This window comes from Sinohyriopsis cumingii, chromosome 2, assembly GCF_028554795.1.
Source record: "Sinohyriopsis cumingii isolate HCF-2022 chromosome 2, ASM2855479v2, whole genome shotgun sequence".
NCBI lineage: Eukaryota > Metazoa > Mollusca > Bivalvia > Unionida > Unionidae > Sinohyriopsis > Sinohyriopsis cumingii.
In genome coordinates this window covers 83953700-84427059 of record NC_142962.1, presented here as the reverse complement: position 1 = coordinate 84427059, position 473360 = coordinate 83953700, and the positions used below count along the sequence as shown (strand labels likewise).

Genomic DNA, 473360 nt, shown 5'->3' with positions numbered 1-473360 from the left:
TGATGTGTACAAGCTAAGTTTGTGAATCAGTGCTGCCACAAAATTATTGCAAAATTTAAGACCTTTCCTTTCACTTTAGAATGCAACTGTTATCACATTGTCTCAGTGTGGAGAAAATCCATGCAAATGAATGGCTTTTGTGGTTTATAAAGATATATAATAAAAAGTTGATATATGGAAATATTTCATGAGTGAAGAGGAAGCATTTTGCTGCTCATGACAGTACAATGTTTCCCACTTAACTCATGAAATATTTCTATATATTTATGCATAAAATGTAGATTTTCTCTATATATGTTATATTTTTGAGAAATTGTTTAGCACATAATCTCAAAATAGTTGGTCATTGCCATTGCTTAATAAAATAAGAAAAAGATTGTCTTTGCTTGGCATTCTTTATATTGACTGATTACCATATGTTCATTAAGGTAATATTCCAGTACTTTATTAGACAATTAAAGAAGGGTTGCCCACGCATTAACACCTGCTGTGCAAGCAACCCAGAGAAAATACAGCAATTCGTCAGCAAACTGCAGGAAGCTCTCACCAAAGCGACACCTGATTCTGTACAATTCAGCCATCACTACTTACGGGAAGAAGGAGAGCAAAAATGCCAACTGGTATGAGGCCAGCTGGGAGGAGATGGAGCCCATGACTGAGGCAAAGAGGAAAGCCCTCCTGGCATACAAGGCTGCATCTAGCCCCAGAACACTACAAGCCCTCAGGACTGCCAGGAACAACACCCAGAAGACCGACCACCACTGTGCCAACACCTACTGGCTTAACCTTTGCACCAGTATACAGACAGCTGCTGACACCGAGGATGCAAGAGGAATGTATGAGGGTATCAAGAAGGCAACAGGCCCCCCACCTCCAAGACTGCCCCCCTCAAGTCCAAGATGGGTGAAGTCATCACAGACAAGGGGAAACAACTGCAGCAATGGGTTGAACACTATCTTGAGCTGTATGCAACCCAAAACATCATTACTGACACCACCCTGGATGCCATCCCAGACCTGCCTGTCATGGAGGAACTCGACACACTGCCCACCCTGGAAGAGCTTGGAAAAGCCATCAATTGCCTTGCCTGTGGGAAGGCTCCTGGAAGCAATGGCATTCTGCCTGAAGTCATCAAGAGTGGGAAATCAGCACTGCTCCAGCCCCTACACATACTCCTCTGCCTCTGCTGGGAACAGGGACACATCCCACAGGATATGTGTGACACCTACATCATCTTTTTGCACAAGAACAAAGGAGACCATAGCAAATGCAACAACTACCAGGGCATCTCCCTCCTCAGCTTTGTCAAAAAGGCTTTTGCCCATGTTGCCTTGGCGCACTTGCAGATCCTGGCCTCCCTTGTCTACCCAGAGTCCCAGTGTGGCTTTTGAGCAGGCAGGTCAACTGTAGACATGATCGTCTCACTATGCCAGTGGCAGGAGAAGTGTCACAAGCAGCCGATGCCCCTCTACATTGCCTTCATAGACCTGATGAAGGCGTTTGACATGGTCAGTCGGAGTGGACTCTTCGGACTCCTGCAGAAGATCAGCTGCCCCCCACCACTGCTTGCTGTCATCATGTCGTTCCACAAGAACATGCACAGCACAGTGTGCTTCAGTGGTGCAATATCAGAGGACTTCCCAGTCATCAGCAGAGTCAAACAAGGCTGTGTCCTTGCGCCAGTGCTCTTCGCCATCTTCTTCTCCATGCTTCTCCAGTATGCCTTCAAGGACTGCAGCGAGGGAGTATACATCCATACCAGGGCTGATGGCAAGCTGTTCAACATTGCCTGTCTCTGTGCTAAGACTAAAGTCACAGAGCCGACGATGCAGCAGCTGGTATGCCACCTCTTCCTTCGCCTGTAAGGAATTTGGACTGACCATCAGTTTGAAGAAAACGAATGTCAAGCGCAGGATGCAGACTCCCCTCACTCCATCACCATCGATGGGTACAACTTGGAAGTTGTTGAGAACTTCACATACCTCGGGTCCACCATCTCCAGCTCACTCTCCATCAATTCTGAGGTGAACAGCAGGATTGCCAAGGCAGCAGTGGTTGCCAGACTTAATCAGAGGATCTAGAACAACCCCAACTTCACTGAGAAAACCAAACTGTGTGTCTACTAGGCTTGCGTGTTCTGCTCACTCCTCTACAGCAGCGAAACATGGACCACCTATGCGAGAGGAAACTCAACAGTTTTCACCTGAGATGCCTGCAACACATTCAGCACATCCAGTGGCAGGACAAAGTCCCCAACACAGAGGTTCTGAAACATGAACAGCATTTCTCCATTCTGAGCGAGAGACACCTTCACTGGCTCGGTCATGTCAAGAGAATGGACCCGGGCCACATTCCCAAGGACCTATTATATGGGGAGTTAGCAGAAGATGCACGACCAACTGGATGACGTCTGTGCTACAAAGATGTTTGCAAGAAGGACATGAAGACAGCCAACATCAATGTCAGTAACTGGGAGAGATGTGCTAACAACCATTCCGCCTGACACCTGTCAGATAGGGCGTTCAAAAAGCGGAGGAACACAGAAACAAAAAGCAAGCTGAAAAGAGAGCTTGAAAGAAGGAGAAACAAAAACTTACTCTGGAGATACAACATCATCTCCCATAGACAGACGGATGCCAAGAGCTTGTTAGACAATTATGCAAAGCAATTTACATCCTCAAGTTGTTTAACTTATTTAAATTTAAAAGCCATTGATCATACATTTCTTTTCAACTTGACAGTTCTGGTACAACATGTCATTCCCAACCAGAAGCTTCAAATTACTTGGCTAAAACAATTCACCTGAGAACTATTCTGAAAACTTTAATTCCACCAATTCAAAAGCCTGGAAGAAAAAAAGTTTCTTAAAATATTAAATATGCCAATGCTTTAGATTGCAAAATTTTTAATTCTTAGAAATTTATAAAATTGTTTACTTGAGCACAAGATTATAGTAGAACCAAATAATAAATTTTACCAATTTCGCAGACACTTACATGATGCAGCTCTTAATACTAAACTAATTATTGTCATTAAAATTAAGGAGAATGGCAACCTCCCTGCCATTATGGCAAGTAGCAATAGTGATACCAGTACCAAAACTGGAAAGGATTGTGTGACCCTTTCAGACCATTCACGTATAGTACTGACCAGATATATTTTGCAAAACCATGGAATAGAATAGAATATAAAAGTCTGACTTTGTCTTTTTTCATCCAGGAAACTACTATCAGACTTTCAGTGATCAAGACACCACAGAAGCACTGTTGATATAACATCCATCTTATTTTACCTGGGGAAGCTTTCTTAACACCAAGTAGCTGGAAGGCATGATAAATGTCCTCTTTAACCCAGGTTGTGGGGTTTGCATGTATTGGGGTGGGGTTCTTCCAATATAATTTAATTAAATTATGATGAAAGTTCCACCCTGGCTCGTTAGGTTAGAAAGTTAAATTAGTGACGATGTAGATTTACAGCTCTGAGCCCCCAGTCAGCAATGCCGACGGTTAAATTATAGAGAACACAAAGATGAAATTCAATCAATAACAATTTAATAAATTTGATAATTTAAAAAGATAACTTCCAATCACTCATCTTTCCCTCGACCAAGTGACAGCCTAATTCATCCCATGATTTACAGGATGAGTTCGATTTTCCCCCATCCTTGCATCTACTCATCTATTTCTTCCCGCTGATTCCTTCCTTCTTTCCGTTCCTCTAACTCCTCCTTTGTCTCCGTTTCCCTCTCTACTATCTCCTCCTCCAATTTCGCTCCCAGACTTCAACTTCACCTTTCTTCTCTCCTTTCTTTTCCTTTCCTCCGTCTCTCTATCTGAGACTACGGGACCAAACTGTAACTGGTCTGTCCCTCAAAGCTTCCTGTGAAAAACCACAAGGCGTTAACATATGTTTTATCGAATCTCACCTCACACTATATCGACAATTAATCATCAGATAAGCTATCACTGCTTCAGTCACGCATGCATACACATCGAAATTCCACACACTTCTTGCAGGGTAAACAATGGCGTAATAACACGGTATCAGCGAATTGTTATAGACATCAATACATTGTGTTACGTCAGTATATACACATATATATATTTAATCTCATCGTACTACAATCTGACAACAACTGGACACATGTCTGTACATTACACAAATATTCAACAATGGCAAAATCTATGATCACATGAACATATGTGTTAGTCTACTATAAAATACCCACATAGCAAAGTACAATATTAACTCTTACGACGGCTAGCAAGCTATATAATTCTTTACAAATATCGACTCATTTCTTCAAAATATGCAAACATATTAACAAAACAAAGTAATTCTTCGTACTACAATTCTAGTAATAATAAAGTATACATACGACCTACAATTAAAATGCAGTCGCATTCCACAAAGACCGAACAAATATCCTACTGAACTTATTTGAAGCTTTCTACTTAGAATTTCCTGCTCTAAGATTTTCCCGCCAATAACGAATGGCTATTCGGAGTTACGCTAACCTCCACTCTGGGTAATTTCTCTCAGCGAACTAACTCTTGCCGGAAGACGCGGGGATATCATTCTACCCAAATCAAGGTCTCTCCCCTATCTCGATTCTGATTGGGTGGCGCTGTGCCCCTGTCCAATCGTCTTAGCGGCCAGTTCAACCTGTCTGTCTGTTTGCAGGGAAAGGAGTTAAGACACTCCCACTTCTTCAGGCAACTTCTTTTGATCTTGGAAAACATTTTGACACCTAGGTGATAATTGGCTATCTGTGACTTCGCAACTCCAGTGTCCGGCTTTCCACTGCTAACTACGGCAATCTTACGTAACGGATTAGTGCTAGCCTTCGGCAATGTTTGACATCAAACAATGGCCTGTCAGAATTACCTTGATTATACATGTTTCAAACGGGGGCTACTCTGGGTCGGGGTAAACATAACACAGGTCTAAGGGGCTGCCTACTAAATCTTTAAATTTAATTTTTAAAGGGCATTTTGGAACTTGAGTAGGTTTCACCCTTTCTGAAAGCTATCCTCAAGGTGATACATATTTTCAGCTACAGCTTTTAGCATTAAATTTAACAATGTAGACTAATGCTTTAATCCACTAGAACTTACTGATAATGTTATGTTGAAATCATTTTTAAGCTTTAGGCTTAAAACTCTGCAAACTACTTAAAGTTAACAACATGCACAATAGAATAGTGTTCAAAAAAGGTCAGATGACAAAGGGCTCAAAATTTAAAAAGCAAAAGCTCTTTGCATGCACTGTGCCAACTGCTTAGAATTCATGATGATCCAAAACTTTATCTTGATTTCCTAATTTCTCTTGTGGAGTAGACACAATCTATATGGTTTATTCTGAGCTGTAAGCTAACTTTCTCCATCTTAGATGAAATCAAAGAGGCATGTAAAATAACCAAGGATTTAAAACAAGTTGTGGTAAACACACAATCTGGAGCAGATCAGATGGTCTTGCTCTAACTATACAGGATTTTAGCAAGATCTAAACTTGAATATGACTTAGTTCTCAAATCTAACTTGCCGACGCTTGATCCTATATAAAATCATGGACTCTGACTTTGGGAGTCTTTTGAACTTTCCCCTTTAGAAAGCATCAGTGTTGAGGCAAATGAATCAGCACTCTATCTCAGATGAACAAAATTGGTTCTTTAGTATATTAACAAACTATCCTGTAATCCATATAATCCCATATTTAATGTTTTTTACACCCCTAAACCAAACCTTGGATGCTAAGAAACCAAATTTTATTCCACCTTTTGACACACAAATTTACACTGACATTTAGAAGCTAGAAATGTTCTATCCCAGTCACAACTGTGGTGATTAAAACCACAAAAAATAATATTTTATATTTGCCAATCAATTTGTCATCTACTAATTATCTAAAACACTGAGAAAATTCAATGAAATAAGAGCCTCAAATCATGGCCATGTCTTCAGACAGTTGGATCGATGTTAATAAGGCTGCATCAGCTATTGCTACACACCATGACACCATTTTAGCCTCTGTTTTTTATTAGCAGAAACAGCAGCCAAACTATTATCTCTGTCTTACACTGACAACTCTCCAAAACTCAGTTCATTATTTTCTTAGACTCCCTTTCCACAATGAAAAAATTGGAAAACCTAAAATTGAATTACCCACTTATATCCAGTCCTATAAATCCTAATAAGGGTATCTTCACAAATATGTCAGTTGTTTCATTTTTTACATTAGATTATTGCTTAGAAACCTTGTTACTTTTGAATCTGCTTAATATTCAAATTACAAAACATATTTGCACCAACTTGCTAAAATGATGGATCTAAACCAACTGCTGATTGCTAACATACAAAAATCAGAAATATAATAGTATATAGAAATCTGTATAAACCCAAGTGAAAGAAGGTATTTAATTTTCATGGGCAGCTCTACAACAACTGATGGATTTTCAAAAGAGAGAGATAGCCCTATCTACTGATAAGAACAGTAACTGAAATCAAATCTTTGTTTTACCTTTAACTGTCATTAAAAGTAAAGTGAACTCTTCAGTATATACAGAAAACTGGATAAGAAGGTATGGAGTTGTGGCTATTTGAAATTGCGTGTTGTATACACTGACCATCATCAAGGTGTTGGAACTGCTCAATTTGTATTATCATCCTGATTATGTAATCACTTCATCAAGCAGTTGAAAGCATTGATCACAAGGCTGTTGTTGGGACATTTCATCCTTCTTTGGAACCATGTACAGATTGTAGTAACTATGGCACACACTGAAAACCATATATTATATAATATCAAAATACAGTATAGCAAGCCTACTACAAGAATCTAGTGTTATCTGTCATGGTGGTCAAGATGTGGTTAGTGTAAACATACCAATATATTTCACCTTATATAGGCTTAATAACTTTTTCAAAAGTTGAACTATATATATATATATATATATATATATATATATATATATATATATATATATATATATATATATATATATATATATATGCGTAACTTAAAAAAATAAAATATTTTTGTATAATTCTTTTTTTTTTTTACATATAGTTCAAAATTCTTGCTTTAAGTAACAGAACCATGCTGAATGTTTTCTTCTTTTTCTTTTGGGATATAATACATGTGAAGTATAAAATAAAGGGAGGTCACCTTTTCCTTTCTAGTATTTATTTTGTTTTGCAATGTGAGAATGAATAACAAAGATGTACAATAATTTGTTCCTTTCGGTGAACATGTGCACTGGTTTGAGAACACCATTCCAGTCTCAGTTTAATTAGGTTGTAAAATAGAATAGGTTTAGAAAAAAATTTGAATAAATTTGAAATTTTTTTTGAATTAGATAAATATTTTTCAAAGTTATAAAGATTTTGAGCTTTTGGATCTCTTTAGGGAAAGAATCCCAAAGACAAATCGTACATGGGAAAAGGGACGTCTGGAAAAAAAGAAGCATAGTAGAGATGGATGTGATGCTTTGGGAGTTATGTAGACGATAATGAGATGTATCATATCTCCTGTGGAAGAAGGTTGCTTTAGTTAGGCACTTGAATATTTATAACTAAGTACATTATGCATAATCTCTTTTTCCTTCCTTGTGCAAGAGTTTACCAACCAACTTCTGTGTGAAAAGACTCTCTAGAGCAATTAATCAGTACTGCTTCCAATTAAATTTTTTTCTCCAATCTGTCCGTATTTTCAGTAGAGCAATTATTCCAGACTTGAGAAACATGCTCAAAAATTTGATGTATGAATAGTATATATATATGTGTGTGTGTGTGTGTGTGTGTGTGTGTGTGTGTGTGTGTGTATATATATATATATAATTTGACCAAAGCTTCCTGCGAAAAGAATTTGTAGTCACGCACAACATAGACATTGACATGTGTCCTGAATAATCAAACAAATATGATCAGTTCATTTAGCATCAGTGGATAATGATAGTTCCAAGTGTCTATGACTCAGACCAGAAAGCAAATGCATATTGTTAAAAGAACTTCGGATACGAAAAGTCGGTCTGCCTGTTTGCGATTAATGTCCATGTTTGAAGTGTTAAATGAGAAAAGAATGTAGTTTGTCCATGCGGTAAGTTTTTTCAAGATCATTGTTTATAATCCTTTGTACTTGTGATGAGTCTGTAGAAGAAGTCACAACAGAAGTAAGAAGTATCATCAGCAAATAGTACCACTTGCGAGTTGAAGTCATCTGATTTATCTCCGACATAAAAATAATAGTAAAGGCTCTATCACAGGACTTTGGGGAACCCCAGTTACATGATATTTTGATTATACTTATATTCTGTGAAAAGTATCTCCAGGTGTCAATAATAACAGTCCCTATATGCCTTTCCTACCTTTATATTATTGTTTTATACACAAATTAATAAAATAATTATTCCAACCTCAGAGATATAAAATAAAAAGAGAAACAAAGAAACAGACTATTTAGAGCTGCAAGAAATACCTGTATGTATATATGTATGTATGTATGCTTGTATGTAAATGCACTCAAGCTTGGGAGTTTTGTGAATATGGACTCGGATGTATTTTGCTGTTTCACTTTCTCCCTTTCTAGCATTTATTTTGTTCTGAATATGAGAGAGAGAGAGAGACTAGCACACACAGACACACTCCTTCAGATGTACACAGAGTCAATTTGAGATTAATAAATCTATTAATAACAATTAGTGATAATACATGAATATTAAATTCTGATATCAAATTCTACACATATACCTTACACTACAACAATAGTAGACATATAATTGACTAAACTTGTGATTGGGCCCGACGACAAAACAGCAATTGTCAAAGCCATAATGACCGCATTTCCAGATTAGACTAGTGTCTTATGCACCAGACACCTTTGCAAAAACACTATGCACAGACTTAAAGATGATGCTGTTGACAAAAAGGCCCGAAATCTTGTTTTGGACAAATTATTGGGATTTGGAGGAATTTTAGATGCTGATGACACAATTTGCTTTGAAGAGAAATGTGATAACTTGGAGACGTTCTGTCGGGAAGTTTCTTCAAACTTTATTGACTATTTTCAGCCATGACTGAAGAAACAATTGCTGACCAAGGTAAACGGACCAACACGACTGGATTTGACTGACAACAAATGGACCAACAACAATTGCGAGTCTGTTAACTATGCATTAAAGCAGACTCTGACAGAAGATGTATTTTATTTAAACGACTTGGTGGATGAACATTTCAAAGACTTGAGAGGTTCATTAATATGGTGAATACCAACTCGCTGAAAGTCACAGTCAAATTTCAAATTTCAAATATGGAATGGGTGTTACAAACAATCAAAGTCAAAAACTGTACAAAAAATTCAGAAGCTTCATTCTTACAAACAAAAAGAATAAGACAAACAAATAGCATAATTTTAGATATGGTATATTGCAACAAACGCACTTCTTGTTGTAAGATAATTTCTGTGATCCCATGTATAAACCTATATCTACTATTAATTTGCTTGAATCAGCTCGCTATTTTTAAAATGGTTTTCAAAACCGTATACACTGCAAATCAACTGTTTGATTGCTAATAAGTTGTAATCTTTAAATGCCTGCATATTTTTTTATCATGTTCAAATTTCATATTAATAAGATTTATATTATAATTTTATTATTGATTATGCGATGCAGTGTATATAAACATGTATATACTAGAATAGGGTGGTCCATCTTTTTCAACCTGCAGGCCAATTGAACCAAAATTGTAAAGTTTGTAGGCCATGCATGCTGATTTACATGATAATTTTAGAACTAATTTTGTATCAGTGCAGGCCAAGCAAAAGATTCCCATGGGCCACATTTGCAGTAGAATGACCCTGTGCTTAAAAGTTGTCTTTTGGAATATATAGTATGGCAACATGTTAATTACTTAGTATATTTTAAGGAATGAATTATATATATATTTATGTTTTGTTCATGAGGTTGTATGCTGAGGCCAAAGTTTTATCAGTTTAACTGATATAACTTGGGATGTGTTTATTCTTGTTGTTGCTATATTTAATCGTATCTACTCTCCGAGTGGGCACGTCAGACTTGCCTTATTTTTATAATAAGTTTCAAACATGTATGTGTTATATGAAACAAATACATTTTGAAATATGTTCCAAAAATTATCTTTGGGTTTCTTTGCATTTAGACCATTATCGTACATAATTCATGATAGTTACACTTAAACTATATGGCTGTTTCACCTGCTGGTTTGCGCAAATCTCACATGTCCCAGAACTTAAGATATTTAAAAAAAAAAATGTAATTGTTAATAACCACAATATAATAAACTTAATAAATCATTATTAATATGTGTTTATTAGTAATAGCTAAAGCATTAAATGCATGTATAATATTAAATTTTGTTACTTTCCAAACTGTTGCCAAAATATGCAATTTCCAGCTTCTTGTTAATTTGATGTTGCATACCTTGCAGAATAGAAAGTAAATATTAATTTACTATATAACTAATATTAAATGTCACAGTTATGAATTATACATACACAACCAATACACACTATGATATATATGAGAAAGAAGTGCAATTCAGTGTTTTTATTGCGTTCCAGTGTTTCAATGCATTCTGGTGTTTCTATGCACCCTGAAGAAAGCACGATTTGCATCAGAAATCAACAAATGCAGTAGGTAAATTTTTATGAATTACAGTTTGATAGTGTTGATACTTATCTGATTTGTGAAAAGTTAACTTAATAACTATTTTATTGATACAACTGAATGTTATTTTGGTAAAAATGATACATGCAATAGCTCGTATCTATTTTAGTTGGATTTCTGAGAGAAATTTGCCATCTGATGTAAATGTAAGAGCTGAATATCAGCCTTTTACATTATGTTAATATACATGCGAAAGCAGTAATAACTACTAAACTAAATCAGATGTTCTATTGTTTTTTTTAATATTTCACACATGTTCGAATCAGTCTGACATTTGGGCTGAATAAGCCTGTGATTTGGGGCTAATGAGCCTGTAATTTGGGTCTAATCAGCCATGGTCTGAATCTGCCAGCCTTCTGTTCCTCATGTTCAACGACATAGCTTACAGCAGTTGATGAAGCTCACAACTTTCGAATTAACGACTGCTGAAAGAAATTCAAGCAAGCACGTAGTTTTGAAATGAAGAAGCCAGAAGTGTGGAAGTCTTAACTAAAGGTAGAAACGACCTCAAACTCTGAGCAGAATGACTTCCAAGTATCATCTACAATGACTGGAAGTTGAAACCATTAATATGCCTCTGGAATCCGATCCAAGATCAAAGATAATGTTTTCCAGGGCCAACTGCCAAAATGTTTGCTTGTTGGTACTGTCAGCAAGTCTGCTCTTAATGGAGCTATCGATTAAAATCTTTTTGAGTTCTTTCTTAACCTGTCCAAGACAGAAGTCATCCAAGATGGCCATACATTGTGTATCAAACTATTTGAAGAAAACCTTGCCCAGAAAAATTACTTGAGATCTTACTCTTGCTGAAGGATTTATTGGGATTGGATTTTACTCCAGACCAAGGGAGAGATGAAGGACATTTCCACCCTATAAATTCAGGCCAACACAGTATGGAACTTCAATTTGCACTGGACTTGGTGAATAAAGTGAATGTCATCTTGTACACAGAATTCGATAATACTCTGCAAATCAAAAGTTTGAAAGAAGCGATACTATTCTAAAAATTGAACATAAACCCTTGGAGATGGGTGAGAATGATGTTTCCTATCCAGAACAGTTGTCACAGACTATGAGTGACCAAGAGAAAGATATCATCATGATGTCACGATGGCCTGAACAACATTTTTTGTCTCCCGCTTTGCTCATCAATTGGCTGATAGAATCACACCCTTCAGTTGAGAACATGGCTATGGATGTCAAATTGATCATATTTGTCAAGTGCAACTTTATAAATGTTTGAAGAAGAGTATTAGGAAGAAGCAGGGACCCTCGTCCCAGAAGAGAAGATCTTGAAAGAATGGCATACAGACATAAGTGACCATTCAAAAACTCCACCGACTTCTTTGGAGATCATACACATCGAAGGTTTCTTGCCAAAGAACACAAACACTTCAATTCATTCACTTACTTGACATATTTTTTCAATTAAAAGTAATTAACTATAAAGAATGAATACATGGAACTTACTTGAACTTCTGACTCACAGTTCATACATAGCTTCTACGAATCCAGTGGGGAAGCTGTCTACTTTCTCAACAACTATTGAGTGGAATATTTTCATTCTTGTGGATTACCTCCTCTGGAAGACAATATCATTGACATTATGAGAAGAAATGCTGTATCCATTCAATTCAATAATGTGCAATTACAAGGATCAGATTAGATAAAGTGTGATCAATTTTGTGTATATTATCTTCGTCAATGGAGTCTGGTATTTCCATTAGAACGTGTACTGAGTTGTTTGGAAGTGATTTCTATAGAAATGATGACAAAACAGAATGTGGCTTTACTAACATTATTGCTATCCAATTTCTGTAGCACATAAACGTTCATCAATGGCAAAGTGACATGGTACTAGATCATTGGAAGTAACATCTGACTACACAACCTTGTAAAAAGGTTTAGCAATTGTTTCTTAGCTGAAAATGAAGAGAAAGGGACTAGTCCTAATCCTACCCATCAATGGTTTGCTGTTGAGTTAGTGGGGATTGTGAACAAAAATGTTGATTTAGAAAAAATGGTGTTAGCTCATTTTTGTTGAACTTCTTGTTTTTATTAAAAGAAAAAAAATGTTTGACATGTTCTTTCACATTTGCATCTCCACTTTTGAAGGATGGTCTCCTTCACATCAGGGCTTTTAATATATAAACATATCAATTGGGGCATTCACCTGTTGTGCCATCCATCGTTAACTTATTATTACTGGTAAGTATGACTGCTGCTGGTAAATTGAGTATTACACTGATGCATATAGGGTAATCATTATTCAGAGAAGCTTGGACAAAGATACCATAGTTAGGAATCTTTTCATCCATATCCATGTCTCCGCTTGATAAGGATGCTTTCCTTTCCATGTGCTTAGCACAAATAAAGTGGTCTGTTCATCAATCTTATCATTCGGCACTGATCCTGAGTTGAGGTAAGAAGAAAAAAGAATAACTGAATACTGTAAAGTGGGAAAACTAAGCATCTCTATGTCACTCTTGGAGAGTACAACATCTCCTGGGCTGAGTGGAGGAGACGGAATCTTACCCCCCCCCAGACGTCACCTTAAGTGGAAGATCTTCTTTAAAATAGCCAAGGGGCTCATCCAATAAATTCTAGATGAGAAAGTGGAGAAGTAAAAAGAACATGGGTAGATGAGAAACAGGAGAGGGAGGTACCTAATAGGGAAAGGGTTTTCAAGCATCTGAATCAAAACTGGATGAAGGTTCAAGAGAAGCAGAGGAAAAGATAAGCAAAATGAAAGCAGCAGCAACAACAACTGCAAGAACAGTTTTTGACTCCACAATAAAAGATTGGAACAGGGAGGCAAATGAGCCTGATTTTAAACTCAGTGTCTCCATCTGTAGATCAACAGAGTACTTAAATCAATGCTGATGTAGTTGTCCTGGATATATATAAACATCAACAATCCAGGACAACACCTAATGGCCCTTATTAGTAAAAGAGATATTACTAAATAATTGCCAAATCTCTGTGACTGTATACACAACGTATGTTTTAGTCTGCTTACAAAAAAAAACTTAAAATCCCCTCTTCTGTTAGTGGTTATAGTGTGTACATGTATATCAACACCCCTATTGTATCTTGCTTGAGTGTGATTTCACCACCACCCCTTTTTATTATACCCCACACCTCTTATGTGATAGCATTTTTATGTTTGTAAGTAAAATGTATACATACACTCCTACCCTTTTCATAGGTTATTACATTAATGGAATAGGTATATGGGATTTCCTTGTCTCTGTGAAAACCCAAGGCAGATTTTTTTTACCCAATTTCTTCCGTTCAAATTAGCACATTTATCACATACAGTATTCATCAGGTACTGTTAATTAATTACCTCACATTTTTATACGTCATCCTGTCTTATACTGTTTTATCAAAATCAAAATAATTATCTCAGTAGAATCTAGCCATATCTACAGTTCTTGGAACAGAAAAAAAAGACGAGTTATGCTTTTTACACGTTTTAAGTATTGCATAATGAGCATCCTGAGCCACGTGCTATTGTTGGTAAATACGTTGGTGAATATGTTAATGAGGGCAGTCAGGTCAACCATAAGTACACAAGTTCTAGACGAGAGAAAAAAGAAAAACATTTCATATATTTATGTATTTTCACATTTAATTGATAGATGTCATATAATTAACATTTTTTATAATGGTAACCTTTAACATTTATTAGTTCTAATTTGGAAATATGGTAGCCAATGATACAGTACTGGGTACACAGCTCCAACAAACTGATTAATGTCAGTAGTATGATTTATATGTGTTGGACTATTCATGGAGAATTAAAGACCTTTGTTACTACCATATATAACTCACCTTTTCTTTGGAAGAGATGCAGCTGCATGTGACACTGGTGTTGTAATTAATACTGATTGTAAAATTACCACCATGTATTTAAAAAAAATCCTTCAAACACAATACCCAGCTGATAACCATGTCAGATTTCTGCTTCATGGTTTTGTTGGAAACGTATAACTTATTTTCTGTCTTGGAAACATGACAAGTGTTTTCTGTTACTAGTGCAATGCTAAGCAACTGGGAAATCTTGTGGAATAGCATGTGGACTGATGAACTAACATTTTGATTGGTAAGTGCAGACATTTTCATTCTAAACTGCATTATGTTTGACACAAATGGGGCAAATTGATATGTTTGACAAAGTGTAAAGAAAGCATGTTTAACTTAACACATTTCTGGTTCTTGACAAATTTGTGAGTTATTGAGAGAGTTAGGATTTTTGTGGCCAATAACATGTATAGCCTGTATGTCTAGAACAGTGTTTTCTGTATTTTGTCATGCTTGAGGTTTTGTAATATGTTTATAAGTCAACTTTGGCAAGCTTGTTTTCACAAGTATTTTTCTTTTGTTAAGATGCTATGTTTTCTTGCCCATGTGGTGCCCATAAAAATGCATGACTCATTTGGCCCAGTGCATCAAGACGGACTACATGGTCAAGATAGAAGTTATTGTTAGGGTCACAAAAATCACAGGAATGTTTGTTCTTATAACATCTGTAGATATAGGACACCCATCTGGAAATATGGAGTTAACATACATTCTTGGGTTTTTATTATGTTTCTTATGTCGTCCCCTGTCCTTGTGTTTGTCTGTCTCTCATTGAACTTGTAATATTAAGTTCCAAATTGCTTCAAAGAGATATCTTCTAACTTGATGTTTATGTGTTCAGTGTGCCAAGAATTACAGCTTATTTCAAGACCATAAAGTGTATAAAAATAGTTTTTGTGTTAGGGCCAGCAGTGAGGATTAAAACAATTTATTCATGTGATTAGCACTGATGGCCTTAGCTGTTTTTGCTTAAGTGATACACTTTCATTTATGAGCTCTATAAAATGGCTGAATTTGGTGTGTGTGTGTGAGTCTCTCTGAAAATGTTTTGCATATGTATTATCAAAGTTGAAGACCTTACGGTGCTTTATGAGTGAGGTTCTTTTTGTTATATCTCTGCTGCTGTTGTTGTTTGATTTAAAAAAAATACTCTTTCAGGTACAGCAGAAATCAAGGGTTTCTTCCCTTGAAAAGTAGTTCTAAGTGTGAGGTCACCATGACTGAGCAATTACCAGTCTGAGACAAACAGACTGAGATAAGAAAAACCATATTAGCAAATCAGCTAGAATTTTCTGTTGCATGGGTGAGAAATAGGAGTCTTGGTTATTCCCATGGCATGTTGATGGTGTAGTTTCAGATTTTGAACAGTAGATGATGGTCACCACCAATGTTGTGTTGGATAGTATAGTATGGGCTATTGGTCACTATACATAGCATGTTGGATAGTAGATAACTAGGTGTTGGATAGTATATAGCTAAGTATTGGATAGACAGTAACTATTTTACATTACACTTCACTTATGCCCCAGAACGCCCGGACAGCTGTTAAATTTCACTTTTTTTCCAAAACATCCCATGATGTAAATCTACAGTGTGATGTTAATTCCCGTTGTGTCACTACGTAACTTACATTACTACTGTCATTTCTGTAAGGATTATGAACATTACCAATGAAACAAAAGTAGTTTATGCTGGAACTGTTATGGGTCACTATATACCAATGGATGATAAAGTTGATAATGCTTCTGGGGATTTATTTGCTCAAGTGGAAGTTAACCAATGCCTGAACACCTAAACACATTATCTGAAGAAACTAAAAAAGGTCTTACATCAGCTCAGGGCCAGAAGGTTGATCAGATGCTGTACAAGTCCTCATGGTTGTTTGCAAAATCAAATGAAATTGCCAGAGCTGATCAGATACATCAAAAGATAAACATGGGGGTTGATAGATCAGTGAAACTGCTTTGTAGAATTATGATTCCTGCAATAAATGAAATTGAAAAACCTATGGAAAGTAAGTCATGATCAAGCCTATGGACTTCACCCATTGTGCATATACATTGCAAGAAGGGTACTACCGGTACTTGTCTTTATGATGACCATAGAGTATTAAATCAACTAACTGAAGAATGCTTACCACATACAGATGATTAACTGGATTCACTTTCTGGTGCAACTTGATTTTTTACCCTTGTTCTAATGGTTATTGGCATGTAAAAATGGAAGTGCAAAACATACAAAAACAGCATTCATAACACCAAATGGATTGTCTCAGTCTTTTGTAATGTCTTTCATACTATGCAATTCAGGTTCTACCTTTGCAAGATTGGTGGAGATACTATGGCAGGTTTGCATGGGAAAATGTGCCTGTGTACCTGTTATACCTGGAAACATTTTCACGTAAACTTTCGAAGAGAAGACAAGTTGTATACAGAAAGTTTTCACTTGACTTCAACAGGCAGGCCTTAAACTCAAACTTGGTTGCATATGATATGACATACTTGCTTCAGGTATGTCATGTCAAAAACTTGGATTAAAATGGACCCTAAAAAAAATTGATGGTGAAATGCTGGTTTATACCATCGAATGTGAAGGAGCTTTGCAACTTCCTGGAGGTTTTTTCTGACTATGGGAGACTCATAAAGGACTTTTCATCAGTTGCTAGTTGTCTATATAAATTTAGGAATTAGGGTGAGCATCTAAGTGGATTAAGAAATGTATGGAAGTGTCTGAAATGCTAAATGCTATGTAATCAACACCACCAGTACTCACACCCCTGGATATGACAAATCAGTTCATTTTGGATAATGATGCCAGTGAAAATTTAATAGTTTGATTGATTTTTCAAGTATAGGAGGGTTAAAAGAAAGTCATGGTATATGGAAGTAGGACACTATCAAAGTGATAACACAGAAAATGATTTCGTGCGGTGTACTGTGAAACATTTAAACATACGAACAGTTTTTCTTTCAGACTAGCCACAATTCATTGTGTTGGCTCCTGACATGAAAGGACCAAAAAGACCAGCTAGTCTGATGGCTTTAGATGTTGGTTCAAATATGATTTTGAAATGCTACATTAACCATGCTCGAGTCATAAATGTGTTGATGCCTTTATTGAGAAAGTCATGCTGACAATACAAGATGAAAACAAATGTTACCAATGTATAATACACAGCAATAAATACATCAGCAGATATGGTCTCAAGGCTTCTGGAGTCAAAGTGTTGTGATAATGACCTATTTATAGTTAGGCTGTGGGAGATTGATGGTACAAGACCATGTTGGAATGAAGTATCGGGTCAAAGCAATGGATTTAAATGTTTATGAGCCCAGCAGGAACAACTCGAGTTCCTCAATGGACTTCTACCAAAGCGACACCAATCATGTGATGGTAAAACTGGGTATCATCAAGCAATCGCCCCTCCAAACTCAGGAAAAGTGTAATGAAATTCTCTCATGATAGTAAAACTTGAAGCCATCTAGCGATATCAAATACTCATAACATAATCAAGCAATAATATTATGGGTTTGGATTACATCATGATGTTAGGAGCCTGTGTAGCATATGTCAATATATGGAAAGAAAAAGTCACCAGGCAAGAATAGAATAGCACCAATGCATCTATGCAGGTCATGAAGTCCAGTGGATAGAATGGCACACTTTATTATGGGCACCTATCCAGAAACTTCACTTGGAAATATATTCTGGTGATTGGAGCCTATTTTACAAGTGGATAAAGACATTTACTTGGCAAGAAAAGATTAATTTGCATATGCAGTTCAAGTGGTCCCAGGACTAAACCCCTGGGATCAGAGATTTTGGGGTTGTAGACAAAAGAGGAGAGTGTCACTGTGGTGATAAGTAAGGTACATGTTTATAAACACTGAAGTTTAAGTAGCATTTTGATTGCAAAAGTGTAAGTTATCCCTCAAGCACAAAATGTATTGCAAAATGAACTTTAAAGCAGTAAATGACAGAGATGCATACAGATATGAAACAGTAAGAGAAAATAAAGAGTACAATATGCATGACTTATACATGAGAAATTCTTGTAATAAAGGAATAACTATGGATCAAACCTTAATATCCAGAAGACTTTCTGAGACAGAAAGATGTATTTGTGGCTACAGTAGAGGTTCTACAATCAGTGTCATCAACGTAAAGAAAACCAACACATTTCTATAAGAATAACTCCCAGATAGGTGGGGAATTAAACAAGTAAATGTTTGAAAAGTCAAAACTGAAAGGTAATTTTATTTAAATATGCTACATGAGTTATGGTAAAAATATATACAAATTTATCAAAACACAAAAGAAAATTGTTACTTTCCAGGGTTTCCCTTTGACCTATACTCCCAGATTTTGACTTGTGAATTTCATATTTGATGCATAACTGACACGTGTATTCCGTTCTATGCATCGGTTTGACTCTTAGAAATTTTGCCTCAGCATCAGACGTTATAATCAGTATCATATAATAACGTTTGACATTCTTGCTGTTTGAATGACCATACCTATGCACCTGCGTCATCCGCATATTAATTGGCTCTGTTCTCATGGGAAGTGTTATATGGGATTGTTGGATAACTGAAATTGTTATCAACTTTGATCTTTTGTTCTGGGAAGATAAACGGATTGTTTGAGTGACACAAATTGAAATAACTGAAATTTAACACCTTATAAAGCAAGATAGTGAACTGGACGTGCTGATTAGAAATTGAAAATGGTGGACAGAAATCAGAGACTTGATTGGGGTATGTACCACATGTTTTGATGATGTTATACACCCCTCAACATTTTTTGGGGTAATTAATGATTTCAAATCATTGTCTGCTAATTAATTGGCACTTCTGGCATAAGTGAATTATTTTCTATTTTGGTAATTTCTAATGTTACTGTTACAGTGTATACTACAGTCTATTTTTGAATGTGTGACTTGCTCTATCAATTTAAGTATTACATATTAATACCATGGCTCAGGTGAATATTTTGAGTTGTTTCTAAGGGAAACATCAGCATAATATTGATTCAGACTGCGAAAACATAGTAGTAAGAAATTGGAAAAACACAATTCTTCAAACGTACATGAAAATTCAGGGATGTGGGGTAGAAAAATAATGAGTTACTATAGTATATTGTCTTGTCAGGAGTGACATATAAATTATGCTGTGTTAAAAAAAAAACTTGGGTTAACCCTTTATTGGTAACATCAACAATTTTCTATCATGGACTATAAATACTGTCTTTGAATAAAATGTACAAAATACTGTCTGTGAATGAAATGTGCAATGTTCAAATTTCCTTTTTGTCCCTCAATATCATATGTTGTAATTGTGGTTTTGTGCATAAAACAAGACTCTTTCTGTGTTTGAAAATAAATGTATATTAGTTTCAAAAGTGTTTTCTTTCTCTGTCATTTGCATGACTATCCTGCTATTAGTCTTAAATTTTTGACTTCTGGAAATTTCAGCCCAGGAACCAAAGCCCCTTCAGTTTCAAGTCCTAAGGGAAACCCCGTTTTCTACAAGTGGTACAATTAAAAAAATAATAAAAATTATTATATTCATATTGGATGACCAACATACCAGGCTATTAACTGGTCATTTTAAACCATGTATCAGACATGTCTGACAAATACAACCATTTTGGAGCCTTTAAGGGTTCAGTACATGCATATATACCCAAGATTTTCCACCAAGATTAAGGTGGTAGTCATACACTTGTGAAATTTAATATAAAACCATTCAAAGAAAATATAAGAAGTTATAATAAAACCTGGAAACAGATATACCTCAGTATTAAATGTAATAGAAAATGTGTCATTTTCTACTCTGGATATGCTACTGATTTAGATTTTCCATTATTCTTTCATTATTAACTGATTTCCTCTTAACTAACTCTTAAAACAAAATTATTCCCTCAGTAAACTATACAACAGAACTTTCACCAAACAACAGTGGTATATTCCACTCTACTCTTTCTTCCAAATTAATTATTAACTGATGACAATCTGATTTACTACCTCAAAAATACCCAGGACCTTATTAATTGGCATTTTCTGCAAAGATGGATGAAGAAGTCTTGTTTGATTAGGTCAGCAAAAAAAGTCTTGGATGACAAGAGTTAAAGTTAGTTGCCGTTTAGTTTTTTCCTAATTCAGACCTAGGCTTCAGATATTTTGTCCTAACAGACACAGTGTGATACAAATCACATGGTATGAATGGCTAATCCAATGTCTAGATATACAGTGCAAACCCTGGAGTAAGTCCTGGGTTTTTGAGCAGTCCAGGAAATAAGCTCTGACACCTCTTTTTTCCAGCGTTTTGTAGCTATAGACTGTTTAAACAACTGGGAAAACATAATGACTAAACAAGCTAATCTGCAACACCTCCATTGATTGTTCACCAAAGAAACAATTTGTAAACAAGACCTAATAACAGCTGAATTTTAGTTTGTTAAGGTGTTTATTCAGCAATTGAATGGATAAACAAAATATGATATAATGGTATTTGACAACTCCTCTGATCTAATATCCAGTTGCTCAGAGTATGCTTGTCAAAACAGTTGATCTGACTACTGGACATGTTTAACAAATCCTAGATTTTCAGGAACTCTGATAACATATATAGTCAAATTACATGAAATGCAATTTCAGGAATTTGGTCAGTTAAATTTTTTGACAACACCTGTATGTCCATTCATGTGTAGTGAAAAATAAGCCATTACTGACACAATGACCAACTGTGTTTTTAAAAGCTCTTCACTGTTGACAAGACTCAGTAACATTAACTAGCCAATAAAATCAAAGAAAAAGAGGTTGCTAAGATCAATGATTTACTGCAAAGTTTTGTAAACAACCAAATTATCCTCTCATTAAAGGGTCCTTCACTACCTTGCTTGGAGCTTGTGGGTGAACATCACAGATGCAGCTAAAATAAATAACTTCCTCTGTAATATTGAGGGACTCAAGGTAGATTAGTTCTTAGCTAATTGTGTTACCCTCTTTAAATAAAGTCATTATTATTATTATTCTTATTATTATTATTATTATTATTATTAAGCTTGTTCATCCATCATTGTGAAACAGAAAAGTGGTTTCACTGGGGCCTTTTTGAATAGTTTATACATATGAGGAGTGCTTCTCTCATAATTTTTCCCAAAATTTCATTGAATTGTAAAACTTAAGTTTGGTTTGTAAGTTTAAACAATAAAATCTGACATAAAGCCTATATTAATTAAAAGCACATGATATTTTATGCTGCTCACATTTGCAGCAGGAAGCTGACTGGTGTGCACAATATCAAATCTCTTTTCAATAGACACTGACATGATTAACTAGCAAATGATGTGAATTAGCATCATTTGTCTTCTAGTTGTATATCCCTTCATCTATAACAGCTAGCTGAGAGTTGGCATTTTGGCTCAAATTTGGTCAAAGTTTAAAGTTTATAATGGTATTAGTATGGTTTACTCCAACCTGTGACTTAGAGTGGTGCATGGTGTTTGAGTTATTAAGGTTTGAGATTCTGAATGTGATAAAAGGAAAATATTGAAAACTTTAAGCCAGGGGCAATAGTGAGTTTTGACTGATACATAGATACATGAAACATGAAAATTTCAATTTGGCTAAAAAATGTTAATAGTTCAAAATGATAATTGCCATTGCACCCATGGCAAAACATGCCTATTTCCTGTTTTTCTACATTAATATTAAAATCCTCTTTCTATAACTTTAATAGATCAAAAATGTTAGTTGCAAAATGTGCTATATAATGAAGATAAAGAAAAAACCCACAACACTTAAACAATATTTAAAATAACAAGTTGAAAGTAGAAGTTAATATCAAGGAAAAGAAGAGATGGTTAATTGTTTATATTTTTCACTATATTATATACAAATTTTTAACATTCATTATATTGTAAGGAAGGTGTTCCAATTAAGTGTGCTGTACATTCCATTCACAGCAATGGCTCTCACGGTTGCATATACACTATGTCCTGAGTTTCCGATGTCTTTAATGGGAAGAGAAAAAGCAATGAAGGTATTCCTTGTCTCCTGCCACTGAATGATGTCCCCTCCAGAGGGACTGAAACCAACAGTGACCTCATAATAGAGAGGGTAAAAGGACTGGAAGAGACCATCCCATGCAATGTTTACAAACTCTGAAGCTTTATTCCACGTCATCCGCAGATCTTCTGAAACTAAAGAAAAAATATAAACATACACCTCTCCCTCAACAATTCACGCAAAACATAGTCCACAAACATAGACCACACTATAAGCAAGGGTGTGAGTTACCGAATGACCTCCAAAAATTGAAAAAAATTAACTTTGACATTAAGAAAACTGGTGGGGTGGGGGAGCATTACGGAACTGGGCTGTTTAATGACTGAATCCTCATTTTACAATCACATCAAAATTAATTTTTAATAACGCGCTTTTTCTAATGAAGTTGTTCATTATTCTGTTATAATAACATTTAGTTTCAAAATGTCCAACATGTGAAAGATCATTCCAACTGATTTCAACAACCATCATGTGTACGCAAAAAATCTGTGTATTACGTCACTGCTTTTTGTTTTCTTGATGTGTCTGGTTCCCATAGTGGTGTTTAATAGTATCCTGCCGAATTGGGAATCTACAGAGCAGGGAACTGGACTAACTGTTGATATACCACAAAACAAGATTCCTTTCTTTCAAAAATATGCAACATTTATTTCGTGAGACAATTGTCTACCTCAAAACTCAAATTTTGTATTGTACAGTTAGTACAATATTGATATCATGATTTCACTGAAAGTAATAATGAAACTTCTTATCATCCTTGATGATATCTCTAAGTGCCAGTTCAAGAATTCTTTGAAACCTGCTTGCCAACAATGGTCCGTATCTGTGAAATCAAGGTCTTTATTTTATGAATTATTCATTTTACTTGGCTGTCTTGCGATCTTTAATCACAGCTATGAAAGAGTCAGTTAATTTAAGGTAGTTTATGTTACATACACCATAACATTTATAAAATTTTTAACAGTGTTTGATTGATTAAATGAAGTGAGTTCCCCCAACATATGACTGCGGCTGTTAGATTTTAAGTTTGTAGGATTTTCCTGCCTTTTAACTTTTCTTTAATTCCACCTCCTTTATTTGATTCAAAAGACATAATTAATGTGATAATACAAAGGAGGTCAGCTTTTAATTCAGTGCAACAATACAACAAATATTTCTGCAAGTCAGTTATCCAAACACGGTTGGTACTTAATTAGGTTCTCAGAAAAATGCTCTCAGACATAGCTGTTATGATAGATTGATGCATTTTACGTTTATTTACAAGAGGAGACATTACATTTATGATTATTACACTTAAAAGGAACTAAAAAATAGAACTAGAACACAAATTTCAATTGATAAAAAAATTATTTAATTTGTATTTATTTATTAAAGTACTGTCTCCACTCAGCATAAGTGACATTTTCATTGAGTGAAATTTCCTTACATATCGTTAATTGCAGTGTACTAGGAATGTTGTTTGGAAAGAAAATGTAAAACATTGTATGACCTATTTTTAAATTTGATATTTCACAATGTTTATTACATTTTCCAGGTCCTATCTATCATTTTTGACAGTAAAACAAGGGATATATTAAAGTTTCCATTACCAATTTAGATCATGATTTTCTTCAAGTTCAACAAACAGGGATCAATTTTTGGGGTATTTTCTGGTTCAAAAAATGGGATCCATGTCTGACCCTGCATTATAAGTGGGTTTGTGAGTTATCAGGGCGCGAGTTATTGAGGGAGTGGTGTATATAGGAGGCAATTATGATATAATTTAATGGTTTGTTTGACCATATTGTATGTAACTAAGCTTGCTGATAAAATGAACAGTTTAGCTATTAAATAAACCTTATGTGATGTGTCTTCTTTGGTGGGAAAATGATGCGTATAAAATCCTTCCATGTTATGTCTATATCTAATTCCAATTTATAATGTTTCTGCACAGTGTCTATTACTATCATGGACCTATGAGTCAATAATAATCAGACATAAAATTAAAAATTATAGTGAACTTTGATACAATGTTCCTCATGATAAAAGCACATCAGTACAAAGCAGTACTTATAGAATACAGGTATAGTCAATGGTCCAATTAAATTTACTAAATCTAGTTCAAAATCTCTTACAGGTACTACTTTAACTGACTTATTCTTGACTGATGAGAATCAAATATCATGCAGTTTCACTGATATACACCCTCTTTTGTTGTTCTGTGTACAACATGTATTACATCATTATGACACATCATTACTTACCAATACCTCATCAAAATGTGATCTTATAATGGATATACCTATCTATATCATACTTACTCATCACTGGTTTCTGTGTAAAGAGGGTAACATTAGTTGAGATCTTTTCACTGTAGATTTCTGCCTCATTGATGCCTATTACAGATACAGTGTACACTCCATCCTTCAAATAAAGTCCCTGGAATGTTGCATAGGTGTTACTGTCCACTTCCCCTAGAACAACCTCAGACAGGTGCAAGCCTGGACCATTCATGTCAACCTGTTGTAATGCAAAATCAGAAAAGAATTTCAGGAAAGCATGGTTTGAAATATTAAATAACCAACAAATAAAACCAATCACCCATACAGCCCCACATTTTTTTTGTAGATTTCAGAAAAGAGGTTATTAAAATATTTGACAACAACAAGCAAATTGATTGCCCCAACTCCCATCCCAAACATGGTGAGGTCACCAGAAGTGTAATAGGATGAAACATGACTGTGTCTGTTCTGACAGACATGGACAGTAACCTTCACATGAACTTGGCAAATATACATAGTTATCTGGCAAAAAGTTTAAATGCTAATAATCAGCTCTTTTTTATCAAGCCTGAACAAGGATTTAGATTAGTTGAAGCTGAATTATGTCACTCAGAAAAGAAGACATTATTACCGGGTAGTTCAGAACATAAACAAGAACTATCAATTTTAAAAAAAAATGTTAGTAACAGTGATCATAATTAAAGGTAGACAAGACCTGAATAAAGTATTTTCATAGTTTCTTGGAGGTTTTAATGTATTCCATTAATGATATTGTATCATTTTCAAAATTAAGATGAGTCAAACATTCTAATGTTTATGATGCAAATATGGTAAAATATCTATTTCTTGGGTTTTGTTGTCACTGTCACTCTAAAATTCTTTCCCATTTTAAAAATATCTTACTAATTAAATGAAATTTTGCCCGAGTCCAAATACCATGGAGAATTATGCCCTCAAGATATAAATGAGCACCCCAACCGGAATCTGATGGATCACCAAACTGATAGGAGTGGGGATCAAGTGTGTGCATGGGAACCCCCACCAGGAATCTGTCTCAATTCATCCACCAAGGAAATGATGGTGAAAAAGCAGTAATAGGTGAATTGAGGTTGAACTTGTGCAAAGGAGGAAATGTAGAGGATGCATGTGGCATTCAAGGTTCAGAGTAGGTAAAGATAAAGGTAAGCAGACAACATGGTTTGCTCATAGTGTCTCTAGGACAGAAAGGATTGGATCTACCTGATCCAGAGTTTTAGTTGTGAGGAAGTTCATCTCCACCTAAACAGGGTCTTGTGATGGAACAAATTCTGAATTTGAGGTTGGGTAAGTGACCCAACTGAGTTAAGGTGAACCAAGAGCGGAACAATCCTAATGGAGGGACAGAACATGAACAATGTTGATCAGCCAATTGTCAAACTATTGGAGAATCAATGTTCCCTGTATTTGGAGGTAGGCCCCTACCACTCCCATGACCCTTGTGAAAACTCTGGGTGCAAAAGAGATTCCAATGGCAGAAGCAGGAATTGAAAAACTTTCTGGTCGAGGCAAAAATAAGATATTTGCAGTGCTGAAAAAGAAGGGGATGTGCAAATAGGCATCCTGAAGAATGAAGGGTGTTCTGGATTGATGAGGTTGTATTCATCAGGAAGGTTTCCTTTGAAAGAAACTGGATGAGTGGGGAGATACAAGACCAAATTCACAAGAAGTGTAACAATTTTTTTGTGTGCACTTTGAGCACTTATGCAATCTGTGAGAATCCCAAGGGTCCTTTCAGTGGCCCCACTGCCCCACAGACTGTTCTGACATTATCCTGTAATAAAGCGATAATAAAATCACTTGTTGCCTTGCAACTCATCTGGTTGTATGCAGGGTCATACCACATATACTCTTTGCATGCACTAAAAACACTGTATGATGTTGCCACAAAACTCACCTGGTTGTATGCAGGGTCATACCACCATGCACACCCTTGTGTATGTACTAAGAACACTGCATGATGTTACTGCGAAACTCACCTGGTTATATGCAGTGTCATACCATGTGCACACCTGTGTATGCATGAAGAACACTGTCTACATGAAGTAAACAACAGAATTGACCTCATGAAAAATTACCTGTAGTTTTTCCGATCAAAAAATAAGATAATTCACCTGTGAACTTGTTTATTAAGCAAAAGTCAAATATATATGCCATGACGATGTGTAGCATTGGCAAACAAAAATAATACAACATGAATTTGAAGATGGAGGAAACATGTCCATAACGTCAAGCAGGTTTACCAGTATAGTTATTTTCCTTATAACTCAGGGACTTACCAATACCAGTGTTTTCTATATGCAAAGAAAATGATGTTCTCAATGTGAGGCAGGGGCTTGTTGTTATTTCCCTTAGAACACTGAAAAGATGGAACATGAGGTAGCCTCTGAAGCCTTAAAAAGAAATAAGTTCTTATGGGGAAAAGGCTACTATATGGTTTTCCTAGAAAATGGAACAGACAGTTGTAAAAAAAAAAACTGCAGAAGAAGACTGTTATTTGTGGTAAGTTGCTACAAATGTAATTTCTTTGGTGACAGGTTTGGCAGACATCTACACATTGAAAAAGATGACATAATATCTGCCTTCTGCACGAGATATATAGAGTTGTGTGAAAAGTAAGAGAGTGAAGTGCAAAAGGTCTGACTTTTTATCCACTGTATTTTCAGATGTATTCACATCATATGGACAGTGAAAATTCAGCACAAAAATAGGTTAGAAACACAATAATGGCAGGATATATAATTGCTGCTATGAAAACCTTGTTTACTGGGAATAGTTAAGAATATGTCACCAAGGAATAAAATTTATATAATGCTTGCTAATAGAAAGAATTGGCTTGGCTTGGTTGAATCTTTTTATAGCACAGCAACACATGGAGCCAATGGAAAGAAGGTAACTGCTTGCACTAACAAAGTTGGTAGGAATGTTAAGATGTTTGAACCATATGATGATGGAACAGAACTAAATGAAGAGAGATCTTGTACAGAAGTATTTTCATAAAGGAAATAAACATTGATTTATTTAAAATAACTAATAATAATGTAACTGTGTTTAATTTATATTGTGTGCTCAATTGTTTTGTATATGATTGTAAGTTGAAAATAGAATGTTTACATAGCTAACTTTTGTCCATGATTGTAAGTTGTAAACAAGAAGTTTACGAGTACCTGAAACAGGTAAGGCCAGTCTTTATTACAGTTAAATTAGGTCTTTCCAGAACATTCTTTTACAAAGTAGTTCAAGTGAAAATTGTATAAATAGGGAGTTGATCTTCAATTAATTTCTTTCTGATTTAGATTATCTCTGGGAATCTATTTGTAATCAAAGTCTGTTTTTTTATAACAGTGGTCATATTTGATGGTAAGCTGGCATCTTTTGTACAAAACTGCAAGTGCTATACGAAATGATTCTTCTATGCAAACTGGGTCAAATTCTGATGATCAGTTTTTAACAAGCATTTAATGGTCTCAATCTGTGTGGTATAGGTGGTCCTATTTAATGGCAGAAAGGCATAAACTGAAAAGCCCTTAATGCCAAAATTCTTAGAAAACTTCATCACAATACACCACTATCTGGGGCCCAGAGTGGCTGAGTGGTCTAAAGTGCTTTAAGTTACAGATCACTGCCATCTCACCTCTGTCTCACCTCTGTCTGCATGAGTTCGAGTCTCGGATTCAGCTAATGTGGGTATGTGAGAAAGCTTGCCAGTAGCTTCTTGTGGGTCGGTGGTTCTTTCTGGGGTTTTCCCGGGTTCTTCCTCCACCATTAATACTGGCCGCCATGTGTAGCCTATTGTGTGCTGAAAAATGGCACTAAACCCTGCAACAACAACAACAACACCACTCTCTTGATAACTCGTGCCATGATAAGTTATGAACCTGTTTATAATGCGGGGTCAGGCGTGGATCCCATTTTTTAAACCAGAAAATACCCCAAAAATTGACCCTTATTTTTTGAACTTGATGAAAATTGCGAGTAAAATTGGTAAAGAAAACTTTTATATACCACTCATTTTATTGTCAAAAACGGTAGAGAGGACCTGGAAACTTTAATCAACACTATGAAATATCAAATTTAAAAATAGGTCATAAATTTTTCTTACATTTTCTTTCCAAACAACATTCCTAGTACACCGCATTTAACAATATGTAAGGAAATTTTTATCAATGAAATTGTCACTTACGCCGAGTGGAGGCAGTGGAGGTCCCTCGGTAACTCACGCCTCATTTATAGTGTGGTCTATGTTTGTGGACCCCACTGTGTGCGAATTATCAAGGGAGAGGTATGTTGACTGTTTTTTTTTAGAAGAGGCAGTTTACAGGTTTTTCTATTTTAGTAACGGCAGCTTATCTGATGGTAATTCATCATGCAAACTTGACATACCATTATATTAACATGCTATCCAGTAATGTTTGTTTAAAATTGGTTTAGTGGTTTCTGAGAAAAAGATAAAAATGGCAAATGCAGATGGAACCACAACAAACCATGCATGACAAATATAGAGTGCTACCATTTGCTCATTTGCCCTATGGCTAGGGAAATAAGAAAAAACATTTTCACTGCAGGTAGTTGACTTTCTGGAGACTAGAGTGGCTAAAGCATTCCATGACCTATAACTTTTAATAAAGTATGAAATGTAATGAAGAAAATAGGTGCAACTTATCTCAGACGATCAAATAATCACATGTTTTGAATTTCACATGTACTTAATTTGGGGATATATTAGGTCTAACCATTGTATCTCAACAGCTATGGTTACCAGTGCTTCATGCCAGAATGCGTTTTGTGAAATTTGCCTAAAGTAAGTTCAGAAGATTTTGAGAAGTCATTTAAAATATTTTTTTGTTCTTTTTTAGTGATGGTGACCATAATTAATGGTAGATCAACATCATTTGTATAAACTTGAAAGCCTCTCATATCAGGTTAATTTCTCTCCAATTGAAATTAATAGGTGAAACTCTGTTCAGCAGTTTCTGAGAAGTTGTTTTCAATATTTAGTAATAGTGGCCATATTTGATGGCAGATCAAAATCATTTGTAGATATCTGAAAGCCCTTTATGGCAGGATGCTCCCTGCCTAATACAGCTGAAATTTCTCTGGTGGTTTTTGAGAAGTTTAAAATAAAGAATACACAATAGATGATACAAGCCAGATGAAGGGCCATACCAAAAAGTTACATGGCCTTATGGTGATATGAGCTAACGATTCATGATAGTCATTTAATTTTAACAGAAAAAGAGGTCACACAAAATATTTCATGACTGAAAGATTTCTTTTATTTATCATGAACATAATTTACTGATTTAAATTTTCCTATATCTATTACACAGATTACATGATCTGCTGAATTCCAGATGTAAAAGAATGAAGATATTATATGTTACAAAAATTCAGATAAAAAAATAATAATTTTGGATGAAAATTAAATAAAACTTATTCAAAGTGATTATACTACTCACAAGAAAGCTGTTAATTCCAGTACCCTCTTCAAATCCTGTCCAGCGTAACCTTACAGATGTGGGATCACTGAAAAAGGAATCCTGAACAGGATATTCTGTTTTTGATGCTCCAAGTACTTCAATGGTTACAGCTGGTGCTGGTATCACAGAGTGTGTAATACGTACTCCATCACTGGTGTGAGTGGTGGTCAGTCCAGCATTGTTTTTACATTTTATAGTATTGTATATTGTATGACCTATCAGATTGTAACTCCCAAAATCTTTTGAACCTCTGGATTGACTTGTATCTACATCAACGAAATCTTGTATATCAGTCACTGACTTACCAGAACCTGTTGAAAAATGAAGAAAGAAAAAAAAAAAAGGTGCATAAGTATGGTAACAAAATTGAAAAATGACGTTATATGCAATATATTAGTACAGTGTGACCCTGCTAAAGCATGCTCCGTTATAACATGAATTTGGATATAACAAGGTTGTGGCATTGCTCCCAAAATTTCATATGCATGTACTTTTCTCATACATGAAAAAAAAAATCTTTCTTAAAAGTACGAAAAGTAACATTTAAAAAGTTTATTATCATTTTTGGGGAAAAGATTGTGTATGAATTCTAATATAAGATGATTGTGGTATGTCTCCTGCAATTTCATATACATGTATTTTTCTTGAACTTGGAAATACAAAAAATTTCTTCTTAAAACGTACATAAAATAACGTGTACAAAGTTTATTCAGGAATCACGCTTGGCTTCACTAATGTTGCAAATTGGGATTTATATTCCTTACTGGCAACAAAACATAGGTCTGACAATATTTTTTCCTGATATTATTTACTGTTTAAACTTGTATATACAACTTTGGGTTTGGAGTGAAGAAATTCAGAGGCATCATAAAAGGAAGCTGCAAACTAGATATAAAATGCACTGGAATTTATCTGTTGTTAGATAAGCATATTCTTTGTGTTCATATTGACAAACCATCTTAACAGTGAATTGTTATATCATAATCCACTGATTCTGACATCTAGCCTGAGTACTGTATGCTGTGAGATACAGTCATTTTTTGCTATTAACATTTATGGTAGCAGAGATCAAGCAGACAAGGCAGTAACCCATAATGGAACTTTCAGACAAAATATTGTCAGATTATTTTGTAATTCATATTTTTATTTTGGATCTTTCAGACAAAACAGTGTCGGATTATTGGCCACTCACTAGTAATTAATTTATTTATTTTGACTGACCTCAGTATGTGGATGGTAAGGAAAATTCCTCTTCTTTTCACTCACAGAATTAAATCCTTCTGAACACTCATATACTTGTCAGAACAAAAAAAAAATGCCTGTGTATTCATCATCTGTTGACCTTTTTTATTTAAAAAGTTTCTGACACATGCATGGAAGGCAACATCACTCCATCACCAAAAATGTCACCAAAAAACCCCCACAAAAGTACCCAGAGATCTACTTATTGGTCTATCTATGCTACAATCAACCAACCTTTGAAGGCAGTTGTTTTTAAAATGTATCCAGAAAAAATAGTTTTGCTGAAACTTCAATGAGAACTGATCACCTCTGAAGCACCAATCTTTCTGTATAAATACTAAGCAAATGAAAGAAAAAAATCAGTCTCATGCATTGTCCTACAATTATTTGATGTTGCCACCACAATAAGAAACAAATATCTGTTTGGTCATCCAAAGCTGTCCTTTAGCAGTAACTTAAATGATACATGTACCCCTTATTAAGGCAAACCAACTACAATCTCCAATAATATCAAAGAACCTTTATTCAAAGGAAGTCAGCACCAAATTTAAATAAAAGCAATGGAATGTGGTAGAGTGTTGCATTTTCCAAAGTAACTGGAACATGTTTATTGTGCCATGAAAGGTTCATTTTTATGCAGGAAAACAAATTATGCTTACAGTCACTACCAAATTAAATTTCCAATCTTTTGAAGCTATATATATATGGCCATCTTGTTAACTGAAGATAGGGTATACTGCAAAGATTTTTGTTTCACTCTACCCATCACAGCTATGTCTGCATGCATTTATCAGAACCAAATTAAGTGGCAACTAAGTATGGAGAATAACTCAAAGGTCACCGGCCATCCTCCAACATTTTCCTATTTATATCAGATTTTCATTACATGATTAAAAATGGTTATACTCGCACAAAAATAAATAAAAAATTATCAAGGGTAAAGAAGAAATAATAATTTAATTACTCGAAATGTAAGTATACAACGCTGTTACTTCCCCTTAGTTACGATTTCCCACCTATAGAGGACGCAACCGGAAATGACGTACATTTATCCCTACAAGACAAAGTACATGCTTCTTGTTGTTGAAAAATAAACACCATAAACTACGGATATGGAATATTTTAGATGAAACTAATGAAAACTAATTTACTGTTCAGCCTTATATTGGTATGTGTGCAAGATGCACTAGATTGTGTCGCTTTCAAAACTGTTCCAAGTTTCAATTTATTTCGAAAATTCCTGTTAAAACAGGTAAAAAGAATCAATCCTGGCTTCCCTGTGTCAGCAGACTTTATAAAAAAAAAAGATGAAAGAAATCGGCACAGTTAAAGAATCCAAAGGAACCAAATTTGACTTCCTTTTGTCGGCCAACTTCAGAAGAAAAAATCGGCACACTAAAAGATACCAAAGTGAATTTTCCGGGGTTGGTTTGCATTGTAATAAAATAACCTATGTATTTGATATCCTGTCGGTAAGTTCAAACAATGAGTTTACTGCTCCATGCCGCTGTGTTTATCACCCAGGCTTCTATTTGTTTGCCATATGTAATCATAATTCATGTTTTGCAGGGCAAATATTATACACAATAATAACTTGCTTTAATAATACTTTATCATTTGCACTCACATTGAATGTATTTTAAAATAATGATTCTTTTTTGGTGGTTTGTTTGCGAGATACGGACTTATAGTCAACCTGGATAGAATACAATCTGGGTCAGTTTGCAATAAGTAACTTGTCATGCGTAAATGGCAGGTGCCTTCAAGCAATCGGGTGATACTTTCGTCTCATTTGCGATTTTGTTTTTTGACATAAGCGATACACACTACACTAAGGATGCATAATCAAGCCGGCACCCGCTACAAATATGGAGTTCGTGGACATATATTTTTAAAAAATAATTTTCGCATAATGAAAACAGAAGGAGTATATGATAACAATTCCATATTAATTTATTTCATTTTATTTTCAAACAATTGTATGTTTATCAATTTATTTTGTACTGTGAGTGTGTGTGTATGTGGGGGGGGGCACAAATTAAACACAAAATTGTTTCCTTTCTAATTTGTAAGGAATAATGGAGGAAATATGATTGACAATATTGACAAGTAATGACAAGTTTTCAATTTACTCGCGCAAACACTAAGACACTTTGAAAAATAAAAACAATAAAATTAACTGGTAAGAGCTTCATATTGCAGCAACTAAATACTGACAAAATGCTCATCATTATTCTCTCTCTCTCTCTCTCATGTGTAATCTAGTATGTATTGTATGCAGCTGTGTTACAACGTGAAGCCTAAACTTAAGTATATTTGTTATAATATCTCTTGTACAATACCCTTTGCAAAATCTATTCGCATTATGTAGAATATTATCTGTTACGTATTTTTGTTTTATAAATGATTATTGATAATTTGACAGGAAGACTTAAACTGAGAACGTCGTTGTGCAGATGCATATATTTGTTAGCATAAAAAATGTATATAAATATTTTAATTAGAACAAGCAAGATATGTCAGTTTGTGTTTTCTCTCATAAATATGTACATTACGAAGTATGATTATTTTCTTTCAAAGCATATCAAAATAGTTTGTTTAAATTTAGTTTTTTCCCCCCTAAAACCTATCTTACATTGAATCTACTCTTTTGTTGAAGAAAATGAATGTACAAACTATTGCTAAGTTTGACCAAATTGTATTTCGAGATGGGCCGAATTGTCTTCGGGCCAAATTCACTATAATCCGGCATAAATGATACAACTTTCCCATCCCTCCCCTATTCGATCCCACAGATTAAATACACTTTTTTCTGGTAAACATGGTTTTTCGGAAAAAGAAAGAATGCCTTTTCCCAATCATCACTATTTTGGTTACATCCGTATGCAACACAGTGCACCATATTTGCAGTACAAAAGCATGATCGTACGCTATATCACACAGACATTTACGTGGGGAAATTAAGCACTTGAACGGCTAGGTTGAATAGAAGGGATAAATCTACGTCATATCCGGTTTTGGCACACGGAAACTACCGATTGTTTACGGAGATTGCCGAATCATTTCTTCATTTTATAAAGCAGAGTTTTAAGTCTAATTAAACATTTTTATGGTGTGTTCACATAACCAATGCATTTTGTTTATAACTATAATAATATCACACGTTTGTACAATATAGGTGGCAGGTGACCTTCAAAGAAAACAAAACTTCCTGAATTGCTCAAATTGGAAAATGAGTACAACAGTGGGAAGTATTTGTGAGGCCTTTTGAACAGGCTTGTACACTAGACACAAGCAGAAACAGTAACAGACAAATCACTGGATCTAGTGTCAATCCCTCCATCCAGTGTGATACCATTCTTACCTGATTATGTTGCTAAAACAAACCTAAACATATAGTTAAAATCCATGTTTTAGCTTGGGAGGGATGGAATTTTTGAGGTGGTGGAAGGACTCATAATGCATTAAGATCGAGTAAAGTATCTAACAACTGAGAGATTTCCAATATGTATATTTTATTATGTTGATGATGTTCTGTCAGCATGCATTGATATAAATAGGTACATAAATAACTGGTGTTCTTTCAAGATAAAAAATTTGGTTCCCTGAACTACAAAGAGTGCCATCAATATATTGTGTCTTTAGCTTTGCATATTTCCTTCAGTTTTATGTTTCTGAAAAGCTCCACAAACAAACAATGTTATAGAAGTAACTAATCATATAACACTGTGAATAGCTTCTACAGAAATATTGCTCATATTTAGAGAGAATATTTTTTAACAATATCAGTTTAAACTTACTACAATTATATTAGTAATTACAAACAATGTACTAACCAACTGCCCACTGACATGACTGTATTGCTAACTCTGGATCAAACACAAACCAATTCACCTGGATTATTGTTGATGTCTGGTAATCCACATCTGATCCTGAAATGTATTTTTAAAAGTTAGAAAAGGAATGCATGCATAAAAACTACACATGATCTCTCTCTCCATCAAGTGGATTATTTGTTTTCAATCCACAGTGAACACAGTTAAGATATGTAGCAAAGAGACTGTGAACTATCTTTCGTTGATGGTCACATTGGATTCATTTCTAGCAAAAGCCAATCAACTGTTACACTGTAGTAGTTTACTACAATTAACAGAAAAAAGTCATGCATGCATTTTAATACTTTATAACATCATAACACAATCCAAATAGTCTATCAGCAAATAACTCTTACAAGAAAATTCTGAGGTTTTCATGATTATGCATATTATTCTCTTAAAAATATCCAATGTTACATAAAGCTGATAAAGATAGACTGATGAATGCATCCAATGTATTAATTATTATGTGAAAGATGTGTTACAGTCATGTGACCTTGACCTTTGATTTTCTGACCAAAAATACTTATATATCTTACCAGGGCAAAAAGAGTCAGATAGCTCCATTCTCAGAAGCCTATCTAAATCATGGCCAATTCTAAGTGAGTTTCAAAGCGATACCAAAAGCAGAAGTGTACGCCACAATTAATAAGAATTCCTCACATGAATATGCAGAAAATGTGAAATTGTTAAAGAAATCATAATAATAATAATGACCTTATTTAAAGAGGGTAACACAATTAGCTAAGAATTAATCTACCTTGAGGCCCTTACACAAAGGAATTTATTTTAGCTGCATCTCTGAAGCCACTGGATATATTGGGTTTGGAAGAAGGAAATAGAGTGGGCATTTCTGATCTCAACTGGAATACTATTCCAGAGCAGAGTTCTAGAGTATTGGAAACTTTTTTAAAATTACTCCTTGTTTGGTTTGGGAATTTTATACTATTTGGTAGACATGGATCACAGGTGGGGAGTATTACCAGGTATCCTATACTGGAATAGTGATTGCAAATATTCAGGAGCACTATTATGAGATATCCTGTACATTAATTTGGCTTTTCTCAAACAGATTCGGTCTTTAATAAGTAATATTTTTAACGTACCAGCTAAATTTTTCTTGCTTTCTTTCTGGATTGATATTAGCCCAAATGCTCTTTTTTGAAGATGTACCAGCTTTGCTATGTTTTTATCATTTGAATTACCCCATACTGTATTACAGTAGTCTAAAAAGGGTTGTATGTAACTGTTATAAAATAGTTTTCTGTGCCTTTCAGGGAGAAAATGTATTATCCTACTGAGAAACCATAAACTTGAATTGACTTTTTTACTATGTTTGATATGTTCAGTCCATGATAGGTTATTATCTACCAGAACACCAAGTAGTCTATCATGACAGACCATTTGCAAATTTGTATCCTTCCAATATGTCAGACATAGTTCATCACTATCAAGATTTGTCCTTCTTTGCCATGTTGAGATAAGTAATATTTTAGTTTTACCAGTATTTACCACCATGCCATTGCATGTGTACCAGTTTTCCAGTTTGTTTAGGGCATTCTGTAAAGAAATTTTGAGTTCCTGCTTTGTGTTTTGGATGTCTGACAATGTTGTGTCATCTGCATAGATGTGTGATGTGATTTGGATTTTTAACATAGCTTTAACAATTTTTCAGTCATATCGCTACGATGTCTGCAATGTGGCAGTTTATAGTGATGTCTAGTACTGGGGCATCATGCCACTGACATGTAGCATGATGTCCCACCCAGTCACATTATCCTGACACCGGGCCGACCAGTCCCAACACTAACCTCTTAATGCTGAGCGCCAAGCGAGGCAGCTGTTAGTACCGTTTTTGTAAGTCTTTGGTATGACTCGGCCGGGGATCAAACCCACGACCTCCCGCATCCGAGGTGGACGCTCTAACCACTAGGCCACCGGAGCGGTTTCATCTGCACAGAGATCTATAGATGTTTTATACTACTTGTAGCAGGAGGATACGTTTTATAATTTTATATTCATGTTTTAATTAGGCAGAAGTAAATATTTTATTCTTTTATGTAGTTAATGTTTATTATTGAGTGAAATACAGTCATCAGTTGCAATTAGTGTGTTATTCTCAGTTTACACATATTTAGCCATTTAGGTAACCTTGAACCAGGGTAACCTGTTAAGAGTTTTGTTCACTGAGCAATGCAACTACCCTGATTGCTGGTCATGCTGGGTTGTTCTATTGTATGACAAGTGGTAAACAACTTTCTGATTGGTTAGTTTGCTACTTGTCTGTATAAACAACATAGTATGAACAGCATATTAGTGGTCAGTCCATTAGAGTTTCTTGTGCTTGCAAGAAGATGTAAATTGGGCTTTGTCCCATATGATAAGGTAAATAGATTTATAATATGATTAATGTAATAGTTTATTTTAAATGTACTCTGCATATTTCTCGGGAATGCATGTTGCTGTATTTTATTACATTTTAATAGGTTATCAACCTGCATTTTATTATTAGCATATCGTTATGTCCATACCTTTGTTTGTCTGTCTGTCTGTTCCCTACTTGTGCTCTAAACACTGACTGTTGTTTAGGTTTAGTTGGTCCACTATCTCTCTAGATGGATAATTAATAACTATATGGAGTTTTAAGTTATTCGTATTGAATGTACTGTAAGAGAATCAATGTAAACATGCAGAACAATAATGTACTGATGACGATATTATTTATTATTGTAGTAAATGTATTTTTTATTGTATTTGTAGGGTGTATGCAACAAAGCAAGGAGAAATGTCTCAATCTCCACCTATGAACCCAATAAGGCATAATAAATCCAATACTAAACAAAACACTGGACTTGTACTTTCTCACCAATGAGTAGAAGGCAAGTGCGGTAACATATGGAGTCTCTTAGTAAAAGTGGTAGGTCATTAATAAATAAAATGAATAGTAATGGACCTAGAATTGAGCCTTGTGGTACTCCATATCTAATAGTTCCAGGTTCAGACAGAACATTATTTATGTAAACATGTTGTGTTCTCTCACTTAAGTAAGAAGTAAACCATCTAATTGTTCTTTCATCACACTGGTAGATTTTCAGTTTCTTCAAAAGGATTTCATGATCCACCATGTCAAAAGCTTTCCTGAAATCTACAAATACAGATCCTATTATTCTACCTTGGTCAAGTGCTTGAAGCCATTTATCAGTTAGGGAGATCAAGGCAGTCTTACAGGAATGTTTTTATCTAAAGCCTGATTGATTAGGGTGTAACAGCAAGTGTTTGGTTAAATATGACATGAATGAGTCATGGACATGTTTTTTAATCAATTTTGACAAGTCTGGTAGTACTAAGATTGGTCGGTTAAGTCATCAGCATCATCCTTAGAACCAGATTTGTGAATAGGAGTTACTTTTGCAGTTTTCCATATTTTGGGGACAGCTGAGGTTGCAATATTTTAATTATGAATGTTATGCTATCTACAATAGCAGAGGCTGAAGATTTAATGAATTGTGGACCAATCTGATCAAGTCCTGTAGCTTTCTTGGTATCAAGTTCACTGAGACATTTTTTAACAAAGTTTTTTGATACTGGTGGGATAGAGAAACATACCTCCTTAGAGATTTTGCTGCTGCAGAAGTTTTTCATTCATTAAAGTTGTTTTCTCTCACTGGTTCTTTTAACTTTGTGGTAATGTTGGTGAAAAAATCATTGAAAACATTTGCAATGCCAGTGTCATCAGTGACTATGGTGTCATTTACCAGAAGTGAGTGAATTTTATTTGTCTGTTTTTTGTGTGTTCCTCCAGTGAGTTCTTCTTCCCTCCTGAAGCATGCCTTGAGGCAGCTATACATGGATAATGTACCTTCCATGAGTTCACGGCCTGCTGATCATGTACTGAGACAATCGAGGGACAGCCCACCTCACGCGCAACCCAGCATACGTCAGTCAGAAGCAGAAACAGCATCCCTCACGCCACAGCTAACTCCACATCAAAGTCGCCGTAGTATGACAGTTATTCTTGCTAATGCGGCAGAGGGATACAATGAAGCAGAAACGGCAATACAATGTAGTATTCCAGAAGTTGGGGCTACTTCCAACATGGCCGCCATTGCTGAAAACACATTGACTCCAGACACCATAATGAGTTCAATCAACTCAATTCAGCGTTCAATCGCTGACCTAAATAATTCAAATTACCACCATCATGGCACGACAACAGGTGTCTTCTTCGGAGTTATTCTTAATTGGCTCTACATATCTTTCTTCATTGCCAGTAGCCCAGCCTGCATCGTCGCTCGATCAGCTGATGCAGTCTCAAGGAGTTTCGCCAGAAATACTACCAGCAATCGACGTGGTATCCGAAAGCCAGCGGAAACAGATTCTCGTGGGTAAGCACATTATCTTGCTACTCTTTTGCTACCACACTTTGAATCGGATCTATCAAATCAGGATGACAAGGCTGGGAAGAATGATCCCTGATTACATAAGTGGCTCAGTCTAAGTGAGTTTATAACTGCTTTCGGAAAATTTAAACGTATCATCTGTTAAGTCTACCCCAACGGACGACATGAATTGGACATGTACAAGGCCAACATTATTAAAATTTCCAATGCAAATGGGGACATTTTCTATGACTACCATAATGTCTACTCCAGTCAAGCTGCTATTGCCCTGCGTGACTACAAACTTGAAGTAAACTGGGCTATGAGGGATCAGGCAACTCTTCAGTTATTGATTGGAGGCCGAAAAACAACATCATGTAACATGTGCAATTCTGTCGCTCACTCAACAGATTTTTGCCCACAACAAACATGCACGGCCATGCCCATAGTGAACATAGCCAATAGAAAAAAACTGGATATTGACAAGTATGGTCGGCCTAAACAGATGATGGATGGAAAAGAACTTTGTAACAATTTTAATTCCATACGTGGTTGCCACTGTATTAATTGCTAGTTCTTGCATACCTGCATTCAGTGCAGGGCCAAAACACATGGGGCAGCTGCATGCCCAAACAATACATTACAAAGTTATTCCAGCACGGATACACGCAATATCAATGCCCATCGTAAATCAGTGCCAGATAAGATGCAACAAATCTGACCTACTTTCTCGCCACATGCTTCCACCCCCATTGATATTAACAGATTGTAGCATGAACTCTGTAATCATCCAGATCAGAACTTCGTTATATATTTGTCTTCCTGTCTGAAACACGGTTTTGACACAATGGTGCAAAAAACTCACTTGCCTACAAAAGAGTGCAAAAACTTGCTTTCTGCTTCTAAACAACCATATATTGTGGATCAGTTATTGGCAAAGGAATGTGCCAAAGGTTTCATGCTTGGCCCTTTCCCATCTCCACCATATCAACAATACAGTCAGTCTTATCAGCATCACAGAAGGAAAATATTCAAAAAAGAAGAGACTTATCATTGACCTGTCCTCTCCCCATGGTGATCCTGAGCATACAAGTATCAATGAACTTATTGACAAGGATTAATGCTCCCTAAGCTACATCAAGATTGATGATGCCATTTGAATTATTCAGAGTTATGGGAAGGGATCTATTATGTGCAAAACTGACATTTCAGACACTTTCAAACAGATTCCCATTGCACCTTCACAATGGCACTTGTTCTGCGCAAAGTGGAGAGGAAATTATTATGTTTGTGTTCGCCTCCCTTCGGGTCAAGTTCAAGTCCAAAATTATTTGACGCTTTATCTCAGGTGATCTGTTGGATAGCAAAACATGATTATGGTATTGACATCATCTTGCACCTCCTTGACTATTTTCTTACAATAGATCCTCCTTCGGCATGTGGTGAGAGAACGATGACTTTGTTGACTCTTATTTTCAACAGATTGAAGATTCCTACAGCTCCAAGCAAGACCATTGGCCCATGTACAGTTATAGAATATTTGGGAATAATTTTGGACTCTGAGCAAATGCAAGCACGTTTACCACAGAATAAAGTGGAGCGTATTGGGAACTACATTAAACAATTTCTTAACAAATGAAGTGTCTGCAAGCAAGAACTGCTCCAGTTACACTTAAATTCTGCTACTCGTGTTATCCTACCAGGGCGTGCGTTTGTGTCATATCTCGTACGAATATCTACCAAGTCAGGGAACTCGATCATTACATACACTTGGATGCAAATTCCAGAGAGGAACTATACATGTGGCACCAATTTTTAGCTTCATGGAATGGAATTTCTGTGTTTTTTTATAATCAGTCCACTACATTGGACAATTTTGAATTATGCACAAATGCTTCACCAAAAGTAGGGTATGGGGGTTATTTCAAAACTCACTAGTTTGCAGCTGCATGGTCGGATGATCTTCAAATGCTTTTTTCTGTGGAGGATGATTTCTCTATGGCATTCAGGGAGTTGTATCCTACTGTTGTGGCTGCCATTATCTGGGGTGCAGAATGGACAGGCAAACGCATAATATTTACATGCGATAATATGGCCACAGTGAATATACTTAAAAAAGGGAGATCAAACTGTATGCATATAATGAAATTAATGCGTAAACTTACATGGTGTGCAGCTTCTTGTAACTTTCATTTTTCTGCCAAACACATTCCAGGAATTATCAATACTAAAGCTGATGCCTTGTCCTGCCTTCAATTTCAGAAATTTCATGCACTGGCTCCGGATGCAGATCTGCAACCCTGCAAAATGACCCCCCACCCTCGGAGGTCTTATGGACCTGGATAAATGGCAAACTTGTTATGGAACCAGGCCTTAAGCCCTGCTACACAAATCGCCTACAACACTGCATTCAACGTTTTTAGGACCTTCATGCTGATGTGTGGCTTAGTCTCAAGCATGCAACTTTTGCCAGATATTATGGAGACAGAAATAATATGCTGCATCTTGCCACCATCCTACAGGCCATAAAAAAACCACAAGGTTTGTCTGCAAAACTGCGCAAGCCTATTGCATACAACATCCTGACAAGCATTTGCACAATTCTGCGAGGAGGTGTATTTGACACACACAGAGATTTGTTGTTGTTGACTGTCTGCATAGTTACTTTCTTCGGATTTTTGGGATTTGGGGAATTCACTATTCAGGATTCCTTCGATCCAACCATTCATCTCTGCATGGGCGATGTGCACTTCCACCTAGAAACTGCTTTCCTGAAGTTAAAATCATCAAAAACAGACCCATTTCATAGGGGTGTGAGCATTCAGTTACATTTTACGGGTCGTGCTATATGTCCATATTCTGGTCTGAAGACTTTCATGCAATTCAGGAGACGTTCATCACCTCAGCTATATGCCCCACTTTTTATTACAACTATAGGTCAAGTGTTATCAAGAGTTGTGTTCCTTAATCATATGCGACTTGTCTACTGTAAGATGGGACTGGACACTTCCCAGTATAGTGGCCATTCATTCCGTATAGGCGCAGCTACTTCAGCGGCAGAGGCCCGGCTGGAAGACCATATAATCAAAGTTCTGGGCCAGTGGTCTTCGGATTGTTACACAAGATACATTCACACACCCCCGGGTACTATTCGGGCAGCGCAGAAGGCCATGGCAACTAATGTGGATAGTAATACACAGTGACCATGATCATGCTGCATTCAACCTACAGGGATGGAAGGTCTCACATTGACACTGTTTTTTCCATCCTGGCTGTGTATTTCTGGATCCAGTTTGTCGCTACTGTACCATGTGATGTAATTGCTGGGGCTCCAGTTTTACATGGTGGTTCATTATGTTTCTGTATTCATTGTGTTAGGAGTTCTTCACACGTGTGATACCAGTGCCATTTGCGTGGCACTTGTGCCTATCCATTATGTGTAAAGTTCTGCACGCGTGTGATACCAGTGTTCTTTGTGTGGCACTTGTGCATATCCATATTTTTCATAGCCATACATGCATTCAGTTTCTTTATTCCTGGAGGTGTTATTGCATTCTCATGGAATTCTTCTACCCATTTCATGGATGTGATCATCTTGCTTCTCTCAGAATTGGATGTGGTAACTTAGTCGTTTCCATTCTCAAATTCCCATAGTTCATCTTTATCGTATTCCAAGACAAGCATGGAACCACTCCGGGACATTACTGACATTTATCATAATTCATAGACTGATATATGCTTGTATACCTTTCTTTTCCATTAATGTTGATATGCGCATGTTGTATAAACATCTTTTTTTTCTTCACTGAACACTGAAGGCTTCCCAACTATTAATTCTTGGGGGACAATATCTGCTGCACATGTTTTCTTTGGGCATTCACTTCATTCCATTCTGTTTATTCACCCAAGAATCTAATGTCAGCACTATATGGTGTATTCAAACTAAACCAATGAGTGAAGTCCACACAGCTGCCACTGTCATCCCAACCTTCGTTGGACAGCCCAGTCTTCGCTGGGCTCCTTCAGTTTCCGCTGAAGAAACTTTACTCAAGGGTTATCCATAACATTCTGTCAGGGAGTTTCACAGACCATCTGTGACCTCTGTACAACCGTGTTGTGCCATTCAGTAGCCACTGAATCACTCACTGACAGAATTAACCAAAACAGTTTCATAAGTAGCAGCAGATAGTCCTCCTTGGCAAACAGTACAATTATAAATAAAAACTTTAACTGGATCTGTGTTTTGTTGTGTATAAATTTCTACAATAAACAAATTATCTTTTGAAAATGTTCACTACTAATGACAACAATCATAAAAAGTGACTTTTGAAGATTGTTGTAAACTCTGGACTGAACTAACCCCATATTTAAACAACTGTCCCATATGAACGTGACCATTTTGACTTTTAATCTGTATGGATGTCTCTTACCCCAACTGTAGTTGTGGGCAAGTCTGCTACTGATCCACACAAGCAAACATGATATGCTACCTTTCAAATAACTTGAAACAATTAGAAGAATACTGAATGATATGCTTACATAAATATATCCCTATCTCTTCTACATTCCACCCATTCCCACATGATGGAGATGAGTCTGTAGTAAAAAAAAAATGCATAACCCTTCCAAAAATACAAGTACAATTACTGGTTAGCATGCATACTTTCCAATGTTTACCATAATATGTACAAAGTTTCACAGAATCAGCTGATAACCATGTCATATGTCCTATAATGTTCCTGATGAAAGCCAGATAAAGGGAGCACAAAGATTTGGGTTTTTTTGTGTTAAAAGTATTTTTAGTGCATATCAGGCTGTACATGGCGGCCAGTATATTTAGTGGAGGAAGAACCAGGGAAAATTCAGAAAAGAACCACCAACCCATGGGAAGCTACTAGCAAGCATTCTCACATACCCATGGTGGCTGAGCCTGAGACTTGAACTGATGCGGACTGAGGTGAGATGTTTGAGAGGTCTGCAAAGGTGAGTGCTTTAGATCAATTAGCCCCACAAAGATTTGTCAATATGCTAATCACATTCACTAGATTTTATCATATAATACAAGTACATCCAGGTCCAAGTCAAACAGAGCAATGTGATGAACAAAATTTGCAGGATTACTGCAATTTATTGATATGCTGCAACCTTAGATGATGAAAATAATTTTACTAAGTTTCTCAGTGGTCCATTGGAAACTGTAGAACTACTCAAGATACTATCATACACAGCAATAGGCTCCATGTCTAAAAGGGCAATAATTTTTTTATAAAAAAATCAGCAAGAGCACAGTGACTTGTCTACATGCAGATCTTCATGTAATGGTCATAACCTGGGCTCAGAAAAGCACTTGTCAGTTCATCCAGACCAGGTAAAAATTGGCTGGACCAAATAAAATATTATTGTCCTTGTTCCTCCACCAAGCAGACACAGAATCACACATTGAGAATAAACAAGAAATCAAGTTTATCTGAAATCATATGCCCTGTCTAATGCATATTGAATAAGAAGAACCAAAAACCTCAGATATGTGTAGTTTGAAAAACATAAAAATAACAAGATATATCATAGTAATTATTCATGACAGTAACTTAAAACATATATAAATAATACAAAATTTCATTCTACCTTCCCCATCATTTAGATATTTAAACACAGGTGGAGTAAGGTCTATAAGAATGGGGTCAGAGTAGGAAACAGTCCTCAGCCCAGCGGCATTTGTGGCCACCACAGTGATATGAACCTTGGAGTTATGTGTCAGGTGTAAAGAGCTGTTATATGCAAAAGACTGTGTGCCAACACTCTTGAAATCCTGTAGCTGTGTGCCTCCCACAGTGTAACCTGTAATGAACAAGTGTGCCATTGTATGTTATATACTCCAGAGTGACTAATATGAATATGGTGTCTGCAGCATGAAAAAAGTATAAAATGCTCCTCACTGCTGCTGCTCTTCACAAAGTCAAACTCCATCAGGAAGGAATTCTGAAATTTTGTTTTGGGCTTTATTTACTTCACAGATGGTTCATCACTCCCTGAATAACTAATTTTCAACATTTTGGTTTAAAGAAGGAATCACCCTTCCATACTGCTTGCAACTTTATCTTTCCAACAAGCAAAATATTTATATTTTGCATTTTTATTTAAGGAGTAAACTCTGACTGTAATAAAACTTTTAACACTGTTCATGAACTAGAAAATAATCTTTACGAAAGATTGTTTAAACCTTCTAATTCCAAGTAACAAAGTGTAATAAATGTTGTTTCTTCTGATTTATTATCTTCAGGTGAATTGGGTTATTTTACCTGTGTACTTAATCTATGCAAAGTAGCCAAATGGGCTCTCCTAAAGCAATGCTGACAAGACAACATAAAATCACCATAACTATTGTCAGTCAATTAAGTAGCCTGTAAAATGATGTTTTATTTAATCACTTACTAGCTTTACTGTTTGATGTTGTCGCTATAAAAATTAAAATACAAACTGCCCAGAGCTTACAGTTGTCCACAAGTACTATGCATCAAGCTATGTGAATCATGTCTGGCTACTGCTTAAACAGGTTATGGGAATATACTGTAATGTTGGAAAAGGTCTGTCTTTATTTTTTGTTTCATAAGATTTACCGGAAATTGTGTTTTTATAATGGGTACTGGGAGAAGTGAAAAATGGTGTCTTTCATATGACATGTTGTGATCTGGCTGGTATGCAATTAGAATATGAGCTTGCCAAACATTTTTTTAAAATGACTATCATAATACAATAATTGCAATTGTATCAGTTGATAAATGAAGGTAAAATTTCCATTGGTCAGAACATAATCATGTGATCAGACCCGATTGCATTTATTTCTGTATAAACTGTATGGAGAACTACTTTAAACTAACTTCCATAGAGTCATGCACAAAGTCACATAAACACTGAACTGGAAGGCATACATACTGCATGTCTTTAAAATGAAATAAAAATGGTGGGTTTATATTTTATTTAGAAAGCTGAATAAAATGATTTGACAGAATCAAATAACATATGTTTGCTGTTTTTCTGAATATAACTAATTCTTTATTTGACTAGATTTGAAAATGAAAAGCATGGAAACTCAAAATCTGTCAAGAACTGGAAATACAGCACTTTCACTGCAGCTCATTACAAATTAAATTAAAACTATAGGTAGATGGGTATAGGGATTGGGAGGAGGAGTTTCAAAATCTAACATTATAGCAATTGGATTCACAGTCCTACAATGAAAGATGCGAACCTTGAATGTTACAATGTAGGGTGGGTGGGAGATCTACTAAACCCCCACTCCCCAAGTGTAACTGTTAGTGTTGATGTCTTGCACTGTTTAACTATAGGATCCCCATCACTATAACCATTTACCGATAGTCTTAATTTCATTTGTAAGTAGTCCCTGTAGGTAACCTAAACTGTTAATCAACATGAAAACAGATTTAAAGATGCCAAAATTGGTTACTCATGTGTCTGGACAATAATGATTCACATTAGTCACAATGAACTCCTGATAGCATCAAATCCAAGAGTCATTCATATGTCAAACAAAACAACACATCCTTTGCTTTGGATATTGAACTTCTACTGAGAAAACATATGCCAATTTAGGTAAAAGATTAAGACCATGCTGTGGAATGTTCAAAACCTTAGATTGCCTACCATTGGAAGAATTTTTTGTTTGATATTGATGTACCTATTACTTTGTAGATGGAGAATTCCCTATTCAATAAACAGCTACGTAGCAGATGCCTTAGCAAGAATTCATACACTTAAACAAGCTCTAAAAGTGATTGGAAATATCTTTAAGAAAGTAAAATAACAATAAAAAGTAAATAAAATTACAAATAAGTGCAATGATAAGAGTTTAACATTTTTTTCATGGTATAAATTATCAGTTGCACTCTCACACAGCTAACATAATGCCCTTTGGGCATTATTTCCTGTGATTCAGCAACTGACAATTTGTACCATAATAAATTTAGAAAAAACAACATTAAACTCTTAAGCAACTGAAACTTAACACCAAGACTAAATTATATTTTTCTTGTTTTTTGTTGCAATGTTTAACAAATGCTAAGGTAATTAAATGACTAAATACAAAATATCTCAATTCTATTCCTGGCTTGGATTATTGTATACAATTAAAAATAATCACTATAATTACAGATTACTGTAACTTTAACAATGTGTCCATGTTGGTTATTATTATACTTTGTATGAACAATTCATATTATTCATGTTATGATGTTGTGACTGACATTCAGACCATACTTAAATTTACATCGACTGCTTCCTTATATGGAAAAATGTGCTCATGTATGTGAGACTGTTACATCCAAGTCACTTATTCAGCTTCCAGAATTGCTACAATGCAGAACTAAAACACTCTCAAGTTCTGAACATCTTTATGTGCAATCTTTATTACATTTGCCAGCACACATCTATACAGTGAAAAAGCAGACTAATCTTATTTATGCTAGTTTAAAGTTTCATTTAACAAAACAGATCTTTACAATTTTCAACGTAATATAAGATATATAATTTTGTGGCAGTTCCCATCTTATAAAAAATTTTCAAAGCCTTACTTTGATAATACAATAATGGGTTCTTAAATGAATGTGGACAAAAGTCAGCTCATTTTCAGGTGGAACCAAATGGCCTCTAGCATGTGCATTCAATGCCACATAATCCTGGGGCCCTGTAATTTCAAGACTTGGTGAAGACACAGTAGATCTCAAAAGGGTAATGATTTAATATTGAATTTATGAAATGAGTTGAATAAAGTCCAGCTTTTGTCAGCCTTGGCAAGCAAAAGCTGGACATTATTCAACTCATTTCAAAAATTTAATTTTAAGTCATTACTAATTTGAGATTCTTTTTATCAATTTTAGTTTTTATTTCAGTGGAAATTCATTCTGACAGGTGCTGCACCATTCATCTGTTGTGTGTAGAAAATAGTCCCTAACAAAGTTGAAGTAGTAAAAGTAGATTATAGTTTTTGGCAAACAATAAATCAAAGTTATTTTTCAACACAGAATGTGATGTCACATTGTTTGATATGGTACACAGTACCAGTTAGAGTAGGCCTAGAATACATGATCCATGTTCACCCTAAAATGACACTTTCACAACTAAACATTACATTGTTGCAATATTTATGTGAAAAGAGGATTACTGGATGCATAAATTCCCTTATTTACTGTAATGCATTTGTAACTGGATATCTGCAGTATTTGATTTGGAACAGTAGACTGTACAAAAGATATAAACAAATTTCTTTCTTTTTGAGTCAGATTTGAATCATATATTTACCATGTAAATATGATTTGGTTGGATAAAGTTCTGTCAGTTGGGAGACAGGTTTATGTCCACATTCTTCTGTGAACAGAGGTGAGTTTATTTACTTCTTTAAGTTAACATTTAAATCACACTTGTATACAGGGTGGACTCTATGTTAAGATATACTGCCCCCTCCATTCCCAACCTTGGTATCAAATGAGAAATACCCTTAGTTTTACTTCTTGTTGTTTTTCTTGTCTTGGGATTTTATGGCATTTTTGAAAAGATGATATTGTTATAAATGACATAACAAACCCCTGTGGGGGTAAACTGACTATAATCAGACAGACAAGATAATTTTTCCCTAATTCAATTTCATGAGTCGAGTCAAAAAATGGCTGCCAAAATGTTCATTGAAAATAAAAAATTCCAGAAGGCAGGTTTAAAAAGGTTTTCTGACAATCACAGCCAATCATTAAAGAGAATACTGCTTAATAGTTTCATAAGCTTATTCAGACCAATCAGAATCACATAAAGTGATTTGTAATATGTTGTGATATAAAAAATATGAATCTGCACATATTATAAAGAACACTGTATTGACTATGTGATAAAATATTTTCTGTACTGAATATTTTCGGATTTGTTCCAGTTTAGTTCAAATCATTACCACTGTATCAGTTCTAACAATTTCGTTTTACATGTAGCATATACATATTTGGTAGGTACAATGTTCAGTTAAATAATATAGTACATTTAGATTGCAGTCTTCTTTTACTACTTGAAAAGGATAAAATCTGTGAAAAAAGAACAGATAACACAAGCCTGCTTACCAATGGCCCATGTATAATCCATGATAGGACTCTCAGGATCCTCAAAGTTCCAATCTGCATGAACTGATGACCAATCATGAAGAAAGACTGTATGAGCGCCAACATGACCATGACTATCTGTATCACTGTCTTTATCAAGAGTTACTGCTTGAATGTGTACATCATCCAAGGCAAGACCAATGTTGCTGTCATAGCTTCCTATCTCAAGCAAAGTCTTTTCCCACTGTCCAAAGTAATAAAATGTGTGCTTCTGCCATGAAAATGTGTTATTCATCATGCTTGAGGGGAGATTTTGTGGCCTGTTATACAAAAGAAATACATGACTACTGTCACCAAACTTAACATAACCTTCATTATTTATATTATCAGCATTCTTGAAGGGCAAATGACTTGTGTAAAATGTCACCATGTACTTAACTCCAATTGAGATGTTGATAAGTTCCTGAAATACAGACCCCTTTAATATTACAAAAGACTTTCCATCATTTGCCAAGGACTCATTTGATGAGATGATATATAAGCAGCTATTCTGACCATAAGACCAGCCAGGGAATATGTCACCTCTACAAGTTTTATGAGTTTGAATATCCTCTAATGCTGTTGGACCATCAAAGTTTTCAAAAGAAGGATTGAGCACCAGGTTCTCTCCATAATACATCCTCTGTTTCCTGATTGGAGCAGTTGTATCTATGACTACACCACTGGATGACACTTCACTTGATATCTGTCCAGTTACATCCACAGCCATAACCTTATGCACTATCTGGGAACCTGAATGATATGAAAATCTGTTCAATTATTTAAATAACATTGAAGTTAGCAAACTGAACATGCTACATTTTTTTTCATTGCTCTCTATAATGAATTGTTGTAATTGGAAGGATTCATTAATGTTTATGCATGTACTAGCGTAAATTTGTTTTTCACAGAAAATGGAAATATTAAATTGGACCTTTCCTTTTGTTTGTCTTTATGTCCTACCACTTTCATTTCTACAAAATAACCTCCAAATTATCACTGCATTCCATCCCCCCAAAATGCTTAATCATAATAAATAAATATTCAGTGAGTATTACACCAGTACTGCATTACTGTTTAAAGTTTTTGTCAGAACAATAATTATGTCCACATAATAACTGTTTCCATTAGCACTGGATCTGAACCAGGTTGATATGCAGCTTTAACCTTGCTTGAGTTCAATTGTCAGCATCTTACTTCATCCATTAACTGTTATAGTCCTAGAGAGTTAGACCCACCCATTTTACATTTCTGTAATCAAAGTTCAATAATTATTTTTGATTTCAAACAAATTGGTAGGAAGCTTGAGTCGGATGAGGCCTCTGATAAATTTGATTGTCAGTGTTTCTTGTCATCATTTAGCAGAGTTATAACCTTGGATTATTGGACTGACTCACTTTCATTTTCACACACTGCAATTCCTTTAATAATGGTTGAATTTCAAACAAATTGTAACTTTGATGATCAAAATTCTATGAATATTTCATGCAGTTATAGCCTCCCACCAACTTTAATTTTTTCACAATAACTCCTTAAATTAGTATAAAATTTCTAACAAATCTGGTACCAGTATACAGCTTCATACTGACAAAGCCTTGGATGGCTTTGATTGTCAGAATTCTTCAGGTTCATTCTGCAGCATTATAGCCCTGATTGTTAGACACATGAAAATCCCCTTAATCATGTTTTAATTTCAACCAAATTATGTATGAACATGATAACCATCAGGCCTTGGATGAGTTTGATTGTGTTTTCCACAATAGTGGAGTTATATACCCCTGATTGTTGGACCAACTCACTTTCATTTCTAGAAAAGAAATTCCTTTGTTAATGACTAGATTTTGATCAAATCTGATGGACAAAGTCACATATTTGTAACATTAAAACTTGTATCATATTCAGATCTTATGCCAAAGGTAAAAAAGTAACTGAGGCATGAAATTAAGTCAAAGAGTCCTAATGTTTGCATGATAGTTTAGTTCTCTCCAATTTGGATCAAAGTTATAAGACCATATTAAAAAAGAGTGCCCAAAAATATACCTAAGTAATTCAAAATTATACCATGGTATGATGGTGAGACAGACAGAGATGTAGGCATATTAGGTTAATATTGAATTTGTATGGCTTGTACAAATATGGCTTGTGTCCACAGGAAGTGATGTAAATGAAGGTAACAAGATGATTTCAAAACATTTACCTGATTCAGTAAATATAAAACAAAAGCTTCAAGCAGATACATTTTACATTGAATATTAACTAGAGTCCTTACAGGGGGAAAAGAATTTCCAGGAATTCAACATCATATCATTTCTTCCTTTTAACTGCCGAGTTTTGAAATTATCTCTGATATTCTTCAGCAATGGCAATATTTCTAAATTAGCTGCTGTGGTGGACATATTGAATGTCAGATTAGCACCATTTTCATTTAGAATTAATTAGATAGTATTAAAAGGTTTTGGTAAAAACCCATGTCAATAGGATCATTCATTCAGAGGGAGTAGAGCAATATTATCATGACAGCCATATTCGATATGCCATTGGCACCATTTTGATTTAGGATGAACTTGGTATCAGATGAAGTCAATTGGTGAAAATCCCATGATTTTGAAGGAATAGAGATAAAAATATTGATACCATGATGGCAATATTGAGGCTCAATTTGCATCAGGACCAACAAGATACCATAAGAGCTCTTCTGTTGAAAACCCCATTAGTAGCAGTAACAAAATTTTCAACATGGCCACCATGAAGCCAGATCACCATAAAGAGTCAATACTCCAGCCAGGTATATCAAAATTCAAAAGCTGCCTCACATATCCCACTGGGATAAGAGGATGTAACTCCTCCACTTGTTACCTATTCTCCTAATGTATTATGATTGGGTAGTATATCTGAAGAAGAAACCAATTTTTAAAGGAGTAAAATATGTTTCTCCAATAATAATACAGATAAACCCTCCCAGCCTCCATATAGTTGCATCCTACCAGTAGAGCATGCATTCCACTGCCATTAACTTAAGTAAATATGTGACTTAGCATCAATTCTTTTATCCAATGCGTGCTAACCTATTTAAGCAGACAACTTTAAGCTTTCATATCTAACAATTGTAGCTTGGGAGATAGTAGTTGTACTCTTATAGTATTATGATTGAAGAAGAAATTTTTCTATTAACAGCAAATTTTTTATGTCATTTGCAGATCAGCAGCAAAATAAGGTAAAATTAGTTTTATTATAATTCAGCAAATTAAGGTAAAAGAACTACTTTGCTGGTACATCTATACTTGCAATTTGTAATGTATTACTGGCCTGTATCAACAGACTGAAGGTGACCATTGTAGGGTACTCTGTTTCAGTATAATAAACAGAAGTTATTATATGCTCATTTTTTCCCTGTTAACTTTACATTGTCAGAATCATTCAGTATTACCCGAAACTGAACTCGCGCAACAATACACATATAGCATTCACGTGCATAAAGGAACTACGTTCTATTGTAAACAAACAATGGATGCAGACACCAGCACTTTTGATTTGTACACAAATCATATACACTCACGTAACAGGCTCTTTACGTTGTGGATGTTTAAATTTGTTTCTGAATGAACTAAAACATGTTTCGTGAACTGCCACATACCAGCTGTTTTGGCACATTCTGCGTTGATACAATGTTATGGATTTAGGCTAGCTACAGTATATAACAGACCCAAGACCAGGTCCTTACAAATAAAATACAAGTGACAAGTCATATACTCTCTTCTTTAGCTGGTGATAAGAATGGCAAAATAAAATATACTTACAGTTTTACATCCTGAATTTCCTCAAAATGTATTTTCTTAATTCTGCAAATGCAAACTACATGAGCCATGTCATAGGTTTTCAATCTGGATTACACATTTCAAAATTGTGCTGTAATTTTGATAATAAGTGCAAATGCATCCTCCTTACTGCACTCAAAATGAAATAAGCATTAAATTCCATAGCGTCTGTTTGATAATTGCAATTGAAAGACTTCATATTTTTCCCACATTATGATTTCAAACATTCAAGGACAGAAACAGAAACACATTTGCAGATGTCAACATGCTTCTCCCTAGCTTATTAAATCTCATGAATTTCATGTGGAATCATCACATACAAATCCAGTCCTTAATCTCGAAATTTCCTAGAATTGAGAAAGTTACCAACATCTATTCATTCCAGATCAAATGGAAAAGTTGTTGCAATGCACATTCATTCACAATATGACTCCAAATTTCAATTTTAACTAGACACACCATTTTCTTTTGAAAGTTATGTCAAGCGCACGACCAAGTTCAAATTTATCTGGGTGGAGTTATGTACGCAGTAATAATGTTAATTTGTGTAATGATGAATATGCGCTTGTGTATTTAGTTTGGAATGCGGCATACATTCATTTACGTTGTTTCTTGTAGTGAATTGTGTTTATATAATTAAACCTTAGGTAGAATAAAAAATGAGCATATAATAAAAAGGTTACTGCATTTGTATGGGAAAATATGAACTCATTTTGTCAGAAGGAGATACTCCACTCCCAAAGTCATGCAGTATTCCATCCCAAAACTCATTCATATTTTCCTATACAAATGCAGTAACCTAGAAATAGTGAATGCTTTGTAGCTTGAATGCATTTATTGATATGTGTATATGTGGGTGCCAATATCTGCATTGGCTTTAACTCTATAAATTGGAGAGGTATCTGAATTTGCCACTTGTGACTTTGCAATTAATTGGTTTCCTACGCTACTATTAATCAAGAAAAAACACAACATAATCCTACCTGTTGCAAGAGGCTCCATAATCTGTCGTTCTACTTTTGTGTTAAGATGAACATTTTGCCAGGGTAAGATCTCGCATTCAGTCACATTTTCCATGCTTGTAACACACCATTCATATCTCGCCACTCCAGATTCCAAATCTTCAAACCCATGCCATGTGGCTGCCAACAAAGTGGATGAATTTTGGTATTCTGCATCACCAGGGCCTGTAAATGTTTTGATTACTCTTTGAAAATTTTGAAATTCTAATGCCTGATGAATATATTTTCCCCTAATTTAACATAGGTTTTCTAAAGATTCAATTCAGCACAATGGCTGTTATTAAAATGCTTCAAGGTTCCAAACCTATACAGAAGTTTACCAAGATGCATCTGATCTCATTATGAATCTAAAGGATAAGGCAGAGAATAAGCTGACTGTAATGTTATTTTGCTTTTCTTTAACAATAAATACAGTACAGTCACCAAGAAACTATAATGGGACATACTCCATGGCATAAAATTTACATTTGAAACAAATAAATTCAGATTGTAAAACTTGTAGTGTCATGCAGTGTGAGATTGATTAGCAAGACTTTATCCATCTAATTCATACTTCAAAGGAATGAACTTTCACAGAAAGCCTCACAAGTTGAGTCAATCTCACACTGGCTCAAGTACTGTAAAATCTGTCAGATGCTCTTGTAATTCCCACATTATAAATTTATACTTCATTATTTCAGCAGTTATTCCTTAGGTACCACACTATCCAGCCCAAGGCTAGTAAATTTCCTGTTGGACGAGTAGTTTTCATAACTTTAATAATAGAAAAGTTTCAGTTGTCACCAGTCAGAATGTATTTGTGCTATCATACCTAAATTTAAAACATCTGAATGACTGGATGATGCCCAAGTCCTCTCTGAGCTAATCACATAAGCACTTGAGATTTGATTCATTAGATAAAATGAGGATTTTACAAATCATATAATTTCAAAATGAGGCCTTATAAATTTTTACAAGTTTTATAAAGTAAAGTTGTGTGTCAAATGCTTTGAGTCTGAGTTTCTTCTCATCTTTCCTACTTCATTTTAAATTATTTTGACATTTATGTTCATTGGTGGCCTTTGACAAAACTCAAGAACAATGGACACTCCCCTGCCAACACCAATGCAAACATGCAAAATTATCCTGTTACAGTGGGGCTGAATTTTGGTTACTAAACATGGAGTGTCATAAGGACAAACACATAGATAGGTCTGATAGAATCTTTGCATTTGCAAAGATATAAGAAATGTTATCCTTGTTATTTCCTTGAAAATAAATCATCTTCTTACTCTTTTCATTCCAGTAGGGTTCAATATACTGGTAGTAAGCAGCTAGCCACAGGGTTTTGGTGAATAGGTTAAGATCTCTGCCAATGTAGTGCCATTACAATCAAAATCCCTGTTATGATAAACTATTTCATCTTTTAAGGGTTAACACATTAGAGACATATATTTTATTTTGTATCTGTCATGAAAGTCTGCACAATGCCTATACTGCTATAATGAGTGATCTTCTCAAGTTCTTTAACTGTAGCACAACATGTACTGTCTTAAGTTATTAAACTATGGAGTTATACTTTTAACTTGTGACTGATGGTGATATTTAGGAAATAAAGGTGTTGTTAATTTAGATATATTCTGACTTGTTTTCTGCGAAGGATTTACAAAGATTTACAATATGGATAAGGATTTTATAGTTTTTCTAGATTTCACTTCTAGATATTCATCTTTAAATATCTGAAAGATATGAAGCTTATTTTGTGTGTCGGTCAATACATCCATTCTTTGTCATTAAAGTCCTATACAATTATTGTTCTGTTTTGCAACTCTGGGTCTCTTTGAGAGTTGATCTATGCATATTTACTCATATCTCTCTCTCTCTTTCACTGAGCTGGATTATTTATGTCCAAATTATTTGTGAGTGCACATATAACTGAAATTGGATCTTCCATCATCCAACATCATTTAACTAGCTTAATTCAATTTTGTGATGGGCTGTGGGTGGCCAAGTGGTCTAAGCCTTTACAGATCACTGACATCTCACCTTTGTCTGCATGGGTTCAAGTCATGGGATTGGCCACTGTGGGTATGTGAGAAAGTTGGTATGTGAGAAAGTTTGCCAGTAGCTTCCCATGGCTTGGTAGCTCTTCCCAGTGTTTTCCTGTGTTTATCCTCCACCAAATGTACTGGCTGCCATGTATAACCAATGATGTGCTGAAAAATGGCATTAAACTCATAACAGCCAATCAGCCAATTTCATGATTGTGAGTGCACATGAAATCAAAATCTCATCCATCATCTACCTAGCACATTGTTTGTGCACATAGTTTTATTGATTTAATTTAGTACGTACTATTCTTTCTATCTCTCTTGCATTCACTCACTGCTAAGACAAGTTATTTTGTGTTTGATTCTCTCAATATTAACACTTTATAATATACAGACCTGTAGGTATTAGATGGAAACATGATCTCAAGCTTCATTTCCTCATTTATTATTACTTCATGAAAATGAAAATGAAAATGTCATGAAAAATGAGAAATCTATGCTGATTGATTGTCAGATGAATTTCTAATTCCCACATCACATGTTCAGTGAACATTAATCCCCTCCTTGAAACTTGTGACTTTCTCCAAACATTGTACAGACACTGTGGTATACAAACACTGAAACAATGTTTAAATTAAATGTTTTTGTTAGACACAGTATTTATGATGGTACAGTATGAGGATTTTCAAAGGAGATAATCGTATCTACCAGGATCCTCAGTACATGAAGTTCCCTGTCCAATCATTGTACACTGTTACTAGAGCTGGGTACCATACAAAATCTTGTACCATACTATAACATAGTATTTCAGAACATACTTTGTTGCTAGAGAGACTCTATTTTTATTTATTTAAAAGAGACTGACATTTTTTCTCACCAATGCCATCAAACACGATGCCAACAACAGGAGGTTTATTATCAAGGCGAAATCCATCAGAAGTTGCTGCTGCATGTAATCCACCTTGATTGTATGCCAATACATTGGTGTAGTAAGTTATATCTGACTCGAACTTGTATTCACTTAGATCATACCTGGTTGTGTTTGGATCAAAAGTAACATCAACAACATGAACATCATGACCTGAAATAAATTTTACAAACATTTATCACTGACAGGAAAATAACGGTTATAACTAGAACTAATAGTAATGACTTAAATAAATGGCTCATTTTTTAAAAACAATTTGGTCAGAAGTTTCTCAAACAGAGTATCAATGAAGAAACAAAAGTGGGTTTACAACAATCAGGGGATGTAACTCAAAACAAAGCTGCATTATAACTCGGTGGAAATCAAAGCTTCAAATAGATAAGGGTCATAACTCCACTAATGAAGGATGCAGAATGCTCAGAAGCAAACTAATTTTTCATATCACCAATACAAACCAGTATTATAGCTTTGGCTAAAATCAACAATTTAGGGTAACATAATATAGAAATCAAAGTTAGAAAAGGATGAGTAACTGGGAGCTGTAGTTCCATCAAATGATGACACAGAATGCATATTATCAAACTCCTGTAAGACTTTATCAATATAAAGCTCCAAATCTGGTTAAAATTGAACAAGCCTTGGAAGAGTTATGCTGCAGAAACCAGAACTTAGGAGGACAAGCAGTCATGGGGCAAATGATGATAAAGAATATGAAAAATTTAATTGATTGCATGCCAGTTTGATCTAAGTTTGGTCAAGTTATGATGTGGAATTCAAACTGTTATTGGATGGACATTATTATTATTATTGTTACTGTTGTTGTTGTTGTCATAGAGCTCTGGTAGCTAACTTTATCCAGCAAAGCCTTAAAAAGAAACAAAATACGTTTAACATATGTTACCATATATTATATTCAACATAATCCTATGGGTCATTTGCATTAATGATACAAATACTGAGATATTAAATACTTACCTGTCCCTATTAAAATTTTATCCTTTTCTGGGAAGCTAAATCTCCAGTCTAAGCTAAAAATATTCCCTCAATCAATTAGTAAAAGGATGGCCAGAAAGAAAAGAACACAATCCAAGTCTGATATCTGATATCTTATCCTCAATATAGAATATCCTCCTCTGATGACTTGGTCTGTGATTACAGGACATCAAGGCAAGGTGGGAGAAGGAAATCCTTGCAATAGTAGCAGTAAATATTACATAATTAAAATTAGTTTACCCTCCATCAAAACAAAATATATTTCAATAGCAGAAATACATAACTTGCTTACAGCATTGCTGAATTTACAAGTAAGGAGGGAGGCTGATGAACTCATAAACAAAAGCTGGTATAAGCAAAAAGACACTTACCTTTACTGTAGGAGTGTTTCCTACTGTAACCTGGTAGATGGCTTTACCACATGTTGTGCTATCACAATTGGATGCAATGAGTCCTTTGCTGTGATGTGCCAATGTGCCAAGGTAAAAAGTCAAAAGGTAGAGTGAGATCATCAGAAGGCAGCATAACTGACATCATCCAAAGAAGAGCGATTCAAGTAATCCCAAAATGTAACAATAGCCCTGACCTCTTGTTGAGAGAGTGATAAGTTCTTTTCACAGTGGAATCCACATGGAAATGAGGCTGCCAAAATACTAGAGGAATTTTTGAGCTGAGGAAAGAGACAATTCCAAGCTTCTTTCTCCTTTTAATGGAAACCAAATAGTCTTAAAGCCCTAACTGGAATAAGAAGCCTATCTTGATCATGTCCAACACTGATATTTCAGTAGGAATCGAGGCTGATTCTTAGCCCAAAACCAGGTGAGAAGAGGAACTGAATCATTATTACCAATGAACATAAAACAATTTTCGTCCACTGAAAAGGCATGAAATATCACACCTTCTCCTTATTGATGCTAAGAAAAAATAGTAAAGGATAAAGTTCTCCAAGGAAGCTTCACTCAAAATTAATGTAAATAAGGGCTTTGCATAATGCCGAAAGTACACAAGGAGTCATCTAGGCATTAATGATCAACATACCAGTCCGTGAAGTTCAAAATATCTGATGTTATCAGAAACTTGAGGACTGAGAGTATTAGAAAGGGCTGTTCTGTAGCACTTAATGGTAGATACAGAACATTCTCTTCTCTTGAAAAGTAAGAGAAAACAATTTGCAACTGCAGTTAAAGAGAGATAAATAGGATCAATGTCCTTCCTATTAAAGAAGATTCTTCATATAGCATCATACACTTTAGAAGCAGACTGCTGCTTAGCCTGGGCAATGCAGTTGGCAACCTTGCTTAAAAACAAGTTTTGGAGGATCAATTGTTTGAGATAAGCCAAGCATGAAGATTCAGAATCTGCAGATTAATGTGTAGGTGGGACCCTTGTGCTGTGACAGCAGGTCCCTCCACTGTTGTAATCTCCTGGGCTCATCTTATCAACCAATCAAGGAGATCATTGAACCACAACCCTTGGGGTCACAGGACAAGTGATGACATGAATATCCTGACTTGGTGGAGAACTAGTAGAATTATCTTGAAAGGCAGGAAGGCATAAATCATCAGATGATCCCACTCAAGACTGACCATGTACCAAGAGAGAAACAGGTCTTTAGAACAGTATCTTTGAGGGTATTGAGTATCAACCAATTGTTGAAATACTGATCAGAAGGATAGGCACCCCTAAAAACCTTAAGTTAATAACTATTACCCCCATCATCCTGGAAAAGGCTTTAGAGACAGAGGTAAGGCCAGATGGATGTGCCAAAAATTGAAATACCTCCTAGTACACACTAAACTGGGGGGCTTCTTGTGGGGCAAGAAGATGCACATTCTGAAGACCTATGGAAAACACGGTTGCGGAATTTATGGTGTTCCTCCCTAAGGAAATACTTTCCATTTAGAAATGTTCTGTCTGAAGAAATTTATTAAAGGTGGAAAGTTGAATTGTGAGTCCAAACTTTTTGTCTTGTTGTTAACCCCAACTAAGACAGAGAATAGAAGCCCAGACTTTAGTCATTTGGAACCCTGTCTGCTTTGCCCTGCCACATAAGGGTGTGCACCTTAACCTCAGATAAACCAGTCTGGACTTGAGAAAAGAAAAGGGATCCACAAAAGTGGAAAGGACACACACATTAAGTGTGATACCTGACCAAGCCTCTGAAAGATGGCTAGATGGGTACCTACTTGAATGCTGGAAGAGAAAAACCTTGCAGGAGAGGGTGTCACACCCTAGGGCCAACTACCTCCCTCCATAGAGGAGTGTAAAGACCCTTATCACCTTATCCCCCATACCACCTTACCTAAGGGAAGATGGGCAGGAGAGTACTTTGAACTGGGGCTTCTTGTGTTGCTGTTGATGTTGATAGTGTCTGAAAAACTTGGGAAGAAATCCCATTGACTGATAAGGGTAGGTGAGCTTCTTGGTTAGTTTAGATGGGCCTGGAGTCATGACCAACTGGTGTTGTTGGTCCCTAAATTATGTGATGTCATGGTGGGAATAAGACTTCTAAAGAGTGTCTCTGCAGCCTAGAACAGGTTTTTGCCGAGGTCCAGCAAATCCATTAAAGTCTCAAAAGTGGCATCTCTAAAGTCATGAAGAAACTTTGTATTGAGCATTATGGACATCAAAAGTGACATTTTGATTCTTTCTTCAACAAAATGAAGGATGTAGTTAAAGTGAGATCAGCATGCACAGCTATGTAACTAAGATTTGAGCCTTTAGTTACATATAACCTCAGATCCAAGCTAATATCCCCACCTGTAATGCATCTTAGTCCAAGGAGGAAAGGGGGAGAGGAGAGGGTTAAGGAGCCAAGCAGAGAATGGATCCCCTCATTAGAGATGGAAACCAGTAGTATAAGTGTAGAAGAGGGGACAGACCACCCATTTAGCTGTCTGGAATCCTCTTGAAAATTTCTAAATAAGCTCTGGAACCATTGTTGAGTGCAGGACCAACAGAAGACCAAAACAAGAATATGCCCCAGAATCCTAGTATCCTCAGTCACTGAAGCACTTTGAAAAAAGCTCTGGGGGAATTTGGCTGTAAACCTTATTTGCTACATTATTTAAAGGCCAAACTTCCTTATCCTCCATTGATTGACTCAAAGGTGGGATGAAGGGGGATGCTAAATGATGGGAAATGCCTGCCACAAATGATTATTTCTGAACACTTTTTCAAGTATGAATGGGTATAATTGTTCTGACCTCACTCTCAAAGCAAGACAGGACTATCCTTCCTGGGTTCAATCTGTGGAGGAACAGGTGTTAAACAAACAAACTGATATCATCCTCCTCGATTTCTCTAAGGCATTTGATAAGGTCCCCACCACTGCCTGCTTTACAAACTTTACTGCTGTGGCATCAGGGGCTGCACACACCAATGGATAAAAGACTTCTTTGGATCCAGAACTCAGCAAGTTGTTCTTGATGGAGCAACATCAGGAACCTTCCCCATAGAGTCAGGAGTCCCTCAGGGAAGTGTTCTTGGATCCCAGCTATTCCTATTGTACATTAATGACCTACCAGAACCTATATGCAAACAATCCATTGCACATCTCTTTGCTGATGACTGCATTCTGTACAGAAAGAGTAAGTCAGCAGAGTATGCTGAAGCCCTACAAGCTGACCTGGACAAATTAAAGAACTGGGAAATGGATTCAGTTCCACACCCAAAAGTGTCAAGTCCTCCATATTACTAATAAGAGAAAGAGCATTAACAAACCATATAACATCCATGGCCAGACACTAGATACTGTAGACACCACAAAATGGCTCAGAATCAACATCCATAAATCCCTAAAAATGCATATCAATGCTGTTATGAAGAAGGCCAATTCCATCCTTGCTATTATACAGAGAAACATCTACCAATGTCCAGCCAAGACTTAAGAGGTATGCTATAAGACACTAGTCCTTCCCATCATGGAATATGGAGGAGTAATCTGGGACCTACATACCAAGGAATACATCAACAAACTGGTGATGGTCCAGCACAGTGGCAAGGTCAATCGCTGGAGATCAACACAAAGACAGCAATGTTACAGCTTTGCTACAACAGCTGCAGTTGCCCACACTCCATAAGAAAAGGGCACAAGCTAGAGTTGTAATGATGTTCTGAAGTGTCCATTAGGATATATAATACCAACACAATCTTTGCACAGCCACGACCAGAAATACTTGGTCCCATTTGCAAGCACAAACAGTTACAAGTACTCTTCCTTCCCAGAAGGTATTTGACTCTGGAATGCTCTGCCACATATAGCAATTAATTGTGCCTGGATATCTTCAAATCACATGTGCAGGCCATCCAACTAACCTAAGCACTCAAGTACGGTCTTTAACAGCACTGTACCGAGATTCTTTTAACTGGTACAAAATGTTCTTGTTCTGCCATGCAAGTTTACGCAGTATGGAAATACACTGGAGTGTGGTATTGTACCTAATTGGAAGAAGAAATTGGGGTACTAACCTTATGATCTTCCCTCATGGAGAAAAGGATCAATGATCCCTTCTTAACAATCTGTGAAGAAAGCGGTGACTCCCTTCCTTTTTTGTTGGACAAGGCTAGAGGGAGCAGAAAAGATCTATGGCATGCTCCATCCAGTATTCCTTGGAACCAAAGAGGAGGTAACCCTCATGTCATGGGGCGGGTGGGGAGATGCACTGGATAGTGGGGATCCCTAAATCAGACCGAGATTAAAGAGAAACCTAGGGAAGGGGGGGGCTAGGAACGGCTTATCTGATCCTCTACCCTAGTGAGTAAAACCTGACTCCCTATTCCCAGAAAGGTTAAATGAAAAATGGAAACATCATTAGGAAGGATGGGTGTGGTATTGACCCAATCCTTTTCCTCAGACCATTAATTGAAACCTAGCATCTGCATTCTCCAAGAGAATCTCCCACTGACAGAAGGAGCTCTGTTCAGAGACCACAGACTTCACAAGTTTTGGTGTTTTTAAAAACTGATCACTTCTATTCAGACATTATGGGATTGCAAACTACAAACAAGAATTAGTTACCACTGAAACTGAAGAGCTTAATACAATGTGCAAAACTATGCACCTCCAAAAATGAAGAATTGACCAGGAAAGTGCTCCAATAAACACCAGCAATTTTATGCTTTGCAAAAACACATATTAACACACTTTTTTTCAAAGAAGTTTGCTCAGTTTAAAATAACTTCTAAAAGATATATGAGACTGACTTCAGTAAGTCATGAAAATTAACAAAGTAATTGGGCCAAGAGTTTGGAATTAATTTGTTGCTCTTAACATAGAGACGTGACATCAGAGTTGGTTGGTGTACAAATAACATCCAAAATTAGATAACAAATCACCAGATAGCTGAGTCACTTATTTAGCAGCTATGACAGAGAGTGCAGAGACCCAAAGTCAGCATCAGATCTGTTTGAGTTACAGCACTACTCTTCCCTACCCTTGGGAAGACCTGACTCACTCTTGTCAGGAAAAGGCACTGTCTTTTTCTTGAGAGGGGCCAAGGATCAATCTCTAGTGGGAACTGACAGCCTTCATTGGAGTGTCAGTGATCCATGGATTTTAGATAATGTTTGACCCACTGAAAGTGTTCATCAATCTTTCCTTCACTGGAGGTATTGATTTCCCTAAGTCAGTAAATGATCTAGACCCCATCTGTATAGTTATCCTGAGATGAAAAATGGAAGTGGGACCATTCTTCCTTCCTCTGTAAGTCAAGCAATTTTCCAACAATTCCCACATAAAAGAAACAGGACAAATTTATGAAATATAGGTTGGGTGATTGTCCCAGGGGACCTTATTTTGCCTGCATTTATCCATGCTTAGCTATGCAATTATAACCTGAAAAAGAAGAAGAAAATAACAAAACAAATTGAATCAAAACAAAAAAGGTAAGAGATACTTATCCTCATACTTATAGCATGAACAGAAATCAAGGTGCAAAAACCATTCAACTTTAGTAAAGAAAGAACAATGTAAGGACTGGGGAGATCAAAATAATTAAAACAGCACCAAAAATGGTGTTTTTGGCCCAAAAAACACCTCAAGTCAACAACCGTGTTTTTGCACACATGTACTAATATTCTAAATGTTGGGTATGACTAAGGTATCAGGAGGAGATAATTTTTTTCTTTCTGACCTTCCAATCACTAATCCAATCACTTGGATTGGATACTTTAGGGTAATGGAAAATGGTAGCAATGCAATATTAATAAGTATTACTATTAGTAAACTGAAATGCTATTATGGAAGAATACTTTTTGTTAAATTTGGTCAAATTCTGTGAGATAATATTTGTAAGATGATTTTTTTCAAAGCCATTTCAAGTTTTGTTCTGTTTTTCAGTAATGGAGACCATACCCGATGGATGTTCAGTATCATTTGCAAAACCAAAAACTATTCCAAAGGCTTTCATAAGATGTTGCCTGTCAAATTTTATCAAATTCTGTTTGGTAGTTTTTGAAAAGAGGTTATATGAAGATTTTTCCTTTTTTTAGAATGTTGACCATACTGGATAACTGATTGGCATCACTAGCACACATTCTGGAGAGCCTCTATGCAAAACTGCCTCTTCCCAAAACTGTTTGGAATTGATACAGTGATTTTAGAGCATAAAACTGGTTTGGTTTTGTGTTTTATGGCACAGCAACACAAAGAAGTTATTTAGTGCATGCTGATTCAGCAACAGGACTTAAAACTGTGTCCTTTTAATCACGTCTGGCATGCTAACCACTAAGCCACATTAAGAGCAAACGTTACTCATCAGAAGCCTTTTTTTCTTACGGCACAATGACCTTAACCTTGGGGCTTTTGCTTTTGAATGAAACATTAACAGTCTTCTCTCACATCTTGAGTGCAAACATGCCACAAAGTAAGTGGCCTAGAACTACATTGATTATGCCACAACCAGGTTTCTTCTTTAGTCAGTGACCTTGACCTTTGAGCTTTTGTTCCCAAATCAGTAGTCTTCTTTCCTACCCAATATATCAGTCATCCACTAATTCTAGTGATGATACATGGTCAATAACTGAAAATTTTATGCGGAAACCATTTTCTTTTAGTCACCTTTAGGACCTTTTGAATCCAAAAGCAATAGAATTCCTTCCTATCACAAGTGCAAGCCTACCACAAAGTCTAAATCTGTGACTTAAAACTAACGTTATTGTGCAGAAAATATCTTTCTTCATTCAGTGACAGACTTTGACCTTTGACTCCCAAATCAGTTGGTTTCTTCCTTACCCAAAGTACAAGCCATTTATAAAATCTTGAAAACTACATACAGATATTGTGAAGAATTTGTTTTTGCTTTCATTAACAGTGACTTGGAGCCTTAAGTGTTTGATATGATGTTGTTGTTGTTGTAGGGTTTAATGCCATTTTTCAGCACACGATAGGCTATACATGGCGGCCAGTATTATTGGTGGAGGAAGAACTTGGGAAAACCCCAGAAAGAACCACCGACCCATGAGAAGCTACTGGCAAGCTCTCTCACATACCCACATTAGCCGAATCCGAGACTCGAACTTACGCAGACAGAGGTGAGATGGCAGTGATCTGTAACGAAGAGCGCTTTAGACCACTCAGCCACTCGGGGCCCCGTTTGATACGAAAGTGATATTATTCTTCCTTACATCAAGTGCAAGACATGCACATAATTTGGTAATGTTATGTGTGAAGAAATTAAATTAAGCAAAAACAATTTTTGTTGCTTTCAGTCATAGTGACTTTTGGCCATGACCTTTTGACAACAAAATTTATATGATTCTATCTTACCTCAAGTGCAAGACATCCACAAAGTTTGGTAATAGCAAATGTGAAGAATTTGAGTTATTGCAAAGAAACCATTTTCTTTTTTCAGTCACCACAACCATGACCTTGGACCTTTCAAATCCAATAGGATTTTTTCATACCCCAAAAGCATGCAATGTGGAAAGTTTGAAAACTGTAGATTGCAGAAAACTCAATTTATTGTGTCAAAACATTTTTCATCAACCATGTGACCCTGACCATAACCTTTTGATCCCACAATGGATAGATACTTCCTTTCTCAAAGTGCAGGCCAGCCACTAATTTTGATAACTGCAGATGGTGGCATACTTGAGTTAATATGCAGAAACAAAATTGGTAATATACAGATAAATGGTACAACATTATAATATAATATGCTCTGCAGTATCGGCAGCTTACCTTGCAAAGTCACAAGAGCAAGAAATGTGGGTCACTGTGAACTAATTTTGCCTGTGTATAGCAGTGGTGTCTGACAAACTGACCATAATGCAACCACATAATGAAATCACTGAAGTATGAAAACTGTGACCATCATTTTGCTTGTGCTGATTAGTACCCTTCAAGATGAATAGTTTGGCTTGGCTTATTGTTTACAGCATGGCAAAACAGATAAAGGTTGTTTAGAGCCAAAGCAACTGGAGTAAAGTTCCTATCCAGTGGACACACCACAGTAACTGACCTAAGCTGGTCAGTTTGTAGAATTAAAAACTGTACCCTAGTAGTTGAGAGTCCAGCATGCAAACTAATGGGTAACTGTTGAGCCTCACATGAATACAGCTATCAAATTTCATGAGTGTATATGCAACAGTGTCAGAAAAACTACACTAAATGCAATCCTTGGAGCATGAAAAGTAGGACACCCTTACCCACCTTTTGCCTGTGGTGCTTAGTACCCCCTAAAACCAATACAACCATCAAGTTTTATGACTGTGCATACAGTGTTTGAGAAAATGTACTGCCTATGATTTGCAGGCAAGACGAAAACTGAAATCATTGTGTGCCATTCAATATATTATGCTGTACATTTTGTAGGTTTAAAGAAGATTTGCAAATAATATTCTGTTTTAACAAAAATAAACAAATAGAAAAATTTAAACAGTTAAATACTTCATAAATTCTACAAAGAAGATGCTCTCATTTACATAGCAAAATGAATAGATGTAATTTTCTAGCCAATGATAAAACAAAATTATGGCTCTTTGCAATCTGTTCATTCTCAATCGAATAAATTTTGCCTTCATAACAGATTGCAATATCAAGTTTAATATACAGACCTCCTGGACTGGTACTGATATATAACTGAAACTTCTCAAGTGATGGTTGGTCTAAAAATTTATCTGACCAGTCAACAAACAGCATACTAGTATCATTGACATGGTCAACTTCTCTCACTGCTCCAATGATGTGTTCCTTCACCTAGGTTTTTAGGAAAAACACAGATCAATATTTAATAAATATGTCACAGAATAACTTTCAGATGAGTCCACTTTTATCAAGCTAAGTAAAAATCTCTAACATGGCAGTTAATCTAGTCTGTGTATGAAAGAAAATAAAAGAAGACCACCCATGGAAAGATTGACTGCATCATAAGTGATTAACAATCAAATACCATTTCATCAGTCAGTGATCTTTATTTTGACCATATATATGGACAACGGAAATTAATTTGAAAAGTCTTGTATATTTTGTACATTTAGAAAACTTATGCACTGACTTGACGAGAGGCCCACCTTGCTGAGCCTCTCTTGAAAAGTGACAATTTATCCTACTGTTTAAATATGAAAAGTAATCTTCTGAGGTATGGACAATTAAACTCCAGATAGCAGCAGCTTCTGTTTAAAAACACAAACAACAAAAAAAGAAAACACTGAATTTACACTTAAATGCAAACTATGTGTTTAGTCCTTAAGCAGTAAAGGCCCTGTTGCGAGACTGAATATACATGTACACAACTACCAACTGCATGTAGTTCAATTATGAATGCACGTGTACTGTATGGGATTGGCCATTTAATTTTATAAGGCTAAATTGTTATTTCTGGCTATAGTATTTTGTTTTTCATTCATCACAAGTTTGTTTCATGTAAGGCAAGAAATGGCATAGTTTCTGTTTTTTATACCATGAATCAGAATAAGATAATAATTTTCTAGCATTTACCCCCCCCCCTTAGAAAACTTAATTGGTCTCTCCCTAATAAAGTCTTAGCTTCAGCAGATGTTCAGCAGAAATAAAAGTAGTGACCATCATAAATCCTATTATAAAATGTTAGCACCAGAAGATGTCAATTTCAGCTTGGGAAAGGTTCTGTTTTTATCACACAAAATACTTGGCATGTTGCATATAATACAAGTACCTCAAATTATGGTCCAGTCTATATCAATGTAAGTTTTACTGATTGAAATTTGAATAATTGAAGGATGATGATCATCCACAGAAAGGATGAAATGCCATGTATGATTTACAATCAGATACCATTTCAAGAATCAAGTGATCTTAATTTCTATTTTTAAAAAAAAAAGAAAAGAAAAATGTCTTGTCTATTCTGCACATTTAGGGAAAGTTGATAAACTTATTTTGCAATATGTTTACACTTTTACTTATTTTATTCAAAGAAATCTGAACCAAGTGATGCACCAACTTGAAGAGAGGCACACTGTATTCATCTTCCCCCGAACATTGTAAATTTATCCTACTGTTTATGAAAAATAATCCTTGAAGGTTTAGACAATTAAATTCCACTTGACAGCCATTTTTGTTAATAAAAATAAAAAACACCAAAAATAAGCAAATTCTGAATTTACAAATCATGTAATGACAAGTCATGAGGCTGAATATACATACTTGTTCAATTTTAACTACATGTGTACTGGCCATTTAATTTATGGGGCTTGATTGTTCATTCCATCCGAGACATTGTTTTTTTATTACATTCATCACAAGATAAATTTATTTAAAATAAGAAAAGGAATGGCATGGTTTCTTTTTACACTACAAATCTCAAGTTTAAATCCCACTTCTATAATCCTGTGATTGGATGTCAAAAGAAATAGTACAAGATATTACTGAGAACTCATCAGTACCGCCCCCACTAAAAAAAGAAATGTACACACACAAAATCTTATAGTCACTTCTAACTTGAAATTTGACTATCGTTTTAATCTTGCACATTTTTATTGGGTATTATGCACACTTTGAGTATAAAGACACATCGACTTTTGCTTTGGTGCTATTGTGAGGAAAAGTGGGGCTCTTTTGACATTTGGAACACCCTCAAATACTTGACCTGATCTTGCTATGCTCATGCATGGGGTAACTATCAGAACTTGTGCAATATTGTTTCATATCAGTCAAACATGAATGCCATTTTGTTGTAAATTGTTTGATATCTATTGCTTGTTATCATTCTTTTCACTGCAGAATACAATAATACTAAATTTCATATTATACTTAACAAAGCATATTGCATGAACTGTGGCAGAAACAAGGAAATGAATGAATCTGTACATGCTGATTACACAGTATTGAGAGATTTTTAAAAAAAGTAAGATTCATTGCACCAAATCATGTACTCAAAATAGGTCCATTAGCACTTTCTGAAGTTTTTGTTTCATGTTAAGCAGAGGAATCTGTAATAAGCAGTAGAAAGCACTAAACCAACTTGAGATAAATGTGGAGACCAGACAAGGTATTATTGCTACTGATAGGTCTTTTATTTGCATAAAATGTTATGTATATTTAATTGTTTGTTTGTTAGCTATAATTTTTTTTATTTCATTACATGCTACTGTAATGTAACATTGAATGCTGGACTTGACTTGTCGAAAATTTCTGCTTGACCTGATTGATTTTTTAAAATTTCATTTTATGTAAATGACTAATATATAACTTCATTATTCTCTATGTTTACGAGCTTAATATCAGAATTATTATTAACAGAAGAAGAAAATATGTTGATCTGGGTCAAAGTTTTGGACTTTCATAAGTGAATTTTGCAGGTTATGGTTTTGATTTTGTAAACAGCAGGATCATTCTAGAAGGTTAATTTCCATTAGGTAATGTATTTTTTAGAAAATGCTAATTGTGACCTGAGGTCAAGTAGAGAACTACATAATCTTGTAATTATGAAGACTTGGTCATTTATGCTTTAACATCTGGCACTTTCAAGTTGTATTATATGTTGTGTCCAGTATTTTTTATTTATTTTGGGGTTGGAATCGTCTTTGTTCAAATTACTGAATTCAAGTGATTATTTTCTCTGGAAATACAAAAGTGCTCTGATAAATTTCTTGGATAGAGACATTCACTGGAATTTAAAGTATATTCAAACCTGGAATTATATTTCTTTTATTCAACAATAGACTGTTGACTGTAGACTGTAACAGAAAATTGGGTGCTTGTCCTTGGGATACAAATTTCACTAAAATATTTCAGAAAACTTTATTTTTTAAATTTTGATTCACATTGTTTTGGAATTTTCTAAATCCCAGGTATTAATTCACATTTTAGAAATCTTTAGTGAAATCAACAAGCTTTTAACAATGTCATCTAAAGTGGAGATGTTTATTTCAAATCCTACCCAGGAACAGTTAGACTCCTTGAAAAAAGATGAATTGCTTCAGCTTGCCAGAAAATATCAGCTTTCTGAGGCAAAAGCTTCTTTAAAGAAGCAATGAAAAAAATATTTTGGTCCAATATTTGGTAGAAAAGAATGTTTTAGATAAAAGTGCTTTGGATTTGATTAGTAAGTGTGTATCAGACTGAGACACAAAAGTAAAGGAATTAAAATTAAAATACAAGATGGAATTAGAGTTAAGAAAGCTTGAGCTTCAGAAAGAGAAAGAAGAGGAACAAATGTAATTAAATAAAGAGGAAAGAGAGAGGAAAATACAATTGGAGAAGAGGAGAGAGAGAGTCAAATAAGGCTACAGAAAGAAGAAAAACAAATGAAAATGCAACTGGAGAAAAAGGAAAGAGAGAAACAAATGCAAAATTCAGAAAGAGAAAAGGAAGAAAGGGAGTATCAATTTAGATTACCGTACAAGAATTGGAGCTGGCGAGTGAAAAGCAATCCCCCACTTTCCATACAAATTCAAGTTTTGATGTTACTAAGAATATTAGGTAAGTGCCACATTTTAGAGAAAAAGTAAATAAAATTTTCCTCATTTTGAAAAACTTGCTGAAAATTCAAAATGACCAAGAGAGTACTGGACTCTATTATTACAGAGTGCACTTTTTGGCAAAGCCCAAGACATCTATGCTTCCTTGTCAGTACAGCAAAGTGCTGACTATGATCTGGTTAAGGAATGCATCTTAAAAGGTTATGAATTAATCCCTGAGGCTTATCGTCAAAAATTCAGTAACTATAAAAAAGAAGCTGAACAAACTCATGTTGAATTTGCAAGAGAAAAGAGCAGTTATTTGATAGGTGGTACTTAGCCAAGAAAGATGATCAAGATTTTGAAAATCTAAGACAACTTGTATTACTTGAAGAGTTCAAGAATTGCATCCATAGTGATTTAAGACTTATCTTGATGAGCATTAGGTCTAAACTTTAGAAAATGCTGCTTGCACTGCTGAAGAGTATTCCTTAGCTCATAAAGTTTCTTTTGTAAGCAAGTCTACTACTCAGCAGTTGTCTGGTAAAAATATTTCAGCCTAATACAAGCCCTTCAAAATCTCAATTTGGCATAAATGTTAGAAATCAATTTTTTGATAAGACTGATCAGAAGTCCTTATCTCTTCCTGCATGTACCTACTGCAAGAAGAAAGGACACATTATTTTTGACTGCTATAAACTGAAAAATAAGCATCAGAATCAAGACAGACCTATTCCAAATGTTCTTATTTCTAAGAGGTCAAGGTAACAGTCATGTATTGAAAGCAATACATTTGTTTGGTCTAATAAACCCCATGTCAAAGAGTTCTATTGCACTCATGTGTGATTCGGCCCATTCTATCCCTATTAAAATTTTAAGGGATGCTGGAGCTTCTCAGAGTCTTTTATTATCAGGTACTTTGCCTTTTTCTGAGAAGTCTTCTTCTAATGAGGATGTTCAGGGAGTAGACTGCGGCTTTGTTAATGTTCCTCTCCATTGTGTAAATTTGTCATCAGACTTATTCTCAGGACCTGTGACAGTCAGAACAGTGTAATCTTTACCCATTGAGGGCATTCATTTATTACTAGGTAATGACCTACCTGAGATAAGCTTGTGGTTAATCCACTTGTAACTGACAAGCCTTGTCTGGATCAGAAAGTTGATCCTATTGAAAATGGAATCTCTGATTTATACCCAGCTTGTGCAGTTACTAGAGCTATGACAAAGAAAGTTCTTGAGAATGATATTGATCAGGAAAGTATTCCATTAGCTGAAACATGCATTGGTCTGGCTTTTGATGAGGTCACTTTTACTCCTCATTTGGATTAATCAAAGGGTATTGATTACTCATTCTCTTTATTCTAATCAGGGTGACAAATGACAATCACATTGAACAGGAAAAAGATCCTGAGATCTCCTGTTTGTTTCAAGGGGCCATTAGCAAAACTGAGGCCACATAAGTACCTGTTTGTTATTTCATTAAAAATGGGATTCTTATGAGAAAATAGAGACCACCTGATGTACCTGCTGGTGACGAGTGGTCAGTGAACTATCAAATTGTAGTTCCAAATCATATAGACATGAAATTCTTAGTCTGGCCCATGGAACTCCTTTGGCTGGTCATTTAGGGGTTAATAAGACTGATCACAAGATCTTGAATCACTTCTATTGGCCAACAATTAAAAGTGATGTTGGTTGTAAATACTGCAGATCTTGTCACACTTGTCAAATGGTAGGAAAACCCAAATAAGAAGATACCTTAGTCTCATCTGCAACCTATACCTGCATTTGACAAACCATTTAGCAGAATAATGGTAGATTGTTTCAGTTCCTTACCTAAGACCAAGTCAGATAAGCAATACTTGTTGACCATAATGTGTGCATCAACAAGATTCCCAGAGGTGCTTCCTTCGAGGAAGATGTAAACTAAAACAATAATAAAAGCTTTGATAAAGTTTTTTTACTCAATTTAGAAAATGCAAATTGTAACCTGATGTCAAGTAGAGAACTACATAATCTTGTAACTGTGAAGACTTGGTCATTTGTGCTTTAGCATCTAGCACTTTCAAGTTGTGTTTATATGTTGTTACCAGTATTTTTATTTATTTTGAGGCTGGAATCTTTTTGGTTCAAATTATTCAATTCAAAATACAAAAGTGCTATGATAAAATTCTTGGATTGAGACATGCACTGGAATTTATAATATATTCAAACCCGGAATTATATTTCTGTGATTCAACAATAGACTGTTGACACATCAACACTTCAACAGCTACCACAGACACGTCATCGACTTCAGTTGTGGGATATTTTTTCTGGACTTTTACTGAATTTTATTCAGGACTTTAAATTACTAGGACCTGTGTCTGTAATTCTTGGATTATTTGGGGATTAAATTCACAATACCATAAGTTGTTTATTTTAATTTTAACTTTGTATTTTAGGGAAATAAAATTATTTGTTAAATTTTACAAAGCTTGTTGTCTTTCACTCTTTTTTGTCACTTATTTTAAGAGCATAGGCTCATAACAAAAGCCATGTTAGAGAAATGTAAATCTGACACCTATTATGTTACTGATCGATTGTGAGAAAGAAAGAGATGACAAATCAATGCCATTTCTTCCACTGAATCCATTTTAGCTGCAAAGCAGTTTACCAGATATAGAAATTGGCTAAATACAATTCAAAGAAATTGGTTTGCACATTTTTTTTTATGGTTTCAATAGCCAAATGTTCAATAGTCACAAACAGGAAACTGTATTGAAATAATTAAACATCTTAGATCTACATTCCGATTAGGTTACTGACACATTATTTCTATATGACTGATTAGATTTTCCTATCATGATCAAAAGTTTGTTTTTCTATTTTTCCTGACAAAAATGATTAAATAATAGGATACATGTGGATACAACCATGCAGAATGCATTAAATTTGTTGAACATTCAAGATTTGACAATTTTCCTTCCAAACTGGATTCAGGCAGTTTACAGTGTACACACACCTGTTGAATTCTCATCACAAGAGCATTATGAGGTCAATACCTTTGATCTTTTGTGTGAATTTTCAGCCATGTACATGTGCTTTTCAAGTCTAAATACAAGTTTTATTTTAGAAACTCTCAATGTCTGAATTATGCATTTTATTGTCAGCCAAAAATGAGACCCTTTGGATATATTGAGCAAATATAAGTGGTGCATAAAAAACCCACCTGTTTCATAAAGTTGTGTGAAAGTGCAGTATTAGCAAGAAATTACATATCAGGATTTTAACAGACCTAGCAGATATTTTTCATTATATAAATAATGCTTATTTATGCACATTTATTATGTAATTACTATAATGAATAAAAACAGATTCAATTGGTGTGTACATGTATGAAACTATGTATGCTTATGTTGCAGATACAAATATAATAATAATAATAATAATAATGAGGACTTTGTATAGCACCTAATCTTTAGAAGCTCTAAGTGCTTTACAACATTAGACAACACCTATAAGATAAAAAACATATAATGATATGATTACAAAAACAAACACCATGAAATTAGAAAACATTAAAAAACATGCTGAGAATATTTAAGGTAGGAAACATTATTAGGTCTTTAAGTTTGTTCTTGCAGTCAAAATAAGTGAGTTTTGAGAGCCCTCTTGAATGTGATCACTGTGTCTTTGTGTCTAAGTTCAGTGGACATACAAATAAATATTATATATGTAATAACTATTTTAAGTACTTGTTTAATCTGGAACAAGCTGATAGCCATGTCAATAAGTCCACTTGTATCCCATTCACTTTTTTGTAGAGGGTAATTCATCATTCTCTTCAGCTAACTGACCCGGTTGGTTATAACATAGCTTGGTACATAGCACAGTCCATATTTTTGGACCCCAACAATTGTATTATAGTGAGGTTACACTGTGTATAGTTAGTTAGCTTTCAAGAATATGTTTTGTTGTTGTAGTTTCATGCAGCGAGCACCAGAACTATACTTTCTCAGATTTTAATTACCCCTCTATAATCATGTGATTGGATGTCAGAAGAAATTGTACATTACATTAATGACAACTCCTGCATGGGCTAACTATCAGAACTTGTTTGATATTGTTTCACTATAACCAGATATGAATGCAATTTTGTTCTAAATTCTTTTTGTGTTTACCTTTATCATTCTTTCACTGCAGAGAGTGCAATATCACTGACTTTGACATGATAATTAACAAAGTATATTGCATGAACTGCAATAGAAATAAGGTTATGAATGCATCTTTATTATATGCTAATTTTTTTCACTGTTATCTTTACATGGTCAGAATTGTTTGGTATTTTATGACACTGCATACCTTCATATTCCATTCATGTGCATAAAGGAACTACGTTCAATTGTAAACAAACAATGTATGCAGACACCAGTGCTTTTGATTTGTAAACAAATCATGTGCACTCGCATAGTAGGCATTTTATGCTGTGGCTGTTTAAATTTGTTTCTGAATGAAGTAAAGCAATTGTTTCATGGACTGCCACATACCAGTTGCTTCAGCACATTCCGTGTTAACTTTTTGATACAATGTTTTGGATTTAGGCTGCCTATACAACAGATGCAAGAAACTGTCCTTACAAATCTCATACAAGTGTCAAGACATAAACTGTCTTCTTTAGCTGGTGATAATAATGGCAAAAAATACACTTACAGTTTTTCATCCTGAATTTCCTCAAAATTTGCTTTCTTAGTTCTGTAAATCCAAATTACATTAGCCATGTCACAGGTTCTCAATTTTGATTACACATTTCAAAATTGTACTGTAATTTCGAATATAAATGCAATTACATCCTCCTTACTGCAGTTGAAATGAAATAAGCATTAAATTCCATCACGTCTTTTTGATAATTGCAATTGAAAGACTTCAAATTTTTCCCATATTATGATTTCAAACACTCAATGACAGAAACAGAAACACATTTGCAGATATCAACACGCTTCTCCTTAGCTTCTTCAATCTCATGTATTTCATGTGGAATTGTCACATATAAATCCAGTCCATAATCACGAAATTTCATAGTATAAAAAAAAATACCAAGATCTATTAATTCCAGATCAAATGGAAAAGTTGCTGCAATGCACATTCATTCACAATATAGCTCCAAATTTCAATTTTAACTAGACGCACCATTTTCTTTTGAAAGTTATGTCGAGCATGTGACTAAGTTCAAATTTATATGGGCGGAGTTACGTGTGCATTAATAATGTTGTTATTGTGTAATGATGAGGGGCCCCGAGTGGCCGAGTGGTCTAAAGCGCTCACCGTTCTGGATCACTGCCATCTCACCTCTGTCTGCGTATGTTCGAGTCCAAGGCTCGGCTAACGTGGGTACGTGGGAAAGCCTGCCAGTAGCTTCTCGTGGGTCGGTGGTTCTTTCCTGGGTTTTCCAGGGTTCTTCCTCCACCAGTTATACTGGCCGCCATATATGGCCTATCTTGTGCTGAAAAATGGCGTTAAACCCTAGAACAACAACAACAACAACAATTGTGTAATGATGAATCTGCGCTTGTGTATTTAGTTTGGAATATGGCATACATTCAGTTATTTTGTTTCTTGTTGTGTATTTGTTAAAATAATTAAGCATTAGAAAGAATTTTAAAAATTTAGCATATAATAAAAAGGTTAATGCATTTGTATGGGAAAATATGAACCGTTTTGTCAGATGAATATACTGCACTCCCAAGGTCTTTGGGAGCGCAGTATTTACATCCAAAAAAACTCGTTCATATTTTCCCATACAAATACAGTAGCCTATAAGTACATTCTAATAACATGGGAAAAATAATAATAAGATTCCATGAGTAAAATGTAGTATTAAAATACAAGGCATTGTCATTATGTTGTCATTATCTAAAATTTGATTTGGCATTATGTCAATTAATTATCTTCATTAGAACTAGGAAATATTATAATTAGCTAAATTATTCCATTTTTTTCAGTATCAGAAAGCAAGCAAATTGCTCCTGAAAGAGATAACAATATAGATAAATCAGTGCTTCTCTCTCTCTCTCTATGAACCTCTTTAGAGCATGCTTGCAGGGGTCATAAACAGCAAACCACACCAATATTATTGAGACCATGTCAACTCTGAGGTGGTTTTCTGCAGCAACTCTGCAAGAAAACATGGTGTATAGAGTTATTCTCCATGAGTGAATGAGGCAACTCCAGCAGGATGTATGGAGAGATGGCAGAGTTTTTATTCCTTAATCCTCTCCACTCCTTTGAAAAATCCTTATGAACTGTGCTGTACTGTACAAATTTATGAAAATATTATAATTCTGGGGTTTTCTTTTCTTTTGATAATGTTTTTTCATTTTCAGATTTATACTCACAGCCTTTCCCAATTTGTTGGTTGTTTGTGGTGGCCTGTTTCTCACAATTAGACCAGGGCTTTGAAATACTGCATAGGTAGTGGAATTATACCAGGCACGAACAAAGAAGGAGTATTTGCTTTCGTATACCAGTTGTTTTCCTTTCGTCAAAAATGGAAAAAAGAGTAAATGATAAGTAACAGTGCACAAATTGACTAGGCTTATAATAATAATAATAATAATAATCTTCATCATCATTATCATCATCATCATCAGAAGAAGAAGAATTATACTGATAACAAGAGTCCCAGGTCTACTGACTGAAATGAATTTCCAGGAATTGAAGCTGCTTCTTCTTGTCATCCATTCAGGAGCAGCAGAGATAACTAGATTTTCAGGATGTCTACTATGATGGCCATATTGGATGTCAAAATATGCACCATTTCATTTAGAACCAGGAAAACATAATGAGAAGTCTATTGGTAAAAATTTATGTTGATATAACCATGGCAATCATGTTGGAGGTCAGATCAGCACTCTTTCGATTTAGAACCAACTAGATATCAAATGAAGTCTTCTGGTGAAAATCTAATGTTGATAAGACTTTACATTGAGGAGAAGTAACAATAAAAAGGTTAACAAGATAGATGTTATGGAAGTTGTTTTTTATGTAAGATCAACACTATTTTGATTCAAGTCCAGCTAGATATCACAACAGGGCTATTTGGGAAACCCATGTCCATATGACCATCCATTTAGAAGGGACAGAAGTAACAAGATTTTCAAGATGGCCACAGTGGAAACCATATTGGAAGTAAGATCAGCTCCATTATCATTAGGGCTCAATAAGACATCATAAGAAGTCTTTAGGTGAAAAATCCATTTTGACATGACTTTCTTATCATCAGAATTAGTGATAACAGGATTTTCTAGATGACTGCTTCGTGGTCATGTTGGAGAGCAGATTGAAACTAAGTTTATTAGGACCATCTGGTCATCATAATATGTAATCTGGTGAAAAGCTCATGTCAACATGACTCTCCATTCAGAAAAAGTTGTAATAACAAGACTTTCAAGATGGCTGCCAGGGCAGCAAAGTTAGATTTAAAATTGGCACCATTTTCATTTAGGACCAACTATACACCATAAGAAGTCTTGTAGTGAAAAGATCATTTGACCAGTCATTCAAGAGGAATAGTAAGAACAAGATCTTTAAGATGGCCAATGGCAACCATATAAGATCTCCAAGTGGTACCATTTTCATGTATGACCAACAAAACATCATAAGAAATCTTCCCTGCTGATATAACTTTTGTTCAGAAGAATAATAATAACAAGATTTTCAAGATGACTACAATGATGGACATATGTTCAATGTCAGATTGGCACCATTTATATTTGTACAAACTAGACCATCTATTTGGGAAGAGTAGCAATAACAACATTTGCTAGCTACATGTCTAGGCAGCCATACTGGATGTTAGATTTGCACCATTTTCATTTATGACCAACCAGACCTTGGGATGTATGGAAAGTATTATGGCAATACAGTAGCTTAGCAAGAGTAGCAATGACAAACTTGTGGTCAAATGGACTATGGACAGCCAAGGACAGCTGACAGACAACTGGCCATCCCATAAGCTCTTCTGGTTTATGACCAGTAGAGATTATAATAATAATAATAATAATAATAAGAAGAAGAAGAAGAAGAAGAAGAAAAATAATGGTTGTCTGACCTTTTGGAAGACTAAATATCATGCGCATTCTTTGTCCAGCATCAAACCAAATGTTCTCTGTTGCTTCATTAAAAACTCCTTTTGGTGTACTGTAAATACTGTATCCAACACTATATTCATACCTTGCAATAAACAAAAATTAAATATTCAAAATAATTCATTTCTCAATATAACAATAATTTACATAATCTACTGAAGTAAATGATCAGAAAGGTGTGTGTAACTTGATTAGCTTATAGGCAGAACTTATAGAGAATAAAGTGTACCTTTAATACTATTAATGACTAATCAATACATTTAGAACTTTTTTTACAATCCTATTATAGTGATTCTAAACACGATTATTGAGTGCTGAGGTACTATTGTTATAAGCCATGTGTGTACTCTTATAATAAAAGATACTTAATGTTGCAACTTAAAAAAAAATTATTATCTTTGTATATTAGAATCTTGTCACACCAAGTCAAAATGCAGATACATTAAGGTTGATGTGAGCTACATATTAGGAGGTATTAATGGGAGAATCTTTCCACAAGAACACAATACAGCAAAACAAAGAAAACATTAATATTTTGTCATGAACACCTTTTATGACAAGTTTCTCAAATGGGTTGAAAATAGCTTCTTCATCACTGAGAATTTCCCTTTAAATAATTCACATTTTTGACTGTTTATACTACAGGTGGATATATAATAAGAAATCAATGCAACATCAAATAAAGGTTATCAACAGTTATGATCTCAAAATGCAAAGTTGTAGGTATATCTCATAAAGCAAATTAAACGAAATTTCATGGATAGTCTTTGCTGTGGACTGGAAGACTTGGTGGGGGAGAATCCAGGCTTTCTCTCCCTTTTCATTGCATTGTTTCTAGAACTGTGTGGTTTGGTTATTACCTAAAGTTTAGTCTCCTGTTCCTTTGCTGATAATAATTGCACCACTGAGGCTGATACTAATGTGGGTGATAACCAAGGGGCAAATATAGCTGTAGATACATTACCTTCACTGATCCATGATTTATTCAACTTAGGCAATCATCAGCATTCCAGTCCAGGTGTTGCCATCATATTAATGCTTAACATTTCCCTCCAATTTATTGTATAGATATTGATTATCATTAAGACAAGAGACATGGGTGTATATGGTAGTTTTAGTTAAAAGGATTTTAAGCAGTCAGATATGGTAATGTTAGAAACAAATTCTACATAGTTCACACATCTGATACTGATAAAGATTCTGACCCATAGGACTTGGAGTCTGTATTTGTCATCACTGTAAAAGCAAGAATTTATGTACTGTTAATGAACCCTGACTTTGTCTCCATTCTGTAGTTTTGATCAACTATGGCCCTGGTGTAAAACTACCAATCTGTTCTGTGTAAAGGGCAGTCATCTTGAGCCCTTGCTTGGGTGAACATTAAAAATTGGATAGGAGTCTACTTTGTGTTGGATGTTATTGTTTGCAACTTTTGTACCCAGTAACACCATAGAAAGAGCTTCAATTGCAAAACCTTTCTAATCTGTGACTAGAGAGACAACAGTCAGTAGCTTTGTAGTCCATCTTTTTGCAAAATACATTAATGAGGGATTGACCCCAATGGGTGCAGATTCAACTGAACACAAATTAGTGAATAGATCCTTTGGTATAAATTTGCCAGTTCCATCATGACAGTTAGTCTATTAAGATATTGTGGACTTTTATATGAATTTGTTGATGATGACACCTGAAAAAATTCCAAACCTGAAGTTAGAGGTCTGTGGGTTTCTTTCCCTCTGCCTTTGATGTTATTGATGACAGCAGCATTTAAAGATAGGGTGCTACTACATTTTTTCATAAGAGTGTCTTCTGCCATTATAGAAAAACAGTCAGTATGGTCTGAATGAGCTAAACCCCACTAACTTCATGATGTGGGCACCACAGTCTGATACACTGACATATATGCAAATCATAATTTTCAGTGGTTTACCAAGCAACTGGAATCACTTGGTTCAAGGTTGGTTGTCAATGGGAAAGGATGAGGAGATCCACTATTGAAATCTTAAGACAACTGAACAGTCCTAATAATGTTAATACCATCTGCTTTTCTGTACTTTTACATCATTTTCACAGTTGAATTTCTCAAAGCAGAATGATATTTTATATAAATGTTTATGTGTTTACAGATGCCTGTGCATATGTTCCAGGTTTTATACTTGATATTTTTAGAATAACTTAATTATTTAGTGTCAAGCCAGATTTATCACATCATGTTGTATTACTGTATATACTGTACATAAAATCAATTTTGAACTCCATACCCAAGTATGTGAACTGCTGGGAATGGATAAGAATAGACTGTCCTTATTTGATAAGGAATCCAATACAAAGCAAACATGAAACAAAGGAATATTTGTAGAATGTGCAGGTAGTTGGAAGTTACAGATATGGAGGTAGATCATAAATGCAACACAACTCTATCCATAATTCTCATGAAGACCCTGGGACTGATATTCAGCTAAACTGTGTGCCCTTTAACTAGTATACCGTCTCATGATCCTCAGGAATTTCTAGGCAGACGTATGGATGGAAATATGAGATATACATCTTGAAGGCCCAGGTGATTGCAAAATCCATTTCTGAGTGGTCTTCCGAGTGAGAACCAATCCCAGTCTCCATTGTGAACCATCATGCATGTATGAATTGATTGAGAAAGTCAAGATTTATGACAGGATGAAGCTTGCAAATGGCCTTGGGGAAAAGATGTGCACTGGATGAAAAAGCATGGCGTGTTGATGTTGTCAACAATGCCTGCTGTCCATTTTATTTATTTCTTGCTGTAGAACATTTACTTTTAATGGGTCTCTTGAGACATCTGTTGCAAATGGAGCACTTGACAATAATAATCATAGCTCAATTATAAAACAGATATATTTTGTCTCCCTTGAGGCCCTCTGCAAACTTTCTAATAGTCCACATGCAAGAATCTATCTAACAAAATGTTAATGATAAGGAAAGTTACAACATTTAAAAAAACGAAATTATCATGTGATATGACTTAACATTACTTTGGACATACCAATTATATTAAAACAAATAACAGATTAGCATGCATAGAGACAAGACAGTTAGAGTAGAAACAGAAGATTGTATAAGATATAATTACATGAAAGAAATCAATTAAAAATATCAAGTTTAAAGTATTTGAGGTATTTTTCTTTAAAACTTTCAACTGAAGAGGCTGATATAACTACTGTGGGCAAAGAATTCCATAACTTTGTTCCAGAATATTTAAGACTACATCAAAAATTGTTCAGTCTCGGGTTTTGTTACGTTCAAATGGCCATGTAAGGTCAACCATAAAGCATATGGTCCTTGAATTTCATCAAATAGTTCTTTCATATACTTGGACATATTACAGTATTTTCTTTTACAGACAATTACTGCCTTTTGAAAGCTAATTCTGTCATTTATTTGAAGCCATTTCAGTTCTGGTGTTACATCTAGGGGTTTAAACTAAGTAACAAGGCAAGAAAAACCCAACAAGCATTCAAGTTTCTAAAATATAAATTCATTTTTCCCCAAAATATAAAATCAAACTGAAAGAATTTAAAATAACTTACAATGTATGAATTCCAAGAATGTTATCCTAAACTGTACTACAAATGCCGCATCAACTCAGAATCTATCTAAAGGTATTCCGAATGAAGGTTCTAATGTGTTTATGTGCTATTATGCCAGCACCACTGATGAATCACAGTTCTAGATTACAAAGTTTTACTTCAAAGTAATCACATGAAGGTAGAATATCACTCAAATCCTTAAAAATTTCACATGATCCAACAGAATTATTTCAATATTCAAAATTCTTGAATAATTTCCCAATAGTTCAGCAAAGTACTGTCTATTTATAATGTATGTTTTCCTCACTGTTAATTCAATAAACAAATTACAAATAAATTTGATTTCTTTTCAATGACTCTTATGAAAGCTGAGTACAAATGTAGAATCCTAATATGGTACTTTAATTCTTTTATATAGTCTCTATGTGAGCACCAAATCAACAAAATCTGAATCACTAAAAAGATTATCGAGATTAAAATCCTTAAATTGTGAAATACTTAACAGTCATGTGTGGACCTTCCCAAATTATTAAGCCAATCAACAACTAGGGCATGCATGATATCTGTACAGGAGAAATGCACTTCTAGTTTTATGTGTTGTTTTCATGACCTCCATTCAAATTAATATGTAGCTTACTTGACTGAATAGTTGTTAACTTGACCTGGTTAATCTGCCTTGATTTATAAATGATGTTCTACATGTATTGTACATGTACACTATGCATGCGATGTAATCTAAGCTTAAAAGTGTGCTTTATAGTGTTATAATTACAAATCATAACAATATTGTCATCAAACCAAATGACTTTAAAAAAAACTAATGTATAAATTAATACATAATACAGTTATCCATAACAATGGAATGGTTTGTCAAAAGGAGCATCCAGTATAAATTCTTTCTAAATGACTCTGGAGGCAGTTTCCCCATATTGTCAAACAATAGTCAATAACTGGTACAATGTAGGCATTGTAATACATTATTCTAGTTTGCATGGGTAGAAATATCTTAATTTTACTTAGTAATGTTAGTCTGCTTGATAGAGATCAACAGACATAGTCAATATGTCTGTCCCACTTTAAGTCATTTTCTACAATCACTCCTAACAGTTCTTCTTCCTTAACATTTTCAATGAGTTGCCTATTAATTGTCAGATTTAGCAGTTTTTCACAAGTGGTATGTTTCTTTCATGAGGCCATTGCCATAAATTTTGTGTTTGTTTCATTTATAACCATTTTATTTTGTTCTCACTACATCTCAGTATTTCTTGTGTTAGAATCTAGTACAGCTTCAGCAGTAATTATATTGCTACCTGAAGCTGTTATAGTACCATCATCTGCAAATAAGTCTGTGTTTGAGTGCTTTGTCCATAGAGGAAGAACATTTATGAAAATAAGAATAGCAATGGGTGAGAATGTTTTAAAAATCATGATATACTTGCTTAGCAATCAGTTTCTCAAAAAGTTTTGATAATGTGGGGATAATATAAATAAGTCTGTTGTTTCCTAGGTCGAACATAGAGCCTTTCTTATGCACTGGGGTTACTTTCGCTAATTTCGATTTATCTGGGAAAACACCAGGCTGGATACTCTTGTTAATGTGGCTAGCTACAGACTGAGTTATTACTGGTGCAGCAAATGTTAGGGCCATTGGGAGTATTTCATCAAGTCCAGTGGATTTTTTAATGTTCAGTGTCATAAGGATACAATATACATCATATTCACTTACATTAACTATGGAAAATTCAAAATAAGGATTGGTTGGAACAGTAGTGACATTTGGAATATTTGCTGTATCATGAAAAGGCATCAAAATTCATTTAATTATGGAAGTTGTCTTAATTAAACTTGTGAAAATCTCTATTTTATTTCATGATGTTGGTTAATAGCAAGTTTAGGCAAATGTCAAGTGATACATATGGGTTAGTGGTCACTTACTGCAAATGCAGATACACAAATTTCACTTATATTTTCTACTTTATTTATGTATATATGGTCAATTAATGTTGAACTTTCTTTCATGATTCTAGATGGACTGCCAATGACCTGAATGAAGTTCCCAGTTTGGAAACAGTAACCACTTCTGAGGTTTCTTTTTAATGATGTCTATACTAAAACCACAACTTATTATTGTTTCATAATCATGTACACAAACAACATTTTATACTTGATTTTCAAATATGTCAATCGACTCTACTTTAAAATTTGGGGTCCTATAGGCAGAGCATATAAGAATAGGCTTTGTGTCAAGTTTACTTCTGTCCATATGCTTTCAATCATATTGGTTTCAAAATCATTTCTCTTTTTACATTTTATGCAGTCTGCAATATTGATAAGAATTCCTCTCCTTTTGCCATAAGCATTAACACTGAGATTATCATGTGTCAAAGTGGCATCAACAAGATCAAGGGAGTTGCATATTTTATAAGTATGGTCAAGTTGACAATTATCAGTATCTTCAAAATGACCAGTTCCAGATTCTTTTTACTGTATGAATTTAGTTGGCCATGGTTAACATATGACAGCTTTTAATCTTGTATTAGATATGAAAGTATATACACATTTGAAGTTATTACATGCTTCACACAGATCTGAGAGCACATAATTTTTGTTTGCATTAAGAATTTTGCCATATGCATTTTTATTCAAGCTCAGTTTACTGTTCTTTGTTGTACACAAACATGAGATGGTATTCTCCTCTTTGCCATTCACCTAATCTGGTGGCACTGTCTCTAAGGGACAGTTTTAATTTGTGCCCAAGAATTCCATATGCATTGCATGAGATAGTCTTCCCATGATGACAAACATCAATAATGTGACCAGTCTCACTATCGTACTGGCAGTAGTCTTGAATTACTTTCTTGAAGATCCTGGATTACTGGTTAAATACTGGTTCATGTTACAAAGTAAATGGTGGAAGGGAACTAAATGTAATCTGGTGGTCACCTGTGACAATTTGCAATTTGCATGAGAATGACATTATTTTCAGTTACATGTAGACTGCAAGGGCGAGACTGATTCACAAGTGATCATTGTCTCCCTCTGTCTTGTCAACTGTGACACTTGGAAACTGTTCTCTCATTGAGTAAATGGATTTGAGGGCAGTTTCCAAATTTGGCATGCCATTTGGGAAGGGGGTGAATCCTTCCTGTTCCTCTAATCGATCTTGGAAAAGAGGGAAGGAAGGATGCTAGGTCACTTGGTCTGCATGTGGTTTGCCACTTTTGCAGTCTGTTTAATGACCTCTTCTATCTGTTATGATAAGGTTGGAGCAAAGTGGTTGCAGTCTGAGAATGGATTGATGATTCTTCAAGATGGCAGGCATGAAGAGAAAACAAATCTCTGTCATGTCCTGGAATTCACTGGTGGAAGTCAAAGTTGTTCTGGAGATGGAGTAGTCTGTTGCTGATTGATGTCTGATGTTCAGAACTGGAAGATCACTGTAGCCAGTACTGGGGTGTGTGTGTATTACCAGTACATCCATCAAGGGACCAAATGGGCAAGCAAACCATGTCAATACTGACCTCTAGGGTAAAGCTGTAAAGACTGGATCGCAATATCAAGGTAGCAGCATGGATGGAACTATGTGAGAACCCCAAGAGTCTTGACTGCTGAATATTTCTCCTGAACAGGATAGCATTCTGCATTCTGGGAATCAGCCAAGAGGAATTTTTATCAACTTAGACTGTGTTGGCAGAAATGCTAATAGTGTCTGGGGTTGGGGGTTGGGTTACTGGCAGTCTTCAGCCAGATTGAAATGTTTGCTTCATGCACTTAGTTCTCCTTACCGACAGAAAAAATACAGATACACTGACACCAGTTGCGTACTGCATTAAAGCAACCGAAAAGAGAACGCTAAAAATTAAAAACAAAATGCCTACTGAAACCTGAACCTGCAACCTCCTGTTATAATGATCCATACTGGAACTGTTATGATCTAATCTACCCTTAGCTGCCAAAGAGGAAAGGTAACATAAAAAGGTACTGACATAAAAAAGACACAAAAATGTCTCAAACTCATAACAGAGCTTATTCATTGACTAACTCGACAATTTACTTAGGTTGTGAACACTCTAGCAATACAGTAAAACAGATCAAGTTTTGGATACAAGAAATGGCACATTTTCCCTACAACATAATTCACTTCAACTGAATCCAAATGGCATCCACAAGAAAGACATCCACTGCACATGGGCCAATATGCTCGGTGGGACACACATGACTTTTTGAAACTTTCCATCTAATGGGATGATGGAGTTTTCTTATGTGAACAAAGGTAATTTCTGTCCTGGAAAGGTAAGCAATGCAACAGTGACAAACAATGTATAAATAACTGACATTCAATAAAGAATTTATTATTATTATTTTTATTATTACAGTGAGACCCCGCTATAACACGGTACCGGTAGTTGGGAACCATAAAACCCGACCGCGTTATATACCGAACCGTGTTATATGCAACTAAGTCAGTTAGCTGAAGAAAATGCATCCCCCCCAACAACAAAAAATTGTGTGGCGGGGGGGGGGGGGGTAATAAATGCGGACAGTAAAATACGTGCTTCATTGGTAGAGTTACCATCTTAAATTGATGCATATTAAATGAGAAATACACCTGTAGTGAAAACAGAGAAGACATAATATAATAGTTTACTTTATTTAGAGAACCATGAATTGGTACATATATGTGAATCCTGTTTATATATAAATGTATAATGTATAGCATGACTAGAGTATGAACACCGTGTACTCACCTGCGAACCTCATCATATACATTGAATCCACAATACAAGTGATTCCATCGAAAATATGCACACACACAGCTTTAAAATATTCATTAATTTTGTAACAGGTCATATTAGTCTGAATTCAGTGGAAAAACATAACACAATCATGTAACGAATGACGAAACATATTTACTTTAAAGTACATTCCAAGTTGGTAAAAGTTTGTGTTTTAAGCCACCGTTGGTAGTGTTCGTAAGCATAAACTTTTTCCCTACAAAAAGAAAGCTTTCACAGCATAGTTAACGTGTTCCAGTCACATTGGAGAAAGCAAAAATCCATCAGATTCCATCCCTTTTATTTAAGTTTGGTACTGACTTCCTTTGAAGAAAAGTTCTTTGCTGTTGTTGAAAGATTGTAGTCAGCTTTCTGTGATGAAGGGTGCATGCGCTATTGAAGTCACCACTAAAGGACAGCTTTGGAGAACCAAACAAATGCCAATTTCTTGTTGTGGTGGCAACATCAAATAACTGTATTGCATGATTGAGACTGGCATTTTTTCCATTTACTGAGTATGTTTTCATAACAGTTGGTGTTTCAAAGGTAATCTGTTTCCTTTGAAATTTCAGCAAACTATTTTATCTGGGTACATTTTTAAAAAGGAATTGGCCATCATTTAGACTATTCTAGTTACTGTCCCTCCATGCCTATTGAATAAACCAATAAGTAAGATGTATTTTTTTAAAATTTTTTTTTACATTTGTGGTAGCAGCGTGATGCCTTCCAAGCATGCATCTGAAAATTAACAAAGGGTCAACAGATGATAGAGACGCAGGTGTTCTGATGACAAGGATTTTTACAGAAAATGTGAGTGTTCTGAAGGATTTAATTCTGAGTGAAAAGAAGAGGAATCTTACTTACCATCCACATACAAATGTCAGTCTTTGTAAATATATTAACTACTAGCGAGCGGCCAAAAATCGGATGAAAGATAGATTACAAGACAATGCCTCGTCCGGTTGATCTCCATTACCAGAAATGTCAACAACAAAAAACGCGGATATTTCACAACATACAGAACTCATGCTAGATGTCAAGATAAGCAGATTATGATATAACAATGCACTGTTTAGATGGTTTGTCAGTATGGACAAAGAATTTGTTTATGTAACAATAAATAAATTTCAGTGCATTTTATATCCAGTTTGTGGCTTCCCTTCATGGGGCCTCTGAATTTCTGCACTCCAAACCAATGGTTGTATATAAAAGTTTAAATAGCCAACAATGTCACCAATAAATAAAAAAGCCATATGGTATGTTTTGCAGCCAATAAGGCAAAACCATCCAAGTTTGCGACATTGGCGAAGACCTATGCAATCCCAGAATAAACTTTTTATGCATTTTTTTCTTCTTCTTACTTTTAAGAAGAAAAAAAATACTTTTTCGTGTAAGTAAAAATACATATAAAATTCCCGGAGCCAAGCCACTATCGTCTTGTATTATTCATATGCAATCTCTTGCCCAAAATGATAAGCAACTTTTACATTTTTTTTCATACATTTTAAGATTTTTTTTGTTTGTGCACAAGAAAAATACATGTATATGAAATTTCGGGAGCCACGCCACAACCGCGTTATATCCGAATTCACGTCATAATGGAGTGTGCTATAGCGGGGTCACACTGTATTATTGTTATTAACAAAAGACTGGTCCTGTCTATAAGACCCAAACATGCAGTTTGTTTTATTATGGATGCTCTTACAATGGCAGCTTAACTGGCTGACTATTATAAATCAGTACACTTTTATCGCTCTCACTAATCATTCTAAACAACAGACACCTGTAAATGTTGAGTAGAAATAAAAATGCCATGAATATATGATTGAGAAGGAGTCATGTTCTTGAAATAAATGCTTCCACAAAGACTTTCTTATCTGGCAAAATTAAGAACACATAAGGTTACAAATTATATACAAAATTGTAATATGCCACATATGTACGGTTAACAAAAATGATATTTTCATAAACATTCAAATACTGAAAAGCATTTACCAAATAAAACTTAGCTTGGTAGTAAATTACGCTTCTCCATGAATACGTACCCAATCACATTAATGTTAAGAAAATAAGCTCTACCTCCTGAATCCAACCCTTCTCAAAAGATGAAAAATGTGTCTTTTCTGCTTCTATGTTATATAGACAATGGAGAAGAAACTCTTACCCATTACCTCTCCTTGACCACTGCCAGAAGGTGCCATTTTGAGCAATACAGCAAGGTAGGCTGCTTGCATTAGCATTGAGATTAGGAGGGTTTTAGTGTAATATGATTGGATAAGTATTCTCTGAGAAACATAATTTACCAAAAAAAATTGCTTTCTGCTTTGAATACATTCCCAGATCATGTTATGTGAGGAGAATAGGCAAAGGAGGAGGGAATGCTGAGCATCCTACCTCTACCATGGGGATCCACAGAGAAAAGAAAGGCTGGAATCCCTGCAAGAATGATGGCATGCTCTCCTAGCTTTAGAACAGCACAACTGATGGTCAATTATCTGTGACAACTATACCTAGTTAAGAAGAAAATTAATGAACTCTTCTTGCTGATAAATTTTACAGATGAATCCAACAAAAGCACTAAATTAGTGAAGAGGTTGTGCTGATATCAGCTGGGTCTGGTTGTCATCTAGGCAACAGCCACTTAACCCACCAGATTAAAATCTTATCTCAGTGAAGTGAAATCCAGGCCAGAAAAACTCGAGTAGGTTGGCTCAGTATGCCAGACAACATCTTCTAGTACATCTCAGATTGAAATGTTGCATTTGAAATTGAGGCTAGCAGAAATCAATCTAATTTCATGAGCTAAAATCTTCATGCTACAACTCTGATCTTTTCAGACTTCAGAGTATGCCCACTTCAGCCATGATGACAGGGTTTGATGGGAGATATTCCTCTCTCCTGGCCTTCACCGGGAGAATTAGTTGCTTTCTTGTTCCATTACTTTTCTTGATGTGCTTCAAGTAATGCTTGAGGGCATGGGTAGAGGCTTGCATGGTTGCTTCTCTTGACACATCTATCAAAGAGAGGAAATGTATGATGTCTCTTTGCTTGCCTGCTGACAGCAGCCTATTCATAGGCACAAAGCCTGGCTGTGTGATTAGGACCACAGAACCATTGGATCTGAGCTGGAAATAGCCTGGGCTTCAGCATGCACTTTAATGAGTTACATGCCTTTCAATGGACCAGAAATTTGATTGAGGTCAACACTAATGCTGTTCCTGGTAAGTATTTGGCCTTTTATCTCTTTGATGATAATCATTTGTCCTTTCAGACTGAGATTGATTCTGCCTATATATCTAAGCAGTAGGTATAGCAAACTGGAGTGGCAGTTCCTTTGCTGCCTTATCCCTCACTCCTCTATCATTCTGTAAATTGACAGTGGCAACCCAAAATATTTTTCATCCTTTTGGGAGGGAGGGATTTAGGAGGTAGCAGAGTTTAATTTCCTAGCATGATCAGGGAATGTATTCTAAGGAAACATTTTCAGATGATTGTGCTTTGACAAGATAGGTCAAAATACCAGCACTTTTGATTTTTAATATGTAAGTGTCTTGGTGCTGGCAAAAAAAGAATAAAACTATGGTGTAATTTAAGTACTTTAATGGACAATGTAATTTACACTTCAGGATGACCAAAGAACATTACAGAGGCTTCTGAGATAGGAACATTGTTCAAAAGAATTTAAGGAATGCTAATACCATAATATGGCCAATGGAAAGAAATATTACAAAATGAAACTAGATAAAGTAATATCACATAATACCATAATATGAATGAAATGAGTTATCTAAACAAAATGAAGGAAACCTTACATGAAGAAACATTTTGCTGTTTTCTTCCAAAAAATCATGGTGTGAGAACCCCACAAAATCTTCAAAATGCATTAGTCCTGTCAACCCCCACCTCCACCCTGAAGGACAGATACTTAACATATTAGTGAGTACAATAAAGATTTTTACCATAGTGGTTTCCTGCCCTGTATTTTGACAATTTTCCATTCAGCAGCCAGAGCAGTCTCTGAAAATGTGTATGTTGGATCCTGCCTAATAGTAGGAAATGTGAAATTAACAACATCTGTCACAGCCAAAATGCAGTTTTGATTCTCTGGAAAGATAATAAAAATACCATATTCATTTGGCAAAATTACTTTTATAATCTACTGTTATGAATATTTAATTTATATTATCTGTTAGGTTTTCTTAATGATTATATGTTATATACATCTGTATTTTGTACCTGACCTTGTCCAAAATGAGGTTCATGGTGTTCCAGATTAGTAACATTTATTTTGCAAACAACAGAAAACACAGCCAGAAATTTATCTATGATTTTGGATTAACTATTCAAATCATTATTAATGCTAAACATATTTATAGTCTTGATTCGGACCCTAGAAACTTAAAGAATGGAATATTCCATTATGTAACAGAGTAATTTCAGAAAAAACAACATGAAGCAGAATCAGTCTTATTATATGCTCATTTTTTCCCCTGTTAACTTTACATTGTCAGAATCGTACAGTATTACCCGATACTGAACCCGTGCACCAATGCACATATAGCATTCACGTGCATAAAGGAACTACTTTCTATTATGAACAAACAATGGACGCAGATGCTAGTACTTTTGATCTGTAAACAAATCATGTACACTCACGTATGAGGCACTTTACATTGTTGTTGTTTAAATTTGTTTCTGAATGAACTAAAACAGATGTTTCATGGACTGCCACATACCAGCTGCTTTGGCACATTCCACGTTGATACAATGTTTCGGATTTAGGCTAGCTACAGTATACAACAGATACAAGAACAGGTCCTTACAAATAACATACAAGTGACAAGTCATATACTGTCTTCTTTAGCTGGTGATAATAATGGCAAAAAAAATATACTTACAGTTTTACATCCTGAATTTCCTCAAAATGTACTTTCTTAGTTCTGCAAATCCGAATTACATGAGCCATGCCATAGGTTCTCAATCTTGATTACACATTTCAAAATTGTACTGTAATTGCGATGATAAGTGCAATTACATCCTCCTTGCTACACTCAAAATGAATTAAGCATTAAATTCCATAGCATCATTTTGATAATTGCAATTGAAAGACTTCATATTTTTCCCACATTATGATTTTAAACATTCAATGACAGAAACAGAAACACATTTGCAGATGTCAACATGCTCCTCCCTAGCTTCTTCAATCCCATGTATTTCATGTGGAATTGTCACATACAAATCCAGTCCATAATCACGAAATTTCATAGAATAGAAAAAAATACCAAGATCTATTCATTCCAGATCAAATGGAAAAGTTGTTACAATGCACATTCATTCACAATATGACTCCAAATTTCAATTTTAACTAGACAAGCCATTTTCTTTCGAAAGTTATGTAGAGCGCACGACTAAGTTTAAATTTATCTGGGCAGAGTTATGTGCACGGTAATAATGTTGTGTAATGATGAATATGCGCTTGTATATTTAGTTTGGAATATGGCATACATTCACTTACGTTGTTTCTTGTAGTGTATTTTGTTTATATAATTAAGCCTGAGGTAGAATAAAAAAATGAGCATATAATAAAAAGGTTAATGCATTTGTATGGGAAAATATGAACTCGTTTTGTCGGATGGATATACTGCACTCCCAAGGTCATGTAGTATTCCATCCAAAAAACTTATTCATATTTTCCCATACAAATGCAGTAACCTATAATTATCATTGTGTTCAGTTTTCATTTGGGTGGATTTATTTATTTAAATTATTATTCACTAGAATTACAATGTGTTCACCAACATTACCCTTGGACTGAAACATTAATTTGGAATTAGTGAATTTAGACATGGACATTTCTGGATTATAGTTTTGTTATAAACCAAGTGACTGTTAGCACATCATCACAATCTAGGCCATGGGCTCATTAACACAATTGAGACTACTGGAACATCAACTCATTCATTATCAGAATTTAATTGGAATACCACTGGAATTTAATTGGAACTTTACACATTTGGACTTGTAATAGAACTGTTAAGACTATCTGGGATTTAATTCATGATAATATGTTTTTAAAAAAATTCACTTTGTAATTTAGGGAAATAAATTATTTGTTGAATTTTACATAACTTGTTGGTTTTTTTTTTCTGTGACTACTAAATCTTAACATGACCAATTTCAAGAACAGCTTTGACATTATAATAAATTTGGAAATCTTACTTAAACACTTTACCTTATCATCATGTTTTTTTTTTTTATCAAGAACAAGATTATAGTAAAAGATATTCAAGACCTAATGTATGTAACTTTTTCCATATTTTGTGCTTATGAAAAGTGTGCTCATGTATTCTGTTCTTGTTTTAATTTTTTTTACATCTCTGATGTATATGGTAAAACAAGTATATGTTCTGACCTTTCATTAAACATCAATTTATCATATATTCATTTCCTAGATAACTTTACTTACCTAAAAAGACATTCTTTCATCTTACAGAATACATATTTTGTGGAGATCATTTTTGTCAAAATTAATTTGTGTTGTAACATGAGTTTACTATGTATGACCAGTTGCATGATACTTTTGCCATTTTTCTAGGATGACTAATTAGATAAAGTTGATTTAGGTTCATATACAATTGAAAAATGCATACAAACTCATATTTACCATTTATGATGTTAGTGCACTGCCTACTTGCATCCACACATTTATCCCCTTGAGGGGCACATACACAGTGACCTAGACAGGAATAGGAGCTACATCTTCTTACAAGTTCCATGTTTCCACCATTATTCAGATTAAACAGGGAGTGAATTACTGGACTGGTCAATCCAACCTTGAAAAGTGAAAGACAAAATTTATTTGTATTCCATGATTCAACTACAGTAAAATCCTGTTGTGACATAATGGCTGGGGTGAAAAAAATGTGCATAAAAAAGGCATAATTTCTATAACTTTTCTGCTTCTAATCAAAATATATAATTTCTTGCTAATATACTCACATTAACTTACGAAAAAATTGTATTTCTAAAACATTCATATTTGCTGGACAATATATTCAAAGGATTCTGACCTACAATCAAATGCATAAATTTGATATTGAGAGTTTCTAAAAACAAACATATTTAAGCATGAAAAATACTTTAACTTAAATTGATACAGGAGGTCAAAGGTCTTGATCTTGTAATGTACTTCAGATGAACAATTTAACAGGCATGTATAACTGTCTGAATCCAGTTGAGAGTAAATCATTCAATTTAATGGGTAAAGTTGTTGTTGTTGTTGTGGGATTTAATGCCATTTTTTAGCATACGATAGGCTATACATAGTGGCCAGCATTAATGGTGGAAGAAGAACCCGGGAAAACCCCAGAAAGAACCACCGACCCACGAGAAGCTAATGGCAATCTTTCTCACATACCCACATTGGCTGAATCGGAGACTCGAACCCATGCAGAGAGAGGTGAGATGTCAGTGATCCATAATGGATGGCGCTTTAGACCACTTAGCCACTCAGGGGCCCCTTAATGGGTAAAGAGTGAGTTGATTGAAAACTGTTCATTCATTCTCTAAAAGACTTTGAAAAAATAAATAAATAAAATAAAAATAAATTAAATAAATCCAATAGTCATTTAAATTTTGCTTTATAACCATGACCGTGAACTACTGCCGAACAGAAGCAATGAGAATAATGTATGATTATAATAGTGTGTCTCTTCACCCCTACAAATTAAGTAGTTCTGTTCCAGTCAGTGTTAGCACAAAATGACAAGTGCCTTTGTATATGGGATTGATTTGATGATGCTGTCTTACTAAAAAATAAAATGGATTAAGATGAAGGGGTTGTGGGTACATGTATGTAGCATACATGCCAAGTTTTCTGGCATGAAATCAGGGAGATCAGTGTTCACAATCTGGGAGACAGGGTCCAAATCAGGGAGATTTGTGTAACAATCATTAATGTAATAAATTTAAGTGTGAAAGTGAACATTATAGCAAAACTAAGGAAATTAGCTACAATGAATTATAGTTGCTCAACATTATTAATTTTCTTAACCTAACAAAAATTAATTTAAGAACCTTCTCAAGAATCATTGTCTGTTTCATGACACACTGGAACCTTGAACACTCAAACTTATGTTTTTTTCAGTGTACTGTCTTTCTGTCTTGTTAAGAAGCTCTTTTAGCAGCAATACAGAAATCATATTAAGGTTTGAGTTCAAAACAGTCACACTTAGCATTTATGTTACACAATATTAATGATGACTGTTTTTCCATATACATTTCCATAGTGGTCTGTCTGACTCTTCCTCAACATGCTGAAACAGCGCTCATCATCTGTAATCTCAGGATTCAAGAAACCATGGGCCTTCAGAGTCTGGTCATGAAATAGAAACTCAGCTATCATCTTTGTTGTAACTTCCTCACAGAAGGACATCAAATTCCTGAAAAAGCAGCTTGGCTGTGTTGGAAAACTGTCATCCAGGTTGGTGTCATTTGCATCACTTTAAGCACATGATATGATGATTTCTCATTTGCAGTGTGCTGCATACTTTTCAAGATCATTTTTCTCCACGAGAAATGTTCAAAAGTTGTGCAGTACACAATGCTTTCTCCCTTTTCAATATTTTCATACATTTAAATTTGTCTAACCAAGAACTGTTGAACTAGCAAACATATTTCTTTTTTTGCGATGGAATATTTTCCTTCAAATCCATTGTTGTATATTTCAATATGGCACCAAAATTATTATATGACATTTCCAAATAGATCAAGAACTGTTTTATACTTGTCAGGTTGCATGCAAGCTGTAATACATGACACAGTTTACTCGATATTGAAAAATTTATGAGTAAAACAACTTACATGTGTACAATAAATGAATCAGCACATGTAAGCCATAATTTAATTGCTTGTTAGGCTGATAACCACTTGATTGACAGAATACAATACTCATAAAAGTCCACTGAATGTTGTTTAAGCTGGAAATACTTATGCTTGCAGAGGCTACTTTAGTAGGAAATACCTATACTTGGCAGGCAGAGTTTTTATTTCTGGGAGTTTTTGTCAGCAAATTGGTAGAATCAAAAGAGGGAGTCTAGAATTAAACGACTACTGGACAAACCAGGAGACATGGCATGTATGATGTAGCAATGACCAAAACTGCTCCTGACAATCTGGGGATAAACTTGTTTCAACAGGTGTGGTTGATTATGCAGGCATTAGTGGTCTATTGTTTTTCCTTCAATAGTAGGTAAATTAACTGTATAAATTAATGTGAGAAACATGTTTAGACAACTCCATTGTTTTGTTATATATACTAGATGACTGAGCAAACAGCTGTTTGCTATGGTTTATCCTGCATTGAACAATGACTGTATATAGGATGCACAAAGAAGACTTAGTGGCTTTGCTGTTGATGTTTCAATAATAATTAGATTAACGATTATCAGCTTTTTATGGAGTTAATTTCTTATATCAATAAGCAAGAAGCAATGATTTTTTTCTTTTGAAAAATATAACACAGTTTGCAAAATGATTAAATTAAGTTCTTATTTAGTTTTGCAGTACTTCATGCAATTGGTGAAATTTTTAAAATTTTTTGGCACATAGCCACAACCATGCTATATCCAAATTTGTGTTATAAAGGATTGTCTTGTAGCAGAGTTTCACTGTATAGTGTACTGGACAATAATTGATCATATTGCTTGCCTCCAAGAAGCATTTAGTAATTCAGCAGGCACTATCATTATAATTATATGAGGGTTATGCAAAATAGTGTGTCTTGCCATTTTCTGAGTTATGGACTGCAAATAAAACCCAAAACAACTTTAACACTGCAATCATGCTGTTCCCACCATCAAAGATATCAGCATCACTATATCTTGAAATTTTCTGTAAAAAAAGGTTAGAGAAAAATATGCATTGTCATGCAGAGATAAATTAGTGTGACCAAGCTTTGTATCATAAAAGGCATTGATTTGGATACTCAACACAAAATCTTGTTCCTCTGTACAATTTTTATACAGGAAAATTTAAAGACTGTATGCCAATGTTAGATCTAAAAATAAACAGCTTATTTAAAAACAGATGATGTTTAATATTGTAGTTTACAAACCCACCCACCCACCCCAAAACACATACAAACCCTAACCTGAGATTTCACTCAACATTAAACTATTTTATGAAATCAGGACTTGGGCTTTAAAATTTGGCCCCATAAAACCATAAAAACTACAACAAAGGCATTCAATCTCACTAAAACTCCATGAAATTGTCACTGAAAGTATAAAGCATGAATTATCACCTGACAAATCTGCTGAAAGAAAACAACAAGACCATAACAAAAGTTAGTGAAGCATGAAATACATGTCACAGTGACCTATTTTTGTAGCAAAGGTTTAGGGTAGGGGATATTTTACTTGAAAAGATGCAGTCCCAATCTACACTATTAATTATCACAATACATCAGTACAGTTGTGAAGATGAGACAAGACTGCCCTGAGAATATTTTTCTCATAGAATTTAAACCCTAGTGAAAGCATAACATAAACCAGCTGTTGTTATATATCAGTTCTAGTCCATTTTGGAATGTCTGATTACCTTTGCTGTCAAGAACAGTTGAGTGATATTTTAAAACTAATTAGATTAAGGCTAACATAACATCTCCCCCCTCTCCCAGCAAGTTAATATTTAAAACGAAATGTGATGTGGCTACCACATTTGTAAACAAGCTGCTGCCAGCTTTTTTATTACAAGTTCAGTCTCTCAGATGGTTTTGACAATCTTCCCCAAAGTATAAAATATCCATTTTGCCAGATTGGTACTGGTGTGCTTTCTTCTTTGAGTTTGCTGATAGTTTTCCAATCTCTTCAGGTTTTTTAAATCCGGCCATTTCAACTGTAAGTTTTCTGGTGGCATTGGTAAAGTAGTTTGCAATTTTCTTTCCATCAGTAATTCAGCAGGTCTGTATCCATTCGAAAACTGTATTGCACAATTAATATGTCAAAAGAGTTATGCAAAAATTATCTGCATTTCTAAGCATTCTTTTAATTGTTTGAACAGTTCTTTTGTCAAGACCATTACTCTGTGGATTTTCTGGACTACTTGTAATATGCTTGAATCCATAATGCTTAGCAAATTCTTTTAGTACTGCAGATTTGTATTTCAGACCATATCTGAAATTAATGCTTCTGGTTAACCATGTTGCACAAAAATTGATTTGAGATGATTGATGATTGCTTTTGAACCTGTGCCTTAAATGCAGTTTTGCTATTTCAATGTATCATCCAAAAAAAACATTCAGTTCAAACAAGTCTAATGCAACTCTTTGCCATGGCAAATTCATTTGGTATCATTGGTTCAGCTTGATCTCTTGAGATTTTTATGCAATTGTGGCAAGATTTTACCAAGTGTTCTAGCTGAGTGCTTAATGCTTACCACCAAATTGATGTTTTGGTGTGTTCTTGGCATTTAACTATGCCTTGGTGACCATCATGAATTCTCTCTAGGATTTCTTTTTGCAGTGTTTCTGGTATGACCAAGCATGTATTTTTCATTCAGAGACCATCTTGCACCATAAATTCACCTCTATCTGGCCAGTACAATTCAAGTTTTCTCTCAATACCCTATTTCTCTGGACACATGTTCACAGAATTGTATAATTTGTTTGCAAATAGAATCATTTCAATATTCAGACTTGATTTGTTCAAGGTGAGTATTTGATATGAGCAAATTACTCACTACAAAATCAAAATATGCATTAGTTTTGGCCTTAAGTTCTCTGCCACTCTGAGAGTGATAACTAAAAGGTGTCATGGATAGAGCATTGGCAGTGCGCAGATTTTTGCCTGCAATATGAACTATAAAAAAGTTGAATCTTATAAAATGTATTCTAAAGTATTGAATTCTAGGGGGTAATTCCCCCATGATTTTTGTGCTCATTAGTGGTACTAATGGCTTATGGTCAGTTTCAAGTTTGAATCATGACCCAATCAAATAGCTATTGATGTTTTCACATGCCAAAGTGATTGCGAGAGCCTATTTTTCTATTTGAGTGTACCGGTAGTATTATTCAGTTTCTGACATACCGGTACCTCATGATGTGAATGCCACTGGTCTCAGAGTACTACCTTGTTTATGCCTTAACACAGCACCTAGTCTAAATAACGATACATCTGCAAATATATCTATTTCTCTGATTGGATAATAATGTCTCCAAGCTGGTGATGATATCATTTCTTGTTTGATATCTGTAAAAACATTTGATCTGGACCCCAAGTTCACAAGTTTTTACCTTTCTAAAGCTCACATAGTGGTTTTGATTTTCCACAAAGTTCAAAATCCATTTTCCAAGTTGATTTGCCAGTGAAATCACTGTATATCTCTTACACATTTGAGTTACCATTTCTGTTGTGTTTGATTTTTGCAGGATCAGGTCAGCAACAATTTGTCAATAATATGCCCAAGCAATCTAATGGATGATTTTGAAAATTCACTCTTTTCAGTGTTCTAAGTGACACCAGCATTTTCAATTAATTTCGTAACATTTTCTATTCTTTCATCATGTTGTTTTTGTGTTTCCCCCAAACAAGAATATCATCCATGTGACAGAGCATTTCCCCATGTTGCTCAAGAGTTTGCAACATCCTTTTCTGAAAAAATTCAGGTGCAGAACTGATTCCAAATAGATGATGATTAAAATAAAACCTACTTTAGGAATAAATAAAAGTTGTAAGGCAGTGTTTATCTGCCACAAGCCTGAGCGTGCATCAAGTTTGGTGAAAACCTTTGCACCTGTTTTGCAAGGGACTCTTCAACTGATGGTAGCAGGCAATTCTCTTTTTTAACTACAGTCAAACCCGGTTATCTCGATTACGTCGGGGGTGTAAAAAAATCGTCGACATAACCGGGTCCCGAGATATCCGGGTTCATAAAAACCGGTAATTTTAAAAATGTCCTTGAGCATTACTCCTGTCTCTTGCTGGTGTTTACTGGAATCCCCTCCCACTGCATGTTACAATAAAATAAACAAAACGCTTAATTGATAATAAAATGAAATGAACTAACCTGGTGTTGTTATCATTTATTCCTTTTTTATCATCATAAGTAATTTATTAAAGAAAAAATATATCTATGAACTCCTTATATCACATGTAGCGTATGCATCCATTACTGTAGTGTGCATCACTTATGTCAGATAACACACGACGCATTTTTATAATTGATGTGAATATTGAAAAACAAATCATGTTTGGTTGTACTCAGAGGTTTGAATATGTTATCAGATTGAAAAATGGATCAAAGAAAATCACAAACGAGAGAGTGAGAGACAAACATCCACCGATTGCTTTCAGGCACCCGCCATTCACGCATAACGCGGTGTTAGGTGCAAAATAACCAAGATTGTATTATATCCAGGTTAATATATGACAGTATCTCGCAGATAAAGATCAATAAATGTTTTTGAAAATACATGTACATGTACATTGACTGTGAGTGCAAATGACACTCCTTTCGCTAGCATGGGTTACAAAGAGTATTTATTAAAGCAAGTTAACACACTCTTGTCTTTGTGAATCCTTGAATATTTTATGTAGTGAACATGATATATTCTTAATAAACTAATCGATTAAGCTACTCTTACGAACCAAAAATAGAAAGAATATGAAATAAACATGTGACTACTGCCGTAACGGACCAAAATTGTGCCTGAAAATCGATCGCTTTTGCTGACTATTTCTTGTACAATTTCTGTGAGATTGACGTTAAAAAGTTGCATTTCGTCGAATTAAGCGGGTCCACATGTTACTTCGGACCGAAACTTATGCCCGACATAACCGGGTTATCGACTTAACAGAGGTCGAGATAAGCGGGTAAAAAATAGCATAACAAAGAAGAATTTTTTCGGGACCAGACCAAAACGCTCGACATAAGCGGGTTGTCGAGATAACCGAGGTCGAGATAAGTGGGTTTGACTGTAATTCATTCAGTTTAGTTATGTGATCCACACAAATTTTTACTTTACTGTTTGGTTTTTGCATGACAACCATTCCTTCACACCATTCACTGGGGTCATCTAACCTTTAAAATAATACCATTTGTTTCCATTCTATCGAACTTCTCATGGGCTTTATTCAAAAAAGGAATTGGGACCTTTCCTAGGGTAGATAAGGCATAAAATTTGGGAATTTTGTCCAGAGTTATCTTATAGAATTATTTTGTTTTCCCTAAGCCTGTAAACAAATTTGGGAATTTCTCACAACAATCTCTATCTAATGTTGTAGATTTATGATGAATTTTGGTTGCATTTTGCGAGTTTTGATCTGAGGCATTTACTGAGGATATATTTATCTGTTCAACAATCTTGAGAGCCAATATCATGGGCTTGCCCAAGAGTGCCTGATGCAATCCATTTACAACAAATATGTCTTGTACAATGAATGTATTTGTTCCATTCCATCTGAAATGTAAATTTTCCCAACACTTTAAGTTCAGAATTTCCAGGACCGTACAATTTTCTGTCATACTTTGATAGTTTTTGGTCCCTGATCTTTCACAAATCCATCTCAGGAATTACTGTCACATCAGCTCCAGTATCAATTTTGAATAAAACTTAAGTGTTGTTCAATCTAATATGCATTATTCATGGCTGACCCTTCTTTGTGCTTATAGACGTACCTAGAAATCTAGGTTCTGCTCTTGATTCTATTGTGCAAACTGCTGATTTTGACAGGTGCAATTTTGCAGTGTCCTCTTTTCTAACACTTCCGACATTGTGCTTCTTTTCCTGGACAATGATCCCGAGAATGATTTACTCTAATTCCACATCTCATGCATCTTATTCTGCTTCAGTTATTCTGTTGGCATTTTGGGATTTTATGTTTCTGCTTACCATGTTTCAGTGAAGATGATTTTGCTGCATCTATTGAAGTTGTTCAGTCTCCAGTTGTTTGCACAATTGACTGTTGCTTTCTTATGGTCTCATTTTGTTCAGCTTGACTAACAGAAGTCTCTAGAGTTAGATTTGCATCTAACTGGAATTTTTCCAAAAGTTTTGGATCTTGCAGTCGAACTATATGTTGATCTCTGATCATTTCAGCATGTTGTGGCCTGAAATTGCAATTACCTGCTAACCAAAGAGAACTGTTGCAAAACTGTCCACTGTTTTGCCCTCTTCTTATTTTCTCTGACTAAGCTTTGCCCTTTTAAAAACTACATTCTTCTTTGGAATGAAATATTGCATGAACCTTTCACAGGTTTCCACTTCTTTTGATCTTCTCTGTCAGGTTGAATGAAGACAAAATGTCAACAGCCTCACTTCCCATGGAATAAATCAAGGTATTCACTTTAATTTCTTCCTCTTTTTCACCAAGTCCAGATGCTTGATGAAACTGTTCAAAGTGCTGAAGCCACTTTTCTCAAGTTTCAGGTCATGAAAAGTCATATTTGTCTGGAGTTGTAACTTGAAATGAAGCCATTTTCAACCCTGATAATTTCAGTCTAGTATTTTTGTTGTTGCCACCATGTAATGTTATTTGTTATTGAAGAATAACTCAAGCAGGTGATCTACACTATATTAATTAAAAGACTTCAGAACAGTTGTAAAGAGGAGACAAGACTGCTCTGAGAGTATTTTTCTCATTAGAACTTAAACTCTAGTGAAGGCATAACATAAACCAGCTGTTGGTGTATATCAGTTCTAATCCAGTGTGGAATGTCTGATTACTTTTGCTGTCAAGAACTGTTGAGTGATATTTTAAAGCTAATTAGATTACGGCTAACACTACAGCCACATATAACACTTGTGAAACAGCAACAAAAATGGGGCAAATTGGTGAAGAATGAAATGTAGGACACAAAAGAATTTAGCACATGGAAACACAGCTCTTTTGCATGATTATACCAAGATTTTTCTTTTGCGAGAGTTTAAATTAAATTTAATTCCACAATGACAATGAAACATGAACTATATAATACAATGACCAACTATTAATATTAAGTTGTAATAATGATGTATCTCCTCACCAAGTTTCCTGTCATTAAGAAAAATATAATGTTCATATAAAAATAGAAATTTTAAATTCATAAGTTAAATGCATAAGCTTGACACAGTCAAGTCATGCAGTGTGAAAGTTAGCTCGCTTGATCCATTCCCAGGGAGTAAATCCCACCTAAAACCTGAAAAGAAAGAATGGTTGAAATGCAATGAAGATATGCTTGCATGTAGGCAGGCAGATGTTAATGCAAACAGCAGAAGAGCTTGAAGGGACTAATACTTTACTGATCATAAAGGATTACCAGGAATCCAAGATAAGACCATTTCTTCTTTTTAAATGCTGAGTGTCGAACCATCAATATTCATGGGTGATAACAAGCTTTTGAAAATGGCTCTGAAGTGTCCATATTGGATGTAAGATTAGCACATTTTCATTTTGAACCAACTAGGCATCATTAGTCTTTTGTGTCAAAGGGGCCATGGTAACTCCAGTTGGTAGAGTTTGTGACTCATAGTCCAAGGGTCATGGGTTTGATACCCACCCATGCAAGTCCAATTTGGCTACCACTGCATGTCCTTGGAAAAAGAGATCCCACTTCCTTGGCATGATATATCCAATAATGTGTTAAAGGTGCCATTAGGAAAAGGCCTCCTGTGAAGGCTACAATGTGTATAGTTTGGAAATCTCAAACACACAAATACTTAACTGATGTAAAGCACAAAATGTAGGCCTGGTTGTAAGGATACAGTTGTACTAACAGAGATGCATCCAATTATTAAGTTACATGATTCTAACATAAACAGTACCCAATAAACATGAAACAGAAGGTTTCAAAAGTCATTGAAACATGAAATATATGTCACAGACATTTCTTTTTCAATAAGAGTATTATATTCTTCAACATACATCCCCAAACCAAGTTTACAATTCTAGGAAGGTCTGGTTAAAATATGGTATGGTATTTTATGGCACAGCAATGCAAGTAAGTTATTTAGTGCTGAGGTAATTAGAGTACAGTGTCTTGCTCATAGGCACAGCATGGTGTCTGTGCCAGAATGATCAAATGTTAGCATTTGAATCTGCACTATTTCAATCATTAGTACAGCACTCTAACAGCTGAGTCACAGTGGCTCAAATTCTAGCAAAGTGAGTATCCAAACAGCATGCCAAACACTTGACCAATTTGTCAGTTAAAGAAGAGATATAGGTCACAATGAACTTCTTTTGTTGCATGGGTGTAGTAGTAAGAGATGCAAATTATCAATTTTATGGTTCTAACATGAGCAGTACCCACTAAAATGAATATCAAATACAAAGTGTAACCCAAGTGAGTGAAGCATAAAATATGAGCCATAATGACCCACATCTCCATTTGAAGGGGAGTGCCCATTAAGCAGTATCTCCTTTCCAAATTTCATGATTCAAGATAGAAAAGTAAGTATACAGCTAGCATACAAAAAAAGACTATGTGGTCATGAGATAAATGCAGAAACAACATAATAATGCCACTAAATTGTGAAATGTAGTTGACAGTGACCTTCATTTGTAAATGTGTGGTACTTACACAAATGCTTAAAATCTAATCAAGATATACAAAATTAGGTACAAAGTTAGCCTCCTTAATCTCCTACCTATGGTATAGGTGCTATGAAACCCTCTTCAAACTGTCATCAAAAAGGATGGAATGGTTGAGATGCATATGATTATGCTTTTATATGTGCATACATGGCTGCCAATGCTTGGCATTATAAAAATATCTCACCTCTACAAAGTACAGAACACTTAAAGCATTCATAATAGGATGATTGTTGTCGAATGGGTAAAGTTTGCTTGATGGGCTTTTGAGAAAAAGGAATTTAACCCTTTACCTCATAGAATGTATGGCTTTTTAGCCCTTCGATATACATATAGCAAAGTTACTCAGTGCAGTGCACTATAAACAGAACACCTGTTACCTATTCGACTCCATACAAATAGGCCTGCCTGTTAACTGTTAAGCAGTGTAGTGTATGTTATGTTTAACAGCAATTTTAACCATTTTACATTTTTGCTACACATGTATTTTGTATGTAAAGATTTAAGAGTAAAATCCGATCATTATAGCTGTATAATTATTTTTCATGGAAGAATATTTTATATGCTTTAAAATCTTGAGAGAACTCATTCACCATCAAGTCAACACCTAACTAGTCCAATAAATCAACCCCACAAATCTGTGTTTATACAGATGGACAATGTTGTGGGTCTGATGTCACCTGTTCATTAAAATATGCAATTTTTCTGCATGCAAATCATTCTGGAACAAACCCATGTACACTTTAGACACACACCAGTAATTGGTAACAGCCAAATCAAGCACGAAATTCAAAATGGCAACAGGACAGATGGTTGTGCTATTCCATGTGGATTTACAAGTCACCAAACATATGATTTGCTCAAGAAATATAATCTATATGTCACCAAAAGAACCCTTCGGCTGACGGTATCTGCCCAGCCACCTGAAATACCGGTAAGTGTATAAAATATACATTGATGTGTGCAGCCAAATTTGGATGTAGATAATTGCAGCTTTTGATGAATAGGTGATATCAGCCCCTCACCTGAAAATCAATATCATCATGGGAGAAAGGCTGATTTATCAACCTACGTGTGACCAGCTGTAACTGTCATTTCTCATACTTGAAATTTACAAATTCTTTGTCTGCATCTACATCACTAAATCATCTGAATTTGATAATTTATAAAGACTAATTGCTGCCTACATCAATATCAGAGCCTTTACCTAAGTTTTTGAAGCTTTCATAGATGTGATTCTAATCATGTTAAATCGAGTAAGTACTGAAAGAAACCCATGACCTCCATTTTTTAGAGTGGAGAATATGACCCAGTTACTTTAAATAGCAGATTTCAACAAGAGCATAAACAGCGACCACGTGATCTATTGTAATGGTCATTCACAGCAATTAATGCAGTATCTAAAAGGGATTTTTCCCTGAAAGTCGCACTATGAAAACCCACTCAAAATGGCTGATGTTTACAGCAGGTGTCAAAAGGTGCTTCCATGTGAATGGTGTAGAGGTGTCAAAAGGTGCTTGTATGCAAATCAGGTAGAGGCGTCCAAAGATGCTTCCATGTGAATGAGTAGAGGCATTCAAAGGTGCTTACATGAGGTAAAGGGTTAAAGAGCTTATATTTTTAGTAATAGTGGCAATATTACATGACAGAATGGCATCAAATGAATGAATCTGAATATCCTTAGTGCCTGAATGCCTTCTATAAAATCATGTGCAAATTGGTCAAGTTGTTTTTGAGCAGAAGATGTAAATAATTATTATGATTGGACAAGGTATGATGGATGATGGAAAAATACAATAAGCTCAATTGGCTGGACAGGTAAGCTAAAAATGAATAATTACAGTAATTATAGATAAAAAATCACTGTTAATGAAGTTAACAAAGTCTTACCTTGTTTAGAGCCCAAACACTAATGAACACTTGTTTGTATCTACTGAGACTCTGTGTTACAATTTTGGCTGTTTGTACATAACCTTCTTCTCGATAATGCACTGTAGTAGATTCATGTCTTATCTCAGTGGGTTGTCCTGGTACCTGACATTAAAATTATCACAGTGAATGATGTTTATAAAACTTGTATCTGAATAGTGTGAAGACCAAGATAAATACTGCTCATAAATTTTCAGCAAGTGCTTTAATATTTGTTTGGAACCACTTTTGTTTGCAGATAAAATAAAAGCTGACCTGTATGCCTTATGCTGCTAACATTGTATCATTTCAGATGGAGTGAAGGAGCAATGATTCCCTTTTAGTTTTGCAAGGAGCTGAATTTCATAATGGTCCATTCCAAATTTGACTAAGCCATATACTAAATTGTATTTTATGCACAACATAAAATACTGAATTATATGAGGAAAGATTAATGTAAGAAAATATAGGATACACGAGTATATGCATTAATTCTCTCTCTCTTACTCTCTCATTTTCTCTCAAACAAGCTGTACTATTCATTATGACCAATATTCTACAACATCAAAATCATAAATAAAATAATATCAGTGCCTAATTAAAATATATAAAAATATCTGGCTCTCTCTCTGGGGTTACTCATGGGCTAGAATCTGAATGACTATGATTCCCAATTGGTGCTAGTCTGACTCAAATACTGCTCCATACATGATATGGAACACAACTGCAAGTTCCAAAAGAATGAAATGTATTCACCAGCATGAAATGGGTCCATTTTAGAAGATGGCAAGGTGAGTATAAACATAGATTTGTCCTCTGAAAAGTCACAACTCGAATCCTCAGGTAGTTGCATGAAGAAATGCTCTGTAATGATCGAACCATAAATTCACCATATCACAAGAATCCAAAAAATGCCACCAGATACATTCACTGCAGCAACAAATGTATATGGCGAGCCTGAATAACGAATTGTCCTTTGGCAGCACATCATATTAGTCTTTGAACAAATTTCATTATAAGAGGTATTTTGGATCAGCCTTTGTTAATGATTTCAACCGTTGCAGATTTGTTACAGTTCACCAGAATTCTTTCCCCATAACACAGCAGAGACTACAGTTGGATACAGTTCAAATGGCATCATTGACGCAGAATTTCCTTGTGAACCACATTTTCAAGTTTGCTCTGCATTCTGCATTCAAATGTACATGATGGTGTTAATATGCATAATATGCTGACAGAGAAATCTGGTACAATACAAATGCTTGACCAGGGTAGATCACTTAGCATGCTAAATTCAAGTGTCCCAGCAAACTCAAAAGTTCCCCTTCTGTACATGATTTTCATATGAACAAAGACTGCATGATAATGGACATATGTTGTATCTTTTCAACAGGTAACCTGGCCTCCATGCTGTTAGAGTCTAAAATAATACCCTAATATTCAAGCTGTGTAGTCGGTCCAACAGTTTTGGTTGATGACATTGTTACACTGAATTTGTTAAAGACCAGGGAGAGAATTGCCATTGTTCTATCTGGCTCACCATCTGGAGGGTCAATTGTAAGAAAGTCATCTAACAAATGCAGACATACTGAACAATACTGTAAAATCCAGACATATTGTAAATTCCAGCAAATTGTCTCAGAGAAAGAATCAAAGATTTCTGGGCTAGACCTACTTCCAAAAACCAATAGTGTATAGAAATAATATTTATTGTCCCCTTCACACCATAGTAGGGCCAAAGTGAATCCTTAAAAGCAAAGCATCTATTATATCAGCTTTACACATCCAGCTACCAATACCAAGCATGGTCAATGGTTACATAGGAGAGCAAGTATACATACTTGTCTTTGTCTATCAGAGCATTAAGACCTGGGTGTACCAAACTGTCATGAGAGGCAGACAGGTCTACAGTCCCTTCTTACCAGAATATTTGCCTTCTGCAATGCCCAGTGGACTAATACAATACAGATGATATGGAATTTGTTCAAAGGGCCCAATGACATAATCATTATCCAGTTCATACTGACCTTGGTTTTAAATTACATTTGGCTCTCACAAAGCTGACTGCAAGATTTTACATTCAAGAGACAGAGTGGGCAACTGTCCCACACCTGTGTCTAAACCATTGAGAAATCCTGCTAATAACCATTTAACAAACTGCTTATTAGGGTGAAACACCAGCTCTAACTTTAACTGGGTTATATTCACTGGGATTCTAGTGTGGGTTATCTCTGGTCAGGCATTGTTTGTTCCTGCAAAATTGTTTAGATCCTGTAATAGTGCTTGTAGAGTGTCCACCTCTACAAGTTAAGTAAACATGGATGTTGCTGCAGCATATCAAATAACATCCTTTTGGAGTATTGAAGTTGTTGTCAATTTCTCTGCCATTATGTCTCACCCTAGCCCATCCAAGGACATCAGTGTTCGAAGTCTTGGTTGAAAATGCCAATCTCAGCAACCCAATTTGGACAAAAAGTTGAAAAATGCAGCATGCTATTGCAGAGTGCAAAAGCAGTTGTTCTGCAATTTGTAAATATGGAACAAAACAATGTATTGTTCGTCAATGACCAATCAGCTTTCACATTCTTGTAACAGAGATGTGCTGCAGCCTGGGCTGAAAACATCTTATGATATTCATAAAAGCGTTTGCCGCCATACCTGGACACCATATCAATAATATCTCACTCATAAAAGTCTAGTTCTGGGTGCTTATAGGGATCAATCTAACACATGATACTCTTGTAAATGTTAAATGCTTAAATAAATTGTGGCAAAGTGAGGGAAGTGTTCAAGTGAAGGTTGGGTTTTTCTTTTAATGAGGTAGAGGGGTCTGAGTGTGGGCCGACATAAAAAGAGATTAAGAGGGGGGCCTTTTTGAATTTGTTGGCGAAGATTCAGATGCATTATGTCCATGAACAGCAAGGACTCCACTTCATATCCATTGGTCATTTTAACAAAATTGGCAGAAGTGGATTGGAGTTTATGTTATGACCATCACTGATGGGAAGGGAGTTGTCTTCCCCAAGCCCTGCACTCTCATCCAAGACAGGGACATCCAGCAGCAATGATTCTGCATGCCCCAAAGAATAGCATGTCACATTGGTTCATGATCTCTCATGCCAATAGTTCTAAAATCAATCAAGAAGCGAACACTTTCAGCTAACATATCCACCATATTTTGTAACGCCACCACCATCCTTGACAAATCCATCACTGTCAAAACATTAGACTCTGTTGAAGGCCCTTCCGGTTGTGCATGGGAAAATGACCTGTTCTGAGAACCAGCTCACTATCAGTATCACTGTTGCTGCTACATTCCCCGAACAAACGAATCAGTCAAGATTTCCTCAGTCCTGGGCTGAAATGAATGCCTTGACTAGTATTCTCTTGTCTAAGCCTAGGCAGACACCAATTTTCTGGTAATGTCATGTCAGAGTTTGCTGCTGATGGCAAGCCTCAGCGAGCAAGAGGGTCGACTCTACTGTTACGATGGCCTCTCCAATTCCTGTCAGCCATGTATTTATCATTGTCTAGGTGTGGAACACTAATGGAAAAAAGTCACAACAACAATGTGAAATCCACCCAACATAGGAAGATAAGCAGAAAATCTGTTTAAATGATGGGGAAAACCACCTGATTCAATGGATTAATCCAGCAGAAATCCATAAGAAAAGTTTTATGCCAAGATTCTAAATCCATTATCTGTACCTTGAAAGGCCAGAGGAGTGAGACTCTAAATCCATCTGCTGTACTTTTGAAAAGGCAGAGAAGTGACTGATCACATGGTACTCTACATGGTCATGCAATTTTACATGAGATTATCTACTTTGGTTGGCTCTTTGAATTCAGCTGCCAATGCAAACCAATAGGAATAGTTCTGATCATGCCCTCCCCCATGTGATCCTTCAACAAGCCCAATGAACACAGCAAGTAAGAGGCTAATAATAGTCTCTTGCATAATTCCCTGTCTGCCTCTCAGTTTCAAGGTGCATGTACAACACCCCTATCCAAGTGTTATCCAATGACAAAGCCTTATAATCTGACATTACATCAGCTCACCACACCACCAATTCTTCCCTTAATGCTCATTATCAGACTAAGCCCATTGCAAAACTGGCAATATATATCAAGATCATCAAGTTGTGCATAAACTAAAATTTAATTAAATTACCATTTTATGTTCAATATTTTGCTATGATGCAAAGTAACTGAAAAAGTAACACAAATACAAATGTGAAAGTCACAATCTTACCAAAGAACTGAATTAAATTAAAAATTATACACGTCCCTACCCTAGAATACAATACTAAAATACATGTCTACCTAACGAAAAACCAACTGCAAAACGTTTGACTTTTTTCCACCACTATTAAACTACAATGAAAACAGTAAGATGCTGGCCACCACTGGAAGATGGATTTAAGTTCTTTATCACTAAAGCATGAGGGATGACAAATAAAGCAACACAGTGAAGGGACATTTAATGTTTGTGCAAAATAAGCACTGTTCACTGCCTGGCAAATGCAGCTGATTTACAAACTCAGCAATGAAATGTCATGGTGTCAGATATTTAAACAGAAGCATCATCTCTTTAACAAAAAATGTCTGTATCTAATAGTTTGTCTTTGGAAAGACTGATATGTTATTTACATCTGAAGGTATAGATTGATTTATTTACCTTATGGAAAGTTTTTGTCATTAAATATGATTGCTGTGAATGAGAATGAGGCATAGCAAATATTGTTTAGAGATGCTAGGCATTGATGGTGTTGTAGATAAACCTGCATTATTATTTTTTTGCATCCTATGACATTTCAACCATTTACTGAAAGTGAGCACAATATGGAACCTTTGTGTATATATCAGTAACAAAGCCAAATACTCACACAAAAGACAATCAAAATATTCATTTGCACTCTGAATTAGGAAAATGCATACTTCTACTATGCTCTATACTTCCCAATGTGTGCAAACATGCCAGTCCCCCAAGAGGTATAAGTGTAATTTTTGCTAATATAAGTGGCCAAAAAGTGTAATTTGGGCAAAAAAAGTGTTGTCTATATATTACATGCCATGATTACAGCACACTGTAAAAAATGCATATTTAATTTTGCTACTAACCTGGTTCTGCAGCCTGTCAAAATTTGTGTCTTGAATGCGCAAAATCCATGTGGATTAAAACCAGAATACAAGTACAAAATATATATACTGACAAATTATTTATATTCAGCACTCACTTTACATGTGTAACTTTCACATTTGATTGTGAAGTCTTGAATTCTGCAATGAGCATGATGATCTTGTGCTCAATATGAGTGCTGTATTACATTACTCTATTCTTCTTTTAAAGTTCACAGAGCAATGTTGTTTTGTGATTTTTTCTGATTGACATGCTTTGAAGTTTGAAAAGATCCATCTGCTCTAACATTTTCAGGCATATAACATCATGTGTCACACCATTAAACCTTGTTTTGCGTAAATCTGGTGCCATTTCATTTCCTGGTCTTCTACTTCACTATCTTATCAATAAAATGAAGCTACGAGACAAAGTTTCATATTTAAGAAACCCAACTGTTTTCTTGGAAATGTGTCATGTACAGTTGCTATAAATAGAAAATCAGGAAATCACATCTTCATCCAGGACATCTAGTACTATTCTTACACAGCAGTCATCTTTTAAAGAATATTCTCAAATTTAAATGGGTGGAATTAAAGAGATGACAATAAAAATGACAAAACAAATTTTTATTGCTTCATATTTTATTTTTTATTGTATCAACAAAGCGTAATCCAAATACAGTTAAGTGTAAGATGTAATTAGGTTAAAACAAAGAGTAATGATTATGTCACAGGCATAATGGTTGGCATGTATGTGTATCTGCTACCCTCATTGACCAGGTATTTATCTACCCCAGTCTAGTCATCAGTAAACCCCAACAGCCACAAAAAGTTGTGGAATATTGAGGAATTACAAATTCAGTTACATATACAATATCTGTTATTAATGAGCCATCTAAACAGTTCTCACCTCATTAAGATCGCTTCCCATGTACATGCTACCAACACTGACCCAGTATGTGTCTATTCCAGAATGGATATCTGTAAAGCCCAGCCAGGCAAGATTAATATGGAAAATAGACCAGGTCATCCATCCTTCTGGCTCACGCTGAGGCTGAGATGCATGGTCAGTTGATATGGCAAACATGCCTTGAAAAATTCAGAAGAAATTGTACTCATTAAACAACAACAATAATAAAGAAACATGACAAAATTGTTGTTACCCTTCATATGACATGGAAAAGTAGTCAATTTGTCAATTTTCACTTTTATATATTGTTATAACATTTTTGTTGTTGATTTTAAGCTTTATATTATAGACTGATTTATAAATTATCCCCAAAGTACCCTAAAAATAGAATTTTCTGCAAAACTACGAAACTTTCTAACCCCAAAATAAACAAATCCATATAATTTCTTCCATGGCATAAAGACTGCTCTTGTCTTAAGGGATGTCCATTAATTATGTCAACAATGTTTAGGCAATTTTTTTACCCCCCCCTTCCCCCCTTGTCAACAACTGTCAAACTTTCAGTGACCCCCCAATACAATACGGCTGGCTTTTATGCTAAAAATAGAATTATGGAAATTAAAAGGTCTACAAATAAATTTTAATACATTTTTTTTACTTGTTTAACAGATTTCAAATTGACTATAACAATTTTACAGCACATGCAAGGGTGGGAGGGGCATTTGCCTGAAATGAACAAGAGTCTGTTATCAAAGTGTACAATATTTGTAAGGCATTAAGGTTACTGCATCTGGTTGAAGAAGTTGTATGCTTGTGTAGGCTACATAATTTATTTTATGTATTATGTTAAAGATGACTGTATAATAGTCAAGCTCTCAAGTTTCCTAGGCTCAGTTATCCATCCTTGGAGGGATAGCTCATGGACTTCAATATATATAGCATCTATACATATAACATAGATGCTATTTAATAGAAGTCCATGGATAGCTATACTATTTAGATGTCTATGGCTCAGTGCAGTCCTTGAATTTAGTAACAGCTTCCCTTAAAAATCTGTCTACAGTCTACAATCTACATTGAATAAAAACAAAACGTGATGATGCAAGACTATGACTTCTTTGGCAAGAACTCAACCAGTTTAGGATTAAACTGGTGGGCTGTTGACAGGTGAGCGAGTGTGTGCCATACCAACACACTGACTAATTTCCTGTTTTTTGATTTATTGAATTTATTGTAAAAAATAACATTGTTGATGTCAATTTATCTTGAACTACCCCTCCCCCATGTCAACAATTGTCAAACTTCTTCAAAATCCCTCCCCCCATTTTGTTGACATAATTAATGGACGACCCCTTAAGGCATCTTGGGGCAAAAGGGGATGGCATGTGAAGTATACCTCAGGGATGCTAACTCTGCTTATGTCTTTATGTCATGTAAAAAAAGTCAAAAGGTATATCTATACCAATCCTCTGAGCCAGAATACATTCCAAAACCAACAAACCCTTTTCAAAAATATATGTGGACAAGCAGACCTTTTCAAGTGAGAAGCTGCTCCATAAATAAGCTAGCTCTTTTGTCCCAAATTTTGTAATCTTAATAATGTTCTTTTTAAAAAAGACCTGTACATCACAGTGAGCATGATTTGGTGTGTAACCAAACTCATCCCAAGCTGCATCCTCAAGGCAAGTTTAGTAGCAATAGACAAAAGTGTATTCAAACATATTCAAACAAAGAGTAAGGACACTGGACATCAGTTTTAAGCAACACTGAAGGAACCCTGGGAAGTACATAAAGTAGCCCAGGGTAAGTTTGTGACTCGTTAATCTCATTCACCTAAGATTTAAGTTTAGTTATGACAGGTGAAGATATGCAAAAATATGCACCCAGATACCTTTGTTAGTAATGTTTAATAAATCCCAAACAGATCTCAGAAACCCAGTATTAGTGTACAACACCTCTTTACCACAGCATGCAACTTCCATGTAGGTTTGGTGAAAATATGTGAAAATGTACTAGAATCAGAAGTGAGACAGATATATGAAACATATTTGAGTAAATTCTGGAAAGAAGACCACAGTAACCCAGTTTTGTCTCCCAACACATATTTATCCCAAGGTTTGGTGTGTGTGATTTACAGGCATCCTGCAACCTCATTTCAATATGTGAAATTATAGCCCAGGCAATGTTTCATTAATTTTTAGTAATATCTGGAAAGAGAATTACAGTTATGTTTTGGCTTCCAACATATCTTTTTATCCCAAGATGAACTGTACCCAAGAGCAAGTGTGATGTCAATAGCTGTTGCAGTAAAGGAATTAGAGCCTAAGCAGATGGGAGAGACACATTTCTTTTTTTAAGACAATTCAAAATAAATCCTGGAAATAAGTAACAGAGACTCAGTTTTAGCACATGATACATGTTCATCTAAAAGTGCAGCTTCAGTGCAATTTTAATGAAAATAGGTGAAAAGGTATTAGCATTACCAGTAGAGCCTGGACATGATTTTTAAGCAATTTAGAACAAAATGCTCAAAAGTGGATCCCAGTGGTACATGACAGGTGTTCATTCCAAATTATGTCTACAATGTACTTTTGCAGAAATGGGTAATACTATCAGAACATGAATTTGATTTTTAAGCAATTCTGAATAAATCCTGAATAGAATGTCACAGTAAAGTAATTTTAGTGTGCAACACATTCATTTCAGTGTGCAACACATTCATATCTCAAGATGTACTCAGTGCAGTTTGATATCAATAGATCCATTTGTTGATATTTGTCACAGTATAGGAGTTATAGCCCAAACTAGAAGCATACATGTGATTCTGTTGGTGGTAGGCCAAAAAATATTGTTTGGAAGACTATACCAATTTATAGTTGAAAGCTACTGCTTTTGAAAATTGAAAATATTTTAAGTCAGTAAAGAAAAAACATGTCCTTGATATTTATGATTTCAGTCAACACATTAGAGACATTAGTCAGGACCAGTCTATTGGGGACCGGAAATGTTTCAACAGTACAATGACGTGTGATGATGCAAGGTAGAGCAATAGGATTAGAAGTGTTAAAGAACAGCTAACATGGGCTGTTAACTGATATCCTTATTGTTGAAATTTGGGGAGTTACAGCCTAATACCGGATTTTCTTTAGATGTTACAGTAAAATGTGTCATGAGCAACTGCTGCTATGAGTGACAACCTGTCATTTACAGTCACAATCATCATGCATGGATCAAATTTATTATATAAATGCACTGTCATCAATGACCACTTGCATAATTTTCTCACAAAATGATGCATTTTGACACTGCTATGAATGTCTGTTTCACATAAACAAATGAACACTGCTAACATTTATCTAATCTGTTGTAACCATGGCTGCTTAGGAGTGTATGCAGACAAAGTGCAGAATGTTCTAAAACAACATAACTATGCATGACCGCATCAAAAAACAGAGATAAATACCACTGCTTCTTTAAAAGGAGCTGTCACGGATATATAAAGTAAATTTGCAATTCATATGCTAACCTACATGTACACATGATTTTCAAATATAATTGTATATGTTTTTATGATATATATTTTTATTGCTATAAAAAATTACTTTCAAGATGAAACACTTTCAATGTTTTGACAAGAACTATGAATGATGTATAAAATGCATGCACAGCAATTGTGGATATTTTCCCTTCTTTAACTTGCTGCACTATGACCTTTAAAAAATGGTAACGTTGCACAAACCTGTTATGAAAAGCCATCTATCTTGAGAGACTGCTTTTTGTTGGCAGAAGGGTGCTCCCACAAGACAGGTTTTAATGAATAAGTACTAAAGGGATAACAGTTAATTAATGAAGTCATCTGAGCTGTTGATGAATATTGGCCAATCTTTGGCATAAAGAAGAAATAATGGAGAGACTAATCATAAAAGATGATTTCAGCTAGTTACGGTGAGTATTTTGATATTTTTTCATGTTTATTTGTTACTGTATTGTTCAAGATGTTTTAAAAGGAATATTTAAGGATAGCACTTACATACATATTTATTTCAGTTGTGTCATATTGCAGAAACATGTGCTTCCACCCAATGCTAAGAAATCATTGACAAAGAAATATCACAACAAGTTCAACAATACATGGATATCAGAATTTAAGTGTGTGCAGGCAAGTAGCAAAGGTCCTGAGTTTGTGTGTTTCAAATGTATGCATCTTTTGTATTTAATAAATTTTTCTAGCTTTTGTACACATAAATTAAGCTTAAAGAATCAAGCTAAAGATAAAATATATCACTTTATCAGTAAAATATATATTACATGATACATAATTTTAAAGTAGTGATACATTATTCATAATTACATCAAATACATAATGTATTTTTTCATTGTTTATTTCAAGTCAAAATCAGTCTTTATTTTTTATATTATTTACAGTAGTGAAACTTGCCAATAGACTTTTGGACCTGAGCCATGAAGAGAAAGAAATAATTGGGGATGATGCTCATGAATACATCTTAAGTCTAAGTCAGGAACTTCCTTCATGGGGTGAACATAGCTTGGAGGATCATTGGCAAGCAGTCCCAGCAACAGGAAAACTGAAGTTAGAACTACTTTGCAGACTGAGCATAGTTGTCCTGTCATTACAACATTCTAATGCTGCTACACAGCGGACATTATCCATTCAATATAATGCAATTCAGGGGAAAATCTGAACTAGAGAACTACTGACAGACTGTTAAGCGTGAAGTTTAATAATCACAGTGAAAGTCATCAGTGGTCACCAGACATGATACTGTCAAGGAAACTAAAAATTATGTTGGATTTTATATTCAAAAAGTCTTTGAAGTGAACTATAAGATAAACAACTTTCCTTTTCTCTAACTGACAATATACTGACTCATATAAATTAATTATTTTTGTAACTTCTCCATCAGTCAAAATCTGATTATGTTCAGATCTTGCATTTGTATTATTTTATGAAGAGAATACATTTCATGACAAAACAATGTACTTGTTTTGTTTTCAACCCCCTAAAAGCTTAAAATTTATGCCAAACAGAAATCTACTAGTTTAGAAGCCAATCAACTGATCCAAATATGTAAATCAGCTGGTTTGAAATCCTGGTTCTGTCAAATATGTGTAGAAGGATAGATGGACACCATGAATTATATCTACTCCTGCTCCTGCTTCACAAGGGGTATAATAAAAAAAATAATTAACTCAGAGCTATTTGTCATATATACCTGGTTGGGGTGGAGAGCTGTCGACAAATATTCTTGAGAGAGTGTTGTTAGAACACAGTCCAGCTCCATTGCATGAAATAACAGTAACATCATAGTAACTTCCATCATGAAGATCCAAACCAGTAAATGTATAGTCACGTGCAATTCCATTTATCTGGAACATGTTGCAAAACTAATAAAAATGGACTGAACAATAAAAATGAAATATTTTCTGATGTAATTTAAAAATATATGATAATAAGGCTATTATATGATGCAATATGCACAAGAACACTGAGGAAAGAACATGAAGGCCTGTTCAGATTTTTCCCTTTTCTTGTAACATAGCAGAACATCTTTGCTCCTTAAATTGTTCTGAGATCTCTCTTTTGCTTAAAGGACATATATATATACATCAACATTCAAAATCTAAACCTAAAGCTAGATATAAAGAGATTCTCTGCAATTCCTGTTTATGTCACAACTGAAAGCTAAGCATCCATGATGGTAGTCATGCTATCAGACTGTTGCATTCAAATATTTATTTATTTACTTACTTTAAGTTTAGATACATACCAGCTATGGGGCATTACAAAATACTTATTTTGCTGACACATGGTGACATGGCTATGCATACTGTCCAGAATCAAAACATACTCATAAGACATGCTGATATCATGAGTGAGAGATTATTACTCACCTGAAATTACATGGTATTTTCTCCTATCTGATTGCAAAAGTTAAATTTTGGGTAATCTGTATAAGGGAACATTTTTGCAGACAATGATAAAAATACATAGATTAAGTATTTGAAACCTTTGCTCTGTTGGATGCCATTTTCATCTATGAATTTTAACTAAGATGAAAACTGTTCTTGCTGAAAGTTTGCCAGAGTTACCAAATGCCGTCATTTTTCAAGGTCTACTCTCAGTGTCACAGTGATCTTGACCTTTGACCATGAACCTAAAGTGCCATCCAAAAAGTTTGGTCAAAGTATGCATGGCTATCATGAGGTACAGAAATGGACAGACAGACAGGTGGATATAAAATACACCAAGAATACCACATCAATCATCAATTCATAAAGAGAAAAAAAGATACTGAATCTGTATACTCTTCATGAAACTTTCAGTAGCAAACTATTAAAAGCCTTGCAGAAGCTAACCTTAGTCGATGACAGATTGAAGTCACCCCCAATGTGTGACAGTATAGAGACATACTGTCTGTCAATGAAGGACTGTTGGTCTTCTACTTCCCACTGAATCTTCATGGCAGATCGATATACCAAGGTGTTGGGTCTACTTAAACCTCGTGCCACAAGTTGAACTGTCTTTGTAAAATTTGGGCATGAAGTGTCAACAATAAATCCATTAGAGGTGGACTCTGCATACAGACCTTTATAAAAGAAAAATGTTTCATTATACACATTTTTTCAGTGGAACATTTTTTCATAAATACTACCAGGATAAAAAAAATGGTTATTTTATAGAGGCTGCCCTTATACAGAGTTTTAATCAGCATTAGAACATATTTACTGAGTTCAAAATATCTGGCCATATTGCAATAAAAGAAGGTTACAGAGGGGAAATTTCAATATATTAAACTCACAAACATCATAACAAATTATCAGAAGAACACATATCTACCTCTTTTGCCACCTTAAGAGTGAAACCAATTACTGCCCATAATTTTCCTAAAGTAAATATAATCTCTAATTCCCATTTAATATTGTCATCTTTGGCTATCACACAAGCACATTTACTTTTAATATTTTTTACACAGCAACCATGTTTTAAAAATATATTCCCCACATCCACAATCAAATACATCACATAAAGTATGCTCAAGATTCCTCACCTGACTGAAATTTTTTTACCTAAAAGCCAAATACCAAGGCAGCTGACCAGGAAATCTGGATTAGTATGTTGTTTTCTAATATTTAAAGGTTTTTCACATATATTTTATTTTTAATAATAGTAGCCATGTTGGAAGGCAGATCTGCTTCATTAATCAAACTTCAATTGGCCTGGAACTGTTTCTGAAAAAATTAAGTCAACTTCTGTTTGCTGGTTTATGAGAAGTCATATAAAGGTTTTTTCCATTTTTAATAATGATGAATAACTGATCAGTATAATTTGTGCAAATAACCTTCATACCAGAATGCTTTTTGTCAAATCTAGTTTAATTCTGTTGAGCACTTTTTGAGAAGTCATTGTAATTTTAATAAAGGACCAAAAATTGATGGCATATCAGCATTATCTGTATAAATTTTCATGACTTTTTGTCAAATGGATCAAATTCTGTTATGTTATTGCTGCAAAGAAAAAATTATTTACAAAGGTTTTTTATTTTCAGTTAAATCCTGTGTAAGTGGATTCAAAAGACCATAATGCCAGGATGCTTTCTTACAAAATGGTCTAATTCTGTTCATCATTTATGAGAAGTCATCTAAAGGTTGTCTACTTTTAATAAATGGCAACCATAAATGATAAATATAAAAGGACTTCATGCCAGAATACATTTAGTCAAACTTGATCCAATTCTAATAACTTAGATGTTTAAAGGTACTTTTTCTAAAAGTAATGATAGCCATATCTGATTATTAACCTTTATTTTAAAATGCTTGTTACTGCAGTTGTTAATTTCTAATAACTAGTTTTCTGAGAAAAGGGTGTTCAAATGTTTTGCTACTACTACTGATGGCAATCCATTTTCTCACCAGTCTTGGATCTCCTACATGAATGTGAAAGGCCTTCATGTCAGGCTGCTTTCTGTCAAATTATGTTGAGCCAGTTTGTAAAGGAAATAACCTTAAAGTTATTTAAATTTTAGTGATGTTGGCAATTTTTACGGGCAGATCAATATCATTTGCACAAAACTGAAAATCTTCATGCCAGGATGCTGTCAAATTTAAGCAACTTCAGTTAAGCAGTTCTGAGATGAAGTTGCTTAAAAATATTTTCTATTTCTAGCAATATCTGCCATTTTTTATGGCAAATCGGAAACTGAATTCACTTCAAAGGCTTTTATGCCTGGATGCCTTCTGTCAAATTTGGTCATATTATATTGATCCCTTTCTAGGAAGTACCATAAAATGTTTGCTATTTTTACTAAAAGTGGCCATATTTGATGATAGATTGGCATTGTTTGTATAAAACTTATAAGCCTTTAAGCCAAAATGCTTTCAGTCATATTTGATTAATCTGTGCTATGATGTTCCTGAAAAGAAGTCATTTAAAACTTTCCAAGTTTTTAGTAATGATGACAATACTTGATGGTAGTTTGGCATCATTTACATCAGCTTGAGAGAGAAAGACTCTGACTGGGATGCCATGCGTGGAATCAGATTAAATTCTTTTGAGCAGTTTTGTAGAAGTTAAAAGAATTCATGAATGACACATAACAGATGAACAAGCTCATCTGGCTGATATCTGCAAAATAGCTGGATGCATGAGCACTGATCAAGAAATCTGCAAAATAGCTGGATGCATGAGCACTGATCAAGAAATCTGCAAAATAGCTGGATGCATGAGCACTGATCAAGAAATCTGCAAAATAGCTGGATACATGAGCACTGATCAAGAAATCTGGGTCAGTAGGATGTTTTCTGCAGAAATTTCTTCCAAGGCTTTTGAAAGCATGTGTAATGAAAACCTCAGCTACAGTGTATCTCTTCTTTCGGCATCTTCATTCATATTTGATGGAATATCAAGATAATTTAATACTGGAAGGCATCAAAACCAGGAAGCTTTCAACATTTTGATAAAATTTTATTCAGTGGTTGTTGTGAAATTTTTAAAGGTTGCAATAACACTAGCCTTCTTTGATGATGGACTGGAATCATTTTTACCATAAAAGCTTTTAATGTTAGGGTGCTTTCAGTCAATTTGGACAAAGTATGTTGAGTAGTTTTTGACAAGTCAATTCAATCAAAGATTTTATATTTTTGGTAATGGTGGCCATATTTGATGCAGGGCTCTTAAGGACCTGACATAATGCATAAAATAATTGTTATATTTTCAGAAGATGGTGAGTTTTTGTATTTGCATCTCTATGATATGCCTTAATTTTCTCATGATGTACCCCTCTGGATCATCTGTAATTACTAGGGTAGTGTAAAAATAAACTGGCTAATGTCATCCTTGAATAATCAATTAACATCCCAAGGGCAGTATGGTGTTATTATAATGTGAGTGACAGTGTGAGACCACATACAAAATGGGGAAAAGTTTGTATGTTATGTATACCGAATATACATGGTATCAGAACAAGTGAATGGAATAAGCAAAACTTTTGATCTTGTAATATTTCATAACCTGATACTTTCAAATACAACATTTCAATCACCCCAAATTTTGATTTAATTTAATTTTAAACCAATATTTATTTTTAAAAACTTGTTAGAAATAATCAATCCTCATTGGGTACAATGTCATGTGACCACAATCAAATGCTAACTTGTGATCCTCTTAGTAGACACAGTAAGGTGATCCCATGGGGTGCATGGTTAATGTGGTATTATGTTGTTAATCAGCTGGATTACACGTGGCAAATGATTATGGATTTAACAACTCATACTCAAAACTAGTATCATGATTTTATGATTGTATCATGATATTTACATAAATTATTCAAAAGTTGGTTGTTTTATAATGCTTTTATGCTAATGAAATGAAATTAAAAGACCATGAAAGTAGTTTGTGCATGTACAAGAGAAGCCTTAGTTTTGTCATTTTTGAATCTGAGTGCATCAACAGAGCTTTCTTTAAACTATCTATCACCTGTGTAGAACCAAGATAACATATATGTATACCCACAAAATTTGTATCTTATATTATTGTTCTAAACACACAGTGGCAGAAATTTACACGTCTTAAATATTATTGCTCTTTGAATGTTCAGAAATCTGAATAGCATCTTGTGTGTGTACACCTGTGTGAATGCATAAGCATCCATGCACATACTCATACATGTGTGTGTGTGTGTGTGTGTCAGGAATGCACTTCATGACTCTTTGATTTAACAAAGTCTGAAGACAATACCATGTTATAAAATATCAAAAACTGTTGTGAGCAGATTTGAATAATTATCTGTATTTTGTAGCAGAGTGAAATGGAAATGATGTGTACTGAAATAATAAACAAAACTTGCATCTTGATCTTCACATCTGTATGCATATCAACAAAAGATATTTACTAATAAAGGTTTTGTGATGGGTCATAAGTTTACTTAACACCTATACAATACTTCCTATATTTTTGAAACTCCCATCTAGAACAAATGTGTATGTTTGTCTCAGCATCAATCAATACCAACATTACTAGTGTGAGGCATAGGTGTGTGTGATTTTGTAATTAGAATGTAAAGGGGAAGGATTTAACTATTAAAATATCAATTAAACTGTTGATGTTTTGATGACCAGACATATTGAACCCCCCATCTCCCAGTTTAACATTTAGTGTTGAAAAGAACTATAACAATCCCAAAATTACTACTACTACTAATACTAATAATACATTATTAGTATTATAATTACTTTAACTAATGTAGCTCAATTATTTGTACATGCAACAATAATAATAGTAATAATAATAATCATAGTAAATTAAATAACATGCATGTTTCTGCTGCAATCAACAACCTTTCACTGAATATCTCTAACCACCAATTGAGTCAGACTGATTTATTGTGATTTACTTTGGAATCTTTACCCAACTAATGTCATATAGTCAATATTTTCAATGACATTTGAAATATTCACAAAATTTTTATATCAATCTGCTTTCCTTAAATGGGTGGATTGAATGGTGAAAAATATATATAGAACCAATAATCTGATTTTGGCAAAAAAAAGAAAGTGTTCATTGTAAGTTTTCTGGCTAAAATCTCACTTAAAAGGATGTCTGTCTTTAAGCATCAATTATTGTTATTTGTAGATGGATTTGGAATAAATAATATTAAAAAAAACACACTGTAGTGCAGGTGATTTTTTTTCTCCATATTGTTTATCAGTTAACCCTCTACTGAAATTACTCTCACAGAGTCATGTGGTATGTCTGTCTTAGCAAGAGAAAGAAAGATTCACCATTCCTGAAGTTTAATTTGCCTACCCACTAACTATCTATCATAAATAAATATATAGTAAATAAAAAACACAAATAAAAGAAACAAGTATACAAGAGAACATTAGCACAACTAGGAGCTCTCTAGATTGATGTTGTGCCTTATAGAAAATAGCAAGAGACTATATGTCAAGCTTTGAGAGTTGAGAGTCCTGGTCTCATAATGAAGAAATTCTGTGTATAGATCTGAAGGTCTTCTATACCAAGATGTTTTCTATCAAATTTGGTTATGTTCTGAAGGAATTTTTGAGAAGAAGTCATTTGGAGGTCTTCAAGTTTTAGTAACAGTGGCTATATTCATTGGTGGATTGGCATCATTTGTACATTATTAACACTCTTTATGCCAGGATGCTCTGCCAAATTTTGGTCAGAATTGATTCTGAGAAGTTTCAAAAAGCAACTGTTCATGGAGTTTTAATGCACAACAAACAACAAGAACTGGTCCATACCATAAGCTAACTCACCCTTGAGGCAAAGTGAGCTAAAATTCATTCACTATACTGTGGCTAAACATTTAGCATTCTCACACAGCTATGCATTCAGCAATGAGAAGTTCATAACATCATGTGATCAAAAGAATCTTAAACTACATATCATTTGACATTAATTTTACTAAATGCCTTTCCAGCTGTGAAATTTATGAATGGGCTAAAAGCGGGGTATGATATCTCAAACATGGATAGTTTTAATCATATATATTGGCATCAGCTCCAAAACCTATATTGGGTATCAAATTTTTCTAAAGTAATCTTGTTTAGTTGAGAATAAGTCAAACCGCAGATGCCAGACCAGACATATTTTTGATAGAGGAAGTCCTAAGGAACAATTCTGCAAAACTTTATTCAAACTGACTGAACCATTCTGGAGAAGTCAACTTCAGGTTTTCCAACTGGTTGCTATGGATGCCTGACTGCTGCATGGGAAACATTGCATAAATGAAACTTTTGATGGATTAATATCTCCTAGGGAACATTTTTGCCATGCTTGATGCGGTATGACTCAGTAGCTCTGGAGCAGAAGTAGACTAAAGGTTTATCCACCTGGTTGCTGTAGAAGCCATCCTTTTGCTAGTGAAGCCAATTCATACTTAATTTTGACTACATCCTGAGAAATATTTCTGAAGAGTTTGATTTAAACTGGTTCTGCCCAGCTGTAGAAGAAATAAAAAAGAGATTTCTCCAATTGGTTAAGCAAGCACTTTGATAGGGAAGCCATCAGAACAACAATATTTGATAGAAGATGTCCCAACATTTCTGACAAGTCTCCTTCAGTTGTTCAGCAGATGAAATCAAAATAAAGCATCCTAACAAAGCTGCAATAAAAGCAAAGAAACCACCATGGATAAAAATTTTGACAGTGATAACCTACAAAAAAAAACATTTTTACCCAGTCTGATCCTAATTGGCTGAGTTGTTCTTGAGAAAGAGTCCAAAATAGGTTCTCAACCTGGTTGCTACACCACACAGAAGCCATCTGGGATACAATTTGATGAAGAATATCTTTGGAATATTTCTGTTTGATTCAAATTAGCCAGACCCTTCTGGAAAGATGACAAAAAATATGTTTTCTACTTGATGGATATGGCAGTCACACCAAAGTGAGGGAAGGTAACCCAGACAAAATTTAAATAGTTTTCCTCATGTACATTTCTACCCAGTTTGATTCACACTAGCTCACTTCTGGAGAATCTTAAAATATTTGTTTTCCAACATTGTTGCTATGCAAGCCAAATACAAGCTAAATGTTGCCATTCCAGACAGAATTTAAGTAAAGGATGTCCTTGAGTACCTTTCTGCAAACTTTGATAAAAATTGGCTCATCCTTTTGGAGAATACATAAGAAAAGGTCTTCCATAAAACTAGTTGCTATTGTAGCCAGACCATTGCTGGGGAAGTCATTCCAGATATAATTTTGATACAGAATGTCTTAAATTACTTTTCTGTCAAGTCTGACTTAAACTGGCTAATCAATGCTGAAGAAAATGTCAATAATGGGTGCTCCACATAGTTGCAGTGGAAGTGAAATGTTGCTTTGCAACCCATTCCAGAATTAATTTGTATATAGAATGTCTCAAACAAACATTTTAAGTTTGATTTAAATGGGCCTGGCTGTGCTGGCAAGGAAGTCAAAATAAGATTTTTCCACCTGAAGTTAGGAAGTCAGATTTTTGCTAGGTAATCTAATTTAGAGAAACAAATATTGATAGATGATGTCCCAAGGAATGTTTATGCCAAGTTTGCTTCAAATTGATTCAGCTGCTCTGGACAATAAATCAATAATAGGTATGTAACCTGGTTGCTATGGAAGCAAAATCATTGTCAGAAAATCCACAGAGATGTATAAAATTGTTCTTTAAAGTTTAGATTGAATATGTTTCAGATGTTCTGCAGAAGTAAAAAATATAAGGAAATTTTGACAAATGTAATGGCTGCATTATAGAGACAGAGTTCACATAGCCTTTTGGTTAGGTGAGCTAAAAACTCAGTATTTAAATGCAATTCATTATTGAAAATACAATTTTATGGATTATTTTTAATCATTGTTTAGGTAATCTTTGCTCTAATCTTAATTTGACACTCTAAGATTTTGATTTTGTACATAGATTACCTGTAGCTAGAGCTTGTTTGATACCATATTCATTGCTGCATCATTATAATCCTGAAATTATTTGACTGAAGAATAATAAGAAAGCTTCTGAATTGTGTTTGTTAAAGATTATGAGAATGATATTGGAATCTACATATAATTTCTTTTATCTGACCAGCTAGTCTCCACTTGTCTTATTATCAACTTATTTTGATGGATAAAACAAGGAAAATTAGTTAACTTTATTAACAAGTCAAATGCCTTCATCTCTCTGCAAAGTTAATATTATGATTTTCATGGACATAATGTGGGTCGAATGACTAAGACCAGAATTTATTTTCAACATTAAAAAAGTTATAAATTTATATTTTCAGCATATATAACTACTCAGTCTATGTTAAACTTACTATTCAAAATAAAACAATTGATCATGACAGAAAGAAAAAGGATTCTTTAATGCTTGTTAATTAAATACATTGACAGACAAACCTGCTTTATTGTAAGCTCTCACAGTCACATAAACTTTCTTCAGAACAGGCAGCAAGTTTGTTTCAGGTAAATCAGGAATGGATGCCATGTTAGACAAATGCAGATTTGTCAGTGGAAGGATGTCGTCTGCTCCCTTGGATGTTCCCACCCGCCATGCAAAGTGTGATAAACCAGATTGTGAATCCCAAAACCCAAACCAGGTGGCACCAAGAAAACGTCTGATAAGATAAAAAAAATTAATCTATCAATATACAGTACATGATACTGCTCAACTGTAATGAAACAAGATTTACTAAAACCTCAAACTATAATCATCAATCCCCATGCAAATAGTCTATGTACTATAGTTTGTTAAATTCTCACTATACCTTTAATATGACTGTTTAGAATTTGAATTACTGCATGCCAAAATATGGCAAAGCATTAAAATTAAATGTGTGACCTTGACCACATGGTCAAACAGTAGAGCAAGCATGTTGAGTAATGAATTATCTAAGCTTTATAATGATTTATCCTATGTATTAAAAACAATTGGAGGATTAGAGAGTATAAGTAAATGAAAATATATTAAGAAAAACTCAATGCAAATTTTCTACGAACATGACAAAGACCATAAAAAAGGGTGAGTTCATATGTCACAGAATGAATTATTTTAGGTTCATAATGATTCATTCCAATTATGAAGAAAATCCCTCATATGGTTTAGAAAATATAAATGATCAGTGAAATACTTACACAAACCATTAAAAATATCAAGCCATTAAGACAGGATGAGGGCAAAACCGTATGAATCTATCTAGTCTATTGCTTGTCTTTTAACTGGAAAATGATATATTATTCAAAGATCTATAATAGGATACCATATTTATCCAATGATAAGCAAAATATTGAAGATAAACCTGGTTAAATTCTTTCATGCAGATATATCTTGATGAATGGTCTTTCGAGTTTGCTGGGCTGGCTAGTAAATGGCTACCCCATGCCGACACCAAATTGTTTCAGCGAATTCCAACTTTTTGATAGGGAATGGACTCTGACCCTACACCCCAACATAAATGTCCAAATATCAAAAATGGGGTGGCAAGGGTCAGAGGAAACTCAAACTAGATGTTACAGTGCCTCAGAGGTTTGATGCAAATGATATAGTTAACCACCAAAAATGTCTAATGTCATTTTAAATGGGTTACAATTCTATGGTCTTAAAATAAGTAAGAAGAAAGGGCAAAACCAACAAGTTTTATATAATTGGAAAATATTATTTTTTCCCCTGAAATACACAGCGAAAGAATTAAAAATAATTTAAAGTATGGTGAATGAAATCCTAAAGTCCTAAATAGTTCTGTCAAGTAATCCAAACGTTTATAGTAATCTGTATGAGTTCCAAAGGTATTCTGAATGATGTCACTAATGTATTGATGTACCAGTAGTATACTGGATGAATCATACTGATATAATCCAAATAAGGCTTAAATGAAATCTGAGTATTTTTAATATTTATAAATCTAAATGTCCTTAAATGAATTCACAGTCATTACATAACTGCTATTAAATATCCAAATATCCTTGAATGATTTCATAGTAATTCCTTACAGCTATTATTCCAATTAATCTTATGAATTTTGAACACTGTAATACCAATGAATTATTAAATTAAATAAATTAATTCCTCTCAACATAACTTCCAAGACTAGTAATATTAGTAAGAATGCCTAATTCCATATATTATATATAAAGCTAATGCACGCTTTAGGGAGCATCACACACAAATTCTAGACTAATCTTGTAAACAACATCAACTGCTTTACACTAACTGATCATAAATTAGATCAGCTTGGCCTTCCAGAACTCATGTCCTGAAAATCAGATCACATAATGTTTACTTGAACAAGTTTTATGAACAGATCTAGGCAGTATACAAGAATGACTCATCATTAAAGTGCAAACTACAATCATAGAATATTTTCATACACCTCTCCCTCAATAATTCGCACACAATGGAGTCCAAAAACATATACTGCACTATAAGCATGGGCATGAGTTATCAAGAGACCTCCACAACAACATGAAATGATGCCATCCTCACTGGACATTGAGAAAGCTGTGGAGGGGGGAAATAGTGATCTGGTCTGTTTAATGGCTGAATACTCATTTTAAAATCGCATTGAGAATAACTGTCAATAAAATGCTTTTTTGAACTAAGTTATTCATTTTTATGTAAAAATGACCTTTATTTTCAAGATGCCCAACCGCTGAGAGATCATTAACATTACACCAAATGGTTTCAACAACTGTCACATGTACAAGTAAAACATTATGTACTACATCACTGCTTTATGTTGTTGCTGAATGGTCTCATTCCCTGAACTGTATGCTCCAGGCTTTACTCTCTACTCTAGTGGAATGCAATGCAAGGAGCATATTCACCAGGGACCCAGACTGGTTACTGATTCACATTCATAATCAAACAAGATTCCTTTTACTAAAAAATATGGAGCATTTAGTTCGTGAAACAGCCGTCATCATTAAAAGTCAATTTTTTAAAATTGTTTATTTAATTTAGTAAAACATTGATACCATGATTTCATTGCAAGTAACAGTGAAACTTCCTCTCATCTGTGAGGAACTGAGTGCCAATTCAATGATTACAAGTTAACTACAAACTCTCAAACAAGCTTCTCATTAATGATACGTTTCTGTGAAGCAGAATTTTATTTCATCAAGTATTCACTTGGTTGTTTTGCTATCTTTGGTCACATTTGTGAATGAGTATGCTAATTTAAGCGAGTTTATTAATATTATGTTCACCCCAAAACAAACAAAAAATTTTAACAGTGTTTGATCGATCACTTGAAATGAGTTGACCTGACACTTGACCAGGACCACTAGCTCTTAAGCAGGTTGGATTTCCATGTCTTTTAATTTTTCATTTAATCCATCCCATTTATTTGATACAAAAGATTAATTAACATGATAATACATGGAGGTCAGCTTTTAATTCAGTGCAACAATACAACAAATACTTAATGCAAATTAGGTATCAAAACACAGTTCGCTCTTAATTAGGTTCTCATAGAAATGCTCACGGATATAGCTGTTATAGTAGATTGACATATTTCGTGATTGAATACAACAGTGCACATTGTATTTATCATCATTACACTTAAACCAACCTAAAAGATGTAACTAAAATGCATTTCACTTGAGAAAATAACTTATTTAATTGGTATTTATTATAGTGCTGCCTCAAGTAGGCATTTGTGACATTTTCAATGATCAAAATTTTGTTGCATACTGTTATTTATGGTGTACCAAGAATGTTGTTTGGAAAGAAATTTTAACAAAATACACGACTTCTCAAAAAAAAAATTGATAATTTCATAATGTTGATTCAAAGTTCTGGGTCATAACTGTTTTCAATGACAAAATGAGCAATATATCAATGTTTCAGTTACCAATTTTGATCACAATTTACTTCATGTTCAAAAATAAAAGGGGTAAAATTTTGGGTACTTTATTGTATAAAAAAAATGGGATCCACAACTGATTCTGCATTATAAGCAGGTTTATGAGTTATCAGGGCATAGTTATTGAGGGAGTGGTGTATTAAAAATGTCACTAACTAAATGACCATTACAAATTATTGGTATAAAAATAATACACATAAAATATAGATAAACATAACAAACATAATTTCATAAACTGTTTTTATATCATACACATAGTTATACAAATAAAGTTTCTTTGCTTCAATTTCTTTCCATCTATTCAATTTTTACTGGCCAAAACTTTTCATGGAATAATTTTGTAATTGTTCTTACCGTGATGACTGATATGTAATGTCATGTCCCTCTCTGCCATCCATAACCATTCCTCTGATGGGTGGAGTTGAATCAATCAAAACTCCATCAGACCAAGAAGATGAACACAAATCTGCTGTATTACATGCAGTTACTGTGCAATAATGTCTTTTACCTTGAGCAAGTCTCAAATTTGGTACTGAAACAACTGAATAAAACAGATTTTTAAGCACAATTTGGCATCATTCTGAAAATATTTACATTGTAAATATACTCAAGGAAAAATGTACACTATACATGATATAACAAGTGTTCAATACTGCCATCAATGATTATAATTTTAACAATCTAATACAGTTGAACTTTTGCATACATGTGAAAGAACAGAGAGGTCAGCTTAGGACAGATCATGAGATTTGATAAATTATGTCTGGAGGTTTGACTTAAAATCAGAATTTTCATTTGCCCAATTTTTAGCAAGCAAATGGGCAAAACTGACAAAAAATGAACAATTTACTTTTTATATTATGCACATCATCTCATCGCATCAGTCCTTTGACAATAACTTGTTGTATTTTGTACTGTTTTTATATGTAGTACATAACTTTTAGCCTTTCTTAGAAAATCACTGCTTGGATTGTATTTGTGGCAGTCATCATCTCAACACTTGAAAGATGATGTATTATTATTTGATTCAGGTTTCATCTGGAGTCAGCCTGTTTCCTTTCAATGTCTGGATTGGAATGTGACAATGTTAGTACAACTCTGCTGAGCCAACCAAAAGGTTCAACTGTGTCCTGCATGTGGGTAGAAGCAGGATGCTGACTGCCTGCCAGAACTGCTAAAGACTGCTGCTACCTGGGTTAAATTTGGAAAATTCTTCTAACAATAAACTTTACAGGAATGGCAGAATCCATATTTATGTCCCTTTGAATTTGATTCCACCCACTTATTTTTAAATGCCTGTTTCCATCCATTACTGAATTTCATGTGACATTTCAGTTGTTTAGATTTTTGACATTTTAGCATTTGAAGATAATGCATTCCTAGACATCTCAACAAATTTTAAATACTTCACACTTATCTGTTTTATGCCACCTGAGCTCTTTAGTAATAACTACTTAAACCATAATCCACTAATGTCTTCCAAATTACTTCTGATCACACATGGTATAATCCATCTTTACAAACTTTAAACACTGAAGAAAAACAGTCAAAAGATTCCAAGAAAGGTTAATTGTTTTACGCTGCTTGGGCTCATTAGTAATCCAACTATAATTCATTAATATCTTTAATCCTTTCTAAATTACTACTAATCACAGACAGTATATTCCAATTATTACTTTTAGGTTATAATTTGTCAAATTAGCAATTAAAGTGTTATTTTTGCATAAACCAGTTCACAGTCACATTATCATAGGAAGTCTCTGCAGTAATTTTTACTACACAGCAAGCAAGGTGTGTCTAATATGCGAAAAACGTTCTGTTCATAATAAAAAAAACATTTTGAGCTTGCCCAAGATTTAAGTGAGTGACAGGAGGGATGGAAGAAAACTCTTGGCCCAGGAGATTTACATATATGCTCGTGTAATAAGCATAGATGGTAATCTACCAGTGTTAGGACAAAAATAATGTTTCAAAGGCTGCTATTCACAAATGCAATTTTATAGTTGAACTTTGCTGCAAACTCTCAAACAAGCTGCTTTTGAAAATTAAAAGATTAAACAAAATTGTTTGAAAAATAAGAATATTACCTGATAGTTGTAATTAGGTGTTTAATGTAATTAAATGATGTTTACACAAAGAATGGATTCCAGCCAGGGCCTGTGATATGGGTCAGTTCAAGGTCCGTTTCAGTGGACATGCACAGTAAGTTGAATCAGCTATCAGCCAATCAGAGACAAGGGTCTGCTGTGCTATGATAGCTGATAGTGGTCATTCACTTTGCAAATGATCAGCGTTGAGAGTGGAAAGTTTTTGTTTTCATATGCTCCACTGCCCCAATTGATGCCTGTAGTTCTGTTACATCTGGCACACCCTTCGCCTTCAGGTCTTATGATTAACCTCCCACCAGCATACTAATTCCACTATCTCTGGAGGTGGCAACCAGACTCCTCATATTAACAGACTACTCTCGCCGTATCTCCTCCAAGCAGTATTTGCAGCTATTGCATCAATGAGCATTCTGTCCCCAATCCACCCAACTTACAGACATAACAAGTTGTGGTGACTCTGCCTCAATACAGCAACAATTCTGCCTTAACAGCTATGTCAGTCAGTCATACTGGTGAGTCCGCCTCAAACATCGGCAATTCTGCCTTGACATCAGTCATAGTGGCAATTCCACCTCATAGATACTGCATGTTGGCTATTTGGCCCTGACATCAGTCATACTGGTGATTCCGCCTCATAGATACTGCATGCTTCTCTACCATCTTACCACTACTAACCTCATGCAGCAGAGGGTGAGACCCAAGGAATGCCAAAGATGTATACTTATGTACTGTTTTATAATGCTAAATAGTTGTTAATTAAAGAGTTTGAGATTACTTCTCTCTTAGTTCTTCTTATCCTTTAATATCATATATAAAGTTCACCTGTCAGTCAGTCCAGCTAGAGGTACATGAGTGTTGGGTGAATGAGCAATTTTAGTTATGGTGTACCTGTCCACCATTCCATACATTTTAAATTGTGTAAATTGGAAAGTTTAAGACCAAAGATATGATATTTATTGAGGTGTTATAAGAAAGGAATCAAAGGTGGTCAATAATGGTTTGTGAGGCGAGAAAAAAAGAGAGATCTATTAAAACAATTTTGGAAAAAACATTTGTACAAGTATTTGGAATTTTTGTTTTGCTTAATTCTTTTTCAAGATATATGAAGAAATATTTAAGGGCAGCTCTTATTTTTTATTTGGTCAATTCACATCAAAATGAAATGTATGTTTAAGTCTTGCAATGCTAAATAAAACACTGATTAAGAAATTTTACAAGTTCAGCACACTTGGAAATCAGAGTTTAAGTGAGTAAGTAGCAAATGTGACAGGAAACTTGCTTGACAATTCTGAGGTACACTGAACATGAGTGTAAGCTAAAGGATATATAAAAAACAAACAAATGGTCAGTAACATATTTTTCATATGATTAAGAACAAATATTGTATGTACATATAGTCATGTACTTATCCTTTTCAGCATCTTAAATATAATATTCATAGATCTCGGAATGAAAAAACTCTAAAATCTGGCACCAAAAAATTGAAAGCTCATACAACTGGCTTAATACAGGTACTCCCAAACTTCAAATCAGCTGAAAATGGTGCAAAAATTGTGTGGTAACTTAAAAAAAGAGGCAGGATTTGCTGAAGCAATATGCAGATATACATAAATGTATGAAAATTCCAAGATGATGTGAAATATATTTTTAGAACAATGAAGAATACTTTCACGGAGAAAGATAACCACACTGCAGAACCACACTTGCATGTACATCTCTCCCTTAACAACTCAGGCACAATGTGGTCCAAAAACATATACAGCACAAGTGAAGGTTTGAGTTATTAACAGACCTCTGAAAAATTAAAGGGGTGGACATCAACAGTGAGAAGAAGGGGGTTAAGTGTTTGAATATTTGTTTATTTGTCACATTGGGAATAATTGTCAACAAATAGCTTTTTCTGATGAAGTTCTTTGTTTTTCTGTATAAATTATCTTTATTTTCAATATATCCAATCTCTGAAAGATTGTTTAAAATTTAAGATTTCAACAGTGAAAACATTGCTTGCTGCATGGCTTCGTGGCTTGTTGTGTGTGAATGTGTATAGATTCTAGTGTTGCTGCATTTAGAAGATAAAAAGACTTATTTTTTAAAAAAACATTTACATTTAGTAAGAGAGAAATCCATGTCGTGATTCCATTGCAAGTTATAGTGATATTTATCCTCATATATGGACAAATCTCTTAGTTCTGATTCAGGAATTTTTTAAGTTCACTATAAACTTTGGGACTCATTCTCCATAAGAACCCTGTCAATGAAACAAAGTTTTTCATGCTGCTAGTATGGGCATCATAGTGATGGTTGATATACACTTTTGATGTCTGAATACAACAGGGCATATCACACTTATAATGATTACATTGAAATCAATTCAAAAGAAAACTGAAACATGAATTTCACTTCATAAGAATTTTTAAAAAAAGAAGGAATTTCATGATTCTGATTCAAATTTCCAGGCACTGACCACAGCTTTTAAGTATCAAACAAGCAATATATCAAAGTTTCATCTACCAAGTTTTGATCACAACTTTATTCACCTTCAGCAAATACTGGTCTGTTTTTTTTTGGTGGGGTTATAAGAAAAATCATTGTGCTTTAATAGAAGAACAACATCAGGTGTCTGTATACACAATATGTTCAATGCAATATAAGTTTTTATTTAATTTGTATTTTCTTTCTCCATAAGCTAGGTATAATTCCCAAGTGATATTTCTCAAGCTTTCTGCCAGTGCACATGGCCTGATAAGTCCTTGGCCTGCAAAGGCAGCCCTCATTTTGTTTTCAAGTTGACAGTTCTTTTGATCAAGTCATGATTTAATACTTGTTCAGTGCCAAGTAGAATTCTACAACTTCCTGTGCATGTTTGACATTAATCCCTTAGTTTGATTAGGTAGCACCCTTTTTGCTTGCTGTTGCAACAACCATTTGATTGAGCTGCAAGTTTGATACTTGCTCAGTGCAAGTAACAGAGGTTTATTATTTGATGCACAACTGACATATGTTCAGTTGCAGCCTTTAATAGACTGTATGATCAAAGTATTATTTATAGAGCCCAAGCGAAGTCTGTGTATAAGCACCTACATATGACAGTGAAGCCAAGGAAATGGAGTCTGCTGATATTTACAATGATTAGATGATGACAATTTATGATGACCTGATGACAACTGAGGATTTCTGAACTTTATCAGACAATAAGGATGAATTCTTGGACTTTGTATCAGATGGCATTACATAGTGACCTTTATAGGATACTGTGAATCAGAACAAATTTGGACTTAACATTAAATATTTATTTGTATGACATATGAAATTAACATATTATGAGCTATTGTGAAGTGGATCATTCTGAACCACCATTTTTATACTGGTATGTTACATATAATTGAATTCATGGTTTTATCAATAAATGAATGTACAATATCAAACATTATCGATTTTAATAGATTTTATTACATTAAGATGGATAAATTGTAAGTTATCAAGCTATTTGTGATATATTCCAATCAATAATATAATGTATTTTACACAGATACTGTTTTTATGCCTCCTACCTTTACAAAGTATACCCCCGTCTTAATGAAGGTCAGTCAGAGATTGGCTTTTTGTAGCCTTAAAATGGGAGGCGGTTGACTTATAATGGAGTATATATGGTAATTAACACTTAGCTTAAAATTCATGTATATTAGCAATCAAATACACCAAAAAGTAAAAGCAACTTGGCAGCAAACTTTATAGGCTATTTGACTCAATTCCATTTCATTAAGTTGACAATTTCCCATCTGGTAGTGATGGCATAACAAAAGATTTCTTCAAAAGATACATCTAAATGCAGACCAGGATTAAACTGAACAAACAGAAAGTAATAAGCTGAAATTTCAATTCCTTTTATTTGTTTAATGATGTTTTCAACTGCATGTACAAATATATATCCATGCTGCCTGGCAAGAAAAATCAGCAATGTGGTTAAAATTTCTCATATTTAATGTTGCTACATACCAAATGCTATTCCAATGGGTTGGTGTGCAAGGACATCATCACACATGGGACAAGTTCCAAAGCTAATGTAATACTCTTTAATGGTTGTATGTGGATCATGGAATCCTGCCCACTTGGCACTGAGCAGTGTTGCATTTGTTTGGAAATCAACATCTCCTTGAGCAGTCAATGGTCCATCTTCAACATGTCCTGCTACAGGAGGTGATATATCCACAATGAATGCCCATGAAGAGGCCATGATTGTTAGTCCAACTCCATTGTGAGCCTTGAAGAGAACAAATAGTGCCTACAGTACAATTCTTCTAATTTCTTCTTTACTTTAAGCAATGGAATTTAAAGTTATTTGCAACAATTTTATTGCTTAACATACTATAAATAACCACAATGAAAATTGAATTCAATGATCATACACAAATCATTATCCTTCATGCAACTAAAATTCAATGATAGTAGACAAATCATCATCCTTAATGTAACTGAAAATTGAATTCAATGATCTTAAATCATTATCCTTCATGTAACTAAAATTTGAATTCAATGACTGTATACAAATTATTATCCTTCATGTAACTGATTCAGTGATTATTCACAAATCATTATCCTTCACATAACTAAAATTTGAATTCAATGATTATTCACAAATCATTATCCTTCACGTAACTAAAATTTTAATTCAATGATTGTCTACAAATTATTATCCTTCATGTAACTGATTCAATGATTATTCACAAATCATTATCCTTCACATAACTAAAATTTGAATTCAATGATTCTTTATATATCATTGTCCTTCCTGTAACTGAAATCTGAATTCAGTGATTGTTTACAAATCATTATCCTTCATGTAACTGAAAGTTTAATTCAATGATCATACACAAATAATCCTTTATGGATTCAGTGATCATATACTTTATCATGATTCTTCAGGCAACTTAAACATAATTTTTTATTCAGATTTATTAATTATTAAATTCATCAAGCTGTCTTGACGGAAATGAAAAGGGTTCATGCTGTGAAAAAAAGAACTTATCTTTTCATTTGTTTCATGGTGTGGACTGATTTGTATCACAGGTATGCCATTGGTACACGTATATTTCCATTACAAATGACAATGCTATCCATCCTGTCATTAGTAAATTACCATACAGTAACAATTATTTTTGATTGAAAGAACATACTTTCTTAAGCTTAAATGTAAGTGTCATAACTGAAACTTGATAACATCAATTCATCCAGAAAACATCCTCAAACACATGTGGAAACGAAAAGTGTGTTAACCCTGTCTGGACTAATCTATATATGATACCATATCTCTCAAATTACGAATTAACGTGCTCCCTCATAATAATCTGGTTCATGGAAGCCATGATAAATATGAGGTGTGTTGAAAGGCTGTATTGTAAAGGATATGTTGCATCCCATAAAATATGTGGTATTCAATAATGTAAAGCTACATTATCATGATTTTTCATAGACCAAGAGTTGATAAGGCATTATACTCATAAACACAATCCCCATGACAAATGCAGCACAATTAGGGCAGCTGACAATATACAGAAGAGTTCTGATACCTCTGAAAATTTAGGTAAGAACTACCCATTTTTAACTTGCAACCAATTCAATTATGACTCAACTGCTTTTTTTTTTCTGTGATCAAGTGGACATTGAAAAGTCTGGTGTTTTCCCTGACTTTGATAAAAAAAAATTTAAATAGATTTTCTCAGTTGGAAACAAACCTATTTTGCTCCAGAATTTTTCAATTTCCTGGTAGCATGGGAACCTGTAAAATAGCAGTTATTCAAGCTTAATAATTAGGTCAGTGTCCTACTGTTGGTATGGTTGACTTACTATGCTTGAGATGCCTCCAAATGCCAAGTAGTTGTAGGTGAAAAAGGGTCTAAGATATTATGCGTGTAACAGACAAACAGCTGAAAGTACAAGTCACTCAAGAGTACTAAAAAGGTCACAGTCACCTAGTTTTTACATGGCTTAGTTACTTATATCAAGAAGTTTCTACTTACCAATTTTCATGAACATTGATGAAGAAGGTCCAAGTTATTTTGAATGGATCTAATGGTTAGCTGAAAATACAACAGGCACTCAAGCCTGAAAATAGGTCATACTGACCTAGTTTTGCTATGGATGACAGCTGGTGATACAGAGCTACATGAATATTGCTTTGGTGCTAATTCAAAGTGATAATTTTATACCAAAGTTGCTCTCTAAGATGGTACCTGCTGGTTGGAGAGCAAAATACAGGTATAAATGCAAGACACTCAAGTGAGAAATCCAAACTGAGAAGACAAAATTGAGTTTTTTTAAAACAATGAACCATTTTATACTGCATCATAAAGCCCAGAGAAAAGGACAGAACATTTAATGCAGTTTTATTTCCTGCTAAGCATCTGCTGTTATTTTTAAAACCAAATTTTCAACAAAACCTTACCTTGACTGACACATAGTATGCATGTCCCTCTTTCATTGAAACATTAGAAGTTTCACTTGTCAAACCACATTCTTCAAATACGGTGGTGTATGGCATTAAGTCATCATATCCCTGTTGAGACCCTATAGACCATTCATACTTCGAGATGCCGCTTTCTCGATCATAGAATACTCCAGTCCAGCTAGGAAATATATAACAAAAATGCTTCAGAGATGTCATTGTGTTACTAGAAGATTACTAATTTATACTGGACGTAATGTCAATCATTTAACCATCACAGATGATCTGTTTTGTACTGATGTCTGAAAATAATAATTAACTTAAAATTATAATTTGATGTCTCTCCATTGTCCACTTACTAAGACTCATTGTGTACTCAAGTTAATTCTCTTGCATGAAATAAACTACATAAAGGTACAGTAGCTGCCATGAAATTATAAAACTTATTTTATGCATTAACTAAAACCTGAACTAAAAATAAAACATCTGAAACTCAATCTTTCATAAATTTCTTTGAAAACAGAATTCTGATTTATCTCTTAATTTCATTGCTCTCACTCTTGTTGTTTGAGATTTACTTACTGTCAACATCTTGGATCAGTGTAAAACTTCATGCTCAAAATTTTTGACACCTGCATGCCAAGAAATTTCATTGTGTAACAGTCTTGTACCAGTATTAATTTTTAGCATTTTCTTTTCATGCTTTGTTTATGGATAATTTGTACAATTATGTAAGGATAAAGCAACAAAATGTTGCCTGATTCAATGAGGTCATTACAGTATAACTGTTGTAAGATCATATAGTTTTAAACATTACTGTTTTGGCAAAAAAATAATGTAGGAATATATATGAAATTAGTAAACTGAGGCAATTTTTAAAAGAAATTTGCCTCTATGCACTCATTAGAAGAAAAACAAATGGTTATTATACTTGATTACTTGAAAATCAATTCAGATTACTTCTAGTAGTTCTAGTTATTTACCAAATGTGCAACAAGCATACATCCTCCTAAGCCCCATTTGAAATGAGGCCTCAAGAGAGATATCTATTCCTATTGAATAAACAAAAAATTACATATATATATATATATATATATATATATATATATATATATATATATATATATATATATATATATATATATGTGTGTGTGTATATGAATGAATGTATGAATAAGAAAACTGGTTTCTTGCACAGCTGAATAAACCTATCTCATGCTGTTGATATTACTATAGTAAATAATGTACATGCAAAATTAGTAAATTTATTGTCTTAACCTGTGACAATGTAGCTGCAGCCTTAAGAACACACTAAGAAACAACCCTGCATCTTTGACAGCTGATCTTTTAAAGCACCAAATTACCAGAGCTGTTTCATCAACTCATTTATTCCTGTGTGCCTAATCTAACAATAATCAATGAATGGAAAGAGAAGATGGAGACCTTACAAAAAGCCCCACCCCCCAAATCCACCCCCAAAGAGGATGTGTAAATTCATCAGCCTCATGGATTTTTCAAGTACACTCATAAATCTGGTTCATGTGAGGTTTTTCTGTTTCTCTTTCTTTTGATCCTTAACCAACATAAAACTAAGAACTTGACCTCTGACTACTACAGCAACTATGATAATTTTAAACTTCTTTACTGATGACAATTCATTCACAACAGTATCAGATTACAATACTTTAACCATTGACAAAAAAGTAAAATAATTGCCCCATATGACCTTAATCTTTGACCTCCTTGACCTTCAATTCCTCAGGGTGTTCTATCCTCATTCATGCATTTGTGGGAAAAGTGTGATGATAAATCACTAATGCAAACAGGGAATACTGTTTCTTAAGATAATCCAAGCAAAATGTAAATGTGTGACATACTGATGCAAAGATGGCAAATGGATGGATATTCCACATATTTGTTGTGGGCAAAACAATATTAAACAACATCAAACTGCAAATCTGCACTCTTATTGGCTCATCTGTGTGATCTTCAATGTGCCACACTTACCCTTAGTTATCATGGTGGATCATAAGATATATATCTCTAGCACTTACCATGGATTCAAAAATGATGTAGAGACAATATGTCTCCCATTTGTGGATATCTTCTTGTCAGTCCTAGTTGGAGGAGTTGTGTCAACTTCAACTGGTGGGGAAACAGAAACACTTGAATGGCCTACATGGTCATAAGCTGAAAAACCAGAGTGTAATCAGTGATTGCAAAGCTCACTTCTACTTTCACCAGTCTCCAGTAGCCACGGTAAACATTATAATGCAGAACATACATTCAGACTAAAGTGATCTTGGCCCCTTTCCCATTAAATCTTTTATATTTACACCAATCTAATATGGGACTCTTCAATCTGAGGAGACTACAGGCCAAGAATAAGTTATACAAAGTGGCTGATCAAGATTTCCTGTTTCCTGATGACTGTTCCCTGAATGCAAAATCAAAGTCTGATGTGCAAAAAAAGTACGGACCATTGCTATTCAGCTTGTGACAATATTTCAATCTCACAATCAGTATCAAGTAGACAGGGGTGATGCACCAACATGCACCAGGAAAGCCTTACAAAGAAACTATCACAGTAAATAGAAACTATCACAGTGAATGGCTAAGCCCTGTTTACAGTTCAATTATCTCAGAAGTACATTGTTATGTGCAGTTCACATCAATGAAGAAACCAACATGAGAATTGCTAAAGCAAGTAAGGCCTTTGGCAGACTATGTGCACATGTGTGTGAGTACAGAGGCATCAGTCTACAAAGCCACTGTAACCAGGAGGTAAGAAGAATAACTACCAAAGATTTTCCAAGGTAACCTGAAGGAGGGAAAGCAATCTCAGGGAGGTCAGACAAAATGATTCAAAGATTCCCTCAGGTCATCCTTGATGCATTTCAACAATGACACTGAGTCATGGGAAGATCTCACACAGAATCACTCTACCTGGCACAGTCAAATCCATACTGGAGCTAAAGACATTGAACTAGGGAGAATTTCAGAGGCAGTGCAGAAGCGTGAGCATCATAAATGTTGGAACTGCAACATATCCTCTATTGGTGCAACTCCAGTGCATTGTGCCAGTCACTTCAGAGCACAAAGTGGTCTGATCAGCCATTCATGGAAACAAAACCAATCAGTACTGTTATGGTCAACTTCAAACTCAAAGGAATAACAACACTAATATACCAAATAACCTACCTACCTATCTACTGCAGCAGTACATTAAGACATAAAGAACTTTTTTTTAAAAAAAAACATTCTTTTAAACCATATCAAAGAAGAGGTAATAAGTTCATAATGAACACAGTAATGCTATTTTGATATTAATGTTTTTGAAGTTGTTCTTCTTAAAATCTTAAAAAGCTATTATCATTGTCCAACCACAGAAGGCAGATTTTATTGGGTGAATATCACTGTACACAGTTCATGCTTTAATAATTACAATGAATATCTACAGGTGAGGCCTCATATGTAAAGTAAGCACCATTCAGTCCATTCACCTAATTCCTCTACTTATAAACATGAACAAACACATAGTTAACCTGCTGAGGGAAACATATCACAATATACAATGAGTCATTACCAAGTTTATTCCTACTTACAACTGCCTTGGTCACAGAGGGCCTTCTAACTTTTTTAGGACATACGTAGGTCTATAACACATATACTTAACTTAGTAAAGTATAAAATGTAGGTTACAGTGACTTTCTTTGGTTTTAAGGACACTGTAGTAACATATATGTGACTAATTATCAAATTTCATGACTGGAACATAAACAGTACACAAAAAATGAACTTTTAACACAAAATTTGAAGAAAGTCACAGAGAATGAGATACAGGTCACAGAGACTACTTTCATAATTTTAGATAAGATAGTATGCATATAACATAAAAAAACTCACAGTTTAGTGTTGTACTAAGAAAGATGTATAAAGTCAACTAGCTTAACCCTTTACCACATGCAAGCGCCTTTGGACACCTGTACTCCTTTCACATGGAAGCGCCTTTTGACACCTATACTACATTCACATGGAAGCACCTTTTGACGCCTGCTGTAAATATCAGCCATTTTAAGCAGTTTTCATAGTGCTACCTTCGGAGAAAACCCCCTATTAGATACTACATTCATTTCTGTGAATGACAATTATGCCAGATCATGTGGTCACTGTTTATGCTCTGGTCGAAATCTGCTATTTAAAGTAACTGGGTCGTAATCTCCACTCTCTAAAATGGAGGTCGTGGATTTCATTCAGTACTTACAAAGTTTTCACAGTTAGAATCACAACTATGAAAGCTTGAATAAATTAGGTAAAGGCTCTGATATTGATGTAGGCAGCAATTAGTTTTTATAAATTATCAAATTCAGATGATGCAGACGTGGACAAAAATCACGCGGCTTCACTGACTTGATGGTGAACATGTTCTCTCAAGATTTTAAAGCACATAACAAATTCTTCATGAAAAATAAATACACAGCTATAACAATCGGACTTTACTCTTAAATTTTTCCACACATAATAGATGTGTACCAAAAATGTCAAATGGTTAAAATTGCTGTTAAACGTAACATACACTACATTGCTTAACATTTAACAGGCAGGCCTATGTCGAATAGGTAACAGGTGTTCTATTTATAGTGCACTGAACTGGGTAACTTTGCTCTTTGAGGTAAAGGGTTAAGGAGCCCAGAAATAACTCTATCAACAAAAGTGTCAAAATTGAAACAAAGTCAGTGTGCTGTGAAATATGGGCCACAATGACCTACTTTTAACATAAGACCATTGTACTGATTAAGATGCACCCTCTAGCCTTGTTTTGTGATTCCAGGTGTAACAGTATCATATAGTATAGTGTGTGTGTGTGTGTGTGTGAGATTTATTTTTAACATAGCTTTAACAACTTTTCAGTCATATTGCTATGATGTCTGTGGTATGGCAATTTATAGAGCTTCCAATGCTCTGGCACAGTTCTGTGGAACAAGCTTCCACTATATGTAAAATCTGCTGAAAATATTAATGTACAAAGAGATATCATGAGCATGTATGTGTTTCTAAAAGATAATGGAATTTAGTATTTTAATACTAAACATGTTAAAATAAACAGTAATTATTGCTATCTTCATATAATGTGTATTGCTGTACTCTCCTTGAGAGGGTCTCAAGGGAGAATAGTCCTTTACTACTGAGTCACCCTCAATAAATAAAGCATTATTATTATTATTATAGAGATGTCTAGCACTGGTGCATGATGCAGCAGACATGTAGTATCATGTCCCACCCCTTCATTTTATCCAGACACCTGGCTGACCTGTCCTAACACTAACCTCTTAATCTTGAGTGCCTAGCAAGGCTGCTGTTTGTATCATTTTTATGTCTTTGGTATGACTTGACTGGGTTTTGAACCCGCAATCTCCTGCATCTGATTTGGATACTTTAACAACTTAGGCCACCACATAGTGGATAAAATACCAATGTGGTCATGAGCTAAATGCACAAAATATGCCAAAATTGTAAAGGTGTGGTGCTAATAGGGATTCAAATAATCACCTAGCTTCACGATTCTGGCATTGTGTTAATTTGCATAGAAAATGCTCACAAAGTGGAAAAAACCAATTTGTCTTAAATTATAGGTAAATCAAAGATATGCTATATCCGTGTTGAAGAACAAAAGTTATTACATACCATTGCCTTGAATGAGAATGTTTAAGCCATCTGTATTTAAGATTATTGGCAAGTCTGTGAACATTGGCAATGTTTCTTTTAAGTTGGATTTAACTCTATATACAAAACACTTTGGTGTTCAAGTGTGATTCATTTCTGAAGGTAATTCAGTATGCAATAAGCAATCAGCAAAGCAAGCAAAGTCCATAAAAAATAAATTTCTGATTTCCTGGTTACAGAGTTTTAGTTTGTGAAACACAGCAGCAAGGGGGAGAATTTAATTCTTTGCACATACTACAACATATTGACCTAGGTGACTCTGGAGTGTATGACATTTGTTGAAATAGGAGCACCACCTGTAACATATCTGACACACTGAACTGAACATTCAGATTAGTTCTCTTTAATATTATTTATTATCTTAATCTTGTCAAAATATTAACTATTAGTTGACCCATGGTTTTCAGGATGATTTAAGCCATGAAATAGATTGATTGAAAGACAATAATAATCATACTTGCTTTGATTTGTGCTGATAAAGCATTAACACTCATACTGGACAGATGCATTTATTACTGCTGTATTATCTGCTGAGCCCCTATTGAAATGATCAGTCCCACATGTGATGTATTTTAAAGGTCACTGGCCACCTATATTGTACAAACATGTGATATTATTATAATATAAAAAAAACAATGCATTTGTTATGTATGAACACCATAAAAATGTTTAACTGACTTAATTTGCTTTTTTAAATGAAAAAATGATTTAGCAAACTCCATAAACAATTGTTAGTTTCCACGTGCCAAAAACAGATATGACATACATTTATCCCTTGTATTCAACCTAGCCATTCAAGTGTTTAATTTCCCCATGTAAATGTCTATGTAGCATATATTAGAATACTGTTTTTGTACAGAAAATATGGTGCACCATGTTGCATATGGATGTTACCAAAAGTGATGATGGGACAAAAGGGTTCTTTCTTTTTCTGAAAGACCCTGTTTAAAACAAAAAAAGTGGATTAAAGCTGTGAGATCAAATAGGGCAAGGGATGTGAAAGTCCTAAATCCTTCTAAATCCCATAGAAAGCTGTATGGTGCAGATGAAAAGATTTATACAAAGAGCATAAAAAAAAATACATCAAATAAAGGATTACACTACAGTAATGTTACTGCAGAATTAAAATATTAATGTTTAAAATAATCATAATACTTTTTGAAAGTGCAGAGTGTAGTCTTTGATCAAACTTTTTATTTAGCATTATTATAACCAATATGGACTCAAAAGGGTTTAAAAACAAAAATCACACACACCTTATTTACTGTTTATATCGGGACATGATAAAATAATAATTTTTTTCCTGTTCCAGATCTTATGGTGAAACTTTTTTTCCTCAAGGTGCATGTCCCAAGACTTAAGAATTTTGTGTTGAATATGTGCCCCCCCCCCCCGCATGGTACAATAAAATAGAAAAAAAAAGACACTTATTTGAAAGAAACTAACCTTGCATTGTTATCATTTATTCCTTCATTTTTTATCATGCGAAATTTATTTAAGAAAAAGATATATCCATGAACTCCATATATGTAGCAGATGCCAGATTGTGTATGCATCCGTATTGTAGTGTGTATTGCTTATGACATATAACAAAATCACAAATGAGATGGGAATATCATCAGACTGCTTGAAGACACCTATTGTTCATGCATGATATGTTATAAGGTGCAAAATGATCAAGATTTTATTGTATCAAGGTTAACTATACAAAGGTTTCTCTCAAATAGAAATCATTATTTGAAAATACATTCACTGCGAGTGCAAATAATAATAATAATAATAAGAACTTTGTATAGCGCCTAATCTTTAGAAGCTCTAAGGGCTTTACAACATTAGACAACACCTATAAGATAAAAAACATATAATGATTACAAAAACAAACACCATGAAATGAGAACACATTTATTACAAAAAACAAAAAAAAAACATACTGAGAATATTTAAGGTAGGAAACATTATTAGGTCTTTAAGTTTGTTGTTGCAGTCGAAATAAGTGAGTTTTGAGAACCCTCTTGAATGTGATCACTGTGTCTTTCTGTCTAAGTTCAGTGGGCAATTCATTCCACATTGCTGGGCCCCAGTATGCAAAAGAACATTGCTGATGTGACTTTGTTTTCATAATGGGAATAATAAGTATACGATTGTCAGAAGAGGAGCATAAGTATCTTGCTGGTGTGTACACAATGGTGAGGTCGGATGGGTATGTTGGACTAGAGTCTGACAGTGAAATGTAGCACAGAGAAAAAATTTTGTGCTTGATCCTGGATTGAATGGATAGACAGTGTAGGGTACAGAGCAGTGGGAGGTGTGCTCTGATTGAGGTACTCTAAGTATGATCCAAGCAGTTGTGTTTTGAACTTTTTGAAGTTTCTGGAGCAGATATTGAGATGAACCAGACAGAACTGAGTTACAATAGTCCAGTCTTGAAAGTACTAATGAACACACAAGTGTTTTAGTGGCATCAACTGAAAGATATTTGTGAATGGAGTTTGATGTGTCTCAGATCAAGTATGCAGCCTTGCATAAGTTCATGACATGTTGATGCAATGTGAGAGTACTGCAAAGAGTAACACCTAGGTTTCATACTGATTGTGTGAATTTAATGTTGTTGTTGCTGATATTTATTGTTTGAGGTAAAGGATGTGAATGAGAAAGTCTTTGTGTTGTGATCTGAATGGTCTCAGTTTTATCATCATTGATCTACAGCTTGTTACATGTCATTCATGATTTCACATCAGAAATGCACCTCTCTACACCTTGGATGGTAGCATCAACTTCAGTTGGGTGGCTAGATTTGTATATTTGGGTGTCATCAGCGTACAATTGGTGAGACACTCGATGATGATCTATGACTCTTGAGAGCGACCGAGTGTACAGAATGAAGAGAACAGGTCCAAGAACAGACCCCTGTGGAACACCACAACACATATCAAATGGGCTGGAGTGTATTCCCTTTGCAGATATAATTTGTGTCCTGTTGACCAAGTAGGACTTGAACCACAGTAAGGCTGTATCTTGAATGCCAAATGATAATCTTTTTGCTGGCATGGGTTACAAAAGTATTATTAAAGCAAGTTAATGATGTGTAAAGTATTTGCCCTACAAACATCAATGAATGTTTATATCAATTATCATTACATATGGCAAACAAAAAGAAGCCTAGGTGATGAATAAACACAAGTGGCAGCGAGCAATAAACTCATTACTTAAACTTACCAACAGGATATCAAATACAAAGGTTATTTTATTACCAAGCAGACCAACCCTGGAAACTGACTTTGGATTCTTTTAAGTGTGCTGACATTTTTTTTATGAAGTCAGCCAACATAAGGAAGCCAAATCTGGTTCCTTTGGATTCTTTTAAGTTTGCAAATTTCTTTGTTTTTTTACAAAGTCAGCCAACATAGGGAAGCCAACATTGATTCCTTTTTATATGTACTAATACTTCTATTTTGTGTAATTAAATTATTATTTCTACTTTACACCTGATATTTTTTAAATTCATTTTGGGTGAGTATAACTACTTTTAATCATGAAATGCAAATTGATGTAAAAAGAAAAATGTTAGAGTATGGCACAATTTTTCTATAGCACAAGAATATTTCATGATCAGACTTCATCAGATACAGTTTTGACAATGTCAACATTATGGTCTGTTATGTATATTCTTGTAACTCCTGGTACATAATTTTGTTTAATAGTTTTAATTTGTAATCATGACTGTATTTAGATTTTGCTTACATGACTAGGATCTGCTTTAGGACATTAAAAATGTAAAATTACATTGGCTCTATAAATAGATGCTTATGTGTATTGACAATTACTAATAATAATCTTGATCTTAATGATAAGAGCTTGTTGACATGTTTCATTTAATTTCTCACTGGCTGGTTAGGTTTGGAAGAAGAATAAAGTAACTTCCCATTGGATGGGCATGTCACATGAATAGGTATTTTTTAATATTTCTTGAGCAGTATGATCTGTCAAGTGGGGGCATGTTGTGAAATATAGTCATAATTGAAGGTGTATATATATATATATATATATATATATATATATATATATATATATATATATATATATAATGAGAGAATTGAGCAATCCGATTCATTCCTATTTTGGAGTCATTCTTATTTCTTGTGGTTCTGTTTTAAGTTTGCAGATGTGTTTTATGTTGTACTTAGATATTATTTGTGAGGGAAAACATTTGTTTGGACTGTTCAGTGTAAATAGGAAGTGCTCATTAAAATACAACATTATTCTGGAACTACTGTATGATGAGTTTATTACCACAAGCAATCAAAGAACAGGATTATCAAGGTTGTAAGCATTAGTTATTTCTTAAATAAGGCAATTTAATAAGTGCCATGATCCTCTCCTCAGAAATATTTTGTTTGTTTTGTTCTAAAACACAATGCAAACCCCTCCTGAGGAGAGGAAAAAAAGATATAAAAAGTATGCAATGTATGTGCTAAAGTACAGTATATCTGTTCATTTGCAGTGATACATCACCAAAATTGAAATATCATCTCATTTAGGTTTAAAAACTGAAATGCAAATTATTTTACACACTATGAATGAGCCAAAAACGAAAATCATGCAGTTACTATTGTTACAACTCCATGGTCTTTCAGTAACAGAAAAGAATGAAAACCAAGTTTTATATAATTCAAAATATAATATATTTCCCTAAAATTACAGTATGGCGAATGAAATCCTAAATAGTTTTAAAGTTCTATCACAAGTCCAAAAGTATTGAGTATTCCAAATGAGTTCCAATGATATTTTGAATGAAGTTCAATCGATTGTGCTGATATGCCCATAGTCTTCATGTATCACAATGATATAATACAAAATGAATTTACATGAATTCACAGTAATTCCACAACAGCTATTTAGTCCTAAAGTCTGAATACTTTGTAATTCATAGGAATAATTTAAATAAATTAATTGAATCCTCTCAAATGTACTGAACAATTAAATGACTCCTCTAATGAGAGTCAAATATTCATTCTAGATCAATCTAACTTGGTCAAGAAAGTAAGGTACTTAAGCAGCTAGCCAATCATGAATTAGGTTAACCTGTTTTTTTTTTCTCAAGAAAATCCATGACCTGAAGTCAAATCTCATCAACATGTTTACATCTATCCTGAAACTACGTAATGTAGTTAGCAAAATAACCTCAATTTATAGCACAAACCCCACACAGAAAATTAGTATTTAATATATTATTTACTAAATGACTCTAACAATTTGTAATCATTTTATGACCTATCATGTTTTTAATTTTATGGTTTTTACAAACCAAGAATTTAAAAACTTGGGTAATAACGATCTTTCTACAGAATCAGTGGTACTTCCTTCCTAATTAACAAATTTAATTAGTCATGAAAATGCCATTTTCTATAAAACCATGAAAACTGACACGAGAATAATGAATTCAAACTTATAGTATATTTAAGTAAATTAAGGATAGTAATACACTCATACATGACCCATGAACTAAATGTTCTTTCAATGGCATGACTAAGTGAACCATTCACAGACTTTGCCTTATCAAAGGTCAAGATATTTTCTACATACATGTCCCCTATACTTCTTGAACAAAACTGAATGCCAGTAAGACCACATAGCTTACTATGAGCATTTCCTTTTTGCTGCTTTCACTGATATGATTGATTTATTGAGATTATACAACCTTCTAGGTTTAAATATAAGCTTGTTGTTGGGTTTAACGCCATCTTTCAGCACACGATAGGCTATACATGGCGGTATTAATGGTGGAGGAAGAACCACCGACCCTCAAGAAGCTACTGGCAAGCTTTCTCACATAACTACATTGGCCAAATCCGAGACTCAAACCTATGCAGACAGAGGTGAGATGGCAGTAATCCGCAACGGAGAGCGCTTTAGACCACTCGGGGCCCCCAAATATAAGCTTGTACACAAGTAAATGTTTAGACAGTGAACAAACCTGATGGCACCACATTAAATTCTTTCCCTACTGAGTTCCAGCAAAGATCTAAACTTGACACAATGTGTATGATTGTTATTCTTACATACTCCCAAATAAAATATTTATTACAATAATAGCTTCAGAAGATTAAAATAGGCATGTTCAATAAACAAATCTGACCTTCTGTCATAAACTTTTTTTCTTCTTCAAATGTTGCTCTAAAATAATGACCAACAAAAAGGCTGTATGTGTATGTTTTAAGTAAGATTTACCAGTCTGATGAAACATTTATTATTCTTAATGCTAAGTAAAGTTTTCATGAGAGACGGGTCTGGTTTCCAAGTACATGTGATATCAAATAATTATATGTGTTATGTGAGATGGCCCAGTTATATGCATCATATAAACTGCCTACCTTTAACAGATGCATAATATGCATGTCCAACCTGTAGTTTTAAGTTATGGATTGTTACATGATTAACAAGTCCCACATCTTCAAATGTATAGATGTCTACACCATAGGGAGAGGTTCCTGAAATACAATTACATCAGAAAATGAAATATTAAATAATGACTGTTATGTTTCAGAATCTATGTTAATGTAAATTTAATATTTTAACTGTACTTATTTACACATGTCTAACATTAGCCATTGAAAAAAGTGTTTCTAGCAAAACCAATCTCTTCACCAAGTTAAATTTTTGTATCCTGAAAATAGGCTTTTATATATTTAAATATAGGAGAAATTGTAAGTTACATTATTTAAATAGATCAAGATGGATAATCTGAAATAAATAAATACATTAATGTAAAGCTGGTCACAGTGACTTTTTTAGGTTAAATGATGTGCAAAGATGTATGCTAATGTGAACTTTGGGTATAAATCGGTCCAACACAATATAATAGCATGTTAGGTATATATGTAGTACTGTTTTATGGCACATCAGCACAAAAGTAGCTATCAAATGCCATGAAAACATTAACTCATTAACTCCTGAGCCAAAGATCAAAGTATTCCCCTACAGCATACCTGCAGAGGGATCACCTAGATCAGTGTTAGCCTTATCAGAATTACTGACAGCACATGACTTGCTGATTTTACAGAGGGCTACTTGCAATAAATAAATTATTTTTTGCTTTTTATTTCTTAAGTTAAGCTGATATTAATTGCAGATGTTCTCAATAAAATTATGTACATAATGGTATAAATTTCATGCAACATGCAGAAATAAAATTCATCATAAAGATATAAAAAAATTATTTACTTGCCAATTTGCTTCTCTTGTCATTAATAATCCATAAAATCCATGAAGAATTCACAATGAATAATTAAAACCTTCTACACATGAAATAATTATATTTTATGCAAACAGAAATTTCATTTATTACTTCTCTTGCAAACTTTAACCTCATGTGAAAACTGCAATCACACTGATCACATCTATTGCAAACTTTAACCTAATGTGAAAACTACAAGCACATTTATCACACCTCTTGCAAACTTTAACCTCATGTGAAACTGCAAGCAGATGGACATATTTTCTGTACATTTTACGTACCTTTCTGCCTTAGAATTCTCCACTGAACATTTAAAAGCTAACAAAACACTTTGAAGAAATCCTGATTTTGTACACTCCTGCTAACTAAATTCATATCAATGGTTTATAAAGTGACTGATGATCAAAATGAAGTAACTCCAACAGAGATCTTATGAACAACCAGATTAACAGAAATTGGTTAAATTTCACGGAAATATTTGGTCTAACCCAATTAGTGGATGAACCAACACAAGAAACTGACCATGCAGAACTTTATTACATCATATCATTACAAATATGGAAGAAAATGTGACAAAAATACATATTCCAAGAATATTCCTAATCAGAAAATCAAGCTTAAAAACAGCTGAAAAATCCCAAACTCATAAAACCATAACATAAAAGTCATTTAAACATTATGATGAAGATAAATTTCTGGAAGATTTCAATAATGTTCCTTGGAATATAGTATCTATGTTTGATGATGCAGATGATGCTCTGGCTATATGGACCCAACTTTATATACAGGTGGTTGACAAACATATAACTTTAAAAACATACAGAGTAAAACTTCCAACCCAAATTGTTGACTCCAGATATTCTTAATGCCATGAAAACCTGTGATTATTTTAAATCTGTTGGTCAGAAAGCACGTTACAAAACACGGTGAAATAAAGTAAACAAAATGATCAATCAGGCAAAGAAGAATTACTACCAGTTGCCTGCAGAAAGTAACTACAATAAAAATTCTATTTGGAAAGTTTTCAACAAACTAGGTGCAGGTAAGTGTTCCACATGGTCATCAGAAATGAAACAACTAGGGCTGTTCCAGTTAAACATATATGGGACCCAGGGAAGGCAATTTTAATGTGGGGTACTCACGCAAAGATGCAATTTAGAATTTTCTTATCATTTTAATATGAACTCAGTGAAATCAAATTACAGCTGTACCATGGCATATATTTGAAAAAATATTGCCTTCCTGGGTACCATTTATGTTCAAATGGAATAGCCACTAGCCTGCAAGGCCAAATTACTGATGATGATGCTGAAATAGCAAATTCATTCAATGAATTTTATCAGCATAGCCTTCATAGTAAAGGAACCCATCCAATGTAAACTATACTCACAATGAAATAAGAAATTTCTGTTATAAAAATAATTCCACCCTACCACATATTTTATCTCTGCAATACTAAATAAAAAGGTTTTGAAATTTAACAAGGAAATGAACAGGTCTTGATAATAATGGACCACATATCCTGAGGGCTGCTGCAGATATAATATCTGACAGCATAGCTTACATATGCAATCTAAGCATATCCACTTCAGTGTTTCCCCAGACATGGAAATTGGCAAACGTTACCCACATTCACAAGTCTGTCAGCAAAGATGTCAATAATTATAGACTCATTTCTATCTTACTGACTCTGTCCAAACTACTTGAAAACATGTTAATGGCAATCCTTGATAACCTATCAAACTATAACTTAATTCATAAAAACCAATCAGGGTTCAGAGAAAACCACTCCTATGAGACAGCCTTGGTCTCCATGATATATGAATTACTGCCTTAGATTATGGGAAATTAGTTGGATCCATACAAGCTGATCTTAGAATAACTTTTGACTAGGTTGATCATGACATTCTTATAAACAAATTGAGCTTTTATCAATGGGACAATTCAGCAACTGATTGGATTACATAATATCTAAGAATGAAAAAACAGCATCAAAATAAATGGCAGATTTTCGAAAGAAGAACCAATCACATGTGGAGTACCACAGGGATCAATACTATGCCCACTCCTCTTTCTTGTTTTCATAAATGATCTGCCACTGAAAATAGGTAACTGTATTTCATCTACTGACTTATATGTAGATGATACCACACTATCAGATTTTAACCTGCTAAGGACTGCTTGGCCTAGTGGTTAGAGTGTCCGCATCGGATGTGGGAGATCACAGGTTCGAACCCTGGCTGAATCATACCAAAGACTAATAAAAATGGTACTAGCAGCTACCTTGCTAGGCATTCAGCATTAAGAGGATAGTGTTAGGGCTGATCAACATGGTGTCAGGATAATGTAACTGGGTGGGACATCATGATACATATCTGCGGCATGATGTTCCAGTACTCGACATCACCATTAACTGCCACACTGCAGACATCATAGTGATTTGACCAAATATTTTTAAAGCTACATTAAAAATCCAAATCACACACACACTCAAACAGCTAAAATCAGACCTAGAGGTCTCCTTAAGATAAAATAGATTCCTGGTGTAGAGAAAATGGCATGAAAGAAAATGCAGACAAGACTAAAGTATTAATGATTACCACCAAACAAAAGAGTGCACAACTGAAAAATAATGTGAATCTTAAGATGAATGAAATTTGACTACAAATAGTTACCCATGACAAAATCCTTTAGGTGATAGTTGACAACAATTTGTTATGGAATGGACATATTCAAGGCATATGTCATAAAGTCAATGCATGTATGTGGCTATTTAGCAAGAAGAGGCAATGTCTATCAACTAAACATAGGTTAATATATTCTGACAAGAAAATTTACAAAATTCTGCTTGCAAATAAGAGCTTGCAGACTCATCTTAGAAAATGCAGAAAATATCCCAAATGCAATGTATGAAATTAAAATGTTAACAGTAAGTGAACAAATATTTTTGAGAAAGGCTAGACTTATGCACAAAGTTTCAAATAATATGGCCCCATTAAATGTCAATGAACTATTTGATGCTAGAAAACAAGGCGATACTCCCAATTTAAGATCAATTACAGCTAACCACCAAAACCAAATAAAGAAGCCTAAGAAAAATTTAAATATTCAGGACCACTAATTTGGAACAGAACCCCAAAGGAAATTAGAGAAAGTACAAATATAAATGCATATAGTAATAATCTGATTCAACCTGTTTGATTTGACAAACACATTACAACTTAAGGCATAAATTCACTAACCTTTCACTTTGTTGTCTCAATACTTCTACACTATACACACTTTTTTTTAATAAACATTTGATTTTATTGTGTGTGTGTGTGTGTGTGTGTGTGTGCATGTGCATGCATGTGTGCACACAACGGTATAGACCTACAACAAGCAAAATACTGGGGGTATGTGTGATTTGGATTTTTAACATACCTTTAACAATTTTTTAGTCATATTGCTATGATGTCTGCAGTGTGGCAGTTAATAGGGATGTAACATCTTGTCCGACCCAGTCACATTATCCCGACACCAGGCTGACCAGTCCTATTACCATCCTCTTAATGATGACCGCCATGCAAGGCAACTGCTAGTACCATTTTTGTATAAGTTTTTGGTATAATTCAGCCGGGGTTCAATCCCACGAACTCCTACATCCAAAGTGATGCTCTGGCCTCTTAGACCGCCTAAGTAACCAGCAAAATACTACTTACCATCCATAATTCTTTGGTCAGGGTATACAACTATCTTAATTCCCTTTCCCATTATAAGACAAACTCTAGCATTTAACTGTACAATATTCATACCAATGGCAACTTCATATCTTTGTATACCAGAGGAGTGTACATGGAATCCATATTCCTCGATATCCACGAAGGAGTTCCAGCTGATTGACATATCAGATAGATAACTCTGTAAAAAGAATTTTGTAAAGGTCTAAATGTGGTAATGTGAAACTATTTTTACAAAATTCATGTATTCACCAAAAAAGGTATGAAAAAATCTCAAATAGCATAAAAATCCTAGAAATAATCATATAATGCAGCTAGAACTAATCAAAGGAATTATTAAATTTTTTAATGAAAATATTAAAATGCACATCAATAGTTGCTTTATTTTTATGAGTGACCAAGTCACATTGGCAGCGTTTTCAAAAGGCAGAACTTACTGAATATCATATTTTGACTTAAAACAGTATATATTTGTGACATTATAGGGCTATAATACTGCACGTGGGGATTACCTGATATTTTGTATTCTGTGTAGGTCCTATCCATACTGAACTTTTCAGAGGTGGGGTAAGATCTACAGTGATTCCATCACTACAACTACTTATGTTTGGCAGTGATTCTGTCCATTTTTCAAATACCAATTCTGTGGCATCAGCATGCAGACAGACAATATAGCGCTTACCATGCTTTAAGATACCATCATCAAAAAAAGCATTTATGAATTCTTTATCTGAAACATAAGAAAAAATAGGGTCTTTTACAAAATAATAGTCATATTTCTTTTTCCACTTCCATCTATGGTTAAAAACAGACAACAAAAGTCTCTTGAAGTTACTGACATTCTTCTGTGAGAAAAGAATTTCCTGGAATTCAATATAAGACCATTTCTTCATTTAGTAATGAAAGGATCTCTGATATTCTTCAGCAGTAACAAGATTTTCAAATTAGCTATGTAATGGACATACTACATGACAGATTGGCACATGTTTCATTTAGTTTTGATTTCATTCTGTGGGGTTTAATGCAATTATTTCAACACATGACACATGGCAGCCAGTATATCTAGTTGAGGAAGAACCCAGGAGGACACCAAGAAGAACCACCAACCTATAAGAAGCTACTGGCAAGCTTTCTCACATAACCAAGATTGTCAAGCCAAAATTCAAACTAAAGCAGACAGAGATGAAATATGCAAGTCATCTGTCACCATGATGGAAATCAGATCAGTACCACTTTAAGGTAGGACCAACAGGATATCATGAGTCTTCTGGTGGAAACCCCATGTTGATATGACTTTCTGATTTGGAGAAGTAAGAATAACAAGATTTTAATGATTGCTACCATGGTGGTCATACTAAAAATCAGATCAGCACCATTTTAATTAGAGCCAAGTAGACATCATCTTAAGTTTTCTAGTGAAAGCATGTTGATATAACCAGCCATCAAGGAGAAGTAGCCATAATATGAATGTCCTATTGGCCATTATGGTGGCCATGTTGGAGATCAGATTGACACCATTTTCATTTAAAACCTACTTGACATAATAAGTCTTTCATTGAAAACCCATTATCGATATGCATTCCTAAGATTTTCAAGAAAGCAACCGTAGTGGGCATTTTTAATGTCTGAGCAGCACTATTTTCAATTAGGACTAATTAAGAAGCCTTTTAGTGTAATCCCAGGACAATATGATCATCCATTTAGAAGTAATAGTGATAACAAGATTTTCTAGATGGTCACTTTGTCAACCATATTGCATGTGCAAGTGGCAGCATTTTCACTGAGGACCAACTAGGTAGACTTCATAAAAAGTCTTCTGGTGAAAATCCCATGTCAGTAATATGACAAGATCTACAAGATGGCTGCTGTACATACTGGACCTCAGATTAGTATCACTTTCATTTAAGATCAACTAGAGATCATAAGAAGTCTTTAGTGAAAATCCCATATTGTTTTGACCATCCAATCAGGTGCAGCAGCAATAACAAGATTTTCAAGATGGCAATATGGCTGCCCTACTGGATGTTTGAGTGATACCATTTTTCATTCAGGACCCCAAAACAACAAAAAAATGAGTGTGAAAAGTGGCATGGCAATTCTATAAGTAGTTTAGAGAAGCAGCAATAGCAATCTTGTGCTAATGGATGGATTGACAGACAAGAGATGACAGGCCATCCCATTAGCTTTACTGCTCTATTAACAACAGCAAAAACAAATGCAGTCATATTTTGCACATAGAATTTGTAAGCACTAATATATTCAGTCCCATTCTTGTCCAAGGTGATTCATACTTATAGCTGACACCATCCTTTTTGAATATTCAAAGTAAAAAGAGATGAAGGAATAAATATCTAATCATGAATTTTCAAAATATGAACCCCAAATCTAAACGTTATACCAATCATTTAAATCTTGTCATCATACAGTTTAGTAACCATACATTTCACAGCATCAAACACATTAATTTTATGATACAAGGAATGGAAACTTTAACAGATGGATGAAATTCAATTCCATGACTTAAACTGTCAGATTAATTTGAATTCTGTAATGCCAAATTAACAGTGTGTGTCAAATAAAAATGGTATTTCCCACATGTATACATGACTATGTACCATATTTACTGAGATATCAAAATAGGTCAACTGTCACTTTTTCAAAAGTTTCTTATTCATCATAATTTATTTTCCTTGTATTCTATAAATTGGGGAAGCTTCTGCAGTCAAAGGCACAGGTGATGATATAACTTCTTGACTGAATAAATATCAATGTATGATCTATGACACATGGATCAAAAAACAATTTTCAGAATTTTAACTATACTTCTGAAGTGACCAATATACATATATGCATCATTAAGAACTTCAATTTTAAATTTTTTAATTTCTTCAGTTCAATATTCTAACCTGATGCTGCTAATAAAATCCACTAAAATGTTTGGCCATACACTGCACATAGTTAATATTGATAAATGTAATTTTTTGGCAGCATTATTGTAAGATTTATTCTCTAGAAAATCAATATTTTTATTATTACATTAAGTACTAATCAATTTGTACTTGATTGCTTTATTACACATTACAGGCAATGAAAAGAATTCATCATCTTGTTGATCACAAAGCTAGCATATATTTTATTTAGGAATAAATACAGGGCTCTATATTTAAGCCAAAATTATTTCAAAAGAAAAATCTTTATAAGGTGCCAATGCCACACAAGATGCAGGCAATCAAAGGGAAAATCTTTACAAATCAATCCATTTAATCTTGTTGTAAGTTATTTCCTTCATTTATAATGCTTAGTTTAATAGAGTCTTATGAGAGAAGAGTGCATAACTTTATTGAGTCAAAATTAGACTTACCTGTTGTTCCACACTGTATAGCATATGGATGGGAGCAAGGATCATCAAGGTGAAGATCATTTGTTCTGTTATAAAACACACTTGGATCAAGCACTGTTTCTTCAATTACTGCCCATTTATATTCTTTATACCTAAAACAGTAAAATTATGGTACTTTACATAAAACTGACGTAATCTATCAATCCTGTTAAGATCAAGCTTTGCTTATCATTATCTTCTATTATCCTTTTCTCTGCTTCTTTTTCCTCTCATAAAAATTAAAAAGGTATGAAGAAAGTATCATTAGCAAAATACATTTAGGTACAAAAATCCATCCCCATAATTTAGTGTCAGGTCTAATGCCACAAGCCCATATATATTATCATCCTGGGTTACGTACAAACCTAGAAACAATCTACTTCTTAATAGGACAATATAAAGTATGAAATTTTGCCACAATCTACGTAGTTATATTTAATGCCAAAGAAGAATTGTTAAAAAAGTTTCTTGTCATAACATGATTCACACATTTTTCAGAGGTGGTCTCATATAAAGCTGTCAACATATCATCTCAAGAAAAAGAAACTTTTTAGATTTTCAAAACTACCAGAGATAATTCAGAGATCAGCACTCCCTCAATAAATCATGCAAAATGGGGTCCCAAAACATTGACTGCACTATAAGCATGGGTGCAAGTTACCAAGGGACCTATAAAAACTAATAAAAGGATGGAAATCAACAGAGGGAGGTGAATGTAGAGCAGAGATAGGTGGGTGGCAGGTTATATTGTTGAATATTTGTTTTACAAACAAATATCTCTTTATAATGGTGTAGTTTTTCCTCATAAATTACCTTTAATTTCAGGAAAAAATATATCAAAGAGATCATTAAACACATTATTCAACATGGTTTCCATACACTTAACATGTAAACTGTTAAACACATTTTTTATTACAATACTGCAGTTTCTGTTGAATTAGATAGGATACATTCAAGTATTATTGTTCATTTAAATAAAACAAGACTTCTTTTTTCAAAAAGATCAACAATCATTTTGAGAAACAACAATGTCAAATCTTGCATTGTTTTAATTTTTTATTCTTCTGTCACTAGATAGATCAATCAATTAATCAATAGATTTAGTTACCGTAGAATGAAAAACATAAATTCACAAGGGTTAATCAATACCAAGCATGAATTTAATGGGTCTAAATATTTTATAAATAAAGCAAATGAGAACATGATAGTATTTGCAGTTTGCGACACACTTGACAAATATCACTTCACATTTCATGGCCTGATTTGGTGAGCTTATCATGTCTGTGTTGAAATCTCCAAAGCCATCCATGGCTTGCCATGAAATCAGAGTTATTATCCATACTTCTTGCTATTTTCTCCGCCTGGATCTTGAGAATTGTTCATGAGAAAGGAACACCATGTTTACATTACTGTCTGAATCAGGTGTACATATTATCATCTAATTCCATAATGCTTTCAGTCCGTGCCCAGTTTTATTTGAATCCATCATCAGAATCAACATCATGCAAGTAATCCCAAAATTTCTGCTCATCATTATGCCACTTTGAGTGTTGAATCAACAATTATGAGTTCACTAAAAAACTTTCAATCTTATATCATCATTATAAACCCTATTCTTTACACAAATCTTTTCATTCACCAAGTACACTTTTCACTCGATTCCTTCACTCTCCATGATCAGATTTACAAATGATTAGGATACATTATTGACTGATATGATGTTAAGTACATAAAAAGTGAAACCATGTATGAATGGTCAATTAAAATGTACTGATTTTGAGACACAATAGTAATCATAACAGCTTATTCAGGTAGGATTTGCATGCCTTTGAACTATTTTATTGTGCCTACCTTACTTCATTTGATACAAAAGATATAACAAAATAAAACAACACAGGTCTCTTTTAATCAAGTTTTTCAATGCAACAAAAACTTCCCCAAGTTGTAGATCAAAACAGCTGACATTTAACTAGGTTATCAAGGAACTGCTCATGTGATGGTCAATTGACTCTAGTAATATTTTAATAAAAGAGAACATGCCATGATTATACTGTTAGCACTAAAACAGTTGTTGTTGTTGTTGTTTTAGGGTTTAACGCCATTTTTCAGCACAAGATAGGCTATACATGGTGGCCAGTATAACTGGTAGAGGAAGAACCCTGGAAAACCCAGGGAAGAACCACCGACCCACGAGAAGCTACCGGCAGGCTTTCCCACGTACCAACGTTAGCCAAGCCTTGGACTCGAACCCACGCAGACAGAGGTGAGATGGCAGTGATCCGTAACGGAGAGCGCTTTAGACCACTCGGCCACTCGGGGCCCCCACTAAAACAGAATTAAAAAATTAAAACATTAATTCACCTGACAAGACATATTTAATTTGTGCTTATTTCTTTTAATGTTGCCACCTGTTAGTACTGAACAATATATTTCATTGAACACTATTTTACAATATATTGTTATCTGCAGTGTATTGAGAAATATTTTTCCAATAAAATCTAACAAAATGTGATTTCTTATTCAGACTTGTGAATTTCACAATCTTGATTCTAACTTTTCTGGCACTGACCTCCATTTTCGCCTATAAAAGAAGCAATATATCAAGGTTTCATTCACCAATTCTGATGGAAATTTTATTCACATACAACACATAGTGGCAATTTTTTATATTTTCTAGGAAAAGAAAATGGGATCCAGGCCAGAAACTGCATTATATTTTGGTTTGTGAGTTATTAGTGGTATGTGTATAGGCTCTTACAAAAGATAACATGAAAAAGATGAAGATAGCAAGCTTCGTAAAATTTAACAAATATTTCCCTAGAAAAAGAAGGTAAAAATGAGAAAGAGAACTTACAGATTTATGAATCAAATCTAAAAGTAATCCAAGAACAAAAAATAGAAGTCCTATTATTAAAAAGTACTAAATGAAACTGAGTGTGAATCCTGATGAAATCCAAAATGGAAGATGATGACATCTGTTGTAACCTGTGAAGTGCTGCAGTGTCAACAGTCTCTTGTTGAATCACAGAAAATATAGTGTTTGAATTCTGTGCAAATTTCAATAAATATCCTTGTCCAAAAATTAATTTAGAACACTAGTATTTCCAGGGAAAAGAATTACTTTTCTTTAAAATAATTTGAAGAAAATAAAATAATTAGTCCAAACTGAACACAACATAAAACACCTAGGTGTCTCCAGTGTTAAGGCACAAATGACAATTCCTTCTAAAAAAAATCAGTAATAAGTCTAACTACAATGCAAAACAAATTCCCGGTGGAGATCAAGAGTTCATCCTTCTGGGAAAACCAAAAATTTTTAACAATAAACTTCTTATTTGTCACGTACTCCAAGTATTGCCTTGACTCCACTTTATTAATCTTACTCTGAGAAAGATGTTTTTAAAAATTATGTATTAAAAAAGTTGTTTACCAAAAACTACCACTGGTTCTGAATCAAGTTCAGGAACTAGTTCAGCATTCAATACAATGCCTCTATTATTAGCTGTTTACATCGAAAATACAAAAAATCAGTCAGAACTGAACTCCAGTAAATAAAGTTACATTACAATAGAATGTAATGGAATTTTTTAAAAATTTAAAATTAACAAACAAACAATTAAATTAAATCAAATATAAATTAAATCAAATATATATAACATTAGAGTGTGACTTATTGAGGGAGCTGTGAAGATGACACTCATAAAATAACTCACTGATTCAGTCATTTATGCATTAAGTCTTCATTCATGACAAATACACTCATTCTGTCATGAATGCATTTGTTCTCAGGACAAACACATTCATTCAGTTGTATATGCAGAAGCTGAAAAGTAAAGTTTGATGGCTCTTGGTAATGTTGCTATGGTAATATTATAAAGATACAAGGACTGGAACTGTTACAGTAAAAACGGCTTGTGGATCCCTATTTGAAACATAAGTACAAATGTAGCATTTTTATTTTTATACTGAAAAGTGTACATAGGTCAAAGATGCCCTTGCAATCAGAGTATACAGTCAAACCTGATGTAAGCTGCCACCTTCTGGAACTAACATAACTGGCCTCCAATAAAAAATGGTTGTCTAATACAAATTCATATTTAATATAATTTGAATCATGGGTTTTGGAAAAATGGTTGTTTAAATATGTGATTGCTTAATAAAGGCTACTTTTGAGACAGTTTGACTGTAAATGATGTTGTCTCAACATGTAAGAGTAAACTTACAATTGAAAACAATGACCACTGAAATTCTGATGAGAAAAGGTGAATCAAATTGATACCAAGGCCTATTCAGGTACTATTTTACTTAATTCAGATGTTTTCAAGCAAGAACAAAATTTGTGACACTTGGACAAACAAAATTAAATTTCATGAAAATAGAGTAAAACAAAGCTGACCAACAGAGTTTTTCATTTTCGGTCCAATACAATATCTAGTTTGAATTCCCAAGTGTAGAAAAAAAAATTGTGCAGAAAAAAAACATTTCTCACTCAACCAGTGTTCATAATTAAAATTTTGATACCAAACTGAAACCAGAGCCACGTGGACCTGGGATTGCTGATCTTGCCAAAATTAACCAAATAGTTTAATGCGTAATTTAGGTGGATTGGCATAACTATTCTTTGCATACATTTTAAAGAACTTATATCAGGATGCTCTCAGTTCTGGCCAAATCTAACTGATCAAGTCAGTAGCAGTTTTTTTCTGTTCTTGTCTAGGTCAACAACATTTGATATCAAATCAGAATAATTTGTAAAATTTTCAAAGGCATCTATGCCAGATTACTTGCTGTAAAATTTAGTCAAATTCTGTTGGCCAGATTTTAAGAAGTAATTTAAGGTTTTGTCTATTTTCGGATATGACAACAATATGTTAGAACTTAAATCTACCTGGAGAGAGTTAATGATACTCTGTTTTTTAAAATGTTTGTTTCTAGGGCTACCTCCAATTGCTAGAAAAAAACTTAAAATATAAGGACCTCCCAGCACCACTCCCCTCAATGGATTCAGAAACCCTCCCCATAAAGGAATAAATGTAAGGTTCATTTCACCTCTTCAGGTAAATTTATACTGACTAGTCCTCAGCATCAATTGCATACATTCAAAAGATCTCTTAATGCCAGGAAGCTTTCTCTCTAACTTGGTCAAATGTGAAGTGATTTTAAAATTGTCATACTTTAAGTATTAGTGGTAACATGTGATATCCAACAAATGTCCTCTGTATTTATAAATTTGAAGGGTCTTAATGACAAGATGCTTTCAGTAAAAATTTGCAATGGTCAAACTTGTTGAGAAATTTGTAAAATAAAAACAGTTGAAAATATACACCACTCATGCATGAGATGTACTGTCCCTTAGATGCATCCATATACAAATTTTCACATGTAAGTGAAACAGGGTAATATTGACTGTGTGAAAAACAAATAGCTGAAAATATGAAACTCACTCAAGTGTACAAATTAGGTAACAGTGGTCCAGTTTTCACATGAACCAGTTACATTACTCTCCATGTACCAATTTTCATGAGTGTACCATTGTTATCACATGGAACAGTTCAGTCTCTGTAAGTGAAACTGCGAGCATACATAGTGTGAAATCTGTTAAAGACTATGTCTCAAATGAACAGGTGTCAAATGTGTGACAAGATCATAGGAGGCTCAAATGAACTCTGCTAATGAATCTAGGATTCTACTTTACACTGAAAAAGTATCAAATTTACTGCTCTATCAAATGGTTGAGAAAACAAAGGGGGTGCATCCTTCACAAGCTATGAGATTAAGGTCAGAATTGCACAGGGAACTGTAGAACAAGCATCAAAATCATGGCTCAATCAAAAGATTTTCAATTGGGAAAACAAAGTGAGTGCTAAGAGCTTTGACTGGTGATTAACTATTGCATGGGAATTAGAACTGGCTTATGAAAAAGGCAAATATAAATCAAACCAAAAAGCAAAAGATAATATAAATACAGGTTGTTCAGACTTGCACAAAAATGGAAGCAACATACTTATTAGCAAATACCTGTGATTTCACAAACATTGATGGACACTTCAATTTGTGGTAACATATAATTTAATGTTTTCAAATTATTAAATTCAAATTAATGTAGATAAAAGTGTTGTGTAATGGATTCTGTAATGAAATGGATAAAACATAGTGCATACCATATATGCATGTCTGGATGCAAAAAGGGGCATAAAAATGTTAAAATATTTGAATTTACAGTGTTTTTTTATCTATACTGCAAACATCTATTATTGCCCCTAAATTTATAAAGTTTTGTTCTTCAAAAGTTTACAGCTAGGAATAAAAATATAAACTAACAACAATGACTGAGTTTTTTATTTTATTTTTTAATAAAATTTAAGTTTTAGTGCATTTTTTGTATGGAACTTTCAAATGATTTAAAACCTACTGACGATAAGTGATTAATAATTTTTACCAGCTAAGCATATATATCATGACCGAAATTGCATCACAAAAATTCTGACTAAAAAAAGTTTTGACTTAGAACATATAGTGCACAAAAACAGTTACTTGAACAATTAATGTATGATGTCCCAATAGTTATGGTAAATATGGAAGGCTAAACAAGGTCCAAGATATTCATGTGTAACAAGCGAATAGCTGAGGATACCAGAGTCACTAAAGCATGCAAATTAAGTTTGAGTGGCTGTCACATTTGCTCAGCCCCAGTCCATAAGTCGTGTTTACACTAAGGTATTATAATTACAAACCATGTTTTGATCTAAACATTGCCGCAGGCTAGAGTTAATCTCTTACACAAGGTTACCATGACTAAAGAGAAGACCCAGCAGCTTGCATCAGCACAGGTGTTAGATCGAGTGACTTCCCACCTATGTGTTACAGCTTAGTCCTGAGATCGGAGGAACCCGCAAGAAAAAAGGGGTGTCTTCTAAATCCATCCTCACATGGACAGACAGTGAGAAGAATATTGTCTGCTAAGTTTAATTGGATCGGGTCATAGCAACACTCAATCAGAATTGTGATAACAATTTCGATCTGAGTTATAACATCTAACTAGCAAGTGACAATTTAGTCTCCCCTAGGAGGATTGCTGAGCAATATAGGGTTACTCCGAGGAAGTCACTCATAATTTGGTGGTAACATTTAGAGAGGAGATTCTAAGGAAAGACAAAGCTTCATAAAAATCAGTAAGTTATTTGCTTGCTTTTTGCAGAATATTACTGCATTGTAATTGTGTGTATTATGTATACTTAATTACTGGGATCATTTAGTACATAAAATTACCTTTGTAGTGTTAATTTACAGGTGTATTTGAGTATTATGTAGAGAATTATGTAGATTGTTAGCTTGTGGTGAGCGGCTAGCGTGGGTACGTGAGAAAGCCTGCCAGTAGCTTCTCGTGGGTCGGTGGTTCTTCCCGGAGTTTTCCAGGGTTCTTCCTCCACCAGTTATACTGGCCGCCATGTATAGCCTATCTTGTGCTGAAAAATGGCGTTAAACCCTACAACAACAACAACAACAAAGCTTGTGGTGAGAGTTAATTTTGTAATTCACTATTAGGTTACTTTGTAGTACACTAGTGCATTTATTCATGTTATATGTTAGATTTTACACATGCATGAATTGTGAATCTGGAAAATGGTTGAAGTGTGTAAGATTAGTTAATATGGATGTATGGATTTATCAGAGCATGGATATTTGAATAATTCTGTACTTTGTATGAGTTGTAATGTAAAGAAATGTGTCCGATTTCTGTGATATTGTTTAGTATGATGGGATTAGGAATATGTACTGATGTGATGCAATTTATTGATGTATGTATGAGAAGTAATGATACCGTGCTTTTATTATTATGTTGTTTTACCATACAAGAATGTATGAGTATTTCAAGGTAAATGAATGCATGACTGAAGAAATTAATAGCTGTTATCTGATAGGCTGGGTGTAGTGTGAGATGAGAGGGCTAAGGACAATATTGTACCGTCTTTGTGTTTTCACAGGAAGCTTTTTGGGAGACAGAACATCTGGTTGAGTTAAGTCCCAAGTCTCTAAGAGGGGGGACAGAAGTGAGACTAGCAGAGCAGTTAGAGTTGACAAGTCTAGTCAGTGGAGAGAGTTGAGGAGGAGGAAAAGGAGTAGAGGAGGAGAAAGTGGAGAAGGAGGAGGAGTATAGAAGTAGAGGAGGAGAAGGAATTTGGAGAAAGTAACGAGGAAGAGGAGAAGGAATTGGAGGAATACGAGAGAAAAATACAGATGAGTAGAATATAAGGACAGGTGGAAAGCTATCTCACACTACTTATCAAATGATGCAATAGGCTATCACGGGGTTGAGTGGAAGGAGAGTACTTGGGAAATTTTAATCATTTGACTATTGAATTGTCATTAAATTGTTATTCATTGAATTTCACTTTTTTGTATATTCAATCATTTAACCGTCGGCATTGCCAACTGGGGGCTCAGAGCTTTACATCTATCTTTCACTAATTTAACTTCCAACCAAAATCGAGCCTGGGTGGGACTTCCATAATAGTTAGATAAAATCTTGGGTGTACCTCACCCCAACCATAAAACACCTACCACAGTGGCAGCATAACAACCTGTCACACCACAGTGACCAAGTTTTAATATGGCCAAGTTAATCTACCTGAGATGCATCTACATACACTCTACCAATGTTCATGAGTGTGAGTGAAATGGGGTTGAAAATATTGAGTGTGTAATGAGTGTAACTGAATGAACTCACAAAGATACATTAGGAACCAACACATTAATGAATGGACTAAACACTTTATCACCTCCCAACTTTAAGCAAAGGAACAGTTATTCCACAACATGATTTTGAGACTCTCCTAATAAAGAATGATGAAAAACATTCTGCACAGATGTACAGAGTCAACACACGATCAGTACCGCAAACAGCACATGATGAATCCATCTTGTGACATTTCCCTTGCAATGATTTTATCCTTTGAGCTGACTCTCATGTACATGTATGTGACACTATTTACGACCTTCATCTTATTATGATTTTTCTTGCTGTTACCTTGACTTTGGAATAAAAGACTATTGTATGTGGCACAGTTCTGTCATGATTTACATCTGAAAATGTTACATGTAAAAATCAATTCAAAAAGTTACTGACTAGGCAGGGAAACTAGTGAAAGATTTGCAGTTTCAAGATAATACCTTGAATATTTCAAACCTTGATGCCTGGACAAAGGAATATATGTCAGTTTCATTTATGTAGGGGCATAACAGTATTCCGATGTCTATTTATGATGCACACATGTAAATTCATGAAAATATCAGTGTTTAAAAAAAATCAACCCAAACAAGGAAACAGGTCAGAGTTACATTTTCCCTTTCCCACATCCTTGACCTCTGAGGTATAGAAATGACTGGTACATAACACATTGCCTAGGATATATAACTGGATAAAGATCAATCTAAATATTTCCAAGGTTTGCAAAAGTTATGGGAAGGGCAAGCAAATATTTATGGACAGATGGATAGATGATACCATAATATGCCTATAACTTAAATCAGGTGATAAGTAAAAAAATAAGGGGAATTCTGGGGGACAGATATGTTAGCCTGCAAATAAGCAGGGATGAGATCAAGTATGTTGTTCCAAGCATAACAAGCCAACAAAATAATCTGTGTGGCAAATATAACTGCACTCAGTCCACACATTATTAACCCATGGGATGCCATAGCGATACACTGCGCCCAACTTAAAACCTAACATTATGTGCTGAAAAGCAATATAATCACATTAACATAAAACATTTACAATATTTAAGAATGCAAAAGCTGTCCTCTTTTCCAATTCACCACATTACTAAGTGCAGTCAACAGTACTTTTAGTCAGTGCAACACTTTCTCAACATTATAATCCTCAGAAATTTAGTTCTATTTGGAAAAAAACAAACAATATTAAATAGTCTATAGCTACAAAAAGCACACATCATGCCACCATTATTTTGGTTTACTGGTAAGTAAATTCATTTGTTTCTTTTATTGATTATGCAGCAGAAAAAGACAAAAATAACACATTATGCCCTCTCAGCACTATATTGCAGAGTCACATAAATGCCTCTTCAAGTTAAAACTTTTATTTCTCTTATAAAGGTCAGTTACCTCAGTGTTGGCCAGACAGCACTAATGATGTTAGTATAAGGTGTGTAGTCCTTGTCAACATTCTGCCAATTACTGTTTTCTTCTAATTGGATAACCTGTCCAAGAGTTGATATGTCACCACCATCTGTAACAATAGGAAACTGATGAAGATTCTTTTTTTTAATATAACCCTAAATTCAAACCTACAAGTCTTCACTCATTAAACTTGAAACATTTTGTACACAAAAGTCAAACTCATGTTCCCAAACCCAAATACTACAGAGTTAGGTCAGAATCATAGAGACTTCAGGATTATCTTGACCTTATCCCCTAGATGGCTTCTAGAAGGTTAAATTTTGATTACTTGAATGAGGTCTAAATATAATATTTAATATTGTACTTTTAAACCTGAACTTGAATTTCATGCACAAAAAGTTTATCGAATAAGGGGACTAGACAGATCAGCCTTTGAACTAAGGACTTAATAAATAACTGTATAAAATTTTCAGTACTCCTATATTATTGTAAAGTAATATGTATTTTTTTAAGGGTAAAACTAATTTTAATTATGCAATACTTACCTGTCACTATTGCTTAGCTAATCCATTTTCATGCTAAAAATATACTGTCCATATGATGTGAATAAATCCCCCCAGAGTACACAAAAGTCAGTATGACCATTTGACCTTTTGCACACCACTCTGTCACATGGTCATGCGCAAAAGGTAGATGCACCTATATGTCATCTTTTCATAGATGACAATTACTCAAGATATTAGAGCATGGTGGGAGGAGGGTATTTGGCAACAGCATCAGGTAAGAATTGCATAATTAAAATTAGTTTACCTCACCACCACCCAAAAAACTACATTTCAACAGCAGCAACTACTTATCCTGTCACTATTGCTTAGCTAAATTTGTCAGTAAGGAGGGTAGGCTGATGTCAAGCTGATAAAAAACAGAAAAACTAAATTTACTCACTGTAGATGGAGACGTACACTTCTATAGAATGTTCATGTTTCTCTGAGTAAGATGCTGGGCCATGACAATGGGACCCAGATAAAAATGCCCTGTGCTCTGTTGTGCTAATGAGCATAGTTAAAAGGAGGAAATGGTATTATGAGAGTGCGGAAAAGGTGCTTTCATAATATCCTCCAGAGAGGAATGATTAAAGTATGCCCACGAAGTAGCAATGGCTTAAACCGGGGTTTAAGTTTCATAAAGGTGAGGTCTCGATCGGTGAGACATTCATAGGCTTGTTTAATTGTCATGACAATCCACCAGGAGATAGTGGCAGCTGAAATGTCTATGGAGCCCTTGATAGGGAGAAAGAGATGTTTCCTACCTTTTCTTTTTGCTTTGGAGACATTAAGATAGAAACAAAGAGCATGCACAGGGCATACAAATCTATCTTGACCACCCACTCCACATATTTTACTGAGACTAGCAATCTCTATCAGTAAGAAGGCTACTGAAGGTAACTGATTTTTTGCAAGAAAAACAGGTTGGCTGAAAAGGGACATGGACTCATAGTTCCCATTAAACCTAAGACAGCCAGAGTCAATGAACAAGGCATGAATTTCACTTCTTCATCTACCTGAGGCAAGGGTGAGAAGGAACAGTTTTGAGCATGCGATCCAAAAAGGAAGCTTCACTCACTGGTTCATAAGGTGCTTTGGTTAATGACCAAAGAGCACAGGAAAGATTCCATCTGGGCACAAGGGAGTGAGAAACAGTTCTCTGGAGCTCAAAACACTTTATAAGATCGGCAAGATGCGGATCTGAACAGATGTCTGTGCCCTGTGAGAATTTAAGTGTTGGAGTTGGCAGCTTGATAGCCTTTGATAGTGGATACTGAACATCTTTTGGTCTCAAAGAGGAACAAAAGGAAATCAGCAATGGAAGTTACAGAAGGGTGGATAGGATCAACATCTAATTACTGAAGATAATCTAACTGGCATCATAAACTTTGTATGTAGAAGCTCTCCTGGCTTGAATGATGCAACTGGTGACTCTGTCTGAAAACTTGTTCTGGGGGAGAGATCATTTGAGATGAGCCAGGTGTGAAGGTGGAGAATGTCTGGCCTGTTGATGAGAATGAATCACCAGTGTTGTGACCGGAGATCTCTCCTGTGTGGTAAAGACCTGGGTTGATCTATCAAGAGGTCTAGGAGATCATTGAACCATGGTTGTTGGGGCCACAATGTGGCAATGAGAATGATCTGAGCAATGGAAGTTTGGGCTCTTTGCAGAACTTGTGCTGGCAGTTGGAAAGATGGGAAGGCATATGCAAATAGGTGATCCCACTGGAAGCGATCTGGGACAGGAAACACATAAAAGGAAAGTTTGTTGAGCTTGGTCACAAAGAGGTCCATTAGAGGTCTTTCCCAAAGGGAAAACACAGTCTCTGTTACTGAGTAGTGAAGAGACCATTATGTGGGGATGGCTTGATCTGTTTTGAACAGACTGTCTGCTAATACAGTCATCTTGCCTGGAATGTGGCGAGCTCAGATTGTGACATTCTCTGAGGCTGCCCAGAGGAAAAGATTCCAGACCTCCACACAAACAGAAGGGGCATGTGTGCCTCCTTAATGTCATAGGAAGGCTATGACAAACATGTCTGAGGAGACCATGATACATCAGCCCCTTATTAGGTCAATGCACCCTTGCGATGCTAGAAATACTGCTTTCATTTCTAGGTTGTTGATGTGGAGAAACAATTCAACCGGAGTCCAGAAACTGTGGAGAATTATGTGCTGTGGCTCTAAATTGGTTCTCCAGCCTGAATCTAATGCATCTGTGAATAGATGGGAATCAGGATCAGGTGCATGCATGGGAACCCCCAATTAGGAGTCTGTGTTGATTCATCCACCAAATCAAATGGTGGTGAAAAACTGCTCCTAGAGGGATCATGGTTGATAGAGACTCTCTATGAGGTTTCCACCTTGCCAGAACGAGAAACTGAAAAAGACACATCTGAAGATGCCTTAAAGGAACCAATTTGGCAGAGGCATTCAAGGTTCCAAGTAGGGTCAGATAAGGTGAGCAGAAAAAATGGTTTTCACTCATAACATCTCTAGGATTGCCAGGATTCAATCTACTTGATCCAGGGGAACCTGGACTAAGTTTTGGTTCATGAGGAAGTTCATCCCCATGTAAACAAAGTCCTGTGATGGAATGAGTTCTGACAACTTGAGGTTGGGTAGGAGACCCAACTGAGTTATGGTGGACCAAGAGCAGAACAGATCCTGATAAAGGACTGAACATGGACATGGCGAATCAATCAGTCATTGAAATACTGGAGAATTGATGTTCCCTGTATTCAAAGGTAGGCCGCTACTATTCTCATAACCCGGGTGAAGACTCTGGGTGCAGAAGAGATTCTGAATGGTGAACCCGAAATTTGAAAATTTCCTGGTCTAGGAAAAAATGAAGATATTTGTGGTGCAGAGGAAAAATGGGAACATGTAAAAAGGCATCCTGAATGTTGATGGAGATTGCCCAATTGGATGGATGAAGAGTGTTCTGGATTGATGAGGTTGTCTCCATCTTGAAGATTTCCTCTGATAGAAACTGGTTGAATGGGGAGAGATTGATAATGATTCAAAATTTCCTGCTTTTATTGGTGACCAGGAAGATTCTTCAGAAGGTGGGAAACTGATCGCTTAAAACCCTCTCGACTGCCAATTTTGGCAAAAAGGGTGTGCACCTCTCTGGGGAAAGAAAATGGGGGTCAATGTTGTTCCCAAAACTGGAGTCAATAACTCTCGTTTACCATGGAGAGGACCCAATCATTGTCTGTGATGCTTGACCATACCTCTGAGAAAAGGCCTAGGCGAGCACTAATGGAACATTTGGTAAGGGGATGCACTGCAGGGGAGGGGGTAATTTGCTAGGGTTGCTCCCCCCTTCCTGCCCTGGTAGGAAAGGAAGGTGGGTTAGAAAACTTGGATCTGTGGTGACCTGGGCACCATGGATGTAAGGAGGGAGGAGGTGGTCTAGCAAGAAATTGTGGATTGGAATGGGGTTTTGCCAGTTATAAGGCCTATTCTCATATCATGACCTTCATGAATTACTCTCTTCATCACAGATTCATAAAATAATTCAGCATCAGATGATACTTGGTTCAGATGATGTATCGTTGTAATGATTTTTTGTTTAAGATTATCATTTGGAAACACATGTGTACTGGTGAAATAATTGTTGTAATTTATCACATACATGCATATGTTCTTGTTTTTTTTTTTATATTAGCTAGCCTTATGCTAGAAACTGCTTCTTTTTCCTTTCATTTGAAAATTACAGAATGCCCATTTGATATAATTTTTACCATCTACATGGAAAGTTATATCACACTGAATGTTCTTCCATGCCTTAAGATTTCTGTATTCTGGATATTTTTCTTTTTCCTGTTTTAGATCTAGATCTTAAGGTTGATTTCCTTTTTTCTGTGGCTTTTTCAAGTTGATGCTTCATTTCATCTTGTTTTCATTCCCGTTTCTGTTTTACATGTTCAATATACTCATCTTCTGACTGGCTAAAAAGTTTCAAATTTTCATTTTCACTTCTGACTAACTTAGTACTGAAAGCAATATGATACATATGTTTATGACAATCAGCATGATTTGTCAGATCTTTAAAAAACTCAGGTTTCACATATTTTTTCTTTCCTTCCTACCTAAATGCAGCAATTTCAATTAATTTTTTATCATTGATAGCTGCAATACCTTCTGAGGTAAATTTATCTATCATATTAACTTTAACTTTGGTGGCAGTGATGGCTGATCTTCAGGTTGTGGTTGTGGTTGAACTTTAGGTTGTGGTTGTGATTGAGGAGGTTGCCAGGGTCGTGGTTGAGTTGCTCGAAGACTACCAACAATATCAACAGGCAATGTCTCAAGAGCTTTTTGTGCTGCCTCAATTGCTGTAACAATTTTCTTGGTTACTTCAACAATTGGTTTAAATAACTGTTCTGTACCGTCTCTAAATTCCACTTGAGACTCCTGGTGTGCTTGTAGTTGTTGCTTGACAGAATCACTGACAGGGAGCCCATACCAAAATGCATCCTTGTGGTTAGCTTGCCGCAAGCTTGCCAAAAGGTTGTAGCAAGCTTGTACATCAAAATGAGCTTGCAAATAAATATTTGTTAGCTAATGTGCATGCTTGCACAGGCATGTTACTATTTCTGGTCCTTTTTTTACAGCATCTGCAAGCTTGAGCTTCTTGCAAGCTTGCACAATTTTCAAGCTTATGAAAAGTGCAAGCTTCTTAGAGTATTTTTGTTCACTGCATGTTATATGCATATAACCTGCAAATAACTTTTAAGCACTTTCAGATAGCAAATACACAAGAAATAATTTTATGCTAATGATGACCTCAATAAATTTAGTAATGTGTATTATCTAATTTCCAGCAATTGCATTTTGTTATATTTTAATATTACCAAATTTAATCTTTATTAATGTGGTAAATAACAAAACTTATAATATTAATAATAAAAATTATAATAATAATAAACTTTGTTATTTACAGATGCAAGATAAGTAAATGAATATGATTATAATTTCTGTTATTATTTATTTCCATACAATATCAATGTTCAAATGATGAAATTCTTTTTAACAAAAAGGGTGAAAAAGCAGCCATTATTGATACAATTCCATTGTTTGAAAGCTTTTTCTTATTATCATGTATATTATGTGTCCCTGTTGTTATTACTGTAAGCATTGCTGTGAGTAGTGTGAAATAGTATCATAATGATTATTATTATTATTATCTGCTGCCAGAAGAAACAAATCATTGTTAGTTCTTTTTATGCTAAATAAATACTTAAAATATATTGTTTTCTGAGAGAGAGAGAGAGAGAGAGAGAGAGAGACCCAACCCATTCTGCCAACATTCTATAAAGATTTATGGTTCATGAATTTTGTTTTATTAAAAAAAGAGAACTCAGATAATAAAATCACACAAGATGAAACTTGATTTTAAATGACAGAGTTCTAATTCAGCATCGTGATGTCATTGGCGGTTACTTCCCTTGTTTTCAGTCTTGAAGCTGGTTTATGAATCCAAATAAGTATTTAATGTATCTGAGTCATGAAAACAAAGGGCAGCCTCAGTTTCAAAGAGGCTCCATTTTCGAAATTTCCCAATTTAGCTCGTTAATTCAGAAACTGAATTGCAAGCAGTATCAATACATGTACAGCAGCTGATCATGGAATCCCAGAGATAATTTAAAACAACAGAGTTATCATGAAAAGCGGTGAGTAAAATCAAAGAATATTTTGCATTTTGCCCATTTACTGGACTGCAGTTTGGCAGCCAATTATACTGTTATATATTGTTGTTGTTGTTGTTGTAGGGTTTAACGCCATTTTTCAGCACATGATAGGCTAAACATGGTAGCCAGTATTAATGGTGGAGGAAGAACCCGGGAAAATCCCAAAAAGATCCACCGACCCACGATAATGTTATATAGTATTATTGTTGCGCAGTGTTTGCTTACAATACATTAAATGTCAGAAGGTGATTTTGTAATCTTCCTCGAAATAATCATTCAGACAACAACTTTGCATATCATTATTATTGACTGCTATGCCTGTTAAACTGCAGATTTTGATGCAGTATTGTCAGTTATAGAAAATAGGTTGATGAATTATGAAATTACATGCAAGCATCTTAATCTCATTTCTGTTTTTCTTAGGGACTTTTTTCTTCTTGCATATCAAATTCAACAATTACCCACATTCAATTAACTTTAATTGAGACAAGTTCAGAGGTCACTGCATTGATCTATTTTTTTTTATATTTTTAATTTTCAAAAAAGATGATAGGGAATCTATTTCTAAGATCTCAAAGTATCAACTGAAAATTTCATCGCTTTCTTCTGTTTAAAGATGTAAATTACCAATCATCTGACAGATGTCATATCCCATTCAAAATAGATGGTAAAACTAATATTTAGGATTTCTTTAAAGGATTATCAATTTGTATATAACACTTACAGAAGTTTCTATAACTTGTGAAATATTTCTCTAATGTTGAACTTTGATGAATTTGCCTTTGCAAACAGGTAAATAATAAAATATTCTGACCAGGTTACATAGTACATGTTGCTGTAATCTATTTCAGTGGATGGTACCTGACTCTACAAGAAGCAGGGGAGGATGAAGGATTTTGTTTTGAAGAGGTGATTCAGTGCATTAAAATGGCTTATATTCTTGTTTTTCACCTAATAGTGTACATTTTTAATGAAAGGAAGGGGAATGTAACCATCTGACAGCATCCTTCACCAACTGTATTTCTACATGGATTTGAAGTAAAAAGTTTCTGAAACCATGCAGACAAAAATGTGAAGATGTTCTGACATATTCAAGAAAATGGGCCATGTGAGATTCCTCAGACTGAAGAACTTTACTTTCTGTGTAGCAGTCAGAACTTCTGGAATGTTCCCTTAATTCATTGGATATGATCCTGCTCATGTGATTTTCAGATTTTGTTAGATTCTATATCTCATGTGAGTTCTACCTAGTTTGCATGTTAACACATTAACCCCTGGTGACAAGTTTACGTGGCAGGAGGTAGTAGCCTACTGCCGAGCTCTGTAGCATCAAGGTCATGTAAGATACACTAAAGTGGGTAGTATTATAGAAAGGTGGACAGATGTAGCTCTACAATGATACCAAATAACCTGGAAGTTTTAGTTGCCCTACAAAATACAGAGGGAAAAACCTAATTTTTTGGACCTGATTTTTTTCCACCCAAAATTCACCCATGGTCAGAATCCCATTTTGTGTCCAGATTTTAGAATTTTTGGACTCAGATCTAAGTCAGACCAGTATGAACTGCAAACAGACAGATGAACCTTTGCAAAAAGTAGGATAAGATGGGCATTTGGAATAAAGAGTGGTCTTGATACAAAAATAATGGGTCCATTGAGCAAAAAAAACAAAAAAAAAGCCAATTACAAACATAGGTTTCTAACACAGCTAGGCATAAGGTTATTTGAAAATCACCTGGAAGTTTGATTTATTAGGATTTATTCAGAAATAATTTTCAAAATGTGTTTCCTACTCAAATTTCAGGCAAAAGCGATATAAACCTCCATGGGTTAATGTGTTAAAATGCACTTAAGACTAACATGAGTTCGATCTCATGTGAAAATCACATGTGCAGATAGGTACCCAATTTTGGTGTAGTTGTAATTGTATCTTACACAAAAAGTACCCTAGAGTAACTTCTTTTTTTTATATGATCTTTATAAACATGTAATTTCGTCAAAGCTGATACTGCATTTGCAATCTGCACAACAGAACAATGCATTCCAAAAAGTATAATAAGTTTACCATTCATGCTTTCAAATACAAAACCTGATAACACCCATAATGGTCCAAGTTGTTTTACAGTGTCTTGTAAATGCAGTATCTGATGTAAATTTGTTGACATATGCTTTTCACCAAACAATACAGAGAATACATAGAATTGGCAAAAGAATTTTATAAGAAGTTCCAAATACTGGCTTGCACGATAATAGTTTGCACAAGCAAGTCACAAGTTTGCATGAAGTGTTTGCAATTTTGGTTTGGGAGATTTCTTAATTGCCTCTAGTCATTGTCAAACTGTATGAGATTCCATAGTAAGCAAAGAATTGCTTATCATTATTGATATAACAATGATTTAATTAATCATTGCTAACCCAGTGAGAAGATTCTTGATTAATAACATTGATATTTCATCTACAATTTTTTTTAATGAAATGTTTTGCAATTTCCTGAAGCATTATTATTATTTTTTAATTTTTTAAAGGACCTTGAGTGGTTTTTGAAAAGTTTCTTAGTATTTCTATCATTAGTAATGGTAGCCACATTTAATTGCAGGTCTGCATCATTTGTATAAATCTGAAAGCAGGATGCTTTCTTTGACATTTGGTCCAATTCCAATAAGAGATTTTGAAAAACAAATTTTTTATAATGTTAGTAATAATGACCATATCTGATGGCAGAGCATCATCATCTGTATCAAACTGAAATGTCTGCAAGCCAGAACGCTTAATGTAAAATTTTATCAAATTCTGTTCAGTAGTTTTGGACAGAGTAAAACAGTTAAGTTTTATCTAGTTTTGAAAATGGTACAGATCAGCATCATTGTACAAAACTGTAAGCCCTCCATGTGAGAGTGCTTTCTGTAAAATCTGGTCATATTCAGTTAAGTTGCTTCTAAGAATCCATTTCAATAGTTTTCCAATTTTTAATAGCTGTAGTTATTTTGTAAAGTGAATTGGCATTATGTGTAAAAAAAATTGAAAGTCCTCTATACCAGAATGTTTTGTCAAATTTGGTCAAATTCTATTCAGTTAATAAGGGTAAACATATTGTGTGGCAGGTCAACATGATTTAAACACTTTATTAAATAGTCATGCTAGGATGCTGTAAAATTTATTCAAATTTTGTTCATCTGTACTTCATGTTTAAATTAGTCATCAGATTTTTGAGAAGTTGTTAATAACAACTGTAAATAGACAAAAGGACTACACGAGTTTAATTAAGCCAAATCCTGACATGATTCTATTAGGGGCTAGGTGTGGGGTGGGGACTCATCCTTGCATAATATGCCAGAAGGAACCATTCCCATTCAGAGCATTTAGCCTACATATGACTGATCCAAGACATGACAGGAAAAGTAAATCTGAGTAGCCCTGGATAAATACCAGATTTTTACTCAAACTGCAGCTTTTTAAATGATTTTGTTCACTTGAAATGGAATTACAGGCAATTTTGCTGATTTTCACATTATCTGTAAAATTTATATAAGTCACAGATGTTCCTTTGTGTGTTCTATTAATTAATAAAAAAAATAATATCCTGAAATTATAAATCAGTATGTGTTATAATAAAGCTTATAAAGCTTATAAATTCTATAAAACATACATGTCCCCACCCAACACTACCCAACTTCAAATCAAAATGTCCAAGTATAAACAAAGTTCACATTTATTAAACATAAAAAATTGCTATAATGGTTGCAATACTTGTAAAGATCATCTACATATGAATACAAATGAGTTTAAAAATATGTATAAAAAAATTGAAAAATTCTGCATTTGTCTGAAAATCTAATCAGGTCATCTGCAAAACCACTAGCAAAATTTAGTTTGACTACTTTAAATGATTTTATTTTGAATTTTGAATTGCTTTGAATTTTGCAAACAAACCTCTCAGAACAGACACACGTGCTTATGGGTGGGCTTAGTGATGTATGAACAAACGAACATGACAAAATCAAGATGCTCTTTCAGTGGGGGGGGGGGAATAAAATCTTATTGTGCTTTCCTGGATGTCAAAATATGTTTAATCTGTGGGGGTTTTAAAAACTTCTTGGAGGAATTTTTGTCTTGTCATCAACATGCTAAGTGTTAATAGTTACAATCTAGCCATCAAGGTGATCACAAATTCATGTCGAATAAGGAAAATTTTGTGCACAAATTTTGGAATTGAAAAAGAACAAAGAATATATGTTCATCCCTGATGCTCAATTAGGTAGTTTCTTCTGAACATGTCAAGACGAAAGGATAAAAATATGTTTCAGAAAAATGTTTCTCAGAAAATTACTCAAATCCAACAGAAAACTCTACAAGATCTTAGGTTCTCAAGTGGCAAAAAAAAGTTAGAAGCTGGAAATATTTGCAATAAAAAAGTAACATTTAAAAAATATACCCTAAAAATTTATGATCAGCAGATCTCACCTGGAGAAGCAATGGGCTCCCCAACTGCATCAATAACAATGCTTGGTCTCACACTGTTAATGTCATCACATGTCTTGATGTCAGAAGATACAGCAGAAGACAGTTTTGAATATGTAACTCCCCTGACTGAAAGCCTCCAACATTTTGAAAACTGGATTGTTTCATTCACTAACAACTCAAAGGCAAGCTAAAAATGAAATAAAAATAATATTCATATTGAATAATGACATTTACTATATTACCATTTTTAAAAAAATAACTTTCTCATGCTTGATTTTATATCATACTGGCTCACAATGTTATAAATGATGGACTATTTTTCAGTGATGAATGCTGTCCATGGAAATCACCATGAATATTGTTTTATAACAGAAATGAACCATGGTGTAACCTGGGTGCAACATATGAAAATGCAGCAAAATCTGTATATATAAAAAAAATTATTTAAGTTTTTAAACATAAAATATCACTGATGAAAATAGCTCTATTTTTTCCTACATAAATTCTAACTCTGCTCTTTCTCAAAATCAGAAATGTTTAAAATTCAAACATTTGTTCCAATACTATGAATTTTTATTTGTCAGCTGAAAAATTTATCATAATTATTAAATTAGGATAGGATGAATCGCATACATAGACTATGGCTTCACCTATTTCTGTAATGAGTCTTAAGAAGGGAATACATTGCACTACACAATCCACATATAACAGTTGAATGGTATTGATGAAATGAAATTATTTGCCTTACAAACTTTTAAATTATCACTGAATGAAATGCATTTTATTCAGAAGTAAACCCATGCAGCGCACCATATTGTTTCTGATCTAAATTGTGCCTGCTACTCACTTACAAGACTGTTGTGACAAACTGGTTCCAAGAGATTATTCCCTTTTTTAAATGTACAAAGTATGAAATAGACATAGATTCCACATATATTTCATGTTATTTTAAACTTATATGTATTGAAATATCAATATTAAAATGATCTCATTTCATTTATAGTACTAGACAGCATAATTAAACTTTGGTCTGAGCTCCAAACTATGACTTAACCTAATAGAAAGTATAATACACATGTGATATCTATCAAAGCAGTTTGTATACAGAAAATAAACATTGAAATGTAAGTAAAATACAAAAGGATCAGAATTAGCCATCAAAGTTTGGATAATACACTGTTTGACTTATGCTATAGTAAATTTTGAAAATATGAAAAGTAATAGGCCAATACTTGAATGAAAGTCTTAACTCAATACCAAAGCTAGTATGAACAATTATCTATTTCTCAATTTATTATCTGGGAATTACTAGGAGAAGAGAAAAGAATATATCCCCAGTTTTTCTATTCATGAACTTTTTTAGAATTTAGGTGTAACTGTTGCAGTCATTTTATGTAAATTTAAAATTGTTAACATAAACATTATTCAAAATGAGCAAATTAGAAAGAAAAAAACAATGAACAAACAATAAACAACTTAGAAAAAAACAAACAATGAACAAACAAAAAAAAGCCTACTTTGTGTTGAACAATTCAATTTACAGGTTTTACCATAATATAATCTTTCCCATGTGTCTGTTTACAGAATAGGAAAATCAAACCCAAGTTGATAAAATCTTTGCCCAGAGAAAAGGCGTTCCCAAAAATACTGTCACACATCTAAGACTCTTGGGATGGATTTTATTATTATGCTCACAAACATAGGAAGATTGTTTTCTCACCCACCTTTAATCATACTTTCAGCAACATACCTACTACACAAGGACATATATTAATAAAATAAAATAAATTTAAAAATTATGTGAAATCCGAAAAACTACAGCTGTCATAAAGAGGCATACAAATACTGTTTAATTTTTAGTTAACTTGTTTACAAGACAAATGCAGTACACAAAAACCTGGCATCATTCAAGGTATTATTAAGATCCATCAGCTTGCTTTGTAAGAAAATAACCTTTGTATTTGATATCCTGTCAGTCAATTCAAACAATGAGTTTATTGCTCACTGCCTGTTGTGTTTATTCACCACTGGGACGTTTATTTGCTTGCCATCTGTAATCATAATTTATACAAACAGGCATTGATGTTTGCATGGAAATAGTACACACAGCAATAACTTGCTTTAATAATACTTTTTGTAACCCAAGCTAGCGAAAAGATTGTTATTTGCACTCACAATAAATATATTTTCAAACAATGATTTTTATTTGTGAGATATTATCATATAGCTAACCTGGATATAATACAATCTTGGTTATTTTCTACTTAACATCATGTATTGCATGAATGGCTGGTGCCTCAAGCAATTGGTTGATATCTCTCTCTCTCTCTCTCTCTCATATGTTTGTGACTTTGTTGGATCCAGTTTTCAGTCTAGTACACATTTAAACCTTGAAGTACAACCAGACATGATTCATTTCTCTATATTCACGTCAATGAACAATGTGTCATGTGTTATCTGACATAAGCAATACATACTGCAGTATGGATTCATATGCAACATATACATAATTCGTGGATATAATTTTTTTCTTTAATAAATTGCTCAATATTAACAAAGAGGAATATAAAATAATAATATCAGGTTAGTAGTTTCTTTCATTTTATTATCAAAAAAACATTTTATTTATCTATATTGTTGCAACGTGCAATGGGGGTAGCACATAGTTAACACAAATTAATTTCACTTCTAAAGTCTTGGGACACATAATCTAGGTGAAAAGAAATTTTACCATGATTTCTGGGATGACAGGAAAAAACATTAATTATTTTATAATGTCCCAGTATATATGTATGTTAAATATGGTAACATTTAGAGACAACTGTGATTTTGTTGTGATTTGGATTTTTAACGTAGCTTTAACAATTTTTCAGTCATATCGTTACGATGTCTGCAATGTGGCAGTTTATAGTGATGTCTAGCACTGGGGCATCATGCCGCAGACATATAGCATGGTGTCCCACCCAGTCACATTATCCTGACACCGGGCCGACCAGTCCTAACACTAACCTCTTAATGCTGAGCGCCAAGCAAGGCAGCTGTTAGTACCATTTTTGTAAGTCTTTGGTATGACTCGGCTGGGGATCGAACCCACGACCTCCCGCATCCGAGGCGGACGCTCTAACCACTAGGCCATCGGAGCGGTTCAGAGACAACTACATGTCAAATTACTCCATTGAAAATCCAACAAGATAACAAGAGTTTCAAGATGCCCACTATGGTGGTCATGCTGGATATGAAAATTGGCACAATTATTTTTGGCCCAACTACACATAAGAAGTCTTTTGGTGAAACCCCGTGCGATTATGGCCACCCTCCCCCACCCCCCCGAGCAGCAGTGATAAAATGTTGGATACTGGAATAGTACCTTATTCACTAAGGACAAACTATTCATCCTAAGAAGTGTTTACATGACACTTAATCACAATATAACCAACCATTTAGATTTAGCAATAACAAGATTTTAAAGATTGTATGCTTTATATGTCATAGCAACACTACTTTCACTTAGTAACAACTACCAATGAAAGAAGTGTTCTGGTGAAAACCACATGTTGATATGACCATCAGTTCAGAAGGAGTACCAACAATAAGACTTTGAAGAGAGTCGCTATGTGATGTGTATCCGATCAGCACCATTTTTACTTATTACCAACTATACACTGCAACCCAAGCTGATGTGACCTACAGTTCATGATGAAGAGCACTAAGAACATTTTCAAGATGACTGCCCCAGTGTCCATACTACAGTGTGACCCCGCTATAGCACGCTCCATTACAACGTGAATTTGGATATAATGGGGTTGTGGCGTGGCTTCCAAAATTTCATATACATGTATCTTTCTTGTGCACAAAAAAAAAGTCTTAAAAAGTACAAAAAAAACGTAAAAAGTTGCTTATCATTTTGGGGAAGAGATAACACATGAATAATACAAGTTGATAGTGGCTTAGCTCCTGAAATTTTATATGCATTTTTCTCGTACACGAAAAAGTATTTTCTTCTTGAAAATAAGAAGAAAAAACGCACAAAAAGTTTATTCTGGGATCGCGTAGGTCTTCGCCAATGTCACAAACTTGGATTGTTTTTCCTTTTTGGCTGCAAAACATACCATGTGGCTTTTTATTTATTGGTGACATTGTTGGCTGTTTAAACTTTTATATACAACCATTGGTTTGGAGTGCAGAAATTCAGAGGCCCCATGAAAGGAAGCTGCAAACTGGATATAAAATGCACTGAAATTTATCTATTGTTACATAAACAAATTCTTTGTCCATACTGACAAACCATCTAAACAGTGCATTGTTGTATCATAATCCACTTATCTTGACATCTAGCATGAGTTCTGTATGTTGTGAAACATCTGCTTTTATTGTTGTTGTCATTTTTGGTTTACAGAGATCAATCGGACGAGGCATTGTCTCGTAATCTATCTTTCATTGGATTTTCGGCCGCTCGCTGGTAATTAATATATTTACAAAGACTGACATTTGTATGTGGATGGTAAGTAAAATTCCTCTTCTTTTCACTCAGAATTAAATCCTTCAGAAGACTCACGTTTTCTGTAATAATCCCTGTCATCAGAACACCTGCGTCTCTATCATCCATTGACCCTTTGTTAATTTTCAGACACATGCATGGAAGGCAGCATCATGCTGCTACCACAAATGTAAAAAAAGAATACATCTTACTTATTGGTTTACTCAGTAGGCATGGAGGGACAGTAACTAGAATAGTCTAAACAATGGCCAATTCCTTTTTAAAAATGTACCCCGATAAAATAGTTTGCTGAAATTTCAAAGGAACAGATTACCTTTGAAGCACCAACTGTTATGAAAACGTACTCAGCAAATGGAAAAAATACCAGTCTCAATCATGCAATACAATTATTTGATGTTGTCGCCACAATAAGAAATGGGCATTCGTTTGGTTCTCCAAAGCTGTCCTTTAGCGGTGACTTCAATTGCGCATGCACCCTTCATAAAAAAAGCAGACTACAATCTTTCAATAACAGCAAAGAACTTTTCTCCAAAGGAAGTCAGTACCAAACTTAAATAAAAGTGATGTAATATGATGGATTTTTGCATTTTCCAACGTGACTGGAACACATTAACTGTGCTGTGAAAGTTTCCTTTTGGCAGGGAAAAAGTTTATGCTTATAAATGCTACCAATGGAGGCTTAAAACACAAACTTACTTTTACCGACTTGGAATTTACTTTAAAGTAAATGTGTTTCGTCATTCATTCCATGATTGTGCTGTATTTTCACTGAATTCAGACCAATATGACCTGTTACAAAATCACTGAATATTTTAAAGCTGTGTGTGTGCGTATTTTTGATGGAATCACTTGTATTGTGGATTCGATGTATATGATGAGGTTCGCAGGTGAGTACATGGTGTTGATACTCAATTCATGCTATACATTAGACATTTATATATAAACAGGATTCACGTATATGTACCAATTCATGGTTCTCTAAATAAAGTAAACCATTATATTATGTCTTCTCTGTTTTCACTACAGGTGTATTTCTCATTTAATATACATCAATTTAAGATGGTAACTGTGCCGACAAAGCACGTATTTTATCGCCTGCATTTATTAACCCCCCCCCCACCAATTTTTGGGTGAGTACATTTTCTTCAGCTAACTGACTTGTTCAGAATATAACGCGGCTGGGTTTTATGGCTCCCAACTACCATGTTACAGCGGGGTCACACTGTACTACTACTACTACTACAAAAACAAAATGCCTGTATTAAATATAATATGTAGATTTTCAATGTTAACATTATGTATGAAAGTGATACATCCTTCTGTGTATGAAAATTAAGCATATATTTAATTTTGTTTCTTTCTGAAAAATGTAAACATACATGAGTATTATTCACTGGATTTATATTTTCTACTCTTGTCCATGCTGTAAGTGTTCTGCCAATATGACTTCCATCTGTGAAGGCCCATTCATAATACTCTGTGACAGCTAGTGCTATTTTTTCATCCAATACATCAGGGTCTTTGAATTTCTCCATGATGACATTTATCTGAAAAATTAAATGATTTAATTTTATAAGGGTCTACAGGAAAAAAGGAAAATATTGTATAAGAAATCTGTATACTTTTCATAACATATAATTCTGATCAAAAGATTGTCACATGCAGGTCAAATACTTCTGGAAATATTTGTAAATTTTGTTTTCCCTGTGACAACGTTATCCTTGTAGGCAGGTGTTCATTTTATGAAAGAGTGTGCAGATGTGCTATTAGATTGTGTAGTGTTACTAAATTACTAAATATAAGTTATTTTTTCTAGCAATAATTTAGGTGAACAAGAATGACCTGTCAAATTGACCATGAGTGGAATATTCTAAAGGGCCATTAGTCCACTCCAACAACAGATACACTTCTCCCTCAGTCACTCAAGCACAACAGAGTCCTAAAACATGGACTGCATTATAATTGATGGTGCAAATTTTTTTAAGAGGATGTCATCCATACTGAACATCAAGAAAACCCATGAGGGGGGATAGGAAGGGGACAGGGGTAACGGGCCTGTTAAGTGGTTAACCAGTCATTTTATAACTGTATTGGGTATAATTGTCAACAAAGAGTTGGGATGGATGGGTAGATAAATTTTGCCAGGTTGGTTTTGACTAGGTTAGGTTTTTCCACTCTTGTTTTGTTCCACTTCCCCATCCCACCCTCTCTGCCCTCATGACACAATGGGGATTTTTTAAATATATTTAATTAAAGATACTGAGAAAGATGGGGGGGGGCAACCCAGCAAGAAATAATTTTATCTTAAAACCCTACTGGGCTGGGTATTTCTGGGTAGTACCAAACTGTGTCCCCATCCATCCCTATTAAAGAGCTTATACTAATGAAGTTTTTAACTATTATGTATAAATTACATAAATTTTCAAGCTACCCAACCTCTGAAAGATCAATAACAATATTTTTTCAAGTTGTTTCAAGAACCTTCACGTGTACATGAAAACATTGTGCATTACATGACTGCCTTTTGTTGTTGTTGATTCACAACAAAACAAGATGCCTTTTTTCACAAACATGGAAAATTTTATGAAACAACCATCAACATCAAAACTAAAATTTCTTTTTTTGTTCTATTTATAAAATAGTGATGCCATGATTTCATTGTAAGTAATAGTGAAACTTCTTATCCTTGAGGAAATGTCTGAATGCCAGTTCAAGAGTTTACGGTTCACTACAAACTCTGGAATTCCATTCATTCTCCATAATATACCATATCTGTGAAACATAGCTTTTTATTCACCAAGTACTCATTTTGTTTCATTCTATCTGTGAATGAGTAGACTAATATAAGTTAGTTTAATTAACATACTTACAAAATAATGTTCATAACAGTGTTTGATTGATCAACTGAAATGAGTTGACCTGACCCATGATCATAACTGCTAGCTATTAACAGGTATGTCTTACAACTTTTATTTTATTTTATCTTCTTTATATGATTAGAAACACACAAAAATTAACATGATAAAACAAAGCAGATCTTCTTTTAATTGAGTCTAACAATACAAAAGATACTTCCACAATTAAGAGATCAAAATATGGCTGACATTTAATCATTCTCACAGAAATATTTTCAGATATAACTATGATGACTGATTGACATTTTTCACATCTTAATACAAGAGGGCATAATGCATTAAAAGTTAAAACTAAAACATGAATTTCACTTGAAAAAACTTATTTAATTTGTATTTATTTATTAAAGTATTGCCACCAATAGGTGTTAGTGACATTTTCAATGATCAAAAATTCATAAATATTTTTATTTACAGTGTACTGAAAATGTTTGTTTGGAAAGAAAATTTTACAAAATATATCACTTCTTTTCTTATTCAAAAGTTGAGAATTTCATGATTCCAATTCAAATTTCTGGGTATTGAATGTGATTTTCTTCAAGTTCAATAAATAATGATGAGATAATTGAACCTCAACCGGCACAGCCCTCAGAATCACTAGGTCTTACTTACAGCTGCCTATTGCATAAGAATGAGAACTGGAAAGCTCCTGCTTGTTAGATACCAAGCCAGGAGCTTTTGCAATTGTTAATGGGAATTTGTTCGAAGTCCCTGTTTTGCAGAGAAAGAAGCTGAACAGTTTGTTCTTGGTGACTTCAGGAGGAACTTTTTACTGTGTTTTACCCTAGTTTGGCTATATACTAAGGTTATATATATGTCCTCTGGTATGTCCACTAAGTTGTTCACTATACTGTATAACATAGTCAGCTGGGCCTTGGTTTTTGTGGAGTCAAGTGATTCCCACTGAAGATAATCCAACATGGCACTGATGCTGCTAGTATTTCTGTATCTGTTTGTGGTGTATCTAGTGGCTCACCTCTGAACCATCTCTATTTTATTTATCTCATCTTCATTATGTGGATTCTACATGGTTGAGCAGTACTCAAGGCCAGGTCATACAAGCAAGACATATGCAGCGCTTTTAACTTCCTCATTGCTGATTTGTTGGTTGTAGGACTGGAAACCAAGGTTGCTGCTCCCCTGTTTCACCATCCTGTCTATGTGGCTATGTGGCAGGAGAGGTCTTTAGAGAATTCCATTACAAGATACTTTGTTGCCTGCTTGTGCCTATTAATAGTGTAACTGGTCATGATCGGAAATTTCTTCTTAAAGACTCTTAGGATGCTGCATTTTTCTGGGTGGAAATACATAACACTAGTTCTTTCCCACAGAGTTAGTCAGTTCAGGTCTTCTTGTAGGATCTTGCAATTCTTGGAGGCATTGATTTCCTAGTAGACTACACAGTCATCTGCAAACAGCCTTGTATTAGATCTAATGCTTAATGGTTGGTCATTGATGATAGCTGTGACATTTGCTGTTTTGCACACATCAGGGACTGGACCTGTCAAGCACTGCTGGTAAATATAACTCAAGTATGGTGCACACTCTTCTGGTAGGTCTTTCATGATCCTTGCTGGAATCATGTCTGGTTCAGTGGCCTTCTGCCAGTTAATTTTTTGCAATAAGCTGTATACACCTTCTTTGGTAAAATGGATGTCAGGCATTGGTGGGTAATGATCTCCATGTGGATTGGGAAGGTCACTCTTGCCCTCTTGTGTGAAGACTGACTGGAATTGCTGATTCAAGATGCTGGCCTTTTCAGATACCTCTGAATGTAGTTTTCTGTGTTTTTTGAGGGGTGCCACACCACAGATGTCTCTCCATACTGACTTTAGGTTAGTTCCAAAATCTTTTGTTGGTGTTCTTGATGGGAATTTACAACTTCTATCAAGTTTTTAATAAAACTCCAGTAGGTCTGCTGTTCTAAGCATTGGGATCTTGATTTAGCTTCTTGGTAAAGTTTCCAATCTCTGGCCTTTCCTTTCTTGTCTACATTACGGCCCTCCATAAGTTCATCATAAAACATTTCCTGTCATAAGGTGGTTATTGTGGATCCCATTTCACAGAGTCTTAGGAAAGATACATGTATCACATAATTCATTATAATGCAATTTCACTATAAGACAGTATACCCTATGAATCACAGTTGCCATAGTTATAACAAATAGTATATTTAAAGATGTCTAAAAAAAGTCTCAAAAAGCATTCAAACTGCCCAGAAGCAAATATGCCAACAGCTTTGTAGGAAATCAAAGGAGATTTGAAAAGAAAACACTTATAGTAGATCATGAAAAAATAGGCACTCCCAACATGAACCTTAAAGTTGTTTCTTAACAGACAGCTCCCCTCATGATAACTTGGTAGTTAGGGTCCATTACTGCCAAATGCATTATGTACTAAACTACAGTATAGTGAGAATGACAGAAAACTCAAACACTGCATGTGTGGGGAATAAATAAATAAAATGCACACAATAATAACAATGTAGTGAAGAGATACAAAACTGCCAATAGTACTGGGTACTGAAAAGCAGTAAAGTAAGAATCATCACCCAAAAAAAGTTGCATGTACATGTCTTTGGGGGAAATAAACAAATTACCAGTTAGATGTAAACAACTCCAAGGTATGTGAGACAGCTTCAAGATAAACCGACTGGAAAGCAGATTCCATATGTTGAGGAGCAGATTCATTTCCAATATGTGGAACAGTTAGCACGCTTTATCCTGGATGAAATCATCTTTGTTCTTTTATCCTCCTTCCTTCTTTTGAGGGCAAGAAGAGGCATGATCTCCTTTGATGCAATGGCTCGGTCTTCCTTAAGTACCATTTGAGAAGCTCATACTGCGTCCTGAGATACAATATCCAGAGCAGACAGGAATTATTACCAAAGTCTGATTACCCATGAATGGTAGCCTGTTCTTTGCAATGAAAGTATGGGCCTGCATGAGTGATACTGACCCATATTGCTGGAACTGAATGTAGATGGATCCACAAATAGGAAATGTATTCACCAATTCTGCCTACCAATGCAGTGAGGAGGCAGGACTTATATGATAGATGAACCAATGAAGCTCTTGAAAGCAGGTCAAATGGTGTCTTGTTCAGAAAGGTAAATACCCACATAAATTCCACTTGGGGATGGATACAGTGTCATGGGACAGGTGAAATCCAAAATGAACAGAAGATTTTATAGATCTTGGTTTGTCCAATATCTTATCTTCCAAAGTAACACAGTATGCCAGTGATCAAGGAATGGTAGAACAAATCAAAGTGAACTGCTTAATTAAGCAGTAACTTAGCAGTAGTTAGGCATTATTAGTCATATAGAGCCATCTACAATCATTTATGTCAATATGCTTCCAGTTCCGAATAAGCTTCCAGTTCCGAATAAGCTTCCAGTTCCGACTGATATTTTGTTCTACAATTATATGATGTTTCTGTCACATTAACAAAGCAAGCCAAATACAATCTTCAATAAAAAATAATGCACCCTTCATCAAAGAAATCAACACTAAACTTGGACAAAAGCAATGGAATCTGATTGATTGTTGTATTTTCCAAAGTGATCAAAGATTGTAACATATTTATTGTGCCGTGAAAGTTTCCATTTTTGCAGGAAACAAAACTGCTTTATGCTTAAATGGCTATCAACACCAAAGTAAAAAGCAAACTAAATTTACAATCTCCCGAAACTAAATGTCTGGCCAAAAGATGAAGGTGGGACATCTCACAAAGATGTTTGTAAAATATTTTCACTTGTTAGGTTCTCATTTCAATTTGCATAGCCTCATCCCCTTGGTAGCCTTAGTAAGATAATGACGTTTGTTGTCTCAGGCAGATCAAAATCTAGGCCAAATTAAGTACCTGTAGCATGTAATAACAATTATACAGCCACCTGTTACTGGCAATAGTAGGAAACTGTTTAGTAACATGTTTGTTGACAATGGGATGCAGATCAAATAAGGACTATGATTTCTTTTTCTATATATGTTTTTATTTGTGTGTTCTAATTGGATTTGACTGAAGCCTGAATCTTCTAACATGTGACCTACACTCCAGTTCATGGATTTTACATAACATGGACAGTACTTAATGCATTACGTATTGTATTACGCAGTGGTAATACAAATGCAAACTGTCAATAAACAAGTGCATTTCAAATGGGTTTTGTCTTCATTTTAAAACAATTTCCATTGTGTATTTTCTCGCAGTGTAAATCCTGCTCACTGATGACAGGTCACCCCATATAAATTTCACTTGTATGTGAATTTTTTTTTCTTCAGCCCTCTCCCCGATTTTGACATCCACTTATCTCAACAGTGTTACCCCATGCCTAGTAGTACTATACTTAACTATTACCCAGCGGTCAGCTGCACTTTTTTATTTGAGAAAATATGAACACGTTTTTTGGATAGAAATAGTGCATGACCTTGGGACAAAATGAGTTCAGATTTTCCCATACAAATGCAGTAACCTTTTTATTATATGCTCATTTTCTTATGCTACCTAAGGCTTAATTATATAAACAAAATACACTACAAGAAACAAAGTAACTGAATGTATGCCATATTCCAAACTAAATACACAAGTGCAGATTCATCATTACACAACAACAACATTATTAATGCGCACATATAAATTTGAACTTAGTTGTGTGCTAGATATAACTGTCAAAAGAAAATAGCATTTTGGTCTACTTAAAATTGAAATTTGGAGTCATATTGTGAATGAATGCACACTGCAACAACTTTTCTATTTAATCTGGAATGAATAGATTTTGGTGTTTTTGTTGATTCTATGAAATTTCATGATTATGGACTAGAGTTATTTGTACCAATTCTACATGAAACACATCAGAATGAAGCAGCAAGGGAGAAGTGTGTTGACATCTGCAAGTGTGTTTCTGCTCTGTCATTGAATGTTTGAAATCATAATGTGGTAAAAATATGAAGTCTTTCAATTGTAATTATCAAAAATATGCTATGGAATTTAATGCCTATTTCATTTTGAGTGCAGTAAGGAGGATGTAACTGCACTTGGAAAATATAGTTGAAATTAAAGTACAATGTGAAATCAAGTTTGAGAACCCATGACATGGCTCATGTAATTCAGATTTGCAGAACTAAGAAAGTAGGAAATTCAGGATGTAAAACTGTAAGTATATTTTTTGTCATTCTTATTACCAGCTAAAGAAGACAGTTTATGCCTTGTCACTTGCATGTTATTTGTAGGTACCCACCAATTTTATGAAATCTGGCTATGACTCTGCAATACATTAGACAGCTTAGGATATGTCAAACTGGATATGGATTTGTCACTGAGGGGACCACTTTAGAAAATCCCAAACAAAAATTCAAAAGTCTTGGGCCATGGTTCTGACTTGCTGTTTGAGATCAGTCACCACAGTGGAGTTGTCAGACAGAATGGGACCTCCATTCCGATGTTGGTTCTCCAGCCACCAATGAATAGCTTTCAAAACGGTTTTCATCTCAAGGATGTTGATATGATCCTGAGGGGGCCACACTCCTCTGGAATCCCAAAAAGGTAGGAAACTTGCTCTTGCCTGTATCTTGCCTCTATCTCTATGTTTGTATCCATACTAAGCATGATTGCAAGATGTTGTACCTGCCGAGGTATCCCCAATGTAAGACCAGTCCATTTCCCCTGCTTTTGAGATGCAACCTCAAATTGTGCAGATTGTGAAAGTTGGTCCAATGATCAAATGTTCTGCCTCCATTTGGACTACAGAATCATTGTATTAATGGGAGCCCATGAAGGCAATGTAGGATTATATTAGATGAATTGTTCTATACAGGCGAGGAATCATCCCTTGTACTAATTCCATTCTTGTTCCTGGGAGACACATACCTTGTTTAATTAAATGATGAGTTCCATTTGACTAAAATCTTGAAGGGTACAAGGCTGAAGATTGTCCTTGTTGACAAAGGGACTGAGAATGAGGAGGGTAACAAGCAATATCATGTCTTGCTCTAAAATATAACTATCCTGCTGTTTTGTAGGCTGTTGTTCTTGTAGGTGAATCACAGGACTTCTTGAAGTCATGCAAGTGGGGACATGAAGTCACGCCACACTGATTGTATAGCCTCCCTCATGGACAATATTTAGAACCTATTGCTGTATTCCATCATGAACCCAACAGCATCAGAAAGTTGGCTGATTGCGCTTAGGTTGATTACCAAGTGATGAGTTCTATGTGTGTAGCTAAAGGAACACTGCGCAAAGGAGATGGTGTGCTGAACATGTATACAGATGTAGAGGAAATTATACAGCAATATTAAATGAGTTTTCTATAACACACAGCAGGCCTGCACTTATTAATATGGTTATAGCATTGTGAGGGGACACCATCACAACCCATGCATGTATATACCAAAGGTGCCTGCATGTGTGACAATAGCAAAATGATAGCAGTGAAAAGTTAGAAACTCTGTCATCAATGATAGAAAGAACAGAAAAGTTGTAAATTTAAAGATAGAGTATACTTCCCTTTGAAGATGAAACTTCTCCAGCTTGTTTCAAGGTAGAAAACCTCCAAACTCTTTTGTATGGATTTTGTGAGGCCTCTCTGTGTGCAAAGAGTGTACTACTTGGCATGAGCAGAAGTAGTAACTGATGATTTCAAGGGATTTGGTATGAATCCCAGTACCAAGTGGAGATCATAACTGACACCAAAGGTGGGAAGATAACTTTAAGCTTTCTAGCTAATACATTTTAATCTGAAGGGCTGGATTTATGAGGCAGTAGTAGTGTTCCTACTGTCATCATTGGGTAATATATTTGAAAAAGAAATGCATGTTATTCATGATACAGTGGAACCCCGCTATAACAAGCCCTGCCATAACGCGAATTCGGATATAACGCGGTCATAGCATGGCTCCCGAAATTTCGTATATTCATTCACACATGGAGAAAAAAAATTTGGAGAAAAGTAAAAAAAACAAAAGAAATTAACTTCATTTTGGGCATGAGATTAGTTGTGACTTTTAAAATAATATGATCATGGCATGGTTCCTGAAATTTGAAATTCATTTACATGTATTTTTATCGGACCGTGAAAATATTTGTTTAACGTACGAGAAATAGTGTGTAAAACGTTTATTATAATTTGGTGGAAGAACTTGCGTATGACTTTTAATAATAAACGATCGGAACTTAACAATTTATCCAGGTTCTTTAAGTGATTTTGGAGAAGTGATCGTGTATGAATTCTAAAATAATACGATATATATAACGTACGAGAAATAGTGTGTACAACGCTTGGCTTCTGAAATTTATCAATTTGAACAGGTTGTGGTGAAGCTCCGTATTCTACTCTAGAAGAGAAAACTGGTTTCATTAGGTTTTTGAATTGTTAAGCCGAAGTAAACATTATCGGAAGTGTTACTTATTACGGATCCATGAGTAAAGCCAGTAAATTGTCTTTGTGATTGTCTTCCATGAATTCTGTATACAGTCGTTGCTCAAACAATAGCCGACATGGGCTTCTTATTTAACTGCAATCACAGCCAAGCAGCAGACAAAGCTGTGGTTGATACAAGAGTCGCACAATTTAATAAACATCAAAGGACGAAAGCCGCCAACATGTATGCTGTGCTTGGCGGTGTGATCAAACAACAAACAGTTGAAAGTAAATAATATCCACTTTATTATCTGTAAATTAAAAGGGTATGAAATTGTACATCCGTTCAGCTTAATTTTGTTTTATATAAAAAATGATTCGTAACCATTGCAGGCCTTCATTACTTAGTTATCGAGCTTTATCTGTGTACGTTGTTTGCTTATACATGTATAAAAAAGTATTTTACTGTTATGGAAAAGCAAGTTCAAAAACGCTGAAATCATGCGTTGATTGTTAATTATTCTTGCAGTTGTCGCATATGATAAAATTTTAGCGGTATGAAATTTGTACAGACACCGTATGTAGACCTGGGGATTGCTGCATGCAATGACCGTACGATATCAGGCGGCAAGTAAATGGTTTCAATATTTTGTTCATCCTATATTTTACACGACGAATTCAGACTATTACAAAATTATTGAATATTTTAAATCTGTACGATTTTCAATGAAATTACATCCATTATGGATGAACTGCATGCCACGACGGCATGGTAGCATACGGTGTTGATACACTTTTCATGATATAGCGATAGTCTGGTATTATCGGTCAATCTGTATTATCGTTCAAACAAATAAAAATTAGTAAATGTTTTTAATGCACAGTAATAACCTATAAATATATCAGCCATCGATTATTTTGAATATATCTAAATTAATGCATTCCAGTTAATATTCATCTGATGATAAGCCAACTTTTGATCGTTGTACATGTATACACGTATATGTTCTCGGAAAAAAAGTTAAATATTGTAAAACCCCGCATTAACGCGACCCCGCTTTTAACGCGATCCGATTTTATGGACCCCGATCATCGCGTTATAGCGGGGTTCCACTGTACATCTTAGATGTAGAAATAGTATTTAAATTAAGAATATGTTCTGTGGAGTAAAGTGTCTCATCTGCAATCATGCAATGATGACCCCCACAACCCCGACCCACAACTGATTTATAAAAAAGTTTAGTATAAAATGTTTTAATTAACAATGCCACCATCCCAGCTATCACTAACAGAAAAGTGATATGTCTCACCATATTTACAGACAAGACAATTTCAAAAAGCATATGACTTTTTGTGACACATTTATCTACATGGAAGATTTATCAGAATTAAAAGAAAATATTTAATAAAATGGGAAGTATTAAACAAAAGAGCTACTGAAAAAATATTTAAATTATCATTTTTATTTATTCAATAATTTTTGTGAAAATGCAAACTTACCTTGTTTTCCACATTGTTGTAAGAAACATTTATACTTCCTGCTATGGGAGGGTTAGGAATTACAGTGACCCCATCACTATATACTGGCTGGTAGCAGAAAAGATCAGCACAAAACTGGATAGCAACTCTGAATGTCCTTCCTGCTTGCAGAACTAAGTCACTGTTCCTTACCTCATGTAAATTTTGCAAGTACTCATATTCATTCACATCTGTCCAGGATTCTGAATTAACAGAAATAATCCTGATTAAAATCACATTCTGTGCTTTACACGTCAATTTAAAAATGAATCCAAAATTGTTGTCCTTCATAAGAACAATACATAAGAAGATTGTAGTAATATGCCCAATTAGCAATTGATTAATGTATTGATATTTAGAGTGTAAGGAGAGGGAGAAACCAAAATTCTGACAATGTGGATTGGTTTAATCAACATAAACATAAACCAAGGATATTGTGGAACATAAAGCAAATCTTACTGAAATCCAAAAATCCTTGGAAAAGCTCTGCTGCAGAAACAAAAATTTAGAAGGATGGGCAATCACAGGTCACAGCAATGGTGTATAATGCCATGGACCAATGGAAATTAAATTCGTTTAAAGTATCATCAGTAAAAAGCTGCACACCAGTGTTGATTATGATTATCCATTCAGAAGGAGACACTATAAGATTTCCAAGATGGCTAATTTGGCAGCCATATTTAAGATACCAGACTGACACCAGTTTCATTTACAACCAACCAGACATCATCAAAAGATTTTTTGTGAAAATGTCATGTCAGGAGGAGTAGTAATCAGATTTTCAGAATATTCATGGCTTTATTTTGCCCCCTGAGTATTTGTACAATTAATTTTAGTTCAGAATTTGTGGTATCTGCCATCATGATTTTCCATATCTGGCCACAAGGTTGGAGTATAATTTCTCAAGTATATTGGAAAGTGATCAATACCAAAAGTCTTCATCAGCTTATCAAGAGAAGTCAAGTAAGAGACATGGATTGCAGCTAGATGGCCAGATCTTAGGATAAGTAGGGTCATGTGACAGGATGAAGGTAGATGTCATTAAAAAGGCAAAGTATTTTGAAACAAAGTCTTCTATTTTCTTTCCTCTCACACTGATATCTTTCCAGTCACATGTGTATGGTGGATGCTAAAGTCATCAAGTAGAACAAATGGAGCTGATAACTGTTCAATAAGTTGGTCAAGATCAGACAGATTGATTGGAGTCTTTGGAGAAAAAAGACATACTCAGCAAAGTGCAAGAGTTTTATGAATGGACACACAAAGAGCTATAGCTTAATAATGTAGCTTTGAGATAGCAAATTTTTCAGTGAATTACATTTCTCTGATAATACCTGCCTGATCACATTTATATGAGGATTACTCTCTACTACCTCCCTGAAAGATGAAAATAAAAAACTACTTTCCATCAATACAACATATAGTCAATGGGAAGCAACTCCTGAATAGTTAATGTAACCAGTTTAATCTTCAGTGAAACCTTTAACATAATGCTTGTTGGAAAGGGTGGGAGGAAATTTTAGCAATATTATCAGGTATTATCAAAGAAACATAATGTACAAAATAAATGTCCTTTCTCTGTCAAACACATTACCTGATCATATTAACATTAGGAGAATAAGTAAGCAGAGGAAATCCTATGATTGTCACCCTGAAGGAAGATCATTACTCTGCTGAAAAGATTAATGTCTCCTAATATTAGTTAACACAACCAAACACAATTTGTTTATACACGTGTGAGTTAACTAGCTGTGAGATCCTACAATTGATCATTTTCTTATATTCAAAATTTTTCACAGGTGAATTGAGCAAAAGTTGCAAGGTCATACCCAGGTCTGAGGTTGTGCATCATAACAGTTTGTGGTAACAGTAAGGTCAGTTACTTGTGGCCTGATGATATCTGGCTCTCTGCTTTGTGAGATCATGTCACACAAACATAAGCTGAAGAAATTTAGATATTATATTCAATATCCAGACTCATGGAAATTGCTTGTATTTCATGAACTGAAATCATCATTGGTTGTACCTAATACTGTGACATTCACTGTAGCCAAGCTTCAAGCACCTGTGAGGTTATGTCTCTTTGTTTGCCTTAAGTGGTAGGAACCTTTCACTGTCATTGCTGATGTTTTCTGTGCACCTCAGATAGCACCTTAGTGAACATACTGGATTCTGGCATCTTAGTGATTATACTAGATCCTGCAGTTTCCCTTCTCTCAAAGAGATCAACTGAAGAGAGTGAGAGAGCAAATAGTTATTGGTTGGCTGCCAAATAATGGTTACATGTTCTTAGAAACAAAACAAAGTTGCATCATTGGAATGAATGATCTATTATAATGGAAATGCATGTTATTTGAATCCACAGACAGAGCATATAGTTCACTCACACTGCATGCTGAAATGAGCACAATCAAGAGGCAAATGTTGTGTAATGGCTGCTTCAGTGTGGTGGAAGACAGGAGCTCAAAACTTAGATGACCTGAGCCATGTCAAAGACTAGAAGATGTTCCATTTTGGAAGCAAGGTGTGTGAGCATACTGCAGATGTGTGGAAACTGGACAGCAAGTTGGAGAGGTCCTTATTATGACCAATGATGTCTCTTCCATTATGTCTGACATCATGGAAATGTTTTCCTTGATTGTAATAGGGGCTAACTTCTTTTCCTCAAATAGAGACCAAAAGAAGTTAGCCAGTTCAGCTCAGAGCTGTGTGACATTTTTAATGTGACACCACTCATCTCTTACATCATGTCTGAACGTGTCGGATATCATGGAACAGAATCCTTTGAGTGTAATAGGGGCACCAGTCATTGAAAATATGCCTTTTCCCATGGTATGTTTTAAGTACTGAACTCCTTTTCTCTCAGTGCATCCCTCACACAGGTGTGGTGGAGGAGTTTAAACAGACATGGATGGAAAGGTGGCAAACTCTACTGCTTGCATAGTTAAGAATTGCTATGATTTTTCTGGCTACATCTATTACTAAATCAAGCAGATCATTGATCCAGGATTTGCATGATTGTAGAGGGGCAATAAAAACTATTTTGCAGCCTGTGCACCTCATTTTCTTAATTATTTTCAGAAGAACTGATGGAGAGAAATTGTATGCCCACAATCATTCCCAGCTGATTGAAGGGTCTCCGAGTCCAAAAATGGGAAGACAAAGGCTGGCAGTCTGTTGTTCCACATCATCGCAAATAGGTCTAGCATCAGTTGACCAAATAGGTCACAGACAAGATGGGAAGATTGAAAGATGGCAAGACCACTCAGTATAAAGCAAATGACCTCTCCTTCGTAATCACTTCACCAAGGTTTTCAGACCACCCAGGATGTGTCTGACTTTAATATTTATCTGAAATTGGAAAGCCACAAGTGGCATTACCATATCATGAAGTAAAGGTCTTGTGATTTCATATCCCTTGTTTAATAGGCGTCACTACAACCTTATCAGGACTAGTCATCTTGCCAGTCAGAGATGATGGATGGACAGGTTGGTTGGCATCTAGGTCAGTGAACTGAGAACAGTTCAATGACTTGCAGACTGGTCCAGCTGATGAAGTTGAATGGCAGTCCCACATGACCAGCTTCAGTATTTCCAAACGCACTCACTGACAGGGAAAGCGACTTATACTTATATGTAGTTGGATGCCAATTTATATTTTGGTCAAATTCCCTCATTGACATCTTTGATGATAATGCATCTTGCTGTGAAAGATGAATTATTCATGATTCCAATATTGGACTGGAACCACTTGTCATACCATCAATTGGATCGGCAGTCACAGTTGCTGCAGGTACTATTTTTGGTGTCTTTGTAGAGATTGAGGTGGCACCTCAATATCCTCCTAAAACTCATTAAAGATTCTCAAGTGGGGTGCAGATTTAAAATGTCATGCTCCAATGATTCTGAGCATGCTAATTTTTTTTGAACCATTTAGTTCTCTTTTAAAGACATTGGCCCAGTTGTCTTCTATTCACAATGAACAGTTACATGTGTCCAATGATGAGCATTTGGTGCAGGTCAAACAAGTCTTTTTGTTGCCCTCTATGATCTTAAATCATCTTCACCTTTTGCACTTGACAGACATCTCTAATGAAATAGAGAACATAGTGCATAAAAGAATTATATAAATTGTTGAAATAAAGACAATCTCATGTTACTGAGATGACCTAAAAAGCACAGTAAGTTCAAATATAAATTACAGTGCACAACAGTTTCACTGGTGAAATATGCGTGTTACCAATCAAAAACATCCAGACAATAAGATTGTTAATCATGTACAATAATTGCAAAACTACATATAAATCATTATACTGATGTTGTATGCACAATCTATAAGACATTTGGACTACTATTCCAATGAAAAGAAATGGCCAATGGTCAAAATTAGGTAAATATTTAAAGCGATTCCAGGTGGCACTGTTTACAGTTGAAAGCTAACATTTAAACTAGTTACAACCAGGATATGGTGGCCCCTTAGTGGAAATAAATGGGAGATAACTTGTAAGAGTTGCTTCCCTTTATATGTTAACTGGACAAAAAGATGTATTTTGCATCTTGCAAGGCAGTAAACCTAATGTTAATGTGATCAGGTAATGTATTTGGCAGAGATAACAACCAGTCTGGGAAGTTTAATATTTAATAAGATGGACACTCCTTCAGCAGCACTGTTTGTGTTTCATAAAATGTTGTTGCAGATTAGAAAATATTTAACATTATTATTTTCATTTTAAAAAGTTTCCTGAAAGGAGGCAGCTATTGGGTCATCTTGATTAAGCAGAATAATTTACTCAATATTTACCTTTAAACCTTGGCAATCCTACTGCATTATCATGTTAGACATGTTCATGAAAGTTTTGGAACCACAGGACTTCTGTAAGTTTTCCCTGGGCAGTATCAGTAAAGTTATCTTGCAGAGACTAAATTGTTGACAGATGGACAGACAGATTAGTCACATGGCACAAAGTGTTTTTAGTGAAACCCAACATCACTATGACCATCTGTTTAGTAAAAGCAGTCATAACAAAATTGTCATATTTTCAAGATAAATGTCTGCATCATTTTCATTCAGGTCCAACTACATACCATAAGAAGTCTTTTACTGAAAACACCATGTTAATATGACCATCAAATCAAAAGAAGCAGCAATAACAAAATATTAAAGATGGCCACCATGGCATCAAATTAGCACTTATACTGTTTCTGACTTTTTATATGTTATAAGAAGTCTTTAAGCGAAAACTCCAAATCAATGTTACCATCAGTTCAGGATGAGTAGCAATAACAAGATTTTTAAAATATAGCCACAATGGTGGCAATGTTGGATGTCAAATCACCAACATTTTTATTCAGTACCATCTTCAGATCATAACAAGTCTTTCAGTAAAAACCCCATGTTGATGATTCTTTCCATGTAGGTGAACATGCTGAATGTTCAAGTTGCACCATTTTTGCTTATCACCAAACACATGCCCATCACGAAAGCACTTTTTATCTTTGGCCAATAGAGCTAAAACCAGCTGAAAAATCAGAATACATATACCATACATTATGTCAGATTTAATAAACTCACCTATGAGGTGGTGTTTCTTTTGTAACTTCCACCAGCCAACAGAGATAAACATCGTTATATTATCAGGAATTTTCCAATATGCTGCTATGTGATTAGTACTTGGCTGAAAGTCAAGATCATCCTCACACCTAAAACCCTTGCTCTGAAATAATTCCAAAAGAAAAGACAATATCAAATAATTGTTTCTGTGGTCTTGTCATAGATTTAAGGTGGGCATGTCTATACATATGGCAGTAGCTGTTTCAAAGAAATGCTTAAAGCAACTATGGATCAGAATTATAATACCATATTAGAAACAAATTCACATGCCCATAAATACCACTGACCTGAAAACAAACATAGTTGTAAATTCATAATTACATATTTTATTAAATGCAAATGAAATGCCCAAGTACTTAATCTTAACATTTTGGTGAACTGCAAGTAATGTAAGTCAGAAAATGAAGCTCAAGTATTTATCAAGGTAACCAATATTTGCCAAATTATAGTAATCTTAAAATCAAGTAACAAAAGCTCATGTGTAAAGATTTTAACATAATTTTTTTTTTTAGCCATTGCTATTTTTGGAATGTCAAAGTAACTAGTGGGATTTTAGACTAGTATATGTTCTTTCAATGAAAATATTGTAATCAATGTTTTCTTTATAATTTTATTTGGACATCCCATGCTGTAAGCAGTGGTTTGTACTATTTGCATTTTGATCATCTTGTATTAAAACAAAGCAACCTCACATTGTCCATGTTAACATACTATAGTAGTAACATACCTGCAATATTCCCAGGGCATTTTGAGACTCAAAATGTGTGTTTTGAGGTCCCAAGGGAAGTCAGTGCATGTCACCAAAAACAAAGCTAAATCATCAAACTTTTCATTAAGCCTAATGAAAATGACTGAATATTCAAATCTGAAAATAACTTGTGTGTCTTGTTCAAAGCATTTAATACATTTACAATGAAAAAATAGCTGGTAGATGTAGTATTCTCAAATATCATCAAATGTGCAAAAACTCATAATCACAACTGCACTGTCATTAAATAAAAACATATTCCAAGTTCCTGTCTTTAAAATCCACTGGATGAGAAAAATATAGGCTTAATGAGACAGCTTTGCTACTCTCAATAGTTCAATAAGGGGTTTGAAGGAAATGCAAGTGCCATATAGTGTTCATCACTACACTCACTAGAGACTGGAAGGTACTGATATTCAAACATCTCTGCTGGATTCTCTGAGCAAATCCTGGTCAGAACCAAACTGTACTGTATGACCAAAATGTTAGCATTGTCAAAATTTTATATCTGGTGCAGCTTAATCATGAGATATATTTTTGCTGATAGCTAATTGCTTCCTGAATCACCATAAAAAATGAATTATACAAACACTATTCTGACAACTGAAATAATCATGCTTTGTATTTTATACAGAGTAAAATCTTACTTCCAAGAATGTTGCTGCTGTTCATAAACTTGTCAATAATCTTAAATATGGCTTAAACATTCTTATTCAAGGCAATGATATGTAATAACTTAAGTTCCTACATGCACCTAGCATCTCTTTCATTAACCCATATTGGATTGTTCCACCTCATCTTCTTTACCGTTGCAAATTAGTAGAAATGAATGGGCTCATCCACTTCAGTCTTCAAACAACTCACTGTAGCTATTGTCAGGAAATTAATTACCAGTAATGTGTGATGGTGGTTTAAACCTGACCTCTTTGCCTTTTAATTGCTACTATTCAAACTGCTCAAAGGACAGTTTTATATCAGCTCCAATCATGACTGTTTACCAATTATATATGCAACATCTAACAGACATTAATTGAACTTGTATTTCTTTTTCTTTTTTCAAAGATTACTAAAAATTATGTCTTTTGAAACATGACCATGTCTGAGGGGTTGGGAGTGAAAATTGTGTTTTTAGCATTGACACACCATGTTATTGGAGGTATATTGTGAGCACAAATAGTCTTGGTTTAGATAGTGTAAAATTATTTGCTACAACAAGAGATTTCTGTTAATAAGTACAGTAGCATGATTAAATCCTATGTTAATAATGTGCTGAAATTCATGAGTTGTTAAATAGATGATTTACTGCATTTCATGGAACAAATTTCATTCAGATCAAACTGACATTAGTCTTCATTAATGGAACAGAGATACCTCACTACAGTGTCTCCGATCAGAAGCAATGTGATCATGAGTACCTTCCAAATTCTTCAAACGTTTTCTAAAGGATAAGTCACGTTGGCCATGCTGAAGTGGATGCTTTGATAAAACATTCACTTGAATTCATTGATCTAATCACCATATATTAATTTTTTTAAGTGATTCTGGTGTTAAATTTCTACAGATCAACTCTTTGCCTAAGTTTACTGTCACTCTACTTGTACTGTTAAATACAGTGTGAAATATGGAATAAGAAGATGACAATGAAAATATTAGTACAATGATTGAGAAACTCTGAACTAACTTTATATTGTAATATGTAAAAACGTTGTTTACCTTAGAATGGTGAGTAAATCCAATGCTTTGGATATCTGAAAGTGACAAGACAGTTTATATATATATATATATATATATATATATATATATATATATATATATATATATATATCAAACAGAATGGAAAGTGCTATCACTGGATCCTACAGGAGAATACTTGATAATACTAACAGAATTTTTACAAATATTTATAGGCTACTGCATTTGTATTGGAAAATATGAACAAGTTTTTCGGATGGAATACTGCATGACCTTGGGTGTGCAGTATATCCATATGACAAAATGAGTTCATATTTTCCCATACAAATGCAGTAACCTTTTTATTATATGCTCATTTTTTTATTCCACCTAATACTTAATTATATTAACAAAATACACTACTACAAGAAACAAAGTAACTTAAATGTATGCCGTATTCCAAACTAAATACACAAGTGCAGATTATTCATTACACAACAACAACATTATTTATGTGCACATAACTCTATCCAGATAAATTTGAACTTAGTCCCATGCTAGACATAACTTTTGAAAGAAAATGGTGTGTCTAGTTAAAATTTAAATTTGGAGTCATATTGTGAATGAATGCACATTGCAACATCTTTTTCATTTGATCTGGAATGAATAGATTTTGGTATTTTTGTCAATTCTATGAAATTTCATGATTATGGACTGGATTTATATGTGACTATTCCACATGAAATACATCAGAATGAAGAAGCGAGTTATAAATGTGTTGACATCTGCAAATGTGTTTCTGTTCTGTCATTGAATGTTTGAAATCACAAACTGGAAAAATATGAAGTCTTTCAATTACAATTATCAAAAAGACGCTATGGAATTTAATGCCTATTTCATTTTGAGTGCAGTAAGGAGGATGTAACTGTACTTGGAAAATATAGTCGAAATTACAGTACAATTTACAAATGTGTAATCAAGCTTGAGAACCCATGACATGGCTCATGTAATTCAGATTTTCAGAACTAAGAAAGTACATTTTGAGGAAATTCAGGATGTAAAACTACAAGTATATTTTTTGTCATTCTTATTACCCACTAAAAAAGACAGTTTATGCCTTGTCACTTGCATGTTATTTGTAGGTACCCTTTCTGGCATCTACTGTATAGCTAGCCTAAATCTAAAACATTGTATCAAAAAAGTTAACACAGAATGTGCCAAAGCAGCTGGTATGTGGCAGTCCACGAAACATCTGCTTTACATCATTCAGAAACAAATTTAATCAACCAAAACATAAAGCACCTATTACACGAGTGTACATGATCTGTTTACAAATCAAAAGTGCTAGCATCTGCTTCCATTGTTTGTTTACAATAGAAAGTAGTCCTTTATGAGTGCAATATGAAGTTGCGCACGAGTTCAGTTTCATAAAATACTGAAAGATTCTGACAATGCTAAGTTAACGGAGAAAAAAATGAGCATATAATAAGAATAAATAACATATCATACAGGTTAGAGAATTTATGTACCTTTATCTATCTAAAGAGAACAAAGTGATGGTAAAACTAGAATACTAATGTTTGATGTACTGTAGTTTAACTTTCACTGGAAAAGTTAGTGCTTCTGAATATTACTATTCCATATCAGAGTACAAGCATTCGATGTAAATGTACCCAAAATCCATAAAAAGAAGGCAGACCTAACTAGCTAAAGTGACAAACTTACAAACTGGTGCAATACTTAAATTACAGTCTCATATTGGTTTAGGCATGGTATGTGGTCTTTTTGTAATGCCAGTTTCAGTTTTAGGAGGGTATCAATTGCAGACTGGTGCAGAATTCAAGTGCTACATGTATATGCATATTTTTTTCCCATAAATAACAGTTCTGTGCTGACATGACTATTTACAGGAAGTTAATCCACATAATGTCAGTCTGCCAGTAGGCTTAATTTAGAATGTTCAGAAATCTTATGCAACAAGATTTTTAGTAGGATTAAAGTTATAGGAACTGCATCAAAAGAATCATATCTATAAATTGAATTGCAAGGCTCTAAACATGCATGATTTCCTTCAATCAGATACAATATGTAAGGAAGGGAATAGTTGTTAGAGTACTAATCTATTCAGCCTTTGCATCCATCTGAGCTGAGTTTTAATCATTATCTCTAATCACTAAAGCATGGAAAGCAGGTCACTGTCTCCTCTTCCTAACAGCAATAAGTAGTCTTCAGCTCAGCAAATACAAGAATATTCCTACTTTTTTTTAGAGACCCTGACCCACTTCTGCTCCATGGCACTTTTCTTCCAAGTTAAGCACAAAATTAAACATGGTGGTGCCACCAAGCTTTTTTATTTGAGGATTCATATTATTTTCATGTTTTGCAGGTGATTTTATTTTCACAGACGCTGAAATTCATAAGTGGAGGGGGTTGTAATTTTTCTTTACAGGGAATTATTCTATGCAGGAATTTTAAATTTGTTGTTTATAGCAACCACAATGTTTACAAAATTGGTACCCCACAAATAAATGTGAATCTATGGCATTACAATGGTAATGTGATGATCACACTTTTTGCTCATAACTTAAACTCTACCCTTTACTCTTTCTTTCACAACTTTCTTCAGAATTTTCTAGACTAAGAAACTTCTTTACTTTTCCGAAAATATTATTTGGTGGGGAAGAGGCAATGTCTTATCCTATTTTAATATTCACTACAGATCATGGAATAGAAATATAATGAACTCAAAGGCTGCAATCATTATCAAATGTGTATTCCCTTATATCTGGCAATTTATTGCCTTTTTAAATTTACCTACACTAATTCAAAAAATGAAGGTTTCAAATATTGTCACTTTCATTCACAATGTTTTGTGCCTTTCCCAAGGATACAACAATGCAGCTATCCTGGGCTGGACTGGGTAGATATCAAACTCATGACCCTTGGATTTTGAGCTGAAGCTCTACCAACTAAGTTACTAAGGTTTCCTTTATGTATGAACATGCGAAAGAACAGTCACAATGAATATTAAAACAGGGAAAAACACATTGGAGCAAAAAGACTTGACAATATGAATATATTCTATGGTCAATGATGTATGCCAGGTTTAAACATAGTCAATGGAAGGATGCAAAAGTAGTTGCACACATATAAGTGACTTGTCAAGTATGTATATACAGGAAACCTATATACAACATATTAAATGAAAAGACTATAAAATTCATTTGACGCAATGGCTGTGCAAATGTTTCTTCCACTCACCTTCTGAAGCATTGCATGGTGATCCATCAAGAACTCTGATAAACCCAACGTACATGTGTTCATCAACAACAGTGACACCATCTGAGAACTGAGTAACATTTCCTGCACTTGTCACAGATGTTACTAACAGGAAATATTTCTGAAATAAAAATGTAAGAAAATTTATCACAAATTTATGGTTTTCAGTTTCAAAGTTCATTTATAACAGACAGGACTCGTAAATGTTTGACTTACTCGTTGATATAAACCACATATTATCAGAAATAGACAAAACCATATATATTGTTAGGACTACACAAAAACTCACTGGTATAGCAAGAAATTCTGCCACCACCCCAATTAAAGTTAGTGACCCCTCCCAAAAAAGTTGCTTGGTGGAATTTTGGTTAATTGGAAGGTTGCTATGACACTGCAATACCTATTTTGTAAAACAAGCCAAATATAGTAAAATAACAAACTTTTTATTATCTTGGAAACCAAATATTTAGTTTGATAATTATTGTAGAGTTTGAAGAAGGATGCATCAACAAAAATGTTCAAACACTACTGTATTTATTGGATACATGTGTAAAGATTTAAGAAATAATAACAAAATTAATAAATTAAAGTAGATCATATCAACTTCTTCACCAGAAAACCACAAAATTTTAAATGCCAGAAAATAAGCTGATTTACAGAAACATGCCAACTTTGATATACCGGTAAGTATTCATGATAGATTTCATTATTGCAATTTCCTGAATTAATGTTGATTAAAAAGCATTTTCAATGCCAGTATATGTGCTACAAAAGTACAGAAAGAAAGAAAAAACTAAAGAATGCAATACAAACCTTTAGTGTGCTTAACTTTAGGTTTGTAAAGGTGTAGGAGGATGAATTGAAAACGTCAACACAGCGGATGGCAGTGTTAAGATCAGCATTTTCTCCAACACAGATCTTGTACACTAAATCTAGATGAGGATGGTGGAATCCATACCACTGACCAGACATTTCTGATGTACTTTTCTGGAAGTCTATGTCTTCAAACTCCTGGAACTAATACAGTTTCAAACTTCATTTATTTACATCAGCAGGACAACAAGTTGTAACAGCTTTGACAATATACTCTCAACAGCCAGGAAGTTAGCATGGTGTGGTTTTTGATATGAAAGAAACTAGTAGGACTCAGAGGAAACAAATCTTGGGTAGGTGACAACATACCCTAATTTGTGTAAGAGCTAGACAAGAAAACATATGACAGGGTAGAAAGCAAGCACAATACCTGTGCTATTCATTCACCACTAATATATAGTACATTTAAGTCAAATGTACCCAATTCTTCTAAAAGAACAAACAGAACCAATAATTCTAAATTTTAAATCAAATAGTCATCGAAATAGAATGGCTGCACATTTAACTTTTGAGAGAACTAACAGGTTTCAGTCGAAATACCAAAGAATTTGAAATTAGGCTGACATTGCAAATAAGCCCACCTTTAAATAAGCTGTCCAAATGGTGCTATATTGTTCTCTCAAAAGTATGTCAGCCTTGAAACCCAGCTGCCTGAATATATTGCATAAACATATGATAAAATATGGAGAGAAAAGTTCCAGTCCACACAGAAGAAACACTGTCACGCAAGTTCTAAACTATACAATAAAATATTTATTCTAAAATCATGAAACAAATTAGAATAGAACTAACAGTTACAAAAATTTTGAGCAATGATAAATTTAAAAGTAAGAATTTTATTAAAATCTTTTTCATGATAGTGATATATGTTAGAGCTAGGTAACACGAGAAAATCTGTTCTGGTGCAGGCCTGACACACTTTATTTATAAATTTCCATCTGTCATACATGGAGAAAAATATCTTGTCTGACCTATTGGTTTGCAGTTCAACAACACACCTTTTAATAATTTTAAAGCAAAATTAATTATCTTTAGATAAAAGAAATAATATATCACAGCTGAAACAAAAATCACAGCCACACACCTATTTAAATGGTTACTACCTAATAGTAAATGAATTTCCTGTCTCTTGACACCGAAGCCTACAAATTACTAGCTATGCTAGGCAAGGATTCTTTGACTGGAATACCAGTGCCTGGGAAAGATATTTATCAGAGAAGGCTAGTAAAAAAAACAACACACTTACTTAACAAACAAGAAAATATTTAGTGGACTAAAGAAATTATATAAAATTCACACAGAAAACAATTGTTCTCCTGAAAATCTCAGGATGATGTGCAATCTTACAAAGGATTACATATATTCAACATATTAACATACACTAGTCAATAACAGTAAATAACTAGAAAATAACATTTTTATAAAACTGAAATTTGTTAAAAAATTGGATCTGGCTCAAATATCTTTCATAGATGACACATTTCAAACATGTAATTAAAGGATCATAATTATAATTATATCTAAAATATTCAAAATTAATTTGTCTTAAAAACAACTTTAATAATAAGTTTTGAATTATTCTGTCAAATAAAATAAAATTATGCTGTTAGTATCAATTAATTTGTAACACAATAGATGGAGTAATGCCTTAGATCAAATAAAATTTAGTTTGATACATATTAGTTCATCATAGAAAAGCTTTTTGATCCAGCTGATCATGATATTCTTATCAATTAACTGTGCATATATCAATGTGACAATTCCATGATTAACTGGTTTACATGATATTCAACAGAGAAAACAATGTTTCAAAATAAATGCCATTTTTTTCTTAAGATGAACCAATTACATGTGGAGTACCAGAGAGATCCTTGGTCTACTCCTATTTCTCATTTTCATAAATGTTCTGCCTCTGAAAAAACCCCAGTTGTATTTTATGTACCAATCCATATGCAGATGACACCACTCAGGTTTCAGACATTTAATATCAGACTAGAGATATCCCTTCAGATAGCCTTACTAAGAATAGATTCCAGGTGTAGGAAAACCAGGGTTAGAAGTGAAACTCATTTTTAAAATTTGAGGGATTTGTTTTAGCTTTTTAAAAGGTTTTAATTTTTCTTGCAGTCCAAGACACAAACCATTTACAAGATTATCTCCATGGTCAACATAACATTTATTAAAATATTGATAAAGCATGCTTTGATACTGTTTGTAAATAAAATCAAAAAAAGATAATGTGAAAATTAATAATTAAAATAAATACCTTGCAAATGCTAAGAAATATACATGCTTTCTTAACCACTAGGTTAGCCTAAAGAAATGCCATGTCTAAAAAAGCATTTTTGTGGGGTCAGGTAGAATCATTCATCACTGTTTCAAATTTTTTAATTTTTTTTTTTAATTTAGGTTTCTTGCATTTTTGTGTGGCTTTTTTTAGGTTTCTAAGATCAAACTCAAATTTTAGGATTTTTGAGGTTTTTGAGGTTCACTTCTAACCCTGAAACACAGACAAGACTAAAGTATCAATGTTCACTACCCAACAAAAGAGAGTTAAATTGGGGGGAAAAAACCCATTTTGAATCTCTGCTCAAAACAGATTGTAGCCACCATCCCATATTAAATGCTTGGTACCTTACAGTAGATGAGTTTGCTATTTTTATGCTAATTATTATATAGTTATAATCTAACAACTGAAACTAAATTTGGATGATTAAGCTTAAACTATCACTGACACCATGTGAAAGACATTGTGCTGACTATTGACAGTATGTTCGCAGAAACTGGAAGTGTTAACACTGATTTCTACAGTTTACAATCCACTCTATTAGTATAACAGGCAGGGAAACTTTGAGTGGGATGCCAACAGCCAGGCAAGATAATTATGAGAGGGAGCAGCAAACATAAAACACAGTTACTCAAGAAATGACAAAATATATAGTGGACTTGATAGTAACATACACTTCAAACAGAAAATGACTGCTTTTAAAAAATCTTTGGATTACTTGCAGTCTTACAAAGGAATATATAGTATAGTTAACACCATTAACATATGCTAGTGAACTAGTAAATAAAACAAATTACACGATTGCTGATATATTTTTAAAAAAACTGGATTTGTCCCAAATATCTTTCACAAAATCCCATTTGGCCTCCACATTTCAAAACATGTGAATAAATGAATATACATGTAGTTATATTTGTGATGTTCAAAATCAATGTATGATGTAAAATGTTTATGATAACTTTGTCACAAAAAATGAAAACGTGTTGAATATATCATTAAACTTATAATAAGACCAACCACTCTGGCAGCCTAGTGGTTAGAGCATCTGCCTCAGATGCAGGAGGTCGTGGGTTTGAACCCTGGCCGAGTCATACCAAAGACTTATTAAAAAAAATGGTACTAACAGCTGCCTCGCTAGGCACTCAGCATTAAGAGGTTAGTGTTAGGACTGGTTGGCCTGACATCATGCTACATGTCTGCGTCATGATGCCCCAGTGCTAGACATCACTATAAACTGCCACACTGCAGACATCGTAGCAATATGACTGGAAAATTGTTAAAGCTACATTAAAAATCCAAGTCACACACACACACATAATAAGAATATTTGGCAATTTACATGCATTCCTTACAAAGGAAGTAGTGGTACACTGTAAAATTACCATGGTACATACCACCAGAAAATATACCACAGTAAACAGGTATACCAGTAATAACATGCACCTCTAATATACATAAGTTAATCAAGCCACAAAGAAACCATGTTTCAAGCAACTATGCATAGTTTTACTAAAACGTTACATCTATATCAAAATCCTTAAAAAAATGCCAACCAATGCTAACTTTTAGATGTTCATATTTTACTGGAACAAAAAGTTACTTATATACAATACTGAGCTGTGCCAGTTACAAGCAACATTTTATCTGTAGATACAAAGTTATTTGGGCCATAACTCTATCCAAAATATAGCTGGTACTACAAAAATGCACATGTATAGACCAGTGAGACATCCTACACAATAAACTGTTTAATATGCTGAATGGTCCCTAAGTTATGCTGGTTACAATGATCTGTTGGAGTAGAGATTTAAAACTGAAAGAGAAAGGGACAATAACTTCTTCAAAATTGGACCTGAAAATATGAAACCTACACAAGGCACGTCAACATGTCATAGGCAATTTACCTACCACAATAGCAACCATGTGTAACAGTTGCAGAACTATTGTAGTTACAAGAAGGAATGGATAGAGAGAGATGGACTGACAGATGAACAGATTAGTATATGACACATGCATCTTGATCCTGGGCCCTAATAATTTTATCGAAACAAATTTATTGCATCTTATCATAATATACAATACAGTGGTCCCCGTCTTATATGGCCACCCCTTCTGCACCAAGAAAGTGGCCTTATAAGACAGGTGGCCTTTCCAGAGGGGACTATATTTGTGAGATGTGTATGTATATGTGTAAACAGTAGGAAAGCTACATATAACTTAAAGCAGTTAATATCTTCATTTAAAAGTAACATTAATTATTAAAATATTCTTCTTGTCTTAAAAACAGAGTTATTTCAAGGTAATGTAAATTAATAGTTCTTATTCTTAGGCATAAAATGTGAGTGGGATATTGTTGGCATGCGCATTACAAAACCATTGAAAAACATTATTTAAATCATTGTTTCCTAGCTAGAATAATTATTTTTCCATTTATTCCATTTTCCAACTGCTACAAAATATTCTCCTTATCTTTTATGATCTTGTTTATTAGATTCTTCCCAAGATAAAATCTTTCGGCAAGTGAACTCTTCCCATTGTTGTCAAGTCAAATAACTTTGACTTTTTCTTCTAAAGTATTATCTCTTCATTGACATGATGACATGTTAAAGTTTTGTAAATATTTATTCCTATGTTGCTAACTGTACTTTAATTTTGCTGACAAAACTTTTGTACACAAAAAACCTTGTTATAAAGGAAGTGATGCATGTACTTCATGTGATTTTTCGGTTTTTGTCTTGTACCCTGTTTTGATCAAAGTTGATTGTTTCTGTGTGTACGTATTAATCCATAAAATCTATTATTAGCCTATCTGACCATGTTATGATGTTGACAATTACGTCTGGTCGTAATCGTCAATTTAAAAAAAATCAGCTGTGTGAAGCCCAAAGCTCTATCAAAACATTGCTGACCCCATTTCCTGCAAACATCGGTGTTAGTGATATAATAACATTAGTGGTACATGTACTTTAGCTAAAACTTCTTTTAGTAACAAAAACTGTCATCTCAATACAGACATTGGAAAAGATAATCGGATTACTTACCTTATTGTAATTAAAGATTGGTTCTGGACACATATCAATTATAAAATGTGGCTGCTTCTGAGGGGTAAATGTCACATTTGTACACTAATATAATGGCCGCTGGTCATGTTAGAGGGGTGGCCTTTCTTGAGGGATACTTTTGAATACAAACTCGTCAGTGCCATGGGATTCTGGCTGTAAAGAGTAGGTGGCCACTGGTCAGAGGGGCCCTTCATGAGAGTGACCAATGTAAATATGAAGAAGTTTTTTCAATGATGACCATTTCTAAAGTCCTTTAGGTTTCTCCACCATTTAACAAGGTTAATGTGTGATCTAAAGCCATTTTATGTTTCCTAACACTTGTAAACAATTTCTAAAACAATTAATTATTTTGATACAAATGTTACAATTATTCAGTGAAATATTAAAACAGAGGTTTTTAATTTTGTGGACTAACAATTGCCCTTACTCCTCCACTTACCAGAAGTTTCTTATTGGTATCAATATCCAGGACAACCCCTTCTGTTGGAAGCAGAGTGTTGTGTGTGTATGTCTCAGAGGATGCTAGTGCTACCAAACCAGCTGTGTTCTCGACTTTAATGGTAACATAGTACCTCCCATTTTCATGTAAAGACCAGTGCAGCTGATTAACATGGATGGCTGTACACATAACAGGAGTGACTTTAATATTACAGCTTCCACCACTCTGTACATCAGAGTAGTCCATCACTTCTGTGCTGAATTTCTGATGACCTGATTTAGAAATTAAATTTTAGGTATTACACAGTACCGTTGATTTATAATGATGCCTTCAAAACTGAACATGAAAATTGTATAAATAGAACTTGACTTAAATAACTTAAGGTTGCCACTTGAGAGATAACTATGATAAGGAAATCAGAATCTGTTGAATAAATAACCTCTTAAAGTGTATGATTGTTGTATTAATTTCACTGTGATGATGACTGAAAATTTTGATAAAGTGGTGTGTCTGAATATTAATTCTGCTGCAAGTGAATCACTCAGAGATCAAACTAAATAGAAAGAAATCTATCTGGATATGATCAAAAGCCATGGAACATTATTTCATCACACCCAAATTCCCACAAATGCTTTACACTCTGTTTTACACATATAAATTTACCAATTGCAAACTGAAAAGATAATGGTGATGAATCGTCTTCATCAATGAACATGTCTCTTGACCAGCTAGCTTCCAAATACTGGCCTCTAAGTTGGACAGAAATGTCACCATCTACAGTTGGGGCTGTGGTATCAACAATATATGGACCAAACGCCTGCAATAAAATGTATTTCAATATAAGAAACATGCATTATTTACTTTCAGGAAAATGGTTTTAACTGTATTGTGAACTATGCAGATGAAATGAATGACTTCCCTCAAGAAAAGAAATCAATAGCATGACATTTATACAAGACATTATTTCATTAAGCAGTCTAGTAAAACTTTGCAAAATAAACAAAAAAGTGCTTTCCATGGGTGTTTCTACAAATACATTATTCCTCTGATTTGTAAGCTCTATATTTATTTTTAAAAAAACAATATGAACCACATTATGTGACTTCATGAAACTAAATAAAACTGATTAGACATTACCTAAATTTAATATTGAAGACTTTGATATTTCACAGACTGGAATGTTATATCTCTCTACAACCAAAAGATTTAGCTTAAACATATTTTAATGCCATATATGTTGACTAGTGGTATTAGGCTACAAGTTCTCTCAACTTCCCCCACAATGGATTAAAAATTTACACAGATATTGGCACAAAAGTAATATGGTTTCATGCTATGTAAATATACACAATTCATGTAAAATAAGTAGAAGGAATTGAGCCAGGATGAGTAAATAAATGAATGAAATCATAAATCAATGAAGCAATACAAACATTAGACAATACTATATATACCAATAAAGAATACACAAAATCAAGTGCTATGAAGTAAGAATGTCATATATTTATTCATCAACATGGCAGAAATAAACTGGGTAGACAAATCAAATTTAAATGCTCATTAATAATAATAATAATAATAATAATGAATTTAATTAAAGAGGATGACACAATTAGTTCTGAGTACATGCTCTCTCTCTCTCTCTCTCTCTCTCTCACACACACACATGAATTGATAATAAGCTACATTTATATATGAACATAATAAGCAGAAAATTTTAACTTGCTCTAACTTAGGTACATTGTGTATATACAGTACAAAGGTAGTGCGAAAACAATGTGGAAGGTTAGTGAATTATACTTTAAATTGTAATTGTCAAATCGAGCAGATTCTACTTTTCATCTTTTGAACTATATTATAGTTAAATGCATTTATATTTGTGCTTTCTCTAATTTCCTTTGGGATTCTGTTCCAAATGAGTGATCCTGACTATTGAAAACTTTTCTTAAAGGGTTCTTTATTTGGTTTTGGGATGTAAAGGTGTTTATTGATCTCAAATTGTAAGCATTGCCTTGTTTTCTAGAATAAAATAGTTCATTGACATTTAATGGGGCCATATTGTTTGAAACTTTGTGCATAAGTCTAGCTTTTCTCAAAAATATTCATTCACTTACTGTTAACATTTTAATATCATTCATTGCATATGGGATGTTTTCAGCATTATCAAAGATTGTCAATTTTGCAAGCAGAATTTGTAAATATTCTTGTCAGAAGTGTTTCCCCAGATAACATTACAGTAAACTAGGTATGGTTGTATATAGCATTTTTGTGTATATTAACCGATGTTCAGTTGATAGATATGGTCTTATCTTGCTGAATAACCACAGACATGAAATGACTTAATGATATATGACTTGAATATGCAAATTCCATTGCAAATTGTTGTCAACCATCAACTTAATGATTTTGTCATGGGTAACCATTTGCAAACTTCATTCAACTTAAGATTTAAATTGTTATTTTCCACTTTTGCTCTCTTTTGTTTCATAGTCATCAGTAATACTTTAGGTGGCGCTCTACAGTTTCATATTTTGCATAGGGTTAGGATTTTAAAGAAAAAGAATTTCCCTGGCTTTCCTCACTGGTTATACTGGCTATTTAAAAAAGACCTTGTATATCTTAGGTATAATGCAAAGAATTTTTAATTCCCTTTATTCTGGTGTATGATTGATGGGTGTACTATGGGTTATAGAGTATACAGCTTGGCCTTACTTCAAATGTGCACCTTTCAAAAAAGTGCTAGCTCTACTTGGTCATTTTCACTTCCTTAACTTCAGAGGTAAATTGTATAAAAAAGAGCTGACAACTTTTTTTACATTTTATATATTTGGTAATTCATTCATTGCACTTTCAGAAGCTGGTATTGTCTAGTCTGGCAAAATTCATTTTCCCCATTTTAATAGCTGCTATGTATAGTGTACTTTAGACTAATTCAGGCTAATTTTTTAACACAAGGGAGCAGTCATTTTAGTTAGCAGTGTGCTTAAATCATGTAAAATTTCCAAACGTACAATATCCAAAAGAAATATCATCCACATTACATTAATGTAGCACAGAGGTATGCCAACATTCTCTCCACTGTGCATGTTTGAAATGTGAACTACTTCACCTTACATACGTCACTCTCTCAAAAGTACATATTATCTGGTGAGCGCCCCCTTAGTCTTTTCATGCCATTTTCCATACATCAGGAATCAATTGTAAGTAACACTATCTGAAGGGAGATAACTAGGTCTGATTTTGCTGTTTGAAATCTGATAGTGTGGTACCATCTACATTTAAGTCAGTAGATGAAATACAGTTTCCTATTATTAGTGGCAGATCATTTATGAAAATGAGAACAAGGAGTGGGTCAAGGATTTATCCCTGTACGTGGTCCAAACATAATTGGTTATTCTTTAGAAAAACTGCCATTTAATTTTTGACACACTGATTTCTCAATGTTAGATATGATTTAAATCAATCAATTGTTGAAATTTAACATTAATAAATGATCAGTTTGTTGATAAGAAAATCATGATCATCAGGGTGAAAAGCTTTTCTAAGATCAACTTGTAAGACAGTTACTAAATTCACCTACGTATATATCATGGAGGCCAAGGCTGTCTCACAAGAGTGGTTTTCTCTGAACTCTAATTGGTTTTTATGAATTAAGTTTATGTTTCATAGGTATATCAAAAGATTGTCATTAATATGTTTTGCAAGTAGTTTGGACAGAGTTGGTAAGATAGATATGGGTCTGTAGTTGCTGACATCTTCTTTGCTGCCAGACTGGTGAACGAGGGTAACTTTTGCCAATTTCCATGTCTGGGGAAAAATTGTGGTGGATACTTAGATTACATAATTATGTCAGCTATGCTGTCAGATATTATATTTGCAGCAGCCCTCAGGTGACATGGTCTAATATTCTCTAGACCTGTTGATTTCCTTGTTGCATTACTTGACAAAAATTCCAAAACTTTTGGTATTGCAGAGATACAAAATTTTGTGAGAGGTGGAATTTTTCTAAATATTTTAGTTCATTGTGATTACAGTTGACAATGCGTTCCTTAATTCTGGAGGCTATGCTGACATAAAAATTCACTGAATGTATTTGCTATTTCAACATCTCATCAATAATCTGGCCTTCCATGCCAAGTTGTTGGATTTCAGATGAACTTGAGGAACATTTAACTGCACCTAGTTTGTTAAAACTCTCCACATAGAATTCTTATTGCAATCTTTTTCTAAAGACAACTGAGAGCAATTCTTCTTTGCCTGATTAATCATTTTTGCTTACTTTATTTATCCATGTTTTGCAATGTACTTGTTGACCAACAGATTTGAAATAATCACAGGTTTTCAAGGCATCTAGAATGCTAGGAGTCAACCAATCAGGCTGGAAGTCCTGTTTCACTCAATGCTTTTTCAAAGATATATGTTTATCAACCACCTGTATAAACTGTTGGGTCCATATATCAATAGCATCATCAAACATGAATACTATACTCCAGGGAACATTGCTGAGATTTTCCTTAAATACTTAACTGACCTATTGTCATGGTTTTATGAGTTTTGGTTTTGACAGCTGTTTTTAAGCTGGATTTTCTGGTTAGGAAAATAGGGAAGTGATCACTAAGACCTATACTTGGATTGTGTACTTTGTCACATTTTCTTCCATAGTTGAATAGAAATATTGGAGTTTTTAAGTGATCAGTTACTTGTGTTGGTTGATCCACTAACTGGGTTGGACCAAAAGTTCCTGTGAAATGTAACCAATTTCCATTAATCAAATTATCAAATTATTCATAAGCTCTCTGTTGAAGTCACCTAAAATATATACTTCATTTTGGTCATCAGTCACTTTATCTAGTTGCTTATCAAAATGTTCATTCCATTCAACCTTCACTGATAGTGTATCTATAGATAAAGCCCACTAGGAATGATGTTTTATTTAACTGATTTACCTGGATCCATATTACTTCAATTTCATCTGATTCTAAATCATTCTACTTTTTAATGGTTGGTGTGCCATAACCATCAATAAACAACAAGTCATTTGCATGATTATCATTTAACTTTGTTTCTGTTAAACCCAAAATATTGACATAATTGACCATAGATAATAACAAAAATAAATTAAATTGGTCTAACTTGTATATAAAGCATTTAGTGTCTTTAATCTACATCTGGAGTAAGTCTAAAAAATGAATATTAACATTTCCAATAAAATCAGATAATCCATGTATTACTAACAAAATTAGTAGCCACTGGAATATTGCGTTGATTAAGACTACAAAAAAATCAATTTTTTAGGTTGTGCTGTATCATATTTGCCAATAAATAAGTCACGATCCATTATATGCATTTTCTGTATCTTTCCCACAAGTACACAATGGACAATCTCTCAAATAACTAATATACATATCATAATCACTAAAATTGTTTCTAATCCTAGAATGCAAATAAATAATTTGCCATCACCATCTAAGAAACAGGCATATGTGCATGGTCTTAGTCTCAGTTTTACTTCTTAATACTGAATAGTCACTTTCACAATTTAAAAATTTGGGAGTAGATCTCAGATATTAATAAAAATGTGTAATAATAATTTCTACTTATTTCAAGTGTAGAATTAGTTTGGGCACTTCCAACATTCAGAATATCAGCCACCATTTACTTGGACCAGGACTGAAAGGACATCAGAATAGGATGCAGGAGCAAATGTGGTAATAATAAAGGGTAACTATTTATAACTAAAATTAGTTTTACCTCCCAAAACCACATTTTAATAGCAGTAATACATTACCAGTTATTATTACATTACAACTTTTCCAGCCCCGAGGCAAGCTGATTGCCATGTCCTAGCTGTCAAAGTGAACATACCATCTGATGTCAGTACAGTGCTCTACTGTAGATAAATAATGTAACCCTTTGACTGGGATTTCTTTGTGTTAATACAGAACATCATCATAGATTATTTTTCTCACCCAATTTTTTCCAACTAAATTAATATAAACCTGCACTCTTGTAATTCATTTAGCAGATTCAAAACACAGCATTCATCAGGTACTATTATTGCTTTTCTTTCGTTATAAAGGTAGTCAGGTTTTGTACTCTTTAATGAAAATATGAATAATTATCTAAGTGGAATCTAGCTATATATACTGCTCTTAGAAACAGAAAAAAAATCAAGAAAAAATTTGTAATTGTTATGTGTTGGAAGTATTGTTCAATGAGCATCTCAAGCCATGTGCTTTTGATTATACTGTACATTAAGACAAATATGTTAATGAGGGCAAAGGGGTGACATGTCAACCCTAAATACATGAGTTCTATGCATGAGAAAAAAGAAACATAAAATCATTTGACATTATTACTTTATTATCACATTTCATCGATGGATGTCATATGAATTTGACAACAAAATAATTAATATATTTTATAGGGTTATGTTTTCACTACTGTATCATCAGTTCTAATTTGGAAAAAATCATTCTATAGAAGGCAATGGAGTGATACTGTGTAGTACCATATGCCTACTGGTTACAGTTCTAACAAAGTGTGTAGTGACATCAGGAAATGTCAAATTCATGACTTTCTTGGAAATTTATATTTTCTGTCCTGGAAATATGACAAGTGATGCTATCACTAGTGCTGTGATATGCTTAATGGAAATCTTTTTGTGGAATAGCATGTAGACTGATGAATGGGCCACTCTGGTTGGTAAGTGCAGGAGTTTTCATTTGCAATCACATTATTATATTTCAATCAACTGGGGAATTTGTGAGTGTAATTTAGAAGAAACCAGTTTGACATAACACATTTCTGGTTTTTGCTGGCTTTGTTGAAGCAATTGAGATAGGTTTTGTGTGGTCACTGATGTGTATTGCCTGCATATCTGGAGCTCTATCGAATAATGTGTGTGTGTGTGTGTGTGTGTGTGTGTGTGTGTGTGTGTGTGTGTGTGTGTGTGTGTGTGTGTGTGTTGTGGCAAATGATGGTGTTATCAAAACTGGAGAGACCTTAAGTTGCTTTACGAGGGAATTTCTTTTTGTTATATATCTGTTGTTGGATTTTATAACAACTCTGTCAAGCACAACAGAAGACAGCAAGGGTTTCTTTTGAAAAATAGTTCCTAGCACATGGAAACTACGACTGAGACAAGTCTGAGATAACCAGACTGAGCTAGGAAAAGTAAGGTTAACAAAACAGGTAGATTTGTCAGTCACATGGGTGAGAATTAAGAAAGGCCCATGATGCAGTAACCTGTTTTAAATCTCATGAAGGAAAAAATCTCTCTCAGTGACAGACTGATACACTCTTTCGACTGTTACAATAATCCACCTCAAGATTGTGGTTGCTTAAATACCATTTCTTTTCTCTTAAGATTTAGCCAAAATAGAAACATCAGATCCTAATTTGATACATGAGTCTATCCTGATCATCCCTAACAGAGGTCTGACTGGACCAGGAATTTAAATTGGTTCATGGGCTGCCAAATGTTGCTGATTGTTGGCTAGAAAGCTGACTGGCAAAGATGTGAGAATGAATTGTAATTGACACTGAATTGTAGGCAAGACTTTCTAATGATTAAGCATGAATTTCACTTTTCCTCATCACAGAGTCTATCTTTCTTGACATATGAGGTGCACAATGATGAATGTGTTGTCTGTGCAAACATAAGATACAGCTGTGTTTCATGAGGCTGACACACACTTGTGCAAGGAAAATGGCAAATTCTTGTGGGTCATTGATATGAAGAGACAATTTATGAGACATCGTGTGGTTGAGGATTAACTCCAGACAAATCACTGTCTTCCAAAAGAGTGACAGGTCCCTTGGTAAGGTGTATTTGAGAACACTGTATCAACCAGTCATTAAAATACTGGATAGGAACACCTAACAACCTTAAATGACCAGCTGTTACTCCCATCACCCTTGTAAAGGCTCTGGACAAGGGAGCTAAGCTGAATGAAAGAGCATGAAATTAATGACCTCTTTCTTCAGACAAACCTGCAGAAATTTCATAAGGGTTGGGATGATAAGTTGGTAAGCATTCTGGAAGTCTTTTTGTGACTGCCCAGACAGTCACCCATATGGCATTCCTGACTGAGACTTGCTATAATAGAATGTCTGATGTTTGTTGTTCAGTCTCCACTGAGAAGTGCCAATGACCCCTCTCTTGATTCAGAGGGGATTTACCAAAGAAGATGAAGAGGTAGCAGCTCCCTTCTTTCTCTCTGCTGGATCTCACACCCCACTGAATACAAAGTTTAGACAGATGATCATCAATGACAGTGCACTGAGAAAATGCCAAGTGCAAAGTGTCACTGTTTCAAGAAGCCAATTTATCATTGCATCATGTAGCATACTGAAGGGCTGAAAGTAAATTACAAAAACTAATGACTTGTGTAAATTGTAAATGGTAATACCTACCCTAACACTGTTACCAACAAGAAACAAGGGGGAATAAAATTATGGAAACAACACTTAATTAGTGGGTTCACAAAAATCATCACAATGACCAATGGGGACAATGATTAATACAAATAAATCCAAGGACTAGGGATAAAAGAATAACTGCAACACAGAAATGGATACATTACGGAAGGAAATTATGGCAAAAGACACTTAAATTAGCAAACTTCTTAATTACAGATACTTCACTTCTTATAAACAGGAATTACTTTTGCTATTATCATAAAATTGCAAATAAGTTTTAAACAAGAAACATGTTGGATAAAATACAGAGTGCTTTAGCTTCAGCTTTGCATAAGGCCATTCATTTCACATCTGATGACATATTTTACCTTCACATCTTTTTCTGCTATTACTATATTGTTATGTACATTTAATTTGTATTGTATGCTTGACCTTTGTAATTGAGGGTTGGGGTCTGGGTCTACGTGATAAGTGTCATTTTTTAAAAATATGTTTACTTGGCATTTAAGTTCAGGACATTGTTTAATCCATTGTAAATCCTATGGTTGACCTGATTTTTGACAGGTTCTTTGCTAAAATTTAACTAAACAGACCATACCTTGTTTACTAATTTTGATGGAAATTTCTACTGGAGGTGACCCAAGTCCATTGCATCTTGTTATGTCATAGTTCAGGTATATAAGGAAGACCAAATAAACAATTATTCATTCCTATTTTAATATCAGTCTTTGTGGAATCACTTTTAGTTGTGTACATTTATAATTTTTGAGACATTATTTACGTACTTATTTATTGTAATTTCAAAGTGCTCATTGACATTTTGGACTAAAACACTATTTTGGATTACTGTGAATTCAACCAAAGGCATTCTGGATCACTGTGATACATCAAGACTATTGGCATGTCAGCATATTCAAGACTAATGGTACATAAGCACATTCAAGACCTGGAAATCATTTGGTACACCATATTTTTGCACTTGTGATAGAATGTTTAGAATTATTATTATAAATATTATATATAAATATAAAATGTGTATTATTTTATTTTCATAATAATAGTTTTGTAAGGGTTATTTAGTTAATAACAATTTAAATACTGATTTTCCCCAAAAATATTAACTTGATACTTTAAAGATGAGTCATTATTGTATAGTGCATAAATTCATTTACAAGTTCAAAGGTTAAGGTGTACTAGTAGTTAAGTAAATATCACATGATCTGATTTTCAGGACATGAGTTCTGAAAGCCAAGTTGAACTAATTTATGAGTATTCAGTGTAAAACAGCTGATGTTGTTTATGAGATCAGATTATTCTAGAATGTATGTGTGCCACTCTCTGTATTGTGTAATAGATTTCTATTTTAGAGATGATTTATGGAGAATTAGGCATTACTAATTATTAATATGAGTCTTGGAAAGACATTTAGTTCTGTTTGCATTCTTTGGAATTATAAAGTGCTCAGATTTATTGATTACTTGAGAACCAGTTGTATTGGAATTACTGTGAATTCATTTAGAGACATTTGAATTTATATATATCTGTACTGGAATTACTGTGAATTCATTTAAAGCTTTATTTGGATTACATCGCTGATTCATCAGTATAATTGGGACATAAGTACATTAGTGGACATCATTTGGAATAACAATGGAACTCATTTTGATTCCTCAATACTTCTGGACTTGATAGAACATTTAAGACTGTTTAGAATTTCATTCACCATACTGTAAGTTATTTTTAATTCTTCACTCTGTATTTTAGGGAAATAAACTATATTTTCAATTTTACAAAACTTGTTGGTTTTCACTCTCACCATAGAGTCCTAACAATATGTAAGTGTACACAAAATAACAGCAGGAAGAACTTGTGTATTATGAGATTACATGTATTATATTTTATAAATCTACTATTATTAAAGAGAGACTTATGATACTGCAGCTGTGGGAGGCTTTGTGACCACTTGCAGTTACACCAACAGAGATAAGCCCAGAATGAAGAATAACTATGGTTGGAGATATAATAATGGGGTCTAACATAGTTGCCAAGTAATCTGTTACTCTAAGCAGCTCAACTGTTATATTTGCATATCATTAAGACTCATTATCTAAGATTTTAAAATTCAGTCCTCATTTATACCACCCATACTGATAATATTCTCACAAAGATGGAATCCATATTCATTGACAATATAAATGAATTCCAGAAGTGTGGTGATATATGTGCAGGGTGACATTGCCATTAACCAATATTTCATACCTCTTACAAACATGTCCACCAATATAATTTCAAGATTATGTGTAAACAGACTGCATGGAGTACATTTTCAAGGACTCATGAACAAGTCTGCAAGGACTTCCAAAGTTTTCAGGGAGTATTTTTCTTTTGGAAATTAAACTTTCTTCTTATATTACTTTGTTTATCACTGCATGCTGCATACATATGTACAAGAAGAAAAACTAAAAAGAAAAAGAAAAATAGTACCAGAACATCAAGGGACACTAATGATGTTTCATTTGATCCATCCAATTTTATCTAATTATGGACTATTTTTGGAAAATAGATAAAATAACAAATATTCTTAATTTTTAAAGTGATTTATTCAGTGTTAACATTTATGTTTACATTAAATATAATCATGTTCAAGGGGTTCAGGGAACAATCTGATAAATTTTCAACATATTCAAGAACTTTTCAAAGATAAAGCCAATTGTTTCAAAATTCAAGGCAACCCCTCAAAGTTAAGTATTTGCAAAGTTATATGAACTTTTCTCCAATAATGGAGAAGTTTGATAGTTTGATACATAGTCTGATAATGAATTTTTCCAAAATACAGACCATTACATCTCAGGTTTTGTTTGATCACACCTAACTTATTTATGGGATCCATCTAACTTAAGATTATTGTCCATAATGCTATCATCTAAACGAGTCTCTGATAGATATTATCAAACAAAATCTAAATCATGGCAAACATGTATAATATTTAAAAGTAAAAAGATAAGATAATATCTCTTGGCAATATAAGTGAGGTATTACAGCTGTAAAAATATGATGAATCTCATACAGACACAGCTCCGAAACCCACTAAATATCTTTGGATGCTATAAGAACAAATAATATCCATAATATACAAATGCTTAAGTTTGAGACCACTAGTCTTGTAATCTTTTAGATTAATCTTATCTATTCATTAACCCCTAGTTACACATTTATGTGTCATGAGGTTGTAACATACTTCCAAGATCTGTATCATCGAGGTCATTAAAGATACACCAAAGTGGATGGTATTACAGAAAAGTAGACAGATGTAGCTCAACAATGATACCAAATAATCTGAACTTTCTACTCGCATTATAAAATACAGATGAAAAAATGTAATTTTTGAGACCCAATTCTTTTACACCGGTTGTTGTAACTGGATTTTGTTCCTGGATTTTAGACATTTTGACTGAGATCTAGTGCAGACCAGTCTGAACTGCACACAGACAGGTGAACCTTTGCAGAAAGTATGATAAGTTTAAGATTTGAAGTAAAAGGTGGCAGGATATGAAAATGATAGGTTCAATAAATAAAAAAATTATGTTACTAACACAACTTGGCATCTGACTAGATAAAAATTTCTTGGAAGTAGATGCATTTGTATGCATTCAGAAGCAACCCCCAAAATGTATTTCTGACTACCGTTTCAGGTGAAAATGACAAAAAAATTCTCCAGAGGTTAATGGCATGAAGCATAAAGTCTGATAATTCAACATTACAACATGTGAATGGTTAAAGGCAAAATATACATTATTTAATAACCGAGTCTTTACTCAATGTGAAAAAGAGACTCATAAATACAACATCATTACAATTCAACCTTTTCGTCCATGACACAAGCTCTCTTGTGAAAAAAGTTTGATGCTTATCCTGTGTGAAATAATAAAGCTAGCCAGTTAAATAAAAAAAATGTAAAAATCTGAACGTAACTGATAAGATTGACTTTGTCTCTTGTCTACCTAAGGGAACAATTCACAAGTGTAAATTATAAACTATAGTCTGCCATAATCAAAGCAGAGGAAAAGAAATAAATACAGAGTAGGAAGAACAGAATGAAAGAGAAATAAATGCACACATAATGAAGAAATATTATGTTACTGGGTTTATACTATAGATTTCCCTGAGCAGTCTATTTCATCAACATTTTACCTGAATGTTAGATACAGAGGACTTTGATGTTGTCTTAATTAGAATGTAAAATCTCCCTCCATCAACAATATTTGGATTTTGGATGTGAATACTAGAATGCTGCTTGGTGGAGATGAAATCCATGTGATCTGGAAAAATCGTGTTTGTAGAGGAAAGTCCAACTTCATAGTCATGAATTCCACCTGGTCCACTTAATGTTTTCCATGACACAGTGAGCTGAAGAGAAGGAAATGATGATTTTCAAATAAACTAACACTCCATTATTGGAGAAAAATTTCAAAGAAATCCTGCCTTCAAAATCAATTTTGTCATGGTGGGTGGGTGTGTTGTTGCTGCTAGGTATCTAATTCAGAAAGGCATTCTTCAAATCACAAAAATATGGAAAATGTATTGATTTTAATAATTTGTAACAAACATGCTAGTCTATACCTTGCTTGGAAGTAAAGGCTACACTAACTTAATTTCTCATTATAAAACTATTGATGTCTGTCCAACACACATCTCGCACATACAGACAACCAGGCATTATACCCTGCTCTCTGGTACTTTACTTACATTATGTATTGCTGGAAGAGTACCCCTGATGTGCCCAATTGGACCAGCTTTACATGCCAGACTTGGTTTGATTGACTGTATAGTTCCGTTTGGAAAACGTTTCACAGGATACTGCATTAAATCAGTCTCATCTAAAAGTATGGCCGTTTCCCTACAAAAGCAAAAATAATAATTTTGATTCTTCTTGTAACACTATGATTAGCTTATAATGTGCTGAAAAATTGTGTTAAGCCCACAACAACTACAAATGAGTTGAACAATAGCCATTGTACAATACTTGGGAAAATATCTGAGAGCAAAATAAGAAATGGAAGATGCATCGCTGAAAATATCTTGCCAATCCCATGTACAGAGAACACAGATCATGTCTTTACCAGCACTATGTTGACTCCTGTACTTAATTTATATCCCACATCATACTACTGAATGAACTGAAATGACCTGTGTGCATGGATGCTTTCAATGTGACCTCTGTAATTAAAGATACAAGGTTCAATTAATATCCAAGAAAGTAAAAATAGCAGCATTTAAGGAAATTCATGATAACATGTGCTAGACATCACTATAAACTGCCACAATGCAGACATCATAGCAATATGACTGAAAAATTGTTAAAGCTACATTAAAAATCCAAATCACACACACACACACATACTTGAAAAGAATTTTAAAAAAATAAATAAGAGTCACTCAAAGGGACTGACATGCTATTGTAAAGAAAAAGAATTTCCAGGAATTCAACACAAGACTATTTCTTCTTTCTAACTGCTGAGTGTTGAAACAATCCTTGATGTTTTTAAGTAATAAAATATTCAAATTACCCACTGTAGCAGCCACAAAGGATATAACATCTGCACCATTTTCAGTTATGACAAACTTTATACCATTAGGAGACTTTTGGTGAAAACCCCTTTCAATATGAGCATCCATTCAAGAGAATTAGTGAAAAGATTTTCAATATATTCATTGTGGCCACCATGATAGGGCACCATTTTCATGTAGGACCAACTAGATATCACAAGTGTTTTGGTGAAAACTCAATATCAGTATTGCCATAAATTCTAGAGGAACAACAAAAGCAAAATTTTCAAGATGGATGTCAGATGGGCATCATTTTCATTCAGAAACAACTACATGCCATAAGAAGTCTTCTATGAAAACTCCATGTCAATATGATGCTGAGCATCTAGTAGTAGTAACAAGAGGATTGTCAAGATGACTGCCATGGCAGATCAGCATAATTTTTTTAAAACCAGACACCATAAGAAGTCCTCAGTTAAAATCCTATGCTTATATGGCTTTCCATTTAGGAGGAATAGCAATAACATGATTTTCAAGATGGCTGCTGTGGTGGCCATATTATATGTCATCTTAGTACCACTTTTGTTTAGGACCAACAAAACATCATAAGTCTTTAAGTGAAAATTCCATGTTGATATGATCATCCATTCCAAACTAGTAACAATAGCAAGATCTTCAAGATGGTCATTGTGGTTCCCTCCTTAATCCATCTGCAAGCCATCACAAAGCTTTGTAACTGTAGATGGTGGATAACCAAAGTTATTGTGCAGAAACAAAATTGGTAAGAGACAGAGAAAACATCATAACAAAACATTGATCATCACTAGTATTTTGATATCTTGCTTTGAGCAAAATTATACAAAAAGTTTACAAGTATTGTACATTGACTGTTTTGTCTTGATGTCCAAAAATGAAATGCTTGTGACTTGTGGGTACTTGTGGGTACTGTCAGTACTAATTGATAGTCCAGATTTAAAACTTCATTTTGAACATCATAATTTCTCACAAACCAGAGCCATGACATGAATTATTAAATTTAGGTCATAGTACTTGCTATGGTTGAGTTACTGTCCTTTAAAAACATCCGTATACAAATTGCATACCTGTTAGCTCTCATGCTGGGAGAAAAAAATCCTTATTTTTGGGGTCGTTCCATGCCTACCTCCCAATTTCATAATATCTCCCAATTTTTGCAGAGAACTCCCGATTATTACATTTTGTCTGTCGATTTTCATTTCTACCTAAACAAAAATCTACATCAGTAGGTATATCATATGCAATCCACAAAGGCCATGTTCTATATTATCATCTGTGAATATTGTTGTGACAAAATAATTACTATCACAAAACAAAGAGTTTTTTCTTCAGTAAATAGAATGTTAAAGTTTAAACATTATTTGCATAAATTTCATTTTTTTTAAAAACCACTATAACAATACTAAAATAAAAAAAATAAACCACAACAATAAAACTGTCAGCAATTAGTTTCAATCCCAAGAATGATCACTGTGAATGTTGTGTAATTTGCTCAACAAGCAAAATAGCATCTTGAATCCCAGCAAAGACACTGGCATTATACTGTACTGTATATACATGTACAAACATTAATTACCATCACATTAGGTGATATACAGCACAAACTACTGAGGTTAAGGAATAAACAAAAGAACATACAAATGACACTCATATTAAAAATAGGTCACACAGACCAACTTTTGATAAGGATGATCTGGATATTTTTTATTTTTTGAATGTTTTTGCTTTGATGCAACAAAGACATCCACATATCAATTTTCAGAAGTGTAGATGAAATTAGGTTGAAGATATTGATGGTACAACAACCAACCAAACAATAAACACAAAAACAAACAAGCCAATATTACAAACAAATGGGCAAAGTGGAAAATATGCTATTTTCCGGTGTGTCTCAGATTTGTCTCTAACTTGCACTGCTTCTTCCTGGGGTACTAATTTAATAGCAGCAATACATCGCTACTATGTAGTTTATTCATGCTGAAAAACCACCCATCCATTTGATGTGAACATATCCTGCCACAGAGTGGAGAATTATCAGCATGATGCAATACACTCATGCACCTGGTCTGGGACATGCACAGAAGGTCATATTTTTCAAGGACATCATGCTGTATGGATGTTATGCCTAGTTTGTTATGGAGAAAATCTGCTGCTTGCAGTGAGTAGTTACCGCACAAGCAATCTTCCTTCAAGAGTTAATTTGAATATGCAATCATTCCATGATTTAAATTCTATGCCAGAAACATTTTATCCCTTTCAGTATTCAGTTCTTGAATGGACATAAGAGTTACATTCTGCATCCCACCCTTTAGGACTTTGGGTACACCATAATACTTTAATATATTCAATTAAGGTATGGGTAAATCCTTGTGAGAAGGAATAACAGCACAACCTGCCTAACATTTAAAAGGCAACAAGAGGCTTGTATCTTCCTCTTTTTCTCTATCATAAAAGAAGTAAATCTTGTTATTGTGGTTGTTTCCTTCATCAAAAATTCCATATTCTCACAGGGAGCGAGAAGCAAAAATCTCTGTTAAGCATGTGTGTGATTGCATTTTTTCCTTTTAAAAAAGGTTGCAATGAGAAACAAAAGAAAAGAGGTAAAATGGGTCCTCAATTGTAGTTTTCCTAGTTTGTAAACAGGGGTAAACTCCATACGCACTGCACTGTATAAAACCAGGTAAGTATATTCATTACATTTAAATATATGTCATTTTTTCTTTTCTAAAATCAGATTAATGTCAGGACAGTCTGTAGGGCATTGTGGCCTTGAGAAGCACCTTTGGAACACTCATCCAGACTACACAAAAAATGAAAAAATGTTATGCACTTTGCAAATTATGGCCTTCAAAAACCTGTAAAGCTGATTCCAACCTTATCTATGTGTGACAGAAGTAATAAAAAGTTCCCTTCCCTGTATCGTCAAAATTTTCAGGGTTTTTTCTCAGACCCCTCACTCCTTGGTCCCAGGATGTTATGGGACCAACTTCATTTGTGGCATTTAAGGGCCCTGCAGGAGGGATTGAATGTTTGAGGAGTTGATTGCCTTCCCCAAAAGGAAGGAGAATTTGGACACTCTGCATGAACAGGGCAGCATGTTGCTCCCTCCCAAGAAGGAGGTGGTACACTGCTCACATCATGCCCCAAATAAATGGTTGTTCCTCCTGTTATCCTGTTATAGTGACAGCATGTTTCCCCCTTCCTTTAGGGAGGTGGTACACCACATTTATACTCATGACAGTGGATTGCTCTCTATGGGTAAAGAGGTGGAGCACCACACACCTATTCACTACAGTGACTTGCTCATTCCTCTTAGGGAGGTGGTGCACCACATACATATTCATGATAGCATGTTCCTCCCTCCATTAGGTAGGTGGAGCACCACATATCTATTCATAACAGTGTGTTTCTTCCTCCTATTAGAAAGATAGTGAGCTGTACACCTGATGTCCTGGAATGCATACTACTTCCTACCAACATTTTATGGGTAGCATGTCATGCCTCTCAGAAGGGAAGATCAGCAATGCAACCTTCTGAGCAATGAATCAGTTCAAGATGAAGTTATTCTCTGATGCTCACTTGATGTCCTCATGGTACGGGGATAGGGTACAGAATGAGTACCCCTCTACTGTCCCATCATATGCAGGATTGGGAGTACACCCACCAGGTTTGGAATAGGGAAGGAGATTGGATCATTATACCACCTTCCCTATTATCCCAACAAATCCTTATCAGTTGTGGGGTCCTTCATATCAGGGAAATTGGTCCATTATGCCCCCTTATGATACTAGACCCTTGATCCAGATTAAAAAAGATGCTGTGACTCATGTCCCACCATCACATCTTCCCCAGGTGGCATCCACCAGGAAGGCTGCAGGCATAGCATCATCAAGGAAAGACAAGCAGTCCTGTCTTTATCCTGAAACTTCAAGATCACATAAAGCTGCTACTCAAACTGGGGAACAACTATGGGAAATGGTGATGAGTGTTTCTATGTCACTTCCCCCGAGCAGTCACCTACTTGGAGCATTTTAGATGATGATGCATTGTCTACCCTTATTAATCCATGAAATATCAGAAAGGTTCTCCACTGGCCAATACTTTGCTCAGTGGCATAGAAGGTGGTATGTTCCTCCCTCTACCCTGAGACCTATGGACTCTGCCTCTAATTACCAGTTACTCTCCCTCAAGTGGCCCATTAATCTGTGGCCAAGGCATCCCAGCATTCATTTTCTGTTGCAATGGCCTTATCAGTGGAACTTTTTAAAAAATTGCCCACTGTAGAAGCACTGAAGAGACTCTAGGAGGAAGTTTCACTTCCTTTCCCAAAGACCAAGGAAGAAGGGGAGAAGGCTATTAGAAGTAACAACCCCTTCTGCCATGCATTCCTCTCTCAAATGTCTCTATAGCTGATCATCTAGGCCCCTTTTCTGAGGCATGATCAAGAATCATGGCCATTGGGTGGGTCCTTTCTATCATGAACACGGGTTATTGACTTATAATTAACCCCCTCTATCAAGAACTCCCATGTTCTTTCACCGGTCCAGCCTGGTGAAATTAACTGAACAGGTGCACACCCTTTTGCAGAAAGGGACAGTTGAGATGGTCCTGAATAATCACTTTCCCACATTCCACTCTGGACTCTTCCTGGTTATCAAGAAAAGTGGGAAATTTCCAAACATCATCAATCTCTCAATATTTAACTAGTTTCTGCTGTAGTAGCATTTCAAGATGAAGACCCTTCCTCAATCTGGAACTCAATGTGTCTGTCATATTGGACAGTCTCCATCAACCTTCAGGATGCCTACATGCACATCCTGATTTTTCCACCACATTGGAAATACCTCCAGTTCTGCTTAGACAGAAAGGATGTTATTTCTCAGTTCTATGTGCTGCCATTCAGAATGCCTTCCACACCCAGAGTCTTCACTTGAGTTATGGGAGAGTTGCAGTATATGTCTTGATGACTGGAAACCCTGATTCTCATGTATTTCAATGAATGGCTGATCCACAATGTTCAGGTTCAGTCCCTCCATCAGGATCTGTTCTGAGGATGGTAGACAGTAACTTGGTAAGGTCTTTTACCTACCCAATCCTGAGCATTTAGAACTCATTTCATCTCAGGACTTTGTTTATGAGGGGATGAATTTCCTCATGAACCAGAACAAAGTTTGGGTTTTGTTGGATCACAGAGATCAAACCCTGGCACATCGACAGAAACTATTCATTGAAACATTGTGGACTCCTATCCCTGTTGTGAACCCTGAATACCACTGCAGATCGAGTTCCTTCTGAACATGTTCACATGAGCCCAGTTTCTCCTTCTTGCAAGGTAGAAACCACACAAAGAATCAGCTCGGAATTCTCTAGGACAAGACTTTCATCACCATTTGCACTAGTGGATGAACATTGACAGATTCCTGACTGGGGTCATCATTCCTGTACAATATTCACACTCCTATCTGTCAGATTCTGGTTAGGGTGCTCATTTACAGCTGAAAGGGCACAATTATTCAGGGTCTTTGGTCTCAGGAAAAGTCGACCCTCCACATCAACAACCTAAAAATGAAAGCTGCATTTCTAGAATTGCAAGAGTACATAGACAAAGTAAGGGGTTGATGTGTCATGGTTTCATCAGATAACACATCTGTTAAAGCATATCTCCAACATCAGGGAGGCACACATGCTCCTTCTCTTTGCATTGAGGCCTGAAATCTCCATCCTCTGGGCCGCCTCTGAAAATCACCCTCTAAGTTCATCACAATCCAGAATAGAAGAATGTTTAAGCAGACAGTCATTCACATCAGGCAAAATACACCACTCCCTCGATAACTTGCACCCTGATAACTCATGAACCTGCTTATAATGCAGGGTCAGGCGTGGATTGCATCTTTTAAAACCAGTAAATACAACAAAAATTATCCCTATTTCACAATCAAAATTGGTAGCTGAAACATTGATATAACGCTCATTTTATAGTCAAAAATGGTAGATATGACCTCAACATTTTGAAATTATAAACTTTTAATAAGAAGTCATATAAGTGGTTGCATTTTCTTTTCAGATGACATTCTTAGTACTCCATAATTAATAATATTCAAGGAAGTTTTGATCCATGAAAATGTCACTCTTAGTGTAGGCAGTACATTAATATTTAAATACTAATTACATAATTTTTGTTAGGTGAAATTTGTGTTTTAATTCTATTTTTTAGCTCCTCTTAAGTGTAATCATCATAACTGCAATGTGTATTTAAACGTAAAATGTGTCAATCTACCCTAACAGCTATGTCCACAAGAGTTTCTCTGAGAACTTAATTAAGTGCCAACCATGTTTTGATAACTGAGTTGTGGAAGTATTTGTTGTAGTGTTGCACTGAATTAAAAGCTGGCCTCCTTTGTATTATCACATTAATTATGTCTTTTGAATCAAATAAAGCAGGTGAATTAAAAGATATCTTAAAAGGCGTGCAAATCCTACAAACTTAAAATCTAGCAGCCCCAGTTGTATGTCAGGTGAACTCACTTCATGGATCAATTGAACACTGTTAAAAATATTATTGTGTACGTAACACAAACTATCTTAAATTAACCAACTCATTCGTAACTGTGATCAAAGATAGCAAGGCAACCAAACTAAAAGAATACTTCATAAAATAAAGAGCTTGGTTTCACAGATACAGACCTTTGTGGGCAAACTAGTTTCAGAGAATTTCTGAACTGGCACTAAAAAGTATCCTTAAGGATGAAAAGAAGTTTCACTGTTACTTCCAATGAAATCATGACAACAATACTGTACTAACTGAACAAATCAAAAATTTAGTTTTGATTTAGACAATTGTCTCACAAAATAAATATTGCTTTTTTTGAAGAAGAAAGGAATCTTGTTTGGTGGTGTATCAACAGTCCATCTAGTTCCCTGCAAACAGACTCACAATTTTGCAGGATACTATTAAATACCAATCCGGGAACCAGACTTATCAACAAAACAAAAAGCAGTAACGTAATACACTGATGTTTTCACGTACACATGATGGTTGTTCAAACCAGTTGGAACAATCTTTCACATGTTGGACATTTTGAAAATAAATGTTATTTATACGGAATAATGAACAACCTTATTAGAAAAAGCGCATTATTAACAATTATTAATGATGTGATTATAAAACGAGGATTCAGTCATTAAACAGCCCAATCCCCAAACTCCATCCCCAGTCAATGTTTTCTCGAAGTTTATGTGGACTTTTTCAATTTTTGGAGGTCCCTTGGTAACTCGCACCCTCACTTATAGTGCAGTCAATGTTTGTGGACCCCATTGTGCGAGAGTTATCAAGGGAGAGGTGTAGTTCTCACAGAATGGACTCATCACCATTCTATGACAGTCCCTTTTCTCTGAATGGTGAAGCAACAGTGGACTTGTTTGCCACCAGTCTCAACAACAGATTTCCCTTTTATGTCTCTCCAATCATGGACCAGTGAGAACAGGCAGTGGACACATTTAGCTTCCAGTGGGATCTGCAAAAAAATCAGAACTTCCAACTTTCACATCATTTCACTGTGGCCTCAACAATCATGGTTCAACATTCTTCTATGCATGTTGATAGATCAGCCCCACATCTCTTCTCCACAAGAGGTATCTTCTGTCACAACACAAGGGCTACCTCCAATACAACAGCCCACATATCCTCCACATTCACACTTGCCTCATCAGTATTTCACAAAAAACATGCTCCATCATTCAAACCAAGAGAGCTGCAACATCCAAAGTCAAAGGTACCAGATGGAGTTCAGTAGGAAACTTGTTGATTCTAGCTGTTCCTCTGTAACTTCTATTTCTGATTTCCTGCTGTTCCTTTTGAAAACAGTTCAGTATGAACTATTAAAGGCTACAGAGCTGCAATTTCCAACAATTCTCTCATTGCTTAGCAATCAGTTTGGAGTCACACCTTGCTGACCTTATAATATGAGCTGCAGAGACCTGTCTCCTACTCTCTCATACCTAGACAGAGTCTTTCTTGTGTTTTATGGTCTTGAACCAAAACCCCCTATGAACTACTGAAAGGCTTCCTTTCAGGATCACATACTCAAAACTGTGTTTCACTTGCTAAAGCATCTGTGACAAGGTGCAGTGATATTTATGCCTGACGGACACAGGCTATCTCTGGTTAAATGGAGATTACAAATATGTTTCTCTCCTTTGTCAACCAGGAATTTCAGAGTCCATGAGGTTCAAACCATTGCTCTCTCATGGGTCCACTAGTTAATCACTTCTCCTCCTCAGACATAATGATGGTTGTATTTTGGCATTTCCATACAGTACTGCCTTCTTCTCCTGTGCACCGCTAACCTCATGCCCTGAAGAGCATGTTGCTCTCTCCCATTAGAGAAGTGGTACACCAAACACACCAAGTACAGGAATTTTTTCTCTTGGACCTATAACTGTGGCAACAACATGTGGCCCAGAGAGATACAAATATTCTATAACATGGACCTCTCCCTCAATGGTGAGTACATTCCATTTTCTCTGATTTTAATCACTTATAATGATAGCATCAGCCTTCCCACCCACAAATTCAACTGTATATTAGTGATAGGTAATGTATTGCTGCTGCTAAAATGTAGTTTTTATGGGGAGGGGAAGGGGTAAACTAATTCTAATGATGCAATACCTACCTACTGTCAAATGCCCCCACTCTGATGTCCCAACAGTATTGTCACCTTTGAAAAGATCGCCTTCTACGCATATCCCAGGCCAGGTGCATCAGTGTATTGCATCATACCGACAATTCTCCACTCTATGGGAGGATGTATTCACATTGAACAGACAGTGGTTCTTTTGGCATGAAAAAGTATCAGCTGCACACTAGCAATGGATAAGTGCTGCATGATTAAAAGGAAAATTTATTAATTTTTATTTATACACAACACTTCTTCTAGTCCAACTCTGTTTGCTTCCTGCAGATTGACATGTGTACATTGTTATTATATGGTTCTTTATTATCCTACTTTATCCATATTTGTAAAGTAGTAGGGCTGGATAGTATTAGATTGTTGGACTCCTAAAAGAAGGTTATAATAGACCCACATGAGTCTATTTAGATATCTAGGTAATCTGGTGATAAGACCATCAGCTTAAGCTAGCTGGCAGCAAACTCATTTTGAGTTTTAGTCATTTCTACATGTACAAGGGCCACAGTTTGCAGCAAGATCTCTACTATATCAACTGGTGTCAAATTTAAGGAGGTATTCAGAGGCTACTCAGAATTTACTTGACTGAATAATTAACTTGATCAAAGACCGATAAAAATGAATTTATTTCATTGAATAATTAGTCCTAATATATAATTATGAGGTCAACATAGTGCAGTTATGGCAACAATGAGGTCACTATTAACCAATCATAATTAAGCTAAGCTTAACTAATCGATAATTATGTATATGATGTTACCTCTAGCCAATCAAATTTTGGGGCTGAAGAAATAATTTGACTCTGGGGCACAATATGTTATTTGGATTCATGATTAGTCAGTCAAGGTGCACATGTTACAAGTTAATCTAAACTGCAGCGATTCTGTTCTATGGTTAAATTGTTTTGAATTAAAAAAAATACCCACCACCATTCCCAGGCTCCACCTTCAGGTTTTCTATGTCAAATCCACAAAGGTATTCTGGTCAGCTGCTTATATGTCATTGAGGCTACTTGCTCAGCTATGGCCAGATTTTGTTTTAGCCCCGTGTTTTAGATAGGGTCTCTGTTTTACCCCCAATTCGGATATGCTTTGACCTACAACATGCCTTGATTTCATCTTGGTTTTCAAACACTTCATTGATCAGGGATCATACTCAGGGTTCAGTCTCTGGGATCAGCCCAGATCAAGAGTTAGGGATTTGTGCTGGATTCACCCAAGTACAGACCTTGGGATCACCCCAGGGTCAGTAGAATGGCGGGATCAACCTGCCTAAGGCAGCTCTGAGAGCAGAGCAGCTCTATAGTGGGGATTACATTGGGATCACCCAGTACAGACCTTGGTATCACCCCAGGTCATTAAAATGTCAGCAGCTCAGCTCATGTGATTATCCTGGGGCACCCCAGTACAGACCTTAATGGGATCACTCAGTAAAATATTAGAACAAGGGGTATAGCAAACTTGGATCAACCTGTCTTGGACCAATTTTTTTTTCTTCAAATGACTAGCCCCCACAGAGAAGCCAAATTTATTTATGCTGTTCTCCAGACTCTAGAGTAACTACTAGGATGCCTGTGTGTTATGATGTTTAGAATAAAATAACATTATTTACTTGATAAGGATATTGTGTGTGTGTGTGTGTGTGTGTGTGTGTGTGTGCGAGAAAGAGAGAGAGAGATTAATGTACGTATCATTTTATGTAGTTAATGACAGAATGATCAACACCTGGCAGCAAGATTTATATCTGGTGAATACAAAACCAGAGAAGCAGGATGCATCAACAAATTGTTAACTGCCCTGGGTCTACCAACATTCCAAGACAAGCATAGTAGGATTTGCTTGGCATATCTCTAAAAAGCAGTTGAAGGGTTAGTGCTGGCTCTCATACCGAATATATTTTTAAAACCATTAGGACAAAAATGCCAGATCAGAGCAAATCTTTTCCAAATTTTGACAGTGTGTACATTGTAGAAATACTATTACAAAAATATTAGTAGATGTTCTGTAGTTGTATAACGTAGAACAGAACAATTAAGAAATTCTTTCTTCATAAAAACAATTGTGGACTGGAATCATCTTAGTGACAGTGTTGTGTGTACAATCAGTGGAGAGCTTCAAGACAGCTCTTAAACAAATACCAACTTTCTAGTTGGCTCTCTCTTCCGTGCAAATTTATACCATAACTGGCCCTGCACTGTACACATTCAGATTTATGCCACAACTGGCCCTGCACTGCACACATTCAGATTTATGCCTTAACTGGCCCTGCACTGCACACATTCAGATTTATGCCATAACTGGCCCTGCACTGTACACATTCAGATTTATGCCTTAACTGGCCCTGCACTGCACACATTCAGATTTATGCCATAACTGGCCTGGCACTGTACACATTCAGATTTATGCCTTAACTGGCCCTGCACTGCACACATTCAGATTTATGCCATAACTGGCCCTGCACTGTACACATTCAGATTTATGCCATAACTGGCCCTGCACAGTACACATTCAGATTTATGCCATAACTGGCTCTGCACTGTACACATTCAGATTTATGCCATAACTGGCCCTGCACTGTACACATTCAGATTTATGCCATAACTGGCCCTGCACTGTACACATTCAGATTTATGCCAAAACTGGCCCTGCACTGTACACATTCAGATTTATGCCATAACTGGCCCTGCACAGTACACATTCAGATTCATGCCATAACTGGCCCTGCACTGTACACATTCAGATTTATGCCATAACTGGTCCTGCACTATACACATTCAGATTTATGCCATAACTGGCCCAGCACAGTACACAATCAGATTTATGCCATAACTGGCCCTGCACTGTACACATTCAGATTTATGCCATAACTGTTCCTGCACTATACACATTCAGATTTATGCCATAACTGGCCCAGCACAGTACATATTCAGATTCAGAGCAAACCAGTCTGAACAGACTAATGATCGTGAGTGTGTATAAAATTAGTTTACTCAAAAAAAACCAGTACATTTAGTGTGCAAATCAAACATATTTTCACAAAGCATTTGTGGTAATGTTTTGTACAAAACAATCATTTAATAATACTGATCTGAAATTATGGTACATTCCTCCAGCATAATACTGATAGTTATTTTTGGCAAAGATTTCTGTCTCAACTTCATCAGAAAATAGTAATTCTGTTTAAGACCAATGTGAGAATTTCATTTATACTGCGAGAGTCATACAAGTTACATACAAAAATGTGGCATATACATGTTAATAGTTACATGTAAACTGTGGCACATACAAGATATTTATTTTGATGCTAAATTTTAAAAAAAATAATATGCACTGAATTACTCACAGATTGGTGCTGTTACCATTCTCTACTTGATACACTTCCCTGTCCTTGCTGATATACCACACATTGGAACCAGAAGTTTTTACAAGTGCAGGTCTCATCTTCATTGTCTCTATGCGTAATTCTTTCACCTTAGGTAATGTTGTATCTATGGTAACACCATCAGAACACACTGGGGTTGATGGGTCCAAGGCATGGTTGTATGCAGCCACCGTTATGTAATAGGTTCCCTCTTCCAAAACTGTGAAAGATGCTTGTGTTGCGTATGTCTCAGTTATCTGTCATAAAATGAGAAATAAAAACACACCTCTTTAATGTCATGTAATAAATCAGACCTGGATTCATAAAGAGAGAATTAAGAGAGCTCATCTGGTTGATATATGCCTGCATAATAACCAAATGCTAGAAGCTATTGGCCAAGAAATCGGTGCCATTACAATGCCCTCTGTAGATAATTTTTGCAATGTCATTTATAGTATCTGTTATAAAAACAACTATTTTTTAAGGCTTCTCTGATGAAAGGCCACAATGCAGCACACTTTCCATCACAATTTTTAAAATTCTGCAAAGCAGACGTTTTTAATGAAGTTATGTAAATATTTCTGACAGTTTTAGTACCTATAGCCTTATTTCATGCCGTATAAGCATAATTTATACACCACTCCCTCGATAACTCGCACACATCGGGGTCCAGAAACATCGACCGCACTATAAGCGAGGGGCGAGTTATCGAGGGACCTATAAAATAAGCCCAAAACCAATAAAGTGATTGACGACATAACGGAAAAATAAGGGGGAGTAGGCAGATTATACTGTTGAATACTCACTTAATAAACGTTCTGAGATTAACTGTTAATAAATATCTCTTCATAACGGTGTACTTTATTATTTTCTCGTAGGACAACATTAAAAATTTCAGGATAAATTACAGTATATTGAGGCGATCATCAAAAACATTATTCCATGTGGTTTCCGTTCGCTGAACATGTGTACCACTTCACACATTGTGTACTATGTCACTAATTTTTATGTTGTATACATTCTAGTTTTATTGTTTGAGCGAAATTAGAAGTTTTTTTATACACAAAAGATCAACTCTTTTCGAGAAACAGTGTCGATCGAACGATAGATAGATAGATTTGAATGCGATAGAAGTAAAATGGAAAAAAAAACAAAACAAAAATAACAAGAGTTAATCAGTACTAACATATTTAATTGGTCTACAAATTTAAAACAACGTAAATTAGAACAAGTTAATACTTGCCATTTGTGCCACGCTTGACAAATATCAATTCACTTTTTTAAAAAATCAGTTAATTTTTTTTGTGTGTGTTACTCCTTGGTTTCTCTGCCGCCGAGCAAAATCCTTCAGATTTCTCAACTGCATGAGCTTTACGTAGTCAACATTTTGGGTCTCCAGCCACCTTATGGCAATATCAAAATATTTGCTTCCTGTGCAGAGGGGTGGGGGTGCAGCATCTGTGTCTGCATCACTTTCAACACTTGTGTTACTCCAGTTAGAATCGTCTTCTGCTGCAAATCTGTTCGGTATAGAAATAATTATAGTTTCATCTGACATGTATTCGGCTGTAGGGCAATCATTGTCAGCACAAATCCACTCCTCCATCAAGAGAAACGCCCATCTCAGGACCATGAGTCTGTACTAATTTCTCCCAAACAGCCTCGGCATTAATGACATTAGTTTCACTGAAACATTCGAAGTCACTATCGTCGTCGTTGTCTCTGTTACTGTTTTGCTTTACGTCAAAGGCAGCTCCAAGACCCTTAATCCAGCACCCGAGGTCTCTTGTAATCGATTTTTTTTTAATGCAACAAACACTTCCCCAAGTTGTTGATCAAAACAAAGCCAGCATGTACATGTAATTAGGTTCTCACAGAAGTACTCACGGGTTTCGATGTGACGGTCGATTGACTCTTTTCATGTTTTCAATGAACAGACTATGTTGTGATTATAATGTTTACACTGAAACGGAATTAAAGGATTAGAACGTGACTTTCACACAGGAAGTCATTTAATTGGTGTTTATTTCATTCTCTGTTGCCACCTGTTAACATTTACCAGAAGTTTTCATTGATCGCTATTTCACCAGACTGTTTATTTACAGCATAATGACAACTATTTATCCTAAAAACTTACATAATATATGATATCTTTAAACAGAGGTCTCGCTAGGATTTTAAAACTGGGTCTTTCTGCCTCTGAATTCAATCACTGAATATCAGTATATTTTCTCACTCGGCCGCCAAGTCAAAGCCTTTGAACTAGCCACCTAGCTGTTGCATCATGTTCTTTTTTTTTTTTAATGTACTCTTATGAAATAGCAACAGTACATCAAAGAGTCTTTCAGTCACTGAATTCTGTCATTGTAAATATCAGCACAGTAAACTGATCAACACATTTTCCCACAAAGCAGGTGGCTGAAACAGGACCGGCAAATCTTTGAATTTTCCCGCGCACCTATTACATGCGTATGGAGGACTCCCGCCTCAGTGATTTTCTGTGTCCCAGATCAAAAATTGGCGTCCAAATACGCGTAATTAAGCGTTTTCGAGATCTCTGAAATTAATTCTTCTCTAGATCTTGCAAATTTCAAAATATGGATTATATTTTTACGGGCATTAATCATTAATCACCATTTTCGATGATAAAACGAGCAATGTATCAAGGTTTAATTTATCAATTCTTATCGTAATTTTTTTTCATGTTCAGCATATTTGAAAGATATTTTAAATACATTTTCTCTGGAAAAAATCGGAGCCAAGATGGACACCGCGTTATAAGCAGGATCGCGAGTTATCCGGGCGCGAGTTATCGAGGGAGCGGTGTACAAATGTGAAGGTAATTCAAGGTATGATACTTTCTGTCAAACTAAATGAAATTTATTGTTGTACATCAGGACATTAAATATGATGGATTTCATTCAGAACATTCTATATTTTTGTAATTGTGGATTATTTAGGATTTAATTCACAATGCATTAAGTGTTTCTTAAATTTTCACTTCGTAACTTTGAGAAATAAATTGCCTGTGGACTTCATTTAGATTGTTGGTTTCACTTCTTTCTGTTTCCTAATTTAAGACCTAGAGTTGTAGCATTTTATAATTAGCCTTGTTTCTTTTCAAAATAAATGAGTATGTCTCATTAAGTGTTTCTTACTTAAAAAAATAATACTAAAATTAGTTTTGTATATTTCGTTTGAAATTGGTACTAATGTGAAATAATGATCATACTAATTATAGCAGCAGAATTCTACCTTATACTAGTCTCTTTAAGAAAATAATCCCAACCTATAACCTGATAATGGTATAGGGGTGTCATTCAAGACTTAACCAGGAAGAATTGCATAATATTACATAATCAAACAAGTATGATACTGGATAAATTGAATAGGAAAAGTTTTACAGAAAAAATGACTTGTACATGTCATGTATATTTGTGGATCTATAAAACCTGCTGCAGTATAGACCTTCTAATATTTCAAAGAAAGAAGTAGCTGGAACCTAAAATAACGTGCTAACTTCTCAGTAAATATAATGCAGTTAAACACTGATAATCCAAAATTGATTGTGAGACATGAGGTAATTTAAATAATCAAGAGTTCAGATAATAGTCACTGTATATTCTAAATGTTTTGCATGCCTATTAAAGGATGAGCTTGCAGAAACATTGTCATTATCTATTTTATACTGATGATTTTAATATAGTTAAACAGAAAACACAGCAACCATACCTTGGGTAGCACTAATATTTGTTGACCCTTGAAGTGGATCTAGTGACTGCTGTCCTTGGTTTGTGTATCACTAATCAAGCACTACAAGAAATCACAGAATCCAGTTCAATTGTCATGAATATACACCTTGGTCAACATACATATTTCTATTGATCAGATTACAGTTTTGCACAATGAATACCTGCTGCCATTTCAAGTTAAAAGCAAAAACTGCGCAAACATATCTTTACTTACAATTCTAAAACTGACTCATTTTTCCAAAAACCTGGATCATCATTCCAGGCATGTGTAGTGCAGAACAGTAAAATGATCAACTGCCGTTGAGTACAGTCACTTTATGTATGTGGGGACCATGAGTAATATCATGCCAAGCCTGCTACTTTAACAAATGGTAGACTGATCCAGATTAGACAGCTACACCTGGCACCCCCTCAAAAGTCAATTCTGGAGGAACAGGCAGCTGAACAGATGTGCTCATCACCCAATCTCTGAAGGCAGGTGACAAGAGCTGTGTGAACATTGCATGGCTTCAACTCTGATGAAGTAGGATCTGATATCATCTTCTGCATCTGGAGTCATCTCAAGACCTCTTGACATTTTCATGCCATTTGATTCAGTTACCTCTGGACAAGAGAGTGACAGTGATTCTGTACAGCTCTCCATCACTTAAATCTAACTCCCTGCCCGACACCTTCAAGTTCTCTTGTGATAGGTGAGTGGCAAAATAACAGTCATGGATACACTGGGCACTGTAGCTGTAAATCTGCACCCTGGCAGCTCAGTGCATAAGGCTGCTTCTCACTGGACTGAAACAGAGTAGAACTAAAGGAAGTGACTGTTCATGATTTCCTATTTGCTGATGACTGTTCCCTGAATACCAACTCTGATTCTGACATGCAACAGAGCATGAACTGTTTCTCTTCAGCCTGTGACTATTTCAGTCTCACAATCAGTACAAAGAAGACAGAGGCGATGCACCAACCTGCATCAGGAGAGCCTTACATAGAGCATACCATCACAAATGGCCAAACCCTAGTGGCAGTGGATAAGTCTGCCTATCTTGGCAGTACACAGTCACATGCAGTCCACATCAATGATGAAACCAACACCAGAATCAAAGCAAGCATGGCCTTTGTCAGACTATGTACAATTGTGTGGAAGCACAGATACATCAGTCTGCAAACAAAATTGAATGTATACAAAGTGGTTGTTTTGCTGACCCTGCCAGATGCATGCAAAACCTGGAAGGCGCACAGACACCATGCCAGGAAGATAAACCATTTTCACATGGGCTGCCTCAAGAACTGATGAGGATAAGATGGCAGCACAGGGTCTCAGATTTTGAGGTTCGCAACAAGGGCAGACATTCCAAGCATCCACACTGCTGATAAAATCACAGATGAGATGGGCAGGCAATGTCACCAGGATGGCAGAAAAGTGATTACAACAGAAATCTTCTGCAAGGAGCTGAAGGAGGGGAAGTGATCTCATGGTGGCTAGAAGAAATAATTTAAAGATTTCCTCAAATCATCATTGAAGTTGAAACACTTCAACGCTGATCCTGAGTCTTGGGAATATCTTATACAGGATTGCTCAACATGATAGAGTCCCATCTGAACTAGAACTAATGACTTGAGTTAAGGAAAATAGAAAAGGTAGTGAAGAAGTGTGGGCAGTGTAGATCTCAGATCTTAGCACATCTCCTACTGATCAAGCAACTCCAAGCTGCTTTTTTTGTCCAGTATTTTACAGTCAGTTTGAAGCACAAATTGGCCTGATCAATCACTTTTGTACTCACAGAAACCAATAAGTTAATGATGTCATGGTCATTTTTAATCTCCTAGGATAAACAACAACAATAGTGACAAAAACGTTCTGGTAAACTGAAAATTGGAAGAAGTGACACTTGGATTATCAAGACTCTATCACACATTCACTTTCTGGATAGAGGCAAAGGAAGTACATTCACATACAAGATATGATCAAGTGGATAAAATACATTTTTAAAACCTTGCTCTTAGTCTTACATTTAAAACTTATGTGGGGAAGGTTACACGTAATACATTGGAAAACCTTATTTGAAATATAAAGTACTGGCATTGTAATTTCAGCATTGTTCTCAATCATACCCTCAATCTCAACATGTCAACAAATGAATAATCTTATAATCATTGTTCATCAATGTTTCCAAAAACAGGACATACCTGCTCTTGCCCAGTGTAGTCAAGAATAAATTTGTCCGCTGTCAGGCATGAATTGCCATAGCCATATCTGTAAAACATCACACCACTTTCCTTGTCAAAGAAATCACTCCAGTATGCATGGATTTCCAGAGTGTTTTGGAAGTCTACTTCTGGATAACCCTGAAATCCCTCATGGACAACTCCCTCATGTGGTGGACTGGTGTCAATTGTGATCTATAAGACAATAATTACATTCAAAAGATATGAATTTTTTTCCCTGTGTCTAATCCTTCAAACATGTCAAGAGTTTCAAATACAAACATGTAGAGTAGCTTCAAATATAAGCTCTTAGTCATAATAATAATGTAATAGTAATAATTATAATAATAATAATACTGATTCAGCCCTAGAAGGAGAGATTTCAGGTAAAAAAATTGACTTGCCATCCATTCAGATAAAACTGCATTGGTAAGTCAATTCCAAAATTCTCCTTAATTCTTGTTTAAAAAATATATATTTACAATAATCCTTACACAATTATAATACACACCCTCTCAATGCCAGCTGTCCCAAGCCAAAACAAGACATAAATTACATCTTTTTCCAGTAATGGGTATTGAAAGCACTAAAATTTGGTCTGTTTTCAAAAACCAAATTAAGAAGAGTTCTTAACCACCACCACCATCGCTTACATAGCACTTCAGTTACTCCTGGGTCACAAGAGAAAATTTTCAAGGTGTAACTGGGAGGAGGATTGGGAATGATTTGTTCCCTTATTATCATTGGTAACTAGAGCAAACTTTTGACAATTATAGGACTAACACTTTTTTTCATTGTTTTAATCTTTCAGAATTACAACTTCTGAATTTTGGCAGCTTATAGTGATGTCTAGCACTGGGGCATCATGCCGCAGACATATAGAATGATGTCCCACCCAGTCATATTATTCTGACACCAGGCCAACCATTCCTAACACTAACCTCTTAATGCTGAGTGAATAGCAAGGCAGTTATTAGTACCATTTTATAAGTCTTTGGTATGATTCTCAAAGAAATGTATTTAACTATATCATTAGGCCAAATATAATGTGGGTTGGAATAATTTGTATAAACAGAAAAAGCCTTTATTCTATGACAATTTGTGTTAAATTATGTCGTCAGAGGGGTGTGTGTGTGGTCTGGGCCTGATGTCTTGCTCGCCAAAGGAAAGTGAAGCATCTTTCACAGCCTCTCCTTTCCAGGTGTAATGATCACTGCAGGACCACTGCCTGGCTCTGCTGGGCAGGAGGTTTCTTGCATATGGCCTCTCCTACACTATTGTGTCCACAGCAGCACCTTCACAAGGGGCCCCGTTTTTCACAGAGCCTGCTATATTTCATGACTGAGTGCCTAGCAGTATTACTGGGTGGGCAGACTGAGCTTGTTAGCCTTGGCAGGCAGCCAGTCTAAGAGAAGGAAAACTCTGACTGACTCCAAACCCAGGCAGATGGAGCGCATTAGCCTTGCCAGGCAGTTCATCTATGAGAAGGAAACTCTGATTCCAAACCCACCAAGTCCCAGCCATTGGATGATGGCTCCACTGCCTTGTGGATATCTTTGGGAGAAGGAAAGGCTATGGGAGTAAACCAAGACAGAAAATCCAGAGTGGAGCCCCTAAGGCGGCTGGGTGTTAACTATGACTTCCTTCTCACAACTCCTGCATCCAAACTGGTGCCAAATGTCATGCTCAGCATTCCTTTGGACCCCACCAGCAAGGATGAGAGGGATATCCTGACGTCTGGGCAGCTCAGGATCTCCATACTCCACGCCCATGCTTGCGCCCTGGAGAGGACACTCCAGTCTCGCTACTGAGTGAGGAAACAACACAGAAGCTGACAATTTATGGGTTATAAGTCCCACCCGATTGGCATAGGGAAGGGGCGCCACGGGCCAGCTTTGATGGTGGGAGGGATCATCATGTCCCACTGGCCAACTATCGCCCGCCTCAAGCCAGGCAGCTCCTGGTCAATATGGTGTTGACCCGCCATCGTCTGCCTGCTCCAGTGGGTGTCTGGAGCTCAGTGTGTTGTTCAGCATGACAAGCAGATGGTAATTCCACACCAGACAAAAGAAACAAGAAACCAACAAAGTAGACTCCAGCTCTTCGATTTGCAAACTGGAATGTGTGCACCATGTGTACAGGCATCTCCGACGACTTTGGTACACTTTACCAACTATACTCAAGAGCGAGATCCCTCCGTAATTATTACAGTCACTGCGGTCACACTTTTTTATGTAAAGGGTCACAATTGTGGCATCATGCATGTCTTGAGGGGCTACTCCTTCCTCCCAGCAGAGGCAAAGTAGCTCATGCAGTGGTTTAATCAATGTTGGTTTTCCACGTTTGATAGCTTCAGGCGGGATGCTGTCACTACCTGGTGCTTTGTCATTTGGAAGGCAGTCAGTTGCTTTGCTAAGCTCCTCTAAGGTTGGCACTTTGTCGAGCTCTTTCATGGTGGGCAGGTTCTTTATGCTGCTGAGGGTTGCATCGGTGACTGACGTTTCTCGGGAGTATAGCTCTGAGTAGTGCTCCACCCATCTGGCCATCTGTTGCCCATGGTCTGCGATCTTCTCTCCCATCAGAAATTTCAGGGGAGCAACCCCTTTCACTGTAGGGCCTAGAGCCTTCTTGATGCCACTGTACATACCCCACCAGCAAGGACGAGAGGGGGATCCTGATGTCTGGGCAGCCCAGGATCTCCATACTCCATGCCCAGGCTTGCGCCCTGGAGAGGACACTCCAGTCTTGCTACTGAGTGAGGAAACAACACGGAAGCTGGCAGTCTATGGGTTATAAATCCCTCCCAATTGGCATAGGGAAGGGGTGCCATGGGTCAGCTTTAAGAGGAATCATCATGTTTCACTGGCCGACTACTGCCTGCCTCAAGGAAGGCAGCCCCTGGTCTGTAAGGTGTTGACCCATCATCGTCTGCCTGCTCCAGTGGGTGTTTGGAGCTCAGTGTGTTGCTCAGCATGACAAGGAGATGGAAATTCCACACCAGACAAAAGAAAAAAGAAACCAATAAAGAAGACTCCAGCTCTTCGACTCACAAGCTGGAATCTGCGCACCATGTGCACAGGCATCTCTGATGACCCCAGGGAGGTGACAACACCAGGAAGATGGCCTTCATCAACAGAGAACTCACCAGACTAAATATCAGCATAGCTGCCCTCCAGGAAACCAGGCTTGCCTCAGTGTCTATGCCCCCACTCTCACATCTTTAGAAGACACAAAGGATCAGTTCTATAGGCAGCTGGACCACTATTCCTCCTTGGCAACTTCAATGCCAGAGTAGGTGCAGACCATGAGTCATGGCCTACCTGCCTCGGACACCATGGCACTGGAATACCAATGAAAGCTGTCAGAGACTGCTGGAACTGTGCACTTACCATGACCTGTGCATCACAAACACCTTCTTCAAGTGTAAGCCACAACACAAAGTGTCATAGAAACACCTCAGGTCTCATCACTGGCACCAGCTCAACTTGGCCATCACCAGGTGCTCTGCCCTTAACAATGCCCTCTCTTTCCATGCCGATATGAAGGGAACAGTCCTGTATGATGGATTCTCCTCAGCCTCCTTCCCAATCAACAGCAGCCTGAAGCAGGGCTGCTTGCTGGCACCAACCCTTTGACTCGTCCACTGATGGCATATATCTACACACCAATGGGAAGCTGTTCAACCTGACACGACTGCGCTCAAAGACCAAAGTGAGGTCAGTGCTCATCAGGGAGATGCTTTCTGCAGATGATGCAGCTCTTGTGACCCACACAGAGGATGCCCTTCAGAGACAAAAGTCAGTGTGCAAGATACCACCATTGCCCCTTCCATCAAAATTGATGGCGTCACCCTGGAAGCAGTCAACAACCTTTCATACCTGTGGTCAACCATCAGCAACACTCTCGCTTGATGTGGAGCTGGACAGAAGGCTTGGAAAGGCAAACACCATCATGGCACAACTAACAAAGAGGGTGTGGGAAAACAATGCACTGACAGAGCACACCAACATCCAAGTTTACCAGGCCTGCATTCTCAGTACCCTTCTATGAAGTGAGACCTGGAGCACCTACATGAGGCAAGAGCATCAGCTCAACTCCTTCCATATATGGTGCCTTAAATGCATCCTGAAAATCAGCTGGGAAGACCAAGACCAACAAAATGAGATCCTGCAGTGTGCAAATACCTCTGCATGTACTCCCTGCTGAGCAAATGCCACCTTCGATAATTGGGACATGTCCGATGCATGAAGGATGGGAGGCTGTGAAACGACATCCTATATGGACAGCTGGCCACTGGCACCAGAAGAGTTGGTCGCCCCTCACTCTGTTTCAAGGATGTGTGCAAGAGTGTCATGAAGGCATGCAACATTTCACCCGATGGCTGGGAAGTGCTGGCTGAGGACCGAGGCACCTGGAGACTTATGTTAAGCAACTGCATAGCAGTTGCTGATGCAAGGAAAGGCCAGTTGGTGGCAAAGAAACATGAGAGAAAGATTAGTGTGGCAGCAACCCCAGTAACTCAGACTTCCCAGTATGTCTGCACCAACTGCAATAGGGACTGTCACTAATGCATAGGCCTGCACAGCAGACAATGACAACACCCCAGGGACAGACGACACTCCAAGGGTGCTATTTGCATGGTCTCTCGAGACTGAGCCACCACTGATGATGATGATGATGTTGTCAGATCAATTATTTGGAAGTCATCTAAATGTTTTTCTACTTTTATTAACAGTGGTCATATTTGATGAGGGATCAGCAACATTTTTACAAAACTGAAAGACAGTGCTTTATGCCAAAACACTTTAATCAATTTGGTCACATTCTTTTGGGATCATTGAGAAGGAGTTTAAGGTATTTATATTTTTAGTATTGGTAGTTTTTTTTGACAGTAGACTGGTGTCATTTTACAGAACTGAAATGCCTTTATCCCAGAATACTTTCTGCCAAGTCTGGCTTGGTTGAGTGTGTACTTTTGAGACAAAAGTTAATTTAAAGAACTGTTTATTTTTAATAACAGTGGCCATATTTCAAATCACATTGGCATAATTTGTAATAATTTGTAAAGCTTTTAAACCTGAACACTCTATAGTAAATATTGTTGAATGTGATCCAGTGGATTTTGAGAAATTGAAGATAAATGTTGATGGATGACACACAATGCACAATGTAAGAAGCATTACAGATACAGGGTATTATTGAAAGCTCGCTTGACCTATGGCCAGAATAGCTACTAACAGCAAATAGTGCCTTCTGGTGAGTATTCAAACACCTGTTTGAAACATAATGTGTATTAATTTTTCAGGAATTTAAAAAAGCATAATCTTTTCCTAGATACTTAAATTTATGGATATGCTCAGTTGTCTTTAATGTGGAAAACCTTTTGCTGGGTTTGCAATTTGAAGTTTGAAGTAAGCACAAAATCAACACAATTGATACATCATGAAAAATAATAAATTCACGATATTCCATGCTTTATTTAAGCAGCTTCTGCATGTAGTCATTGTATCTGTAATTAACATCAACCTTATCCCTGGTAATAGTAACACTGCCACAATGCATCAACTAATTTCTTTGATAACTGTATCTGAGATTGTATCTTAACTTTAAGTACAGATGTAATTTTCTGATGAAATACTTAAGCTTCATTTATTTTCATGGGTAACATATTTAGTAGTTTTGCAAAAGTATTGGCATTTTTGTTCATGCTTAAATTGATGTTTTTGGAAATGTGTTCTATTTGTTCACACAATGAAGGGTTATGGTTCCTTCAGTATTTAAATCATGGATTGTAGCAAGAACAAAATCCACACAAGTTGGTACCCCATGAAAATAGTGAATTCACTGTAAAATAGTCACATTAGAAGACAAGTTTAAAAATGCTGCACATATCAAAATCTCTCACCTTCATGGTCCGTACAGTTTTATGAAGAGCTTTATTCAATGCCTCCACTTTGAAAAAATAATCACCATCATGCAAGCCTTTGGATCTGTTTGGATCTAATCCATAACTGTCATTTTTCTCTGACACAATTACTGCTGGTTTGACTTGAAAATGCTTGTGATAACATCCATGGAAAGGTGTGCAGTTGCAATTGGCCCCTCTTGGGTACAGACTATATTTCTCTATACATTCAGCCAATGTCTTTTGAAAAAGAAAGAAAATGAAAAAAAGAAATATATCAGAATATATGCAACAAAATACAAATGAATTTCAATCCAAATTAACAAATGTTGATCATTTTACACTGAAAGAAAAAGAAGGAAATTAAAGAAATCAGAAAGACACAAGTGAAATGTAAAATTTGAATGACATTTTGGACATTAATTCATACATTCCTCTGTATGTACAAGCATCCAAATATCTGTCCATTTGTATATAAACTTACATATACACGTACATAGGAACATAATAGTTGAAAATAGAGAAAGAAAAGCATCAGTAAGTAGAACACAAGAATTTCCTGGAAGCAAGAAACCAGCATTTTATGACTCAATTAAAATGGGAAAAGTCCAACTGTACATTATAGATCTGAAAACAAAATCAACATGGAATGTGATGAATTAACTTTCCCTTCAATGGAAACTAATGTGACCTGTGCTGAGGATTAGCCAACAACTAAATATATGAACACCAAAAACCTCATGACCTTCTCTTAATATGCATACCTTTGTGGGTCCTTGTGGTGGTATGTAGGATGTTCCGTGCAATACAATTTCTGTTCCCAGGGATGTATGGTTATCAAATAGTGTCCAATTTACCTCATCTATTCCACTATGAAAATCATAGAGCTCCCATTCTACCCTGCAGAAAAATTGCAGTTGCTCATTATAACACATGACCTTAGATGTGTATAATTTTTCATTGCTATTACACATATTTTAATAATGTGTTCTACATAACCATGTACTCTATTTATTAAGAAGTATTTCACTATATCCAAAATTCTTAGAACATAAAATCAGCAACTTGTTCATTCATGTATTCATCTGTTTATATTACCTTTTACTTTCATATGCTGAGGCAATTTCGTATAAGTAATGTATGTAACATAGATATATCAAACATCAATGTGTAAAGTACAGATTCAACTCAGAAGTAAATTTCTAATTTTTAAATCACCAGCTTGTGAAATATGCAAGAATTACTGGAAAGGCATAATTTCAGCTTTTATATATATATATATATATATATATATATATATATATATATATATATATATATATATTTATACCACATACATTAAAAATCACATGGCTTTTAAAGTGTTGGTATAATGCAATTTGATATACCAACACTACTGGTATTTCAAATTGTGATCAACCCATGGCGCAATAATATGCATATATAAAACATTCTTGCAATGGCATAGAGATTTTTCACTTGTGTTATCCCACAATGTCTCTGAACTGTTGAATGATGGTTAAAGTTAAGTCAAACTGACCAAAGGATGAGAAAGAGAGAGAGTTATAAAATGAAACCAACCAAAGGAAGAGAGAGAGAGAATGTTTTATGGTCAGTAGTACCATTATTAAAGCAGACTTAGATAAACTGTAAATATATTAAAATATTTAATTACCTTTTGTTTTTTGTTGGTTCATAATTTTGCTTAGTTTCTACTGCATGCTAATTTCCATGCGCCGATACTTGAATGGCTGAGCTAAACATGTGTCTTTAGTGTTCTACTTTCTTCATTAAAACCATCTTTCATGTTTACATCATAAGTGTGTCTTATATTGATTTAATCAAAGTGAATAAAATCAAAACTCAACAAATGAAACAATCAACTTATCACTATGCAAATTTGGTTGTAAATAGCAATAAAAGGCACAGAACTAAATTTAGTAGTAGACACACTCGGAAGGCATGTGAGGAGTTCATTCACTCGGTCAATACACATTTGAATGTAGTCAATCTTAAACTCCATTCAAAGGGCAAATATATGTATTTGTGTGTGATATAAATACAATATATGTACAGTATGTACACTGTATCAACGATATACCACTCATTGATATATGATGTATAAATGTTTCATTAATAGGAAAATAGGCTTGCCGAGTTTTCTTTTATATATATATATATATATATATATATATATATATATATATATATATATATATATATATATATATATGCTAAATAAAAACAAGGTAAAATTTCAAATTGTCTTGAACAACAACAAGCCATGCTGATTTTGGGGAAATGACCCAAAACAATTCTGATTCTATAGTATATGAGTATATGATAATTATGTATGGCAATACCAATAACAATGTTGCTAATGTCTCAATATTTTTTAAACAGAAGGCATTTGTGCCTGTGACAAAAGGCAACTACCATAATTGCTGAATTTAATGTTAGAAGTGATATTTAAGGATATGTTTTGAAGTCAGATGTTAACTATAAAAGATCAGGTATTTCAAGAGAGATTTTTTAAAAACTGCATTGTAATGTCATCTCATTTCATTTTTGGCCAATATTTTCAAGTAAGGAAAGGTATAATGTAATCCATTAAATATTTGTTTTTTCCTCCTTTAGCTAAACTCTCTTACATATAGAATGTTTTGTATACAATATGAAAACTAAGGTATAATGTGAAAAGAAGCAATGACTCACTGAGTGTGTGTGTGTTTTGGGTTTTTTAATGTAGCTTTTAACAATTTTAGTCATATCACTATGTCTGCATTGTGGCAGTTTATAGTGATGTCTAGCACTAGGGCATCATGCTGCAGACATGTAGCATCATGTCCTAACACTAACCTCTTAATGCTTAGCACTAAGTGAGGCAGCTACTAGTATCATTTTCATAAGTCTTTTGTATGACTCAGCCGAGGTTTGAACCCATGACCTCCCACATCAGAGGTGAACACTTGAACTACTTAGGCCACTAGAGTGGTACCAAATACTAACTGACAAGTATCCTTGGTAAAAAACACACACTACACTGCAGGAAGTACTGTGCATTGATTAACAACAGCTCCTCCAAGGGATTGTTGTTCTACAGGCCGATCAATGATAAGGTCAAGATTTTAAAAAATACCATGTGTTAACCATTTGATGGCCATACAAGATTTTTTATTTACACCCAAACTGGCATTATAGAATCTTGTGGTGAAAAACCCCATGTCAATATGATCATCCAAACAAGAAGAAAAGCAATAAGAAGATTTGCAATATGGTCATCATGGCAGCCATATTGGATGTTAAGATCATCACCATTTCTATTTAGGACAAATTAGTTATCATAAGAAGTGTTTTGGTGAAAATCCCATTCAAAATGACCATCCCATTCAGAAGAGTAGCAACGAAAAGATTTGCAATATAGCCACCATGGTGCCAGTACTGAATGCTAGATCAGCATCATTTTAATTTAGGACCAACCAGGTACCATCAGACATGGATTGTACAGCCCCAGTGAATTGTTTTTCAAAGATTATTAAGAAGTGTTCAATGACTTTCACAAGATTTGATGGACTATTTTTCTTATAGAAAATGAAGTTTCTTCATGTTTTTTCCCCTCATTTCATAACAGTTACAAACGTAGAAGTGCCACAATCGAATTGACACTCTACAGGTCAAAATTATTTTCCAGAAATTCCCATAAAGATGATTTCTTCCTTTTATTTTTGTTGTATATTGAAATCATCTCTGATATTCTTTAGCAAAAACATGATTTTCAAATCAACTGCTGTGTTAAACTGATGTCAGCTAGGCACCATTTTCATTTACAACAATGCAAACATCCTTAGAAGTCTTTTGGATAATGATTATATATTCAGAAAGAATAATGACAACAAGATTTTTGAGACAGTCATCATGGCAGAATTAATGGATGTCTGACTGGCACCGTTTTCGTTTACAATTACTAACTAGATATATAAGAAGTCTACTGGTAAAAATCACATGCTGATATAGTCATCCATTTCAAGATGGCTCAAGTGGCAGCCATACCAGACTTCAGATGAGCACCATTTTCATTTAAGACTAACTGGACATTTAAAGATGTCTTCTGATGAAAACTCCAATATGGCTTTCTGTTCAAGGCGAGTTCTGATAAGATTTTTAAGACATTTGCCATGGTGGTCATATTGGATATCAGATTTCGATTATTTTCATTTAGGACCAGCTAGAAATCTTTTAGTGACAATCCTATACTGATACAACCATCCATTTTTGCAGCCATGCTGAACATCACATCAGCACCATTTGTATTTAGCACCAACTAGATATCATAAGAAATCTTTAAGAGAAAACTTCATGCTGATATGACCATTCATTCAGAAGTAATGATAAAGAGATTTTGAACACAACTGCCATATTAGCCATTTCGGACATCAGATCGGCACTATTTTCCTTTAGGACTATCCATTCAGGAGGAGTAGCCATCACAAGATTTTCAAGATGTCCAGTCAATGGCTGCATATAAGTAAGGAGACAATTACTTCCATGTGGTGGAAGGCCCAACATCCCATAGAGAATTGGAGGAATAATAGGGATGGGTGGGAAGCAGATCTTATCCCCTTCCCTAATCTGTTATATATGAGCCAATTATCCAAAGTGTTAAACAAATAACTTACAGCAGTTAATTTGCTCATTCAAATCCATTCATATCATAATGGATTCATGCTTTAATACGGAAACCATCTAATAAGATTTTGTAAGCGGGGGTCTTCAGAAAGGTTAATGGTCCCTAATTTTAAGAATTTTTATATAATTTTAAGCTGTTTTGCATGAATGTGGTAAAAATACTTCAGGAAACTGAAATTTAGGAAATATTTAGAAGGACCAGTTTTAAATTCTAATCATGCAACAGAGAAAAAACTTACGTGAGATTTGAAAACTCCCTCATACTGTGTACAGATATATTGACTCGCTTTCCTTTTACAAGCCACAGGTTTCTGATAATGGGTGGTGTGAAGTCAACACTAGCATTAACAACATCCTCAAGAAAGGAATCAAATATGTCATAAGCCCTGATGTAGATGGAAAGTCTTAAGCCATCATAGAGCTGAACACTCAGCCTCGTAGTTTGAGCAGAGACATCTGATATTGTAGTTGTGGCATATTCAGTGGTGACATTATTATATGTAGTTTTATAATGGACAGTGAAATTGACAATGCCTGCAAGAGAAATTATAGGCTTCATCACACAATTAGTGAAATCTTAAGTTCATTATTAACTACCAGAACACAATATATGCTGTAATGTGGATATTATTATACATTAATTTTACAAAAGCTTCATACATCCAGTTGCTTGACTATCTAAACAGATTAGGGATATCAATCTTTATGTTGCAACATTGTCTATCCTACAAGCAATACCAAATGGATTATTTTAGTACTCAACATTGTTATAGTTAAGCATGTAGACTTATTTATTCTTTAGTGCTTCTGCACATAAGGCACAGGTCTTAGTTCTTAGTTAAGGTATGTAATATTTATTACATTCTTTTTTTAACCTGGCTATACATAATATTGGAACATCTAAAGACAAAGATACAATGAAGGCTCAGTTGAAAATAATACAGCAGAAAACTAAAGGACTGGTGAGCAATCTGCTCATGTAAATATTACCTCTGCCTCCTTACATCTCACCCCAACCCATGTCAGAGGTGAATCTTTAATTAAAAAAACACAAATATTTCTTCTCAAAATCATACAAATCAATTGATTTGTCAACATGTATATATTCTGTAGATGACCATAATCACAGCAATTCACAAAAACTAAAACAGTACCTGTATTAAACAATTATTATATATTGCATCCAGCTTCAAGTCAAAAAGGGCAATGACTCAAAAAAAAACAGATTTGCATATCTATATCAAGACCATAATATGTACTAAGTTTCACAGTGATTCATCAGCAACTGAAAGGCAAACTGCAGGACTACTTGTACACTGCATTCAGCTACAATGCAAACAAGACAATAATTCTATCAAAATTTGTGGGTGCAAAGTGATTTGTCAATACATACATCTTCAGATAATCACCATAATATTTACCAAGCTTCACACCAACCCATCAATAGAAGTCCCTCAAAAGGACTGTCACTCTACTGTCTAAAAAGAATTTCCAGGAATAAAAAAAAGATGAGGCAATTTCTTTCTTTTATCTGGTAAGTGCTGAAACCATCTGATACCCTTCAGCAATAATAAGATTTTCAAGATTGCCACCAAGGTAGCCATAATACAATGTAAGATTAGCAGCATTTTCATTTGGGACCAATTAGACATCATAAGAATTCTTTTGGTGAAATCTCCAAGCTGACATGACCATCCATTCAGGAAAAAAGCGATAACAAGCTTTTCAAGATGGCAACCCTGCTGACCATATTGGAGATCAAACAGCATTATATTCATCTGGGACTAGGAAGACACCGTAAGAAATCTCTCATAGTGAAAATTCCATACAATATGACTCTCAGTTTAGGAGAAGTGCTTAGCCATGGTGGTCATATTGCACACCAGATTCTCACCATTTTCAATTAGGACCAAATAAACATCATAAGAAGTCTTTCTGTCAAAAGCCCTTGTCAATATGTCAATATGACCAGAAGGTACAACATTAGCAAATTTTCCAATATGGCCACCATGGTGTTTATATCAGAAGTAAGATCAGCACCATTTTCATTCATTCAGAACCAACTAGACATCATAATAAGTCTTCTGGTGAAAACACTACATTGATATGACTTTCCATTCAGGAGGAATAGCAATAACAAGTTCCATGGCAGTTCCACCGGCACTATTTTCATTTATGACCAAGCAAACACGATTAAAGAAGTCTTTAAATATGACCATGTTATCCTGCCCATCTGTTATGTGTTCCAACATTCATGCATGCACATGTAATGCCACACAACTCCTATAAACAATGAAGACTTTGCACCTTGCATGGTTATATGTTGATACACACTGTGATTTAAAAATGCTGATGTAGCTTAGCTTCTTGTCTGTGTTTTAGTGTGATTTTATTGATCGATCGAAGTGTCAACATAAGTGGACTTAAATGAGACCCTGGGTCACAAAAAGGTGACTACTGAGATCCCAGCGCTTTAACTATATATACACGTATTGGTACTGAAAATACCAATTCAAGCATGTAACTAACATTTGCTCCTGGGTCTATTCTTAGCTCTAAAGTGACTTGACCTTAAAGGTATTGATTTGGGGGAGGGGAATAGTCTGGGGGTGGTGGAGTGAAATAGAGTGTAGTTGTTTCATCTTTTACTTTTTTAAGACCAAAAAATAATAACCCTTTGCCACTGTTTGACTATTTGTTATTTTTAATGGGGACAGTTACAGTTAAATGTGGTGAAAGCTTGATGAAAGCATCCGCTTTATCTCCAAACTTTAGATCATGGTGATTTTATCTACTTTATCATATCCTGATACAAATTATTTTTAAAGATAAGGCTCTAATTAATATGTAAAGTCTCACTATAATCAAAGTCATCCAAGAGCCTGATGACATAAACCCATTCACCAAGTTATATAGTAACTGGGTGAAAAATATAGTCTCTAGAAAGGTAACAAGCTCAGCCTATCAGATACAAGGTATCTAATTAATATGCACAGATTTTACTTATTACAGAACTTGTCTACAACAATGACAACATTATAAGCTTAGCGTGGAGCAAACACAAATGAACTTCCATCTTCAAATTGGTAAGAAGCTTGTGTGCCTAACTTCTGTCCATGATTGTATAATTAAACAGTATTATTACATAGCAAACTTTTGTCTATGATTTTAGGTTGTACTGGAAAGCAAAGTGTTTACATAGCATTTGAGTTCAATGTCAGTCTTGTTTAAAATTAGACTGGAATTTTCCATGAGATTCTTTCACATTCTTTTAGGTTGCAGGTCAAGTGAAAATGTGAATAAATAGGGATTTCAAAGAAAAAAAGAATTAATTCTTATCTTAGATCTTTCTCTGGAATCCATTTGTGATCAGAGCTTACAGCTGTGTTTAGATATAATTTGAGGGGAATTATTTATTTAAAATATTTACTAGAATTACTGAAGTATTCATTCATTTTGTGGATTAATACACAACACTGGATTATTTGTGAACTCTTTCAAAGACATTCAAGAGAGCATCATTGTATTATACCAGGACAATGAAGACTATTTTAATTCATTCAGAACATTCTATACTTTTGGGCATGTGATAGGACATTTAGGGATATTTGAGATTTAATTCACAATAATTTAAGTGTCTCTTAAAATTTTCAATTTGCATTGTAGAGAAATAAATTGCTTCCTGATTTTAACTAAATCATTGGTTTCATATTCTATCGGTTACATATTTTAAGACCAGGAGTTATAACACAAGATTAACTCGCTACATGTAAGATGCCAAGATCTTGCTCATAATGAAACTCATCTGCTATTTTATTAATATAAGACTATTTAACAAGTCTGTTCATAATCTAGATTACTAACAAGCTCGCCCAAGCAGATGTGAGATCACGGCTTTAATATGCATGAATTTCATTCATAATCACATGCAAGCAAGAGAATTGTAAAAAAAAAAAGTCTCTTATCATCTGCAAAATCATTTCATAAATATGCATATGTCTCACTCATAATAAAAATCATCTAAAGTCTTGACAACATTACCCTATTTACTAAGTCTGATTAAAACTGGGTAAGTAGCTCATCCAATCATATGCAACATTATCTCATTAATATGTGTAGATTTTGCTCTTAATAAAACAGGTCATATAGCTTGAAGATATAAGCCTATTTACAAAGTTTGATAAAAATATTATCAGAAATGGAGTCACTAAAGTGTTGACAAGCTCAACCAGTAAGAGACAAAAACACCTCATTAATATTCAAGGATCTGGATGCACTCCTCAAAATTTGTTATGATTTAAACCAATTTTCCAAGTTTTATATAAATTTCATCAAAAACGCATTTTTCATAACAAGTTCAGTCAATCAAATACAAGTTCACCTCATTAATAATATTCATGGATCCTGTGCATTATCTAACTCATGTGAGACCTTGAACATACAGGCCTGAAGCTTGATCAAAATAAGATATATAAAATATGACAGAATGGTAATTAATTCAGCCAATCAAATGCACGATCACCTCATTAATATGACTTGATCTTGTTCACTAATGAAACTGTCCAAAATCTCAATTATACAAGCATATTTTCCTAGTTTGATCAAAATCAGATCAGAAATATAGTTCCAAAGTGGTAACAAGCTCAGCCAATCAGATGCAAAATCACTTCATTAATATGCATGAAACTGGCACATTATCAAACTGATATAAGATCCTGAAGATGCAAGTCCTTATTCCAAGTGTGATCAAAGTTACATGTTGCTTATTATCAAACTCATCCAAGACTTAAATAATAAAAGCATATGCTTTATCAGAATTGGATCAGAAATATGGCCTCCAAAGTGGTAACAAGATCAACCAATCAGATATAATATGATCTCCTTTGTATGCATGAATCATGTTTATTAAAGAACTCGTTCAAGATCTTAATGATCATTTGATCAAAATCAGACCAGAAACACGGCCTCCAGAGTGGTAACAAGGTCAGGCTCTCAGATGCAAAATGACCTCATTAGAACATGTGGATTTCACTCATTACTGAACTTATCTGAGACATTAATGATATAATATTCAATGTCTGATCAAAATCAGATCAGAAATATGGCTTCCATAATGGTAACATGGTTAGCCATTCAAAAGCAAGATCATGTCATCAGTATGCTTAGTTTTCATTCATTATTAAACTTATCTAATATTTTGATGATATGTATAAATCTGATCAGAAATATGGACTCAAGTGTTAACAAGTAATTGTTGATGGACAGATACATTGTAGACAAATCAAAATGTCCATAACACATCATGGACACAGGACCAAACACAAGTTTACTTGGCCTTACAGCCAGATGAGCTAAAAATCATAAATATTAGTTTAAACTCTAAAAAAATTAAACAAAACTTTTTTAAAAAACACCTCTCTCATTATCAACTTTCTTCACAGTCCTTCTTCCTTCATAGTCATCTAAGGGCACATCAACCCAAAATGTGGCCACCTCATTGAGCCATTTCTCCTTGTCAGTATCTTCACTAATGAACCTTCCCGTCCAGTTAACATCAACAAATGAACTGTATTTTGAAATCCATGTATAGTTGGTTTTCTCTGAGGCAGTTGTTATGTTAATTTGGGATCCAGGTATAAAATTCACTACTGGTTTATCATCAAATACAGTTATCCTTCTTGCACTGGCATTGTTTCCAGCTTTATCAAAAACCATGAGGAAGAGTGCATATGGGCCCTTTTGAGGCAATTCTATATCAACCTGGAATTATAGAACAAGGTAATAATAATAATATTAATCATAACAAGTAAAAAACGAACAAATTATATGGTTCATGCTGGCGAAATGTAGTGAGGGTAACTATGCAATACATACTTGATAATATTGCACTGCTTACCTTTTCTGGCATGCCAAGCTAAATATTCCCTCCTCCGGTTAGTACTTGGAGACCCATGACTGAAAAAACAAGAGCTCAGTCCGATTCCTTTGTCACAGCCAACATTATATTGTATACTTTCCTCATCGGACTTGGATGGAGAGTATGGGACATCAGAAAGAGTTGGAGAAGAAATCTTTGCAACAGTAGCATAAAAGTATTACATAATTAAAATTAGTTTACCCCCCACCCCAAAAAAACACATTTTAAGAGCAGTAACATGTTACCTATTACTAATGTATTGCTGAATTTATCAGTAATGCTGGTGACCACTGGCAAAAAACTGGTTTAAGAAAACAATGTACTTACCCTTACGGTAGGAGTGTTTCACTACTGTAAGCTGGTAGATGGCTTAGTTTTTATGTTGTGCTATCTTGAGTAAATGCCTTCACTCTGATGTGCCAAAGATCCAATGAAAAAGAATGAAAAGTGCCATAACATCATCCAGATAGGATTGATTCAAGTAGGCCCAAAATGTGGCAACAGCCTTAACCACATCAACTTTGATTCACATGATAGAAAGGTCCCTCTTGAAGTTCTTTTCATAGTGAGGACAATCCACCTGGATATGGTTACCACCAAACTATCAGAGGAACTCTTGAGAAGTAGAAAGAGACAATTCCAACCCTTCCCTTACCCTTTTGAGGTTGCCAAATAAAAGCTTAAGGCTCTAACAGGGCAAACAAGCCTATCTTGATCATACCAAGCACAGACACAACTGAGACAGGGAATCACCAGAACTCCAGGCTGGCAAAGAAGAGGCAAGAATCATAGTTTCAACTGAACAATAAACCCTTTTCTACTGACAAGGCATGAAGCTAACTTCTTCTCCTTGCTGATACTAAGGTGACAAAGATGGGTAAGGTTCTCAAAGGAAGCTTTACTCAATATTTTTTAAAGGAATTTTGATAAAGCAAAAAGAACACAAAAGGTCCCATCCTGGCATTACTGAGCAAATACTGGTCTCTCAAGCTCAAAATACTTGACGATATCAGAAAGATGAGGGTCTGACTCAACAGCCAATCCTCCAGAGAACATAAGAGTGTTGGAAAGGGCTGCCTTAAAGTCCATATAGTGAAATGGAACATTTTCTTTCCTTGAAAGTGAAGGAGAGCAAAGTCTTCAACTACTTTTAAATGGAAACAGCTAGGCTAAATGCATTTCTTACTGCTCTAATTACAGAAGATTCTATACATTGCATCGTAAACCTTGGAAGTGGATTGCCTCATAGCCTGGACTTTGTTTGAAAACTGCAATCATTGGAGACTATTATTTACATCATATATCTTAATTTCCAGATAGATTTTGTCCCCAATAGATTTTAATTTTTTTTGGACATATTAGTCATGTGCTATATTGCTGTGGCTTAATTGCAATGTAATAAAATATGGGTAGCTATTTTAACTAATGGTTATTCTTATCTTAAAATAAAAATGGGAATACTATTGTATATAGATAATTACATATCTATTTAAGTATATACATACATGTACTCACATGTGTAATGTCCATAGACTCCTCCTACACTGTAAGAACCAGAATATGAAGCTTGTGTAAATGATAGCTCCATTGGTATTGATTGTGTGAAACCTGAGCTCAAGGCAGGTCTAATTTATTGGTTGCAGAATGGCTACCAACTTAAAAATAAAGTCTCCATTTGCAAACGTTTGGTCACCAATTATGAAAAAACTGGTTGACAAGAGCAAAACACAATAAATTAGACTTTACAAGCATCTTAATGATGTATCTTTACAACTACTTTCACTGTTTAAATCTGTCAAGCTTATGTTGACGAGATAAAAACAATTACATATTGACAGAAGCCCTAGATCTCAACCTAAACAAATTCTTCATTTTCTTATTGTATATGTTGAAGAGATGCCAGTTCCGACTCATACTTTGCTCTATAATTATTTGATGTTACCACCAGGCTTTAATGCTGCTGTCACATTAACAAATGGGCACATATTTCATCCTTGGAACTTAGTTTTCAATAGCAAGTGCACCCTTCATCAAGACAAGCCAGCTACAATCTTTTATAAAAATAAAATATAAAATAAATGAAATCAGATCAATTGTTGCATTTTCCAAAGTTAATGTTGATTGAAGGACCGTATTTAGTTATCTTATTCATTTTTTTCTAGGGGTGGTGTGGATTTGCAACAATGAAAAATAATATCCAGTCTGGTGAATTAATAAATGTAACCCGTAGACAAAGAGGGGTCAAAACGTTTTACATATACATGTAAGATGGTATGATTAAATTCATGAATACATGTTTATTTGGAAGTTCTTGCAGCAGCACAAAGTTGTATAAGTATGATTAATAAACTCTACTTGATGGCTATTGAGCATAAAATAATTAGCATGGCCAAGTGTGAGACTATGTTGAGGGAAGTCTAGTAATTTCCTTTAAAAACAAAAGTATACAAGTACCAAAGACAAGCATTGTATTTATCGTGTCACAATCACAAAGATGTATGCCATAATAGCAGTGAACAGTGGTTTTAATGATTAATGATATAGGACACTGCCTTCTACCCCCAATCCATGACTATCCTCTTGCATTGGACACATATTATTAACTTTCACAGATCACAATCCATGGGTTCACATGTGATTTCATGTAATATGAGCACAAAGTCATTAGAGATAGAAGGCCGTGACCTATATCAGCAACCAAAATCTAAAACCACCATTATCACATTACTTTCAGTAACCATCACTCACAATGGAAAGGACACAGCCAAAATCTGTGATGCTTTCCTGAGCCTTTGAAATGAGGCCTAGACAAGCACCTACTGGGACACTTGGATGAGGGATGCATGGCAGGAGAGGGATTGAGTTCCTAGGGCTGTTCATCTTCTTTCCTTTGGGAATAAAGGATGATTAAAGAACTTCCTTCTTTGGGGTTGTCAGCAATGGTGCCTTTGACCCCATGGTCAAGGAGGAGGTTCGAATTGTGGCTGCAGGTTTTATGGGGGCCAGCACTTTTTTTAAAGAACATTGCAAATGGCTCCTGAGGGTGATTCGCATTGCCACACTTCCTGGCAATTGCAATGGGCCAGGAGCAGTTGTAAAGGCTCTGTCTTGGTGATTCCTTATATCATGGGAATAAGTCCTCCAAAGAGGGTCTCAGCTTCCAAAAGGTGCAGCCTGGAGAACATCTTTGCTTTGGTTGAGTGAGACCCTAGAGGACTCCAAGCCAACATCATGGTTTGATGTGCAGGAGATCCACCAATAAAACCATCAATACAGAAAGGGCATGATGAAAGGTTTTAGCCACAGCTTCCAACACACATTGTAATGTGATTGGGTTCATTGAGGACTCTCAACATACAAAAGTAACTATGAAGAAGTCATCATGAGAGGTTATGAAAACCAACAAATCAGTTTTCTGTTCAGTAGCTTTGATTCCTTTTATTGAAAGGTGGGTCAAGACCCAAGTAGAAATATCCACTTGAGACACTCTGGCATCCAGCTGGTAAGATTTGCAAGGCCACTTGGGAGAATGTACTCAGTAGCTTGAGGCAGAGGACACAGATCTCAAAGTAAAGGGAGAATTGGACAACTCTTCATGTTGCCAAGCAATATCCTAGCCTGCAGAAAACCTCTGAGTGATTTCTTCAATTTTGAATAAATGCGGAAGTAGCCAGAAATCTGGCCAGATTTGGATCCTTCAGATCTTTTCCAAACTGGATAGAATTTGCTTGGACTGTGCACCTGATGGTTTTGGTCATAAGTCCACAAGTAAGAAGCAGAAAACAATGTTCACCACCCCATCAAAGTACCAGATCTCCTCCTCTTCATTAAACTGAGGAGGTAGTGGCATCAGTTGGGCTGCTTCCTCTGTGACACCCATTAAAGTTGATGAGGACAGAAAACATCAAAATACATAACACTCTTTTAAGACTCCATTAGAGGGCTTGCCATTTAATTCAAATCAATGTACAATTTCCGGGATGCAATAAATAATATAAAGATTTTAACAATACATGAAAGAATATTTCTTAGAAAGGCCAACTTGATGTATTAAGTATCAAGAAAAGCCATTCCTGTCTATCTAAGTAATATCTTTCACCAAAGAGATGCTGATGGTACTCCAAATTCAAAGTTCATAAGAAGTAAAAATTACATTTTTACCAAGGCCAAAGAAGGAATTGTTTAAAAAAAGTTTTCAATATACTGGTCCACTGGTACGGAACAACATTCCCAGTGACATAAAGCAGGCTCCAAGCATTTCTTCTTTTCATAATCAATGTCTTAAATGGATGAAATCTTTAGAAAATTAAAACAGTTCTCAGTAAAATAAATACCACCTACTTTCCAGTAATTTTGCATCATTTTCACAGTTTAACTTTTCAATGCAGGATGATATTTTATATTTTATACATGTTTATGTGTTCACAGATGCCTATGCATATGTTCCAGGCTTGATACTTTGATTTTTATATCACTTAATTATTTAGTGTCAAGCCAGAATCTTCACATCATGTTGTATAATATATTGCATATATTGTACATAACAGATAGAAGGCCTCAAGGTAGATTAATTCTGTAACCAATTGATTTACCTTCTCCAAATAAAGTCTTTATTATTATTATTATTATTATTACTATACTCTGCACATGAGAATGGTTGGGCCTCAATATAAGTATATTAGCAGAATTACGAAGTACCATCACCAATAAATGACTGTACTGAGTAGGGGCTTTGTGTGTCATAGAAGCTCCAGTGCAACATGCTATCCAGTATGTGATGGGTGTGCCGTTTCTCCCTTGCTCAACATGCTCATCTGAACATGAGATGTACTCAGCTACTCCACTCTCAATGGGGTGGGGTGACACACTCCTCAAATGTCCAGTCCCCCTTCTGGAGAGGCCTCACTTGTCTCCATTGAGTCTGGTGCTCTTCTGACCTGAAGAGCTAACCATCTTGCAGCAAGACCCTAGGTCTTATGCAAGAGAAATACCGGAGAATTCTGAAGAGGAGGTGGGGGCATTTCCTCTGCTTCCTTATGTACATCTGTAATCAGATAGATTCCAGATTTTGGTTGACCATGATGTACAAAATATATAAAAATTGTTGTGTTTGCGTTCTGCACAAGTTAGGCTGTCTGGGTGAGTGTCGCAAGGGCCTTTCTTGTGGCCTAACTTACCAAAGACTTTCTTAACATTGTTTGTTCTCTCATAATAAAAATTCCTGCAGCAAACAAATACTGATCACAACATGTTTACAATACTCACCTATGTTTATATGACGTGTGCAACACACACCCCAATGGATACCACAACACTAAACAATAAAAGTCACTTGTCTCTTCTTATGTGGTAAGCTTTATTAAAGGAGCATCTAAACAAACACAATAACACTGCAATGTGAATCAAGGCACAATGATCAATATCCAGTAATAAAAAACATAAAATTCAGGTGTTTAAAAAATGACAGAAGAGAAGGTATCAAACACCCCATGGGATAGAACGTGGTAGCAATATTGTGAATATTCTGATGGGGTAGGGGGGTTTACCATAGTGAGAAAAAAAAATATAGACAAGGATACAAATACAAACATGTGATTCTACCAGTAAAAGGACACAAATAATGTAATATAAGGCTGTCTACTGAATATACCATTTTATGAGCCACTTTTGAAAAAAGATTTTTTTAATACAATTCTAACAAAATGGAACTTTTTATGCAATTTATCCTTACATCACAGAAACTAGTGAGAACCAGTCTACCATGGACTGAAAATGTTATACCAGTGCAATATTGTTTGGCTAAAAATGGGCTTGAAATGGCTAATAAGGTATATACAATAAGCATTAACTGATTACCTTATTTTTGTAAGCAGGAGTATTGAAGGCCATATGTGGTGGAATGTTTATCAGGTTTTAAAAGTAATAAAGGGATCAAAGTTGGTCCATTATGGTTTTTGAGTCTCTGAATAAAAATTGGCTGACCTTTGGCAAAAGTGAGATAAAAAAAGAGACTTACCCAAAAATTATTTTGGCAGAAACATTTAATATTTAATATTTGAGTTCTTATGTTGCCTAATTATTATTGCACTGTTCAAGATGATTTTAGAGGAATATTTAATGACAACTCATATATTTTTTGTTTAATTCATGCGAAAACATGCACTTTCTCTCAATGCTAAACAAACCCACTGGCTTAGAAATATGAGACACGAGAACTCAAGAACTTTTTCATCAGGGTGAACTTAGCTATGAGGAGTATTGGACAGCAATCAGATGCCTTAAAATCCCAACCACAGGAAAACTGAAGTTTGAACTTCTTTGCAGGATGAACACATGTTCCAGTCACTTTGTTAAATGCAACAATCCATAAGATTCCATTGATTTTATTTAAATTTGGTGCTGACTTCCTTTGATGAAAGTTTTTTTATATTTGTTAATGAAGATTGTAATCATACTTTTTTGATGAAGGAAACGTGTCATTGACGTTCGTGCAAAGGACAGTTTTGGAGGACCAAACATTCTTATTGCGGTGGCAACATCAAATAATTGTAGTAGACTGAAGATTTTTATCATTTGCTTAGTACTGACACAAAACAATCGATGCTCCAAAGATAATCAATTTTCTTTGAAGTTTCAGCAAACTTTTTTCTGTGTACATTTTAAAACAAAAAAAATTAGCCATCATTTGTCAATTGTAGCTGTTACTGTTCCTGTCTTCAAAAGCTGGTTGATTGTAGCTAGTTTCGGTAGCATGACTATTTGATAAACCAACAAGTAAATGTCCATTTTTGTCTGCTTGTTTTTCTTTTTTCTTTTTTTTGTGACATTTCTGGTAATGGAGTGATGCTGCCTTCCATCAGAAATTTAAAAAAAGGCCAACAAGTATTCTGTTCTGATAGGGATTACTACAGAAAATTTGAGTTTCTGAAGGATTTAATTCTATGAATGAAAAGATGAGGAATTTTACTTACCATCCACATACAAAGGTCAGTCTAAATAAATATATTAATTGCTAGCAAGTGGTCGATAGTCTGACACTATTTTGACTGAAAGAGCCATTACGAGATAACGAAGATCAACCTGACAAAGCACTAACAGAAATGTAAAAAATACATTATCAAAAAATGCGGAGATCTCACAGCATACAGTACTCAGGCTAGATGTCAGAATCAGTGGATTATGATATAACAATTCACTGTTAAGATGGTTTGTCAATATGAACACAAAGAATATGCTTATCTAACAACAGATAAATTCCAGTGCATTTTATATCAAGTTTGCGGCACAAGTCAGCTGACTTTATATTAGGTGATATGGAATTCCATGGTTTGACTCCAGAAAATGCAAAACTCTTCTTATGAAACTCTGAATTTGGTTTAGGTACATACAAATTGTAGTTTGAGATGGATCTTAGTTCATACACATGTAAATTCTCAACAGATTTAAACTTACATTATACATTATGTTTTGAATATCACTGATATCAACAAATCTGATCTAATGTCTACACCTTAACATTACAAAACAAAAAACATTTTAAATCTGAAATGCCAACCTTTCTTAATTGGAAATATTAACTAAGGGTAAGAACTGCTTGAGTAATATCCATATACTCTGTAAATTCCATAGCATAAAACAGTCAGACTTTAAATGTTGGCTAACATGATTGAAAAACCATTATTATTAGTAAGTATTAATAACAAACCTGTTGGGATGTAATATTACGGCATGTGCTGCAAATAAACAATTTGTTGCTCTTTAGAGGTATTGAATCTGTAGGTATACCAGATAACGTGCCTAGACGAAATATGTCTATATCATAATGTCCTATGCCAGACAGGTCATCAGTCCAGCCACTCCAGCTCACTGTCAATTTGGACTGAAAAATGAAGTTTTGTCAATTATGAACTACACAGATTAGCATTAGACTACATGCACTCTAACAATATTAAATTAGTTTTATAAAGCATCCCTCTGGAGAATAATGCCTATACTTTTTATTCTTTATCTAAAACAATATGTGTCAATTTATATGTCAGTTTGGTACTGTCTTAGAGGTCAACTAGGGAAACTATTTGCTTTTGAATGTCAAATCATCCTCAGAAAGCAATTTATATGACAGCTGCTCTGAAATCAATGCAATATTGTCAAACTTGATAATGAAATGTCATGACATTACTGACGGTACATGGTGTGTTTTCCAGTTAGGCTTTGTTACTTTATTATTTCTGACCATATCTAATTAACTGCAAAAAAAGAATGATGCCTCACTAATCTCTACACAGGACTAAATCAAAATGTTATCAACAATTACCTAACTCATCTCAATGAAGCTTTTAGTAGTCTCTAGCAACTAAATGAAAACATTAACTATTATGCCAATGAAGCTTTTAGTAGTCTTTAGCAACAAAATGTAAACATTAACTATTATGCAGAAAATAAAGAAAGGAGAGTAACACATAAAATCATGTCTTGCTCTAAAAGATGTCTAGTTGGTTGTTTGTAACTTGCTGTAGGTGAATCACAGAACTTGTAGAAGCTGTTTGAGTGGGGGGCATGAAATTATGTCTCCTGCAAGTCCACACTGATTGCATAGTCTTAACAATGTATAGCAATAAAACCCATTATTACCTTCCATCTCAAACTTGAGAGAGTACATGTAACCAAGTTGACTGAATGCGCTTAGGTTAAGGACCAACTGATAAGTGACACATTGGAGTTCACAGAACTCTGGCCACACGCTCAGTAGGGGCACTGAACATGATTCTGAGTCCCCTGGAACTGGTTGGGTCCCCAGGTAGTCATGGGAATTCTTCTCCATTTCAGCAATAAAAGATTGTGATAAAGGTGGATAGGGGACTGAATGTATGACGTTGAGATAGGGATGGTCATGTGTAACACTGGTGAAAACAATCGACCTCCCTCTGACTTTTCCACTTATTTGTAGGATTGTCTCCCAGTGGCATACACTCTGGTGACATACCTGTGACCTTGTTGGTTGCCTTGAAAATCCCTCCACTGTAGCCTAGACTGAGGGTTTTTTGTAGTATAATACGAATTCCACCAATCTAATCATTAAGGAGGAGAACAGATGATGAAGATTGTGGGAATATCTGGGGGCATGATGGGTCTGTAAGGTGGAGATAGACAGCATTGCATCATATCTCCCACACATTATAAGTTCATATTTGTTATTAGAGTTAAAGGATTTTGTGTCTCTGTTGTGAAGTGGACCATGCTATCAATATGTCTCCACTTAATCTGTTGATGAAACTCATGCGGTACCCTGAATTGAGACTGTGACTTATGTTCTGATCGTAGACCTAACAATCCCTTGTAATTGGCCAAGTCCAGTTGAAACTGAAGTAGGTCATCTGTGTGGGGATGAGGTCATTCAATTCATTCTGTTGGAATGGATTACTGGATGTTTGACCCATGTAACTGATCCATGCATCTGATGTGCAAGAGAAAACTATAACTGTTTCCTTAGTTTTTTTCCTTGCTGTACAACTATAGAAATAGAGTTGAACCCTGAGGTGGCAAGGTTTATAGGTATTGCCAGTAATGATGAGTCCTGTCTTGGGGACCTATAAAGATTCTGATCAAATTGTGGTCATGGCCCATTACAATCAGAGTTATATGGTCAAGTCCAGTCATGGAGGAACATGGCCAACTTGGCTGGCATGACATTGACCAGTTTGTGATGTTGGGACAGGTTACGGGATGTTTGATACGTGTATCCAGTCCATAATTCTGGTATGAGAGACGTCTAATCAACTGAAAAATGACAGTTTTCTTGAAGAATGAGACTGTAAATGTGTGAATAATGCATCAGTTTCAAACAAAAGCTGCAACAATCAAAGCAATAATATTTACTCTTTACTTACAGACAGAATAAATGTGCAACAGGTGATATGTCAAAATATATTACCTTAGAGTTATTAGAGCTGTTAAATCTTGGCTTTGAATCAAACTCATCAAGAACTTACAATTTCAAACCCATTATTTTCATTAGGCATGTTATTCACAACTGCTTCCCTTATTTAAATATACTTGATTATGTCACTCAGAATATATGAATGCTGCACCTTGTCAAACTGGTAATACATGTAGTTATTTCAAACCTAACCTCTGCTAATGACCTATGTCTAGTAGTACAGCACACATGTATTCATGGGAACAAAGGTATGTATCTATACATGTTGTCAATGTTTGAAATTTTCCAGTTCTACATGGTTAGAACAGTATTAATTTTTATTTGTTTTATTCTTGACCCTAATCTACATATCTAATATAGTTACCTCTAAGTTAAAAACAGAGAAAACCTGTTTGCCCCCAGTGATAGAGAATTCTTGGGTTTTGAACATAATAATGTTGCTCAGAGCACAAAACTGAAACAAAATTCACAGCTGATGTGTTCCTCAAAACAAAAAGCATAGGGCAATGATAGCTGAAATATTCTGGTGCAACTGGAAATGCAGACATAAATGTTATCGATAATTGGAAAAACTGCTGTAAGTGGATGTTTAAAAACTCTGAAGTAGGCAAGGGGTTCCCTACATACAAAGAGTCCAATCCTATTCCATCTGCCAAGGTTATATAGAATGTTGGCACCAAGGCTAATGAGACAGAAAACATTGAAAATGTCAGTTATATTAATTCCAGAAGTAGACTGTTGTATGATGAATGTTGTCAGCATGATGACCAAGTAAGTGATTTTGACTGTTAAAGCTAGCTGGGTAATGTCTGACTTGCAGTTTGGTCACAATGAGCCCTGTAGTGACTGATATTTTGTGAGAGCTGCTTAAATTAAAGGTGCCAGAAAGGAGGAGAGAATGTAAACCAATAACTAGATGATGTAACTACCACAAAATTGAAAAATGTGTCCCTAAGTGGAGAAATTTGGAGCAAATCAGCTAGATTCAAATATGTTCATACTACAGACAAAATTTTAAGAGATATTTCGTCATTGATAGCTACTGGTCTGTTACCCATTCGAGATTGCAAAAAATCCTTGAGCCCTTTGTCTCACAAACACCTAAAGCAAAATGGTACATCTTGGATAAATTAACTTTTGGGGGCAAGTCCAGTTCAACATTTCACTGAGATGGTATTATATGTTCTGACCATTGGAAAATATTCAAACATGTGCAATCTCACTAGCCCAATATCAACTTTCTTTTTTCGCAAAGTTTCCAACGAAAATAAATTTAACACCGTGGTGAAGTTGGGTTATAATGCTTACCAGTTTGGAAGTTGCATTACATTCAGTTAATATAAGTTACAAGGATCCATGTGAATTCACTGAATTTAGAAGATTTCACATATGATTAAGGCCGAATGTGTATTCGCCAAACAAGGATGTAAGAAGCCATGTAATGTATTTCATTTATTCACTTGTGTAAATTGAGGCTGGCTCAGAACCTTTATGCCTAGTGTGGTGTTAATGTGTGATGTTAATACATGATGAATTAGTCATTAAACTAACAAGGGTCATTATAGGACATGTGGAGCCGACTGATATAAAATTCCCAAACCAAATAAGGAGTTATTTAAAAAAAGTTTCCAATACTCCGGAACTCTGCTCTGGAATAGTATTCCAGTTGAGATCAGAAATGCCCACTCTATTTCCTTCTTCCAAACCCAATATATCCAGTGGCTTCAGAGATGCAGCTAAAATAAATACTTTCCTTTGTATGAGGGCCTCAAGGTAGATTAGTTTTTATTATTATTATTACTGACAGCCTTAGCATCTGTTTAGTACAGAGAGTAAGATCTGATAACAAGAAAGGAAAATGCAAATCCCTGGTATCATAAACAACAGAAAATTTAGGTTGTCTCCATTTATATTTATATTAAAGGGGAGAAAATAGCTCCTGCAAAGTATTAATTCTGAGATGTATTCTGAAACATATAGTGAGACGTACTTATCCTGAGATCCACGTATCTGTGAATCTACATGCTATGCACAGAGTGAGGACTGAAAGAGGCAAGACTGACAAAAGTCAAAGGAACAGCTACAGTGGAAGTGGAGTGAACGAAGAAACAGGTTATGCAATTGTACAAGGCATTGACCTCGATTGTTCACTCGATCCTATGATGAACTAATTCTATCAGTAAAACAGACTGGCTACTTTATTTAAATCTGTGGGTTTTTTTCTTCTGTAATTTGCTGAAAGTTTATTTTGAAAAGCAGAGTATTTTCCTGATGTAATGAATTCTCACAGTTGTTTTATGTAATTGATTAAATTGTTTGTTTACATGTATGGGGGCTCATGTTGGTTTGTTCTATATATCGGCTCAGATCTCTATCTATTCCACCTATAAGTTTCACCACTTATATTTATATTTACTCGACAGTTATATTTATATTTACTCGAACTAGGCAATAACACTGAGGGCAGCCAACCTCTAGATAATGAGAATCGAATTAAGTGGACACCTTGAAAGAAGGTACAATCTGCCAACCCACACCTCTTGCAAGAAGAGGGGACTTTGTGTAAGGTTTCTACAAAGTGGACCATGGATAGCATCACTACGCTTACAGGAACAAAAGACCATTCCATGAGATATTTTTAGTTCTATGATCAGTAGAACTAAAAATCAGACCATAGTTCTAGCCTCTAATATCTCCCCATGTCTGACAATTAGACCATAGATCATCTGATTAATATGGGCAGTTTTTATTGATTACAACCTCATCTGAGAACTTTCTGACATATAGCACCAAAAACAAAACAACCAAAATGTGTCATCAAAATCTATTGATCAATAAATCCTAAAATGTCCTGAAGGCTAGCATTTTAGAGGTCAGATCAACTCATTAATACACATGGATTTCACTGGTTATTGTTCTGGTTTAAAATATTGATTGGATAAATCAAAAAGTTGTTTTATCAATATCTGCCTCTGGTGCATCCTGTAGAAACAAAAGAGAGTCCAGTTAAAATTAATAATGTACAATATTTGTTAATTTTGCTTTTAGAAAAATTTTCTTTTCTTATTATAAAGTTAAAGAGCAAATTACATAAAAATATAAACAGAACATCTAATTATTTCACAACATCAGCTTAACACAGCCCAAATTACCTTCTTAATAAATCAAGCAAATTAGAGCCCAGACCACTTCACTCATGTGTGGATGTCACCAACCAACAAACTTGTCAAAGATCTTACTGACAAAAACTATACTGGAAGCTTAAACTGATAATATACAAAGTTACAATGGGTCTACAACATCAGTCAAGCAAAGCCCTGATCAACCAATTTTTAAGTGTGGATTTCAATTATAGAACTCTTCTGAGATCTTGTTAATAAAAAAAGCTACATAATGATTTTCATTCAAATCTGTTCAACAAATTGTGACATTTGGTACATCTACAGGGTCAGTTGATGTGACTCCATACCATTTCAAGAATATATTTTGGAGAAAAGCAATGCTTATCAAATATATAAGTTTGCTGGTTATCAAACTCATCCACGATCTTGCTGATAACAGAAAACATAGCAATGCTAATGAAAATCTGATAAAAAGTACAGCTTGTAATACAACCAATGGATCTGACAATTAGCATAAAAAACACCTCATTTATACATGCTGCTTTCTCTGAGCATTATTTAAGTGATTTATGATGTACAGCTACACTGAATTAATATCATAATTAAAGCAACATTTGCATCTTAATTTGGCACCTAACAATGATAAATATAAAGAATTAACTCCAAATACAGGCTATGAAAGGCATTCGCATAAAATGGGTTCAAAAGGGTAGGTAAATCAGGAACAATTACAATATGTATACAGTCACCTCTTGTCAAAAACTCACTCATGAGCAAAATCTTGAAAGAAACTTTAAACGCTGACCCGAGGTTATGAAAGGTACATTACCAAACTCATTATCAACAGTACTGAGATATACAAAGATACTAAGTTGGATCAAAACATATTTTTATTTGTTAAAGCTATAATGTTCATAGCCATTATAGATTAACAGTGACCAACTACTGATCATAAAAAGATCATTTTGTCAATATTACATGTCACCCAGAAGGAGTGGGGATAAAATTCTTTTAAATCTGTACACTGGAGTAACAATGTTGGACATTGTATCCCCATGCTCAGTAAGGATCAACTATATTTTATCAAAGGTGTTTTTAATAAAAATCTCGTTTCAAAACAACCACAACTCTAAGAGAAGTAGCAATATTAAAAAATATTCATATGGTTGTCATGAAGACATGTTGGAGGGTGGAGCTTTATCATTTCCATTTAGGACCATTTCAATCTCTAAGAATCTGTTGTAATTTCATGATGATATGACGAGATGTTTAAAATGAGTGGCAATAACATGATTTTCAAGATAGGATGGCAAACAGGACGGCCACTTTGGAAGTCACACATGCCCCATTGTCATTTCTGACCAACTACTTATTTCAAAAAGTTATTTAGTGCAAAACCCTATGTAAATACAACTAGTCATTCAAGAGAAGCAGTAATAACAAGATGGCTGTAGTGGTGACCATGTTGCAAATCAGATCAACATCATTTCATTTCATTCTCCTCTTCAAGATGTCCAGCAAGGCAGAACCATTTCATTTTGAACGAACTACCAGGTAATATCCTAAGTGTTTCAGTGGAAACTCCAAGTCAAAATGACTGTCTGTTCATAAGGGTTTAACACCATATCAGCACAATGCTTGCTACATGGTGCAGATTAATAAATAATCTCAAAAATGTAAATATAAAGAATTACAAACAATATATAATAGGTAGATAAAGACTTCGAAAAAAAACCTGCATCTTAATAATAAACAATAAAAGTTAAAAGATAAAGATGTTAAAATTCTTCAAAATGTACAGTGCCCCCACCCTTGCCCCTATGTGTGGGCTCCCATGGTAAGGTTTTATAGTAAATCCTAAAAGTCAGACTAGATGGTCAATCTGTACTTCTCTGACATCTGAATCTGCACTGAAGCTCTGATAGTAAGTTGTTTGACCCAAGCTACCAGAGGAGTCTGTCATTTATCATTCATTCCAAGGTTTTGAAGAAAAAACTTATTAGTGATATGGACAGTTGTTGGTTGGGTTGGTAAGGTAGTTTCCCAGTCTAGGTTTATCACTGTTACTTCTCACAATGGTAGGAGTCAGTTTCCCACATTTTATCCAAAGTTTTCAGTTATGTTTTGAGAGCTGTTTCAAGTAAATGTTCAAAAGTCTGTAGTGGATATTATCTGGTATTCCTGAAAAAGCTGAGCTCAATCAATAGAGTCATGTAGTTCTCTACTACTCATTATGAAGTTGGGAAGTAACCAATTTTATTGAAAATGCTAAGTTGTGTATTAAGAATGGTTACAAATATGTGTTTCAAAATTCAACAGTGAAAATCATCTGGTCCTGCAGAAGAGCCATCACAAACCAAAATGCATCCTTGCTGAAAGCTTGTGGCAAGCTTGCAGTAAGCTTACAATAAGCTACTTTGATGTTTATAAGCTAACATGGATGCTTGCGCAAGCTTGTACAAGCAAGTGCAGGCTTAGGCAAGATAGCTGGATATAACCGCAAGCTTGCACAAGCTTTCTTGTTTGCTTCAGAAATTAAAACTAGCTTGCGCAAGCTTTCTTGTATGTTTCAGAAAGTAAATTTAAACTAGATTGCAACAAGTTTCTTCATATATATATATATATATATATATATATATATATATATATATATATATATATATATATATATATATATATATATATATATCCATTGCTCATGAAAGTTTGAGACCATGTATCTAACTAGCATGCACCGTCACCGTGACACTTGCAGCTAGGGGAACACATAAAACTTCTGCAACCTTGGGTAAGCTTGCAGAGAATGAATAAACTTGAACAATGGAATTAAACTTAATGTTTTGGCGGAACAGATTTGTTTTCCACTGCATCACAACTATAAGATTACATTATTTAATCATTAAATATGCAGATTATTTTGTTAGAATGAAGTAAAACTTTGCAATATATTATGATAATATGGTCCACCAGGAGCAGTTGAGTCTTATTTTGGACAGAGGCCTTCGGACTCCCAGACCCCCCTTCTCATTTTCATGGTTGGGGGGTTGGGGTTGGGAAACCACAATCATGTCTGATTTTTGAAAGCCAAGATGCTTGTAGCAAGAAATCTGTGCAAGCTTACCACAAGCTAGTAACAAACTTGCGCAAGCTAGTAACAAGTTTGTGTAAGCAAGTAACAAGCTTGTGCAAACTTATTGTACTAGGTAAATAAATAGCAAGCTTGCACAAGTTTGTGCAAGCTTAAGCTTGTGCATGCTTATGACACTATCTTGTTAAATAAGCTTGCACAAGCTTGCAAAAATAAGCATGTGCAAGCTTTCTGCAATGTTCCAAATACAAGCTTGCTGCAAGCTTTATAAATTAGCTTGTGGCAAGCTTGCTGCGAGCTTTAAAACAAGTTTGCAATTTTGGTTTGGGATTGGCTTAGTCAAAAGAGAGATGTAGTTCTCTGAGATCAAAGGGTTTATTGTAATCTTCAGCAGTGCAGAATTGAAATTTTGAAGGAAACTATTCTTTTAGATTTAGGATATAGTGTACGTTTTCAGAATAGGTTTCTTGTGAGAATGTATCTGAAAATTCTCATTCAGTCATTTCCACTTCATCAAATTTCTTTACGTGGCTGATATAACTGTGTTTATTTTAGCCAACAATTTTACTTAAAATATTTAATACTGATTTAATAGAGGAATCAGTGTTCAACCATGAGACTTATTAGAATCTCTATGTTTTACTCTTGCTCTTACCCAAGTCATGTTTTTTTTGCCCTTTCTGGATCTTCAGTCAAGGGCAAAGTGCTTTAGCTATCACAAAAGGTGATAGCTTGGTTAACTTTTGTTTCAATCAATGCACATGTGGCTAATTTTCCCAGATTTTTAGCTGTTTCCTCTCCCAAGTCCATGACTGTCTTATTTCTGGTCCTACTGAGATCAGGTCTCACACTATTTGTTGAAATTTAGGTGTTTTCCCATAAAAGAACACTATTATTTTGTCACTTCCCCACAACAATAGCCCAACAAAGGGACAAGATTTACACACATTCACTGTATTTCTCTATCCTTAGATGCCACATCCTTTTTAAGGTTCTAAAAATATAAGTATGTTTCTTCAATCACAATGGTGACCTTAAAAAAGTATGTAGAGCAGGAAAATTGAATATCTTTAACTGACACCCTGAAGCTTGGCATGAATAGCTAACTGTTGATAACCCACCTAGCTGAAACTGAAGTCCGAGTAGTGTGCTGCCTCTCCTCTACTCAACTACCAGGATCATCTCCTCCACTGGGCAAAACGGTTACCTCAGTGTCACATCTTATGACATGCAGGAGGATACATCAGACATATTCTACATCCCAAGCCTGCTGGGGAGGGGGGGGGGGTGTATTCAGAAACAGCAGCAATAACAAGTTTAAAGATGGCCATGGCAGCCACTTCAAATCAGCACTATTCTCATTTTGATTTGACTAAGTATCCAATGAAGTGGTTTAATCAAAACCCCTATATCAATACAACAATCTACACAGGAGGTCTGACTGGAGTAGTCAGATAACTAAGTTTTCAAGATAGCCACAACTTGATGACCAAGGTGCACCACTTTCACTTAGGACCAGTAAGACCTTTACTAGGGATCAAACTGCATGCTATGTAGTTCTCAAGAAGCAATGATAACAAATGATTGCTAACAGACACCAGAAGCCAGTGCCCCTCATCATTTTTCTGCTGCCACAGTATGTCCCTCTTCCTCTTTTAGTGTGCTCATCTGCTTTCTTAATTAAACTGCAAAATTAACAGCTCTATGAACACTTTCATTTTAAAATCGACTCAGTAGTTAAATTGGTTTCATCTTGAAACTTGAATCACCTGTTGAATTGATTTCAAAGCATATTTTACTTGAATTAAACACCAAGTGGCAGGCTTAAGTCTGATCTAAGTTTAACTTTAAAATCAAAAGACATTACAACAAGCAGTCTAAATTAGAAGCATCTATCTCATAAAAGTTAACTACCTCAAAGATGACTTTTGTTGTTCTTTCTGCTACATTAATGAATATGTCCAAATATTCCAGGCTTATGCCAATTTGTATTTGTTTATTTTTGTTTTAAACTCAAAATGCGACTATATACCAAACCATTTCACAATAATTGTCTGGGGAATTTACACCTATGGTAAAAATATAGAGTGAGATAGATAAACACTCTCAGCTTGAAAATAAGAAAATGTGGACAGTACAATCATCCAACTCTCCCAGAAAAGCAATTTTTGGGGTTCATTTAGTTTCTTTATGAAATTGATGCTGTCACTGTTTATCACCATCTACCATACTGCCTGATACACAACCCTTTTTTTCACATATAATGAAAAAGTAATGAGACCCTGTTGATGTACTTGGTAAGTAAGATGTGAAAAATTACACAGATAAAGCATATAGTTTTTTGGGAAGTAAAAATAATTCTAATTATGCAATACTTACCTGCTGCTATTGTGTAGCAAACTTATTTTAGCGCCCAAAACTCACCATCCGTTCAATGTGAATACATCCTCCCACAGAGTGGAGAAAAAGTCAGAATGACCTTTTGTACTCCACTCTCTTATTTTGCACACTACTCTATATGTCATGTGGTTATATGTAGAAGGTAGATATTATTTGTCATCTTTTCTGAGATGACAATTATCCAGAACATAAGAGTGGGATGGGAGGTAATAGCAGCAGGTAGGTATTGCATAATTAAAATTAGTTCTACCCCCCAAAAATCTACATTTTAATAGCAGCAATTACTTATCCTGCCACTATTGCATGGCTGATGCTCTAGTCAAACTCATCATAAACAGAGAAACTGAGTTGCACTCACCATAGAGTAAGAGGTCCATCTATAGAAGGGTGATGTCACTCTAGGCTCCATATTGTGACATAACAATGGATCCTAGAGAAAAACGCAAATATGAGATGTGTTGCAGTGTTCTACCTCCCTAATTGGAGGGCACAACCCATGGCAGCAGTGTGCCACCTCCTTAATAAAAGAATGTAACCCACTGTCATAATGTTCTACCTCCCTATGCAACCCATCACTGCTGTGCACAACCTACCTAATCGGAGGATGCAACCAACTAGAAACCAGAGACAGCCAGTGTCAATAGACAAGGCATGAATTTCACTTCTTTATATTGCAGAAGCAAGAAAAAGTAGGAACACAGTCAAGTGTGAGGTTTTGAAAGGAAGCTTCACTCAATGGTTCACATGGAGCTTGCTTAATGACCATTAGAAACAAGATTCCATCAGAGCATAAGAAAGCAGAAGACAAGTCTCTGGAACCCAAAACACTAGTCAAGAGCATCAAGGTGATGGAAGCTTGACAGCCCTTGAGAGTGGATACTGAACATCTTTTGGTCTTAAAAAGGAACAAAACAAAATCAGCAATGGAAGTTGCAGAGGGGCAGCGAGAATAAATGTGTTGCTGCTACTGCACCAAATGCAAAAGATTCTCCACCATGCATCATAGACTTGGAAGTAAAAGCTCTCTTGGCTTGAATGATGCCCAAAAGCCTGTTCTGGTGGAGAGAATGCTAGAGATGAGTCAGTAAAGAAGGTGGATAATGTGTGGGCTGTTGTGGAGGAGGGATCCCTGGTGTAGTGACAGAGATCGCTCCTGTGAGGTAGAGACCTGGGTTGATCAATCAACCGGTTGAGGAAATTGATGGACAATGATTGCTGGGGCCACAATGGGGCAATGAGAATGATCTGAGCAGAGAAGTTTGGACTCATTGCAGAACTTTTGGTAGCAGTTGGAAGGGTGAGAAGGCACATGCAAAAAGGCAATCCCACTGGACACTGAATGTATCAACTGACTGTGCTCTCTGATCCAGGACAGACACATAAAAGGGAAGTTTGTTGTTGAGCTTGGTCACAAAAAGTTCCACTAGAGGTCTTCCTGCTAATATGTTCAACTTGCCTGGAATGTGGCAAACTCAGATTGTGACATTCTCTGAAGCTGCCCAGATGAAGAGGTTCCAGACCTCCTTGCAAAGAGACGGGGCATGTGTGGCTCCTTATTATGTTGATGCACACTTGCAGTTCTAGAAATACTGCTTTCATTCCTAGGTTGTTGATGTGGAAGGACAATTCTGCCCGAGTCCAAGAACCATAGAGAATTATGCCCTCAAGCTTTAAATGAGCCCCACAACCAAAATCTGATGCATCGGTAAATAGATTGGAGTTGGGATTGGGTATGTGCATGAGAACCCCCACAGGAATCTGTCTCTCTTGATCCATCAAGTAAAAGGTGGAGAAAAACTGGCTCTAGGTGAATTGAGGTTGATAGAGACTCTGTGAGGCTTCTGACTTGCGAGAAGGAGGAAATGTACAGGACACATGTGGCATTCAAGGTTCTGAGCAGGGGAAGTTAAAGGTGAGCAGACAACATGGTTTGTTCGTAGCATTTCTAGGAGAGACAGGATTCAATCTACCTCATCCAAAAGGAAGCCAAACAAAGTTTTAGTTGTGAGAAAGTTGATCCCCACATAAGCAGAGACTTGTGATGGAACAAGTTCCAACTTTGAGGTTGGATAAGAGACCCAATTGCCTTAGGTGGACCAAGAGCAGAACAGATCCTGATGAAGGGGCTAAACTTGAACACTGTTGATCAGCCACTTGTCAAAATACTAGAAAATAAATGTTTCCTGTATTCAGAGGAAGACCGCAAACCACTCCCATGATCCGGGAAGATCCATCTAGAAGGTTTCCTCTAACAGAAACTGGATGAGTGGGAAATGATGAGTAAGGTTTGAAATTTCCCACTTTTCTAGGTGATCAGGAAGATTTGGGAGTAGACAGATTGTTCAAGATCCTCTCAACTGCCCTTTCTGCAAAAGCATGTGCACCTTTTCCTTCAATTCCACCAGATTGGACTGGGGAAAGAAAATGGGGATCCTTGATAGTGGGGGTTGTTCCTGAAACTGGAGATAACCCTCATTTACAATGGAGAAGGCCTATCCACCATCTTACAATGCTTGACCAAGCCCCAACAAGGTCTGAGCAAGCACCTAATGGGATGTGTATGAAGGGGATGCAAGGCAGGAGAGGGGTTGATTTGCTAGGGCTGTCCCCCCCCCATTTCCTGCTGATAGGAAAGAGGATCAGAACATCCTCATGGGTCTGCAGTGACCTGGGCACTGTAGACCTGAAGAGGAAGTGGTCTAGCAGGATCTGGGGACTGGACTAGGCTTGCACCTGCTTGAAAAATTTGCAGATGGCCCCTGAGGGCAATTTGCCTGATCTCATTTCCTGGTCATTTGAGATGGACTGGGAGAGAAAGATCAATGCTTGTGATCTAGCAAGGCTGGAGAAGCAAGGGTAGGAATGATGCCCCCAAAAGAGTTTTGGCTTCAATAGGAACAGTCTTAAGGTCTTTACTGTTAAGAAAGACTTTGAGGAGTCCAATGCAACATCACAGCTGATGTGCATAAAGTCCATCAATAATGCCATGGCAACATAGTGCATGGCAAGATATATGGCCACAGCATCCTGCTCATGCTGTAATGTGGCTTCATTCAAAGAGGCCTTTCTCAGCATACTAAAGGAAGTAGCTGAAAATAGGTTGGCATGCAAACCTATGATTAAAAGAAACCAGTTTCCTGCTCCATGGCATCAATTGTTTTGCTGAGAAGCTGTGCCCAGGCTCCCACAGATATACCCACTTTGGCTGCAATGGCGTACAAAGGAGGTTTGATAGACCATTTCAGGAAATGTTCCCAGTAGCTGGAAGAAGATATAGGGGATCTCATTGTTGAGGGAGGAACAGACCATCCTCTATGCTGCTGACTCCACTGGCCTTGTGAATACTTCCATGATATTTCCTCAATCATGTATGAATATAAGAAGTCTGGTTGAGCTGGTACCATGGAGATTTTTCCCAAAATGGAAGGATGCTCATGGACTGTCTGCCGGTTGGGGTCACAAGTCCATGGGGAACAGATGGTAAAACTAATTTACCACATTATCAAATGACCAGACCTCCTCTTCCTGGTCCATCTGAGATGAAGGGGTGGGCCTGAGAGAAGATGTCATTGCCACAGCTTCTGTCTAGAGCTCACTGGAGGCAATGAGGAGAGATTGCATCATAATCATCATAGTAAAAGACGCTCTGAGTTAGAGAGTGGCTGGGCATCAGCATGTCCCTTGATGGAAGGGGCATAGGGGCACTCTATGCCACTGTCCCTAGTTCATCAATAGTTACAGAGGGGAGACAAGAACTTCTCTCTTTCCTAGATGATTAATCATCTTAAGCCTTCCAAACGGAAGCCACCTGGTGGTGAGGTGATAGTGGCACATGAGCTGCAGCATCACTTCAACTGTGAAGGCAAATTCCACAAGCCCATGGGTCCATAATGGACCAAGGGCCCTGAGGTGGAAAGCCCTACATCCCATTAGTGGTTCATATATATAATTGGCAACATACTGAGAGGCCAGTGAGTGACAGATGGGAAAGACTTTGTCTTCAACTGATTTATCACCTTGTTCATCATGGATTTGTTTTGCCCCCAGAACAGAAGGTTGCCAGAAACAAGATATGTATTGCGGTACTCTACCTCCTTGATGGGAGGAAACAACCACTAATGGGGTGCTCAACATCCCTAAAGGGAGGGTGCAACAATACAGTTGCAATGCTCTGCCTATTTAAGGGAGGGCACAAACTGCTATCGCTGTACTCAACCTCCCTAATAGAAGAATGCAACCTGCTATCACGGTGCTCTACCTCCTTAAAAGGAGGACACAACCCAATGTCACAGTGCTCAACCTCCCTAACAGAGGGCACAACCTGCTAATGTGGTGCTTAACATATGGGAAGGCACAACTCACTATCACACTGCTCTACCTCCCTAATGGGAGGGAACAATCCACAACCTAAGGCATGCACGCTGCTAGAGACATGAGACATGTTCATCGTCTCTCCACATGATGAAGTCGATAGACTTCTTGAACATCTAAACCCTCCTTTGTGGGGAGGTCACTGGCCATTAAAGATGTTTGTCCCAACATTTGAGACATAAAAGAGATTCTTTTTTGGAAAATTCTGAAAAAAAAACAGGGAGGGAAGGTTCCCCTGGCCTTGGTACAAGACCAATTCTCAAAAAAGTTTTTTAAAAATTTTCGTGTGCACTTTGAGCACTTTTGCAATCTGTGTGAGTATCCCAAGGACCCTTTCAGTGACCACACTCTCCGCCTGACTGTTCTGACATTATACTGTAATAAATTAATAATGAAATCACTTGTTGCCTTGAAACTCACATGGTTGTATGCAATATCTTACCACATACACTCTCTGTATGCACTAAGAACACAGTAAGTTGTTGCACAAAACTCACCTGGTTGCATGCAGTGTCATAACATGTACACACCTGTGTATGCACTAAGAACACTGTGTACATGAAGTAAACAACAGAGTTGACCTCATGAAAAATTACCTGTATTTTTCCCAACTGAAAAACAAGATAATTCACTTGTCAACTTGTTCATCAAAGCAACATTCAAATATATATGCAATGTCTACATGAAGCAAAGGCAAACAAAAAGGACTTACCCATACCACAGTGTTTTATACATGCAAGGGAAATGATGTCCTCAATGTGAGTCAAAGCCTGTTGTTATTTTCCATAGAACACAAGGACTTACCTGTACCTCAGTGGTTTGTATGTATGCAAGGAGCATGTGTCCACCAAAAAGATCGAACACAAGGTAGCCTCTGAAGCCCTAAAAAGAACTTAAGAGGAAAAGGCTATAATATGGTTTTCTTTCTCTTAGAAAATGGAACAGACAGCTGTAACACTGAGACTAATAATAAAACTGTTGAAGAAGACTGCTGAATGCAGTAGATTGCAACAGATGTAATTTCTCTATTGACAGTTTTGGCAGATGTCTACTCAGTATGGCATGCATGAAAAAGGTGACAATATCTTCTTTATGGATATAACCATGTATAAAGAGTGATGTGCAAAATAATAGAGTGGATTGCAAAAGGTCATTCTGACTTTTTCTCCACTCTGTGGGAGGATGTATTCACATCAAAATGGACTGAGATTTCAGCATGAAAGTAGGTTAGGTACACAACAGTGGCAGGATAAGTAATTGCTATTAAGACAAAATGACACAACCATGACTATTTACATTAGATCAGCTGCTGCAAAAGCCCATTTTAAACAGAAACCATGTCACACACATCATAAGGCCACTTCTGTGTTTATTTCTGTTTTAGGTCCATGTGAGGGTAGGTTTTGCTGTGATCTACCACAAAACACACACAAGGTAACTTTTATGATTTTCCAGAATTTTGATGCTTGTATCAGATAAGTTTTGTACCTTAGTAATGAATAAGAAAGACTGCAATCAATCAAATGCTTGCCAATCAGAGACAGTGGTTCCATCACGACTGTTTTTTGCAATATTTAACTCTAAACATGTTGAATTGGAAAGATGGATTGAGATCCTCTGAGTTAGCTTACAAGAGGATAATGAACACATTTTATAAATTATGCTTTACAAGTAGAGGAAGGCAAATGTTAGAATGCATATGCATTGTGATTGCTCAATGCAATGGTACTATGCCAGGTGTCCCTTGGGGGTGTGGGTGAGGGTGGGTGTGTCCAAGTTTAAGAGGGCAATAATGATTCAGAAAGAGTGCATTTTTTTTCTTTCATGAAGGAATCATCTTAGGTCAGCAACGAAAACTGTGTTAGGGTGAGTCTTGATTTAAAAAGTCATCAATTACAGAAAAAGACAGTGGCTTCAGACTCTGATGAAACAACAAGATGTTTTGTTTCATGTCAAGAATCTGAGAAACCATGGTATGAAGAAAAAAAAAACCTTATCAACTACTTGTATTTAAGACAGAACTTAATTGCTTATGTCTGTCAGAGAGTGCAAATGTTATATGCAAACAATATGTAATATTTTTTAATCATTTGTACCTTTTTGTCAAGCTAATGATGTGTGCTGATTTCAGGTGTTGATCCTTGAAAAGATGCAGTGTATTGGAATTAATGTATTTTAAAATGATAAATTATTACAAAAGCTAAAATTATAAGATACAATATTGTGAAAAGTAAATTCCACACAAGTTTTACATATTCATACACATTTGCTCAATGACAATTAAGTTTTAAAACTCTATGTTTCAGGCTGATTTACTCCAGGTCCAAGTCAAAGGAAGTGGAGAGGGGTCAAATCTAAGAGCTGACTGAGGAAACAGTGTACACTTGTGGGGCCATACTAATTCCAGAATATCACACACTCTCAGGTTTGAAAATAAATATACATTTATAAATGGGATATAAATTGTTTTTTTTTTTTTTTTTTTTCTACAATTCTGTAGAATTAATATGGTATTGCAGAAACCAGATATTTTGAAAACACTGTGATAAGGAAGACCTGGCAACTGACAAAATACCTACGTAAATAGTATTTAGCAAATAAAATAAAATGGTACATATACAATATTGTAATCTTTTCAGGTGTGCTACACTTAAACATCATTAACTTGCTCCAGTGAAATGTGTCCTCATTACTTCAGGGGCAGACAGTCTTTTCTGATGATTTGTTATGTGTGTGGTTCTCTGGAATATAAAACTGTTAGTGAAGAATCATGAGTTTGCAAGTTCATCCAGTGTGCCCTATGTGCAGATTGAAGAGCTATTCATCAAGAACAAGGAACAAGAGTCAGGTCGGGGTGGGGTGGGGGGAGATGAAGAAGGTAACTTGAATGCCACCATTATGTGCCTTTGACTGACAAATATTTAAGGTTGTTATATTTTTATGAACAGAGATATTGTTAAATGCCAAACTATTTTTAAAAAGTTGTTTGCATTTTGTTTTTGTATCAGGGATACTGATTTATTTTTGTTTCTTGTTACATATAGTCAAACCTGTCTACAATAGCCACCCATGGAAATGCTAAGGTGGTCCTTGTATACAGGTGACCTCTGAACTCAAGTAAAGCTATCAAACTTGGTTCCAAGACAAATTTATGTAATATGGACTGAAAAGCGTTAGCATTATTTAGAGTAGTAGTATCATTATTATTATTTTTAATATTATTATTAATATATCACATGTATTATTACTAACAGTAGTAGTTTGCTACCATGCTACAAGTTTTTCATTTAGCTATTTGCCAAAAAGAAAAACAACTAAACTGAAATACAATCAACTCCACACAAGGATACTGTATTTACTCTTTAATCCACCATGTACATTAAATCATTAATAAGACTTAGAAAAATCAATGATCTTAGTTTACTTTCTGCTTATCCCTATCCCCATTTCAGTTGCAATGTCTGAAACTTCCATCACTGATTTAAGCATTTATGATTGTCCATGATGAATTGCAAACCCTTTCAGTTTATATGCATGCATTCATGTACTTCCTGTAAAGTGCACACTGCAAGTTCAGGTATAGAATCAGCACTCTCCTCCACCGCATCATCGAAATCATCATCACCAAGCAGTGCACCTGCTGGTCTGTCCCAATCAATCAAATCATTGTCACAAGTGTTGAAGTTTATTTGCATCCTAACATTTCCCTGGCCTTCTTGTAATTAAACAACAAGTTGAATGTTGTCGTCAGCAGAATCATCTTCCACTGCTGAGCCATTACCACTCTGACTTTCACTGTTTTGATCCAGATTAAGAAATCTACACCTTATGAAACATTTCTGGATAGCAGAATCCTCAACTTCTTTCCAGGCTTTGGGAATCCAGAAAATTGCATCCAACAGAGAAATTTCTTTCAAAAGGTCTGACCTACTATTTGAGGCTGTTTATCCATTGATGTGAGGATGCGCTGGAGCTGACATTTCCTATACTTGAGTTTTGCTGCCTGGATATTCTCTTGACACACAGAAGTTGTATTAGCTGGAAGGAACTGCAGATTTATATTCTGCAGTTTCATCTCTGGATTGGTGGGAGCATTCTCTAAGAATAGGATAACCCTCCTATTCTGCTGATTCATCTTGTGATCAAACCACTTCAGCCACTCCTGTACATTGCGGAAAGGTATAAATTTCTGGCCTGAACTTACTAAAAGTTGGTTTGCTGGACTTGCCAATGACAAGAGGAGTTATTTTCTCTCCTGTAGAGAAATAACAGTGTGAATTTATTTACACCAGACTGCTTTTTTAATGTCTTATAAAACCGATCTTATAATTTAAAACACGAATCAAATCAAGAAAACTACAACTGTGTGTATGCATTCATTTGTTCATCTCTCTCTCTCTCTCTCTCTCTCTCTCTCTCTCTCTCTCTCTCTCTCTCTCTCTCTCTCTCTCTCTCTCTCTGTTACACACACACTTTTGTCTCATTATTGGTAGAAACAGATCTTAAATAAAATTACTAATTTACAGCTTATCTCTATTTTAAACACACAACAGACTTTTTATTAAGGCAGATGGTATAATTAGGCATGAAAACTATTGTTCACACTTTAAACAAATGATGGATTAAGCATTGCTCGAACTTGCATAGATCAAACGACAGTCAGTTTTGTTTGCACTCGTTGATGATTTGGGACTGAATAGAAGCTTCCTGTGGCTATTTTTAGTAGCAACTAGACCATAAGGGATATACCTAATGCAGTGTACCTCTACTTGGAGATTTCTTTTTCATAAGAGATAGCTTTAACTCAAAATCTTAAAATAACAATTAACAGATTAATCTTATTGAAAGATAAAAATAAAGAAAATTGGTTTAAAGTAGTTTTCATAAAAGATACTTTAGATAACAAAGTATATACATACCTGTCATACGGAAATAGTAATTCTGTCCTTGGATCTTTTCCCTGCCAGAGTAATCATCACCCTTGACAATGTATATTGTGGACTTAGAATTTGTATCACAGAAGAAGAGTTCTGTTTCATCCATATTGAAAATGTTCATGGATTCATATCCTTCACAAAAGGTAAGCAGAAGAGCTTTCCTGGGTGGTGGTGGTGGGGGGTGAGTTTTCAATTATTCATGTATCAACATCCCCTTTTTCTCCACTCATGGATTTGAACACAATGTTGCGTCTCTGCAGGAATGATTCCAACCATCCATTAGATGTTCTGAAAGACTCTCTGGATATTCCTGAATCAGCAGCAAATTTCTACACTTTTTCCTTATTAATGGTCTTGATAAATTAATTCAGCAGGATGTAGCATCCTGGAACAATTTCCAGCATGGTTCATTAATGAAATCATTTTTTATTATACTGCATGATTTCTTACACTCTGGATGTTGTTCTCAAACTTGACCATAATATCTCATGCTTCATAATCCCTTGGATCTGAGTTTGCCCAACTGCCATTCTGCTGTAACTACACAACTACTTTTTCTACTATCTACCAAATGAATTGGTTCAATTCACTCCTGTAAAGATAAAAACTGCCCTGCCTTCGTAGCCGGCATGTTGACATCTTTAAGTTTCCCATGAATACGTAAGTACAACCAAAATATGAAATATTTAAACATTGATTCCTATAATTTACCTTAATATAACATGCCATGATCAATAAATACAAGAACTTTAATTTGCATTCTTGCAGCAGTCACTTTTTGGTAGGGCAATTGTTATAATTAGGCATGAAAAAAGTGTTCACACTTTAAACGATTGATTAAGCACTTGCTCAAATTTACCAAGATCAAAAAACAGTGGGATTTTTTTTAGCAAACTTTGATGATTAGGGAATGAAAATAAGCTTTCTGTGGCAATAGTTGGTAAAACCTAAACAATAAGGAATACTTCCAGTGCAGTGTACATCTGCTCAAAGATTATGTGTATTTCTTTCACTGGAGATAGATTTGATTCATAATCTTAAAATAACATTAAAAATCACCTTTTTTTAAAGCTGACATACTGGTACCTTTGAGTTTTTGCTGGATTATGGTAATTACAATTGAAATATGAAACATTTAAGAATCGATGCACATAATATAACTTTATATATATATATATATATATATATATATATATATATATATATATATATATATATATATATATATATATATATATATATATGCCTTGCTCATCAAACAAAAGATAAATAATTTGCATATTTGGCACTTGGATCAATCACCAATTATATGCTCCAGTGACTGCTGAAGGCAGTGTGAAACTACTGTTTGGTTAAAAAAACACATGGCTACTGACTGCAGAAGACAGGTGACCACTAATTATATGATATTTATACAGGATATTTGCTGGGGGAAATTTATAATGACCATTGTGACTAGGTGACCACATAACTCAGGTGACCATTAGGAAAGGTTTTACTGAATATTGTTATTTCTTATGAAAATGAACATTTGATCACTTCAAAATAGTAGTGTTAAATTTCTTGTGTGTGTTTTTTACCTTGCTTGTAGGACATAAAACAAAACAAAAAACAGACATGGACAATTAATCAAAGTATATTATAATTTTTTAAAGTATAATTGATGTTCATGTTAAATAAAGATATAAAATAATTGTCAGTAAGCATGCCATAATTATAAAATGGAGCAAAACCTTACAAATGTGGCAAAAGTACCTTGGCATATGATGGAACACAGACAACACAATCAGCTTTAGTCCAGGTCAAGTAATTATTATGCTTACCTGATCACAAGCTGAGGATATATTAAGAGATAATCACACATAAGGACAGAAAAATTAAAATGCAATTGCTGTACAGCACACATAGTTTGGCATAACAAAATTACTGACAAATTATTTAAATATGTAAAGATTTTGATATTGATAGTGTCTACTGAAAGCAGAATAAATGTGAGCTTCAGAAGATATACATGATTAATTTGTAACTATATGTTTTATGTTTATTCATTGTTTATATTTCTTGCACAGTTCCACTTACATTTGTTGTTATGTCTGGCACCTGAAATGGCTGCTCTGAGTTATGATGGTATGGATCATGTTGATCAATCCAAAGGTATATATCATTGCTCGCTGCACTTCCAAATATATCATATTCCATGGTATTGTTACCATCATCCAGATCAAAGTATGAGACTTTACCTCCATTTGTAGCACTCGCAGTGAGCTTTAATCTTTAATAAAGAAAAAAACAAATTGAGAAGTTGAAATTATATAAGGCAATCTCATCTCATAAATATCATTTATGAAATATAACTGATGGAAAGAAATATGTTTTAAACGCTACAATTTTTCCTGCAATCAGTGCCATTTTCCTCATTCTGAAAGAGTGTCATTCTAATTATAATATGTTTCTTAACATGCAAACTACATTCCGAGGGACTGTGTGTGAAACGAGAACAAGCTGCATGTCAGTACCCATCTACCTTTATATATACAAAAGCAAATGTGCAACAAATTGTGTCCAACCTGTACTTTGTAGAACTGTAGAATGTATATATCTAGCTCTGTTTGCATGTGTCTACCTGCATGTCTGTCTGAACAAAGGTCTGTATTTTCTCTTTATGCTTGTCATTATGTTCAATATACATGTATACATGTATACACGCTTGTCTATTTATAATTCTGTCATGTATGAATAGACCTGCCATAACATGCTGTTTCATGCTAAAACATGACTTTTCATTTCCTAACCTCTTCACGCTGTCATTTTTTGAAAAACACAGTTATCAGTAACCTTCAAACCAAACAGAAAATATGAAAAACCATCCACCTGAATATATCCCGGTAACATGTAGTGTTATAAACAGTAAATAGTCTTACATAGTTTTCATGCAAAACTTTCCTGGGGCAGTTTTAACTGCTAATTGGCATAGAGGGAATTAAAAGGTAAGATTGTCAGATATAAACAAACCAATGTTTCACATACTGTATTACTTAACTGGCTGACGATTGCTAGGGTGTTGTGTTAGGTCTACTGAAGACTGCTGCAGGGTAAGATCATTAGGCTAAGTGAAACAACTCAAAGAGACGCATGTTGAAGAACAAAAGTTATTACACATCACTGCCTTGGTTGCAAATGTCTGAGCCATCTTTATTAAAGATAACTGGCAAGTTTATGAACAGCAGCAATGTTTCTTTGAAGCTGGATTTTATAAAACATAAAACATGATTATTTCAGTAGTCAAAATGCAGTTTTGATTCAGGAAACAACAAGTCACCTGCGACATGAGCAAAGTCCAGCAAAACTATTTAACTACTCCTGGTTGATGGAGTTAGACTTTGTGAAGAACAGCAGGAATAAGCATTTAATTCTTTGCACATACTGACATCACTTAGTAGAAATGTATGATATTTGTCGACATATAGCAGCACCACCTAATGCGACATCAGGACAAGTGTGAACATAAAAAAATTATAAACTGAACAGTCAGATTTGCTGTCTTCATTACTATTTGTTATTTGTTATTCTAATCTTTTTAAAATACCAAACTATTAACTGACCCATACTTTCCAGATGAAAGACAATGATAACCACACATATATGTTTGCAAGGCTGATTTGTGTTGATAAAGGGATTGTGTTAACACACATACTGGACAGAGGCATTTATTACTCAGTATTTTACCTGTAAAGGTCCCCATCAAGCTTGAAAAAATTATGTTCCCTCCCTCACCCCATGAAATGATCAGTCCCTAATGTGATGTATATTTTATTTTTCTATCATCATCATCATCATCATCCTCTTGACCTAGTGTGGTCATCGAAGCGCTGTGCTGCTGAACATCTGACCAGTTCCCTCTACTTGTCTCGATCATGTGCCAATGCCTGTGTCTCTGCAAAACTTTTCCTGGTCCATTCTGTGATTTTGTCAGTCCACATTTTTCTCTGTCTACCTCTCCTTTTACCACCCTGGATGCTGCCCTGCAGGACTGTTGTTGATAGACTGTTGGCTCTAGTGACACGGTCATACCATTTCAGCTTTCTCTTTTTGATGGTGGTGAGGAGGTCTTCATATTGGCCTACTTTGTGCCTGATGGTGTTACGCACTTCTTCATTTGTGATGTGGTCCATGTAAGACATGCCATGGATGGTTCTGTAGCATCTCATTTCAAGTGCCTGGATTCTTCATTGTAATTCTTCTGCCAGGGTCCAGGCCTCACATGAATACAAAAAGATTGAGATGACCAGTGCTCACAATAGTCTGATTTTAGTTTTCAGACAGATATTCTTGTTTCTCCAGCTGGGTCTTAGCTTTGACATAGCTGCCATTGTTTGTGCTGCTCTTGACAAAATTTCTGCTCTTGATCCCTCTTCGGTGATTATGGAACCAAGATATTTGAACTGGCTCACTGTTTCCAGTTCCTGTCCTCTGATTTTAATCTTGGCTGAGATTTTTTTGCCACTATTTGTCATCAGCTTTGTCTTCTCAGCGTTTAACTCCATGTCAAATCTGAAAGATGTTTCATCCAGGTTCTTCACTAAGGTGGCAAGCTCGTCTTCACTGCCTGCCAGCCCATCAGTGTCATCTACAAAGCGGAGGTTGGTGATGTTACTCCCTCCAGTGCTGACTGTCCCACAGTGGTTTTCCAGGGCTTCACTCATGATGAACTCTTAGTAGATGCTGAAAAGCGTGGGTGATAGGAGACAGCCTTGACGTACTCCGACTGTTGTTTGGAACCAGTCCCCCACAGAACCTTGGGCAATTACTGCACTGGTAGCCTTGGCATACAGCTGCTTGATAATAATAGTCAACTTTTGACCCATGTTGTACTTGTTCATTGTGGCCCACAATGCTTCATACCACACTCTGTCAAAGACCTTTTTGAAAGCTATGAACAAATGATAGATGTTTTGTTGATGTTGCGAGTACTTTTTACACAGAACCCTGAGATTGAATATTTGTTCTGTTGTGTTTCTTCCACTCCAGAACCCGGCCTGTTCTTCAGTGATTATTTCTTCTGCTCATGGTTTCAGTCTGTTCAAGATAATCTTCAGCATCACCTAACTAGCATGGCTGATCAATCTGATAGTTCTGTATTTTGGCACAGCTGGAAATTGCCTTTTTTGGGGAGTGTTATAATCAGTGACTGGGTCTACTGTGTTGGGCATTCACCTGTCTGCCAGATCTTGTTGCAGATTTTTGTTAGTAGCTCTATCACTGATTCCCCCACCCTATTCTTGATAAGTTCAGCTGGGATGTTGTCTGCTTCAGCTGCATTCCCATTCTTCGGTGCTCTTATTGCTGACTCCTCCTCTTCTTTGAGAATGGGGAAATCATCATCATTTGAGGAGTTTGGAACTTCAAGCACCTCTGGGTCTCCTGTGGACTGATGGTTGTAGAGTTCTTCGCAATACTCAGTCCATCTTTCTGCAAGTCACTCACTTCTGTGAGGCATTTTCCATTTTCGTCTTGAATGGTACTGACTCTTGGTAAGTTCAGATTTGTCCTGCATTATCAGTGTGTCTGGGCAAAAGTCATCTGGCTCAGCCCATCCCTCTCCAGACCAAGGAGTTGCCAGAAGGGGATGTAATACATTGTCCAGCTGCCTTAGGGTCTCCACTCCGGATTTTCTTATAGGGTTTACTCCCTTAGCCTTTGGCTAACCAAAACTGACCTGCAAGGCAGCAGGAGACTCGTGGATGGGCGGGTGCATCCATTTCCCATTTTGCACAGGATACAGTTCTGTCAATGCTGACAGTATGGTCAGTTAGAACAATTGAGTTCTGCACATTAAATTTGCTCAGAAAATCCAGCAGGAAAGTCTGAACTACAGTACTATTCAGTCTATAATTAGTGCGAAAATGAACACAAATGACATCTGCATCACTTTCAAACTCCCAAATTGAACTAAAAACAATTGCATCTAATTAAGACCATATTCTGCCATAAAATGTATTTAATTACAGAAATCTTTTGTATATTTTTATTAATGGCTGTGCACTTGTAATTATGTATATTTGTGTGTAGTGATGATATTTGACAATGCCTAATCTACCATCTATTTCTTGCTTGACAGATTATTCAATATTTTTTTAGAAAACATTTTCTTTTATTCAGATTTGAATTTGCAGTCATTTTCTTTAGGTTCATATGAAAAGATAGCATATTCTAAACTAGAAGATAATGCTTTTTTGGGTTATGTATACTGACTCCACTTGGGACCTCACAACACAATATGAGTCTCAAAAAAAAAAATGTCTGAAAATCGTGTGTGTACAGTGAAACCTGTCTTGAGAGACTGCTGCTATGAGAGACCACCTGTTTTGAGAGACCAGATTTTCCATGCACAGATTCATTGATCATTTAGTGTTATGACCTGTTATGAGAGACCACCTGTCTTGAGAGACCAATATTTGTTGGCAGAAGGGGTGGTCTTTCAAGACAGGTTCTACTGTATATGCAATAGTTGCAGAAAAAGCTACATTACTTCAAATTTTCTGGTAATATGAAAGAGATTTTGATATGGCAGAGTTTCAACAATCTTACAAGTTAAGGGGCTAACTGTACTTTCAGCAGTTTGTGGAGAGAGACGAAATAAACTTTGCTAAAGTGATAAATCTGAAAGGAATGTCACAAGGACATTAACATATCTATATAATCTACAGATATATCTGGATCTTCATATTTAAATATCAATGTAATAAAATGTTGCTTCATTTTACTTGCTTGTGTGCCTCTACAGATTATTTTCTTATGCTAAGAATGTATTTTATCTCAGAATAGCAGAATATCAGTGCCAAATTCTTTCAGCACTTTTTTAAACACAAAAGCACACATGCTCTCACACGATGAAGACAACACATAAACACATAAACAAACAAACCCAAGTATTTTAAAGTTTCAAAAACCATTTACCATTATGAGTTATCTTATGGAATCAGATTTGAAAAACTTCAAATTGCAGGATGTTTTTAGGGTCTTCATGGGTGAAAATCTGGCTACAATTCCAATGAAAATATTAAAATTCATGTATAATTCCCAATTTGTGCAATTTATTTCTGAAAAGTGTATTCCAATCTAATCTTTTTTTCCCCAAAATTGACAGCTTAGAAACCATCTGTAGTCACCCAAGTACATAAAATTTATTAATGTGTCAAAGAATGGTTTTGATATCTTCATAATACAGAGTTACAACAACAAAGCGAAGCTTTCATTTGATAAATAAATAAGAATTAGTGGTTACAAAATATAAAGCAATTTTCAGTCCAGGAGACTTACCTATCACCATGATCAAAGTATATCTTTTCCAACTGTCCAGACAGAGTGCAAGTAAATGTGTCACTAATATTACTAGGATTACATGTTACATCAAATAAACTTGTTTCCTTCTGTGTTGTGCCTACAAAAATGGAACATATATAATTGGCAACAAGTAGTTTCTTGCATTTTATTTCTGAGCAAAATCATAAAAATGGCAATATCAAAATAACTGCAGTGATGCTATTTTTCTGACAGATTTTCTTTTGCTAAACCACTGCAATGTACATGATTGGAACATGTGTCCATTCAAAAATATAAAGCTTGACTGTAATCAATGATTACAATGTCACCTCTATCAAGATTCTCATAGTCTTCAGTTACAACTGTAAACATCAGTTATATGCAGAAGAAAAAAAATTCCCACTAAAGTGATCCTGACCCATGAAATGTTTTCCCTAAAAACATTAAGGAAAACAAAGTATCAAAGTAGAGGTAACATGTGAGTTGATAAAAACTATTTAAAATTTTGCTTACATATTATTCCTAAAATCTGCTTCAGAAGATATTTCACTACCCACCGCAAGAATACAGATTTTATTGGGTGTTGTAAGCTTTGAGTAACAGCCAAGTTGTGACCATTATTACCATCATTAGAAGAATAGTTAATACATCAGTAAATACATTTTCTTTAACCAAGACATATTTTGGTCCAAAGGCAAATCAATATAAATATGAAATATTCATAATAGTGTATCAAAAACTACAAGGTGAAAGCACTGTTGGTATATCAACTCTTTACACAAGTGTCAGAAGGTACTGGAAGTTGGAGTAGGTGGTGTAGTTCACAGAGAGAAACTTGAAAGAAATCGATATATAACTCATTCCTTGATACAATTTGTACAAAATGATTGTACTTGCTCCTTGCCCACTCTATAATGCCAGTTACGATATTTTTGGATTAACGTGATGCATAATTTATACTGAGTATATGTAAAGAGAACAAATTATATGAAATGTTTCCAGTTTTATTGATAAAACTATTTGCAGGAAAACTCTGCATGCAAAGTCTTAGTATGAAACCTTTAAAGTCCCAGACACTGGTTACTTTGTGAGGCAAGGAAAATGTTCTATTCAATCACTCTCATTTAAACTAACATTTCACAAATGAGGCTGGCTGCTGATTATTGCAAACTGGTGTTTTGCAAATTCTTATTTATCCATGTAAAATGGATGGAAGTATACATAGGTATTGTATATTACAATAAATACAGATATCACATTTACTTTGGTAAACCTCAATGGCATTTAAAAACTTTTGAAATTTTTGAGAAATTCTGAGAACACAAATTTAAAGCACAAAATATTAAAATTAATCCATGAAGCATCTTCAATTAAAATTATTTTTTATAGAACATTCCTCTTTCACTAAATGTCCAGGAATAATACCAGGATTCATATGTAATTTGTGTTTGAAGGAATTTTTCTTTTGTTTTCAATAGTAAACTTGTTACACAATTTTCTACATGCTGAAAATAAACATAAAATCAATAATTCATTTATTCGCCCTTTTCAAAACCTTTGTCTCTTTGTGAGAAGGGCAGAAAAAGTTGTATTTTTTTCTAGAAAAGTCAAGAACTGCAGCCATGCAAGATCCTGTCTGTGTCCTCAAGCACTGTCTGAAGCACACAGAGACAAGCTGTGGCAATGGCAAATGACTCTTTCTCCTCATGAAGGCAGGAAAGCAAGATATTACCTCCCAAGCACAATCTTCAATGTTTAAGTGGGTTACATGCTCAGTGTACTCTGACATTTCAAAAAATTAGTCTCCTCATGAGGATTTCAGCTCATGAAATCAGAGTGATCTCTGTGACCCTTGCATTCTACACTTCCTTCTCACTTTAGATGCTGCCAAGTAAAAATGTAAAGCCCTAACCAGACAAAAATATATGCTGATCATCCCCAGCACATATACGGATCTCAACTGAATGTGGTGCAACCAGTGGAAGCTGGTATTTTTGCTAAAATAATCCTGGTTGACAGAGAAGATAAACAGACTCAAAATTCCCAGTGAACCTAACACAGCCCTGGTCTATGGATTGGGCATGAAGTTCACTCCTTTGTCTTGCATACGCAAAGGCAAGCAGGAAAACTGTCTTGAGGGTGAAGTTTTCAAAGGAAGCTTCACCCAAAGGCTAATGAGGGTGGGTTATAAAAGACCACAAGGCACAAGAGACATTCCATTTAGGCATTAGAGAGTGAGACACTGGTCTTTGTAATTTAAAGTATCTGGTCAGGTCTCCAAAGTGAGAGTCTGTGCCAATGGATGGGCCCTTTGAGAATTTAAGAGTGTTGGAAAGGGCCACTGAATAGCCCTTATTAGTCAAGACTGAACAATTGTTTCTCTTGGAAGAGAAAGAGAAGAAAATTACTTACAGTACTCATGGAGAGAAAGCTAGGACTGACACATTTTCTACTAATCACAAAAGATCCTCCATATGACATCATATATCTAAGACGTTGAGCTTCTTCGGGACTGAATGATGCACTTGCAACTTTGAATGAAAACTTTTCCTTGAAAAGAGATTGTTAAAGATGAGCCAAGTGTGAAGGTGGAGAATCTGTGGACTGCCGTGCTGGAGAGAGCCCCTGTGTTATGACAGAACGTACATCCTCTGAGGCAAAGTCCATGGATGGTCCACAAGCAGATCCACAATCATAGGGGCCACAGGGGGTTTGTCAAAATGAGCTAGACTGTACAGTACCTGACTTTGTGAAGGACCTATGGAATCAACCTGAATGGAGGGAAGGCAAACAGAAGATCCCAGTTTATGATGAAATCATCCACTGCCTAGGTCCTCTGGTCAGGAACTGGGTTAACATAAAAAGAGAGATTGTTGTTCAATCTGGTGGCAAACAAATCCATCTGGAGAGTTCTCCAAAGTTGGAATAGGGGGTCCACTGTGGATTGGTGCAAAGGGGCATATATGACCAAGGCCACTGAGGTGGAGGGCCCCACGTCTAATAGGGATTCATTAGGATAATAGAAAAGTGGGGGAATACGAATCTGATCCTCTATCCTAGTCTAAGCCCGCTGGTTGAACCAATGTTCATAATGAGGTGGTACAGGGTGAGGCCTTTTAGTGATGATCAGAGGATACAGGATCATCAACTGATGCATCACTAAAGAAGGTGTGGTGCTGATCCCTCCCAGCAGAAGGTTGTGACACACTATCTCCGGCAGGGTGGTGATGGTGAATCTCTTTCTCGATGGGAGGCAGCAACATGCTATAAGAAGAATGGCACATCACCTCCTCCAAGGGAGGTAGTGACCTGCTATGGTAAAGGTGGTGCATCTCTTCCTCAATGGGAGGCAGCAACACACTGCTACATACTGTATTTCCTTAATGAGATGTAGCAATGTGCTGGAAGGGGTATTCCAGTCAGAAGACCCCTTATTTTCAGTAACAGAAAAGACAGAAAATTCAGAGGAAGAAGGAGAATGAAGCTTTTTCTTTCTCTGATAAGTACAGCTGGAGTCTGCAAGATTCCAGCTTTCTGCAGATCATGATTTACAAAATGTACAATGATTTTTTTTTATACATTTGGAACATTTAATACAGTTTGGATGAGTGTCCCAGGAAGACTTCTTGTGGCCACACTTTCCCACAGACTGCGTTGACATTATTCCTTAATAAAGTAAATAAATTAAATTATTTATGTCACATATAACTCACCTTGTTTGTATGTACTGCATATGGAGTACACACCTGTGATCTTTATAGTCTGACATAATAAACCATAGCATAAATTTACTAGTCTTTTTCCATGTAAGAAATTGAGTTCTCAGTGTTTTATACAATTTTTATTGAGAAAATGAAGTATACATACATACAATAACAATGTGAACAAAATTCAGTGCTTTGAATTAAATATCTAAGATTGATACTGTATACTATGTGGTTCCTGCAGTGTCAATCTAAACTGAAGAACATGCAGCACCTAGTGAGCACACTGTTATTACTTGCATAAATGACTTACCAGTACCTAGAAATAAAATGATTTAGATAGTATGTGTATCCGACCCCTGTGGGCGTACATGAAGTAAGCTTCTAGCTTTCTGCAGACTATGATTTACAAAATGTATGATTTTTTTCTTGTACATTTGGAACATTAATACACTCTGGATGAGTGTCCCAAAGACTTCTTGTGGCCACACTTTCCCACAGACTGTGTTAACTATATTCCCCTTTATATAGCAAATAAATTAAAATATTAATAATGTCACATATAACTCGCCTTGTTTGTATGTACCACATACAGAGTACACCCCTGTGTTCTCTACTGACATAAACAGTAGTATAAATTAACCAGTCATTTTTTTCCGTGTAAGAAAGAGAGTTCCCAGTGTTTTATGCAACTTTTCCTGAATAAAGGAAGTAAACATACATACAATAACAATCAATGCAAAATTCAATGTGTTGAATCAAATATCAAGTTTAGATACCATATACAATGTGGTTCCTAAGGTGTCCATCTTGACTGAGGAACATATAGCTTCAGTGAGCAAACTGTCATTATTACTTACCACTACCTAGATATAAAATGATTTTGATAGTAAGTGTATCTGACCCCTGTGGGTGTAAATGAAGTAATGTCAAGTCCCTGGAGGAACCGAGGAACCGAAACTGGAGGGAAAAGGTTACCAAGTAAATATTTGGAAAAAAATGAACAGATAATGCCATTAGATATAATTATTATAGAGGCCAGGTCACATTTGCAGTTAAAAAACACTGCAACAGGCAAATTTTCTCTGGTGTTTCCAGGCCATCTGATCACATCAACATCCTTGAAAAAGATGAGCAAAAAGCACATTTTAATCCACTTTATTAAAAAGTGAGGCAGACATGTTAAACACAAAATTTATATGGTAGGTGTTAGAATTTGTCTTGGTTATGAAAATGTCACTGGTACTTGTCTGTCAGAGAAGCATTCCCTGAGTGAAAGATTCAACCAGACAGCATATCTTTAATCTCCTTGATTTTGATTGACTGGGGAAGCAGCTGGAAGAATGTAGACTTCATCATTGATCTCAACCAACACTTTGACTGTATAATCATGCATGGCTGTAATCAGTGGCAACACCCATTATCTCCACAGTCAGATCAGACTATGTTTGTTGTTCACAAGTATTTTCACACCTCAATGTGAAAAGTCTTATGTTCTTCCATTTTGGGATTCAATGCCATATCAAATGACCAGTTTTGTTCCTCTGCTGGTTGGAAGCAGTAGGAGACCCAAGGAAAGGGGGAGGGACTGTCACAGCTGGTTCCTTATAAAACTACCAAAATAGGATCTTGTCCTGTTCTCACTCCTTTGGAGAGACAGGTTTTTCCTTCCCAACATCTTTCTTCCTCAACTCCTCATGAGCAGCAATGACACTGCCCTTACCAGTGGATCTCTTTGAAGAACAAAGGTGCCTCTCATCTTTTCCTAAGCCAACTCTCATCACTCTCATTCTTTCTCACTTTAATTTAAACATAGAGAAATATCCCATATCTTTCTGGTATCCAGGCAACATAGAAACAGGGTGGGGGTATTGACCCAATTCCTGGCACTATCAAATCCCATATCTTCGTGTGACCAAAGAGTGAGAAATCCCATAACCTACTCTGATCGAGAAAGTCCTATTTCAAGTCCTGCAGGACCCTGAATGTACAATCCCCACAGAGGCATTGTTTTTCACTACTACAGAGAGAGAGCTCCAATACTATCCTGGGATCAAGGTGCATATGTGACATATTCTCCTGGTAACCAAGGAGTGTGAGATCCCATACCATCTTGGGAAACAATTATTGATTCATACACACTGAATGCATGTTAAACAGCTAGGGTGATTAACTCAAGGGGCCTTTTATGCTAGCATTAACCCAAACTTTACAACATTCCCACTGAAAGAAAAAAAATTCTGAAAAGAATATGTAAAAAAGATATTCAAATTTAGAATGTACACTGCCAAAACAAGTATTTATAATTTATTACAATGCAACAATTATTAAATGTACTACCCAAGTCAGAACTTACACAAATATTCTGATGCAACAATTTATGAAAAGAAATAAAGTGATGGGTAGCAATACTTAACCAATGTATGAATTAGTATATGTACCATCAAAGCAGGTACCTGTAAAAAGAAAAAAAATTAACAAGGAAGCAATTATTTACACTATAACTGATAAAGGGAATGAGAAAAAAAATGACTTGGTCACAGTGATATTTTCACAGCACAACAAATTCCTAAAAACTATAAAAAGAGCTAAAGTTACATTTAGAATTAACACCATGCATGAGGACTGTCGCTAAATTCTTATAAAAATTAAAAATACAATCCAAAAAACATCTTAAGAACACCTAGCAAAGACGGTTTCCAAAAGCAAATTGCTCACATGTAAGTGTACAGCACATCCAAGGAAACATGAAGAGTAATCTGCATGGGCCTATGATGTGGAGTCACTGTGGATCTGTGCTCTTTCTGTTCTAGGCCTACTATATTTACAGAACATTCCATTCTAAAGGAAGGATGGAAGCATGAGCTTGGACATAGGGTCCCAGAAGAGGTTAGCAAGGCGAGGCAATGACAGGAAATCTAAGGTAACTAGAAATTGAAATACCAACCTCTGATCAGTTGAATATTCAATGATAAGTGCACAAGTCCAACTTTGGTCCCATTACCATTAATGTAGCTTGGTTTGTTGGCTGTAAGCTTCTGTTGATAACTTGCTTCAACTTTGGCATTTACAGAGGTGAATACATTCAACTTTGTCCATAGAATATGGCCATTTCCTCCTTTCACAATCAATTGATCTTTGGAATTGTCAATCACAATCATTTCCACATTCCGAAGATCTGGCAGAATATGAACTGAAATATAAATGAAGAACTTCATGTACCATATGGGCTGTTCCAATAAAATATACATGATACCCAAGGAAGGTGCCTCTAATGTGAAGCAGTCATCCAAAGATGCAATTTATATTTTTATATTTCTTTTCATGTGAACTCTAAGTAATCAGAGTAACCTGTTATATATTTAAAAAATGTCTCCCTTGGGTACCATATATGTTTAAATGGAACAGCCTTAATGGCCTGTATCCCATAGTTTTCTCAACATTGTGTAACTAAGAAGACAAAATTAACTAAAAGTTCTTTAGTTTATCAAACAGATCTTTTTATCACTTGCTTTTGGAGTGAAATTGTATTGATTTTTAAGCAATATATATATATGGCTTTGAGGGCATCATTGGTCACATGGTTCTCTTTGGAGTACAATTCAGAGTATTCCACCCAATGCTCCATCTGCTTGCCCTTGTTGTGGATGGTATCGCCTGTGTCAGACTTCAGTGGTACTGTCACTTTCTTCATGGGACCCATTGTTTTCTTTATGTTATCATACATGCCTCTGATGTTTCTGATATTTGCTGCTGATGCCATTGAAAACCTCCCTCTCATGGCCGAACTGGACGAGAAACCTACTGTAACCAAATTAAAGAAGGCCTTAGAGAAACTGTCCTTAGGTAAAGCACCAGGGAAGGATGGCATCCCAGCAGAAGTCATCAAGTGCGGATGTAGCATGCTGTTCACACACCTGCACGACCTCCTCTGTCAGTGCTAGGATAAGGGTGCAGTGCCTCATGACATAAGAGATGCTAACATCATAACCCTGTACAAGAACAAGGGCAACAGAAGTGACTGCAACAACTACAGGGGCATATCAATTCTCAGCATCATGGGTAAAGTTTTTGCATGCGTCATCCTGAATAGACTGCAGACGCTTGCTGACAGAGTGTACCCAGAGTCGCAGTGCGGGTTCTGCACAGAGAGGTCTACAATCAACATGATCTTCTCCATCAGACAACTGCAGGAAAAATGCAGAGAACAACACAGACCCCTCTTCCTGGCCTTTATAGACCTCACCAAGCCATTCGATCTGGTCAGCAGCGATGGACTCTTCACAATCCTGGCGAAAATTGGTTGCCCTCCAAAGGTGCTAAGCATGATCCAGTCCTTCCACAATGACATGAAAGGCACAGTGCAGTATGATGGCTCAACATCTGACCCCTTTGACATCTGCAGTGGAGTTAAACAGGGCTGTGTCCTTGCCCCCACGCTCTTTGGCATCTTCTTTGCAGTCCTGCTCAAGCACACCTTTGGAATGTCCAAAGAAGGGATTTACCTGCACACACAATCAGACGGCAGACTGTTCAACCTGGCACAACTGAAGGCAAAGAGCAAAGTGCATGAAGTCACCATCAGTGACATGCTCTTCACAGACGATGCTGCTCTAGCCACCCGCACAGAAGCTGAGATTCAGTGCCTAATGGACCACTTTGCTAAAGCATGTGATGAGTTTGGGTTAACCATAGGCCTAAAGAAAACAAAATGTGATGGTTCAGGACGTGGACGCCCCAAGTATCATCATCAACAACCACGACCTTGACGTGGTAAGTCAGTTCATGTACCTTGGCTCTACCATGACCAACAACCTCTCGCTCAATGCTAAGCTCAATAAGCGGATCAGAAAGGCATCAACAACTCTCTCCAGGTTGTTGCAGAGAGTGTGGAACAACAGCATGCTGACCCTGAACACTAAGATCACCGTGTACCGTGACTGCGTGCTAAGCACTCTCATGTACAACAGTGAAACCTGAACTCTGTACGCCTCACAAGAGAAAAGACTGAGCGCCTTTCACACGCAATGCCTCCGACACATACTCGGGATCACCTGGAGTGATCAAGTAACAAACAACGAGATGCTCGAGCGTGCCAAGATTCCCAGCATGGTCAGACTCATATGCCAATATCGTATCAGATGGCTGGGCCATGTAAGTCAAATGGATGACGGTCGGATCCCCAAAGACATTCTTTATTCAGAACTTGCCTCTGGCAAAAGGTCGATCAGATGGCCACATCTCCGCTTCAAGGATGTCTGCAAGCACGACATGAAAGCCCTTGACATCGATGTCAACACCTGAGAAGAGCTCACTCTAGACAGATCAAGCTGGCGACATGCTCTGTACACTGGCGAGGACAAGCTACGCTTGCTAGCTGATGAAAGACGATCGCAGAGGAAGAAGAAGCAGCTCCAACCAACACCAGATGCAGCCTTCAAGTGCAGCAGGAACTGCCACTCCCATGTTGGACTACACAGCCACAGCAGATGCTGCACAACCACCAACCGAGACATCTCTCATGGGCGCAGTTCCATCGTCTCTCAAGACTAACGGATGCCAACCATATATGTATATATATATATATATATATATATATATATATATATATATATATATATATATATATATATATATATATATATATAACTCAAGGATATGGCTTTTGTTTCTATTCACTTTTAAGTGTCCTCACAGTATGTACACAAGTCAAAGTTACAGCTTGCTCAGCTGATTACTGATATGATTTAAATACCAAAAGCTAAGTGTGATACCATTTATGAAATTCATTTTGTTCTATTATGTTTTCAGGTATTTACCAGAATAATGCAAGCATAGAAGATCATTTCAGTGTAAACTATTGTCAAATTTCAATGCTGTTAAATCTTGAACAGTCACTGACAAAAAAACGGTCATTGGGCATGTTATATAATCAGAATATTGTACGATATTTACACCCAAATATGAATAAATATTCCATCCTCATTAATTACACTCCTTTATCATTATGATAGCTATTTTAAGTTCCTCTGAATACATTAAAATACTGTGTTCCATTTTATTAAAATAATTTTCTGGTTTAAAATATTCAGCATTACAAATCAGCTGACGTATCAAGTTCGTGTTATAATTTTTTTATCGAACTTATGTTATAACTTTCTTAACTCGTGTTATAAACGAACTATTAGCCTTGCAAAAGTAATTGAGAAAGAAGGATATATCAACATATGAAAAATGCAAATTGTTGAGATCGTTTTTGTTAAAGTTATATAGCCAAAAATGTGCAATAAATGTTTAAAATCGGAGAGCAAAGTGAAATGTTCCTACAAATGTATCTGAAATTATGGATAATGAATCTATACTATCAGGTATGGACAGTGTATTTAATTTAATTATTTGATATCATTTAAGTATGGAAAGTAAATATTATTTAATTATCTGACATAATGTAAGTATGGACACTGAATCTAATTATCTGATTTAATGTCTATAATTATTCTCCTAGTATGAACAAAAGTGTTTGACATATATAATTGATTCATTGGTTTAACCATAATGATTTGTAGTACAGCTAAGATTCCTTCCTTTGTTGACTTTATGTTTGGCTAACGAAGTGTAGAACGGTGAACTATCTGGAACTGAAAATTTTTTGTGGGCATGCGTATTGGAGCTAAGGGAGGTAATTTTAGGCCCTACGATCAGTAACTCTGTTGCAACCGTGAAACCCCTTATACATGTGATACAGCTGAACTGCTGAATGTGAAAAACATACAATATCTAAAAATTTATATATATAAATAATCAAAAATAATAGCAGTACCAGAGAGCAAACAATATGATGGGATTACAAAAATTCTTCAAGACAGTATTACCATCCATGAAGAAAATGGCTACAAAATGGGCACACAAGAGATTGACTTATTAGTGAGAGAGGAAAGGTTGACAAGCAGAGAAATCCTAAATAAACTGATGACACAAAGAATTTACATGACCCAGATACAAGCCCTTACACAAGATGGAAAAGGAATCTTCATCATACATCTAACAGAAGAAAATCTGATAATAAAAAGGAAAACATTATCAAGGGGAAAACAGTAAATATAACAGAAGCTCAAAAGATACGGTAGAGAGAAGAATAGAACCCAACTATAGAGATGTGAACTTAACTGGACTGCCAACAGAAATACCTACTGCAGCTACAGCAGACAGACTACAAGTAAAATTCAATGTAAATATTATAAATTTCCAGATGCTATACAGTGGAAATCCAACAATGAAGACAGGTGCTAGACTTTTCACCATGGGAAAAGAGCAAACAAAAAAGATTAAAATATTCTTCTACATTCATGACTTTAAAGTTAAATCATGGTACAGAGGATGCATATTCCATAAAGAATGCCATAAATGTGGCCAAACAGGGCATGCCCTGAACTGATGCACCACAATACAAGAAAAACCAGAACAATCTAACCAGAGGGACAATAGAGTAAACATGCCAAAAGAAATAAGTACAACAAATATGGCAACCATAGAGATACCCAATCTACCCCAAGATCTAAAACTATGACCAGAAGGGGCTACAGCAGACAATGGATGGGAGAATGCCATAAAAACACAAAGCAGTTACAAGCATCCAGAACACAAAGGGAAGGAAAAATGTGAAAAAATGAAAACAGAGACAGAAAAAAAGAACATCAATAGACAAATCCTCAGATGAGAAAATACAAAGAACAAAGAGAAAAGAGAGAGAAATGAAGAAAAAGGAGAGATTATTACAAACTTGACTCTGAAGATCTGAAAATCTCTGTAATATCAAAACAGAAGAAAAAAGTCAACCAGTGGAACCCAACTGGAACCACATAATATGGACATACATATCAAATGCTAAAATCTCACATGGATCCATAAACTCTGAAATGACATTAACCAAACACATTTATTGTAAGTGAGTTATCACTTTTCAAACCAAGACCTTGAGAGGGTAATATATTTATGGTCATTTTAGCTTTATTTCAGATATGAAAGAGATTTTGCAAGTATGAATGCAGACATGCAAACACTATAAATTACATGAAAACAACCAAAGTGTGAATTTGACAATAAAACTAAAGGAATCAAAATGAAAAAGCATAAATTAAAATAGTCTACATTATAAAAAAATAAGAAATCTGAAACTGAGACAGCCTGGAAGATCTATCAGGGTGTAGGTAACTTGGGATTAGAAACTGTTAGGAAGAAGGATAAGGAAACCAGACCAACATACAATACCTGAAGGTAAGGGAGTACAAGCCTGGAAACCTAAAGAGATTAAAACTTGGACAACCAACCAACAATTAATTCAATAAGGAACCCATACAAGAGTGAACCAAACTTAAAAACTACTTAAACTTCAGATAGCTCAATAAACCTTGAAAACGTACTGCATAGAATACTGAATTAAATAACCAAAGAAATGTTACGATAAAAAATACCAATTTCTAAAATTAAATTAGAAAGCTTTTTGTAATTTAAAAAAGCTTTTGAATATAAATTCAAACTTAAACTATACACACAAATGAAGTTATACAATAAATCTAAAAATTACCAAATTTTAATGCATATAATCCACCAGGACAACTCTAAACCTTTGCATTACAATATGTGCTTTTGAATCTATCTTAAACACATTTAAATAATTTAATTTCTTCAGTGAATTTTAATTGTATCTAATTTCAATTTATATAATTTAAAATAAATATATTGGAGGTCACCTGTAAACTCCAACCTGCCATATATGCTGGAACGGACTTGGGAGGTGTCCACAAAGAAAAAAATGTTACAAGTTAACTATAATTTCATACAACTTTAAAGAGTGACTCAACTGTGCACTTATTAATTCTCTTGGCTTCTGATTTATTTACTGATTCCTATCTACATGTAAAACATTTTCTTTTACAAAATATCAGACAGATAAGAGGATAAGAAGGAAAGAAATGAAAATATTTTAATGGCTGAGCTGTGGGTCCTGATAATACTACATTTGAATACGGCACCAGGGATGAGAATGCTTATCAGCTGACTAAGGAGGGGAGAATGGCATAAACTTGAACTCTTGATTTAATAACTGTGATGCGCCTAGTTTGATTGCTGCTAGCTGGCTGATCCCCCACAAACAGCCCACAATGCCTTATATGCTCCTGACAAAACTCACAACCCAAATATTTTGTTGGAATATTCAAACAAGCATGAGCTAGTATTGCATGTATATATTTTGTAAATTTTCACAATGATTATATAGAAATTAACAACACAATATTTTACACATTACTACATTGCGACTGTATTGCCCCAAGAAAAAAAAATCATTTTTTGTATTTTGCGGACATTACAGTCTGTAATGGCGGTCAATAATGACAGTACTTTCAAATGATCTATTTCATAGAAATACACAAAATTCTTACGGCAAAATTATATAAATTAATAAACTGCAACAAGGCTTTAAAATACTGGATGCCAGATTGGTATATTTTGCATCAACTTGGAAGGACTTTGTGCCAGAATGCATTTCTCCAGTCTGGTCAAAATTTGTCAACCACTGTTTTTTTAAAAGTGTGTGAAACACTTTCAAATTTTTTTGTAACAGAGGGCATATAAAATCATCTGTACAATATGAAAGGCTTTTTTGCTGTAATGATTGCAATCAAATTTGGGAAAATTCTGTTCAGCAGTTTTTGAGAAGAAATTGCATTTTTTAAATCTTTTTTTGTAACTACTGTAACAGCAATATTGGATGGCGTATCAGCTTCATTTGTAAAGCTTTAAAGGCCTTTATGTCAATATGCTTTCTGTCAAATTTGGTCTAATTCTGTCAAGCAGTTTTTAAGAAGAAATTATATAAAGGTTCCATTGTAATAATAGTAGCCACTGGAAGGTAGATGGGCAATATGTGCTCAGTAGCCATTGTAAGCAAACTGAACCTACACCATCATGGACAGTCTCTTAAATGGCAGCCAACAGTGACAAGTATTATCATGGTACTTTCGGGAAATTAATTTCATAGAAATAAAAACTCTGGTCTTGAGATTATTTTAAGTAACAACTAAAATGCAACATAATAATTTCCCTTTAATGGTTTGTTTTTTAATCTGTATGAATAGGTGGACTACAGGATGGTGGATCAGCATCTTTTGTAGAAACTTGTAATCCAAGGGCCATGGGTTAAATACTCACTCATGCCAGGCCTGGGTCAGCTGCCACCAGTGTCCTTGGGAAAGGCACTAAGCTCTTATTTCCTCAGTATGATACAATCAGTAATGTGCTAAAATGCCATGAAAACCAACAAAAGCAAAAAGCATCTTTTGTATAAACATCAGAAGTCTTTATACCTGAATGTTTTTTTCTGTAATTCAGTCAAATTTTGTTAACCATTCTTTTAAGAAAAGAACTGGTCTAAGTTTTTACTATTCTTGTAACAGTGCCAATATTTTCAGGCATATCAGAACCATTTACATAAAAGGTTTTATGTCTGGTTGCTTTCTGTCAAATTTACTGAAATTATGTCAGATGATATTTTTAACTTACTGTAAGTCATTTCGGGTTTTTCAGTTGTATTAACGGCAGAAATTTTTTACATGATTTGTTCATTCTGAAATGCATTTATACAAAAGTACTTCCAATTTGATTTACATCACTGTATTGAGTCAGTTAAAATGTTTAGTAATTACAGCTTTATTTGAAGGTAGATTAGTATTAACTTTAACATGTTAAAAGGCCTCTGTACCAGGATGCTTTGGGTCAATTCTGATCAGTTTTGGAGAAGTTGTTTCTATTTTTAATAAACAGAGGTAATATTTAATGTCAGATCTGAATCATATGTGAAGGATTATAAGGCCTTCATGACAGAACAATATATGTCAATTTACGCAGAAAAATGTAAGTTAAATCTAAATACATGTACATAAAAACTACTAACTTATACTCAAATTCTATATAATATTGAATTAAACAATATGCAGAAGAAAATTTAACTGCAATATTTGTGAAATGTATCATATACATGAGAACTTAAAACTGAAATATGTAAACAAGCTTCTAATTGCTGAAAATGGGTTTTCTTTTTCAAACAAAATATTCCTTTGCATTTCAATAGCATACATGGAACTAATTTATTATAATTCTGAAAATAAAAGCATATTCTGGTAAATGATTAAATCATACACTTTTTCTGACATTTATTTACAAATTAAATAAAAAATATTATTAGGTGTTTGATGGTCATTTGCTAATATAATTTCTGCAATTACATTCTAGTATGATGCCAGTTTTGACAACCATGAATAAATACTGACATGACTATTCACAAGAAAAAAATTAAAGTTTCTATGATGCACAATTTAAAAATATTTCACACTATTCAAATGACTATATATTTGGTATGATGATTTTTTTTTACTTACATCCAACCTCTACGACCAGCCAGAGCCCAGTGTGAGCAGTGATCATTTAGCCACAAATCTAGGTTTGTACTTTTGTATGAGGACGGGGTCAATTTTGATACTTATTTGGGTCTTGAGTTTAGCTGGTATTTTGTGGGTCTGAAAACAACCCAAGGGACAGGGTGTTCAGGCTTTGCAAGTTTGGTACTTTTGTAAGATCACTTATTTCAAATTAAAAAACAGATATCTGTTTCAGTAAAAGGCAATAAAAGTATCCTGCAAGGGAAAAGTTCAGAATCACTTTACTAATAAAGCCTGGGCAGTGAAGACATCATGGATATGTAAAGGCTGTTATCACCTATGTACTGACAGAACTGAAACAACTCTAATTACATAATGATTAAAAGGGACTCTCAACATTTAGGTCTTACATATGACCCTTCCTCTGCATATTCAAATTCAATTCATACTGGTGCATTTCATGACATCTTGGAAGGGGGAGTATTTTTAATACATTTTGGGGTGTGGAATTTTTAATTTTTTTGAAGGCCCAGTAGTGTGCTAATCCTTTGGGTGGAACATTTTCACCTCTAATGAGCCTTTGTCACCACAAATATGAGACTCAGACCCATCCTCACAATTACCTCTCAACCCAGGGGCCCCGAGTGGCCGAGTGGTCTAAAGCGCTCACCGTTACAGATCACTGCCATCTCACCTCTGTCTGCGTCGGTTCGAGTCTCGGATTCGGCTAATGTGGTTATGTGAGAAAGCTTGCCAGTAGCTTCTCGTGGGTCGGTGGTTCTTTCCGGGGTTTTTCCGGGTTCTTCCTCCACCATTAATACTGACCGCCATGTATAGCCTATCTTGTGCTGAAAAATGGCGTTAAACCCTACAACAACAACAACAACAACAACCTCTCAACCCCTAAAATGTATACACAACACAACGACTTTACTTGACTGCATGCAGCTGTTGCATATTCATTACAAATACTTACGACTTGCACAATCTGTTTTACTATCAAAGTAGCCTTTGGTACAAACACAGGATTCAACAGTTGTATCTGAACAATTACCAGGGAAACATCTGCTGCCGGCTTTCCATGAACACGCCTCTGAAATTTACATATGAATTTTATGAGCTGGCTTGCAAAGTTCTTCCACTCAAGTGTCTGAGACAAAACCCCACTGTTCATTCATACATGTACTATAGAGGAGGAGGAAGATCATGATTTGTAAATAACTTAAAATATTTCCTTTTTAGGATAAACCAACTGTTCAATTTGTTCAAATATCTGCCTACTGAATAAAATGAAACACTGTTATGTATACAGTGATATCTTAAATTTCATAAAAACTGATTTAAAAAATTAAAGAAAAAAAGTAATGCAAACAAATCTTTTATCAGCCTCTCATGGCACCAATACTCCAACTAAACAGAAAAGGGTCCCCAACTCAACCTGTCCCAAGTATCCACCCCTCAACCATTATATATCCCTAGCACCTCTATGCCTCTCTCTTGACATGAATACCTCCTTAAATTTGTGATATTTTGTATTAATTACATATATTTTTATCTTTATTCAATGTCTGATGCATGTAGACATGTGACTTTATTTTTACATTTCTGAAAATATATCATCCTAAACATTATTACCTATAGTAAGTCCTATTGTCACAAAGCAAATTTGTTAATAGTGAATTATCTTTTTATTGAGAATACTTACCAGATCAAATTAATTTTAGAAAGAAGCTCTGTTATCTCTCACATTCAGCAATTACAGAAAGACAAAAAAACCTTTCCAATCAATGTACCATAGAAATGAAGGGAAGAACCCTTCTCTGCCCTTCCCATTACCACACATTACCATCACAAGGTGGCTGCGGTTGTTTTATCAGTTGTAGCCTTAGCAATACCTCATTGAGGATGTTCACATTGGCACTGAGGTGTTGGAGGGCTTAACAGTAATGTGATTGTGTAAGTATTCTTGAAGAAACATGGTTTACAATTAAAATTTGCTTTCTCCTTTAAATACATTCTCAAATCACATCAACAATAGAAGAATAGGTAAGAGGATGAGAAAATGCTGAGCATTCTACCTTATTTACAAGCACCAGTGGAGGGAAGAATAGCTGGATACCTGATATAATTCACTCTTCTAACATGACAGCATCACAACTGACACATAACCTTGATAGTCATACATGAGTACAAACATAATAAATTCTTCTTACTTATAAAAATTCATGGTAAATCCAGCAAAAGAACTAAATCTGTGCTTGTGAGGAGGCTGTGAGGACATCAAAGGAAATGAAATATATATCAAATTTGTAGACAAGCAGTTTCATCATGATAATATCATTCTCACCCCTACAACACATACACACAACGTAAATGTTGTGCTCTCAATTCTGATTCGTAAATCATTTTAATCTTATTGAAAATTAAGCCTACTCTTGTGGGTCACCAACTGTTATGTTTGAAATGTATTCTGTACTGTCATTATGGAACTATTCTATCTGAAAAATTGTCATCGGCTAACTTAACTTACATACACATTTTGGAGAACAGAATAACTTTTATATACAGTGAATAGATCTATCCATACTCACTGAGGTTCTAAGGTATACTGGAAATGATGGATGGATGCATGCATGTGTGTATGTATGTAAAAACAGTAATTCTATTGCATGTAAAAAATGTGTGTAGTTATCATACAGAATATAATTTCATTAATGCACATTACATTTCAGTAAAATTGAAAATATGTATTAATAAAATGCTCCTAATATTCATTCTGTATATTCTTGGATAATGAACCGTTTGTGTTATTTAAGTAACTTTATGAAATGATACAGACGAAGATGGTGATGATGATGCAGACAATGATGGTTTTTATTATAAATTTATAGATTACTAAATTTTAGTATGGTATATTTTACTAATGCCAAAGTAACTACTGGAATTACTTCTTTAAGTTGTACTATCATACAGTGGCTGGAACTCAAAATGGACAAATAATCTGAACAAGATTGGGAAAGCACAGTGATTGATTAATGTGCACATATTTTAGTGATTGTAATATGTTCACAGCAGACATTCAAAACCTATGAAAATCACAACACTGTTTAATGATGGAAGAAAGGACAGACATGATAAATTATACACCATGAATTCACAAAATAAATTTACAAGGTTTTGGATAGAATACATTTTCATCAGCAAAATCTGTAGACATGGAAGAGGAGACTGACAGCCAAGCTTCATCACTATGGTGTCTGAGGCAAGACCCTTGAGTGGATAAACAGCTTTTAAGATGGAAGAATACAGGTTTGCTAGAAAGCCAGTCATCTTCAACAGCTCCCATCACTTCAAGCATACCCCAAGGAACAGTCATGGGTCCTCTGCTGTTCTTGATCTACATCAATGATTTGCCATTGGGAGTCGATTCCCGAGTTATCCATTTTGCTGATGATAGCTTGCTGTACAGAGTAATCAACTTGGACCTGGCTGCAGAACTGTTACAAACAGATCTAGACTGCCTACAATGATGAGAAATTGACTGGCAAATGAAGTTCAATCCTGACAAAAGCAAGGTCATCCAAATCACTGACAAGAGTATGCCCACTGTTGGACTATGCATTGACTGTTTGGGACCCATCTACCAAAACAAACATTGTCAAACTTGAAGAAGTACGACGAAGGGCAGCATGGTTTACTATTGGTTATTACTGATGAACCAGCAGTGTCTCCACCATACTCCAACATCTGGGATGGGAAGAACTTCAAGCCAGACTAAAACAAAAGCTGTTGTGATGTACCAGATTGTACACCAGCTAGTTGATATCCCAGCAGTACCATGCCTCCACCAGACAGGAGCTTAAACTAGAGGTCATTGATGCAGATTTCTTGTCCCCTTCACCAGAGTCAAAGCATACAAAAACTCCTTCTTCCCATCAGGGATCCACATGTGGAACTCCTTACCAGCCACCCTAGTCAATGCCAATTCCATTGATGCTTTCAAAGCAGGGGTAGGCATGATGATCACTTAGCTCCAGATAAGGGATGTTTTTTAACTTGGTTTTAGTTGTACTTGGACCTCCCACCCATATACATAGTTCCACAGGAACACTGCACATTACTGGAAGAAGAAGACTTATTTACTACAATGATGGATCATTGTCATAAGGTTTTAAATTCTTTGCTTGCAGCAACCCTTCAATCCATGAACTGGTACGTAGTGAAATTTGGTTAATGTGCAGTGGCTATCACACCTAATGGCAGGAGCAGAAAACAAACTATAGAGCATACACAAAAGAAGTCACAATGTGACACTGTCCCTTGCTAATACCTTCACCTTTCAGCTACAGATTTCTTCTCCTTTCACAGTTAAACCCTTAACTAAACAAGAGTCCCTCAAAGGAACTGATGCTCTACTTACTGAAATGAATTTCTAGGAATAGAAGATAAGAATTTGTCTTCCTTTTAACTGCAGAGTGTAGAAACCATCTTGATATTCTTCAGTGATAGCAAGATTTTCAAATCAGCTGTAGTGGTGGACATATTGGATGTCAACTTCACACCATTTTCATTTAGGACCAACAAGGCATATCAGAAGTCTTCTGTTTTGCAGAGCAATGATAACAAGATTTTCAAGATGGATGCCTGGTAACCACATCTGTTATCCGACTGGCATGATTTCTATTTAGCACCAACTAGAAGTCATCAAAAGTTGTTGAAAAAAAGTACAATGTTAGAATGACCATCCATTAGCAGTAGCAATAAGATTTTCAGGATAGTCTTTGTGGTATTCACTTTAGAAGTTGGATCAGCACCATTTTCATTTATAAGCAAGTAGACATCATAAGAAGTCTTTTAATGAAAACCCCATGCTAATATGACCATTAATTCAGGTAAACAGTGATAGTATTTTCAAGACATCCACTATGGCAGACATACTAAATGTTTGAATAGTACTATAAGGATCAAATAAACATCATATTATGCTGTTTAGTAAATATGCCATGTTGATGTTAGCATCCATTCAGGAGGAGTAGTGATAAACAATATTTTCAATGTGGCTGCAGTGGTGGCTATATCGACACATTTTCAATTTGGACCAACTACACTTTAAAATAATAATAATAATGAGGACTTTGTATAGCGCCTAATCTTTAGAAGCTCTAAGCGCTTTACAACATCAGACAACACCTATAAGATAAAAAAACATAATGATATGATTACAAAAACATACACCATGAAATTGGAAAACAAAAAAAACATGCTGAGAATATTAAAGTAGAAAACATTATTAGATCTTTAAGTTTGTTCTTGCAGTCAAAATAAGTGAGTTTTGAGAGCACTCTTGAATGTGATCACTGTGTCTTTCTAAGTTCAGTGGGCAATTCATTCCACATTGCTGGGCCCTGGTATGCAAAGGAATGCTGTCCATATGACTTTGTTTCTTAGTGGGAATAATAAGTATACGATTGTCAGAAGAGGAGCGTAAGTATCTTAGTATAAGACATCTTCTGTTGAAAACCCAATGGCAATATTACGTTTCATATAAGAGGATTAGCAATAACAAGATTTTTAAGACAGCCATATTTTTGGGACACCAGATCAGTACTATTTTCATTTAGGACCAGCTAGACATCATAAGAAGTTTTCTTGTGAAAACCCTATGTAAAATATAACTTTCAATTCAGATGAAGCAGCAATAACAATGTTTTGAAGATGGTCAATGTGGTAGCCATATTGGACATCAGATCAACACCATTTGTATCTTGGACTAATTAAACATCATAACAAGTCTTCTTATGAAACCTTATGGCAATATTACTTTTCATTCAGGAGGAGCAATAACAAGATTTTTTCAAGATGGCCATTAAGATTTGAGCATTGTGGATCAGCCAGTCATCCAAATACTGGAGAACTGGTATTTCCAGTAGCTACAGGTATCCTGCCACTACTCCCATAACTTGGGTGAAAATTCTGGGTGCAGAAGAAATTCTAACTGGTAGGACCTGGAATTGAAAACTTCCTGGTCTAAGCAATACCAGAGATATCTGTGGTGAGGAGGAAATATGGGGATGTGTAAATATGCATCCTGATGTTTGATGGTGACTGCCCAGTCAGATGGTCGAAGTGCATTCCAGATTGAGGAGATGGTCTCCAGCTTGAAAGGTTCTTCCAAAAGAAATGGGTTTAAAGGGAAGAGGTGATTAAAATATGAAACTTTCCACTTGGTGACAAGGAAGATATGGGAATGGGAAGCGGGTCACTGATCATTCAGGACCCTCTTGACTGACCCTTTCCATGAAAGGATGTGCACTTTCTCCATCAGTTTCACAAGACTGGATTGGTGAAGAAAGATGAGGGCCTTGGATAGAGGACGTAGTTCCCAAAACTGGAGTCTGTACCCATAGTTCACTATTGAAAGGATCCAGCTATCATCCATGATGCTTCACTAGACATCAGAAAAGAGGCCTACATGGACCTCAGAGAGTGATGTGCAGCAAGAGAGGGCTCAAATCCCTTGGGGTGTCCCCCACCCCCTCCTTTGGGAAAAGAAGTGGGCTGTGGACTCTCCTTCCTTTCCCGGCTCCTCAGGCATGTCTGTTTTTCAGTTTCTGTATGCCACAAGGTGGAGGAGGTCCATTTTAAGGTTGCATACTGGACTGGGGCTGTGTCTGCTTGAAGAACATTGCAGAAGGCCCTTGAGGGCAATTCACATTGACATGCTTCCTGGCTGATTGTGATGAGTCTACTAGAGTGGAGACAGCATCATTGAGGACACTCTGAGCTGGAGAATATGTGGGTATCCTTAGGAGGTGAAGAGGGTATAGGAGCACTCTGCACTAATTCCCATACTGCAGCATGGTGAGTAGGGGCTGAAGGAGTCGCATGAGCTGGAGAGACGAGAATGTCTGTTAGTCCTGGAAGAAGCGATGCATCTAGCCTTTCAAATGGTTTCCACCCAGTGATGAGGCAATAGCAGAATGTGAGCTGCAGTATCACCTATGTTATGAGGACAAGATCCAAAAGCCCAAGGGGGCATACATGACCAAGACCCCAAGGGAGGCAGCAACATGCTGCAAGATGAGTAGTGCAACTCCTCCACAATGGGAGGTAGTTACACACTTTGGGATGAGTGGTGCATCTCCTCCATGGAAGGCAGAAATATGCTACTATATGGTTGCTGTATTTCCCTAACAATAGGAGGTAGTGACATGCTGAGAGGGATATTCCAGTCAGAAGACCCTTTATTTTCTGTAACATAAAAGCTGGAAAATTCTGATAAGTGCAGCTGCATTCCAGTCTTCTGCATACCATGATTTACAAAATGTTCAACAATCTTTTACTTGTACATTTGAAACATTTAATACAGTCTGGATGAGTGTCCCAAGAAGACTTCTTGTAGCTACACTTTCTCACAGACTGTGTTGACATTATTCCTTTATATAGCAAATAAATTAAAATATTTATAATGTCTCATATAACTCACCTTGTTTGTATGTAGTATCAATTTACCGGCCTTTCTTTATGTGTAAGAACGTGAGTTCTCAGTGTTTTATACCTGTTCTTGAATAAAGATAGTATACATACATACAATAGCAATGTAAAAAAATCAACACTTATAAATCAAATATCTAATATAAATACCATATATCACATGGTTCCTGCATTGTCAGTCCAGACTGAAGAACGCATAGCATCTAGTAAGCAAGGTGTTGTTATTCCTTACAAACAATGACTTACCTGCATCTAGATATAAAATCATTTTAATAGTAAGTATATTTGACACCTGCAGATGTTCACAAAGGAAACCCAATTCCCCTGATGGAATCAAATCTGGAGCAAAAAGATTAACATGAAAAGATCTGGGGAAAAAATGAATGGATAAAATAACTCCATTAGAGATAATTACTGCAGAGGCCAGGCCACAATTGTGGTTAAAAAACACTGCTACAGGCAAATTTTCTCTGGTGAATTTGGCATATGTCTGATCACATCTATGTCCTTGAAAAAGATGAACTATCTGTGCTTGTTTTGTACACAACATATCAAGGACAAGGTGAGTTGCACGAGGAATTGCTTCAGACTGACAATTGTTCTTAAGATAAGATGTATGTGCATCAAACATACGGTGTGGTTTTTTATCAGCACACAAAAGAAAGCTAAAAAATAGCTATGGGTAAATTATTGCAGCTATTAAATTCTGATTTACTAAAGATATTTTTGATGGAACTCTGCAAAGTACACATTATTAGACAATATATATACCACAGTAGGGTCACCATCACCTGCTTAAAGGTCTAGATAGGAGCAAGGAAACATGAAACTGTTGTCACTTGTTTCCAAGCCTAGGCTTAAACTTGTAAACTACTGAAGATATCTGATGAATATATTCTGACTAGATAATATGTTATTTATCATAGGGATGTCCATATTTAAAGATCAAGTTCAGCATATGTCACCTGTTTCACTGATAATCTTTTAATATTAATATCTGGGCAGTAATTTCTGAACTAAAGGACATATTATTCATTAACTGATGAAACTTCACCATGGTGCAGACCAGCAAACAAGAAGTTGTTGGAGGGAACTAATTTTAATGATGTAATACTTACTTACTGCTATTGCACAGTCAGTACTTTTATGGGCAGAAAATGTGCAAACTGTTGAAGGAGAATTTGTCATCTCAGGGTGAACCAGAAGATTCTAGAACACCTTGCTCATGCATACTATCCTTCATTCCATTTAGGATGCAACCTAAACTAGTGTGGGGTAATAGGAGGGAATCTGGTAATAGCAACAAGTAGGTATTACACCATTAAAATTGATTTCAACCTACAAAACGAAACATTTTAACATCAACAATACAAAACCTGTTGTTATTGCATAGCTGAATTTGTCAGTCTGGAGGGAAGCTGATGATCCCACAAGTGGCCTGTAGAACAGAAGACTACTGCCAGATGGCATTCACACTACTGGACCTAACTGGTGAGCCGATGAGTGAAGGTAAATAAAGGAGAAGGTAGTGGGAAGTTGCAAAAAGCAGCTTTATCACATCCTCCAGACACTAATGAATTAGACAGGCCCATGAGGAAGCAATGGCTTGAGCCTCATGCACTTAATTTCATGAATGAAAGATTCATCTCTTTAAGGGACAGCTAAGCTCTTAGTCAATCTTGAATGTCTGAAGCTGAAGGATCAGCCAAAACTTTTAGGGGGAGGAAAAGACACTTCTTACCCTTTCTTTTCTCTTTTGGAAGCTGCTAAATTAAAGAACAAGACTCTAACTGGACATAAAAGTATTATGCCCAGCAGAGATACAACTGAGACTGGGGATCTCAACTAAAAGTGGAGCAACCAATGGAGGATGGTGTTAACTAAAAACCTGGTTGGTCAAGGAGAGAAACTGACTCATACTTCCATTGAATCTCATACAGCCAAGGTATCTGAATATGCCATGAAGGTCACTCCTATATCATGCAGAAGCTATGGCAAGCAAGAAAACAGGCTTGAGGGTAAGGTTCTCAAAGAAAGCTTATCCAATAGAGTTTAGTTTGGGACCACAAGATATTCTATCTAGGCATTAGCGGGTAAGACACCAATCTTGACCATTGTTTCTCTTCAAAAGAATAAAGCTCTTGAGAAAAATACAAATGGTGTCTTGTTCAGCCAGGTTATTACCCATGATAGATTCCACTTTTGCCAAAGAGCCAACATCTTTGGACGTGTGCAGTCAAAACTGGACAGATCAGATAGGTTTTTGTTTTCTTCAATATCCTCTCTTTATGATGTGTCAGTGACTGTGGAATGGTAGCCTTTGACTGTGATTGGTGCTAACTGATTTCATCAAAGTGACATAGCAGAAAGTTAGCTATTTGAGGTATTGATGCCTGTATTGGTATAATATGTACCTGGGCACACCATTTTGTAACGATTTTCCATTTGCCTTCATACACTTTTAAAGTGGAGGGCTATCTCATTTGATTGATTTTCCCACCACTGGTTGTGAGAACTGTTTGTTCCTAAGAGCTTGTTTAATAAGATCCAGACAGGCAGGTTTAGCAACTCTAGGTTGGGATGAAAACCTGCTATCATGGTTGCCTGAGCAAATGAAGGACAATCTCAATATCCTGTAGATTGGTGTTGTGAGATTGATGAAGTCATTGATCCACAATGGCTCCCATTTTAGTTGAGCTATTAGGATGAGGTGACACTCAAATGCTCTTGCTTTCTGTATGACCTTTGCAATGCAGGTTAACAAGTAAGCATATGCATCTAGGTCATTCCAGAAATAGCATTGACTGCCCAGGCCTTCAGATCTGAGACTGGTGAGACAAAGGTTGGTAGTGAGACATTCCACCTGGTTGCAAATAGGTCCACCTTTCGTTGATCCCAATGTGCACACATTTCAGAGAAAACCAAGGAATTAAGAGACATTCCATTTGTATTAGTTGATTCTTCTGAGACAACATGTCTGCTAATATATTTATTTGGCCTGGAATATTATGAACTTGGACATGGATTTGTCATTGAAAATGCTACTTTAGAAATCCCCAAACAAGAATGCAAAGGTCTGGGGACTTGGTTCACCTTTTCATTTGAGATAAGTCACCACAGTGGAGTTGTTGGACAGATTGAGAACTCCCTTATGTAGATTCTAATGCCAACAACGAAAAGCTTTTAAAATAGTTTTCATATCAAGAAAGTTGATATGTAGATTATAATTCTAAGGGGGCCACATTACACTTGCTTCCTGGAAAATGATGGAAAGAGGTGTGCCCCAAGCCCTCTGTGTTCACATTCATACAGACTGTGATTTTGGAGGTTGTACTGCAGAGGTATACTCAACATGAGCCAAGTGATTTTGTGATTTTGCCCCAACTTATGAGATGGAACTAGATCTTTGTACAGATTGTTAGAAGCTGGTCCAATGGGCAAAGTCTCAGTCTCCATTTTGCCAAAAGAATCATCTGGGTGTATAAATCAGCAACTTAAGACTAAGAGGTCTGCTGCCACAATGAGCAAATCCAGCAGGCAAAGGAATTTTTGGGCTGGTAGAACATCCTGTATAAGCAAGTAAGCCATCATTTTCAATGCTCATTCCTGAGGTAGTCATAATATGGTTATTGAATGTTAAACTCCATACCCAGATGAACAAAATTTTGAGATGGTAAAAGGTGAGATTTGTCCTTGTTGACAAAGAAAACAGGGTAGAGAAGGAAAAACAAGGTATATCATGTCTTGCTCCAAGATACAACTCATCTGATGTTTTGCAGACTGTAGTCCAGGTGGCTGATGTTGCTGCCATGGAGGTGGTACTGACATGAGCCATCTCCCAGTCCATCAATCAAGTGAGACCCAGGGACTGATGCAGAGTCCAACTGGTAATGCATTCAACTGGTAAATGGTGGCTTTGTAGGCAAATCACAGGAACTTACTGGAAGCTGAGAGAATGGGAATTACATGAAGATACAGATCTTCCAAGTCCATACTGTGTATTCTCCCTCCTGGATCACATTTAGAACCCATCATAGTGTTTTCATTTTGAACCAAAGGGCACGAATGAATTGTTTGAGTGTGCTTAGATTAATAAAAGGGTAAAGAGTGCCATGTTTGTAACAAAGAGAACCATGGACAAAGGAGGAGGTGCACAGAAAGTGATACTGAGTCTTTCGGAAACCACGTCATGTTCATAGGTCAAATGGCATATCTTGTCTCATTTGGCAGCAAAGAATTGGAGCCTTTACCCTGCCAGGATCTGTGATAAAGAGTGGAGTTAAGATGATTGCATGGAAAGAAACGCTGGCAGAAATGGTTGCTCTTTCTCTTCCTCTTTTCCACTGTGAGAACTGTGGCTTGCAATGGTTTTAGGTTCAGTAGGACTAATTCCCAGTGGCTTGTGTCATAGGGGAATCTCTGCAATCTTTCTGTTAATTACCTTGAAACTCCCTCTGCAGTAGCTGAGACTGAGGGATGGAAATTGGTCTCCTTGATGGCTTATTTGCAGATTTCATCAACCTGACCAATAGCAAGGAGATTAGATGATAAAGGCTGTGAATGTAGCTTGGCTTTATTATGGTCTTAAGAAGGGTGAGGTAGAGAGTACTGCATCTTGTTTCATCAGTCATAAGTTCTTAGCTGCTGTTACAGCATTGGCCAGAGTATGTTGCTTTAAGGTATAAAACTTCCAAAATGCTTATATGTGAGTTGTGAGGCCTCTGTCAGTAGAGAATGTGCTATGAGGCACACTAAAAAATAGTAACTGAAGTTTCCACGGGATTTGGCACCAATCCTTAAATCAAGGGGAGATCACTCTAACTGCCACCAGGTGGGCAGATAACCTTTAGCTTTCTGAAATTTTAGCCTGGGAGGGGTAGATTTGCAAGGTAGAACTAGTTCTCCTAAGGTATTATGTTAAGTAACCTTATCTGAAGAAAAAACCAAGTATTCTATAGCCAAAATTTTGCTGAGCAAACATTTAACCAAACCTTTAGTACTACCTTGGGGCTAAACATGCAAGTTAACAGAGCAATCAATAACAAATGTTCACTAACCATACATTTAGCTTACAACGTATTTGTTTTAGATCCATACTTAGTCATTATGACAATAGACCCTGCATGCATAGGCCTTGTTATGATTAAGAATAAATTTAGTCAAATTTATATTTACTGATTAGGGTCATGCATGTACTGGTCCTGAAAATGAACTTTACAGTGGCTAGCCAAATTGTGACTAAACATACAGTCAGCTAAATTTATGTTTCTAAGAGCCATATGTGTAGGTTATACAAATGGGACATTACAGCCAGAAGCCAAATTTAGGTTCATCATACATTTATCCAAAATTATGTTTCTGCCCTAAAGAAAAACATGTACATTATGGTAAAAGACAATGAAGTGGATAGCCAAATTTGGGTAATCATACAGTAAGTCAGATTTTGGTGTCTAACAGCCATTATATGTGGGTTATACAAAAGACATTGCAGACACTAGCCAAATTTTGGCTAAACATGCACTCAGCCAACATTGGGTTTCTAGCTAAGAGCCAGCCAAATTTGGGCTCAGCATACAATGAGTTGTAGTTTTTGCCTCAAAGAAATACATGTAGCCTATGAAGACAAATTTTACAGACAATATCCAAATTTTGGCTAAGTATACATTACTTGTGAACGAGTCACACTTACTATGGCAACAGGGATCCTTAGCCAAAAGTTTATTTATTTAAAGCTTGACTCACTCCTCCAACAGACAGCAACATTATGCTATAAGATATGAACCAGACATTGCTTATCATGAGTATTTACCACTTCAGCTAAGAGATTTTATCCCACAGCAGAGTTCTTATTTAATCAAATGAAAAACTTGAATGAAATCATGAACTTTTTGACAAAGTTCTGCAGGAAGACCCTTACCAGACCTGACAGACTTACATCTGAACTCTCCTCTTACCAGGGAGCTTGATCTCGTCACCAACAAGGGGCCACAGAAGCTGAAATGGTGCTGCTTCCCCTTTTGGGGAAGATGCTACTTACTTTTAGCATGCACTAAAATGTGGATATGTTGTCAACTGCCTCATTAGGGGTGGGAGACACATTCTCTGCCCATTTGGACAAAAGAGGGTGCTGCTCCTTGCTAAGGGGATGGCATGACTTGCTCTGTCTCTTTTCAATTTGTCTTGTTGCCCTTAATGAGGGGACATGACTCACTTTCAGCCCTCATTGAGCTATGGGAAACTAGAAGATGCCTCTCCCACCTCAAAAGTGAGGGACATGACTCACTCTCTGTCCTAGTCAGTGTTCATACTGAACTATGAATGATAAATTCAAAGACTTTTCCCAAACTTTCAAAGACCACAAACAGAGATTTCCAAGACCTATTTTTGCTAACATTGTGTATACAGGTTATATGAGAAAACAACGAATGCCAAATACTACAATATTGTTTACTGATTAAAGTCAAACTATAATTAATTTCCTAAAATAGCATTATAATGATCTGGAAGATAGGTTAACATTTGTTATTTTTTCAGAAATATGTAACATACGTGTCAGATTTAATACAAAATAAATTGTTCTCTTAACATACATCAGCACTGCTTTAAATGCATTATTATATTTGTTTTTCTTTTTTCTGGTGCGACTTGTTCTGCAGATTTTTTATTTTGTTGGTGCTTATATCCTAGAAACAAAACAAAATTAATTATCATTGCAAGAATTTTAATGAATCCAAATGAAAACAAATAACTTCATGATGTATGAAAGTAATTTTTAATTCGGTTTTACATACTAATAAGAAACGCTATTTAGACACAAATTACCATTAAAAAAATGGCTTCTGAAAAAGTGAAATAAAATATAGGGGTACAAACAAATGGGGATGTATAGTCAGACTATAGATACACAAATCAATTTCAGCAATGTGATTTTTTTTAAAAAATTTTTTTATACCACTGGGGAAAAAGGTCGAGGGTTGGCAATGAGAAACGGGGACATTCCGTCAACTGGAAACACATTTTTTCATTCTTTTTTTTTATTTGCCTAATCAAATGACTTGACTTCCTACAGTTAAAGCTTCACAGCACACGTTAACGCCATTTTTTTTTTTACTCGCATTCAAGAACAACAACTCTTGCTTAACTCTACTATAGTGTACGCATGCGCACTTTAAAACTGTTTATCCATGAATTGAATTTTTTACAATGGATGTTTCTATATTAAACCAAGGAACATTATTATGTAGAACAAAATTTTCGAAAATGATTTTTGTCCCTCAAACGTGTTAAATAAACCGACAATATAAGTAAATTTAAACGGGCCCTCTTTTGCCATATCTCCCAAATTATCAAACTAAACAATATCTTATTTTATACCCGAAAAGTAATGAGTTACAATTATTTTGCCCAAAACTACCAATAGCTTATACTTCTGCATCTTTGTTCCACTAAATAAACAGTATGTAGTTGCTAATTTGCAACTTACCTTTGGCATGACTTGTAAGGGCTCCTTCTCCCATTGAAGCCAAGTTGATCGTCTTTTTACACAATGTACAAAACGCCTTTCATTTACATAATTTATCCTTTTGCAGCCATTCCTTGTATTTCTCTTGTTCAAGCCAGATATCGTTGAAAGAGCAAAGACCTGGCATTTTTAAACACTGAAGATGTAAATTGACTGAACAAATTTTGAATCATCGAGCGTAATACTTTCGCTCACTTTCTACGTAGAGTGAATTAGTGTAATGAACATTTTGATTGGCCAAAGCTGATGGACTCGTCCAATCAAATTGAACGATTCGTCAAAAGAAAGAAGCTAGGAAAACCAGCTACATCTGAAGCTAACGACCTTAGGCAATTTTATTTGTGACTTCCTTTGATGAAGTGTGTAGCCGTCTTGCTTTGATGGAAAGTGCATGTGTTACTGAAGTCGCCGCCGAGGCCAACTTTGGATAGCCAAACAAAGCCTCTTTTGTTATTGCAGCGGCAATGAAACTGAACAGGTCATCAAAGGAACGAAACCACGATAACTAGATTACATCCGAATCTAACAACCTCGGATAATTTTATTTGTTGATTCTGGAAAGAAATTACAAATTTTGGGGTTTATTTCAATTTTCAAAGACTTTTAAAGACCTTAGGGTAATATGCTCGATTTTCCCAAACTTTCAAGGCCTTGAAAATGCTACCTTATTTTTCCCAAACTCTCAAAGACCTTCAAAGACCGTACGAACCCTGCTAGTGGAAAAGATAGGTTGCTTCTCCTCACTCATGGGAGGGTGCAATTTGTTCTCTTCCCTTACAGAATGAGGAAGGTGATGTTCCTCTCTAATGGGAATGCACAAACTCACTCTCCACCCGTTTATAACCTCCCTTGGGATAATACTGAAAATAATTAAAAAACAACATCAACTTGTCTTATTTGAGAATTGGTGATGAATAACTTAGCAGAAAAAAGCAAGTAAGGTGTGATTGCTAATAACAAGGATGATAAAAAGGAATACTATCCAATACTGATAATGAGAATGAACCTGGTGTTCAATAACTAAATGCACAACAAAAAAATGGTGTGCTACCTGCTTTTCCCACCTAAAAGAAAACTTAAAATATGAAGATTCATTACTGTAATAAAACAATAAACAATCAATATCAGTCTGCAGACTAAATTTACCTAATATAGGGCAATAAAAGCCAAAATAATACTGAAGATAACTGACAAAAAGGACACTGACCAGACATACTCAAGAACTGGCAACAACTAATCTAGCAAAAGCAAGCCAGTTTGGTAAGATCGCTAAAAAAGGATAACAAAAACTAATACTATCCTACACTAATTGACATAAAAAGAAAAATGAAATATGAAGATTCAATACTTTAATAAACTATAATCAGAATCAATGTGAGTCTGCAGACCAAATCTGGTAACAATAGCGATATTTAAATACTTACCAGAGCAAGAAATAAATTCTCAACAATAGTTGTGCTAACAAACTGTGTATAAAGAAACTCAATGCAAGGCCATACCAAATATAAGCAGACAAAATGCTAAAAGCTCTCCTGAAAGCTCAAGAGAAGCAGAATAAATCCTTGAGCTGGGGTAATTCCACCATGACAAAAATGATGCATATAAAGAAAAACTCAAATTGCAACATACAAAACAAAGCTGCTGAATTTTAGCAGCCCTGAATGTCTGAAACCAGAAATGAATTAAGGACAGACCACATGAGCAAGGTTTTGTTGAATCTTCTGGTCCACCCTAATGGGAGGATGGAAAAGTACTAACATAGCAGCAGGTTTTGTGTTACAGATATCAAAATAATGAGGTCATTTATGATTGATACAAAATAAGTATGTTGTGGGACCTAACTGCCTTTCTCAAGGACACAATGAGGCCATCATTCCAGGATAACCTGGTTGGGTATCAAACCCATGACCCTTATATTACAAGTCTGACACTCTGCCAACTATTCTACTATGGCTCCTAACTCTGATGTCTCATGAAATTGTTAAACTATTAAATTTTCACAAAGAAGTAATTGGCGTAAGAGAAGTATGTGACCTATGTTCAGACTGATTCCATAAATATATCATACCTAAAGCTGGAGAAAATGAATGAAAGACACAAGGTTTCACCTGACTGTCGATGATTCCAACAATTCCAATTATGCCACAGAGCATAACATCAACCTTCATATTTTATACAGGTGAGCTAATGATGATGCAAAAGGCTCACAATCAAACATATCCAAAATCTCATTAAAATAAATCATTGCACTAAATCTGGTTCAAATACTAATAAACAGTTACTGAGTGGAAATGAAAGAGGCTACATTGCAGAAACTGGGGCCATAACTCCACAAAATAATAATAGCCTGCTAACAATTAAACTAATCCAAGATTTATATAACTGACTAATAACAAACATAATTTTTGTGCAGGAACAAAAATGAATTCATTACATACTAAGCATAACTTAAAAAGAAGGAACAGGTAAACTGCTCACCATTAAATGTTTCAAAATCTCATAATTATAAACCTGTAAACTAAATCTGAATTAAAAGAAAGTTTATAAGGGAAACTGCTTTCTTTCAGTTAGAAGGTATTATTATCACTTATATACTTACTTCGACAGGACTTATGATTGTCTGTGAATCGGGTGTAAGCATATGATCCATAGAGTGGCCCATGCTCATCTTTACACCACATGCATATGCTGTCAGAAGATGAAGTACACTTGACAAAATTACAATCTGTGATTGGCGTACACACTGAAAAGGATAGGTGATATCATATCATGTTAAATACAGCAAAAAAATATAACTTACATGACTGCTTTCTTTGCATCTTTTACTTAAATGTCTAGCATCTAACAACATCAACAAATATATATTGATATAAGTTCATGGCTGTTGTTAGCATTGGCCAGAAAAAAAAAAGACACAAAACTCCTCATATGTCAAACCATCCCAAAATGGAAGGCATTTCATGTGCCAATAGGAATTTGTTCAGAGCAGTGGTACAATTCAATTATTGTAACCAAAAACATTTGCTAAAGGACATTGTTCTGATATGGCTATTAACAGAATAACACAAAATAAAAGTCCTGCAATTGCTATGTTTTGTAGACAATCAATGTAAATGTAACAAATTTATAATTATTTTGAAGCAAAATTTTAATCAACCGTGGAAAGTATGTAACAGCAAACAAGTCTTGGTGCATGACATACCTTTATCAAAGGATGCACCCATAGTGCAACTATGGTAACAATAGATGGAACTGTATTGAAATTTGAGAATGGACACTATGTTTTATGAGCAATATCAGACAAGCCATATAAAGGAGGTCACAGTGACCCAGATTCCCCAAATAATATGACATTCATTTCAAAATGCATCCACACTATAAGCCTCATCTTGTTTGCATACAAATAAAAGAGTTTCAGTCAGGACAGATAGAATGAACACCAAGGATGAAACGATATACCTGTGCCATGTATCAATACAATTCACAATACGCAGCCTGCGATATGATGCATACTGATACACATATGATCTTGATGGTCTTTCCATCTCTGAAAGGTAGGTGGTGCACTTTCATGTATGTTGACATTCTGGTCATATTTCCAGTATGCAGACTACAGATAGACATTTAGTTATCATATATTTATATGCAATTCTCATTGATGAGAAGATAACAACAATACTTTCAAACAGACTTCCTGTTGGTTGCAGTGAGTTTTATCCAACATTTTAGGCCATTTAATGGTGGCTCTATTTAACTCCCTTTGTCTTGTACAACATGAATGATTTGTAAGTATCTTATGACCAATTTCGTGTCTCAGTTACAAGTGGAAGACATTGCAGTGTTATCTTCATAACAGAAGAAATAATGCAATTTCCTTGGACAAAGAAAATCTCATCTAGAATAAATTTGGGCATGGGAATAAGGTTGAATATCAACAAAATCTACCGCATTTTGCTTCCTGCAGATGCCAAAGACTGCTGCATTCAGAGGTACTTTTATTTGTTAGTAAAAAAGATAAACTACTAACTACACCTTGTCCTATTCTACAAATTTCTTAACTTTTACAAGGCAATAAACTTGATTAGTTTAAAATCTGCCCCATAGCTCATTCTATGCTAATTTAATTTATTCCATCAGCACTTCATTCACTGGTTAAAAATCTCTGCATAAAAAAGAGAAATTCCATATTTGTTCCGCATGTACAATTTAAGGAGAGATGAAAACAGAATTTTATCTTAAGGGAGGCCTCTCTTTTTATCAAAGAAAAAAGGAGGGGGAAGAAGAAACGGTATCAATATTGTTCTGTGCTTCTTTCTAAAGGGGCCACATACATAGCTAGATTTATCAGCTTGAATATGTTGGAAAACTGATCTTTGTGACTGTTATGTATAATTTTCCAGAGCTCACAGATACTATCATTTGGATACATCTGCTCCAAAATAGGATTTTTCACTAACATAAAGTTCTTTTGTTAAATCCTTAGTTTACTGACTGCTACACCAAATGTCTTATCTGTTCCATAATGCTGTATACGGGTATTTAGTCCAACAATGTTTGTGCAGACAGAGGTATTAAAATAAATGTCTGTACTTCTTAATTTCATTTTTTTACCCTTATTTAATTCATTTTATCTTAATCCTGATATGGATACGTGTATATGGTTTTGTAGCATATGATCCACAGGGCAAAATTTATTAATTAAAACAAAAATGAGAATTGCATTATACTTTTAAATTGTCTGTATTTTAATTAGGCTCAGTATTCTGCCCTCAGTACATTCAAATTCAAAATACCACTGAAAGGGTTGTCCCATCTAATTTTTTGTCCATCCAGCATGTACATCTGACTCATATTTAACACCATTTTGGGCTCAAAATCACTCAATGGTATCTTCATTAACACTCTCCCAACTCCAATAATTTGATATAGTTCATAACTTTAAAAATTATTGTCATCATCACTATCAGCAGCAAATATCTGCTGAACGAAATCATATTGAACCATGCCAGGAAGCAGACATTTTGGGTTTACTATGTAGCCGGTATTTTAAACATGGATTTGTAAAACTTTCTTCATGAATGGTGTCAAACTACGTCATATATAATGCTTATTCCTGGGAACGTTGTGCTAATCAAATTTAGTTTCACAACCATTCATATCATGCTTGAAGAACCCGGATGTGGAACACTTGCTTTCTCAACAAGAACGGTTAAATTAAAATTGTATACTTCACCGAGCACATTTTCATATGTGGGACTTTCAATGAATTTGCGTGAGTTCTTGCATCTCACTGTTCTTCAAGTGCGCAAATTCATACAAATTTTGCACAATTCACGCAATGACACACCCTGACAGCATCTCTGCACAAGTACTTGACATATCTAATGACTTCCACGCAAAGACTCGTTTGCTGTGCCAATACTTTCTGTTTGTCATGCAGAGAATAAGTTACATTGATATCTGATTGGTAGTTACTGTTTAACCTGGACTGGAACAAGCAATAACCAAAAATGAGAACTCAATGTAACATATTTCACCATGCAAAAAACTCGTAGCATAGGTTTCAAATTGACCAAAGGAGTCAAGATACAATTCAAAGAAGAAACTCCATGTAAAAGTGGTTATTAAATGATAAGTAATGTATCTCATTATATATGTGGAATACATTTGGAATGTATGCTGAACATACTTCTGGATTAAAATAATCAGGATGGAATGGGAGGGGGAAGATTACGAACCATAACACTTTGTGTTAACTTGTTAAAATGGTGAATGGGTATTCTCAAACAGTCTGTTTTGATTTTACTAATAAACATGAGTGCCTGTGACTGCAAATTCTGTTTCGGATGGATTATGATTTTACAGAATATCAAGGTAACTAATAATAATTACTCATGACTGCTAAAGACTAAAATAACATGCATATGGTAAGTATCGTTTTGTATCGATTCACTGTTTCTTGTATTGATATGTGTATCGTTTCAGCAAAAGTAGTGATGCATCAATATACAGATGAACACATAGATGTACATATGTATGGACTGGCAAAGTAAATCACAACAACAGCCTGCTTCTCAAAATGGGGTATTAATGATTAAATACTTTGGAAAACCCAATCCTATGGTGAGAATTCCTGGGGATGTGAACAGAAACGAGACCAATATTTAAAAACTTAATCATTAGCATTCATATCATACATATGTTCATCACTGGCCAGGGCATGCCTTTAATGGCTGATAAGTTTCATCCACATTTTTATAGCAACACTTTTAGGAACTTTCAAAAGTTTGTAAAAAAATTAATATTAGGAAAACCTTTGTAAGTACTGTAACTAGTGCTTGAAATTGCTTCAAAAAAGTTTTGTTACAGTTCCTTCTCATCTTTATGTTCAGTCAGAGGAGACAACTTCTGACTGAAAAAGAATCTGGTGTTGCATTTTCCAATATATTTCAGTTTATTTAAACAGTACTTCCAAATAAAAAGCTTGTTACTTAAAATGTATGATAAGCTGAATACACCTGCAATATCATTCATCAAACAGCAGAATGATTTTGTTGTTTTGGAGGATTTGTGGCAGAAATACTTTATGAAAATGGTTGATTTATTAAGAACACAATCATAAACTGTTCTCTTTGATTCAGTTCAATCCACTGAAATAGGAAATCTTCCTCCTCCTCATTTTGTAATTTTACAAACACAATATTACATGATAAAAATGTTAATATTACAAAGACTTAATATGATTAGGACTGGAATGATTTTTCATATAATGTTACTTTTGTAATTTCTATGAAAATTAGGTTGATACCTTGTGTATATAATCAAACTGCTGATCCTGTCAAAAATAAACAAGTTAAATATCTTTGAGACATAAATAAACATGCCCAAGAGTAGTTTTTATCAAATGGAATAAGTCATACTGAATGACATAACTTTCTTCAAAGTATGCAATTTTTAAAACCATGTCATCATGTCATCAATTTCAAACCTTAACAGAGGGCAAATTTTTAAACCACTGAAATAAAAAAATCCTAAATGAATATAGAAAATGGTTTATAAATTCAAAGCTACTTTCCATCATGACAAAAGTATTTCACCTACATGCACAATGGCCTCCAAATGGTTTCCCCTTTTGTGGTGAATACTGGAAAGAGTGCAAAAGTTTAACATTTTAACACAATAAAACATAATAATTACATCTAATATTTAAACTGAGTATTGACCATGAAAACAGGACAACCAATATGGTACACAACACGTTTATTAATAATGTTTTATTAATGATGTATCAGTATAACAGGTTTCATCACTTAACTTCACACAGTTCTAAAGTTAACAGGTGAAACAGAAACTGTGAAGGAATAGTTTTAAAAATGTGTGACCTTAACCATGAAGATAGTAACCCCAATGTGATACATGATGCATCTTCTAATGATGATATACAAGTAATAGAATACAAAGTTTAATTCCTTAATCTCAACAGACTTAAATGTTTTAGAAAGTAGGATGGAAAACATACAAATTTTGAGCAGTTAATAGATGGATGGATGTATGGATGGACAGGGAAACAAGGATACTATGTCCATAGGAAAAAGGCTGTAAACAGAAATTTCATTTTGAAATCAAGTTAGTCACTAAAAATAAAAAGTATCTGTTTGGAATGATTGTCGATCAGCAAGGGTTCATGTTTGACAGCTTTCACCATATAAATAAGTATAAATGCATCAGTCAATATTTTAAAGTTTCTTTATTTTTATAGATATAACTATACTGAAATATAATGTAAATTCTTCAATTCTGCAGTTACATATATACACATACACTGATGCATTACAATGGAAATATGTCAGATTTTTCTCGAGGTTAGAACAGGTAGCAAATAGTGAATATTTTTTAATCAGCTATAAATTGAGCTATCAAGGTATCAAATCTTTTAACTGCAAAAAAAGTATTTGTGGGATAAAGTAGACACCAAATTTTTCAAACACTTATGTACAGCAACATACACTGTAGTATCCATCATTGCAATTGATACATGTGTCAGGAGCTATGCATTGTCCTCCACTAGAATCAATGTATGTGTTGGGGCTTGTAAAGACTTGCTTATTAGTCCAGATGCTGCAAGCATTTGGGTCAGCAATCCTATTATCCTTACCACATTTAGCTAAAATAAAAATGCATAAAAGAAATTAAAACATGCATGTACAACAATCAGAAATGAATGTTTTTGCTTGTTTAGAAAAAATGGAAACACATGGAAAAGTATACCTAGTATATTCTAGTTTAAGACAAACTGTTGCGATCTGATGCATACAGCACTGAATTAGATCCAACTTTTGCTGTACAAAAGGTACTGGGGGTGGGTAAATGTCAATGTCACAAATTGCAATTTTATTTCCTTTTTGGCAAACATACCATCTAGTGATTTTTTATTTATCGTGACAACAATGTTGGCTGTTTAAACTAGTATATTCCTTCTTGCACCATGAAAGGTAGCTGCAAACTTGGATATGAAATGCATTGTAACCGATCTATTGTGACATCAACAAATCATTTGTTTATAATGACAAACCATCTTAACAGTGCATTTTCATATCACAATCCGTGTATGCTGACATCAGACCTGAGTAATTTATGCTGTGAAACACTCAAATAGTCATGCTGCCTGACTAGCTACAATCAACCAACCTTTGAAGGGAAGAACAGGAACAACTATAATTGACCAAACATTGGCTTTTTTTTTTTAATTTTATTTTTTGGTTTATGTACTTAGAAAAATAGTTTTGCTGAAACCTCAAAGAAAACTGATTATCTCTGAACCACCAATCATTCTATATAAATACTAAGCAAGAAAAACAAATTCAGTCTCAATCAATGTTTTACAACTATTTATGTTGCTGCCAGAATATAGTTGTTCTTTAGCAGTGATTTCAATAACACATGCACGATTCAATTTATAAAAAAAGCAGCTGTCATTAAAGGAAGTCAGCAACTAACTTAAAAAAATGCAATGGAATCTGATTCGTGTGTTTTCCAAAGTGATCAGAAGATGTTTATTGTGTTGTTTCCAGGAAAAATGTGTATGCTTATCATCACTACAAACAGTGGCATAAAAAAATTAAAGTTCCAGTTTTTTTAAGCCACATATATCTTGGTCAAGTTACTTCTTAATTTGTTTACATGTTTTCATTTCCCTATGAATAGCCTCATCTCCTGAGTAGCATCAGCAAGATAGCTGTCTCCAGCTGACCAAAATCTAGGCCAGTTCATGAACATGTACATGCAGCATGTAACCAACAATATCCATGTGCTACTGGTGACAATATCATAGTGAATTGTTTAGTGATGTTGATGTTGTGGGGTTTAACACCATTTTTCAGCACACGATAGGCTATGCATGGCAGCCAGTATTAAAGGTGGAGGAATAACCCGGGAAAACCCCGGGAAGAACCACCGACCCACGAGAAGCTACTGGCAGGCTTTCTCACATACCCACATTGGCCGAATCCTAGACTCAAACCCACGCAGACAGAGGTGAGATGGCATTGATCCATAACGGAGAGCGCTTTAGACCACTCAGGGCCCCCGAATTGTTTAGTGACACGTGTTTGTTGACAATGGAATATAGATCAAACAAGGACTACCATTTTGTTGGGGATTTTTTTGCTTTCTACTGTGATGCAACTGATACATGAATTTTATAACGTGATTTATACTCAAATTCATTGATTTTTCATATACACGTACTTTAATGCATTATGGTCTGTACTACACAAACGTAAGTTGCCAATATGCAAGTGTATTTCAGACTCATTTATAAAAATTCAAAAAGGTTTGGCTCAATATCTAAACTTATTATATTATAATTAACCCAAGTTTCAAGTTTTTAGTGTATGGTGTAGAAAGAGTTGTGGGACATTACACAAGTACAAACTGATAGATGAACAGAATAACAACATCCCCAAGCTTCATGGAATGATGACCATCTGAAAACGAATCTCTGAGAACGAAACAACATATCTGTATATCTAAAAATCTGAGTGAAAACATTCGAACAGATAAGCTGATGGCTAGTTGGATTAATGGAAAGATGGATTGGGGGGTGGGAGAAGAAAGAAGGCTGAGAGATAGAGGTTATGATTTATCACATAACTTTGAGTTCTGCAAAAATACATTTCTTATGAATATTCCAAGTTGGACCTAGGGTATTAAGGTTTTTTTTCTCACAACACACAAGATTTAATAAAGAGTATCTTCTAATGTAAACAATTAATATTTTGTATAATGTTATTAATGGAATTAGTGTACAGTTCTCTACGCTGACCATGATTCACTTACCATATTCACAAGTACTAGTCTCTTTGTTTGTCCAGACAGTCTCTTTGTTTGTCCAGCCATCTTCACATTCAAGATATTTCTGAACTTCAGATCTATACAGTTAAAAATACGATGTAAATATTATTAAAAGATTATAATACTCACTAAACATGATCAGTTCAATCAATTTCACTTATTCACTGGACAACCAAGTTTGTCACTATAACTGTCAGATTTGCCAGGGCAAAAATTTTGTTAGATATTATATTATTATATTATTATACTAGTAATAGGAGACCATAATCATCTGATCAGTGGACAGCATCAATCAACTGAAAAGAAACTATTGACTAAATAAAGAGACAAGGCTGCTCAATGAGTACATAAGTACACATAAGAGCAGTACCAGATATACTCGCATATAAGCCAAATAATTAAGGAAAAAATCAATGCCTGGAAGAAGGCGGGGGTGGGGGTGTTTGGGTTGGCTTATCTGCAGGCCAATGTCTAAACTTGACAGTTTTTGGGTCTTTTTGTTGACTACTGTAATGGCTGTAAATCTTGGGACACAAAACAATAATTTTTTCCATGTCCTAAAGACACAGGCATGTGAAAAAAAGTAACTTTTGGTGACCCAACAATTATTAAACTATTATACAGTACTATGATTGATTTTGTTATTATTTTGCATGTGCATATTTTCTGATTTCTCCAACACAAAATTAAATAAAGGTAAATACAGACTTCATACTTCTCGGGCCGGTTGCGTTCACCATGGAGACCATGCTGAACTATAATGTACAGTACTTACACAGTGCAAAGCATTAGCATCACTTAAATCCTTACTTATTCCCAAACATATTGGATGAAGATTTTGCTTTATTCATTGTTTCAACCAAACTGCATTCTTCCAGATAACATTTAAGCTAGTCCTTAATAGCTGTTTCATTTACATTGAATCACATGCTCACGAGTTACTCATTTTCAATGATATAAGCGATCCTACAAATTGAGATAATATTTTTAGAAAGGTATGCACATTTAATTGTACAAGGCACATAACCATCATAATTTACATGTTCTGTTCACAAAGAGTGGCAATAATAAAGGCTAACATTCTCACAGAGATCAACTAAGATCAACATCAATCAATTTTAGTTTTGTGTTTTAGCTAAACAAACATAACTTTCCACACAGTGGAAAGCTTGATGTTTCGGCGTCTCCTACGTTGATAGTCGGTGAATTTGTCTTTCATTTTGCAACAGCAGTACAGGCTAGTTAATCATTAAAACCCTGAAACTGGCTTGTGATAAGAGAGAATTTTGACCGGTAACTATACCAGTACATTGATGTGTAATTGCCATTTATTCCATAATATCCCGATTAGCAAAGTTTTGTAAAACAGGGTGTAAGGCATACCTATGAACTTTTCAAAAGCCAAGTAGGGAGTCTAAATAAAAAAAAAACAGAGATTGGGACCTAAAATCTGGAGGTTTTTCGTGGCATTTTTAAAGCCTATTTAAACTAAATATTGATCGATCTTCTAGCTAAAGATTAGTCTTAAATAAACAAGCAAGAAAGCCAGCGCGACTAATTAAAAGTTAATGCAACTATTTTGTGAAAGCGATTGGCCCTCCATTGTAATTCAAAGAAACCACATTCTACACTACTGTGTGTTACACAAGCACCAGCAATTGATTGGGAGATAAAGGATTCCCAATTTTGTTGAACTAAAGGTACCAAAGTAGCCAGCCTCATGGTACTGTACATGTGGCAACTATTTTCCCATCTTTGTATATCCAACCTAGTATTCTCTTATTGTCAACTTGTAAAGCATTTAGAATTGTTTATTATAAAACATGTATTCTGTATTCTGAATTAGTTTTTTGAGGACACATAATAATTACAGCATGGTATGTATTTTCATTCCTTCTTTTAATTTAATGATGGTACTTAACATTGGTATATATGGTATTAAAATGCCAGGTGTTCACTCATGTAAGTTTCTTTCATGGGAATGGCACTTATATTGTGATTGTTAAATTCTTGTCATCGTTCGATCAATTTATACACAAATCTAAATTAGGTAGAAACAATAAGAAAACAGAAAATTAAATAAATTACTTTTCAAACTAGTTTTTACCATTTCTTTTTAATAATCATGCATGCCATCCTAGAGATAATTATAAATGTAATTTATTTTAAATACAAGTTTGCCTAAACAAATGCATTTAGAACTTACCTTGTCATCTTGAGATGTCTCGGAGTAGTAGGTTGGCTTATTTGCGGGTCATGCACTTTTTAGTGCTTATTCCTGTCCAGTTTGGGGGTCAGCTTATACACGAATGGGCTTATATGCGAGTATATATGGTAACTACACTCAGGGATACCCCACTATCACACTGAGTACCAATGACTCTGATTTTGCTATTAATTTGCTATTAATTTGCATTCCTAACATTTTAGCCTAAACCCAGATTCCAAAATCGACCCTTCTAAAAATGTTACATTCTTCTAGCCTTGTAAACATGCAGATGTACAGAATGCATGCAGAATATATGTGATGTCAGGTTTGTAGACTGCTCTGGTGGCCTAAGTGGTTAAAGTATCCACATCAGATGAATGATGTTGTGGGATTGAACCCTGGCCGAGTCATACCAAAGACTTATAAAAATGGTACTAACAGGTGCCTCACTTGGCTCTCAGCATTAAGAGGTTAGTGTTAGGACTGGTTGGCCTGGTGTCAGGATAATGTGACTGGGTAGGACATGATGATACATATCTGTGGCATGAAGCCCCAGTGCTAGACATCATTATAAACTGCCACGCTGCAGATATTGTAGCAGTATGACAGAAAAATTGTTAAAGCAATGTTAAATCCAAAATCCAAATCACAAAAACAGAACTAAAATTAATAATGTTAATCATATTATTAATAATTTCTAACAATACAATACTTTGATGTTATAATTTTTTTGAGACATGAAAAAGCAATAAACATTGTTTTTTATCAAGGTCTATTGGATTTGATTGCATTTGATGTGCTGTAGCACATGCACATGTAAAGCTAATTGCATAGTACTTAATGTTGGTTTATATTGTCTACAAACAAAAAGAGATCAAATTTTCTAATTTTGGGAATGCTTTAAAGGATGAATAATTTCAGTGACAGAGTATATAATTTATTACAGACAGTACAACACTTACTCATGTTATTTTGTTTCTTTCCATAATGACCGAAATGAAAATCAATTAAAGATAGTGGCAAAAATTATTGGCATTTTGGTGCCATTTTTTTTCAAACTGCTATGGGTCAAAATCTTGCGTTACACATGCATGATATAAAAAACAACCATTAAGGACACCAGAATGAAAATTGCAACAATTTGAATAAATTCAATTGGTCTTAATAAATGTGGAGCTACAAAAATGGTAACTTACTAACTGATAAACAAACAAAGGACACCTGAATGGACATCTCACCAGCACAAAAATTCATTGGACCTTAAAGGTGTGATTACAAAAATGAAATAACGTTTTAATATAATTGTTATTTTCACTATCCTGTAAGAAAATTACCATATATTCTATACATATCATTCTATAGTAGCATGCTAAATTTCTTTCTCTTTTTCAAATGAATTTACAATATCTGGAGCAGAAACCAACAAAATAAGAATTGTTTGCTTCTAACTTCAGTTGTTATATCTACCTACCATAACCTACCTACCTATATATCTATCTGCCTACCTATCTATCTTACTATCTATCTATCTATTGTAGTGATATATCAGTAAATCCCTCTGTCTCCAGTACATTACAGGTGACACACAAAAAAGATGAATTTCAACTTTGTCCTAAACCCAAATAACCCTATTTCAGGGATGGGCAAAATATGGCCTGCGAATTGATTTTATCCATTATGTTAGTACATCACAGAGTGTGTTTTTAAAAATCACTTATCCATCCTGTGCCCAGAAGGAAGTTACCCATGCATGGTTTATATGTAATATTCTCTGCTAATTTTACATAAGTGTACTAAGATCATATTTCCATAATACACCAATAGTTTTTAAAAAGACTTTAAAGTTACAGAGCAGAAACTAAAGTGTGATGGACAGACATAACAAATAGACAGGCAAATTGTTGCACCCCTTTTATTCACAATTAAACATGATGTCAAAACAATTTATAATAATAATCTTCAGTTACTTCTGTAATTTTGAAGTGAAAAAAAAAGTTGAAGCCATGATCATACTGGCAATCAATTTACAAACACATGCTTCTACTTAAATAATAGTTTACAACAAAACTAATGCAGTATATGTAGGATTTTTCTGTGTTTGGACATTTTGTTTAAATATGTTTTTCATGACACTTTAACCCAATATTTCCAATCTTGTTTGGCTAAAATGGTGATGGGTTACACAAGATATCTCACAGAGCCAATGACAGTGATACGTCATCACTTTTTGTGATCACTTTCAAATTTATCATTCCCTCGAGCCAAGAAAGCCTAAATAATGAGTGAGGTTGGATTAATCTGAAGAGTTAGGGATCATTTCAACCACTATCTAAAAGTGTACTATCCAAAAATGGGATCCTTAGAAATTCTTTGCACACAAAAGCCACTGCTAATTGTAATATGTGCAAAATATGTCATCAACACAAGAATATCTTTTGCTAATCAGCAAAAATGGCTTTCCCGACTTACAATGTGGATATATTCAACTATTACCAAGATCCTAAATTAATTTTTTATTAAAAATAAAATTATATTAAGTGATTAATTTTATTTACTTTTACTTTTAGCCTGCTGTGTTTTTCTTGTAACAATATAAGGTGACTAAGCTACTCACCTATAAGCCGTACGACATGACCAACCCCAAAAACCAGTGCATGTTCTATAAGAGACTTGCATGTATAAATATTTTGCCTGAACATGTGCCCTGTAAAAAGATAAATACATTTATTATATCATTCAAATTAAAAAATCTATCAGAAAAATAAATGGAAGAAATATTGTCTTATAATCCACAGATGTATTAAATTTCTGCAGTAATGATCTGACCTAGTGAAACAATGTAAGATATTGACCCTCACAATCATGCATATCAAGGTCGATCTCTTACAAAGTAGGACCAGGATATGACCGATTCTTAATTGTACTCCACCCTCAATGTAGGAAAGTATTTACTTGCAACAATTACAATCTAGTTCAAAATTATTTAGTGATTTCATACCCTACCAACTGAAACCATACCATAACTCTGTCCACACAAACTTTAATATTGTTATGAAATAGGTACTCATCAATGGCAAGTATATTTCCAAGTCTATGCTATTTTTAGGAGATATCACTGCCTAATGTACATCATGATGTGCAATCATGTGATACAGATTTCGTGCCTGTAAAAGAAAGTACATATGTACTTTATACAACAAGCAAGATACATAGCACTACAAGAGGTGGTCTGCTACAATTAAAATAAAATGGAGATGAAATCATGGTGAAAAATCCTATAATCATAAAAATGTCCTGTAAGCAGGGACTATTTTATCCAGAGGTGTGCAGTATTAGCAGTATAATAGCTTACAGTGGTAGTTTTTTCTGGTGGTACATCATACCAAGGTACTTACTTTTTCAATGCACTGGTACATTAGTAGTTTCTGTCAGTAAAGAATATATGTAAATTCCCGAGTAATCTTGTTTGGATTTGAATTATATTAACAGAGTGTTTTTATTATTCATGAAAAAATAATTCAAAAGTTATCTTTATTTTACAAAACAGTTGTATCTTTCAAAAATTAAGGGTGAATAAAACAAAATAAAATTATATTTATGATAATTTAATCAAATGTTTGTCACATATGTCAAATAGAATGCTGCAAATGATATTTGGACAAGATTCAACTTTAGGAAGCTCTCTGGACTCTCCGTGCTTGAAAATTATATTGCCTCCAACAAGAGTAGATGGGACTAGATAGTTACCCCACTTTGAAAGAACACTCGATCATCTTTGGAAAACCAACCCAACATTATTCTAGCATTTGTAAATTTTAAGCTTTTGTTAAATTTAATGATGAAATACCACATAGTCCCTAATTAATGCCCCCACTCTAATTAACGTCCCCCTCCCCTTTTTAAGAACAGAAAATTTAAAACTTACCAAGAATCATCACCATTCTGTAATTCATAAGTACAACAAAGGAATTAAGTAGTCCACAATGACAATTTTAACATAATCCGGTTACTCCAACCCTGCCTCTCATCTTTCAGCACCTTTTCCTCTATGTACATGTACTTTTATGGCCTACATGACCCTTGTGATCTTTTAATTGATTTTGAAATTGTCTCAATTTTACTCTTTGACTTGCACCATCTTGAACATGTTTTCTATCTACATTATATATCTTGCTGGCTTGGTGTTTGCCTTTTGCTTCTGATAACTTTATGACTTTTAATTTAAAAGATGTTGTGTGAGACCCTATGCTTTTCAATACCTGTCTGCTTTAGACCCATCACTGCAACAAATGTTGCAGCAGTTTCAGTTGACCACATTGTTACGATGTATAAATCAATGTATAAATTACTGAAGTCAAGGGCACTCATGTAGTGTTAGCACATTAACCCCTAACGACGACTTAAAGGGGCAGGAGAGATAGTAGCCTACTGCCGAGCTCTGTAGCATCATGGTCATGCATGATACGCTAAAGTGGGTCATATTATAGAAAGGTAGACAGATGTAGCTCTAAAAAAATACCAAATAATCTGGAATATCTCGTTGCACTACAAAATACAGATTTAAAAAACTCATTTTTTGGACCCAGCTTTTTTCTACCCAAAATTCGCCTGTGGTCGGAATCCGATTTTGTGTCCGGATTTTAGACTTTTTGGTCTCAGATCGAAGGCAAACTGGTATGAACTGCAAACAGAGAGATGAGCCTTTGCAAAAAGTAGGATAAGATGGGCATTTGGAATAAAGAGTGGTCTCCATACAAAAATAATGGCTCCATTTAGCAAAAAAAAAAAAAAGGAGTCCAACTTTTACCCTTCTACTTATGCACAAGTCAAATAGCCAATGAAAAATGATGTTTCTAACACAACTGGGCAAAAAGTAGGATAAGATGGGCACTTGGAATAAAGAGTGGTCTCCATACAAAAATAATGGCTCCGTTTAGCAACAACAACAAAAAGAAGAAGAAAAAAAAATCCAACTTTTACCCTTCTGCTCATGTGCGAGTCAAATAGCCAATGAAAAATGATGTTTCTAACACAACTAGGCAGTATGTTATTGAAAGACCACTGGGGATTTGGTGTTTTGGAGTTTATTCAGAAATATCTATCAAAATGTGGTTCCTACTCGATTGGGTGGCAAGTTCAAGGACTTACCAGTCCTATTTCAACCAGATGCTGAGTGGGAAAATGTGTTGATCAATTGATCATTTTTATAAAATAATGCTGATATTTATAATGACTGAGTTCAGTGGCAGGAAGACCCACAGATGTACGTGTGGTCAACATAAGAGTACATCAGAAGAACAACTTTAGCTTCCATTATTGTGCTCTAAAAAAATGACCCCGATTTGGAAGATGCAACTCCCCTGGGGCATTAATTACGGAATATACAGTGTCTCTTTTTATAAATCTACATATGAAGAATGCTAACTGTATTAGCTTTTGTGTCACTTTGTAATTTTGTTTGAATTTCTTTTTTTATTTTCTGTAAAGCATCAATCCCATCTGGGGGGTTTTCTGCTGACACTGTCGGCTCTATGGTATAACTTTATACTGCATTTTTTTAATATATAATAGTTTAAACTTTCATTTCAGTTCTTACCTGAACAATTTGGTACTTCTGCTGATGCAATGGAAAAATATAAAGGTTATTTAAAGATACAGACCAGTGGTAATTGCATGACATTTGCCAAACTCTTCAATGATGTGAATAATAATAACAATAATAATGAGGGCTTTGTATAGAGAATAATCTTTAGAAGCTCTAAGCGCTTTACAACATTAGACAACACCATTAAGATAAGAAACATAATGATATTATTACAAAAACAAACAACATGAAATTAGAAAAACATTAAAAAATAAAAAAACATGCTGAGAATATTTCAGGTAGGAAACATTATTAGGTCTTTAAGTTTGTTCTTGCAGTCAAAATAAGTGACTTTTGAGAGCCCTCTTGAATGTGATCACTGTGTCTTTGTGTCTAAGTTTAGTGGGCAATTCATTCCACATTGCTGGGCCCTGGTATGCAAAAGAACGCTGTCCATATGACTTTGTTTTCATAATGGGAATAATGAGTATACGATTGTCAGAAGAGGAGCGTAAGTATCTTGCTGTTGTGTACACATGAGTGAGGTCAGATAGGTATGTAGGACTAGAGTCCAACAGTGAAATGTAGCACAGAGAACAAATTTTGTGTTTAATTCTGGATCGAATGGATAGCCAGTGTAGGGTACAAAGCAGCAGGGAGGTGTGCTCTGATCGTGGTACTCTAAGTATGATCCAAGCAGCTGTGTTTTGAACTTTTTGAAGTTTCTGGAGTATATATTGCGATGAACCAGACAGAATTGAGTTACAATAGTCCAGTCTTGAAAGTACTAATGAACACACAAGTGTTTTAGTGGCATCAACTGAAAGATATTTGTGAATTGAGCTGATGCATCTCAGCTCAAGATATGCAGCCTTGCATATGTTCATGACATGTTGGTGCAATGTGAGAGTACTGTCCAGAGTAACACCTAGGTTTCTTACTGATTGTGTGAATTTAATGTTGGCATTGCTGATATTTATTGTTTGAGGTAAAGGATGTGAATGAGAAAGTCTTTGTGTTGTGATCAGAATGGCCTCAGTTTTATCATCATTCATCTGCAGCTTGTTACAAGTCATCCATGATTTCACATCAGAAATGCACCTCTCTACACCTTGGATGGTAGCATCAACTTCAGTTGGGTGGCTAGATTTGTATATTTGGGTGTCATCAGCATACAGTTGGTGAGACACTGGATGATGATGTAGGACACTTGAGAGCGACTGAGTGTATAGAATGAAGAGAACAGGTCCAAGAACGGACCCCTGTGGAACACCACAACATAAATCAACTGGACTGGAGTGTATTCCATTTGCAGATACAATTTGTGTCCTGTTGACCAAGTAGGACTTGAACCACAGTAAGGCTGTATCATGAATGCCAAATACATGCTGGAGACGGTGAAGTAATATATCATGGTCTATTGTGTCAAATGCTGCAGACAAATCGAGGAGGGTGAGGGCTGTAATCTTTCCGCTATCCAACGCAGAGAGATTGTCATTGACTACTTTTAGAAGAGTAGTTTCAGTACTGTGGCAAGGGTGATATGCAGATTGTACATTGCTAAAAAGACTGTTTCAATTTAGATGAGATACAAGCTGGGATAGAACCTTTTCTAAGATTTTTGAAATGAATGGGAGATTAGAAACTGGGTGGTAGTTCTTTAAATCGTTATGGTCTAGTGTTGGTTTCTTCAGCAGAGGCTTTACAATGGCAGTTTTGAAAAATGATGGGAATTCCCCAGATGAGAGAGAGGTATTAATAACATCAGTTAGTGAAGGCAATACTGGATCTAAGCACTCAAGCAGCAGTGATGTTGGAATTGGATCAAGTTCACATGACTTTGGTGCACTCTTCATCACGATTGTAAGTACGAAATCCATAGAGACAGGTTCAAATGCTGCTAATGGTTGCCGCTCAAATTCTGTATCCCAACTGTATGGTGATGACGAGTCAATTGAAATTGTGGTGTCAAGCTTATCTCTAATGGTTTGTACTTTGTCATGGAAGAAATTTGCAAACATGTCTGGAAGGTCGACTGGAGAGGAGGTAGTTGGAAGTGGTGTTGATTTGTTCCTTGACATTAGCTTGTTAGTAATCTATTAGCTTGTTAGTAATCTAGTGAACAAGTGTTGTCAAAACTATCAATGATCCTGCAAGACCCTATATGTGTTGATGCTCATGTACAGCTTACTGTTTATGAAAGAATGTACATTTTTAACACCGCTCCGGTGGCCTAGAGGTTAGAGCATCCGCCTCGGATGCCGGAGGTCGTGGGTTCAATCCCCAGCCAAGTCATACCAAAGACTTACAAAAACGGTACTAACAGCTGCCTCGCTTGGCGCTCAGCATTAAGAGGTTAGTGTTAGGACTGGTCGGCCCGGTGTCAGGATAATGTGACTGGGTGGGACATCATGCTACATGTCTGATGCATGATGCCCCAGTGCTAGACATCACTATAAACTGCCACATTGCAGACATCGTAGCGATATGACTGAAAAATTGTTAAAGCTATGTTAAAAATCCAAATCACATCACACATCACATTTTTAACAATTTAGGTACAGTAATTAGATATATTTTTTTTTTACCTATTAGTAATTTTTGCCATTTTTCACTGACTTATTTAAAAGTGTACCTAATGTCTTTTGCATTTCACATGGAATTGATGATTGCTTTCATAGTCCATTTTCATTCAGGGTCAACATGATTTCCTAATAAGTTTTCTGGTGAAAACACAATGTCAATATAACTCTTGATTTCCAAAAAGTAGCAATTGCAAGATTCTCCAGATGACTGCCATAGTGGACAAAATATGTCAGATCATCACCATTTTTATTTCATACCATCTAGAATCATTTTTCTTTAAGATGAAGAACTAACTAAACTTCACCCAGCAACAGTATTCTCTTTCATTATACTGTTTTCAAAAATAAATTATTGGCAACAAGCCAACTTGCTACACAAAATTACATAATATCTAAATAACATGTAGTTCTGGCAAAGTTAGATGGTGACATTTTATTTGACCAGGTCCCCAAATAATTCTTACAGCATGATAATGAAAGTTACATGTAGTTAGTATTTTTTATATACTTCTTAATTCAGACAGAGGCTTTGCATATTTTGCTCTAAAGATATTGTGCTGACACACCTCTACACACACCACATAGAGTAAGGGACTGATCTATGTCTATTATTACTTAGCTTGGGACAATAAACTGTTGAGTTATTGGTTTTTTTTAATAAGCCCTACAGATTAGTTTGTACACCTCTTTTGTCTTGTGTTTTGTGGTTATAGAGTATTTAACAATTGGGAAAACATACTGAATAAACAAGTGTATAGTATTCACCTGCAGTCCTGGCAGTTTGTAACAACAGCCCCCCCCCCCCAAAGCAATTTTAAAAACAAAAAACAACCAGGATACCAAAAGTGTATAAAACATAATCATTTCATTCATCAATTTTTCATTTTGAACCTGTCACCAGGCAGCCCCTATCAGTGTCATGTCACCTTTCAAACCACATGAAAGCTGTCAATGTAAAGAGACTGCTCGCTGTCCTTTTCTGGTTTCTACAATATTCCATTTTTACTAAATAACTGTTATCTGCATTCAATATTTGCAATATCTAGTTCTAATATTTTTATTAAAAATTGGAACAAAAATAGTGTTCAGAGTATGTAACTCCCAGTGTTACTGAAATTTTCAGAATTATTTGGAGCTTATCGATGATGGGAAACTACATTGTATCTGTTGTCTGAAAAAACAGACTCAACTAAATAAATATGGCAACTACGTTAGTAAAGAAACTCCCATTCGGTTTAAAGTGGTAACAAGATGACAGTGTTAGAGACCCATGGTAACAATCAGGTTAGAAATCATACACTGACTGATTAGTAAAATCATTCAGTTTTGTTCATTTTTATTTCCTTAATGTTATTAGTTTTTAAAACCAGTAGGGTGATGATTGTCCATAGAAACTGTAAAGCAGATATAATGACCTTTCTGAATTAGGCTTAATTGGCAACATCTTTATTGTCTGACAAAAAAATATTGTCAAACCAGACCTAACTAATTTTTCATTTTACTTTGTTAAGGTGTTATTTGGCAATTAAATGGATAAACAAATCAAAGACAAATTGATATAATGATATTTAAAAACTACTACAACCTATATCTGGTTACTATTAGTATGTCATGTTCAAATCTTTAATCTACCAGAAATGTCTGTGAAATACCAGATTTCTCTGATACAAGTTTATATATAGACTGCACAAGTGCAAAAAGTGATTAAATTAAATATTTAGCCTCTTGAGGTGACTTAACACACTGACTCCTGTATTAGCTATGCTCAAGTAAATTTAAACAACTTTTCAAAAAAGATGCATTGGATGCAGTTTCCAATATAGGGTCTATTTATACACCACAGCATGTACAGATGATAGATTGAGTATTTATGCCTAGAGATCCCAAATACTGTATATCTGACCTTATTATAATTTTAGCATGTGTCTAGAAGCAAGTAAATGAAAAAAAGAAGTGTCAGAGTTGTATCTAATCTGCTTAATTTGCAAAATAGTACATGCTTAACACATTAATTTTTCAAAAAAGCAATATTTAAAGAAAATGTTCAAAATGTTAACTGATATGCCTTGCCTGAAATTCAGTTTTCAGTTAAATGGGTCTTTTTTGTAATCCAATCCAGAAGATGCATTGTCAATATGGTTGCTTACAACATATGTAATTGGTGGCAAGCAAAAATGTCAATACAAGTTTCAGGAGAAAACTAATAGACAACAATACAATTTAACAATTATTCAGTTGCCAAATATTTTGTTTCAATAGAAATAATTGCCAACTTTAACAGTCAATAACTGTCCAGCTGCTTCTTTGGCAATTTTTATGAATGTTAGTGACGCATACAAGTTTTGAACACAGCCACCCTTGTGCCACTTTCTATGAGTGGGGAGGAGCATTTTTTTAAATTTAAGTACTCTGTTTAAAATAACAATTATTCTTATATCTGTAAAAATGAACATTATAACATTTTATTCTCTTGAACTATGCTATATTTTGGAGGAAATCAAAATGAGGCAAACACTTAATTTATCATCCACCACATATGGCAACATAAAATAATGTTTTCCTTGCATTTTTTTTATTCACATTTGGAAATCACTGAATATTACCTGGTTTCTTTGTTGTAAGATATTTTGCATAAAATATTTTTATCCTAGAATTGTATGAAATTTTCCCACTGCTGATGAGAAAACCATTACTAGCCAAATATGGAAAATAGTAAAATGATTCAATTTTTAGATATGAAAATTTGGATTCCTCCTGCTAAAATTGGCTAGGAGAATGAGAGGAACAAATCTTTCAATAAGTAATACTACGGCTGTAACAAATCCAATCAAAGTATAGATTATTCATGAAAATTAAATATTTCAAAATACCTTGAGCATAACAACCTATATTACCATTTCCCTGTTAAGCTTCCACAACTTCTTGTATCTTGCAACAGAGAAACTGATATAATAGGAACAACTCATTTTTGGCTATATTAAAGTTCTTGCAATAGTACTATAAATATCTAGATTGTTTTTATTTAAGTTGTAAGTGTGTATTCACAGGGGTTAATATTATACCAGTAACTTAAAATTTATCTAAAAGTAATATATTTGTTGGTAAATTTTCAGCAAGAATACAAGCCAGTGTGTAGCACCAGGCACCACTACTAGATGATGTGATTACTATTAATGAATGTCCAAATGGCAACCTCATTACAGTTGGTATTTTCTCTGCATTCATATCTAAAAATCTGTGTTGCACTTCCAAAATAGTAAACCTAGTTAAAGTAGCATGTCACATGTAACATCTAGGGACTTTCCACAACATATTTGATGTTAGTAAAGACAGAATCAATATGCAGTCAAACTCTCCTCTATTTAAAAAACATAAATATTTCTTGAGAACCAACTCAACGCCAGTTCCTTCTCTGATTCCACTTGCCCCTGGTTGCTCATTCATGAATTGTGCAATATTGTTCAAAATAATGGTCAGATTTATGAAGAAAATATCACAAATTTGGAACTTCAGAATTTAACTGGTAGACGTCTAAAACGTATACCCTAAACGTCCTGACTTCCTGTAATGAAAATGAGAAGAAAACTGATAAACTTAAGATAAGTAGAAATAGTCCCAAAATGATTTATTATATTTTCTTTTTCATTGATTTTATGATTAAGAAATGAAAATTGACCACAAATATCTGATCATAACCAAATCAGAACACTGCAAATGTTTACTAAATTGTAAATTAATTCATTATCAATGTACACAGACACCGTAATGACTATGCCCAGTACTTTATACAAGTAACAGTAACATACAATCTGAACTTGTGTATAACTCAAGAATGATATATTTCATGCAGAAAATGTATTGTAAGATGGTGCTTTTGAAAAATACAAAGAAAGATTTCAGAAGCAATGAAAAACAGAAATGGGAACATTTATTCTTAAAGCTGAATGTTCACAGAGTATTTCTAAATAGCCATTTGAAATAAATATGTAATTCAGCATGAAATAGCATGGGGGTCATGCACTTATTACAAATGAAGTTAAGAGGATTTCACTTGTTTGTCATAGGTTTTTCCCCACCCACCCACTTCTGGCTCTTCCTCCTTCAGTCCTCAATCCAATGACCCATGCTCTTAATTTCATTTGCAACAAACCAATTCTGAGTTTCCTCTTACCCTTCCCACCCCATTTTTTATATCTGGAGTGTCAACATAAATGCCTACTACCATGTTGGACAATTCTATTTGGGTAAATGTACAACGATACATAATTTCTGTAAACACTGGATCACATGTTGTTTTTGGCTGAAAATTTGTATCAATTGTTCTTTAATTAAAGAAAGCGATATTCATAAAGTGTACAAAAATATCACACATTTCTACTCTAAATGTGAATGAAAATGTGATTTCTAAATGTCAAAATGAAGACCCACTCTCATGTCCTTTCTGCACTAGTAAACCAGAATAACCTATTTAATATCTTTTATCTTTTTGAATCATACAAATAAATACATTTTTTAAAGGATGGAAAGTTTGTCTTAGAATAATACTGCATCTTAGTCCAAGTTTCTAATTTTGCAAGAAGTTGATGTTAGTAAAGACAGAATCAATATGCAACGCCAGTTCCTTCTCCCACACATACTTTATCATCTGTTAACTTGTCAACACAACAGGATTCTCAAAAAATTCCCAAGCATAGCCTGTTTCTAAATTCTTTAGTAATTTTTTCCCCATGAATGAAATGCTGTAAACACATTGCATCCTATTCATTGTTGTTTCTCTTCCACATAATAGCTTATTTTTATAAAATGTTGAACTTTTACTAACTTTTATTACAAGATCGGTTCAGTTCACCTAAAATTTCTTGCCAATTAGTGGCAATGTTATGTTGAATTCTATAAAGCTAGCTATAAACCTGACCTAATTACTCGGCTGAAATGCTGACAGATGGTGTCCAAAGTAATGTATTTCATTTCCTTAGCCTGATGCATAAACATTATATCATTTCAGAGCTAAGAAAAGAATAGGCTGACATACCACAAGTCATTAAATCACAGCGTTGGTATCCCGTTTGTCCAAAAATTAATATTATTTTGAACAAAATATTCTGGTGACAACTGCCTCTTTTCAAATGGCAGAGATCTTGGAAAAGCTTAATTATGCATATTTGGACGCCAGTTTTTGATCTGGCACACAGAAAATCACTGAGGCAGGAGTCCTCCATACACATGTAATAGGTGTGTGGCAAAATTCAAAGACTTGCCAGTCCTGCTTCAGCCACCTGCTTTGTGGGAAAATGTGTTGATCAGTTAGCTGTGCTGATATTTACAATGACAGAATTCAGTGACTGAAAGACCCCTTTATGTACATACATGTTGCCATTTTATAAGAGTACATAAAAAAGAACATGATGCAATAGCTGGGCAGCAAGATCAAAGGCTCTGACTGACAGTCTGGTGGGAAAAATGTTCTGATATTTACAGTGATTGAATTCAGAGGCAGAAAGACCCAGAGATGTACTACGCCTGTACGAAAACTTCCACCCTGACTTTAACCAGATTCCAGGAGGAATTTTAAAGCTGATTTCACTTAAAGCCTAGATTCCACTTATTATAAATTTTAGGTGGGTTCAGGGCGGAATACGGCCTGAAATATGCAAATCAGTCTGTCTATTACTAGGCGGAATTTGTTTATTCCACCTACTAAGTGGAATTAGTTTATTCTGCCTACTAGGAGGAATTTGTTTATTCCGTCTACAAGGTGGAATCTGTTTATTCTGCTTATTTAGCCTAGATTCCTCTTATTATCACTTTAGGCAGATTCAGGGTGGAATATAGCTCGAAATATGCAAATCACTGTTACTAGGCGGAATCTTTACTTCTGCCTAATTAGATGGAAATACCTGCAAAAACCCCATCCAGTAATGAAAATGTCAAGGCGGATTTCAGACGGGTTTTTAAAGCAATTTCTGCCTAAACCATAAAAAGTATACTTCAGATTTCTATTAAACTGCCTAATGATTTTTAGACATGACTGGAAATCAATGATACATATTCACAGTAATATTTAAAATGGATCATAAATTTTATTTTGACAGACATTATCAAATAAGATTTAGGTTTTTCGTGTCCTAAGGGGCAATGCCATTTTCTTTCTTGCATACAAAATCTGGGGGCCCCGAGTGGACGAAAGCGCTCTCCGTTACGGATCACTGCCATCTCACCTCTGTCTGCGTGGGTTCGAGTCTAGGATTCAGCCTATGTGGGTATGTGAGAAAGCTTGCCAGTAGCTTCTCGTGGGTCGGTGGTTTTTCATGGGTTTTCCCGGGTTCTTCCTCCACCATTAATACTGGCCGCCATGTATAGCCTATCGTGTGCTGAAAAATGGCGTTAAACCCTAAAACAACAACAACAACAAGCATACAAAATCTAATCCAACATGGCATCACTTAAGTATTTTTCATTTCACTTTAAAGTTTGGTGAGATTTCACAAATATTTGGACCAAAACTTTCAATGAAATTATGTTGAGGTCTCACTCAAATTTCTTTGAAATTTTTGAGGTTTCACAAAAAAACTGACTAAAACTTTTGTAAGATTTCACTAAAATTTTGATCATTGTATAGTATTTTACTGAAGTTTTTTAGTGTCTCAGACATTTCAACAGGTTTCAAAGAAATAATGGATATGAATTAAACAGGACTTTATTAACCAAGGTGATATTTAAGTGTGCATGAAAACAATTATACTGATGTAACTATATGACATCCATGGCATGAGAAATGGGCGTTAAAATTAATAATAATAATAATAATAATAATGACTTTATTTAGAGAAGGTAATTCAATTATTTACAGAACTAATCTACCTTGAGGCCTTCTATCTGTGATGTACAATGTATACAGTATATACAACATGACATGAAGTATCTGACATTGAATAATTAAGTGGTTTTAAAAGTCAAAGTATCAAGCCTGGAACATATGCACATGCATCTGTGAACACATAAACATATATAAAATATAAAATATTAATCTGCATTGAAAAATTCAGCCATGAAAATAATGCAAAATTACAGAAAAGCATCCATCTGAGACAATTTGATTATGAGAAGAAGAAAAGCTAGGAGCCTGCTTTATGTCACTTGTACTGTAGACTGGATTTTTTATTGCACAAACTATGATGCTGTTGTGGTCTCTCGAATTAGTCCTTGTTTCATAAGCAGTCGTGACAAACGTTTATCATGAAATAATTACTCTTATTTTACACCGAATTCCAACGCACCTACAATATTTTGATAATATACACAATAAAAAGTTAATGCCTCACGAGATTGAAAGTAGATTCAACTTTTCAGCCAAGAAAATTCCGCATAGATATGACTATCTTTGATATAGACAAGGATATCTGGCAACAATTCCCACCAGTGATCTACACGTTGTCCCTCCGTAAATTCTGAAGTTAATCAGTTTGGAGTTGTATAACTTCGAAATCATCCTGATTCCTGATTCAATTCCTTGTCCTATTTAGCATGTTAGCCGCTACTGTAAAGCTCTTTATGGCACAAAAAGCAAAATGCTTGACCTGGCGTTTAGCTTTCATACAGATTGACCAATTACGTTCCCATCAAATTTGCGTTCAGGATATTCTCATTGCCGCACATTTTTCAAATGGTTATTCAATCTCTCGTCCCGCTCGAAAATTCGAATCGCCATGTTTTGCAAACATGCTCTTTCCCATCAGTTTCTGTTACGCGACGATTCATTGGGCAATTGCAAAGTTTTCACCAATCAGAAAGCTGTATACAACGATCCTCTGTTAAGCAATAAACGGAACAAATACTTATTTGAAAGCGCGTTGTGGAATGGGACCGGATAGAGCATTATTTTAAAAAAGTTTGGGAGACGATATTAAAAAATGGGTCCATATCGAGGAAATTCAGGTCAGGAGAAAAGCGAAATTATGTTTTAAAACGGAAAACAAGATGAAAACTTGTTTGAGGGCAGTTAAATCCAACTGAAGTTAAACAAAAATACAACAACAACAACAAATTTGAAAAAGAAATTTAACAAGGAAAGCTGTGGAAAGAAGTTTTAAATTGTGCCCAAAATAAACAATAAAATTACAGCAATCAGAAACAGGAAATATAAATGCTGCTGAAAATCATTCAAATTGTACAAGAAACAATTAATGTTATTATATCTTGTTGATATTTTTATTGAAATGTCAGTGATATTAAAATCACAAAATATCACTATATTTTCAGTCATTTAACTTTACAGACACACAAAAGCCAAGTCCTAATTATGCCTTATTTAACTGATGCAAATGACTAAGTTCTTCATTCCACCTAGATGTTGGTTATAAAATAAACCAAGTCCAAAATTATGCCTAAAGATGTATTTATAGCAGGAATTTGACAAAAGTCAATCATAGAGTTAGACGGACTCTAGATGGATTCATCTTTGACTTCTCAAATTTTCCATGTCCGCCTTTGTATTAACCAGATTTTTAATATTTTAGGCAGATTCCGCCTGGAGTCTGCTTAAGTTCCAGGTGGAATCCACCTAATTATTTCGTATGTGGTCATTTATAAAAGTACATCAAATGAACAACTTTAGCTTTTGTTATTGTGTTCATTTTTGAATGTAGCAGAATAAGTAGTGCACGTGACCCCAGAATCAAGACATGTTGAGACTTAGACAAAATGCCATTCGTAAGTGGGTGACAAGTCGCCTAGAAATGTAAACTTCGCCTTCTTCTGTTAGGAAAGCGAAAACAACTTCGCCCTGTAATTATTTAAGAGGTACATTGACTGACCATACCATATATTTTTAATGCCCCTCGCTTTAGCCCAGTTAGTTCTAGTGTTGTAGCAAAATGTATTCATCAAGACATCAGTAGCTAGGCCTAGTTTTTATATCAATTACGTTAGTAGTGAAGTGGGGCGGTTTAGGGTCTATGGGACTTACCATTAAAAACAGGGTCCCGGCACTATAGGGTCTATGTAAATTTAACATGGGGAAAACTACCCCGGCACTATAGGGTCTATGTAATTTAACATGGGGGAATACAAGACCGGCACTATAGGGTCTATGTGAATTTAACATGGACAAAAACCCGTGGGACTGTATAGGATCTATGTAAAATTGAAACAGGGAGGGTCTCTATTTTTTTTTGTTTTAAAAAAAAAAATAAAAAAAAAATAAAATAAAATAAAAATAAAAAAATGGGGTAGGCAATGGAAAGTCTATCTCTTTTCGAGAGACTGGAGTGGCCCTGAAAAGGGCCTTTGGGTTTCTTCTTCTAATTTCTTCTATTTCTCCACCAACTTCTTATTTTCTGTCCTTCACTTTTTCTCTTCTTTTCTTTCTTTTCTTCCTCCTTTTTCTCTTCTTTCGGCTTCTCCTCCTCTTCTTTCTTCCTCTTCTCATTTTCTTCTTCTTTTTCAATTTGTTCGTTCCATTCTCTCATCCTTATCCTTTCCTCTTCATCCTCCTTCTCCTCCTTTATTTCTTTCATCAGAGCACTGATCATGTCCTTTACTTTTCTTAAATTGTTGATCTCCATCTTCACTCGATGGGGACTATAAGAATAGTGATCCTCGTTTAGCCTCACTAACATTTGCTCCATCATACCCAAATTGTCCATGACGTCTTGCAATGTTTTCATTTTATCAAGTTGGTTTGAAGCCATCTTCTTTTTTATTCTCTGTAGAATGGTTTGAACGACGAATACTGTGGGTTCTTATACGAAAAGCGCGGACGTGATGGAAAACATTCCCCTAAGACAAAACTGATATTACCCCTAGATCATAACCAAACAACGCGAGTACGTGAAGGAAAACATCCCCTACTTTTCTCATTTCATATGATCTACTATCCACATACGTTAAGCAGCAATAAACAAACCCCAAATCTACTATCACCTCACGCAAAGCGTTAAAATGAAACCCAAATCTACTATCCACACAACCCAACTTAAGCTCTTACATAACCCAATAATCTACTATCCACACAAACGTACGTGATCGCTTACAAACAAACACACACACACACACACAAATAAAAAAAGAGTCAGTGTTTATATTCACACTACTCTACACACACACACACACACACACACACACACACACACACACACACACACACACACACACTCACACACACATTGGCAAATCGATTACTATTTCTTTTCTAAAGGTTTGGGTAGCCCTGAAAAGGGCTGTTTGTTTTTCAACTCCATGGCACCTGGTTAATGATGGCACCTTCCAGGCCTGGCACCACACACACATCTTCTTCCCCAGTCTCTTTTCACTCTTTTTGGGGGGAGAACAGAGGCGGGATAAGTGGCTTCAGAATCCCAATTTTCTGTCTCTGGGATTCTGAAATTTCCTCTCTCCTTTTCCTCCTCTTCTTTTTTTCTTCTTTCCTCCTCCTCTTTCATCCTTCCCTCTTCGACAATGGCCTCCGCGGCCAGTTCATTTAGTATGCGTCTGGCATATTCCAGGTGCATCTGGAGTTCTAGAAGCTTTACAATTCTGGTATTCATTGTCTTGTTAACGAATGAACAGGGTAGCTAGACTGCCCAGCGATTTTCAATTTATACTAAAAGCGCGGACGTGAAGGAAAACAGCCCCTAAAACAAAATTGATATTACCTAGATCATGACCAAACAGCGCGCGGACCTAAAAGAAACACTCACTCACTTTTTTATACTACCCATTACTAATTTAAAAATTTTCATTAATCACTTCAATATACTATCCACATACGCAAAGCAATCAAATCAAACCCCTAATCTACTCTCCACTCACGTCAAACAGCAAAAAAAAACATGATCATTATCTACTGTCCACACAATCACATACACTCACACCACAAAAGAGGCAGTGTTTATATTCACACTACTCTACATACACATTGGCAAATCGATTGTTATTTCTTTTCTAAAGGTTTTGGGTAGCCCTGAAAAGGGCTGGGTTTTTTTTGTTTGTGGGAAGTTGAAGCTAGGGCGATCTTTTAGTTTCTAAGAATGCGACGCCCTCTGATGATAAACTTTCTGACGATAGGTCTGCTTCTTCGGAAAGAGAAGAAGAACTCTTTGGTGTCGATACGACAATCGGCAAAGCCTCTGTCAGGTTCAGGTTCCTGCTGCTGCTGTTGTTGTTGTTGCTGCTCTCCCTGCTGTTTCTGAAGTCTGTACTTCTCTGTCCATTCTTCTTTCTCCCTGTTCACTTCTTCTCTGAAGAGCTCTTCTATCAGGTCTTCAGTGACTTTTAGCATTCTCACATTCTCTGTCTCTTCTGGCTTCAGTATCAGACTGTGTCTGGCCCTATGCAAATTCACGTAGGCTTCGTTTAGCTTAGCTAGTTTGGAGCACATATTCGTAGGAGGATGAGTCGACAATGGATGGTTAGACTGGAGGCTACCCCGACTTTAAAGTCAAAGCGCGGACGTGAAGGAAAACATCCCTCCACGGTTTTCGAGCCGGAACGTTCAATGAGTGTCATGAGAGGGATAGTAAGAAGTCAAAGAGCATGAATCAAAATTCTTATAGCCAAACAAACCACAAAGGCACTTTTTTTTTCAAAACACAACATTTTTTATTCAAAATCACTTAACACTAACAAACAACTCTAAGATTTTTAATAATAATTTAACAATATAACATCAAACATTTTTTTTCTAATGACAAACATTTTTTTCAATTAACACTCTACTTTAAACAGGGTTGACAACGTTGTGAATGAAATTGTGATTTCCACTGTTGGAAGTCATTAGGCCATTGATGGACACTACGTTTCCTAGCTTGAGAAAAAAGATAAGCATAATGGTCACAAACCATTGATCTACTTTCATATCGTTCCTGGAAGAAGAACGAGGATCAAAATGAGTCACTAAATGTTCTAAGGAATAGCCCAGGCTGCGATGATGCAGAAAATACACACAATATTGTCCACACACCAAGGAATCTGTGCCTTGTAATTTCACATTATTGAATCGGGTGGTCTGAGCATTTCTTCTCATAAAGTCAATGATATCGTCTTCCAAAGGGGGCAATCCGTACGAATCGAAATATTCCACACATCCTTCTTGAGGAAACTAGACTGCTACCCAGTGGGTTCCTGGGAGATGAATGTCGTCCGTGTTGATCACATAAGCTAGATGGTCTTGAGGTTTGCGATGAGGGAGTTCATCTTTAGCACATACGACAGGATTCCAAGAAGCCGTGTACGAACTGTGGTTCAAAAGGTAATAAAGTTCCCAGGTATCCATTGATTTGTGTGGGGTTTTTTACTTCTTCTTCTTCACAGGTAATGATAAGTGATCAATTCGATCCTGACGTTTTGCTTGAAAATGTCTGACAAGTAAAAGGCGTTTAGATCCGACTTCTTACTCTGGTCCAAGAGAGATTTGATGCGACGGCGCTCCAGAGACGTTAATGGAGGAGAAGAATGTTTATCCAAGCCTTTATACCACTCGTTCAACACGAATTCTATTTCGATGTGACCCCAAGCTTTGTCCAGATATTCGTCCAATTTTTCTTCTTGACTCAACATCAGACATTTGTCGTGTTGAATTTGACTGGGATGATCGTTGTGACATCCATAGCACTCTTCCTTGATCAATTCTTTCATTATATCTGCCAGAAATGTAGCAAAACAGGAGACTAAATGGGCTTCTTGTTCTGGCCATCTTGACTTCATCATGACAACTTCTTCGTTTTGGGATTCTTCTTCTTCTTCTTCTTCTTGTACGGCCTCCTCACATTCCATCTCCAAAGTTTCTCCGCTAGGTAAAGAGGGATAACAGTCTTCCATAGCTTCTAATAGTCTAGAATGACTTCTCTCAAACTGTTGATTTCTATGGTATTATCGAATTCTGCATACAGGATGACGTTCACCGTTACATCAGGGGGTGGGTTTGCAAACTGAATTTCCACTCGAATCTGGCCTGATTTTATAGGGTGCAAATGTCCCTCGTCGCTGCCTTGGTCCGGAGTGAAACCAAAACCCCACAAAGCATAGCCTCCTGCATAATCCTCGTACGTAATGCCGTGACTGGTGTTGGTTCCTAACTGTCCGGTGGCTTCGTACAGGGACAAGTACGATCTCAAGTAATTGTTCTGGGTAAAGTTAGGCTCGAAAGGTCGGGTACACAAGGTCTTGCCATCGCGACTGACTTCGATCTTGGACACGCCAAAGCGTCGAAAGTTGAAAGGATTTTTATCGACAGCTCCGTTGAAGGTTGTATTCTCGACGATACCAAGGATCAAACGTTTGGGTAGCTGTCCTTGGAACAGATGATCTTCGATCATGGATCGCTGTCCCCTAGGAATGGTGAAGGTTTTCACTTCCACTCGTCGGATCGGATACTTGGCGGTCGTTCTGCTCAACGTCTGACTGATGTCGTTACCTACTTTAGGTAACACTTCCACACGTAAACGAAATCCCAGAAAAAACAAGTCACTAAGACACTCACCACTTGTCGACCCAAATTGAATGGATACAGTTCTTGTAATAATCGATGGTAACGATCCACGGTTTGAATATGGTCATTGAGTTCCTTCCACGGAATCTGTTCAATTACATGCGACATAAGTCATGGCATGGCAGCCTGTTTTTATAGTCTCTTTGTTTCGGAAACAATACACGTACTTTCTAGCCAGAGATCTTCGTTCTCCAGTAGGGAATCTAAATCTTGCATACTGTAACCGAAACGTCAGAGTTTGTTTAGAAGTTTCCTCTTCCGCTAAGTAGATTCCACGTAAAATATGTTGGTAATCCTTTAACTTGTCTTCCTCAATGCGTTGCTCTAGGTGAATCTCGAAGTAACCAAAATTATCAACACGTGGATCATCGGGGCCCAGGAAGTATTGAACAAGGTCTGACCACTGAAACAATTTCTGACGAATCAGTTCTCTTATACCATTCAGGTACCAGTGGTTAAAGATCTGGTGACGTAACGGATGCAGCTGTTCTTTACGTTTGACTTGTATTTTGACCAGCTCTCGGTAAATGTGTTCTCTCAACTCCACAGGCAAAGCGCGAATGTTCTCTTGTAAAGTATCCATGAATAGGTCATACTAAATCCTCTTTTGTCTGACACAAGAAATGTACCGTTTGCACAGACATGGTTTTACTTCAGTGTCGACTTTAAATCGTTTCATCACTCATTTACACATTACAATTCGTTCAGAAGTTTCCTCTTTTACTAAGTTGACATTGCGTAAAAGGTGTTGGTAATTCGTTAACTCTTCCTCTGGAATTCGATGCAGTAAGTTTACAATGTAATAGATAGAATCATCAATAGCAAACCAATCCTTTTTAAAACTAGGGGATCGTTGATCAATGTCTGTCCAATGGAACACTTTCAACTGAATCAGTCCTTGTATAGCATTCAGGTACCAGTGGTTCAAACACCGGTGACGTAACGGATGTAATTGTTCTTTACGTTGACTTGTATTTTGACCAGCTCTCCGTAAATGCGTTCTCTCAACTCCACAGGCAAAGCGCGAATGTTCTCTTGTAAAGTATCCATAAACAGATTATGGTAAGTTACTTCAATGTCTCGGTCCCACTAAGGGTAAGTAATGACAATTCGGTGACCATCGAACATGTTCTACGTAGGCCGAATCTTGTGGTTCCCAGTGGTGAAGTGACACACCGCAACTGAAGCACTTGACTTTATCTCCTTCGCCCAAGTAGAACAATCCGGCTCTGGCTAATTCTTCAGGGGGGTCGGTCCTCCCAGATATTTAGGCCATTTTCCTTTGAACGATTGAAGACGATTTTCAAAGTCGCAGTATTCCGACAAACGCACAGGGAACGAATATTCGTCTTTCACAGGTTCGTTTCGATGAGGGTTGGGTGACATGGACAGGAGTTTGCTCAGGGCTGGATGACATCCGTAGGGGGGTAGACGTGAAGGTGAACATCCACCTTTAAAATGAAACCCAGTAAAGTGTCCAAGAGGACGAGCGGCATCGCTTTCGCATCCCTCAGGTTTGGCACGCACAGCATCACTTTCCATGATAGGGGTAGTGAGAACAAAGTTCCCATGATGCTTTACGGCATCGCTAAAGTCACAGCGTACAGCATCGTTCCCATCGCAAGGCTCACAATCGCATTCCACTTCAGAAGTCCCACACTTCAAGTGTACCTGTCTGAACTTGTTTTGTGTTTCTCTGAAAGTATTCATCTTGTTCGCTTGGTCTTGGTAGTCACAATGAACTATCGATCTTGACCATAACCTCTTTTTATACTAGTCGCAATGCAGTCTCAAGCTTGTACATCGTAACTTTTTTATGTCTTCTTTTGGAAGGTACCTTTTCTAAGGTACCGTCATCATTGTACCGTAATGTCATGGGTGGAAAGGCTATAGAAAGGTAAGGGCAGTGCGGAGACCATCGAGTATGTTCCAGAATAGCTGAATCTTTATAGATACATAGATCCATTCGTAACTTCAGTCCGCAAGCGAAACACTGTACTTCGTATCCCAATCCTGACTCAGGTCCCAAGTAGACAAATCCTGTTCTAGCTAAAACATGCGAAGAAGGTAATCCTTTCCTATCCGTAGGCCATGCTTGAAACGTGTCCAATCGACGGGCACAATCACAATAGTCAGGCAAGAAAACCGGAAAAGGGTAGGGTTTGAACTTGGAGTTCTCATCGGGTTTCTCACTCGATTCTTGCTGTGGCGAAGTCATCCTTCTGGTGGGTGGCTATCCTCTTACAACCAATGTTTTATACCAACATGTCCATACGGCAAAGTAAAGTGGTTGGGCAGTCGCACTCGCTTCTGGTACACGATTTGATAGACTTTTTCCAAGGGTCGACTAACGATGTGGTGAGTGGATAAATGTACAATCTTGTTGGGTTGATAGGTGGTCACTTTAATGTGTTCATCCTCTCCAGATTGCAAGGCTTCTTTCAATACCCCAAAGTTCACCACACGACTGGTACGATAATTCAGAGTCAATCCTTTCACTTTACACGTCGTGTGCACTTCTCCTTGTGGGTCCCGGTATTCGTAGCCATAATTTTTTGGACAGCCACTGACGAAACTTAGAATCTTGTCGTCGGGATGCTCGTCTGTCCAGGCTCCTAAACGGTCTCCTTCGATGTCAGGGTGCTGTTGACTCGGGTAATGGATGTAAATGCAACTGTCCGTGACAAAGTACAGGACGCGTTCCCCTAACAGTTCTAAAGCTTCGTACTATTTTAAGCGAGCATGAGCTGTCACGTAAGCCGCAATGATGACATTTCCAAAGGGGTCGTCTTGTACAAAGTCCAGATCTTCTTCGTAATTGACCAAGATCAAATCCTCGCGAACGACGTCCACGTGTTTCATGAATTTGGTTTTGTCGTGAATCATCTGAAAGTAGCGGGAAGGTTCTGTCAAATATTCCGTCTTGGGTAAACACAGTCGTTGTGCCATTTTACCCCACAAGCAATTTAACATCACTTTGGCAAACGATCGCCTGCCTTCGTTTTTCTCGATGTGATCTAAAGTAATGCCTTCTTCTTCATAGTATTTCTCTTTGAATTTTATTTGGTCTTCGGGAGTGTGACACCAGGAAGGATAGCCACTGGCTTCTTGCTTCAGTTTCAAAAAGGCATCCACGTAGTCGGCGAAAATGCCTTTCTGAGTGGGGTCACCCTTGTGGTATTGTTCTGTCTTGGGAAAGTGACAAATTTCGTACACTTCTAACAGTTGATATCCCATGTCCAGAGCTTTGAACAATTCTACGCTGACCCACGTCCCCGTCAAAGCCCGTTCTTCCTGGGTGTGCTGACAAGGCTGATCTTGGTTGCACATTTCGGCACAAGTACGGCACAAAGAAACATCAGTTTGCCTTGGCAATGGTGAGGTAACACGGGATGGTACAAGTCCTTGGGAGGCAAAACTTTACACTTGATCAACCCTTCGTATTGTCGAATGTTTTTCAGGTCGATGTGTTCCGTGAACAATTGTGGGTGCCCTGCAGGAAAGTGACAATATTTGCACACGTAGGGATACAGCGAACACACGTCCAAGTATTTGATTTCTTCTCCTTTATCTTCGTCGGCTTGGTACAGCAAACAGGTGGCATTGGTCCTTCCTCCGTACAAACTATCCCTCGGGTTCAACGGGTCCATGAACTGGTAACTTTCCACGAGGCGTTTAAATTCGGGATCGGTTTTCATACGGTGATCGTACTCGTGTTCCCACATTTCCACCACTTGGTATCCTTGCTGTTCTAACTTTAGGCGTCGCTGACAAGTGGCCTGGTACAAGTCTTCCATGGTTCGTTGTAAAAACTGATTTTTAGTGCCACGGTCAGGGTAACAGACGGGACATCCGTGAAATAAGCAACCGTTAAACTCGTACACGATCTTGGGGTTTTCTAAGTCTCAGCCATCGACCGAATGCGTTCCAATGGTCTTTTCGCCCCCTCCGTTGCGGGCATGCTGAATCCACTTGTCTTCCTTGTCGCACAAGTAATGTAACCAGCGTAGGGCTTTGACTGAGTATTGACGTTTGACATAGTTGGTCGTTTGAGGACTGATGACAGCTACGGTGTTTTCAGGCATGAATCGTTGCCGGTACACTAAGGACAATGGTGCAAGCGTCTTTCAAAGGATCGACCCCTCCGTGTTCCATGAACAGTTCTCGAAATTTTCCACAGCAACGTCGTAAAATGTCCACGTCGGAACGACAATACTTTAACATTTCTTCCTGAAAGTCGAAAGGGTCCGAGGCGTGAACCTGGTACCAAGCGTAGAAAGCTTCTCGTTGTTCAGTACGCATGTTTTCAGGGTCGTAATAGTGAGCCTCAGGGAAATGGGGTAGAACGGCGTGTTGATTGGCTTCCGTATTGAAAAAGTGTGGAAAGTACCCTTTAGCCATTTCTGTCATTCCAAACGTTTTAGGCATTCGGCTCAAAGGCATGGCCAAGTAACTCATCGAATCTTTAAACTGTACTTGTCCCACTTGCATGAAAATGATTTTGGCTCCGTTCAAAGTCACTTTAGGACGTTCGGTGCCTTGTTCCGTATAGTATCTGAGAAGAAACTGTCCATCGTATCCGGAGAAATTGTGAGCCATCACCGTGGCATGACGATGACAATCTCCGTAACGTTCGATGTCCTCTTGGCTCCACGTCTTGTCGATGGGGTCTAAGACCCATTGGGCGAAATCGGCTAGCGTGTTAGGTCCCCGAAAGATTTTTTCACGCCCTCCGGGAATCTTGCTGCAGTGAGGGCAATGACTGAAGATAGGTTCTTGAATGCACTTCTCGCACGCTCGATGAGCCACGCAGAAATTAGGAATGTGAATGCCGGTCTCTTGCATGCATTCGAAATCGAAAAAGATGAAATTGCCTTTCTTCTTGTGTCCATCCTCTTTCTCTGGTTGGGGTTGGTATTTTTGCACGTAGCATTGGTGTTCCAAGTCCACGATGTGGTGACAAATGTGACATTTTTTCTTTCCTGAACATACGTGTGCCTTGGCATTATTGGTACGTATGCCTTGTCCACACGTAGGGCACAATCTCAGCAGTTGACAAGCACATTTCTGCTGTGAACCTTGCGTCTTCAGATGTTGTTGGTAACAGGCAGGGCTGACAAACGTGCGTAGACAAGCAGGACAATGCAATGGTTCTTGCCCTTCGCTCAGACAGGGTGGAGAGGCCAAACATCCTGAGCATTTCGATCCGCAATGTTTGTGTTGCTCTCGATTTTTATAGCCATAGTCACATTTCTCACAGTAATAACTGTATCCCAGAAATCCAGTGATACTGGTAATGGTATCGAAATGGTCATCGTGATAATAGACATGAATGTATTTTCCGTCCTTAAAGTCTTTCCCTCGAAACAACAGAGGTCCGCACACTTCTTGAGGGTGCACTTTCAAGGTGTATCGTGGAGCTAGGGCATCTTGCAATTTTTGCATTTCAGGAATGCCGCAGGGTGCGTCTTTGGACAGGCCAGCTTGTTGTAACAAGAGTTCTGCTTCACTTCGTTGTTTAGCTCGGTCCGATTGTCGAATAGTCTCCCAGGCTCTTTTCCATTCTGTCGTGTCGTTCTTGTTGGCATAGGTTCGTCCCACCACGATGGCTCGGGCTAAACACATCTGGTCTTGAGAATTGTGAATTTGGACGAGACTCTTTTTGGTGCTGCGAAGGTCGTTCACCAATAACACCTTATTGCGTTGTCCGGTCCCTTGAGGAGGAGAGGCGTGGGTCATGTCGAGTGTGGCTTTTCTATCGGTGATGTCAAACTGGTCATTGAATTGTTGCACGTGTTGAATCTTGTCAATGACTTTGGAAGCGGTCAATTCTGCAGGGGTGCTAAACTCGATCCAAACAGGGGATTTCAAACCGTCGTGTTGTATGGAGTCTCAAGCGATCGTCTTCTTTGGGTTGACATTGTCGCTTGAGTGTGGTGAGCAAAGAATCCCACATCTCGGTGATGAACCCTTCTGCTTTCTCTAACGGTACTTCAGCCTTGAAATCTTTAAACTTCACCGTGTATTTGTAAGCCGTGGTTCTAAATTTTCTAGAGGAGCGCTTTTCGGTCTCTCGAATGGAATAGTATTTTTCAGGGTTGACTAAGGGTGTTGAACTTTGTTTAGAGGGGTTGGATTCTGGTTCACTCATGTCCTCTTCAAAATCACTGGCATTTGAATTTGTGCCAAGACTTCAGCCCTGGTACGAGGCGATAGATCACGTTTCTGCCTCTTACTTTCTTCTTTCTTCTCAAATGAATTGGATCGTTTCATCTTGAAAGCAAAAAGTCAAATGACTAAAGTTTAAACACCATGGGCTACTTTATAGTCATGGCAGACCAGCGTATATAAAAGGGTATGTGTCTTGTCCTTTCACTATTCATTTCACTCTCTAACCGAGCACAACGATGGAAGAGACTAGCCAAATCGAACGTTTCATCAGAGCGTTGCGAGGGGTCATTAGAAAATTTTCTTCAGACCAGCCGACGGACTACTCTCCTTCCTTTCGAGATAAAAGTGAAGATACTTGCTATAACTGTCAGAAGAAAGGGCACTGGTCTTCAGAGTATCCAGACCGTCAAAAAAGAAATAAAGGGGCTAAAAGAGACAAAAGTCAAGATACGTGTTATTATTGTCAAGAAAAAGGACATTGGTCTCCAGATTGCCCCAAAAAGAAACAAGAGGAGTCAGAAGAAGAGAGGGATTCTTCAGAGAAAGAAGAAAAGGAAGAAGAGGAGGAAGAAAGCAGACAGGTGAAGAAAAAGAAACAGGAAAAGAAAAGAAGAAGGGAAGAAAGTGAGGAGGAAGAGGAGGAAAAGACTGTGACGGTGAAGAAATTCAAAACAAAAAAACAAAAAAACAGAGAGTAAACAATGAGACAGAAGAAGTCAATGAACTTTTTAAAGTGTTCTGTTGTGAATTGTGAATTGGATTGTAAATATTGATAAAAGAATAAATTAAGTATTAAAAGGTAAGTATCTTTGGGTTTCGATTTTAAAATAAGAACGTACACTCACACACTCATACACAAACACGTACTATAGGGATAAAATGGTTATTTTTTTTTTTTTTGTTTTTTTTTTGAGTTATTGGCAATTGAAAGTGTATCTCTTTTCGAGAGACGTGGGTGGCCCTGAAAAGGACCTTTTTGGTGTAGGGGTGAGTTTAAGCAATCAACTTTAACTGTCTTAAGCTTTTGCCACGGCCGAGGCCTACTTCTGGACTGCGTATTGTTGATGATGATGATTTGGTTGAAATCACTAAGGGTGGCACGATAGGCTTAGTCACAGGGTTGGCGTGTTTAGCTCGGGAAGGTCGTATTCTCTTCGGTGGTAATAAAGAAGTCTGATACATTTGTTTTAGACTTCTTAACTCCGCTAAAATGTCTAACAGTACCGTGACCGTTTGATTTTCACCCTCTTGTTTCTTTGCTGCTGCTTCTTGTTGTTGTTGTTGTTTTTTTCTTACTTCTTCTTCTTGCTGTTGTTGCTGTAGAAGAAAAGCTTATTCCGCTTCCTTTTGTCGTTGTATAAATTTCTCCAATTCTTCTTTCTGTCTCTGTCTAAAATTCTCCACGTGCGGTAATGAAGAAGGTGACGAAGGTTCCGGAACAAATTCTTGCGAGGTAAGAAAATCCACAAAATCCCAATTTACCTCTTCTGAAAGTAAGTCCGGGTTCCCTTGGGTGGTCTCCATTGCTGGTGCACCCCAATGGATCGTTTTCTGAGTTTCCGTCATGTTGAATAACTGTCGCATGGACTGACAGCGCACAGGCGCTAGCGAATCTATATAGACCACGTGAAGTCACAGACTGCTCTCTTCGGATTGTATGCGGGCTGACTGAATTTTGTAACGCGTGTTTGGATTGGTCAATGAACTCAATCCGTTTCAATCCTTCCTCTACCTATAAATAAGCGCAGTTCACTGCATTGATTCACCTGTTCTCGTCGCCTCAAGATGTGGACCACAGTCGAATCATCAACCCTTGTGTCTTCAATGATGATCAGGACGGACATGCTAATGTATGTCCGATCCAAGTGGACAGTTGTCCACAGGTCAGACACCAGTCTGTGGATACCAAGAGTGTGTGTGGAGAGACAAGGTTGCCTCAAGAGGACTCTAATTTATGGCCCTGCAGCTTGAGGACAAGAAGATGCTGCAGATGCCCTTTATGTTAAGGGCATATTAACATAAATCCAAAGGCCCTTTTCAGGGCCACTCCAATCTCTCGAAAAGAGATAAACTTTCCATTGCCTACCCCATTTTTTTATTTTTATTTTATTTTATTTTATTTTTATTTTTTTTAAAACAAAAAAATAGAGACCCTCCCTGTTTCAATTTTACATAGACCGTATACAGTCCCACGGGTTTTTGTCCATGTTAAATTTACATAGACCCTATAGTGCCGGTCCTGTATTCCCCCATGTTAAATTACATAGACCCTATAGTGCCGGGGTAGTTTTCCCCATGTTAAATTTACATAGATCCTATAGTGCCGGGACCCTGTTTTTAATGGTAAGTCCCATAGACCCTAAAGCGCCCCACTTCACTACTTACGTTGACAAACAAACTCTTGCCCATTCACAATCATTATGTTTTGATAGCTGATTGACCATTAACCCTTTTCCGAGTAAGGTAACAACTATCGATTTCCTGCATGATATCTTTTGATGATAAAACATGCAGACTTGTGTTTTAAGATCAGGATCAGTGATCTGGATATTTATTGTCTGCTTTTTAAGCAGCAGAGGGGGTGAACAGACCGAATTTTGGAGCGTCCAAAAACCGAAATAAAGTCTAACTTATAAAAGGGATTAATAACCTTAAAAATCAAAATAACTAACTACGGAGGCTCTCTCAAAGAGATCCTCAAGTCCCTAGAGTCCCTAAGTTAGTCCGCGTTATTTCTCCAACTAAAAACTTGTCGATGGCGAGTACATTACAAAAAATGAACCAACTTGAGGTCCCGCCCCCCTCTGCTGCTATTAATTTATCCAAACATTTTATCAAGTCCAATACGATATCTTGTTCTAGGATCGTGCAAATTTATTGTTATAAATCCATGCGGAGTAGCTTGATGAATATTTCTCATCGTGTGTGTATCAACTCAATTAAACACAACTAAAATATTACAGTTATCTCTAATCACTTTTGGTATTTGTGTGTATCGTTGAGTAACATAAATAATATCGGTGTTTTTATGTCTACCTCGAGAAAAATCCTAGCTGGATTTGATTATTTGTCCAACATCACATCATCATATACAACTAACTTATTAATAAATCCGTCTATGAAATCTACTGATGGTGCTTCATCAATATCGGTTATAAACTCGATAACATCGTTATCTTTATCTATTCGCGCGTTTTCATTAAAATCCTTAAGTACATCCTAACATCGTTGATCATCAACTGACGGGGCTACCAAATACAATTTATCCCACTTTAACCATCTCATTATAAGATTAAGTAACAACTGCGTCTTTCCACTTCCAGATGGTCCTATTATTATCATTCTGATGGAATTCGGTAGCGCAGGATGGTGCATGACAGGTTCTCGTTTTTTTTGTCGCTGAGAAATCAATTATATCCATGCTGTATAAAATATCCATGGATTTATATTGTGTGAAGTGCAGGACGCGTACCCCGACGGATACACTAACAACTATTACCACAAAAAATAACAGATCAGCGGTTACGGGTAAGTGTACACGGTGTGGTACAAAGAAATTTAAATTTATTCCCGGTGATAATTCAGGGGCAAAGTCAGCGTTAAAAAAAAGCAACGAGGAGGTGATATTGCAGCAAAATTAGGAAAATTACCGGGAACTCCGTGGGCTAAATACCCAGGAGAAAAACATCTACCAGGATATAATTATTGCGGTCCTGGTACTCGACTCGATATCAGGCTTGATAATCAGGATCAACCAAAACCAGGCGATAACCAATAAATGCTATTGATAAAGCATGTCATGCTCATGATGTTGCGTATAAAAGCAATGATCTACAACATAGGCATATTGCAGATGTGAAATTAATTCATGCGCTAAATTCTATAAAAAAGACAAATTTGCTAATTGGTTAGTAAGATCTGCGATGAAAGGTAAATTAGCGCTAGGAGAAGGTAATATATAAAATGGAATCGATTTATTATTCACCAAGAGGATACTGGAAAGGTAAAGCAGCAATTAGTAAACTTGCTGATGCAGCAGCGGTTAAACATTCTACTGCTAAAGCGTGGTTATCCAAACAAGCAATATGGCAAATTTATTTACCACCATCTAAGCAAATTCGATTTGCACATTTTAATGTTAGTGTTTCTAATGAAGTTCATCAAACTGATATATTATTTCTACCACATGATACCGTTAAAATTGGTCGACGTCAGATGACGTATAAATACGCGCTAACTGTTGTTGATGTTGCAAGTAGATACAAAGATGCAGAACCGATATCAACGAAAGCAGCATCTGAGGTAGCTTCTGCGTTTGAACGAATTTATCAACGAGGTGGTTTACGATGGCCACAGCTGCTACAGGTTGATCCTGGTAAGGAATTTCTTGGTCCAGTATCATCGTTGATGAAGCAACATAATGTCACTATCAGACGAGGACACACTGCAATTCATCGTGATCAGGCAATTGTTGAACGATTTAATCGAACACTCACTGAGCGGTTATTTGGATATCAATATGCGAAGGAATTTATTCAGGATACGAGATCTCGTGAAGGGGTTCCAAGATTACCAAGTGTGATAGCCGCTTTAAATAATGAAGTAACTCGAACGACCAACATGAAACCTATTAGCGCAGTCACAAAAAAAGTATAACTACACAACGACGTGATCTTTCAGCGCAACCAGTATTAGGTAATATCACTGTCAGGTATTTATATGAGCCCGGTGAACTCGAAGGCGGTAAAAAAAAAGAGCGACTGATCCTATTTGGAGTGTTACCACACATAAGATATCTAACATAACAAGATCCTCAGGTAGACCCGCAATCTACAGATTAGATTCAACTGCTCCTCAACGTGGATTTGTACGTGAACAATTACAAGTAATTCCCGAGGATACGCAATTACCACCGCGATCGCTTAACTAGCTCCTCTACGTCGATTACACTCAAGACAGGTCAACATGATATTTTCGCGTGTATGACCGCGACTGTTATCTTTTCTATCTACGGTAAATTGTCTTGGATTATTACTCGAATATCTCCATAACATCACACAATTACAACTTGCACAGTGATTATTCTGTTGTTGTTTCAGCGTTTTGATAAATTCAACATCAAGATCAAATTCTCGATTATTTTTTTTTATCGCTTTGTTTATAACCAACTAATTTTTTTCGTATTATATCATTGTCAATATCATCACTAGTCACTGACTCGTCCAAGACAATTCGTCTCAAATGAGATATTTTTCTGACACTAGACACTGCGAGATAAACTAAGTTTGACCACTCGATACGATAATCTATTATCCAAAAAACTGTATCGGTAATAGTTAATCCCTGAGATGAATGTATTGTCATTGCATATCCTAGTGTCCACGGAGATTTGTTCAACGATAATGCATCTTCAACAACATCAACATCAACTGTGAAAATATCATTTAATACTAAATTCTTTTTCTCGGTCTGTCCTGGTATATCAACGTCAATATTTTGCCGCCGTGTATCAGCTGGTCGATAACATAACGGCACTGGCAGCGTCGGAAACTTTTCTCGTTGTAACTGAAACAACTCTCGTTGAAGTGTATCACGAACTATCTTTCTACTTGCAACTATCAGATCATTTGGTCGCCACGTTTGTAGAAAGTCGTTCATGGGTGTTTCTGGAATTATTCCACGCATTACTTCACACTGAATTTTATTCGGTTGTAGTCTGATTAATTTTTTAAATTCCTTTAATTCTGCATCAAGCGCTCTATGATCATCAGTTATTTCTTCATAGTAATCAACAAAGTTCTTTAGCCAATCATGTGGAGATAGTCCAACAAACGGTGGTGGTTGACCGTGATCGCCGCACATTATCACAGCAGTATTTCTTGTTAACAACCAATCAAGAAATGTTTTTAATGTTTCTAACGGCACCGTACACATTTCATCCCATATTATAATCCTTGGAATATATTTTTCTCCCATCCTTAAAGATGCCCATGCATCACCCTTCCATCGGAAGAAGCTATGATAAGTACATGATTGTACTTCTCGTTGTTTCATCTCTCGCGCGAGTATGTGTGTAGGTGTCAGCACGATCATATCCGAGTTCTGAAATAGTTCGATCGCTCGAGTGGTTTTACCCGAACCGCAAGGTCCGTTTAAATAAACCGTTTTATTTCTGGTTATTGGATCGTATGCCGATGGTGCAGAAGATATCTAATCATTTCTGCCTGATTTTATCACATAAATATCTTTAACCGCAACATCAGCGGATTCGGAATAATCGAGTATATATTCCTTTCTTATTCTCCACGAACCCCACGATGTACAAGTGCCTATGCTTAATTTTTCTAACAGTACTGAATATTTTTTACTTATATAAAACGAATCAGTAGCAACTCTGACAGCGAGTGTAGAAACTTTATTTATCATCGATACTAGATTTATCGAAATGTACGCGAGCATTGAAGATCTTAAATGAGTATACTGCGGTGACTCACCGTCCATATAACTTACAATTGTACCTAATTTAGTTCCATTTGACAAGAAAGCTATTTCTCGACTTATACACGTATTTCTGTTCGTTGTATCAGCGATTATAAAATCTAACTCAGCATCGTCCATGATCAGTTTTGTACAATGTCGTCTGTGATCATATGCTCCTCCTTGAGTGAACTTGCCGATTATTTTTCTACCGAGATCTTTTGTAATTTTATTCTCGTGATCGGTTATATCGGGGTTTTCATCATCAGAATATTTCTTTTGTTGTGGTAACCAAACTTCGGTTTGTTTCCGGTATGATATAATTGCTTCACTTACAATCAACCGTGTTAACATCGCACAATCGAGCATATACCGTAACAGTACTATTGGTGCCCACATTTTTTCTGAAAAATGTTTTCCAAACCAGGTATAACAAATCGCATGGAGCTCTTTAGACATTTCAAATGACTCGATACAAGCAAATCCAGTTAGGTCAAAATCCGGTAATGGTCCATTTATCGATACTCATGTCATCTCTTGCGTCGGATGACCGAATCGCTCAAAGTACACAGAACAATCTCCGTATCCAAGAAAACTTCCCGGATAACATGCAACCATATCAACTGAAATAACATCTTTATGATCGTATTTAGTATTCCATAGTCCGCCGTGTCCGTATTCGACACAACTCAGTATTATGTCATTGAGAAAATCAGACCGAGTTGGCTTCCACGAATTTTTCTTTCTAGCAAAATGAGCCGCAACTGACGGAACAGTAAAACAGTTGCTCAATAGTTCGTCAGTGTCATCAGTATATTGCAGTGCAAGATTTTTCATTTTTTCGTGGAGAAGATCTGTTCGATAAATAACACCATTTGGTCTTACAAACTGATCAAATATATTCTTTTCTTCCATGCATGATTCGTCGCTAAAACTCTGAAATAACCATACTGACACAGGATCGATTTTACTTATTTCGTTAATAAAATCAAACATATCTCCATCAGAATTGTCTACGGGATAACATTTAACAGTTCGATCTCGTGGAAACACTGTTACTGCGTTTGTCCACTCGTGTGCGTTATGATCAATAATTTCGATCGAAGCTCCATTTGATTTATATTTTGATTCATACAAAATCTCTCCTGTTATCGTCACTACGGTTATTGGAAATTTTAATCTTTTTCCTAACTCAGCGACATCTTTGATGGACGCCCCGATATCTTTAACCAACTCGCCCCACTCGTTTATTATTTTACGTCTTTCATCCGTTAGAACGTTTCCACAGGCCGCGATTGTAAAACGTTATATTACTCGTTCAGCCACACAATTTATTTTTGAAAATTCATCGGCGCCAGTTTATCAACGCTGGGTTTTTCATTTATCACATAGATTCCATAAATAACCGCGGTTACAGGATATCCTCGTTCATAATACGGTTTGTCATTACCGGTCAATAGACCTGGTTTGGAATCTTTACTTAGTATGACAGTTTTTTTTATCACCGTGGACAGGATCATATGTGTCACGGATAATCTAATCATCTGTTTCTGTCAACACGACAAATTTTATTCTGAAAAGATATTTGCGATTCTCAAGATAGTTAATGATAATTGCTGCTCGTTTGTCATTCATCGTAGCGTCGATGATATCTTTGTCTCGTATAATCTTGAACGTTGACCAGACATGAGATGCACCATCTGCGTGAAAATCTTTCTTGGCGTCGTGAATTTTATTGAGCAAACTTTTATTTTTCTTATCAACTAGATGTTTTATTGGTAAATCAGGAGATATTCTGTTGAGATTAAGTTTATCTGCGCTCCAAAGCTTGATTTGGGATAATCTATCGAATTCGTTCATATTATATTTGAAACAAGTATTTAAATTAAAATATTATATTTGAAGCAAGTATTTAAATTAAAATATTATGTATACAATGTCTCGATGCAAATGGCTCATGGTGAGTTCATTGACTAACTGCAATAAATTCTGTAAAAAGGAATTCTGCGGACAACACATGCAAAACGTTCACCGTGGAAGCTTAGGACCAATACCAGGTCTGCGATGTAGTGTTGGAGTACGAGATAAAACAGAGTTGTGAGCGTGTTGTGGTGATAAAAAAATATCGCGAACATAAGAGATATTATGACAAAAAGAAATAACGTCAATGACAACGCTATAAAATCCGTGGAGGATTATCTAACTAAGTTTTCAGACAAATTATGATTTAAAGAAATGATGTTATTTTATAATGGAGCAAAATATGAACCACGAGCTTATAAAGCATCCTATCATAACAAACTACGAATCAAATATTGATGGTATGATCAGAAATTGTCAGAAGAAAGTACCAGTTGGTTATATTAATAATACTGGTTACCTATTGTTTACTGCTGGGAAGAAACCTTATCTCTGTCATCGATTTGTGTATGAATGTCATAAGAGGTTGATCAAAGACGGTCTTGTGATCGATCACATCAACGGTGTGAAAATCGACAATAATTTATTCAACCTTCAAACTGTTACACAGAGCGAGAACTCTGCACGTGGTAATAATGGTAAACATGAAAAAATTGCAAGATCAGTTAAATCTACCAATACAGAAACCGGTGAAGAAATTATATTTCAATCAACGAACGCGGCTGTGAAATACTTTGAAATTAACACGCGTGTGGAAAAATACGTCGCGGAAAATATAACCAGATCCACTCTTTCCAGTAAATATAAACAGAAAATCACCTTCCAATATTGTTAATTAGATAAAATATCATCACTATCAAGTAATTACGTAGAATTATTTTTATTAACTATTTTTTTATTATTTTTTTTTCAGAAATTCCCACTTTTATACTATTTATTTTTTGACTTATGCGAAAGGGAGATTACTTCTGTAATATAACTTTCATCGTAGATTTCTTATTTTTATGGTCTTAATTAGTTAATTAATCATCTACGTCGTAATTAATATCAATAATTATACCAAAGAAAGATATTTATGGTCTCTAACTTACAAAATAGAAAAACAAACGTATTTCACATCGTACAATATAGCGAGCTATTTTTAAATCTGTTACAAAAAATCGAGGCAAAACACGCTGTTTTAATGCAGATATTTACAACCTGTTCAGAAATACAGAAATATTTAAACCGATCAGCAGGTGGTAAAACGTTTTGATGGTGCAGTGGTAGTATGTAAATATATTTTATCAAGGCAGAACACGCTGTTAGTGCAAGATATTTACAATCTGTTACGAGAAATCAAGGCAGAACACGCTGCTCATTTACATATTTACAATATATTTAGAAACCGCTGTTTTATTATATCTATACAGAAATATTTACAATATATTCAGAAACCGCTGTTTTATTATATCTATACTGAAATATACACAATCTATTTAGAAACCGATCTGTAGTTATACAATAACTTCTGAAACGTATATTCTTAGATGGTTCGATAGCTCAGTTAATAACGTATCTGACCGTGATACTCGAGGTCCCAGGATCGAATGCCATGACTGACAACTGTCGGTGGTTTACGCTTATTAGCGATTTTTATAAATAATTGGGGCCCCGCCAGCCCCTCTCTGCACAAAAGAACCCCTCCAACTACGTCACTGGTGGTAGATACATGTTTTGTATCACCCACGGGCTGATTATTGGGGGGGTGTTCTGTTGAGCGTAGAAAATGGCCCCATATATGTTTTTTCTGCCGTCCTTAATTATTTCATTCATTGTATAAATTTCATGTCATTCATTCATATATGCTTGTGCCGTCCTTAATTAATATCGTCATTCATTCATTGTATATATTTCATGTAGCTACTGAACTTGCTAAAACACTCGATAGAGGTTCATGTGGGGATCGTCATTCATTGTATATATTACATAAATGTTTCTGCTGTCATTCATTCATTGTATATATTTCATGTACCTACTGAACTTGCTAAAACACTCGATAGAGGTTCATGTGGGGATTATCATTCATCATACATGTTGTGCTGTCCTTGAAACATCCTCGTAAGCTCGCTAAACACTCGATTAGGGGTTCACATGAGGATATATTTTTTTGATTTAAATAAATATATACCGTATAATAATGAACTACGAAATATTAATGATGTAATTGTTGCTATTAAAAATTGGAAAAAGATGGAATAAATATATCTGATGAACTAAATCCTGAAAAAATAATTTCTGATTTTGAAATTTTACAAGAACGTAAGAACCAAAGAATACATACACTATCATCTGAATACAAGTTTATAAAACAGATTCAGGCGGCGATGTTTCAGTCGCTAGCTACTGTAGAAGAAGATCAAGTGAAGGAACTCGTCCCTCTCTCTGCCGCAGTAGAAAAAATTAGATCGGAGTTATCCCACGAATACGAGGCAAAAAATATAATTAGTACTCGTATAAGACAATTAAGACAAATTATGTTAGATCGTGAAACGATCCAAAGTAACTTCGTCGGTGAAACAACCGAGCATGTGTAATATTTTATTTTATTTTATTCAGAAACTTTTTTATTTTATCAGAAATATTTATTTTTTCTGAAATATTTTTTTTTCTGAAATATTCCAACATTTTTAGTCAAATTTTCATTTTTTCAGCTGTTTTAGTCGATTTGTCAAGGAAAATTGATGAATTTTCCAATATCATTCGGGTCAAACCTCAAGCGGTTCTATAATTGATTTATCGATAAATCGTTAAAAATCAGTAAAATTAGCTCAAAAAATGAGATTTTTCATGCGATTTTGTTAATTTTTCTGGTAATTTTCGAAAAAAATGAGGATTGTTAACGACTTGTCGATAAATCAATTAGAGAACCGCTTGAGGTTTGACCTGACGAAAAACTGTAATTTGATGATTTTTCCTCGACGAATCGACTAAAATAGCTGAAAAAATAACAAATTTGACTAAAAATGTCGAAATATTTCAGAAAAAATAAAATATTTCATAAAAAATAAAATGTTTCTGATCAAAGATCTATGATCAAAAATCATTACGATAAAAGTCTTTAAGACAGAAATCTTACGATCAAAGTCTTTAAGACGAAGATCTACGATAAAAGTCTTTAAGATTTCACATGTAGATTCACAATCAATTCCTCCTTACACAGGTCAATTAATCGTCCTATGTGGTCTGTGAGTTTGAAATGTATTCGTGACAAATACTGATTATGTGTACGTAGATAAACATGATTGATTGGCTCTTGCATGATCAAATCCCCAGGGGGAATTTGTGGTGTGAACGTGTATAAGATGTATCCTTGTTGAGCCTGATTTGATTTTCCGAGATCTATTTGATAGCTGCCATCGATTACGTTACAAACAAGACTGACTGCGATCGTTGCTGTTATATTAACGATTTCTGGCGAAATATGTCTACCACCTCCTTGTCGGTCGTTATTATATCTAAGAACAGTTGCTGGTGGGGCTATTTTTCTCCACACAGCTAGTATTTCAGGAAAGTTTGTCGCGATAAGATCGTTGAGTGGTCTTATTAACTGGCCGGTTTCAAATCCTGGAAGTGTAAAATTTAATAAATCTTCTTCAGTTATTTTATAATGATCAATATATGTTTGTTTGATACTTTTTCTTCCTGAATCTATATAATTGTTAGCATTTATTACTTCAATAATAGTCTGATTAGCGTATTTAAGATCTAATACAATTTGATTTAAATGTTGTATCGTTGCAATGATCTGATGTTTTAGATTGATATTGGGATACTCCAGGATATAGTTTTTAAATAAACGTGCTAATGTCGTTAATGTAGTTGTGTATTCGGTTTTAATTATAATAGCTGATGCTTTGAAATCTCCTTCATAAACAATATTAGTTGAAGTTTTTATATCAAAATCAATGATAGAAAACGGTACCGTAGGATATAATTTTCCATCACGAATAACACGAGTATCCCTACCAGTCCATGGATACAAATTTCGGTATTCTGGAGTTACTATAAACTTGGCATCGTCAGTGAGAAATTCATTTAACTTTGGTTTTGCTGGTCCGTGATATTCTGGCGCAATATCAGGCCAACCTAGTACGGATCTTATCGTGGACTGTTAAATATCAACTGCATAATCAGGAGAGTTTATTTCAACCGTAGAAGATAGCGTCGGCTCATGAACGTTAATCGATATATTTTATTCTTTTCCTGTTATTGATTTTATTCTACGCGCAAATTCCTCATTGATTTGTTCGATCTCATAACTGCCATTTGGTATTCCAACAACGACCCAATCAGGTGTTCCATCTGGTTTGTTTTTATTAGCAAATACAAGTGAATTATTTGCTGGTGTACCATCAAATGATTTCGATCTGATGTTTGGCCAACTGTAATATACTCGTAATTGTACTAACGCGATTTCATTCGCGCGAATCGCAGTTGGAAAATTAACACTAAATTCGGGATTAGTCGAGCTTACCGAGATCATCGTGGTCTTGTGCGGGGTTGTGTGTGTCACGATCTGCTTGAGTAGCTCCTGTGATGTCATTATTAATACTCGTACCTTTAAAAGCACTGTTATATATTTTAATCATTTCTGAAAACTCAAAATCAGAAATCATTCCATCACTGAGGCTTGCTGATACCAACGAAGATAACTTCGAGTATGCGACCGTCGCTGCGTGTAATTGTATCATGTAATCGGATAATTTTTCATTCATGCAGGTGCATATTTTTTCGCGATGATATTGAGCACACCTGCAGTAGTTGTTGCTGCTGAAATACAAATAGTTACGGCTATTGGTGCCATCATTGTCACCGCTGATAATATCACACCAGTTTCAGCAACAACAGCGGATACTGAATAAACGATCACGTCGACGATAACTAGTCGTCGTCGATATTTCTTTACTTTTATCGTATATTGTTCGACTCGATCTTTCAACGCCGCCTGCCATTCACGCACTTGATTATACCTAAATTTTTGAACGTCGATTGAGGTACTCATTATATTTTATGCAGTAACCAATTGAGGTGTTTCAGCTACAAATTCTAGACACCACCAGTAAGATGTTGCGGTTAATTTCTTATCAGCTGCTTCCAGAATAAATGTTTCTTCGGTTCCCTTGTTTAATATGATAGTTGCAACTCCAGAAAACTTATCAGTTGAATGACGCCATGGATACGTTGTAAATATTTCAAATTTTGCGCCACTGAACACAGAGAGCCTGTACACGCCAGTGACTATTACGGTATATTTAATAGTATTATTCTGCGTTGACCATGTTGCAAATCCAGATGATACTGTGTATGCTATGTTGGTAATATGCCCGGGAGTAACACCACCGGGAATTTTAATCAAATGGTTTTATTAACGATGTCAGGAATCCCCGCTACGATGTTTTGCTGTGTTTGTTTGATCGTGTCAATGTTCGTCTTGATATCAACGAGTTTTACGTCAACGGTCAACGGATTACCAAGAAATTCCTCTGCGGTTTCATTAATTTTTCTAAAGTTTCTGCGAAGATTTGTGAACGGGATTGTGTGAACGTCATACTCGGCCCGCAACGTGGATAATTTACCATCTAGGGTGTTGTAGTTAACGTCAACGTATTTTTTTGTTGCTGCGTCTTCGTCGGATGTTGGATCTCTTAAAACTACTATCTTATTCCCGTTCATGTTGAGTTCTCCCGTCATTGTGTCACCGGTATTTTTCACGCGATTAACAACACTTGCTGTAATTTGATCTCTGATGGTTGTAAACGATACACTCGAATCCCTGATTTTTGCGCTGTCAGTAAACACAGGGATATTATCCGTGTCCGCACCGAGTACCCGTCGAATTATATCATTCCATTTGATATTGCTGGTTTTTAGTTTACCATGTCGATCCTGAAAAATAACAACCTCATCTGGGTTAACTCCAGCCAGGTTCATAAAATCAGATCAATGTCATCGGACTTTTTCTTAACGCGGGAAGATCTTCTTCCGTAAATATCAACCATTATATAAGATCTAAGATCTGTTTAAAACGAAGCGGTTGCTTGTATAATCATGCACGACTTTATGTGGTGGTTTGGATGATTTTGATATAGCGTAAGTACATTAATTACTTCACGGCCGCATATTGGCGGATCTGTCATTGTTTGTGTGGGTAGCGTTGAATACCAAACTTGCGCGTGAAGTGGTGCAACATACTTGATAAACTCACGCGGTGGAGAGAACCCATATGAATCAAAATAAACGATTCCACGTGGATCAACCGCATATGATACCCAATGGGTACCGGGTCCTGAATTTTGAGTCAAGATTAATAATACCTGTTTCGAATTCATTCGGTTGTTTCGGTAATTGATCTCGCATAAAAACACCTCTAAAGGCAGATATTTTTAGTTGTTTATCAGCATTAAGTGAATCAAAATTTGATGCTGGAACGTCTAACGTGTTCCTGGAAGCCTCAGACCTCTTCCCTAACGAGATCCTGGCAATCTTAGGCCGAGCCCATTTTTTGTATCCCTTTCCTGTTGCTTTCTTTAGAGTCATTCCAGCAGCTGTTCCGACAGTACCTAACGCGGCTGCTTTTGCTAGGGCTGGAGCAGCAGCAGCTATTAATGCCGGAATGGCCGCTATAAGTGGAAAAATACCACCTGTTTTAACTGAGTCCTTAATCGCACCCGCAGAGAGATTAAGTTTGACTCCTGTTTTTGATTGTTTTGCGCCGTTGAAATGTTTAAGTTGACGTTCTGATAATGATAGTTTATTTTGACCACCCGTGATCTGATCTCGCTTTAGTGATATTTTCATTCCGCAGTTTTTTGCTGAATTTGATTGAAGGTTTTTAATCTGACCAGGAGTCAGACTGACGCTAACGTGATGATATGGCATTTTACGATAATACTCGTGTTTTTAAATAACATGATTAGAGATTTTCCACTGGTGCATCAATGACTCTCATTCGACCACTACCACCTTCAAGTAACATTGCTTTATCACTGAGTATAACCGCGATTGCTCTATAATCAACACCACCTGTATTTAACGTTGCTTTAAGATGTATATCAACGACAGATTGTTTTGATAGATCAAGATGCTCCAATGAAAAATAATAAATCGGATACAAATTTCTGAAATCATGTTGTGATATTTGCAACCCAGTATCTACAATTTGATCACGTCCCATGAATGACATCAAACGATGATATACACGTCGTATATGATTTTGTTCATAATTTAGTTGTAAATTTTCTGTTGGTTCTTGTTGTCCGTTTATCCGTAAAGAAATTTCTGTGATACCTAGTTTATCAAATATCATATGAGTACGTTCTTGACTATTTAAACGATCAAAGTTCTGAAACGCAATAAAAATATGCCGTGGTGCAGAAACACCTTGTTGTGATGCTATATGCCATGTAAACTGACCGTTAACGTCAGTTTGTATACTATCTGTGCTTGTTGTTAACCACGACAACAGGGATTTACCACCTGTGTCCATGAAAGAAAGTAATCGCTGTTCTTCTGCGATCGTTGGAGTCATTACCGGCATCCACAATGAAAGTTTCGATATATTTACTTTACCAGCATCACCAGCAGGTCTCCACAGAGCATCGTCTTTCTTGCGAAAACAACCGTGTGTCTAGCTCCAAAAATAACCTGTCTAACATTTCTACAAAATCCAAAAATATGCGATAGTGGAATTGTACATGAAAAACTTCTAATGGCTCCTAGCAACATATTTTTACGTGTTGCAAATCCCAAGTTGAAATTTGGGTTAGCACCATGAACCACTGGCCACACATCAGCATCATTGTTATCGGCATTATTTCTTGGTCGTCTTATATTATACGGATCGCTTTCAGGGTGACCAGAATTATCTTTCACAAACATCATCGTGGGACCTGCTGATCTTGTATAATCATCAGAATATCTTGCTAATCCTATTATTGTTGTATACTATTGTTGTAGCAACGTCGACATCTTTCTGAATCGATTCGATATTTTTTCTATCAATCATATAAGTGGCGCTATCAAACAGTGCCATAATACCATTGTTGACAAAACCAACTTTTGCTGCATCTGCGTAATTAGCATTAGTTGTTCTTACAATTGTACCTTCTACCTCAATAAAAGCCTCAGCGGGTAGAACATATCTACTTGTGTCATGAACTTGTAGTTCAATTCTTCCACGTTGATCTGGTATTCGTGTGTCATAAGAATAAAACTGATAATCACGTACCGAATCATCTTTAATGACAGGTGCTTCCATGTCAAATGCTGTGTCGGACATGCGCTTGAACATTTTCGTCTAACACGTTGATTACCGCATTCGGGAAATTCCACTTCGGGAAGTTCCACTTCCTGATATCAAACTTGACATATTATTTCCCGATTCACCGAGTCCCGATCTGCTAACGCTGCTAGGTTTTGATTTGCAGCTTGATTTATTATTTTACTGACATCTGCGGTCATAATTTCAGTACTTGGTAATTTTACTGGTTGTCGTTTTCGTCTTATTAATCGTGCTAGTCTATCTTTGATCGCCGACAACGCCTTACCAGCAACATTGATAATTGCACCAGGAGCTTTTTCACGAACAACATCGATAGCTTTCATCGATAATTGTTTTGCAACAGGTGCTACTTTTGGGGCTAACCTTGTAAATAATCCCTGAATAACATCACCAAGTCCATCTCCGTAAATTGCTCTGTAGACTGGTAGTCGTGAGTTTACTACTCTAACCGGCACAAGTCTACGATAATTATTATGTATGATCATGTTATCTTATTTATCATTTATCTAACAACTAGTCACTGTAATCATCAACGAGCTCATCAATAAGTTCCCGGTAAACACTAATGTCCATGATGCCGCCGCGAAATAATCATTGACAAATATCAGCTGCTTCATTGGTTATTTCTGGTGAGTTATTTCCTGCACGTTTTCCTCCTATAAGAACTTCTAACCGCGACACGTCATTGAGGATATTGTCAGGACAAACAAAATTATTTCCCAAACCACTTCCGGTTGCTCCTTCTTCCTTACCAGGTGAGTATAATCCTTTCCTTCGTCTAATTTCATCCAATTCCAGATCTTTCCTTTCCCTTTGTTTTCTTGCTTGTTCAATTGTTTTAAGTTTTGACATCAACTTTTGACTCGGTGAAGAAGCTTGTTGTCGTTCTATTTGTTGCTGCGGTGGAGGAAGTTGATGTTCTATTTGTTCCAGTCTCTCTCTATCAAGTCTTTTTATTTCTTTAACAAGTTTATCGTATTCTAAACCTCTAGCTTGTTTTTTGTTGTAATATATACGATATACCCATCTAATAAAATTTTCATTGTTTGTTTTTTTCATAACCGGGTTTTAAAATATCAGATTTATTAAATATACCAGATAATATTTTTCCGGGTAAATCAGCTTCTTCACTATTTCTAATATCTTCGATAAACCCTTTGTTAAATTTTGCAATCAATTCAACATTTTCTCTTCCTGTTTCAAGATCTTTTCTCACGTTGGCGACTTCAGTACGAAGTTTTCCAATACCCTCAGGTATTTCTTCATCGACAGGTGGAGGCCGAGTCGCAGCTATATCAGTTGGAAGATCTCGTAAAATCTTCTTTGTCTGTTTAGTTCTTCTTGCTATTTTTTCAGTCTGCGCTGCAGTTTGTTCTAATACTGGAAAAATACCCTTTTTCCTCTCCTCATCTTCCTCCTTGATATCTCCCCATATAGTTTTTTCAACAGCCGCTGCAGCTTTTTCAGTAGCTGTAGTGACGGGTTTAAATTACCTTTTAGTGTCTTCTTCGTACTCAACTTGTGATTGTTGCTGCGCTTGTAGGTTTTCTCTAAATGAGTCTCTAACAGGAAGAAATTTTTTGATTGCTTCTAATCGTTCTCGTGCTATTCTTGCAGTATGAGATTCCGGATGTACCATTTTATTATAACATAATGATTTAATTAATAGCAGCAGAGGGGGGTGGGACCTCAAGTTGGTTCATTTTTTGTAATGTACTCGCCATCGACACGTTTTTAGTTGGAGGAATAACGTGGACTAACGTAGGGACTCTAGGGACTTGAGGATCTCTTTGAGACAGCCTCTGTAGTTAGTTATTTTGATTTTTAAGGTTATTAATCCCTTTTTTTAGGAAGGCTTTATTTCGGTTTTTGGACGCTCCAAAATTCGGACTGTTCACCCCCTCTGCTGCTTCTTATACACTATTTCGTCATAAAATTAGTTTGAAACTAAGTGAACCAGTAGGCCTAATGGGAAATAATGGCGGACTTCGCTAAGTCTGGGATGTACCAGTTTATTATATTGTCTGTTTTCAGAACAAATATACAAATTATTGAAACCAAAACATAGGTATTATTTTATTAAAGATTTCACTTTAAAATGCAAATTATGTAGGTCAGAATCGTATGGGGCAATGCTATGTTGAGGAATTCGCGAGATGCGCTTTAAGGTCTAAGCTGTTTTCTGACTTGACACGTATTTGCGAAAATTCGGGGAAAAAACAGCAACTCAGATACTGTTTATTTGCCTAAAATTACTACAAGTACGTATAAAATAAAAAACCCATAAATATGCTATCCTGTCAATGGACTGTTGTAATGAAGCTGTATTATAGTGAGTGATTACATTACGAAAACCTCTCCATCTAAAAATAGATGCACTCACGTCTCCGTTGATTCTGTAGGAAAGAAGGGACTGCAACTTTTGATGGTGGGACTCCTATTTTTACCAAAATGGGAGACCTGGATTCCTAGTTTTAACATCCTAGTGAGACCTCTGAATGGTAAGCATTGCAGTATTGTATTTTCATGAAATTCGGTTGAATTCCGAATTCGGTATGCGTTTTGCATCAATATTGGTGACGGAAACCATAAATGCCATTTCTGAGCCCGACAGCGGTGTAAATATCAAAAATGGCCTTGTATGCATCAGAGGAAACTCGGATTATTATGTAGGGGTAAATGTGGTCCTGGGGCGACCGCATAATTATTTTCAGGGGGTAGGGTGGGGCACAAAATTAGGACTATCCTTCATAGAAACAATGTATGGGGGGGATATAACCTCTAACAATATAGCAATATATTGTTACAGGTTAAAACCTCCTATCCTTGATTCATTGATGGATACTCCTAATTTTCTTTGTAACGAACCCATGTGGGGTGGGGTAGTGGCAACACATGTGGTGGTAGCTATTAAGTTGTACAGATGTAGGCCAAAACATGTTTAGAGGTGAAATTGGGGGAAGTTGCCCCCGTTCCCCGTATCCTTGCTCCTATGTGCAGGCATCCATGATTTGGTCATATTCCGACAAGTGAGGTCATTGACTGTGGAGCCAAAACAATAGTACTGAAAGCGACAATACAACTGGGGATGAAACGGGGAGCAATCAGTTGGGCCTTTTTTTCAAAACTTTTCATGATTTTAAAAGCATATAATTCGAGTTCTTCTTAATGAAACATGACTTTAAGTTTATTAAAATGTTATATGCAGGAGATAAATCTGAACTTCTTGTAAGTTATTCTGAAAAATGATAAATAAGTGATATGCATAACACTGACCACCATGAGGGAAATATACCAACCTCTGCGTAACTCCAACTTTTCAAATGTGTGAATTATAGTTTACATAACGCAAGGACAAAATGAATAAAAGGTACCAAATTAGGAGATGTGGAATGGAGATAAACATTAGAATCAGTTATTGCATTGCTGGGCTTAGATGCAGACTCAAATATATCTGATGGTATGCTTATGAAAACAAATGGTTTTGAAAGGCAGCTTTGTGCAGAAGGAAAGGTTGTGATAGAATGTATGGTACCAATTTGGCTAGAAACTGGGTTGAACAATGTGCTGAATATTGATTGGCTCTCTTCTTTGGTTGCTGATTAAGGACAGAGGCTGGATTGATAGGGAATTGGCCTGAAGATGATGCAGAAGAAGCTATGCATAAGAAAAATTCAGAGGGTTTCCCGCTCGTACACTGTGAATGACTGATAAGCACTCTATGATATGGCAGACATATCCACTGGACTCACTGCAGTAACCTGAAACCTTTTTCAGATATTTTGATTTGTAAATGCTGCTGAATGGCCTCATTGTGAAGTAAATAATAGACCATCAGTACTGTTATGATAAGAGTTTGTGTATCATAACCTTCTCATTTCTTGCTATGAGAAGGAATTACTCATGAATTAAGACATGTCTTTGCCCATGGAGAGAGAGAGAGAGAGTGAGAGTGAGAGAGTTCAGACACTCTTAACAAAGGGTGTCACTCATAATGGAGTAGATATGGCTACATCTTGGGGTATTAGGTACATCGGGATCAACTGTAAGAAATAACAGAGTCTATGACGAACTAACTAATTTTGCGCAAGCCTGCTCTCAGTTTGTATGCAGTTTTGAATGTATGCAAATGGCCAAATATGGACACACATCTAGCTTTCTTGCTTTCGTTCATTTTGAATCAGAACGAGGCTCTTGTCTCTTCTCTACTGAACCGTCCGTGTCTGAGGACATCATCAGACAGACAATTATGTCGCATCAGCCTGTTCGTTTCAAGAAATGCGTGAATCTCATAGCTTACTCGAGTAATCAAGGAGAATTTTAGGAATCCGCTAGTTAACAACTTACACAACTTACCGAGTGTCATTTTTGCTGACTTGTTAATACAAGATAAATGTATAGTACAAAGGTTTTGCACTTGCTCCAAGGGCGCAATCTTTATTAAAATAGTATATAGTTGTAATACAGAAATAAATAAAATTACTCTCAAGATATTTTAGTGGAAAATTACTTTCAATATAATTTAATGATAAATTATTTTTAATACAATTTAGAGAAAATTTCAATCTTAATACTTTACTAAAAAATTTCTGTCCTAATAATACCATACATATCAATGGCGATAAAAACAATTACATGCACATGACACTATAAGTATTTTACATGTATTTGTTCTTCATATGAGTAGAGTTCTCAAGTCTTGATAGAGGAAAAAAAAATTACATTCATAAAAAGGAGGTGAAAGGTCAAAGATAAAAAAAATGATAAAAACATTGTTAAAACAGTAAAATTATTAATAAAATACAATGAAAAGAACATCGCACGACATTAAATAAAACTGGAAAAAAAATACAATGATCAAAACGTTTTAAGATATTTCAATAAAATTCTACATAATCTACTTCTATGACTCGTTCTGTCAGATGATTGTAAACAGTTAATATCATTATGCAGTTCTTGGTTTTTTTTATATTTTTTTTATATATGTTAGTTTGCTCTTTTTTGTTGGTATTTTTGTTATTTTTTTATTATGCATAATATCAGCAGAACATTTATGGGTTACTACTGTTATTATTTTACTTCAGGGAAGTGCGTGAAAAGAATTCTCATTCTTATGGATAGTACTAGTAAGCCGAATTTGAGTTTATCTTCCAAATGTATGCATAATATCAAGAAAAAAATACCAGTAACATTGAAGTAAAAATGTTTGCGAGGAGAATGGCGTCAGAATTTGGTATTAATCAAGAGTAAGGAAAGTGAAAATTTTAGTGTTGTATTAGTCCTCCCATGATAACCATGGCGTCTGTTCATTTGCAGTTAAACCTTGACTTGCACGTGTATGAAATAGAAACTGCATTTAAACTAGCCTAAGAGTAGTAAGTGAAAATATTATAATCGTAAACTTGTTCGGTGTGGTCTTGTGCAACTGTGAAATGGGCTGGTATTACTGACATTACCTGTGACATGAAAGGGAATGTATTGCTGTTATCGTTTCAAACAAATTTTACTCAGAATTTGGCCATATGTAGGCCAATAGCTCTTCATATCTCATGAGAGCCATGCAACACAGAAAACTCTGTGTTGCGCAATTGCTCCGACACTTGGAGTCATTTATCATTTCAAAATACATATATACATATATAATGAACAACACGACAACATCGATTGATGTTGCCAAACCAGTGAAAGGAAGCACCTCTTCTGACTGGTTTGAAGGCATTAGAGTCGTTTCTTTGCATTATCACCAAGACACAATACCATAAGGTACACATTCATATGATTCATATAAAAACATGAGAGAAAAACCTCAATAACATTATCGAACCCCATTGGGCTGACAAAATAAAACAGCATCTGCATCACTATGTTTCAGAAGGCTAGGCAGAAATTATAATTCTCCATGAGACAGATAAATATGGTAAGACTTTGTTAAATGTGTTAGTAGCGAAAGGTATAGGGTGGTTTCTGATTTCAGTACGAACAGGTTTGATGTAAAAGCTTAGTCTTGGAATGCAAGTTAAAGTCAATAGGTTCATTCACACTCGCTGTAGTAGAAACCTTAGCAACTGAGATGAATGTTACTGTAGTACAGGTATAGAAGAAAAAAATAATGTTACTAAAAAAGAAGGGGCCCCGAGTGGCCAAGTGGTCTAAAGCGCTCTCCGTTACGGATCACTGCCATCTCACCTCTGTCTGCGTGGGTTCGAGTCTCGGATTCGGCTAATGTGGGTATGTGAGAAAGCTCGCCAGTAGCTTCTCGTGGGTCGGTGGTTCTTTCCGGGGTTTTCCCGGGTTCTTCCTCCACCATTAATACTGGCCGCCATGTATAGCCAATCGCGTGCTGAAAAATGGCGTTAAGCCCTACAACACAACAACTAAAAAAGAAATTAAATACAGTATAAATTAAATGAGTTATTTGGAATTATTTTGAAATTAACGCCATAAACTTGTAATTTTGTGTTAGATTTACCACAGTCTAGAAATATTCTTCCTATGAAACGAATTGTATATTAAATAGTAAACAATACACTTATTGTCTGTAATACTGAAAGAGTTCAAAATGTTAAAGTTAAAGTCACTATCACTGGAAAGGAAACTGTCAATGCTACTGTCGTTGACTTGGGGCCTGATGTAGATGTCCATATTGGACCCATGAAATTCTCTGTTTATGGCATGGATAGATGTATTTCAGCCTGGGTTGCAGATAGCTCGAATTCGGGGCTGGATAGGCACTGTATGCATTCAACACGTCGTAGATATCAATTGTTACTGCAAGAAGAATTCTCACTGGCGATGTATACATTTTATGCTGTAAATCTTTTCAGTTGTAATTGTGTTCGTTCCCGTTGTGATGTTCTTGATGCTGATGTTTCAGAACAGACCCTTCTTGTGTGCGAAAAGTTCGAAAGTCACAGAAGAGTTGTCCAGTCTTTACCGAGTGACACCTTTATTCATGATATTCGTCCACCACTTGTTATGAAACAATTTGTATCATAAACTCTCATTTCTTACTATGGGAAGGAATTACGCATAAGTTAAGAAATGTCTTTGCCCATGGAAAAAGAGAGAATTAGACTCTCTTAACAAAGTGTGTCATAATGGTGTAGATACGGCTACATCTTGGGGTATGAAGTACGTCGGGATCAACTGTAAGAAGAGCTTGACAGTCTCCTGCGCAAGCCTGCTCTACGCAATTTTGAACATAATCTCATAGCCAAATATGGACACATGTCCAGTTTTCTTGCGTTCGTTCATTTCGAATCAGAACGAGGCTCCTGTCTCCTCTACTGAACCGTCCGTTTCCGAGTACGTCATCAGACAGACAATTCTGCCGCATCAGCCTGTTCATTTCATGAAACGCATGAATCTCGTAGCTTACTCAATGAAAGAGAAGTTTAGGAATCTGCTAGTTTAGCAACTTACACAACTTACCGAGTGTAATTTTTGCTGACTTTTCGATACTAGAGAAATGTATAATACAAGGGAGTTTTGCACTTGCTCGAAGTACGCAATCTTCATTAAAATAGTATATAGTTGTAATACAGAAATAAATAAAATTCTCTCAATATAATTTAGTGGAAAATTACTTTCAATATAATTTAATGAAAAATAATTTTTAATACAATTTAGAGAAAATTTCAATCTCTATACTTTTGCTCAAAAATTCTGTCCTAATAGTACCATACATATCAATGGCGATAAAAACAATTACATACACACGTTTCTAAGTATTTTGCATGTATGTGTTCTTGTCTTTATTAGCAATTGGTTGTCGCTACGGGCTTTAGCGATAGATTGAATTGGAAATGTCTGGAAAGAGCGAGACATTCCGACCCCAAGACGTTTCGAGCACAAGAAAATTCCCGAGACATCTCGACCCCAAGGGATTTCAACTCCAGGCATAGGACAATTCAACCACAATTCATGGAGAGAGTGCATGTCCTTTATATTACAAGCAACATATTTATAAATGGAGATGTCTTTCTTTGCTGATATTGATAGATATTAGAGCGCAATTGTAATAAAAGATAACTACAAACACAACAAAACTTTTGCTTTATTTTACTAGTTATTATTTAAATTGTTGTACACAGATAAACAAATGCGACTCTTTTCTTAATTCAAAATTGAAATATGACTACAACGACAATGTGTCCGGTTATACATGTGCATGCATCGAAGAATAACGCCAAAGGTAACGATGTATGCACATGTATCTAAGATGGTTGGTTTTTTTTTTCCTTTATATGTATGTAATTTTAGGAAAATACTAAACAACGATAAAACGATTTGACTAAGGCTAGTCCTACCAGCTCACTATGGTCTGAGCAAAAGTTGGACAGCTCATTATGATTTGAGCAAGAGTGGTCTGTCTACCGAAAAACTATCCCCACCAATGATAATGTGGAGGGTAAGTTTGGCGTTCAAAATGCAAAAACAAATCTGATTAAATACCCGTTTATATTTTAGTTCCTTTGTATGTTACAGTATTATAACATATTTTAACTTGAAACTATATCTTACATATTATGAGTCTTTACAGGATGGCAGCACAGGCTAAATTTTAAGGCAGGCCGACGTAAATTGTAACTATATATCCTTCTGCCACTGCTGTTGCGAGAAGCGAAGCTGATGACATTGCATATGCAGCTGGTGTCGGAGGCCGCCCTCTTACGCCACAGACGGGGGAGATGCACTGTCACATGGACATTAAAAGCATTGCTTTATGTGACGCATACGATAAACAGAAGATCGTCACAGAGGAATTTCTGAAGGCTGTCGGTGCGTACCAGTCAAGAATGTATGTGTGTGTTATGAAGAGATGTCTGCTATAACTTGTCATGAAGAGAATTTTGCAGTTCTTGTTATGAAATTTAATTTTTCTCAGAACGACGATCACAATCTTTTTGTAAATGATGCACATTTAAGTTAAAATAATAAATATTGCATTTTGGAATTTTTTTGACAGTTCAATCATAACATGTTTATTAATTATTAATTATATAAATTTGTGTACATTATTTATTATGCTTTATGTCCTAAAATAACACTGATTATCAATAAAAATAAAAAGCATAACTTTTCTTTTCTATATTGAAATTGTTACCTTCGAAGCTGGCATTCCGTGATCAACTACCTACATTCCGTTCCTTGAACTAATAAACAGTATTTTGATCACATGTGTCTGAAACGAGTTATCAATAACACTAGTCAATAAAAACCTTTCTCTTTCCTAGACCTTACTTGTGTAAACTACAGCTAGTATATTTTTAACAGCTATACTGTTTTGTTAAATAGAGTGCCTATGGTACTTGAACTGCAACGAATTTTTTTCTTTTATTTGAATATCATAACAAGAAACAGATGACTGTTTTATACCTAATTAACCACGACTCCTGGCATGCCCTTAATACATCTAATTGCAGAATGATATGATTACATTTTTTCAAGAAAACAACAGTCCAGTTCAATAGCCATATATCCGTGTACGTATTATTGAAAATAACAAAGAGGTGATGCAATCATTTTTATAAAACTAAATGACAAGCTTTGTTTGCGTGGGTGATTGTAAGCACATACGCATATATAAACATTGTTATAACACGGCTATTTTGAGAAGACACTTCCTTGAATGATTACACCAAAGCGCGGAGCAATACAATTTTGTACTGTAAATTTTTTAACAATAAAACCTCAACGGAGTAGATATACGTGCCAAATTTCCGTATTACCATGATAGCATATACACAGAAGAGCTCTTATTTAAAATATCCTCTCCATCTGACAAGTTTGCGGAAATTACGTTCCGTGATATGAGAAGGTGGTAACATTGTAAATGTCTCCGTTTGATACAAACTGGTGTTTTACAGGAATGTCAAAACGTCTAGGTCTAAATAGCACACATACTTCTTTTTGTTAATTATATTTAGTATTATACCTTATACAATTTTCAGTAGCATAGTCGTCACAGATGGTTAACAAATTCTGCATGCTCTCACAGCACGGGAAATTACAGACATCCAATCAACATAACCAAATTGATTCAAATATACACTATTGAAGCAACTACTTATATTACATTTACCGTTTCTTACTCATTGATTCAGATCATCAACATAAATCTTATACTGTGACATTTCGATTGGATATATTTTGGTATAATACTTAATGAATTGTGTTAATCTTACATTAACGACGTATGAATGACACATACCATTAAATATCTTTCTGCTTCTTATCTAGTATATCTTTAAAACAGTTATATTTATTTGTTAAAAAGATTGATAGTCTCCATGGTACTAGATCTGCAACGTATTTTTTCTTCTTTTAATTTTATATCATAAACGAACATACTTGCTCTTTAACTATTATCATTGTTGATGTTTTTCTCCAGTTTAAATTCTCTCAATATTCATACAGCGACAAATGCTTCGATTGTGTGTAAAGTTTGAACGACCAGTCGTCTTCGTTATATTTGACCGATCTTGTCTCTAAAACAAAAAGGTAATTGTGAGGGGGCAAATTTCTTTGGATCTATGAAGAACACATCAGTCTGAGACCAGAGAACAATTAATTAGATTTATGGAGACAGGCGCTTGTTAAATCGCTATGTTGCCAGAATTTCTAAACGTCTGGTCAGGTACAGTTGTGAGCCTAATTTCACTTTTGTTTATATAGCAGCCAGACGGACTATTAGGAACACGTTTAAACTTCGATTTCATAGTGGACCTGTAAAACTTTGAAATTTGAAATTGTCCAGAATGTTATTCTGAGGGTACAGGTCGAACTGACCCCAGATGTGGCGCCTAGTTATAAAGGGCGACAAGATATCTGTAATCCTGATCGGTTAAGCTAAATAAGGGACGTGTTTCCCCACACTAAATTTCCTAGTTTTAATATCGCCACATCGAAGAAATCTAGTTAGTCTAAGCTTTGCTGCAAGAGTAAACTTACGTGGACTTCGAGAGGAATTTGAAAGATATTCTTCCTCGTAAAACACTTGTCCAAGGGACCAGAGGACTGAAGGTTCAACGGTCCTAATTTGGCTGTAGGAGCGAGAAAAACACAAGGTATCTGCGTCAAAATTTCCTGAAATTCGTTTATGCTAATATAATGTTTTGCTTGAATTATTTGATAACATGTGCATGAATTTAGTTTGTTTAAATTCGTAAATCAATTCTCTTGATATGAATATAACTGTGTTGAGTATATATATATATATATATATATATATATATATATATATATATATATATATATATATATATATATATATATATATATATATATGAATTCGTACAATAATTTTCTTTATATAACATTGTCAAATTGCTCAAATGTGTCGTCTTGCTTGTATAGGAATTGGGTATTCTAAGAATTTATGTATAACCTTATATAAGTTGCCGAATTGTTTGAATTTGTCTTGTTTGTATAGGAACTGGGTATTCTAAGAATTCATGTATAACCTTTATTGATATGAGTTACGGGAATCCGTTTGAATTCACCGATCTTAAATGATTTCACGTTTGATAAATACTTGAATGTGTGTATTCGCTGAAATAGCGTAATTATGCCATATAATGAATTTCATTCATTCATCTGTGTAATTGAGACGAGAGTGGAACTGTTATAGCCATTAGAAAATATTAATTTTATGGAACTAGGATTGTTTTGGTCTGCCGTGCTTGGCCCGACTAAATAGCCATGGTATCTGAATGCCGATAGTAAGGTCTGATAACGAGAAGGGGAGGAATGGTATATTCCCAGTAGAATAGCCGACATAAAACTTAGGTTGTTCTCTATTTATTTTAAAAGGGGAAAATAGCTCTTCAGACGTATCTTCCGACTCATCATCAGATGTACCTACCCACTGACGCAATCAAGTAGCTGTGTATCTACATGCTTACATAACTAGCTACCCACACAAGGAAGGAGGACCGAAGGGAGGTGAAGCACTAGGAAGGTTGGAGAGAGGAAAGAAAAAAGAAGGAAAGAAAGGGCGAAAGAACAGAGAACAGCTACAGTGAAATTGGAGGGAACCAGAGCTGAGCAGGTTATGCAATTGTACAAGGCAACGACTTCGATTGTTCACTTGATCGTATGATGACTAATTCTATCAGTAAAACAGATCGGCTCTTTTTATACATATATCTGTGTTTTGAAATTCGGTGAAAGATTTATTCCAAAGAAGTGTATCTTCCTAATGAATTGTGTTATCTCCAGTTTTATGTAATTGATTAAATTTTGATTCTTTTTGTACGGGGGTTCGTGTCATTCTGTTCTATATATCTGCTCAGATCTCTTTTTATTTCATATAAGTTTACTCGATCCGGGCAATAACACCGAGGGCGATCATCTCCTAGATAACGAGAACCGAATAAAGCGGACACCTTGAAAGAAGGTATAATCCGCCAATCAACCCACACTCCTTGCAAGTGAGGGGCGTACCTTTACACTCATTGACCTTGGTGCACTATCGTATGACCCACACATAGCTGGGGTCGAGTTGTTTTGGGGTTGAATTGTACTTGGGGTCGAAATATCTTTTAAATCGGTAGGGGGATACACAAAAACGGGGAGGTATATTCTGACTATAGCATTGAAGTATCAAGTAGGATCAATGTTGAATGTAATGAACTCCTCTCCTACTGGATCAAGAATAATTTATTCAGATTTTAAGTACAAAGACTCTCAGAAACTGGTGAAATTTGCATGTGCAAACCATAATAATTAACCATTTTAATTACAGTGGAAGTTTATTTATTTATTTATTTCCAGAGTGACAAGTCCTCCACGATATTATAGACGATAAAAAAAATTTCTTCATTATAATTGAAACCAAAATTTAAATTAACGAATCCTTCATTAGTTCAAACGGCAATCATTTACCACACTATAATTTTCACATAAAAATTTAAAGATTTCACATTATCTTCAATCTGAAGACCTCTTTATGGGGTTCAGTAATATTTAAAATCATGCCAACTTCTTCACAAGATATTATGCATGCAACATGAAAGAGAAACTTGAGTTAAATATGGCAATAGTAATGAACATTTCAAACTGACACATAATCAAGCTTACTACTATTTCAGCTAACAAAGGATCACCAAAACTGTTGTTGATATAGAAGTTCACATGATATGGAAGATATCATTACGATATAAGAACGTGAAAAGCACTCGCATTACCGCGACATTAATTGTATCCCATTACTGAGAAACGCACTTGCATTACCGCGACATTAATTAACCACTGAAAGTAAAAATGACTTGGATCGACTGTTTCAAATCATAATACACAATTTATGGAAATTACCTTTGTCAGCTATACCGAAAGTTACCTCCCTTCGCTTACCAAAGTGTTCGAGTATATGCTCTCATTTCCGCATTTCACACTGCAACTCTAAACAGTAACCCGAATATAACTTAACAATTATTCAGAATAAAGGTTTGCTTAGATATTCACAGCACACAGTAGTTTCAGTGACTATTCATCCAGTAATTTTGACAACTTACATCTCTGTTTCTTGCCACTGCAGCTTTGCATAAAATTTAGTCAATTATGCAGACCTCATCGACGCAACCCAGATTCCTCTCTGATACGAAACCGCAGAAAACTGGCTTTATCAGATTTACCCATTCGATGTGCAATACTTTACTGCTTACAGATAATAGTATTCCCACTTTTATCCGAAAAAGATCAACTGCTTTTTCACCAGTTTTTTTCTCAGTTTCTTAATTATCTCTCAGTCTTTCTTTTCATCTGTTCATTTTCATCCAAGAATGCTACCACTTATTTCTCATTTTGGTCAGCATCTGTCTGTCGGTGTCTGTGTCTCTTTGTCTCTGTCTCTCTCTTTATATATATATATATAGAGAGAGAGATACAGAGACAGAGACTGACAGAGACAGACAGAGTCAGAGACACAGAGAGAGATCATTTTCGCTAGCCATGGACATTTGGTCTACTTTATCTTACATCAACACCTGGCAAAAAAGTAAGCCGAAACAGTATTTTCTGCTCCATTATTTAACTTGATGCCATTTAGGTTTTTCGTTCTATGTACCTATTAAAGAAGACAGTAGGGAATAATATTACATGTCAATAAGTTTCCCCCAGTTAAAACCTTACAGATGCAGTTTGTTTTTCTCCTCAGTCAAGGAATGTTGACCTCATAGAAGTTATCGTACTGAACACTCAACATATGCAACAACCTGTTACATTGGTCCATCGACTTAGCATGCAACGTTTTGTTTCCTAAATATGTTAGAAAGAGAATTCGATTAATAAATTATGATGTGTTAGTCAATGTAGCAGCAATAGCAATAACGAAACGACAATTACTCACAGGACTTCTTACATGTGTGTGATGTGTTGTGGTGTATGCGAATGCCATGATAAAGACTATTGTAGAGCACAAAAAAAGTAGAATTTAGGTATCTCTTAAAAAAGACAACAAATTTAAATTTGTCGAGGGCATTTACATATAAAATAAACGACACCATTCATTTTTTATTTTTTGACGGTGAGGTTTCGAGGCTCACTGGCTCGATCAGAAATTTTACTTTAATGCCGTTCTAACATTGTTAGAATTTTCAGGTTTAGATGCAAGATGTTCCATGGGTATAAGTCTACGTCATATACTTGGTTTTGTGCGCACAAAAATTATATTTGGGGTGGGTGGCGTGAGTAGGCAGGGAATGCTTAAAATGTTCATGTAATGAACAGCGGATCTTTTACGAGGCTAAATAACGTGCTATTGTTCAGTTTTACCCTTCATGCCGTGCACATTTTTCCAAAACTCACAACAAAGTTGCATTTCATGCAGGACTTCGAAAACTCTTGTTTCCCAGTCATAGACTTGAAGATCGTAAAAAACTGTCGCTTTGACATTTTGTACGGCAATCATGAATGATATAAAAATGATAAAAGTAATATTATTTGAAAGTATCATGTCCATCACAAAAATAAACAACAAAAAGAAAAATCAAAGTTTTCCGGTATATGTTGGCGAACACTCTTGACTCGAACCATGTTGAAGGATACACATACAAAACATTCCAATCCATTAAATGTGTGCCACTATGTCTTGAAAGCAGATTCTACACCCCTCAGTATAAGGACAAAATTAATCGATTAAAACAAAAATTATCTTCCATAATAGCAATAATCCAATATGTGTTTATGTGTGATTAAACAAACATCTTTGTTATCATTCATTTATATAACCATGATTAACAGTGAACTATAATTTATGTGCAAATTAAACCGTTGATTTTGAAAGCAGCCTACCTAGATAACATGGAATGCATCCCGCAAACCAGGGGCCCTATAAAAATATGTATTGTTTGCTTGCATTCTCAGCAAACCCAGATTTTACAAAAACTAATGTCACAGTGATGGTAAATAACTGAAGAGTGAAACTGAAATTTATATGCACCACGTTTTGAGAGTTATTGTCAAGATAAGACATTAAACTGTCAAACAGTAACATTAGTCATGACGACATAATGTGATATATTATGTCATACTTCTTTGCCAGTTGTCATTTAATTTATGTTTGCAGGCGTAGCACCTATCCTATAAACGCAATCATCCATATGGTCGCATAAAATGAAATCTTTACATACCCTCCTTCCTGTAATTCGACCGCTTCGGTCACACCGACTGTGATCAATACTAACATAAAACCCCAAAATATACACATCCAGTTGTTTCCATCACTCATCCTGTTGTATGGGCTGCACACATCCGTTGCTGAATATACTTCTTTCAAGAAGACTCCCTTTAAAGTGCACCTAGTTTTATCCTCGGCTAATTCTGACAGTGATTTCAAATGAACTGTATGGAACCAACTACAACCAGGAAGATATGAACATGGAGTGTTGATTTATATATTATCCTTTGCTATGTTAGGAACGATAGAAATTTCATTACCCTCAAATGTTTTTTTTTTAATGTCTGTTTGGGGTTGGCGGTATATCGTCCATTTAACGATTTCCTGTTGTTTAAATCAGTTCTAATTAAATAGCAATTCGAAAAAAAAGATAACTGTATTGAAATTAATAACAGAGTTAATCTAGTAAAATGAATTCAAAAATGGGAAAATAGTGATGAGTGGAAAAGTATCGGGGTAAAACACTGAACACATGATGCAGTAGCCGAGATAAATTGTTACGGTGCTTGTTTTAGTCATTTCTATTTAACCTCAACCTACCCGCCCAACTCGAATGTCGCATGCACGTCCAAAGCCATATTGTTATAATTATGTAAAGTTTAAATGCTTATTGTTCATGGTACTGGGGTAAAAAAAATCGTAAGCATGCATAATAAACATCCACGTATGCACGCAAGTGCCCACATGGACGAAAATGCGCGGCGGCAATGTATTTCCATTAGTGATTATTAGAATACACTTTTTCATTCGAAACAAATTTTGAATACCAAACGATTGGATTTGCCGGCGAGTTTCACAATTTCTATCAGTGTCTATCATAATCGTTGCGGTTGTTGCGCTTTTCTTTTAAAAGGGTACAACTCACTTCTAGACTATTCCTTTATGGGTTCTGTCAACGGCACTGTTTTCAATTGAAACTGATTTTTAAATATTTAGTAAGTTGTATAAGATAATGTTCATGCATCATATATTCATGGTGCATGAAATAAAATGGAATGAAACATATACTTAGTGCTGTTAATACGTATTTGGATAGTTAAAGATGTGATCAATAAATAAAGTTTACAGCACAAAAGAGACGGTAGGCCAGACCATGCAGTCTTGTTCGACTATTAAGTTATTTACTTTACAAACAAACGAACAAACAAACAAAAACACGCTAAAAACTGTATCCTGTCCGATATTTTAAAAAATAGTAAAACTTAAAACAAATGTCTTTTAATACTGTTTAGAATTTATTAATCGAAGCCTGCTTTGGTATGGTTGATACAGAAGAGCAACATACGCAGAGATCAACGGTTGATGGTTTTAAATAACTTATTACTAGAGGGTAGTCTGGTCAGCACGCCAAAAGGTGAATCACAAATGAGGTTATTTTCTCTTTAAAAAAAAACAACAAAACAATGGGTGTCCCTCCCAATGTAGATGCAATTTTTAAAATCTAAGGATAAAGTAATCAGTAGTATAGGGGGCTACTCTTGGGACAGATCGACGGGTCTAAATTAATATTGAAAGAACGGAGTCTGACCAACACCCATACATACTGACCATATGTACTGACCATTAGCGGTATTAACTAACCACAGTAGTGTTAGGGTAGTATGTAAAAGAAAGAAATTGAAATTGAAATTAAACCCCTTATTAGCTAAGCTAGATCCTCAGTTATCCATATGCCCATATAACTTCCGTACCATCATAAGAGAGTAGTGGTACTTACATACACATATATTCATTGGGGTTTATGTTTAAATTGTGAAAGACAAAAGACAAAGATATACAAACAAACATATAAACATTTTTTTAGCAATAACTTTTTGCTGCCATGGTGTGTTTTAATATCACCCAATCAGAACGAAGGAGGAAGTATGACGCCATTTTCAGATCAGAATTTTATAGTTATAGGGTCCTCTGATACATTTTTTTCATATATACAAATCATCAGATAGACTATTACGTTAACTTAGCCTGTGCCATCAAGGTGGGTCGAATGTGTGGGATTCCTGAAATGCAGAGACTACTGAGTTGAAAGTACCCTCAAATGGTTTGTGGAGCTCTTTTGTTTCGAGAACCAAATTTCCCAGACGGAAAATACATTCATGCGTGTCATTAGCAAGACCATTTCAATGCTTTACCAGTATCACAGGATTTCTTTGTTACGGATATTATTGTGAGAAATGTGACCAAGGATTTAATAGTCTGGACAAGCACATTCACTTGCTCTTCTTATAAGCGAATCTTTGCTAGTACCACTTGTAACAAACAAAATCGCTTGAAACTAGCTCAGTAACTGAAAAATACTTGCGAATTATTGAGATCATGCTCCTCTTGTGGGCATTTCAACAACAACCCAAAAGGCACACGTTTGTCCAGGAAAGAAAAGATTACATTTTGTGACCAAAGCGTGGACTTTAAACATAGATGTTACATCTAAAAATATGAGAATTAACTCGAAGAAGACTTAGGGAAGATTAGTGCAAGAGCAAAGCAATAACAAAACAAAAACAGGTGGATTTGATCCTTTTGACTTTGTAAACAAGAGACTGGCATTCACACCCCTAAATCTGCGTCGCTCATCGTGCTTGTGAGAAGTTCATACAAAACCCTTTATTTTCTCACTGTCCCGATTACAGTAAGATTTTTAGGGAGGCCCATACTTTTCCCCATATTACCGAATAGATTGTAGACCCGACTGATGACGCTTGGAACGAAGGGGCATTCAACGTTACGGGTACTGCCATCCATATGCTACAGTGATTAGTCACAATTTAACGGGAAACGATGGACGATTTCTTTTGAAATATTATTTAAAACAAGGTACTGATTGTCTTACTTTCACTAAGAACATAACCAAACTCATCTACATGAAAATGTGACAAGTAAAGGTTAAAGATTCCATGATTTATTTGGGCATGCTTTTAGTAGAATGCCCACAACGTTTGCAATGACAGAAATAGCCAAAGGTTAGTTTCCAAATTGTTTCATTACCAAAGTCAATCAAAACGCTATGCAACCGCTATTGCCTGGTTATCACAAGGTGGTGAGAATGTGTGTGATTTCCTACCTTTTATGATATTTCGTTATTGATATTCTAGCCTTTTATGATATTTCGTTATTGATATTCTAGGAGATGATTGACCACGGTTTTATTGCCCGGCTCCAGTAAACAATAAAATAACATATGAACTAAATGGATGTAATAAAAATATCTGAGCAGATTTATATAATAGAACAACACGAGCCCCCGTATGCAAATATAACAATTTAATCAAAATGAAACTGAACCTGACTTTGGAATGATTCACTTTTATGTTAGAAACAGATACAAAGAAATAGTTTAAAAAGTTATGCGAAATTCAATAAGACGTTCTGTAATACTGATATTACAAATTTCATCACATAATCAAGTGACTGATCGAACTCAAAATACCTGCATGACAGCATCAGCTAGTGCTTCCGGTCTTTTCCAAAACACTGCTTCTTATAGGTCAGCGTTTCCGTATTTCTTTTCCTTCTCTCTCTCTCTCTCTCTCTTTCTCTCTATCTCCTCCCCCCCCCCCCCCTTCGCGTCATCAACCTCTTGGTTTTAAACTGTGATCTTATATTACTGTGCAGAACGGGTTTGGAGCTATTTTTCATGGTGCGTTATTCGAGACTCGCACCTTCCTATGAAGTCGAATCCCTCTGCTTTCGTGACCCTCACTTTTCAATACATGTTCTTAGACAATTTAACGAGAAATGCCTATACTTCTCAGAGCTAAATTCTGGCTCGCCTAAGAAACTTAGACTCACTAATTTCACCCGGGTAATTTCTTAAAAGCCAGAATTCCGTCTGGGGAAACACCCCACCCCGTTTAGCTTATCCAGTCAGGAATACTTCTTAACAACGTTGCTGTGGAAAACTTCTTCAATTATTTCTGTATCAAGGAAGGTATCGATCCCTTGAAAAAAGCGCATTGATTGATCTATCGAAATAAGTTCATGCCCAAGAACAAACTAGCCATCATACCCTCTAAATCCTATCTCTCGATTAGCCATCGATATTCCACCAAAGCATTGTGCTGGCTCCATTACTTGAGTGAAACTAAAAAGAAATGATTAGAACATGCTAGAAGCGGTGGGAAAAAAAGAAAATTGGAAGATTTTCTATGGATGGCTTTGATTTAGAAAAACTCCAGAAGGTGTACAAATTCCAGGGATATTTATTTCACGTAATCACCACATGTTGTCCTCAACGAAACCTGAAAAATCCTTTCTCAGAGCTCACCAATGAAGAGTTGTAGCAGAAAACATATCAACGAGACATGAGATTAGAAAGAAAAAGGCGCCATGTGAATTTAATGCAGGAGCACGATTACATTTCAAAACCAATCCAGAATTTAGACTCAGTGCCGAAAGATAAGACATAGCAAATATAGAACCTTTGAACCGACGCTTCAGTTTGTTTATAGGATGACCCAATGCGACGAGTTTGATGTGCAATGTGGATAAAGCCAAAGGAGAAGAAATCAGATACATTGATATGTGTTATTTGTATCTCTGGGTGTGTAAAGATGATCGAATTCCCACCAGTCACACCTAATTGTTAACGGAACATATCGACGCGGAGCACTTTCGTCCATACAAAGAATTGATCAAAAGTAGATGTACAGAGAGGAAAGATTGAAGAAAAAATGACATTGCGGAGAAATCAGAGTCAATGAATTCCAGGAACTAGAAGAACACCAGAGCGTGTACATATGCAGTATTAATGTGACAAAATAGATCGATAAAATTATACACATACATTTTTACAAAGAGCTTTGGTAATTTTAATTTGTGCCATATATGTGTTTTAATGTACTCAGTGATTTATGCTTTTTTGTTCGAGTTTCAATTCTTGTTCTTGTACAGTGAAATTAAAATATGTTTTTGTTCTAGCAGTTTTTAAAAATTAATATTAAATGTTCATCAAATGCGTAAAATGTCTTGTTTTGTTTGTGATAGTCTGCGCCCTCTTGGTAAGAAACTGGATAGTCAAAGTTGGGATGCATTGCATTGTCACAATCCCTTTAACATTTTGATTGCTGAACGGAGTAGTTCAGACGAAACAGAATTTGTTCGCACGCAAATCTCAATTTGTTGATTTTCCACGACTGTCAACGATACGTGTGATGTTACAGAGAGTGGCAATGGGCTTACACAATACACTAAGAACGTCAAAGAGAAAGAATCTGTCTCATGTGTAGATTGCATTTCTAGCGAAGATGAGATCGTGTTTCAGTTTACTCAAACACATCTTGTCATATCTGATGACGTGTTAGGAGAATACGAAGAAGAAATTAAACTGGTTTACACGAAAAGGACATAGTAATGTTAGTATTATGTACAAAATCATGCACAACATTTATTTCAACAAACTTGTTGGAAATGTCTCTTTAGGTGGTGTCATTAAAATGGGATTCTAATGCTGAAATAAAAGAAAGAAGAAGCGCAAAGTCCCCAAAATGGCGACAGGACATCAAATAAAAGAGTAGTTCACACAAGAAAAAGAAATGCCCAAAGAAGAAAAGTCCCAATAAAAACAACGCTCCTTCAGCGAGGATGATTTATACCATTGTATAAAGTGGCTGCCCTTTGTTAGGATCGGTTGCTGAATCTCCTTTGGCAGGAATCATAAGTTAATGAGGGAGGAAAGAAGATACAAGGACATCTGTGTCACATAATTAGGCAAAGAAATAAATTGGTTTTGTCTTAAAACAATTCGACTATTTCTTGTTGTACATGCGTACAACGTTATCTAGGGTGAATGTGTTTTCCAAGGTAAGCGACTGTATTAACATGTACCTAGCCACAGAGATTACTTGTGATAGGTATCATGACTAACATGATATGCACGGGTATTCTACCCTGACTTGTACTCACTCTCCTATAGAGTTAAGTAAGACCAATTTCTAAAAACCACCCTGGTCGTTTTTGGATCACGTCAAGGAGTATACATTCTCCATTGTTCTCCAGCCATAGAGGTAAGTGTTAAATTTACATTTTTATTTGATATGCGAAGCTTATTCGGTTTGTAATGTCTTATCACGTAATAATGTGTTTATTACAACGCAGATTTAAAGTATTATCATATATCTAGAGATTATACAGAAACTATTATTATGTCCAATTTGATTTTATTGTAGCTGATTCTGACTGTGTTTGTAGCTGACTGTTATGGTAGCTGACCGTGTATGTATCTGTGATTGTGTCTATGAAATGTGATTGTCAATGTGACTGTGAATATGGCTAGAGCGGTCTGAAGCTGTCCGAAGCCGTCTAAAGTTGCTTAGAGCTATCTGGAGTTTCCAGAACAATTAATACTACGTGCTGTCGATACGTATGTACGTATGTCTGTGCCACGGACGTAGACGTAGCAAAATTGAAAAAGTGCTGTATGCTGTCTGTACGTGTAACGTATGACTGTACTCGTGGTGGATTCATAACGGGTGCGAGCGGTCGATAAGAGTGTGGACTACACCCAAGGAATCGTGCGACTGTATAAAGGGTCTAGCAGCATACGTTTGGATCAATTGTTGTTCCATTGCATTTTTTGTTTATATTCATAAGATTATTTTGAATCTTAGTTGTGTTAAGATTATTTTGGATCTTAATAGAATTTATGTTCGAGATTATGTGAATCTCTTATTGTGTGAAATACTGTTTGAGGTGTATGTGCAGTCCATGAGGGTTTTTGGATCTGTACTTCATTTTGATTTAATATTTTTTTTGGTTTATTTTCGATGTGTGAATGTCGTGTAGAGTGATTTGAGTAAATCGTTATGTTGAGAGCGCGAGAGAATCATTGTATTTTTACATCATATATTTATCTTTATTAACCGATTCAGCCCCGATCCCGTCTGTAGGCGTGATGAGGCTGTACCCTACTTCAAAGCCCTGCAGCATCGAGGCCATTTAAGATAGACCAACGTGGGTGGTATTAAAAAAAAGCAGATAGATATAGCTCTAAAATGGTATCAAATAATCTGGAAGTTCTAGTTGCACTACAAAATACAGAGAGAAAAAGCTCATTTTTTGGACCCGGTTTTTTTCACCCAAAATTCGCTCGAGATCGGAATGCGATTTTGTGTCCGGATTTTAGACCTTTTGGCCTCAGATCTAAGGCATACCGGTCTTAACTGAACACAGACAGTTGAACCTTTGCAAAAACTAGGATAAGGTGGGCATTTGGAATAAATTGCGGTCTCCATACGAAAATGATGGGTCTATTAAGCAAAAAAAAAAAGAACTCCAACTTTTACCCTTCTGCTCATGCGCAAGCAAAATAACCAATGGAAATTGATGTTTCTAATACAACTAGGCATTATTCTCATGGATAATCTGTTGAAAACCGCTGTATTACGATGTGTTCAGAAATAGCACCCCAAATCTCGTTCCTACGCACATTTCAGACAAAAATGACAAAAACCTCTGGGGCCGAATGAGTTAATTCATTCATAAATTTCCATCCTTCTCACATTGTGTTTGTCTTATTCATTTAGTCCAAAGACCCACTCGGTTGCAATTCTGCGACAATCTGTTCTGGAAAGACATAATACTTGTACCACTGCATGTTATGCAAGGAAAAAACTCACTTTTGCTCCAATCAAACCAGGGATTAAACTCCATATTTGGTACGAACAACGGATACCTTATTCACCTCTTAATCCTAATCTCACCAAGATATTACAATTACAACAAGCATTACAGTTGCTGATGAATTAAAGAAATTTGTCACGAACAGAAAAATCGCAACAGTACGGACAAGTATTTCTACGTTTCAGCATTTCACCAGAAAGCTTTAGACGAAACAGCTAAAGATACTCTTAGAGACGTCAAGACTATCATGAAATGAAGCGAAAAAGTCAACAAAAGAGACACAACCATGCGATGGAAGAAGACATATGAGAAGTGTTTCAAATTCCGTCTGACTTAAATATCTAGTAAGATTACAGATTCATTGTTGGCGCCATCTCCTGCTCCCAAACGAGAAGAAATTAAAACATGGGACAACAAGATGTCAACACATTCTTCAGCAGAACAAAAAAAGAATTTGAAAACACAGCCCAGATAAAAAGGCATCAAGAAAACAGTTACCACATCACAACAGCTCCTACTCTTATTGCTCGTCGGACACGTCGAGCCTCGTCCAAACCAATACCACAGACCTAAGAGCAGTATCAAACAGTGGTTAACTTATTAACATCAACAACCACTGTTAATGCTATCATAGAGAAACTCTTACCAAGTATTATGAAAATTCTGATGGGTATTACTTAATTCAAAAATTGTATTGTGTTGCTAAAACTAATCTTAAAAGTGTACGTTTGCCACATGTGCAACAGTGTTTACAAGAACAATCGACGTACAAATTACACAAACCCATTCGACGAAACTTTTCCAGAAGTCAAACCAGAGTGGCAGTCTTCGATTGTCAATGGCAAGCAGATGTCTCTTATTTTGCAGCGTTCATTTGTGGTTACAAATATTTGCTTTTTCTTTTCAAGATCAGCTTAGTTCCGTTGACTTCTGAAACCCGTTCAGAGTTAATGCGAGCTTTAAAATTAGTTTTGAAACAAAGTTGTACCCTCTCAGATGGCAATCAGACAAAGGCACCAAATTTCTTAAACAAACATTTAAAAAAGAATTCTAAAATGACATATTCATTTTTACCACTGAAAATCCTGAAACAAAAGCTAGTTTTATGGCACGTTTTCAAAGAATTTTGAAAGAACGAATGGGGATATCAACAGTTTCAAGGTACATCGACGTGTTACAATGTCTTGCCAAAACTTACAATCAGCTGGATGTGTACCCGAAGAAGTGACCACAGAAAACGAAGTGACGGCGTTTAATCAATTGTTTGGAACGTCACCTGCTACCCAAAAAAGAAGTGGTACACATCGCAGATTGGGTTCGCATTGGAAAATCTAAACGCACTTTTAACAAAGGTTATTTACTTAAATGGACAATGGAATTGTTCCGTGTCACTAGACAAGTATGTGGACCTAATCTTCATGTCTAAAAACTGGAAGACTTCAACGGAACCTTTTACTTGCTTAAATTACATCGAGTGACCAAAAGAAAATGAGTGACAAACGAGTGACCAAAAGAAAAGACTACGTGTATGACATTGAAAACATTCTCAATCGAAGAACACGTAAAGTGGACAAATGTCGATTTGATGAAGTAAAGATGCGTTTAAAAGGATATCCATCTAGTTTTGATTCTTCTTTGGTATCGAGTACCTTTTCTGAAACCAGAAAAATCAAACTATGGATAACCAATTTTATTTTATTTCTGTCGAGTTACAGTTCCATGATATGTTTACAAACAAAACCTTATGCCTTATGTTGTTTCAGAAATTACCTCAAGCCATACGGGTGAATCACGCGTTAAATCTATTTAATTTATTTGGTATATCTGACTTTTGTAATGGTCGTAATCAAGGAGTTTGAAGTGAGTTAATGCCTACCTCAATTTTGTCGTGATTTTATATGGTAAACAAGACGATTAATGAAATTGAAGTTCAAGGCCTAACCTTGCTTAGGGGTTAGTGGAATTTTTCCATTAGTTTTCCAGAACATGCTATTGTGACTTAGGTCAAGTGGGAATGTACATAATGGGGATTTGGTAAATAATTATTCATTCGTGTTTCATATCATTCTTTTGGAATTATGATCAGAGTTTATCATTGTGTTCAGATATAATTTGAAAGGAATTATTTATTTTTTATAATTCATTGGAATTACAAAGTGCTCGTTGACATTTTGGGCTAAAATACTACTGTGGGATTGCTGATAGCGCATTAAACAATATTCTATATTGCAGCATTGTGGTACATCAGAAAAAAATTAAAGACTCTTGGAGCATCAGGACATTCAAGACTAGTGGGCATGATTGTATCTCTATTACGAATCCAAAAACTCACCCACCAGTCCTGCGTTGAGAAGATATTTTATGAGAACTCATTGCTTATTATTTTAATTTTCAACATCTGGTTGAAACGAGTGTAGCTTTATCAACGATCAGTTTGATAAAGCTTATACAAGGCTTGCAAAGGTGTAATAATCGTGCACCTAAAATTGCTCAACATCTGAAAATGCATTTTTTCGGACGGCAGAATAATGCTTTGTTTTCTATTCTTGGTGAACACTCTGCTCTCTCTCCTTTAAAGATCTATTCTTACCGACAACGATCTATTCTTACCAGTATTTTCGCTAACCTGTCGAATTGAACCAAGGGCTAAATTTATGGTTTGTGTATTCCTATGTGGTCAAGTACAACGTAGTGGGAAAAAGCCGTTCTAATGTCAATAATCATTTATTTCAATGTTGATTCTGCAATCACTGCTTACGAGGAAGGTGGAATCGCGTATCACGTTCAGCATGACTTGTACATCCTCAACATGTTGTTGGTGTTGTTGTTGTTGTGGGGTTTAACGCCATTTTTCAGCACACGATAGGCTATACATGGCGGCCAGTATTAATGGTGGAGGAAGAACCCGGGAAAACCCCGGAAAGAACCACCGACCCACGAGAAGCTACTGGCAAGCTTTCTCACATGCCCACATTGGCTGAATCTTAGACTCGAACCGCCGCAGACAGAGGTGAGATGGCAGTGATCCGTAACGAAGAGCGCTTTAGACCACTCGGCCACTCGGGGCCTCCATCCTCAATATACTCCTGTCAGTAAATTGTATTTTGAGAGTGTCAACATCAGTGTCAAAGGAGATCTTTGACAAAATATTGTATGTTCAAAAGGAACTGTCAACGTAAAACATTTTTTGTCGAACACGATATACTAGTGAATTGTAAAAACATACGTGTACCAAGATTCGCTCGACAACGAGGGAATAATTTACGAGATAGGTTATAATCGGCTTTTGTAAGACAGCACGCATCTTAAAACAGATGGTGGTTCGGGGATTTCATGCTTAAAATATACATTGTTACCATAAAGAAAAAGATTTCCTTTAAAAGTAGATCATCGACAAACAACGTCCTAAAGAGGCCGCTATGACAGCAGCAAAACTGTGTTGCTTTAAACTGGATAGACTTTTAGGTCGCCGATACATCCATTTGAATTTTCTTCAATCTTCTGGTTAAGACATAACTTCTTTTTCTTCTGCGTGGCAGAAATAGGCGTCGAAACCACTCCAGGTCTATAAAAAAAAAAACCATTCAGAAAAGAATAATAAACGAAGAACAGGAGCTGTCTGATTATTGGTTACTTTTATAGCAAACTGAAAATGATAGAGAAATAATGAACTGAATGTTGGAAGTCAGAACTCGATCAGTTTACAATAGTGCAGATGACGATGACGATGCAATCATTCATAAGTTTGTATGGAAGTTTTGACAACTTAATCATAAATTAATCAATAATTAGAAAAAGTTGGGTAAATATATTTAAGTGTTCAATTTTAGAACAATTAGTATATTATTTAAGATCAACAAAGGCGCCTACACAGCCACCTTGACACAAACTATACATTAGTGTGAACTATAAGGATCTTTATTAGTACAAAAATTAAACTCTGATAAAGTCTATCACTGTCACTCTTCCTTGATATTTCCATTTATCCGTTGATAAAATTGGGCTTCTTCATGCCTTTCGTGATTGGTCCTTTTCTCAATAAAACTCATAATTAAAGATGTAACCTATTAAATGTTAATTTATTCCTTTCTTTACAAATCAGTACTAAACAAAATTTCAACACCCCTGGAAAGGTGGGTGATTTTTTTTGTTGACAGCATCAGTAGTCATGAGTCAGGGATTCTACATAAACTTATACTTGTCCTCACAAAGAACCCCATCCCTGTTTCAGACTTTAATCTCCTTAATCGATTGATCTAGGTTTATTGACACACTGGAATCTGGCGCAATGCAAGAGAAAAAGTATCTAAAAATAATACACGCACATTCTACAATTTCTGCTGATTGGAAAGTATAGTTCTTGTTTATATTTTAAAGATATTGGCCGTATGATTATCATCTGCCAAAAAAATATACTTCGGCGGGCGTCCTGGCACCATTTGTCATCAATGGCAGCGCCATCATGAGCATGTTTTGGTTTTCGATGAATGGTTTTCAGTTTGATCTTAAATTGTAGTTCTAGTCCAAGCGAGACTTTATTAAACCGTTTACTTTCCAGACACATTGTGCCACTTTAAATGCTTTCCCGTCATATCACTCATACTCATATTTCAAGAATAAATCGTATTGTCTTTCATTTTAAAAACAAGTGCATTAGTATGCTCTTTCACATTTCTCTCTATGGATCTTGGTCGTGTTTACCTTCGCTTCATTCCATTCATTCATTCCATTCATTACGGACAGGACGTCGAACCAGCAGGACCGAAGTGCTAGCTGCATAATGCAATCGATGGAGATGAAATGCAGATGCAAGTGTGACAATCAATAAAAGAGAAGATAAAGGGAGCATGGCTACATTAACGTGACCGCATGCTGCATATATCCGACCAAATAATTCAATGAAATAGACGACGAGAGGCCTACGCCATCGTACGAAACAAAAATCAGCAGACTAACGGTAGCAGGCTAATACATCAGCGAGGAATTCCGCCAGACTTTAACTAGGAGGCAAGTCACTTGGAGCAAATGAGGCAGCCACCATGTCACTTTAGAAGGGAGCCCAGTTAATGCCATAATTAGACTGCGAAGGTGTTGCATGAACGAGTAGCGAGGAAACCCAAAAGTTTGATGGGAGGTGCCATTCCTAAGAGAAAAGGCAGTCACCGAAAAGTGAAGGGAAACGAGCTATTAGACTATATTGACGCCCAAAGATCTGTTGCCAGTGAACTCGACCTGGAAAGAAGCAGAGTCTCGACTAAGACTGCCTTCATGTGTGTGGGTTTTCCTTTTGGTTACTGAAAACGCCTTGTAATATTTCCTTATTAACTATTTGAAATCCTACTATGATATTTTACATACCGCCGTCCAAATTATTAAGATCTTCTATATTCTATATACGGTGTGAAACAAAAATATTATGAGTTACTTGGACTCAAAAGAGTCGGTTATATTTTGGAAACGAATGTACTCTTTGTACTCTTAATTCCAACCTGAAATAATTAGTAATGAAATTTTTAAACTCTAATTAATTGACCTAATTGCACAGGCGGATTATGCACCATTGGTAGTAGGGATCGCCCATTTGGACAACTGGGCTTGATTTGACAAATACGTTCGACCATAGCGTTTCAAGCACGTTTCGGCTGACGTTTGGAGCACCATTCGAACTCTCTCCCACCTTTCGATTCTCGGACAAGCAAAGACGAGTGTGTGGGCCGATTCTCACTCGTCTAGCAATCAAATGCCACGAAGAGTGTGTACGCATGGAGCCGGGATGGCGCCATGTGTGTGGTTTTAGGACTCGCGGTACTAATTCAGTTCCCATAGTAAACCTATGCAAACACCATGATATTATAAATTCAATAACTTAAAATTTCTGAGTGCTCATGATCAAACCTATATTTATCAGTATAGATGAAACCTGGATGTCAGCTTCTGTGTAGAGGAAATGACATGAGCCGCGCCATTTTCTGGACCTGCATGTGTTTGAAACGTGCTTTCAAATCCGCACCAATGAGTCAGGTGCTAATTTATTTTAGGAATTACTGTTCCAAACTCACGACAGTTAATGGACTGAAATCCCATCAATTAAACAATGTCTTTATTTTATTTTACTTACAACTAGTATAAGCTCTCCAAAGATTCTTTTTCCTTAAACATAACTTAATCTTACATTATTAACCAATCTAGGCCAGCATAACCAACATATACTCTATTTTATGTTCACCCTTTTCCCAGTCTTGTTCCCATTTTTCTATAACATTAGTACCGTTTGTCCTTTAATCCTCACCGGTCGTCTTATATGTGATACACAGACTGTGTTATGATAATTATGTGTTTGTGGTTCAATTCCTACTCATCTTAACAAAACTGTCACATCTTGCTTATTTGTCACGAAATTTGACCAATTCGTTTTTATTGAAAACTAGATTCGATAATTCTCATATATAAACAATTGTGATCCATTCGGCAACTGCTCTAACAAAACTGATATCCCGACCATGACACAAAGTTTGTGAAGTTCACTCAGACCATTATTAGGATTGTATTTCGGTTAAATTACACACAATTGGCAATAAGGAATAGCCTGACAACTAGGCAGAATTTGATGACAGCAGGTGTGCGACTCTATTCGGGGAGGGAACTCGTTGCCTAACACCTGACGAAAAAATTCAGTAGTTTGCTATGCAAACTTTAATCCGTCGCACATGCCTGAATAGGCACAAACGACGTTAATTCAAAGACAGACACAGACAGTCTGCCCCCGTCATTAATTCGTTCCGTTCATTCATTCATTCGTTAACAGCGAGCATAGCAGAAAGACACGCTTAATAAGAAGAATGACGCTAGCAACATATATGTTTCCCGCCACTGCCCTGATTGCACTGAAAGGTCTAAGTCTTTCGGTCGCAACGGTATATATCCTTAGAGTACAGGAAAAGAGAGAAATGATTAAAGTAACCAGAAAAGTAGCCGCTTTAGGCAGCAGAGAAGACAAAGAAGAAATCAGGAACGACAGCGGGAGGAAACTACGCAGACTCTACGGTTATTTCAGTTACTAATTTTTCCTACCGACAGATATCCGCTATCAACTTCTACAATCACCCAAGCAACAACAACAGCAACACCATCAACGGTCCCACTTGCAATACACCCTAAGAAGGTACCCACAGCGCCAATATGATGGGAAGCGCTAATACAGCAGGGGACCAAACAAGGGAGGGCGGAAGTTGAATGAGAAACAACTCATAAGAAAGAAGAAGAAAAAAAAAACAAGAGGAGAAAAAGAAGCCAAAAGTAACTACAGCCCAAGAGACAGCAACTACCAAGAGCAGCGACAGCGTGAGCAACATGAACAACAACATCTACAACAACAGCTGTCGCTGTAAATATTGTCCAATCCATGAGCAGAACCAAAGAAGCCACACTTCTACATGATTCACAGCTAAAACGAACTCCCAGACAGAAGCTGAGCCGACGGAGTACCTTTGCTTTCAGGCTGAAGAGTGGGGCATGACATTGCTACCGGAGAACAGACTATCAGCACAATGAGAATCTACGAATAGTCCCGTATGCTGTCAAACAAACAAAAACAGTAGGGAGAGGCCACTGACAAAGAGGGAGAAAGCCAGCTTCCTACATGCTGCTGGGGACATTAGCTCACTTGAAGGAAAGTACTATCAATATTTTGTCCCCTTAGTGAGTGTCATTGTTTAATGAGATGATTAGAGCTTTCAGCATCACGGCTCAATTGATTTCATACATAAAAGAATGGACGACATGGTAATGGCTGATATCATCGCCCCAAATTCCACCAAGGGAGGCTAGAAAGAAGTTTCATCCATCGTTTTCCAGCGACAAAGAAGACCTTGTAAATCAAAGCAATATTATAATCATTCACAAGTTAAACGATGACTCAGATGTTTACAATTTTACCTGCTGGCGGCGTTCTATTTATTGTTAGAATATGCAGTGTCGCTTCCTAGTTGAAAGTGAGCATAAGTGTCGAAACATGTTTGTACATATTGTAATGAATTTTACAGCTTAAACATTTTAGGAATATGAAAATTACCTGTTGTTGAGAGGAGTGATTGAAAACAAAATGAGCAACAGTTAAATCAGTTGTCTGATGGTTATCCACATTTAGTGAGGAGCTTCATAACGCATTAAATAATATATATATATATATATATATATATATATATATATATATATATATATATATACACGTTTTAGGTGCGTTGTGGGCAGTCATCCCGAAAGTGGGTTTACGGGAAGGACATGATATAGTTTACATTTCAAATCAAAATACATTTACATAGGTTGTATTTCTTACATAGTAATTATGTATATGTTGAAAATAAGTATATACACTTATGTTATAGTCCTATTCATGTTTTCGGTTCGTGGGCAGATATATATATTTCATGGGCAGTTTTGACCTTTAGGTTGAAGATGACAAAGTAACTGCCCAAAAATACGTTCACGAAGAACAAGCATATAGCATTCTGCCCGTGAATACGGTCACGGGAACAATATATAGCGTACTGCCCACGAATACGTTCACAAGTAACAAATATATAGCATGACTTTCCGGTGTGCGCGCGCAAAATGGTTGTCAAGACACGACGATAAACATTAATCTATTAAAGCATCCTTTGCAATGGCCAGCGTACATATAGCGGACGTGAGGTTCGTTTTTCACAGCTTGTTTGAAATAAATGGATGATTATATATCCAGTGTAACAACTTGTCTTGACAGCTTATGGATGCTAATGTTTGACATTTATTGTGAAGATGATTGTTCACTGCTTGTTGATGAATTCGTAGCTTCTGTTAATCGATGCTATAGCTCAATTTAACTGTCATACACTGATATGTTTAAGTCTGCTTGCACAGTTAACTATGCAGAGTTATGGAAATATAACAAATTGGTTTTAATAACTTTCAGAGTTTGTTTTACTATTACTCAATATTTGTTTCAAGTACTATAAAGGCTGTGATAGGTTGGGTGGCTTAGATTACAAATCAGGCCCTTCTCACTTGGGGGGGTGGGGGGTGGGTACTGCCCATTATGAATATTACTGGTCCTAGATGTCCAACCTGATATTTATGACATATAGGTTCAACATCTTACTGCCAGCAGAAATGGTGTTCTGTAGTATTTTTCCCAGTCAATAGTTTATGGATATATTATGTCATGTACTATGCTTGTTTAATTCTCTCATCTCAGTTCTGACGTTACCATTGAGTGCTATAATGTTCCCAGACATCCGGTATTCTTGGTTATTAAAATTATATATATACACAGATAACTGAAGGTGAGTTCTCATTATTCCCTAACAATTGTAATTAGTGGGGCTGTAGCAATTGATGGTCTGAGAATTCAAGTTAACTGGTTCAAAACTTGGGTAAACAACAAACTGTTTTCTTCCTTTGACAGGCATCATAAAGTTTTGCATCTTTGTCTCTCTGATGACTGTGGTACACAAGTTACAGACTTTGCCTTAGAATGAGCCTGATTTTTGATACTTGTTACTGAATGGGGTGGGGTAGGGAAGTAACAAAATTATTAAAGGTGGAATGTATGCAAACCATGCTGGAAATAGATATGTGCCAGCAACTGCAACATGTAAGCTTCAATCAATTTGGAAACTATAAGCTTTATCCTGTAAATATTAACAGTTCACACCCTGTATAAAAGGTGATTTTGTGTTTGATTAACTGGAACTGTTAATTTATTATGTTAAGGAATTTATTGTTTTAACCCTAGTAAATGTAATATAATTAGGTCAAAAGTTCCAGTTTGTTTATTGTTTCCAGAGTTGATTATTGTAACTGGAAGAACCTGTTTCTAAGTGTTAAATGAAACGAAAGAGATATTGTTTACTCAAGTGATATAAAATAAAAGTTTAAAATGAACTGAAAGAAATATTGTTTATTCAAGTGATACAAAATAAATGCAAAAGTGTATATTCATTAAGAAGTGTATTGTCAATTGCAAATAAATGAAGATTTATCTTATTTTGTTCTTTACTTGTGTACAAAATTATACCTGGATTGGGCAATAATTACTTGGACTCCATTTGGAAAAGAAAAATCTATATGTCCTAAATACCTAATGTTCATATCATAATGCTCTTTTAATGGATGATTATGCTTTTCAGCTGACGTTACCATATTGCCAAGTGAACTAATAGTATGGCCTTCGGTGTGGCCCACTAATCACATTTGTAAATGAATTATGCATACAATAGAGAAATAGCTCTTAAAATATCTTAGGAGTTGAACAATGTGTGTACAGAAATAAACATGAAGCAAATCTTTGAACTTGTATGCCACACATGCAAGTGAATTGGTGGTTTTCATATGTAACTTGTGTACTCTTATGGCTTTTGTCTATATTACTTTTAGCCATTTCTATTCACACACCAGAACACAACCTTTTTTGTCTGATTCAGGTACTAATGCAAAACTTATTTCAGCTGTAACTGAAGTATACAGAATTTTTCCTGACGTTGAGGCCTACTGTGTAGACAGTATAGCTGTAAGTCATCAAATCAAATGGAAGACAACAGTGTGCAGTTGAAGAAAATGATATATACCCAGTACCATTTAGAGTTATCTTAAAGAAAAGTCACAATGCACACTGATACAAGTAGTTTTAGAAAATGCATTTGTTCCACATACATTTTAACTTAACCCAAAAGTTCAGTCTCTTGCCTAAAATTCAATCAGATGTATGCATTTATTCCATAAAACACAAAGATATAATGAACCAAATCATTTTCATTATTGAGTTAGGTAGTAGGCTATGTTAAAGAGTGCAATCACTTTATCGATTTTTTTTTCCATTACATTTTTATTTATTATAAAATGACATTTCTTAGTGGAGTGCTAGCAACTGTAACTTGAGGAATATTTTGTACATGCTGGCCTAAGTGTCATGAATATACTGTGCTACATTTTGCTTTATTAGGTATAATACTATCATGAGACTTGCTTGATTAAATCCTGAATTTGTCAGTTACACTTACAAGTCCACTGGTAGAATTTAAAATCTGTGACAGTTTGGGAACTTTTTTTGCAGTAACTGCAAATCACTTTGCCTTCACAGTCAATGAATTCAAGCCATTGATAATTGTCAAACCATTGTGACTGAAAATGTGATTGTCTCTTAGTTGTGTCCTATTTGATAATTTTGCTGCCACAGAGTCTGGATTGTGTCTCTGAAGAAATAGTTCATCTAGACTCTGTTGCAGTATTACATTTTATATGTTCAATTTAATGAATTTTCTTTCTTTGAATCATTCTTATGTCATAACTTGCGAAAATAGTTTAGTTAACAATATTTATTCAAACAGAAAAGATAACCTCACTTGACAAATCATCCTACTAAAGTGATCATGACATACACTTTTATCTTTGAAATTCAAATATTGCCCACTCGTTAATTAACATAACTAATATTGCACATTGAAGGTGATCATATGTATCATCAGTTTTAAAAAAATAAAGACATAATACTATCATTTAATCACTGCATACAGGAAACAGACACTTGTGTCTGTAAAATGCCTTTCATTGGATTACTTTGGTTTATTAAAACCAAACAGCAATCCACTCAGGATTTTCTAGGATAGATACAGAGAATATATTATGGTCATTCAGAACGCTATCAATACATCAGACCAGATTGTTTTTATTATTATTTAGGCAAAATAACTTAGTAAGTCAGATGGCAAACATGAGGATGGTGATAGGTTATGTGGAATTTGCATTGAATCATCTGATCCCAGAAGATTTGATACAATGTCACTGGCTGTGGTAATCATCAAGTGCAGTTGCACGGCACCATAAGACTTATCAAGATACCATAAGCTAGAAAGATGAAGAAAAAGAAAAACGATGACCCAAAGACAAATCCTGCAAACTGTGTGCAAAAATGATTCCACAGATTATAGATGAAAACTTTACTATATTTAGCTTCAAGATATTAATAAATTCGGATTACTTCCTCCAGTCTGCTACAGTAATTCATGCCCATTGCACTCATAAATTGATTATAGTCCTTGCAGTATTTTGTGTGGGCCACAATATTTTAATTGATGCAGCTGATGCTCCATTCTTCAGTTCAGTGTTGATTCAAACATAGCAATGTCCCTTTGGGATGTGTGCATAAATAAAGAATGCCTGTCCCTTCATTACCACACTTGTTGAATTTATCGTGTCTCTCTGAAAACTGTACCATGTGAGAAAGAATTTTATAAACAAACTGGACATAAGTATTGCTAGACATATACTCAGACCTGAGACTTCATAAAAGACTGCTTACTTGTGAGGCATTATTAGTGCTAGGGCTTGAGGTAATAACTTGCTATATGTTTGGTAAGGCAAAATAAGGGGCCTTATGACTTAAATTGAAACTGTGAAAAAACAAAAGGTTCAAATGCAATAAACTTTTGTTTTTCCTCATTTGTTATATTACAGTGCCATGAAAGGTCATTTCTTTTATCTTTTTAATCCCTTGCCAATTTTAAGTCATCATCACTAACCAAGTCTCTAAATCAATTCTTGGCATATTTAGCTAAAATGGTGTCTACTGTTCCATTATATCATTGATTGTTTAGCTTGCTTGTATGGAGCTTAACACCATTTTTCAGGACATCATAGACTTTACATGGCAGGCAACATATTTATTGGAAGAAATCAACACACATAACGCTACTGGCAAGCTTTCTCATATACACACATTGGTTGGACTAGAGAGAGTTGATTAGTGATGTGTATGCCTAGACCATTCTATAATCCAGGGCCCCATGATTGAATACAGCTTAAAGAAATTAACCCTAATTCAATTTCCTTGTTGCATTTAAATCATAACACCCACCATGCAAAGTGACACATGTCTCAAGATTTTCAAATTTGTATATGTTTTGCAACTTTTAATTCTGAGTTGATGCATGTGGATGTGGAAATTCAGTTACTGAATACTTAGCTACTTATATAAGGAGCTCTCACACTGGTAAAAGCATGCAATTGGGATTGTATTTGCAAGAGGGCAATTAATTGTTCAAAATACTGTTTTAGCTAACTACGTATGCGAAGGGTTGATGTATAAAAAAGAGGATCAAGAAATCCTAGCTGGTAAAGATAATTGTATCCAACTTGACAGAAAGTGAGAAGGCCTTTTAATTTTGTACAGCAGTTTCATTAAGGAACCAACTATAATACCATTAGAAGTTTATGAGCAGCAAAAACCACATTTAGGACCAACTAGACATCAAAACCATATGCATAGTTCCATTTACGGCCAACCAGACATCAAATAGGTCATCTAGTGAAAGCACAATGTCAAAATGACCAGCCATCTAGGAGAAGTAGCAAGGAAGGGGTTTTCCAGATGCCCATTAAAACAGCCATATTGGAGGTTAGATTGGCACTATTTTCATTTACGTCCAACTAGACATAAGAAGTCTTTCACTGATATGACGATTCATTCAGGAGAAGTAGTTATACCAAGATTTTCAGGATGGCCACATTGGTGGCCTTATAGGATGTCTGTACAGCACCATAATTCTCATTCAGGACCTGCTAGACATCAACATAAGTATTTTGTACACATGTTGACACGCTGACACAATTATCCATTCAGAAGTAGCGATAAAAAGTTTCTTAATATGGCTACTGTGGCAACCACATTGTATGTGTGAGTGGCACCATCTTGTTTTTTCTTCCAGATATTTTCACACAAATATCATATTTAAAGATAACATGAATTCATACAAGATCTTGTCAGTTTATTTCATAACAGATTTTTCCCTCATATTAATATAATCTTTTGAAAACATTTATACATTATAGTTCTAGAAATTTTTCATGCTCTCAGAAACTATTAAAATCACAGCAGAAAGTGTTATGTTATATCTTTATTCAGCACTGAAAAATATTTATGAACTCTTAAAGTTTTTTCCCCTATATTAACTTAATTTAGTGAAGATTTTCAGACTATAACCTTTCCATTGGATTTATTTTTTCAAACATGGCGTAAAAAGTATGTTATAGTAACCAATTTTTACATTGCCTTCACCATTGCAGAAATCTCTATAATCAATTTCCTAGTAAAGAAAAGCCAAGAAAATAAATGGACAGTTAATATTCACTTCAGGATCACAGACCTGAGGCAAATATGTCATTGTTAAATCAAACATTTTTATTGTGTTTCCTTAGACCTAAATATATATATATACTTGCTGTTACTCTAAACGAAGGCTGGTGATCCAGTTGATAACCTTTTGGGGGTTTTAAGGATGTCTTTAAAATTAAGGCCTTAAAAATGTTGAGATCTTATATTAAAAATGACAATTTGAGCCTTGCAGATTCATGTCCACAGGTGCCCAAATAAAAAAAAAAGGGGGGGGTGCAAGGGGCAAGCTTGTTGGTGTGTTATAAAATAACTGACTTATCATCGGTGTGCTGACAGGTGATGTGTAATTAAATCACTGTTGTAATATTAATAATGAGTGAGTCTGCACAAAGGAACTTCATACAGCTAAACTAGCTCAACAACTAGAGGCAATTAAGAAATATATCCACATTCGTGATTCTGTCAAATGGCAGATACAACAGCATCAGGAAGCTCAAGTGGCATTTACAGAAGGTAAAGAGCCGCTATACTTGTTATCTTTTTAGGGATGTGCTTGGATTTTGCCCTCAAGCTGGAGCAGTCATAGGATATATAATAAATCGCCACGGTCGGAATTTATCCCCAAGCTGGGGTAATCGATGGGTAAAGTCTTATCCACAGTCGGGGTTTTATTCAAGCTTCAGGTGCAAGTTTTTGTGCATCTCCATGCCCTTGCATAAAACACAGTTACACGTTTTTTTATATAGATATTTTTCAGTTGTAGACAGGAATAATAAGTATTTGCGAGTGTTTGAAATTAATGGGTTCATTATGAATTGAGTGGCACTACATTTCAAAAGCAAAATTGGATTGAAATGCAAGAACTGTAGTACGGAATTAGTGTTGGTTCTGGATCGTAGAATGGAATTGTGTGTGTGTGATTGGATTTTTAACGTAGCTTGAATAATTTTTCAGTCATATTGCTACGATGTCTGCAGTGTGGCAGTTTATAGTGATGTATAGCACTGGGGCATCATGCTGCAAACATGTAGTATGATGTTGCACCCAGTCACATTATCCTGACACCAGGCCGATCAGTCCTAACACTAACCTCTTAATGCTGAGCGTCTAGCGAGGTAGCTGTTAATACCATTTTTGTAAGTCTTTGGTATGACTTGGCTGGGGTTTGAACCCATGACCTCCCGCTTCTGAGGCGGACGCTCTAACCACTAGGACACCGGAGTGGTCAGAATGGAATTGTAACAATTACAATGGAAGCAATTTGTATTATGCTTGTTGGGGCATTCCTCACTGATGGCTGTCAGTGACATCATCATGGGAATGTGTAACAGCCACATTTTGTAAGAACAAGGTGTAGTTGGTGAACAATACAGACACTTTTCTGCCATTTCCACTGGCATCATCTCATATGATGTTATTTAAAAAAACTTCCTACAACATACTCACAACATATAAAACCTATATGCAAATCTGATGAAAGCTGCTTGTGTTTCTGAAACACATATTCCATACTGGTGGCAAGAATGTCCAAATCTACATTACAAAAATGAAAACATTACCATCCATCTAGGAGTTGCAAATGTATGAAATCCTCTTGTTGGGTAGTTTTACTAACAGGCTTTACAGCAGGGCCTTCCATTAGATTTAAATGTGGCAGGTAAGTTGACAAAGTAGGGTGGGGGGTTGGGGGGACCTACCCCAATGGGGATAATTCATTTTTTTTTTAAAGTAGCATGGTGTAAAGTAAAAGTAGATGGGCTGATAAGGAATCCACTGAATTTACAGACTAAAGGTTCAGACATTTGTTTTTAAGAGAAAAATGAAAGAAGGAAACAATACAACAGATATTTTAATATGACTTTAATGTTTATTTTCTAGATTTAATTAAGATTATGAATCAGAATCAGTCTCCAACTCCACTGTAAAGTTTATCTATTACTTCTTCTGCTCAGGCACCTGCAAATTAAAACAAAATTGTAATGCTTAAATAAAGTCATATCATCTCAGCACTAGTTACATATGCAGAAGTCATGTTAATCAGCATTATAAAAATGTATGAAATTTTCTTCACTGCACTTGTGCTTCCCTTACTATCGTTAAGCCATGATACAAGATAACTTTGCACTTACTTGTCATTTCTGGCAAGTGGATGGTGCAATCAATTTGCACAAAGATGAATTTATTTCATCCAAATATTTCATGTGAATAAAAATTCCAAATGGAGGCACTTGTCCGATCAGACAAGATATATGCATATTGTAGTTAGCTGGACTCTAGCTCTGATAGTCCTGGGCAATAGGATAAGTTGATTTTGTTATCAGTTTAGAAATGCATCCGCTTTGCAAATACTATGCTTTAAAAGACGAAACTGAATCCAATATTGATGAAATAAGAGTCATTTGGATTACCTTGTTTTTTATCATTCTGCGTTGGTTGGGTGCATATTTGAGGGTCTCTGATATGGTCTCTTCCATTCCATTTGCCTTTGCTTTGCCATTAGTTTTCAAGCAGGCTTCTGCATGAGTAATACAATGTTTTAAAATAAGTTTCACAACAAAGGATGCATTGCATTTTTCTAAATGCCAGCAATAATCAATGGAATATTTTTAAAACATGTACTTTGAAATGTGTCTCAAGTTACTTTATCAATTCATTTAAAAATCTCTGGCAAGTCACATGAAAAACACAATTTAAATCAAGCCATACTTACTTATCAAAGACTTTCTCATTCACATCCTTTACCTCACACAATAAATATCAGCAACACCAACATTAAATTCACACAATCAGTACAAAACCTAGGTGTTACTCTGGACAGTACTCTCACATTGCACCAACATGTCATGAACATATGCAAGGCTGCGTATCTTGAGCTGAGACGCATCAGCTCCATTCTCAGATATCTTTCAGTTGATGCCACTAAAACGCTTGTGTGTTCATTACTGCTTTCAAGACTGGACTATGGTAACTCAATTCTGTCTGGTTCATCTTAATATCTACTGCAGAGACTTCAAAAAGTTCAAAACATAGCTGCTTGGATCATACTTAGAGTACCACAATCAGAGCACACCTCCCCGCTGCTCTGTACCCAACACTGGCTATCCATTCGATCCAGAATCAAACACAACATTAGTTCTCTGTGCTACGTTTCACTGACAGACTCTAGTCCAACATACCTATCCGACCTCACCTATGTGTACACACAAGCAAGATACTTACACTCCTCTTCCGACAATCATATACTCATTATTCTCACTATGAAAACAAAGTCACATGGACAGCATTCTTTTGCATACCAGGGCCCAGCAACATGGAATGAATTGCCCACTGAACTTAGACACAAAGACGCAGTGATCCCATTCAAGAGTGCTCTCAAAACTACTTATTCTGACTACAAAAACAAACTTAATGACTTAATAATGTTAACTACCTTAAATATTCTCAGCATGTTTTTTATGTTTTCTAATTTCATGGTGTTTGTTTTTGTAATCATATCATTGTGTATGTTTTTATGTTGTCTAATGTTGCAAAGCGCTTAGAGCTTCTGAAGATTAGGCGCTATACAAAGTCCTCATTATTATTATTATTATATTTAGCTTGGATGAATATTTTTTAAATCAGTGGCCATAACTAAAAAATGGGATTTTGTTTTATGATCATAAAAGTATGTTGGACACCATCCATGATGTACAATGCTGTCTGACATTTCTATGCACCTAAGGTTTCCATCTCAAATATTAAAGCAAAATGCATACCGAATTTGACAGATTGATGAAAATAAAAAAAAGCAATGCTTACCATTTGAAAAGAGGCAATTGTCACCAGAATATTCTATTCAAAATGATATTAATTTTGGACACAGGGGATACCACCCCCATGTTTTCCTGACTCGTGATATGTCGGCCTATTCTGTGCACAGCTTTAAAAGATGTAATGTTTATCCATCGAGCTATAGAAATGAAATACATTTACTGTAGACTGTTTCTGTCAGCAGTTAAGTTGAGTAATTAGGTCAGGTTTATAGCTAGTTTACAAAATTCAATGTAGAATGCCAATAAATGACAAGATGTATTTTTGCAAACTAAAGTGATCTTGAAAAAAGATTAGTAAAGTTTAACATTTTATAAAAAATAAGCTATTATGTGGAAAAGAAACAACAATGAAATAGGATGCAATGTGTTTACGTCTAGTTTTGGAAGGTACCGTCTCTAAGGTACCGTCATAATTGTACCGTAGTTTAATGGGTGGAAAGGCCATTGAAAGGTAAGGGCAGTGCGGAGACCATCGAGTATGTTCCAGAATAGCTGAATCTTTGTAGATACATAGATCCATTCGTAACTTCAGTCCGCAAGCGAAACACTGTACTTCGTATCCCAATCCTGACTCGGGTCCGAAGTAGACAAATCCTGTTCTAGCTAAAACATACGAAGAAGGTAATCCTTCCCTATCCGTAGGCCATTTTTGAAACATGTCCAATCGACGGGCACAATCACAATAGTCAGGTAAGAAGACTGGAAAATGGTAGGGTTTGAACTTGGAGTTCTCACTGGATTTCTCACTCGATTCTTGCTGCGGCGAAGTCATCCTTCTGGTGGGTGGCTATCCTCTTACAACCAATGTTTTATACCGACATGTCCATACGACAAAGTAAAGTGGGTGGGAAGCCGCACTCGCTTCTGCTACACGATTTGATAGACTTTTTCCAAGGGTCGACTGACGATGTGGTGTGTGGGTAAACGTACAATCTTGTTGGGTTGATAGGTGGTCACTATCTCTAGACTGCAAGGCTTCTTTCAATATGCCAAAGTTGACCACTCGACTGGTACGATAATTCAGAGTAAGTCCTTTCACTTTACACTTCGTGTGCACTTCTCCTTGTTTGGCCCAGTATTCGTAGCCGTAATTTTTGGGACCACCACTAACGAAACTTAGAATCTTGTCATCGGGGTGCTTGTCTGTCCAGGCTCCTAAACGGTCTCCTTCGATGTCAGGGTGCTGTTGACTCGGGTGATCGATATAAATGCAACTGTCCATGTCAAAGTACAAGACACGTTCCCCTAACAGTTCTAAAGCTTCGTACAATTTTAAGCGAGCATGAGCTGTCATGTAAGCTGCAATGATGACATTTCCAAAGGGGTCATCTTCTACAAAGTTCAGATCTTCTTCGTAATTCACCAAGATCAAATCCTCACGAACGACGTCCACGTGTTTCATGAATTTGGCTTTGTCGTGAATCATCTGAAAGTAGCGGGAAGGTTCGGTCAAATACTCCGTCTTGGGTAAACACGGTCATTGTGCCATTTTACCCCACAAGCAATTTAACATCACTTTGGCAAACGATCGCCTGCCTTCGTTTTTCTCAATGTGATCTGAAGTAATGCCTTCTTGTGCCCAGAATTTCTCTCTGAATGTCTTTTGGTCTTCGGGAGTGTGACACCAGGACAGATAGCCACTGGCTTCTTGCTCAGTTTCAAAAAGGCATCCACGTAGTCTGCGAAAATGCCTTTCTGCGTGGGGTCACCCTTGTGGAATTATTGTGTCTTGGGAAAGTGGCAAATTTCGTACACTTCTAACAGTTGGTATCCCATGTTCAGAGCTTTGAACAATTCTACGCTGACCCATGTCCCCGTCAAGGCCCGTTCTTCCTGGGTGTGATGACAAGGTTGATCTTGGTTGCACGTTTCAGCACAAGTACGGCACAAAGGAAACATAAGTTTGCTTTGGCAATGGCGAGGTAAGACGGGATGGTATAGGTTCGTGGGAGGCAAAACTTTGCACTTGATCAAGCCTTCGTATTGTCGAATGTTTTTTAGGTCGATGTGTTCGGTGAACAATTGTGGGTGCCCTGCAGGAAAGCAACAATATTTGCACACGTAGGGATACAGTGAACACACGTCCAAGTATATGATTTCTTCTCCTTTCTCTTCGTCAGCTTGGTACAGCAAACAGGTGGCATTGGTCCTTCCTCCGTACAAACTATTACTTGGGTTCAGGGGGTCCATGAACTGGTAACTTTCCATGAGGCGTTTAAACTCGGGATCGGTGTTCAAACGGTGATTGTATTTGTGTTCCCACATTTCCACCGCTTGGTATCCTTCCTGTTCTAACTTTAGGCGTGGCTGACAAATGGCCTGGTACAAGTCTTCCATGGTTCGTTGTAAGAACTGATTTTTAGTGCCGCGGTCAGGGTAACAGACGGGACATCCGTGAAATAAGCAACTGTTAAACTCGTACATGATCTTGGGGTTTTCTAAGTCCCAGCCATTGACCGAATGCATTCCGATGATCTTTCGCCCTGTCCGTTTCGGGCATGCTGAATCCATTTGTCTTCCTTGTCGCACAAGTAATGCAACCAGCATGGGGCTTTGACCGAGTATTGACGTTTGACATAGTTGGTCGTTTGAGGACTGATGACAGCCACAGTGTTTTCAAGCATGAATCGTTGTCGGTAGACTAAGGAACATGCTTTGGCAATGGTGCAAGCCTCTTTTAAATGATCAACCCCTCCGTGTTCCATGAACAGTTCTCGAAATTTTCCACAGCATCGCCGTAAAATGTCCATGTCGGAACGACGATACTTTAGCATTTCTTCCTGAAAGTCGAAAGGGTCGGAGGCGTGAGCCTGGTACCAAGCGTAGAAAGTTTCTCGTTCGGTACGCATGTTGTCAGGGTCGTAATAGTGAGCCTGAGGCAAATGGGGTAGAACGGCGTGTTGATTGGCTTCTGTATTGAAAAAGTGTGGAAAGTACCCTTTAGCCATTTCTGTCATTCCAAACATTTTAGGCATTCGACTCAAAGGCATGGCTAAGTAGCTCATCGAATCTTTAAACTGCATTTGTCCCACTTGCATGAAAATGATTTTGGCTCCGTTCAAAGTGATTTTAGGACGCTCGATGCCACGTTCCGTATAACATCTCAAAAGAAACTGTCCATCATATCCGGAGAAATTGTGAGCCATCACCGTGGCATGACAATGACAATCTCCATAATAATGTTCGATGTCCTCTTGGCTCCACGTCTTGTCGATGGGGTCTAAGACCCATTGTGTGAAATCGGCTAGTGTGTTCGGTCCTTGAAAGATTTTTTCACGCCCTCCAGGAATCTTACTGCAGTGAGGGCAATAACTCAAGATAGGTTCTTGAATCACTTCTCACACGCTCGATGAGCCACGCAGAAATTAGGAATGTGAATACTGATCTCTTGCATGCATTCGAAATCGAAAAAGATGAAATTGCCTTTCTTCTTCTTGTGACCATCCTCTTTCTCTGGTTGGGATTGGTATTTTTGTATGTAGCATTGGTGTTCCAAGTCCACAATGCAGTGACAAATGTGACATTTTTTCTTTCCTGAACATACGTGTGCCTTGGTACTGTTGATACATAGACCTTGTCCACACATTGGGCACAATCTCAGGAGTTGACAAGCACATTTCTTCTGTGAACCTTGCATCTTCAGATGTTGTTGGTAACAGGCAGGGCTGACAAATGTGCGCAGACAAGCAGGACAATGCACTGGTTCTTGCCCTTCGCTCAGACAGGGTTGAGAGGCCAAACATCCTGAGCATTTCGATCCACAATGTTTGTGTTGCTCTCGATTATTATAACCATCATAAGTCACATTTCTCACAGTAATATTTGTATCCCAGGAATCCAGTGATAGTGGTAATGGTATCGAAATGGTCATCGTGATGATAGAGGTGAATGTATTTTCCATCCTTAAAGTCTTTCCCTCGAAACAACAGAGACCCGCGCACTTCTTGAGGGTGCACTTTCAAGGTGTATCGTGGAGCTAGGGCATCTTGCAATTTTTGCATCTCAGGAATGCCACAGGATGTGTCTTTGGACAGGCATGCTTGTTGTAACAGAAGTTCTGCTTCATTTCGTTGTTTGGCTCGGTTCGATTTTCGAATGTTCTCCCAGGCTCTTTTCCATTCTACCGTGTCGTTCTTGTCGGCATAGGTTCATCCCACCACGATGGCTCGGGCTAAACACATGTGGTCTTGAAAATTGTTAATTTGGACAAGACTTGTTTTGGTAATGCGAAGGTTGTTGACCAATAAGGTCTTTCTGCATTGTCCGGTCCCTTGAGGAGGAGAGACGTGGGTCATGTCCAGTGTGGCTTTTCCATCGGTGATGTCAAACTGGTCATTAGATTGTTGCACGTGTTGAATCTTGTCCATGACTTTGGAAGTGGTCAATTCTGCAGGGCTGCTAAACTCGATCCAAACAGGGGATTTCAAGCCGTCATGTTGTATGGAAAGTCTCAAGCGATCATCTTCTTTGGGTTGACATTGTCGCTTGAGTGTGGTGAGCAAAGAATCCCACATGTCGGTGATGAACCCTTTTGCTTTCTCTAACAGTACTTCAGACTTGAAATCTTTAAACTTCACTGTGTATTTGTAAGCCGTAGTTCTAAATTTTCTAGAGGGACGCTTTTCCGTCTCTCGAATGTCATAGTACTTTTCAGGGTTGACTAAGGGTGGTAAACTTTGTTTAGAGGGTTTGGATTCTGGTTCACTCATGTCCTCTTCAAAATCACTGGCATGAATTTGTGCCAAGTCTTCAGCCCTAGTACGAGGCGATAGATCACGTTTCTGCCTCTTACTTTCTTCTTCTTTCTTCTCAAATGAATTGGATCATTTCATCTCGATAGCAAAAAGTCAAATGACTAAAGTTTAAACACCATGGATTAATTTATAGTCATAGCAGACCAGCGTATATAAAGGGTATGTGTCTTGTCCTTTCACTATTCATTTCACTCTCAAACTGAGCACAACAATGGAAGAGACTACCAAGATTGAACGTTTCATCAGAGCTTTGCGAGGGGTCATTAGAAAATTCTCTTCAGACCAGCCGAGGGACTACTCTCCTTCCTTTCAAGATAAAAGTCAAGATACTTGCTATATCTGTCAGAAGAAAGGGCATTGGTCTTCAGAGTGTCCAGACCGTCAAAAAAGAAAAAAAAGGGGTTAGAAGAGACAAAAGTCAAGATACCTGTTATTATTGTCAAGAAAAAGGACATTGGTCACCAGACTGCCCAAAAAAGAAACAAGAGGAGTCAGAAGAAGAGAGGGATTCTTCAGAGGAAGAGGAAGAAGAAGAGGAAGAAAACAGACAGGTGAAGAAAAAGAAACAGGAGAAGAAAAGAAGGGAAGAAAGTGAGGAGGAAGAGGAGGAAAAGACTATGACGGTGAAGAAATTAAAAAAACAGAGAGTGAACAATGAGACAGAATAAGTCTATGAACTTTTTAAAGTGCTCTGTTGTGAATTGTGAATTGTAAATATTTATAAAAGAATAAATTAATTATAAAAGGTAAGTGTCTTTGGGTTTTGATTTTAAAATAAGAACCTACACTCACGCACACTCATACACAGACAGGTACTATTGGGTAAAATGTTTTTTTTTAGTTATTGGCAATTGAAAGCCTATCTCTTTTCGAGAGACGTGGATGGCCCTGAAAAGGGCCTTTTTTGGTGTAAGGGGTGAGTTTAAACAATCAACTTTAACTGTCTTAAACCTTTGCCATGGCCAAGGCCTACTTCTGGACTGCGTACTGTTGATGATGATTTCGTTGAAATCACTAAGGATGGTGCAGTAGGCGTAGTCACAGGGTTGGAGTGTTTAGCTTGGGAAGGTCGTATTCTCTTCGGCCGTAATAAAGAAGTCTGATACATCTGTTTCAGACTTCTTAACTAAAATGTCTAACAGTACCGTGACCGTTTGATTTTGACACCCTTGTTTCTTTGCTGCTGCGTCTTCTTCTTCTTGTTTTTTTCTTACCTCTTCTTCTTGCTGCTGTTGCTGTAGGAGAAAAGCTTGTTCCGCTTCCTTTTGCTGTTGTATAAATTTCTCCAATTCTTCTTTCTGTCTCTGTCTAAAATTTTCCATGTGCGGTAATGAAGGAGAAGGTGACGAAGGTTCAGGAACAAATTCTTGCAAGGTAAAAAAATCCACAAAATCCCAATTCACCTCTTCTGAAAGTAAGTCTGGGTTCCCTTGGGTAGTCTCCACCATCAGTGCACCCAAACTGATCGTTTTCTGAGTTTCCGTCATGTTGAAAAACTGTCGCTTAGATTGACTACGCACAGGCGCTAGCGAATCTATATAGACTATGTGACGTCACAGACTGCTCTCTTCGGATTGGACGTGGGCTGACTGAATTTTGTAACGCGTGTTTGGATTGGTCAACAAACTCAATCCGTTTCAATCCTTCCTACCCCTATAAATAAGTACAGTTCACTGCATTCCTTCACCTGTTACTCAGCACCCCAACATGTGGACCGATGTACAATCTTCAACGCTTGTGTCTTCGATGATGTTCCGGACGGACATATCAATGTATGTCCGATCCAACTGGACAGTTATCCACAGGACAGACACCAGCCTGTGGATGCGAAGAATCTTATGTGGAGCATCAAGGATGCCTCAAAAGAGTCTTAATCTATGGTCCTGTAGTCAGGCACAGCCTAAGGTCAAGAAGAAGATGTCACAGATGCCCTTTATGTTAAGGGTATATTAACATAAAACCAAAGGCCCTTTTCAGGGCCATTCCTATCTCTCGAAAAGATCTTGACTTTCAATTGCCTACCCCTTTTTTTATTTTTTTGTTTAAAAAAATAATAAAAAAATAGAGACCCCTCCCTGTTTCAATTTTCGCCTGTTCCATTTTCATAGACCCATCAGGTCGGGACCTTATTAAAATAGGGTCCCGACCCTGTTCCATTTCCCCTAGTCCCAAGACAGTCCCACGATTTATTCCCCATGTTCAATTTCCCTTGTCCCTAGAGTGAATAGTTTTTTTTCTTTCTCCCATGTTAAATTCCCCTTGTCCCTAGAATGGATATTTTTTTTTTTCTCCCATGTTAAATTACATAGTCCCCAGAGTGGATATACCCTTTTTAACATGGAAGTTCCCTAGTCCCTAGACCGTCCCTATTCACTACTACCATTGTCATTACCAGCCTGAAACCAAATTTAATGCCATTTGTATAAATTCATTTCAAATAAATATTATGATATAGTTGAAGTGTAAAGTCAAGCAAGTATTCTGTTTGCAGATTTTACATTTTAGATATTATAGTAAAGTCATATTTTCTCTTGTTTAGTAAACTTTATTGCAACTGGTTCCAAAATAGTAAATCTTATTTAATGTTCATTCACCAGAATAGGTATTAATACAATCCCGAATTAACTGTATGGTACTAAAATATACCCTGATCTTGTGTGAGATTGTAATATACAGAACTATACCTCAAGACAACAATAATATATTGAATTTATATTGTATCAAGACTGTCATGGTTATGAACTCCAACTTTATTCAGGTTTTTTCATAATAAATGATCATCTTGTGCTATGGTTGAAAAGAAATCAAAGTTCAGTTTAACTCCATTCTCTCCACATTTGTAAGTTGTTAAGAGGCATACTCATCCTCAGTGTTATAGTAAAATGTAATCTTATTTGGATCAATCTTGGTGGTGTAATATATGAATGGAGAAAGAATATTATCATCCAGATTAAAATATGTTTTATTCAGACTCTACTAAAATTTTTAGTTGGATATGGGTTACGGAGCCTGATGTGTACGAACAAAGCAATGTGTACCATGACCTTTTTAATTTAACATTTTAAACTCCTGCAGAAGAAAGAGATTTTTTAGATCCATTAATCTGTATTAACAAAAACATTTCTTCAGTATGATTTTCAATTACTTAGTATTGACAAAACTCATATTTTAAAGTTGTTGTTTTTTTGTGTTTGGTTTGGCCTTTTATGGTAAACCAACACAAGTAAGTTATTTAGTGCCAAGGCACTTTAAGTATAGTGCCTTGCCCAAGGACACACCATGGTAGCTAACCCAGGTTGGTCTGATGGTAGAATTTGAACCTACCTTATTTCACAGGTCCAGAAAGCTAACCACTGAGCCACTACAGCTCCCCATCTTATTGTGGAATGCTGGTATACTTTATGATCAAGAAGGATGGGTTGGGGTATGCATGTTGCATCTGAAAAAAGTGATGGAATTTTTGTTTACATAATATTTTAGTCATACAATATGAATCATTTTCTATAGATTTAAGATGTATCAGATCAAGTTAAGAAAAATCATATATTCTGTTTCCTGGGAATGTACTAAAATTCACTGTTATTGTTTGATTTTTTGGTAGTAAGCTTACTTGGTATTTTTTTCTTTTTAACTTGAATACCTAATTTGTTAACATCCTATTCTAAATCTTCAGAGTTCTGTCTATTAAGTGACAACTGTTGATACATGTAGGGAAGTTTTTGTTTATATCTTTTGATTTTTGTGATTCTGGAAGTTGCAGTATTTGTTGTTGTATTATAACCATTTCAGTAATTTAATGAATGCAGAGTATACTGCTCTATAAATGAAATTTAAGTGAAAATAATGTAAAAGTATGTTTCACTGCAAATATAAATTGTTTAAAATAATATATCATTTATCATATGACTATTCAATTGTGGTAACTAGTATTCCATCCAATATCTATATATTAAAATATGTCTTTTCATACAGCTGGTGATCATTTAGATACAAGTCCAATTGAACATAATCAAATTATCAATGCAGGTGTTTTTATTAGTAGTAGTATTGCAAGTATAAGTGTTAGTATTAAGATTTCATATACAGGTATGATAAGTGTATCATAATGTTTAAATGATGCTCCTTGTTACAACATAAAATATGTTCATTGAAACAAATGGTTCACTGGTAAATTGGCAGCAAAGGTCTTCACTGAATTATGCTGCATAAACTATTTTACAATAAAACATATATGATGCATCTCAATTATGATGAATGTGAGGAGGAGGATTAATAATAATGCAATTTAAGTTATCTTCATAACATAAGTTCTAGCAGATGTGTAATTTTTATGTGGTTCATCATCAGTTTGAAACTGGTCTGTGATTTCTGGATCTGGACATACCTGGTCCCCTGCTGTTGTGCTGCTATGGTCTTTACAGTTCATTAGGATATCAGTTACACTTGGTTTACATTTAGAACCCCATGGGATGGAATGCCCAGTTTGAAACTGAGAGAATGGTTAATTATCCATAATATAACTCCTGCAGTTATTATTAGGTTTGATATCAAGGTCTTTCTTTAAAAGCTTTTCAACTCAGGTTCTGTTCTACCATACAGATAAATAAAGTCAAATTCAAGGCTTTCAGATTTGTCCAGTTTGTTTCATGTGTTGCGGCAGACAGACTGTATATTGCCACTGTACCATATAAATATCAGTGCTTAGTCTGCTCTCAGTTGCTGTGGTTTGATTAGTTACAAGTGTCATCACATGTGACTAATTATTGACCAATGTAATGAAACTTGTATAATTAGAAGGCTGTATTTAAAAACTCTAAAGATCTTAAAAAGAAAATTGGATCGGGGTAAGTAAAACCTTTTACTTTGACCATTTGGCTAGAAAATAATTTTCAATAAGTTTAAATTGGATAATAGTAATATAATAATTAATTACACAAATCAGAATAAATGCTATTTGCATATCCCCTTACAGCTGTTGCTTTTTCATAGTACTAAGTAGAATAAAGTATAGTTAAGACAGATAGCTTTAAGCTAGAATTAAACTCAAATAAATTGCAAGAAATCAAAACAAACCCAGGATTAAAACTAAAGAAATATCCCGTCATATATACCTTACATCAAATAAAGAAACTCAAGATGGATAACAACAAAATTAATGTCACATCATCAAATAGTTATCTCAGCTGCCTGGTCAACCTAAAGGCAGATAAACTAAGGCAAACTTACTCCGAAGCAGTCTCATCCCCCCTAAGAGAAAAACGACAGATACAGTTCTTAACGCCAATTTTCAACTCGACCCCAACTGACTCGATGAGTAGACTCTACCTGTCACCAAGCGTAAACGAGAATGTGGACAATCTACCGAGTAACCGCAAAACTACATCCGACATGAGTACCCAAACTGAGGAACAATACTCAACAAGCACAAAAACAACCCAGACCACGCTGGTTAAAAACACTAGCAGCCAGGGGACTCAAACTGAGAACCTACTAGATGAAACAGAACGCCCTCACCCTACCACAAATAAAGCAGTCACACACGACTCAACAAAAGGTAAGAATAATAGGAAAACCAAATCCCAAATACCAGTTAGAAAGAATAAGGAACACACTAACTGTCAGAATACAAGACCCAGCAAGCCGGTTATGGACAACGAAACAAAGTCAGCTAAAGAGACAAACACCAGGGGAAAAAAGACCAGTCTGCAAAATATCCAAAACAAGAAACACCCCGCTGAACTGACTCTCTTCGTCAAGGGAGTAAATTCCAAAATAACGAAGTTAGCCTTTAAAACCATAGCATGGCAATTGAACAAACATCACCAAGGAGAATTCACGCTTAAAAGCACTAGAGACGACTTGCTGATAATCAAATGCACCACTGAACAACAGATTGCCAAATATATGGAAATTGAAAGAATAGACCAAATAAATGTTCAGGTCACTAGACACAACAGAACAAAACAACACATAGACCCAAACCCCCCAAAAACACACAACAAAGGAGTCATATACGTATCAACTCAAAATAAAACCAATGAAATAGTAGACTACATAAGGAGTAAAGGACAGGAAGTAGAGAAAGCAATCCGCCTAAAAACAAGAAGGGGAAAGGATAGCACTGCAGTGGTACTCTTTTTTAAGGGCGCCACCCCAGAAACTATCAAAATAGCCGAAAAACTCAAGGCTAAAAAAATTTTTGCTTTCAAAAACAAACCACGGTTCTGTGGCAACTGCAAAAATTGGGGGCATTACTCTAAGAGTTGCGGAAACCTATTCCGGTGCAATCAATGTGGTCTTCACCACCCAGACCGGAAAACATGTAGCGCCACCAATCAGCACTGCGCTAACTGTAGTGGTAACCACAAACCAAACCACGCAGAATGCCCCAGGGCTCTTAGAGAAGCCCTAATAGTCGAATATATGATCTCCCATGGGGTAAACTATAAGCAGGCCAAAACAAAAATCAGGATACCAAAAACAAAATAAATAGGTAGCACCCTCACTGGTAGGAAACACGCATAAAACGAAAACAACAGTAAATTAAACAAACTATTAAGACTTTTTGCACTAGAGATGGATTCCAGAGCAGAAATCAAAATATGGCAATGGAATGCACGCGGCCTTAGGGCCCACGCTGACCAACTAAATAACAAAATACTTGAACAGGAAAGAAAACCAGATGTTATATGCATACAGGAAACCCACCTAAATGATACCTCACGTATCCCAAACATCATAGGCTACAACACCAAATACCTAAAGCATCGATCCCCCACAGCAAGAGGAGGGGGGTTAGCAACCTTTGTTAGAGATGGAATTACATCAGAAATGCATAAATTAACAGATAGTAGACCGCCCAATGACTTCGAAATACAGATAGTCAAAATAGCCGCTCAAACTAAGCAGGTACTAATCGTTAACCTCTATGAAACAAATGAGCAGCGCAATTTAAGTGCAGACGAAACAATCAAAATGATTAAAGACTGTGGAGAATGGGTGGTAATATGCGGGGACTTCAATGCGCACAATGAACTATGGGGGAGTCAAAAGACGGACATTAAAGAAAAAATTGTAGAAAAATGGGCACAAAAATGCAACTTAGTTTTTCTAAACAACGGAATGCACACCCGGATAGATGACAGAACAGGCCACACATCAGCAATAGACCTATCTCTATGCACACCAAGATTAACAGGCATTTCTGATTGGCAAGTTGATGAAAGCGACCCTATGGGAAGTGACCATTACCTTATAAATATAGAAATACAAATTAGAATACCTCAAAATAAAGCGTCCTTCACACCAAGATGGAAATACGAACAGGCCAACTGGATTAGGTTCAAACAGATAGGTGACTCAATCGACCCAGAAACCATATATCACCGGGACATTGACACCTTTAATGACAAATTAATAGAAACCATTAACACAATGGCCCAAGAAACAATTCCTAAAACTAAAGGAGTAGCACCCAAACCCACGGTGCCCTGGTGGAATAATGAATGTAAAATAGCAATTAAAGAGAAAAAAAGAGCTCTAAACAAATTCAAAAGAACTAAAAATAATAGGGACTTTAACTACTACAAGGAAAAGGAAAAAACTGCCAAACAAACTATTATGATAGCTAAACAAAACTCATGGAGAGAATTCTGCTCAAAACTAGATATTAACACAAAATCGAAGGAGGTGTGGCAAAGAATTAAAAAAATGAGAGGCAAAACTAAATCAATAACCCCCAACATACCTGGACAAAACAACAAACATAAGGCAGAATTATTCGCAAACTATTTCGCCAACATGTGTAGCAATACCAACTTAGAGGATAAGTTTAAAAATCATAAAAGGCAATTTGAGGAAAGCAACTCTGACAACATAAAGGAAGCAGGAAATAATGACGGCCCACTAAACCTTCCGTTTACAGAAGCCGAATGGAGAAAGGCCCTCGCCGGCAAAAAGACCACATCCCCCGGGGAGGATACTTTGGGGTATGAAATGTACAAGAACCTACCCAAAAAACTTGTCACAATTGCACTTAACCTCATTAATAAAATATGGGAAACCGGTACCATACCTATAAGATGGAAAAAGGCAGTAGTGGTCCCGATTCTTAAGCCTGGAAAACCCTCAAGCGATATAAAATCATACAGGCCCATATCACTAACAGACAATATATGTAAAATAATGGAAACTATGGTAAACAACAGGCTGAAATACCATTTAGAAAGCAAAGGACTACTAGCTAATACACAGAGCGGGTTTCGCAACTACCGAAGCACAATAGACCAACTCATGAGACTAGAAACTGCTGTCAAATTAGCATCTAGAGAAAAATTTTAAAAATCCAGATATGTTACAGCCATCTTCTTAGACATGGAAAAAGCATATGATCTAATGTGGACTAAGGGACTGATAAGTAAACTTAAACCATACGGAATAACTGGCAATATATACAAATTTATTGCTAACTTCCTAACCGATAGAAAGATACAAGTCAGACTAGGACAAGACTACTCCGAACGATACAAACTGGAAAATGGCACGCCACAATGAAGCGTAATCAGCCCAACTTTATTTAATATAATGATAAACGACCTGGAAACAGCGGTAAAACCCAACCACCTTGACTTATCCCAATTCGCCGATGACAGCGCCGTATGGAAAACTGGCAACCCAGCCAGCAGAGAAACGACCAAGCACTTACAAAAAGGACTAAACGATATAGGAAATTGGACAGATAAATGGGGATTTAAATTGTCACCTCTAAAAACAGTAGGCATAGTTTTCAATCCGGGAGGTGGCCACCCCCCACCCACTCCAAACTTAACCCTAAAGGGGGTACCCATCAAATTCGAAAAACAAGCGACACTCCTAGGTATGGTATTCGACCACGAACTCACGTGGGCAGCTCATATCCAAGAACTCGTAACGAAGTGCAAACGAGACATCAACCTCCACAGAAACCTCAGAGGGGTGAATTGGGGGGTTGATCAAAAAACACTCGTTACCCTATATAGAGCACTTATAAGAGCAAAATTGGACTACGGTTGCCAGGTATATGGAGCGGTGAACGCCACGTTACTAAAGAAACTAGACACAGTCCAATCAAAAGCGCTAAGGGTATGCACCGGCGTCCTAAATGGTACCCCCACACAAGATATCTTAATAATAGTAGGAGAACCCCCGCTAGACCTAAGGCGGAAGGAATTGATGCTGCGATACTCGACTCGAATATCAATACACCAACCCAACCACCTCACGCTACAAGCCCTCTTAGCATGCGACAAACCATTCGATACAAAAGGAAAAAATAAAAAAATACCTAGTGGGAAAATAATTATAGAATTAAAAAGGAAATTTCAAATCGCAAATATCAACCCAGAAAAAATAAGGTACTACCCAGACCCCCCGTGGACCTGTCCCACACCACAAATAGATCTTAGCTTACGTAAACTAGGACAAAAACAAAATGACCCGATAGGACTAAGAGCATCAATACTAACGTACATTGACAACAAATACGAGACATACACGCAAATCTTCGCAGATGGATCAAAAACCAAAAATCCAAATAAAACTGCAGCAGGGATAGTGATCCCAAAATTAGATGTCGCCGTTGGAAAAAGACTCCCAGACCAATGCGCTATATACACGGTAGAATTCATGGCAATACTAATGGCATTAACATACGTCAAAACATACCCCACAACTAAGGCAGTCATTCTAAGCGACTCTTACAGTGTACTACAATCGTTAGCAACAGACCAATCCAAGAGCAGACCTAATATGATTAATCACGCAAGATCGCTACTTAAAGAGATTGAAAAAAACAACAAACACGTTGAATTCGTATGGATACCCTCTCACATCCATAATCCCAGGCAATGACAAAGCAGATGCAGAAGCAAAAAACGCCACAAACGAACCAAAAGCCCAAAATATAGCATACAGCGTCACTGAAATCAATAACATGGGACAAGATCAATGACATGTGGCAAGAGCTATGGGAAAAATCGGATGCAAACAGTCTAATACACACGATGATGAAAAAAGTAAGTAGAAAAGTCGAAAGTCCGACCTTCAAAAATCCATACGATATAACAATAATAAATAGAATAAGAACAGGTAAAACACTATTGGCAGGATGCGCAGGGAAACACATAAAAAGGGGACCAACCGAAAACTGCCCCTACTGCCCAACTCCAGAAACAATCGCACACTTAATAAATATATGCCCCAAATACAACCAGGAAAGGGCCGAACTAAAATCTCAACAGGAACAAATAGGAGAACGGTGGACATACCCGGAGTTACTTGTGGCAAAAAACAATAACATAGGAATGACCTATAATAACATCATGACATTCATTAACAAAATAGGCAAAAGGGGACAAATCTAAACCGAATGAAGGGTTGGGTATAAAGAGAGACCATGTAAAGAAATTAAAACCAATAAACCTAAAAGATCGAACCAAAAAAGAAAAAAACCAATCAAAATATTACAAATCACTGTTTGGGAATTGTGACGGCCGGCTCGGGCTAGTGGGTTCACAGACTGACACCGCCGCTCATAACCCGAACAATAAAAACCAGATAAGGACGAATATTACAAAATCACTGTTTTGGAATTATAATGGCATGCTAGGCCCCGTAGGTTCAAAAAAAAAAAAAAAAAAAGAAAAAAAGGAAAAAAAAAAAAAAAAAACAAAAAACAAAAAAAAAAATATTAAAAAGTAAATCAAAGACCAGTCAAAATATTACAAATCACTGTTTGGGAATTGTGACGGCCGGCTCGGTATCGTGGGTTCACAGACTGGCACAGCCGATCATAACCCGAACAATAAAAACCAGATAAGGACAAAATATTACAAAATCACTGTTTCGGAATTATAACGGCATGCTAGGTCCCGTAGGATCAAAAAAAAATAAAAAAAATATAAAAAAATAAAAATAAAAAAAATATACATTAAAATAAATCACAAATAGCTAAGCTAAACAAAAATAACAGGTAAATAGCCAAGTGGTCAAAGCGAAGGGAAACAAAGGCAATCAAACCACCTCCCTCGAAGAAAACATCTCACGGCGAACATGGCAGTATCAAAAGGACGAGAAGACCAAAATAGAAACGGACACAGGATAAGGCAGAAAGAGCTGAAATAAAGAAGAGCAGGAAAAGGCACAGGATGAAGTTAAACGTCCTAAGGCAGTAAAAGAAGAAAGAACAGGACACTTGCAGACCTTGGGGAATGAAGGCAGAAACAATGAAAAGAGTATGCCTCAAATAATCAAACCACCCCCACCCCCCAGTATGAAAAGAATTGCCTTCCCGAAATCAAACAAAAGAAATAAGGCCACCCCCCCCCCAGATCTACTTATAAGTGTGAATGAGAAAGTGAGCGTGAATGTGTGTTGTCGGGATATGTGGGAAAAGCAGAAAAACGAACAAAAATGTCTATAGCCATCACACAAATATAGCATACACACTCCCTACCCACCTTTTTTTTCTTTTCTTTTCTTTTTTTTTTTCTTTTTTACAAACAAATTTTACCACATAGGGCTTTCATTCTGACCCACGAAAGCCCTCTTTTGACCAACAACTTACTGGCCCTGAAACACACTGATTGGTTTAAAGCCACACGTACGAAATACTTAACCAAATTGAGATCTCCAAAACAAAATAAAGGGCTACTAAAAGCCTACTAGATGTGAAAAAATTTTCGGAAAATTCAAGTACGCAAAGTACACAAAATTTAATAGACCTTACAAAAGATAGGAAAATTCACAACTCAGGAATATCTGAAGCGTATGTGACAATCACATGTTTGGCAAGATAGTACAGGAATAGCCCAATAAATATAGGGAACTGGGCATTGATTGCAACGAAAATTTCATAATACTGCTGCTGGTGTGCTTCGGTTACTGCCTGAAATGAGAGAGGAAGGAGATGCAGGATGCAGAAACAGACCACCAACGGAGTACAACGATGGAGAAGGTTGCAGCGATGAGAGCCTGGGCGGGACCTTTTGGGGCACCTGGGCTTCGGCTTGCTTGCTTGGGGGCATTGTATAAGTTAATCGCTAAATTCAAAAAGTACACAAACGTGTACAAACTAAACAGTTGCACATACCGAAAGGTGCACGTGACTTTAATCCAATGAATGAATGAAATGTGTGCTAGAGGGTAGGGTTAGCAGTTATACTCCCAATTATGTTTGTGATGAGCAAAAGCAGCTGCACAAATTTGAGCTTTTAGTTTGGTTCTGGTAGGGTCAAAGGATGCAGGTACATTTTACATTCATTTTTTACTAGAAATAGCTATTTTCAATATTTTTCTGTGACAAGGCAACTAAAAGAATCAGTATGTGCCTTATGCATGAATAAAGTTCACTAGTACTATAACAAATTAGCATACTTTTCATCACCCCTCTACCATCAAGATTTTTTTATATTTACCTCTGTAGCAGACACAAATAAAAGTCGGCAGCTCATTTGCAGACTAAGTTACGCATATGATCTCCAATGCTCATCTAACTGTGACAGGCAGTCACCAACAAGCCAACCTATTTCCATGCCTAACTCAAAGTAAATCTGAACCACATTATAGATTTAGCTTATGTGTAAATTTATAAATGCTAGGCTTGTGATAATTAGGTTCATGCCTTCTACCTTAAAAATTAGAGGGATGTCAAAATACGAAACTATCCAGTGAGACCTATGATGTTAATTTTAATCCCTATGGGATTTGTGACATAAAAAACCCAAATGCTTTATGTATTAAAAGGTAACTAATGGGGGCAGGATCTGCAGTGAATCAATGGTTAGTATGCTAGACTCCTGATAAAAATGTTTGTGTTAAAATCCTGTTATCAAGTCAACCAGGTTACCTACTGCAATGTACCCTTGCCTTACTCCAATTCCCTCAGTACTCAGTAAACAACTAGTGTTGCTGTACATAACAAAACCAGTCCATATTGATTTTACATATTTTACTAAATCCTGACAAAAATAATTCTCTAAATAAAGAATGATTAATATGTGATGGTCTCACATGTAATCAAACTCTTCCAAGCTTTTAATGATATGAACCGATTTATCAATGTTTATCAAATTTGCATGAAAAACTATTTCTTATTTGTCATCAAATATGTTCAATGTTTTGATCATATAAGCATTTCTGCTACATTAGATCAAAATAATCTTTTTGTCAGAAATAGAGCCCTTATAGTATTTGCAAGGTCAACCAATCAGATGCAGAATTTGAGTTTAATATGAATGAATATTTTTTTTACAAAATTGCTCTTTTGCTATATCTTGATGAGATAAATCTATTCACCAAGTCTGATGAAATTAATGAGAAATAGTTTTAAGAGCAGTAGCAAGAATGGCTAGTGAGATGTAGAACCACCACATTATATGCATAGATTTTGCTTATAGCCTCAGACATACAAGCAAATAATTAAACAAGTCAGATCTAAATTGGATCATAAACACTGTTGTGCAAATCATAAGAAACTCTGCCAATCAGATGCAAGGTCACTTCACTACCATACCTTTATCACACTCATAATAAGCATCATTGTGAAACTTGACTCTATAAGCCCAATGGCCAAGCATGATCAAACTTGAATCAGCAGTAGTGGTTATAACCTCATGTATTTGTATGCATCTTCACTTCTTCAATCTAGATCTCATTTATATAAGCATGTATTCTACGTTTAGTAAAAACTGCACTACATGTATAAATATTGCATGCGGTGGTAACATACTCAGATGAAAGATCACCTTATTATTATTAATGGTTAACACTCATCAAACTTCAAGGACAACTTAATGATTTTAGCCTATATTGTGGAAGTATGGCTTTTAGGCTGGTTAAAAAACTCAACTAATCTTATACATGATCACATGTATATACTTGGATTTTGCTCATTATTAGATTTATCCAAGATGTTGATTTAAGCCCAAAACCAAGTTTTATATAAACAAATTGATCAGAACTATGGACTCCAAAGTAGCTAATTTCTTACTGTTGAAAGACAGAAGGGGATGTGAAATAAATAACACACTCTGGACCATTACATAAACCCACTTAGCCTTTTGACCAGTTGAGATAAAATATCAACAATAATGTTAAATAAGATTGATAAATTATGTTTTCTCACATTACCTCTAGCCCTTTTCAACATGGATGGTATTTTTCTTCCACATATGTCAGCTCTTAATTAGTGGCCCTTTCCCATCATGAATGTTGTAGGTGAAACTCTCAGAATTAGGCTTTTTAATTTATATCTGTAGAAGAAAAAAACTATTGGTCTGCATATATCAATGTCACCATTTCTGTATTAGATTAAAATACCATATGTGTGTGTGTGTGTGTGTGTGTGTGTGTGTGTGTGTGTTAATTTTAGAATTTAAGCAAACTTGTCTCCATGTGTTTATTTTAAAACTGATGATGATAACACATAACAGGTTCAATGGATAAAATGTTATTTCTTACTTCTTACAACTGCTCATTATATCTGAATTTACATTCAATGTTTGTTTTAATTAACATATTTGGGATATTGGGCAAATTATTTATTTTGTAGTTTATCATTATATCATTTACCAGTCTTTTATCATTCAAATATGTAATATAGTACCATTATACTGACTTCATATTCTATATGATATCCCAGCAATACATATTAAGCAGATAAGTGCAAATAAAAATGTTCAGAATGTAAAATTTACTCCAAGCTCAAAGAAGATCAGCAAAAGATAATATCCAACAAATTACCAAACAAAAAGCGAAGTTAACGCAGTTACCTTTATTATGACGTCTCCAACACCAACGGTACTGTACAGCTACGTCTTCTGAGTTTTACCGTCATCTTGTCTTTCAAACCAGAATTAATTTCTTGAGCTCTTACAAAATGAAGAAACTTTTAAATACTATAATTTAAGCAGCTTCTTTACATGCCATCAGATAAATTATGGCACAGTGTTATGTCTGTCAGCAAAACGCAACTTCACATTTGGACGGCGCGCTGTGTGGGCATCGCCGACACAGCAACTGACATGAATTCTCTATTAGCAGACAATGATTCGGAATAAATCCTTCGCAAATCTAACATTCTCGATTTTTCATAGTTCCACTTTTCATTGTTGTATCTGTTTGATTGTACAATTGCTAATGATGTTCAATGAATCAACTTCAATTCATCTGCTGTCTGAAATCCCGGTTCAGTTGGTATTTTCTTCCGCGCATGATGCCGTGTAAATAAAAGATACGGTCGACATTCAAAGTGGTTTAGGTTAATTTATTATTTTTCTTTATTAAGGTCATTTGCAGAAAGTGTTTCGCTAGGGTGAGAAAAAAAAAATATAACAAAAAGAAAACTTTCTTTTCCAACGCTAATACTGTATATATTTCAATTTGTGATTGATGCTATAAATAAAAAAAAATGATAATAAAGCATTTTAGCCCGTGGCTTCGGCACGGCACTCGTTTTTGTGGGTTTTTTAAAATGTTGTTAGTGTTGTTTTGGGGTTGTTTTTTGTGTGTGTACCACACTAAAAAACATACCAGGTATTAGGCCTAACGTAGGAAAAGAAATTATCCTCTATTTATTACTATTCTTACTGTCAAATGACGCAAAAGTGATCAAATTGCTATTAAGATTTTGTTTTGTATAACACTTACCGCTCGTTTTCCTCGAGATAAAGCAGCCACTTCAAAATGATTATAAAATCTGTGACAGATGAAAAACGTGGTTTAAATAATTCGTAATCGCCTGCCTTAAAATACTGTAGGAATTTGCTAATGTATTTCATGGCCCTCGTTTGAATAGATACCAACGATCATGTATATCGACCAAATTTTGTATATTCCTGCCCACAATCATGTATTTTGTATTAAACCGTATATTACACGAGCGCTCTGTGGCAAACTCGGGGGGGGGGGGGTCTCTATTATACCCAGAGGCGTAGCTATGATATTTTGCGCCCGGGGACGAACTATAAAATTGGCGCCCCAGCCCCCTCCCCGTTTAATCACATTTTTGAATATTACCCTTGTTTACTTATTATAATGTAACGTTGTAAGCCTCATTTTGGCGCCCCTGTACCTTGGCGCCCGGGGACATATGTACTCCCCTTCCCCCCCCCCCCCCGCTACGCCTCTGATTATACCTGCTGTATCAGTTGAGAAATATATTGAACAGATCAGGCCCCAATACTCTCGCTCTGAAAAACATTAAAATAATTATATGCAGAATATCGGTAGGTCTCCCTCTTGCCGAAAATGTCAGCACCATATATATTTTGCAAGTAATGTAATGGGTATAATAACACACACACACACACACACACACTTTTTTGGGAGTGGGGGGGGGGGCAACGGACAGATGCCCCCATTTCCCAAAAAAAATAAAAAGTATTTTATATTTGTGTATTTCCCCCTCAGATGTGTTCTACGTTTTATTAAAACAAAATTTTATATAAAAAATTTAGTTTTTAGAAATTTTGATGGGGTATTTATGTTTCCATAGTGTTATCTAAAGGGTTGTTCGTCCGAGTCTGGTTTCCCTCACCTTGCTCGAAGTTCATTCCCTTGAAATGTTTTGTAACCTTTGCTATATGTCGCCTAGGTCTCAGTGTTTGCTATATGTAATGGTGTTATATTGTGTGTATGCTATATTTTCTTTATGTTTGTGACAGCAAGTATAGATCAAATATCTTTCCCAGTTGTATTTCTTCCTTTATGATGTTATATTGTATCTTTTAATTTGTTTTATGGTTTTCTAATTTTGACGATGGAATGGTGTACTATTTAGACTTTGTTTAAAAAAAATAATTTCCTATTTTATTATTCGAGTGATAATATGTGTCGTTCCTCATAATAGTCTTTAAAGATGTTGATAGGTAGGTTACGCTCGATCCAAGGTTCACGCTTCTTTATTCTCTATGTGTTTTTCCTGGGTCGCGTTAGGCCTCCTTTATTTAGTTTATCTGATTATGCTTTATTAAAAGATCCAAACGTATTTATGAGACCACATTATTCTATAGTGGTCAACCATGCAGTGCGGGAGAAGTTAGTAGGGTTTTAAACTAAGTGTTATACAGTATGTATTTGTGTCTTTATTTTGTCTGTTTATGTTCTACATTGGGTGTTTTCAAAGACTCATGATGGGCCTATGCACTTCACTGAGCCCTGTGACTTAGCCCCATGATGTCATCGCCATTTACTTCCCCCTTATATTTTCCCTGTATCCCTTCCTATATATGTCTTTAGAATTTTCTTTCAGAGAAAGAAGAAAAAAAATTAAATTACAAAATTCTTTTATTTTTTTCTTTCTTCCTTTCTTCCCTTTTCTCTTTTAAAAAAAAAAAGTTATATGGGTTTCTTTGAAATATTTGAAATAGAATTTGAAATTTTCTTTGAAATATGGCTGTTGTGGGGTGCGAGGAGGGGGTATGGGTATGGCATCAGCTCGCAATTGCGCTACGCGACCCTTCGGTCTATAATACCTATTCCTCCCTCCCCCTCTCTCCCCCAATTCCAACATCAATTGCGTTATATCAACCTGACGGTAAGTATCTATTCGTCGTAAGACGTACTGAGTTCTTGTTGTGGTTAATATTCTTATTTTTACCACGTATCTTATTTAAAAATCTTTATCACCTGTCCACAGGATATCATCGTAGTTACTATATAGTCTATACATTTTAGAACGATTTTGTTTTCGTAGTCTAAATCTATGAATAAAATGTTATTTTTGTTATACTTATATTTTTTGCAAATTTTCATTATTAACTTTATCCTATTATGTTTAGATTTATCACATTGGACAATCGTATGTAGTTTGGTGAAGTTCGCTGTTTTACATAAAGGGCATTTCGGCATTATCCTCAGCATACGATGTTTGATTGTTTCTTCGCCTGTTAGCCAGGTGTTGTGCAGGTTTTCAAAAATTATACTTTGTGTTTTGACAGATCTTATTTTCCCCAATTTTTCCAATTTTTTGTCCAATTTACCCCCTCAGTTGTCCTGCTCTACTCTACATTTTATATTTTTGGTTACCTCCTCCCTAATCCAAGCGTGACTTTTACTTATTAAATTTTGCATAAATCTGTTTTGTCTCTATATTTTAAAATTAGTTCTCATATGTTTGCGTGGCACTTCGATTTTTTTATATTAATTTGTTATTTTTGTATATCTCTGGTCGGTTTCTCAAGGTGAAGCCGAACCAGTAGATGTACGGTGCTTCTCACGCTGTAGCCGGGTCTGAGTGCATTTTTTTTAAAATCTATTGATTATGTTAGTTAATTATAGTAGTAGAGGGCTCGGCAACCCCAAGCCCCCTCTACTTTTGGCCCTATATAATGTCTCTTTTTTTACATGATGCATTTTATGATTCCATATATAATCTATTATTTCGTTGTCTGTTTTGTTTAAAATTGTATTATCCATATCTATGGATTTAATTATGTAGTTAATATTTGAGTATAAATAAGTCTTGGCCACTTGGGCCCGCTCCATGATAGGTAATGGCGCCATGGCCAGATTTTCACATTTTCTCTTATTTTATTGATAATATGTTCATAATTTTCTACAGCTTCTTTTTTTTATTACCAAAGTAAACCCCTAGAGCCTTTACAGTGTCTCTCAGTAAGTGTGTGTGTGTGGGGGGGGGGGGGCGATAATCCAGGGTGGTTGCCCCTCCAGTTAACTATTTTTAAGATTTCGTGCTTGTTGTGGTTTATTTTGGAACCCGACGCTTATAGCATTTCCCCTCTCTTATAAAGATGTTGCAATCATATGCATGTTAGAGCATTTTTTAATTCTTTTTTAGGTTTGGTATTTGTATGCCTTGTATAATCAGGGGCGGATTAAGGCTCACTGGTGCCCTAAGCACTGACAAATCTTGGCGCGCCCCTCTTTTCCACGTACACCTGAGAAGATAACCCTAGGGTGTACCATGATCAAGAAACAGAACATCATGATCAATTTGCACTAGTTGTATCAGTTTTTTTTACAAATCTTCATTCTTTTTTCTTTCTTTCTTTTCACCCTTTTCTCAACTTTGTGGTGCCCCCTTTGGCCCTGGTGTCCTATGCACGTGCTTAGTCTGCTTAATGGTTAATACGCCCCTGCTTGCACATCTGGGTTGTTTCTTATCGTGTGACGTAGGATTTATATTGCCATTACGTATTCTAGCATTGATAGTGGACATCCTTGTATCACTGATCGTTGTATTTCAAATTCTTTCGTGCATTTCCCGTTTAATTATCCCAGTGTGTAGGATTTTGGTCCATTTTGGAAATTGGGTCCGAAACCAAATTTTTTAAAAACATTCTTTCTACAGTTTTGTTCAAATCAGTCGAAAGCTTTCTCCTGGTCGAAGAGTACCATAGCACTCATCATACCAGTTTCATTTATGTAGTTAATTATAGTTTTAATGTTTAAAATATTGTTTTGTATATCCCTCCCCCACAAGTTTGATTTACATTAATTATCTTGTTTATCCTACCCTTTACTGTATTTGTTAAAATCCTACTTAAAATCTTATAGTCCGTGTTTAAAAGTGATATAGGCCTCCAGTTTTTAATCTCGTCTCTATTCCCTTTCCCTTTGTATATAATTGTGATAACTCCCTCCCTCATAGATTTAGTCATTTTATTTTTACTTAAAACTATATTATTATACAAAGCGTTTAAGATCGGCGTCAGTTCACCGTGGAACTTTTGGTAGAATTCCACGATGAGTCCATCTTTCCCTGGTGACTTTTGTGAGTGTTGATATACTTTTTGTGATTTCTTCATCTGAGATGACATCATCACATTGGTCTCTATGTACTGCTGATGTCATCTCACAGTCGACATTTTTTAAGTAGCTGTCGATTGTGCTGAAGTATATGTTCTGTGTGGTGTGTGGTGTATAGTTCTTTATAATATTTGGAAATATTATTTAGGATATCTTCTTTTACAGTATGGGTTACATTGTTTATTTTGATATTGTTTAAAATTGTATCACCCCCTTTTCTAAATTCTTCTCGCTTATATACGTTTTTTGCCTCGTTGTAGATCTCTGTAAATTTTCCCGCCCTTATTATTCTCCCCTGATTTTCGTCTTCTTCAACGATTTTAATTTTGTCTGTCAATCGTTTTTTTTTTTCTTTCTCCATCGTCGTTTGTTGTTTTGCTTAGTTCTAATTTGAGTTCGTGTTTGTCTTTTTTTTCTGGGGTTTTTCCGCCCTCTATTTGAGTACTGAATATTTATTCCTTTTATTTTGTTTTTTAAAACATCCCAATCAATTATTATATTAATATTTTCTTCATTTTTGACGGTTTCAATTTCTTTTTTTAATTATTATTTCGACATATTCTTTGTCATTTAAAATCTTATTATTTAGTTTCCATAGTCCTGACCCACATTTTTCTATTTTTTTCATTTTTAGGTCAATAGTGAGCATGAAATGGTCTGATAGCTTTTGGTTGGTTATTGCAGTATTAATATATATTAATGGATCATAAAAATTTCCGTAAAATTTATCAATCCTGCTAGACTGGTTTAATTTATAGTTACCCAGTTGAAATCTCCCCCTATGATTAGATTTTCCATCGAATATTGTTGTAGGTAGGTGTATAAGTTTTCTTTAAAATTAGTTTCTTATTTCTATTAGCTGGCATGTACACATTTATAATATGCCAATTAAACATTTTAACACGTAGCAACCGTCCCTTAAAAAATTCCCCCCTCCTCAAACCTTTCCCAGCTTTTTAAAAATATTATTGTTGCAACCAACTCTAATATCATTATTTGCAAAATTGTTGCATATCTTTATTGCGTTAAGTTTGTCTTCTACTAAAATTTCGAACTCTGGCTTAATTCTATAGTGTGTTTCTTGTATCATTATTACACCAAAGTTTGTTTCTTTGGCTACTTTGTCTGCTTTCGCTTTGTCTATCCCATTGCTGTTGATAGTAGCGATCCGGAAATTTGTTTCTTCCATTTTTGCTTTACTCCCAGGTGCCGCATCACTTTTATATAGAATTTAATTGTATATATTTCAGTTAAAGTTATTATATTCCATTTGTTTTTGTACACACACACCAGCACGCTCGACAAAGAGCGCTTGAGTAATATACAGTTTGATACATCCTACATGGTAGTGGGCAGGAATACATATATAGGTGGTTATCCTTCTCGACCGAAGTAGTAGCATTGTTCCAATGCTAACACTCGACGTCCTCGATTTGTGCTTCATCGTATTTGCAGTCTATACACTTAAAGTTACAATGGAAAAGTGTACATGAACATATTTATACCATAGACAGAGCCTTGAAGTACTACTTTTTTCGGTCTAAAACTGTCCCCCCAAAAAAAGAAAAAAAACCCAGCATGTAATAGTTCATTTCGATACAGTTGCACAGAGCATTTGACGTTCATTTTGATGTCAATATATATTGATATCGATTAAGTGCGATTTGTTTTCAAAGCTGCTTTATTGCTGGTAGTGCTTCTGTTTTCAAGTTCGATATATAATATACCCATGGAGCAGTAGTAATACAGAAATCAGAACAACAACCATCATCATCGGGAGTATTATTATCGTATATGTTGGTCACATCGATGATCATTAATAAAAAGCGGTTGAAATATGAACAATATTCCATCTCTTCAAATAGCAAATAACTAAGCAAAGTGTGTGTGTGTGTGTGTGTGTGTAATTTTTAACGTAGCTTTAAAAAAAAATGCAATCATATCGCTACCATGTCTGCATTGTGACAGTTTATAATGATGTCTAGCAATGTGGCATCATGCCACAAACATACAGCATTTTGTCCCACCCAGTCACATTATCCTCACACCACTATCTTAATGATGGGCGCCAAAAGAGGCAGCTGCTAGTACCATTTTTATGTCTTTAGTGTGATTCGGCAGGGGTTTGAATCCGCGACCTCTCGCATCCAAGGCGGACGCTCTGTACAGACACTGCACCACCTGAGCGATCGCTTAGCAAAGAATGTACGATACTGTTTCCTGTTGTTCATAACAACTCGACCTGGAGACCCACCTGACGGAAAATGAAAGCGCATTATAACGTTATAATATACGAATCCGGAATTTTTTTTGATTATTATAATTTTCAAGAAAGTTAGTGCCTTTTAGCATTTGACAAAGTGAGCTTGCAGTTGCATATTAAGGGGAGGGGGAGTTTACAACATACTTCGATGCTGACTACTGATTTGAAGCATAAAATTAAAACTAAACAACAGCATAACATGTTTATATATCTTATTAAATACGTCTTCATTTGTCTTTCCGTGCGCCAAAATGCCTTCCTACACGAACATGTTCCATATAGGTAAATAAGTTGTACCAATCGTAAACAACCACCGATTTCGACATATATGATATCAATTTATAGGTTTCTCATCAGTTTAAATCGATCTGTGCAAAAAAAAAAAAAAAAAAAAAAAAATAATTAAAAAAAATGTGTGAAAATGAATAATAAAAAAGTTGCTATTTGCGACTCATTGTCGCTTGCGACTTTACCGATCTTCGTATCCTTGATGCTTCCATCCTTCCCGTTTAGGGATGGTAGCACCTACTTGGATGCTAATACTATAGATTTGAAGCATATAATTAAAGCTGTACAACAGTAAATAATATGTTTATGTATCTTCTTATTAAGTACGTCTTCATAATGTATGTTCGTGCGCCCAATGCCTTCCTCTACGAACGGTTTCGATATACACGAATAAGTCATACCAATAGTAAATAAACACCGATTTTGACAAATTTCATATTAATATATAGGTTTCTCATCTGTCTAACTCGATCTGTGCCAACAGACATGTGTGAACATGCAGAATACAAAAAAGTGTACTTTTTACTGAATATTGGGTTCGACTTTACTGATCTTCATATCCTTGCTACGTTCATATACCGTTCCCGTTCTGCGATGGTAGCACATACGTCCATGCTAATACTATAGATCTGAAGCATAGAATTAAAGCTGTACATAATTATAAAATATGTGTATGTATCTTATTAAGCACGTCTTTATCTGTCTTTCCGTGTGCCTACATCTGACCTATACGAAAGTTTTCCATATGGGCGAATAAGTCATACCAATCGCAAAGAACGATTTTGACACGTTTGATATCAGTTGATAAATTTTTATCAGTCTAAATAGATCTGTGCCAATATAAATGGGTGAAAATGCAAAATAGAAAAGTTGGTATTTTTCACTCAGTATCGCTTGCAACGTTACCGATCATCGTATCCTTGCTACGTCCATCTGCCATTCCCGTTTTGCGATCGTATCACATTTTTTCGATGCTAATTCTATAAACCTGACACATATAATAAAAGCTGTTCAACGGTAAATAATGTGTATGCGTCTTATGAAGTACGTCTTCATTTGTACGTCCTTGCGTTTAGTGCCTTCCTAACCGAATATTTTCCATATAGGCGAATAAGTCATACCAATCGCAAACAACCAACGATGTTGACAAGTTTGATATCAATTGATACGTTTCTCATGATTCTAAGTCGATCTCTGCCAATAGACATGTGTGAAAATGCAAAATAAAAAAGATTGTTCTTTTTACTGAATATCGGGTGCGACATTACCGATCTTCATATCCTTGGTACGTGAAACTACCATTGCCGTTTTGCGATTGCACCACATATTTCGATACTAATACTACAAATTTGAAGAATATAATTAAAGCTGTACAACAGTAAATAATATGTGTGTGTATCTTATTAAGTACGTCTTCATTTGTCTGTCTTTTCTCCTAATGTCTTCTATACGATCGTTTAACAAACAGGTGAATAAGTCATTACAATAGTAATAAACACCGATTTAGCAAAATTTGATATCAATTGTTAGGTTTCTCGTCAGTCTAAATCGATATGTGCCAACAGAAATGTGTGAAAATGAAAATAAAATAGTTTGTATTTTTGACTCGATATCGGTTGCGACTTATACGTGCCTCTACCATTGCAGTTTGCCACGGTACCACATATTTCAATTTTAATATTATAGATCTCAAACATATAAGGAAAGCTATACAACAATATATAATATGTGTGTGCATCTTATAAAGTACATCTTTGTGTGTCTGTATGTCCGCTCAATGTCTTCCTCAATGAGCGTTTTCCATATAGGCAAATAAGTTATAACATTAGTAATTTTTTAAAAACGCGATTTAGACGAATTTGATATCAATTGATAGGTTTCTCATCAGTCTAAATTGATCTGTGAAATATATAAATGTGTGAAAATGCAAGTAAAAAAGTTGATATTTTTTACTTGGTGTCGCTTGCGATATTACGGATCATCAACGGATCATCATATTCTATATTCTACCTACGTGCCTCTACCCTTGCCGCTTTGAGATGGTACCATATAATTCGATGATAATCATTTGAATGTTAGTGCTCCTAGATCTTTACAACACGAACGTTTATCTTAGAGTCGAATAAGTCATACCAATCGTAAGCACACACAGATTTTGACAAATCTGGTATTATTTGGTAGGTTTCTCATCAGTCTAAATTGATCTATGCCTACAGAAATGTGTGAAAATGCAACCTAGAAAAGTTTATATATTTTACCCAGTATCCTTTGCGACTTTACCATTACCAATCTTCATATCCTTGTTACGTGCCTCTAGTATTGCTGTTTTGCGATGGTAGCACATACCTCGATGCTGATACTAGTGATATGAAGCATATACTTAAGCAATAAAACAGTAAAAATTATGTGTATGTATCTTATTAAGTACATCTTCATTTCTCTGTCCGTGCGCCTATATCCTTGCAACATGATCGTTTTCTATAAGGCTAAATATGTCATGTTAATCGTAAAAAAAGCTACAAAGATTTGGACCTATTTGATATCCAGTCATTGGTTTCTCATTAGTCTAAAACGACCCGTGTCAATATAAATGTGTGAAAATGCTACCTTGAAAGTTGCCTTTTTTGTCTCGGTATTGCTTGCGACTTACCGATCTTCATATCTTTGCTACCCGCTTCTACCCTTGCCGTTTTTTGATGGTTTGTATATAACCAAATAAGTCATGCCAATTGTAAAGAACCACCGATGTTAACACATTTGATATTAGTTTATAGGTTTCTCATCCTCCAAATCTTTCTGTTTTTAAGAAACGTTTTTCTAATTCAACTAACGGGTCATCACGCTAAAATTACGCTACTGACAAATGTCACCTTAATATCCTACATACTAAACTTAGACAAGCAGGTAGTCTCCTGAAATCCGACCTTTACATGGTGAATTTAGTTAACTCTTTCACGTGTGCATGTGCTTATGATAATGAAGAAGTTGAACACTTTGTCTATTGCCCCTTACCTAATGCCAAAGATCCCAGCTCTTTCGCTCTACCTTTCAATACACTTCTTGGTTAAGTCTAGATTTATCATTGAAAAGTGACGTGACTACTCACCTACAATAAGATGTCTTTCTGCTTGTGTGATGACCCGTTAGTTAAATTAGAGAAACGTTTCTTAAAAATAGAAAGATTTGGAGGATTTCGGATATCATCAGGCAGAGAGTTCTAAAGACGAATCGTATATGGTAAAAGGTCGTGTGAAAATATAAAGTTTGGTTGAGATTGGTGTGATACTTTGAGAGTAACGTAGACGATAATTAGATGCCTCATATCTCCTTTGTGGAAGAAGTTCGTTTAAATAGTTAGGTACTTGAGTATTTATAATCGAATACATAATGCATAATCTCTTCCTTTTCCTTCGTTGTGCAAACCAAGCAGTTTCCGCATAAAGAGACTATCTAGAAGAATTAATGGGTATAGATCTGGAACGATCCGTGCATCTTCCATCTGATTTTCCCCCCTTTATTCTGATCTTTCCGAATCTTCAATAGAACAATTATCCCAGACTCCAGAAGTATATTCTAAGGTTGGACTTATGAATAGTGTATATAATTTAGCTGAACTCAACAATTAGTCTGCATTTAGACGGTAGTGTTTTATCTCCTTTCTTATACATCGGTATGTCATACGCTAGCTTGCACTGTGTTAGGAACACGCTGGCTGGGAGTGATTTATTTAAATGTATTTGCAATGGAACATACATTTCTTCAACTATACTTGTACAAGTTTATTACTTATTGGATTGGTTCCAGCGGTTTTGTTTAGGTCAAGACTAGTTACTACATCTATAATTTCTTGTTTATATATAATGATGGCAGAAATAAAAGTTTCATTTCTAACTTCAAAATGCGGTAACTGTTTATCATAATTTTTTAAACGTGTAACATATCAAACTTCCGAGTTCAACAGGTCGCACTTCTCCTGATCACTTGTTGCAAATTTAGATGATCATTTCGTACGTTTCAGTGGAGGTAATAGGTTCCATGTCTTTGTAGAATGTACTTGTTATCTCATTATTTTCCAATAAGGTCGAGGATTTGATCCGATGGCAGGGGTTGAACCTGCATCCTTTCGGTCGCAGGTCTGAGACGCTAACCACTGAGCCAATGTTGCTCCTCTTAAGATTAATATACCCATATGATATTTTCCAGTATCATACGTAACTATATGATACGTTTAATAACACCCAGTAACTCAGCAAATGCCGGCATGACGACATATGAATTGAAGGTGTAATGACGAATGCAATTTAAAGTCAATTATGTAACCTATTTTTATGCTTTTTATTGAATATCATTTCTGTCATGTGATACACATAACATAATCTTACATTTAAGTTTATTTAAAATGAAATTTATGAAATTCGTTAAATAGTTTCAATCTTTTGCGACTCTCGTGAAAAGATCCTTCATTGCTGTTCATGTAATTTTACATGTCATTATATTTCTTTATTGATTTGCACTTTGGTTACAAAAGAGACAACTTTTGCAATTTAAAACTTATTTCATCTATACTACACTAGTATAGCTCATGAAATGAAGGCAGTTTACTTGGCCTCTAATTCATCTATAGGGAATGATACCTGCGGGAGACTGCTCTATCTGACCAGTGTGTAACTATGGAAACGGTAATTTAGTGACCTCTTCTCCAGCCTCGAGCTTTAGGTTAAGACTGAAATTCGCTGTCTTATGTAATGTTCTGTATCTGTAGTTTAAAGCTGGGAGAATTATACAAAGAGAATAGCAAGTAAACCCTTCTGTAAATGGAGCAAACTCGCGCTTTTACACTGTAAAACTAATTTATCTTACAATCATTTATGAATAATTAAAAATTACTGAGTAGTAACTAAGAATATATAAATTCTTTAGATGGAGACCCAAATTTCATTTTTTAAATTATCGTATTTTTTATGTTTACTTTCCAGATACATTTTTAAAAAAATTCTCAAGAAAATATGAAATCTGACAAAAGATAACGAAAGTCTTATTATTTTGATTTTTTGTAAAGAGCAAAGAAAGAAAACTATTAATGACATAAGCTTTCATCATGACATATACACACTAGCCTCCACAGAAGTACCTTTATGACAGTACGGTTAAAATAGAAATAAATATGCATATACAGTTGTAAACTTTCCCGATTTATGACTAGACATTTATACTGTGATAGGGTATTCTTAGTAAGTAAAATGTGTATTATACAATGAATGAATAGGAGGTATTCGATGAATGGACTGCACGCATTTCAGGTGCAGTGGCTACTCAAGATTATTTACTGATGCACAAACTAGTTATAGTTGTCATACTGGTTGTCATTCCAGGGATACTGACAGTCAGTGATTTCCACCTTGTAAAATCTTTCCTCTAGGGCGGACAATAATAATAGTTTCTGAAGCTGATTTTATTAGCAATGGTTTGCAAAATAACAACAAATATCCTTGTGTTTTATCAACTCATTATGGTTCCGCTGCTTTGGTAGAACAAAAAGGAATGTTCTTTATTGTTTTATGAATTTTATGCCCTGTGACAATGGCCAACATTTTGTAGGTCACGATCACTTTGGCATAAACTTATTTTATGCATGGCAGTTGGAAACTACGAAAATCTTCTTAGAGGCGAGCTGTATAATCGGCAGTTACATTGTTATTCTGAAAGAGTTCTGATAACTAAATAAATAAGTAAATAAATAAAAACACCATCTTTTATCATTAAAAGTTGCCAAGTGTTGTTTATACATTGTACGTGGCGTAATTCGTAAGTTTACTCGGCATATTTTCAACTCGGTAACGCCTGGTAACGGTCATACTTTTACCTAAATATGTGGGTCCTTTGAGAGCATCGTAAATGTATGGAGGAAAAGAAATAATTGTATTTTATGCTCATCTCAAAAGATTTGTTTGTATTTCTGCGAAATAGTCATGCCTAACCAGATAATAGCACAGACCCCCCCCCCCATTGTAACTACAAAGCCTTGAGCAAGTGCGAAGTTACCAGTTAATTTTATTGTTTGTTTCTATTTTTTAAGTTGTCTTCGTGTGTGCGCGCGTAAATTGAAAGCTTGTTATTACCAGTCAATATCGTCAATCATATTTGCTCCATTATTCCATGCAGATAAGAAAGGAACTAATTTTGTGTTGAATTTGTGCCCCCCCCCCCCATCCCACCCCGCCCCGGCACGGTACAATAAACAAACACTTGATTGAAAATAAAATAAAAGAAACTAACCTTGCATTGTTATAATGTATTCCTTCTTTTTTCATCATGCGAAATTTACAGAACAAAATATATCAACGAACTCCGTAAATGTAGCGGATGCCGGCATGCGTATGCATCCTTACTGTGTGTGTATCGCTAATGTCAGATAAAAAAAATATCGCAAAAGAGACGAAAATATCACCAGATTGCTTGAAGGCGCCTGCCATTCACGCATGATAAGTTTCAAGGTGCAAACGGACCAAGATTATATTGTATCCAGGTTAACTATACGACGATATCTCGCAAATAAAAAAAAAAAATCATTATTTTAAAGAACATACAATGTGAGTGCAAATGATAATCTTTCGCAGGTATGAGTTACGAAAGTATCATGGGGGGGGGGGGGCACCAGACAGATGACCCCCACCACATAAAAAATAAAGTGTTTTCATGTACTCTTGTATACCCCAAGATGTGTGTGCTTGTTTAAAGTTTAAAAAAGGAATTTTGATCAAACTTTTAGTTTATAATTAGTCCTAGTGTTTTCTAAAGGGTAGTAGTCTGAAACATGGGTCTTATTCCCATTTTCAGATTTCATATCCTTGATTTTTAGTGATCTTTGTCAAGAATTTTCTATGTTCCGTGTATGCTATGTGTATCAATGCTATGGTGTGTGTATGCTATATAGTCTGTGTGTAGGGACAGCAATACTATGTCAAATTTGTCTCTGTTGTCTTAATATATATTTTTCTATGGACTTTTCAAATTTATTTGTTTGTCCTGGTATAAATTTAGTTGCTTTTGAATTAATTTGCAATTTAGAATTCCGGCGAGATGAACGGTATACTACCATTTGAAATTAAAATAAAACCTTTTGTTTTATGTGATTGACTATGGTGTGGTGTTTCTCACATTAAAGTCTATTTTCAAAATGAGGTAGGCTGTATTCGAGTCAGGGTCCGCACTTTCTTTCTTTATTTATTTGTGTTTCTCCCGATTCGAGTTAGGCCTCCTCTCTAGTATTTAATTTATAATGTAAAAGAAGTAAATATCTAACCCAAAACCCCTTAGGAAGCTTTATACATTTACTGGTTTGGTTTTAGCATGAAAAACATAAGTGACATCTACAAAAATAATAAACTGGTAAAAAGACTAGAAACAACAAGGACCTTTAGAAGTATAAAGGAACTTTTATGTAAATATAGGGAAAATGAGGAACTTTGGGGAATTGAAACTAAGGAAACATATAATTGGATAAGGGAAAATTTAACCTCTAAAATTAGAAATAAAGTAGAGGAGGAAATATCTCGGTTAATTGGGACAGACCTTAGAGGTACTGGACCAACATCGGCTCTCCAAAAATACAAAGCTTGATATTCAAATATCTACACGACATATGCATACATGTAAATTATCTCATGTGCAAATGTGCGAACTTCACAAAATATCATGCGATGGCACAGTGCGAGTTTAGGAAACAAGACAGGATACAATTAATTATGGAGATATCCAAGAAATAAAAATACAGAAGAAACCAAGTTTTATATCAAGACGGCAACTTTAACAAAACTTTAATAGGAAAAATAACAGATAACATAACTAAAACCATGATGGCGTGTGACCAAGTCATAAACATAAAAAAAATGAATAGGCAATTTTTTTTGTAATCCTTTCAAATTAATTAGAAAAAAGAACTTCTAGGAAGATTTGTGAATGGGAGGGACGGGGCTGCAAAGGGTGAAAAGAAGGGGAGGGAGATGGGGCAATGGATAATCTCCCCTTAAAGGGGACCATCACAAAGTGAACCCTTGCCCTCATACCCCCACCCCGGATTGGAATCTGCTGTAGCCGCCACCCTTTTAGATTCTTATAAATTTTCCTAAACAGCTTCAGTTTCTTTTTATTATCCATTACAATTAAAATTAAATAATTAAATAGACTTTAATTATATTACGTAAACTATCACAAATCCTAATTATCGGGACAGAGAAACTATATGGGAAAAGAACGAGATAATGACGTCATGGGGCTATGAAAGAGTCGGGAAAAACACCTCATATAGGAAACTTTACATACATACACGAAAACAAAGGATCTAATAAGTCTCTCTTCTAATTCTATTTGCTCAAAATGTGCAGCTGTCGCACTGCACGGTAAATCCCCACTGTGTGTGTGTATGTGTGTGTGTGTGTGTGTGTGTGTGTGGGAAGAACAACCATTTTTAGAGATTTTGGCAGAAATCCAATAAATAATTTGAGACGGCCTAACTCTAGGTGGGAGAAATACAAGCAAATAAAAAAGTGTATGGACTCCAACTCGAGTACAGCGGATTTCAATTTACAAATCCAATATGTGAATAATGACACAATATATTTGCACACAGAACACATTAAGTTTTTTTTTTCTTAATTAAATTATAATACACCGTTACTTAGCCAAAATTCAAAAATATATTAAATAAATAAAAATAAACCTTTTCTTGATCCGATTATAAGGTCCTAAGATTACTGGGGAGATTTGGGAAAAAATAAAGGCTATCCCAACATGGAAGCAAAATATAGCATACACAAACTATAGCATATATATATATAGCACACACGGGATATAGGCGACCTCTAGCCAAGGTCAACCAAGAGTATAGGGAAGGGATTTCAAGTCAGGTGATGGAAAGATGGAAACCTATTCGGAAAAACAACCCTATAGATAAAACTAGGTTTTAAAAGAAATACCCCGTTAAAAAGGAGAATTAAATTTTTTTGACCTAAATTCTTTTGCATAATATAAAACATACAACACATGGGGGGGGGGGATAAATACACATAAAACACTATAATTTTTTGGAAAAGTGGGGTGGGGGGTCTGTCTGGTGCCGGCCCCCCCCCCAGTACTTCGTCTTGTGGGGATAAATGTACGTCATTTCCTGCTGGCGTCCTCTATAGGTGGAAAGTCGTATCTAAGTAACAGTGATGTATACTTTTATTTCGAGAAATTAAATTATTTTTTCTGTACACTTTATAGGTTTTTTTTTGGTTCTTTTTGTTCAAGTATAACTACTTTTAATCATGTTATGCAAATCTGATGTATAAAGAAAAATGTTGGTGCATGGCCGGTAACTTTTATACGTCATGGCAACGGAAAATAAATTCCGCGCATGCGCATTTTGTGTGGGAGCACCAAAAAAAACCCCACACAAAAACAAGCAATTTACTAAAACAAGCCATTACGTGAGAACTTGGCCTGAAAAGAGCAAATATAGGTACTATAAAATATTGCTAGTCTCGGATTTGACAAGCCTTAGTTTTTTATGCTGATGAAACATTTTTCAGTAGAATTTTTTTTCCTACAGTTTAAATGCCTAATTTTACTGTTTATAATCATACATGTTCAAATGTACTGGTCACATATAACAATATCGTCGAAATATTAACTGATACCATGCTGGATTTATATAGAATGTCTAAATAATCATAAAACTAAAGGTGTAATTGATTATAACCAATATATATTTTTTGCAATAACAAGATAATGAGATCCGAACATTGACCAAACAGTACTTAGAGAAATTCAATATCGATTAGTTCATCCTCAACCTCCAACTGATATACTTTATTGCAAGGGGTAAATGGTACCGTATTGAAAGACGTGTTAGGATAAAAGATACCGTTGTTAAAGAATATCCTGACCGACTGAGATCTTAACATCGTACATCATAGCTGCAAACAGTGCAAGACAATATACACATTTGCATTATGCTCACGCAAGAAATATTGTATCAACCAAATGGGTTTCTTGACCGAGCGATGTCAAGCCCTTGCGCGAATCCCGCTACGAGTCATAGGTTTCCCCGATTCAAAGGAATCCTGTACAACTACTTCTGCAAACTGGAAAGTCCAACGCGTCCAATCTATCAGTAATGTTACTCTAATTAATACATGACCACAAATCCCAACTTCCCAATTGTATGTCAATGTCACAACTGCAAAGCTTCTCTTCGTTAACTTTCCGTAACTTACCGCCAGTATTTCACGCCGTGAAACTATACAACTCAACAACCTAATACAGGGAACCGTTTTTACTACGCCACCTTAGGCCTTTTAAATCATGATTTTTAGCTTCATTTCGCCTGTAACTTTGTAACATATTTACCACCACAGCAACAATAAATGGCGCCCGCCGACGGCGGAACAGTCCTTTTCTGTTGATTCCATTGTATAATTTACCAATCTCCAGTCATGAATACTGCACCTGGAGTCACACGATCAATTCACGCAATTAGATTTGAATAGGGACTACTGAGTGACAGGGATACTCATGCGGCTCTTACCTGAATTCACCAAAAGTAAACCATGTCATCTTGAAACTCACTTACACTTCACTCCGTAACGTTTGCCCCTAGTAATTGGCTAATTATTTTGGTCTAAAGACTATAATCCCAGCACCGACTTCCCATATTCAAGCAAGTATATAAGGAATCCTTAAAATGGAGAGCGGTAAACAAATGCGCATACTCCAAAATATATTACAATATTATACATACCTTGGAATTTTATTAACTATTTTTGTTTACATATTTTCATTGTACTCGTGGATGGGTAATGTGATTTTGCGTTCTGCCTTGCTTATAAAATGTATTGTCTTTGGTCAACAAAAGTTGATTTAGAGAGGATAAGAAAAGAAGTTTTGTTAAACGATGATGGAATTAAATAAACACTGGGGACAATATCGTACGTTGCACATAAATCGCAGAGATTAATTGAGATTTTGCTTAACGGTCAATCAGTCCGCACTCGAAGTAGGGAAATAAGCGAATAGTGCAAAAGCCGACCATTGTCTGATAATCGACGTACATCTGCCACAGCCATATATTGTAAAAATCCCATTACTACAGGTAAAAAAGAATTAACTACAACTGCTTCTTTGGGGCGTCATGTGTGACCAGTGTATATTAGTACTGTGTTAGAAAAATATTGCGACAAACCAAAGTAAAGAAAACAGTCACTTTTATCAATCAGTCCATATCGTTTTACAAATTATACTAAATAACTGACTTCAGTAGAACTCAGAAGAATGTATTCCTGTAAGCACATCACGATTGCGGTGTTTGTACATTTATATAAAGTGGGATCATTTTACAAGCAAAGTATACATTTAAAAATTAACACTACAAATGAGACAACGCTTAAGTACATACGGATTATAATCGTGAGATGGCAAAGAATGGTTCATATGTTGAGAGGTAACCAATACACCAACAAAATAAGAGTTTGTAAGAACATCTTATTTCCTTCTTAGATATACTTAGCCATAATGCAAATTGTTTCCTAATATGAAACATGTAAACATATTCCGACCATGCTGGAAACAAAAATAGTAAATTTAATTTAGTTCAGCGTAAACTGTAAGTTAGTTCTTTCCTTTTGGCATGGTGTCTGAATAAAAAAGTATATTTCTCAAATTTGCTAACCACTACACTGTCATTATGTAATTAGATACCTAATTGATGTACCATGGTTGTATACATATATCTATAAATATATATAGTTTTGTGGACATGTACGGTTGAATAATACCATCCCGTGTTTGTGTAGGGAAATGCGTACATCACAATCGCACTCGTAAATTTGAATCAATACCATCTCATGAATGGTTAGGGGCCGTCCATTTAGTATGTACGCATAGAGGGGTGGGGGGGGGGTAACCCAAATGCATAGGCTTGAGCATGGAGGTATACTGATAATATATGTACGCATTTAAGGGGGGGGGGGGCGCTGAAACCTCGAAAATAAGTTGTATAATACGTAACCTGTTCGACTTGGTTCAGTAGGCTTTTGCATTTTAGCGGACATAAGACAAACTTGTCCCACCCAGTCACACTATCCTGACACCAGGCCGACTAATCCGAACACTAACCTCTTAATGATCGGCACCAAAAGAGGCAGCTGCTAGTACCATTTTTATGTCTTTAGTATGATTCGGCCGGGGTTTGAATACGCGACCCCTCGCATCCGAGGCGGACGCTCTATAGACACATTGCACCATCGGAGAAGTCGCTTAGTAAAGAATGTACGATACTGGTTCCTGTTTTTCATGACAACTCGACCTGGAGACCTACCTGATGGAAAATGAAGGCGCATTATAAGGTTATAATATACGAGTCCATAAATACATAAATATTTTTAAATTATAATTTTCGAGCAATTAGTGTCTCTTAGCATTTAACAAAGTCTGCTTGCAGTAGCGTACTAAGGGGAGGGGGGTTACAACATACTTCGATGCTAATGCTACTGATTTCAAGCATAAAATTAAAGCTAAACAACAGCATATAACATGTTTACATATATTATTAAGTACGTCTTCATTTGTCTTTCCGTGCGCCAAATACCTTCCAACACAAAGATTTTCCATATAGGTAAATTAGTTGTACCAATCTTAAACAACCATATATTTCGACATATATAATATCAATGTATAGGTTCCTCATCAGTTTAAATCGATCTGTGCCAAAAAAAGTCGAGAAAATTAATAATAAAAAAGTTGGTATTTATGACTCATTATTGCTTGCGACTTTACCGATCTTCATATCCTTGATATGTGCATCTACCCTTCCCGTTTTGCGATAGTAGCACATACTTGGATACTAATACTATAGATTTGAAGCATATAATTTAAGATGTACAACATTAAATAATATGTGTATGTATCTTATTAAGTACGGTTTCATATGTCTGTTTGTGCACCCGATGCCTTCCTATCCGAACGGTTTCCATATAGGTGAATAATTTATACCAATAGTAAACAAACACAGCTTTTGACAAATTTCATATTAATATATAGGTTCTCATCTGCCTAAATCGATTTGTGCCAATAGATGTGTGTGAAAATACAAAATAAAAAAGTTCCACTTTTTACGGAATATCGGGTGCGACTTTACCGATCTTCATATGCTTGCTACTTTAATACACCCTTCCCGTTTTGTGATTGTAGCACATACTTCGATGCTAATATTAGAGATCTGAAGTATAGAATTAAAACTATACAATATTATAAAATGTGTGTATATATCTTAATAAGCACGTCTTTATTTGTCTGTCCGTGCGCCTAGATCCGACCTATACGAAAGTTTTTCATATGGGCGAATAAGTCATAACAATCGCAAAAACAACGGTTTTGACACATTTGATATCAGATGACAAATTTGATTTTAATTGATATGTTTCTAATCATACTAAATCGATCTGTGCCAATAGACATGTGTGAAAATGCAAAATAGAAGGTTTTGTTCTTTTTACTGAATATCGGGTGCGACTTTACCGATCTGCATATCCTTGCTACGTGAATCTACCATTGCCGTTTTGCGATCGTACTACATATTTCGATGCTATTGCTATATATCTAAAGCATATAATTAAAGCCGTACAACTGTAAATAGTATGTGTATGTATCTTATTAAGTATATCTTCCTTTGTCTGTCATTTCGCCTAATGTCTTCCTATACGATCGTTTTCCATACAGGTGAATAACTCATAACAATAGTAAATAAACCCCGATTTTGACAAATTTGATATAAATTGATAGGTTTCGCATCAGTCTAAATCGATCTGTGATAGTAGAAATGTAAGAAAATGCAATATGAAAGTTTTGGTATATTTGACTCTGTATCGCTTGTGAATTTAACAATCTTCATAACCTTGATACGTGCATCTTCCATTGCCGTTTGTCTCGGTATCACACACTTCAATGTTTATAGTATAAATCTGAAGCATACAAGGAGAGCTATACAACAGTATATAATATGTGTATGAATCTTATTAAATACATCTTGATATGTCTGTATGTCCGCCCAATGTCTTCCACAGCGAGCGTTTTCCATATTGTGTATTGTTCCACTTCCTATTTTTACACTACCTAATTTTGACCTAGTTTAATAAACACCCATTTCTACAGAGGACACATCTGTCGCAGCCTCGACATTTTTTTACACTTATCAGCATTGAGTCACTCGGACAAAAAGATTTGTCAAAAGTCATATCATTATTATTAATGAAGTGAAACAAGGACACATACGATGAAAAAAATAATACATTTCTCCAATTCACTTTTTTCCAACCAGGAAGTCCTCTTAAAATCTTTACCAACTATTCTGACAAGGCAAATACAATTCGTTCCATACCAATCATCCAGTCTGCTACTCAACATGTGTTAGCTATGTGACTCACAGCTGATAACTGCATCTCCATCACCTTTTTAGAATTGTGTTTTGTGTTTTACGTGAATATGTCATTACTGATTTTCTGAGGTGGTTCTTGGGTATTTTACTTTGGAGTAATGAACATGAAACACACGTTTATGGTATATTTCATAAATAAATCAGCATCCTCTACATTACTGCTAATTTAAATAAAATTACGTGTATTACTATTAGGATGTTTCTCTCAAAAATAGGCAATTTTACTTTAATAGTAAATTTTCAAACGTCCATTAAACTAATCTTGATATTTAACTTATTTTGACAAATTAATTCTTTCTAAATGTCTTCTGTCTCCTATTATTTGCACTATTAGAGAAATAAGTTATGAAGTATGCAAAACAGTTTTGTACCTTAAACAGTACATGTACATTAAAGAATTGGGGTTCTGCATATTCACAATGCCATTTAATTATTGCAAGGATGTTGTACACTAAATCCAGTATTCTTTTATTATAAGTAAACAATTGTATTATTATACCATCATGATTTTCCCCCAATTTTATTCTTTCAGCTTTTCCAACAAAATATCTGTTTCAAAACAAATTTTTTGATAAATATAGGAACAAATTCTGAGTAAACACCATTTTTCTTTTGTTGTCGTTGTTAATGGTAGACTGAGAGAAGAAAATGCAGCAGCATATAATATGAACTTAAGTGAAGTTATGAACTTACTAAGCCTGGATTTAAATAAATGGTATCACTTGTATTTCTAATGACAGCCACAATCCTCTTAGTTTGGGCTCAAGACCAGCAATAGTGAATAGAGGTATTTCGAAAGACATATAACAGCTCACTCATTATAATGTTACTAATTAGCATTATTGAAAACTTCTTAGATATCAAAATAAATAGTATATATGTATGGTGCTTGTTGGCGACATTGGCAGATTATTCACTCCACATCCTGGTTCCCGGGCAGTTTTGATCTCTCACAATAATAATCACGGGCATAGTGGCTCGTTACAAAGAAAATCAACAGATTTGGGTTCTAACCTGTAACACTATTAACATATTATATTGTTACAGGTTAGAACCCCATCCCTTGATTTTCTTTGTAACGAACCCTGTCATCATGGGCAGCAAATTTGAAACATACTACTTCCGGGTCAATCTATTTTTAAGGTGCAATATATACTAGTACATAATGGGAGGTAACTCAAGTTGTGCTATTCAATTCAATTCATTAATGAAAAAATGGAAATAAATAGGTAAAAAGGCAATTATTTATTTTGCAGATGAATATTTATCGAATATTTAACATTCAGCAGCATAAATATGCATTTATTTTATTGATATTTGTGGCAAGAGTGCAGAAAAGGACGACGTGCTTCGTGGGCAGATGGAAATCTGCCCACGAACTTTTATCTGCCCACGAAACCGTCTGAGGACGACAAAACTGCCCACGACCCACCTTAAATAATAGTATATATATATATATATATATATATATATATATATATATATCCAGGAGGTAACATAAAGACCAATTTTTTACATAGTAGTCATATTTCAGCAAGCAGAATGTCGAAAGAAAAGGCTAAACCGACCTCTTTTTGTTGTTTTAAGAAGTCATCAAGTGCATTTTTTAATGACTACAGGAAGAGAAAATAAATGAATACATTTAAATCTGCGTTACACATAGACAACGATAATGTGAACTTTACGGGTTTTACTTTTGATGAAGCCATCATAGTTAAACAACAAAATAAATTAATTTTCAGGAAATATGTTAAACATTGTGACTGCAACTCCAAACCTACTAAAATTCTTAATCGAACACAATGATGAGATGGGCAAATTTGTACAAATACCTCATCGAAGAGAGAGGGTGTGGGTGTGGGTGTGGAGATTGACAATTTATTGTACTTTCGGAATTTAGTCACCAAGATAAATTTTCGGTCCCCACTAACAAACCTTTATATCTCACCTTTATAACCCCACAACTGTGGAGTGTGTTTTGAATTTCATGGTAATTATTTTTTGTGTATATTTGCATCAAAAAAGCATATTTTATATTATTTTTTTAAAATTATTCTATTTGAAAACATTCTGAGGTCAAAATAAAATCAAATTATATCGTTGCATATTTATGAATTAAAGATTTGTGTGAAAACATTAAAAGTCTTCAAAGCACACAAGTTTAACTTTGATTAATTTTCAGTAAAATAAAAATATCGCCTTTAAAGGTAATGAAAGAATGTCATGAAAAATTATCTAAACCCATTTATTAAAAAAACTCACAAGAAACCAATGGTTTATTTGCCAAAGCTATGTTTTCTTGCTTTTTATTCTTTGTGGGGTTGCGGTTGGCGGATTGCCTACATTTGTATTAAACTGTGCTCAGTATTTACTCTGAGGTCTCAATAAAACTTTTTTAAAATTCGCGATTAAGCTGGAATTATGGAACACAAACACTGTCAAGGGCAACACTATGCATTTAGAATGTTTTAGTAGGCTGGAATTCTTCGAAGAGTGAAATTGTACTGTTAAACGTTCTCACAATTATTAAGATATATGCAGATTTATTTCAAACTTTAATATTTTAGCAGCTTTCGTCAAAATTAACGTTCCTTTACATCGCCTGTTCCAGGTTGGGAAGCAACTTCACAATCATCTATTCTTCCTTCTTACAGTACATCACTCATTGAAGTGAAGCAACATAAAATCCTTTATCTTGATAATATATTGACAAAGATATGAGCATTGTCCCAAATTACATTCTCTAGTACACGTCATTTTTCTTGTAGGACCAATGTATGTCTGTTAGCAATGTTAGCGAGAGAAAATGAGTAAATTGGTCAATTATTATCTTCTACACCCTAACCCCTACTTGGAGGTGGGGGGGGGGACATTTATTGTATATCAATACAGTTTTGGTGCATTCACAAACTAAATATAAGCGAGTTGAAAGCAAATTTACCACATGATTATCTTGTAAGATATAACATGACTTTCTAGTTGAACGTGTCCTTCACTTCAAAATATGTTCGTACGTAATGCGTGTTTTTGATATAGCATTACAGGCGAAGGACAATCACCTGTTGCAGAGAAGATTTAAAATGACACAAGTTGCACCAATTTACTCATTTTCTCTCGTTAATATTACTAACAGACACAACTTGGTCAAACTGGAAAAATAAATTATAAAACTATATTTTCACGCATTGACGAAAGTACAAAAACAGTAGCCTAATCGTGTAAGGATAATTGCTTTGCAAAATAAACTAATGAACTCATTCTGTTAGACTAGACAAGGAAGGCCTTGTGAATCAAACCAATATTATTGCATTCCCAAGCTAAACTATGACTCAGGTATAAACAATTTACCTGGTGGCGGCGTTGCCTTTATTGTTAAAACCGGCAGTGTGACGTCCTAGCTGGAAAATTGCTTATGTGTCGAAACATGTTCGTACATATTGCAATGTATTTTACTGCTTAAACATTTTAGGAGTATTGAACATACCTGTTGTGGAGAGGATTGATTGAAAATGAAATGAACAACAGTTCTCGGTTAAGTCATTATTGTAAATGTTGTCTAGTTAAAATTGATGTAAGCAATCTTCGGTCTTAAAGAAGCACTACTCTATAAATTTTAATTTTTTTTTTAACTTTCAACCCGTTTTTTTTTTAGTTTTATTCAAAATAACGAAACTCTTAAAATTATACTGATGGTGCGTGGTATCGTAGATGACATGTTGGTCAAAATTAATAACTTCTCTCCTTATTAGCTGCGATGTTATGTAGGGACTGATCCCTAAGAGATAGGGGCACAGCGATCCATCATGGAAGCTGGAAGGTATCATGTAGGACTCCAGATATTAATTCAATTCCCATAATAAACCTATGGAAACGTCATGATATTAAAATTTCAATAAACATGATTTGCAAATTTTCAAAATGCTCATGATCAAACCACTATATTTAGCAATATAGACATATCCTTGATGCAAGCTTCTGTATAGAGAAAGCCATACAAGCAGTGGCATTATTTGGATTTATATGTATTTTCAACTCGACAAAAAAGAGTCAGGTGCTAATTTCAGTGATGAATTGTCTAAACTCAAGTCTGTAAAAGGATTTAAATTTCATTGATAATACCATGTCTCTTTGTTTTGAGTTACAACTTGGATAAACTATCAAAAGATTATTTTTTAACTATAATTTTCCTCGCATCATCAAAAATCTCGGCTAGACAAACTGGTATATACTGTGTTTATGCTAAGCCCAGACTGTTCCATTCCTATATTTCACTAGTACATTCATCCTGTTTTCCGAGTG

General features: G+C 35.6%; 1 protein-coding gene and 1 long non-coding RNA gene across 2 annotated transcripts; both read right to left on the bottom strand.

The window, feature by feature from the left end:
* Positions 1–17669: 17669 nt before the first annotated feature.
* Positions 17670–402071, bottom strand: LOC149805301 (uncharacterized). Its single transcript, XM_089949218.1, has 55 exons — positions 401856–402071; positions 344292–344381; positions 339454–339545; positions 337122–337279; positions 336217–336259; positions 331715–331858; positions 315076–315192; positions 305612–305857; positions 298958–299078; positions 293717–293909; positions 271488–271661; positions 263280–263625; positions 258105–258399; positions 253944–254079; positions 253180–253419; positions 247257–247469; positions 241303–241577; positions 228437–228587; positions 227882–228097; positions 215930–216083; positions 215267–215538; positions 209419–209622; positions 208588–208726; positions 205369–205403; positions 202869–203010; positions 197279–197499; positions 186886–187053; positions 181009–181195; positions 170289–170412; positions 160146–160276; positions 157297–157514; positions 156860–156965; positions 152203–152319; positions 142162–142297; positions 140108–140288; positions 137662–137926; positions 131912–132098; positions 128094–128311; positions 120062–120291; positions 118918–119071; positions 113684–113862; positions 107638–107781; positions 94842–95010; positions 92137–92281; positions 79803–79924; positions 78088–78227; positions 67892–68033; positions 57791–57994; positions 54845–55048; positions 50029–50799; positions 45539–45751; positions 35496–35591; positions 30397–30728; positions 24941–25139; positions 17670–22774 (listed from the first exon to the last, which is right to left on the bottom strand). The coding sequence occupies exons 1-55, from the start codon at positions 401951–401953 to the stop codon at positions 22485–22487; spliced, it is 10287 nt and encodes a 3428-aa protein (XP_089805344.1). The 5' UTR covers positions 401954–402071; the 3' UTR covers positions 17670–22484.
* Positions 402072–425510: 23439 nt separating this feature from the next.
* Positions 425511–448498, bottom strand: LOC149805300 (uncharacterized). The gene is made up of 5 exons (XR_016418555.1): positions 447039–448498; positions 446398–446519; positions 435556–435670; positions 426074–426180; positions 425511–425621 (listed from the first exon to the last, which is right to left on the bottom strand). It is a non-coding gene; the product is annotated as an uncharacterized LOC149805300 (long non-coding RNA).
* Between the last annotated feature and the right edge of the window lie 24862 nt (positions 448499–473360).

Excerpts from the sequence above, each read along its gene's own strand:
- LOC149805301 (XM_089949218.1), bottom strand. The coding sequence starts at position 401,953 with ATGAGTGATGGAAACAACTGGATGTGTATATTTTGGGGTTTTATGTTA. Across the intron at positions 241,578-247,256 it reads ACTACACTGGGCAAGAGCAG|ATAACTGAGACATACGCAAC; the intron begins GTATGTCCTGTT and ends ATTTTATGACAG. Across the intron at positions 157,515-160,145 it reads TATACAGTGTGGAACAACAG|ATAAAGAATTCATAAATGCT; the intron begins GTAAGTCTAATT and ends CTTATGTTTCAG.